The sequence below is a fragment of the Homo sapiens genome, chromosome 14, assembly GCF_000001405.40.
Source record: "Homo sapiens chromosome 14, GRCh38.p14 Primary Assembly".
NCBI classification, from domain to species: Eukaryota; Metazoa; Chordata; class Mammalia; order Primates; family Hominidae; genus Homo; species Homo sapiens.
The window spans coordinates 23,934,199-24,398,400 of NC_000014.9; the positions used below are offsets into that span (position 1 = coordinate 23,934,199).

The following is a 464,202-nucleotide window of genomic DNA, read 5'->3' on the forward strand; positions in this document are numbered from 1 at the left end:
CCCTGTCTCCACTAAAAATATAAAAATTAGCCAGGCATGGTGGTGCGTGCCTGTAGTCCAAGCTACTTGGGAGGCTGAGGCAGGAGAATCTCTTGAACCCCGGAGGCAGAGGTTGCAGTGAGCCGAGATTGCACCAGTGCACTCCAGTCTGGGCAACAAAGCCAGACGCTGTCTCAAAAACAAAAATAAACAAATAAACAAACAAACAAAAAACAGTGGATTCAGTTTCAGTGGGGAACATGCCCTTCCAGTGATGAGAAAAGTTGTTGTCCATCATCCATCCCTCCAACCTGGAGTAATAATTAGAAAGTAGCAGAGTGAACATGGAACCAGGAGAGAGAGTTGGCTGGTACTGAAGGATCTTTCAACCAGACAGGAGGACAAGCCTGCAAATAGCCTTGGCTGACCCTCCTTTGCTTGCAATTCTTGGGCAGAATGTACAGAGAATGCAACATTCTGAGATAGGAGGAAATGCCCAGAATAGCCCAGGCTTTGTCTCCGTCATTCCTAGAACAGCCTGCAATGCTTGGCTCACCAATCCAAGTGGCCTCTGAGGTATAAAACCAGAGCAGAATGCTTTCAGGGTCCCTCAGTAGTGGTGCTATATCAGTCCATTTTGTTTTGCTGTAAAGGAATATCTGGGCAATTTATACAAAAAAGAAGTTCATTTGTCTTACGGCTTTGCAGTCTCTACAAGAAGCCTAGCACCAGCATCTCCTCAGCTTCTGGTGAGGTCCTCAGGAAGCTCCCACTCATGGTGGAAGGCAAAGAGGGAGGCAGCATGTCACATGGCATGAGAGGGGGCAAAAGAGAAAGGAGAAGGTGCCAGGTTCTTTAAAACAACCAGATCTCACATGAAGTAATAGCTGAGAGCTCGCTCATTACCACGGGGAGGACACGAAGCCATTCATGGGGGATCAACCCCTCTGACCCAAACACCTCCCTCCAGGCCCCACCTCCACACTGGGGATCACATTTCAACATGAGATTTGGAGGGGACAAATATCCAAACTATATCAGATGTATAGTGGAGCACATACAGATAAGACTGCATCCACCCTGGGCAGCCTCCCTAAGCCTTGGGGGACCAGCACATCATGGATCCTAGACTTCTGTTGGCCCTTGCTCCCTGCCTGGGAGTACTAAACTTGCTTTGCCTGACATGTTGCACAAGTGCTCTGTCTCACCAAACTCATACACTGGCAGCTGGGTTTGGGCAAAACCTCCTGCCAGATCTAGAAACCTGCCAGATCTAGGAACCTTAGTAGAAGCTGGCAAGGTGTTTAGAGTTCTCCTCTGGGATTCTTAATAGTCGCACAGAATTCCCCACCAGGGATTAATACCCATGCACAGTATTCTGCTTAACAGAGGTGCTGGTGATGCTGATGTGCACCCACTCTCCACGCTGCATCACACCTTCGGGATGTCCAGAATATTCATGCCTACCAGAACATATGGATCTTCTTTGGGACAATATTAAACTCTAAAAATTCCACTTTTTTTAGAGACAGGATCTCACCCTGTCACCCAGGCTGGAATGCAGTGGCACAATCATAGCTCACTACAGCCTCCAACTCCTGAACTCAAGTCATCCTGCCTCCTCAGCCCGCTGAGTAGCTGGTAATACAGGTGCACGCAACCATGATCAGCTAATTTTTTATTTCTTGTAGAGATAAGAGTCTCACTATATGGCCCAGACTGGTCTCAAACTCCTTGCCTCAAGTGATCCTCCCATCTCTGCTTCCCAAAGTGCTGGGATTCCAGGCGTGAACCACTGTGCCCAACTCCCTATAAATTCTTAACTCACAGCCATCTTCATCCTAAATTTGATGAGTTTAGATCTCCCTCCTTGTGTCTTAATCATTCCATCAGATTTTTGAACATATTTTTGCTCTTTTCTAAACGTGTAGACAATGTTACGTCATGCACTGACAAATAAGGGTCATCAGCGGACATATGTGATGGCAGGGATCCCACGACTTCCCTGAGAAGATGAGTCTCCTGCCCTTTCCTTTGCACTACCTTCCAGATTTCATTTCCACTGTACTTAGAAATGATGTCCTCAGCCCTCCACTCATGGCCTCCGGTGGATTCTGGCAGTCAGGACTGCCCCAGGATCCCCACAAATCTGACAAGGATTTGTGTGACGCCTTTGCTAGGTCTCATTGGTTGGTAGTGAGTATGTGGTGTGTTATCTTCCCTTCTTTTAACTACCTTGTCTTTGGGGGTAAATGCAAAGCAATTCTGTACACCTTGCCTCTCTCCATCTAAGCCAAGCTGAGGGTCAGAGTCCTGGCATGACTATCCTGCCCTGTGGTCAGGCACACCTTCTGGCTCTGCTACAAGGCAAACCTGGTCTTCTCGTTTCTGCTAGTCTGCAAAAAAATTAACACTCAACTAACATGACCTTTACACCACACTTATCAACTTTGGCAAAGGGAAGCCTGAACTTTGGAAACTGTTTAGTAGGGTTGGCTGCCCAAGAAGTCAAAGACCAGCCTAGCCAATAGTATCAAAATTGACTGTGTTCTTTACAGCCATAACTAACACTTGTTGTTGTTGTTGTTGTTTGTTGTTGTTGTTGTTGTTTTTGAGATGGAGCCTTGCTCTGTCACCCAGGCTGGACTGTAGCGGCCCGATCTCAGCTCACGGCAACCTCTGCCTCCCAGGTCCAAGCTATTCTCCTGCCTCAGCCTCCTGAGTAGCTGGGACTACAAGCACATGCCAGCAGACCCAGCTAATTTTTTTGTATTTTTTTTTTTTTGGTAGAGATGGGGTTTTGCCACATTGGTCAACCTAGTCTCAAACTCCTGACCTCAAGTGACCCACCCACCTTGGCCTCCCAAAGTCCTGGGATTACAGATGTAAGCCACCGTGTCCAGCCTAGATTTTTATTAACGTATTTTAAGTCACTGTACTCAAATAAGCAATAAGATTTGGAATCTGATCTGCAGTGCTTATTTGGGGGCATCAAGAAGAATTTCCAGCTCAGTGAACTATACCCAAACAGGCAGTTTAATGTAGTATAGAACAGCCAGTATAGAGCTTTCAAACTGGCTCCACACTAAGAAATACATGTTAAATGATAACGGAATGCATGCGCACACACACACACACACACACACACACACTCTCTCTCTCTCTCTCTCTCTCTCTCTCCTACATCACTACAACAGAAGCTTCTTAAAGCAGTGCTGCCCTAGAGGAAGATGAACATGAAAGTGATTTATTAGGAACTATTCCCAGAGAAAAGACATATGGGAGAAAGTAGGAGTAGAAAGGGGCCAAGTAAGGGTACAACATCAAGCCAAGTCCCATGGAAGGCAATTTTGATACATTCCCTCAGAGGGCTTGGGGAACATCATAGGTCACACCTCAGTCATCCAGTGAGAGGGCAAAAGAGCTAGAGTATGTCTATCCCCACCCCCATCAGTCATTGGTTAAAGGCATGAGGGGAGGGAAGGGACATAAATTCCCAGGCACTTCTGGCTCTCTTGTACCTTCCAACAGTATGCTGGCTTTTGGGAAAGAATGCACACTGGGATTCAACTGGTCTACACAGAGATAGCAGAGGGATCCCAGGTGACGTAGGTGGAGCAGGAACAGCTTCTGCTACAAACACCCTAACCATAGGTGATGAATTGTGGTATTTTCTATTCTGATTTTTTAAATTGCTGGTCATCCATTTTAATCTCAATCCAGCCACTTTTAGGTGTTATTTAAACTGCCTGAGGCATTTTCCTCATTTCTAAAATGGGAATATCAACTTTGCTCATTGTGGTGAAAATTAAAAATGACATAGATACCCCTATGTCTATGGGATAACAGTAGGTATTCAACGTGTAGCCATTATGATTAATAAATGTGTCCTCAAAATGCCTCAAAAGAGTAACATGAAAATTTCTTTATCCTCTTAACTGTGCTCAAGACACGCATGCATAAAAACACCAGTGGTGGAGCATGAGTTCCTTCGCAGAGACACGATGCAAATGTGCACAAATATTTACCACCTCCATGACTTTGTTCTTTATTCCCTTTGCCCAACGTAGTGCTCGTCATTCAAGCTTCACCTTAAATGTCCCTCTTTCATGAAGCTTTTTCAGACCCCAACTAAAAATACTCTCTCCCACCTCTGAACTGCCATACTCTTCTATTTGAAGTTATTTTATGGCAATTTTAGCACTTTCTTTTTCCTCTTTGCAATATCTATTAAAATCCTGACTTGGGAACAGACAGACAAATCAATAAAATGAACTAGAGTCCAGAAATAGGCTCAAATACATATGGTAATGATAAAGAAACCAAGGCATGGAAGAGTTACTCAGACAGTGCTGAGACAACTGGTTAACCATTTGGGAAAAAAACTAACCCGGATTTCTATCTCACTTCCCACACAAGCACAAATATCAGATGGCCAAAAGATTTAAACATACATACACACACATTGAATAACTACAGGAAATCTTATAATTGAATATCTTATACTTTTGGAGTAAGAAAGGCCTTTCTAATCATGACACAAAACTCAGAAGCCATAAACAAAAAACTAAATAAATTTATTCCATAAAGATTTTAAACTTCTACAATTCATTAAAAAGACATAAATTCAAAAGTCAAAATGGTAAAAATATTCACAACATATGACAATCAAATGGTTAATTTCCTTTTATAAAGAGTTTATAGGAATAAATGAGAAAGAAGTAAACCCAAATAAAAGTAGACAAAGGTCATGAGCAGTTCATTTAAAAAGAAATACAAATATCTATAAACATACGAAAAGATAATCACCTTAATATCATTAATAATTAATATTTTCTCCCACATCAGCAAAAATCTGCATGTTTGTTAAAGCTGAGTGTTTTAAGGGTGTGATGAAATGGACACCATTACACAGGACTGCCTTTCAGGAAGGTTCTCTGCCACTGGAAAAGGGTACAGCTTTTCTAGAGGGCAATAGGTGATTTCTATTAAAATATCAAAGACACACTCCTTGCCCTTGTACTTCAACTATTTATCTGGGCTTAGTACAAGTTCTCCTAGCTACATGTACAAGGATGCTACTGCAACATCATGCCTTAGAGAAAAAGGCATAGTATATTTGGTATTGTACCAATGTCAATTTCCCAGAATTGATATTATACTACAGTTGTCACCACTGGGGGAAGAGTACTCAGGGACTCTATGTACTACTTTTGCAACTTCCTATGAGACTATAATTACTTCAAAATAAAAAGTGTTTCTTTAAAAAAATCATGGTGCATAAGTATTTATGGTTTCTTACAAAGTATGAAAAGGTAAGGGCAATCCTTGTTTAATTAAATTCAAAATGAGTGAGCAGAACATATGTAACCAGAAGGACAAATCCACCCTTCCCTTTTGTCAAGCACATCTGTGTGAAGAGACCACCAACAGGCTTTGTGTGAGCAACAAGGCTGTTTATTCACTTGAGTGCAAGTGGGCTGAGTCTGAAAACAGAGTCAGTGAAGGGAGATGGGGAAGGGGTTGCTTTATAGGAGTTGGGTAGGTAATGGAAAATTACAGTAAAAAGTGGTTATCTATTGTTAGCAGAGGAGGGGGTCACAAGGTACATGGTGGGGAGATGATAAGACCCATTGTCCAGAAGAAGACTGTCACAAGGTCGATTGATCAGTTAAGGTAGGACAGGGACAGGTCACAATGGTGGAATGTTGTAATGTTGGTTAATCAGTTAAGGCAGGAACTGGCTGTTTTACTTCTTGTGTGGTTTTTCAGCTGCCCCAGACTTCTTGGCTCCTGCAGGCCATCTGGACATATATGTGCAGGTCACAGGGGTTACAATGGCTGAGCTTCGGCTCAGAGGCCTGACACCTCTTACTTCTGAGGGATTGCTCAAGGTAGAAGGTTAATAAATTCTTAAACTACCCCCCACTTTCACTACAGAGATTAAGAGTACAGTTCTGTCCAAGGATTTGATCTGGCCCAACAAAGAGCCTTCTTCAGAAGTGGATTAGTTTTGTCCTTTGGTGAGGCTTGTGATGGGCCTTATTTATTCGTATTGTAGGCCTCTTATACTATTCCAAAAACAAGACAAGGGAACTGAAACCACTTTGCATAATAATGTCACCTATTATCTCCAGTGAGGCTAGTCTGGTCACCTCTGGATCAATAGTACTCTTTTTTTTTTTTTGAGATGGAGTTTTGCTCTTCTTGCCCAGGCTGGAGTGCAATGGCGCGATCTTGGCTCACTGCAACCTCTGCCTCCCGGGTTTAAGTGATTCTCCTGCCTCAGCCTCCCGAGTATTTGGGATTACAGGCGCCTGCCACCATGCCCGGCTAATTTTGCATTTTTAGTAGAAACGGGGTTTCTCCATGTTGGTCAGGTTGGTCTCTAACTCCTGACCTCAGGTGATCCATCCGCCTCAGCCTCCCAAAGTTCTGGGATTACAGGCGTGAGCCACCACACCTGGCCATAGTTGTCTTTCTTATTGTGGATTTAATCTGCATTGTCCCTAAGAACTCAGAATTACTGTTGATGCTTCAAAAGGGTGTGTGTGTGTGTGTGTGTGTTCAGTTAATCCAGAAATTCCTCCCAGGAAAATAGAAGACCCCAGGAGGAGTGGGGCAACAACTCTTTATCTGCTACGGGCAGACAGATCTTCATGAAAACACACATGAACCTCCAGAACTCGATGTGCTCCACCAGCCGGCCTTAGCTTGTCAAAGCCAACCTTGGAATTTCCTGCTGAAGCCCCCATGGAATAGCTCAGCTAGCAGGAACTGTAGAATAGAGGATCCTTACTTCAGTGCATCTTGATGTTCTGAGTGAAGGAACAGCACAGACCCTCTGGGAGACCATCCCTGTGTGTTAGTGAGGTCTTGCATTGTAAAGATCTTGAAGAAAGGAGACTGTGTCTGTGAGTCCTCAACAAAGCAGACACCTGATTGGAGTTAGGAGTCCAAAGGGTTTATCCGAAGTGGCACCTGTGAAAGGAAAAGGAAGGAAGCAGGATTGAGAAGAAAGTGTTAGACCATGAGATGCAGGTCTGACAAATGCCTGAGAGCTCCAAAGCAAAGAGGACCTTTAGAGAAGCCACATGTTGGGCAGAAATAGTGAGGTCCTTGACCACACTGTCCTGCTCAGTAAATGGCCAGAGCCGCCCTGAGAAGAACGTAACCTCCTTCCAGAAGCTGAAGTAGACCAGAAGGAGTTAACAGCTGGACACTCACAGCTAATCAGGCTCTCAGCAGCTGGGCCATGAGTCCTGTCTAGAAGGAAAACCTGAGCTTTGACCTGCGTCTCCACATCTGCCACAGGGACTATCTCTGGAGGACAGAGGAAACCTCAGTTTTGAAAGCAGGGCTAGGAATTTGCTGGTGCCAATAAAAGACCCAATGGGAACTTATATTAGGCATGCTATGCCTGGTGGATTTGTCCCTCTGTATTGTGATTCATTCTGCCCCCAAATCTTCAGTGAATTTCTTAGTGCCACGGCATTGTGAGGAATAAAGAATAGGCAGCTGGGGAAGTGTGTGAGTCCATGTTACATTGCTATAAAGGAATACCTGAGACTGGGTAATTCATATTGAAACAGGGTTTATTTGGCTCACAGTTCTGCAGGCTGTACAAGCACAGTACCAGCATGGAGGAGGTCCCAGGCTCCTTTTAACAACCAACTCCCACATGCACTAAAAGAGAGAGAACTCACTCATCACCAAGGGGAGGGCACCAAGCCATTCATGAGGGATCCACCCCCATGAACCAAACACCTCCCACCAAGCTCACCTCCAATATTGGGAATCACATTTCAGCATGAGATTTGGAGGGGACAAACATCCAAACTGTATCAGGAAGTATGGTATTCCCCATCTCATCCCTGCCCCAAAGCCTGCATCTCAGCATCCATGTAGAAATAATGTAAGGGCCATAATCTTGGAGTTCCCAGAAGTGGCCAGCCCCAGAGAGTGCTGAGGCCCAAGATGGAGCCACCTGCTATTTGAAAATAGACTGTGGAACTGCACAGACAAACCCCCTTCCCATACCACCCCTTCCCAAATACAGCAGAAGAAAGCAATCCTAGGCATGAGGGGAAAGAGAAGCCCATACTTGTTTTATAAGAATATTCTGCCTGCTAGGACCATGCAAATACTGGGATATTTCCAACCAGTATTCACAAACAACTGCTTAAATACTTGGCACTCAGTGAAAAAAACTGAAAAACCAAAAATTTGAGTAAGCTACACAACAGAGTTACAAAATTCTAGGAGTCGCTTCCAAGATGGCTGAATAGGAACAGCTCTGGTCTACAGCTCCCAGCATGATTGACACAGAAGACAGGTGATTTCTGCATTTCCAACTGAGGTGCGTGGTTCATGTCACTGAGATTGTTTGAACAGTGGGTGCAGCCCAAAAAGGGTGAGCTGAAGCAGGGCAGGGCGTCACCTCACCTGGGAAGAGCAAGGATTCAGGGGATTTCCCCTTCCCAGCCAAGGGAAGCCATGAGTGACTGTACCTGGAGAAATGGTACACTCCTGCACAAATACCGCACTTTTCCCATGGTCTTCGCAATCAGCAGACCGGGAGATTCCCTCCCGTGCCTGGCTCAGCAGGTCCCATGCCCACAGAGGCTTACTCACTGCAAGTGCAGCAGTTTGAGATTAACCTGGGATGGTGGAACTTGGTGGGGGAGGGGCGTCCACCATTGCTAAGGCTTGAGTAGGTGGTTCTATGATCACAGTGTAAACAAAGCGGCAAAAAAGCTCAAACTGGGCAGAGCCCACCACAGCTCAGTAAGGCCTACTGCCTCTCTAGATTCCACCTCAGGGGGCAGGGCGTACCTGAATAAAAGGAAGTAGACAGCTTCTGCAGACTTCAACATCATTGCCTGACACCTCAGAAGAGACCAGTGGTTCTCCCAGCATGGCATTTGAGCTCTGATAATGGACAGACTTCCTCCTCAAGTGGGTCCCTGACCCCTGTGTAACCTGATTGGGAGACACCTCCCAGTAGGGGCCGACAGACACCTCCTACAGGTGGGTGCCCCTCTGGGACAAAGCTTCCAGAAGAAGGATCAGGCAGCAATATTTGCTGTTCTGCAGCCTCCGCTAGTGATACCCAGGCAAACAGAGTCTGGAGTGGACCTCCAGCAAACTCCAAAAGACCTGCAGCTGAGAGGCCTGTCTGTTAGAAGGAAAACTAACAAACAGAAAGGAATAGCATCAACATCAACAAAAAGGACATCCACGCCAAAACCCCATCTGTATGTCACCAACACCAAAGACCAAAGGTAGATAAAACCACAAAGATGGGAGAAACCAGAGCAGAACAGCCAAAACATCCAAAAACCAGAACAACTCTTCTCCTCCAAAGGAATACAAGTCCTGGCCATACAGGGAACAAAATTAGACAGAGAGTTGACAGAAGTAGGCTTCAGAAAGTCAGTAATAACAAACTTCTCCGAGCTAAAGGAGCATGTTCTAACCCATCGTAAGGAAGCTAAAAACCTTGAAAAAAGGTTAGACAAATGGCTAACTAGAATAACCAGTGTAGAGAAGAGCTTAAATGACCTGATGGGGCTGAAAACCACAGTAGGAGAACTTCATGAAGGATACACAAGCTTCAATAGCTGATTTGATCAAGCAGAAGAAAGGATATCAGTGATTGAAGATCAAATTAATGAAGTTAAGTGAGAAGACAAGATTAGAGACAAAAAGAGTAAAAAGGAACATTCATTCAGGAAATACAGAGAACACCACAAACATACTCCTCAAAAAGAGCAACCCCAAGACACATAATTGTCAAATTCACCAAGGTAAAGGGAAGCCAGAGAGAAAGGTTGGGTTACTGACAAAGGGAAGCCCATCAGACTAACAGGGGACATTTCAGCAGAAACCCTACTATTGCGGGATCTGGCCAGCAGCCCGCAATGCAACAGGGCTCTCTCTTAGTTCCCAGGTGGATCAGCAGGTTGAGAAATAATAGACACACACAAGACAGTGAAAGCTGGGTCCAGGGGGTCACCGCCTTTTGGTCCCGTGGTGCCAACAACGCACTGGATATACCAGCATCTATTATTAAGTTTAGTGAGGATGGGGGTAGGTTAGTGAGGGATTTAGGGTCATTTGATTATGATGTGAGATGGTCACATGGTGATGAAGTAATTCTTTAACATAACATCTGTATGCAGAAGTACAGTATACAGGGATAAGGATTTACAATATAGTGTGTACATCAGTAATTTCTAACAGAGCCTTAAAACAGAAACACAGTCTTTTCATAACCCATGATTAGCAAGATATTAATCAGCAGTAACAGTTGCAGCAAAAGATGGTTACGAACAATCCATAGAAACAGGACCTGAAGCTAGACAACCGGTTAGACCAGAAATTTTCAGAAGGGAGTATGCCTTAACCCTAAAGAGGCCTAGAAGAGCCATGGCAAGATGAGGGCATTTATAGCCCTATCTTATCTATATGGACAGGTGCCCCCCATGCATCCATTTATAGGCTCTCCACAAGGGCCGCATTCCATTCCCAGAGCTATGAACATCTGCTTTTCTGGGATAGGAATCTTGGTGATGTGAAACCTCCCTGACTGCATGTCCATTCATAGGCTCTCTGCAGAGGGAAGCACATCACGTGCTGTTGGTTCATTCTGGCAGTCCAACCTGGCATTGTCTTTAGACAATCCTGCATGCAATTTTGTATTTACAATAATCAGGAGCATTTCATCTTTTATTCCATAGCAATAGTTTCAGGGGGTCTTCCTACACCCTACAAGCCAGAAGAGAGTCAGGACCAATATTCAACATTCTTAAATAAAAGAATTTTCAAAACAGAATTTCATATCCAGCCAAACTAAGCTTCATAAGTGAAGGAGAAATAAAATCCTTTACAGACAAGCAGATGCTGAGAGACTTTGTTGTCACCAGGCCTGACTTAGAAGAGCTCCTGAAGGTAGCACTTTACATGGAAAGGAAGAACCTTTTTGTTTTGCCACTGCAAAAAACATACCAAATTGTAAAGACCATTGATGCTATGAAGACACTGTATCAATTAATGGGTGAAATAACCAGCTAACATCATAATGACAGGATCCAATTCACATATAGCAATATCAACTTTAAATGTAAATGGGATAAATGCCCCAATTAAAAGACATAGACTGGCAAATTGGATAAAGAGTCAAGACTCGGCCGGGTGCAGTGGCACATGCCTGTAATCCCAGCACTTTGGGAGGCCAAGGCGGGCGGATCATGAGGTCAGGAGATTGAGACCATCCTGGCTAACATGGTGAAACCCCGTCTCTACTAAAAATACAAAAACTTAGCCAGGCATAGTGGCACCAGCCTGTAGTCCCAGCTACTTGGGAGGCTGAGGCAGGAGAATGGCATGAACCCAGTAGGTGGAGCATGTAGTGAGCCGACATTGTGCCACTACGCTCCAGCCTGGGTGACAGAGCGAGACTCTGTCTCAAAAAAAAAAAAAAAAAAGGAAAAAAAAAGAGTCAAGACCCATCAGTGTGCTGTATTCAGGAGGCCCATCACACATGCAAAGACACACATAGGCTCAAAATGAAGGGATGAAGGAAGATCTACCAAACAAATAAAAAGTGAAAAAAAGCAGGGGTTGCAATCCTAGTCTCGGATAAAACAGAATTTAAACCAACAAAGATCAAAAGACACAAAGAAGGCCATCACATAATGGTAAAAGAATCAATTCAACAAGAAGAGCTAACTATCCTAAATATATATATGCACCCAATACAGGAGCACCCAGGTTCATAAAGAAAGTTCAAACAGACCTACAAAGAGGCTTACACTCCCACACAATAATAATGGGAAACTATAAACCCCACTTTTAATATTAGACAGACAAAAAGACAGAAAATTAACAAGGATATCCAGGATTTGAACTCAGCTCTAGACCAAGCAGACCTAACACACATCTACAGAACTTTCCATTACAAATCAACAGAATATACATTCTTCTCAGCACCTCATCATGCTTATTCTAAAATTGACCACACAATTGGAAGTAAAACACTCCTTAGCAAATGTCAAAGAACAGAAATCACAACAAAATGTCTCTCAGACCACAGTGCAATCAAATTAGAACTCAGGATTAAGAAACTCACTCAAAACTGCACAACTGCATGGAAACTGAACAACCTGCTCCTGAATGACTACTGGGTAAATAACAAAATTAAAGCAGAAATAAAGATGTTCCTTGAAATCAATGAAAACAAAGACACAATGTACCAGAATCTCTGGGACACATTTAAAACAGTGTATAGAGGGAAATTTATAGCACTAAATGCCCACAAGAGAAAGCAGAAAAGATCTAAAATGAACTCCATAACATCACAACTAAAAGAACTAGAGAAGCAAGAGCAAACAAATTCAAAAGCTAGCAGAAGACAAGAAATAACTAAGATCACGGCAGAACTGAAGGAGATAGAGACACAAAAGAAACCTTCAAAAAACCAATGAATCCAGGAGCTGGTTATTTGAAAATATCAACAAAATAGATAGACCGCTGGCAAGACTAATAAGGCAGAAAAGAGAGAAAAATGAAATGGACACAATAAAAAATGAAAAAGGGGATATCACCTCCCATCCCACAGAAATACAAACTACCATCAGAGAACACCTCTACACAAATAATCGAGAAAATCTAGAAGAAATGGATAAATTCCTGGACACATAGACCCTTCCAAGAGAAAATCAGGAAGAAGTTGAATCTTTGAATAGACCAATATCAGGTTCTAAAATTGAGATAATAATTAATAGCCTACCAACCAAAAAAAGTCCAGGACCAGATGGATTCACAGCTGAATTCTACCAGAGGTACAAAGAGGAGCTGGTACCATTCCTTCTAAAACTATTCCAATCAATAGATAAAGAGGGAGTCCTCCCTAACTCATTTTATTAGGTCAGTATCATCCTGAAAACAAAGCCTGGCAGAGACACAACAAAAAAAAGAGAATTTTAGGCCAATATCCCAGATGAAAATCAATGCAAAAACCCTCAATAAAATACTGGCAAAACGAATCCAGCAGCACATCAAAAAGGTTATCCACCATGATCAAGCCGACTTCATCCCTGAGATGCAAGGCTTGTTCAACATATGCAAATCAATAAACGTAATCAATCACATAAACAGAACCAATGATAAAAACCACATGATTAATTATTTAGATACAGAAAGGCCTTCGATAAAATTGAACACCCCTTCATGCTAAAAACTCTCAATAAACTAGGTATTGATGGGATGTATCTCTAAATAATAAGAGCTATTTATGACAAAGCCACAGCCAGTATCATACTGCATGGGCAAAAACTGGAAGCATTCCCTTTGAAAAAAGGCACGAGACAAGGATGCCCTCTCACAACTACAACTCCTATTCAACATAGTATTGGAAGTTCTGGCTAGGGCAATCAGGAAAGAGAAAGAAATAAAAGGTATTCAAACAGGAAGAGAGGAAGTAAAATTGTCTCTGTTTGCAGATGACATGATTGTATATTTAGAAAACCTTATCGTCTCAGCCCAAAATCTCCTTAAGCTGATAAGCAACTTCAGCAAAGTCTCAGGATACAAAATCAATGTGCAAAAATGACAAGCATTCCTATACGCCAATAACAGACAATAGAGAGCCAAATCATGAGTGAACTCCCATTCACAATTGCTACAAAGAGAATAAAATACCTAGGAATCCAACTTACAAGGGATGTGAAGGACCTCTTCAAGGAGAAATACAGACACTGCTCGAGGAAATAAGTGAGGACACAAACAAATGGAAAAACATTCCATGCCCATGGATAGGAAGAATCAATATCGTGAAAATGGCCATACTGCCCAAAGTAATTTATAGATTCAATGCTATCCCCATCAAGCTACCATTGACTTTCTTCACAGAATTGGAAAAAACTACTTTGAATTTTATATGGAACCAAAAAAGAGCCAATATAATGAAGACAATCCTAAGCAAAAAGAACAAAGCTGGACGCATGATGCTACCTCACTTCAAACTATACGGCAAGGCTACAGTAACCAAAACAGCATGGTACTGGTACCAAAACAGATATCTAGACCAATGGAACAGAACAGAGGCCTCAGAAACAACACCACACATCTACAACCATCTGATCTTTGACAAACCTAACAAAAACAAGCAATAAGGAAAAGATTTCCTATTTAATAAATGGTGTTGGGAAAACTGGCTAGCCATATGCAGAAAACTGAAACTGGACCCCTTCCTTACACCTTATAAAAAAATTAACTCAAGATGGATTAAAGACTTAAACATAAGACCTAAAACCATAAAAACCCTAGAGGAAAACCTAGGACATACCATTCAGGACATAGGCATGAGCAAAGACTTCACGACTAAAATACCCAAAGCAACAGCAAAAAAAGCCAGAATAGACAAATGGGACTTAATTAAACTAAAGAGCTTCTGTACACCAAAAGAAACTATAATTAGAGTGAACAGAGAACCTACAGAATGTGAGAAAATTTTTGCAATCTATCTATCTGACAAAGGGCTAATATCCAGAATGTACAAAAAACTTAAATTTACAAGAAAAAAAAACCATCAAAAAGTGGGCTAAGAATGTGAACAGATACTTCTCAAAAGAAAACATTTATGCAGCCAAGAAACATGAAAAAATGCTCATCATCACTGCTCATTAGAAAAATGCAAATCAAAACCACAATGAGATACCATCTCACACCAGTTAGAATGGCAATCATTAAAATGTCAGGAAACAACAGATGCTGGAGAGGATGTGGAGAAATAGGAACGCTTTTATACTGTTGGTGGGAGTGTAAATTAGTTCAACCATTGTGGAAGACAGTGTGGCCATTCCACAAGGATCTAGAACTACAAATACCATTTGACCCAGCAATCCCATTACAGGGTATATATCCAAAGGATTATAAATCATTCTACTATAAAGACACATGCATATATATGTTTATTGCAGCACTGTTCACAATAGAAAAACCTTGGACCAACCCAAATGCCCATCAATGATAGACTGGAAAAAGAAAATGTGGCACATATACACCATGGAATATTATGCAGCCATAAAAAATGATGAGTTCATGTCCTTTGCAAAGACCTGGATGAAGCTGGAAACCGTCATTCTCAGCAAACTAATGAAAGAACAGAAAACCAAACACTGCACGTTCTCACTCATAAGTGGAAGTTGAACAATGAGAACACATGGACACAGGGAGGGCAATATCACACACCATGGCCTTTTCAGGGGGGTGGGGGGCTAGGGGAGGGATAGCATTAGGAGAAATACTTAATGTAGATGATGGGTTGATGGGTGCAGAAAACCACCATGGCACATGTACACTTGTGTAACAAACCTGCACATTCTGCAAGTGTATCTCAGAACTTAAAGTATAATTATTTAAAAAAAGAAATTAAAAAGTGGGGATTGGAGCATAGAAGAAAGAAAAGAAAAGAAATTTGAAGGACAGTATGTATAGTGTCATTTCAATTGTGGAAAAAATTTTTAAAAGAAAAATGCATGTAAATGTACAGGAAACTTCTGGAAGGATACACAAAGCCAAGAGCTATATGGGAAGAAGGTAAAAGAACCATAGGGAAGAGTTACCTTTTACTTTTCAAATAATTTTCTGTCCCTTTTTAAAATAATGTGTTATTTATATAATTTAATGAGTAGATGTGTTGATTTGAAAAACACACTGATCCTGAAAGTTTAAATTCCAGTTGAGAGAAAATTGATTTCTATGAAAACTATGGATTGCCCAACAATGCCAGAAAACTGAAGTGTAACTATGCAACACACACAGTGGTCAAGGTTGTCATCAGTCACTCTGATTTCACATAGAGAATTTAAAACACCTAATTGGGTGCAGTGGCTCACGCCTGCTATCCCAGCACTTTTGGAGGCCAAGGCAGGAAGATCACTAGGTCAAGGGATCGAGATCATCCTGGCCAACATGGTGACACCCCGTCTCTACTAAAAATACAAAAATTAGCTGGGTGAGGTGGTATGCACCTGTGGTCCCAGCTACTTGGGAGGCTGAGGCAGGAGAATCACTTGAACCCAGGAGGCAGAGGTTGCAGTGAGCTGAGATTGTGCCACTGCACTCCAGCCTGGCGACAGAGCAAAACTCTGTCACAAAGTAAAAAAAAAAAAAGAAGAAGAAGTTAAAATGCCACAGTCCTTGGTGGACTTAACAAAAGAAGATGAATGTGGGAATAAAGACAAAGACAAAAGAGTATTTTGGAAGAAGGGGTCAGGAGGCTCCTTGCTTCTAGTGAAGAAGGGCCCTGAGCTTCTATAGCCCTTTGTATTTATTGAGTAAAGGAGATAGGGAGAAGGGGGTAGTTGTCAGTCAGCTGCTTGGCTTAGTGCAGGCTTGCATGACTGCATTCTTTGAACAGTAGTCTCCAGATGTTCCTGTAGATAACCTCAAGGAGCACAGCACCAGGGAGTCATTGCCCTCAGCAAACCTTCTGGTAGCAGGCGCAGAAGTGAGTTTGCCCACATTCTGCATTCATGATAAACAGTTTGCTGTTAGATCATACAGCCTTCAGTGGAATGCTGAGTTGGTCACGACCCTCAGGCCTTTGGCTCCCTACATTAAAACACCCATTTCACCAGACTAAAAATATTCAATAAAATTTATAAAAAGCACTTAACGCTTGCCAGCATTTAGTAAGGAAGTGCTCAATAAATACTGTTAACACTCTTACTATTACTTTCTCTGCTTGGTAGTTGTCCTAACCCCACACCAGCCCTCCCACATTGCCTAATTCTGACTTGTGTCAGTGATGCAGGACTCGACTCAATCTAGGACAGCTATTGCAAAACGCAAGACTTAAATTCCACCCCAGGTGAAATCTCTTCTGGACCGCAGGCAGCCCTTGAAAAGGATGGGAGTAGTGCCCTCACTCATGAAGGCATTTGTCCCTCAAGATAGGCAGATGTTACCACCTCCATGTAAGAACAATCCCATTGCCTGTTACAGTTCCCATTTCAAAGAGATACTCCCACATATGCATGTATTTCCCTGAAAGATTTCCCGTTATTTATTTATTTATTTATTTATTTATTTATTTATTTATTTAGATGGAGTCTTTCATTCTGCTGCCCAGGCTGGAGTGCAATGGCATGATTTTGGCTCACTGCAACCTCTGCCTCCCACGTTCAAGCAATTCTCCTGCCACAGCCTCCTGAGTAGCTGGGATTACAGGCACATGCCACCAGGCCCGGCTGGTTTTTGTATTTTTAGTAGAGATGAGGTTTCACCATGTTGGCCAGGCTGATCTCGAACTTCTGACCACGCCCAGCTAATTTTCGTATTGTTAGTAAAGAGGATTACAGGTGTGAGCCACCATGCCCAGCCCAAGATTTCCTGTTCTTATCTCCAATAAGCGAGCTTGATGAGGAGTAGTGCTAGAGAGTCCCATACTTCTTGACTTCCTTCCATCCTTTTCTGCTCACAGGCCCCCTCCCTAATGTCCCCTGTGCTCTCCACAAAAGAAATAGTGCTAGAGGCCAAATAGCAACCCTGCCCACACAAGGAAGGGCCATGTAATGTTCACCAAGCACCCAAGCCACAATTCTCTCTTCCCAGAATCCTTTGCTCTTTGAAGTGTAGTCTTCCTCACCTTCCTGCCAACCTCAGCCCCTGAGTCCACCTGTCTACCTCTGAAGAGAAGGGAAAGAGAGATCAAACGCCCCCTGCAGGCCTGTCCCTTTGAACCAAGCCCTGAGAACCCCCGCAGCCGTCCTCCTGTGTACCCTCCCCCAGCCGCACACACAGATGGAGAGCCCTGGGAAGGGTTCCCACAGTGCGTTAGCTCCAAACAGTGCAAGAGGACAAGCAGTGTGGCGCTTCCAGCCTCTGTCAATAATTCATGAGGCTCAGACTGAGGAGCACCAGTCAGAGTCAGCCTTCCCTGGACATGGGGAAAATTATACTGAAGCTCTCCTGTCTCATCGGGATCTGCTGAGTAGCAAAGCAGAGTATTGCAGCTGTAACTTCTTGGCTGAGGAAAACACTAGAATTCCAGTGCAGGCCGTTCTATTACTTGCTCACCATACACCCCCTTTTGAATGTTGAAACCCTTTTTCAGCTGCTCAGCTTACCTGCACATATACTAAATGAATCTTGAGCAAACATGAATTCTATTCAAAAGTCATGCCTAGAACTGGATTTCACAAACCAGGATTCTTTCCCCTTTAATTGTAGGGACTGGCATAAGGCTGCCAAACTGGTGATTTCACCAATAACACATCTCTAAACCTACCCATCTGCTTTCATCATCTTTTCTAAAAGAAAACACTAACACACACACACACACACAAAAAGAAGCAAACGTATACTCCACAATAAAGGACTGTTAAATAAGCTTAGCTTTATGAAACTCACTGTAATTGTTTCCTTTTCTCATTTTGCCTTGAACTAGTGAAAACGCTGCCATGAACCAGCACTGCTTCTCAGTCTGGCTTTGGAGGCCAGTGGGTTAAACCAATTCAGATGCTTGCATTTGGGTCTGTTGGGGCCTTTCTACACTGTACCATAAGCCATCCAGATTTCTTCATTCTCCCGGAAACCCAGGAGGGAGATCATTTCAGCCCACTTGGCAGAAGTGCAGACTGAAGTCTTGGACACAGAATTTATAGCTGGCAAGGACTTTATTCATCATCCATACCCTCAGTAATTTACAGATGAAGAGTCTGGCCCAGGGCACCAATAATAATCACTACATGGTGGCAGTAACTACTATGTGCTTAGTAGCTTACAGTTCATAAAGAGATTTTGCATTCAACAAATATTTATTGAACTAAGATGGCGGCTAAGACCTGGGGACAGAGTGGTTAGGGAGAACTTGAGTGCCCCGAGTTCTTTGCATTTCCACCACTGCTTGAGGGACTGTCCAGCCTCCTCGCTACCACTTAGCCCCTGTAAAGGAGGAAGTCCCTTTGTCAACGGACATGAGAATGCTGTTTGGCCAATGACCATAGTCTGCCCTCCAGGGCCCGTGAAGATGGAAGAGACCTTGGGCAGAGTGAAGGGCAGTGCCAGGCCTGGCGCAGCTACTCCCTATCACGTCTCTCTCCCAGGCTCTTCCAGCCTCACCTGGTGGACTCCATGGCGACCACAGGCCTCACCTCCATGGGCAGTCTCAAAACATTTGCCCTCCTGTGGGCTGTCACACACATAGACCCAGACTTTCTTGGAGAAGGAATTCTGAAGAAGCAAAAGCAACCAACTCAAAACCCCCACTTCCCAGAGAAGAAAAGGTGGGCAAGCAGATGCAGAAAGGCAGCAGCCAAAGCCTGCGGGTTCCTGCAAGGGCCAGGGGAGGGGCGAGCCCTACAGGCAACTTGAACGGAGAGCTCACCCGCCAGCCCGGAAAGGCAAGCCCCAGTCAGGCGGAAGGTAGATGGTGGAGGGGCGCCGCGGCGGATGGAGGTGCCCAGGGCCACAGACCGCTCACAGCGGTACCGGGGCGGGGAGCAGGGCGGGCAGGGAATCGGCCCGCCCTTCGTCCTGCCCCTCGCCCTACTCTGTCACCGCCCCTGGGAAGAGTGGAACCCATACTTGCTGGTCTGATCCATGCACAAGGCGGGGCTGCTAGGCCTCTGTGCCCGGGCTTGGAATTCGGTGCGGATGGCCAGCTCCGGGATGACCCGCCGGGACCCGCTCGCAAATAAGGTGGCCCTGGTAACGGCCTCCACCGACGGGTGAGTGCTCCGGCCGGAGTTTCTGAGGCCCTGGCTGCCTGGAAACAGGCACTGGCCTCTCATCCTCGGCCTCCGGTGCCCCTGTCCTCAGACCTTACACGCTGCCAAAGTCTGGCCCTGGAAAAAAGGTAGCCACGTGGTCCGCCTGAAGCCACTCCGAATCCCCTAGCCCTGGACCCTCCCTTGCCAGCCCTCCTGTCCCTGCTACCTCTGGCACAACTGTGCCACCTCTGTGCAGCCCTATCGATCTAGTCTCCCCAGTGTTCTGGGCTGCCCCAGTCAACCAGCGCCACCTAGCGTCTGGGAAGACCAGAAACTGGAAATCCAAGGAAATCTGGATTTCAAAATACTATCCCACGGCCTCCAGCACTTTGAAAATGTACCAGACATTCTATTTGGGCACCGGAAAGTCCCCCGGAACCCCTCCCCCTTACCTAGATGGGACACCAGAGCCATATGTCGAGATTTTTGTTTAGGTCGGTACATCTGGGCCGACCTTGCCCAGCCTGTTTCTCACCCACCATTCTTGTCTATCCTGGTCCTCATTTCTACAGGACTTTGCTAGATGCCAGCTCTTCACAAAACTAAAATACAAATGTAGGTAAAATGCTAATAGCTGACAAATGCAAAATGTGTAACTCTTCCTCCCAAGGCAATATTTACATTTTTGACCGGAGACCATCTTTTCACATGCACCCCAAAAAATAACTAAGGATAGAATTTTGAGAATGATGTAGACGAGTAAGAAAGAAACCTGGGGGCAGGGCTGTTCTGAGTGAGACCCTCAAATCACGGAAGTGGCTGCTGCTGCAAACCCAGCTCATTTCTCACCTCTCAGTCCCAAGAGGGGATGAAGCCTGTCACCCATGGTGGGAACTGTAGAAAGTGATGTCAGTTCTTGGGAACTGAGGCTGTGGTCCAGGTCATAATAAAAACAAGTAAAGGAATGCCAAAAATGGCCATGCCATTAAGCCTGTTTTACACATAGTAGGCACACGTAGGGGTTATATAGAGAAAGAGCCAGAATTCAAACCCGGGCAGTCTTAACTTCAGAGCTCATACTGTCGACCTCTTCCCCTGCACAGGCCTTAGCAGTCTTTGTCTCTTTCTGCTCACAGGATCGGCTTCGCCATCGCCCGGCGTTTGGCCCAGGACGGGGCCCATGTGGTCGTCAGCAGCCGGAAGCAGCAGAATGTGGACCAGGCGGTGGCCACGCTGCAGGGGGAGGGGCTGAGCGTGACGGGCACCGTGTGCCATGTGGGGAAGGCGGAGGACCGGGAGCGGCTGGTGGCCACGGTGAGCTGCAGGGAAATGGGCACAGAGCCAGGAGGTGGAAAACGGAGCCAGCCTGAGCCTCCTTCCCTGCTTTCCTAGACAGCAGCACATTTTTACTGTGTGCCTTTCTATTATGTCCATATACTAACGTCAGAGAATCATCCCATCTCAGTCAGAGAATTTTAAAACATTCTAATGCTTCAACCCTGCATCATCCCTTGAGTACCCCAAAGAAACAGCTGGTACTGGTTCTGCAGTAATTTTCAATCTAATTGAACAGATGTGAAGGGTAAATACAATCACAAAATACATGTTCCCACCCATGAGTTAATAAACATTCCCCTCTTCTTCAGCTTATAGAGTCAAGTCCCTGGGAACCTCAGGAAGCAGCCCACCATGTTTCAGCCACTTACTATGTGCCATTTCCTGTGTTCAGAGCCTTACACAGGTTATCTCTAGACCTGACAACAACCCAAGCAAGGCAAGGACTATTCTCTCAGTCTGCAGACCCTGGCTCAGATAGCTGGAGCAACTTCCCAAGGTCCCACAGCCAGTAAGGAAAGACCCAGACCTCCCAGGCTCCCTTCCTTTATTGGCTGCCTGTGGACTACCGGGTACTGGACTTTAGTCTCAAAGAAAGTATATAAGTCGATGTCAGAATTAGTAGTGGACACCAGCCTTGCAGCTGCTGAAGCAAATATGAAGCATTCACAAAGGAAGCTCCTCTTCCCTTGAGGCTCACGGCATACACTTTATTTCCCAGAGTGGAAGGGAGAATCTACCCAAAAATGGAAAGTACAGGATTCTGCTAACAGATTGGAAGGTTGGCAGAAATAATTTGCATAATCTTAGAAGAGGAGGATCTTAAGCAATAGTAGACAGTAGTATGGTAGACAGAATAGGGTAATTCCATTTTTAAGGAACTGTCTGGCAAATGCTCAAATGTGCATTGGAAAGAGCCAAATATGAGTCCAAGAAAGTCACAAATGTGAGTCCAAAAAAGCTTGGCTTAGGCTGATGGACAGACCCCAAGATTGGGGCCTTGATCCTGATGGTGGAAGGAGCCGTTTGGGAGTCTGGATCAATTAGCACTAACCATATGACATGTAGCAATGTAATGTGAAAATCCTCCCGGAAAAACATCCTGTGGCCCCCACCAGGTTCACTTAACATGGCCTACAGGCCTGGCCCAGAGGTGGTACTTGAGCTAAACCTTAAGGAATGGATGGGAATGGACAGATGGAATAGTGATGAGGTTCCAGATAACTCTGCAAAATGAGCAGACAGCCAAGGAGGAACTGAAGGAAACAGAGGAGCACTGTCAGGCCACAGTGGAGAGCACAGGCTCAGGAGTACTGCTGGGGAAGGGGCTGCATTGGAAAGATAGAGGCCATGGGCCTCCATATCCTTTTTTTTTTTTTTTTTTTTTTGAGACAGAGTTTCATTCTTGTTGCCCAGGCTGAAGTGATATGGCACAATCTCAGCTCACTGCAACCTCCGCCTCCAGGTTCAAGCAATTCTCATGCCTCAGCCTCCCGAGCAGCTAGGATTACAGGCATCCACCACCACGTCCAGCTAATTTTTGTATTTTTGGTAGAGACAGGGTTTCACCATGTTGGCCAGGCTGGTCTTGAACTCCTGACCTCAGGTGATCCACCCCCTCGGCCTCCCAATGTGCTGGGATTACAGGCGTGAGCCACTGTGCCCGGCCATAGCTTCTTAAAAGGATACGTTAAGGACCTTAAAAGGATATGGCCTCTTAAAAGGATATGTTTACACACCCTTGTAGCAAATAAGAAGCCATGTGAGGTTTTGAGCAAGAGAAAGATGGTTATTAGGAAAGCTAATCTGGCTCTGGTAGGAAGGATATACAGAGGAGACACCGAATCCAGGGCATCAGTGAGGAAGCTGTTGCTGTCCTCCAGGTTTAGAGCAGTGGCGGTGGGACTGGAATAGATGTGCCCAAGAGACATTCAGTGGAAACGAACCAAGATTTTCCAACCCCATGTCAAAAAGTGGGAAATAGAGAAGTCAAAAATGACTCTCAAGTAGTTTGTATGACCATTGTCAGAGAGGAGAATGATAGAATACTTGTCAGCAATTTGAAATGTCTTCTGCCAGTTGCCACATGTTACCCTGCAATGAGAAAAGCCACTTTCCTGAGAATGGATACTACCCAGTGGCCTCCTCATCTGGACACCACGAAGCTTCTCACTGGTGTTGTAAGTGGAAACCAGAGTAGCTGCCTATCTCCTTGATTATATTTTTTCTTAAAAATGTATAACTATCAGAACACAGAACAAACAGCTCCTAACCGCTTTGGTGTAGTGATCACACAATTTAGAATAAGACTTAGAAGACTTTCCTTTTTTTTTTTTTTCCAGAGACAGGGCCTCCTTCTGTTGCCCAGGCTGCAGTGCAGTGACATGATCATAGCTCACTGTAACCTCGAAGTCCTGAACTCAAGCAATCCTCCCACCTCAGCCTCCCAAGTGGCTAAAACTATAGGCATGCACCACCACACCAGTTCATTTTTTAAATTTTTTGTAGAGTTGGGGCTGTATTTCCCAGGCTGTTTTGAACTCCTGGCCTCAAGTGGTCCTCCCCACTGGGCCTACCAAAGTGCTAGGATTATAGGTGTGAGCCACCACACCCAGCCTCATTCATCTTTTATGGTTTGCTGTCTCTGTTCAATCAAAACCCAGCCTCCTCCCATCTCTGTGCTGACAGACCTGGAAGGAGAGGAGTATGGGGTATACAGCAGAGTAGAAAATGTCTCCAGGTGATTCTAGAGCAATCCATTGTCTCCTCCCAGCCCAAACACATGTGTACTGAGCACGGCGCACATCACTTATTAACTTACTCTGCACCTCCCTAGTAACAAGTCCATTGGTGAGACTTACACAGAGCCAAGGCAGGTGACTTGGCTTTGTGCCAGGATACCAAAATTTAAAGGGTGCAAGAAAGTATTAATACTGGTTTTAAAAGATTATGTGACTGTAAATTTTGTTAGATTTACACATTGACAGCCCAGCATTCCTTCAACTGTCTAGAAACAACTGAGCTTAGCACCTAGTTAACAAGAATAATTAGTTAAAACGGGAAGCTAGCAGATGGTGTACATTGTTAGTAACACCCCTCTGTGTGCCAAATCCGGAGCACAAAGTTGACCGAGGGCCCGTGTACTGCAACTTGCCCAAGGCATCAAAATTGCCAGTTCCGGGCAAACGGAAAGTCTGGTTTCAGGGTGGCTTTGTACTGAAAACCCTTGTTGGCAGATTCTGCTTGGCCATTCATTACTCTAGCACAGGCCTCACTATCTACTTATAACTTATTAAGGAGGTGAGATGTTGCCTTTCTTCGCCTTCTCAATTTAAATTTCAGTTTCTGCCTTGAATCTTTCATGCCTCCAGGTCAAAAGAGAGAGACAGAGACAGGGAAAATGACATCATAACCAAATATGGAATTGCTTTAAATTCAGGCTGGTATCTTCTCCCATCACGGCTCTCCTGGGCAACCAGTTTCCTGATGACCCCAACTCACTTTCAGAGGGCTCTTATGAATTAGCTCTGTGCTACAAAGTGGGAGACTGACCTCAGTTCTTCCACCACTAACTAGCTTTGTGCCCTGAAAACATCACTTCACCCCTCCCAAACACAGAATAAGCAGGCCTCCTGTTCTTACCTAGCCCCAGTGTGCCACTACTGAACTATAAGATCTTGAGAAAATTCTCTGAACCTATTTCATCATCTCCACCTTAAGGACACTGGAATAGATGATCTCAAAGGCCCCTCCAGGGTAACTTTCTACAGCTCTATTTAAGCCAGTTTTTCCATTCAGGTAAGTGTGGACAGATTGACTTTGAGATAATGGTAACTTATTCAAGGAGAACTGGACAGTAAGCACTTGGAGAAATGTGGGTGGAACTCAGTGTGAAAGGAAGAGGAGGGGTCTGGAAATAGATTTTGGGGTGAGACTTGAAATCATGAGAATGAAGGAGCTTCCCAAAGGGGAAGTGTAAAGAAAAGAGCGTCAGAGACAGCCTTGGAAGAATAGGAGGTGGGAAGAAAACACTGCAAAAGAAATAGGGCCAACTTCCTGGTGGGTCGCGCCTGTAACACTTTAGGATACTGAGGCAGGTGGATGGCTTGAGCCCAGGAGTTCCAGACCAGCCTGGGCAACATGGCAAGACCCTGTCTCTATAAAAAATACAAAAATTGCCCGGGTGTGGTGGCACGCACTTGTAGTCCCAACTACTTGGGGGGCTGAGCCAAGAGGATGGCTTGAACCCAGTAGGTCAAGGCTGCAGTGAGCTGAGAACATGCCACTGTGCTCCAGTCTGGATGACAGAGCAAGACTCCGTCTAAAAAAGAAAGAAGCCAACCTTAAATGGTTAGCGGCAGATCTTAGGGTAGTTTTCAAAAAAGATGTTTTAAGAAATAGAAGTTATTTTGACGATAGTTCCTAAGTAGGAAGATTTTGTTGTCATTGTTGTTGTTGTTTTTAATATAAAGATAAGGTCTCGCTGCATGGCCCAGGCTTCTCTCAAACTCCTCAGCTCAAGTGAGCCTCCCACCTTGGCCTCCCAAAGTGCCATGATTACAGGCATGAGCCACAGCTCCTTGCCCAGAAGGAAGTTTTTATCAACATGGGTAAATGCACCTCCCTTACTTACTGCAGCCCTGGTCCAGAACTTACCCCTCTCTCTAGGCTGTGAAGCTTCATGGAGGTATCGATATCCTAGTCTCCAATGCTGCTGTCAACCCTTTCTTTGGAAGCATAATGGATGTCACTGAGGAGGTGTGGGACAAGGTGAGAGGGGATTAAAGCAGGGGGGCCGGGGGGGGCGCCTTGGAACACATTCAGCACAAACTCCATCTGCTTTTAGAATGCATTTCTCAAGGGCAGTGTAAATGTGAGGACTCTTTGCCACGTGCCACACACCTGGAGCACACCTTGCAAAGGGCGGGTGGGGGTGGCTCTATCCCTGCCCTTCTCATTCGTTTCTGCTACTCCTAGTTCTCTCTGCTTCTATCTGCTCTTCACTAGCCACAGTCTGCTCCTCTCCCCAGGCTTTTTCCCTGGCATGCTCTTCTGCCTTGTTGATTTCCAACAGAGACGTAGGCAGCTAATATGCCAACAACTACAACACTTAATTTACACACCCACCTGTCCCCTTTTCAGCTGACAAAAAGTAATTATTTTTTACGAGTTGGGAAATATTAAATGCTGCTCCTTATTTAAAATACTAATTCTGGTGAAATGACCAGTTGCCACTTTATAACATACATCCTTTAAAAAAATAAAATAAAAACCTATATTATTTTCTTCTTAACTGCAATGTCAAGAAAATCTGAGATCCAGATGTCTAAATTCAAGTGGTAGAATATTGGGTTTTATGTGAAAGTGTATAATTACATTATATTCGTAATATATTTCACACACACTCTTTAATTACAAAGCTTTAATTAAAATATTTGTCTTTGTTTATTAAGGTTAATATTCCCACATGATTGGGAAATGCTAATTTTTATGATCTCCCATGGTTCTGCGTTTTACACTGATGTTGTATTAGTCTGTTTTGCATTGCTATAAAGGAATATCTGAGCTGGGCAATTTATAAAGAAAAGAAGTTTGTTTTGGCTTACGATACTGCAGACTGTACAAGAAGCATGGTGCCAGTATCTGCTTCTGATGAGGCCTCAGGAAGCTTACAATCATGGCAGAAGGAAAAAGGGAGCAAGTGTGTCACATGGCAAGACAGGAAGCAAGAGAGAGATACCAGTCTCTTTTAAACAACTAGTTCTGGCATGAAGTAATAGAGTGAGAACTCACTCACTGCCACAGGGAGGGCACCAAGCCATTCATAAGGGATCCACCCTCATGACCCAAACACCTCACACCAGGCCCCACCTGGAACACTGGTGATCACATTTCAACATGGGACTTAGAGGGGACAAACTTACCAACTATATCAGATGTCATCAAAATTTCTCAACACTAAAGTATCAGGTTGCCAAAATACTATGATTTATTTACCAGTGTTTCATACACATAAAGACCAAACTGCCAAAATGTTCTTCAGTGAGCTAGTTTTTGATTCTAGTTTGAGCTAGTTTGAGAGAAGGCTGGGCAACACAGCGAGACCTTTTCTCTATATTAAAAACAACAACAACAACAATGACAACAAAACCTTCCTTCTTAGGAACTATCATCAAAATAACTTCTCTTTCTTAAACCGTCTTTTCTTCAAAACTACCCAGAGATTTGCTGCTAACCATTTAAGTTTGGCTTCTTTCTTTCTTTTTTTAGACAGACTCTTGCTCTGTCTTTTTTCCTTTTTTTTTTTTTTTCCCTCGCTGTGTCATTGAGGCTAGAGGGCTGTGGTGTGATCTCAGCTCACTGCAACCTCAGCCTCCCAGGTTCAAGCGATTCTTGTGCCTCAGCCTCCCAAGTACCTGGGACTACAGGCATGTGCCATCATGCCTGGCTAATTTTTTGTATTGAGATGCGGTTTCACTGTGTTGCTCAGGCTGGTCTCAAATTCCTGGCCTCAACTGATCCCCACACCTCAGCCCCCCAAAATATTGGGATTGCAGGCATGAGCCACCACACACAGCCAGATTCTGATAGTCTTTAAAATAGAGGAGCATCATTCATGAACAGTCTGAATAGAGACCATATGAAAGTCAGTTTTAAACTAAGTACAGGCACGCCTCAGAGATATTGTGGGTCTGGTTCCAGGCCACCACACAATAAAGTGAATATTATAATAAAGTGAGTCACATGAATTTTTTGGTTTCCCAGTGCATATAAAAGTTAGGTTTACATTATAATGATCATCTAATGGAAGTCTATTAACTGAGCAATAGCATTATGTTTTAAAATATATATACGTATCTTAATTTTAAAATACTTTATTGCTAAAAAAATGCTGACAATCATCTGAGCCTTTACAACTTGTAATCTTTTTGCTGGTGGAGGATCTTGCCTCAACATTGATGGTGGCTGACTTAGGGTGGTGTTGCTGAAGGCTGGGGTGGCTGTGGCAGTTTTTTCAAATAAGACAGCAGTGAAGTTTGCCACATCAGTTGACTCTTCCTTTCACAAGAGATTTCTCTGTAGCATGCAATCCTGTTTGATAGCATTTACCCACAGTAGAACTTCTTTCAAAATTGGAGTCAATCCTATCAAACTCTACCACTGCTTACTCTACTAAGTACCTATAATATTCTGAATCCCGTGTTGTGATTTCAACAATATTCATGGCATCTTCACCAGAAATAGATTCCATCCCAAGAAACCACTTTCTTTGCTTATCCGTAAGAACCAGCTCCTCAGCCATCTACATTTTATCGTGAGATTGTAGCAATTCAGTCCCATCTTCCAGCTCCGCTTCTAGTTCTCTTGCTATTTCCACCACATCTGCAGTTCCTTCCTCTGATGCAGTCTTGAACCCTTCCACGTCATCCATGAGGGTTGGAATCAACTTCTTCCAGACTCCTGTTAATGTAGATATTTTGACCTCCTCCCATGAATCACAAATATTCTTAATGGCATCTAAAATGGTGCATCCTTTACAGAAGGTTTTCAGTTAACTTTGCCGAGATCCATCAGAGGAATCACTATCCATGGCAGCTATAGCCTTACAAAATGTATTTCTTAAATAATAAGTCTTGGAAGTCAGAATTACCCCCGATCCATGGGCTGCAGAATGGATGTTGTGTTAGCAGGCATGAAAACAACATTAATCTCCTTGTACATCTCCATCAGAGCTTTTGAGTGACCAGGTGCATTGTCAATGAGCAGTAACAGTTTGAAAGGAATCTTTTTCTGAGCAGTAGCTATCAACGGTGAGCTTAAAATATTCAGTAAACCATGCTATAAACAGATGTGCTGTTATTCAGGCTTTGTTGTTCCATTTGCAGAGCACAGGCAGAGTAGATTTAGCGTAAATCTGAGGGCCCTAGAATTTTCAGAATGGTAAATGAGCATTGGCTTCAACTTAAAGTCACTGGCTGCATTAGCCCCTAACAAGAGAATAAGCCTGTCCTTTGAAGTTTTGAAGCCAGGCATTGACTTCTCCTCTCTAGCTATTAAAGCCCTACATGGCATCTTCTTCCACTAGAAGGTTGTTTCATCTACATTGAAAATCTGTTGTTTGCTGTAGCCACCTTCATCAATGATCTTAGCTAGATCTTCTGGATAACTGGCTGCAGCTTCTACATCAGCACTCGCTGCTTCATCTTGCACTTTTATGTTACAGAGGTGGCTTCTTAAACCTCATGAACCAACCACTGCTAGCTTCCAACTTTTCCGGAGCTTCTTCACCTCTCTCAGCCTTCAAAGAATTAAAAATTAGGGCCTTTTACTGATTAGGCTTTGGCTTAAGGGAATGTTGTGGCTAGTTTGATCTTCTGTCCAGAACATAAGAACTTTCTCTCCATATTAACAATAAACCTCTTTTGCTTTCTTATCATTTATATGTTCAGAGAAGTAGCACTTTTAATTTCCTTCAAGAATTTTTCCTTTGCATTCACAATTTGGCTAACTGGTGCACATGGTCTAACTTTCAGCCTGCCTCAGCTTTCAACATGCCTTCCTCACTAAGCTTAATTGTTTCTAGCTTTTGATTTAAAGTGAAAGATGTGTGACTCTTCCTTTTGCTTAAACACTTACAAGCCATTGTAGGGTTAATAGTTGGCCTAATTTCAATGTAAATGTGTCTCAGGGAATATGGAGGCCCACAGAGAGGGAGAGAGATGAGAGAAGGGCAGAGCAGTCAGAACACACAACATTTTTCGATTAAGTTGACCTTCTTTTCTGGGTGTGGTTTGTGGTACCCCAAAACAATTATAATAAAACCATGAAAGATCACTCATCACAGATCACCGTAACAGATACAATAATAATGGAAAGGTCTGAAATATTCCAAGAATTACCAAAATGTGACCCAGAGACAAAGTGAGCACATGCAATTGGAAAAATGGCTCGAATTAATGCAGGGTTGCCACGAAACTGCAATTTGTAAAAAAAAAAAAAAAAAAAAAAAAAAAAAAAAAACACAATATCTGCAAAGCATAAGAAAATATGTGTCTATAACTTTTCTTTTAATTTGTATATTTTTTAAACTATCACAGTATGACAAATCCAAACATAATGGCTGATCCTTGATTGAACTCTGGACTTTAAAAAACACACACACACATTTGGGGGATAATTGAGGCCAATATGTTAGATAAAATTATCATCATTGTCAAACTCTTGGTTGTGATAACAGATTATGGTTGTGTAAAAGAAAATCCTTACTCTTTGGAAATGTATGCTAAGTATTTGGGGATAGAACATTGTACTATCTGCAACTGAGTTTACTTATTTTATTTTAGGTTATTTATTTATTTTTGTGATGGAGCCTCACTCTGTTACCCAGGCTGGAGTGCAGTGGTGCTATCTCAGCTCACTGCAACCTCCACCTCCCGGGTTCAAGCTATTCTGCTGTCTCATCCTCCTGAGTAGCTTGGATTACAAACACATGCCACCACGTCTGGCTAATTTTTGTATTTTTAGTACAGACGAGGTTTGCCATGTTGCCCAGGCTGTTCTCGAACTCCTGACCTAAAAGTGATCCACCCATCTTGGCCTCCCGAAGTGCAGGGATTGCAGGCATGAGCCACCATGCCCAGCCCTGAGTTTGTTTTTTTTTTTTAATTTACATTTTTTTATTTTTGTTCTTTGTAATTTTTGATTTTATTATATAAAATCTTTCAGAAAACTTGCAACTGAGTTTCAATGGTTCATTTAAAAAACTGTACAGATCTACAGAGAGGACAAATAGGACAAAATGTGAACAATTGGTGAATCTAAGTGAAGGATATCTAGACATTCATTGTACTTCTATCTCCAATTTTTCTGTAAGATTGAAATATTTTAATATAAGCAGTTGTCTAGAACAGTGTAAACAGGGTCATACATTTGTTTTAGATTATGGATGTGGGGATTCTGATTGTAGCCTGTCCCCCAGCTTCCCCAGAAGGTGACTCCTCATGATCCCACTTTCTAACCATGCCTAGCCAGACAGTCCTTCCTAGAGGGCCAAGAACATCTCACTCCCTAAGCCCAGAAGCCAGAGAAGTGCTAGAACAACCCCACATATCCAAGGTCAGGCCACATTTTCCCTGAGAAGCATGGCCTACTCTAGGGCAGGTAGTCTAGGGCAGGTCCAGGAGGCTGACAATTCCAGGCTCTACCTACTTGGAAGAAACAGAGAAAACACAGCTCAAATCCAAAGGCCCCTTCTGGCCCAAATCATACTTGGCTGATTATGAAACAAGATGAACCAGGCTCCATTTTTGCTCACCTGAACCTAATGTATCAATATCTAGCTGAGCAGCTGGTGAGAGCTACTTCTCCCTGAACCTCAGTTCCTTCATGTGTAAGATGCAGGTATATCATCCTAAGATCTTCGTCAGCTCTGACAAACATCCTAGGAACCCACTCTAACTCCTCATTTTTTCATGCCTCCTCCAGTGCTCTTCACTCATGCTGTTTCCCCTTCTTCTCTTGGCTTCAGACTCTGGACATTAATGTGAAGGCCCCAGCCCTGATGACAAAGGCAGTGGTGCCAGAAATGGAGAAACGAGGGTACAGAGAGTGAGAGAGAGCCTGGGTGAGAGGGGACACCACACGGGCTGAGGGCACTGGTCCACAATGGGAAGATGGTCAGCTCTCTTCTTTTTCCAGAGGCGGCTCAGTGGTGATCGTGTCTTCCATAGCAGCCTTCAGTCCATCTCCTGTAAGAACCCTTTTGTCTACCTCTTCCATCCCACCCTCCACTCCACATCTTTCCACCCCTCCTATTACCCAAGGAAGTTTGTGTCCCCTTGTAGAATCACACCACCAAGTCCCTGCCCACAAAATAGATGCCTTGCCTCCACAAACCACAACCTAGGGGAGGTTTAGCCACAAGACAGTTCCCTAACTCTGCCCCTCCCTTACAGGAGATCCCTATTGAGCACTGCCCTCTATGTCTAGTTATTAGAACCAAGAATGACCTGGAAACTATGAGTCTAACACATTCTCTTCTTTCTCCAGGGCTTCAGTCCTTACAATGTCAGTAAAACAGCCTTGCTGGGCCTGACCAAGACCCTGGCCATAGAGCTGGCCCCAAGGAACATTAGGGTGAACTGCCTAGCACCTGGACTTATCAAGACTAGCTTCAGCAGGATGGTGAGGAAGGGGAGCTTTGCATTTGACTGGGACCCCTTGAAAGGCATCCATCTTCTTGGACAGGGAAGCCCACTACCTGAGTCCTGAGCTCTCAGCCACTCCATTCTCCTTCCCTGGACTTTCCCATATTCCCTCTCTGTACCACCTGCCCTATACAAGCCACACTCTTATCACACCTTTTCTGAGGTATAGGCTGGAGACTGAGGTATTCAGACTGTACTCACACTGTTTCCTCCCTCCTTACATGGATGAGAATTGGAGAGACGCAGCAAAATGCATCACTAGAACCTGAAACAAATGAAACAGATGAGGGCAGTGGGGAGAGCTGGGAGCTAGAAAAAAATAGGAAGTGAAAGAGGGAAGTCTCTCTCCCCATCCCTCCTCTCAGTTACCATGAGGATGGGCAGTTTCTTCCCTTTCCGTTCTTCACTTTCCTCTTCTTAAACATAAAGAGATTTCTGGGTGGGGTGGCTCATGCCTGTAATCCCAGCACATTGGGAGGCCGAGGCGGGCAGATCACGAGGTCAGGAGGTCGAGACCATCTTGGCTAACACGGTGAAACCCCGTCTCTACTAAAAATACAAAAAATTAGCCGGGCGCAGTGGCGAGCGCCTGTAATCCCAGCTACTCGGGAGGCTGAGGCAGGAGAATGGCATAACCCGGGAGGCGGAGTTTGCAGTGAGCCAAGATAGCGCCACTACAGTCCGGCCTGGGCAAAAGAGCAAGACTCCGTCTCTAAAAAGAAAAAGAAAAAGAAAAAAAAAACATAAAGAGATTTCCCTTCTTCCTGCAGCTCTGGATGGACAAGGAAAAAGAGGAAAGCATGAAAGAAACCCTGCGGATAAGAAGGTAAACTGTCATGAGGGCAAGGGCACTAAGAGACATGAAGATGGGAAGGTCTGGTCCCTAGCAGCCCACAGCCCGCTGTCTCAGTCCCACAGATAACACAGGCAGGCTCTCTTCTGCCTCACAGACCACGAATTCATAAACACTATCACTACAGTGACCTGAGCAAGAAGTCAGCTTCCCTTTCAAAAGGTAAACACAGAGACATCGGGGTTTCAGCAGTGCAGAGCTCTGGGAGAAGCCCTGAGTCCTCTCTCCACCTGGGGGATTGCCTCCACCTCTGAGCATCCATGGAGACCAGGGACCATAACCAAAACCATGCTTTGTTAGTCCCCTTGAATAATGACACATGTTTACAAAACTCAGGTTGATGATCTACAATCCAAATGAAAAGAATGAAGAGTTTTACTAAGCCCCAAACTCCCCTTGCCTAAGGAGTTACTTTCTTCCCCAGTGAGCTGGGTGAACTGTTCAAGCACCTTTGTCGGGCTCCCTTTCCTCTAAGTTCCCTGCCTCTCTCTACCTTCTGGCTTCAAGGACAAATGCCAGTAATGCCTAACTCTGTACTCGTCCAGACATCCCAAATCTTCCCAAAGCCATTCTGATGTGAGACATGAGCTGCAGGCCTGGTTCATAACTCATTAATAAGTGAGGGGATTGTCAACCTAGAGCACCAATGAATGATCTAGCCCATGTAGCTCAATACTGGATTCACATTAGAATCACCTGGGGAGCTTTTTAAACTGCAGGTGCTCAGGCCCCACCCACTCCCAGAGATTCTTTTTAATTGGTCCAAGGTAGGACTTGACCATCTGGGCTTTTGTTTTTCTTTGTCTTTTCTTTTCTTTTCTTTTTTGGTTTAAGCCTCTCAAATGATTGCAAGATACAAGTAGAATGGAGAAGCATTAATTCAGCCCTTCTAGGTTTGAGTTACTCACTCTGCCCACCTCTAGAGCATTCTATGGCAGGGAGATTAAAGTGTCTCCTAACTATGCAGTCACTGATAAAATAAGAATTAGCACATTCTCACTAAATGAACCTGACTTTAAGGCACAAGTATAGATTCCTGAAAAAGTTCTAAGCTGAACCTGTACAAATGGAATCATTTTAAACACACCATTTACTGTCACACAGACTCCCTGATACTTTAGTGTGTGCACATGTGAAACCATTTTTTTGAAGTATGAAATAATTGCTCACCATTTTATCTATATAACTTTGGATTTTGGTGTCCTGAGCTCTCTAAAAACCGGTGTGTTTCTATAGTATTTGAATATTATGGGTAATAGTTTTGCAGAGTACAGTATGCTTATACTAAATTATAACAGCATATCCTCGTGGTAACCCTATTTGATAGGCAGAAAGCTTGTACACTGACCCTGAAAAAGCCATCTGATAATTCTTGATTAAGCAAATTTAACTCCCTGTGTCCCAGGTGAGGGAGGCAGAACTGTTTGATTTTTACCTCCTTCCTTGCTTCCCTTATTCCCCAGGTTAGGCGAGCCAGAGGATTGTGCTGGCATCGTGTCTTTCCTGTGCTCTGAAGATGCCAGCTACATCACTGGGGAAACAGTGGTGGTGGGTGGAGGAACCCCGTCCCGCCTCTGAGGACCGGGAGACAGCCCACAGGCCAGAGTTGGGCTCTAGCTCCTGGTGCTGTTCCCGCATTCACCCACTGGCCTTTCCCACCTCTGCTCACCTTACTGTTCACCTCATCAAATCAGTTCTGCCCTGTGAAAAGATCCAGCCTTCCCTGCCGTCAAGGTGGCGTCTTACTCGGGATTTCTGCTGTTGTTGTGGCCTTGGGTAAAGGCCTCCCCTGAGAACACAGGACAGGCCTGCTGACAAGGCTGAGTCTACCTTGGCAAAGACCAAGATATTTTTTCCCGGGCCACTGGGGAATCTGAGGGGTGATGGGAGAGAAGGAACCTGGAGTGGAAGGAGCAGAGTTGCAAATTAACAACTTGCAAATGAGGTGCAAATAAAATGCAGATGATTGCGCGGCTTTGAATCCAATTGACCTGTTCATTTCTCAGTGTTGGGTGCTTAGCTGAGCAGAGAGCAGAAGTCTATTCAGGCTGGATCTCTGGATCCCCCAGCCCTCCTCCCTGTCTCCAGAACTTGAGCGTGATGTTCACGGGTGGAGGTGTCTGCAGAGCTGCCAGCTGGAAGGAAGGTGGCACGGGAACTCCCAGGACGCCACGGGAATCCCCGAGGCAGCGCGAGCCCGGAGAGAGTGGGGAAGGATGAACTCTCTAACACCTCCCCGCCCCTTGCCTCCCAGATCAGGCCAGGTCCTCTCCCCGCATGGCCCTACGACCCGAGTTCCCTCCCGAGTCAGCAAGTACAAGCTGGATGGGTCCTGAGCCGGTGGGGAATAGAGAAAGGCCCTGCAAGGTACCCAGGCCCACAAACAAAAGCAATGGGTTCTGCCCACGGGCCCGAGGATTCAGTAGAAGGAAAGTGGGGACGCTGTCCCCCGCCCCAAAGGCACTGACACTGGGCGACACACGCTGAGCCTCTCACGCCGACGGGCCTCTCACGCCGGAGCCGGCAAGAAAGGTCGGCGCCAGCCCGCGGGCTCTCAGGAGGCTCGGCAGCGCGACGCGCATGCTCAGTCGGGCAGCTCTCCGGGCCGGCGTGGGAGCCCGCGCTCCAAGGCCCGGTGGGGGGAGGGGCGCTCACGCAACCGCCACTGTCTGGAGCGGGCTCGCCTCTGCGGCAGCCCTCACCGCCCGGGCTTTACTGAAGCGGAGTCTAGCATGTGCGGCTGCTCCACAGCGGTGTGGGTGGCGGCGGCTCCTCTGCAGCAGCCTCGGCAGTAGGGGTCAGGGTGGCCAAGCCCACCGTGGAGCTCATCTGAGAGTTGTAAGGTACGGGACTGCCTCGGTCTTTGGGACGCCCCGTCTGGTAGCATCCCAGATCCAGCACGTTCCTTCCGGCCCTGCACCCCGGCCCGGTGCCTCACACCCCGCTACCCCAAGCATCCAGACTCTAAGGCAGCCCCTGCATCTCAGTCCTGACATCGCTGTCCCTGGAGCATCCTCCGCTGGAGCTGGAGCTTGACAGGTAGGGTGGAGAGGGCGGTGGGGGGCGGGGGGCCGAAACTGCATCAGTTAACGGGGCCGTGGGGGAGGGAAGTCCTCCATTGCTAAGGCTTCAGTAGGCGTTCTATGATCACAGTGTAAACAAAGCTGCAGGGAAGCTCTAACTGGGCGGAACCCACCGCAGCTCAGCAAGGCCTACTGCCTCTCCAGATTCCACCTCAGGGGCCAGGGCATATCTGAACAAAAGGCAGCGGACAGCTTCTGCAGACTTCAGTGTCCTTGCCTGACATCTCTAAAGACAGCAGTGGTTCTCCCAGCACGGAGTTCGTGCTCCGATAACGGACAGACTGCCTCCCCGAGTGGGTCCCTGACCCCCATGTAGCTTGACTGAAAAACACCGACCAGTAGGGGCGGAGAGACACCTCATACAGGTGGGTGCCCCTGTGGAACAAAGCTTCCAGAAGAAGGATCAGGCAGCAATATTTGCTGTTCTGCAGCCTCCTCTACTGATACCCAAGAAAATAAGGTCTGGAATGGACTTCCAGCAAACCCCCAAAGACCTGCAGCTGAGGGGCCTGTTAGAAGGAAAACTAACAAACAGAAAGGAATAGCATCAACATCAGCAAAGGACAGCATCAACATCAGAATAGCAAAGGACATCCACACTAAAACCCCATCCATAGGTCACCAACATCAAAGACCAAAGGTAGATAAAACCACAAAGATGGAGAGAAACCAGAGCAGAAATGCTGAAACTTCCAGAAACCAGAACGTCTCTTCTCTTCCAAAGGAATACAAGTCCTCACCAGCAAGGGAACAAAACTGGATGGAGAATAAGTTTGATAACTTGACAGAAGTTAAGCTTCAGAAGGTCAGTAATAACAAACTACTCCCAGCTAAAGGAACATGTTCTAACCCATTACAAGGAAGCTAAAAACCTTCAAAAAAAGGTTAAACGAATGGCTAACTAGAATGAAGAATGTAGAGAAGAGCTTAAATGACCTGATGGAGCTGATAACCACAGTACAAGAACTTCATGAAGGATACACAAGCTTCAATAGCTGATTCAATCAAGTGGAAGAAAGGATATCAGTGATTGAAGATAAAATTAATGAAATAAAGTGAGAAGACAAGATTAGAGACAAAAAAATAAAAAAGAAACATTCAAATTCAGGAAATACAGAGAACATCACAAAGATACTCCTTGAGAAGAGCAACCCCAAGACACATAATTGTCAGACTCAGCAAGGTTAAGGGCAGCCAGAGAGAAAGGTTGGGTGACCAACAAAGGGAAGCCCATCAGACTAACAGCAGATCTCTCAGCAGAAACCATACAAACCAGAAAAGAGTTGGGACCAATATTCAACATTCTGAAAGAAAAGATTTTTGAAACTAGAATTTCATATCCAGCCAAACTAAGCTTCGTATGTGAATGAGAAATAAAATCCTTTGCAGACAAGGAGATGCTGAGAGATTTTGTCACCACCAGGCCTGCCTTACAATAAGAGCTCCTGAAGGAAGCACTAAACATGGAAAGGAACAACGGGTACCAGCCACTGCAAAAACATACGAAATTGTAAAGACCATTGATGCTATGAAGAAACTGCATCAATTAATGGGCAAAATAACCAGCTAACGTCATGACAGGATCAAATTCACATATAACAATACTAACCTTCAATGTAAATGGGATAAATGCCCCAATTAAAAGACACAGACTGGCAAATTGGATAAAGAATCAAGACCCATATGGTGTGCTGTATTCAGGAGACCCATCTCACATGCAAAGACACACATAGGCCCAAAATGAAGGTATGTCTGGAATTGGTGGGTTCTTGGTCTCACTGACTTCAAGAATGAAGCTGCGGACCCTCGCGGTGAGTGTTACAGTTCTTAAAGGCAGCGTGTCTGGAGTTTGTTCCTTCTGATGTTCAGACATGTTCAGAGTTTCTTCCTTCTGGTGGGTTCGTGGTCTTGCTGGCTTCAGGAGTGAAGCTGCGGACCTTCGCAGTGAGTGTTACAGCTCTTAAGGCAGCATGTCTGGAGTTGTTCGTTCCTCCTGTCTGGAGTTGTTCATTCCTCCTGGTGGGTTCGTGGCCTCACTGGCCTCAGGAGTGAAGCTGCAGACCTTCACGGTGAGTGTTACAGCTCATAAAGGCAGTGTGGACCCAAAGAGTGAGCAGCAGCAAGATTTATTGCAAAGAGTGAAAGAACAAAGCTTCCACAGTGTGGAAGGGGACCCAAGCGGGTTGCTACTGCTTGAAGGGGTGGCTTGCCCCTCCACACCTGTGGGTATTTCTAGTCAGGTGGGACAAGAGACTGAGAAAGAGAAATAAGACACAGAGACAAAGTATAGAGAAACAACAGTGAGTCCAGGGGACCGGCGCTCAGCATACCAAGGACCTGCACCGGCACCGGTCTCTGAATTCCCTCAGTTTTTATTGATTATTATCGTCATTATTTCAGTAAAAAGGAATGTAGTAGGAGGGCAGGGTGATAATAAGGAGAAGGTCAGCAACAAACGTGAGCAATAGAATCTACATCATAATTCAGTTCAAGGGAAGGTACTATGACTGGACGTGCACGTAAGCCAGATTTATGTTTCTCTCCACCCAAACATGTCGGTGGAGTAAAGAATAACAAGGCAGCATTGCTGCAAACATGTCTCGCCTCCCACCATAGGGCAGTTTTTCTCTCATTTCAGAATTGAACAAATGTACAATCGGGATTTATACCGAGACATTTAGTTCCCATGGGCAGGCAGGAGACAGTGGCCTTCCTCTATCTCGACTGCAAGAGGCTTTCCTCTTTTACTAATCCACCAGAGCACAGACCCTTTATGGGTGTCAGGCTGGGGGACAGTCAGGTCTTTCTCATCCCATGAGGCCATATTTCAGACTATCACATGGGGAGAAACCTTGGACAATACCCTGCTTTCAAGGGCAGAGGTCCCTGTGGCTTTCTGCAGTGCATTGTGCCGCCAAGGCCACACCCACCCAGAACTCGTGCTGGCCTGCAAGTGCTGCGCACAGCCCCAGTTCCCGCCCATGCCTCTCCCTCCACACCTCCCTGCAATCTGAGGAAGCCAGCTCCAGTCTCAGCCAGCCCAGAAAGGGGCTCCCACAGTGCAGCGGCGGGCTGAAGGGCTCCTCAAGCGTGGCCAGAGTGGGTGCTGAGGCTGAGGAGGTGCCAAGAGTGAGCGAGGGCTGCCAGCACACTGCCACCTCTCAAAGGGATGGAGGAAGATCTACAAAACAAATGGAAAGCAAAAAAAAGCAGGGATTGCAATCCTGGTCTCTGATAAAACAGACATTAAACCAACAAAGATGAAAGGAGACAAAGAAGGCCATCACATAATGGTAAGGGGATCAGTTCAACAAGAAGAGCTAACTATCCTAAATATATATGCACCCAATACAGGAGAACCCAGATTCATAAAGCAAGTTCTTAGAGACCTACAAAGAGGCTTAGACTCCCATACAATAGTAATGGGAGACAGTAACACCCCACTGTTAATATTAGACAGAAAACATGACAAAATTAATAAGGATGTCCAGGACTTGAACTCAGCTCTAGACCAAGTAGGCCTAATACACATCTACAGAACTCTCCACCCCAAGTCAACACAATATACATTCTTCTCAGCACCACATCACACTTATTCTAAAATTGACCACATAATTGGAAGTAAAACACTCCTCAGCAAATGCCAAAGAACAGCAATCACAACAAACTGTCTCCCAGACCACAGTGCAATCAAATTAGAACTCAGGACTGAAAAACTCACTCAAAACTGCACAACTACATGGAAACTGAACAACCTGCTCCTGAATGACTACTAGGTAAATAACAAACTGAAGGCAGAAATAAACATGGTCTTTGAAACCAATGAGAACAAAGACACAGTGTAGCAGAATCTCTGGGACACATTTAAAACAGTGTGTAGAGGGATATTTACAGCACTGAATACCCACAAGAGAAAGCAGGAAAGATCTAAAATCAACACCCTAACCTCAAAATTAAAAGAACTAGAGAAGCAAGAGCAAACAAATTCAAAAGCTAGCAGAAGACAACAAATAATGATGATCAGAGCAGAACTGAAGGTGATAGAGACATTAAAAAAAAAACCTTCAAAGGATCAATGAATCCAGGAGCTGGATTTTTGAAAAGATCAACAAAATGGACTGCTAGCAAGACTAATAAGGAAGAAAAGAGAGAAGAGTCAAATAGACACAATAAAAAATCATAAAGGGGATATCACCAGTGATCCCACAGAAATACACACTACCATCAGAGAATACTATAAACACCTCTATGCAAATAAACTAGAAAACCTAGAAGAATTGGATAAATTCTTGGACACATACACCTTCTGCAGACTAAATCAGGACGAAGTTGAATTGCTGAATAGACCAATAACAGCTTCTGAAATTGAGGCAATAATTAATAGCCTACCAAACCAAAAAAGTCCAGGACCAGATGGATTCATAGCCGAATTCTACCAGAGGTACAAAGAGGAGCTGGTACTATTCCTTCTGAAACTATACCGATCAATAGAAAAAGAAAGAATCCTCCCTAACTCATTTTATAATGCCAGAATCATCCGGATATCAAAGCTTGGCAGAGACACAACAAAACAAAGAAAATTTTAGGCCAGTATCCCTGATGAACATCAATGCAAAAATCCTCAATAAAATACTGGCAAACCGAATCCAGCATAAGGATGCATTCTCTCACCACTCTTATTCAACATAGTATTGGAAGTTCTGGCCAGGGCAATCAGGCAAGAGGAAGAAATAAAGGGTATTCAATTAGGAAAAGAGGAAGTCAAATTGTCTCTGTTTGCAGATGATTTCACCGTATATTTAGAAACCCCATGATCTCAGCCCAAAATCTCCTTAAGCTGATAAGCAACTTCAGCAAAGTCTCAGGATACAAAATCAATGTGCAAAAATCACAAGCATTCCTATATGCAAATAATAGACAGAGAGCCAAATCATGAGTGAAGTCCCATTCACAATTGCTACAAAGAGAATAAAATACCTAGAAATCCAACTTACAAGGGATGTGAAGGACCTCTTCAAGGAAAACTACAAACCACTGCTCAAGGAAATAAGTGAGGACACAAACAAATGGAAGAATATTGCATGCTCATCGATAGGAAGACTCAATATCATGAAAATGGCCATATTGCCCAAAGTAAATTATAGACTCAATGCTATCCCCATCAAGCTACCACTGACTTTCCTCACAGAATTGGAAAAAACTACTTTAAATTTCATATGGAACCAAAAAAGAGCCAGTATAGCCAAGGAAATCATAAGCAAAAAGAACAAAGCTGGAGGCGTCACACTACCTGACTTCAAACTATACTGCAAGGCTACAGTAACCAAAACAGCATGGTACCGGTACCAAAACATATCTAGACCAATGGAACAGAACAGAGGCCTCAGAAATAATGGAACAGAACAGAAGCCTCAGAAATAACACCACACATCTTCAACCATCTGCTCTTTGACAAACCTGACAGAAACAAGCAATGGGGAAAGGATTCCCTATTTAATAAATGGTGCTGGGAAAACTAGCTAGCCATATGTAGAAAGCTGAAACTGCATGCGTTCCTTACACCTTATACTAAAATTAACTCAAGATGGATTAAAGCCTTAAATGTAAGACCTAAAACCATAAAAACCCTAGAAGAAAACCTAGACAGTACCATTCAGGACATAGGCATGGGCAAAGACTTCATGATAAAAACACCAAAAGTAATGGCAACAAAAGCCAAAATAGACTAATGGGATCTACCTAAACTAAAGAGCTTCTGCACAGCAAAAGAAACTATCATCAGAGTGAAAAGGCAACCTACAGAATAGGAGAAAATTCTTGCAATCTATCCATCTGACAAAGGTCTAATATTCAGAATCTACAAAGAACTTAAATAAATTTACAAGAAAAAAAATAACCCCATCAAAAAGTGGGTAAAAAGTATGAACAGAAACTTCTCAAAAGAAGACATTTACACAGCCAACAGACATATGAATAAATGCTCATCATCACTGGTCATCAGAGAAATGCAAAGCAAAACCACAATGAGATACCATCTCACAACACTTAGAATGGCAACATTAAAAAGTCAGGAAACAATAGAAGCTGGAGAGGATGTGGAGAAATAGGAAGGCTTTTAGACTGTTGGTGGGAGTGTAAATTAGTTCAACCATTGTGGAAGACACTGTGGCCATTCCTCAAGGATCTAGAACCAGAAATACCAATTGATCCAGCAACCCCATTACTGGATATCTACCCAAAGGATCATAAATCATTCTACTATAAAGACACATACACACATATGTTTATTGCAGCACTGTTCACAATAGCAAAAACTTGGAACCAACCCAAATGCCCATCAATGATAGACTGGATAAAGGAAATGTGGCACATGTATACCATGGAATACTATGCAGCCATAAAAAAGGATGAGTTCGTGTCCTTTGCAGGGACATGGATGAAGCTGGAAATCATCACTTTCAGCAAAATATCACAAGGACAGAAAACCAAACGCTGCATCTTCTCACTCATAAGTGGAAGTGGAACAAGGAGAACACATGGAAACAGAGAGGGGATCATCACACACCAGGGTCTGTTGGGGGCTGGGGGGCTGGGAGAGGGATAGCATTAGGAGAAATACCTAATGTAAATGACGAGTTGATGGATCCAGCAAACCAACCTGATACATGTATACCTATGTAAAAAACCTGCACGTTGTGCACATGTGCCCTAGAACTCAAAGTATAATAATAAAAAAAGAAATTCTAGATAGAGCAATATCTCACAAAATTAATAATCCATTCCATTTAAATAGACTATATCAGTCAGCCTCTGGCACCTACAAATCCATTCACTGTTTTCTTTTCTGGGTTCTTTTTTAAGTAAATAATTGGCTTACATTTAAAATTTAAATATTTCCTATTGCCATCTGGATTTCTAGCTTCTGTTTAAATACCCCAAGGGCTGGCAGTGCTGAGCCAGCATTCTCAATGACAAACATGAGTGGAACTGGGTGTGCCTCAGATCTGCAAGTTGCAGTTCTGCAAGTTGGCCACTGCGACCTAAAGTGTGTTACCATTTTATCACTGAGCTTAAGCCACCACCAAAGTTTAAGCCATTCTATATACTATGCATAAGGGAGTAGAGCAGCAGGTAAATTCACTTTACGGGGAAAAATTCATCAAAACTGCTTAAATCTGTGAAAATAAATAAAATTTAAAAGCTGTGGGAACCCCCAAAATCACTTTAAGCCTTGAGACGTGACTGTGATCTGAGTCGTATGTGGTTATAACTTCTGTTCTCAAATTATAGATGAACTAGCTTTCTTATTTTTCTTCTTCTGTACAATGACTAGAGAGAATTAAATGACATCATGGAAAAAAACCTCTGGCCTTCTTAATTAATGACCCTTGTTGTATATTAATTTCCCATTGTTGTCCTGCTTTGCTTAGACCAGATGACAAAAACCCACAATTATTGCACCCTCTAAAAAACATGTTAATTGTATCCTTCCCAAAAATAAACACTGCGTATAACTGATCAAATGGCTGTAACTATGTGCCAACCTTGTACAAATAATGTTATAATTTTGCTAAACACTCCTCTCTCTCTGGATATAAAATTGAAACCTTAACTTCTCCACTTCAGAATGCTGACTGCATTCCTTTGGATTTGATGTTTCCAGATGGTCCATCCTCACACTTTGCACTTCAATAAACACTCCTTAAATTCAATTCTCACCCTTTTATTATTTTAGGTTGACAAATCTTTTTTAAGGTAATTTGACCATCATAGCCATCAATTTAAAACTTTGGCCCAGCGTACAAATGTATTTGTACCAAACACACAAAAATACATATTCATCCAGTGTTGTTCACCATAGCATTGTTTGAAATAGCAAAACACTGGAAGCTACTTAAATATCCATCAGTAGGAGACTAGCTAAATAAATTATGGAATAGCCACACAATAGAATACTGTACAGCTATTTTATAAAAGAAGAGAGAGAATAAAGTAGGTCTATTATGTACCACTCATTAGCCAAGAATGTATTTTAAAAAATAAAAAGGGTGGCTGACAAGATGACCAAATAGGAACAGCTCCAGTCTGCAGCTCCCAGCGAGATCAATGCAGAAGGCAGGTGATTTCTGCATTTCCAACTGAGGTACCTGGCTCAACTCACTGGGACTGGTGAGACAGTGGGTGCAGCCCATGAAGAGCCAGCTGAATCAGGGTGGCCATCACCTCACTCAGGAAGCACAAGGGGTCAGAGGACCCCCTCCCCTAGCCAAGGGAAGCTGTGAAGGACTGCGCCATGAGGAATGGTTATGAAGCCAAACTAAGCTTCACAAGTGAAGGAGAAATAAAATCCTTTACAGACAAGCAAATGCTGAGAGATTTTGTCACCACCAGGCCTGATGTACAAGAGCTCCTGAAGGAAGCACTAAACATGGAAAGGATCAACCAGTACCAGCCACTGCAAAACCATACCAAATTGTCAAGACTATTGACACTATGAAGAAACTGCGTCAACTAATGGGCAAAATAACCAGCTAGCATCATAATGACAGGATCAAATTCACACATAACAATATTAACCTTAAATGTAAACAGGCTAAGTGCCCCAAGTAAAAGACACAGACTGGCAAATTGGATAAAGAGTCAAGACCCATCATTGTGCTGTATTCAAGAGACCCATCTCATGTGCCAAGACACACATAGGCTCAAAATAAAGGGATGGAGGAATATTTACCAAGCAAATGCAAAGCAAAAAAAAGCAGGGGTTGCAATCCTGGTCTCCGATAAAACAGACTTTAAACCAACAAAGATCAAAAGAGACAAGGCCATTACATAATGGTAAAGGGATCAATTCAACAAGAAGAGCTAACTATCCTAAATATATATGTACCCAATACAGGAGCACCCAGATTCATAAAGCAAGTGCTTAGAGACCTACAAAGAGACTTAGACTCCCACACAATAGCAATGGGAGACGTTAACACCCCAACACCCCACTGTCAGTATTAGACAGATCAATGAGACAGAAAATTAACAAGGATATCCAGGACTTGAACTCAGCTCTAGACTAGGCAGACCTAATAGACATCTACAGAACTCTCCACCCCAAGTCAACAGAATATACATTCTTCTCAGCACCACATCGCACTTATTCTAAAATTGATCACATAATTGGAAGTAAAACCCTCCTCAGCAAATGCAAAAGAATGGAAATCATAACAAACAGTCTCTCGGGCTGCGGTGCAATCAGATTAGAACTCAGATTAAGAAACTCACTCAAAACCACACAACTACATGGAAACTGAACAACCTGCTCCTGAATGACTATTGGGTATATAATGAAATTATAGTAGAAATAAATAACTTCTTTGAAACCAGGGAGAACAAAGACACTATGTACCAGAATCCCTGGGACACAGCCAAAGCAGTGTTTAGAGTGAAATTTATAGCACTAAATGCCCACAGGAGAAAGCAGGAAAGATATAAAACCAACACCCTAACATCACAATTAAAAGAACTAGAAAAGCAAGAGCAAACATATTCAAAAGCCAGGAGAAGACAAGAAATAACTAAGATCAGAGCAGAACTGAAGGAGACAGAGACAGGAAAGAACCTTCAAAAAAACCAGTGAATCCAGGAGCTGGTTTTTTGATAAGATCAACAAAATAGATAGACTGCTAGCTAGACCAATAAAGAAGAAAAGAGAGAAGAATCAAATAGGTGCAATAAAAAATGATGGAGGGGATATCACCACTGATCCCACAGAAATACAAGCTACCATCAGAGAATACTATAAACTACTCTATGCAAATAAACTAGAAAATCTGGAAGAAATAGATAAATTCCTGGACGAATACACCCTCCCAAGACTAAATCAGGAAGAATTCAAATCCCTAAATAGACCAATAACAAGTTCTGAAATTGAAGCAGTAATGCATGGCCTATCAAACAAAAAAAAGCTCAGGACCAGACGGATTCACAGCTGAATTCTACCAGAGGTACAAAGAGGAGCTGGTACCATTCCTTCTGAAATTATTCCAAACACCAGAAAAACAGGAACTCCTCCCTAACTCATTTTATGAGGCCAGCATCATCCTGATACCAAAAGCTGGCAGAGACACAACAAAAGAAAGAAAATTTCAGGCCAGTATCCCTGATGAACATCATTGAGAACATCCTCAATAAAATACTGGCAAACTGAATCCAGCAACACATCAAAAAGCTTATCCACCATGATCAAGTTAGCTTTATTCCTGGGATACAAGGCTGGTTCAACATAAGCAAATCAATAAACATAGTCCATCACATAAACAGAACCAATGACAAAAACCACATGATTATCTCAATAGATGCAGAAAAGACCTTTGACAAAATTCAACAGCCTTTCATGCTAAAAACTCTCAATAAACTAGGTATTGATAGAACGTATCTCAAAATAGTAAGAGTTATTTATGACAGACCCACAGCCAACATCATACTGAGTGGGCAAAAGCTGGATGCATTCCCTTTGAAAATCGGCACAAGACAAGGATGCATTCTCTCACCACTCCTATTCAACATACTATTGGAAGTTTTCTAGCCAGGGCACTCAGGCAAGAGGAAGAAATAAAGGGTATTCAATTAGGAAAAGAGGAAGTCAAATTGTCTCTGTTTGCAGATGACATGATTGTATATTTAGAAAACGCCATCATCTCAGCTCAAAATCTCCTTAAGCTGATAAGCAACTTCAGCAAAGTCTCAGGATACAAAATCAATGTGCAAAAATCAGAAGCATTCCTATATGCCAATAATAGACAGAGAGCCAAATCATGAGTGAACTCCCATTCGCGACTGCTACAAAGAGAATAAAATACCTAGGAATCCAATTTACAAGGGATGTGAAGGACCTCTTCAAGGAGAACTACAAACCACTGCTCAAGGAAATAAGTGAGGACACAAACAAATGGAAAAACAGTCCATGCTCATGGATAGGAAGAATCAATATCGTGAAAATGGCCATACTGCCCAAGGTAATTTATAGATTCAGTGCTATCCCCATCAAGCTACTAATGACTTTCTTCACAAAATTGGAAAAAACTACTTTAAATTTCATATGGAACCAAAAAAAGAGCCCATATAGCTGAAGGGGGCCAGCCCCTCCACACCTGTGGGTATTTCTTGTCAGGCAGGATGAGAGACTGAGGAAAGAAATAAGACACAGAGACAAAGTATAGAGAAAGAAAAGTGGGCCCAGGGGACTGGCACTCAGCATACAGAGGACCCACACTGGCACCAGTCTCTGAGTTCCCTCAGCATTTATTAATTACTATTTTTACTATCTCAGCAAGAGGAATGCAGCAGAAGAGCAGGGTGATAGTGGGGAGAAAGTCAGCAAGAAAACATGTGGCAAAGGAATCTGTGTCACAAATAAGTTCAAGGGAAGGTACTATGCCTGGATGTGCATGTAGGCCAGATTTATGCTTCTCTCCACCCAAACATCTCAGTGGAGTAAAGAATAACAAGGCAGCATTGCTGCAAACTTGTCTCACCTCCTGCCACAGGGTGGTTGTTCTCCTAACTCAGAATTGAACAAATGTACAATCGTGTTTTATACCAAGACACTCAGTTCCCAGGGGCAGGCAGGAGACAGTGGCCTTCCTCTATCTCAACTGCAAGAGGCCTTCCTCTTTTATTAATCCTCCTCAGCACAGACCCTTCATGGGTGTCGGGCTGGGGGACGGTCAGGGCTCTCCCATCCCACGTGGCCATATTTCAGACTATCACATGGGGAGAAACCTTGGACAGTAACCAGCGTTGCAGGGCAGAGGTCCCTGCGGCTTTCCGCAGTGCATTGTGCCCCTGATTTATTGAGACTGAAGAATGGTGATGACTTTTACCAAGCATACTGCCTGTAAACATTTTGTTAACAAGGCACATCCTGCACAGCCCTAGATCCCTTAAACCTTGGTTCCATAAAACACATGTTTCTGTGAGCTCAAGGTCGGGGCTAAAGTTACAGATTAACAGCATCTCAGGGCAAAGCAATTGTTCAGGGTACAGGTCAAAATGGAGTTTCTTATGTCTTCCTTTTCTACATAGACACAGTAACAGTCTGATCTCTCTTTCTTTTCCCTACATATAGCCAAGACAATCCAAAGCAAAAAGAACACAGCTGGAGGCATCACGCTACCTGACTTCAAACTACTGCAAGGCTACAGTAACCAAGACAGCATGGTAATAGTACCAAACAGATATCTAGACCAATGGAATGGAACAGAGGCTGCATAAATAACACCACACACCTACAACCATCAGATTTTTGACAAACCTGACAAAAACAAGCAATGGGGAAAGGATTCCCTATTTTATAAATGATGTTGGGAAAGCTGGCTAGCCGTAGGCAGAAAACTGAAACTGGACCCCTTCCTTACACCTTATACAAAAAAACTGAAACTGGACCCCTTCCTTACACCTTATACAAAAATTAACTCAATTTTATTATGTTGTATTAAATTAAGTTGGGTTTAATTAAGATGGATTAAAGACTTAATTATAAGACCTAAAACCATAAAAACCCTAGAAGAAAACCTAGGCCATACCATTCAGGACACGGGTATGGGCAAAGACTTCATAACTAAAACACCAAAAGCAATGGCAACGAAGTCCAAATAGACAAATTGGACCTGATTAAACTAAAGAGCTTCAGCACAGCAGAAGAGACTATCGTCAGAGTGAACAGGCAACCCACAGAATGGAAGAAAATTCTTGCAATCTATCCATCTGACAAGGGGCTAATATCCAAAATCTACAAAGAACTTAAACAAATTTACAAGGAAAAACACAAACAACCCCATCAAAAAGTGGGCTAAGGATGTGAACAGACACTTCTCAAAAGAAAACATTTATGCAGCCAACAAACATGAAAAAAAGTTCATCATCACTGCTCATTAGAGACATGCAAATCAAAACCACAATGAGATACCATCCCACACCAGTTAGAATGGCAATCATTAAAATGTCAGGAAACAACAGATGCTGGAGAGGATGTGGAGAAATAGGAACACTTTTACACTGTTGGTGGTAGTGTAAATTAGTTCAACCGTTGTGGAAGACAGTGTGACCATTCCTCAAAGACCTATAACCTGAAACACCATTTGACCCAGCAATCCCATTACTGGGTATATATCCAAAGGATTATAAATCATTCTACTATAAAGACACATGCACACATATGCTTATTGCAGCACTGTTCACAGTAGCAAAGACTTGGAACCAACCCAAATGCCCATCAATGATAGACTGCATAAAGAAAATGGGGCACATATACACCATGGAATACTATGCAGCCATAAAAAAAGATGAGTTCATGTCCTTTGCAGGGACATGGATGAAGCTGGAAACCATCATTCTCAGCAAACTAACACAAAAACAGAAAACCAAACACCACATGTTCTCACTCATAAGTGGGAGTGGAACAATGAGAACACATGGACACAGGGAGGGGAACATCACACACCAGGGCCTGTTGGGTTTATAGGGGGCTGGGGAAGGGATAGCATTAGGAGAAATACTTAATATAGATGACGTGTTGATGGGTGCGGTAAACCACCATGGCACGTTTATACCTATATAACAAACCTGCAAGTTCTGCACATGTATCTCAGAACTTAAAGTATAATAATTTAAAAAAAGAAAAAATGTAAAAAAAAGAAATTAAAAAGAGTTGGAGCATAGAAGAAAGAAAAGAAATGCAATTTGAAGGGCAGTATGTGCAGTGTAATCTCATTTGTGGAAACAATTTTTAAAAGAAAAATGCATGTAAATGTATAGGAAACTTCTGGAAAGATACACAAAGCCAAGAGCTGTATGGGAAGAAGGTAAAAGAACCATAGGGAAGAGTTACCTTTTACTTTTCACATAACTTTCTTTCCCTTTTTAAAATAATAAGCATGTTTTATTTTTATAATTTAATGAACAGATGTGTTGATTTGAAAAACACACTGATCCTGAAAGTTAAAATTCCAATTCAGAGAAAATTGATTTCTATGAAAAGTATCAATCCCCCAACAATGTCATCAAAATGAAGTGTAGCTATACAACACAGACAGTGGTTGAGGTTGTCATCACTCACTCGACTTTCACATATAGAATTTAAAACACCCGACCGGGCGCAGTGGCTCATGCCTGTAATCCCAGCACTTTTGGAGGCCAAGGCAGGAAGATCACTAGGTCAAGAGATGGAAACCATCCTGGCCAACATGGTGAAACCCCATCTCTACTAAAAATACAAAAATTAGCTGAGCGAGGTGTTGTGCTAGCTCACCAGGTACTGTAGTCCCAGCTACTCGGGAGGCTGAGGCAGGAGAATCGCTTGAACCCGGGAGGCAGAGGTTGCAGTGAGCCAAGATTGTGCCACTGCACTCCAGCCTGATGACAGAGCAAGATGCCATCTCAAAAAAAAAAAAAAAAAAAAGAATTTAAAATGCCACAGTCCTTGGTGGACTGAACAAAAGAAGATTAACATGGTAATAAAGACAAATGAGTACATATGGAAGAAGGGGTCAGGGGGCTCATTTCTTCTAGGGAACAAGGGCCCTGAGCTTCTATACCCCTTCGTATTTACTGAGTAAAGGAGATAGGGAGAAAGGGGTGGTTGTCAGTAAGCTGCTTGACTTAGTGTAGGCTTGTATGACTGCATTCTTTGAACAGTAGTCTCCAGAGGTTCCAGTAGATAACCTCAAGGAGCACAGCACCAGGGAGTAATTGCCCTCAGCAAACCTCCTGGTGGCAGGTGCAGAAGCGAGTTTGCCCACATTTTGCAATCATGATAAACAGTTGGCTGTTTGATCATATAGCCTTCAGTGGAATGCTGAGTTGGTCACGACCCTCAGGCCTTTGGCTCCCTACATTAAAACACCCATTTCACCAGATTAAAAATATTCAATAAAATTTCTAAAAAGCACTTAACACTTGCCAGCACTTACTAAGGAAGTGCTCAATAAATGCTGTTAACACTCTTACTATTATTTCTCTGCTTGGCAGTTGTCCTAATCCCACACCAGCCCTTCCACATAGCCTAATCCTGACTTGTGTCAGTGATGCATGACTCAACAGTGAATCTGGGACAGCTATTGCAAAATGCAAGACTTAAAATCCATCCCAGATGAATTCTCTTCTGGACCGCAGGCAGCCCTTGAAAAGGATGAGAGTAGAGCCCTCAATCATGGAGGCATTTGTCCCTCAAGATAGGCAGATGTTACCACCTCCATACAAGAACAATCCCATTGCCTATTACAGTTCCCATTTCAGAGAGATACTCCCACATATGTATGTATTTCCCTGAAAGGTTTCTTGTTCCTCTTCTTTTTTTATTTTTTTGAGATGGAGTCGCTCCTTCTGTTGCCCAGGCTGGAGTGCAGTGGCATGATCTCAGCTCACTGCAACCTCTGCCTCCCAGGTTCAAGCAATTCTCCTGCCTCAGCCTCCTGAGTAGCTGGGATTACAGGCACATGCCACCAGGCATGTATTTTTAGTAGAGACAGGGTTTCACCATGTTGGTCAGGCTGGTCTTGAACTCTTGACCATGCCCAGCTAATTTTTGTATTTTTAGTAAAGACAGGATTTCACCATGTTAGCCAGGCTTGTCTCAAACTCCAGACCACACCCGGCTCATTTTTTTATTTTCAGTAGAGACGAGGTTTCATCATCTCAGCCAGCTGGTCTCAAACTCCTGACCTCAAGTGATCTGCCCACCTCAGCCTCCTAAAGTGCTGGGATTACAGGCATGAGCCACCATGCCCACCCCAAGATTTCCTGTTCTTATCTCCAATAAGCCAGCTTGATGAGGAGTAGCGCTAGAGATTCCCATACTTCTTGACTTCCTTCTATCCTTTTCTGCTCACAGGCCCCCTGTGAGAACACTGCATGTTCTCACTCATAGGTGGGAATTGAACAATGAGAACACTTGGACACAGGGTGGGGAACATCACACACTGGGGCCTGTCGTGGGGTGCAGGCATGGGGAAGGGATAGCATTAGGAGGAATACCGAATGTAAATGATGAGTTAACGGGTGCAGCACACCAACATGGCACATGTGTACATATGTAAAAAACCTGCACGTTGTACACGTGCACCCTAGAACTTAAAGTATAATAAAAAAAAAAAAAGAAAGAAAGAAAGAAAAAGAAATAGTGCTGGAGGCCAAATAGCAACCCTGCCCACACAAGGAAGGGCCATGTGTTGTTCACCAAGCTCCCAAGCCACAATTCTCTTTTCCCAGAATCCTTTGCTCTTTGAAGTGTGGTCTTCCTCACTTTCCTGGAACCCTCAGCCCCTCAGTGGGCCCGTCTACCTCTGAAGAGAAGAGGAAGAGAGATCAAATACCCCCCTGGAGGCTTGTCCCTTTGAACCAAGCCCTGAGAACCCCCGCAGCAGTCCTCCTGTGTACCCTCCCCCCAGCCCCACACAGATGGAGAGCCCTGGGAAGGGTTCCCACAGTGCATGAGCTCCAAACAGTGCAAGAGCACAAGGAGTGTGGCGCTTCCAGCCTCTGTCAATAATTCATGAGGCTCAGACTGAGGAGCACCAGTCAGAGTCAGCTTTGCCTGGACATGGGGAAAATTATACTGCAGCTCTCCTGTCTCATCGGGATGTGCTGAGTAGCAAAGCAGAGTGCTGCAGCTGTAACTTCTTGGCTGAGGAAAACACTAGAAATCCAGTGCAGGCCTGTTCTATTACTTGCTCGCCATACACCCCCTTTTGAATGTTGAAATCCTTGTTTTTTTTCTTTTTGTTGAGACAGAGTCTCCATCTGTCGCTCAGGTTGGAGTGCAGTGGCGTGATCTTGGCTCACTGCAAGCTCCGCATCCCGTGTTCATGCCATTCCCCTGCCTCAGCCTCCCGAGTAGCTGGGACTACAGGCAAGTACCACCACGCCCGGCTAATTTTTTGTATTTTTAGTAGGGACGAGTTTCACCGTGTTAGCCAGGATGGACTTGATCTCCTGACCCCGTGATCCGCCCGCCTCGGCCTCCCAAAGTGCTGGGATTACAGGGTGAGCCACCACGCCCAGCTGAATGTCCAAATCCTTTTTCAGCTGCTCAGCTGACCTGCACATATACTAAATGAATCTTGAGCAAACATGAATTCTATTCAAAAGTCATGCCTAGAACTGGATTTCACAAACCAGGATTCTTTCCCCTCTAATTGTAGGGACTGGCATAAGGCTGCCAAACTGGTGATTTCACCAATAACACATCTCTAAACCTACCCATCTGCTTTCATCATCTTTTCTGAAACAAAACACTAACACACACACACACAAAAAGAAGGAAAGGTATACTCCACAATAAAGGACTGTTAAATAAGCTTAGCTTTATGAAACTCACTGTAATTGTTTCCTTTTCTCATTTTGCTTTGAACTAGTGAAAACGCTGCCATGAACCAGCACTGCTTCTCAGTCTGGCTTTGGAGGCCAGTGGGTTAAACTAATTCAGATACTTACCTTTGGGTCTGTTGCGGCCTTTCTACACTGTACCATAAGCCATCCATATTTATTCATTCTCCCGGAAACCCAGGAGGGAGATCATTTCAGCCCACTTGGCAGAAGTGGAGACTGAAGTCTTGGACACAGAATTTATAGCTGGCAAGGACTTTATTCATCATCCATACCCTCAGTAATTTACAGATGAAGAGTCTGGCCCAGGGCACCAATAATAATCACTACATGGTGGCAGTAACTACTATGTGCTTAGTAGCTTACAGTTCATAAAGAGATTTTGCATTCAACAAATATTTATTGAACTAGGATGGAGGCTAAGACCTGGGGACAGAGTGGTTAGGGAGAACTTGAGTGCCCCGAGTTCTTTGCATTTCCACCACTGCTTGAGGGACTGTCCAGCCTCCTCGCTACCACTTAGCCCCTGTAAAGGAGGAAGTCCCTTTGGCGAGGGATATGAGATCCTGTTTTGCCAATGACCGTAGTCTGCCCTCCAAGGGCCCGTGAAGATGGAAGAGACCTTGGGCAGAGTGAAGGGCAGTGCCAGGCCTGGCGCAGCTACTGCCTATCACGTCTCTCTCCCAGGCTGCTCCAGCCTCACCTGGTGGACTCCATGGGGACCACAGGCCTCACCTCCATGGGCAGTCTCAAAACATTTGCCCTCCTGTGGGCTGTCACATACATAGACCCAGACTTTCTTGGAGAAGGAATTCTGAAGAAGCAAAAGCAACCAACTCAAAACCCCCACTTCCCCAAGAAGAAAACGTGGACAAGCAGATGCAGAAGGGCAGCAGCCAAAGTCTGCGGGTTCCTGCGGGGGCCAGGGGAGGGGCGAGCCCTACAGGCAACTTGAACGGAGAGCGCTTTGATCACTCACCAGCCCGGGAAGGCAAGCCCCAGTCAGGCGGAAGGTAGCTGGCTGCGGGGCGGGGCGACTGGCGGGCGGCGGGAGGCGCCAACCGCCACAGACGACTCCCAGCTGGCCGAGGGCGGGAAGGGGGCAGGCAGGGAAGCGGCCCGCCCTTCGTCCTGCCCCTTCGCCCTACTCTGTCACCTCCGCTGGAAGGAGTGGAACCCAGACTTGCTGGTCTGATCCATGCAGATGGCCAGGCTGCTAGGCCTCTGTGCCTGGGCACGGAAGTCGGTGCGGATGGCCAGCTCCAGGATGACCCGCCGGGACCCGCTCACAAATAAGGTGGCCCTGGTAACGGCCTCCACCGACGGGTGAGTGTTGGTGCCGGAGTTTCTGAGGCCCTGGCTGCCTGGAAACATGCACTGGTGTCTCGTCCTTTGCCTCCAGTGCCCCTGTCCTCAGACCTCACATACCGCCAAAGTCTGGCCATGGAAAAAAAGTAGCCACGTGGTCCGCCTGAAGCCCCTCCGAATACCCTGGCCCTCCCTTGCCAGCCCTTCTGTCCCTGCTGCCTCTGGCACAACTGTGCCACCTCTGTGCAGCCCCATCGATCTAGTCCCCCCAGTGTTCTGGGCTGCCCCAGTCAACCAGCCTTACCTAGCCTCTGGGAAGACCAGAAACTGGAAATGCAAGGGAATCTGGATTCAAAATCTTATAACAAGGCCTCCAGCTTTTTGAAAATGTACCATTCTATTTGGGCTCCAGAAAGTGTCCCGGAACCCCTCCCCCTTACCTAGATGGGACACCAGAGCCATGTGTCGAGACTTTTTTTTAGGTCGGTACATCTGGGCCTACCTTGCCCAGCCTGTTTCTCACCCACCTCTCTTGTCAGTCCTGGTTCTCATTTCTACAGGACTTTGCTAGATGCCAGCTCTTCACAAAACTAAAATACAAATGTAGATAAAATGCTAATGGCTGACAACTGCAGAATGTGTAACTCTTCTTCCCAAGGCAATATTTACGTTTTTGACCAGAGACCATCTTTTCACATGCACCCCAAAAAATAATTATGGAAAGAATTTTGAGAATGATGTAGACTAGTAAGAAAGAAACCTGGCGGCAGGACTGTTCTGAGTGAGACCTTCAAATCACGGAAGTGGCTGCTGCTGCACACCCAGCTCATTTCTCACCTCTCAGTCCCAACAGGAGATGAAGCCTGTCACCCGTGGTGGGAACTGTAGAAAGTGATGTCAGTTCTTGGGAACTAAGGCTGTGATCCAGGTCATAATAAAAATAAGTAAAGCAGTGCTAAAAATGGCCATGCCATTAAGCCTGTTTTACACATAGTAGGCACACGTAGGAGTTATATAGAGAAAGAGCCAGAATTCAAACCCGGGCAGTCTTAACTTCAGAGCCCATGCTGTCGACCTCTTCCCCTGCACAGGCCTTAGCAGTCTTTGTCTCTTTCTGCTCACAGGATCGGCTTCGCCATCGCCCGGCGTTTGGCCCAGGACAGGGCCCACGTGGTCGTCAGCAGCCGGAAGCAGCAGAATGTGGACCAGGCGGTGGCCACGCTGCAGGGGGAGGGGCTGAGCGTGACGGGCACTGTGTGCCATGTGGGGAAGGCGGAGGACCGGGAGCGGCTGGTGGCCATGGTGAGCTGCAGGGAAATGGGCACAGAGCCAGGAGGTGGAAAAGGAAGCCAGCCTGAGCCTCCTTCCCTGCTTTCCTAGACAGCAGCACATTTTTACTGTGTGCCTTTCTATTATGTCCATATACTAACGTCAGAGAATCATCCCATCTCAGTCAGAGAATTTTAAAACATTCTAATGCTTCAACCCTGCATCATCCCTTGAGTACCCCAAAGAAACAGCTGGTACTGGTTCTGCAGTAATTTTCAATCTAATTGAACAGATGTGAAGGGTAAATACAATCACAAAATAGATGTTCCCACCCATGAGCTAATAAACATTCCCCTCTTCTTCAGCTTATAGAGTCAAGTCCCTGGGAACCTCAGGAAGCAGCCCACCATGTTTCAGCCACTTACTATGTGCCATTTCCTGTGTTCAGAGCCTTACACAGGTTATCTCTAGACCTGACAACAACCCAAGCAAGGCAAGGACTATTCTCTCAGTCTGCAGACCCTGGCTCAGATAGCTGGAGCAACTTCCCAAGGTCCCACAGCCAGTAAGGAAAGACCCAGACCTCCCAAGCTCCCTTCCTTTATTGGCTGCCTGTGGACTACCAGGTACTGGACTTCAGTCTCAAAGAAAGTACATAAGTCAATGTCATAATTAGTAGTGGACAACAGCCTTGCAGCTGCTGAAGCAACTATGAAGCATTCACAAAGGAAGCTCCTCTTCCCTTGAGGCTCAGGGCACACACTTTATTTCCCAGAGTGGAAGGGAGAATCTACCCAAAAATGGAAAGTACAGGATTCTGCTAACAGATTGGAAGGTTGGCAGAAATAATTTGCATAATCTTCTTAGAAGAGGAGGATCTTAAGCAATAGTAGACAGAATAGGGTAATTCCATTTTTAAGGAACAGTCTGGCAGACACTCAAATGTGCATTGGAAAGAGCCAAATATGAGTCCAAGAAAGTCACAAATGTGAGTCCAAAAAAGCTTGGCTTAGACTGGTCGACAAAGCCCAAGATTGGGGCCTTGATCCTGATGGTGGAAGGAGCCGTTTGGGAGTCTGGATCAATTAGCACTAACCATACGACATGTAAGTAGCAATGTAATGTGAAAATCCTCCTAGAAAAACAACCTGTGCCCCCCACCAGGTTCACTTAACATGGCCTACAGGCCTGGCCCAGAAGTGGTACTTGAGCTAAACCTTAAGGAATGGATGGGAATGGACAGATGGAATAGTGACGAGGTTCCAGATAACTCTGCAAAATGAGCAGACAGCCAAGGAGGAACTGAAGGAAAGAGAGGAGCACTGTCAGTCCACAGTGGAGAGCACAGGCTCAGGAGTACTGCTGGGGAAGGGGCTGCATTGGAAAGATAGAGGCCATGGGCCTCCATATCTTTTTTTTTTTTTTTTGAGACAGAGTTTCATTCTTGTTGCCCAGGCTGAAGTGATATGGCACAATCTCAGCTCACTGCAACCTACGCCTCCAGGTTCAAGCAATTCTCATGCCTCAGCCTCCCGAGTAGCTAGGATTACAGGCATCCACCACCACGTCCAGCTAATTTTTGTATTTTTAGTAGAGACGGGGTTTCACCATGTTGGCCAGGCTGGTCTTGAACTCCTGACCTCAGGTGATCCACCCCCTCGGCCTCTCAAAGTGCTGGGATTACAGGCGTGAGCCACTGTGCCCGGCCATAGCTTCTTAAAAGGATACGTTAAGGACCTTAAAAGGATATGGCCTCTTAAAAGGATATGTTTACACATTCTTGCAGCAAATAAGAAGCCATGTGAGGTTTTGAGCAAGAGAAAGATGGTTATTAGGAAAGCTAATCTGGCTCTGGTAGGAAGGATATACAGAGGAGACACCGAATCCAGGGCATCAGTGAGGAAGCTGTTGCTGTCGTCCAGGTTTAGAGCAGTGGCGGCGGGACTGGAATAGATGTGCCCAAGAGACATTTAGTGGAAACGAACCAAGATTTTCCAACCCCATGTCAAAAAGTGGGAAATAGAGAAGTCAAAAATGACTCTCAGGTAGTTTGTATGACCATTGTCAGAGAAGAGAATGATAGAATACTTGTCAGCAATTTGAAATGTCTTCTGCCAGTTGCCACATGTTACCCTGCAATAAGAAAAGCCACTGCCCTGAGAATGGATACTACCCAGTGGCCTCCTCATCTGCACACCACGAAGCTTCTCACTGGTGTTGTAAGTGGAAACCAGAGTAGCTGCCTATCTGCTTGATTATATTTTTTCTTAAAAATGTATAACTATCAGAACACAGAACAAACAGCTCCTAACCGCTTTAGTGTAGTGATCACACAATTTAGAATAAGACTTAGAAGACTTTCTTTTATTTTTTTCCAGAGACAGTGCCTCATTCTGTTGCCCAGGCTGCAGTGCAGTGACATGATCATAGCTCACTGTAACCTCGAAGTCCTGAACTCAAGCAATCCTCCCACCTCAGCCTCCCAAGTGGCTAAAACTATAGGCATGCACCACCACACCAGTTCATTTTTTAAATTTTTTGTAGAGTTGGGGCTGTATTTCCCAGGCTGTTTTGAACTCCTGGCCTCAAGTGGTCCTCCCCACTGGGCCTACCAAAGTGCTAGGATTATAGGTGTGAGCCACCACACCCAGCCTCATTCATCTTTTATGGTTTGCTGTCTCTGTTCAATCAAAACCCAGCCTCCTCCCATCTCTGTGCTGACAGACCTGGAAGGAGAGGAGTATGGGGTATACAGCAGAGTAGAAAATGTCTCCAGGTGATTCTAGAGCAATCCATTGTCTCCTCCCAGCCCAAACACATGTGTACTGAGCACAGTGCACATCACTTATTAACTTACTCTGCACCTCCCTAGTAACAAGTCCATTGGTGAGACTTACACAGAGCCAACCCAGGTGACTTGGCTTTGTGCCAGGATGCCAAAATTTAAAGGGTGCAAGAAAGTATTAATACCGATTTTAAAAGATTATGTGACTGTAAATTTTGTTAGATTAACACGTTGACAAACCCAGCATTCCTTCCACTGTCTAGAAACAACTGAGCTTAGCACCTAGTTAACAAGAATAATTAGTTAAAACGGGAAGCTAGCAGATGGTGTACATTGTTAGTAACACCCCTCTCTGTGCCAAATCCAGAGCACAAAGTTGACCAAGGGCCCACATACTGCAACTTGCCCAAGGCATCAAAATTGCCAGTTCCGGGCAAATGCAAAGTCTAGTTTCAGGGTGGCTTTGTACTGAAAACCCTTGTTGGCAGATTCTGCTTGGCCATTCATTACTCTAGCACACGCCTCACTATCTACTTATAACTTATTAAGGAGGTGAGATGTTGCCTTTCTTCGCTTTCTCAATTTAAATTTCAGTTTCTGCCTTGAATCTTTCATGCCTCCAGGTCAAAAGAGAGAGACAGAGACAGGGAAAATGACATCATAACCAAATATGGAATTGCTTTAAATTCAGGCTGGTATCTTCTCCCATCATGGCTCTCCTGGGCAGCTGGTTTACTAATGACCCCAACTCACTTTCAGAGGTCTCTTATGAATTAGCTCTGTGCTACAAAGTGGGAGACTGACCTCACTTCTTCCACTACTGACTAGCTTTGTGCCCTGAAAAAATCACTTCACCCCTCCCAAACACAGAATAAGCAGGCCTCCTGTTCTTAGCTAGCCCCAGTGTGCCACTACTGAAGTATAAGATCTTGAGAAAATTCTCTGAACCTGTTTCATCATCTCCACCTTAAGGACACTGGAATAGATGATCTCAAAGGCCCCTCCAGGGTAACTTTCTTCAGCTCTATTTAAGCCAGTTTTTCCATTCAGGTAAGTGTGGACAGATTGACTTTGAGATAATGGTAACTTATTCAGGGAGAACTGGACAGTAAGCACTTGGAGAAATGTGGGTGGAACTCAGTGTGAAAGGAAGAGGAGGGGTCTGGAAATAGATTTTGGGGTGAGACTTGAAATCATGAGAATGAAGGAGCTTTCCAAAGGGAAAGTGTAAAGAAAAGAGCGTCAGAGACAGCCTTGGAAGAATAGGAGGTGGGAAGAAAAGACTGCAAAAGAAATAGGGCCAACTTCCTGGTGGCTTGTGCCTATAACACTTTAGGATACCAAGGCAGGTGGATGGCTTGAGCCCAGGAGTTCCAGACCAGCCTGGGCAACATGGCAAGACCCTGTCTCTACAAAAAATACAAAAATTGCCCGGGTGTGGTGGCACGCACTTCTACTCTCAACTACTTGGGGGGCTGAGCCAAGAGGATGGCTTGAACCCAGTAGGTCAAGGCTGCAGTGAGCTGAGAACATGCCACTGTGCTCCAGTCTGGATGACAGAGCAAGACTCCATCTAAAAAAGAAAGAAGCCAACCTTAAATGGTTAGCGGCAGATCTTAGGGTAGTTTTCAAAAAAGATGTTTTAAGAAATAGAAGTTATTTTGACAATAGTTCTTAAGAATGAAGCTTTTGTTGTCATTGTTGTTGTTGTTTTTAATATAAAGATAAGGTCTCGCTGCATGGCCCAGGCTTCTCTCAAATTCCTCAGCTCAAGTGAGCCTCCCACCTTGGCCTCCCAAAGTGCTATGATTACAGGCATGAGCCACAGCTCCTTGCCCAGAAGGAAGTTTTTATCAACATGGGTAAATGCACCTCCCTTACTTACTGCAGCCCTGGTCCAGACCTTACCCCTCTCTCTAGGCTGTGAAGCTTCATGGAGGTATCGATATCCTAGTCTCCAATGCTGCTGTCAACCCTTTCTTTGGAAGCCTAATGGATGTCACCGAGGAGGTGTGGGACAAGGTGAGAGGGGATTAAAGAAGCGCGGAAGGGGGCCTCGGGACACATTCAGCACAAACTCCATCTGCTTTTAGAATGCATTTCTCAAGGGCAGTGTAAATGTGAGGACTCTTTGCCACGTGCCACACACCTGGAGCACACCTTGCAAAGGGCAGGTGGGGGTGGCTCTTTCTCTGCCCTTCTCATTCGTTTCTGCTGCTCCTAGTTCTCTCTGCTTCTATCTGCTCTTCATTAGCCACTGCTCCCCTCCCCAGGCTTCTTCCCTGGCATGCTCTTCTGCCTTGTTGATTTCCAACAGAGACGTAGGCAGCTAATATGCCAACAACTACAACACTTAATTTACACACCCACCTGTCCTCTTTTCAGCTGACAAAAACTAATCATTTTTTATTAGTTGGGAAATATTAAATGCTGCTAGTTATTTAAAATACTAATTCTGGTGAAATGACCAGTTGCCACTTTATAACATACATCCTTTAAAAAAATAAAATAAAAACCTATGTTATTTTCTTCTTAACTGCAATGTCAAGAAAATCTGAGATCCAGATGTCTAAATTCAAGTGGTAGAATATTGGGTTTTATGTGAAAGTGTATAATTACATTATATTCATAATATATTTCACACACACCCTTTAATTACAAAGCTTTAATTAAAATATTTGTCTTTGTTTATTAAGGTTAATATTCCCACATGATTGGGAAATGCTAATTTTTATGATCTCCCATGGTTCTGCGTTTTACACTGATGTTGTATTAGTCTGTTTTGCATTGCTATAAAGGAATACCTGAGCTGGGCAATTTATAAAGAAAAGAAGTGTGTTTTGGCTTACGATACTGCAGACTGTACAAGAAGCATGGTGCCAGTATCTGCTTCTGATGAGGCCTCAGGAAGCTTACAATCATGGCAGAAGGAAAAAGGGAGCAAGTGTGTCACATGGCAAGACAGGAAGCAAGAGAGAGATACCAGTCTCTTTTAAACAACTAGTTCTGGCATGAAATAATAGAGTGAGAACTCACTCATTGCCACAGGGAGGGCACCAAGCCATTCATAAGGGATCCACCCTCATGACCCAAACACCTCACACCAGGCCCCACCTGGAACACTGGTGATCACATTTCAACATGGGACTTAGAGGGGACAAACTTACCAACTATATCAGGTGTCATCAAAATTTCTCAACACTAAAGTATCAGGTTGCCAAAATACTATGATTTATTTACCAGTGTTTCATACACATAAAGACCAAACTGCCAAAATGTTCTTCAGTGAGCTAGTTTTTGATTCTAGTTTGAGCTAGTTTGAGAGAAGGCTGGGCAACACAGCGAGACCTTTTCTCTATATTAAAAACAACAACAACAACAATGACAACAAAACCTTCCTTCTTAGGAACTATCATCAAAATAACTTCTCTTTCTTAAACCATCTTTTCTTCAAAACTACCCAGAGATTTGCTGCTAACCATTTAAGTTTGGCTTCTTTCTTTCTTTTTTTAGACAGACTCTTGCTCTGTCTTTTTTCCTTTTTTTTTTTTTTCCCCCTCGCTGTGTCATTGAGGCTAGAGGGCTGTGGTGTGATCTCAGCTCACTGCAACCTCAGCCTCCCAGGTTCAAGCGATTCTTGTGCCTCAGCCTCCCAAGTACCTGGGACTACAGGCATGTGCCATCATGCCTGGCTAATTTTTTGTATTGAGATGGGGTTTCACTGTGTTGCTCAGGCTGGTCTCAAATTCCTGGCCTCAACTGATCCCCACACCTCAGCCCCCCAAAATATTGGGATTACAGGCATGAGCCACCACACACAGCCAGATTCTGATAGTCTTTAAAATAAAGGAGCATCATTCATGAACAGTCTGAATACAGACCATATGAAAGTCAGTTTTAAACTAAGTACAGGCACGCCTCAGAGATATTGTGGGTCTGGTTCCAGGCCACCACACAATAAAGTGAATATTATAATAAAGTGAGTCACATGAATTTTTTGGTTTCCCAGTGCATATAAAAGTTAGGTTTACATTATAATGATCATCTAATGGAAGTCTATTAACTGAGCAATAGCATTATGTTTTAAAATATATATACGTATCTTAATTTTAAAATACTTTATTGCTAAAAAAATGCTGACAATCATCTGAGCCTTTACAACTTGTAATCTTTTTGCTGGTGGAGGATCTTGCCTCAACATTGATGGTGGCTGACTTAGGGTGGTGTTGCTGAAGGCTGGGGTGGCTGTGGCAGTTTTTTCAAATAAGACAGCAGTGAAGTTTGCCACATCAGTTGACTCTTCCTTTCACAAGAGATTTCTCTGTAGCATGCAATCCTGTTTGATAGCATTTACCCACAGTAGAACTTCTTTCAAAATTGGAGTCAATCCTATCAAACTCTACCACTGCTTACTCTACTAAGTACCTATAATATTCTGAATCCCGTGTTGTGATTTCAACAATATTCATGGCATCTTCACCAGAAATAGATTCCATCCCAAGAAACCACTTTCTTTGCTTATCCGTACGAACCAGCTCCTCAGCCATCTACATTTTATCGTGAGATTGTAGCAATTCAGTCCTATCTTCCAGCTCCGCTTCTAGTTCTCTTGCTATTTCCACCACATCTGCAGTTCCTTCCTCTGATGCAGTCTTGAACCCTTCCACGTCATCCATGAGGGTTGGAATCAACTTCTTCCAGACTCCTGTAAATCTAGATATTTTGACCTCCTCCCATGAATCACAAATATTCTTAATGGCATCTAAAATGGTGCATCCTTTACAGAAGGTTTTCAGTTAACTTTGCCAACATCCATCAGAGGAATCACTATCCATGGCAGCTATAGCCTTACAAAATGTATTTCTTAAATAATAAGTCTTGGAAGTCAGAATTACCCCCGATCCATGGGCTGCAGAATGGATGTTGTGTTAGCAGGCATGAAAACAACATTAATCTCCTTGTACATCTCCATCAGAGCTTTTGAGTGACCAGGTGCATTGTCAATGAGCAGTAACAGTTTTAAAGGAATCTTTTTCTGAGCAGTAGCCATCAACGGTGAGCTTAAAATATTCAGTAAACCATGCTATAAACAGATGTGCTGTTATTCAGGCTTTGTTGTTCCATTTACAGAGCACAGGCAGAGTAGATTTAGCGTAAATCTTGAGAGCCCTAGAATTTTCAGAATGGTAAATGAGCATTGGCTTCAACTTAAAGTCACTGGCTGCATTAGCCCCTAACAAGAGAATAAGCCTGTCCTTTGAAGTTTTGAAGCCAGGCATTGACTTCTCCTCTCTAGCTATTAAAGCCCTACATGGCATCTTCTTCCACTAGAAGGTTGTTTCATCTACATTGAAAATCTGTTGTTTGCTGTAGCCACCTTCATCAATGATCTTAGCTAGATCTTCTGGATAACTGGCTGCAGCTTCTACATCAGCACTCGCTGCTTCATCTTGCACTTTTATGTTACAGAGGTGGCTTCTTAAACCTCATGAACCAACCACTGCTAGCTTCCAACTTTTCCGGAGCTTCTTCACTTCTCTCAGCCTTCAAAGAATTAAAAAGTTAGGGCCTTTTTCTGATTAGGCTTTGGCTTAAGGGAATGTTGTGGCTAGTTTGATCTTCTGTCCAGAACATAAGAACTTTCTCTCCATATTAACAATAAACCTCTTTTGCTTTCTTATCATTTATATGTTCAGAGAAGTAGCACTTTTAATTTCCTTCAAGAATTTTTCCTTTGCATTCACAATTTGGCTAACTGGTGCACATGGTCTAACTTTCAGCCTGCCTCAGCTTTCAACATGCCTTCCTCACTAAGCTTAATTGTTTCTAGCTTTTGATTTAAAGTGAAAGATGTGTGACTCTTCCTTTTGCTTAAACACTTACAAGCCATTGTAGGGTTAATAGTTGGCCTAATTTCAATGTAAATGTGTCTCAGGGAATATGGAGGTCCACAGAGAGGGAGAGAGATGAGAGAAGGGCAGAGCAGTCAGAACACACAACATTTTTCAATTAAGTTGACCTTCTTTTCTGGGTGTGGTTTGTGGTACCCCAAAACAATTATAATAAAACCATGAAAGATCACTCATCACAGATCACCGTAACAGATATAATAATAATGGAAAGGTCTGAAATATTCCAAGAATTACCAAAATGTGACCCAGAGACAAAGTGAGCACATGCAATTGGAAAAATGGCTCGAATTAATGCAGGGTTGCCACGAAACTCCAATTTGTAAAAAAAAAAAAAAAAAAAAAAAAAAAAAACAATATCTGCAAAGCATAAGAAAATATGTGTCTATAACTTTTCTTTTAATTTGTATATTTTTTAAACTATCACAGTATGTCAAATCCAAACATAATGGCTGATCCTTGATTGAACTCTGGACTTTAAAAAACACACACACACATTTGGGGGATAATTGAGGCCAATATGTTAGATAAAATTATCATCATTGTCAAACTCTTGGTTGTGATAACAGATTATGGTTGTGTAAAAGAAAATCCTTACTCTTTGGAAATGTATGCTAAGTATTTGGGGATAGAACATTGTACTATCTGCAACTGAGTTTACTTATTTTATTTTAGGTTATTTATTTATTTTTGTGATGGAGCCTCACTCTGTTACCCAGGCTGGAGTGCAGTGGTGCTATCTCAGCTCACTGCAACCTCCACCTCCCGGGTTCAAGCTATTCTGCTGTCTCATCCTCCTGAGTAGCTTGGATTACAAACACATGCCACCACGTCTGGCTAATTTTTGTATTTTTAGTACAGACGAGGTTTGCCATGTTGCCCAGGCTGTTCTCGAACTCCTGACCTAAAAGTGATCCACCCATCTTGGCCTCCCGAAGTGCAGGGATTGCAGGCATGAGCCACCATGCCCAGCCCTGAGTTTTTTTTTTTTTAATTTACATTTTTTTATTTTTGTTCTTTGTAATTTTTGATTTTATTATATAAAATCTTTCAGAAAACTTGCAACTGAGTTTCAATGGTTCATTTAAAAAACTGTACAGATCTACAGAGAGGACAAATAGGACAAAATGTGAACAATTGGTGACTCTAAGTGAAGGATATCTAGACATTCATTGTACTTCTATCTCCAATTTTTCTGTAAGATTGAAATATTTTAATATAAGCAGTTGTCTAGAACAGTGTAAACAGGGTCATACATTTGTTTTAGATTATGGATGTGGGGATTCTGATTGTAGCCTGTCCCCCAGCTTCCCCAGAAGGTGACTCCTCATGATCCCACTTTCTAACCATGCCTAGCCAGACAGTCCTTCCTAGAGGGCCAAGAACATCTCACTCCCTAAGCCCAGAAGCCAGAGAAGTGCTAGAACAACCCCACATATCCAAGGTCAGGCCACATTTTCCCTGAGAAGCATGGCCTACTCTAGGGCAGGTCCAGGAGGCTGACAATTCCAGGCTCTACCTACTTGGAAGAAACAGAGAAAACACAGCTCAAATCCAAAGGCCCCTTCTGGCCCAAATCATACTTGGCTGATTATGAAACAAGATGAACCAGGCTCCATTTTTGCTCACCTGAACCTAATGTATCATTATCTAGCTGAGCAGCTGGTGAGAGCTACTTCTCCCTGAACCTCAGTTCCTTCATGTGTAAGATGCAGGTATATCATCCTAAGATCTTCGTCAGCTCTGACAAACATCCTAGGAACCCACTCTAACTCCTCATTTTTTCATGCCTCCTCCAGTGCTCTTCACTCATGCTGTTTCCCCTTCTTCTCTTGGCTTCAGACTCTGGACATTAATGTGAAGGCCCCAGCCCTGATGACAAAGGCAGTGGTGCCAGAAATGGAGAAACGAGGGTACAGAGAGTGAGAGAGAGCCTGGGTGAGAGGGGACCCCACACAGGCTGAGGGCAGTGGTCCACACTGGGAAGACGGTCAGCTCTCTTCTTTTTCCAGAGGCGGCTCAGTGGTGATCGTGTCTTCCATAGCAGCCTTCAGTCCATCTCCTGTAAGAACCCTTTTGTCTACCTCTTCCATCCCACCCTCCACTCCACATCTTTCCACCCCTCCTATTACCCAAAGAAGTTTGTGTCCCCTTGTAGAATCACACCACCAAGTCCCTGCCCACAAAATAGATGCCTTGCCTCCACAAACCATAACCTAGGGGAGGTTTAGCCACAAGACAGTTTCCTAACTCTGCCCCTCCCTTACAGGAGATCCCTACTGAGCACTGCCCTCTATGTCTAGTTATTAGAACCAAGAATGACCTGGAAACTATGAGTCTAACACATTCTCTTCTTTCTCCAGGGCTTCAGTCCTTACAATGTCAGTAAAACAGCCTTGCTGGGCCTCAACAATACCCTGGCCATAGAGCTGGCCCCAAGGAACATTAGGGTGAACTGCCTGCACCTGGACTTATCAAGACTAGCTTCAGCAGGATGGTGAGGAAGGGGAGCTTTGCATTTGACTGGGACCCCTTGAAAGGCATCCATCTTCTTGGACAGGGAAGCCCACTACCTGAGTCCTGAGCTCTCAGCCACTCCATTCTCCTTCCCTGGACTTTCCCATATTCCCTCTCTGTACCACCTGCCCTATACAAGCCACACTCTTATCACACCTTTTCTGAGGTATAGGCTGGAGACTGAGGTATTCAGACTGTACTCACACTGTTTCCTCCCTCCTTACATGGATGAGAATTGGAGAGACGCAGCAAAATGCATCACTAGAACCTGAAACAAATGAAACAGATGAGGGCAGTGGGGAGAGCTGGGAGCTAGAAAAAAATAGGAAGTGAAAGAGGGAAGTCTCTCACCCCATCCCTCCTCTCAGTTACCATGAGGATGGGCAGTTTCTTCCCTTTCCATTCTTCACTTTCCTCTTCTTTTTTTTTTTTTTTTCTTTTTTAATTATTATTATTATTATACTTTAAGTTTTAGGGTACATGTGCACATTGTGCAGGTTAGTTACATATGTATACATGTGCCATGCTGGTGCGCTGCACCCACTAACGTGTCATCTAGCATTAGATATATCTCCCAATGCTATCCCTCCCCACTCCCCCGACCCCACCACAGTCCCCAGAGTGTGATATTCCCCTTCCTGTGTCCATGTGATCTCATTGTTCAATTCCCACCTATGAGTGAGAATATGTGGTGTTTGGTTTTTTGTTCTTGCGATAGTTTACTGAGAATGATGGTTTCCAATTTCATCCATGTCCCTACAAAGGACATGAACTCATCATTTTTTATGGCTGCATAGTATTCCATGGTGTATATGTGCCACATTTTCTTAATCCAGTCTATCATTGTTGGACATTTGGGTTGGTTCCAAGTCTTTGCTATTGTGAATAATGCCGCAATAAACATACGTGTGCATGTGTCTTTATAGCAGCATGATTTATAGTCATTTGGGTATATACCCAGTAATGGGATGGCTGGGTCAAATGGTATTTCTAGTTCTAGATCCCTGAGGAATCGCCACACTGACTTCCACAATGGTTGAACTAGTTTACAGTCCCACCAACAGTGTAAAAGTGTTCCTATTTCTCCACATCCTCTCCAGCACCTGTTGTTTCCTGACTTTTTAATGATCGCCATTCTAACTGGTGTGAGATGATATCTCATAGTGGTTTTGATTTGCATTTCTCTGATGGCCAGTGATGATGAGCATTTTTTCATGTATTTTTTGGCTGCATAAATGTCTTCTTTTGAGAAGTGTCTGTTCATGTCCTTCGCCCACTTTTTGATGGGGTTGTTTGTTTTTTTCTTGTAAATTTGTTTGAGTTCATTGTAGATTCTGGATATTAGCCCTTTGTCAGATGAGTAGGTTGCGAAAATTTTCTCCCATGTTGTAGGTTGCCTGTTCACTCTGATGGTAGTTTCTTTTGCGGTGCAGAAGCTCTTTAGTTTAATTAGATCCCATTTGTCAATTTTGGCTTTTGTTGCCATTGCTTTTGGTGTTTTGGACATGAAGTCCTTGCCCACGCCTATGTCCTGAATGGTAATGCCTAGGTTTTCTTCTAGGGTTTTTATGGTTTTAGGTCTAACGTTTAAATCTTTAATCCATCTTGAATTGATTTTTGTATAAGGTGTAAGGAAGGGATCCAGTTTCAGCTTTCTACATATGGCTAGCCAGTTTTCCCAGCACCATTTATTAAATAGGGAATCCTTTCCCCATTGCTTGTTTTTCTCAGGTTTGTCAAAGATCAGATAGTTGTGGATATGCGGCATTATTTCTGAGGGTTCTGTTCTGTTCCATTGATCTATATCTCTGTTTTGGTACCAGTACCATGCTGTTTTGGTTACTGTAGCCTTGTAGTATAGTTTGAAGTCAGGTAGTGTGATGCCTCCAGCTTTGTTCTTTTGGCTTAGGATTGACTTGGCGATGCGGGCTCTTTTTTGGTTCCATATGAACTTTAAAGTAGTTTTTTCCAATTCTGTGAAGAAAGTCATTGGTAGCTTGATGGGGATGGCATTGAATCTGTAAATTACCTTGGGCAGTATGGCCATTTTCACGATATTGATTCTTCCTACCCATGAGCATGGAATGTTCTTCCATTTGTTTGTGTCCTCTTTTATTTCCTTGAGCAGTGGTTTGTAGTTCTCCTTGAAGAGGTCCTTCACATCCCTTGTAAGTTGGATTCCTAGGTATTTTATTCTCTTTGAAGCAATTGTGAATGGGAGTTCACTCATGATTTGGCTCTCTGTTTGTCTGTTGTTGGTGTATAAGAATGCTTGTGATTTTTGTACATTGATTTTGTATCCTGAGACTTTGCTGAAGTTGCTTATCAGCTTAAGGAGATTTTGGGCTGAGACGATGGGGTTTTCTAGATAAACAATCATGTCGTCTGCAAACAGGGACAATTTGACTTCCTCTTTTCCTAATTGATTCCTCTTCTTAAACATAAAGAGATTTCTGGGTGGGGTGGCTCATGCCTGTAATCCCAGCACATTGGGAGGCCGAGGCGGGCAGATCACGAGGTCAGGAGGTCGAGACCATCTTGGCTAACACGGTGAAACCCCGTCTCTACTAAAAATACAAAAAATTAGCCGGGCGCAGTGGCGGGCGCCTGTAATCCCAGCTACTCGGGAGGCTGAGGCAGGAGAATGGCATAACCCGGGAGGCGGAGTTTGCAGTGAGCCAAGATAGCGCCACTACAGTCCGGCCTGGGCAAAAGAGCAAGACTCCGTCTCTAAAAAAAAAAAAAAAAAAAGAAAGGAAAAGAAAAAAAAACATAAAGAGATTTCCCTTCTTCCTACAGCTCTGGATGGACAAGGAAAAAGAGGAAAGCATGAAAGAAACCCTGCGGATAAGAAGGTAAACTGTCATGAGGGCAAGGGCACTAAGAGACATGAAGATGGGAAGGTCTGGTCCCTAGCAGCCCACAGCCCGCTGTCTCAGTCCCACAGATAACACAGGCAGGCTCTCTTCTGCCTCACAGACCACGAATTCATAAACACTATCACTACAGTGACCTGAGCAAGAAGTCAGCTTCCCTTTCCAAAGGTAAACACAGAGACATCGGGGTTTCAGCAGTGCAGAGGTCTCGGAGAAGCCCTGAGTCCTCTCTCCACCTGGGGGATTGCCTCCACCTCTGAGCATCCATGGAGACCAGGGACCATAACCAAAACCATGCTTTGTTAGTCCCCTTGAATAATGACACATGTTTACAAAACTCAGGTTGATGATCTACAATCCAAATGAAAAGAATGAAGAGTTTTACTAAGCCCCAAACTCCCCTTGCCTAAGGAGTTACTTTCTTCCCCAGTGAGCTGGGTGAACTGTTCAAGCACCTTTGTCGGGCTCCCTTTCCTCTAAGTTCCCTGCCTCTCTCTACCTTCTGGCTTCAAGGACAAATGCCAGTAATGCCTAACTCTGTACTCGTCCAGACATCCCAAATCTTCCCAAAGCCATTCTGATGTGAGACATGAGCTGCAGGCCTGGTTCATAACTCATTAATAAGTGAGGGGATTGTCAACCTAGAGCACCAATGAATGATCTAGCCCATGTAGCTCAATACTGGATTCACATTAGAATCACCTGGGGAGCTTTTTAAACTGCAGGTGCTCAGGCCCCACCCACTCCCAGAGATTCTTTTTAATTGGTCCAAGGTAGGACTTGACCATCTGGGCTTTTGTTTTTCTTTGTCTTTTCTTTTCTTTTCTTTTTTGGTTTAAGCCTCTCAAATGATTGCAAGATACAAGTAGAATGGAGAAGCATTAATTCAGCCCTTCTAGGTTTGAGTTACTCACTCTGCCCACCTCTAGAGCATTCTATGGCAGGGAGATTAAAGTGTCTCCTAACTATGCAGTCACTGATAAAATAAGAATTAGCACATTCTCACTAAATGAACATGACTTTAAGGCACAAGTATAGATTCCTGAAAAAGTTCTAAGCTGAACCTGTACAAATGGAATCATTTTAAACACACCATTTACTGTCACACAGACTCCCTGATACTTTAGTGTGTGCACATGTGAAACCATTTTTTTGAAGTATGAAATAATTAATTGCTCACCATTTTATCTATATAACTTTGGATTTTGGTGTCCTGAGCTCTCTAAAAACCGGTGTGTTTCTATAGTATTTGAATATTATGGGTAATAGTTTTGCAGAGTACAGTATGCTTATACTAAATTATAACAGCATATCCTCGTGGTAACCCTATTTGATAGGCAGAAAGCTTGTACACTGATCCTGAAAAGTCATCTGATAATTCTTGATTAAGCAAATTTAACTCCCCGTGTCCCAGGTGAGGGAGGCAGACCCGTTTGATTTTTACCTCCTTCCTTGCTTCCCTTATTCCCCAGGTTAGGCGAGCCAGAGGATTGTGCTGGCATCGTGTCTTTCCTGTGCTCTGAAGATGCCAGCTACATCACTGGGGAAACAGTGGTGGTGGGTGGAGGAACCCCGTCCCGCCTCTGAGGACCGGGAGACAGCCCACAGGCCAGAGTTGGGCTCTAGCTCCTGGTGCTGTTCCTGCATTCACCCACTGGCCTTTCCCACCTCTGCTCACCTTACTGTTCACCTCATCAAATCAGTTCTGCCCTGTGAAAAGATCCAGCCTTCCCTGCCGTCAAGGTGGCGTCTTACTCGGGATTCCTGCTGTTGTTGTGGCCTTGGGTAAAGGCCTCCCCTGAGAACACAGGACAGGCCTGCTGACAAGGCTGAGTCTACCTTGGCAAAGACCAAGATATTTTTTCCTGGGCCACTGGGGAATCTGAGGGGTGATGGGAGAGAAGGAACCTGGAGTGGAAGGAGCAGAGTTGCAAATTAACAACTTGCAAATGAGGTGCAAATAAAATGCAGATGATTGCGCGGCTTTGAATCCAATTGACCTGTTCATTTCTCAGTGTTGGGTGCTTAGCTGAGCAGAGAGCAGAAGTCTATTCAGGCTGGATCTCTGGATCCCCCAGCCCTCCTCCCTGTCTCCAGAACTTGAGCGTGATGTTCACGGGTGGAGGTGTCTGCAGAGCTGCCAGCTGGAAGGAAGGTGGCACGGGAACTCCCAGGACGCCACGGGAATCCCCGAGGCAGCGCGAGCCCGGAGAGAGTGGGGAAGGATGAACTCTCTAACACCTCCCCGCCCCTTGCCTCCCAGATCAGGCCAGGTCCTCTCCCCGCATGGCCCTACGTCCCGAGTTCCCTCCCGAGTCAGCAAGTACAAGCTGGATGGGTCCTGAGCCGGTGGGGAATAGAGAAAGGCCCTGCAAGGTACCCAGGCCCACAAACAAAAGAAATGGGTTCTGCCCACGGGCCCGAGGATTCAGTAGAAGGAAAGTGGGGACGCTGTCCCCCGCCCCAAAGGCACTGACACTGGGCGACACACGCTGAGCCTCTCACACCGACGGGCCTCTCACGCCGGAGCCGGCAAGAAAGGTCGGCGCCAGCCCGCGGGCTCTCAGGAGGCTCGGCAGCGCGACGCGCATGCTCAGTCGGGCAGCTCTCCGGGCCGGCGTGGGAGCCCGCGCTCCAAAGCCCGGTGGGGGGAGGGGCGCTCACGCAACCGCCACTGTCTGGAGCGGGCTCGCCTCTGCGGCGGCACTCACCGCCCGGGCTTTACTGAAGCGGAGTCTAGCATGTGCGGCTGCTCCACAGCGGTGTGGGTGGCGGCGGCTCCTCTGCAGCAGCCTCGGCAGTAGGGGTCACGGTGGCCAAGCCCACCGTGGAGCTCATCTGAGAGTTGTAAGGTACGGGACTGCCTCGGTCTTTGGGACGCCCCGTCTGGTAGCATCCCAGATCCAGCACGTTCCTTCCGGCCCTGCACCCCGGCCCGGTGCCTCACACCCCGCTACCCCATGCATCCAGACTCTAAGGCAGCCCCTGCATCTCAGTCCTGACATCGCTGTCCCTGGAGCATCCTCCGCTGGAGCTGGAGCTTGACAGGTAGGGTGGAGAGGGCCGTGGGGGGGGTGCGGAAACTGCATCAATTAACGGGGCCGTGGGGGAGGGAAGTCCTCCATTGCTAAGGCTTCAGTAGGCGTTCTATGATCACAGTGTAAACAAAGCTGCAGGGAAGCTCTAACTGGGCGGAACCCACCGCAGCTCAGCAAGGCCTACTGCCTCTCCAGATTCCACCTCAGGGGCCAGGGCATATCTGAGCAAAAGGCAGCAGACAGCTTCTGCAGACTTCAGTGTCCTTGCCTGACATCTCTAAAGACAGCAGTGGTTCTCCCAGCACGGAGTTCGTGCTCCGATAACGGACAGACTGCCTCCCCAAGTGGGTCCCTGACCCCCATGTAGCTTGACTGAAAAACACCGCCCAGTAGGGGCAGAGAGACACCTCATACAGGTGGGTGCCCCTGTGGAACAAAGCTTCCAGAAGAAGGATCAGGCAGCAATATTTGCTGTTCTGCAGCCTCCTCTACTGATACCCAAGAAAATAAGGTCTGGAATGGACTTCCAGCAAACCCCCAAAGACCTGCAGCTGAGGGGCCTGTTAGAAGGAAAACTAACAAACAGAAAGGAATAGCATCAACATCAGCAAAGGACAGCATCAACATCAGAACAGGAAAGGACATCCACACTAAAACCCCATCCATAGGTCACCAACATCAAAGACCAAAGGTAGATAAAACCACAAAGATGGAGAGAAACCAGAGCAAAAAGGCTGAAACTTCCAGAAATCAGAACGTCTCTTCTCTTCCAAAGGAATACAAGTCCTCACCAGCAAGGGAACAAAACTGGATGGAGAATAAGTTTGATGACTTGACAGACGTAAGCTTCAGAAGGTCAGTAATAACAAACTACACCCAGCTAAAGGAGCATGTTCTAACCCATTGCAAGGAAGCTAAAAACCTTGACAAAATGTTAAACGAATGGCTAACTAGAATGAAGAATCTAGAGAAGAGCTTAAATGACCTGATGGAGCTGATAACCACAGTACAAGAACTTCATGAAGGATACACAAGCTTCAATAGCTGATTCAATCAAGTGGAAGAAAGGATATCAGTGATTGAATATAAAATTAATGAAATAAAGTGAGAACACAAGATTAGAGACAAGAAAAGAAAAAAGAAACATTCAAATTCAGGAAATACAGAGAACATCACAAAGACACTCCTTGAGAAGAGCAACCCCAAGACACATAATTGTCAGATTCAGCAAGGTTAAGGGCAGCCAGAGAGAAAGGTTGGGTTACCAACAAAGGGAAGCCCATCAGACTAACAGCAGATCTCTCAGCAGAAACCATACAAACCAGAAGAGAGTCGGGACCAATATTCAACATTCTGAAAGAAAAGATTTTTGGAACTAGAATTTCATATCCAGCCAAACTAAGCTTCGTAAGTGAAGGAGAAATAAAATCCTTTACAGACAAGCAGATGCTGAGAGAGTTTGTCACCACCAGGCCTGCCTTACAATAAGAGCTCCTGAAGGAAGCACTAAACATGGAAAGGAACAACCAGTACCAGCCACTGCAAAAACATACGAAATTGTAAAGACCATTGATGCTATGAAGAAACTGCATCAATTAATGGGCAAAATAACCAGCTAACGTCATGACAGGATCAAATTCACATATAACAATACTAACCTTCAATGTAAATGGGATAAATGCCCCAATTAAAAGACACTGACTGGCAAATTGGATAAAGAATCAAGACCCATATGGTGTGCTGTATTCAGGAGACCCAATCTCACGTGCAAAGACACACATAGGCTCAAAATGAAGGTGTGTCTGGAATTGGTGGGTTCTTGGTCTCACTGACTTCAAGAATGAAGCCACGGACCCTCGCAGTGAGTGTTACAGTCCTTAAAGGCAGCGTGTCCGGAGTTTGTTCCTTCTGATGTTCAGACACGTTCAGAGTTTTTTCCTTCTGGTGGGTTCGTGGTCTCGCTGGCTTCAGGAGTGAAGCTGCGGACCTTCACAGTGAGTGTTACAGCTCTTAAGGCGGCATGTCTGGAGTTGTTCGTTCCTCCCATCCGGAGTTGTTCATTCCTCCCACTGGGTTCGTGGCCTCACTGGCCTCAGGAGTGAAGCTGCAGACCTTCACGATGAGTGTTACAGCTCATAAAGGCCGTGTGGACCCAAAGAGTGAGGGGCAGCAAGATTTATTGCAAAGAGCGAAAGAACAAAGCTTCCACAGTGTGGAAGGGGACCCAAGCAGGTTGCTACTGTTTGAAGGGGTGGCTTGCCCCTCCACACCTGTGGGTATTTCTAGTCAGGTGGGACGAGAGACTGAGAAAGAGAAATAAGACACAGAGACAAAGTATAGAGAAACAACAGTGAGCCCAGGGGACCGGCGCTCAGCATACCAAGGACTTGCACCGGCACCGGTCTCTGAGTTCCCTCAGTTTTTATTGATTATTATCGTCATTATTTCAGTAAAAAGGAATGTAGTAGGAGGGCAGGGTGATAATAAGGAGAAGGTCAGCAACAAACGTGAGCAATAGAATCTAATAATTCAGTTCAAGGGAAGGTACTATGACTGGACATGCACGTAAGCCAGATTTATGTTTCTCTCCACCCAAACATCTCGGTGGAGTAAAGAATAACGAGGCAGCATTGCTGCAAACATGTCTCGCCTCCCACCATAGGGCGGTTTTTCTCTCATCTCAGAACTGAACAAATGTACAATCGGGATTTATACCGAGACTTTTAGTTCCCAGGAGCAGGCAGGAGACAGTGGCCTTCCTCTATCTCAACTGCAAGAGGCCTTCCTTTTTTACTAACCCACCGCAGCACAGACCCTTTATGGGTGTCGGGCTGGGGGACAGTCAGGTCTTTCTCATCCCAGGAGGCCATATTTCAGACTATCACATGGGGAGAAACCTTGGACAATACCCTGCTTTCAAGGGCAGAGGTCCCTGCGGCTTTCTGCAGTGCACTGTGCCCCTGGTTTATTGAGACTAGAGAATGGCGATGACTTTTACCAAGTATACTGCTTGTAAACATTTTGTTAACAAGGCACGTCCTACACAGTCCTAGATCCCTTAAACCTTGATTTCATACAACACATGTTCTTGTGAGCTCCAGGTTGGGTCAAAGTGGTTGGGTCAAAGTGGCTGGGGCAAAGCTAAAAATTAACAACATCTCAGAAAAGCAATTATTTAAAGTACAGGTCTTTTTCAAAATGTAGTCTCTTATGTCTTCCCTTTCTACATAGACACGGTAACAGTCTGATCTCTCTTTCTTTTCCCTACATATCCCCCTTTTCTTTTTGACAAAACTGTCATTGTCACCATGGCCTGTTTTTGCTGGTCACTGTCTTTCTGGAACTGCTGGATACACCTGTAGACTAACAATAGAGAGGGCAGACATACAAGGATTAATACAAAATTTGCAATAGTGGAATTTCCAATGGTTTTAACCCAAGTGATGGGGGCAAGAGGACAGTGTGGGTGCTCCGGCACCCAGGCAGTCTCCCTTCTCCTTTGTCTCTTAGTTGTTGTTTCTCATAGTTTTCAATCTTTCTCCTCACCTGCTCACTCGCACTTTTTGTTTCATTGTCTCCCTTCTCTTATGGTCTCTCTCTCTTTTTCTCTTTTTCTTCCTTTTACACTATTTCTTTTCCCAGTCTCACTTTCTGTGTCTCTCTCTGATCTCTGTCTTTCTCTTTTACATTATTTTTTTCCCCAGTCTCACCTTCTGTGTCTTTCTCTGATCTCTGTCTTTTCCAGTCTCTCTCTTACTCATTTTCTCCCTCTCTTTCTCTCTCTCTCTCTCTCTCTCTGTCTGTCATCCCGTGTCCTCTCTCCTTCACACTCAGTCTCTTTTTCTTTTTCTTTTTCTCCCTGGCTCTCCACATCTGCCGTTTTCTCTCCTTTCTCTTTCTGATTTCTCTTCTCACTTTCTCTCTTCCTTTCTTTCCCAGTTTCTCTTTTTTCTCTGTTGGTCTTTCCCAAATAATGAAAAGGAGTGGAGGTCTGAATGTTATCAGATGCTATTGTCAGGCCTGCGTTTGCAACCTCTGTCTGCAGAAATGTGTAACAGTCAATTAATTTGTCTCTCGTTTCTGCAGCACTCAAAATATCATCAACATAATGAATAATATAACAGTCTGAAAACTTGTCTCTAACTGGTTGAAGAACTTGAGCTACAAAAGTCTGACAAATAGTTGGACTATTAAGCATTCCCTGAGGCAACACTTTCCGCTGAAATCTGGTGGCTGGTTTTTTATTATTTATGGCTGGTATAGTAAAAGCAAATTTTTTTAAATCCTATTTTGCCAGAGGAATGGTAAAAACGCAATCCTTTAGCTCAATTATAATTAAAGGCCAATCTTTGGGGATCATGGCCGGAGAAAGCAGCCCAAGTTGGAGAGTCCCCATGGGTTGAATTACTGCATTGATGGCTCTCAAATCAGTTAGGATGCACCATCTGCCTGATTTTTTCTGAATTACAAACGCAGGAGAATGCCAAGGTGAAAATGAAGGCTCAATGTTTCCCTTTTCTAATTGTTCCTTTGCCACTAAGTGTAAGGCCTCCAGTTTTTGCTTTGGTAGTGGCCACTGATTTACCCATACAGGCTTTTCTGTTTTCCCAGTTAATGGAATGGGTTTTGGAGGCTCTACAGTGGCCACTCCTAAAAAGGATACCCTATTTCTTTTTTTTTTTTTTTTTTGGATTTTTTTAGCCTCAATTGGGACTTTAATGCCTTCTCCATTTTTCCCTAGTCCTTTACCAGAGAGATATCCCATTTTAGTCATGATTTTTTGACTCGTGGGGCTGTATAGGGAGACTGGAATAGTAATCTCTGCATGCCACTGTTCTAACAAGTCTCGGCCCCATAAGTTAATTGGAATAGAAATAATCATAGGCTGAACTGTACTCTCTTGATTATTAGGGCCTAGACAATGTAAAATCATGGCACTTTGATACACTTCTGAGGCGGTGCCCACACCAACAAATCCTGTAACAGGCTTTTGTTTAGGACAATTTTTTGGCCATTGATTTAAGACAATAATAGAAACATCAGCCCCAGTAGCCACTAATCCTTCAAACTGCTTTCCCTGAATAGTGACTGTACACACAGGTCTATTCTCTGAGAGCTGACTAGCCCAATAAACAACTTTTCCAGCAGGGTTGGTACTTCCAAACCCTCCTGTTCTTTCTGTTTTGCTATTCCCAATTTTAATATAAGGCAAAAGCAATAATTGAGCAATTCTATCACCTGGATTGGCACTCCAGGGAACAGCAGAGCTGATCACTAACTGAATTTCCCCTTTATAATCTGAATCAATTACCCCAGTATGAATTTGGACTCCCTTTAAATTTAGACTTGATCTTCCTAAAATAAGGCCTACCATCCCTTCTGGCAGCAGGCCATACACCCCAGTAGGAATCTTTTGAGGGAGCACTCCAGGGAGTGAAGAAACCATTTGAGTAGAACATAAATCTACTGCTGCGCTGCCTGCTGTGGTGGGGGATAACTGTTGTATTGTTGTAATTGGCTGATTCCCTGGAATGGTGGTATTTACTGTGGGGGTTGTTGTCCCTGAAAACCCTGAGGAACAAATGGCTGAATCAAGAATGCCCCACTTTGTTGCGGGGCCTGGGGCTGGTCCCTCTTCTCGTTTCCTGACAATGGTTGCCCATTTTTATCAAATTTAGAACAACATTCCTTAGCCCAGTGTTTTCCTCTTTCACATTTTGGACACAGGCCAGGTGGCTGTTTATTTTTGTTCTGTTTATTTAAGACTGGGCAATTCTTTTTTAGATGACCGATTTGACCACAATTATAACATTTTCCCCCAAATGTTTTAACTTGTCCTCCTAAAGCAACCCCCGTAATTGCTTGAGCCAGTAGCATTGCCTTATGCATAGTTCCTCCAATCCCATCACAAGCCTTCACATATTCTGTAATTACATCAACTCCTGCTGAAACCTTTCCTCTTAATGGCTTTATGGCCAATTGACATCCTGGATTTGCATTTTGATAACCCATTATTTCTACAACAACTTTTTGGGCGTTATCATCTGCAATCGATTTTTGAGCTGCATCTTGCAACCTTGCCACAAAGTCTGGATATGGCTCTTTAGAGCCTTGTCTGATTGAACTAAAAGAAGGGCAGGAGGTTCCTGGGTCCTGAATCTTTTCCCAGACCCTGAGGCAAATAGCCCTTAATTGTTCAATAGCCTCATTCTGCATTACTGATTGTTGGTTAATAGTGCTCCAATTTGGACCTGTTTCTGGCAATTGGTCTGCATCTATATTAACAACAGGATTAGTAGCCTGATTTTTCCATACCTGTTCTTGTACTCCGTCAATCCACCAGGTTTTAAATTGTAGATACTGAGAGGGTGAAAGAGAAGATTTAGCCAAAATTTCCCAATCATAAGGAATAAGTCTATTCCCATTAGCAATGGAATCTAATAATGTTCTCATATAAGGAGAGTTGGGTCCATATTGTTTAACTGCCTCCTTCATATCTTTTAACATTTTCATGGTGAAAGATTCATATCTAGCCTCAGTTTGGACAGACGCTCCTGCTTGACTCCGTTTTCCAGCCGGTATTGGTTGTAAAATTACCAGGAACTGCCCTGCCTCAAGATCTCCCTGTTTTCTGGCTTTATCAATGATTTTTTGCAGTGCACTATCTTGTCCACTAGGTGGTAGTGTAGGATCAAACACCATCGCCATGGGTTGTTGCTATACTGCCCTGCTATTTGGCACAGGACACAACACCTGGGATCTATACTGAACCACTGGAGACGGCCGATACTGAAATTCGGCTGATGGCTGGTGTTCATAAACTACTGATGGTTGGGTTTTATTTTCTACCGGCTGATATTGTGGATACTGTGTCTGGATTGGCATTTGAGGTTGTAATGTCACAGGCATCTGAACCGTGGGAGAAGGAGTTGTTGGCCATCGTGGTCTAAACTCTGATGGACCAAATAATTCTGGACCTCCTTCCTCCAATTTTGATGATTTAGGATATATTACCTCCTGTAATTGATTATAGTCAACATTTTGTGTTGACCGAACCATTGCAGACTCTACTACATTTTTACAATGTGAACTTTCTGTTCCATTCTTGAACTGTCTTCCTACCTCTTCTTCACAAACTATTACACAGCTTTCAGGGGCATCAGAAACTGAAATGCTATCTTCTTCTATTTGAAATAGTTCTCAAGTTGCTTTAATAATAGCCCAATCATTCCATGCTGTAAGTGGGATGATTTTACCTTCCCTACTTGCTTGTTTTAATTCTTTGCTAATTTTTCCCCAGTCTTTTAAATCTAAAGTTCCCTGTTCTGGAAACCATGGGCAGAATTGTTCTATTGTTTGAAATAGCATAATTAGATTCTCTGTAGAAGCTTAAACTCCCTGTCTTAAGAGAATTTTAATGAAGCTGAGATAAGAGGCATATTTACTTCCAGTTTGCCCCATTGTTACCCTGGATTCCTCCAAGTGCACAAGCTTACCGCAAGGCTGACCGTGGATGTACTCGGGAATCTCTTGTTGGCTGTCCTCAATACTCACTTAGCGTACTTTCACCCTAGAGAAAGGCCCCATGTTGGATGCCAGATGAAGGGGTGGCCTGCCCCTCCACACCTGTGGGTATTTCTAGTCAGGTGGGATGAGAGACTGAGAAAGAGAAATAAGACACAGAGACAAAGTATAGAGAAACAACAGTGGGCCGAGGGGACCGGCGCTCAGCATACCAAGGACCTGCACCAGCACCGGTCTCTGAGTTCCCTCAGTTTTTATTGATTATTATTGTCATCATTTCAGTAAAAAGGAATGTAGTAGGAGGGCAGGGTGATTATAAGGAGAAGGTCAGCAACAATCATGTGAGGAATAGAATCTACGTCATAATTAAGTTCAAGGGAAGGTACTATGACTGGACGTGCATGTAAGCCAGATTTATGTTTCTCTCCACCCAAACATCTCAGTGGAGTAAAGAATAACAAGGCAGCATTGCTGCAAACATGTCTCGCCTCCCACCATAGGGCGGTTTTTCTCTCATCTCAGAACTGAACAAATGTACAATCGGGATTTATACTGAGACATTTAGTTCCCAGGGACAGGCAGGAGACAGTGGCCTTCCTCTATCTCAACTGCAAGATGCTTTCCTCTTTTACTAATCCACCTCAGCACAGACCCTTTATGGGTGTCAGGCTGGGGGACGGTCAGGTCTTTCTCATCCCATGAGGCCATATTTCAGACTATCACATGGGGAGAAACCTTGGACAATACCCCGCTTTCAAGGGCAGAGGTCCCTGTAGCTTTCCACAGTACACTGTGCCACTGAGCCCACACCCACCCAGAACTAGCGCTGGCCTGCAAGCACTGTGCACAGCCCCAGTTCCTGCCCATGCTTCTCCCTCCACACCTCCCTGCAAGCTGAGGGAGCCAGCTCTGGTCTTGGCCAGCCCAGAAAGGGGCTCCCACAGTGCAGCATGGGCTGAAGGGCTCCTCAAGCATGGCCAGAGTGGGTGCCAAGGCCAAGGAGGCGCCGAGAGCGAGCGAGGGCTGCCAGCACGCTGCCACCTCTCAAAGGGATGGAGGAAGATCTACCAAACAAATGGAAAGCAAAGAAAAGCAGGGATTGCAATCCTGGTCTCTGATAAAACAGACATTAAACCAACAAAGATAAAAGGAGACAAAGAAGGCCATCACATAATGGTAAAGGAATCAGTTCAACAGGAAGAGCTAACTATCCTAAATATATATGCACCCAATACAGGAGAACCCAGATTCATAAAGCAAGTTCTTAGAGACCTACAAAGAGGCTTAGACTCCCATACAATAGTAATGGGAGACAGTAACACCCCACTGTTAATATTAGACAGAAAACATGACAAAATTAATAAGGATGTCCAGGACTTGAACTCAGCTCTAGACCAAGTAGGCCTAATACACATCTACAGAACTCTCCACCCCAAGTCAACACAATATACATTCTTCTCAGCACCACATCACACTTATTCTAAAATTGACCACATAATTGGAAGTAAAACACTCCTCAGCAAATGCCAAAGAACAGCAATCACAACAAACTGTCTCCCAGACCACAGTGCAATCAAATTAGAACTCAGGACTGAGAAACTCACTCAAAACTGCACAACTACATGGAAACTGAACAACCTGCTCCTGAATGACTACTGGGTAAATAACAAAATGAAGGCAGAAATAAACATGGTCATTGAAACCAATGAGAACAAAGACACAGTGTACCAGAATTTCTGGGACACATTTAAAACAGTGTGTAAATGGATATTTACAGCACTGAATACCCACAAGAGAAAGGAGGAAAGATCTAAAATCAACACCCTAACCTCAAAATTAAAAGAACTAGAGAAGCAAGAGCAAACAAATTCAAAAGCTAGCAGAAGACAGCAAATAACGATGATCAGAGCAGAACTGAAGGAAATAGAGGCATTAAAAAAAAAACCTTCAAAGGATCAATGAATCCAGGAGCTGGATTTTTGAAAAGATCAACAAAATGGACTGCTAGCAAGACTAATAAGGAAGAAAAGAGAGAAGAGTCAAATAGACACAATAAAAAATGATAAAGGTGATATCACCAGTGATCCCGCAGAAATACACACTACCATCAGAGAATACTATAAACACCTCTATGCAAATAAACTAGAAAACCTAGAAGAATTGGATAAATTATTGGACACATATACCTTCCCCAGACTAAATCAGGAAGAAGCTGAATTGCTGAATAGACCAATAACAGCTTCTGAAATTGAGGCAATAATTAATAGCCTACTAAACCAAAAAAAGTCCAGGACCAGATGGATTCATAGCCGAATTCTACCAGAGGTACAAAGAGGAGTTGGTACCATTCCTTCTGAAACTATACCGATCAATAGAAAAAGAAAGAATCCTCCCTAACTCATTTTATAATGCCAGAATCATCCGGATATCAAAGCTTGGCAGAGACACAACAAAACAAAGAAAATTTTAGGCCAGTATCCCTGATGAACATCAATGCAAAAATGCTCAATAAAATACTGGCAAACCGAATCCAGCGGCACATCAAAAAGCTTATCCACCACGATCAAGGTGGCTTCATCCCTGGGATGCAAACCTGGTTCAGCATAAGCAAATCAACAAACATAATCCATCACACAAACAGAACCGACAAACACCACATGATTATCTCAATAGATGCAGAAAGGCCTTCGAACAAAATTAAACACCCCTTCATGCTAAAAACTCTCCATAAACTTGGTATTCATGGAATGTAACTCAAAATAATAAGAGCTATTTATGACAAACCCATAGCCAATATCATACTGAATGTGCAAAAACTGGAAGCATTCCCTTTGAAAACTGGTACAAGACAAGGATGCCCTATCTCACCACTCCTATTCAACATAGTATTGGAAGTTCTGGCCAAGGCAATCAGGCAAGAGGAAGAAATAAAGGGTATTCAATTAGGAAAAGAGGAAGTCAAATTGTCTCTGTTTGCAGATGATTTCACCGTATATTTAGAAACCCCATGATCTCAGCCCAAAATCTCCTTAAGCTGATAAGCAACTTCAGCAAAGTCTCAGGATACAAAATCAATGTGCAAAAATCACAAGCATTCCTGTATGCCAATAATAGACAGAGAGCCAAATCATGAGTGAAGTCCCATTCACAATTGCTACAAAGAGAATAAAATACCTAGAAATCCAACTTACAAGGGATGTGAAGGACCTCTTCAAGGAAAACTACAAACCACTGCTCAAGGAAATAAGTGAGGACACAAACAAATGGAAGAGTATTCCATGCTCATGGATAGGAAGACTCAATATCATGAAAATGGCCATATTGCCCAAAGTAAATTATAGACTCAATGCTATCCCCATCAAGCTACCACTGACTTTCCTCACAGAATTGGAAAAAACTACTTTAAATTTCATATGGAACCAAAAAAGAGCTGGTATAGCCAAGACAATCATAAGCAAAAAGAACAAAGCTGGAGGCATCACACTACCTGACTTCAAACTATACTGCAAGGCTACAGTAACCAAAACAGCATGGTACTGGTACCAAAACAGATATCTAGACCAATGGAACAGAACAGAGGCCTCAGAAATAACACCACACATCTTCAACCATCTGATCTTTGACAAATCTGACAGAAACAAGCAATGGGGAAAGGATTCCCTATTTAATAAATGGTGCTGGGAAAACTAGCTAGCCATATGTAGAAAGCTGAAACTGCATGCGTTCCTTACACCTTATACTAAAATTAACTCAAGATGGATTAAAGCCTTAAATGTAAGACCTAAAACCATAAAAACCCTAGAAGAAAACCTAGACAGTACCATTCAGGACATAGGCATGGGCAAAGACTTCATGATAAAAACACCAAAAGTAATGGCAACAAAAGCCAAAATAGACTAATGGGATCTACCTAAACTAAAGAGCTTCTGCACAGCAAAAGAAACTATCATCAGAGTGAGAAGGCAACTTACAGAATAGGAGAAAATTCTTGCAATCTATCCATCTGACAAAGGGCTAATATCCAGAATACAAAGAACTTAAACAAATTACAAGAAAAAAAAAAACAAATAACCCCATCAAAAAGTGAGTAAAAAGTATGAACAGAAACTTCTCAAAAGAAGACATTTACACAGCCAACAGACATATGAATAAATGCTCATCATCACTGGTCATCAGAGAAATGCAAAGAAAAACCACAATGAGATACCATCTCATGACACTTGGAATGGCAACATTAAGAAGTCAGGAAATAACAGAAGCTGGAGAGGATGTGGAGAAATAGGAAGGCTTTTAGACTGTTGGTGGGAGTGTAAATTAGTTCAACCATTGTGGAAGACACTGTGGCCATTCCTCAAGGATCTAGAACCAGAAATACCAATTGATCCAGCAACCCCATTACTGGATATCTACCCAAAGGATCATAAATCATTCTACTATAAAGACACATATACACATATGTTTATTGCAGCACTGTTCACAATAGCAAAAACTTGGAACCAACCCAAATGCCCATCAATGATAGACTGGATAAAGAAAATGTGGCACATGTATACCATGGAATACTATGCAGCCATAAAAAAGGATGAGTTCATGTCCTTTGCAGGAACATGGATGAAGCTGGAAATCATCACTTTCAGCAAAATATCACAAGGACAGAAAACCAAACACCGCATGTTCTCACTCATAGGTGGAAGTGGAACAAGCAGACCACATGGAAACAGAGAGGGGATCATCATACACCAGGGTCTGTTAGAGGCTGGGGGGCTGGGGGAGGGATAGCATTAGGAGAAATACCTAATGTAAATGACGAGTTGATGGATCCAGCAAACCAACCTGATACACGTATACCTATGTAAAAAACCTGCACGTTGTGCACATGTGCCCTAGAACTTAAAGTATAATAATAAAAAATGAAATTCTAGATAGAGCAATATCTCACAAAATTAATAATTCATTCCATTTAAATAGGCTATATCAGTCAGCCTCTGGCACCTACAGATCCATTCACTGTTTTCTTTTCTGGGTTCTTTTTTAAGTAAATAATTGGCCAACATTTAAAATTTAAATATTTCCTATTACCATCCGGATTTCTAGCTTCTGTTTAAATATCCCAAGGGCTGGCAGTGCTGAGCCAGCATTCTCAATGACAAACATGAGTGGAACTGGGTGTGCCTCAGATCTGCAAGTTGCAGTTCTGCAAGTTGGCCACTGCGACCTAAAGTGTGGTACCATTTTACCACTGAGCTTAAGCCACCACCAAAGTTTAAGCCATTCTATATACTATGCATAAGGGAGTACAGCAGCAGGTAAATTCACTTTAGGGGGAAAAATTCATCAAAACTGCTTAAATCTGTGAAAATAAATAAAATTTAAAAGCTGTGGGAACCCCCAAAATCACTTTAAGCCTTGAGACGTGACTGTGATCTGAGTCGTATGTGGTTATAACTTCTGTTCTCAAATTATAGATTAACTAGCTTTCTTATTTTTCTTCTTCTGTACAATGACTAGAGAGAATTAAATGACATCATGGAAAAAAACCTCTGGCCTTCTTAATTAATGACCCTTATTGTATATTAATTTCCTATTGTTGTCCTGCTTTGCTTAGACCAGATGACAAAAACCCACAATTACTACACCCTCTAAAAAACATGTTAAATGTATCCTTCCCAAAAAGAAACACTGCGTTTAACCTATCAAATGGCTGTAACTATGTGCCAACCTTGTACGAATAATGTTATAATTTTGCTAAACACTCTTCTCTCTCTGCATATATAATTGAAACCATAACTTCTCTACTGCAGAATGCTGACTGCATTCCTTTGGATTTGATGTTTCCAGATGGTCCATCCTCACACTTTGCACTTCAATAAACACTCCTTAAATTCAATTCTCACCCTTTTATTATTTTAGGTTGACAAATCTTTTTTAAGGTAATTTGACCGTCATAGCCATCAATTTAAAACTTTGGCCCAGCGTACAAATGTATTTGTACCAAACACACAAAAATACATATTCATCCAATGTTGTTCACCATAGCATTGTTTGAAATAGCAAAACACTGGAAGCTACTTAAATATCCATCAGTAGGAGACTAGCTAAATAAATTATGGAATAGCCACACAATAGAATACTGTACAGCTATTTTATAAAAGAAGAGAGAGAATAAAGTAGGTCTATTATGTACCACTCATTAGCCAAGAATGTATTTTAAAAAATAAAAAGGGTGGCTGACAAGATGACCAAATAGGAACAGCTCCAGTCTGCAGCTCCCAGCGAGATCAACGCAGAAGGCAGGTGATTTCTGCATTTCCAACTGAGGTACCTGGCTCAACTCACTGGGACTGGTGAGACAGTGGGTGCAGCCCATGAAGAGCCAGCTGAATCAGGGTGGCCATCACCTCACTCAGGAAGCACAAGGGGTCAGAGGACCCCCTCCCCTAGCCAAGGGAAGCTGTGAAGGACTGCGCCATGAGGAATGGTTATGAAGCCAAACTAAGCTTCACAAGTGAAGGAGAAATAAAATCCTTTACAGACAAGCAAATGCTGAGAGATTTTGTCACCACCAGGCCTGATGTACAAGAGCTCCTGAAGGAAGCACTAAACATGGAAAGGATCAACCAGTACCAGCCACTGCAAAACCATACCAAATTGTCAAGACTATTGACACTATGAAGAAACTGCGTCAACTAATGGGCAAAATAATCAGCTAGCATCATAATGACAGGATCAAATTCACACATAACAATATTAACCTTAAATGTAAACAGGCTAAGTGCCCCAAGTAAAAGACACAGACTGGCAAATTGGATAAAGAGTCAAGACCCATCATTGTGCTGTATTCAAGAGACCCGTCTCATGTGCCAAGACACACATAGGCTCAAAATAAAGGGATGGAGGAATATTTACCAAGCAAATGCAAAGCAAAAAAAAGCAGGGGTTGCAATCCTGGTCTCCGATAAAACAGACTTTAAACCAACAAAGATCAAAAGAGACAAAGTAGGCCATCACATAATGGTAAAGGGATCAATTCAACAAGAAGAGCTAACTATCCTAAATATATATGTACCCAATACAGGAGCACCCAGATTCATAAAGCAAGTGCTTAGAGACCTACAAAGAGACTTAGACTCCCACACAATAGCAATGGGAGACGTTAACACCCCAACACCCCACTGTCAGTATTAGACAGATCAATGAGACAGAAAATTAACAAGGATATCCAGGACTTGAACTCAGCTCTAGACTAGGCAGACCTAATAGACATCTACAGAACTCTCCACCCCAAGTCAACAGAATATACATTCTTCTCAGCACCACATCGCACTTATTCTAAAATTGATCACATAATTGGAAGTAAAACCCTCCTCAGCAAATGCAAAAGAATGGAAATCATAACAAACAGTCTCTCGGGCTGCAGTGCAATCAGATTAGAACTCAGATTAAGAAACTCACTCAAAACCACACAACTACATGGAAACTGAACAACCTGCTCCTGAATGACTATTGGGTATATAATGAAATTATAGTAGAAATAAATAACTTCTTTGAAACCAGGGAGAACAAAGACACTATGTACCAGAATCCCTGGGACACAGCCAAAGCAGTGTTTAGAGTGAAATTTATAGCACTAAATGCCCACAGGAGAAAGCAGGAAAGATATAAAACCAACACCCTAACATCACAATTAAAAGAACTAGAAAAGCAAGAGCAAACATATTCAAAAGCCAGGAGAAGACAAGAAATAACTAAGATCAGAGCAGAACTGAAGGAGACAGAGACAGGAAAGAACCTTCAAAAAAACCAGTGAATCCAGGAGCTGGTTTTTTGATAAGATCAACAAAATAGATAGACTGCTAGCTAGACCAATAAAGAAGAAAAGAGAGAAGAATCAAATAGGTGCAATAAAAAATGATGGAGGGGATATCACCACTGATCCCACAGAAATACAAGCTACCATCAGAGAATACTATAAACTACTCTATGCAAATAAACTAGAAAATCTGGAAGAAATAGATAAATTCCTGGACGAATACACCCTCCCAAGACTAAATCAGGAAGAATTCAAATCCCTAAATAGACCAATAACAAGTTCTGAAATTGAAGCAGTAATGCATGGCCTATCAAACAAAAAAAAGCTCAGGACCAGACGGATTCACAGCTGAATTCTACCAGAGGTACAAAGAGGAGCTGGTACCATTCCTTCTGAAATTATTCCAAACACCAGAAAAACAGGAACTCCTCCCTAACTCATTTTATGAGGCCAGCATCATCCTGATACCAAAAGCTGGCAGAGACACAACAAAAGAAAGAAAATTTCAGGCCAGTATCCCTGATGAACATCATTGAGAAAATCCTCAATAAAATACTGGCAAACTGAATCCAGCAACACATCAAAAAGCTTATCCACCATGATCAAGTTAGCTTTATTCCTGGGATACAAGGCTGGTTCAACATAAGCAAATCAATAAACATAGTCCATCACATAAACAGAACCAATGAAAAAAACCACATGATTATCTCAATAGATGCAGAAAAGACCTTTGACAAAATTCAACAGCCTTTCATGCTAAAAACTCTCAATAAACTAGGTACTGATGGAACGTATCTCAAAATAGTAAGAGTTATTTATGACAGACCCACAGCCAATATCATACTGAATGGGCAAAAGCTGGATGCATTCCCTTTGAAAATCGGCTGGATGCATTCCCTTTGAAAATCGGCACAAGACAAGGATGCATTATCTCACCACTCCTATTCAACATAGTATTGGAAGTTTTCTAGCCAGGGCACTCAGGCAAGAGGAAAAAATAAAGGGTATTCAATTAGGAAAAGAGGAAGTCAAATTGTCTCTGTTTGCAGATGACATGATTGTGTATTTAGAAAATGCCATCATCTCAGCCCAAAGTCTCCTTAAGCTGATAAGCAACTTCAGCAAAGTCTCAGGATACAAAATCAATGTGCAAAAATCAGAAGCATTCCTATATGCCAATAATAGACAGAGAGCCAAATCATGAGTGAACTCCCATTTGCAACTGCTACAAAGAGAATAAAATACCTAGGAATCCAATTTGCAAGGGACATGAAGGACCTCTTCAAGGAGAACTACAAACCACTGCTCAAGGAAATAAGTGAGGACACAAACAAACAGAAAAACAGTCCATGCTCATGGATAGGAAGAATCAATATCATGAAAATGGCCATACTGCCCAAGGTAATTTACGGATTCAATGCTATCCCCATCAAGCTGCCAATTACTTTCTTCACAAAATTGGAAAAAAAGTACTTTAAATTTCATATGGAACCAAAAAAAGAGCCCATATAGCTGAAGGGGGCCAGCCCCTCCACACCTGTGGGTATTTCTTGTCAGGCAGGATGAGAGACTGAGGAAAGAAATAAGACACAAAGTATAGAGAAAGAAAAGTGGGCCCAGGGGACTGGCACTCAGCATACAGAGGACCCACACTGGCACCAGTCTCTGAGTTCCCTCAGCCTTTGTTAATTACTATTTTTACTATCTCAGCAAGAGGAATGCGGCAGAAGAGCAGGGTGATAGTGGGGAGAAGGTCAGCAAGAAAACGTGGCAAAGGAATCTGTGTCACAAATAAGTTCAAGGGAAGGTACTATGCCTGGATGTGCATGTAGGCCAGATTTATGCTTCTCTCCACCCAAACATCTCAGTGGAGTAAAGAATAACAAGGCAGCATTGCTGCCAACATGTCTCGCCTCCCGCCACAGGGCGGTTGTTCTCCTAACTCAGAATTGAACAAATGTACAATCGTGTTTTATACCAAGACACTCAGTTCCCAGGGGCAGGCAGGAGACAGTGGCCTTCCTCTATCTCAACTGCAAGAGGCCTCCCTCTTTTATTAATCCTCCTCAGCACAGACCCTTCATGGATGTTGGGCTGGGGGACGGTCAGGTCTTTCCCATCCCACGAGGCCATATTTCAGACTATCACATGGGGAGAAACCTTGGACAATACCCAGCGTTGCAGGGCAGAGGTCCCTGCGGCTTTCCACAGTGCATTGTGCCCCTGATTTATTGAGACTGGAGAATGATGGTGACTTTTACCAAGCATACTGCCTGTAAACATTTTGTTAACAAGGCACATCCTGCACAGCCCTAGATCCCTTAAACCTTGATTTCATACAACACATGTTTCTGTGAGCTCAAGGTTGGGGCTAAAGTTACAGATTAACAGCATCTCAGGGCAAAGCAATAGTTCAGGGTACAGGTCAAAATGGAGTTTCTTATGTCTTCCTTTTCTGCATAGACACAGTAACAGTCTGATCTCTCTTCCTTTTCCCTACATATAGCCAAGACAATCCAAAGCAAAAAGAACACAGCTGGAGGCATCACGCTACCTGACTTCAAACTATACTGCAAGGCTACAGTAACCAAGACAGCATGGTACTAGTACCAAACAGATATCTAGACCAATGGAATGGAACAGAGGCTGCAGAAATAACACCGCACACCTACAACCATCAGATTTTTGACAAACCTGACAAAAACAAGCAATGGGGAAAGGATTCCCTATTTAATAAATGATGTTGGGAAAGCTGGCTAGCCATAGGCAGAAAACTGAAACTGGACCCCTTCCTTACACCTTATACAAAAATTAACTCAATTTTATTATGTTGTATTAAATTAAGTTGGATTTAATTAAGATGGATTAAAGACTTAATTATAAGACCTAAAACCATAAAAACCCTAGAAGAAAACCTAGGCCATACCATTCAGGACACGGGTATGGGCAAAGACTTCATAACTAAAACACCAAAAGCAATGGCAACGAAGTCCAAATAGACAAATTGGACCTGATTAAACTAAAGAGCTTCAGCACAGCAAAAAAGACTATCGTCAGAGTGAACAGGCAACCTACAGAATGGAAGAAAATTATTGCAATCTATCCATCTGACAAAGGGCTAATATCCAAAATCTACAAAGAACTTAAACAAATTTACAAGAAAAAACACAAACAACCCCATCAAAAAGTGGGGTAAGGATGTGAACAGACACTTCTCAAAAGAAAACATTAATGCAGCCAACAAACATGAAAAAAAGCTCATCATCACTGCTCATTAGAGACATGCAAATCAAAACCACAATGAGATACCATCTCACACCAGTTAGAATGGCAATCATTAAAATGTCAGGAAACAACAGATGCTGGAGAGGATGTGGAGAAATAGGAACACTTTTACACTGTTGGTGGGAGTGTAAATTAGTTCAACCGTTGTGGAAGACAGTGTGGCCATTCCTCAAAGACCTAGACACATAATTGTCAGATTCACCAAAGTTGAAATGAAGGAAAAAATGTTAAGGGCAGCCAGAGAGAAAAGTCAGGTTACCCACAAGGGGAAGCCCATCAGACTAACAGCTGATCTCTCAGCAGGAACTCTACAAGCCAGAAGAGAGTGGGGGCCAATATTCAACATTCTTAAAGAAAATAATTTTCAACCCAGAATTTCATATCCAGCCAAACCAAGCTTCATAAGTGAAGGAGAAATAAAATACTTTACAGACAAGCAAATGCCGAGAGATTTTGTCACCACCAGGCCTGCCCTAAAAGAGCCCCTGAAGGAAGCACTAAAAATGGAAAGGAACAACCGGTACCAGCCACTGCAAAAACATGCCAAATTGTAAAGATCATCAATGCTAGGGAGAAGCTGCATCAACTAAGGAGCAAAATAACCAGCTAACATCATAATGACAAGATCAAATTCACACATAACAATATTAACCTTAAATGTAAATGGGCTAAATGCTCCAATTAAAAGACACAGACTGGCAAATTGGATAAAGAGTCAAGACCCATCAGTGTGCTGTATTCAGGAAACCCATCTCACGTGCAGAGACACACATTGGGTCAAAATAAAGGGCTGGAGGAAGATCTACCAAGCAAATGGAAAAGAAAAAAAGGCAGGGGTTGCATTCCTAGTCTCTGATAAAACAGACTTTAAACCAACAAAGATCAAAAGAGACAAAGTAGGCCATTACATAATGGTAAAGGGATCAATTCAATAAGAAGAGCTAACTATCCTAAATATATATGCACCCAATACAGGAGCACCCAGATTCATAAAGCAAGTCCTTAGAGACCTACAAAGAGACTTAGACTCCCCACACAATAATAATGGGAGACTTTAATATCCCACTGTCAATATTAGACAGATCAATGAGACAGAAAATTAACAAGGATATCCAGGAATTGAACTCAGCTCTGCACCAAGTGGACCTAATAGACATCTACAGAACTCTCCACCCCAAATCAACAGAATATACATTCTTCTCAGCACCACACTGCACTTATTGCAAAATTGACCACATAGTTGGAAGTAAAGCACTCCTCAGCAAATGTAAAAGAACAGAAATCACAACAAACTGTCTCTCAGACCACAGTGCAATCAAACTAGCACTAAGGATTAAGAAACTCCCTCAAAACCACTCAACTACATGGAAAATGAACAACTTGCTCCTGAATGACTACTGGGTACATAACAAAATGAAGGCAGAATAAAGTTGTTCTTTGAAACCAATGAGAACAAAGACACAACATACCAGAATCTCTGGGACACATTCAAAGCAGTGTGTAGAGGGAAATTTATAGCACTAAATGCCCACAAGAGAAAGCAGGAAAGATCTAAAATTCACACCTTAACATCACAATTAAAGGAACTAGAGAAGCAAGAGCAAACACAATCAAAAGTTAGCAGAAGGCAAGAAATAAGTAAGATCAGAGCAGAACTGAAGGAAATAGAGACACAAAAAACCCTTCAAAAAATCAGTGAATCCAGGAGCTGGTGTTTTGAAAAGATCAACAAAATTGATAGACCACTAGCAAGACTAATAAAGAAGAAAAGAGAGAAGAATCAAATAGATGCAATAAAAAATGATAAAGGGGATATCACCACCGATCCCACAGAAATACAAACTACCATCAGGGAATGCTATAAACACCTCTACGCAAATAAACTAGAAAATCTAGAAGAAATGGATACATTCCTCGACACATACACCCTCCCAAAACTAAACCAGGAAGAAGTTGATTCTCTGAATAGACCAATAACAGGCTCTGAAATTGAGGCAATAGTTAATAACTTACCAACCAAAAAAAGGCCAGGACCAGATGGATTCACAACCGAATTCTACCAGAGGTACAAGGAGGAACTGGCACCATTCCTTCCGAAACTATTCCAATCAATAAAAAAGAGGGAATCCTCCCCAACTCATTTTATGAAGCCAGCATCATCCTGATACCAAAGCCTGGCAGAGAAACAACAGAAAAAGAGAATTTTAGACCAATATCCCTGATGAACATCGATGCAAAAATCCTCAATAAAATACTGGCAAACCGAATCCAGCAGCACATCAAAAAGCTTATCCACCATGATCAAGTGGGCTTCATTCCTGGGATGCAACGCTGGTTCAACATACGCAAATCAATAAACATAATCCAGCATATAAACAGAACCAACAACAAAAACCATGTGATTATCTCAATAGATGCAGAAAAGGCCTTTGACAAAATTCAACAGCCCTTCATGCTAAAAACTCTCCATAAATTAGGTATTGATGGGATGTATCTCAAAATAATAAGAGCTATCTATGACAAACCCACAGCCAATATCATACTGAATGTGCAAAAACTGGAAGCATTCCCTTTGAAAACTGGCACAAGACAGGGATGCCCTCTCTCACCACTCCTATTCAACATAGTGTTGGAAGTTCTGGCCAGGGCAATCAGGCAGGAGAAGGAAATAAAGGGTATTCAATTAGGAAAAGAGGAATTCAAATTGTCCCTGTTTGCAGATGACATGGTTGTATATCTAGAAAACCCCATCGTCTCAGCCCAAAATCTCCTCAAGCTGATAAGCAACTTCAGCAAAGTCTCAGGATACCAAATCAATGTGCAAAAATCACAAGCATTCTTACACACAAATAACAGACAGACAGCCAAATCATGAGTGAACTCCAATTCACAATTGCTTCAAAGAGAATAAAATACCTGGGAATCCAACTTACAAGGGACGTGAAGGACCTCTTCAAGGAGAACTACAGACCACTGCTCAATGAAATAAAAGAGGATACAAACAAATGGAAGAACACTCCATGCTCATGGGTAGGAAGAATCAATATCTTGAAAATGGCCATACTGCCCAAGGTAATTTATAGATTCAATGCCATCCCCATCAAGCTACCAATGACTTTCTTCGCAGAATTGGAAAAAACTACTTTAAAGTTCATATGGAACCAAAAAAGAGCCCACATTGCCAAGTCAACCCTAAGCCAAAAGAACAAAGCTGGAGGCATCACACTACCTGACTTCAAACTATACTACAAGGCTACAGTAACAAAAACAGCATGGTACTGGTACCAAAACAGAAATATAGACCAATGGAACAGAACAGAGCCCTCAGAAATAATGCTGCATATCTACAACCATCTGATCTTTGACAAACCTGACAAAAACAAGAAATGGGGAAAGGATTCCCTATTTAATAAATGGTGCTGGGAAAACTGGCTAGCCATACGTAGAAAGCTGAAAGTGGATCCCTTCCTTACACCTTATACAAAAATTAATTCAAGATGGATTCGAGACTTAAATGTTAGACCTAAAACCATAAAAACCCTAGAAGAAAACCTAGGAAATACCATTCAGGACATAGGCATGGGCAAGGACTTCATGTCTAAAACACCGAAAGCAATGGCAACAAAAGCCGAAATTGACAAATGGGATCTAATTAAACTAAAGAGCTTCCGCACAGCAAGGGAAACTACCATCAGAGTGAACAGGCAACCTACAGAATGGGAGAAAATTTTTGCAATCTACTCATCTGACAAAAGGGCTAATATCCAGAATCTACAATGAACTCAAACAAATTTACAAGAAAAAAACAAACAACACCATCAACAAGTGGGCAAATGATATGAATAGACACTTCTCAAAAGAAGACATTTATGCACCCAAAAAACACATGAAAAAATGCTCATCATCACTGGCCATCAGAGAAATGCAAATCAAAACCACAATGAGATACCATCTCACACCAGTTAGAATGGCGATCATTAAAAAGTCAGGAAACAACAGGTGCTGGAGAGGATGTGGAGAAATAGGAACACTTTTACACTGTTGGTGGGACTGTAAACTAGTTCAACCATTGTGGAAGTCAGTGTGGCGATTCCTCAGGGATCTAGAACTAGAAATACCATTTGACCCAGCCATCCCATTACTGGGTATATACCCAAGGGATTATAAATCATGCTGCTATAAAGACACATGCACATGTATGTTTATTGTGGCACCATTCACAATAGCAAAGACTTGGAACCAAGCCAAATGTCCAACAATGATAGACTGGATTAAGAAAATGTGGCACATATACACCATGGAATACTATGCAGCCATAAAAAATGATGAGTTCATGTCCTTTGTAGGGACATGGATGAAGCCAGAAACCATCATTCTCAGCAAACTGTCACAAGGACAAAAAACCAAACACCACATGTTCTCACTCATGGGTGGGAATTGAACAATGAGAACACAAGGACACAGGAATAGGAACATCACACACCCGGGCCTCTTGTGGGGTGGGGGGAGGGGGGAAGGATAGCATTAGGAGATACACCTAATGTTAAATGACGAGTTGATGGGTGCAGCACACCAACATGGCATATGTATACCTATGTAACTAACGTGCACGTTGTGCACATGTACCCTAAAACTTAAAGTATAATTAAAAAAAAAAGACTTAAACGTAAGACCTAAAACCATAAAAACCCTAAAAGAAAACTGAGGCCATACCATTCAGGACATAAATATGGGCAAAGATTTCATGACAAAAACACCAAAAGCAATGGCAACAAAAGCCAAAATAGATAAATGGGACCTAATTAAAGAGCTTCGGTGCAGCAAAAGAATCTCATCAGAGTGAACAGGCCATCTACAGATGGGAGAAAATTTTTGCAATCTATCCATCTGACAATGGGCTAATATCCAGACTAAAAATACTTAAACAAATTTACAAGAAAAAAACAAACAACCCCATCAAAAAGTGAGCTAAGGATGTCAACAGACCCTTCTGAAAAGAAAACATTTCTGCAGCCAACAAAAATGAAAAAAGCTCACCCTCACTGCTCATTAGAGAAATGCAAATCAAAACCACAGTGAGATACCATCTCACACCAGTTAGAATGGCAATCATTAAAATGTTAGGAAACAACAGATGCTGGAGAGGATGTGGAGAAGTAGGAAGGCTTTTAGACTGTTGGTGAGAGTGTAAATTAGTTCAACCACTGTGGAAGACAGTGTGGCCATTCCTCAAGGATCTAGAACCAGAAATACCATTTGACCCAGCAATCCCATTACTGGGTATATACCCAAAGGATTATAAATCATTCTACCATAAAGATACATGCACACATATGTTTATTGCAGCACTGTTCACAATACACAGACTTGGAACCAACCCAAATGCCCATCAATGATAGACTGGATAAAGAAAATGTGGCACATACATACCATGGAATACTATGCAGCCATAAAAAAGGATGCGTTCATGTCCTTTGCATGGACATGGATGAAACTGGAAACCATCATTCTCAACAAACTAACACAAAAACAGAAAACCAAACACTGCATGTTTTCACTAATAAGTAGGAGTAGAACAATGAGAACACATGGACACAGGGAGGGGAACATCACACACCAGGGCCTGTCTGGAGCGTGGAGGGCTAGGGGAGAGATAGCATGAGAAAAAATACTTAATGTAGAGGATGGGTTGATGGGTGTGGCAAACCACCATGGCTCATTTATACCTATATAACAAACCTGCAAGTTCTGCACATGTATCTCAGAACTTAAAGTATAATAATTTAAAAAAAAGAAAAAAATTTAAAAGAAATAAAAAAGGAGGGGTTGGAGCATGGGAGAAAGAAAAGAAAAGCAATTTGAAGGACAGTATGTATAGTGTCATCTCATTTGTGAAACAATTTTTAAAAGAAAAATGCATGTAAATGTATAAGAAACTGCTGGAAGGATACACAAAGCCAAGAGCTATATGAAGAAGGTAAAGGAACCATAAGGAAGAGTTACCTTTCAGTTTTCACATAACTTTCTATCCCTTTTTAAAATAATAAGCATGTTATAATTTAATGAGTAGATGTGTTGATTTGAAAAACACACTGATCCTGAAAGTTAAAATTCCAATTCAGAGAAAATTGATTTCTATGAAAAGTATCAATTCCCCAACAATGCGAGAAAAATGAAGTGTAACTATACAACACAAACAGTAATTGAGGTTGTCATCATTCACTCTGATTTCACATATAGAATTTAAAACACCCGACTGGGCACAGTGGCTCACACCTGTAATCCCAGCACGTTGGGAGGCCAAGGCAGGAAGATCACTAGGTCGAGATGGAGACCATCCTGGCCAAAATGGTGAAACCTCGTCTCTACTAAAAATACAAAAATTAGTTGGGTGAGGTGTTGTGCTAGCTCACCAGGTACTGTAGTCCTAGCTACTCAGGAGGCTGAGTCAGGAGAATTGCTTGAACCTGGGAGGCAGAGGTTGCAGTGAGCCAAGATTGTGCCACTGCACTCCAGCCTGGTGACAGAGCAAGATGCCGTCTCAAAAAAAAAAAATTTAAAATGCCGCAGTCCTTCATGGACTGAACAAAACAAGATGAATGTGGGAATAAAGACAAAGGCAAAAGAGTATATTTGGAAGAAAGGATCAGGAGGCTCCTTGCTTCTAGTGAACAAGGGTGCTGAGCTTCTACAGCCCTTCGTATTTATTGAGTAAAGGAGATAGGGAGAAGGTGGTGGTTGTCAGTCAGCTGCTTGGCTTAGTGCAGGCTTGCATGACTGCATTCTTTGAACAGTAGTCTCCAGATGTTCCAGCAGATAACCTCAAGGAGCACAGCACCAGGGAGTGATTGCCCTCAGCAAACCTTCTGGCAGCAGGTGCAGAAGTGAGTTTGTACACGTTCTGCATTCATGATAAACAGTTTGCTGTTTGATCATGCAGCCTTCAGTGGAATGCTGAGTTGGTCACAACCCTCAGGCCTTTGGCTCCCTACATTAAAACACCCATTTCACCAGATTGAAAATATTCAGTAAAATTTCTGAAAAGGACTTAACACTTGCCAGCACTTAGTAAGGAAGTGCTCAATAAATACTGTTAACACTGTTACTATTATTTCTCTGCCTGGCAGTTGTCCTAACCCCACACCAGACCTCCCACATTGCCTAATCCTGACTTGTGTCAGTGATGCATGACTCAGCAGTGAATCTGGGACAGCTATTGCAAAATGCAAGACTTAAATTCCACCCCAGGTGAATTCTCTTCTGGACCACAGGCAGGCCTTGAAAAGGATGGGAGTAGAGCCCTCAATCATGGAGGCATTTGTCCCTCAAGATAGGCAGATGTTACCACCTCCATACAAGAACAATCCCATTGCCTATTACAGTTCCCATTTCAAAGAGATACTCCCACATATGCATGTATTTCCCTGAAGGATATCTTGTTCTTTTTTTTTTTTTTTTTTTTTTTGAGATGGAGTCTCTCATTCTATTGCCCAGGCTGGAGTGCAGTGGTGTGATCTAGGCTCACTGCAACCTCTGCCTCCCAGGTTCAAGCAATACTCCTGCCTCAGCCTTCTGAGTAGCTGGGATTACAGGCACGTGCCACCAGGCCTGGCTAGTTATTGTACTTTTAGTAGAGATGGAGTTTCACCATGTTGGTCAGCCTAGTCTCGAACTCCTGACCATGCCCAGCTAATTTTTGTATTGTTAGTAAAGACAGGTTTTCACCATGTTGGCCAGGCTGGTCTTGAGCTCCTGACCACACCCGGCTAATTTTTGTATTTTCAGTAGAGACTAGGTTTCAGCATATTGGCCAGCTGGTCTCAAACTCCTGACCTCAAGTGATCTGCCCACCTCAGCCTCCTAAAGTGCTGGGATTACAGGCATGAGCCACCATGCCCGGACCAAGATTTCCTGCTCTTATCTCCAATAAGCCAGCTTGATGAGGAGTAGTGCTAGAGATTCCCACACTTCTTGACTTCCTTCTATCCTTTTCTGCTCACAGGCCCCCTCCCTAATGTCCCCTGTGCTCTCCGCAAAAGAAATAGGCTGGAGGCCCAATAGCAACCCTGCCCACACAAGGGAGGGCCATGTGATGTTCACCAAGCTCCCAAGCCACAATTCTCTTTTCCCAGAATCCTTTGCTCTTTGAAGTATAGTCTTGCTCACCTTCCTGCAACCCTCAGCCCCTCAGTGGCCGTGTCTACCTCTGAAGAGAAGGGGAAGAGAGATCAAACGCCCCCTGCAGGCCTGTCCGTTTGAACCAAGCCTTGAGAACCCCCACAGCCGTCCTCCTGTGTACCCCCACCCCAGCGCCACACACAGATGGAGAGCCCTGGTAAAGGTTCCCACAGTGCATTAGCTCCAAACAGTGCAAGAGGACAAGGAGTGTGGTGCTTCCAGCCTCTGTCAATAGTTCATGAGGCTCAAACTAAGGAGCACCAGTCAGAGTCAGTTTTCCCTGGACATGGGGAAAATGATACTTAAGCTCTCCTGTCTCATCGGGATGTGCTGAGTAGCAAAGCAGAGTACTGCAGCTGTAACTTCTTGGCTGAGGAAAACACTATCAATACAGTGCAGGCCGTCCTATTACTTGCTCACTATACGCCACCGTTTGAATGTCGAAACCCTTTTTTTTTTTTTTTTTTGAGACAGAGTCTCCATCTGTCGGTCAGGCTGGAGTGCAGTGGCATGATCTCGGCTCACTGCAAGCTCCGCATCCCGGGTTCATGCCATTCTCCTGCCTCAGCCTCCCGAGTAGCTGCGACTACATGCACATGCCACCACGCCCGGATAATTTTTTGTATTTTTAGTAGAGACCGGTTTCATCGTGTTAGCCAGGATGGACTTGATCTCCTGACCTTGTGATCCACCTGCCTCGGCCTCCCAAAGTGCTGGGATTACAGGGTGAGCCACCACGCCCTGCTGAATGTTGAAATCCTTTTTCAGCTGCTCAGCTGACCTGCACATACACTAAATGAATCTTGAGCAAACATGAATTCTATTCAAAAGTCATGCCTAGAACTGGATTTTACAAACCAGGATTCTTTCCCCTCTAATTGTAGGGACTGGCATAAGGCTGCAAAACTGGTGATTTCACCAACAACACATCTCCAAACCTACCCATCTGCTTTCATCATCTTTTCTAAAAGAAAACACTAACACACAAAAAAAGAAGCAAACGTATACTCCACAATAAAGGACTGTTAAATAAGCTTAGCTTTATGAAACTCACTGTAATTGTTTCCTTTTCTCATTTTGCTTTGAACTAATGAAAACGCTGCCATGAACCAGCACTGCTTCTCAGTCTGGCTTAGGAGGCCAGTGGGTTAAACTAATTCAGATGCTTACATTTGGGTCTGTTGGGGCCTTTCTACAGTGTACCATAAGCCATCCATATTTATTCATTCTCCCGGAAACCCAGGAGGGAGATCATTTCAGCCCACTTGGCAGAAGTGGAGACTGAAGTCTTGGACACAGAATTTATAGCTGGCAAGGACTTTATTCATCATCTACTCCATACCCTCAGTAATTTACAGATGAAGAGTCTGGCCCAGGGCACCAATAATAATCACTACATGGTGGCAGTAACTACTATGTGCTTAGTAGCTTACAGTTCATAAAGAGATTTTGCATTCAACAAATATTTATTGAACTAGGATGGAGGCTAAGACCTGGGGACAGAGTGGTTAGGGAGAACTTGAGTGCCCCGAGTTCTTTGCATTTCCACCACTGCTTGAGGGACTGTCCAGCCTCCTCGCTACCACTTAGCCCCTGTAAAGGAGGAAGTCCCTTTGGCGAGGGATATGAGATCCTGTTTGGCCAATGATCATTGTCTGCAACATGGAGACCTTGGGCAGAGGGAAGGGCAGTGCCAGGCCTGGTGCAGCTACTCCCTATCACGTCTCTCTCCCAGGCTGCTCCAGCCTCACCTGGTGGACTCCATGGGGACCACAGGCCTCACCTCCATGGGCAGTCTCAAAACATTTGCCCTCCTGTGGGCTGTCACATACATAGACCCAGACTTTCTTGGAGAAGGAATTCTGAAGAAGCAAAAGCAACCAACTCAAAACCCCCACTTCCCCAAGAAGAAAAGGTGGGCAAGCAGATGCAGAAAGGCAGCAGCCAAAGGCTGCGGGTTCCTGCGGGGGCCAGGGGAGGGGCGAGCCCTACAGGCAACTTGAACGGAGAGCGCTTTGATCACCCGCCAGCCCGGGAAGGCAAGCCCCAGTCAGGCGGAAGGTAGCTGGCTGCGGGGCGCGGCGACTGGCGGGCGGCGGGCGGCGGGAGGCGCCAACCGCCACAGACGACTCCCAGCTGGCTGAGGGCGGGGAGGGAGCAGGCAGGGAAGCGGCCCGCCCTTCGTCCTGCCCCTTCGCCCTACTCTGTCACCTCGCTGGAAGGAGTGGAACCCAGACTTGCTGGTCTGATCCATGCACAAGGCGCGGCTACGAGGCCACTGTGCCCGGGCAGGGAAGTCGGTGCGGTTGGCCAGCTCCGGGATGACCCGCCGGGACCCGCTCACAAATAAGGTGGCCCTGGTAACGGCCTCCACCGACTGGTGAGTGTTGGTGCCGGAGTTTCTGAGGCCCTGGCTGCCTGGAAACAGGCACTGGTGTCTCGTCCTTTGCCTCCAGTGCCCCTGTCCTCAGACCTCACATACCGCCAAAGTCTGGCCATGGAAAAGAAGTAGCCACGTGGTCCGCCCGAAGCCCCTCCGAATCCCCTGGCCCTGGACCCTCCCTTGCCTGCCTTCGTGTCCCTGCTGCCTCTGGCACAACTGTGCCTCCTCTGTGAAGTCCCATCGATCTAGTCCCCCCAGTGTTCTGGGCTGCCCCCGTCAACCAGCACCACCTAGCGTCCGGGAAGACCAGAAACTAGAAATCCAAGGGAATCTGGATTTCAAAATCATATCCCAAGGCCTCCAGCACTTTGAAAATGTACCAGACATTCTATTTGGGCACCGGAAAGTCTCCCGGAACCCCTCCCCCTTACCTAGATGGGACACCAGAGCCAAGTGTCGAGATTTTTGTTTAGGTCGGTACATCTGGGCCGACCTTCGCCAGCCTGTTTCTCACCCACCTCTCTTCTCAGTCCTGGTTCTCATTTCTACAGGACTTTGCTAGATGCCAACTCTTCACAAAACTAAAATACAAATGTAGGTAAAATGCTAATGGCTGACAAGTGCAAAATGTGTAACTCTTCCTCCCAAGGCAATATTTACATTTTTGACCGGAGACCATCTTTTCACATGCACCCCAAAAAATAATTAAGGATAGAATTTTCAGAATGATGTAGACTAGTAAGAAAGAAACCTGGAGGCAGGGCTGTTCTGAGTGAGACCCTCAAATCACGGAAGTGGCTGCTGCTGCAAACCCAGCTCATTTCTCACCTCTCAGTCCCAAGAGGGGATGAAGCCTGTCACCCATGGTGGGAACTGTAGAAAGTGATGTCAGTTCTTGGGAACTGAGGCTGCAGTCCAAGATGATAATAAAAATAAGTAAAGGAACGCCAAAAATGGCTGTGCCATTAAGCCTGTTTTACACGTAGTAGAGACACATGGAGGTCATATAGAGAAAGAGCCAGAATTCAAAACCGGGCAGTCTAACTTCAGAGCCCATGCTGTCCATCTCTTCCCCTGCACAAGCCTTAGCAGTCTTTGTCTCTGCTCACAGGATCGGCTTCGCCGTCGCCCAGCGTCTGGCCCAAGACGGGGCCCACGTGGTAGTCAGCCGCCGGAAGCAGCAGAATGTGGACCAGGCAGTGGCCACGCTGCAGGGGGAGGGGCTGAGCATGACGGGCACTGTGTGCCATGTGGGGAAGATGAAGGACTGGGAGCGGCTGGTGGCCACAGTGAGCTGCAGGGAAATGGGCACAGAGCCAGGAGGTGGAAAAGGGAGCCAGCCTGAGCCTCCTTCCCTGCTTTCCTGGACAGCATTGGTGAGATCCAACGCAGTGATGTTAACTAAAACATAACAGTGTGTTCTGCATACCCAACCAGCCCACCAGCACGTTTTTATTGTGTGCCTTTCTATTATGTCCATATATTAAAGTTGGAGAATAATCCCATCCCAATCAGAGAATGTTAAAACATTCTAATGCTTCAACCCTGCATCATCCCTTGCATACCCCAAAGAAACCGCTGGTACTGGTTCTCCAGTAATTTTCAACCTAACTGGACAGATGAGAAGGGTAAATACAATCACAAAATAGATGTTCCCACCCATGAGCTAATAAACATTCCCCTCTTCTTCAGCTTACAGAGTCAAGTCCCTGGGAACTTCAGGAAGCAGCCCACCATGTTTCAACCACTTACTATGTGCCATTTCCTGTGTTCAGAGCCTTACACAGGTTATCTCTAGACCTGACAACAACCCAAGCAAGGCAAGGACTATTCTCTCGGTCTGCAGACGCTGGCTCAGATAGCTGGAGCAACTTCCCAAGGTCCCACAGCCAGTAAGGAAAGACCCAGACCTCCCAAGCTCCCTTCCTTTATTGGCTGCCTGTGGACTACCAGGTACTGGACTTTAGTCTCAAAGAAAGTATATAAGTCAGTGTCACAGTTAGTAGTGGATACCAGCCTTCCAGCTGCCGAAGGAAATATGAACCATCCAGCAAAGCAAGCTCCTCTTCCCTTGAGGCTCAGGATACACACTTTATTTTCCAGAGTGGAAGGGAGAATCTACCCAAAAATGGAAAGTACAGGGTTGTGCTAACAGATTGGAAGGTTGGCAGAAATAATTTGCATAATCTTAGAAGAGGAGGATCTTAAGCAATAGTAGACAGTAGCATGGTAGACAGTATAGGGTAATTCCGTTTTTAAGGAACTGTCTGGCAAATGCTCAAATGTGCATTGGAAAGAGCCAAATGTGAGTCCTAGAAAGTCACCTTGCCTGGCCTAGGCTGGTGGACAGAGCCCAAGATTGGGGCCTTGATCCTGATGGTGGAAGGAGCCGTTTGGGAGTCTGGGTCAATTAGTGACTAACCATATCACATGTAAGTAGCAATGTAATGTGAAAACCCTGTTGGGAAAACATCCTGTGGCCCCCACCAGGTTCACTTAACATGGCCTACAGGCCTGGCCCAGAGGTGGTACTTGAGCTAAACCTTAAGGAATGGATGGGAATGGACAGATGGAATAGTGACGAGGTTCCAGATAACTCTGCAAAATGAGCAGACAGCCAAGGAGGAACTGAAGGAAAGAGAGGAGCACTGTCAGGCCACAATGGAGAGCACAGGCTCAGGAGTACTGCTGGGGAAGGGGCTGCATTGGAAAGATAGAGGCCATGGGCCTCCATATCTTTTTTTTTTTTTTTTTTTTTTTTTTTTTTTTTTTTTTGTGACGGAGTTTCACTCTTGTCGCCTAGGCTGGAGTACAGTGGCACCATCTCGGCTTACTGCAACCTCTGCCTCCCAGGTTCAAGCAATTCTCCTGCCTCAGCCTCCTGAGTAGCTGGGATTACAGGTGCCCACCACCATGCCCAGCTAATTTTTGTATTTTTAGTAGAGACGGGGTTTCACCATGTTGGCCAGGCTGGTCTTGAACTCCTGACCTCAGGTGATCCACCCACTCAGCCTCCCAAAGTGCTGGGATTACAGGCGTGAGCCACTGCGCCCGGCCATAGCTTCTTAAAAGGATACGTTAAGGACCTTAAAAGGATATAGCCTCTTAAAAGGATATGTTTACACACTCTTGTAGCAAATAAGAAGCCATGTGAGGTTTTGAGCAAGAGAAAGATGGTTATTAGGAAAGCTAATCTGGCTCTGGTAGGAAGGATATACAGAGGAGACACCAAATCCAGGGCATCAGTGAGGAAGCTGTTGCTGTCGTCCAGGTTTAGAGCAGTGGCGGTGGGACTGGAATAGATGTGCCCAAGAGACATTCAGTGGAAACGAACCAAGATTTTCCAACCCCATGTCAAAAAGTGGGAAATAGAGAAGTCAAAAATGACTCTCAGGTAGTTTGTATGACCATTGTCAGAGAGGAGAATGATAGAATACTTGTCAGCAATTTGAAATGTCTTCTGCCAGTTGTCACATGTTACCCTGCAATGAGAAAAGCCACTGCCCTGAGAATGGATACTACCCAGTGGCCTCCTCATCTGCACACCACGAAGCTTCTCACTGGTGTTGTAAGTGGAAACCAGAGTAGCTGCCTATCTGCTTGATTATATTTTTTCTTAAAAATGTATAACTATCAGAACACAGAACAAACAGCTCCTAACCACTTTAGTGTAGTGATCACACAATTTAGAACACTTAGAAGACATCTTTTTCTTTTCCCCCCAGAGACAGGGCCTCACTCTGTTGCCCAGGCTGGAGTGCAGTGGCATGATCATAGCTCACTGTAACCTCCAACTCTTGAGCTCAAGCAGTCCTCCCCCGTCAGCCTCCCAAGTGGCTAAGATTATAGGCATGCACCACCACGCCAGTTCATCTTTTAAATTTGTTGTAGAGTTGGGGCTTTATTGCCCAGGCTGGTTTTGAACTCCTGGCCTCAAGCGGTCCTCCCTACTGGCCGTACCAAAGTGCTAGGATTATAGGTGTGAGCCACCACACCCAGCCTCATTCATCTTTTATGGTTTGCTGTCTCTGTTCATTCAAAACCCAGCCTCCTCCCATCTCTGTGCTGACAGACCTGGAAGTAGAGGGGCATGGGGTATGCAGCAGAGTAGAAAATGTCTCCAGGTGATTCTGGAGCAATCCACTGTCTTCTCCCAGCCCAAACACACGTGCACTGAGCACAGCACACATCACTTATTAACTTATTCTGCACCTCCCTAGTAACAAGTACATTGGTGAGACTTACACAGAGCCAAGGCAGGTGACTTGGCTTTGTGCCAGGATACCAAAATTTAAAGGGTGCAAGAAAGTATTCATACTGGTTTTAAAAGAGTACTTGACTTTAAATTTTGTTAGATTTACACGTTGACAGCCCAGGCATTTCTTCAACTGTGTTGAAGGTTAGCACCTAGTTAACAAGAATAATTAGTTAAAATGGGAAGCTAGCAGATGGTGTACATTGTTAATAACACCCCTCCGTGGGCCAAATCCGGAGCACAAAATTGACCAAGGGCCCATGTACTGCTACTTGCCCAAGGCATCAAAATTGCCAGTTCCAGGCAAATGCAAAGTCTGGTTTCAGGGTGGCTTTGTACTGAAAACCCTTGTTGGCAGATTCTGCTTGGCCATTCATTACTCTAGCACATGCCTCACTACCTACTTATAACTTATTAAGGAGGTGAGATGTTGCCTTTCTTGGCTTTCTCAGTTTAAATTTCCCTTTCTGCCTTGAATCTTTCATGCCTCCAGGTCAAAAGAGAGAGACAGAGACAGGGAAAATGACATCATAACCAAATATGGAATTGCTTTAAATTCAGGCTGGTATCTTCTCCCATCATGGCTCTCCTGGGCAGCCGGTTTCCTAATGACCCCAGCTCACTTTCAGAGGGCTCTTACGAATTAGCTCTGTGCTACAAAGTGGGAGACTGACCTCAGTTCTTCCACCACTAACTAGCTTTATGCCCTGAACAAATCACTTTCCCCAACACGGAATAAGCAGGCCTCCTGTTCTTAGCTAGCCCCAGTGTGTTACTACTGAACTATATGATCTTGAGAAAATTCCCTGAACCTGTTTCATCATCTCCACCTTAAGGACATTGGAATAGATGATCTCAAAGGCCCCTCCAGGGTAACTTTCTACAGCTCTATTTAAGCCAGTTTTTCCATTCAGGTAAGTGTGGCCAGATTGACTTTGAAATAATGGTAACTTATTCAAGAAGAACTGGACAGTAAGCACTTGGAGAAATGTGGGTGGAACTCAGTGTGAAAGGAAGAGGAGGGGTCTGGAAATAGATTTTGGGGTGAGATTTGAAATCACGAGAATGAAGGAGCTCCCAAATGGGAAAATGTAAAGAAAAGAGCATAGGGTCAGAGACAGCCTTAGAAGAATAGGAGGTGGGAAGAAAACACTGCAAAAGAAATAAGGCCAACTTCCTGGTGGCTCACACCTGTAACACTTTGAGAGGCCGAGGCAGGCGGATGGCTTTAGCTCAGGAGTTCCAGACCAGCCTGGGCAACATGGCAAGACCCTGTCTCTACAAAAAGTACAAAAATTGCCCAGGTGTGATGGCACGCACCTGTATTCTCAGCTACTTGGGGGGCTGAGGCAGGAGGATGGCTTGAACCCAGTAGGTCAAGGCTGCAGTGAGCTGGGATCATGCCACTGAACTCCAGCCTGGGTGACAGAGGAAGACTCCATCTAAAAAAAGAAAGAAGCCAACCTTAAATGGTTAGCAGCAGATCTTAGGGTAGTTTTCAAAAAAGATGTTTTAAGAAATAGAAGTTATTTTGACGATAGTTCCTAAGAAGGAAGATTTGTTGTTGTTGTTGTTGTCATTGTTGTTGTTTTTTTAAATATAGGGATAAGGTCTCCCTATGTTGCCCAGGCTTCTCTCAAACTGCTCAGTTCAAGTGGTCCTCCCACCGTGACCTCCCAAAGTGCCATGATTCCCGGCGTGAGCCACCACGCCCCGCCCAGAAGGAAGTTTTTATCAACGTGAATAAATGCACCTCCCTTACTTACTGCAGCCCTGGTCCAGACCTTACCCCTCTCCCTAGGCTATGAAGCTTCATGGAGTTATTGATATCCTATCACTATCGATAACAAACTCCGTCTGCTTTTAGAATGTGTTTATCAAGTGCAGTGTAAATGTGAGGAGTCTTTGCCACATGCCACACACCTGGAGCACACCTGGTAAAGGGCGGGTGGGGGCAGCTTCCTCTGTCCCTGCCCTTCTCATTCGTTTCTGCTGCTCCTACTTCTGTCTGCTTCCATCTGCCCTTCACTATCCACCGTCTGCTCCCCTCCCCAGCCTTCTTCCCGGCATGCTCTGCTACCTGGTTGATTTCCAACAGAGACGTGGCAGCTAATATGCCAACAACTATGACACTTAAACTTACACACCCAACTGTCCCCCTTTCAGCTGCCAAAAAGGAATCATTTTTCATTAGCTGGGAAATATTAAAAGCTGCTAGTTAAGTAAAATACTAATTCTGGTGAAATAACCAGTTGCCACTTTATAATATACATCCTTTAAAAAAGTAAAAATAAAAACCTATATTATTTTCTTCCTAACTGCAATGTCAAGAAAATCTGAGATCCAGATGTCTATATTCAAGTGGTACAATATTGGGTTTTATGTGTAAGTATATAATTACATTACATTCGTAATATATTTCACACACATTCTTTAATTACAAAGCTTTAATTAAAATATTTGTCTTTGTATACTAAGGTTAATAGTCCCACGATTTGGAAATGCTAATTTTTTATGATCTCCCATGGTTTTGCTTTTTACTCTGATGTTGTATTAGTCTGTTTTGCGTTGCTATAAAGGAATACCTGAGCTGGGCAATTTATAAAGAAAAAGAGGGTTGTGGCCGGGCGCGGTGGCTAACGCCTGTAATCCCAACACTTTGGGAGGTCGAGGCGGGCAGATCACGAGGTCAGGAGATCGAGACCATCTTGGCTAACATGGTGAAAGCCCGTCTCTACTAAAAATACAAAAAATCAGCCGGGTGTGGTGGCGGGCACCTGTAGTCTCAGCTACTTGGGAGGCTGAGGCAGGAGAATGGTGTGAACCCGGGAGGCGGAGCTTGCAGTGAGCCGAGATTGCGCCACTGCACTCCAGCCTGGGTGACAGAGCGAGACTCCGTCTCAAAAAAAAAAAAAAAAGAAAAGAAAAGAGGGTTGTTTTGGTTTACACTTCTGCAGACTGCAGAAGAAGCATGGTGCCAGTATCTGCTTCTGATGAGGCCTCAGGAAGCTTACAATCATAGCAGAAGGCAAAAGGGAGCAGGCGCGTTACATGGCAAGAGAGGAAGTGAGATACCAGGCTTTTAAACAACTAGCTCTGGCATGAACTAATAGAGTGAGAGCTCACTAATTGCCACCAGGAGAGCACCAAGCCATTCATAAGGGATCCACCCCATGACCCAAACACCTCACACCAGGTTCCACCTTGAACACTGGTGATCACATTTCAACATGGGACTTAGAGGGGACAAACATACCAACTATATCAGATGTCATCAAACATTTCTCAACACTAAAGTATCAGGATGTGAAAACACTATGATTTATTTACCAGTGTTTCATACACATAAAGACCAAAGTGCCAAAATGTTCTTCAGTGAGCTAGTTTTTTATTGTTAAGCTTTGTCCCTCTTTTTTTTTTTTTCCTCGCTGTGTCATCGAGGCTGGAGTGCAGTGCTGCGATCTAGCTCACTGCAACCCCCGCCTCCCAGGTTCAAGCGATTCTTGTGCCTCAGCCTGCCAAGTACCTGGGACTACAGGCATGTGCCACCATGCCCGGCTAATTTTTGATATTTTCAGTAGAGACAGGGTTTCACTGTGTTGCCCAGGCTGGTCTCAAATTCCTGGCCTCAACTGATCCACCCACCTCGGCCTCTCAAAGTGCTGGGATTATAGGCGTGAGCCACTGCACCCAGACAGATTCTGATAGTCTTTACAATGGAGGAACATCTTTCATGAACAGTCTGAATAGAGACCCTATGAAAGTCAGTTTTAAACTAAGTACAGGCACACCTCGGAGATATTGTGGGTCTGGTTCCAGGCCACCGCACAATAAAGTGAATATTATAATAAAGTGAGACACACGAATTTTTTGGTTTCCCAGTGCATATAAAAGTTACGTTTACACTATAATGGTCATCTAATGGTTGTCTATTAAATGAGCAATAGCATTATGTCTTTAAAAATATATACATATCTTAATTTTAAAATACTTTATTGCTAAAAAGTGCTAACAATGATCTGAGCCTTTAGAAGTTGTAATCTTTTTGCTGGTGGAGGGTCTTTTTTTTTTTTTTTTTTTAGATGGAGTCTCACTGTGTAGCCCAGGCTGGAGTGCAATGGCACCATCTCGGCTCACTGCAACCTCCGCCTCCCAGGTTCAAGCGATTCTCCTGCCTCAGCCTCCTGAGTAGCTGGGACTATAGGCACCCGCCACCACACCCAGCTAATTTTTTGTATTTTTAGTAGAGACGGGGTTTCACCGTGTTAGCCAGGATGGTCTCAATCTCCTGACCTCGTGATTCACCCGCCTCGGTTTCCCAAAGTGCTAGGATTACAGGCGTGAGCCACCACATCCGGCCTTAGAGGGTCTTGCCTCAACATTGATGGTGGCTGACTTAGGGTGGTGTTGCTGAAGGCTGGGGTGGCTGTGGCAATTTCTTCAAATAAGACAGCAGTGAAGTTTGCCACATCAGTTGACTCTTCCTTTCACAAAAGATTTCTCTGTAGCATGCAAGCCTGTTTGATAGCATTTACCCACAGTAGAACTTCTTTCAAAATTGGAGTCAATCCTACAAACTCTACCACTGCTTACTCAACTAAGTACATATCATATTCTGAATCCCGTGTTGTGATTTCAACAATGTTCATGGCATCTTCACCGGAAATAGATTCCATCCCAAGAAACCACTTTATTTGCTTATCCGTAAGAACCAGCTCCTCAGCCATCTACATTTTGTCGTGAGATTGCAGCAATTCAGTCCCATCTTCCAGCTCCACTTCTAGTTCTCTTGCTATTTCCACCACATCTGCAGTTCCTTCCTCTGATGCAGTGTTGAACCCTTCCACGTCATCCATGAGGGTTGGAATCAACTTCTTCCAGACTCCTGTTAATGTAGATATTTTGACCTCCTCCCATGAATCACAAATATTCTTAATGGCATCTAGAATGGTGGATCCTTTTTAGAAGGTTTTCAGTTGACTTTGCCCAGATAAATCAGAGGAATCATTATCTATGGCAGCTACAGCCTTACAAAATGTATTTCTTAAATAACAAGTCTTGCAAGTCAGAATTACCCCCTGATCCATGGGCTGCAGAATGGATGTTGTGTTAGCAGGCATGAAAACAACATTAATCTCCTTGTACATCTCCATCAGAGCTTTTGAGTGACCAGGTGCATTGTCAATGAGCAGTAACAGTTTGAAAGGAATCTTTTTCTGAGCAGTAGCTATCAACGGTGAGCTTAAAATATTCAGTTAACCATGCTATAAACAGATGTGCTGTTATCCAGGCTTTGTTGTTCCATTTATAGAGCACAGGCAGAGTAGATTTAGCATAAATCTTGAGAGCCCTAGAATTTTCAGAATGGTAAATGAGCATTGGCTTCAACTTAAAGTCACTGGCTGCATTAGCCCCTAACAAGAGAATAAGCCTGTCCTTTGAAGTTTTGAAGCCATATTAACAATAAAGCTGTTTTGCTTTCTTATCATTTATGTGTTCACAGAAGTAGCACTTTTAATATCCTTCAGAGATTTTTCCTTTGCACTCATGATTTGGCTACTGGTGCACACGGCCTAGCTTTCAGCCTGCCTCAGCTTTCAATATGCCTTCCTCACTAAGCTCAATTATTTCCAGCTTTTGATTTAAAGTGTAAGATGTGTTACTCTTCCTTTCACTTGAACACCTAGAGGCCATTGTAGGGTTAATAATTGGCCTAATTTCAATGTAAATGTGTCTCAGGGAATATGGAGGCCAACAGAGAGGGAGAGAGATGGGAGAAGGGCGGAGCAGTCAGAACACACAACATTTTTCCATTAAGTTGACCTTCTTTTCTGGGTGTGGTTTGTGGTACCCCAAAACAATTATAATAAAAACACAAAAGATCACAGATCACCGTAACAGACGTAATAATAATGGAAAAGTCTGAAATATTCCAAGAATTACCAAAATGTGACCCAGAGACAAACTGAGCACATGCCATTGGAAAAATGGCTCCAATTAGCACAGGGTTGCCATGAACCTTCAATTTGTAAAAGACGCAATATCTGCAAAGAGTAATAAAATAAAGTGTGCCTGTAACTTTTCTTTTAGTTTATATATTATTTTAAATATCACAGTACATCAAATCCAAACATAATAGCTGATCCTTGATTGAACTCTGGACTTTAAAAAAAAAAAACCACATTTCGGGGACAATTGAGGCCAATATATTAGATAAAATTATCATCAATGTCAAACTTCTTGGGTGTGATAATGGATTATGGTTGTGTAAAAGAACATCCTTACTCTTTGGGAATGTATGCTAAGTATTTAGGGATAGAGCATTCTAATATCTGCAACTAAGTTTATTTATTTTAATTTTTTTTATTTATTTTTTGAAATGGAGTCTCGCTTTATTGCCCAGGCTGGAGTGCAGTGTTGCGATCTTGGCTCACTGCAACCTCCACCTCCCGGGTTCAAGCTATTCTCCTGTCCCATCCTCCTGAGTAGCTGGGATTACAGAAACATGCCACCACGTCTGGCTAATTTTTGTATTTTTAGTAGAGAAAAATTGGTGAATCTAAGTGAAGGATCTCTAGATTCTCCTTGTACTTCTATTTCCAATTTTTCTGTAAGATTGAAATATTTTAATATAAGCAGTTGTCTAGAACAATGTAAACAGGGTCATACATTTGTTTTAGATTATGGATGTGGGGATTCTGATTGTAGCCATCCCCCAGCTTCCCCAGAAGGTGCCTCCTCGTGCTCCCACTTTCTAACCATGCCTAGCCAGACAGTCCACCCTAGAGGACCAATAGCATCTCATTCCCTAAATGCAGAAGCCAGAGAAGTGCTAGAACAACCCCAGGTATCCAAGGTCAGGCCACATTTTCCCTGAGAAGCATGGCCTACTCTAGGGCAGGTCCAGAAGGCTGACAATTCCAGACTTTCCCTACTTTGAAAAAACAGAGAAAACACAGCTCAAATCCGAAGGAGCCCTGAGGATTTAGGCTCCTTCTGGGCCAAATCATACTTGGCTGGTTATGAAACTAGATGAACCAGGCTCCATTTTTGCTCACCTGAACCTAATGTATCATTATCTAGCTGAGCAGCTGGTGAGAGCTACTTCTCCCTGAACCTCAGTTGCTTCATGTGTAAGATACAGGTATATCATCCTAAGATCTTCGTCAGCTTTGACAAACATCCTAGGAACCCATTCTAACTCCTCATTGCCATGTCTCCTCCAGTGCTCTACACTCATGTTGTTTCCCCTTCTTCTTTTGGCTTCAGAATCTGGACATTAATGGGAAGGCCCTAGCCCTAATGATAAAGGCAGTGGTGCCAGAAATGGAGAAACGAGGGTACAGAGAGTGAGAGAGAGCCTGGGTGAGATGGGACCCCACACAGGCTGAGGGCAGTGGTCCACACTGGGAAGACGGTCAGCTCTCTTCTTTTTCCAGGGGTGGTTCAGTGGGGTTCCTGGCCTCTGTAGCAGCCTTCAGGCCACTTCCTGTAAGAACCCTTTTGATTGCCCTTTCCATCCCATCCTCCACTCCACATCTTTCCACCCCTCCTATTACCCAAGGAAGTTTGTGTCCCCTTGTAGAATCACACCACCAAGTCCCTGCCCACAAAATAGATGCCTTGCCTCCACAAACCATAACCTAGGGGAGATTTAGCCACAAGACAGTTCCCTAACTCTGCCCCTCCCTTACAGGAGATCCCTATTGAGCACTGCCCTCTATGTCTAGTTATTAGAACCAAGAATGACCTGGAAACTATGAGTCTAACACATTCTCTTCTTTCTCCAGGGCTTCAGTCCTTACAATGTCAGTAAAACAGCCTTGCTGGGCCTCAACAAGACCTTGGCCATAGAGCTGGCCCCAAGGAACATTAGGGTGAACTGCCTAGCACCTGGACTTATCAAGACTAGCTTCAGCAGGATGGTGAGGAAGGGGAGCTTTGCATCCCACTGGGACCCCTTGAAAGGCATCCATCTTCTTGGACAGGGAAACCCAGTACCTGAGTCCTGAGCTCTCAACCACTCCATTCTCCTTCCCTGGTCTTTTCCATATTCACTCTCTGTACCAGCTGCCCTATACAAGCCACACTCCTATCACACCTTTCCTGAGGTGCAGAGTGGAGACTGAGATATTCACACTCTACTCACACTGTTTCCTCTCTCCTTACATGGATGAGAATTGGAGAGACACAGCAAAATGCATCACTAGAACCTGAAACAAATGAAACAGATGAGGGCAGTGGGGAGAGCTGGGAGCTAGAAAAAAATAGGAAGTGAAAGAGGGAAGTCTCTCTCCCCATCCCTCCTCTCAGTTGCCATGAGGATGGGCAGTTTCTTCCCTTTCTGTTCCTCACTTTCCTCTTCTTAAACATAAAGAGATTTCCCTTCTTCCTGCAGCTCTGGATGGACAAGGAAAAAGAGGAAAGCATGAAAGAAACCCTGCGGATAAGAAGGTAAACTGTCATACGGGCAAGGGCACTAAGAGACATGAAGATGGGAAGGTCTGGTCCCTAGCAGCCCACAGCCCGCTGTCTCAGTCCCACAGATAACACAGGCAGGCTCTCCTCTGCCTCACAGACCACGAATTCATAAACACTATCACTACAGTGACCTGAGCAAGAAGTCAGCTTCCCTTTCCAAAGGTAAACACAGAGACATCGGGGTTTCAGCAGTGCAGAGCTCTCGGAGAAGCCCTGAGTCCTCTCTCCACCTGGGGGATTGCCTCCACCTCTGAGCATCCATGGAGACCAGGGACTATAACCAAAACCATGCTTTTTTAGTCCCCTTGAATAATGACACATGTTTACAAAACTCAGGTTGATGATCTACAATCCAAATGAAAAGAATGAAGAGTTTTACTAAGCCCCAAACTCCCCTTGCCTAAGGAGTTACTTTCTTCCCCAGTGAGCTGGGTGAACTGTTCAAGCACCTTTGTCGGGCTCCCTTTCCTCTAAGTTCCCTGCCTCTCTCTACCTTCTGGCTTCTGGGCACTATCTAGTTTCTCCATCTTGTCCCTCAAGGACAAATGCCAGCAATGCCTAATTCCGTACTGGTCCAGACATCCCAAATCTTCCCAAAGCCATTCTGATGTCAGGCATGAGCTACAGGCCTAGTTCATAACTCATTAATAAGTCAGGGGATTGTCAACCTAGAGCTCCAGTGAATGATCTAGCCCATGTAGCTCAATACTGGATGCACATTAGAATCACCTGGGGAGCTTTTTAAACTGCAGGTGCTCAGGCCCCACCCACTCCCAAAGATTCTTTTTTAATTGGTCCAAGGTAGGACTTGACCATCTAGGGTTTTGTTTTTCTTTGTCTTTTCTTTTCTTTTTTTGTTTAAGCCTCTCAAATGATTGCAAGGTACAGCTAGAATGGAGAAGCATTAATTCAGCCCTTCTAGGTTTGAGTTACTCTGCCCACCTCTAGAGCATTCTATGGCAGGCAGATTAAAGTGTCTCCTAACTATGCAGTCACTGATAAAATAAGAATTAGCACATTCTCACCAAATGATCCTGACTTTAAGGGACAAGTATAGATTCCTGAAAAAATTGTCTCTAAGTTGAACCTGTACAAATGGAATCATTTTAAACACACCATTTACTGTCACACAGACTCCCTGATACTTTAGTGTGTGCACATGTGAAACCATTTTTTTGAAGTATGAAATAATTACTATTTTACCTGTATAACTTTGGATTTTGGTGTCCTGAGCTCTCTAAAAAACAGTGTCTCTATAGTATTTGAATATTATGGGTAATGGTTTTTGCAGAGTACAGTATGCTTATACTAAATTATAACAGCATATCCTCATGGTAACCCTATTTGATAGGCGGAAAGTTTGTACACTGATCCTGAAAAGTTATCTGATAATTCTTGATTAAGCAAATTTCATTCCCCGTGTCCCAGGTGAGGGAGGCAGACCTGTTTGATTTTTACTCCCTTCCTTGCTTCCCCTATTCCCCAGGTTAGGCGAGCCAGAGGATTCTCTTGGCATCGTGTCTTTCCTGTGCTCTGAAGATGCCAGCTACCTCACTGGGGAAACAGTGATGGTGGGTGGAGGAACCCCGTCCCGCCTCTGAGGACCCGGAGACAGCCCACAGGCCAGAGTTGGGCTCTAGCTCCTGGTGCTGTTCCTGCATTCACCCACTGGCCTTTCCCACCTCTGCTCACCTTACTGTTCACCTCATCAAATCAGTTCTGCCCTGTGAAAAGATCCAGCCTTCCCTGCCGTCAAGGTGGTGTCTTACTCGGGATTCCTGCTGTTGTTGTGGCCTTGGGTAAAGGCCTCCCCTGAGAACACAGGACAGGCCTGCTGACAAGGCTGAGTCTACCTTGGCAAAGACCAAGATATTTTTTGCCCAGGCCACTGGGGAATTTGAGGGGAGATGAGAGAGAAGGAAGCTGGAGTGGAAGGAGCAGAGTTGCAAATTAACAACTTGCAAATGAGGTGCAAATAAAATGCAGATGATTGCGCGGCTTTGAATCGAATCGACGTTTTCTCAGTGCGGGGTGCTTAGCTGAGCAGAGAGCAGAAGTCTGGCCAGGCTGGATCTCTGGATCCCCCAGCCCTCCTCCCTGTCTCCAGGACCTGAGCGTGATGTTCAGGGGTGGAGGTGTCTGCAGAGCTGCCAACTGGAAGGAAGGTGGGACAGGAACTCCCAGGACGCCACGGGGATCCCCGAGGCAGGGCGAGTCGGGCGAGGGTGGGGAAGGAGGAACTCTCTAACACCTCCCCGCCCCTCGCCTCCCAGATCCAGCCATGCCCTCTCCCAGCATGGCCCTAGGTCCCGAGTCAGCAAGGACAAGCTGGAGGGGTCCTGAGCCGGTGGGGAATAGAGAAAGGCCCTGCAAGGTGCCCGGGCCCACAAACAAAAGAAATGGCTTCTGCCCACGGGCCCGAGGATTGAGTAGATGGAAAGCGGGGACGCTGCCCCCCGCCCCGAAGGCCCGGACACCGGGCGACGCACACCGGCCAGCTCACGCGGGAGCCAGCGAGAAGGGTCGGCGCGAGCGCGCGCGGGGTCTCACGCGGCTCGGCAGCGCGGAGCGCATGCTCAGTCCGGCAGCTCTCCCTGCTGGGCGGGGGAGCCGGCGCTCCGAGGCGGGGGGAGGAGCGCTCAAGCAGCCGCCCCTGACCGGAGCGGGCTCGGCCGCTGCTGCAGCGCTCAGCGCCCGGGCCCTGCTGAAGCCGGGTCTAGCATGTGCCGCGGCTCCCCGGCGGCGGCGGCGGCTCCTCTGCAGCAGCCTCAGCAGCAGCGGCCGCCATGGCCAAGCCCAGCGTGGAGCTCACCCGCGAGTTGCAAGGTACGAGGCTGCCTCGGTCTCTGGGACGCCCCGTCCGGGAGCATCCCAGACCCAGCGCGTTCCTCCCCGTGGTGCATCCCAGCCCGGTGTCTCACACCCCTCACCCCATGCATCCTGGCTCCAAGGCAGCCCCTGCATTCCAGTCCGGGCATCGCTGTCCCCGGAGCATCCTCCGCTGCCTGCCTCGCCTCACCCGGTCGGGACCTTCCTGTCCCGGAGCCGCCCGTCCCGCCCTTCGGTGACAGGTGCAGTTCCCTGGCGCTCCCTGGGGCTGACTCTCGGCGTTCCTAGCCCACCCTCGGCGAAGCGTCCAGTCTCCCATCCGGAGAGTCCCCGCTTCCCCGCCGGGCGGGGCCAAGCCCGCCCCTCCCTGCGATGGGAGCTGCCCCTGGTCCTGACCGCTGCGTGGCTTAACACCCTCCCTCCTCCCGGCCCCGCCCCGGAACTGGCCCTGAAGAGCCCCTTAGGAGCTGGGCAGCGCCCAGGCCAGTGGGGCAAAGAAAGGAGTCAGGGAAGAGGCCCTGGATTGGAGCTAAAACCAAGAGCAGGAGGGTCTCTGAGGCTCGCCTCCCACAGCCCCGTCCCAGCCTGCTTCCTTCTCGCTACCCACCACCCACACATCAAGGCTTCTCCCGTTTGCATGGTTCTCAGACCTAGCCCAAACCCAGGCCCGGCCACCCAGCACTGCCACAACCCTGACCCCCAGAGACGGGAGCACAGGCTAGCCCACGCAAAGCGCAGGATGCTCGTGGATACTCAGAGGCATGCTGCGCCGTGGCAATCTCCCACACCTGCACACACACACAGCACAATCATTAGACGTGTGTAAACACATCTTCACAGAGATGGCACCCCAGCACACGCGCGTGCACACACACACACACACACTATATCTGGGTGGTTCTGCCAGCAGATGGGTATGGGGCTCATTTAAACATTAATTCTTCTCCCCGCCCAACACACACAGAGGAAGTGTCTGGCTCTGTGCCCCTTCCACAGCATACTCATTCACACTTACCTGTCCCCACCAATGCCACACTCAGGCTCCCTGACATCTCCAGGAGGCATGCACACTCTCATAGTAAAGGCAGACACTCACACCCGGACCACCTAGAATATAGTCAAAGGGACACCCCACACCCCCACACAGTGACTCACTTTGTATGTGTCAATGGCTGTTGTAGTGCATGGGTTGGAAAAATTCTTCACACCCTCAGAAGTGTGAGACACACCCTCCCACAGACAGTCAGCAACCGTCCCCTGACTCAGGGACATCAGGAGCCGGAGTTTTCTCCACACCCTACTCCCTCTCTAATAGGAAGAGAAAAGTCAAAAAAGAGACAGTGTGAAAAGTCACCCAAGAAGGAATGCCCTCTGTCCCTGTCCTCCCTTCTTTGTCTCTCTGTTTCTCTCTTATCCCATTTGACCCTGACCCTGCCTCTATCTGGAGAGCTCTGGGAGGTGGGGGTGGCCAGGGTAAGGTGAAGCTCTGAGCAGGCTCCCACCCCCCCTCAGACAGCATCCGGAGGTGCCTGAGCCAAGGGGCCGTGCTCCAACAACATCATGTGAAGTTGGAGACAAAGCCCAAGAAGTTTGAGGACCGAGTGCTGGTGAGGGCACTGGGCATGTGGGGAGGGAGGAGGTGGCTGGCAAGGGCAGCTGGCCAGTAGAGGGCAGGGAGCCGGGAGGACAGAAGAGACAGAAGTGGGTGGACACTGAGGAGACAAAACCTGGGGGGAGGAGGCAGGGCTGGACTGTGTTGATGTCCAGAAGTCTAGGGTAGGGCATCGGGTTGGGGAGACACTCCAAGAGCAGAGCTGAAGGGCTTAAGGAGGGCAGGGCCACCAAGGCCCAGCAGCTGCCATGAGCTGCCGATTTTTTCCTCTCTCTGTAGGCCCTGACCTCCTGGCGCCTCCACCTCTTCCTCCTTAAAGTCCCGGCCAAGGTGAGTTGGGCTGAGGAGCAGGAGAGCACCTGGCATGCTCCCTACCTCCCAAGCCTGGCAACCCAGGTCCTTACCAGGAGCTGAGCATCTCCATCCCTCCTAGGTGGAGAGCTCCTTCAATGTCCTGGAGATCCGTGCCTTCAACACGCTCAGTCAGAATCAGGTGAGTACCAGGGCTTTGGGCCCCACTACTGGGCCAGCTGGAGGAGGGAGCAGAGAGGAGGGAGTCTGAGGCTCTGACGCTTCGTCTCCCCCAGATCCTGGTGGAGACGGAGCGTGGCATGGTGAGCATGCGACTGCCATCAGCTGAAAGTGTGGACCAGGTGACACGACATGTGAGCTCTGCCCTGTCCAAGGTCTGCCCTGGCCCTGGGTGAGTGGCAAATAAGGGGTCTCTTAAGGCATTAGATGAGAGGGAGAGTTCATCCCTTCCTCCTTCCCCTGGGCCAGGGCTGAGAAGGAGAGCTCTCATGTCCCCACTCCTGGTTTTTCCTGGGATGCAGGAGCTATAACGTGGGAAGAACTGAGAGCCTCTTTCCAGCCCTCTCTGGAATGACTTGTTTCTTTTCCAGGTGTTTGATCCGGCGTGGAAACGCAGACACCCCAGAGGGGCCCCGAGATACATCCCCCAACTCTGAGACTTCCACATCTACCACCCACAGTGTCTGCGGTGAGCAGGGGCAGATGTGAGGAAAGTAGGCGCTCCACCATCTTGCCCCATGATCAGAGCCCTTTGTGCACAGGGTGTTGCCTGGGCGGGCGGGCTTTGCCTGCCTGAAGGACTCCCAGCTCCCAGACCTCAGGAAGTTCATGGCATAGCAAGAACCAAGAGCACTGGCACATAAAGTGACCTTGACTGTTCTTGAACCCCAAGCCTATTCCCCATCTCCTTACCCTCATGGAATCAGCCTATCTCCTGCCCCACAGGTGGCTTCTCTGAGACCTACGCTGCTCTGTGTGACTACAATGGGCTACACTGCCGTGAGGAGGTTCAATGGGTATGTTGGGCAGGGACCCCATAGGGAACAGGTGGGACCTGGAGGGAAGGGGCTAAGAAGGAAGTGGGGAGCAGGTGTGAGCCAGTTCCACCTCTCCAAGGATGTGGACACCATCTACCATGCTGAAGATAACCGGGAGTTCAATCTTTTGGATTTCAGCCACTTGGAGAGCCGGTAAGCAGATGGGGCAGAGACTCCACCCTCAAATTCCCAAATTCAGCCCAACCCCAGCCCTTCCCAGGAGTGCCCTTCTGGTCCCACAGCCCCAGCTCTATCTCCCCAACTCCATCCCATCCCCATCTACCCATTTAGGCCTTCCCCAGCCCAACCACCCTATCCTTGGTCTCTTCTTTTCTGACCCAACCACCTGCTCACCACTTTCCTGCCCCCTTCCATATCCCCACAGAGACTTGGCCCTAATGGTAGCAGCCCTGGCCTACAACCAGTGGTTCACCAAACTCTACTGCAAGGACTTGCGGCTGGTAGGAACTGGGAGGGGCTGGTGAGGTGGGAGAAGTAGTGCCCCCCTTGGCCCCTGATCACAAGACCCCCCTCTGTCCTCAGGGCTCTGAAGTGCTAGAACAGGTGCTACATACCCTAAGCAAGTCGGGGAGCCTCGAAGAGCTGGTGCTGGACAACGCCGGGCTTAAGACGTGAGGCCAGTCTCCTCCTTGGGCAGTAGTGCACCCTTGATGTAGTTTTAGGGTCCCAGAACCTCAGAGCATGATGCAGGCCTCTGGACTATCTTATCCAGTGCCTCTCTCTACAGAAGAGGAGACCAAGGCCAAAAGAGGGCACAAAGCAAGTCGGAGGTCAAGCTAGAACTCAGACCCAAGCCTCCTGACGCCCAGCTCCATGGCCTTTCCCCAGGATGTTCCATGCCCCGTCCTCTTTTTCCATTAACTACCAAGCAGGGTGGGCTGCTCCAGTCTTGAGGACCCAAAGCTGACCTTTGTCTCAGCACAACTTCCTAAGGTGTGGAATGCCCCCAGGTACTCCGGAGTGGTGACAAGCTCCCTGGCAGGCCCTGAGCTGTTCCCCTGTTGTGGGGGCCTCTGACCATGCAGCCCCAGCCAGGCAGTCAGGTAGAGGAGGAGGGGAAGCCCAGAGGCTGGGACCTGGGGCTCAGCTCAGGACAAATCCTTCCTCCCCTTCCCTGAAGGGACTTTGTCCAGAAGCTGGCCGGGGTGTTTGGGGAGAACGGGAGCTGTGTGCTGCATGCCCTCACTCTGTCCCACAACCCCATCGAGGACAAGGGTGAGCCCCAGCCCTGAATCCTGTCCCCATCCCAATGCAGACCCCTGTCCTAGCCCAGAGCCCAACCAGGTCTGAACAGCAGCTCTCCAGCCTGATTCCAGCCCCTGCCCTGACACCTCCATCCTTGACCCAAGGCCTGTACCCTACTCGAGCCCCCAACCTGACTCTGTGCCACCTGCACCCACTGCCCTGCCCCTCACTGGGCCCGTTTCTCTCTCCACTCCCCAGGTTTTCTCAGTCTGAGCCAGCAGCTCCTCTGCTTCCCCTCTGGCCTCACCAAACTGTGCCTGGCCAAGACTGCCATTTCCCCTCGAGGTACTCGCACCAAGGACCCCTGACCTCTGACCCTACCCTGGTGCTGCCTGGGGTGTTGAGCTCCAGAGGTACACCCACACATTCACACACCACCTCAGGGATGGAAGAGTGAAAAGGAGCCACGTTTGGGGAGAGGGGAAGAGTTATGTGCTGAGGGGAAGAGGTGGGGCTAGGGGCCAACCCAGCCCAGTGCCCGCTGTGCTCAGGGCTCCAGGCACTCGGCCAGACCTTCGGGGCAAACCCAGCATTTGCCAGCTCCCTTCGATACCTGGACCTGAGCAAGAATCCTGGGCTCCTCGCCACGGATGAGGCCAATGTGAGTCCTCAGAACAGCCTCAGCCCCCTGCAGAAAGCATGCTTAAGCTTCAGGAGCTGGGAGGCCTTCTGCCCCATGGCCTCTGGGGGTGGCGAGACTCCATCATCCCTTCCCCTGCAACCCCTCTTCCTTCCTACTCCAGGCCCTCTACAGTTTCCTGGCCCAACCCAACGCCCTGGTGCACCTGGACCTGTCAGGAACTGACTGCGTCATCGACTTGGTGAGGAGTTGGTGATGGGAAGCCAGTCTGAGGTGATTTGGGGAAGACCACAGTGGGCCTCGGTCTCACCCCCTATCCCTGAGTACACAGGCGGGCAGAGCTGTCTAGATGACTTCAGGTTCAGCTGAAGTATAAAGCAATGTCCATAGTTCATACCTGTGTGGCACTTTATCCAGGTCACAAGCTTGTGCTTGCTGTGCTTAAAAGCCAGCCCTTGCTCCCTTCCCCAGCTGTGCACCCTGGCTCCACCAGGGGAATGGATGCTTTTCCTAACTTGAACAAGGCACCTTAGGAGTCAGTGGTGGCCCTGGCTTTACACATCCACTGCCTGTGAGCAGCTTCATGCCCCTGGAAGCCAGGCAGGGAGTAGACCCATGTTCCACAGGGGAGAAAACAGAGACTTCAAGAATCTGAGTGGGCATCTCCAGTGGAGCTCACACAGGCTGACCACAGAGAATGAAGAGCCAGGAACCTCGATGGGGAGGGAGGGGGAGTCCTTTCCTGCCACCCCCTACCCCCTTCCAGCTCCCCTGAGACCCACCATATCTCCCCCCACAGCTTCTCGGTGCCCTGCTCCACGGCTGCTGCTCCCACCTCACCTACCTCAACCTGGCTCGCAACAGCTGCTCCCACAGGTGGGAGAGGAGGGGGAAGGGAGGACAGGGCAAGACATGGCCAACCCCCTCCCTCGCTGACCCCAGGGGTCTCTCCACAGGAAGGGTCGAGAGGCCCCGCCGGCCTTCAAGCAGTTCTTCAGCAGCGCCTACACACTGAGCCACGTCAATCTGTCGGCCACAAAGCTGCCCCTGGAGGCCCTCAGGTCGGGTGGGTGCAGGGTTGGGGGCGCATCCAAGGGAACCACGGGGAGCGGGAAGAGGTAAAGGAGGGCCTGCTGACCTCCCTCCCACAGGGCGCTGCTTCAGGGCCTCTCCCTCAACAGTCACCTCAGTGACCTGCACCTGGATCTCAGCAGCTGCGAGGTGAGCCCTCAGTCCCCAACCCCTCTGCCCGCCTCCGATCCATGTGCATTTCTCAGACCTAAGTCAAACCCTGGCTCCATCTAGCCTCTGTGCTGACCCTCTGCGACCCCCTGACCTGGCCACACCACCACTTTCCCCTCTCAGTCTGGCCTCTTTTCCAGAGGCCATTCATTCTCAGTCTCTAGTATCTCTGCCCTTAAAGCTTTGGGGTGGGAGATACCAGACTTTTCCACCAGAGGGCAGGAGCAAGCTGTCTTAGGAATAGCAGCCTTCCTGGCCGAAGGGAGGGAAGCCAGCTCTAGGGAAGGATCTGGTGTGGGGAAAGAGTCTCCCTGATTTTACACCCAGATCCTGGCATGACTTTGAGTTCTGGTGTGACTACTATATCCTAAGCATTAAAGGTGCCCTACCCCCACCCCAACCCCTGCCTTCCCTACCTCACCTTGTCCCTGCAGCTCCGTTCAGCGGGAGCCCAAGCCTTGCAGGAGCAGCTGGGAGCTGTCACCTGTGTAGGCAGCCTGGATCTGTCAGACAATGGTGAGTAGTGGTTCCTCCCTTCCCTGGGGCCAGGGGAGAACAGGGGCCTGGAGCATGCAGAAGCAGCCCTGATGGGACACCAGTCAGCCTCAGGCCTCCAGGCCAGGCCTCTCCCATCTGCTCACCAGGGTTCGACTCGGACCTCCTGACACTGGTGCCTGCACTTGGCAAGAACAAGTCCCTCAAGCACCTGTTTTTGGGCAAGAACTTCAATGTCAAGGCCAAGTGAGGCCCCCTTTCCATGCCCACAGACCCTCATCCCATCATTCACCCATCCTCTTGGCTCACCGTATTACCTCTGGCCACCTCTCTCCTCCTCCAATAGCATGACCCCAGCCCTTCCCCTCCTACTCTGAGCCCCGCCTCCCTGCAGGACCCTGGAGGAGATCCTCCACAAGCTGGTGCAGCTGATCCAGGAAGAGGACTGTGTGAGTGCCTGGGCCTGGGAGGGGACCTGCAGTCGGAGGAGGCTGTGGGGACTGGGTCCAACCGCCCCTTGCCCACACAGTCCCTGCAGTCACTGTCGGTGGCAGACTCCCGGCTGAAGCTTCGCACCAGCATCCTCATCAATGCCCTGGGCAGCAACACCTGCCTGGCCAAGGTGGATCTGAGCGGCAATGGCATGGAGGACATCGGGGCCAAGATGCTGTCTAAGGCCCTGCAGATAAACTCCTCCCTCAGGTGGGGCCCACACCGGGACCCCCTGACCTGGAGCCCCAGCCCCTCCCCATATGTACATAATCTCCCTGCTTTCCTTGATGCTCTGGACCCCAGCTTCCAGAAGACCCCCAGCCCCAGAACCATCTCTGAGTCAGCCTTATTGCCCCAAGAGGTTTGTGTCCCTGGCCCCTAGTAGGGACCCAGGAGGAGAGGTGCCAAACTGGTGCTTACCCTCCCCCCAGAACTATCCTATGGGATCGGAACAATACATCTGCCCTGGGCTTCCTGGACATCGCAAGGGCCCTGGAGAGGTGAGTAGACCATGGTCCTGCCCTGATCCAAGTCCCCAGCCTCCCTGTGCCTGGATCAGGCCTGAACTACTCTTGCCCCACCCTAGCCCCTTTGACCTATTTGCACAGAAATTTTAGGAAGGGCCATGGAAGACAGAAATGATGAGCAAGGGGGCTGGAGGGCTGCTCACCAACAGAGGAGGCAGGGGCCTCCCATCCTCACCTGTTCCCACCCAGCTGTGCCCCTGTGTCCCACAGCAACCACACGCTGCGCTTCATGTCCTTCCCCGTGAGCGACATCTCCCAAGCCTATCGCAGCGCGCCTGAGCGCACCGAGGACGTCTGGCAGAAGGTGCAGGGTGCTGTCCTAAGCAGGGTGGCACAGCAAGGGGCAGGGGGCAGCCCCCATCCCCAGGCCCTGACCCACCAACCCCATCATCTCCAGATCCAATGGTGCTTAGTGAGGAACAACCACTCCCAGACGTGCCCCCAGGAGCAGGCCTTCAGGTTGCAGCAGGGCCTGGTGACCAGCAGCGCCGAGCAAGTAAACGTTTCCCTCTGGGACACGGGGCATACCCGGGGCATGCAGGGCACAGTGTGATGTGATGGAAAATTGAGTGGGGGAGCATGAAGAGGCACTGCATGGTGCCTATCACTGGACTGAGCATGTGGGGAAGCAAAAAGAGAGGACATGCAGGATATGGGCTTCAAACATATGTGGGCGAACAGCAGGAGTGCACAGGACTCTGGGAGCTCAGCTGGGCATTCAAGAAGGCTGTAGCAATGGGGACCAGGCCAGCCAGAGACATCACCTCCACCACTGTCGGTGCCAGCACCAGTAGCACTGTCTAAGGGGTCCTACCTGCGAAGATGTGGAAGCAGGGGTCCCCTTGACACCCCTGCCACTGTGCTCCAGATGCTGCAGCGGCTGTGTGGACGAGTGCAGGAGGAGGTGCGGGCCCTGAGACTATGCCCCCTGGAGCCTGTGCAGGATGAGCTACTCTACGCTCGGGACCTCATCAAAGATGCCAAGAACTCCCGGGCGGTGAGCCCTCCACAGGCTACCCTTCCCCTGAAGTCTGGAGAACCCAAGAAGGCCGACCATGCTAAGCCATGACAGCCCTGCCCTGTGCATCTGCCTTCCTAGCCCAGGGACCCCAGAGACCTAGCAAGTCCTGGTTCTGGCCTGCTAATCATAACCCCTTCCTTCTCCAGCTGTTTCCCAGCCTCTATGAGCTGGGCCACGTGCTGGCCAATGATGGGCCTGTGCGGCAGAGGCTGGAATCAGTAGCAAGTGAGGTGTCCAAAGCTGTGGACAAGGAGCTGCAGGCAAGTCCTGGAGGAGGGAGGAATCCATGGTGGGAACCTAGTGTTGACTGAGGCCCTAAGCCCAGAGCTAAAGTCAGAGCTGGGAGACTTCTGGAGGGCCAGGAGGACATGCAGAGTTGAGACCACCCACGCTCCCACTGTACCAAGGCATTGCTGCAATATCAGGCTTGGATTTTTTTCTGCTAGCTTTGATGTTGGTCCCTGAACTCTGACCTCCCTGCTCTGGATTTGGATCCTTGGACTGACTGCCCCTGTCTGTATGGTAGGGTGGAAGGAGCACTGACCAGAAAGTGGGGAAGCCTTAGTGTCCAAGGCTCTGCCACTAACAGTTTTGTGACTTAGGCAGGTCCCTCAGTCTCAGCAGGAGGGGCTGGAATAGATAAAGTCTCTTCTGCTGTGGTGCCAGCCCTGATCCTGTCCCCCTTGGGCCTCTGGCCTCCCTTTCCCCCATACTAGGTGATCCTGGAGTCCATGGTCAGCCTGACACAGGAGTTATGCCCTGTGGCCATGCGGGTGGCCGAGGGACACAACAAGATGCTGAGCAATGTGGCGGAGCGTGTCACTGTGCCCCGGAACTTCATCCGAGGGGCACTGCTGGAGCAAGCAGGACAGGACATTCAGAACAAGCTGGAGTGAGAGGCAAAGGGCAGGGCTGGGGCTGAGCTGGATTTGGCCCAGATCACTTAGGGACTTAGGACTGGAGAGCTATCAGCAATGAATAATGAATGGCACAATCTCCATTACAAGGATCAATCTTTAACCAAGTGCAACCTTGCTATTTAGGGTCTGGCTGGTCTTTGCCCTAGAAATCTAAGTGCTGAGCTGGGGTTTAGGAGCCAAGTTTGTGCCCACACAGGTGTACACACACATACCCACACAAATACACCAGGAATGGGATAGCAGGGCCTCCTCGGAGGCATGGACAAAGAAAAGTACCTGAGTTGGGTGCATGGAAGCACTGTCTTCCTCCCAGTTTTCATTGCCCCTAGAGTTCTTTCATTCTGGGTCTGGGTGCCACCACTCACCAAACCAAAGGAAAACTAGTACACATACCTATGAAACAGCTAGGCCCAAGGAAGGGTCTTTCCTACCCTCACAGTAGCAACTAGCAGGGTTTAGTTACTCAGCACCCCAATTACCTAGCTCTGTTCCACTGGGGCTCCAGGGGCCTGACCTAGGGCCCCCTTGCTCCTTCTCCTCGAATTCCTCTTTCCCCACACATAGTTGGGCTGGGGGCTCTGGGGTGGGACTAGACGTGTATTTGTGGAGAAATGAGTGTCAAGGGCTAGGCTGCCTCCTTCAGCAGCCACATGCGCTCCATGGGCAGACAGACCAGGCCAGCTGGCCGTTCTCTCAGGCTTCTGGGAGAGGGAGTGCCTCAGGGGCCATGCGGGGGACTGAGGTGCTAATGTTCTGAGTAGCCCCACCTGTGCCCACAGTGAAGTGAAGCTCTCAGTCGTCACCTACCTAACCAGCTCCATAGTGGATGAGATCCTGCAAGAGCTCTACCATTCCCACAAGAGCCTGGTAAGGCTTCTTCTGCAGCCTGGCCTGGCTCGGGCACGCCCTCCACCCCACATTATCCTGTCTCCCTAATCACCCTCCCCTTCAAGGCCCTGGGAGGTGGGCAGCTTCCATGGAATTCTGTTCACACCTGCCCTTCCCCAGGCCCGGCACCTGACCCAGCTAAGGACGCTGTCAGATCCACCAGGGTGCCCAGGCCAAGGGCAGGATCTGTCCTCCCGGGGCCGAGGCCGGAACCATGACCATGAGGAGACCACAGATGATGAACTTGGGACCAACATTGTGAGCCCCCCGCTCCCTGCTCCTCCTTAATAACCTGGGCCCTGCCCTTAAACCTGCACAACACTGTCCCCTTCCACTGATCTGTACTCCCCTGGCCACCTCACTGTGCCTGGCCTTCTGCCTCCAATCTCAATCCAGCCCAACCTCTTCCCTCATCCCAGTGCCTCAGCCCCCTGAGGAGCGAGGGGCAGGATGGGCTCAAATAAGGTTTCATGAGGAATGGATGGCTCTGGGTGAGGTGCCTGGCCCTGCCACTCGTCTTCATTTCTGCAGGACACCATGGCCATCAAAAAGCAGAAACGCTGCCGCAAGATTCGGCCGGTGTCTGCCTTCATCAGTGAGTCTCCCAGCCTCCGTTCTCATGGACTCCAGACTCCCGCCCTCTGTAGCCCCTCTTTCCCTTGATTTTTTCTCTGTCTCCCCATCCTGCTTTCTCCCCATTCCTCTGCTAGTCCCTCTAATGCTGCTGTCTTTGCAGGCGGGAGCCCTCAGGACATGGAAAGCCAACTGGGGAATCTGGGGATCCCCCCTGGCTGGTTCTCAGGACTTGGGGGCAGCCAGCCCACAGCTAGTGGCTCCTGGGAAGGTCTATCTGAGCTGCCCACTCATGGTTACAAACTAAGGCATCAAACACAAGGGAGGCCCCGCCCCCCCAGGACCACACCTCCAGGACCTGGTCGACCCAGTGTGAGTCCCTAAGGCTTCACAAGAGGATCCCCTTCACTCAGTGACACCAGAGCCAGGAGTTTTACCTTTAGGACCCAAATGCCAGAGACAGTAGCCTTGAGGGATTGGGCAGGAGTCCAGGCATGCCAATGAACAGATGAGGGATTGCCCAGTTTTTATGAGAGCTAGACCTTGTCACAGATAAGAAAGCTCTGTCTGCCGGGCAGTGTCATTCTTATTTTGGTGAAGGATAGAGCCACCAAGAACACCAAGAGCCACCAAGCTTAGGAAACACTAGGTGAGCTGGGCATGGTGGCTCAGGCCTGTAATCCCAGCACTTTGGGAGGCTGAGGCGGGCAGATCACGAGGTCAAGAGATCGAGATCATCCTGGCCAAGATGGTGAAACCCCATCTCCACTAAAAATACAAAAATTAGCCGGGCGTGGTGGCGCCTGCCTGTAATCCCAGCTACTCGGGAGGCTGAGGCAGGAGAACTGCGTGAACCCAGGAGGCGGAGGTTGCAGTGAGCCAAAATCATGCCACTGCACTCCAGCCTGGGTGACAGAGCAAGACTCCGTCTCAAAAAAAAAAAAAAAAAAGAAAAAGAAACACTGGGTGAACTGAAGTCTACATTTCCATAAATGTCCAAGCCCAAAGGGGAATGCTCTGAGTGGATGGGAGGTGGGGCTTCCTGACCTAGATGAGATGTCCCACGGGACTTTCCTCCCAGCAGATGCCAGCACCTGGGACTCGTCAGGAGAATGGGATGGCCACCCGCCTGGATGAAGGGCTGGAGGACTTCTTCAGCCGAAGGGTCCTGGAGGAAAGTTCTAGGTGTGATGCCTAAACACACTCCCATTTTCAGCAGGCCCCAAGGCCCTAGAAGGGCTGCTGTGTCCTCCCAGCTCCCATGGGAGTCTCCATAACAGCAGTGCCCAAAGCCAGTCTCTGTGAGAAATTTCCCCACATTCTCATCCTTCCCCACCCAGCCCTCAGGGCCCATGACCTCTGCGTCTTCCCAGGACAGCTGGGAAGAATGGGGCCAGAGTGAACCACCACAGTGGGGTTGGAGAGCAGGTGTGGATGAGAGGGAGGTGGGGGGCAGCCCTGGGACAGGATACCCATTAGTGGTGAGAGGCCCGGGGGGTAGTGTTCCCTGTCACTGTCCTGCAGACTGCCCAGGGTCTGTCCAGGAGGAGCCAGGTCACTTGGAGAAGCTGAGAGGAGTTGCAGGGGAGGTGCCTGGGAAGAAACATCAGTCTGCGGGAAAGGCTGCTGGAGGATTACAACGGGACAGGAAAGGCAAGGGCATCATCTCCCTGAGAACTAAGTGGAAAGGGCTGCAGTGCAGCAGGGGAGACCAGATGAGAGGAAAGCAGGTTTATCAGACCCAGGATTGAGCTTGCATCTGGCATTTGTTGCTAACTTACCCCGATTCTCCCCAGCTACCCCCGGACTCTGAGGACCGTGCGGCCAGGACTCTCGGAGGCACCGCTGCCTCCACTCCAGAAGAAGAGGCGCCGGGGCCTGTTTCACTTTCGCCGGCCCCGGAGCTTCAAGGGGGACAGGGGGCCGGGGTCCCCTACCACTGGACTCCTCCTCCCTCCACCCCCACCCCCTCCCCCGACTCAGGAGAGCCCCCCTAGCCCAGACCCCCCAAGCCTCGGCAATAACTCCTCTCCCTGCTGGAGCCCAGAGGAGGAGAGCAGCCTCCTCCCTGGATTTGGTGGGGGCCGGGGACCTTCCTTCCGCCGGAAGATGGTAAGTGAGGCAGGGGGTGCTGTGTCTTCCCCTTTTCCTGCCCCACACTTAACCCAGTCTCCTACCCCACCCCAAGCTTAATGGGAGAATGCTAGGACCCAGGGTTCTTGGGAACATTGGTCATTTCAATTCTCCTCTCCTTGAGAGTGGACTAAGACCCAGTGGCCAAGAGCATGCTGGGAGTGCTATATGCGAATGCAGGCGTTGGAAGGACTCTTCAGAGGGTCTCTGCAGGGCTTCCCCGTGGCTAGGGACTCAGTGAGGCAGGGGTCCTCCTGACAACTCCCTCACAGCCTGGGGAGCCCCCTTCGACTGGGAACTGCTAATAAATAAGAGACCTTGTTCTAGGGCACTGAGGGGTCAGAGCCAGGGGAGGGGGGCCCAGCCCCTGGGACAGCACAGCAGCCAAGGGTTCACGGTGTTGCCCTTCCCGGGTTGGAAAGAGCCAAGGGTTGGAGCTTCGATGGGAAACGAGAGGTGAGTGGAGCCTGGGACAACAAACTGTGGGTCCTGAGGGTATCTGTCCACCACCCTCTCCTTCCCACTCCCTCATCCCTGGTGGTTCAGTAGAGAAAGCAGATGCTTTGGCATTAGAAGATGTTAGCTGCTCTTCAGCCCCCACCACACACTTGCCGTGGAGCCCTGGACTGGTCACTTCACCTCCTGAAACCTCTCCTTCTTTACTGTAAAATGAGGGGTTATAAAAATACTTACCTCTAGAGCTCTGTTTCCCAAACAATGGTGACTTGATTATAACCTTTGCGACTGATTTTTACCTGAATTATTACTTACATAGTATTTTTATTTAAATTAACTCACCTTTTTTTAACTTAGGCTAGACCTAGACATTATCTTTAAAATCGCAGGCTTTTTGAATGAGTCGTGTTTTTTTCTACTACATGTAAAATACATATGTAACTATAAAGATGGAAGTATACTCATTTGTGTAAGCCATTTCTTGTGCCCCTGGGGAGGTATGGGTGCCACTCTTTGGGAAACAGTTTTAAGTGTCTAGGGACTAATGACATGAGAATGACATGGAGATGCTAGAGCAGAAGCCCTTTGTCAGCTGCAGTCCTGCCACAGAGGAGACTTTCTTACAACCTGACCCACTGTTCTTTCAGGGCCCAGGCCCAGACCAGGAGGGCAGCACCCAGGCCTGGCAGAAACGGCGCTCTTCAGACGACGCAGGTAAGAACAGTCACATTCAAAGCCCTTTTGGACCCCTCTCTCAGGGGTCAAATTTACCTTTTCCCTTTCTCCTCTCTTTCTCATCCCCTCTCTCTACTCCAGGGCCTGGATCCTGGAAGCCCCCACCACCGCCCCAAAGCACCAAACCAAGCTTCAGCGCCATGCGCAGAGCAGAGGCCACATGGCACATAGGTATGGAAAGCCTCTTTTCAGGCAGCAGTACTGAAAGCCCAGGGTGTGTCCAAAGAAACAGAAGCCCATGGCCCCTGTGCTGGGGAATTTATGGCCAAGGTGGGGCAGTGAGAAGTCAACACAGTGAAAATGTTTAAGGATATTTACAAAGCTATATCCAAAAGAGACAAACAACCCAATCCAAAGAAAGCTTCTACAGAACAAAAGCGGCTTCTCCAGTGTTGGCAAACAGGAGCGATGCTTTGTGGATGGCTCTGGCGAATTCTCCAGGGCAGGTGCAGCCTCTGGTCACCATTGGCACAGTGGCAGCCTCTGTAGACAAGGCTCCTCTCTGCACCTTGCTGGGAAGAGGGTGGGCAAGTCAAACTGCCAGCAAGTACCAGCTGTGCCAGGCCCACCTCAGATTCCAGCCTCCTCCAGAAGTCGTTTATCAACTCACCCTCAGCTCACGCAGAAAGGTGCCCCAAACATGGGCAAGAGCTCGCCTCGGAGGTCAGAAACCTGCAGTATTAGTCCTTCTCAGCCACCCGCGACCTTAAACAAGTCATTTACTTTCTGGCCCCATGACCGGAGGAGTAAAAGGGAGGGGATTATCCCAGGCATGACACTTCCTTTCTGCTGGCTTCAGAGCACCTTCCGCTTAGGGAGCCACTAAAGAAAAGCTGGTCAGCTCAGCATTCGCTCAGTCCAGCAGTTGCCAAAGGCCTGGACCATGACCCTCCAGCAATATTGACATAGACAAAATCTCTCTGTAGATGGAGACACCCCCTCAGCCTCTTTCACTCCCACCACCAGGCTAGGGCGTAAGGGCTGGAAAGAGCTAAGAGCTGAGCGGGCTGGTCTGGCTTGAGCCACATGCTCCCCACTGTCCTATCCCACCCATTCTGCATCTGCCCCTCTCTCCCCTGTAGTGCAGAATCAGGCTAGCCTGAGACTTGGAGTGCCTGTGTCCTTGCCTCCTCCTCCAAGGCCAACCCAGCACTGGGGGCATCTTTGCTGATTTTTTCCATCCCATACACAGGCTAATTAAAGCGCCCCAAAGTAGGGCTCCATCTTTCATTTAGGAAACCGCAATAGTCAGTTGCCCCACTGCACACACACCTCACAGATCCACATGCAGACAACACTTTCCAGTGTCAGAGCCACAGGCTCATGTTGCTTAAAGGCCACTGGGGCGGAGGATGAGTGTGCCAGGGCACCCCTCCATCTAAATCAGACTTTCAGACAGAGTTCTGGGAATGCCAGGCTGCAGCCTTGGCAGAGCCCCCAGGGCACTGCAGCCTGGATGGGCAGCATGCCTGTGGACCCAGCAGGCCCTGGGCCCTGCCCCAGCAGGAAAGGGGTTGGGCACTGCTCTGCAAGAGGGACAGCTAGGCCAGAGTCCCCTCCAGAGGTGATGGCCTCAGGATGATCCTGGGAAACAAGGGCTAAGGAGCGTGGATGTAGAAAGGCATATGAAAGACCGGGTGCGGTGGCTCATGCCTGTAATCCCAACACTTTGGGAGACCGAGGTAGGTGGATCACTAGGTCAAGAGATCGAGACAATCCTGGCCAACACGGTGAAACCCTGTCTCTACTAAAAATACAAAAATTAGCTGGGCGTGGTGGCACGCACCTGTAGTCCCAGTTGTTCGGGAGGCTGAGACAGGAGAATCGCTCAAACCCGAGAGGTGGAGGTTGCAGTGAGCCAAGATTGCACCACTGTACTCCAGCCTGGGTGACAGAGCAAAACTCCATCTCCAAAAAAAAAAAAAGAAAGAAAGAAAGAAAAGAAAAAAAAAAGGCACATGAAAGGCAGAGACATAGGAGCAAGTGGGCTTGGAGGGAGAAAGTCCTGGCCTCCAGGGCTTCAGTGGAGAGAGGAGACAGGGACAGGAGCTATGCAAGAATGCCTTTTCCTGCAGCTTCTCCTCTCTCTCATCCCCAGCTGAAGAGAGTGCCCCCAACCACAGCTGCCAGAGTCCCAGCCCAGCCTCCCAAGATGGGGAAGAGGAGAAGGAGGGGACCCTCTTCCCAGAGAGGACACTTCCAGCTAGGAATGCCAAGGTGAGAGCTGGCAAGATGGGTGGGGGAGGCACTTTGATGAGGCAAAGGGACTAACTGACCCAGCATCTTCCTTCCTCTGCCAGCTACAGGACCCCGCTCTAGCTCCATGGCCTCCCAAGCCAGTGGCTGTGCCCAGGGGCCGCCAGCCTCCCCAGGAGCCAGGGGTCAGGGAGGAGGCTGAGGCTGGAGATGCAGCTCCAGGAGTCAACAAACCCCGGCTGAGGCTGAGCTCACAGCAAGACCAAGAGGAGCCCGAAGTCCAAGGTCTGCCACCCTGGCTGAGTGGGGGGCTCAGGGCACCTCTAGGACTTTGCTGTCCACATCAGGTCCTCTTCCAGAGCATGGAATGAGTGACAACCAGGAGTCACAGCCTGGATGAGCATCCCAGCATGAGCCCCACTCCTGTGTTAGGCCTGCCTTGATTGTTATTTCAGGGCCCCCTGATCCAGGCCGGCGGACTGCCCCCCTGAAGCCCAAGAGGACACGGCGGGCACAGTCCTGTGACAAGCTGGAACCTGATAGAAGACGGCCTCCTGACCCCACAGGTGCTGGTGGTGAGAGGGCAGGTCCCCCCTTCCCACCTATCTGTCCAACATGACACCCCCCGAAGCCCCAACACCAGGTGGCTGGCTGTCCCTGCCCAGGAAACAGGGCTCCCTGGATTTGTCCCCAGCAGGAACCAGTGAGCCAGGAACAGACTGACAACTGCCACAACACCCTCCTCAGCCCTCGACATGTGCCTCGCAAGGACTCAGACCCCTATCCACCCCCAGTCCCCAGGGCCCCCTGCCAGCCCCTGTCCTACAGGGGCAAGACGGCAGGACCAGGCATGGGGGAGCTGGAGGCAGGGACTAGAACAGAGGGAGCCACCTGGAGAGACGGAGGCTGTCAGTGCCTGCCTCGATACCTCTCTCTGCAGAGAGCTTCTGGGTGGGGGCTTATCTCCTCCCCCAGGAGGGTGGATCTCTGTCCCTCTATCCCCAGGGACTCTCTCCCCTCTTGTATAGAATAAAAAAACAAAATCATCGCCTGCCTCGAGTCTCTGCTATCTTCCCCATTCACTGCCTCCACAATCTGCTCTCTTCCCACAAACCCTCAGAGCTTGGCCACAGTGGAGAAAAATGAGAAACATTCCACAGGGATAGACTTGGGGTTCTGAGAGGAGCAGGAGAAAAAAACAGAGAACTGCCGAGGGAAGGGGACTGATAAGTCCCCAAGCCAAGATGGGTGTTATGCCCAGGGTCAGGGCTGAGCTTCCTGGAGAAAGAACCAAAAGGACAGAAACCAACACAAAGTCTGTCCAGCTTTTGGGGGTGTAATGGGATTGGAAGCCCCAGTGTACCAGAGGGACACGGGAGCAGTGTGTGTGTGTGTGTGTGTGTGCATGCATGCACACTAATGGGGGAATTACATGATGTTGTGTCGTCCTGGGGGCACCCTCACTAGTCAGAAGTCTCAATAGCAGAGTGGCTTGCAGGTGAACAGAAGTCTCTGTGGCATGAGGTCAGCAACTAAAGTAGCTGTCTCCCATGGTGTTCTAGCAAATACTATCTTGGCATTCAAGATCCCACTCAAAAGCCCCTTCCTCTGTGAAGTCCTTCCTGATGCCTTCCCCACTCATCCATATTGCACCCTGCTTTAATGTGCTCCCACTGCATCCTGAGCAGGTCCATAACATTGCACCTGTCACGCTTCATTGCGTATGCGTATTGGCTTATCCTCTCTCTGTCTGCCTGTCTTTCTGTTCCATATACATCTGCCTCCCCCAGGGGCAGAGGCTGTGTCTTAATCACCTGTGTAGCCCCAGCACCTGGCACAGTGCCTGACACCCAGGAGATGCTCAATAAATGGCTGCTATATTAATACATGAGCAGCTTAAGGGGATGGAGGGCGAAGGTAAATGCTCTTGCGTACTCATCGCAGACCACAATGTGCCCAAATGTCTTCATGTGTGGTTTGCAGCTCCCCAGGCAACTGCTTACTTCCCTTACTTACTGATTTCACCAGGAATTACTTGTTTTGTTTCCTTAAGATCTGTGCATGGCACAGCCCCTCCCACAAGGGTAAGGCCATATGGGTTGAATCTTGGGGGGTGTTGGGTACATTGTGGCACCGGGAAGAAGCCTTGGGAGTCAGTCCTTCAGCAGATGCCCTCATGTGACCAGGATATGAGGTTGGGTGTCCTTAAGCAATTATGTCCATTTCCTGTGTCTCCTTATAAAATGGTGGCTAGGGAACTGGACATCATTCTCAAAGCTATGACGTTCAGCAAGGTATGTGATGGCTTTTAAGGAGCACGGGAAGATCACATCCTGCTGTATTCCGGGTTAGTTTGAGTGAGTACATGTGTGACAAGGACAGCCCAGTGTTCCTGTATATGTGACTGCAGATATCCTTAGCTAGTGTAACAATGTTGAAAGTGATGTGAGAAGGGGTATGTTTCCCAATGTGTATCCGCCGGGGGCTGTAACTGTCGTGGTGTCACAGTGAGTTTATGTACTGGCGCCTGTGTGTGTCAAGATATGTGTGAGCCTGTGAGTCGTGGGTGCATGTGTCGCCATCATTTCTCTGTTTGAATGTGTATGTGCATGCCACTGCAATGTGCGCATCTCTGCGATTCTGGGTGTGGGTGTAGTGTGAAGGGGAAGATGTGTGTCACTGTGTCTGTGGGGGTCCTGCCTCTAAGCCACCCCCAGCCTGCCCTCCTCCCCCGGTTCTGTGGCTCCCTCCCAGGCTGTGGCCCTGCCCCTTCCCTCTTCTCCCTCCCAATCCATCCACGCGGGGGGAGCTGGTGCTGCGCCCCCCCCCACCCCTCCCCATCCAGGCCCCATAAATAGCAGCAGAGCCGGAGCTGGAGCCGGCGCCAGCGGCTGGAGCAGCAAGGGAGTCAGGGCCAGGGCCAGAGAGCCGGAGAGAGGAGCCCCCGACCGAGAGCCCAGGTGAGCCCACCCTTCCTCCCCAGCCCAGCCCCAGCCCAGCCCAGCTTGGCCCAGTCTCCATAACAACATCTCCTGGAGCCCGCAGAGAGATCCCAGCCCTGCCCAATCCCTTCACCACCACAAGCCCCTGCCTATCTCGGGGACCCCCAAGAACTGGGAGACTTGTGGCTGGAAGGCAGAGACCCCCCTCCCCCAGCCCAGACCCTCCCTCACATATCCAGAAAGGCACACACTGTGGGGAGGTAGATACCCAGCCAGAGAAAGGTCCCACTTCTGAGGGAGGTACAGGAACTGTCACACCCTCCTGGAAACGGACACACGACATGGGGGGACAGACACGGAGGGTGGGGCACTCAGACACACCAATGCACACTCACTCGGGGAAGCATGACATGGGATCAGACAGCCTCACCCTGAGATCTGTACAGACACAGATAGATGGACTGACCGGCCATGAACTCTGGCCGGCATACCCCTGCCTGCTTCAGCCCGAGGCTTGGTACCACTGCTGGGGGAAGGTGGCATGCGTGCATCCCACGGGCAGCATGGAGGGAGCCACGACTCCCCAAAAATCCTGTCGCTAAGAGACGGTGCCAGTGCTGCCAAGAAGTGTGAAAACAGGGGAGGTGGGGAGGGATGTGAGGCTTGTCACAGTTAGAGCTCCTGCCAGGAGCCTGAAGGAGCTTTCAGCAGAGCCCTGGTCCTGCCTCCCAGCCCACCACCACTCCTTTTCCATCAGCTAGCCAGAAGGGGAATGGGGGTAGGGAGTGGATAGGGATAGCCCAGCAGGGGACTTTCCAACCTGTCTCCTGCCCACTGCAGACTCCACTTCTGAGACCCATCCTCTTCAGAACTCCAGAGGCCTCTCCACCCCCTGCCCCACCCCCTTGCCCTAGTTTAGCTCCCTCGTGCCAAGACTGAGTGCAGCGCTGGCACAACACCAGTCGGGAAATAGCAGAAGGTGCTGAGGCGGCAGAAAGTGTAGATCAATCGATGGCCTAGGAGCCAAGACTGCCAGGAACATCCCCACCCCAATCCTTCAGCCCTCTCCAGCCCCATCCACGCATACCTAGGCCAGCAGCACAGGGCTTCTGAGCAGGAGTGGGAGGCTCAGGTCCTCTGCCCTCCCCTGCTCAGAACTCTGGTGAAGCTGAGGAAGCAGGAGGTCCGTGAGGCCCCAGGGTCTAGGGAAGGAGGTTAAGGGGTGGGGCCCAGGGACCCTAGAGGATAGACCCCTCTGCTGGCAGGTGTTCCCTTTCCAGAGTCCAGGCCACCTGCTCTGTCCCCACAGTGACATGTCGGACCCTGAGATGGGATGGGTGCCTGAGCCCCCAACCATGACGCTGGGGGCCTCTCGGGTGGAGCTGCGGGTGTCCTGCCATGGCCTCCTGGACCGGGACACACTCACCAAACCCCACCCCTGCGTGCTGCTCAAGCTCTACTCTGATGAGCAGTGGGTGGAGGTGAGAGCAGCTCAGGTTTCTCCTTAACTAACCTGGGTTAAGCTTGGGAAAGAGGGAGGCTGGGTGGGAGCAGTGAAAGCCTTGCAGGGAAATGTGTGGACTCTGCGGCGCCTTCTCGAGGCCGCTTGGGTACCCTGGAGATGGTGTCCCAGAGGGTCCTGAGATTGACCCAGAGGCAGTGGGGTTGCTCCCAAAGGCCTCATGATAGCCCGGAGGACTGAGAGTCCAGTGGGCAGGCAGCACCCCAAGCTCAGGGATCAGCTTAGGAAGAGAAGAGCTGGTTGCTGGGGACGTGGGGGCCCAAGAAGAGCTGGCATGACTAGGGCAGTCCAGGACAGGGAAAAGTATCCTCGGTTCCCAGACAGCCCTCGCCTCCCTTCAACCACTACCACAGGTAGAGCGCACAGAGGTGCTTCGCTCCTGTTCCAGCCCTGTCTTCTCCCGGGTGCTGGCCCTTGAGTATTTTTTTGAGGAGAAGCAGCCCCTGCAGTTCCACGTGTTCGATGCCGAGGACGGAGCCACCAGCCCCCGAAATGATACCTTCCTCGGCTCTACGGAGTGCACCTTGGGCCAGGTCTGCATTCCCGGCCTCCCCGGCTACCCTACCCTACCTCCATCAGCTTTGCCTCTGGAAGCCAAAAAGAGAGAAAACATGAGCTCTAGAGCTAGTTCAACCCAGCCTTGGCTCCCATCTCTGCCATTCACTAGCTGTGCAGCCTCAGGAAAGATACTTAACCTCTCTGAGTCTTAGTTTTCCTATCTAAAAAATGGAGGAGTGGTCAGAGTGCTTCCCTCTTCAGACTATTGTAAAAATTGAGCCCAACCCTAGCCCAACTCAAAGTGCCAACCCTTGCAGACACTCAGAGCATTTATTATTCCATCCCTTGTACGTGGCCAAGGCAGATGGGGATGTCACAGCTGGGTCTCCCTCCACCTCCATCCCCAGATTGTGTCACAAACCAAGGTCACTAAGCCATTATTGCTGAAGAATGGGAAGACTGCGGGCAAGTCCACCATCACGGTAGGCAAGATCACCTGTACTCACCCTTGGTCCAGGTATTCAATGCCCCTGCATGGACACCTATGGTGACATCATGCCCAGGACCACCCCCACCTAAGGGAAAGGGGATGGGGTGGCCCTTGTGGTAAGGTTAGGGGAGTCCTGCCACTTGTATCCCCCTTGCAGATCGTGGCCGAGGAGGTATCAGGCACAAACGACTATGTGCAACTCACCTTCAGAGCCTACAAGCTGGACAACAAGGTTGGAACCCCAGAGTCCAGGCCCCCAACTCCCCTGTCACTCCTAGGCCTCCCACTCAAGACAGATCCCAGGAGCCCAGGCCTGCTCTCTTCCCAGTGGGAGCCCATCCCCCACCCTCCTTGCAGCTCTCACCAACCTCAAGGGCCCTTTCTCCTGTATCTTCAGGATCTGTTCAGCAAGTCTGACCCTTTCATGGAAATCTATAAGACCAACGAGGACCAAAGTGATCAGCTGGTCTGGAGAACTGAGGTTGGTGCCTGGGGCTATGGGGATGAAGGGAGGGAGAGTAAAGTAAGAAGACACAGACAGGAGCTGACCAGCCACCTGGTGCCTCTCCAAGGTGGTGAAGAACAACCTGAACCCCAGCTGGGAGCCGTTCCGCCTGTCCCTGCATTCCCTATGCAGCTGTGATGTTCACCGACCTCTCAAGGTGAAGTCCCAGCCAAGCCAGCACAGCCTACTTAGAGCAACCAATCTGCTATCTAAGACCTTTCCCCTGCATGTGGCAAGCCTCCCTCCTCTCCCCCAAGTGATAATCACATCCCACTGTGGGATAAATAATAGGTCACAGCTCAATGTTAAACTTCCCACATGTGTGCATTTTATCAGTGGCCAAAGTCCCTAGCAGACTGAGCCAAAGAACAAAGTTCAGCAGGTGGCCTCTCCGGGCAGGCTGAGGATGTCTGTTTGGGCATGGAGACTCTAAGGCCCAAGTCCCCCTACTCCAAGTCCCCGAGTCCCCCTACTCACCGTGAATACCGCAGAGCATCTCCAACCTGACCCCACCCCTCCCCCTGCCTTCTCAGTTCCTGGTGTATGACTATGACTCCAGTGGGAAGCATGACTTCATCGGCGAGTTCACCAGCACTTTCCAGGAGATGCAGGAAGGGACGGCAAACCCTGGGCAGGAGGTGCCACAAATACCCCACCCCCAGAATCCCACCCAGATCCCTGGGAGAATCCTGAGGGTGATGCTGAAGAGACCACCATAGGTGATAGGAAGTGGAGAGGGTGGAAAGCACCTGGGCTCAGCTGAAGGACGGAACCATGGGGGTCTTGCTCTGGGAGGCTCTGCTGGAAGGGAGAAAGAGGGGTCACCTGATGGACTTGTGACCCTGAGCTTGTGGGGTGGGGTCTAGATGCAGTGGGACTGTATCAACCCCAAGTATCGGGACAAGAAGAAGAATTACAAGAGCTCAGGGACGGTAGTGCTGGCCCAGTGCACGGTAAATTTCACTTCCTGCTTCAAGCCTTGCCCCAGCCCCTGCCCCTACCACACTCTCAGGTTCAACCCTTCCCTTGTTTCAAAGACCAGTTTCTCTGCTTCTGGGAACTGGAAACCACCCCCAACTGCAACCCAAAAAACTCTGGCTCCCCCATGTTCCCCACAGAAGCCCTACCCAAGCTCCCTCCTCAAAGGACCACCCCATCCCCTCGCCTTACCCCTCTCCCTACCTCCAGGTGGAGAAGGTGCACACCTTCCTGGATTACATCATGGGTGGCTGCCAGATCAGCTTCACGGTAAAGACTCAGAGGGAGGGCACACAGGCAAGAGGGAGGGGCTGAGTCCATAGTGAAAGGAAGGAGCCCAGAATCTCCACTGCCCCAACTTGGGCTGCTCATGAGCCTTCGCATTGTCAGCTTATGCACCCCCACATCATTATGTGGCTACCTGTAGCCTCCCCACCACTCATCTTAGTCCTCCCTACAGATCCCAGCTCTGGCCTAGGCAATCTGGTGGCTCTCATGGTTGCAGCATGACCTTCTTCCCACCCCCACCCAGGTGGCCATTGACTTCACCGCCTCCAATGGGGACCCGAGGAGCAGCCAGTCCCTGCACTGCCTCAGTCCCCGACAGCCCAACCACTACCTGCAGGCCCTGCGTGCAGTGGGAGGCATCTGCCAGGACTATGACAGGTAGGAGAGAGTGGGGCGGGAGGGAACAGGCAGGGAGGCCTTGCCCAACGGATTCCACAGCTTTTTCTTCTCCCCAGTGATAAGCGGTTCCCAGCTTTTGGCTTTGGGGCTCGAATCCCCCCCAACTTCGAGGTAGGCTAGATGCGAGGGAAAGAAGGAGATGGGGGGCGTGTCAGTCAGGCAGAAAAGGCAGGCCCTCACTGCTCCCGCCTTGCCCTCACAGGTGTCCCATGACTTTGCTATCAACTTTGACCCGGAAAATCCTGAATGTGAAGGTAAAAGGGGAGATTTTCACCTGCCCCGCCTCCCCGCAGACACACTCCACACAGGAGCACAGACTCCACTCCCCAGGGCCCAGCTTCCTGTCCCTTCCACCCATCCCAGGCCTGTCTTTATCAGGTGAGGCTTCCAGGGCCGAGGCCCAGCATCTGCACCCAACTCTCCCTGCCAAGGGACCATCCAACTCTCCCACTGCTTAATGAAGGAACTCGAGGGGAGGGCAGTCCTCAGACCTGGAAGCATTTCCTTGCTTTAAGGAGTGTCAGGAGGGGGCCCTGCTCATTTCTGCCAGCTTCACAACTTCTCTTCACTCACAGAGATCTCAGGGGTCATCGCCTCCTACCGTCGTTGCCTGCCCCAGATCCAGCTCTACGGCCCCACCAATGTGGCCCCCATCATCAACCGTGTGGCTGAGCCGGCCCAGCGGGAGCAGAGCACCGGCCAAGCCACGGTAGGAAGACATGGCGGGCAAACAGGAGCTGTCCCATGTGTCTTTAAGTGGTGCCAGGGCCAGGGTCTGCACCTTGGTGGAAACGGTGTCAACGCCCTTGCACACAAAGCCAACCCTTCCACCCTCTCTGCTTGCCCTCAGAAGTACTCGGTGCTGCTGGTGCTCACTGACGGTGTGGTGAGCGACATGGCTGAGACTCGCACTGCTATCGTGCGTGCCTCCCGCCTGCCCATGTCCATCATCATCGTAGGCGTGGGCAATGCTGACTTCTCTGACATGCGGCTGCTGGATGGCGACGACGGCCCCTTGCGCTGCCCCCGAGGGGTGCCTGCAGCCCGAGACATTGTCCAGTTCGTGCCCTTCCGAGACTTCAAGGATGTGAGTCCCCCGGGCCCCTTCCGGCTGAAGGACTCCTCAGCTTCTCATCCCCCCAAATCTGACCTTCGTCTTCCACCATTTGATGTCCTGCTAAGGACGCGGGAGCCCAGCTGGCCACCCTGAAGCCCCACTTCTCCCTCAGATGACCCTGCCTCCCCTACTCTTCCTCTCACCCCTAACCACATCACTGTCCCCACCCTAGGCTGCCCCCTCTGCACTCGCCAAGTGTGTCCTGGCTGAGGTGCCACGGCAGGTGGTGGAGTACTACGCCAGCCAGGGCATCAGCCCTGGGGCTCCCAGGCCCTGCACACTGGCTACGACTCCCAGCCCTAGCCCGTGACTGCCTCCCTCCGGACCGACACTCCCTCAGCCTCTCAGTGAGTCCTGGGGCTTCCAAAGGAGTGGACACAGGGGGTGCAAAGTGGGGCTTGGTAGAGCCCAACTAGGCTGGGTGTAGTGTAGAAGAGAGTGCTTATGACTCTCCCACCCCCTCCCAGGTGCCTGTCCTGACCCTCGTGACTCCAGTGACCAATGCCTCCACCTCTTGGACCAGGTGTGCCCCCTGGGTTCTGGACGTGAGTGGTGGGTCCTGCTCCTATCTCTCCAAACCCCATACCCTTCAATGCTGTGGCCCCTCAGTGACTTCCTTGGGTGATCCTGACTTTCTAGCCATTAATAAAGAGAACTGCTCCTAGCACCTCAGCCTCTAACCATCATGCCTCAGATGCCCACTGGGCAGCCTGCAGCACCCCCACACACACCATAAGAAATGAGGACCAGCACCTTTCAAAATCTGAGACAGAGCTCCCCAGGCAGGCTGCTGTCTCTGCAGTCTTACCCCAGCTATGTGCCAGTGGGATCTGAGGAGCCCCCTCCCTCACCTCCCAACCCCAGGGGGTCTAGGCACCATGGAGAATAATTACAGGAGATAGGAGGATAATTACGGGCTGTCAGGAGGGCAGGCTGAAGCTTTCTTATAGCTGTCTCCAGAGAGGCCCTGCTGAGTCCCCCAGGAGCTGAACCCCAGCCCCCACACAGCTGTGGGGCGGGCCAAGAGCAGGTGCTGGGGGATACTGAAGGAGGGCAGCAGGTCTGCTAGTGAATTGGGAACATAGTGGAGCATCTAAGGCCTATACAGTCTGGTTTCCCGGGTGTGTCAATGTGTGTGTCTGTTCATGGCCTTAATGGGTCACACTCATGGACTCAGGGATGTGCAGTGCATGAACACACAGATTCACACACTTAACAATCACATCAGCAACAACAGCAAATATCATTACGTAGCATGTGTCAACTTTATGCTAAGTGCTTATTTAAATGCATTTATTCTCAGTAGGTGGTTACCATTATTTTCACCATTTTTCTGACAATCAAGTGAGGCTTGATTTTAACCCACCCATGGTCAAAAAACTGGTAGAACTGCAACTTGAAACAGGGTCTCACTCTGCCACCCAGGCTGGAATGCAGTGGCACGATTATGGCTCACTGCATCCCCGAACTCCTGGGCTCAAGTTATCCTTCCACCTTAGCCTCCTGGGTAGGTGGGACTCCAGGTGCATGCCATTACATCTGAATTTATTTTATTTTATTTTTTTGTAGTGACAGGGTTCTCGCTATGTTGCCCAGGCTGGTCTCAAACTTCCTCCTTGGCCTCCCAAAGTGTTGGGATTACAGGCAGGAACCACTGCGCCCCACCTAAAGCACTACTCTTAATCACCACAGTGTGCAACTTTGTTTTTTTAAGTATACTCAGGTAACCCAGGAGTATCATTTTGAGACCCAGGTATGGTACTGTATATGTGGCCTAGTTGTGTGCTCAGGTGTCTATGGATGGTTCTGTCTGTCTTTGTGTGCCATGCAGGTGAGAAAAGTGAACAAGAAAAGTAGTGGGTCTGAATTACAGCTCCAGGGCAGGCAAGGATAGACACAGGTGAAATTTAGAGTGAGAGAAAAAGAGCTGGGCTCCCGGAAGGACCCTCCCTGCCCCATCCTCTCCCTTCAACAATGAGTGTGGAAGGGGATGAAGAAAGAGAAGCTAAAGGTTCTGTGAGCCCCTCAGAGAGAGAATCCAGAGCCAGAGAGGATGGCCAGTGGCCAATGGTGGGGAAGGGAGAGGAGACGAGAGAAATTCTGAGAGCGATGGAGGAGAGGACTCCCATTGCAGGCTCCTAAGCGGAGGAGGGATGAGCTGGGATAGAGGAGGGGAAAGAGGGAGCAAGAACTGTGATGGGAAGAGAAGAGACAGCTGGGGAGGGGGTGGAGAGAGGGGGTAGAAAGGAAGAGGGACATATGGGAGCCTCTTCCCCCATGCCCGAAAGCTTCTCCCATTTATTATGTCCGGTAGAGGACAGATGACAGTAACTCGTGAGGCGGCTGCTCCCAGCACAACGCCTGTGCTCTGCCCAGAGGCCCCATCTGCCCTCCCCTTAGCCTGCTGAACTGGAGGACTGGGTTACCATGGAAACTGTGAGACCTGGATAGCCACTGACAGGCCGAGCTGGGCCACTGAGGCTTCTGAGTTTGGTGGTGGTGGTGGTGAGAGGGGGAGGATCCATCTGTTCCAATGCCTGCCCCTCCACCCCATTTCCATTGGCTCTCCATAACAGATGTGCCACCCAGCTCCAGGTGGGGACTTCCCTTTTTCTTGCTCTCTCTCTCTCTCCCTCTCTCTCCCTCTCCCACACACAGACACACAAACAGTAGCCTGAAGCAGGGATAAAGAATGAACACTTCTTAAATTGCAAGAACATTTAGCTTATTGCATTAGAATTCTGCCTGGACTTCAAGTTTAATTCACAAAAGCTGCACTCTCTCAGCAAATTGTCATCCCAGGAGAAGTCTCACCTCAGCCCTCAGAGAGGTGGGAGGTGGCAGGAGCACCCTGTGCAGGTCTGGAGGCCCAGACAGCCTGGAGGGAGCTGCCGAGGACCCACGTATGTGCTCACAGAGAAGCCAGGCTTCCTCGCCTGGGCTGTGCATCCCCTGCCTAGGCTGCAGCTGGGAAACTGCAGCAGGATAGGAGGTGCCTTTGGCGAGATTGTCTTGGGGACTTCTTGGGGAGACCACCGGGACTTCCATACTGGGGAGATGCCAGAACTGGAAAGGGAGCAGAAGTCGTCCAATCCACATGAGAATTAGATGAAGTAACACAAGTCCAGGAAGCAACTGATTTGCTCAGGGTGACAGGGGGATCCCATGGAAGAGCTGGGACTAGGACCCAGGTTTCCAGACTTCTGCACACAGCTCTCTCCCAACCCACACCAACAACCCCCAGAGCTCACTCTTCAGGCCTTTGCTGCTCTGAGCCCTGAAGGCCACAGGGTTGGGCAGGGAAAAAGCATCTCGGATAGAGGTCCTAATCTATCTAGTTGTTGGATATTGAAATCTTGAAAATTCTGTAGTGCTAAAATGGGGAGGTTACAAGCTTCAGAATGAAAATACAGCCTCATTGCTAATTACAGCTTTAATGTGTTACAGGTTGAAAACCCTGAATTAAAAACTAAACTGAGGTGGGAGCTGCAACCCTCCTCCACCTCCCATTCACTGTGTCACCACACTTCCACCCCCCAGTGCCTGGCACTGGTCCCTGCAGAGCTCAGCGTGCTAGTCATGTGGGCTGGGTTTCTGTGTTCGTAAGGGGAGGGGACCCCTCTCCAGAAAATGACCAGCATCTAAATTCGGGCATGACTTGAGGACCCAAAAGCTTTGGGGATATTTGCGCGGTCATACAGGGCGTGGCTAGGACCAGAAGGCGCTCTGGTAACGATGCAGAGAACCGTGCAGCCGCCTCCTGGGCGGAGCCACCCCACCCAGCCCCCACTACACCACAAGGTGCTCTGAACGGCTCAGAGGAAGAGGTGGGAGGGGTCCCCGGACCCGGGGCCGCTCGAGGTTAGCCGGTCACAGCGAGCCTTGTAGAGATCGCGCTCCCGGGCCAGGCGGGCCACCTCGGCCCGCAGCGCGTCCAGCTGGGCGGCCAGGCGGGCGCGCTCGGCCTCCAGCCCGCGCCGCTGCTGCAGCCGCTTGGAGCGACAGGCCTGCGCGTAGCCGCGGTTCTTCAGCGTGCGGCGCCTCTGCTTCAGCCGCAGCGCCTCGTCGCGCCCGCAGCCCCGCAGCTGCCGGTTTAGCTCCCGCACAGACATCGAGACCAGCGCCGCGTCGGAAAACCGCTCTGCCAGCTGCGGAGGGAGAATGCAGAAACCGGGTCAGCGCCAGGTCGCACCCGGCTCTGCCCTGAGGGCCCGACGCTACCTGGCTCCGCCCCGGGACAGCCCCGCCCCGGCTCCCACCTTCACCGGAAGGCTCGCCCTTCCACGCAGTCTGTTTCGGTCCAGAGCCCGCCCCAGGCCCCGACGCTCCCCGGGCCCCCCAGCTGACCGTTGCTCCAGTCAGGCGGGCGCCCCACGGTGCAGGGCCGGCCACGGTCAGGCGAGCCCGTCGCGCACCTAAACCCCGGGCTCGTCTCTGGGATCCCCGGCATCCAGCTCCAGGCCCGGGTGTGTCCAGTGGACCCGCACCCAGACAGCCCCCAACCCTCCAACGCGCTGCGTTTCCCTGTCCTGAAGCCTGCAACCCGGTGACCCTCACAGGATTTGGATTACATCCTAATGCCCGCAACACCCCCATCTGTGTCTGTAATTAATAGGATGAGTCCCAATCCTTCCTGAGAAGGTTGGGGGCTGGGAAGCACGAAGTCTTGAAAAGGCCAATCTAAACCAGTCTTAACCCAGCTCCACTCCACACATAACCCTTTCCCTGGTTTCCACACACCATGTATCTGTTTACCCCCCGGAGTCGCCCACTCCCCAGCTCAATTCTTCCCTTTGGATTCTCTGCTAATCTTATCTTCTCCCTGCTCCTCCTGGTTCAGCCTACTCATTTCTCTCCATTTTAAGAAAAGGGGGAGAAGCAGAATGTAGTTTTCTCGATCTGATTGCTTTCAAGGGACCTTCTCCCCTTCTCCTGCCCTCTGTCCCCTGTCCCAGTCCATAACCCCCTCTGGGAGCTCCCCTTCCTCTCTTGGGCAGTCCTCCTTCCTTGCCCTGCCTCCCCTCAGGCCAGCTTGCTGACCACTCACCTGGACGTGCTGGGCTCCTGTCTCCTCTGGGCTCCCTGGGTAGTAGCCATGGGGCCCATCAACAGGGACTGGGCCCTGACCCTGCAGCAGCTCCATGGCCTCTTCAGGACTCAGCCCCAATGCCTCCCCAGCCCCCAGCTGCTGCTGCAGGGTAGCCAGCCAGTACAGCTCCTCCAGGCCTGGCCGGGTGCCCTCGGTTGCCCCCACCATGCCTGGTTCACTGAAGGTGGGTGAAGGAGGCACTGAGCTGTAAGGTGTGGAGCCCAGTGAGGCTGTAGGGGGGCCAGGTCGGCCCTCAGAGGGTTCCCGCTTTACCTCAAACTTCATCAAGTCAAAGTCATTGACATATTCCATGGCCAGGGGGCTGGGGGGCAGGGCCATTCTGGAGCTGGGCTGGGAGGAGTGCACCTGCAAAGAGGAGGAGAGGTCTGGAGCACATGGAGGCCACCTGCCATCCCCTCTTCACCAAGTCCCTCTTCCCTCAAAGCCCAAGTGCCCTGGAGCAAGAGTTTGGGAAAGCCAGAGGGATGGTGCAGCTCTGTTCACTGCAGAGTCCCCACCAGGCTGAAGAGTAACCTTTCAGAGGGCAGGGGCTCCTGACAGGGGACAAGCAGCTGAATTCCTGAAGGAGGAAGAGGACAGCACAGCCTCTCGCCCCACTGATGCCTCAGGATCTATGAAAAGCAAGAGCAGTATGGCAGTGCTCCCAACCCTAGTGCTGAGACATGCCGAGAGGTCTGTCATCTCAAGAGGCATCATTCCATTTCCAAGCCATTTTTTTAAATTGCTTAATTAACTGTGACAAAGTGAGTGTATATTTTAGGACAGTGGGAAGGCATGTATGCTGTGAATTTTAAGAGCCAAGGATAATGTGTTCTTATAGCTCTCTGTCTCTCAAAGCACTCAGGGAAGTGCCTTGCCTATAGAAGACCCTCAGTGTACATTTGTTCTATGGATTAATCAATCAATGAATCCCTTTTGTAGGGGCAAGAGGCTTTATATGGAAAAAAGAAAGGTCCTAGAATTAGTTCTAGAAAGATCAGAATCAACTGGCCACCATCTTTCCTCAAGGCCAGTCTCTCCAAGGGGAACAGACCAAGATTGATTTTCCTTCTATTCAGAACTTGTTACGTTGTGTGAACTTGGCAGATCACCTTCACCCTTCTGACCCGTTTTCCCTTCTGTTCAATGAGGGCAGTTAGACTTTGTAACATATACCAAAGAGTGTTCTCTAGAACACTGATTCTGAACAATACCTATGAAGAGGTCTGTGCTCAGATAACTTTGAGAAATGTTGCCTCCTATCCCTACCTCTTACAGATGCACATAGCACAAGAGCATATTAACCTGAGCAATCCTTTAGTAAACCGTCTGTTCAAGTTCAACAAAAAGTGTCCTAAACTTATGTCACCAAGGAACTCTCCTGTCTGTTATCAATCATGGGGCACATGTTCACCTGAGGAACTTCTGGCTGGGTGACCTCAGATACCCTTCCCAGCCTTGAAGTCCAAGCTCTAGTCCAGCTCCCAATTCCAGTAACTCCCACCCCACCCCCAGAAGGTGCGCGGCATGGAGTGTTCATCCCCAGGGCTTAGACTTCGGCTCCTTCTAGATGCCCCAAGCCTAGGTAGCCTTCTTTCCAACCACATGTCAGACCCCCAGGCTCTACCCAGAGAGGCAAAGAGGAAGACCCAGGCCTCTCTCTTCCTGTTCCAGGGCAGGGTTGCTGCCCTCTCTATGGAACCTGTCACCCTTGAGAGGACAGAGGGGATGGAAACAGACACAGATTAAAGGAACTGGGTCTTGGCAGAAAGGAGATGGTGAGACACTGAGAGAGGTATCCAGAAAGAACTGGATGTACAGAAGGAGTAGTGGGGAAGGTTGTTTATCTTTCTGACGTGATAGCAGTGAGGGACACAGGCCAGTCAGGGTGGGAGTGGAGTAGGGTACCAAGGTGTTAGGATTCTTGAAAACAGACAACAGAGAGCAGGTGTTAAAGAGGGGGTTCTAGGTGAGCGGCCTGACACCCAGGTAGGCCCTGGATATACTCACTTCAGAAATGGCCGAGAGGATGTGGTCAGTGCCAGAGCCAGACAGGCACAGCTTCCCAGGAGACTGAAGGCTCCATGGAGCAGGGCCTGGTGCCTCTGCTCAGCTCCAGGGGGCTGTGGGCACAGAGCCCAAAGGGCATTCTTAAAGGGCCAGCTCTCTGAGGTCATCTGTGGTCCTGAGGCCTCCAACCAATAAGGTAAGGAGATCATTTGCATATCTTATTGGCCTGGGGTTGGGGGAAATGGAGAGAGAGGAGAGTACAAGTGTGCTTATTCTCAAAGAAGGAAAGGGAGCATCTTCCCCAACAAAGCTCCTCACTGATGATCCGACTCCCAAGTGCTCAGTTTCCCAGTTCGGACAGAAACATGGGTCTGAACCACCACCCCTCTATGTGAACACAACCCTCAGCCCTAGCCATGCATAGCCTGGGATTGGAAAAAGAGGACCAGACAAACTCCCAGCACCCCCACCTTCCAAGGCCCTGCAGCCCCTCATCTGTCTTTGGAGACTATAAGCTCTCCCACGCCCACTCTCACCGGGCCTTTTGGATCTGTTTCCTATTTTCAAGAATCCTCACATTTCTACCTCTGCCCCATCTTCATGCTGACTGGTCTTATGCCCCTCATAGCCGTCGCATCAGAAAGGAAAGCAACTTTTCCCACAGGGGATCTCCAGGACTTGACCACCATATTTTGTCTCTCCCATTCTTGCTAATCCAGCTTGGGAGAAAGAGTAGGAAAAAAGAGAACAGGGAACTCTGTTCCTTCCTTCTGGGCCTCAAGGGACATTGAAATCTAATCACCACCAGTCCGTCGGAGACACTTTTGTAACTGGCCTCATATGCCCTCTGCTTTCTCTCACCTTTTCCCTGTGTGTGTCTCTGCCCCTCTCTCCTCTCTCACTCATTCTAGTTCCCAGATGGCTGAGGGGTGACCTACATTTTCAGCCTAATCCCCTAACACCTCTTAGAGCTATCATCCCTGAGTAGGAGTGGGAACAGGGATACTAGGAATTATCCAAGGAGATGTTTAAACCTGTCCGAAGCTGTTTAAATAGGGTCTATGGAGTTAAAGGCCACTTCCTACCTTCTGAGGCCACCCAAATACTCCCATGGGGTTAATAGTTCCTCTTTCTCAACACAGAGGCCTGGGTGTCCATCAGACCCCAAAGGTCATCACTTATAAAACTTAACCTGGTCCCAGCCTTATATGTTGGGGAAAAGCTGGCAGATACAGATTATCTAAGAAGGTGGTTTCTGAAGTGTGGTCCCCAGAGCAGCAGCATCCATATCACCTGGGAACTTGCTAGAAATACATGTTACCTGATCTCACCTTAAATCTACTGAGTCAGAAACTCCGGGGGTGGGGCCCAGAAATCTGTGTTTTAAGGCCCTTCCAGCAAGTCTGACATGCTTGAAAGTTTAAAGGCCAGGCACGCCTGTAATCCCAGCATTTTGGGAGGCCAAGGTGGGCGGATCACTTGAGGTCAGGAGTTCAAGACCAGCCTGGCCAACATGGTGAAACCCCATCTCTACTAAAAATACAAAAATTAGCTGGGCATAGTGGCAGGCACCTGTAATGCCAGCTACTCCTACTGAGGCAGGAGAATCACTTGAACCTGGGAGGCGGAGGTTGCAGTGAGCCGAGATCGTGCCCCTGCACTCCAGCTTGGGCAACAGAGAGAGACTCCATCTCAAAAAAAAAAGAAGAGAAAAGAAAGAAAGTTTGAGAACTGCACAGAATGCCTGCAGTCTACCCAGCTTCCCTGGGGAGGCATGTATATATGTCTGTCTGTGCATGTGTATGTGGTCTCTCCTACCATGCTTTCCATACACATATTGGAAAACCTAGATCAGATGACATCACTCTCTTCCCACACCTGGGTTTCTGTTTTAAGGAGCAGAAACCATCGTCACCATTCAAGCTTCTCTGTGTGACTGCCTGGATCTACTGCTGTTTTCTCAAAAGAATAAAAAAGCCTAAGGCCTAGGAACCAACCACAAAATGGGAATGAGGATCATGGAGAGGCAGGACCCCACACACATGCCCATGGAATGTAGCTCTCCAAAGTGGACACCCAGGAAAGAGACTCTACAATTTCCCTGGTTGAAGAAGGAATGGGAAGTGTTGAGTGCAGCCCCTTTTTCATGCCTGCTCTGGCCTGGCCAGACACTTGCCCCCAACCAGCAGCTGTCAGGTCTGCACTGATCCTCTTGTTTACTGGAGGGCTCAAAGGAGAGGTGGGAGGGCTAAGCTGCTAACGGGCTAAGGGAGTCAGACTAAACAAGCTCAGGCGAGTTGAGCTGCTTGGGGCTCAGACCAGGCACCACTAAACCAGGGAAAGGAGCTGGGGGAGTGAGGGTTGGGCCCAGTCTGGGCCAGAGGAAAGGACCAAGGGCACAGAGAGGAGAGTCTGTGGCAGTCAGTGGGGACCCAGAAAGCAGAGCCCATCTCCCATATCCACTGGAGACTGAGAAATGAATACTGAGACTAATGGGCTCAAGGACATCTAGGGATGAAAAAGATGAAGCCAGTGTGACTCCAGGAATAATAGAACAGAGGAAGGAGACTAAGGAGGCAGTAGGTGTAGATGTGAGATAGAGGACAGGACAAGTCAGGGTCTCCATGGGGATTTGGATTAAAGGAGACAGAAAGATGTAGGCACATGGACGAGATGGATAAAGAAAGGAAGTCTTCCAGGAGAGGACCAAGAAGGGAGTAGGGGACAACAAGGACTAGAACAGTAAGAGTGGTAGAAGGAAGGGACAGGACATAAGATTGGGGACCAAGACCTAGACACCAATACAAAGAAATAGACACATAGGCCACAGAGGAAGAGCAGTGGCCAAAGGACAGAAAGGTAGCAAGATATGGATGGAGTGATATTGGACCATGGGGAAAGAGGGGCAGGCAGGCAAAGGGCCTGCAGGAGTGGGGTAGAAAATGAAGAGGAAGGAGAGAAAATGAGACAGTCAGCATTCCAGGATGCTACCTCCTCTCCTCTGTCCTGCACTCTCATTTTTGGAACCCTGAAAGACTGGTTCTCATTCCTACTTCTGGCTCATGGTATCTAGATCTTCAGTAATAGATCCAAATCCTCAACCTCTTCTTGGTGTACCTCCTACATTCTTTTGAAAAATGCATATTAAACACCTATTCTGCACCACATCCTGAGTAAGGCATTAGCGACCCCTCAGTAACTTACACTAATACCAGCCCTGACTTCAAGAAACTTACAGACTGATGAAACAGAGAAACATCAAATTATTGCCCTTTGGCTGGGTGCAGAGGCTCATGCCTGTAATCCTAGCACTTTGGAAGGCCAAGATGGGTGGATCGCTTGAGCCCAGAAGTTCGACACCAGCCTGGGCAACATGGCAAAACCCTGTCTCTACTAAAAATACAAAAACTGAGGTGGGAGGATCAGGAGCCTGGGGAGGATGAGGGTGCAGTGGGCCATGATGGTGCCACTGCACTCTAGCTTTGGAGACAGAAAGAAACCCTGTCTCAAAAAAAAAATAATAAATAAATTATTGTCCTTAGGCCCAGGCAGGAGTGGCCCCTGCCCTGGGCCCTGTGCTTTAGAAGGCTCCACTCTGGCCTCCTCTGGCTATGTCCCACCACATGGGTGAGGAGTCCAACTATCCTCTGCCCATACCTTAATCCTCTCAGGACCACACTCCAGATAGCTAAGCATTCCCTGTCCAAAAGGCCCAAGCCCACTCCTAGGGCCCACGTGAACCTCTTCCCTGGGTTTGCCCTCCCACGGCTGGGCCACATGACTGGTTCACACATTCTGAGGTCAAAGGGTAGACAAGGGGTAGCTGCTTGCAGGAGACTGTGGACAGACTTGGGATGGCCTGATGGGAGGTCCACATGGTTCCACACAAGGCCCCTTGCAGTCCAAGATGGTGTCAGGGGTAGGAGGCAAAGTGGGCCCAGCTGAGGGCCAGTGGCCAAAACTACATCCCCCTACACCATCACATTCTGGTGCAGAACCCTGAGGATTCCAAATAAAATACAAATCTGAACCTGGCCTTCCAGGCCATTGTGAAGTATGTATTTGTCAATATATTTGTCAAGGTAGAAGAACAGAATATATTTTGTGTAACAGTTTGTTAGCCTGAATTATACTTTTTTTTTTTTTTTTTTGAGATAGCTCTGTCGCCCTGGCTGGAGTGCAGTGGTGTGATCTCGGCTTACTGCAACCTCTGTCTCCTGGGTTCAAGTGATTCTCCTGGCTCAGCCTATCAAGTAGCAGACATGCACCACCATGCCTGGCTAATTTTTTTTTTTTTTTTTTTTTTCACAGAGTCTTGCTCTGTCCCCCAGGCTGGAGGGCAGTGGCGCGATCTTGGCTGACGGCAAGCTCCGCCTCCCAGGTTCATGCCATTCTCCTGCCTCAGACTCCGGCTGGAACTACAGGCACCCGCCACCATGCCTGGCTAATTTTTTTTTTGTATTTTTAGTAGAGATGGGGTTTCACTGGGTTAGCCAAGATGGTCTCGATCTCCTGACCTCGTGATCCGCCCGCCTCGGCCTCCCAAAGTGCTGGGATTACAGGCGTGAGCCACTGCGCCTGGCCTAATTTTTGTATTTTTAGTAGAGACAGGGTTTCATGTTGGCCAGGCTGGTCTTGAACTCCTGACCTCAAATGATCCACCCGCCTCAGCCTCCCAAAGCGCTGGGGTTATAGGCATGAGCCACTGCGCCGACCCTGAGTTATACATTTTAATCTTTTTTTTTTGAGACAGGGTCTCGCTCTGTTACCCAGGCTGGAGTGCAGTGGTGCAATCATAGCTCACTGCAGCCTTGAACTCCTGGGCTCAAGCTATCTCCCACTTTAGTCTCCCAAGCAGTTGGGACTACAGGTGCACACCACCATGCCTGGCTACTTTTTTATTTTTTGTAGAGAAGAAGTCTCACTATGTTGTTCAGGCTGGTCTTAAACTCCTGGGCTCAAGTGATCCTCCAGCCTCTGCCTCCCAAAGTGCTGGGATTACAAGGCATGAGCCACCACACCCAGCCCATTTTAAATATTTAAACACAAGGTTTGAGGGCCTCTATTTGTACTCCTGCCGCAGGTCCTACATATGTTAGAGATGTGTCTACATAAAAACAAACCATTTAAACAGAGATGAATGTGCTAAGAAGAAGAAGGGCAGGGTGCTATGAAATTTTCTTCCACGAAGACATACTCTAATACAAAGCCAGAGGGGATGCATCACAGGGACAGGTTGCCTAAGAAAGTCATGCTAAACCAAGACTGGTCAGGTGAATAAGAAGTGACCCTGCCTGGAGGTGTGGACAGGGTGGGAATTCCAGGCGGCAGAAACAACATATGCAAAGGTTGTGAGGCAGGAAAGATGTAGACATGTTCACAAAACTGAGAAAAGATCCACGTAGCCAGAGAGTAGAAAGCCTGGAAGGTGGGAAGAACAGTGATAGCTGAGGCTGGAGAAGTCAGCAGGGGCCAGATCATGCAGAGCCTGGGAGGTCACATTAAGGGTTTGGGCTTTATTCTAAGAGCAGGGAGAAGCTACTGAAGGGTTTTCAGTAGAGACATGATGTGATCAGATTTGTGTTCGGAAGGATCACGTATGTCAGCACTTTGTGTTTGTGGAGGAAGGCAACAATGAAATAAGAGTCAGATTAGAGGACTAATGCCGTAACCAAGTTGAGCCTGAGGAATATTTGCAACTGGAAGCACACTCTGAGACAGAAACTTGTGTGCAGGTGGTTTACTCGGGGGGGGGGGGGGGGCACGGGGGGGGACTTTCAAAGAAAGAGTAGCAGGACCCAAGAGAGGGAACAGTTGAATGGCACTGCAGTTGTAATCAGCTGAGCCTAAAGAGCTCTGGGGCTGGGATGGACCTTCAGAGTTGTCCCAAACTGAGACAAAGGGCTAGGCCTCTGTACTTTATAACAACCATTCATTGGATACATACTGCCCCCAGGAAGCGGGCATTGCATTTGGTGAGACAGCTCCCTTTGGCCACAGATAGTGCTCAAGGAAGTACTCAGCTGTGAGCTATCAGCAGCCAACACTCAGCAGCTGGAACAATGAGCATCATGATCCTGAAGCGGGAATCTGGGCTACACACCACAGCATCACTACTCGGGCTGTGAGACTTCAGGGATGAACCCAGAGGCCCCAGAGAGGACAATGCAGATCACACTCTGCCCCCTGGTGGTACTCCTTGGACATAGGGCCAGCTGGTGGGCCAGGCTCTCCCGGCAGGGAACTAAAGAAAAGTGTGTGGCAGATAAGGGGAAATGAGCAGTGCAAGGAAATCTGCACGTGAGCCCCTTGCTCCATCTGCCTAAAGCTAGAGAAGAAAGTAATGGTGGGGAAGAAGAATTCAGAAACGTGGCACTCATTCATTCTTTTATTCAACCAACTTTTATTAAGTGCCTGTTATAGGCCAGGTACTGCTGGGAACTAGGAGAAAAACAAGACTGAAATCATCACTCTAGTGAGGATTACAGAGATATAAAAGTAACTACAGTATAGTAAAGTACAAAAATATAGGCATATACATGGGATAGAAGCAACACAGATGAAATAGATGTTCATTCTAAGGGACGAACAGAAAAGGCCTGTGTGTGTGTGTGTGTGTGTGTGTGTGTGTGTGTGTGTGTGTGTGTTAGAGACAGAGTCTCACTGTGTTGCCCAGGCTGGAGTGCAGTGGTGCGATCTCGGCTCACTGCAACCTCCGCCTCCCGGGTTCAAGCGATTCTCCTGCCTCAGCCTCCTGAGTAGCTGGGACTACCGGCGTGCGCCACCACACCAAGCTAATTTTTGTATTTTTAGTAGAGACGGGGTTTCACCATGTTGGCCAGGATGGTGTGTGTTTAATTTGAGTGCAGATGCCCAGAAAAAGTTCACAGAAGTGCTCTGGAAACTTCAGAGTTCAGTACGTAGGAGAAAAGGAGGCAAGTGGGGATGTGGGGGTGACAACATTAGATAAATAGGAGTCAGATTATGAAGGACATAAGATATCATGTGATGGAAAGAGCCTGGAAGAGATTTTAAGCTTAAGAGTGATATGATCTAATTTTTAATGGTAAATCAAGGGGACAGTATAGGATTTATAGGGAGAGGGGGACTTGGTAATTAGAGTCAGAAAGATATGGATTCAGATTCCATTTCTCCTGCTAACCATTTGTGTGACTTTGAGCAAATGACTCTTTTTTTTTTCAATATACACAAAGCAATTTTATTTGTATGTACTTGTGGTAAACAATTAGAACATTTCATTCATAATAGGATAAAAGTATAAAATATTCATGAATAATTTTTTTTCAGAACAGGAATGGAAGTTTATTAAAAAGCTTTAGAGCAGGAATGAAAGAAAGGAAAGTACACTTGGAAGAGGCCCAAGCAGGCATCTTGGAGGTCAAGTGCGGCATTTGACCTTTGATTTAGGGTGTTATATGTTGGCATACTTCTGGGGTCCTGCCTCCCTTTTTCCTTGATTCTTCCCTTAGGGTGACCGAGCAAATGACTCTTTAAGCCCGTGTCCACATATGTAAAATATAGTTGTGAAACAGAATGAGATTATGCATGCAGAGTTGCTGACACAGAGCCTGGCACCTACTGTCCATAGCATAAACATTATTCTTCTCTCTTAACTTTCCAAGTGGATTTGCATGCACAGTGTGGGGAGTGGCTTGGTAGGGAGAGGGGTTGGTGTTTGGAGAGGCAGGAGTCCAAGAAGTGCCTTAGAAGCTATCACCTGAAGCCAGGTGAGAGATAAGCCCTGAACTAAGGCCCTGGCCATGGGGATAGTTGCAGACTTGAGGGCTAATTGAGAAGTACAATTCCAAAGGTCCTGGCATCTGATTAGCTATGCAGGATAAGAATAGTCTAGACTGATTCCCTTTGGGGCAACTGGCCAGATGATGGTGCCATTTGCTGAGGTAGGAAACCATGAGAGCAGGTGCAGGATTATGGAGAAGATGATGACCTTCAGGTCAACCATGCTGCCACCAGTGTGCACACCTTTAGGCCCAAAGGTTGGCCAAGAGGTATGTGTTTGCAGCTGGGTAAGTGTGGACAGAGTTTGGATCTATGAACTGGGGGGAAAGAGATCCAAATACATATACCTGAGGTTGAGTGTAGGCTAGAGCCTGAGGGGGAAGAGACGGGGACCAGTAGCAAGCCCGTGGCTGGAGACCAGCTCTCCTTATCCCACTATGTTCCAGCATAGAACTCCAAGAAATCTGAGAATCAAGACTGTTTCTGTTGCAAGTGGCAGAACTCCAATTAAAATTAGCTTGAGCAAGAGAAGAAATGCATCAATTCCTGTAACTGAAATCAGGAATCCATTGCTCGCCATCTCCCTGCTCTGCTTCCTCTAGGCTGGCTTCTGTCTCAGCCAGGTTCCTGCTTTGCAGTGCCAAGCTAACACTCAGCAGCTCCAGGCTTATATTCTACCAGCTCAGCAACTCAGCAGAAAGAGAGCTAACTTCCAAAGTTTTAGAAAAAGTCCCAGAGAGGGATCTCATGCCCATCCTTGAACATCCTTGATTGCTGTGGCCAGAGTGAGGAACACAAAAGTTGGCTAAGCTGCAAGCCTACCCCCAAGAGGGGTGACATCAGACCCACATGACAATACAGACTGAGGAGATGGTTCCCCAAAAGAAAATCAGGGTGCTATTACCAGAAAAGGCGAGTGGATGCTGAGCAGACACCCATCATAGATATGCTGAGTTTGAGGTGCTATATAGCATTGTGGGTGATATCCAGTGGTCTCAGGTTGGAGAGAGATGTCCCAATGGAGGTATAGCTTGAGAAATCACCTGAGGACTTTATGATGGTAGTTGGGTGGGCAGATGAGTTTCCTCATTGGATTGTGGAGAGAAAGAATGACCAGGCCGGGCGTGGTGGCTCACGCCTGTAAATTCCAGCACTTTGGGAGGCCAAGGCAGGCGGATCACGAGGTCAGGAGTTGGAGACCAGCTTGGCCAGCATGGAGAAACCCCGTCTTTACAAAAAATACAAAAAATCAGCCGAGTGTGGTGGCAGGCGCCTGTAATTCCAGCTACTCTGCAGGTTGAGACAGGAGAATTGCTTGAACCCGGGAGGCGGAGTGTGCAGTGAGCCGAGATCGCGCCACTGCACGCACTCCAGCCTGGGTGACAGAGTAAGACTCCGTCAGGGGAAGAGGGGATGTGCCGGGGGAGGAGAATGACCAGATCAGAGGACCAAGGAAGAGACCCAGGGGTAGAGAGACTCCACCATTTCATGGCAAGGCAGAAAGGAGCCTTGATCAGGAGGAGAAACGGGGATTTAGGAGTTGGGGACTAAGTGGACCTTAGCATTGGGCACTTGGACTACAGAAAGGCCCAGGACTCAGGGTGTCGCGTCCCCAGGAGGAGGAACTGGAAAGGCAATGCCCAACCCCCTAACTTCTAGACGTCTGGCCCCTGTAGTCTCCCGCCCCTGGCCTCGCCCCTCGTTCCTAGCTTGTTTGCCACCTAGTGTCTCTCCCGGGAGCAAGAGTCCTCAAAGTTACATCATGTGCGGCTGGGAGGGCGGTGGCGGATGGGGGGCGGGGCCTCGAAGTCGGGGGCCGAAGAGTGGACCCAGTCCTCCAATGGGAGAGATGGGTTTGGCGGTTTGGAGGCAGGGGTTGGGGCGGCGGCTGGGCTGACCTGGAGCCTGGAGCCCCGGGGCCGAGGGAGCTGGCCTGCCAGCGGGGCGGAGGAAAGCTAGTGCCAGCCCTACCAGGTTCCGCCCCCGCGCCTGCCCCCCTCCTTTTTAAGCGCCTCCCGCCAGCCTCTGCTGTGGCTCGCTTCGCCGCGCTCCCTCCTTCCCCGCCTTCCATACCTCCCCGGCTCCGCTCGGTTCCTGGCCACCCCGCAGCCCCTGCCCAGGTGCCATGGCCGCATTGTACCGCCCTGGCCTGCGGTGAGTGACCCCCGGCCCGGGGCCCACCCGCACCTTCCGCTGCGCTCGCCCCCTCGGGGCTGCCAGTGGCGCTCTCCTGCTCTCAGCCTCCGCCAGGTTTCCCATCCTAGGCGGAGGCGGGCAGGGGCGACTGCTGTGGGTCCAGCCTCCCGCGCCGCGCGTCTCTTGGGAGGGCAGCCGGCCGGTGCTCCTCGTTTCCGCCTGCACCTCCCCTTCTCTGCCTCGCTCGCCTCTGACCGCGCGATCTCTATCTGCCACTCTCAGAACTTCCTCTCTCTCCTCGCTCCTCTCTGCTGAGCCAGGTCTCCGCATATCCTCCTTTCCTTCCCAGATACCTCCCTCGGACCTCTAACGGGCTCTCAGCCAGCGCCCCAGGGTACTTCGAGAGGCAGCAGGGCCCTGGGGACAAGGGTACGTGAGCCCCGGGAGACTAAGCTCAGAGCCCCCTAAAGAAGGTGGAAGGTTAAATATCCATTCCCGGCCTCTCCCGGACTGGAAGGACTGGAACCTGGCGGGAAGTCCAGAGCAGCCCGAGGGACCTGGGCCCAGGGGAGGGAGGCAAGCAAGGTGGGAGGAGGGCGCCAAGTTGCCTTCGTTTCTTACATAGCTGGCTTCTTCCTCCGTCCAGGCCTGGAGCCCCCAGGCTCGTCCTGTTTGTCTGCCTGTCCTCTTAGTCTCCTATTTATTCTCTGAGGCCTCTCTTCTCAGCTTTTGTCCCAGAGTCGGAAGTGACCCACATCTGTCGCACAGCCCGTTCCACTTGGGCAGCCCTTGTGGGTGGTCTCTGAAGGAAACGTCCCACTTAGAGGGCTGCAAGAGGGTGTGGGGGCTTCACAAGAGATAACGTGAGCCAGGCTCCAGGGAGAGAGAGGCTGTCCTCAAGACTGTGTGCTTGAAAACTGATGCTCACGGAGAACTTCCCTCTGAGGCAGGAACAGACCCAGGTCCCAGTAGCCCTCCTCCCCTGCCCCTGGGGCCACACTGATCATCTATCCTGCTTTAGCGGAAACCACCCCAGCTTCTACCCCAGACAGACTCAAGCTCCCGTATCCATGCTCTGAGCTTTCTTCCTTCCCCAGGCTAACACCCTCTGAGTCTGAGCTGCCAGCAAGCTGCTGTTCCACCCTCCCACCAACACCAAAGCTCTCTAGGCATGTGGCCTCTAGGAAGAAGAGCCAGGGGAAGCACGGGGTCACGTGGTCCTGGGTGTGGGGGCAGTTTCTGATGGGCGAGGCCTTGATAGAGGAGGAGAGTAACATCCCCTTCATGGTCTTTGCTCTCTCGGGTTTACTCCACCTTGAGTCCAGGCCAATCAGAGCAGACGTTGCTTCTCTGTCTCCCAGGGCCATGAGAGGACAGACAACAGGACGCTGACCTCCTGAGAATTAAGCCCATGAACCCCAGCCAGTGACACTCATTCCCCAGTGGTCAACCTTCCGCAGAGTTCAGAAATACTTACCCGAGGGCAACATTTTATGCAACCATTGTTGGTCCAAGTGGGCAGCAGCAGATCAGGGCCTGGAAGCCCAGCATCCAGTCACCTATTCTCTGTGCAAGAGCCCTCATCTAGAAACCTGGCACTGGAAAGACTGTGACCTTTGCTTGGGGCTTTCATAGTCTTACAGCATACACACCAGAAGGAAAGAATAAACACAGCTGCCATTTTAATTTATAAAAAACTATACTTGAAAATGGAAATAAAATGGATGAGGCTTCAAATACCAGACATATGAAATTGTCACCTGGGCCCAACTTCTTGTCTTGACACTTGGGCCAAAGGCCCCTACTCATTTCTTTTTTTTTTTTTTTTTTTTTTTTTTTTGAGACAGAGTCTTGCTCTGTCGCCCAGGTTGGAGTGCAGTGTCCCGATCTCGGCTCACTGCAACCTCCACCTCCCGGGTTCAAGCGATTCTCCTGCCTCAGCCTCCTGAGTAGCTGGGACTAGAGGCACACGCCACCACATCCGGCTAATTTTTATATTTTTAGTAGATGGGGTTTCACCATGTTGCCCAGTATGGTCTTGATCTCCTGACCTCATGATCCACCTGCCTCAGCCTCCCAAAGTGCTGGGATTACAGGCATGAGCCACCGTGCCCAGCCATCTCCCTACTTATTTCTAAACGTTGATTAAACAGTTAAACATGGGCATGGGCTACACAGGCAGTAACATCAGCATGCCTACATGTATACTTCCACACAGCCAGGCATGTGCCTTTTTTGCTCATTTGGCCATATCTGTCCCTCGCTGAGCAGGAGACACCCTCCTCAAGCCTCATAAAGGCTACAAGATACATGTGTCCTGAACACATCCCACACACCAACTGCAACCTGCTCTTCATGGTCCCTGCATGCAGACATGTTTTAGCAGGCTGCAGCCCAAGCTTTCTGTCTCTCCACCACCTGCCTTGTCCACTCTCGATGACAGCAACTAGCTCATTGCCTCTGTTTCTCCTATAGGCTTAACTGGCATGGGCTGAGCCCCTTGGGCTGGCCATCATGCCGTAGCATCCAGACCCTGCGAGTGCTTAGTGGAGATCTGGGCCAGCTTCCCACTGGCATTCGAGATTTTGTAGAGCACAGTGCCCGCCTGTGCCAACCAGAGGGCATCCACATCTGTGATGGAACTGAGGCTGAGAATACTGCCACACTGACCCTGCTGGAGCAGCAGGGCCTCATCCGAAAGCTCCCCAAGTACAATAACTGGTAAGCCTTGGGCTCCACAACCTGCAGGATAGGTGCACTGAGGCCACTTTGGGTTCACCAAGGCAAAATCAACTTAACTAGAACATCCCAATGGAATGAACAAGAATGAGAGCTTTGGGGTAAACAGACCCAGAAACTGGGATTTGCTTACGCCTATAATCCCAGCACTTTGAGAGGCCAAGGCGGGTGGATCACCAGGTGTCGGGAGTTTGGGACCAGCCTGACCAACATGGAGAAACCCCGTCTCTACTGAAAAAAAAAAAAAAAAATACAAAAATTAGCCCAGCATGGCAGCGCATGCCTGTAATCCCAGCTACTTGGGAGGGTGAGGCAGGAGAATCACTTAAACCCAAGAGGCGGAGGTTGCAGTGAGCCAAGATCGCGTCATTGCACTCCAGCCTGGGCAATAAGAGCGAAACTCTGTCTCAAAAAAAAAAAAGAAAGAAACTGGGATTTTTTTTTTTTTTTGAGATGGAGTCTCACTGTATCACCCAGGCTGGAGTGCAGTGGCATGATTTCAGCTCACAACAACCTCTGCCTCCGGGGAATTGTCTCAAGCAATTCTCCTGCCTCAGCCTCCGGAGTAGCTGGGATTACAAGCATGCGCCACCACACCCAGCTGATTTTTGTATTTTTAGTAGAGACAGGGTTTCACCATGTTGGCCAGGTTGGTCTCAAACTCCTAACCTCAAGTGATCCACCCACCTCAGCCTCCCAAAGTGCTGGGATTACAGGCATGAGCCACTGCGCCCAGCCTAGTTTGTAGTTTGTATTTTATTTTAATGTTAAATGAAGAAGCTGATATAAATAAGATCCTTTGCTTTTTTTTTTTTTCCTCACCAGTTCAGGGAGCTTTTGCCAGGGGCAGAGACCCCCAGAGGGCTGGGACCTTGGGGAACACCCCTTAGATGGGACAAAGCCTGGAGGAAGGGACTGAGATGTGATTGGGTGGGGAAACATAAGGCCAACAGAAGACCTGGAGTCAAAGTTGGACTTGAAAAAGTGGGTCTAGGGACAAGGGAAACCTGCTGGCCACCATCTTCCTGACAATCCCCTCTCCCCCAGCTGGCTGGCCCGCACAGACCCCAAGGATGTGGCACGAGTAGAGAGCAAGACGGTGATTGTAACTCCTTCTCAGCGGGACACGGTACCACTCCCGCCTGGTGGGGCCCGTGGGCAGCTGGGCAACTGGATGTCCCCAGCTGATTTCCAGCGAGCTGTGGATGAGAGGTTTCCAGGCTGCATGCAGGGTAACCAGGGCAGGGGCACAGTGGCAAGGGCACGGAAGATGTGAACAGGTTTGGAACCCTTCATCCAGGGGATGCCTTCCTCCACAGGCCGCACCATGTATGTGCTTCCATTCAGCATGGGTCCTGTGGGCTCCCCGCTGTCCCGCATCGGGGTGCAGCTCACTGACTCAGCCTATGTGGTGGCAAGCATGCGTATTATGACCCGACTGGGGACACCTGTGCTTCAGGCCCTGGGAGATGGTGACTTTGTCAAGTGTCTGCACTCCGTGGGCCAGCCCCTGACAGGACAAGGTAAGCACCTGCTCTGCCCCAAGGGGAACACAGAGGCCTTCTTGTACTCAGAGGAAATCCCAAATCCTACCTCTCCACAGACCCTAAGAACCTGTCCTCTCTGGCAACCTAATTCCCAAGATCCAGAGCAGCAGTCCCAGCAGAGGGATAAGGCTGTGTTTGCAGAGCACTTTGCACTAGGTTGAGAAAAATCCGTGTCCAAGAATAGGGGCATGGAAGCTGATGGTTATTATGAGGTGGGGGGCTTCAGCCACCTCTTGGTGCTGCTACTGCTCCCAAGTGTCTCTCCTGCCAATCCCTGATCCCTCTGGCCCCGACACCCCAGTTCCTGATGCTGCTGCCAGCAGCCCCATGACCCCATTGTCCCCAGGGGAGCCAGTGAGCCAGTGGCCGTGCAACCCAGAGAAAACCCTGATTGGCCACGTGCCCGACCAGCGGGAGATCATCTCCTTCGGCAGCGGCTATGGTGGCAACTCCCTGCTGGGCAAGAAGTGCTTTGCCCTACGCATCGCCTCTCGGCTGGCCCGGGATGAGGGCTGGCTGGCAGAGCACATGCTGGTGAGGGCCTGGTGAGAAGCAGGGCAGCTGCCGGGGACAGGGCAGGGGTGGGGCCTGGCCAGTCTGCCTCAGCCTCACCTCCCTCCTGCCAGGTGCCAGGCTGGTGGGCGGGGACTCTACTTGAAGGCCCAAAGCTTTGGCCTCAGGCTGCTGAATGTTGAGGTTTCCCCTGCCACTAACCCAGGCCTGATGGCAGGGCAATCACTTATATAGTTAATAAACATTGGTCCTCCCTATTAGACCCTAGCTGCCCTTCCCCATGCAGACCATGCCCTGACTTTTGGTGACCTCTTTCTTATTCCCTCTCTCCCCAATGCACAGATCCTGGGCATCACCAGCCCTGCAGGGAAGAAGCGCTATGTGGCAGCCGCCTTCCCTAGTGCCTGTGGCAAGACCAACCTGGCTATGATGCGGCCTGCACTGCCAGGCTGGAAAGTGGAGTGTGTGGGGGATGATATTGCTTGGATGAGGTTTGACAGTGAAGGTGAGGGACTCTCAGATCATACTCTTGGTTCTGGCTCTTGTCAGAGCCTCGGGGTCTCCTCTCTAGTGTTCACAATGACTTTGTCAGTGAGAAAGTTTCCTGAACACCCAACCCTGCTCCATTCCTCTGGCAGCCCAGCCACCCGAGAGACAGCCTTTCCTCATCAGATCTTGGGTCCATCTCAGGACAGGGGTGGGTGGAGCAGGACCTTCTTTGGTCTTACATCTCAAGTTTTCCTTGTTTGGTCCTTCCTTTCTTTCACTTCTCCTAACAGGTCGACTCCGGGCCATCAACCCTGAGAACGGCTTCTTTGGGGTTGCCCCTGGTACCTCTGCCACCACCAATCCCAACGCCATGGCTACAATCCAGAGTAACACTATTTTTACCAATGTGGCTGAGACCAGTGATGGTGGCGTGTACTGGGAGGGCATTGACCAGCCTCTTCCACCTGGTGTTACTGTGACCTCCTGGCTGGGCAAACCCTGGAAACCTGGTATGTGCGGTGGGGAAGGTGTGGCACAGCCTCCAGGCCTCAGCACCTTAATGGTGGAAAAGCTTTCTCCACAACCTCCAACCATCTTCTAGGACTGCCAGGAGGCACAGAAGTCATGAACGTTTGCAGTTTCCAGTCCCAGGCAAAATCTCAGTTCATGTCCCAACTCCACCAGTCACTGGTTTTGTGATCTGGCTAAGTTGCTCAACTTCCCTAAGCTTTAGTTTCCACATCAGTTGAATGAGGGTAGTTGTGATAGTACCTATCTCATGAGATTGTTGGAGGATTAAATAGTGCATAAAAAGGGTTTATCACACTGACAAATACACAGTAAATTCTCAATAATAAATACAGGCTGGATTTTTTTTTAATGAAAGGAAAAGGAAGGACTTTTGAACATTCTTACAGAAGGTATTGGGCTCCAAGCACTATCCATAAAGTTTGGCCCATTAGGAAAAGAGGAAAGCTGCCTCCTCTGCTCCAACTCTCCTCCTGCCACTTGGCTCCCACTGTCCCCTGTATAATAACCACTGTCTAAAGGTCAGTATTGTTACCGTCACCCTTCCCCTGTCCCTCCAAAGCATTCACCCCAATCCTTCCTACAAACAAAATCAGGTCAGTGCTTGAGTCTTTCCCAGAAGCTAGTTTCTGAATCCTGTCATTACCCTGGGCGCCTGGGAGTCCCACCTCTCCCTCAGCCCTGCACTCTGGACCTTCAGTATTCTTTCCATGGCCTTCTGCAGTCAGGCAGTCCAGACACCAAGAGGCAGGGGCAAAGAAGAGCATGGGAGGGGAGGCTGGCCTTGTAGTCACTGAAGCCTATATTCAGGTTTGCCAGGCTGGCCTAGCAGTCACCCTCCTTGCTTCATCTAATCACCCTTTATTTTTACTAACACCATCATTAAGCCCCCCTCAGCCTTCCCACCCAACTGAGAAATCCAAGAAACTTTCATCTTTCCCCACAGGCTAGTTCCCCAACCCTTTCATCATCTCCAGATTTGGGGGCATAACTAGGGCATCTTGTCCCCAGCTTCAATTCCCAGAATAATACCCTGTGTTAGGATTCTGCACTGGGTGCTGAAGAAGGATGGCTCTTATCTGCAATGGCGGGCAGAAGCTGGCGGATGGGAGAGGGTGGGGATTTTGGCCCCGTGGCTTCCCCACTCCCCAGGTCTGACCAGCAACCTCCAGCAGAGAAGGCACCATGTCCACTCAGGGGCCACACAGTGGTGCTTCATACATGTGCCACTGACTTAGTCCCAACCCCCCTCCAGGACACCTGAAGGTGCCAAGTGTGACCTGGGCTCCTGAGGTTATCCCTACCCATGTGATATCCCTATCTCTATTTTTCCAGCCCTATCACTTCATCAGGGTCTAAGCAGGGCAGGGAAATCACCAACATGTTGTTAGCTTTAAAATCAATTCCTTGCAGGGCACAGTGACTCACATCTGTAATCCCAGCACTTTGGGAGGCCGAGGCAGTTGGATCACCTGAGGTCAGGAGTTCGAGACCAGCCTGGCAACATGGCAAAACCCCGTCTCCAATAAAATACAAAAATTAGCCAGGCATGGTGGCTCATGCCTGTAATCCCAGCTACTCAGGAGGCAGGAAAATTGCTTGATCCCAGGAGGCAGAGGTTGCAGTGAGACAAGATCATGCCACTGCACTCCAGCCTGGTGACAGAGTGAGACTCCGTCTCATAACTAAATTAATTAAGTAAATAAAATCAGGCCAGGCGCAGTGGCTCATGCCTGTAATCCTACTACTTTGGGAGGCCAAGGTGGGCAGATCAGTTAAGGTCAGGAGTTTGAAACCAGCCTGGCCAACATGGTGAAACCCCATCTCTATTAAAAATACAAAAAAATCAGCCAGGCATGGTGGTGGGTGCCTGTAATCCCAGCTACTGGGGAGGCTGAGGTAGGAGAATTGTTTGAACCTGGGAGGCGGAGGTTGCAGTAAGCCAAGATTGCACCACTGCACTACAGCCTGGGCAACAGAGCAAGACTCTGCCTCAAAAATAAAAAGATAAAATAAATTCCTATTTGCATTTGGATAACTTAGGAGAACCTGTCTTCCCCGGTTTGCTGACGGAAAGTCAATTGTCTGAAGTACTAAGCTGACATTCTCAGTTTTTGCTTTAGGTTTGGGTATTCATTTAAATAATAATCTCACAAATAATGAAATAGTTTCTGGGGGAAAAATTATTATAACCTTATGCCCATATCTAACCCCATTCCCTTGAGCCCTGGTCAGTGCCAAGTGCCAGTAGCTTGGCACAAACATTAGTGCCCTGCCAAACCCCAATTCCTCTCCCACTCTTTTCTCACATAGCTCAGCTGGCCGCACCTTCATGGCTAAACAACCTGAGCTCTTGGAGATGCCCTGGCTCCCCTCTCTCTGCTCCTTATCACACAAGGTTCTAGGCAGCTGATGAGGCAAAAAAAAAAAAAGAACCCTGCAAGAATGTGTGCCCATGTATGTGTGTGTTGGGGGTCGACATGACCTTGGAAATAATAGTGTTTGTATTTCCTCTGCCAGGTGACAAGGAGCCCTGTGCACATCCCAACTCTCGATTTTGTGCCCCGGCTCGCCAGTGCCCCATCATGGACCCAGCCTGGGAGGCCCCAGAGGGTGTCCCCATTGACGCCATCATCTTTGGTGGCCGCAGACCCAAAGGTAAACAACATATGAGCTCCATGTTCTTGGCAAAAGGGCTATCTCTGTATTAGGGCCTACCTCCCTCCCTCTGATCCAGAGCCTCAGCCTGGATCTCACCTTTCTCCAGAGTTCTCCCCTGGTGAATGCAAACTTGGGAGGAGGCAAAGGGTCTGAAAATGGGATAGCCGAGGTCTTAGGAGAGAGAGTACCAGTCAAGCTCACCAGAAGGGCTGGAGTTAGGGTCCAAAGAAAAGGGCTGCCTGTGACTCTGTTCATTGGTGATCTAGGGGTACCCCTGGTATACGAGGCCTTCAACTGGCGTCATGGGGTGTTTGTGGGCAGCGCCATGCGCTCTGAGTCCACTGCTGCAGCAGAACACAAAGGTGAGCACCCTCACCATTCCTCCCTCTCCTGTGTGTGCACACAGCACGTCCTCTCTCCCTTCCTGAGCCAGACCTTCCTTTTGTCCACCCCTGGAGTCTGATATGGCCCCACCTCTTCCCACTTCTATCTTTTCCCCATCCCTGAAGATATTCAGAACCATAAGCCTTTCACAGCTTCCTCCAACTGGATGCAGGGTGCCCTTCCCTACCCCAGTGAGAAGGAAGATTCCTTACCCATCTTGCTTCCCCCCCAGGGAAGATCATCATGCACGACCCATTTGCCATGCGGCCCTTTTTTGGCTACAACTTCGGGCACTACCTGGAACACTGGCTGAGCATGGAAGGGCGCAAGGGGGCCCAGCTGCCCCGTATCTTCCATGTCAACTGGTTCCGGCGTGACGAGGCAGGGCACTTCCTGTGGCCAGGCTTTGGGGAGAATGCTCGGGTGCTAGACTGGATCTGCCGGCGGTTAGAGGGGGAGGACAGTGCCCGAGAGACACCCATTGGGCTGGTGCCAAAGGAAGGAGCCTTGGATCTCAGCGGCCTCAGAGCTATAGACACCACTCAGCTGTTCTCCCTCCCCAAGGACTTCTGGGAACAGGAGGTTCGTGACATTCGGAGCTACCTGACAGAGCAGGTCAACCAGGATCTGCCCAAAGAGGTGTTGGCTGAGCTTGAGGCCCTGGAGAGACGTGTGCACAAAATGTGACCTGAGGCCCTAGTCTAGCAAGAGGACATAGCACCCTCATCTGGGAATAGGGAAGGCACCTTGCAGAAAATATGAGCAATTTGATATTAACTAACATCTTCAATGTGCCATAGACCTTCCCACAAAGACTGTCCAATAATAAGAGATGCTTATCTATTTTACACAAGATTTGTGCTGTTTTCATTTCCCACCTATCTTCACAGGCTTCCCTCTAACACCTGTCTCACAATCATCTTCTTCCAGCCCCTAGAAGAAGCACAGCCTGGCACAATCAAAGATCTGTTTTACAGGTAGCTCTAGCACTGGGTCACAGACATAGGAATTGCTGGGAGAAGGCACTATCCACTCTATGTCCTGAGTTCTTAAAAAAAAAAAAATGGTGAGGCTGGGTGTGGTGGTTCACGCCTGTAATCCCAGCACTTTGGGAGGCTGAGGCGCACAGATCACGAGGTCAGGGGATTGAGACCATCCGGGCTAACACGGTGAAACCCTATCGCTACTAAAAATACAAAAAAAAAAAAAAAATTAACCGGGAGTGGTGGCGGGCGCCTGTAGTCCTAGCTATTTGGGAAGCTGAGGCAGGAGAATGGTGTGAACCCAGGAGGCAGAGGTTGCAGTAAACCAAGGTCGTGCCACTGCACACTCCAGTCTGGGCAACAGAGCGAAACTCCGTCACAAAAAAAAAAAACAAAACAAAACAAAACAAAAAAAAAACTGAGGGCCTCAGCAAGCTGCTCAGTACAGCCCCCAAGCCTAAAATTCCTGATCTCCCACTTAGATTGCAGAAGCCTCTACAACTCCATTCTCCAGTGAAGTGGCTTCATTGTCAGTTCTCGAATTTGTTCTTCCCCCTGCCTGACCTGGCACTGGGAGCTGCATAGTATTCATGGAAGCATATTCAATATTAGGACAGCTAACAACACTTCTGTGGCACCTTCTTTATGCCAGGCACTGCTGAGACCAGCTCTGTCAAGGAGACCCTAACCCAGCAGTGCTAGAGGAATTAAAAACACGCACACAGAAATATAGAGGTGTGGAGTGGGAAATCAGGGGTCTCACAGCCTTCAGAGCTGACAGCCTCGAACAGAGATTTACCCACGTGTTTATTGACAGCAAGTCAGTGATAAGCATTGTTTTTATAGATTAACTAAAAGTATTCCTTACGGGAAACAAAGGGATGGGCCAAAATGAAGAGATGGGCTCTGGCTGGTTATCTGCAGCAGGAGCATGTCCTTAAGGCACAGATCGCTCATGCTATTGTTTATGGTTTAAGAATACCTTTAAGCGGTTTTCTGCCCAGGGTGGGCCATGTGTTCCTTGCCCTCATTCCGGTGAACCCACAACCTTCCAGTGTGGGTGTCATGGCCATCACAAACATGTCACAGTGCTGCAGAGATTTTGCTTATGGCCAGTTTTGGGGCCAGTTTATGGCCAGATTTTGGGGGCCTATTCCCAACAAGGCAGTGTTCTAAGCACATACCTAACAACCCTTTGGGGGAATTACCATTTTACAGATGAAGTAACAAAGGCACAGAGAGGTCAAGTAATTTGTCCAAAGCTTCACAGTTAGTAAACAATAGAGCTAAGGGTTAAAGTGATAAAACTGCAAAGACATGTCTTTCATAGTAGTATAGACATCTACAACTGCAAGGACCTTAGAAGTCACCTATTCCACCGGGCGCAGTGGCTCATGCCTATAATCCCAGCACTTTGGGAGGCCAAGGAGGGCGGATCACCTGAGGTTGGGAGTTCAAGACCAGCGTGGCCAACACGGTGAAACCCCTTCTCTACAAAAATACAAAAATTAGCTGGGCATGATGGCAGGTGCCTGTAATCCCAGCTATTTAGGACAATCACTTGAACTCAGGAGGCAGAGGTTGCAGTAAGCCTAGATCATGCCATTGCACTCCAGCCTGGGGGACAGAGCAAGACTCTGTCTCAAAAAAATAAAAAAATAAAAAGTCACCTATTCCGTGTTTCTCAAACTTAAAAGTGCCTTTGAATCACCTGGAGATCTTGTTAAAATGCAGATTGTCACTCAGCAAGTCTGTAGTAGCCTCAAGATTTTGTTTTCCTTACAAGCTCCTGGGTAATGCTGATGCTGCCGGTCTGCGAACTACAGTTTAGAGTAGCCTAAATTCATCTGAAATAAACTTTGGAGAGTAATCAGGAAAACAGTGCAATGATCTCACATGAGTCAGGGGCATCAGCTTAGGATAACTTCTGTGCAATCTGGATCAGGCTGAGAGAATGTATAACCTAAGGTGGGTAGTGTGGTAGTCTTTACCCAGAAAAAGGGAACAAACTTCAACAAATAAAATGGAATTATTGGGAACTCCCTCAAAGGAAAAAACTAGAAGAGGAAACACCAAGTGTTCTCATAGGAAATGCCAGTGACCAGCCAGAATGTGTAAAAATCTAAAGGTCAGAGTGGAACAGAGGTTAGAACAAAGTTAGCAGTGGAGTATATTGTACTTTAAAACACAGCCAGCCAGGCGCGGTGGCTCACACTTTGGGAGGCCGAGGTGGGCAGATCACCTGAGGTCAGCAGTTTGAGACCAGCTAGACCAACATGGTGAAACCCCATCTCTACTAAAAATACAAAAATTAGCCAGGCATGGTGGCCCATGCCTGTAATTCCAGCTACTCAGGAAGCTGAGGCGGGAGAATCACTTGAAACTGGGAGGCTGAGGTTGCAGTGAGCTGAGATCACACCACTGCACTCCAGCCTAGGCGACAGAGTGAGACTCTGTCTCAAAAAAAAAATAAATAAATAAATAAATTTAAAAATTTAAAAATAATAATAAAACACAGCCAAATCCTTAGCTTCATAAATAGCATATGATAACTGAATACCGTCAAAAGCAACATAGCACAGGTATTAAACACATAGTAGACTTGAGCCAGAGGTGCCTCTCAGTTGCTTCATCTGTAAAATGGAAATGCCTACACTTTACAGTCTTGTTGGGAAGATTAAAAGAGTCAGTGGAATAAAGCACTCAGAACTATGCCTGGCACCGAATAACCATTTAATACATGTTAGCTATCATCACCTTTCCACTTTATAATGATTAGAGTAGGCCCTGTAAGCGTATATTACATATTGCTGACTCTACAGTTTAAAAGGAACATGAGCAATGTAAATAAAATCTAGGAGAGAAAGAAAATAGATTTAAAAATAAATCCCTCCAGCTAAGAGGCAGGGAACTGGGGTTCCAGGCACCTTTCTGGTATCTTCTAAATGCACAGGGACAAGAAAGTGTTAGCCTTAAAAATTATTTTTATTAATTAGAATAAAATGGGGCTGCATGCCCTTCAGCTCCAGATAACTGATAAAATATAGTTAACACATTATAATCTTTTTATTTTAAAATAAAACACAGATACAGAAGACCATCTAAAACAAAGTTATGGCTGAATAAACTATCATAAAGTGAACACCTTTGGAACACTACCCAGGGAAAGAAACAGAACTTTGCAGACACCAACCCAGCCCCGCCCCGCCCCGACCCTGTTGCCCATCTCTATCATAGCCACCCCTTCCTGCCATAGTGGATACTATGGTGAGTAATAATTACTTCTTTGCATTTTTTTATAGTTTGATCACCTAAATGTAGATCCTTAGACACTATAGTTTAGCTTTGCTCCCATTTAAAATTTTTTTCATATGTCTTTCAAGTCTCTATCAGTCTACAGATTCCCCCTCCATTCCTTTCTTTTCCTTCAATTTACCCATTGACGAATCCAGACTCAGATGTTCAGTGTCTAAATGCATTAACTCACTAGGGATTGCAAAACAGCCATATTTGAGTTGTCATAACATTGCAATAATTTTATAAAATGGACACTTCTATTTCATTACCCTATGGTATTGTTTATATAGAAACAGCAGGATAACTGCTTAATTCTTTATCTTTATTTATCATCTTCAAAAAAATGATTTGATTTCCTATTATCCTTTGAAAAGGTAACCAGTTAGTTACACACAAACATTATGAACTCATGGATTTAAACATACTTAGTGTTTATTAAATTGACCTTATTAAATGTTCAAATTGTCCCACATTTGGCTATGGAAGCTAGGCCAAAAAGAGCTGAGTCCTTTTGACATGATACATACTCCTTGCTTCCCGGCTATCTGGTATAAGTTGCTCCATGCTCATTGTGTTCATTTCCTTCCCCAAACCTGGAATCAGCTTTTTCTCTAAGAAGCTCTGGCTTCTTTCAGGGGGAAATGGCGTTTTAAGACCACAATCTGGATGCTAGGAGTGTTCATTGATACTGGATTGGTCATTGTTTCTAGATCTTTTTGGTGGATAGCGACAGAAGATAAAACCTCATGAACTCATACTGACATGTTCTATTCAAAATCAGGGCTAAAGGGTTTTCTGGAAACATGGTCTTGCTTTGTTGCCCAGGCTGTAATGCAGTAGCGTGATCACAGCTCACTGCAGCCTTGAATTCCTGGGCTCAAATGATCCTCTTGCCTCAGCCTCCCGAGTAGCTACAGGTGTAAGCCACCACACCTGGCTAATTTTTTTTTTTTTTTTAGAGATGGGGTCTCACTATGTTGCCCAGGCTGGTCTTGAACTCCTGGTTTCAAGCAATCCACCTGCCTCAGCCTCTCAAAGTGCTGGGATTACAGGTGTGAGCCACTACCCCGGGCCACTAAAGGGTATTTACTTATATTACATCTATAGCTCCTACCCTACACACAGAAAAATCTGATTCTTACAGACACAAGACATGAGAGTATTAGAACATCCCATAGTTACTTAGTGGCTTTCTAGTCAACACATTTTAAGTCCCTAGGTAAATTATTAGCACACTCTCCATTTCCATCGACACAGAGAATACTATAAGGCAATGTTCAAACACATGTATGAGCATCAGTCACTCCAAACACGGAACTGTCCCAGGAGCTCTGTGTGGTCACCAAGCTGGGAGCTGCAGTAGAGGAGAGGAGGACAGGGTTAGCTAGAGAATGAAAACACTCCTTTCCTTCTCTCCTCAGCAGCCCAGCCTGCCCTCTAGTGGAGATGCTAATGAGCAGGAAACAGGCCAAGACAGGTCAGGCAGGAAGTCAACTAGCTGACATTTACTTAGCAATTACCAGAAATTGTCCTAAAATGGGTGCTGAAGGTAGAAAAACCTCTCTGTGGCTTTAAGTGACTTTAAGTGCAACTGGAGAGAGTAGAGGTTACCCAAATGAAAAGTGCTTCACAAACTGTAACCACGCAACGTACCAAATTTCAAAATCAAGACAGCATAGGCAAAATTTAGTCTATCAAAATGACTTCACCATAATTATTTTTAAAGATATGCCATTTTATTTATTTCAATAGACACACTGTATACCCTAAGATATAAATGCTCTTACACATTTTGAAAAACATTACAGGTCATAGTGAGATAATCAAGTTCATAGGCTTAAAAATCTTTTATATGCTGCCAGGCGTGGTGGCTCACACCTGTAATCCCAGCACTTTGGGAGGCCTAGGTGGTCAGATCATGAGGTCAGGAGATCGAGACCATCCTGGCTAACATGGTGAAACCCCGTCTCTACTAAGAAAAATACAAAAAATTAGCCGGGCATGGTGGCGGGCGCCTGTAGTCCCAGGTACTCGGGAGGCTGAGGCAGGAGAATAGCATGAACCCGGGAGGCGGAGCTTGCAGTGAGCCGAGATCGGTCCACTGCACTCCAGCCTGGGTGACAGAGCAAGACTCCATCTCAAAAAAAAAAAAAAAAAATCTTTTATACGCAAAAAAATTAATCAATGAATCCAGTGATTAATCTTATATTCTTTCCCATGTGATGTGAAGGACTCAATTTTGTCATAAAACCTCAGTTATTTTAACATTTACCATGACTTTTAAATGTTTTACTCAATAATGTACAAGTTCCATATTACAAAAGCTTGAATTAAAAGATTTTATTCAGGTTTAAACTAATTTGTAAGAAGAAGAGAAAAGAGAATCAAAAAATGAATTGTTAAGGAGATAAGTTTAACAGAAGTTTTTTGTTCGTTTTTCTGGACCTCAGGTGCTATAGCTGTATTCATCATAATCCTTTGTAGAAGCTACACCTTTGTCACCAGTTCATGCAAGCCCTCCCCACTTTGTTTAATGATGTAATGAGCTGGGTATTATTATACTTTTTTTTTTTTTCTTTGAGACGGGGTCTCATTCTCGCCCAGGCTGGATGAAGTGCAGTGGCGCAATCATGGCTCACTGCAGCCTTGACCAGACTCAGGTGATCCTTCCACCTCAGCATCCTGGGTAGCCAAGACTACAGGCCCAGCTCAATTTTGTTTTTGTATTTTTCGTAGAGATGGGGTTTCGTCACATTGCCCAGGCTGATCTCAAATTCCTGTGGTCAAGCGAGCTGCCCGCCTCAGCCTCTCAAAGTACTGGGATTACAGGTGTGAGCTACCACGCCTATTATACTTTCTAATGAAAAAATGAAACCACATCGTTTTTGCATCTATTACATGTCACCAGAAGAAATGATTATCTTTATTTTTTTAACTTGACAATGTAGTTTGCACAATTTCCTATGGTATAAAAATAGAAGGCTACAACAAACCTATACCAGGAATAGGTACCTTAAAAAAAAATTGAAGACTACAACACCATTTTAATAGCTACCTGGTATTTCTGTGTCTATACTACATGGACCATAATTTATTTAACAATCCCATATTGCAAGATATTTAGATCTTTGTTTCCAGTGTTCCACTTTTATCAATAATTGCTATGTAGAACATAAATTTTTATGCATGTCCGGCCTAGATTTCTGGAAGCAGTATTACTGGGTCAAAGTGCAAGGCTGTGAGGAAGGGAGTTTTGTAGACAGCTTCCCTCTAATAAGAAATTCTCCTGGGAAGGTGCAGAGGTAAAAATAAACAAGCTATTTATTGGCATATTTGCTTAGCAGAAATATCAAAAAATGAGGTTACTAAAAATAGACATCCAGGTTTGGAAGTTTGTATTTGAAACAATGAACAATAGTGAGCCATTTGTTGATTTTCTTTTAGAGACAGTCTTTAGCTCTATCCCCAGGCTGGAGTACAGTGGAGCAATCATGGCTCACTGCAGCCTCCACCTCATAGGCTCAAGATTCCCTCCTTCATCCTTCCCAAGTAAGTTGGGACCATAGGCACGCGCCACGATGGCCGGCTATTTTTTTTTTCTTTTTGTAGACTGGGTCTCACTATGTTGCCCAGGCTGGCCTTGAACTCCTGGCCACAAATGATCCTCCTCCTCGGCCTCCCACAGTGCTGGAATTACAGTCGTAAGCCACCGTGCCCAGCTCACTTGTGCGTTAAGCACTAAATGCTGTTAGAGGAGGATTCTTCAGCAGATCAACTACCGGAAGAGGCATAGGTGTTTTTTGTTTGGTTGGTTGATTGTTTTTTGTGTGTGTGTGACGGAGTTTCGCTTTTGTAGCCCAGGCTGGAGTGCAGTGGCGTGATCTCGGCTCAATGCAACCTCCACCTCCCGGGTTCAAGCGATTCTCTTGCCTCAGCCTCTCGAGTGGCTGGGATTACAAGCGCATGCCACCACACTCGGCTTTTTTTTTTTTAGTGACGGGGTTTCACCATGTTGGCCAGGCTGGTCTCGAACTCCTGACCTCAGGTGATCCACCCGCCTTGGCCTCCCAAAGTGCTGGGATTACAGGCGTGAGCCACCGCGCCCGGCCAATTTTTTTAAAAAATGATTCCGTCCTGAGACTTTGCTGAAGTTGCTTATCAGCTTAAGGAGATTTTGGGCTGAGACGATGGGGTTTTCTAGATAAACAATCATGTCGTCTGCAAACAGGGACAATTTGACTTCCTCTTTTCCTAATTGAATACCCTTTATTTCCTTCTCCTGCCTGATTGCCCTGGCCAGAACTTCCAACACTATGTTGAATAGGAGCGGTGAGAGAGGGCATCCCTGTCTTGTGCCAGTTTTCAAAGGGAATGCTTCCAGTTTTTGCCCATTCAGTATGATATTGGCTGTGGGTTTGTCATAGATAGCTCTTATTATTTTGAAATACGTCCCATCAATACCTAATTTATTGAGAGTTTTTAGCATGAAGGGTTGTTGAATTTTGTCAAAGGCTTTTTCTGCATCTATTGAGATAATCATGTGGTTTTTGTCTTTGGCTCTGTTTATATGCTGGATTACATTTATTGATTTGCGTATATTGAACCAGCCTTGCATCCCAGGGATGAAGCCCACTTGATCATGGTCGATAAGCTTTTTGATGTGCTGCTGGATTCGGTTTGCCAGTATTTTATTGAGGATTTTTGCATCAATGTTCATCAAGGATATTGGTCTAAAATTCTCTTTTTTGGTTGTGTCTCTGCCCGGCTTTGGTATCAGAATGATGCTGGCCTCATAAAATGAGTTAGGGAGGATGACAAATGGGATCTAATTAAACTAAAGAGCTTCTGCACAGCAAAAGAAACTACCATCAGAGTGAACAGGCAACCTACAACATGGGAGAAAATTTTCGCAACCTACTCATCTGACAAAGGGCTAATATCCAGAATCTACAATGAACTCAAACAAATTTACAAGAAAAAAACAAACAACCCCATCAAAAAGTGGGCGAAGGACATGAACAGACACTTCTCAAAAGCAGACATTTATGCAGCCAAAAAACACATGAAGAAATGCTCATCATCACTGGCCATCAGAGAAATGCAAATCAAAACCACTATGAGATATCATCTCACACCAGTTAGAATGGCAATCATTAAAAAGTCAGGAAACAACAGGTGCTGGAGAGGATGTGGAGAAATAGGAACACTTTTACACTGTTGGTGGGACTGTAAACTAGTTCAACCATTGTGGAAGTCAGTGTGGCGATTCCTCAGGGATCTAGAACTAGAAATACCATTTGACCCAGCCATCCCATTACTGGGTATATACCCAAAGGACTATAAATCATGCTGCTATAAAGACACATGCACACGTATGTTTATTGCGGCACTATTCACAATAGCAAAGACTTGGAACCAACCCAAATGTCCAACAATGATAGACTGGATTAAGAAAATGTGGCACATATACACCATGGAATACTATGCAGCCATAAAAAATGATGAGTTCATGTCCTTTGTAGGGACATGGATGAAATTGGAAACCATCATTCTCAGTAAACTATCGCAAGAACAAAAAACCAAACACCGCATATTCTCACTCATAGGTGGGAATTGAACAATGAGATCACATGGACACAGGAAGGGGAATATCACACTCTGGGGACTGTGGTGGGGTCGGGGGAGGGGGGAGGGATAGCATTGGGAGATATACCTAATGCTAGATGACACGTTAGTGGTGCAGCGCACCAGCATGGCACATGTATACATATGTAACTAACCTGCACAATGTGCACATGTACCCTAAAACTTAGAGTATAATAAAAAAAAAAAATGATTCCGTCACATTCTGGGAGAACGCAGGTAAAATCAATCAATAAATAAAGATCCCGATTTTCCAGGCTGGATAACCCAGAAACCACGGAATCCTAAAGTCTCAATAAACGTTAAAGCACAGATAGTAAGTAATCTGGCAATAGAGGATGGGCGCCCAGCAGACCGCCTACATAATCAGTGGAGCCGAGTGCAAGATGAAAATACCAGGCACTTGCTTTAAAATTACTAATAATTTCAAGACCGTTAACACTAGAACATTAAACCAAACATTCAGGACCCTTCTAAGCGCAGAGGCCATCAAAGCTAGCCCTGGTGACAAGCTCAGGTCTCCGGATCTAGAGACTAGGAGACGTCGCCCGAAAGCTGGCCAAACCCTCGCCCTCACTGGGAGAGGCCCCAGGAGGGCCCAAGAAGGCCACGAGCCCTCGCTCCCATCCCTGCCCTCAGGAGCGGGCGGAGGGAAGCTCGCAGCTTTCCCAAGGAAGTGCAGGCTGCAGGGAATGAAGTTCAGCTCGGACCCTGAGCCTCTGAGCCCGAGACAGCAAGGTCATTCAACCCACACGTCCCCACCCAGCCAGGGCGAGGATCAGAGATGTGGCAACTCCCGGCCTTGGACTCAGGCTTGTTACTCATAAACCCGCAGGAGGGGGCAGGAGGGGGCAGGAGGCGGCGAGCGCGCACCCTGGACCCGCGGCCGGGGGCGGAGAGGCACCGCGAGGACAGAGGGACTAGCGAAGGTCTGCAAATCCCGGAGGGCCAAGGGAGCGTCAAAGGGGACAGCGGAACCGGAAAAGCTTTGACAGAAAGACGCGTGTATTAGGGAACGTCTGCAAAGACCGCGGCGGAAAGCCAGGGATTGTCTTAAAAAATTGTCAGACCGGATAAAGGGAGGTCTAAAAGGGGACCGTCCCAAGAGCAAGGCTTCCAAAAGCTAAGCCCGGAAGGACGGTATGGAGGTCTACTGGGACGCTGGGCACCCCTTAGGGCAGAACCGACTGGAGCTGCGGCCAGCGACAGAAGAACGGCTCCAGCTGGACAGGGGAAGCAGTGGGGAGAAAGGAGGCCCTTGGGCACTGTCTGAAAAGTGCGATGCCAAATGATCTTTAGGGACAGACAGTAAATTATATCCCTTGCTAAAATACCTCTCGGTAGCGAACCACCAAACGTTTCTTTTTTAAGCCCCGCCTCTCAGCCGTTACGCCTAGTTCGGCTGTCTCTGATTCAGGAAGCTGGCAGTTCCCACTTACTCCTCCCCAGCAAGAGCTAACAGCCCTCCTTGGGTGTGCACTTTCTCCTCCCCTCAGGCACCTCGCGCATTCTCCCGCCTACCTATCAATCATCGTGCTCCGCTGTCCAGTTGGCTGGCCAAGGGGGCGGGGCCGTCGTGTGACGTTTGCAGCCCGCCGGCCAGGAAGCCGCGAGATGCGTGACGAGCGAAGCGCGTGACGGAGGAGCGGTTGGCCAACGCAGTGGCGGCAGTCGGTGTAAACAAGGCCTCGCGCCGCTGCGGGTCCTGCGACCGCTCCTGGCTGGTGGGTGGTCTCGCGTGGGGCGGTTACCGCCGGCTTCAGTGGGAGGTGCTTCTCGGCTTCCTCCCCCTCATGGCGTACACACCCCCGGCGCACCACGTGGGCGTGAGGCGAGGAAGGAGGGGTGTTAGGCCAAATTCTATTTTCATTGGCTGTCACTGCTGCCGGCCTTTGTAAGGGGGCGCTCTGATTGGTCGATAAGGTGGGGGCGTCGAGGGTCTTTGAGTCCTAAGGCTTCTAATTGGTTAGATGAGATAAGCTAGTGAAGCGCTTTCTTCCGAGAGGGATTTCGATTGGTCGGTCAGAGAGGTTACCTGGAAATCCAACACCGCCCAACACCCCTCCCGCTCCCCAGTCCGGGGACTTCGATAGGTGAGTTTGGTGTAGAAAACAAATCTTTCTTCAGTTGGTGAGCTAGGGTAGCGCACTACGGTTCACTCTTGCTTTCTTTGCTTCACAGGATTGGAGAAGGTTTGTGTTCCCGACGCCTTGGTAGTTGGCATAGGCTAAAGAAAAGGGATCTCAGCCCCGAGGAAGGGTCACCCTCCTAGAGATAGCTACTACCCCGTCTCAGGAGACCCTGGTATTTCTAGAGCACGCTTTGCTTTCACCAAACCCAAGGAGGTGACAGGAGGAGCCCCCGCACAGGACCTAAGAATGCTGTGACCAGAAGATGGGATCGCGGAACAGCAGCAGTGCAGGATCCGGGTCCGGAGACCCCTCCGAGGGCTTGCCCCGAAGAGGGGCTGGCCTGCGTCGGAGTGAGGAAGAGGAAGAAGAGGATGAAGATGTGGATCTGGCCCAGGTACTGGCCTATCTCCTCCGCAGGTAACTTACCCTCTGGTGTGACCCCCAGCAGGTGCTACCACAGTGCCTTGATCCCAACTCCAGGCAGGAAAATTACAGAGGTTAGGAAATGGGATTCGCTCAGGACAGCTGTTCTGTTTGAGCTGAACAGCCTTTCCCTGCTGGGCACCCATGGCACTCAGCTCCATACCCAGTAAGAGTGGTTCTTACCTAGGGAGGGTCACCAAGAGGACCTGCTCATGTGTTTGAGGGGCTATTCAAGGGAGCCTGTCTCTGTGACTACACAAATATAGTCTATTTTCCAAGTAAGCTTGAAAAAAAAAAGGGGGGGGTCCTAGTGGGAAAGGAGTGATGTAAGGGGTGAAGAGATGGGAAGGGAGTGTTGAACTTTTTAGTAAGGCAGTTGACACATGATATGAGGCCACTTCGATTTACTTGAAAAACAAGTTTAATTTGCCCTGACTCTAACCTGTTCTTGAGGAAAGAATGCCTTGAAGGGAGAGACCACCTGGAATTGACTGGAAAAGGGTGCAGCTGGCTTTCTTTCTTTGCTTATGGCTCTTTGAGGAGAAGATGGGTTTGGGGGTCCCTTCAGAATATTGTATTCTTTTTTGTTTGTGTTTTGTGTTGTTTTTAGTAGACATAGACAGGGCTCACTGTGTTCCCCAGTCTGGAGAACGGGCTATTCACAGGTGTGATCAAGTGCACACCACAGCCTGCAACTCCTGGGCTCAAGCAATCCTTGCCTCCCAGGTAGCTAAGACTACAGTTGCACACACCACCGCACCCAGCTTAGAATATTGTCTTCTGTGGTGGACTTCTCAGGCAGAGGCTCAGAAGGAAATGCTGTGAGGATGTTTAGCTTGTTGGGAGGTCAACTTAGTAGGTCATGTCCACAGCGTATTGGTCTTGCTCTTGTTCTAAGGAAATGATGTTAGAATGTTTAGCTCGCTGGGAGGTCAACTTAGTAGGTCACGTCCACAGCATGTTGGTCTTGCTCTTGCTGTAAGAGTAAAACTCTCTTTCCTACTGTGTTTTATAGGAGACCAAAAATAACAGCCAAGGTCTAGTCAGCCTCAAACCTCAAAATGAGTACCAAGTGGTCTAAGAGCTAGATAGCCATTGACTCTGAATTTGGTTGGTTTGGGGGAAGAAGTCCCCTCCTTTATAATGGGGGTCTCTCCACAGAGGCCAAGTGAGGTTGGTGCAGGGAGGAGGTGCAGCAAATTTACAATTCATTCAGGCCCTCTTGGACTCAGAGGAAGAGAATGACAGAGCTTGGGATGGTCGTCTTGGGGATCGATACAACCCACCTGGTAAGAGGAAAAGCCCCTAATGTTGGAAGACTTTTACTAGAAAACCTTTTAGTGATATTTTGAATGATAGGTTACATTGAAAGAAGGTACGATAATTTAAGGAATAAGGAGTCCTTACAGCCCCAGTATATTCAGCCACAGGGGTGGGCTTGGGTACAGTTCTGCTAACTGTCCTCTGAGGCTGGCAGACCTAGGATGAAACTTCTCCTTGGTACTCACAGTGGATGCTACCCCTGACACCCGGGAGCTGGAATTCAATGAGATCAAGACACAAGTGGAACTGGCCACAGGGCAGCTGGGGCTTAGGCGGGCCGCCCAGAAGCACAGCTTTCCTCGAATGTTGCACCAGGTAGGCCTCTCCACCTCCCAGCCTGGCAGCAGGCCTGCCAAAGCAGCCAGAAGCTCTGCCAGCCCCAGAGAAAAAGGAAGTCAACTTTCCAAAGTAGAAGCCTCAAGCGCTGGGGCTGGAGAGTTAACCAGCCTCCATCGGAGTTCTGTGGGACAGACTATGATGTGTGTGTCCATTTCTATAACAAGAGCAATATCTTTGGAGGAGGGGGCTTGATATGGCTGAAGTGGCCCTCTATTTCTGCTAGCAATATTCCCCAATCCCTTCCATTTAGAGAGAACGGGGCCTCTGCCATCGGGGAAGCTTCTCCCTTGGAGAACAGTCTCGAGTGATATCTCAGTGAGTATGGGGCTTGGTGAAGAGACTCTAAGGGCCAGATAGGTCTTATCTCCTAAACTTTGAAGGGGTAGGTGTTAAAGGAGCCTCAGAGATATTAAAGGTTAGGTTAAATGGGGTTGAAACTTTGAGAGTAAACAAAGTAGAAAAGTGTAGAAAATTGTAGAAATTTAGAGGATGGTGGAATGGTTGAAAGACGGGATTGCACTCACAGCCAAAAGGGAAGAATGACTGTTCTGATATTCCAGCTCTGTTAGGATTCTGCTGATTGGGACACTCCTTATCCTGAGCACCCCTCACCCTCACTTTCTCTCTCCTTCCCTAGCTTCTTGCCCAATGATCTGGGCTTCACTGATAGCTACTCTCAGAAGGCTTTCTGTGGCATCTACAGCAAAGATGGTCAAATATTCATGTCTGCTTGCCAAGGTACCAGACCCTGGTCCTATAAACTATCTTTTCCTGGAACATGGGACATTCCCCCTGACTGAGGCTAGAAAGCCACAGACGGGGAGCTCAGACCTGGCTTAAGGATGCTTAGCCAGACCATGTTTCCCATGATAAAGGGAAGACTCCACAGGTACACTGAGTGGGAGATGTCTAATCTAGAAAAGTTACAAGGAAACTGTCCCATAATTCTGCCTGATCTTTACTTACACAGACCAGACAATCCGACTCTATGACTGCCGATATGGCCGTTTCCGTAAATTCAAGAGCATCAAGGCCCGCGACGTAGGCTGGAGCGTCTTGGATGTGGCCTTCACCCCTGATGGGAACCACTTCCTCTACTCTAGCTGGTCTGATTACAGTGAGTATGCACCAGGCTTCCACTGACTCTCCAGCCTGGGACCTGAGGTTTCCATGTGCCTGTCCCCTCTGAGCCAGGATCCCTCACTTTGTCCTGGGAAAATCACTCCCAAAGTGCTCCAGTACCCTTGTCCCCTGTTTGATCTCTTCCCTAGCTTCACTTCCACTCTTCTTCCCCCATCCCTGAAAGATTCTTGTTTTTCTTGCTTCTCTTAGTTCATATCTGCAATATCTATGGTGAGGGAGATACACACACTGCCCTGGATCTCAGGTACTGGCTTCCCTTTCTGGTCAGACTCATCAGAAACTTCTCAAGGGAAGCTCTTTGGGAGCAAACCTCTTGAGTTGGAAGTTCTGTTTAGGGGAAAAAGTATACTGGTGGGTCTGTGTGCATTCCTGGGAGGGAAGCACCATCTTGTCAGCCAGAGGACTGGGTAAAATAGATGGTTGCAGGATGATTTCTGGGTTCTCACTGAGCATCTGCATTATGGTGCATGTTAGCCAGACTTCTTTTTTCCCCTGGGGATGTGCCTTACAACCGTTGTCAGATTTTATGTAGATTAACAAAAGCTGAAGGAAGTCCACTTAACCCAGCTCCTTCTTGCTTTTAGGCCAGATGAGCGTCGCTTTGCTGTCTTCTCCATTGCTGTCTCCTCAGATGGACGAGAAGTACTAGGAGGGTAAGTGCTTGTGGGGTATGTTTCCCTCAATAACAAGATGGGGGTTCTGCCAGAGATGAGTTCTGCTGTTACACAGATGGCACTGGCAGCTGCAGAGAACAACCAGACCTTCTCCCAAGGTCAGGATTTACAAGTTGCTTCACCCCTTGCTCTCCATTTCCCCAGCACGAGATTGGAGGTGTCAAGCCTCCTTGAAACACAGCTAACTCTTCCCCCACTTCCTGTATAAAAAGAGCAAAGGGCTTGACCCAGAGCAGGATTTCTCAGTGGAACTCTCTAGAGCATATACCACGTTGGTCCTCTCGATCATGGCTCCAGGACCCTCCTTTATCCCTTCCCTTTCAGGGCCAATGATGGCTGCCTGTATGTCTTTGACCGAGAACAGAACCGGCGCACCCTTCAGGTATGGCTCCTGAGATAGAGCCTCTGCCTCCTGGTTTTTGGCTTTTTATAAGACCTAGAAAGAGGTCTTATATCCTGGCCTCCTTTTCGCCTAGATTGAGTCCCATGAGGATGATGTGAATGCAGTGGCCTTTGCTGATATAAGCTCCCAAATCCTGTTCTCTGGGGGAGATGATGCCATCTGCAAAGTGTGGGATCGACGCACCATGCGGGAGGATGACCCCAAGCCTGTGGGTGCACTGGCTGGACACCAGGATGGCATCACCTTCATTGACAGCAAGGTGGGCCAGAAGTCAGGACTGTACAGCCAGGCCGCTAAGGTTCTAGTTGCCCAGGAGGGCATGAAAGCGGACTGGTGTGGGAATTTGACAAGCTCCTTATTAACCAAGGTTTGTAAGAGTTGGAGTTTAGGGAAGGGGCTCAAGCCAGGGAACATGAATTCCATCTGTACTCACCAGTCCTCAAGGAGCAGGGCAGGGCTTTCCGTACAAGAAAAATGGAAGACCGGTCAGGTACAGCGGCTCACACCTGTAATCCTAGCACTTTGGGAGGCTGAGGTGGGAGGATCACTTGAGCTCAGGCGTTCCAGACCAGCCTGTGAAACCTAGCGAGACCTCATCTCTATTTATTTAAAAAAAAAAACAAAAAAAAAAAACTAAGGCCAGATGCCGTGGCTCATGCCTGTAATCCCAGCACTTTGGGAGGCCGAGGCGGGCAGATCACGAGGTCAGGAGATCGAGACCATCCTGGCTAACATGGTGAAACCCCGTCTCTACTAAACATACAAAAAAATTAGCTGGGTGTGGTGGCAGTCGCCTGTAGTCCCATCTACTCAAGAGGCTGAGGCAGGAGAATGGCGTGAACCCGGGAGGCGGAGCTTGCAGTGAGCCGAGATCACCCCACTACACTCCAGCCTGGGTGACAGAGCAAGACTCCATCTCAAAAAAAAATTAGTTAATTAAAAATTAAAAAAAGAAAAATGGAAGACAATCTGATTAAGGCTAGAATAGGAAAGCCGGCCAGTAGCCTGGGCAAGGAAAGGAAAACCTAGCCAGGTGGTAGGATCTGAGGCAGAACGCTGGAAATGAGTTCACCTGGATGAAGAGAGGCAAGTAAAGCCAGAGGCCAGAGTTCTTCTGCTCAACTAGAGAACGGGAACTAGACTGACAGGCGCCGACATTTGCAAGCTCTGATGCTTCACTATCCACCTTTGGATTCATAGGGTGATGCCCGGTATCTGATCTCCAACTCTAAAGACCAGACCATCAAACTCTGGGATATCCGACGCTTTTCCAGCCGGGAAGGCATGGAAGCTTCACGCCAGGCTGCCACACAGCAAAACTGGGACTATCGGTGGCAGCAAGTGCCCAAAAAAGGTGAGACTGGAAGTACAGGCACAGTGGATTTGTCTGTAGCCTGGGAGCCCTGGAGGACCTCCCCCTCAGCCCTCTTTGCCAGGCATTAACTCTTTATTTGCTAAATCATGGATGGAATGGCCAGAGGTTCCTAGGATTGGGGCCTGGGTGGGGGTCACTCAGAATCAACCAATATAAAAGTATGTGAGTGTAATGATTAACCGGCAGGGCCATATTGGAGACTGTCCACTGACTATTAGGTGGAGAAAGAGCCACCACTTGAAGATTGGAAAGGCATTTGTCTCTGGGCATCGAACCTTGCTCAGGACTGGTGGTACGAAACAATCCCAAAGCAGATTTCCTAACCTAGGGTTTACTCTGCATCCCTACCCAGCCTGGCGGAAGCTGAAGCTCCCAGGGGACAGCTCCTTGATGACCTACCGGGGCCACGGAGTGCTGCACACCCTCATCCGCTGCCGGTTCTCCCCCATTCATAGCACTGGCCAGCAGTTCATCTACAGTGGCTGCTCCACTGGCAAAGTGGTTGGTAAGGATTGTGTCAGAACAGGGGGCCTCAGGAAGGGCAGGAATGACTCCTTGCCATTCCACCTATAACGACTAGTGACCACCTTAAAAAGCCCAGTGACAGCTACAGGTAAAATCAAACTTAGCTTGGAGGCTTAAACAGAGAAATAGAAACCATTCTATTTTTCAGTGTTTTAAATTAAGAAAAGGAACATAGAATTCTAGACAGTAAATATAATAGATTGCCAAAAATATAGTTGGTTCTGTTTTTCAGCCAGTCAAGAAAGAGGTTGCAGATGAAAGGTAGGAGGGAACAGAGACAAAATGACACAGGAAGATGGTAGCAAGTAGTTAAGGGACATGCAGTCGCTAAAGCAGAAAAGCATAGAAAGAAATAAGCTGGCTGCAGTGGCTCATGCCTGTAACCCCAGGGCTTTGGGAGGCCAATGAGGGCAGATCACTTGAGCCCAGGAGTTTGAGACCAGCCAGGGCAACATGGAGAAACCTTGTCTCTACAAAAAATGGCTGGACATGGTGGCACAGGCCTGTAGTCCCAGCTACTTGGGAGGCTAGGGTGGGAGAATCACCTGAGCCCGAGACTGCAGTGAGCCATGATTGTGCCACCGCACTTCAGCCTGGGTGACAGAGTGAGAAACTGTCTCAAAAAAAAAAAAAAAAAGGTCGGGCACGGTGGCTCATGCCTGTAATCCCAGCACCGTGGGAGGCCGAGGCGGGCAGATCACCTGATGTCAGGGGTTTGAGACCAGCCTGGCCAACATGGTGAAGCCCCATCTCTATTAAAAACACAAAAATTAGCCAGGCATGGTGGCAGGCGCTGGTAATCACAAGCTACTTGGGAGGCTGAGGCAGGAGAATCGCTTGAGCCCAGGAGGCTGAGGCAGGAGAATCGCTTGAACCCGGGAGGCAGAGGTTGCAGTGAGCCAAGATCGCGCCACGGCACTCTAGCCTGGGCAACAAGAGCGAGACTCCATCTCAAAAAAAAAAAAAAAAGAAAAAGAAAAAAAAAACCAGAAGCACAGCTGCAGATACAAGGAGCCTAAGGCAGTGCTGTCCCTAGAGAGACACTCACAGTCCCATGACAAAAGAAAGATGCACCCTGTCCAGATAAGGTGCAGCAGGTGCACACACCCCCAGACAGCTCATTGTTCACTTTTGTGGTGCCTTCCATATCTTACTAAAATCTTCAAAGCCAGTGCATTTCCTTAACTGTAGCCCCTATGAAATTTAGCTAAGGGCCAGACATACCCACACCACTAAACCATACCCTCAACCCAAGGTATGGAAAGGAACAGGGATAGAAGCAGAAATAACACAGTCTTCTGGTGTGGGCTTTGCTCCCATGGGAACATGGGAAGTTGCCTGAGAGGCAGGTCAGTGGTGCTACTCATGGGGAGGTGAGGGATAGTTTAGATGTCTTGTGGTGGTCCCTCTCCACTCTTGCCTGTCCTGGACAGTGTACGACCTTCTAAGTGGCCACATTGTGAAGAAGCTGACCAACCACAAGGCCTGTGTGCGTGACGTCAGTTGGCACCCCTTTGAAGAGAAGATTGTCAGCAGTTCGGTGAGGTTGCAAGGGTTGAGGGTGCTGGCACATGTCTGGGGCTTGGACTTGGGTGGGGGCAGCACATCCTGACTGCTTGCCACCCTCTGCCCTGCAGTGGGACGGGAACCTGCGTCTGTGGCAGTACCGCCAGGCTGAGTACTTCCAGGATGACATGCCAGAATCTGAGGAATGTGCCAGCGCCCCTGCCCCAGTGCCCCAATCCTCTACACCCTTTTCCTCACCCCAGTAGATCCAACCTCCAGCCCCATATAGGGTGAACCTCTTGATAAGCTCTCTGCCTCCTCCTCCCTTTCTCCCTTGTGGGGAATGTTTGGAGGAATCACTGGCATTTGATGGGGAATAACATAAGCCTGGGCTCTGAGCCTCAGCTGAGCCCTGGAAGATTCTCCCCATGGGGCAGAGTGGTCTCCTTACGTGCTCACACCCAGTCAGCTTGGGTCCCTATCTCTGGCCAGAGTTTGGCAGGACTGCCATTATCTGGGGTGTGGCCTCTGCCAGCAAGAGAAGTGTCCTGGGTGTTTTTAATCATGTTTGAATGTTAGGGGTTGGATCCTAGAGTAGATGCCTGAGGCCACATCTGAACAGACCTGTCAGCCAGGCCTGCCAGGTCTTCACGTTGAGGATTCAACTGGCCAATCACAGGACAGGTGTCCTGGCCTTTCTTCCTGAGGTCTCTAGGGGAGGGGCATGGGTAAGGGTGTTTCCTCAGCACCCTCCTGGGGTGGGGATTATGTCTGCTGTCATGTCTGGGTCTTTAGGGTAGGACAGGCTGTGGTATGAGAGGCAGGAGTCTCCACAAGGCTTCATGTGGCCCCTTATAGGGCAGGCCCTGCCCTCTGGGAAGGTCCCTTCATGCTGGAGGCACACAGCTTTAAGGAAGTAGGTTGAAGTAGGACTCCTTCGTCCTCTCACTGGCTTTGGCTCCCTCAATAAACTGTGTGGGAACCTGGCTCAGTGTCTGTCTCTCTCTCTCACTCTCTGTTTTTCCTATCTGAGGTCTTTCATCTCCTCACTTCAGGAAAACACAGTTCAGCAAAGTCTTCAGATGCGATCCTGTGTAGGAGAAAATACCCTTCTGGTGCCCCATGAAAAAGGGAAATACCAAAACCATTTGTTCACTGAGCCTTGCAATAGGTGCTCCCTTACCAATTTCAGAAGCTTCCCTGCAAGTAGATATCGAGAGAGCACACTTTCCATTAGAGCCTGGTAATACCCATATCACCTCTGCTCTGAGGCTGGGCCTGCAGCTGTGTAGTCTTTGGAAGAGGTAGCCCCTGAACGCAGAGCCTAAGAGAAGCAAGTCGGCCCTGACGCCAGGCCCCAGTGGGCGCCTCACACTCAGAACCTCATACCCCAGAGCAAACCGATGGTCAGGGAGAGGGCTAGAGCTCACACCCAGCTCGGAATAGATCTTCCCTGATGACATTTCATGCCCTCTAAGGCAGTTTTTAAATGAAGGTACACACATCCAGGGGTGTTCACAGGCTTTCACAGCAAGGGTACCTATTTCATGGCAAAATAGGCAGTTTTAAAAGAATAAACAAGCTAGGTGTGGTGGCTCATGCCTGTAATCCTAGCACTTTGGGAAGCCAAAGCTGATGGATCGCTTGAGCCCAGGAGTTTGAGACCAGCCTGGGCAACATGGCAAAACCCCATCTCTACAAAAAATACAAAAAGTAGGCCGGGCACGGTGGTTCACACCTGTAATCCCGGCATTTTGGGAGGCCGAGATAGGTGGATCACCTGAAGTCAGGTGTTTGAGACCAGCCTGGCCAACATGGTGGAACCCAATCTCTACTAAAAATACAAAAAAACTAGCCGGATATGGTGGCGGGTGCCTGTAATCTCAGCTACTTGAGAGGCTGAGGCAGGAGAATCGCTTGAACTTGGGAGCAGAGGTGAGCTGAGTGCAGTGAGCCAAGACCATGCCATTACACTCAAGCTTGGGCAACGAGAGCAAAACTCTGTCTCAAAAAAAAAATTAGCCAGATGTGGTGACGCATGCCTGTAGTCCTAGCTACTCAGGAGGCTGAGGTGGGAGGATCACCTAAGGCCAGGAGGTCAAGGCTGCGGTGAGCCGTGATTGTGCCAATGTACTCCAGCCTAGGTGACAGAGTGAGACCCTGTCTCAAAAATAAATAATAAATAAATAAATGTTCAGATCCTTGGCTTCTGTGTTCTCATTCCTCAAATTGATCTACCTAGTGTGAAACTCCCGTGCCAGATCTCCTTTCCCATCCACGCTTTTCATTCCCCGTCTGCCAAGTGATAAAGTTACCTAAGGTGCTACCCATCTCACCCAGAACCTGTGTTACTTCCAGGGCACCAAATTAAGAGAGAAATTCAAATTGTTAGTATCCTTATAGCTTCATTAGATCAAAGCCCCACAGACCGACCATTCTCAGTAAGAGATGCATTTACAATATAATTTTATGTTATCGAAGTAATGTAAAATGTTTGTTGTACAGGCATACCTAGGAGATATTGTGAGTTCATTTCCAGACCACTGTAATAAAGTGAATATTGCATAAGGCGAGTCAATTTTGTTGGTTTCCCAGTGCATATAAAAGTTATGTTGTTTTTAGGCTGGGCACAGTGGCTCATGCCCGTAATCTCAGCACTTTGGGAGGCCGAGGCAGTGGATCACCTGAGGTCAGGAGTTCAAGACCAGCCTAGCCAACATGGTGAAACCTCGTCTCTACTAAAAATACAAAAATTAGCCAGGTGTGGTGGCAGGCGCCTGTAGTCCCAGCTACTCAGGAGGCTGAGGCAGGAGTATCGCTTGAACCTGGGAGGCGGAGGTTGCAGTGAGCTGAGATCGCACCACTGCACTCCAGCCTGAGCCACAGGGTGAGACTCTGGGGAAAAAAAAAATTTTGTTTTGTTTTGTTTTTTTTTTTTTGAGACGGGGTCTCACTCTGTCACCCAAGCTGGAGTGCAGTGGCATGATCTCAGCTCACTGCAGCCTGGACCTCTCCTGGCTCAAGCAGTCCTCCACCTCAGCCACCTGAGTAGCTGAGACTACAGATGCCCACCACTACACCTGGCTAATTTTTGTGTTTTCTGTAGAGATGGGGTTTCGTCCTGTTGCACAAGCTGTTCTCAAACTCCTGGGCTCAAGCGATCCTCCCACTTCAGCCCCCCAAAATGCTGGGATTATAGGCATAAGCCACTGTGCCTAGCCATGAATGTTCTTAATGGCATCTGGAATGGTGAATCCTTTCCAGAAGGTTTTCAGTTGACTTTGTCGACAGCTATCAGAGGAATCACTATGGCAGCTGCAGTCTTACGAAATGTTTTTTTTTTTCTTTTTTTTTTTTTTGCTTGATATAGGGTCTTGCTCTGTCGCTCAGGCGCAGTGGTGCACTCAGCTCACTGAAACCTCTGCCTCCCCCTGGACTCAAGCGATCCTCCCACTTCAGCCTCCCAAGTAGCTGGGACTACCAGCACACACCACCCACATCCAGCTCGTTTTTGTTATTTTTTGTAGAGACGGGGTTCGAAATGTATTTCTTAAAGAGTAAGACTTGGCCGGGTGCAGTGGCTGACACCTGTAATCCCAGCACTTTGGGAGGCCGAGGCGGGTGGATCACGAGGTCAGGAGATCGAGACCATCCTGGCTAACACAATGAAACCCCGTCTCCACTAAAAATACAAAAAAATAGCTGGGCGTGGTGGTGGGCACCTGTAGTCCCAGCTGCTCAGGAGGCTGAGGCAGGAGAATGGCATGAACCTGGGAGGCGGAGGTTGCAGTGAGCCGAGATCGCGCCACCGCACTGCAGCCTGGGCGACAGAGCAAGACTCAGTCTCAAAAAAAAAAAAAAAAAAAAAAGTAAGACTTGCAAGTCAAAATTACTCCTTGATCCATGGGCTACAGAATGGATGTTGTGTTAGCAGGCATGAAAACATTAATCTCCCTGTACATCTCCAGAGTTTGTAGGTGACCAGGTGCATTGTCAATGAGCAGTAATATTTTGAAAGGAATCTTTATTTCTGAGGAGTAGATCTTAACAGTGAGCTTAAAATATTCTGTAACCCATGCTGCAAACATATGTGCTGTCATGCAGGTTTTGTTGTTTTATTTATAGAGCACAGCAGAATACATTTAGCATAATTCCTAAGGCCCTAGGATTTTCAGAATGGTAAATGAGGATTGGTTTCAACTTAAAGTTACCAGGTGCATTATCTCCTAATAAAAAGAGTTAGTCTGTCCTTTGAAGCTCTGTAGCCAGGCCTTGACTTCTCTCTAGCTGTGAAACTTCTATGTGGCATCTTCTTCCAATAGAAGGCTGTTTTGTTTGCTTTGAAAATCTGTAATTTAGTGTAGCCACCTTCATCAATGATCTTAGCTAGATCTTCTGGATAACTTTCTGCAGATTCTATATCAGCACTTGCTGCTTCACCTTGCATTTTTATGTTATGGAGGTGGCTTCTTTCCTTGAGCATTATGAACCAACCTCTCCTAGCCTCCTCACCACTCTCAGTCTTTATAGTATTGAAGAGAATAGGCTGGGCTCAGTAGCTCACACCTATAATCCCAGCACTTTGGGAGGCCAAGATGGAAGGATCACTTGAGGCCAAGGGTTGGAGACCAGTGTGGGCAACATAGTGAGTGTTGGCATGCACATGTAGTCCCAGCTACTTAGGAGGCAGAGCAGGAGGATTGCTTGAGCTCAGGAGTTTGAGACTGCAGTAAGACATGATCATGCCACTGCACTCCAGGCTGGGCAACAACGCAAGACACTGTCTCTTAAAAAAAAAAAAAAAAAGAGTTGGGGCCTTGCTCCAGATTAGGCTTTGGTTTAAGGGAATGTTGTGGCTGCTTTGATCTTCTATCCAGACCACTAACACTTTCTTGATATCAGCAATAAGGCTATTTCACTTTTGTATCATTCATGTGTTCACTGAAGTGTAGTACCTTTTAATTTCCTTTAAGAACTTTTCCTGGACAGGTGCAGCGGTTCACTTCTGTAATCCCAGCACTTTAGGCAAAGACAGAAGGATCACTTGAGCCCAGGAGTTTAAGACCAGCCTGGGCAACATAGTGAGACCCCTGTCTCTACAAAAAATTTAAAAATTAGCCAAACTTCGTGGCCTGCACCTGTAGTCCCAGCTCAGCGAGAGGAGGATCACTTGAACCAGGGAGGTCAAGGCTGCAGTGAGCTGCAATCATGCCACCGGATTAGGCTTTGATTTAAGAGAATGTTGTGGCTGCTTTAATCTTCTACCCAGACCACTAAAACTTTCTCCATGTCAGTAATAAGACTGTTTCACTTTCCTGACAGAAAGTGACCCTGTCTCAAAAACCCCAAAAACTAAGGTATTCATGTACTAATAATATATTTTAGACTACTAACAGTTACAATGAAAATAGAATCCATAGGAAAAAAATTAACTCTTAGGGCTTTATGGTCACAGGACATTTCTATTTTATTTATTTTATTTATTTTTATTTTTTGAGACAGTCTTGCTCTGTTGCCCAGGCTGGAGTGCAGTGGTGTGGAATGCAGTGGTGTGATCACTGCTCACTGCAACCTCAAATTCCTGGGCTCAAGTGATCTTCCCATCTCAGCCTCCTGAGTAGCTGGGTGGGTGCCACCATCTTTGGCTAATTTGTGTATATTTTGTATAGATAAGGTTTCACCATGTTACTCAGGCTGGTCTAGAACTCCTGGGCTCAAGTGATCCTCCTGCCATGGTCTCCCAAAGGACTGGAATTGCAGGTGTGAGCCACCACACTGGGCCCAGAAACTATAAAAAATTAAATTTTTTGGCTGGGCACGGTGGCTCACGCCTGTAATCCCAGCACTTTGGGAGGCCGAGGCAGGCGAATCACTAGGTCAGGAGTTCGAGACCAGCCTGGCCAACATGGTGAAACCCCATGTCTACTAAAAAAAAAAAAAAAAAAAAGTAGCTGGGTGGTGGCGGGCGCCTGTAATCCCAGCTACTTGGAAGGCTGAGGCAGGAGAATCGCTTGAACCCAGGAAGCAGAGGTTGCAGTGAGCCAAGATCGTGCCACTGCACTTCAGCCGGGGCGACAGAGTGAGACTCCATCTCAAACAAACAAAAAATTAAATTTTTTGAGTTACTTTTCTTGCAGAGAAATGTGATAAATGGTCAATAAAAGACTTTCAGGCATAAAAACATATTAGGATAAATTCTGTGAGGGAGTAGAATGGAAATATAATTTCTGATGTAAAATCTTGTCATGTTTTAATGGATAAAGGTGAAGTATCTAATCACTGTAGTATTTACATTTCATTGGATACATTTGAAACAGTGATATAATGGATTTATTTTGAAATGTCAGTATATGATACACTAGAAATTATGTCCTTTGCAACTATTTAAAACCACAATGAGACCAGGCATGGTAGCTCATGCCTGTAATCCCACCACTCTGGGAGGCCAAGGCAGGAAGATCACCTGAGGCCAGGAGTTCAAGACCAGCCTGGTCAACTTAGTGAGACTTTGTCTCTACAAAATAAATATTGAAACAAGGTCTCACTCTGTTGCTTAGGCTTGGAGTGCAATAGTGCCATCACGGCTCACTGCAATGTCAACCTCCTGGGCCCAAGTGATCCTCCCATTTCGGCCTCCCAAGTAGCTGGAATTACAGGCACGTGCCACTATGCCCAGCTAATTTTTTTAATTTTTGTAGGGACGGCGTCTCACTGTGTGAGACCAGCTCAAGGTGGTCCCGAACTCCTGTGGCTCCTCAGGCTGGTCCCAAAGTGCTGGGATTACAGGCATGAGCTACCACACCTGGCCAAAAAATAAAAAATAACCAACCATGGTGATGCATTCCTGTAGTTCTAGCTACTCAGGAGGCTAGGGCAGATGATCACTTGAGCCCAGGAGTTTGAGGCTGCAGTGAGCCGTGATAGCACACTGCATTCCAGCCTGGGCAAGCGTGAGACACTGTCTCAAAAAAATAAATCATAAAACTTTAATAAATAAAAATGAGTGGAAAGAATTTTTTTTTTTAAGACGGAGTCTTGCTGTTGTTGCTCAGGCTGGAGTGCAATGGCACAATCTCGGCTCACTGCAACCTCCGCCTCCCGTGTTCAAGCGATTCTCCTGCCTCAGCCTCCAGAATAGCTGGGATTACAGGCGCCCGCCACCGTGCCCAGCTAATTTTTTTATTTTCAGTAGAGACGGGGTTTCACTATGTTGGCCAGGCTGGCCTCAGGCGATCCATCCACCTCAGCCTCCCAAACTGCTGGGATTATAGGCGTGAACCACCATGCCCAGCCTAGTTCAAAATTCTTTTATAGGGTTCATTGAAGGTCACTATTCCAAGGTATGGGCTTTAGGATCTGGAAGGAATCTGATTGATTATCCAATCTGTCTTGATCAGTTTATAAAGGAAATTGATTTACTGAGGACTGAAGAGGGTTCATTGATTTTCCTAAAGTCACACAGTTGGGCCCAGAACTCAGGTGTCCTTGCTTGCTCATTCCTTTCACTACTTCCGCTGTGCTCTGAAATCCCACCACTGGTTTTGAGGAATGAGGAAGAAAGAAAAAGTGATCTCGAAACAGTTACTGACTAACAGGCACTCTCCGTGGATAGGTAGCTGACTGCCCTGCTGTCGCCGCCTCAGCAGTCAGACTGGGAGGGCAGGCTTATATGGAGAGCCCTGAGGCCCAGGGTAGTTGGTTGGAGGATGGAACTTAAGGTTTCAATTGACTCCTGTCTGGCAATTGCCCTTTTAGGGTCTCCTCTACCTCTGTCACCTGGGAGTAAACCTAATCTTTAGGGATCTGAGGGTCAACGTGATCAACAGATGAAACCGCCAGTTTATACAGCAGCCCTGGGCCAAACTAGTCCCTTAGAGACCCTCAATCCAGACAGGAACTAGGGCAGAGCCAAGCTGCTGGGGTCACAGGGCACTGAAGTGGATACCCATGCTGATCTGCCTCCCAAGGCCTATGATGGCCACAGTGCTGTGCACAGCCACCTTGCTGCATCCTGCTGTTGGTGGGCTCTTGTGCTCAGAACCCCAGGAGAAGGGCTAGATCACACTGATAAGACTGGCAGCTTTTTTTAAAAAACGACTTTCAAGGTTTGGTTATTTTTATCTCCATGACCTCTGATTTCCCTGTGGAGCAAATGGTAAAGTAGGGGTGGGTGGAGAGGGACTTTGGCAGACTATGGACAAGGACAGCCCTGAACAGCTGGCCCTGTCACAGGAACTGGAACATGGTCGGAGCCAAGGACACAGGACTAACAGGAAAGGACACAGACTGCTGTCAGGACACATACTACCACACACCCGAGGCCAGGACCCTGCTGACGTGGCAGACCTCCACCCTGGCCCCTTACTGCCCCCCGCCCCTCTCCCCCACCTGCCAGCTGCCAACAGGGCTCTGCCTTGTGTCTGCCACACCTGTCACTGCCTATCCTTGTCCAGGGGGGGCCCCATCAGCCCCTCCTCAGCTGCCCAGCAAAGCAAGCAGTTAGTGGGGAGGGGAGGGAACATGGAGCGGGGGCCGGTGGTGGGGGCAGGACTGGGGGCCGGGGCCCGAATCCAGGCACTGCTGGGCTGCCTGCTCAAGGTGCTGCTCTGGGTGGCCTCTGCCTTGCTGTACTTTGGAAGCGAACAGGCCGCCCGCCTTCTGGGCAGCCCCTGCTTACGGCGCCTCTACCATGCCTGGCTGGCAGCAGTGGTCATCTTTGGGCCGCTTCTGCAGTTCCATGTCAACCCTCGGACTATCTTCGCCAGCCACGGCAACTTCTTCAACATGTGAGTCCACTCAAGGCTGTGGGAGCCGGGTCCCTGCACTCTGGGATCCTAGCTCCCTTCTCCAGGCTTCTGTCCTCCTGCCAGTCTGAACACTAAAAATAGGCTAGGAGGTTGAGGAAAAGGTCGGGGGAGGGGGAAGGGAACAGAGCCCTGGGGTACAGGGGAAGTTGGGAACAGGACTAAAGAGGAAATATGGACCCTGGAATGCTGAATTGTCTTCCAAGGAGATAGCAAAGGTTAAATGACTGGGGGCTGTAAAGGGCACGGCAAGGAGAGAACGAGTGATGATGTGTAGGGTTGGGGAGAGTGCAGTGATGGGAGCACAGACCAGGGTGGGAGATGGAGCTTGGGGTCTCAATAGTCTCCCTTCTTTGCCCACAGAAAATTTGTGAATTCAGCCTGGGGCTGGACATGCACTTTCTTAGGGGGCTTTGTGTTGCTGGTGGTGTTCCTGGCTACACGGCGCGTGGCAGTAACTGCCAGACACCTGAGCCGACTGGTAGTAGGGGCAGCCGTGTGGCGGGGAGCCGGCCGGGCCTTCCTGCTCATCGAGGACCTGACTGGCTCCTGCTTCGAGCCACTGCCCCAGGGTCTGCTGCTCCACGAGCTGCCTGACCGCCGCAGCTGCCTGGCAGCCGGCCACCAGTGGCGAGGCTACACCGTCTCCTCCCACACCTTCCTGCTCACCTTTTGCTGCCTGCTCATGGCAGAGGAAGCAGCTGTGTTCGCCAAGTACCTGGCCCATGGGCTTCCTGCCGGCGCCCCACTGCGCCTTGTCTTCCTGCTGAACGTGCTGCTGCTGGGCCTCTGGAACTTCTTGCTGCTCTGTACCGTCATCTATTTCCACCAGTACACTCACAAGGTGGTGGGCGCCGCAGTGGGCACCTTTGCCTGGTACCTCACCTATGGCAGCTGGTATCATCAGCCCTGGTCTCCAGGGAGCCCAGGCCATGGGCTCTTCCCCCGTCCCCACTCCAGCCGCAAGCATAACTGAAAGAAATAAAAACCATCGGGCCTGGCTGTGGCTCCTCTCATCATTTGGTTGGGTCCTTGAAAGGGTGGGAAGAGGGTCTGGTAGTCACTAGGGTTCCCCAGCCATTCCTTGCTCTCATCAACCTTGAATGTCCTTCCTTATGCTTGACCTCCATCCCTCCAGCTGTCCTTTCAGTCTCCTAGTTTTTGCAGACTTCAGGCTATCTGGGGACTGAGACATCCAGGAATGGTGCTTCTAAGGTAATGCCCTTAGGTGTGGGCATCATTCTTGCTGAGCAGTTGCTCCATCTCCAGCCTGTTTGATTGTTTTTCCTGCCTTCTCCACTGAATCTCCACTCCCTCTCTTCAGGGGCCTACCTATCTGGGCACTCCTCGCAGGGACTTTTCCTACCCTGTCTTCCCCGTAGGGGGTCTGTATGTGCTCATCTATTTAACAAATGTTTATTGAGCTGAGCATAGTTCTATGCCATGTAAATAAGACAAGATTTCTGCTGTTTGGAGGCATATGAGCTAACTGGGGAAGGCAGATAATAGATCACACAAATAATAGCAAAACACTTGCACTGCGTTTACTCTGTGCCAGACACTGTTCTAAGTGTCTGTAAGTTCTTTATAAAAGTTAACGCATATGGCCGGGCGCGGTGGCTCACGCCTATAATCCTAGCACTTTGGGAGGCCGAGGTGGGCAGATCACTTGAGGTCAGGAGTTCAAAACCAGCCTGGCCAACATGGTGAAACTCCATCTCCACTAAAAATACAAAAAAAAAAAAAAAAAATTACTTGGGTGTGGTGGCGGGCGCCTGTAATCCCAGCTACTTGGGAGGCTGAGTCAGGAGAATCCCTTGAACCCGGGAGGCGGAGGTTGCAACGAGCTGAGGTTGCACCACTGCACTCCATCCTGGGCAACAAGAGTGAAATTCCATCTCAAAAAAAAAAAAGTTAACACATTTGGTCCTCACAACAATAAAAGTATGAGGTAGGTTGTACTGATCTTGATTGGCAAAAAAAAAAAAAAATTGAGATAGTAGTGTTCCCATTGTACAGTTGCAAACACTGAGACACAGAGGTTAAGTAACTTGTTCACAACTAATAAACAGAGGAGCCATGATTACAAAGCTAGATAATATGGGTATATCATCTATCCTCTAAACCAGGAATTAGCAAACTTTGGCCCTCCTGTGGCCAGTTTTGTATGACCTGCGAGCTAATAATTATATATGTATAATATATATATTTATATATTATATATATTATTATATATTTTATATATAATATTTGCATATATAATATATATATAATTTTTTTTTAAAGACAGAGACCTGGCAGTGATGGCAGTGTAATCCCAGCACTTTGGGAGGCTGAGGCAAGAGGATCACTTGAGCCCAGGAGTTTGAGACCAGCCTGGGCAAGATGGTGAGACCCTGTCTGTATAAAAATTTTTTTTAAAAGGTAAAACATTTTTTACATTTTTATTTTTATTTTATTTTTATTATTTTTTTGGAGACAGAGTCTCACTCTGTTGCCCAGGCTGGAGTGCAATTCTGGCTCACTGCAACCTCCACCTCTCAGGTTCAAGCGATCTCCTGTCTCAGCCTCCCGAGTAGCTGGGATTACAGGCCCCCACCACCACACCCGTCTAGTGTTTGTATTTTTAGTAGGCACAGGGTTTCACCATGTTGGCCAGGCTGGTCTCGAACTTCTGACCTCAAGTGATCTGCCTGCCTTGGCCTCCCAAAGTGCTGGGATTAGAGGCGTGAGTCACTGTGCCCGGCCATTTTTACATTTTTTAATGGTTGAAAAAGCAAAAGAATAAGAATATTTTATTACAGGAGAAAGTTACATGAAATTCAAATTCCAGTGTCTATAAAATGTTATCTCACCAAACTAATTCATTTACATATGGCAGCTTTCCTACTACAATGGCAGAGTTGAGTAGACAGACACTGTAAGGCCTATAAAGCCTAAAATATTTACTCTCTGGCCCTTTATAGAAAAAGTTGGCCAGACGCGGTGGCTCATGCCTGCAATCCCAGCACTTTGGGAGGCCGAGGCGGGCGGATCACGAGGTCAGGAGATCGAGTCCATCCTGGCTAACATGGTGAAACCCCGTCTCTACTAAAAATACAAAAAATTAGCCGGGCGTGGTGGGACGCGCCTGTAGTCCTAGCTACTCCGTAGGCTGAAGCAGGAGAATCGCTTGAACCCTGGAGGTGGAGGTTGCAGTGAGCCTAGATGGTGCCACTGCACTCCACCCTGGGCGACAGAGCGAGACTCCGTCCCCCAACACACACACACACACACACACACACACACACGTTTGCCAAAACCTGGTTTAAATCAGTAAATTATCCTGGAAAAAAAAAAAAAAACACCTGGCTAATATCAGAGAGATAAATGCTATGAATGTACTAAAACAGGATGATTTGTAATAGATTTGGAGGGAGGTTCCTTATAAAGGATGATGAAAATAGTTCTCTCTGAAGAGGTGACATCTAAACTGAGAACCGAATGACAACACCCAGGGTAAGGGTGTTTTAGGCAAAGGGATTATTAGCAAGGGCAAAGGCCCTGAGGCAGAAATGAACATGACACATCTGAGAAACAAATAGCCCAAATATTTGCAAGTGTAATGAATGAAGGGGCAAGCAGTAGAAAGTGGACTTAAAGGGGAGACAGGTGCGACAGCCTTTTGGATTTCATTCAAAGGTCAACAGGCAGCTGAGAAAGGGTTTTAAGCCAGAGAGAGGCATGAACCCGCTGCTCCGTGAGAGTGGGTTATAGAATGGCATCTGCAGCCGTGGTCCAGGAGAGAGTTGGTCCGGGCTTGGATAGGGATGCTGCCAGCTCTGGTGCCGGTGTTGCTACAGGTGCGCAGGATGTCGGCAGAGCCAGAGGCCCACGCTAGCAAGGCTAGGAAAGACAGGCCAGGTCTTATTCCATCTCTAGGGAAAGACGGAAGAGCCCTAAGTAAAGCTTATCTGTCCCAGGCGGAGCAGGGGAAGAAGAGAGCAGGTGGGGAGCCAGTTGGGAGGCGGGAGGTGGAGGTTGGGACGCGGAGAGACTGGCTTGGGCTTGGCGATGGGAGGACCCGGACCCGCCGTCCTCAGGCGGCGGGCGGCAGGTGGCGGGAGGCGGGAGGCGGGGACCGGGCCAGCGGAGGTGGGGAGCCTGGAAGCTGGCCCTCGCGAGGCGGCGCGGGGAGGGTGGGTGAAGAGCGCCTGTGCGCGCTAGGCGGAGCCTCACCCGCCGCCCTCCTCTGCGGCACCGCCCCTTCCATGGCAGGGCTGACCCCGCCTCCTCCATCCGACCCCGCCTCCTCCAGCCCTCCCCGCCCCACTACCCAGGAAGGCGGAGCTGGGTGCGAGCGCCCTACCGCTTTCGCTTTCCCTTCGCGGTGCCCACTCCACTCCTTGTGCGGCGCTAGGCCCCCCGTCCCGGTCATGGCCATGCTCAGGGTCCAGCCCGAGGCCCAAGCCAAGGTGAGCGCCGCGGGGTCTAGAAAGGGCCCACTGGGGAGGCGTGGCTGGAGCGGCCGGGGGCATCCCCGACCCGCCCCCCAGGCTCCCACGCGAGTCGGGGGCAGTCGGCCGAGCTGGCGCGCCCGGAGCACCTGCGCCCCGGGGAGGGCGGCGACTGCTGCCTGCGGGGAGAGGCGAGGCGGCCGTGGTTCTGCGGGGTGAGGTGAAGCGGAGAGCTGGCGTGGAGGGGAACTCCGCTGGCCTGGGGCCGGGGCCACACACAGACTGGGTGCGGGACTGCCCCAGCTACCTTCTGGCCTTTCCCTCAGGGAGGGTCCCGGGGCCCACCCCATCCCTGTCCTACTTGCAGAGGACTCTCAGCACCCCTCCTCACACCTGCCAGGCGACCCCAGAGATCTGTTCTCACGTGAACACTGGCCCTTCACCGCCAGGAATGTTCTCATCCCCCATATCCAGCCCCAGGGATACCCACTCCACTTTCCGTAGATCCAGGTCTGCAGAGATCCACCTTCTCCACCACCCCAACCCACCCTACAGGCATCCATCTCGCTTTCTTCAGGTCTGGCCTTAGAGGGATCCCCTCCACCCTTCCCCAGGTCAGGCCCTACATAACCCTAAGGGAACTGTCCTCAAATGAACTGGCCTTAAAGCCAAGTTTCTGAAGGGATGCGTGTGCCCCACAGGTGGATGTGTTTCGTGAAGACCTCTGTACCAAGGTAAGACATGCCCCATCAGCGTGGCCCCACCCCTGCCCAACTCCTACTGCTCAACCCTGCCTCACTACCTAGGACGGGCATTTGATGCTGACTCCCATCCTCCTCCACCCCCACCTCACACACAGACAGAGAACCTGCTCGGGAGCTATTTCCCCAAGAAGATTTCTGAGCTGGATGCATTTTTAAAGGTACCGCGGCTGGGCAGGGAGCTAGGGAGTAAAGGCCAAGAGAAGAGTCTGGAGGCTGTGAGAGTGAGGTGAGAGGAACTCCCTCACCTCCAGCCCTCCTCCCACCCTACACCAGGAGCCAGCTCTCAATGAAGCCAACTTGAGCAATCTGAAGGCCCCATTGGACATCCCAGTGCCTGATCCAGTCAAGGAGAAAGAGAAAGAGGAGCGGAAGAAACAGCAGGAGGCAAGCTGGGAAGACCTGGGAGAAGGGATCCAACTATGGGGGTAATCAACCTTAGTCCTGACTCTCATGAGCTCCTCTCTTTCTGCAGAAGGAAGACAAGGATGAAAAGAAGAAGGGGGAGGATGAAGACAAAGGTACTTGAAACCACAATGGTGGGAAGAGACTTGAGTCCCACTCACAGGAGCTCCTCCTAAGGATTTCTTTCCAGTCTCCCCTTCGCCCCTCACACAGGCTCAATCATGTGACTGACCCATTGCTCACTCTCTAGGTCCTCCCTGTGGCCCAGTGAACTGCAATGAAAAGATCGTGGTCCTTCTGCAGCGCTTGAAGCCTGAGATCAAGGATGTCATTGAGCAGCTCAACCTGGTAAGCCCTCCCCCTTAAACTCTCAGGCTTCAAGTCAAACCATTGTCCTCTTGGTCCCTGCCATTTAGGGCCTGGCACTTGCCAGGTTTTAGCAAGAGAGGGCACAGCAAGTGAAACCAGAAGTCCAGGCCCTGGGGCTCAGGATAGACCCGGCACGCCTCCACCCAGTGTGGGGAGGGAAGCAAGGGAGAATATGAAACTGGGAATTGGGTAGAGGGCTGATGTGGCATTATGCCATTCCCTCTTCCCAGGTCACCACCTGGTTGCAGCTGCAGATACCTCGGATTGAGGATGGTAACAATTTTGGAGTGGCTGTCCAGGTGAGAGCGCTGCCCCACTTCCCTGCTCTTTTCTAGTCCATGCTTCCTTCCACTTTCCCCCTTGCTTTTTTTCCCTAGGAGAAGGTGTTTGAGCTGATGACCAGCCTCCACACCAAGCTAGAAGGCTTCCACACTCAAATCTCTAAGTGAGTGACCACCCATGTGCACACTGTTTTTGTTTTGGGAGACCTCCTTCTTCTACTCCATACACACTTCTCCTTCCACAGGTATTTCTCTGAGCGTGGTGATGCAGTGACTAAAGCAGCCAAGCAGCCCCATGTGGTAGGTGAGGCCCAGGTCAGGGTGCATGGGGGAAGGACACATGTAAGGTCAGGCCTGACCCGAGCTTCCCACAGGGTGATTATCGGCAGCTGGTGCACGAGCTGGATGAGGCAGAGTACCGGGACATCCGGCTGATGGTCATGGAGATCCGCAATGCTTATGTGAGGAGGCAAGGGCAGGGCAGGGGTGGGCAGAGGCAGCTTTCCCAGGCCACCCACTCCCTGACCCTGCAGGCTAGGGGTTAAGGGTGACAAAGCTCAGCTTCTCCACAAGGCTAGAAATGGGGCACAGAGCCACTGGAGGCCTCTGACTGACCTCTACTCCCTGGCCCTGTAGGCTGTGTTATATGACATCATCCTGAAGAACTTCGAGAAGCTCAAGAAGCCCAGGGGAGAAACAAAGGGAATGATCTATTGAGAGCCCTCTCTCCCATTCTGTGATGAGTACAGCAGAGACCTTCCTGCTTTTTACTGGGGACTCCAGATTTTCCCCAAACTTGCTTCTGTTGAGATTTTTCCCTCACCTTGCCTCTCAGGCACAATAAATATAGTTATACCACTGCCCATCAGCCCAAGTCTCTTTATTGGAACCGGGCCCCGCTGGCCCTGGCTCAGGCATTTCCATTTCCATTAGTGGGACCAACCCACTGGGTGATTTGAGTGTTGAGCCGCTGGTTGGTCCAGTCCTGCCGGATGTCATCAAGGTGGCAGTCAAAGTCCACAAGGTGCTGGTGGGCCCGATCTTCCAGTAGAGCTCCCACCATCTGCCGTGACTCTTCCCAGTCCCTCCACATCACTCTGAAATAGTAACCCCCATGGAGGTCAAACAGCAAGTAGTGGGTCCAGACACAGACTTAACAGAGATTGGGTCTAGAGAAAGACCCTTGGGGCAGGGCCAAGGACAGAGGAGACCCAGGAGCCTTGGGCTTCTAAGAAGAGGTAGAGGGAGTGGGGTACTCACAAGTTCTTATCCTTAGGGACCCAGCGGAGACCTTGGTTCTCCAGGACGATGACCGGGGGCACACGAGGCTGAGGCACCAGTTTCTGATTATCCAACTGAGTGGACAAAGATGGGCAAGTGAGAGTTTCAAGGGTCCCCCCACCCTACTTGCTTTTCACCTCCCCACCCAGAAACCCAAGCCTCACCATAATAAGTACTGCATCAGGGAAGAATTCTGCAATTCGCCCAGCAATTTTCAAGGCCAGGGGCCCAGGGCTGTGTAGAGGGAAGATCAGAGGAGTGAGGAGCCAACTGTGGGCAAAACCCATCCATTTGAGCTGGGCCTCCCAGGTCTCATAGGTGTGGGCGCAGCTGTGGCCTTTCCCTGTAGGTGGCCTGCGGGGATCGGGCCTGCTGGATGCTTGATGCACGACTGCTTGATGCTTGAGTGCTGTGGGAGACAGGTGCTCAGATATTGCTGGTGAGAGTGGAAACCAAAGGTGGTCTTTTTGGAAGGTAATTTGGCATAACCATCCAAATTGAAACTGTATACATACTATACATATGCTGACCCAGAAATTCTACTTATAAAGAATTTATGGTAATCATAGGACAGTGTCTGTAATAAAACACTGGAAACAACCTCAATGTTTAAAGTATTAAATAAATTAGAGTACATTCATATTCAGACTATATAGCTGTTACGGTAGATCTTGGTGTGGAAATGGGATGATGTCAAGTATTTATTAAGTGAGGGAGAAACGCAAATTACAAAACAGTACCTCTAATTGCTCCATGTATATGATTAATATATATATATATATATATATGTCTTTTCCTATATGTATATATATAAGGAAACTGCCTTATTTTTGAAGTTGCTGGTTGGGATTTCTCTGTTCTTTCAGCCCCTGGGGGACACCTCAGTTAAAGCAAGATCAGTCTGTTGGCCGAGAGTGGTGGCTCACGCCTGTAATCCCAGCACTTTGGGAGTCCGAGGCGCGTGGATCACCTGAGGTCAAGTTCTAGACCAGCCTGGCCAACATGGCGAAACCCCATCTCTACTAAAAATAAAAAATAATAATAAATTAAAAAAATAAAAAAAATTAGCCGGGCATGGTGGCGCTCATCTGTGATCCCAGCTACTCGGGAGGCTGAGGCAGGAGAATCGCTTGAATCTAGGAGGTGGAAGTTCCAGTGAGCCGAGATTGCGCCACTGCACTCCAGCCTGGGAGACAGAGGGAGACTCCGTCTCAAAAAAAAAAAAAAAATCAGTCTGTTGATACACAGTTGTCCTCCCCGCCCCAACGGCACTCCAGGGCAGGGCTCTGTCCTATTCATCTTTATATTCCCTCACTCCAGTACCCAGCATAGTGCCTGGTGTAAAGCCCCTGCTCCTAAGCGTTTGATGAAGGAAAGATAAAAGGAACGACCTTGGTTCATCTTGTGCGCCCCCGCCCCGCCCACCGCCCCACGCATCCTCGCCCTCTATTCCTCCAATCCCCAACCCGCCATAATCCTTTCCTTCTTCCTCTGGCTACGCCACTCACCTCTGATCGTTCACAGCTGCATTGGCATGGTAGTAACCAGCCACCACCAGACCGGCCTGTGCTCCCCACACATCCACCTGTCGTAGGAAAGGGGCCATCAGTAATTAAATTGTGCCGCTGGCTTTGTGGATGCGCACTGCTGCCAAGGGACCGGGGATGAACTTGGGCTGGGGTGTTGGGTGGGTTCGCGGTGGGGGATGGGCATCCAACGGAGGCACCTGGTTGAGGGCGACCTCCAACATGACGGACAGGGCCAGGTGGCTGTGGAAGAGGGGCACACAGTCGGTGAGGCACAGGCATTCTCCAGACCGCGGCGCTGGCGCCAAAAACAGCCCGTTGACTGCGGCGTGTGGGTACCGGGCAGCATGCAGGCACATCTTCACGTAGGCCAGGGCCGAGATCTCCACCTCCCCCATGGCGAGCGAGGCCTGGACGGGAAGCAGCAAGCCGGATTAGTACCGGATTAGGCGAGCCGGTGCCTAGCTCGCGTCCGTGAAGCTCCCTCCAGCGCTTCGGCACGCTCTTTGACCCTTCCCCGTGCCCTCTCACTTCGGTTCGGCGACAACGCTAACTCGACTCGCAGGTAGCCCGCCGGCTCCCGGCGCCCTGGGTCCCGGAGTCCGCCCCCGGCCCAGTCCAGGAGGAGGTCCCGATTGCATCCGAGCCCCGCCTTCCCGCGCCCCTAGCTGGCGGCCGCGACTCTGCGCCTGCCTGGGAGACAGACCAAACTGCAGCTCCCTGCAGAACTGGCTCCTGGAGTCCCGCCCACGTGGTGCTCCTTGATAGGGCTAAAGGCTTTCAATTTGTCCAATCAGCGGCCGCGCCCCAACGTTGCCCCGCCTTTGTCTCCAGCGGACTGGAAAGAACCCACCATTGTGAAGCACAGAAAATTGCCCGCACTCTTATTGGCTAGGTTCCCCGACTTCCGCTCTCGGTTGGTGGTTGGCTTTGCCTGTTACCTGTGTTGCCCACTACCACTCGCTCCGCCGAGCCCCAAGGATGGATCGCTATCCCGTAGCCGGGTGTTCCGGAGCGCTGCGGGCAAAGCAGACCGCCTTGCGCCTATTATGGGTTGAGTGGCTCTGTACTCTAGATCGGCTCTGTCACTTACTAATGGGCCGTGTTGCCTTCGCGACTGCAGGTTTTCTTGCCCTTGGTTTATCTTTTGCCCGTGTTCCTTTAAGGATTTAATGAGATATGTATGGGGGCAGGCTTCCAGCCAGTCTAGTGCTTCGCAGCACATTCTTATCTCATATTTTATGACAGGATAAGGCCCTGAATTAAAGAACAATCCCATGGAGTTTACAGCAAGATCACAGCAAAGGAACCCTTGTCTCTATCACCAGCCCAGGGCTGAATCTTGAAAAGCAGAGATAAAGACAGTGATTGGCTGAAGGGGATATGGGGGAGGACAGTAAGAAAAACTTACAGATTCATCCTTCCCATAATGTCCTGCGATGTATTTCCTTCACCACAGTGCCTTGGAAGCATTATTTTTTCCCCTCCTAGCCCTTAAGGAGGGAGTCCAGGCCCGGCGCGGTGGCTCACGCCTTGTAATCCCAGCACTTTGGGAGGCCGAGGTGGGTGGATCGCCTGAGGTCAGGAGTTCGAGACCAGCCTGGCCAACATGGCGAAACCCCGTCTCTATTAAAAATACAAAAAAATTAGCCAGGTGTGGTGGCACATGCCTGTAATTCCAGCTACTCGGGAGGCTGAGGCAGGAGAATTGCTTGAACCCGGGAGACGGAGGTAGCAGTAAGCTGAGATCGTGCCATTGCACTCCAGCCTGGGCAACAGAGCAAGACTCCATCTCAAAAAAAAAAAAAAAAGGGTGGGGGGAGTCCAATCATTCATCCGTAGTTCTCCATAGTTCTCCCAGTGAAACCTTATTCTCCTTCTAGGCTTTTCCTGAACTGATGAGGATTCTTTCTTTCTTCATTCCTGATGTTGACCACAGAACTTTCCCCTTGTGTATCCAAAGCCTGATTATTCCCATAAGGGCTCTGTGCAAATGCCATCTCTTCCAATAATTCCTGAGACCTCTGGATGAAAATAATACTGTTACATTCCAAAATACAGGTTATCTGCATGGCTGCCATGGCATGTAACAATCCCCACCCTAGGCACTCAGGGTGAAGGACTTGGACTATAAACCCAATGGAGAAGATAGCCCTTCAACCTCTGTGACTTTTCTAAAGCTACTTTCCCCCCTTTTTGCCTTAGATGGAAACAGATAAGCAGGAGAAGAAAGAAGGTAAGTGAGATAAGAGGTGACTAGGGAAGGGGAGATGGCACATTGACTACTGGATGAGAAAGGGCCTGAATCCCCTCTTTCTCACAGTCAAGATTACAGTGGGCATCTAAGTCATCTTTGTCTTTGTGACACCCACCCCTTCCCACCACATTCATCTTCAGGCTGGACATAGGTGCCACTCAATAAATGCTTTTTGAATGAATGACACACGCCAGAAGGGAATCCACACAACATATAGATCATTTATTTTCCTTCTAGTCCCGGGTTCAGTACATAGATGGCTTTTCTTCACCCTTTGGGTTGACAATTTTCTCCAGGTTGCTGCTGATGATATGATAAAGCTCAGCCTGGGAGAAGGCCAGAGTGCAAGAGTCAGGTTCTTAGCCAATCCCCTGCCTGCCCCCACTCATCCACCTCCCCTAAAGCCTTACTCCACACTCACATAGAAGGCCCTCAGGTCCAGCACCATGGCCCTGAGCTCCCCATAGGCTGCCTCATCTCGCTCATGCACCAAGGCCCGGTAATCCATCTGCAATGTGGGAGGCAAAGCTGAGTCAGTCCCATGGGAGGCTGGGACATGAGTCTGGTTTCCTTTTATAGGAAATAGGTTAACTTGAGAATGAACCCCTTCTTAGCACCAAGAAATAGGATCCCAAAGGACTGAGCAGAGAAAAGGGTCAAGGTTGTTGAAGCCCAAACCAGTTTTTCTAGGTAATGCTTTTAGCTTAATATTCTCCACATTGGGAAAGTCACAAACAAGACAAGGAGGACTTCTTCCTCCACACCTCCTCGTCCCACACCCAGCTAAAAGGCTGGTGGACTATCCACTCACTACATGAGTCTCCTTGGAGGCCTTGGCCACAGCATCCCCACGTTCTGAGAAGTACCTGCCAGAAGCAAGGGAATACCACAGGAATGAGTGTTCAGGGAGATGTACTCCCTCAGACCCTTCCCAAAGTCTCCCATCATCCTGATAGGGCTGCCCAGCTCTGGGGGTCCCAAAGAAATGCTCCTACTGCCCCCAATGCTGGTCCTCCAGCTGCCCTCACTTGGAAATGGTTGTCTGGAAAGCTTCCACTTTGGTCTTGACGGCATTCACCCTCTCCAGCACCTTCTCCTGTGGTGACACGGGAGGCAAAGACAACACTTCATGTCCTCCCCATTTCATACACTATCTTCCTCCTCCTCCTGGTTCATGTCTAGCTCACCCCCTGAGGCTCTCCCCACTCTAAGTATCTTCAGTTACCCTTTTCTTACCTGGATTGCTACCCCAAAATCATTTCCATCTTCAATCTTGGGGATCAGGTGTTGGATCCATGTAATCACCTGTGTTAAGAGGTATCATGTAAGAATCATTCAACAAACATACTGAGTTCTTCCTATTACTGTCACTTCCTAAAAAAAGTTATATTTAATTGGGTACTTATTACATACCAGGTACTGTGCCATGTATTTATTTCATGTAATCATCACAGCAACCTTCAGAGATATGTATTTATTGTACCCATTTAACAGATGAAAAAACTGAGTCACAGAATGTCTAAGTGACTTACTTAAGGCTACCAGCTAGGTAACTGATAGAATCACGATTTGAACCTAAGCAGTCTCTCTCTAGGGTCCAATCTTTTAAAACAATTCACTCACTATATCATACCACCTCTACTATGAACCCAATACAGCAGTAGGTTCTGAGGTTACAGAGTGGATACTGCACAGTCTCTAATTTTGGGGGTACCGTTGTGATAAGAGAGGTCTAACAGAACGAGGAGAACAAAGGGGATCTAAGCCCAAGGCACAGAAGGAAGTTTTCTTTTTCAGGACTAGGTCTCTGTATGAAGGACTTGTATCTACGGAGGAGTCCAGGGCCTCACCTTGTGTGTCTTCTCTTTCTGCTTCCCCCATTTCCCAGGCTTACCAGAATGCATTTCTCTTTGAGAGTCCAGACTTCTGGCTTAACCAGGGCAAGCAGGGACAGGACTTTCTCATTCCCAGGGAGAAATCCACACTTATGGACTGTGAGAAAGAGGGGATTCAGGCCCTTTCTCATCCAGTAGTCAGTGTGCCATCACCCCTTCCCTAGTCACCTCTTATCTCTCTTACCTTCTTTCTTCTCCTGCTTATCTGTTTCCATCTAAGGCAAAAAGGGGGGAAAGTAGCTTTAGAAAAGTCACAGAGGTTGAAGGGCTATCTTCTCCATTGGGTTTATAGTCCAAGTCCTGCACCCTGAGTGCCTCACCTCATCATCCTTGGGTGGAGGGTCTGGGATGGGGATGTCCAGTGGGGCCCGGAGGGAAGTCAAGTCAGCCACATTGAGGGAGTCCTCCTGCACAGAGCTCACTGTCAAGGGCTGCCCAACCTCTTCCCTTCATCCTAGGTCACAGCCTTCCCTCCATACATCCCACTTGCACTCTGCCTCCCAACCTAGGCTCATGCCTCACGCCATCCTAATGTTCCTAATCCACTATTTGAAACTATTCTCTGCATGCTGAATCCAGTTGTTAGCTAGAGAGGGTGGGCAAAGGGGATAGAGGACATAGGATGGGGCAGAAGGGGCCCACACTACTCACTTGCAAGAGCTGATTCAGGTATATGATTTTCTGTGGCAAGAATCTGTAGAGGAATTCCTCAGCCTGTGGGTTACATTGCAAGGGAGGGGAATCACAGAATATGCTCAATGAGATGTCTGACAAATGGAACTGGAAGGGCCTTTGGAAATCACTGGGTCCAAGACTTGCAAATGAGGAAACTGAAGACCTGAAAATGAAAGGACTTGCCCAAGCTGGTAAATGGCAGAACGAAGGTTAGGACTGTGATATTCCTGCTTTGGAAGCCATGGTTTTTTTCCTCCACATCAAAAGACGGGAGAAGTGCCAGAAGTCGGGAGAGTCATAAGAAAGGTCAGATTAAAGGTAGCTATCAATAATTCCGGGGTTACTTTGGGTGAAGGCTTGGTAAGGGAAGTAGGGTTAAGTCTAGGGTGACTTGGGGGGGTCATTCTGAGAGGCTGTTATCCTCAAGTATTGGTCCAAGATTCTGGGTCAAATCGCTCAAATCCAGAGACTTACCTCCTGGAAAAGATTCTGTCTGAAGACCTCCACCTACACAGAGAGCAGTACCCGGATGTTGGTTAAGGGTCTGGGTTGTCAAAAGCTTCCACCCACAACAGGGTGCCCTCGAACTGTGGCTCAGGCCTTTCTCACCACAAACTAGCTTTCCCTGGAAGCTCCTGCTCACTGCAGTCAGAAGGCAGGAATCTGGGAATCCCCGAGAAGTGAAGGCACTAGCGAGATTGGGGGAGTTCTCTGGCACTGCTTGGTCCCCTGAACCACCCAGCTTGGCCTCCACCCAAGAGGGTTCTATGACCCCTTCCTGGCCTCCGATTCCCCATTACCTGTTTGCGGGCTTCCCCGCTCAGGCGCACCCCACACGGCTTGGCCATGCTGCTTCAGTCGCTAGATCTCTGGTCTCCCGGCTAGTCGCCCGGGCTTTCGCTTTCACTCCCCAGGTCCAGGCCCGCCCCCCTCAACCCCGCCCCCTTTCTTCTTTCCGCCCCCCTCCTCCCGCTGGCAGGCCGCAAGCAGTAGGTAGCCCCTCAGCCATTCCCAGCCAGTTGCCACTAGGAGAGGCGGTGCTGGCTGGGTCACAGTCCAGGGGCTGCCCGAGGGAGGGGCTAGGGTAAGTGGGACCGCGGAGACTGGAGCGGGGGCTGTCCCTCGGAGAGGGGCGGGGCTTATAGCTAGGGCCAACTGGAAGTCCAGGGTTGGGGTAAGAGAGGTGGGAGTATGGCAAAGGGGGTATTCAGTGGCGGGGCTCCCCCAAGAAGGCTCGACCGCAAGTAGCGGACGGAGAGAGATCAGAGCGAGTGGGAGGGGCAGCCAGAGGGAGCGCCTGGGGTGGAGAAGGACTAGCAGCTCTTAGAAGAGAGCGGGCAGGGGTTGGGTGAGGGTCTTCCCTCTGCCTTCAGGACAGACCGGAGATGGGGCGGGACTCGCTCGAGAGGGGTTAGGGCCGGCCAGAGTCGGTTCCCCTGCAGGGTGGGACTTCCTCGGTGAGGCCCGGAGCGTACCGGACTGGTCCAGCTAGAAAAAGAAAGGTTTTGAGCTGAATAGGATAACCCCGCGCCTGCGGCTATCCGGAAGGGGTGGAACCAGATTGGGGGAAGGCGGGGAAGAGCGCTTGACTGAGGGAAGATGCTGGCGCGCTCTGAGGGAGGAGCCAGGAGCCATTTGCCTTCTCATTGGTTGGGACCTGGCCCTCCCTCTTGGCCGCGCCCCCTGGTTTCCTGACACCGCTCCAACCTTAACCTTAAGCCCCGCCCGTTCCTCCGAAATTGGGTCGCAGTCCCACCCTCTCTCCTAGTACTTCCTGTTCTCGGCTAACCCTGGCGCTGGGCCGGGGGCTGGAGAGTGACCGTGGTCTGAGTGACCTGGGGCGGCTGCGTGGGCCGGGGTGGGCCTCAAAGCCGGGCACCAGACGGGAGGGGCGGCGCTCGGGCCGCGCGCTGCCCGCGCCGGGTCCTGGCGGGCGGCGAGGCTGGGGCTGACTCCTGCCTCAGGATGCCGGGGGAGGAAGAGGAGCGGGCCTTCCTGGTGGCCCGCGAGGAGCTGGCGAGCGCCCTGAGGAGGGATTCCGGGCAGGCGTTTTCCCTGGAGCAGCTCCGGCCGCTACTAGCCAGCTCTCTGCCGCTAGCCGCCCGCTACCTGCAGCTGGACGCCGCACGCCTTGTCCGCTGCAACGCTCATGGGGAGGTGAGGCCCGGCCCCGCTTGGAAGGGGGACACCAGGGCCTGAGGCCCAGGCCACGCTCACACCTCTCTGCTCTCCTTGCTCCCAGCCCCGAAACTACCTCAACACCCTGTCCACGGCTCTGAACATCCTGGAGAAATACGGCCGCAACCTTCTCAGCCCTCAGCGGCCTCGGTACTGGCGTGGTGTCAAGTTTAATAACCCTGTCTTTCGCAGCACGGTGGATGCTGTGCAGGTGAATCCCCTGGCCTTATGGGAGAGGGGGCTGGGGTTTGGCTAGAAAAGGCCTGAGGTTGTGCTGAATGGGAAGGGGTCCAGCCCTACTAGGCAGGAAACCTCCTGGGTGGTGACTCGTTTGAATGTGTGGCAGGGGGGCCGAGATGTGCTGCGATTATATGGCTACACAGAGGAGCAACCAGATGGGTTGAGCTTCCCCGAAGGGCAGGAGGAGCCAGATGAGCACCAGGTTGCTACAGTCACACTGGAAGTACTGCTGCTTCGGACAGAGCTCAGCCTGCTATTGCAGGTGAGATGCTCCTCTAGTCTTGATGGACTTATGCACCAGGGCTGGGGAGCCCAGCCTAACTCAAGTAAGTTTGAGGACCCCCGTGCTGCTGAACTATGGGCATAGTTCAGCATTCTGGGAGCTCCGGGTACTGATTTTCCTTCTGTGAATGTTAAGGGACCAGGGCTTAGAGGGAGGGCTTTGTTCTAGGGGTCTAGCTGGAAACCGTTTTTATCTGTATTATTGCAGAATACTCATCCAAGACAGCAGGCACTGGAGCAGCTGTTGGAAGACAAGGTTGAAGATGATGTAAGGAAGGCAGGAAAGGGGCTGGTGTACAAAGGAAACAGGAATTGTGAGACTCTGTGTCCCTAAACCCTTATTCATTCCCTGCCCTTTCTTTTTCAGATGCTGCAGCTTTCAGAATTTGACCCCCTATTGAGAGAGATTGCTCCTGGCCCCCTCACCACACCCTCTGTCCCAGGTATTATTGGTCCTAAATTGGGGACCAGGTAGGAAGCTATATTGATGGAAATTTGGGATGCTCCTCTGTCTTCTTGGTTATCTTCCTTTGTGTTTGTTTGTTTTGAGACGGAGTTTTGCTCTTGTTGCCCAGGCTGGAGTGCAATGGTGCGATCTCCGCTCACCGCAACCTCCACCTCCCGGGTTCAAGCGATTCTCCTGCCTCAGCCTCCCGAGTAGCTGGGATTACAGGCATGCGCCACCGCGCTCGGCTAATTTTGTATTTTTGGTAGAGATGGGGTTTCTCCATGTTGGTCAGGCTGGTCTGGAACTCCTGACCTCAAGTGATCCACCCACCTCAGCCTCCCAAAGTGCTAAGATTACCTGCATGAGCCACCACGCCCGGCCTCTTTGTTTTTTAAAAGAGATTAAAATTGTTTCCTTGGGTCCAGATGTTTAAAAAGTAGTCTTGTGATTTGCCCCCATCCACAGCAGATTCAGATGTAGCCTGGTCTTTTTTGGAAAGATGTTCCATCTCTCCTGCCCTCCAGGCTCCACTCCTGGTCCCTGCTTCCTCTGTGGTTCTGCCCCAGGCACACTGCACTGCCCATCCTGTAAACAGGCCCTGTGTCCAGCCTGTGACCACCTGTTCCATGGACACCCATCCCGTGCTCATCACCTCCGCCAGACCCTGCCTGGGGTCCTGCAGGGTACCCACCTGAGCCCCAGGTGAGAGGGCTTCTCTTCTGGGTGGGAGTGAAATTTAGAGAACTTAAGATCACTTGATTATGGACTACCTGCCAGTTTCTGTGCTAAAGACTGTTTAATAGAGGACAAGTAGCCAGTCAGAACCCTGAAAGAGATAATAGACATACACATCAAGCAGGTAGCAATTGCAGTAACCCAGGTTGTTATGGTAATAGGTGGTTTGCAACCTAGTCTGAAGGGTCAGCTGAATCAGGTGGCAATATTTTAAACACCTAGTGTAGGTCAGGCCATGTGTTAGCAGTATCTACTAGGAAGAAGTGAGCTTTAAGCTGTCATTTAAATGTTGCATAAGCTATGGGTATAGGAGTATTCGAGACAGACAATGTGTGCAAAGGCCAGTGACATGAGTTGTTACCCAGGAAATGGAGAATGCTTAGAGGTGAGGGATCCAGGCACCAGGTGCCACTTCAGCAGGCCATGTCTGCTTTTCCATTACAGTTTACCTGCCTCAGCCCAACCACGGCCCCAGTCGACCTCCCTGCTGGCCCTGGGAGACAGCTCTCTTTCTTCCCCTAATCCTGCAAGTGCTCATTTGCCCTGGCACTGTGCTGCCTGTGCCATGCTAAATGAGCCTTGGGCAGTGCTCTGTGTGGCCTGTGATCGGCCCCGAGGCTGTAAGGGGTTGGGGTTGGGAACTGAGGGTCCCCAAGGAACTGGAGGCCTAGAACCTGATCTTGCACGGGGTCGGTGGGCCTGCCAGAGCTGTACCTTTGAGAATGAGGCAGCTGCTGTGCTATGTTCCATATGTGAGCGACCTCGGCTGGCCCAGCCTCCCAGCTTGGTGGTGGATTCCCGAGATGCTGGCATTTGCCTGCAACCCCTTCAGGTAACTGGCCTTCCCAGCTCTTTATCGTGTGTTACCTCAGGCATTCTCTTCCCTATCCCATGTTTTCCTTCAGTTCCTCCCAACTCCCTGTATTTCTGTTGTGAACTTCAGCCAGCCAGTCAAAGGGATAATTCTCTCTGCCTTCCCAGCAGGGGGATGCTTTGCTGGCCTCTGCCCAGAGTCAAGTCTGGTACTGTATTCACTGTACCTTCTGCAACTCGAGCCCTGGCTGGGTGTGTGTTATGTGCAACCGGACTAGTAGCCCCATTCCAGCACAACATGCCCCCCGGCCCTATGCCAGCTCTTTGGAAAAGGGACCCCCCAAGCCTGGGCCCCCACGACGCCTTAGTGCCCCCCTGCCCAGTTCCTGTGGAGATCCTGAGAAGCAGCGCCAAGACAAGATGCGGGAAGAAGGCCTCCAGCTAGTGAGCATGATCCGGGTAAGGACTGGGCCTGCGATGAGGTAGGGCTGAGCTGGTCTGGGAAAGGAGATGCTGCAGGTGGTTAATAGTTTCTATGAATCTTGTTATTGTTAGCAGCAGCTGCCTGTTACTGAGGCAGTTACCATTGCTGTACACTGATGACATGATCCATATGTCTGAGCTGAGCCACTGTCACCATCTTAGTTCAGGCTGAGGGTGGGTGAAGGGTGCCCCTCCTGATGGGCGGGACTGTGCCTTAGGAAGGGGAAGCCGCAGGTGCCTGTCCAGAGGAGATCTTCTCGGCTCTGCAGTACTCGGGCACTGAGGTGCCTCTGCAGTGGTTGCGCTCAGAACTGCCCTACGTCCTGGAGATGGTGGCTGAGCTGGCTGGACAGCAGGACCCTGGGCTGGGTGCCTTTTCCTGTCAGGAGGCCCGGAGAGCCTGGCTGGATCGTCATGGCAACCTTGATGAAGCTGTGGAGGAGTGTGTGAGGACCAGGCGAAGGAAGGTATCAGCTGTGCTGGATATGGGATAGGGTCGAGAGTCTGCATCTCTCACACTCTCCCTTGCTTGCTTTCCCACTTCATTCCCCCTTGCCACTCCCATCTTGCAGGTGCAGGAGCTCCAGTCTCTAGGCTTTGGGCCTGAGGAGGGGTCTCTCCAGGCATTGTTCCAGCACGGAGGTGATGTGTCACGGGCCCTGACTGAGCTACAGCGCCAACGCCTAGAGCCCTTCCGCCAGCGCCTCTGGGACAGTGGCCCTGAGCCCACCCCTTCCTGGGATGGGCCAGACAAGCAGGTGCTGGGAGGAGGCAAGAAGCCCAAGGGTCCACCTAGAGGAGCAAGAGGGAGCTGAGGGGAAGGGTCCCTGGAGTCTGACAGCACTTCCCCCCTCCACCTGAATCATATTGCAGAGCCTGGTCAGGCGGCTTTTGGCAGTCTACGCACTCCCCAGCTGGGGCCGGGCAGAGCTGGCACTGTCACTGCTGCAGGAGACACCCAGGAACTATGAGTTGGGGGATGTGGTAGAAGCTGTGAGGCACAGCCAGGACCGGGCCTTCCTGCGCCGCTTGCTTGCCCAGGAGTGTGCCGTGTGTGGCTGGGCCCTGCCCCACAACCGGGTAAGTCCCTCCCCACGATACCTGGTCCAAGAATTACTCTATTCTTTTGGACCCCCATCCTACCCCAGTCTCCATCTCTGATCCTGTCTTCTGCTCTTCAGTTGCCCATATACCCCTGAAGGCTCCTGGGAGGGGGAAGTCAGGAACAGGCTTATCTCCTCCCTTTTAAAACAATGTTCTATTATGGAAATTTTCAAACATGCAATAGTAGAAAAATTGTACTACACTGTATAACAAATTCCCATACCCCCCTGCAACCCCTCCACTTCCAGTGTATTTGTCATCAAGCTTCAGCAATTGTCAACAAACATGATCAGTCTTTATTTCACATATATACACAGATGGCTATTATGATATCAAATATCAGGCATAATATAGTTTATAAATGTTTCCGTATATATCTCTAAAATGTAAAACTTTATTTATTTATTTACTTATTTATTTTTTTTAGATGGAATTTCACCCTTGCCCCCAGGCTGGAGTGCAATGGCGTGATCTCGGCTCACTGTAACCTCTGCCTCCTCCAAGCAATTCTCCTGCCTCAGCCTCCTGAGTAGCTGGGATTACAGGCACCCGCCACCACACTCGGCTAATTTTTGTATTTTTAGTAGAGACAGGGTTTCGCCATATTGGCCAGGCTGGTCTCGAGCTCTTGACCTCTACAATTATTTTAAATACAGAGTAAAACCAAAATAAAACACATACAGAGCCAGTCTAACTACTCTGACCTAGAGTACGTGGAGTCTCAGGAACTAAGAAGGGCTTATTCCTATAAACTGGATATTTGCTGATATTAAAGAATTACCAGGCTGGGCGCGGTGGCTCACGCCTCTAATGCCAGCACTTTGGGAGGCCAAGGCAGGCCGATCATGAGGTCAGGAGATCGAGACCATCCTGGCTGACGCAGTGAAACCCTGTCTGTACTAAAAATGTAAAAAATTAGCCAGGTGTGGTGGCAGGCGCCTGTAGTCCCAGCTACTCAGGAGGCTGAGGCAGGAGAATGGCGTGAACTCAGGAGGCGGAGCTTGCAGTGAGCCGAGATCGCGCCACTGCACTCCAGCCTGGGCAACAGCGCAAGACTCCGTCTTAAAAAAAAAAAAAAAGAATTACTGTTCATTTTTGTGTGTGTGTGTGACAGTGCTACTGTGGCTATGTTTTCAAAAAGAATTTTGCTGGGCATGATGCCTCATGCCTGTAATCCTAGAGCTTTGGGAGGCTGAGGTGGGAGAATACCTTGAAGCCAGGAGTTAGAGACCAGCATGGGCAACATAACAAGACTCCCATCTCTAAAAAAATAAATAAAGGTCCGGGCATGGTGGCTCACGCCTGTCATCCCTGCACTTTGGGAGGCCAACGTGGGTGGATCACGAGGTCAAGAGATTGAGACCATCCTGGTCGACATGGTGAAACCCCGTCTCTACTAAAAATACAAAAATTAGCCAGGCGTGGTGGCGTGCACCTGTAATCCCAGCTACTCGAGAGGCTAAGGCAGGAGAATCGCTTGAACCTGGGAGGTGGAGGTTGCAGTGAGCCAAGATCGTGCCACCGCACTCCAGCCTGGGCGACAGAATGAGATTCCGTCTCAAAAAAAAAACTTAAATTAAAAAAAATAATAAAATACATAAAGTTGGCCAGGCGCAGTGGCTCATACCTGTAATCCTAGCACTTTGGGAGGCTGAGGTGGGTGGATCACCTGAGGTCAGGAGTTCGAGACCAGCCTGACCAACATGGTGAAACCCTGTCTCTACAAAAAATACAAAAATTAGCCGGGTGTGGTAGTGGGTGCCTGTAATCCCAGCTACTTGGGAGGCTGAGGCAGGAAAATCTCTTGAACCTGGGAGACAGAGGTTGCAGTGAGCCAGGATTGCGCCACAGCACTCCAGTCTGAGCGACAGAGTGAGACTCTGTCTCAAAATAAATTAAATAAATAAATAAATGTAGAATCTACAGGAAGTTTCAAAAATAGTGCATAGAGTCCTGTGTACTTTTCACTAACCTTCACTCAGCGATGACATTTTTTTGAGACGGAGTCTCGCTCTGTCGCCCTGGCTGGAGCGCAGTCGCGCAATCATGGCTCACTGCAACCTCTGCCTCCCGGTTCAAGCGATTCTCCTGTCCCAGCCTCCCAAGTAGCTGTGATTACAGGCATCTGCAATCATGCCCGGCTAATTTTTTTTTTTTTGAGACAGAGTTTTGCTCTTGTTGCCCAGCCTGGAGTGCAATGGTGCGATCTCGGCTCACTGCAGCCTCCGCCTCCCGAGTTCAAGTGATTCTCCTGCCTCAGCCTCCCGAGTAGCTGGGATTACAGGCATGCGCCACCACACTTGGCTAATTTTGTATTTTTAGTAGAGACGGGTCAGGCTGGTCTGGAACTCCAGATCTCAGGTGATCCGCCTGCCTCAGCCTCCCAAAGTGCTGGGATTACAGGCATAAGCCATGGTGCCTGGCCTAATTTTTGTATTTTTAGTAGAGACAAGGTTTCACAATGTTGGCCAGGCTGGTCTCGAACTCCTAGCCTCAAGTGATGCGCCCGCCTTGGCTTCCCAAAGTACTGGGATTACAGGTGTGAGCCAGCGTGCCCGGCCCCCAGTGGTGACTTCTTATATAGTTATAGTACAATATCAAGACCAAGAAATAAGACATTGCTCCAATGTTAGCTATACTACAGGTCTTGTTCATTTTTCTCATGGATATGCCGCTGTGTGTATGTGTGGTTCTATGCAGTTCTGTCCCACGTATGGATGCATATAACCACCACCATAATCAAGATACAGATTGTTTCATCACCACAAAGGAACTCTCTCATGTACCTCTTTAGTTATACCCTTCTGCCCCCACTTCTAGTCACCTGGCAACCATGAAGCTGTTCTCCACCTCTATAGTTTTGTCATTTCAAGCATGTTATTTGTATATTTAATGGAATATGAATGTTTTTATAGGCACTTTTGCCTTTACCTTAGGTGTCACCATTGTCTATTTTCCTCCACCCGACTGTCTTCAGATGTTTACGTTGCCTGCCTGGCCCCTGCTGGCACTTGAGGTTGTTAACCCTGCCCAGTTGTTAATTAGACCCTGATTTCTTAGTGGACACCTGGCCACTGCCTCTTCCCTAGCCTGGCAGCTGTGGCTTCTGACCCCCTCCCCTCCAACCCCTCACCCTCCAGATGCAGGCCCTGACTTCCTGTGAGTGCACCATCTGTCCTGACTGCTTCCGCCAGCACTTCACCATCGCCTTGAAGGAGAAGCACATCACAGACATGGTGTGCCCTGCCTGTGGCCGCCCCGACCTCACCGATGACACACAGTTGCTCAGCTACTTCTCTACCCTTGACATCCAGGTACTGCAGCCCCTCTAGGACTCAGGTACCCTGAGCTTTGAACAGGGACCCTCCCACCCACCACCTCTGCATCCTGTCCCCAGCTTCGCGAGAGCCTAGAGCCAGATGCCTATGCGTTGTTCCATAAGAAGCTGACCGAGGGTGTGCTGATGCGGGACCCCAAGTTCTTGTGGTGTGCCCAGGTAAGTGGCCTGCCCAGGGCAGCTACTGTGGAGGGGCAGGGGATGGTTCCAGGTCAGGCCTTTGATAACTTTATGCTCTTGCACTTCCAGTGCTCCTTTGGCTTCATATATGAGCGTGAGCAGCTGGAGGCAACTTGTCCCCAGTGTCACCAGACCTTCTGTGTGCGCTGCAAGCGCCAGGTGAGGCACATTCATCCTTTCAGAAATACTTGCTGAGCTACTGCCAGGTACTGTGTTAGACTCAGGGGAGTTTGTGTACTGGAGAGCAAAACAGACATGAGCTCTGAGGTCAAAAGAGCTTACAGACTACTCAGAAAGACTAGGCACAAGGAGAAAGGGAAGCAGAGGGAGGGAGGAAATCGGGAGGGAAAGGAAAGGGGAGGAGGAAGGAAGGAAGGAAAGAAAGTAAGCCAGAGGAACTAATTATACATAGGCATAAATTCTATGAAGAAAACAAACAGGAACCTGAGATCAGGGTAACAGAGTGGACCTACTTAGGGTAGAGAGGTCAGACAAGTCTTCTCTAAAATGGTTTAAGCTCAGGCCTAAACATTAAAAAGAAGCCAGCCATGCAAAGAGCATTTGGGAGAGAAAGAACAACACATGGAAAGGCCAGAATCAGAAAAAAGTGTTGTATGGCTGGAGCCTGGAAAGCAAGGCGGGAATGGCAGGTGGTCAGAGAGAAGCCAGCTGCCAGGTCTGTAGAGCCCTGGAGGCCACGTGAAGCAGGCGTCCGTCTGCCTTCATTCTGAGATAAAGCAAGGGTGATACTATCTCATTTATCTTTCGTTTATTTATTTATTTATTTATTTTTAGAGACAACTCACTGTCACCCAGGCTGGGGTCCACTGGTGCAGTCACAGCTCACTGCAGCCTCCAACTCCTGGTCTCAAGTGATCCCTCGCCTCAGCCTTCCAAAGTACTGGGATTACAGGCATGAGCCACTATGCCCAGCCACATTTATCTTTTAAGAAGTGTAATATTTGGCTAGGCATGGTGGCTTCCGCCTGTAATCCCAGCACTTTGGGAGGCCATGGTGGGTGGATCACTTGAGGTTGGGAGTTCAAGACCAGCCTCCCAATATGGTGAAACCCCGTCTCTACTAAAAATACAAAAATTAGCCGGGTGTGGTGGCATGTGCCTGTAATCCCAACTACTCTGGAGGCTGAGGCAGGAGAATCGCTTGAACCCAGGAGGTGGAGGCTGCAGTGAGCCAAGATCACGCCATTGCACTCCAGCCTGGGTGACAGAGCGAGACTCCATCTCAAAAAAAAAAAAAGAAGTGTAATATTTGATACGAAAAAAATTTCATCTGCATCATGTCTGAAATAAAGTGAACACCTGAGACTACCACAGAACCAAAACACCACCAATCCTGTGGAAGCTACCTGACTTACAGTTTTGAAGGACTTTTGACAGCCATGGGGAGAATTGACCCTAGGGGAGCAGGAATGGGAAACAGAGAGACTAGTAACCGAGGCAAGCAATTGAGGCAAGGTCTGATGGTGGCCTGGAGTAAAGTGGTAGCAGTAGGGATGAAGGAAAAGGGGATATGGTTGAGATGGTCTGTGGGGTGGAAACAAGGCAAAAGTAGTGTGAGGTGGTAGGAGAAAATGAAAGGACCAAGGATGGCCTCTCATTTTGAGATCTGAGCAAATGGTAGGTGGCAGTGACATAAACCAAGCTGGGGAACCACTGGATGTGAGTGGAGGGGCCAGCAAGAAAGGCCAGGGGATGGGATAGAGCTCCCATGTGAAGCCTACTTTCCCTCTGGCAGTGGGAGGAGCAGCACCGAGGTCGGAGCTGTGAGGACTTCCAGAACTGGAAACGCATGAACGACCCAGAATACCAGGCCCAGGGCCTAGCAATGTATCTTCAGGAAAACGGCATTGGTAAGGCCTCCCTACTCGGCCTGTTTGCTCAGAAGCCTGTCATTGCCAGCAGCTCTCTTCCTGAGGGCCTTGAGTTGCAGCGGCAGCTCCAGCCCTGACCTCTTGTCCTTTGCAGACTGCCCCAAATGCAAGTTCTCGTACGCCCTGGCCCGAGGAGGCTGCATGCACTTTCACTGTACCCAGTGCCGCCACCAGTTCTGCAGCGGCTGCTACAATGCCTTTTACGCCAAGAATGTAAGCCCAGAGAGTTGGGGAAGGGGTGGAAGGGTGGGGGGTGCCATTGGCTTTGAGAGTCAGAGGCTATTGAGGAGTGGCCCCGGGGAAGAGAAGAGGTCAACGGGATGTAAAGCACAACTCTCTGTCCCCTTACCCTTTGCTTGCTCCTCCAATGTCTCCATCTCCCCTCACCCTTACACCCCTCACGCAGGGGTTCCTGAGAGGCCAGGACCCCAACAGTCTCCAACTTCCTCTCTCCCATCTGGGTTTCTGCCAGAAATGTCCAGAGCCTAACTGCAGGGTGAAAAAGTCCCTGCACGGCCACCACCCTCGAGACTGCCTCTTCTACCTGCGGGACTGGACTGCTCTCCGGCTTCAGAAGCTGCTACAGGTCAGAGGTGGCCAGGAGAGAAGAAGACAGGGCCCAGGGTGGGCAAGAATGGAAAAGGCTCCGTGCTAGGAATTGCAACAGGGACTTGGCATCAAGGGGAATGTAACACCCATCTGTCTCTCCTCCTCAGGACAATAACGTCATGTTTAATACAGAGCCTCCAGCTGGGGCCCGGGCAGTCCCTGGAGGTGAGTGTTAGGACAAGCCTTTGAGAAGAGGAGATGGTGTGCTGGGCTCCCACCGTGTGATGGGTAAAGGGGAGGCTTGGGTCTGGGGTCACTTGTTGCATGCCCTTTGGCAAGTTAATTGAGACCCAAGGCCTTGTTTCTTCCGCTGTAAAATGGAGGTAGTATCCACCTTGCAGCTAAGCCATTTTACATAAGACATCTTTAAAGAACCTGGTACCCAAGAAGGCATTAATACTAATTTTCTTCTCCCATTCCCAAATGATCATAATTAATTAATTAGTTCAATGAGTGTTTAATGAGAAGTGCTAGTTGCAGGGCACTGTTTTAGGTTCCATGAGGGCAACAGAAAGGTGTTACATATGGTTCTAACCTCTGTCACTTCTTACAGTGTAGACAGAGGTAAGTCTACAGTCCATACCACCCTGAATGTGACTGATCTTTTCTGATCTTGGAGGCTAAGCAGGTTCGGGCCTGGTTAGTACTTGGATGAGAGATTGGCTGGGAATTCCAGGTGCTATAGGTTTTAAATTTATTTTTTAAAAAATAGAGGTGGCCGGCCGGGCACATTGGCTCATGCCTGTAATCCCAGCACTTTGGGAAGCCAAGGCGGGTGAATCACGAAGTCAGATCGAGACCATCCTGGCTAACACGGTGAAACCCCATCTCTACTAAAAATACAAAAAATTAGCCGGGCGTGGTGGCGGGCGCCTGTAGTCCCAGCTACTCGGGAGGCTGAGGCAGGAGAATGGCATGAACCCGGGAGGCGGAGCTTGCAGTGAGCAGAGATGGCGCCACCGCACTCCAGCCTGGGCAACAGAGCGAGACTTCGTCTCAAAAAAAAAAAAAAAAAAAAAAAAAAATGTGGCTGGGCACGGTGGCTCATGCCTGTAATCTCAGCACTTTGGGAGGCCGAGGCAGGTGGATCACCTGACGTCAGGAGTTCGTGACCAACCTGGCCAACAAGGTGAAACCCTGTCTCTACTAAAAATACAAAAAAATTAGCAAGGTGTGGTGGCAGGCACCTGTAATCCCACCTACTCGGGTGGCTGAGGCAGGAGAATCACTTGAACCCGGGAGGTGGAGATTGCAGTGAGCCAAGATTGCGCCATTGCACTCCAGTCCAGCCTGGGCAACAAGAGTGAAACTCCATCTCAAAAAAAAAAAAAAAAAAAACCAGAGGTAGCCAATAGCCAGGAGTGGTGGTGGCTCACACCCATAATCCCAGCACTTTGGGAGGCTAAGGCAAGAGGATTACTTGAGCCCAGGAGTTTGAGACCAGCCCAAACAACATAGTGAGACCCTGTCTCTATTTAAAAAATAAAAATAAAAAAAAGAGGTAAGATCTTCCGATAATAAGTTAACTAGTCAAGAGATAAATAACAACCAAAAAAAAAAAAAAAAAAAAAACACTATCTCAAGAGGGTATGTGTTTATGAGCCAAAAGCCAGCTTGGATAAAAGTAGGGACAAGGTCCCTGCCTCTGTATCAGATGGTCTGCCGTTGACGGCACCTCTGAGTACCCACCAGCACCACTGGGAAAGCAGGAGTTGCTGTGCTCGGTCCCTTCCTTGGAGGCTGCCTTCCCTGCCTTGTGGATATCCCAGTTCTGGAGCTTTGTGGTCATTGGCCTCCCAACAGAGGCTCCCTTCTTCCCTCACCTTTAGGCGGCTGCCGAGTGATAGAGCAGAAGGAGGTTCCCAATGGGCTCAGGGACGAAGCTTGTGGCAAGGAAACTCCAGCTGGCTATGCCGGCCTGTGCCAGTGAGTGCCAGCAGGACATGGGCATGGTGTTGGGCAGTGGGTAGAAGTGGTGAGGGCATGCCCAGGCAGTAAAATGGGTCCTTGGGAGCAGTAGGTCTTGCAGTGGGTGGGAGGGAGGAGGCTTTCTGGGCAAGGGCATGGGTAGATAGTAGCAGGCAGTGTGGGCACAGGTGGGTTGTTAATCTTGTTCGTCCAGGTGTCTCAGAGTCCAGCTATGTTAGACACACTCAGTTAATATTAGCCAACACAACAAATATTCTGCTCCCTTTTCTCCCCAGGGCACACTACAAAGAGTATCTTGTGAGCCTCATCAATGCCCACTCGCTGGACCCAGCCACCTTGTATGAGGTGGAAGAGCTGGAGACGGCCACTGAGCGCTACCTGCACGTACGCCCCCAGCCTTTGGCTGGAGAGGATCCCCCTGCTTACCAGGCCCGCTTGTTACAGGTATAGCCTCCACCCAGCCTCATCTCTTAACCCACCCTACAGAAGTCACCTGGTGCTGACTGTGTCTGAGCTCCAGGCTTCCAATATCATTACCTTCTCTCTCCTTCTGCAGAAGCTGACAGAAGAGGTACCCTTGGGACAGAGTATCCCCCGCAGGCGGAAGTAGCTGAGGGCAAGGGTCCCGATGAGGGTCCCATGGCCTGCTCCCTCAGGAACAGCTCCAGCACCAATAAAGAGGCATCTTACCACCCAGGCTTCTTGGTGGTCCTTCTTCCTGGTGCCACCATCTAGGGGCACCAGGGAAAGAGCGGGGTGAACAGAGCTTTGCTGAAAAGGGCCCCCTGCAACCTAGTGCCTGACCCTCCCTGGACTCAGGACCAGGAAGGAGTTGACACCCTGGATGGTCAAGGGAGGCCCTCCCCATCCAGCAGCCTGGCCTGGGCTTCCTCCCTCCCTGCCTCCTTTTTTCCTTTCATAGAATTTGACTGGTATTTGAAGTCACCCAATATGTATCAGGTGGGCACTGTGGGGGAATGCAGATGCACAGGTGTACACAGCAGTCCAGAGGTCCCAGGCCTGACTCCAGGAAACTGGCCTCCCTGGGGAAGCCACGGTGTCACCCAGAGGTCAGATAGAAGCAAGAGTATCTGAGGGAGGCAGGGGAATGAGCCAGGCTGGAGCTGAGCCAGCAGGGCAGGGCCCCCCTGCTGCGACAGTGGCATCCTGATAGTGAGATGCTCAGATGCTGCTGCCCTCTAGTGGCCGCCAGTTCCCTGCAACTCAGACCACGTGATTTCTGGGAAAAGGCCCTCCCTGGAGGAGAACTGAAACTTAGGGTGGGGACTGTAGAAAGGGGCGGAGAGATCAGCCGCCCAGCCAGGAGTTAAGCTGAGGTCGTCTGAGCCCTGCGACAGCCTGGACAGCAACTCAGGTAAGATCAGCCAAGGATGGGAGTCAGCCTGGGATCTAGGGCTAGAAAGTCCAGCCAGATTGAGGGCAGGGGGTCCTAGGGGTCGCTCTGTTAGACTGAGGGATAGACAGAAGATCTCTTAAGTCAGGAAGTGGGAGATTCAGCCTGAGAGTGAGACTGACAAGGGCCAGCTCCCCAGACCCTTGTAGGCAAAGGTCAGGAGGACCTACTGCTGGATTGTTCAAGGAAGAAGGCTCCTGGCCCCAGCCTCAGTGGACCATTTGTTTCCTTGCCATCTGGCCCTGCCCACTTCTGCTGCAGCTCCAACCCCACCCCTACTTCCTGCCCCACCTACTCCTGGGGCCGGCAGGGGGTGGGGGTCAGGCTAGGTTGTGTAGGCTGTGGGGCGGTGGGTGAAGAGCCTGATGGATCTCAGCAGAACCTACCTCTGCTGATGCTCGGGAATCTAGACAGGGCCTGTCACCAGGAACGATCACCAAAGGAATTCTTTTGTAAACAATACATCTCTGAAAAGTCCTAAAATTAAGACCAGTGCCCAAGGTTTCCTTCCAGGTATCACAGCTTAGAGTGCTAAAAACAATGTTTTGGGGGGTTTTGTTGTTGTTGTTGTTGTTTGTCACTGCTAGTGATGGCAGAAAGGAAACAATTCTGTCCCATAGAGTGTTGAAATGTGTTTGGAGCTAAAAGAAGATGGATGGGATCTCTGGGACCTGTTGCCAGAATCTAGTCTCAATGGCCAGGGTCTCAGGAGATGTTCCCTCCCAAAGTGTCAGTTCTGATGCATCCTGCTCCTATTATCCCCCAGGATGGCATCAGGCAGGGCACGCTGCACCCGAAAACTCCGGAACTGGGTGGTGGAGCAAGTGGAGAGTGGGCAGTTTCCCGGAGTGTGCTGGGATGATACAGCTAAGACCATGTTCCGGATTCCCTGGAAACATGCAGGCAAGCAGGACTTCCGGGAGGACCAGGATGCTGCCTTCTTCAAGGTGAAAGGGCCTGGAAACCACTGTTCCTCTGTGTGTGGGATGGTGTATACACACTGGTACACTCATCCTCGAGCACTTGCGTCTGCCTGGGTTTCAGATAAGGGACAGATTGGAGAGGAAAACTAGCTGCATCATTTGCAGAGTCCAGTACAAAATGAAAATGTGGAGGCCTTGTTCAAAAATTTTAGGGATATTGGCCAGGCACGGTGGCTCACGCCTGTAATCCCAGCACTTCGGGAGGCCAAGGTGGGTGGATCACGAGGTCAAGAGATCAAGACCAGCCTGGCCAACATGGTGAAACCCTGTCTCTACTAAAAATACAAAACTTAGCTGGGCCTAGCGGTGCATGCCTGTAGTCCCAGCTACTCGGGAGACTGAGGCAGGAGAATCGCTTGAACCAGGGAGGTGGAGTTGTAGTGAGTCGAGATCGCACCACTGCACTCCAGCCTGGTGACAGAGTGAGACTCTGTCTCAAAAAAAAAAAAAAAAAATTTCCAAGGATTTCAAGATGGCAACGCAGAGCACAGACCCTGCATAATCCCTTCTGAGCTCAGAGCTGCACGCCTGTAAAGCCAGTCCTATTGGAGGGGCAGGTGGAGCCTGTAACACACTGCCTCTTCTTCCCTTGCTTTCTTTCCTAGGCCTGGGCAATATTTAAGGGAAAGTATAAGGAGGGGGACACAGGAGGTCCAGCTGTCTGGAAGACTCGCCTGCGCTGTGCACTCAACAAGAGTTCTGAATTTAAGGAGGTTCCTGAGAGGGGCCGCATGGATGTTGCTGAGCCCTACAAGGTGTATCAGTTGCTGCCACCAGGAATCGTCTCTGGTGAGTTTCCCCTTGTCCAACCACTGCTAGACTCAGCAGACTGGGGAGGAAGGATAGATGTGCAGGCTTCCCCCAGGCTTATAGCTCTGCCCTGTCCATGCCCTTGGGGGGCTGCAACCCAGGTTTCCCTTCCTAGACCTGCCCATCCTTCACTGCCTCAGACCTCTCCTTCACCCTCTGTCCTTGCTCAAGACCCTGACCTTTCTCTGTCCCTCAACAATTCCACAGGCCAGCCAGGGACTCAGAAAGTACCATCAAAGCGACAGCACAGTTCTGTGTCCTCTGAGAGGAAGGAGGAAGAGGATGCCATGCAGAACTGCACACTCAGTCCCTCTGTGCTCCAGGACTCCCTCAATAATGTAAGAGATGGAGAGGGAACTGGGTGGGCCTAAGGGCAGGACAGTAACCAGAGGGAGAGGTGGGCCAATGAAAGACACTGTGTCTTGGGAGGCCGAGGCTGGCAGATCACGTGAGGTCAGAAGTTCGAAACCAGCCTCGACCAACATGGTGAGAACCCGTCTCTACTAAAAATACAAAAATTAGCTGTGCGTTGTGGCATCTGCCTGTAATCCCAGCTACTCAGGAGGCCGAGGCAGGAGAATCGCTTGAACCGGGGGGCGGAGATAGCAGTGAGCCGAGATCGCGCCACTGCACTCCAGCCTGGGCAACAAGAGTGAAACTCTGTCTCAAAAAAAGAGAAAAAAAATAAAAAGACACTGTGTCCGCAGGAGGAGGAGGGGGCCAGTGGGGGAGCAGTCCATTCAGACATTGGGAGCAGCAGCAGCAGCAGCAGCCCTGAGCCACAGGAAGGTACCACCTGCCCTGCCTCTTGTGTCGTCCCCCATGCCACACCCTCTGGCCCAAGACTCCCCAGTCCCACTCTGAATGACCAGTGCCTTTGCTTCCCTTCCAGTTACAGACACAACTGAGGCCCCCTTTCAAGGGGATCAGAGGTCCCTGGAGTTTCTGCTTCCTCCAGAGCCAGGTACGTGGCATTTCTGACTTTCTCCTGTGCCCTGTGCCCCTGAGGTCTTCCACCTTTGACTATGCATGCATTATCTAGTCAGTCAGGGCTTACAGCAAACTGTACCCACATTACCATAGCCCTAGGCAGTGGTTTCTAGGTGGCGAGAATTCCATATGCCTGGCCAGACTCCAAAAAGCTTGCTTCCCAAAAATACCACCCTATACACTCTCCTGGAAATCTACATTGAGACATTGATTTCATTGGGCCAAACAGAGGCCCAATCTCAAGGGACCTTCTAGTAAACTACAAGCCCCTGGGCATTGAGCCCTGAGGCCTCATGGTGAATCACATACTAGCTACTTGCCTCAGTGATAGGAAAACCTGAGAGGAAGCCCCCTGGCTGGTGTGGGGAGGGGAGGTGGAGTTGTTCCCCTGGGGAGGGGCTGCTGCCAGCCTGCATGCTCCTCCAGCACCAGGTAGGGCTGTTCTATCCCCAGACTACTCACTGCTGCTCACCTTCATCTACAACGGGCGCGTGGTGGGCGAGGCCCAGGTGCAAAGCCTGGATTGCCGCCTTGTGGCTGAGCCCTCAGGCTCTGAGAGCAGCATGGAGCAGGTGCTGTTCCCCAAGCCTGGCCCACTGGAGCCCACGCAGCGCCTGCTGAGCCAGCTTGAGAGGGGCATCCTAGTGGCCAGCAACCCCCGAGGCCTCTTCGTGCAGCGCCTTTGCCCCATCCCCATCTCCTGGAATGCACCCCAGGCTCCACCTGGGCCAGGCCCGCATCTGCTGCCCAGCAACGAGTGCGTGGAGCTCTTCAGAACCGCCTACTTCTGCAGAGGTGAGGCTGTTCTCTCTGGGCACATGAGCTTCCACCCCCTACCTCTTAGTACCCCCTGGGCCCAACTTGTTGGGTCCTGCTACCTCCCTATCTGCCAGCAGATCCTCCATGTAGCCTATGCATGGCACTCCTGCGCTTGTGTGTTGCATATCCTGTGTGGCCATATGCCCAGCCTGGCAGCTACCTGGCAGCTCTCCTCCAGCCAAGACAATGGAAGAGGTGGTTCAGGTAGAGCCCAGCACAAGAGTGTCATATCTTGGAGAACACCATCACACTGAAGCATGCAGTCACTATGTGAAGGTGCACAGAAGAATTGGCACAGAGATTTTGAGCCTCATGGCCTTCTCCTACGTACACACATTTGGGAGAGCTGGCACACATCACACACACTGGCCCTGGCTGCACCGTCTTTACCACACTCCAGGCATGCCTTAGGGTTGCGCTTCTCTCCCATCCAATTCCAGCTCCTACTCAATTCTAAACCTGACCTTAAGAGTGGGACCAGGTGTACAGGGGGTGCAGAGTGTGGGTGTTCCCAGGGCCATGGGTGCCCTAGCACTGGGAGGATGTGAGCAAGTAGCAAAGGTCTGGGCACATCTGAGTTAGCAGCCAGGGCTGCTACCTGGGAGGACTCTAAACTCTCCCAGCAGAGAGCTTGTCGGGCTGTGCTGTGATCTGCTACTTCTAAGCACTTATATGAGGCAGGGGCACCCTTTCCTATTTGCACATGGGTGAGTAGCACTTAGTTCCAAGTACTTCTGACCTTGCAGCTCCTGCTCTGGCAAGACCCCCTCCTACCTCTCTCCATCATGGGTTCCTCACTATTGCCTCCCTGCCTGTGGCCCTCTCTCTTCTTTTTGTTCTTCGAACCCTTGACCCTTTCTCTTTCAGACTTGGTCAGGTACTTTCAGGGCCTGGGCCCCCCACCGAAGTTCCAGGTAACACTGAATTTCTGGGAAGAGAGCCATGGCTCCAGCCATACTCCACAGAATCTTATCACAGTGAAGGTGAGCTCGGAGCAGGGGTAGAGTACCCATCTAATGAGAGCAGAGACAGTGGTGCTCCAGGAGGCAAAGGGGGTCTCCCAGTGGGGAAGGAGCTCCTGGGGGTGGTGTCTGTCCCTGATGCACGCACTGAGATGCTCTTCTCCATCTCTTCCAATACAGATGGAGCAGGCCTTTGCCCGATACTTGCTGGAGCAGACTCCAGAGCAGCAGGCAGCCATTCTGTCCCTGGTGTAGAGCCTGGGGGACCCATCTTCCACCTCACCTCTTTGTTCTTCCTGTCTCCTTTGAAGTAGACTCATTCTTCACACGATTGACCTGTCCTCTTTGTGATAATTCTCAGTAGTTGTCCGTGATAATCGTGTCCTGAAAATCCTCGCACACACTGGCTGGTGGAGAACTCAAGGCTAATTTTTTATCCTTTTTTTTTTTTAATTTTGAGATATACGCCCTCTTTCATCTGTAAGGGACTAGGAAATTCCAAATGGTGTGAACCCAGGGGGCCTTTCCCTCTTCCCTGACCTCCCAACTCTAAAGCCAAGCACTTTATATTTTCCTCTTAGATATTCACTAAGGACTTAAAATAAAATTTTATTGAAAGAGGAATCAGTATCTGATTTTCTGGGAGAAGAAGGTAGCAGTGGTCACAGATAGAGATGTAAACTTAAGAGTGGGGCACTGGGGTTCTCTTCCTGCTGACATCTCCAGCCTCTTTCCTCTCCTCTGCCCACAGGTTCTGGCTAAGATGCTGCCTGGGCCCTGTGGGTCCTGGGCCTGGCACTCTACAGAGGTACCCTCTGGGCAGATAAGATTAGGGTGTGGGTTGGGCACCAAGCCTTCAGCCAGGCACTATAGCCACCAACTTCACATGGTAAAGTCTGGGCTCCACAGTTCTTGCTAGAAGGCCCCAACATCGGGCCTGAGGTTAGTTAGATTGGAGGTCTAAATGAAGAGGAGACACTTGAGGGTGACCTGAAACTATGGTCTAGAGGCCCTGGGACCTGAGAACAGAGGAGTCAGAGAGAAGAGTTGCTGAAACTGTACCTGCTGTTACTGGCACCTCTTCCTCCAGCACAATTTCACTGTCACCCCAGCAGGGTACTCCCAAACTGGATTCCTTGCTCTATCTAAGCCCCATAAAAGACACTCTGGCCGGCTGGGCGCAGTGGCTCACACCTATAATCCCAGCACTTTGGGAGGCCAAGGTGGGTGGATCACTTGAGATCAGGAGTTCGAGACCAGCCTGGCCAACACGGTGAAACAGCGTCTCTTCTAAAAATACAAAAATTAGCCAGGCCTGGTGGCGGGCACCTGTAATCTCAGCTACTTGGGAGGCTGAGGCAGGAGAATCGCTTGAACCCGGGAGGCGGAGGTTGCAGTGAGCCAAGATCGTGCTATTGTACTCCAGCCTGGGCAACAAGAGCGAGACTCTGTCTCAAGATTAAAAAAGAAAAAAAAAAAAAGCACTCCGGCCTAGACTGCCATGTCATGCTGTTCATGAGACTTGAGGGCTCCAAATTGGCTGACACTCTTCTTTCCCCCATGTTCATTTTACTACGAAACTGGAAGTTTTTCCTTCACCACAAGGCCACTTGTCACCTACTTTTTTGTACACTCACTTCCAGCAAACTAGTTCCAACCCAGGCCACAGCCTTCAGCTTCCTTCTTCCTGCATATGACACCAGCTTAGCTTTCCAGACTTCCTTCTGTCATTTCACCCTTCAGCCCTCAATGGTTCACACACATGATCAAATCTGGATGCCTAAGTCTTCCTAGGACCTTCTTGCTGCCTCATTTGACAAGCTTCAGTGCTGCCTTTGAGCCTCCCTGCCTCCATGGACCTCCCTTCTTCCCTTCAGTCTTGTCCATCATCCCACTGGGAAGCCAAGCACCTAGACATTCTCTGCACTAGCAGTGAAGAAATGAGGTACTGAATGCAGAGGTGTACAAACCCTGTTGTGCCCTCAATGTGATGCAATGTGATGAAATCCTTCCTGGACCTTCTTTGTACAAGGTCTAAATTATCTCCTTGACTTCCATTTTATTTTAATTATTTTGATTAAAAACAAAAACTTGGCTGGGCATTGTGGCTCACACCTGGAATCCCAGTAATTTGAGAGGCCGAGGTGGGTGGATCACCTGACGTCAGGAGTTCGAGACCAGCCTGGCCAACATGGTGAAACCCCGTCTCTACTAAAAATGCAAAAAATTAGCCAGGCGTGTTGGTGGACACCTGTAATCCCAGCTACTTGGGAGCCTGAGGCAGGAGAATCGCTTAAACCCAGGAGGCGGAGGTTGCAGTGAGCCGAGATTGCACCACTGCACTCGAGCCTGGGCAAAAAGAGCAAAACTCCATCTCAAAAAAAAAAAATTTTTTTTTTCGGCTGGGCGTGGTGGTTTATGTCTGTAATCCTGGCACTTTGGGAGATCGAAGTGAGAAGACTGCCTTAGCCCAGGAGTTTGAGACTAGCCTGGGTGACATAGTGAAACCCTACTTCTACAAAAAATTCTTTTTTTTTTTTTTGAGACAGAGTCTCACTCTGTTGCCCAGGCTGGAGTGCAGTAGTGCAATCTTGGCTCACTGCAACCTCCACCTCCTGGGTTCAAGTGATCCTCCTGCCTCAGCCTTCTGAGTATCTGGGATTACAGGTGCGCACCGCTATGCCAGGCTAATTTTTGTATTTTTAGTAGAGACAGGGTTTCACCATGTTGGCTAGGCTGGTCTCGAACTCCTGACTTCAGGTGATCTGCCCACCTCAGCTTCCCAAAGTGCTGGGATTACAGGCGTGAGCCACTGCACCTGGCTCCCAAAAATTCTTAAAAATTAGCCAGGTGAGGCCAGGCATGGTGGCTCACACCTGTAATCCTTGCACTTTGGAAGGCCCAGGTGGGTGGATCACTTGAGGTCAGAAGTTCGAGACCAGCCTGACCAACATGGTGAAACCCCATCTCTACTAAAAATATAAAAAAAATCAGCTGGGCATGGTGGCACATGCCTATAATCCCAGCTACTTGGGAGGCTGAGGCAGGAGAATCACTTGAACCCAGGAGGCAGAGGTTGCAGTGAGCCAAGATCGTGCCATTGCATTCCAAGCCTGGGCATCAAGAGCGAAACTCCATCTCAAAAAAAAAAAGTGGGGGAAAAAAAAAAGCCAGGTGTGGTGGTGTGTGCCTATAGTCCCAACTACTTGACCTCCTAAAGTGCTGGGATTACAGGTGTGAGCTACTATACCTGGCCTCCTTCCGTTTTCTATCATACCCCACATCCAATTCATCAGCAAATCCTGTCGCTCGCTATTCCTTCAATATGTATCCAGGGTCTGACCACTTCTCTCTGTTCCCATCAGCAACACTTTGGAACAAACTACCACCATCTCTCATGTCTCCTCCTCTGCTTCCTTCACATCTGTTTCCACACGTGTCTACCTTAAGCTATTCTCAACACAGTAGAGATTCTTTTCACATGTAATTCTGATCATGTCACTCCTCTGCTCAGAACCTTCCAGTGGGTCCCAAATCACCCAGGGTAAAAGCCCAAATCCCCATAAGGACCTCTGAGGTCCTGTGATGCGACCCTACCCTCCTCTCTCTCTCTCTCTCGCCCCTTGCCATTCTTCCCCTGTCACTTTGCTCCAGGCTCCTTGAACCCACCAAACACATTTCTACCTCAGGGTCTTTGCATTTGCTGGTTCTTTTGTCTAAATTACTCTTCCTTCAGGTAGGCACATGACTTACCCACATTCTTCAAATTTTATCTCTTAAGAGAGGGGGCAAGGCTTCCCTGAGTACCCTCCCTAAATAGCAGCCGTCATTATTCTATCCTCCTATGCTGCCTCATTTTCTTCATAGCACTTACGGCCACTTCATGTATTTCTTTTTTTCTTTCTTTCTTTTTTTTTTTTTTTTTGACAGAATCGCCCATGCTGGAGCACAGCAGTGCAATCATGGCTCACTGCAGCCTCGACCTTCGGCTCAATCGATCCTCCTGTCTCAGCCTTCTGAGTAGCTGTGACTATAGGCATGTAATTTGAGAGGCCGAGGCGGGTGTCACCTGAGGTCAGGAGTTTGAGACCAGCCTGGCCAACATGGTTGAAACCCTGTCTCTACTAAAAATACAAAAAAATTAGCCAGGCATAGTGGCACATGCCTGTAGTCCCAGCTACTCAGGAGGCTTAGGTAGGAGAATTGCTTGAACCCAGGAGGCGGAGGTTGCACTGAGCCAAGATGGTCCATTGCACTCCAGCCTGGGCGACAAGCAAAATTCCATCTCAGAAAAAAAAAAAAAAAAAAAAAAAAAAAACTCTCAAATTGAAGGGGACTGTAAGAAGATAGGGTCAGCTCAGCTGCAGTAAGATATAAGTCTCAGGAAGAAGCATGCTCTGGAGTCAAGGCAGAGAAGGACATTCTAGGCCAAAGAAATGGCTGTGCAAAGGTAGGAGGCATAGGGACAAGGGTTATTATTACAACTGTACCTCTTAAATTTACACAATAATTGTTGAGAATATGGCTTTTCCAGGCTAGGAAGTTGTGCTGCATCCAAAAATGCTAAAGTCTATTTCAGCCGGGAGAACACTGACAGCTGGGAAAGGACCACACGTGGCGTGCCCATAACCTAAGTTGTTCAGATTTAGGAAGTGACCCCAGTAAGTCCTTTCGGAGTTTCGTGTAAGATTGACTTCTTCAGCTGGGGGCAGTGGCTCACGCCTGTAATCCCAGCACTTTGGGAGGCCAAGGCGGGCGGATCACCTGAGGTCAGGAGTTCGAGACCAGCCTGGCCAACATGGTGAAACCCCTGTCTCTACTAAAAAATACAAAATTTAGCCAGGTGTGGTGGTGGGCGCCTGTAATCCCAGCTACTCGGGAGCCTGAGGCAGGAGAATCCCCTGCACCGGGGAGGCGGAGGCTGCAATGAGCTGAGACTGCGCCACTGCACTCCAGCCTGGGTGACAGAGTGAAACTCCATCTCAAAAAAAAAAGAAACCAGCCTGGCCAACATAGTGAAATCCCGTCTCTTCTAAAAATGCAAAAATTAGTTGGGTGTGATGGAGGGCGCCTGTAATCCCAGCTACTCAGGAGGCCAAGACACGAGAATCGCTTGAACCTGAGGGGATGGGGGGCAGAGGATGCAGTGAGCCGAGATTGCCGAGATAGCGCCACTGCATTCCAGCCTGGGCAACAGTGAGAGCCTCCATCTCAAAAAAAAAAAAAAAAAATGGACTTCTTCCTCATTGACCTGTGGTGGCTCCAAGGCCATCAAAAAAAAAAAAAATGGACTTCTTCCTCATTGACCTGTGGTGGCTCCAAGGCCATCATCTCACAGCCTTTTTTTTTTTTTTTTTTTTTGAGACGGAGTCTTGCTCCCTTGCCCAGGTTGGAGTGGAGCTGCATGATCTCGGCTCACTGCAACCTCCGCCTCCCAGGTTCAAGCATTCTCCTGCCTCAGCCTCCTGAGTAGCTGGGATTACAGGCGCGTGCCACCACGCCCAGCTAACTTTTGCATTTTTAATAGAGACGGGGTTTCACCATATTGGTCAGGCTGGACTCGAACTCCTAACCTCATGATCCGCCCGCCTCGGCCTCCCAAAGTGCTAGGATTACAGGCGTGAGCCACTGCGCCCGGCCTCATCTCACATCTTTCTTCCTCTGCAGCACACGACACGCCCTAGTTGGAAACAAAGTCGGAGTTTGTGGATTGGGGGAAGGGCGGGGTCTAACCTCAGGTCAGGCGCCGTGCAAGGTACATCTTGGCACCCGGAAGAGGCCCAGTACAGTTGCCCCCGAGGTGACCCGACCTCCCCTACCAATTGAGGCGCCCTTGTTGCCAGGCTTGCGGCGGGGGAGCGGCGGGGGAGCGACGGGGATGCGCTCATTGGTCAAGGAAGGGGCGCCTGTTACTAGAGGCGAGAACCGGAGCCCATTGGTCGGAACACCTCACAATGGACCCCAGCGGCGCGCAAAATCCTTATGATTGGTTTGCTGGCTGCCTCGGGAGACCCTGTTGCCAGGATACTTGGCGTTCCCGACCCGACCCCCGTTCCCCATTGGCTGTCAGGGCAAAAGCCGCCATCTAATGAGGAGCGAGGTGCGGTGCCCCGAAGCGCTCGCTTCCCGCGGTGCGATCTAGTCCTGCAGTAGGCGGCCCGGGGCCACACCGCGGCCGCCCAAGCCAGTGCAAGGCCCAGGGGCCTGACATCGCTCCCAGCGCTCGAGGACCGAGGCCTGCTGTGGAGGACACCGTGCTCCCTCGGGACCTGCTCTGGATTCCGGCCCGGACGTCCCCTTGGAGCTCTGCATCTCCAACCTGGAACCCAACCCAGAAGTCTCAAGTTTGACGCATCACGTGGCGTGCGGATCCACTGAGGGTCCACAGAGAGGGGCGCCCATCTCCTGCGTCTCAGTTATCCTGGTAATTGTGTATCTGCCCATTGTTCGTTGCCTCATTAACTTGGCTTTCTAGGTGCACCCACCTTGCCACCAGAGAAGTCCAAATCCTGACTTCTCTCCAAGGTGTTGGGAATTCTGTGCCCTAAAGAATTCCGACTCAGATCCGAACGGGGATCTGGTGGAATCGAGGGTGAAAGACCAGAGGGACAATGTTCTACTATCCCAACGTGCTTCAGCGCCACACCGGCTGCTTTGCCACCATCTGGTAAGGGCGGGGCCCGTTGGCGCGCGATGGCGGACGCTGCCCGGGATCCCAGCCTGACAGCTCCCCCTCCATCCCCATTCTCCCACCTTCCCCACCCACTTCAGGCTGGCGGCGACTCGCGGCAGCCGGTTGGTGAAGCGCGAATACCTGAGGGTGAATGTGGTGAAAACCTGGTAAGGCCCAGAAAAGGGAAGGAGGGCCTGGTGCGGGGGGTGAGTTAGGGGATGGGGTGGCCAAGACTGTGGGCCCACTCCTGGACGCAGCGGTAATCAGGGCGCATTGTTCCCCAGCGAGGAAATCCTCAATTACGTGCTGGTACGAGTGCAACCCCCGCAGCCCGGCCTGCCGCGGCCCCGCTTCTCCCTCTATCTCTCAGCCCAACTTCAGATCGGTGTGATCCGCGTCTATTCTCAACAATGCCAGTACCTCGTGGGTAAGGCTGGGAACCCTCAAAGGTGGGGCGGGCTGAGCAGCTGTCTGCTAAGCTGGCTGTCTACCTCGTCCTCCCTGCCCACAGAGGACATCCAGCACATCTTGGAGCGCCTCCACCGTGCCCAGCTGCAGATCCGAATAGATATGGAGACTGAGCTGTGAGTGTGCCCTGGGCCTTTGATGGAACACCTGCTAGCTTGGCCTCAGCCTGGCTCAGCCTCAGTCCTTCACGGCCTACATTCTCTCCCAGACCCAGCCTGCTGCTTCCTAACCACCTGGCCATGATGGAGACCCTAGAAGATGCTCCAGATCCCTTTTTTGGGATGATGTCTGTGGATCCCAGACTTCCTAGTCCTTTCGATATCCCTCAGGTAGGGCTCATTCCCCAAGACTCGTGAATTGGCAATGCAGAAGGGGAGTGCTGTCCCTGTGTCACTCTGACATTGGGGTTGGGGAAGGAAGCTTACCACAGCTCTCTCCCACAGGAGATGGTGCAGGGGGACTGCCAAGGTGGACCCATCCAGGCGAAGCCCCCTGTACTTACCTACTCAGGGCCAATCTGATCAGACGGTTTCCCCACTGGAGGCAGCTCTTGTCCCCACTTGTCTCCACACTGTTTTCACTGCCAAGGCCCTAATCCAGGCTCTCATCTCTCTGCACTGGGCTTTCTTACCCCTGTCCTCCTCCATCTATTCCCAATACTCCTACAGCTTAATGTCACCCCCTTCCTTGGTTCCCCATTTGAACAGTGGCTCCTGCTGCAAACAGATTACTAGCATTTGGGGCTCTCCATGCCCCATTTATTTCTTTTTTTATTTTATTACTATTATTATTATTATTTTTGAGACAGGATCTTGCTCTGTGGCCCAGGCTGGAGTGCAGTGGCACGATCTCAGCTTACTGCAACCTCTGCCTCCCCGGTTCAAGCAATTCTCCTGCCTCAGCCTCCCGAGTAGCTGGGACTACAGGCATTTGCCACCATGCCCAACTGATTTTGTATTTTTAGTTGAGACAGGGTTTCACCATGCTGGCCAGGCTGGTTTCGAACCCCTGACCTCATGATCTGCCTGTCTCCTCCTCCTGAAGTGCTGGGATTACAGACATGAGCCACAGAGCCCGGCCCAATTTTTTTAGGGTTTCGCCTTATCGGCCAGGCTGGTCTCGAACTCCAGACCTCAGGTGATCCACCCACCCTGGCTTTCCAAAGTGCTAGGATTACAGACGTGAGCCATCGCGCTGGCCTATTATTATTATTTTTTGAAATGGAGTCTCTGTCACCCAGGCTGGAGTGCAGTGGCATGATCTTGGCTCACTTCAACCTCCGCTTCCTCTGGTCAAGCGATTCTCCTGCCTCGGCCTCCCGAATAGCTGGGATTACAGATGCCTGCCACCATGCCCGGCTAATTTTTGTATCTTTAGTAGAGATGGAGTTTCATCATGTTGGTCAGACTGGTCTTGAACTCCTGATCTCAGGCACTCCACCCGCCTCGGCCTCCCAAAGTGCTGGGATTACAGGTGTGAACCACCGTGCCTGGCACATACCCCAGTTTAGAACTAGTCATCCCCAGACTTCTCTCTCAGTCCTCTGGGCATCTGTGGCTCCTAAACACTAGTTTGGCCCTTATGCCTCAATGATGCCACATTCACATCTTTGCTTGTACTGTTTCCCTAGCCCATAATGGTCACCCCTCATCCTCTACAAGTCGGGTTCTACATATTCTTACAGACCTGGCTCAAATGCTGCCCTTCTCTATGAAATATTTATCCCAGTCTTAGCCGGAACCAAATGCAGTTTGGGAACTCAGTACTTTGCTAGGGCCTTGTTTTACCCTTTGCCTTGACTCTTGTGGGGTTACATACAACCTTGTCTCCCCACTAGACTTCCTTAAGATCAAGAATCTTTTCTGTTCACCTCTGTCAACCACAACACTTGCCAAGGATAACGATGCACTGCTGCTTGCACAAATTTTTTTTTTTTTTTTTTGAGACAGAGTCTTGCTCTGTCACCCAGGCTGGAGTGCAGTGGCTCAATCTCAGCTCACTGCAATCTCTGCTTCCCAGGTTCAAGCAATTCTCCTGTCTCCGCCTCTCAAGTAGCTGGAATTACAGGCACTGCTACCAAGCCCGGCTAATTTTTGTATTTTTAGTAGAAATCAGGTTTCACGATGTTGGCCAGGCTGGTCTGGAACTCCTGACATCAAGTGATCCACCCACCTCAGCCTCCCAAAGTGCTGGGATTACAGACATGAGCCACCGAGCCCGGCCTTCTTGCACAAATTGATGAGGGCTAGATAACTGGGGTGCGGGTTGGGGAGGGAGGTGAGAACAGGAACTGAGGAAAGAAGACCAGAGGGCGGGTGAGTTTACTGCAAGCTGATGTCAATGCAACAAGAATTAGGCATAAAAGGAGATTACCGTGCATTGTTGAAGAAGGCTGTGAAAAGTGGGAAAGCAGGGGGCTGAAGCTGAACCCTATCTTTTGTTTCCAATCCCTCTCCAAAGATTCGACACCTCTTAGAGGCTGCAATCCCAGAGAGAGTTGAAGAGATCCCTCCTGAAGTTCCTACAGAGCCCAGGGAGCCAGGTCAGCAGAGAGAACCTTCTTTCTGGTGAGAGGCATAGGCAGGCCCAAGAGCTGTAGAAATGACCATTTTTGAGCTTAAGAGCCAGGCCTTGTGAGGGGCGCTTTTTTTTTTTTTCGAGGCAGAGTCTCACTCTGTTGCCCAGGCTACAGTGCAGTGGCACGATCTCGGCTCACTGCAAGCAATTGTCCCGCCTCAGCCTCCCTAGTAGCTGGGATTACAGATGTGCACTACCATGCCCGGCGAATTTTTGTATTTTTAGTAGAGATGGGGTTTCACCATGTTGGCCAGGCTGGTCTCAAACTCCTGACCTCAGGTGATCCACCCGCCTCGGCCTCCCAAAGTGCTAGGATTACAGGTGTGAGCCACCGTGCCTGGTGAGGGGCATTTTATGTGTATAACCTCATCAGTACCTCACAAGAGTCCTCTGAGGTCAGATTTCTTATCCTTTTTTTTTTTTGAGAGATGGGGTATCACTCTCTAGCCCAGGCTGGAGTACAGTGGTGCACTTTAGGCTCACTGCAACCTCCGCCTCCCGGATTCAAGCAATTCTCCTTCCTAGTAGCTGGGATTACAGGCATGCACCACCACGCCCAGCTAATTTTCGTATTTTTAGTAGAGATGGGTTTTTGCCATGTTGGCCAGGCTGGTCTCAAACTTCTGACCTCAGTTGATCCACCCACCTCAGCCTCCCAAAGTGCTGGGATTACAGGCGTGAGCCACCATACTCGGCTTTTTTTTTTTTTTTTTCTTTTTTTCCCAGGCTGGAGTGCAGTGGTATGATGATCATAGGTCACTGCAGCCTTGACCTCCAGGGCTCAAGCAATCCTCCCACCTCAGCCTCCAGAGTAGCTGGGACCACAAGGATAAGCCACCACACCTGGCTAGTTTTTAAATTTTTTGTAGAGACAGGGTCTCGCTATGTTGCCCAGGCTGGCCTCAAACTCCTGGGCTCAAGCGATCCAAAGTGTTGGGATTACAGGTGTGAGCCACTTCGCCCAGCCTCCCCACTTTACCGATGAGGAAAGTGAGGCTCACAGTGGTTAAGCAGTGTACCCAGGGTCAGGATGCCAGAGATTAGCCTGGGTCTGATTAGAATCCAGGTTACCTTGACTTCAGAGTCCATGCTTTTCCTTAACTGCATGGCTGTGGGAATTTGGAAAGAAGCAGAGAGGCTAGTGACTCTCTTGTCCCTCCAGAGAGGATTCCGGTCACTGTGCTGCCACCTGAGGCCATCACGATCCTGGAGGCAGAGCCCATACGGATGCTGGAGATTGAGGTGAGTTCCCCTGCACACAGGGCCTGAGGTCCAGCCCCCTTGCATGTACTTCTCTCTGTCCCCAGAGTCCTGCCTTTTCTGTCTCCATTTCCCTATTCTCTGTCCCTGGCACTTGAGCACCCAGTGGCTTCCTTGAACCTGGCCCTGTGGCATGCCTCTGGGATCCACTCTCCTGGATCCACTTGCCTTTTTCAGAAATATTATTGAATCCCCTCCCCTTGCTCTTCCTCTCTGGACAGGGTGAACGGGAGCTCCCAGAGGTCAGCCGCCGAGAACTGGACCTGCTGATCGCAGAGGAAGAAGAAGCTATCTTGTTAGAAAGTAGGTGTCTCCGGCAGCGTAGGGCCCGCCTGGAGCTGGATAGTCAGACCCCTGGCGTGGGCATTCTGGGACTGGGCAATGCTCCCATTTCTCTTTTTCTGTCCTCTGAACTCTGATTCTCTCTCCACAGTCCCGCGGCTCCCACCTCCAGCTCCTGCAGAGTAAGGGCAAGAACTCCTAGACCAGGTAGGGTGTCAGTGCTGGGAAGGGTCTCCTCATTTCTCTTGCCCATTTCCCCTCAGGGTGGAAGGAATAGGAGAGGCACTGGGTCCTGAGGAGCTGAGGCTGACAGGCTGGGAACCTGGGGCCCTACTCATGGGTGAGTGCCCACCATGCCCCAGGGGCTTTTCTGGGAGTACCTGGATACTGCTGCAGACAAGGGCTTTATATCCCAACTTGCTAAAGGGAGGACCCTGCAGTTTCTTGCCCTGGCATCTGCAAGGGGTAAGGGGCTTATGGGACAGAGCCCCTTGGGTGTTGTTGCAGAGGTGACCCCCCCGGAGGAGCTGCGTCTGCCAGCCCCACCCAGCCCAGAGGTGAGTAGCCTCCCTTCTAATCCTCCTCCTCCTCCTCTTTGCCCTCCCCCACAAGGACTGCCTCCCCAAGCCCAGGGCCACTGCTAGCTTACAGGGGTCCTTAATGCAGATGATAAAAGATGCCCCTTTCTACGCCCCATCGTATCTGGCCTACGCTTCCCAGATGGGTACCCTTATGCAAGGTATGAGCTGCTCAAGTGCATGGAGACCCCGCACAAGCCCTCTCCAGGTTCCTCTAGGGGCGGGTGTGGGGTCCTGTTAGCAGTCCACCAGAATGACAGGAAAAGGAGTAATGGGCAGCCTTGCCCCTACCTGCCCTCCCCACTCAACAGAGGAGGCCCCCAGTCCCCCCACCTCCTCGCCGCCGCCGTCGTCGCCGGTTACTGTTCTGGGACAAGGAGACTCAGATCTCCCCGGAGAAATTCCAGGAACAACTGCAAACCAGAGCCCACTGCTGGGAATGTGTGAGTGCAGCCCAGGCTTTGCCGGGGAAGGGAGGGAGGCAGGGATGACCAGGGGCACATGCAGGCTGAGCCTTCCAAACTCCTCAGGTGGGTGGGGGGAGGATTGGGAACTTGATGAAAAATCTCCTCCATTCTCCAGAAAATGCAGGCGATGTGGGTTTGCACATATACAACTCTTCATGCTCCTTTAGTGACCCACCTGTCATACCCATGGGCACCAGGTTAAAAAGTCCTTCTTTTAGCAATGAGCAGGGCAGGCAGGGTCATGAGCGCAAAAGCTGGGGAAGTCCAGAAGCCCCAGAACAGTGCATTGCAAAGAGGCAAAGGGGCCCTGAGGAGTGGCTGCTTTATAATGGGGCTTCTGACCTTCCCCCACTACACAGCCTATGGTGCAGCCGCCCGAGAGGACCATCAGAGGCCCTGCGGAGTTGTTCAGAACCCCAACTCTCTGTAAGAATGGTGGGGGTTGGGCACGAAGTATCCTCAAAACCAATTCCTCATTCCTGGTGCTCCTCACGCCTCAAACCCCGTGCCTACTACCCTCTTGTCCACAGCTGGCTGGCTACCCCCTGAACTACTGGGTCTCTGGACCCATTGTGCCCAGCCACCCCCAAAAGCCCTCAGGCGAGAGCTGCCTGAGGAGGCAGCCGCTGAGGAGGAAAGGAGAAAGATTGAAGTTCCAAGTGAGATTGAGGTAACTGCACCACCTGTTTACTGCATCGCCCCAGTGCCAGGGTCTGCCTGACCAGCTGGCTGCCCTCTCCTGCTATGAGAGCCAACAGCACAGGCTCACTGGCCTTGTGCCTTCTGAGGCCCAAGTCCCAGATGCTTGGGGTCTTAGTTCTACTTCTCCCATCCCCAGGTCCCGAGGGAGGCCCTGGAGCCCAGTGTTCCCCTTATGGTGTCTTTAGGTAAGCACCTAGAGAAGAGGCGCAGTGGGACCACACCCTAACCACTGTCCCAGGAAACTAGTATCCCAACTGCTGAAGCTGTTTTATGAGTGAAGGCGTGTGTGTGTGACATAAGGAAGCACGGACTGGTCCTCCTCAGCTCTCCCACCTATGTGCTTTTAACAAGTCACCGCACGGCTCTGCCATCTACTTACACCAGGTGGCCACAAGGCCCTAACTGCCACCCAAGCAGACACCCACTAGCGCCTTTCCTCCCCCAACAGAGATCTCCCTAGAGGCAGCTGAAGAGGAGAAGTCCCGCATCAGCCTCATCCCACCAGAAGAACGGTGGTAAGCGGCCAGGCTCCGTGGGAGCCAGGGCCCACAGCCCTTGGCCAGGTGGTGGAAACAGCTGCTGGGATGGGTATGCCCCTTGTCACTGTCACAGCTGCCACCTTCCCTACTCTCTCATGTCCTCCTAGGGCCTGGCCTGAGGTGGAGGCGCCAGAAGCTCCTGCATTGCCCGTGGTGCCTGAACTCCCTGAGGTGCCCATGGAGATGCCTTTGGTGCTGCCCCCAGAGCTCGAGCTGCTCTCACTGGAAGCAGTGCACAGGTACCAGGGAGGTGGCACCTTGATGGGGTGGACCCGGGCTGAAGCCTCTGCTAATGGTTCTTGATCCCTATAGGGCAGTGGCACTGGAGCTGCAGGCTAACAGGGAGCCCGACTTCAGCAGCCTGGTGTCACCTCTCAGCCCCCGCAGGATGGCTGCCCGGGTCTTCTACCTGCTCCTGGGTGAGTGTATGCATGTGTGTGTGTGTATGTGGGGCAGGGACACAGAGACCAGAGGCCCGTACAGGGACTCCCCCGACCTGCCCTCTCCTCGCCTCTTGACCAGTGCTCTCAGCGCAACAGATTCTTCACGTGAAACAAGAAAAGCCATATGGTCGCCTCCTGATCCAGCCGGGGCCCAGATTCCACTGAGGTTAGAGTCCATTTACAAAGCTGCCAGGAAACCGGCCACTTCTAGTAAACCACGTCGTGCCTCACTGGGTCCTGCTTACCTCATTTCTGAATGTGCATTTCCAGCCTTCTTGCTCTCAGAGCTATTGTTCAAGCAGAAAACAAGCTGCTTTTATTACAGTATGATGTCATGACTCATTTGTAACAGATCCAGCCTCAGGGACAGCCCTGTAAGGCAGCAAGTGGGGCTGGCTCCAAATGGGTATGAGTCTCAGAATCTTTGGTAAGGCAGAACTGAACTGGGCTGAGAGGTGGTCTTAAGGCCTGGGCAGGCTCTATTCTCTCTGGACTGGCTGCAGCCTGCAGTCTAGGAGAGGCCCAGTACAGCCTGGAGCTCCTGAGCCTTGTCAACAGGCAGTGAGCCCAGAGCTGCTTGAAAGCTGTCGGTGTGCTGTTTGGCCAGGAACGTCAGGAGCAGCAACAGTGCGGCCTTGGTGTCTGGGTGGAGAGGGAGGGAGAAAGGTCGGGGCTCCTAAAGCCTCGCTGCCCCAGGCTCTCTGAGCCCTGCCACTCCCAGCCTCCCGCAAGCCCCTGCCTATGACTCCTACCCTCACCTGGTGGGATCTTGTTGTCAGCCAGAATGAGGCTGCAGATACGCAGAAGCTCGGGAGCCACATCTATAACCTGTGAGGAAAGAGTGGCTGACTCAGGGCAGCAGCCCCAGACCCCAGGTCTAGGAGGGTGGTCAGGACCAAGGAGTGGCAGAATCTCTTATCAGGGGGGTGGTTGCACCTGGTACTGATTCACAGGCATCCAAGACAACTATGAACATGAGAAGAACCAATGAAACTTGGTGCTAATGATTTTTTTTGGAGGGAATGGGGGATGTGGGACAAGATGATTAAAGTCATAGCCTCAAGACCTAAAGAAACCCAGACACTCAGGAGCTTCACCTACACAACAGTCTCTAAAGGTATAAGACAAGGGTGACACAAACACTCTGACATGACTCCAAACCTAGCTACTTGGTACAGGCAAAATCTCTTCAGAGAGCAGAGCTGATCTGATTGAAATGTATGGTGTGGTGGCCCAGAGGTACCCTGGGCTCCACAGAGCACAGTTTGAAAGGGCCCCGGTTTAGGAAACCAGCCTAGGAAAACTGCAACTTCTGGCTCAGACCAAAGGGTAGAAATGGAGCTTCCTCAGGAAAAATGCTACGTGGAGAAAGGAAGTCCCTCCTGTCCCATCACAGGACTGGCTGCCAATCCTTGCAGACAAATAAGAAATGGTGCAGGGAGTACCAAAAGAACAGCTGAAACTGTCACCTTGCATCAGGTGCAACTGACAGCCTGGAGCTCCCGAGCCTCATCAGCAGACAGTGCCTATCACTGAGTGGAGCGGCACGTTCCCCTCTGAGGGCTGCCAGCAGCAAGGTTACCTGGTCAGGGCTGCTCTGGTACAGGAAGCTGAAGAGGCGCCCAATGGTGACCCACTCCTCCAAGTCCTCCTTCAGTGGCAGGGCATGCAGTAGGGCAGCCAGCACCTGGGCACACAAATGTCTCAGGCCAACCTGCCCTGCCCTCCACCACCCTCCCTCCTCAGCTTCCAAGCCCTGCCTGATGTCTCCCTCCCTCACCTGGGGCTCTGGTTTCCTGGTGGGACTGGCCATCAACAGGCGGGCAAGTGCCCCACAGATGTTGTCACGGACACGATCATGTCGCTCCCGCGCCAGGAGGGGAAAAAGGAGCCCCAGCAGCTTGGGGAAGTGTCTGGTCCACAGTCAAGGAATGGCCACACGCTCAGGTAGACCTTGCCCACCTGCAAGCCCTGGGGACACTCCCCCAACCTCCAGTCCCTCCCGTCCTGCGAGCCAAGGATACTCCTGGGCAGGGTGGCCCCCATGCTCTGCCAGCACGCCCATCCCGAAGATGGCATTGCTTCGCACCTCGGGGTCTGCCTCTTGGGCGGTGCTCAACAGCACAGGGAGCAGCCGAGACACAAACTGGGCTGAGGCAGCACCCAGGCCCTGAATAGTCTCTGCCAAGGTCCCCACTGCAAAGGACTTCTCTGCCACTGTGCAGCCCTGTTTCTGATGGGGGAGAACAGGAAGGAGTACAGATCAGCCTGGGCCAAGGATAAAGGCTGTGGTGGGCACCGGGTGCACGAGGGGACTAGGGCTTGAAGCCAGAAGATGGACACTCACTGTCTTGCACACCAATAATGGCAGGAAACCGGCAAAGAATGGGGCAAAGGAGTCTCCCCCAGCCGCGGCTGCCAGGGCAGGGATGGCCTCTCCAGCGTGCTCCAGCAACATGGCGTCGTATTCAGCCTGTGGAGCCAGGTCAGGGGCTGGAGCACCAGGGCCAGCTCAGTGACTGTACACCTCCCTCCCACGCTCTGCCACCAGCTGCAGGGGTCCCTGGGGCTGCCCTTGGTTGATAGGGCTGGCCCCTCTCAAGCTGGGTGTTTCCATGACCCAGCTTCTTCCCCTGGCTCTTCTGCTCCTACCTATCACTCCAAGCACACCCCAGTCCACACTGCTCTCCTTCCCTGAACTCCCACTGGCTTAGTGGGATCAGGGTTGTATCCCTCTGGCCATTACCAGTCTCTTTTAGTGGCCCTGGCTGCCCCAGGCCAAGCCCAAATACACTGTCCACCCCTGTCCCTGTGGAGACTGCCTGGACCGCCTGGTCCCCGTTTTTATCCCTGGCTCTCACCTGATCATCATCTTCCTCTTCCTCCTCCTCGTCAGTATCCTGACAGGCTGTCTACAAGAAGTAGCTCAACTTAGCGGAGCTTTCACGCCCCTTCTCTTTTCATGGGGGTAGGGGGTGGACTTGTAGCCAGTCCCCAACCGAGGCCCAGCACCTCTCCTTCCCGAAGCCCACCTGCCCTGCTCACCTTCCTCTGCAGCACAGCCTTGAGCACGCCACAGAGCTCAGCGAGGCGCCCAGGGGGCTTCAGTGTGAGGGTCCCACAGCTGCGGAGCACCCCTGTCAGGGCCTCCAGCACGGCCATCACCACCTGGCGTTCCCGCTCCCTGTTCACTGCCTGCATGTAGGATGGCACGACTCGGGCCAGGGCAGCCTGCAAAGCTGGGGACATTATTGGCTGAAGCACCAGTCAGGCCCTGCCCCTCCCCAAGAACCCCCAGCCTGGCCCAGCCTCTCCTCACCAGCAGTGTTGGGTTCCGAGGGGCAGCTTTGACAGGCCTTGTGCAGTGCACAGCAAAACTGACCCAGAGCCTCATGGGCTGCCTTCCGCACATTCAGGTGAGGGCACTGCAGGATGAGGAGGGGCGGGATATGTCTGCTATGTGCACCGTGAACACAGGGCCCCCAGCCTGAGAACCCCACCCACTCCACCCGCCGGCCCGCTCACCTCCAGCAGTTTAAATACTTCTTCAAAGACACTTTCCATGTATGGAAGGAAGGCCACACTACAGAGAGAGACACAGCCGTGGGTAAGGGGCCCCCAGGCAGGGTTTTCAGTGCCAGGGAAGGGCGAATGCTCACCTGGTGTTCACAGAGATCTCCCCCACGGCAGCACAGGTGTCTTCCTTCTCATCGAAGAAGGCATTCTCCACGCTGTACCTAGAGTAAGAAGGGGAGGCAGTGGTGATCAGGCACCAAGAGGAGCAGATCCAGCACTAGGCCCTTGTCTAAAGCCAAAGTCTAGATTCCTGATCAGAAGAGCACCCCTCCGCACCCTGAGATCTCTGAGTCATCCTCTTCTTCCACATCCTCATCCATGAGCTCCTCCTCTTCTTCCCCATCACTCTCATCGTCAAACAGAAGGAAGGAGCTGCTCCCGTCATACTGAGGCTGGAGCGGAGGCACGGCAAGGACTTTGGCTCAGCTGGGCCCAGGAGATAAATCCCATTGCAGGGCAGGCCTGGCCCAGCCCACCCACCCTTTGCTCACCACAATGCCCTCGGTGGAACGCAGTGACAGCAGCATGAGCGTGGTGATCTGTTCCAAGTGGGGCGCCAGGCCCTCACCCATCAGACCCGATAAGGCTGCAAATAGGCTGTACCTGGTCAAAGCAGGCAGAAGAAGCTGTAAGGTCCTGCCTGCTACCACCAGGCAGGATGGGGGAGCCCGGGAACACCTGGCTATGGTCCAAACCAGACGACTGGAGTCTGGGGTGGGGATTCCAGTGGGTCCAGTGGGAAGACAGGAGGGGAGGGGACAAGGGCAGAGGCAGGGTGAGGGGTCACTCACGTGCAGCGCCGCAAGTCAGGGTCGTCTACCTGGTCGCAGAGGCCCAGACCCAGCTGGCAGCATTCCTCAGCCAGCGGCCTCATGGGCTCCCCCACTGCTCGTGCCAGCACCCCCAGTGTCTCTGTGGGGGCAAGGGCTCCATTAGCACCAGGAGGTGGAGGTGGGCTACGGGACCAAAGGTGGTGGCTGGGAGGGATTCAGAAATCCCGCCCCACCCCTTGGTACAGCATGAAGCACACCCCTTTGATGAGAAGGAAGACATCCGTGCTCCTGTGGGGGCAATCTGTCAACACCAGGTGAGCACCAGCCCTTTGCTGGCACTGGGAGCCCCACCTGGGAACCTCTCACTCACCCAGGCTCTGGATCTGCACAGGCTGAAGGTCCTCACGGCCTGTTAACAGGAATTCCCGCAGGTGCTCCATGATGGCAGGGAAGTAGGGCAGCAGCGAGGCCTGGGCAGCCGTAGCTGCAGGATGGAAGGACAGAATCAGAGCTGGAGAGGGCAGGGACCACCAGCCACAGGGCCTTTGGGTGAACCCCACATCCCTGCCTCCTGCCTCTCTCCTCACCAATGGCTCCCAGGGCGCTCACAGCCAGCTCCTTGGCCCGGGGACTGCTGGGGTTCCTCAGAAGCTGCAGCATGCATTCCATAAGCTCCGGAAGGTAGGGCTGCACCTTGGGCCCTGTGGGAAAGGATGCTCCTCTACCAACCAACCCAGGTCTGCTACCTGCACGCCCACCTCCCTCCAGGCGGAAACCTTTTTTTGGCACCATCACACCCTTTCCCCTACCACAGGCAGCAATGCAGGGAGATGCACATCCTGTACATTCAGCCAAAGCCGCCGCCTCATCCCCCTTCCCCAAGCTCCCCACTGCCATCACTACCTAGGTTCTCCACAAAATTCTCCAGGGCATAGCAGGCCTTGGCTAGGTGGTGTGTGTGTCCAAGAGGCACCGACTTCAAGTAGGCGAGGAGCAGTGGCATTACCTCCCTTGAATAGCTGCTGATATGGGGCTGGGGGAGGGAGCAAGCAGGGCCTGAGTCAGGTTCACCTGCCGGGCACACACAAGAGTGCTGATGGCAGCAGGGATGCTTGAAGAGATGAAAGATGAGGGGAAGGGGACATTCAAGTGGTGGCTCCCACATTCAGCCTGGTTCACCTGTAGGTTTTCTGAGAACTGGCCCAGGGCAAACAGCGCAGCATTGCGTACAACTTGCGAGGGGTCCTCCAGGCCCTTGCACACAATCTGCAGCAGTGGGGGCAGCAGTCTGGATGGGGCAAACAAGAGGACATAGGCTGAGAAGCTACACCTGAGAGCCCTAGGCTGACCTGTTCTCTTCATTTTCCCTGGAAAAACCAAGGCTTTTCCTGTCACCAGAGGGTGGGCAGCAGCCCCTGGTCCCTATAGCTGGTAAGCCATGTCATTTATCTTCCAAGCCAGGACACTTTTGATAATGGGGGGAAACGCTGTTGATAAATAAGCTTGAACAACAAGCGTAAACCAGGACAGCCATGGTCCTCCCTGTGGGCAACCCTCACCCTGGGACAGGGGAATACATACCTCTGCCTGATGTGGTCGCCAGCTCCGTCAGACAGCACGGCCAGCACCAGGAGTCCAGCTTTGCGCTGGTATGGGCTCTCGCTCCGCAAAGCCTCTTCCAACATGGGCATCTAGGGAAGCATGTGGCACGCTTCTGAAACCCCAGCAAGAGCCTGCCCATTCCTGTGGTAATAGGCCTTCACACCTCCCAGGGTCTAAACGTCGTTGGCCTCAGGGGGACTAGGCACACTTGGAGGTAGGGACACCAGAAGGACAGAGCCACACTTACCAGCTGGGGACAGAGCTTCTCGGGGGGCAGGTGTAGTGCCAGCATGTCCACAACCTGAGATGGGATGGGGAGACTTACTTTGCTTGACTCCATCTCTGCCTCCCCAACGTCCCACAGCCACCTAACACCTTCCCCCTCTGTCCTGCCCCACATCTCACTTGTACAGCGAAATGCTTGGGAGTCTCCCCCATCAGCTCAATCTCCAACTCTTCCTCTTCTGAATCCTGGTCCTCGGGATCCAACTGGCCTGGTGGGGGCTCAGCAGCCACAATGGGGAAAAGGGTGTGCAGCAAGGGTGGCAGGAGACGATTCTTCAGTAAGGCCTTGACAGAGAAGGTGGAACAGTGTCCCTAAGAATCTGCTCCCAGGATGGGCTCACATTAAAAATTCCAGTCTTCCAGGCCATAAGGGGTCTGACAGAAAATTCCCAACCTCCCAGGCAGGAGCTGGGGTGAGGCCAGGCCAAGGCTTGAACCCCCACAGTACTTTAGATACCCTGAGATGGACCGAAAGCCCCAGGAGTGAGACTAAGGGTGGAGATGGGGGTGGGGTGATGTGTGTCAATGGGCACTCACTTACCTTGCTCTTGACTTTGACCAAGAAAGTGAGGCAGCAGAGAATACGTATGCGTATCGCATTGCCCAGGGCCACATTTCTAGCTACCTGTCCACAGAATAATAAAAATCAGCGACAGGGAAGGAGAGTCCCAGCAGAGCATGTAGCAGGGGCCATGTCCACTCCAGGCTCACCTCCAGGCAGAATGTGAGGACTTCAGAGAGGTAGGGGGTGATGACCGGCACCTCTGACTCCAACAGTTCATCCAAAGCCTCAAGGGCCTCACAGGCCTTTGCCTGACAGACAAACAAGGCACAAGGTTACCATGCTCTTCTTCAGTGGGCCAAACTGGACACTTCTGCACTCTCCTTCCAACAGAGCTCCTGCCCACCTGTCCTCACCTCATCTATGGGGATCAGAGTCTGCATGGCCATGATCAGCTTGGGCACCAACATCCGAGCGAGAGGCTGAGGGACACATCACAGAGAGCATGATGCAGCCCAATCTCACACCCCAGCAGCTGGCAGCTTCCTCACAGCCTGAATTGCGAGGAGGAGCCCAGGCATAACAGCCAGGCCCACCTACAGCATCCCCTCTCAATTGTCAGGAAGGGCCACAGGCAGGTAAAGAATCCAAAGCAGCTTTGTAACTTTTACGGGTGAGGACATGAAGGCATGAGGAAAGGGAGTCAAAGATAACGAGGGCCCACATCTCACCACATCTTCAGTGCTGAGGTAGGGAGCCATGGTGGTCAGAGTGCGCAGGGAGTAGAAGAGCAGCCCAGGAGAGCCCACCTCACCAAGAGTCTCATTCAGAAGCCGAAGAAGCTCCCGGTGGTGGGGTTGGAAGGCCTCGGGCCGGGAGGTCACCACCACACTTAGCAGCAAAAGCCCCATCTGTCCAAGAATAGAGGATGGGAGAGCAAGCTTACAAGGTCTATCCAGCCTCTCAGGCCCTCCCTCCTGCCAACCATGTGATGGTACCTCTCTCTCTGGGCTGTGGGGGCTGTGGGTACTGTGCTGAAGCAGCTGCAAAAGCTGTGGCCAGGCCTCCAAGCCTTCCTTTCGAAAAATGGTGGCTGAGAGCTGGGCCAGGCTGAGGCTCACACAGTGCCTGCAAACAGGAGAGATCTCCTCCAATCACCCTTCAATACCTTCCTCTGCACACAGTGGCCAGGCTCAATGGGGCAGCCAGGACAGAAACTTTCAGGAGGTGTGGGCACAGGGTCTTTGCCAAGTTGGGACACATGAGACAGCAGCTCAGAGGGAGCCCAACAGCACTGTGGGCATGTAATCTGGTAAGTTCAGTCTAACTTAGCCTGAATTTCAGTCTTATTCTTCTGACTTGGGTTTGGCAGATCATCATCACCCTTCCTCAAGAACTTTAGTCTTCAAAACAGCCTTAAAATCCTCACTCCACCTTGCGTCTAGAACTGAAGTCCCTGCCCCACAAGTCCCAGCCTGGAGCCGAAAAGGAAGGCAGAAACCTAGACAAAGTCGTCAAGATCCCGAGAGAAGTGGGTAGGTACTTACTCTGTTTCTCTCTGCAGGGCCGTCAGGATCAGGGACTTGAGGCTGGAACACAGGTGGCAGGTGTTTGGTACCCAGCCTGCCCAAGAAAAGTCTCCGCCTGGCCCCGCCCCACCCCAGGCCCAGCCCACCTCTCCCGTTGCTCCGCCGCCAGCCGTCGCCAGCGGGTGTTCAGTCGTCTGCGGGTCAGCACGGCCGCAAACTGGCGGATCTAGGACGAGGAAGCAAGCACGTGGGGGTCCGGGCAGGAAGGTGCTGAGCGGACCGCAGTGGGCGAATACTGGGGCTTGACCGGTGGCGTACAGTGGGAAGCTCGGAGGGGAGAGTCAGGGGTCTCACCTGGGGGTCGGCCGCCGAGGCTAGCAGGTCGCAGAGAGCCGGCAAAGCGGCGGGGGCCCGAAGAACGATCTGGAGCTGTTCCGTGGCCTGGGGGGAAGCTAGGGGTGAGAGTTGGGCCTTTCCCGCAACCTCCCGCTCGCCCTGGCCCGGTTACGCCTGCTCCGTACCCGACGGATGCGCTCGGTGTCCGGTAGCAGCAGCTCCCGTAGGAGCTGCTCTAGCCCGGCTGACTCCATGGCAGCAACTGAGCCGCCGCTACTGGGCCGAAAAGGGGAGGGGGAGGGACAGCACGTGGAGGTTCTGACACCCACTTCCGGAGGAAAGGGCGTTGCTGCACGCCCCGCGGGTTGCCAAGGTGATTCAATTCGCTTCCCACAAAGAGGTCCGGCTCCTCCACTTCCGTTAGGCTGAGCACCGGCTGAATCGCGGAAACCCGACTCTGGCAATGTAGGTTCCCCACGCCGGGAGTTCCCAAGCTGGGTTGGAGAACTCGAGCTTCGGGCATTCAGTGGCCAGCTCGGCTTTATAAAGGACCGTGCCCTTAACAGCAGGGCTCGAGTTCCTATATCCAGACCAAAACCTCCAACTGCATGAGCCTTTTTCTTAATAAATTTTATTTTGGTAATTGTAAAAAGAAAAATCAGGACCAAAACTAAAGGCAACTTAAAAAGTTCAAATATATAATCCTTATGTGATAGAGATTTATAATTTCCAGGCCCTCTCTGGGGAAGGAATGCCCAAAGGGCAAAAGGGAAGGCAACAATGCCATCACACAATTCAGTCAATCAGAAGAGAAGCTGGTAGGAGAGTTCAACAGGGCATGAAGAAAGGGAGAGAACAGCAATAGTTCTGCCATACAGAACTCAGTCCATCTTGAGGTTAACATAGATATACCGGATGAACTTTAGGGAAGAAAAAAAGGAGATGGTGCCCAGCATGAGGAAGAAGACATAACCAGTGAGTAAGGAGTAGCCGAAGAACTCTACTGTCTGTACTGCCCCAGACATGTTGGAGCGCCGGGCATAATAGAAAACTGAGTAGAGGAAGATGAAGAGGCCGGTGGAGCCAACACTCAGCACAGATCGCCACCACCAGCGGTAATCCTCCCCAGACAACTGGAAGTAGGTGAGTGCAATGGAGATGCAAGCCCCCACACTCAGCAGGATGGCGAAGACAAAGAAGAGGATGCCGTACAAAGTGTACTGCTCCCGACCCCATACTGTGGCAAAGATGTAGTACAGCTCCACAGAGATGGCACTGTGAAGAAAAGAGATGATACACAGCATTAAAGGGCTGTGCACCATCAGCACAGTGGCTGGGCTGAAATCCAGCCCCCACCCTCTCCCATGTTGCTGGGTCATTGTGAAAAGTGAGTTCACTCCACTCTCTGCCCCAGATCTCCTGGCTTCATGGGGATTTTTTGCCTATGATTAGCCGCTCTCACTTCAAGAATATCTTCCCTAATAGATTGAGGGCAGGGATCTTGTCCATTTTATTCCACTTTATTCTTTGCCTGGCACAAAGAGGTATTCAACAAAGTAAATGGGTCATCAAATGGGCTTTAAACCCCACATGATGTCCATAGGCATTAAAGTCAGAAACCAGGAAGGTGAAGGGGGAAATGTCTCCGGAGAGCTTTATAAGTGAGACACTCTCATATCATTCAAGCTCAGTCCTGCTTGGGGATAGGAGGAACCATTTAATGATCTCTGAATGGTACCACTGAACCAGGGATCAACGGGTTGGGTTAGGGTACTGGATGAGTAGGGACAGGAAAAATTGAGGTCAGGAACCTGACAGTAATAGCCATGGAATAAAGGGAGGATACCTGAAAGGCAGGAAGCCTCCAACAGTCATGTGGATGACAGTAGACTTGTACCAGGGCTGGGGTGGAATCTCCCGGGCGATGTTCTTGGTGCGACAGGGTGCATCAAAGGGGCTGGCGTTGTTCTTCCCAAAGATGCCTCCAATGACAGTGAGGGGAAAGCCCACCAGCAGCCAAACCGTCAGAAGCAGCAGGATGGTTGTGGCTGGCAGAGCCTGTGTCGAACCATTGGCCCAATGCACTGAGTTCACCACACTCCACGTCAGGAAGAAAGGCACTGCAGGGATGGGCCCCCGGAGGGAGGGTCAACACTAGGAGCTACATCTCTAAGGGCACCCACTTACATCCAGGACCAAAAGGGGAGGGGGCTGAAGCAGCCTGCCACTCTAACGGCAGACTCATGCTCCTGGATGTCCCTGCAGAGTCGACTGCCTTCACCTCCACCCTTTCAGGTCCCATTATTCTTTGTTCTGTGTTTTTTTTTTTTTTTTTTTTTTTTTTTTGAGACAGAGTCTCGCTCTGTCGCCCAGGCTGGAGTGCAGTGGCGCGATCTCTGCTCACTGCAAGCTCCGCCTCCCAGGTTCATGCCATTCTCCTGCCTCAGCCTCCCGAGTGAGTAGCTAGGACTACAGGCGCCCGCCACCACGCCCGGCTAATTTTTTGTATTTTTAGTAGAGATGGGGTTTCACTGTGTTAGCCAGGATGGTCTCGATCTCCTGACCTGGTGATCTGCCTGCCTCAGCCTCCCAAAGTGCTGGGATTACAGGCATGAGCCACCACACCCGGACTCTTTGCTCTTTATCTTACCAACACCATCCCCCAACCCGGTGTCATTAAGGATCCAGGTAGCTACTACATAATCTGAGAGTAGCACAAATCCATCTGCCTCCAGGGGCCTGTCTTGCCTTGGAGTTGGTAATTCCTAGCATGAGACATTCCTTTGGATTAAGGCCCTGTTTTCAGAAAGCCTTGGTTCAAATATAAATGTGATGGGATAAAAATCAGACACACAGAATTGGGAACAAGAAGGGTTCAGAACAGAGACTACTACTGCCTTTGAAAGGGCAATCTGGTTTGAAAGCCTAGAGTGGGCCCACCTTCAAAATAAAAATTCAAGGGTGTTATTTTAGTGTAATGGGTGAGAATACAAGTCAGACTGCTGAAACCTAGTTCACTACTTTTTAGGAGTGTAATCTCAGACAAGTTACTTAAGCAGCCTTTAGTTCAGTTTCCTCATCTGTGGAATGGAAATATTACCTACTTCACACAGTTATTGCTGAGTGCTTTCCACACTGCCTAGGACATTTTGAGGGCTTAGTAATTTTAAACTATTCAAAAGAAATGCATTCTTGTTTTTTTTTGGTTTTCTTCTTTCTTTTACAATATTCCTTCCCTTCAAGCCTCATCCTGACTCTATCCCAAGTTCTATGATGTGTTCTTTTTTTTTTTTTGAGACAGTCTCACTCTGTCAGCCCAGCTAGAGTGCAGTGGTGCAATCATGGCTCACTGTAGCCTCAACCTCCCTGGCTCCCCAGGCTCAAGCAATCCTCCTGGGTCAGCCTCCCAAGTAGCTGGGATTACAGATGTGAACCACCATGCCCGGCTAATTTTTTGTTATAGAGAGAGGGTCTCACTATGTTGTCTAGGCTTGTCTCAAACTTTTGGGCTCAAGTGATCCTCCGGCCTCGGTCTCCCAAAGTGCTAGGATTACAGGTGTGAGCCACTGTGACCAGCCACAATGTGTTCTTCATTCCTAAGTCCAGAAAGGCCCACCAGGGAAAGGAAAGTCCTCACCAGAGAAGAGACTGGTGGTGAGAATGATGTTCCACACCCAACGCTCGCCTCCAATCTGCCGGTAGAAGTGGCTGGACACGTAGCCAGAGATGCAGCAGGTCAGGGCATACAACAAGATGGCTGCTGAGTTAATGGCCCCATGACGGTGCACATTGAACATGCCCAGCAGTGCCATGACAATAATGCCTGCAGGACGGTAGCGGAAAGCCCAAGTTAGGCCTCACCTGTGTCTCTTCTAGCAATTTCAGAGGAATCAGCCCCCCTTCTCCCAGACCCAGGGCCTCCAGCAAAACAATCTCCCCCAGTTTTGCTATCCAGAAAATCTACAATAGAATACGTGCATTCTTGCTAGAGCCACCCTATCCCTTAGGTCTGCCCCTCTGGATAGAAGAGAAGATCCACAGACCTTTTCTGAACAAACTCCCTACCTAGTTCTATCCCATGAGATAAATCCCCAATTCATTTTTATCACCTCACCAGTGCCAAGGGCCAGGAACTGGGCACCCACGCCAAGCACAGCACAGAGCAGACCACGGTATGGGGGGAAGCGGAAGACATCTGTATGGATAATTTTCCAGCCATTGTCACCCTGGTCAAAGTCATCACCAGAACCTGCAGAGGTGGTCTCCTCATCTAAGTTGTACCGAGCCAGGTCATTCCGAAGCACACGCATTAGAATGACAGCCACAAAACCCACCAGTAAAAACACAAGCACCATGGAGTTGATGATGGACAACCAATGGATTTCCAGTGTTCGAGGAAAGAAACCACCATCGTCACCACGGCGCCTGTCACTCCGACGCTCCACTGAAGTCTCAGACCAGCGCACGCTATAAGTGTGGGTAAGGCCTAGGAACTCGTCAGGTCGTAACCCATCCAAGCTGTGGGGCTTGACGTCCCGCACTGAAACATTGGCAAATATAATTCGGTCTCCATGGAATTCTAGGTGGAAGTCCAAATGGGTCCAGAGTCCTATCTTGTGGCTGTGTGGCAGGAAACCACTCTCCTCCATGTAGCCCACAAAGCCCCGGATTGGCAAGTCATCTACCACAAATTCAAAGTAGTACAGTTCTTCAATGGCCTGGCGCAGCTGCTCCACCTATAAAGAGCAAGTCAGGAGTTGGTCACACAAGATCTCCCCAGGCGCAGAGTTACAGCAAAGTTTCTCACCTTCAGCACTACTGATATTTTGGGGTGGATAATTCTTTTTTTTCGAGATGGAGTCTTGCTCTGTCACCCAGGCTGGAGTGCAGTGGTGCGATCTCGGCTTACTGCAACTTCTGCCTCCTGGGTTCAAGCAATTCTCCTGCCTCAGCCTCCCGAGTAGCTGGGATTACAGGCGCCCACCACCACACCCAGCTAATTTTTGTATTTTTAGTAGAGACAGGGTTTCACCATGTTGGCCAGGCTAGTCTCAAATTCCTGACCTCATGATCTGCCTGCCTCGGCCTCCCAAAGTGCTGGGATTGGTCGGGTGCGGAGGCTCATGCCTGTAATCCCAACACTTTGGGAGGCCGAGGCGGGCAGATCACGAGGTCAGGAGATCGAGACCATCCTGGCTAACACGGTGAAACCCCGTCTCTACTAAAAATACAAAAAATTAGCTGGGCGTGGTGGCGGGCGCCTGTAGTCCCAGCTACTCGGGAGGCTGAGGCAGGAGAATGGCGTGAACCCGGGAGGTGGAGCTTGCAGTGAGCCGAGATTGCGCCACGGCACTCCAGCCTGGGCGACAGAGCAAGACTCTGTCTCAAAAAAAAAAAAAAAGTGCTGGGATTACAGGAGTGAGCCACCACACCCAGCCTGGGTTGGATAATTCTTTGTCATAGTGGGGTTATCCCGTGCACTGTAGGATGTAGCTTTCCTGGCCTCTTCCCATTCTATGCTGGTAGTACCCCCCCAGCTGTAACAACAAAAAATGTCTCCAGACATTGCTAAATGTCCCTTGGGGGACAAAACTGTTCCCTGTTGACAATCACTGGGTTAGACTCTAGTATGTTGAGATTCTCCAAAAAAGAGCAAGTATGGCTTGACAGGGTTAAGGCCTAGAAAAAGGAGAGCGGTGAGGTATAAGGAGGTCTGGAGTGGACTAAGGAGAAGTACCAGGATTCACTAAAGAAAAAGCATGACAGGGAAGTTTAGGTAGAGACTACAGGAAACAGCTAAGAAACAGCCAAGAGGTAGGCATGGAAGGAAACAGAACTATGTGGGACTGATAGTTGGGACCTCATGACCAACAGAGAAGCTTGCAGTAAGAAACCCTGGGCTCTGATATCAGTTCTGCAAATCACTGTCCATGTAATCTTGAAAAAAGTAACTTCTGAGCAAGTATGTATCTTAGTCAACTGAATTAGAATAGCATCACCTAACCTGCCTGCCACACTGGGTTGTATTGTAGTTAGAATCAAATCAGACAATTTCCATAAAGGTACCCTGAACCATAAATGTAAGGCACTGTTAGTCTCTGGGAAGGAGGGCTACGTGATAGCCAATGTGGAGAGGCTGACCTGTGCAGAACTGAGCTGCATGTGGCACAGAATTCTCTTCTCCACGTTTTCCCGAAAGCGGATCTCATACAAAGACTCAGCCATTCGGTCCCCATCCAGCACTTCACCCAGGCTAAGGCTTTTGTGACGTATCTTCTCAGGGCAGCAGACTGGAAGCTGATAGTAGTGGTAAGTTTCCTGAGGGTTATGGTAGGGTCCCACTTTGTTGACATACAGAATAACAGGGTCGCCGGCCTTGTAGTGTGTCACGCCTTCCACCCCTGGCCCATGGCCTGTGCCCAGCAACAGTATCAGGATTGGCAACCACTGGCAGCTCCAACTTCGAGGGTTCCCTACGACTGTCATCCTTAAGGCAGTGGAACCTGTTTGGGGGAATCCTGAGGTTATAGAAACCAGGGAGGTTACAGAAACCCCAGGTCAGGTGCCTCGAACTGAGGTCCCCTGGCTCCACTTGCTCCCATTGGCCCCCTCCCCGCCTCACCCTACCCCACGTCTCTCTATCCCAAAGACCCCGCTCCACCTCTGCTCTCTCATCCTCCCAACCTGGGGTTCACCCCACCCGCAGCCCGTCTGGCCCGGGGCCTCTACTACGCGCCCTGGCCCGTTTCCATGGCAACGCCGCTCGGTCTCGCACCTCGGGTCCCTTCCCGCCACAGCCCCGGGGTCCTCACCGCGCGGGAAGGGCTGGCCGAGGCGGCGCCAGCGGCCTTCGCGCCCCCGTAGCTGCCTTTGGGCTCCTGCTGGGGTCTCTCCCACAGCGGCGCGGTAGCGGCGGGTTGGAGAGGACCTGCCGACCGACTTCTACGGGGTTGCCCGTTGCTGCGCCTGACAGCGGCGGCTGCGGCTACACCGCGCTGGACACCGCTCTGGCTTACTCAAGAACTCCCCGTTGCGCCTTCTCCATCTGGAGGCCCGGCCCAGCTCCGGGGACCCCGTGAGGCTCGGCTTGCCCCGCCCGTCTTCGGCGAGGCGGGGGTCCTCCCGGCGATCGGCAGCGCGGCCCAGGACACGTCAGTCTTACCACTTCCGCCCTCACCGGCGGCGACCTCAGCCTGGCGGAAAGCTCCTTGCCTGGAACGCAGAGGGCCTTCGCTGCTGCGGCCCCTGGGGACTCCTTCGCGACGGCTTCCCGGGGAGGGGGCTGAGGCCTGGCAGCGAGGACCCTGACACCCCTTCGGGAGAGGAGTGGCTGCTAGGCCGCTCGCTTGCTCCTGGAAAGATTTGGGGTTTGAGAGCTCTTGGCCAGGAGGCTCGCGCTGGCCGAGGCCCGAGAGCTGTCCCCGCGGGACGGGACTAGCGAGGGCCGGGGAGATGGAGCGCAGGCGGCGTCTGGGTTCGAAGCACTTTCCGGCTGAACCACCTGCTGCTGAGGCTGAGCCCTGAGAGGCGGTTCGTGGCCCCCAAACCGGGGAAGGGGCGAAGCTTTGGGCATCTGTCCCATGCAAGGGTCCCAACATCTGAATCTCACCTCACTCGTCTCCCACCTGTCACGAATGGCCAGCGCCAAAGTGATAAATATGTAATAGGAATGTCTTCCCGAGGCTGTGCTGGAGACTTCCCTGGCCGCACAGTGACCGTTCAGAGCCCACGATAAGCAAGCCGAAACCCGGTTTGGCGCAGAGGCGCGCAAGGAGAGAGGTCTGTCCTTTGACTCTGTGAGTTGGGCAGCCTAACATGGTTATTGTTAATTGACGGTAAAGTATCTCGAGGTCCGTTAGTCTATGTTTTTGTTCTTATTTATCACTGTGTATGTCTTTGGGCTTCTCTTCACTTTGTATGGCAGATTATTTTGAAAAAGTTTACCCTTGTGTTTGTCTCAGCTGTTTTAAAGGGGATCTGCCGTCTAGGGAGTTCCCCTTGAAAATCGGACCTTTGAGCAGTGACTTCTGTTTTGCCACCTGGGAGCAACGTGTAAGGAAGTGGACTTAAGCTTCTCTCTCCCCAGGGGAAGAAGCACAGTGGAAAAATCACAAGTGACTTCTGGCCTGAAAAGCCCTTAATTTACCTGCTTCTACAATTACTGCCCTTTCTGACCCAGTTCTTTCCCTGCAGATATAGGTGAGGTTCAAAGAAGCAGATGGTGGAGTTTTGTTAGACAATCAGTGAATTTTCTAATTAGAAAAAGAACTGAGGTCGGGCGCGGTGGGCTCACGCCTGTAATACCAGCACTTTGGGAGGCCAAGGCGGGCAGATCACCCGAGGTCGGGAGTTCGAGACCAGCCTAACATGGCGAAACCCTGTCTCTACTAAAAATACAAAAAAATTAGCTGGGCCTGGTGGCGGGCGCCTGTAACCCCAGCCACTTGTGAGGCTGAGGCAGGAGAATAGCTTGAACCTGGGAAGCGGAGGTTGCAGTGAACCGAGATCAGGCCATTGCACTCCAGCCTGGGCAACAGAGCGGGACTCCATCTCAAAAAAAAAAAAAAAAAGAAAAAGAAAAAGAAAAAAGAACAAGAACTGAGAGTGGCTTAGAAATAATCTCTAACTGACAACCACCTGGTCTCTAAAGCCAGAAACTTGGGCCTCTTTCTCTCTATCTTCCCGCTCAGATATCAGTGTCACCAAGCCCTCTCCACTTATTTCCTGAATATCTTCCAGATGCTTGCCTCCACCTCTTTGGTTCAGGCTCCATCTTCTCTCACCTAAACTACCATGAGAGCCACCTTGCTAGTCTCCTAGTCACCTTCCCCCTGGGTCATTTTTCACACTGCTACTGGAAAGTTTCTTTTTTAAAATCAGGATTCTCAGGGGAGGGGGTGCCTGGTCATCAGCATTTTTTTTTTTTTAAAAAAAGCAAGCACTGAGGCCGGGCGTAGTGGCTCACTCCTGTAATCCCAGCACTTTGGGAGGCCGAGGTGGATTACCTGAGGTCGGGAGTTCAAGACCAGCCTGTCCAACATGGTGAAACCCCGTCTCTACTAAAAATACAAAAAAAATTAGCCGGGCATGGTGGCTCATGGCTATAACCCCAGCCACTTGGGAGGCTGAGGCAGGGTAATCGCTTGAACCCAGGAGGCGGAGGTTGCAGTGAGCTGAGACTGCACCATTGCACTCCAGCCTGGGCAACAAGAACCAAACTCTGTCTCAAAAAAATAAGCACTGATTTTGATGTATACCCAGATTATATGAGCATACAAGGTAGAGTCAAAATAGCCTGGCATATGAGACTGCTCAGACCTGGATCCTAATTACTTCTCAAGGTACATTCCCCTTCTGGAACCCTATTCTGTATTCAAATAGAAATACTGAATATCATATTCTCTCAAGCCGGCAAGCCTCATATTGTTCCTCCTGCCTAAACCACCCAATCTCCTATTCCCTACTTATCTTTTTTTTTTTTTTTTTTGAGACAGAGTCTCGCTCTGTTGCCCAGGCCGGAGTGCAGTGGCGTGATCTCTGCTCACTGCAAGCTCCGCCTCCCAGGTTCACGCCATTCTCCCGCCTCAGCCTCCCGAGTAGCTGGGACTACAGGTGCCTGCCACCACGCCCGGCTAATTTTTGTTTTTGTATTTTCAGTAGAGACGGGGTTTCACAGTGTTAGCCAGGATGGTCTCGATCTCCCAACCTCATGATCTGCCCGCCTTGGCCTCCCAAAGTGCTGGGATTACAAGTGTGAGCCACCGTGCCTGGCCTTTTTTTTTTTTTTTTTTTTTTTTTGAGACAGTCTCACTGTCAACCAGGCTGGAGTGTAGTGGTGTGATCTCAGTTCACTGCAACCTCCACCTCCGAGTTCAAGCGATTCTCCTGCCCCAGCCTCCCGAGTAGCTGGGACTACAGGTGCGCACCACCATGCCCGGCTAATTTTTGTATTTTTTAGTAGAGATGGGGTTTCACCATATTGGCCAGGCTGGTCTCGAACTCCTGACTTCGTGATCCGCCCGCCTTGACCTCCCAAAGTGCTGGGATTACAGGCATGAGCCACTGCACCTGGCCTTATCCTTTTTTTTTGAACAGTGCAAATGTCACCTTCTCTATAAAGCCTTCCCTTACATCTCCTCCCAGGTTTGTTTATAGCATATCTCACTGTAGTGTTATTTTACTTCTTATGTGTCTGTCTCCCTTGCTAATTTCAAACTCCTCAGAGGAAGACTGTAATTTATTCATCTCTGTTTCCTCAGGACCTAGCAGTGTTTTTGTATATGTTAGGCAGCTTAATACATGATCTTCGCATGAACTGGTTTACCCCCTGTACATGATGAGAGACTAGAGTTGCCACCAAGTTACCTATCCGGGGGCCAGCCTGTGGGATCAGATGGGCAGGATTGGGTGGGCCCCCTTACCATGGTGTGCCCTGGAAAACTGCTCATCTTGCTAGATTGAGGATATAGAGCTGGCTTCCAACAGAACTTTGGAACCATCCTGCCAGCAAGGTCAGACTGTCAATAAATGGGAATTTATTGCATGCCTGTGGCATAATCTGTTCTTGAAGTATTCTGTTTTGGAGGATGGAAGATATGAGAATTTGGATTCTTCCCTTGTTCTTTTCTCTGCCCCTCTGTCCCCCACTGATATAGTTTGGATAGTTATCCCTGCCCAAATCTCATGTTGAAATGTAATCCCCAATGCTGTAGGTGGGTCCTGGTGGGAGGTTTTTGGATCATGGGGGCGGACCCCTCATGGTTTGGTGTAGTATTTACCCTATGAGTTCTCACAAGATCTGGTTGTTTAAAAGCGTGTGGCACCTCCACCACAACTCTCTCTCTCTCACTCCCATTCTCACCACGTGATGTCCCTGCTTCCCCTTCACCTTCCGTTTTGATTATAAGCTTCCTGAGGCCTCCCCAGAAGCTGAGCCAGCACCATGCTTCCTATACAGCCTGCAGAACGGTGAGCCAATTAAACCTCTTTTCTTTTCTTTTCTTTTTTTTTTTTTTTTTTTTTGAGACGGAGTCTTGCTCTGTCGCCAGGCTAGAGTGCAGTGGTGTGATCTTGGCTCACTGCAACCTCCCCCTCCCAGGTTCAAGTGATTCTCCTGCCTCAGCCTCCAGAGTAGCTGGGACTACAGCCACACACCACCATGCCCAGCTAATTTTTGTATTTTTAGTAGAGATGTGGTTTCACCATGTTGGCCAGGATGGTCTTGATCTCTTGACCTTGTGATCCGCCTGCCTAATTTGGCCTCCCAGAGTGTTGGGATTACAGGCGTGAGCCACTGCACCCGGCCTAAACCTCTTTTCTTTACAAACTACCCAGTCTCATGTTTTTGTTTGTTTTTGTTTTTGAGACAGGGTCTCACTTTGTCACCCAGGCTGGAGTGCAGTGGTGCCATCTTGGTTCACTGCAGCCTTCACCTCCCAGGCTCAAGTGATCCTTCTGAGTAGCTGAGACTATAGGCACATGCCACCACACCTAGCTAATATTGGTATTTTTCGTAGAAATGGGTTTTTGCTATGTTGCCCAAGCTGGTCTTGAACTCCTGGGCTCAGGTAATCCACCTGCCTTGGCTTCCCAAACTGTCAGGATTACAGGCATGAGCCACTGTACACGGCCTCAGGTATTTCTTTCTTTTTTTTTTTTGAGACAGAGTGTTGCTCTGTCACCAGGCTGGAGTGCAGTGGTGCGATCTCGGCTCACTGAAACCTCCGACTCCGTGGTTCAAGTGATTCTCCTGCCTCAGCCTCCCGAGTACCTGGGATTACAGGCATGCACCACCACGCCCAGCTAATTTTTGTGTCTTTAGTAGAGACGGGTTTCACTATGTTGGCCAGGCTGGTCTCGATCTCCTGACCTCCTGATCTGCCCGCTTCAGCCTCCCAAAATGCTGGGATTACAGGCATGAGCCACCACGCCCGGCCTGGTATTTCTTTATAGCAATGCAAGAACGGCCTAATACCCACCACACAAAATCTTTTTTGTTTTTTTGGTTTTTTTTTTTTTTTTTTTTTTTTTTTTTTTGAGACAGAGTCTCTGTCGCCCAGGCTGGAGCGCAGTGGCGCGATCTCGGCTCACTGCAAGCTCCGCCTCCCAGGTTCATGCCATTCTCCTGCCTCAGCCTCTCCAAGTGGCTGGGACTACAGGCACCCGCCACCACACCTGGCTAATTTTTTGTATTTTTAGTAGAGACAGGGTTTCACCGTGGTCTTGATCTCCTGACCTCCTGATCCGCCCTCCTCGGCCTCCCAAAGTGCTGGGATTACAAGTGTGAGCCACCGCACCCGGCCGGTTTTTTGCTTTTGAGACAGAGTCTCGCTCTGTCACCCAGGCTGGAGTGCAGTGGTGCAATCTCTGCTCACTGCAAACTCCACCTCCTGGGTTCACACCATTCTCCTGCCTCAGCCTCCCGAGTAGCTGGGACTACAGGCGCCCGCCACCATGCCTGGCTAGTTTTGTATTTTTAGTAGAGACGGGGTTTCACCATGTTAGCCAGGATGGTCTCGATCTCCTGACCTCGTGATCTGCCCACCTCAGCCTCCCAAAGTGCTGGGATTACAAGCTTGAGCCACCGTGCCTGGCCTTTTTTTTGTTCGTTTAGACAGAGTCTTGCTCTGTTGCCCAGGCTGGAGTGCAGTGGCATGATCTCGGCTCACTGCAAACTCTGCCTCCTGGCTTCAAGAGATTCTCCTGACTCTGCCTCCCAAGTACCTGGGATTACAGGCGCCTGCCACCACACCCACCTAATTTTTGTATTTTTAGTAGAGATGGGTTTCACCATGTTGGTCAGGCTGGTCTTGAACTCCTAACCTCAAGCAGTCCACCAGCCTTGGCCTCCCAAATTGCTGGGATTACAGGCGTGAGCCACTGCGCCCGGCTACAAAATCTTAAATCTAAATAACTCCTCTGTGACCACAACCTCCTGTTCTTCTCATTCTCTCAATTCCTACCAAACTTGTTTTTCCATTCCAGTGACACCTGCAACTCCTCCTTCTGCCCCTTTGGCCAGTTTCTAGCTTGTCTTCTGTGTCAGCTGCCTTGCTATAAAGAAATACCTGAGACTGGGTAATTTATAAGAAAAGAGCTTTAATTGGCTGTGGTTCTGCAGGCTGTACAGGAAGCATAATGCTGGCATCTGCTTCTGGGGAGGCCTCAGGAAGCTTACAATCATGGCAGAAGGTGAAGGGGGAGCAAGTATCTCACATGGTGGGAGCAGGAGCAAGAGGGCAAAGGGGGAGGTGCTACACACTTTTTAAAATGACCACATCTCATAACTCACGGCAAGAGGGTGGTGCTACACATTCATCAGAAACCCACCTCCATGATCCAGTCACCTCCCACCAGGCCCCTCCTCCAACATTGCAGATTACAACTGACCATGAGATTTGGGTGGGGACACAGATCCAAACCATATAATCTTCTGTTGCGGGAAGTCAGGGACCCCAAACGGAGGGACCGGCTGAAGCCATGACAGAAGAACGTGGATTGTGAAGATTTCATGGACATTTATTAGTTCCCCAAATTAATACTTTTATAATTTCTTATGCCTGTCTTTACTGCAATCTCTAAACATAAATTGTGAAGATTTCATGGACACTTATCACTTCCCCAGTCAATACCCTTGTGATTTCCTATGCCTGTCTTTACTTTAATCTCTTAATCCTGTCATCTCGTAAACCGAGGAGGATGTACATCGCCTCAGGACCCTGTGATAATTGCGTTAACTGCACAAATTGTACAGCATGTGTGTTTAAACAATATGAAATCTGGGCACCTTGAAAAAGAACAGGATAACAGCAATGTTTAGGAAACAAGAGAGATAACCTTAAACTCTGACCTCCGGTGAGCCAGGCGGAACAGAGCCATATTTCTCTTCTTTCAAAAGCAAATGGGAGAAATATCGCTGAATTCTTTTTCTCAGCAAGGAACATCCCTGGGAAAGAGAATACGTGCCTGAGGGTGGGTCTCTGAAATGGCCCCTTTGGGTGTGGCTGTCTTCTATGGTTGAAACTGTAGGGATGAAATAAACCCCAGTCTCCCATAGCACTCCCAGGCTTATTAGGAAGAGGAAATTCCCACCTAATAAATTGTGGTCAGACAGGTTGCTCTCAAAACCCTGTCTCCTGATAAGATGTTATCAATGACAATGGTGCCCGAAACTTCATTAGCAATTTTAATTTTGCCCCGGTCCTGTGATCTCGCCCTGCCTCCCTTTGCCTTTGATATTCTATTACCTTGTGAAGTACGTGATCTTTGTGACCCACACCCTATTCGTACACTCCCTCCCCTTTTGAAAGTCCCTAATAAAAACTTGCTGGTTTTGCGGCTTGTGGGGCATTACAGAATCTACCGACATGTGATGTCTCCCCCGGATGCCCAGCTTTAAAATTTCTCTCTTTTGTACTCTGTCCTTTTATTTCTCAAACCGGCCGACGCTTAGGGAAAATAGAAAAGAACCTACGTGACTATCGGGGCAGGTTCCCCGATAATCTTCCTTATCCATGCAGCTTAGATTCCGCATTCCATTTCAGCCACATTCTTGCGTATGTTCTTGATGCCCCTCTCCCATTGTTTCATTGCAGCTGCCAAGCAAAACCCTAAATCATCCATCAACATTCAAGTACCTATAACCAAGATGCTAAAAGAATCACAACACTATATGTGTCTATGGACAAGTTGTTCTCCAACCTCAGTTGGGCCCTCAATGCTGCTCATTTTCTAAACCAGCTCTTTTCTATTCTCCACACTTCATCTGTCTTCTCATCATTTGACCTCCCTATATAGCTTAGTGGGAGATGCAAGCAACAGAAGCAATTACAGACACTATGTTAGGTGCTGTGACAGACAAAGTATTGGGCCTGTGGGAGCACCCAGGAAGAAGGAATATCTAACTGAAGCTTGAGCAGTCAGTTAAGCCTTCTTTAAAACAGCTCCACTGGGCGCGGTGGCTCACGGCTATAATCCCAGCACTTTGGGAGGCTGAGGCAGGCAGATCACCTGAGGTTGGGAGTTCGAGACCAGCCTGACCAACATGGAGAAACCCCGTCTCTACTAAAAAATACAAAATTAGCCAGGCGTGGTGGTGCATGCCTGTAATCCCAGCTACTCGGGAGGCTGAGGCGGGAGAATGGCTTGAACCCGGGAGGTGGAGGTTGCGGTGAGCCGAGATTGTGCCATTGCACTCCAGCCTGGGCAACAAGAGCGAAACTCCATCTCAAAACAAAAACAGACGGGGCGCGGTGGCTCATGCCTATAATCCCAGCACTTTGGGAGGCCAAGGTGGGCAGATCACCTGAGGTCGGGAGTTCAAGACCTGCCTGACCAACATGGAGAAACCCTGTCTCTACTAAACATACAAAATAGCTAGGCATGGTGGTGCATGTCTGTAATCCTAGCTACTAGGGAGGGTGAGGCAGGAGAATCGCTTGAACCCAGGAGTTGGAGGTTGTAGTGAGCCAAGATCGTGCCATTGCACTCCAGCCTGGGCAACAAGAGCGAAACTCCATCTCAAAAAAAAAAAAAGAGAAAAAAGGTCCTATGCCAAGTTCTCAAGGAAGATTTGGAGTTTGCCACAAATACAGAAAAGCAGTTGTGGATCATTACGTGTGTGTTAAAAAATAAAATTGGGGAGGTAAGCAGGATCAGACTTAAAGCTGTGTGAAAGAATTTGGATGGACTTGATCCTAAAGAGAATGGGGAGACACTGAATTGTTTCAAATGGAAATAAAATCAGATTTATGCTTTGGACTTGGGATGGACAGACTGGAGTGGAGCAGAAGGCTGGCGGGGGCCATCTGTTCGATGATGGAGGCGTGAACTAAGGGATTAGCAGTGGGCTCAGAAAACCATGAGAATATTATCAAAGAGAGAATCAGGAGGTATAAGAGATAGGATTTCGTGATAGATTGAATGTAGGGACTGAGGCAGGAGGGTCTGGGATGACATATGAGTGTCTAAATTAAGGGTGATTAGTGTACAACTCACAGAAAAGTCTGAGAGAAGAAAATAAGTTCAATTATTGATATGGTTAAGTTTGAGATGGATATGGTAAGTTCCATGCCTGGGGCAGACATGGCCACGTAATACTGGCTGCTCTATCTAAACTCCAGATATATGGGATGGAGATGAAATTAGGAGCAGTCAGCATAAATGTAGTATTGACACCATGGGTATGGACAAGATTAAGGGAGGATGTGAAGGTTTGAGAAAATAAAGCTTGTGATGTAACACTTGGGATATGATTAAGGGATGGATAGAGAAAGATATAACTTCAGTGAAGGCTGAGGAGTGACCAGAAGGATGTGGAGGAAAACTAGAGAGTTCTGGCTCATAGAAGATAAGGATGCATTTCAAGGTTAGATTTTCCTAGAACATGTTCAATACCTTACAATGGTAATACTTTCACACTCGTATTTCTCATGCTGCATTATAAGCTTTAGGATCATAGTGTCTCTATTGGCCTTATTGAACTAAGGGGGCTGCAATGGGCTCGGAAAGCCTTGAGTGTATCATTAAAGAGATAAGTAGGAGATAGCAGAGACAGGATTTGATGAAAGATTGTATGTAGGGATTGAGGAAGGAGGAAGGGTCTGGCATGACATTTGGGTGACATTTTATCCAAGTATTCAGCACAGTGTCTGGTACTTAGTAGGTACTCATATATCAATGAAAGGTCTGATCTTTAGGAGTTTCACCAGACTGTGGAAGGTGCCTCTGGGAATGAGTACGTTTCCAACTGCACTTCATTCTCTTTTTTTTTTTTTTTTTTTTTGAGACGGAGTCTCGCTCTGTCGCCCAGGCTGGAGTGCAGTGGCGCAATCTCGGCTCACTGCAAGCTCTGCCTCCCAGGTTCACGCCATTCTCCTGCCTCAGCCTCCCAAGTAGCTGGGACTACAGGCGCCCGCCACTACGCCCGGCTAATTTTTTGTATTTTTAGTAGAGACGGGGTTTCACCGTTTTAGCCGGGATGGTCTCGATCTCCTGACCTCGTGATCCGCCCGCCTCGGCCTCCCAAAGTGCTGGGATTACAGGCGTGAGCCACCGCGCCCGGCCGCACTTCATTCTCAAGTTTTGTGGCCAACGATGGATAGGAGGTGGATTGTGATGTATTCGGAACATGGGACCTTGAGGAGTTCCGTAACCAAAAGGAGAAAGTAACAACAGCCAGTGGAGACAAAAAGAACTGCTTCTCTTTCTTTCCCCCTCCAAGTTCCTAGTGGAGGGCTGAGTCCAGCATCCCAGACTCGTGTGACTATATAGGCAAGCATTTGGGGACCTACTTCACTTTGATACCCTAGCCTTCAGCAGCTCAAGGTGTTGGCCTTTGGATAGGAGGCTTCCAAGTAGTAAAGCTCCCTGCTCTCAGCAAGCCCAACACCATGGGGAAGGGAGATGTCTTAGAGGCAGCACCAACCACCACAGCCTACCATTCCCTCATGGATGAATATGGTTATGAGGTGGGCAAGGCCATTGGCCATGGCTCCTATGGGTCGGTATATGAGGCTTTCTACACAAAGCAGAAGGTTATGGTGGCAGTCAAGATCATCTCAAAGAAGAAGGCCTCTGATGACTATCTTAACAAGTTCCTGCCCCGTGAAATACAGGTTGGAAAGGGGGCTGGAAGAGGGAACTGGAGCTTGGTACTAAGCTGCTTGAGGTTTCTCAGAAGGGGTATGGCCAGGAGGGGTGGGGCCAGAAACCCCTAAACCAGAACTGAAATGTCTCACTAAGCAGCTAGGAAACTTTATGTAAGTTAAACCTCTTTCCCATCCACCCACTCACCTTCAGTCCCCAAAAAGTAAAGGCACAAAACATAGCATTTGCCCACAGGCCACCAGTTCTCTGGGGTTGAGGGGCTGATCCTATTGCAAAGTCCTAAGTCAGTAGCTGAGGGTAGGAGACGGCTGGGAGTGCAGTCAGGGTTCTCCCTTCCCAGGTTTGATGGGTCCTTCTTCTGGGGTCAGGTAATGAAAGTCTTGCGGCACAAGTACCTCATCAACTTCTATCGGGCCATTGAGAGCACATCTCGAGTATACATCATTCTGGAACTGGCTCAGGGTGGTGATGTCCTTGAATGGATCCAGCGCTACGGGGCCTGCTCTGAGCCCCTTGCTGGCAAGTGGTTCTCCCAGCTGACCCTGGGCATTGCCTACCTGCACAGCAAGAGCATCGTGCACCGGTGAGGGCGCTGCCACCCAGACTGGGGCCTTTGCCCTCAAGGGGGTTTTATGCACATCTCCCATTTCCTGTCCTTTTTTCCTCTTTCGAACTCCCTCCTCAATATCTAGCCTATTCATGCACTCTATTTTAATCATATGGTCAAGGATACTGATAAAGTACTCACTGTATGCAAAGCATTTTATGAAATACAATGGTGAGCTCCCGGTGGTCCTCAGATACCATCCTCTGTCTCTCTCCCTACTTTGGGCTCTGCTCACAACTCCATGGCTTTCCTTCCTCTCTACCTTGTGCCCTCATAATGGTTTCTACCTCCCACTTCCTCTGTCCTCATCTTTACCCTCTGACCCCTGGCCCTTCAGCTCCCAGTCTAAAACTAAGCCCTCTCCCCAGCCTGATGCCCAGCCTTTCTGCTGCTGGTAGGGACTTAAAGTTGGAGAACCTGTTGCTGGACAAGTGGGAGAATGTGAAGATATCAGACTTTGGCTTTGCCAAGATGGTGCCTTCTAACCAGCCTGTGGGTTGTAGCCCTTCTTACCGCCAAGTGAACTGCTTTTCCCACCTCAGCCAGACTTACTGTGGCAGCTTTGCTTACGCTTGCCCAGAGATCTTACGAGGCTTGCCCTACAACCCTTTCCTGTCTGACACCTGGAGCATGGGCGTCATCCTTTACACTCTAGTGGTCGCCCATCTGCCCTTTGATGACACCAATCTCAAAAAGCTGCTAAGAGAGACTCAGAAGGAGGTCACTTTCCCAGCTAACCATACCATCTCCCAGGAGTGCAAGGTACTGGCTACCTAAGGAGGGCTGAGCCTTCAGGGATGACCCACAGGGAGGGGTGAATATCCAACCTAGGTCACCCAACCTAGGCCTCCCAACCCTGGGGAAAGGCTCTTCCCACACCAGAGCCATCTCACACACTAGCTCCTGTCCTATAATAAACAGTATGGAAGGCATAAAGGGCCAACCACTAGGCTCCAAACCTTGCCTGATACACAGGTTCCAGCTTCTTTCTCTTTAGGCCAGAAGGGAAATATGGAAAGCATTCCTCCCAAGGAACTCTTCCCTTCCCCTCCAGGGAGTTAACTGCCTGGGTCTCCAAGATAAAATCAGAGCCACACCCACTTTGACCAGAGTGGTATGATGGGCTATCCTGCTTCTTTCTTAGGTCCAACTGCTCATTGCCTGTGTGGCACAATGGAGAAAAACTCAGGCAAGACCTCTCTCTCCCCTGCTCTAGAACCTGATCCTCCAGATGCTACGCCAAGCCACTAAGCGTGCCACCATTCTGGACATCATCAAGGATTCCTGGGTGCTCAAGTTCCAGCCTGAGCAACCCACCCATGAGATCAGGCTGCTTGAGGCCATGTGCCAGCTCCACAACACCACTAAACAGCACCAATCCTTGCAAATTACGACCTGAAAATGGCTGAGGGAGGGGGCTAAGAGAGGAGCAAAGCAGGAGGTCTTGGGCTAAAAATCTTTTTTACCAAAAATAAATCTAAGTCTGATTTAGTTTCATCAACTAGGGTCAAAGACATTCTTTTCTCAAGGCAATCTTATAGCAGGGAACACTGCTGGAGTAAGAGATAGATTTCTGCCCAGAGCCTGTAACCAATAATCTTGACACTGTGTTAAATCAATAGTGTAATTCATGATGTGGCTCTTAGGGGATGGGGTGCTCAGATTAACGCTCTATTTTGGGAAGCTTTATTATTCAACTCAACATATGCTCATTATTTTACATCTTTGTGCTGTTTAAATGCTCAAGTAGTGGGGTAAAAGCCCTGGTTCTTCCACTTTGATTATGGCTCTGCCTGTCTATAGTCCAAAGTAATGGCACTGTTAGTTCTTTTAGAAATGGGTATTCGAGCTGGGTGCGGTGGCTCACGCCTGTAATCCCAACACTTTGGGGGGCCGAGGCGGGCAGATCACTTGAGGTCAAGAGTTCGAGACCAGACTGGCCAACATGGCAAAACCCTGTCTCTATGAAAAATACAAAAATTAGCCGGGCATAGTGGCACCTGGCTGAGGCAGGAGAATCACTTGAACCCGGGATGCAGGGGTTGCAGTGAGCCGAGATCGCGCCACTGCACTCCAGCCTGGGCGACAAAGTGAGACTCTGTCTCAAAAAAAAAAAAAAAAGAAAAGAAAAGAAATGGGTATTCGGGTGTATGAAGTACCTTGGTTCCTTTTCCCTCTTCCAGTGTCACCTTAACCACTACTGACACAATAGCAGGGAGACAAGGCTTCTCACACAATTGTTCCCAGACACAGAATTCAAACCAAGCCTTCTAGTAGTGAAAGCTACTAACTATGGGTTCTGGATAAAGGAAAGCTACTTGCTCCTTCCATTCCAAGTAGCAAAGCTACTTGCTCCTTCCATTCCAAGTAGCAAAGCTACTTGCTCCTTCCATTCCAAGTAGCAAAGCTACTTGCTCCTTCCATTCCAAGTAGCAAAGCTACTTGCTCCTTCCATTCCAAGTAGCAAAGCTACTTGCTCCTTCCATTCCAAGTAGCAAAGCTACTTGCTCCTTCCATGGTATTCTCCCTCCTTGTCCTTGAAAATGGGCTTTGTAAAAGAAATTTGGGGCTGTCTTGGCAGAGGCACGACCAGGGGAAAGCAATGAGGGAAGACTCAGAGATGCCTCCACGTGGTTCTAAGTGGTAGATGGCAGTTTCTTCAGCCTCAGCAACTAGGCAACTCTAGGACAAACCGGCTTGAAAGATGAAATAATGTTTGCCTGGAACATAGGTTGAGATACTAGGAATGCCCATTTGTTCTATGTTCCAACCCCCCTTCTTTGCTCTAATTATTCATTGCTTGAAATAAGGCTCCAAGGGCCAGGGGAACAGCTTCAGGGGTAGACAAGGCAGTATAGACACTAGGATTCCATCTGCCCAGTTTTATTGGGAACAAGGGCATTATAACTGCTATCAAAGAGAAGGGAGCCCAAGGGCTCCTTCTGTAGCAAGATCCTTCTTCAGAGTTGAGCCAGGGCTGGGAGGGTAAGAGACCCTTTTTTCAGGCAGGGTCACACTACCACCCTCAGCATGACTTCCCCAAAAAGTTATCCTCCTTTAGCTCAGCACTTGGCACTTAAGGAAGAAAGGACCAACAAAGGTAGCATTAGGAAGACAAGCCCAGATTTATCAGGATACCCACTCAGCCAACTGCTTTAGTGCTTCTTCATCTTCATCCACTTTGGGAGCTTTGAGGACAAAGATACCCAGAGAAAAGAAAGGAGAAGCAGTAAGGTCTCAGCAACTCCAACCATCCCCTGCTATGACATTCAGAGCCTGCTGAATTCTGTCTCCCCAGCAAAAAACCTAAAGGTATGGTCCTTCTGCTTGCTAGGCTGCTGTTCAATCCCACAGCACCTTTGTGCAAATTAGAAAAATGGTGCCTCTTGCTCCTGCCATTTGCAGCCCTAAACCAGGGTACACGGCTTGTTGAGTGAAGCACAGGCTAGGTGGGTGCCTATATGCAGTCAACAACCTGCACAACTGCAGCAGCAGCCCTTTCTGTGTGGCTCCTTTGAGGCAGGATGGATGAGGAATAATCTTTCCCCATATCTCTCCCACCCTCTTAAGTCCTCAAGACAACAGAACAACCCTGCATACCTGGCCCTGCCGGCAGATGAGTAGAAGGTACACTAGGCAATTTGACTGAGGGTTCTTCTTCCTTGTCGCCCACATTTAACAACTCCTGGGCCAATTCCTCCTGCTCCAGCTCCTCTAGCTCCTCCAGCAGTTCATCCTGGATAGGGAAGACAAGACCACTTTAGATGAAGAAAAAAACTTCTACCTCCAAAAACATACCACTTTTGAAGTTCCCTCCCAAACTTGTCCCAAGAGCCTCTCTTGGGTGTTCCTTCTGGCCAGTCCCATACTTTCTGCAATATTCCCTGACCCTTCACCCCCAATCACCTCATCCACATCATCTCCAAAGCCCATAGGCCGAGAAATGGCATCTGAGATCTGCTGGGCCACCTCCTGTTGTTCCGTGATGTCAGTCATCAGTTCATCTACCTTGTCAATGTCCCTGAGAATGAGATAGATAGCTAAGAAATCACGCAACAATGCCCCCTTGACTTTCTCATCTCACATGAATGAAACCCCTCCTGCCTTGCAGGGTCACACTGATAAGCCCATAACTATCAATCAGAAGAGATCCCTGGAAAATTGCAAAGATGCAAGTTGTGATCCCAGCACTTTGGGAGGCCAAGGCAGGTGGATCACCTGAGGTCAGGAGTTCAAGACCAGCCTGGCCAAAATGGCAAAACTCCATCTCTACTAAAAATACAAAAATGAGCTGGGCACAGTAGTGCACACCTGTAATCCCAGCTACTCAGGAGGCTGAGGCAGGAGAATCACTTGAACCCAGGAGGCGGAGGTTGCAGTGAGCCGAGATTGTGCCACTGCACTCCAGCCTGGGCGACAGAGCAAGACTCCATCTCAAAAAACAAAACAAAACAAAACAAAAAAAGAATTAGAGAAGGCATCTTTCCTCCCTAGAATGCCCCAGGCAGCGAAAGAATTTTATAGGAAGCAAGGGGCAGATGGATGTCTAGCCATCACAAGTATCTATACTGCAAATTCACATTCTGAGAGGCTTTAAAGTTTAAAGTGTGATAGCAAGCCACTCTTCCCAGTGCCTGGGTCCCCTCCACCCCTCCCCCCGTACCCACATGTCCTGGTAGGCCTTCTTCATGCTTTGGGCAGCAAGCTCCATGGTACGAAGGACTTCTGCATTGGTAGTGGCATTCTCAATGGCCTCACGCTGAAACTCCAGGGTGGATAATGTCCCGTCAGTTTGTGCCAGCTGCTGTTCGAATCTTTTCTTCCTCCGCAAAGCCTGTAGGGCAGCTGACCCAGCCCATACCCTGAACATCAAGAGTCAGAAGCACCTGCTTCCCATCTGGGCCCTCCCCATAGGCTTGTTTCCCTCATTACCTCTCTTATTCTTGGTCCCATACTTCTTGGCTGTTTGTAGCTCCTGTTGAATCTTCTGCTCCAAAAATTCCTGTTTCTTGATCAGTATCTTCTCTGTCTCCTTCAGTTTCTGTATTGCTTCTTCAGGGGTTGGCCCTTTCTCCTTCTTCCCTGAGGAGTCCAGTGGAGTAGGCCCAAATTTTGTGAAGGAAAAATATTAGCCACCAATCATTGAATACATAGTATGTGCTAGAGACCTGACTGTGTTATTGCTAATCCCCAAATCTCTACAATGAACGTGCTATCTCTTCACTTTAAAAATGTGAAAACAACCACAAAGATGTTAAAAATCACAACTAATAAGAGATTGTGCAGGAATCAAGATGTGGCAGTATGAGTTCTAAAACCAATATTCTTTTTACTATTCCTAGCTGCCTTTCTTTTTTTTTCTTTAGGCAGAGTTTCAGTCTTGTTGCCCAGGCTGGAACGCAATGGCGTGATCTCAGCTCACCTCAACCTCCGCCTCCTGGGTTCAAGCAATTCTCCTGCCTCAGCCTCCCAAATAGCTGGGATCACAGGCATGTGCCACCATGCCTGGCTAATTTTTTGTGTTTTTAGTACAGACAGGCTTTCTCCATGTTGGTCAGGCTGGTGTCGAACTCCCAACCTCAGGTGATCTGCCCGCCTCGGCCTCCCAAAGTGTTTTGATTACAGGCATGAGCCACCGCGCCAGGACTTCTTTTTTTGAGACAGAGTCTCGCTCTGTTGCCCAGGCCAGAGTGCAGTGGCATGATCTCAGCTCATTGCAACCTCCGTCTCCCGGGTTCAAGTGATTCTCCTGCCTCAGCCTCCCTGAGTAGCTGGGACTACAGGCACACACCATCATGCCCACCTAATTTTTTTTTTTTTTTTTGAGAATGGAGTCTCCCTCTGTCACCAAGGCTGGAGTGCATTGGTGCAATCTTGGCTCACTACAACCTCCGCCTCCTGGGTTCAAGCGATTCACCTGTCTCAGCCTCCCCCAGTAGCTGGGACTACAGGCGCGTGCCACCACAACCAGCTAATTTTTTTTTTTTTTTTGTATTTTTAGTAGAGACAAGGTTTCACCATGTTGTCCAGGCTGGTCTCGAACTCTTGACCTCAGGTGATCCACCCACCTCGGCCTCCCAAAGTGCTGGGATTACAGGCGTGAGCCACCGCGCCCGGCCAATTTTTATATTTTTAGTAGAGACGGGGTTTCACCATATTGGCCAGGCTGATCTCAAACTCCTGACCTCATGATCCACCCACGTCGGCCTCCCAAAGTGTTGCGAGTACAGGCGTGAGCCCCCGCGCCGGGCTAAGAAGGCAGTCTTTCTTCTTCACCTTAGATCCCTCTTGCCCAGCACAAAGTATTATAGAACAAGGTTTTGAAAATGGCTGAAGACAGCAGGAAACTCGTCTTCAAGCCTGAACAGTGGGAGTCAGCACGATCGCCACGCCCTCAACTCAAGTCCCCTCCCAGATCTTGAGTTCTTCCCTCTGAGAGTGGGGGAGGACGGCGGACGGGAACAAGGCGCCCCGACATGGTGTGCCTTTTGGCACCGGCGATGAGCCTTGCTCCGCCATCGGCCGCCGGGGTTTTCCAGTCAGCCTGTCTCCTGATTCTCTTCCCCTGCCCGGCGCAGCGGTCCGGCCGAATCTCGCCGGGGTCTCCTCTTCCCCTGCACCAGCCAGCGCCTCCTGGCTGGCCAGTCCCACCCTGGCTCACCCTTCCCGAAGAGCCTGCCGAGACCACTCATCGCGAGCTCGCCTCTCCCGCCTCCGCCCCTCAGCGTCCTCCAGACTTCCGCCTTGCTCCTGGGAGGGTGATGTCTCATCACACAGGGACCAGCCTTGCCCAATCCGTCCTCAGGGCGCCGCCGCGACATCAAGAGGCGCAAACGAGACCACCGGTGTCACGTGACCCAAGCCACCAGCCCCAGACCGACGCGCTCCTCTTAAAGCTGCCACATCATTTTCTATTAAGTAAAAAGACAGTTCTATCTCCACCTGAGTACGTGCTTGTTCTCCGGAAGGAAATGTGCAGTGTGATGGCACCTCAGTGTATGGGGTCAGTGGGAAAACTTCATGCTCTTTACAGAGCTCAGGAAAGTGGGGTGGTATAGGTTCAAGCACTTGGGGTTGCCCTAAGTTTAGATGGCAAACCTGATGCAGTCTAATGTCTCACATTCTGGTCTCTGCACCTCAGGACAACCAACCCCATTTCACAGGCTAGAAAAATAGAAACTCCCCACACTGTGGGTAAAATCTCTTCTGTCACACACAGATGAACTTTAATAAATTACAAATGCACCTGAAAATGCCTTCTTGATTTCCTTTCAGTTTAGGCCTCAAATGGGCTCTCCTCAAGGCTGGACCTCAAAGGCCCAGTTTGGGCCTTCGCAAATGTCTCTAACCCTTGACTTAGAGTTTGAAGATTCATTCCATTCTGGATGTGAATGCAGGTAACACCTAGAAAGATAAGAAGTCACATTTCATTAAGCTTTCAGGGTTCTCCATTATTACTCTGACCTTTGTGAGTGCCACCTATAGGGCAAACTATCCAACCTGTATGTATCTACCTAATCCCTCCTAGGGACCCCAAATGGCTGTTCCTCATCACTCAGTACCCAGTTTGCTGACGTCTACAATATTCCGCCTCTCATCATCAAAGAAGATCATCTGGGAGAAAGGAATTCCAGTCTTCTGCTGCAACCTATTCAAGACAGGGCAGGAGTAACCAAGCTAGTATCTTGGTTTCCCAGGCCTCTCTGATACTTTCTCACCCTGCTCCTCCCTTATCTCCGCATACCTCTCAAAGTGTGTGATCTTGCTGCCTGGATAGATTTCCCGATGAACAAAGTACCTGAAGAGGTCAAAGAGCTCCAGTAGCTGGTTGGCCCCTTCTATCTCACTTGTCCTGCAAAACGGTGTAAAAGATGGGATTAGCAAAGTGAAGGGCCAGGGCTACGTTAACTTATTAAGCAAAGTTAGTAAGTATAACCAGGGAAATCAACTTGCTGTTTTTCCGGGATGGACAGGCATCCTCAGCCTCTGTTTAACTCCATTGCCTTCCTATTTGACACAATTGGTGCTGGGCCAATGTTTTAGCTTTTGTTTTGAGACAGGGTCTAGCTCTGTTGCCCAGACTGGAGTGCAGCGACCCAATCACGGCTCACTGTGGTCACGACCTCCTGGGCTCAAGTGATCCTCCCACCTCAGCCTCCCAAGTAGCTGGGACTACAGGTGCACGCCACTACAATTTTTTTTTTTTTTTTGGTAGAGATAGGGTCTCCCTCTATTGCCTAGGCTGGTCTCAAATTCCTGGGCTCAAGTGATCCTCCCACCTAGGCCTCCCAAAATGCTAAGATTACAGGTGTGAGTCACTGTGTCTGGCCCCACTTTTTTTTTTTTTTTTTTTTTTGAGACATTGTCTCACTCTGTCACCCAGGCTGAAGTGCAGTGGCTCCATCTCAGCTCACTGCAACCTCCGCCTCCCGGGTTCAAGCGATTCTCCTGCCTCAGCCTCCCGAGTAGCTAGGATTACAGGTGCGTGCCACCACGCCCTGCTAATTTTTGTATTTTTAGTAGAGACGGGGTTTCACCATGTTGATCAGGCTGGTCTTGAACTCCCGATCTCGTGATCCACCCGCCTCGGCCTCCCAAAGTGCTGGGATTACAGACGTGAGCCACCGCGCCCGCCTGCTGGCCCCACTTTTTAATAGTTAAAAGGCACAGGAGAGCGTTCAAGGGAAAAAATATGTAAATACTTGGAAACTTGCACCGCCCCTATTTTTGTAGACCAGGGGTTTCACTGTCTCTTGCATGCACCCTTCAGCATTACACTGTCAGTTGTCAGTCGCTCTTCTTACCTTGAAGCAGCCGCACCGGGCACCCCAAGGCTCTGCAATCGTTTTAGGACCTCAGGCACCTCTGGGTACAGTCGGACGTCTTGGCCCCGCCTATCTCGTACAGTTCCATCACTGGAGAGGGCAAGAGTGCGCTCAGCCCTGGCTGGGTCCTATCTCGCCCCCAGTCTTCCCTGTCCCTACCTCACCTGCTCTTATGGAACGGAGGGTCTACGTGCGTGTCGACCCAGAAAGGCCAGAGAGTGTAATCTGCGAGAGGAAGGAGAGGGAAGGTTCAGCCTGGGGCGGGAGATGCAGGGATTCGGGAGCTGCTGTTAGGGATGTGGAAAAGGAGAGCACCTTACGAAATTCTCCCCTTCCCGTCCCTCACCCAAATCAAAGACTGCCAGCTTCGGTAGCCGCGCCATGACCCGCACCGCAGGCTGCGCGCAGCAGAGGTGGGGCTTCACCCGGGGCCTTAGAGAGTGCGGAACCTCCGGCAGCTAAGGCAGCCACCCTGCCTGCCATAGACAAATGGCGACTAGAGCGTCGCCACTCGGGGCGTCATCAGCCTGGAGATGGCGCAAGAGTGCCATCTGATGCTGGGCGGGGAAGAGGATTGCAGCGAGGTACCAACACGACCACACATGCAACCACAGCAGTCAAGTCTTTCTAAGGCATTGGCCACGGGCATCCTCCCTACTTCTCCACTCCACCCAGCCTTGCCCGATTCTATTATACTAAGAAGCCAGGGAAGAAGGAAAGCCTTTTCTTCTAGCACCTGCCTCTTCTTGAGACCCAAGTGATACATCACAGCTTGTCACTCAATCTTTCTGCATTATCAACCTCCTGACAGTGTAGAACCCAAAGTCCTCAGTAATATTCCAGCCATAGAGTACAGTGTCAGCCAAACCCTTGAAGGCGTTCTCCAACCAGGCCTAAATGTCCAGTACAGCCACAGTCAAGAGAGAATTCACTCTCCGAAGGTTTCACCATCCATGTCAGCACTACACTGGTAGATGTATAACAACCAGTTTGTGGGGAGGAACTGATCTGTAGTGTTTGCTAGTTTCTGTAAATAATCCTACCATGGCCAATTTCAAGCTACCAACATGAAGTCACTTAATAGAGTTGGAAAAAGGTGCCAATAATTGGCTCTCATTAGCCACTAGGAACTGGTTCCAACACACCACTAAGTAGGTTTTCCTAGAGTCTGATAATCCCCGTAAGAGCACCATTCCTTCCACTGTCCGATTCCTTCAGCCTGCTATAACTGAGTGAGCATTAGGTCCATTTTTATTTCAGTCAACTTGTGCAACAGAAGAAAGATTCCAGGAGGCCAGGAAATATTTTATTGACAACCAGGGACACAGTCATAAGAGAGGGAAGCACACAGGACTGCAAACTAACACCCAGTAGCCAGCAAGGGCCCTCTGGGCCAGGAATACTGAATCCTGGGATCCTCACAGTCTCCCACCAGTAGACATACATTACTGGGCATCCAGGGGAGGGGGCAGTGGCTATGGTGTCCCAGAGAGTGAGAGGATATATGATGCCTCATTATGAGCGACAGGGTAAAGAGGTAAAATGGAGGGTCCATCACTGCCTAAGACCACCTCCTCCTCTCAGAGCCAACACCAGGTGAAGGACTGAACCACCTAAAATCTTGTAATCAGCTGCTGTCTTCTCATCATTCCTGCAGGAAAAGGAAGCCAGAAAAAAAAGAAAAAGAAGACTTAGGAGTTTTTTGTTGTTGTTGTTGTTGTTGTTGTTGTTGTTTTTGACAGAGTCTCGCTCTGTCATCTAGGCTGGAGTACAGTGGCACGATCTCAGCTCACTGCAACTTCCACCTCCTGGGTTCAAGCAATTCTCCTGCTTCAGCCTCCTGAGTAGCTGGGATTACAAGCGCCCACCACCACGCCCAGCTAATTTTTGTATTTTTAGTAAAGATGGGGTTTCACCATGTTGGCCAGGCTGGTCTCGAACTCCTGACCTCAGGTGATCCACCCCCTTCAGCCTCCCAAAGTGCTGGGATTACAGGCGTGAGCCACTGCGCCCGGCCAGAACAGGAGTTCTTGAGTTTCCTGGATCTCTTTGGGGGTCTGTGAACTTGAATGAGAAAAAAAATCCCATCTTTATTTTTACTAACCCCCAACTGAAATTTAACATTTCTTCTAACTTTAAACATAGCCCAAAAACCACAGTAGTATTAGCAATATAGGTAACTTGTTAACAATAGCAATTAACTATTTTCTATCATGATCATTTATAGGTATCTTGAAAATATTTCAAAATTATGGTCATATTAGACCTACCATTAGATCTTATGCATTAATAAAAAAGTACATATATTACTATATCACAAATTTGTTTTAGTATTTTAATAACTATTTCAATATAATTAGTTTTCCTTTAATTCTATATATTTTGTTTTATGCCTGAAAAAATCTTATTCTGAGAAGGGGCTTAGAGGCTTCACCAGATTGCCAAAGAGTCTTAGGCACCAAAAACAAGAGGCACCCCTGATCCACCTCAGTACGTGCCCCCTCTCCTCTTCTCATCTTCACATAAGATCGCCATGCTGTCATTCTCACTCCAAACTCACATCTGCTTGCCACTGTAGATGAGCCTCTGCTGTTGTGGGGGGATTCCCTCTTTCTCCTCCACACGCTCCTTGATTCGCTCCACCTTTAGAGAGACAAGTAGTCAGGGGCTGCTGCTTAGGGGTAGGACCATGGAAACGGAAAGAACAAGGGCTATGCAGACAGCATGAGAGCAAAAGGACCAAGTTCATAAGCATATGCAAACAAATACACATGGCAAGAAGTACATGAAGAGGAGTTGGGCATGCATCACCTTGTCTGTAGGTTCAATGTCAATCTCAATCTCCTTTCCGGTCAGCGTCTGAAACAGGCAATGGTTTCATGAGTCCTTAAAGCCCAATGTACAATTTGTCTTCTAGGTAAAACATCCTATGTTGGTCTTTGGGATCTACTGCCTTCTAAAAGATGCATATTCTCAGCAGCACTGCTTTGGAGAATGAGAAGGCTTTGAACATACCTTCATTTATCAAATATTTTTAGGCTGTAAACAACTTTGATAGGGCAAGATTCTTTGAACCATCTGATCCTCTTAATTCCATGAGTCATCTTCCAACATCAGTCCCCCAAAATCAGTGAGAATATTGGCATTATTTTAGATGATACGGCAATGAAAGGATTTATTTATTTATTTTTGAGATGGAGTTTCGCTCTTGTTGACCAGGCTGGAGTGCAATGGCACAATCTCGGCTCACTGCAACTTCTGCCTCCCAGGTTCAACCAATTCTCCTGCCTCAGCCTCCCACGTAGCTGGGATTACAGGCATGCGCTACCAGGCCTGGCTAATTTTGTATTTTTAGTAGAGACAGGATTTCTCCATGTTGATCAGGCTGGTCTCAAACTCCCAACCTCAGGTGATCCACCCGCCTCAGCCTCCCAAAGTGCTGGGATTACAGGGGTAAGCCACTGCACCCAGCCTGAAAGATATCTTAAAAAAAGTCAGAAGGACCTTGTTCTAAATATCAATGCTAGAAATTAATATTCAGATAATTTGAAGAATTCTCAAGGACACCAGAAATCATCTCAGCAGTTTTTTAAAAAATGCTAGAATTGGCTGGGCATGGTGGCTCACACCTGCAATCCCAACACCTTGGGAGACTGAGGCGGGAGGATCACTTGAGCCTAGGAGTTCCAGACCAGCCTGGACAACACAGCGAAACCCTGTCTCAACCAAAACAACAACAACAACAACAACAACAACAAAAATTAGCTGAGTACAGTGGTGCATGCCTGTAGTACCAGCTATTTGGGAGGCTGAGGTGGGAGGATCACTTGAGTCCAGAAATTAGAGGCAGCAGCAGTAAGCCACGATTGTGCCACTGTACTCCAGCCTGGGCAACACCCTCGCAAAAAAAAAAAAAAAAAAAAAAAAAAGAAAGTAAAAGAAAAAAGAGAAAAGAAGACAAGAAGTCAACATTACATCTCCCATATCTTTCCAGACTTCTACCTAAATCCTAAATTGCAGCTCTTGTCTTCTTCCGTAAGTTAAGGGCTGGTGATATCCAAATACAATAATTATACTGATTATGCAGTCATAAATGTTGTGTCTTCTCCCATCTGTCCTTGCTCTTAATAGCTCTATCTGTATTAGTCTACAGTGATCCAGGCCACAAACACACCATGCTCATTCTAATTTATGGGCATTTCTTTGCTTCCGTTATTTTCCTTGTTGCAATATCCTCCCCTTCTTCTCCAAACTTCAAGACCCCTTAAATGTAAGATCTCCTCCTGGCCGGGCACAGTGGCTCATGCCTGTAATCCCAGCACTTTGGGAAGCTGAGGTGGGTGGATTACCTGAGGTTGGGAGTTCAAGACCAGCCTGGCCAACATGGAGAAAGCCTTCTCTATTAAAAAATACAAAATTAGCCAGGCGTGGTGGCGCATGCCTGTAATCCCAACTACTCAGGAGGCTGAGGCAGGAGAATCTCTTGAACCCAGGAGGCAGAAGTTGCGGTGAGCTGAGATTGTGCCATTGCACTCCAGCAATGTATAAAACCTCCTGTATGATGTGTAGACCTGTTCCCAGTGTACTTTATTAATACTTCCAATATTAATATACCAATTACAGCTAGTTGTTTAAGTGTTAAACTTTCCTAGTGTTTGACACACAAGCAGTCAATGAATATTTTTGAAGGGCTAAATATACTGATGATCATATTATAATCACAGCTAACATTTACTGAAAACTATTTTTTTCCTTTTATTTTTTTAAGAGACAGGGTCTCACTGTATCAAGCAGGCTGGAGTTCAGTGGTGTGATCCTGGCTCACTGCAGCCTTGACCTCCTGGGTTCAAACAACCCTCCCACCTCAGCCTCCTAAGTAGCAAGGACTACAGGGTGTGTGCACCACCACACTCAGCTATTTTTAAGATTTTTTTGTAGAGACGAGTTCTGTGTTGCTCAGGCTGGTTTCAAACTCATGGGCTCAAGTGATCCTCCTGCCTCGGCCTCCCAAAGAGCTGGGATTACAGGCATGAGCCACCTTGCCCAGCCATTGAACACTTTCTAAGGGTCAGTAACTATGATCAGCATCTTACATGCATCACATTTAATCCTCCCAGTATTTATGAGATATGGACTATTACTATTTCCATTTTATAGATGAGAAAAATAAGCCTTAGGTTAAAAACACATCTACGCAATCAAAAGTAGAGATTGGATCCAGATTCCCTGGTCCCAGAGCCTGTGCTTTTATTTCTGTACTCCGTCCTACCTGAGTCTGGCTGGTCTAGTATTGGGACCCAATGTACACTCCTATAGTAGCTCACAAAATAACATATGGTTTCTCCTTATGGTATTCACATAGAACAGCACGAAACAAGAACTCAGAAAATTTCCCAACAAGGAGAATGATTTAGTACTAGTATGTTTCCAAAAATACAAGAACAATTCCTTTGGATTAACCTGTTTGGATATGAAAGAATAAATTACAGCAGTGATTCTCAAGCTTCTACCCTAACCTATGCTGGTCTGTGTGAAAATTTTCAGCAGCCTATGGTAAAATGAGAAAAGCAGTGTTAAAAGTGAAATTTTCATGAAACTAAATATATTCAGGTGTTAATGTCCTTTCAGAGAATGGTGGTGACAATTTGTGGTAACTTTAAAAAGACAAAATAAAAAGTTTGTAATTCTGTGTTGTCCACAAATTATTTCACTTTCTTTTTTTTTTTTTTTGAGACGGGGTCTCAGTCTCACCCGGATGGAGTGCAATGGTGCAATCATGGCTCACCGCAGCCTCGACATACTGGGCTCAGGTGATCCCCACCTCAGCCTCTTGAGTAGCTGGCATCACAGGCGGGCACCACCACGCCTGACTACATTTTGTATTTTTAGTAGAGATGGGGTTTTGCCATGTTGCCCAGGCTGGTCTCGAACTCCTGACCTCAAGTGATCCACCTGCCTCAGCCTCCCATAGTGCTGGGATTATAGGCATGAGCCACCGTGCCTGGCCGATAATACAAATTTTTATTTATTTATTTATTTTGAGATGGAGTTTTACTCTTGCTGCCCAGGCTGGAGTGCAACGGCACAATCTCAGCTCACCCTGCAACCTCTGCCTCCCAGGTTCAAGCAATTCTCCTATCTCAGCCTCCCAAGTAGCTGGGACTACAGGCATGCACCACCACACCTGGCTAATTTTGTATTTTTAGTAGAGAAGGGTTTCTCCATATTGGTCAGGCTGGTCTTGAACTCCCGACCTCAGGTGATCTGCCTGCCTCGGCCTCCCAAAGTGCTGGGATTATAGATGTGGGCCACCGCACCCGACCACAAATTTTTAAAGAGTGAAAAAAGACTCTCAGAGAAGACCTAGAGCTGCTCTCCCAAGAGCAAAATGCTTGGACCTTATATTTTTAAAAAGGATTATTGGTTTGTAAATTCTAAAAGTCTAGAGCTGGCCCTTTGTTTCTGAAATCGACTGTAGAGGCCCATAAATATATCTAGAGAGCAATTTGGCAATATGGTGTCCCAGCAACAATACTTCCAGGAAAATACTCATGACTATGTCCAAAAGTATACCTACAACAATGGTTATTGCAACCTTTTGATACTGTAAAATTAGAAACACAATCTAAATATCAAACAGTTGAGGGTTAAATAAATTATGGTACAATCATAGAAAAAAAATTACAAATCCCTCAAACAATGTTTAGGATAACTATTTGTAATATATTAACAATATGCTGATAATTTAACAAAAAAGTTATAGTATATAGAGTATAATTAAAATTTTGTAAAAACAACACATGCATCTATATGCTCTCCAAAAAGCTTGGAAGGGTATATACAGTATATTAATGCTTTAACTTGAGCAGTGGAATTATGGGTGATTTTAATTACATTATTATGCTTTTCTGTATTTTCCATTTTTTATACCACAAATGTGAATATGCTGTAATGAGAACAAATTATTTAAAAAACAATGTCCTTGATAAGGGTAAGATTTTGTAAAGCAGCACTGCCTTGTAGAAATATAATACAAGCCATACATGCAATTTTTAAATTTACTAGTAGCCATATTGTAAAAGTTCTTTAAGAGGTAAAATTTTAATATTTTTAAACCCAACATAGCCAAAATATTATTCACATGTAATCAATATAAAAATTAATATATTTTATGTTTTTTCTAACCAAATCCTAAAAATCCTGTATTTCATATTTACATCACATGTAGAGATGGGGCTGGGTGCGGTGGCTCACACCTGTAATCCTAGCACTTTAGGAGGCCGAGGGGGCGGATCACGAGGTCAGGAGTTTGAGACCAGCCTGGCCAACACAGTGAAACCCCATCTCTACTAAAAATACAAAGATTAGTTGGGCATGGTGGTGGGCGCCTGTAGTCCCAGCTACTGGGGAGGCTGAGGCAGGAGAATCGCCTGAACCCAGGAGGCGGAGGTTACGGTGAGCTGAGATCATGCCACTGCACTCCAGCCTGGGCAACAGAGCAAGACTGCATTTCAAAAAAAAAAAAAAAAAAAAAAATAGAGATGGTAGGCTGGGCATGGTAGCATATGCCTGTAATCTCAACACTTTGGGAAGGGGATGTGGGAGTACTGCTTGAGGCTTGGAGTTTTGAGACCAGCCTGGGCAACATAGTGAGATCCCCATCTCTACAATAAAATTAGCCAGGCATAGTGGCACAGGCCTGTAGTCCCAGCAACTGGGTACTCAGAAGGCTGAGGCAAGACTGCCCAAGCCCAGGAGTTCAATGCCGTAGTGGGCTGATTGTGCCACTGCACTCCAGCTTGGGTGACAGAGGGAGACCCTATCTCCAAAAAAAACCCAGAAAAACAAAAAAATTCAAATGGTAAATTTTCATCTGAAATACTTGACATATATTTAAGTTTCATAATTTACAATAGAAAAAGTAGATTTATACACCCAACTTGTTCTAAACATACTTAAAAGTTTTTTATATTTATTTATTTATTTATTTATTTGAGATGGAGTCTTGCTCTGTGTCCCAGCCTGGAACACAGTGGAGTAATCATGGCTCACTGCAGCCTCCAACTCCTGGGCTGAAAGTATCATCCCACCTCAGCATTCTGAATAGCTGGGACTACAAGCACACACCACCATGCCTGGCTAATTCTTTTTTGGAAAAAAAAAAAAATTTTTTTTTTTTTTGAGGCAAGGTCTCAGTCTGTCACCCAGACTGGAGTGCTGTGGCATCATCTGGCTCACCACAACCTCCGCCTCCCAGGCTCAAGCAATTCTCCTGCCTCAGCCTCCCAAGTAGCTGGGGTTACAGCCGCGTGTCACTACGCCTGGCTAATTTTTGTATTTTGTATTTTTTATTATTTTTATTTTTATTTTTTTGAGACAGAGTCTCGCTCTGTCGCCCAGGCTGGAGTGCAGTAGCACGATCTCGGCTCACTGCAAGCTCCACCTCCCGGGTTCACGCCATTCTCCTGCCTCAGCCTCCAGAGTAGCTGGGACTACAGGCGCCCGCCACTACGCCCAGGCTAATTTTTTGTATTTTTTAGTAGAGACGGGTTTTCACTGTGTTAGCCAGGATGGTCTCGATCTCCTGACCTTGTGATCCGCCCGCCTCGGCCTCCCAGAGTGCTGGGATTACAGGCGTGAGCCACCGCGCCCAGCCAATTTTTGTATTTTTAGTAGAGATGGGGTTTCACCATGTTGGCCATGCTGGTCTCGAACTCCTGACCTCAAATGATCCACCCGCCTCGGCCTCCCAAAGTGTTGGGATTACAGGCATGAGCCACCATGCCCGGCCTGAAAATTGTTTTGTAGAGATGGGGTCTCGAAATGTTGTCCAGGCTGGTCTCAAACTTCTGGCCTCAAGTGATCTTCCCACCTCAGCCTCCTAACTCACTGGGATTACAGGTGTGAGCCACTGTACCCGGCTAAGTTTCAGTTTTTAAATTTAATTAAAATCAAGTACAATCAAAATTTCAAATCTTCAGTCTCTCTAGTTACATTTCAAGTGCTCAATAGCCAAATGTGGCTAATGGCTACCATTTTGGACACTGTTCAAATATTCCAGCTAATATATGAAGCAACAAGAATATTAGAGTACCTCCAGCTTGTAACCCCCAATGAAACAATGTATCTAGGAAATGACTAACATCACAGAAAGCAAAACAATCTGATGGAAGTACATACCACATCACCACCTATGAATTCTTCTCACATATGAACATACAAAGATTAATCAAGCCTCTAGATCTAATTACCAGCTGACAGGAAATACAGAGGAAAAGAGGAATACGTCAAAAGACAACATGGGAGCCCGTTGTGGTGTCTCATGCCTGTAATCCCAGCAATTTGGGAGGCCGAGGTGGGCGGGTCGCTTGAGGCCAGGAATTTGAGACCAGCCTGGCCAACATGGCAAAATGTCATCTCTATGAAAAATACAAAAATTAGTCAGGCATGGTGGCGCATGCCTGTAGTCCCAGCTACTCAAGAGGCTGAGGCACGAGAATACAAGAATCACTTGAACCCTGGAAGCAGAGAAGTTGCAGTAGTGAGCCAAGATTACACTGCTGCACTCCAGCCTGGGTGACAGAGCAAGACTCTGTCTCAAAAAAAAAAAAAAAGAAAAAAAGAAAAACATGGGAATGTAATCAGCAAAATTCAAACTGCAGGAAACTCTATTCAACAAGAAAAAAATGGGAAAAAGGAGAATCTACGGATTTAAAGAAATTGAAAACACATAAACCAATGGCAATGTATGGATCTTAATTGGATCCAGATTCAAACTGTTAATAAAAAAAGAGAGAGAGACAATAGGGTAATTTGATGATAGTAAGCAATCAGTTAAATTTTTGGATGTAAAAATTACGGTTATGTTAGAAAAAAGGTTATCTTTCACAGAAAAACACTGAAATATGTAGGAATAACATATGCTATGCTAGCTGGAATTTGCTTTAAAAAAATCAGGTAAAAGGAGTTGGTGAGTTTAAATTAAATAAGATTGGCTATGAGATGATAATTTTTGAAGCTGGATGAAGGGTGCATACACCCTTCTCTTTCCTGATGTATGTCTTTGAAATTGTCCATGAAGTTGTTTTAAAGCAGTTGAACAATTTTAGAAGATATTCTTGATATATCACACTGTAACCTGACAATACATTCAATGCTATTTAAACAAGTATAAGATGAACCTAGACAGGGCGCGGTGGCTCACGCCTGTAATCCCAGCACTTCGGGAGGCCAAGGCAGGCGGATCACCTGAGGTCAGGAGTTCGAGGCCAGCCTGGATAACATGATGAAAACTTGTCTCTACTAAAAATACAAAAAAATTAGCTGGGTGTGGTGGCACGCACCTGTATCCCAGCTATGCAGGAGGCTGAGGAGGAGAAATGCTTGAACCCAGGAGGTGGAGGTTGCAGTGAGCAGGGATCACGCCACTGCACTCCAGCCTGGGTGACAGAGTGAGACTCCATCTCCAAAAAAAAAAAAAAGATGAACCTAAACCTAACATACTGCCCTAGGCACTGGAGGAAATACAAAAGAAATGTGATCCAGCCCTGCCAACAATCTTTATCAAGCGAAGATGTACAACCAAGAAACAATTAGACATAAAATTAATAGAATAAGGCTGTATACAAGGAAGTTCTGGCTGGGCACAGTGGCTCACGCTTGTAATCCCAGCAGTTTGGGAGGCTGAGGCAGGTGGATCACTTGAGGTCAGGAGTTCGAGACCAGCATGGCCAACATGGCAAAACCCTGTCTCTACCAAAAATACAAAAAAATTAGCTAGGCATGGTGGACGCTTGAACGAAGGTGGAGGTTGCAGTGAGCCGAGATCGTGCCACCGCACTCCAGCCTGGGTGACAGAGGGAGACTCCATCTCAAAAAAAAAAAAAAAAAATTAAAAATTAAAAACAAATCAAAACAAAACAAAACAAAAGGAAGTACTATATTGTCCAAACACAAGGGGCAATGACTAAGTGCTATGGTGAATGAAAATCAATGTTAATCAATTTAAGCCTTGAATGAGATAACATTATATAACACTAGATATAGTGTTTTAATTTATATAACATTATAACACTATAATAGCCAAAATAAAAATGACTGACATCAGCATTTTTATGGTGCTACAAGGGTACCGTCTAGTAAGGGTACAGAGCAACTGGAATGCTCATACACTGCAGGTGGGAATATAAAATGGTACAAACCCTTAGTTTCTTTTTAAAGTTACATATATCTACCACATGACCTAGTAATTTCATTCTTAGGTATTTATCCAAAGGAAATAAAAACATATGTTTACAAAAACACTCGTATAACAATGTTCATAGAAGACTTTTTCATAATAGCCAGAAACTGGAGATAACTCAAACACCCATCAACAGGAGAATGGATAAACAAATTATGATATAATTCATCCAATGGAATACTATTCAGTAATAAGAAGGAATAAACCACAGATTACAGTAGACATTATGCAGAATGAAAGAAGCCAGATACAAAAATTGTACATTCAATAATTCCATTTATATAAAGTTCTAAAACAAGCAAAACTAACCTATGAAACTCTTGAGGGGGTAGGAATACAAATGTTTAGATTTTGTAATTACATGAACGTATGCTATTGTCAAAAACTCACTGAACTAAACCCTTAAGAACTGTGCATTTTACTGTATGTTAAAAAACATGAATGAGAAAACTGATTCACACAGTAAAGACAGTTGCCAAAGTAATCTGCAATGAGGAAATCAATGAAGGATCTGGGGTTAGGGAGTAATATAATGAAAAAGAAGCTAAAGGAAGACCTGCACATTATGGTTTTGTACGTCATGTCTTGGTTTAGACTACACTTTAGAGGGGATATGACGGTAGGAAAACCTGGTTGGATGTATTACAGAGACATAAACATATAAATGAGTAAGACCCGAGACCAGAATGAGGGTAATGGAGATGGAAACAAAAATCAAACAGAAAGAGCTTTTAAGTGAAAAATTAGATCTTATAAAAGGACCACGTAATTTTAAATGACTCTAAAGAATTGTATTCCAGACACCTGAATGATTGATGGGATTAATACACGAGATGGGTATTGGGATATGGCTTATGACAGAAGATGATGCATTTAATTTTAGAACCATAGAGACAAGGTAACAAGATTTAAATCAGGAAGAATTTAATTGTAAAATCTTATAGAAAAATATGGAAGAAGTCAGCTACACAGAGACAGCAGTTGAAAATGAATCATTCGGCTGGGCATGGTGGCTCACGCCTGTAATCCCAGCACTTCGGGAGGCCAAGGCAGGTGGATCACTTGAGCTCAGGAGTTCAAGACCAGCCTGGGCAACATGGTGAAACCCCACCTCTACTAAAAATACAGAAAATCAGCCAGGTGTGGTGGCATGTACCTGTAGTCCCAGCTACTTGGGAGGCTGAGTTGGGAGGATCCCTTGAGCCTGGGAGGTGGAGGTTGCAGTGAGCCGAGATCATACCACTGCACTCCAGCCTGGGTGACAGAGTAAGAATGTCTCAAAACAAAAACAAAATGAGGCCAGGCGCGGTGGCTCATGCCTGTAATCCCAGCACTTTGGGAGGCTGAGGTGGGTGGATCACCTCAGGTCAGGCGTTCAAGACCAGCCTGGCAAACATGGCGAAACCCCGTCTCTACTAAAATACAAAAGTTAGCCGGGTATGGTGGTGGGCACTTGTAGTCCCAGCTACTTGGGAGGCTGAGGCAGGAGCATCGCTTGAACCCAAGAGGCGGAGGTTGCAATGAGCCAAGATCGTGCCACTGTACTCCAGCCTGGGCGACAGAGTGAGACTCCATCTCAAAAGCAAAACAAAACAAAAATAATAATAATTCAAAAAGGGGTCAGATATGGTAGCTCACGGCTGTAATCCCAGCACTTTAGGAAGATGAGGTGGGAAGATCACTTGACCCCAGAAGTTTTAGACTAGCGTGGGCAACACGATGAGACCGCATCTCTACAAAAAAATAAAACAATTGGCTGGGTATGGTGGTAGCACACGCCTGTAGTCCCAGCTACTCAGGAGGCTCAGATGGGAGAATTGCTTGGGCCTGAGAGGTCGAGGCTGCAGTAAGCTGTGATGGCACCACTGCACCCTAAGCCTGGGCGACAGAGTGAGAACCTGTCTCAAAAAAAAAAAAAAAAAAAAAAAGGAACTGTAATAAAAAATGTCACTTATATGGTAATTAACAGCTCTTTTTTTTCTTTTTTAAATTAATATTTTCTTCAGATCAGATTAACAGCTATCTCATGTGTAACTACTTTCCTATGTATTTAATTAAGAAATGCAACAAACAAGAGGGGATGGGGCGAGAGGGGGAGATAGAGAGAGATGGGGCACAGAGGCCTGTTTGAAGGCAGAAGGGTGTTGCAGGAAAGAAGACTGGCAATTTTAGAGAAGTACCACATAAATATGGATTCAAAGAAACAGAAAAAATCTAGAATCTTGCTATTCAAAGTGTAGCTCTCAGACATTCAATATCACCTGGGAGTTTGTGAGAAATGCAGAAACCTGTGCCCCACCTTAGACCCACAGAATCATAATCAGCATTTTAGCAAGACCACAGGTGATAGGACACTGTATTTTCAAGTTTCCACACACAGCATTGATTTTTTTGTTCAAACAGTTATTTTATTTATTTATTTTTTGAGACAGTCTCACTCTGTTGCCCAGGCTGGAGTGCAATGGCACGATCTTGGCTCACTGCAACCTCTGCCTCCCAGGTTCAAGCAATTCTCCTGCCTCACCCTGTCAAGTGGCTGGGACTACAGGTGTGTGCCACCACACTCGGCTAATTTTTGTATTTTTAGTAGAGACGGGGTTTCACCATGTTGGCCAGGCTGGTCTTGAACTCCTGACCTCGTGATCCGCCCGCCTTGGCCTCCCAAAGTGCTGGGATTACAGGCGTGAGCCACCACGCCTGGCCTTTCAAACAGTACTTTTTAAACTGCAGGTCTCAACCCATCAGTGGGCAGGTCTCAACCCATCAGTGGGTTATGAAATCAACTTAGAATTGAAAGTCTGAGAGCATATCACAAATAGCAAAGTTTTTGTGCCTTATGGGTTGTGACATAAAATTTCTTAATGTGGAGTGAAATTTTCAAAAAGTGTACAAAACACTTAGCATTAGTAACTTAACTTCTTTGGACCTAGTGGACATGAGAACCCATATGCATTGAAAAGCCAACAGAAGTATTCAACAGGCCGGGCGCGGTGGCTCATGACTGTAATCTCAACACTTTAGGCGGAGGTGAGCGGATCACTAGGTCAAGAGATCGATACCATCCTGGCCAACCTGGTGAAACCCCGTTTCTACTAAAAATACAAAAATTAGCTGGGCGTGGTGGCACACCCTGTAGTCCCAGCTAGTCAGGAAGCTGAGGCAGGAGAATCGCTTGAACCCGGGAGGCGGAGGTTGCAGTGAGCCGACATTGCGCCACTGCACTCCAGCCTGGTGACAGAGGGAGACTCCGTCTCAAATAAAAATATTCAACAGTTAGTGTTTCTCAAGATTTTGACAGTGATCCATTCTAAAAATTAGTATGAACTAGTAACACCCCCTGTGTAATATACATATAAAATAAAATAAAAAATTTCAGGCCTGGCAACAGAGTGAGACTCTGTCTCAAAAAAAAAAAAAAAAAAAAAAAAAAAGGCCAGGCACGGGGGAGGGTGGCTCACACCTGTAATCCCAGCACTTTGGGAGGCAGAGGCGGGCGGATCACGAGGTCAGGAGATCGAGACCATCCTGGCTAACATGGTGAAACCCTGTCTCTACTAAAAATACAAAAAAATTAGCTGGGCGTGGTGGCAGGCGCCTGTAGTCCCAGCTACTCGGGAGGCTGAGGCAGGAGAATGGCATGAACCCGGGAGGCGAAGCTTGCAGTGAGCCGAGATGGCGCCACTGCACTCCAGCCTGGGCGACAGAGCGAGACTCTGTCTCAAAAAAAAAAAAAAAAAAAATCATAAAACAATATCCTTACCTAGCACTATATTATTTCCTATTTTCTCCCCCTCTCTCTTTCTTTTTTTTTTTTGCAGGGGGAGATGGAGTTTCACTCTTGTCGCCCAGGCTGGAGTGCAATGGCGCCATCTCAGCTCACTGCAATCTCCGCCTCCCAGGTTCAAGGGATTCTCCTGCCTTAGCCTCCGAGTAGCTGGGATTATAGGCGCCCACCACCACGCCCGGCTAGTTTTTGTATTGTTAGTAGAGGCGGGGTTTCACCATGTTGGCCAGGCTGGTCTTGAACTCCTCACCTTAGGTGATCCACCCACCTCGGCCTCCCAAAGTGCTGGGATTACAGGCGTGAGCCACTGGGCCCGGCCTTTTTTTTCAGGCAGGGTCTGGAGTGCAGTGGTGCCATCACTGCTCACCGCGGCTTCGACATCCCAGGATCAATCAATCCTCCCATCTCGGCCTCCCGAATAGCTGGGCCTACAGGCATGCGCCCAGACCCTTGGCTAATTTTTTGAATTTATTGTACAGGCAGGGTTTCGCCATGTTGCCCAGGATGGTCTCCAACTCCTGGGCTCAAGCGATCGGCCTGCCTCGGCCTTCCAAAGTGCTGGGATTACAGGCGTGAGCCACCGCGCCCAGCCTATTTTCTCTTTTTAATGGCGCCAGTGACCCATTCACCTATTAAATTGATGTTACGACTCTTATATAGGCCGCTACTCAACGTTAAAAAAAATCATCTTTAACATACTATTTTAATACTAGACCTCAAATCTTAGCTAAGAAGTAGTTTGGAAGGACTGGGGAAGAGAAGGTTAAGAATGACTATTATGTACGGTAAATATGCTAAGAAGCTGATGAAATAACGATAGATTTACTTAGCTACAAAAAGGCCAAACTAGCATTAGACTTCACTTGTCAGCAGTTTTGTTTTTTTGAGGGGGGCGTGGGGGGGGGGGTCTCTGTCTGTCTGAAGGCACAAAAGAGGAAACAGCAGATAGGACTAACGAGGGCTGGAAATTGGTGAAGAACCACCACGGGAGTTGAGAGATGCAGATGAAGGAAACCATGGCTAGTAGCAAGAACTAGGGCAGCGGTAACTAACCTGCCTCAGCCAAGGAAGTGAGGCTGGTCCAGGATGCCAGGCTCAGAAAGGCAGGTACTGACTGAACACACTCCCCGCTTTGGTTCCTGTAGGACGGGTGAGATACCACACCTTGGCAACCACCAGTAAAGGCTCATAGTCTAGCCCTTGGGAGGCCCCGATTTTAGGGCTGTGCTCGGAGGCGACCTACGTTAGGGACTGGGAGAAGCAGGTACCCTGGGAATGAAGAATGGAGAGCAGCGCTTACTCCAAGAATCTGAGAGACGGGGGAGTCAAGCCGCTGCTAGGCCTTCTCTATGACTGCGGGGGTTCGAATACAGTGAGACCCGACAAAAGCGACCCCATTCTGGGTGATAGCACAGTCCTGGCAAAAAAGCAGGCATGGCAAAATACCCCAGGGTCGTCAGGTGGGACCTGGGCCCCGCTCTCAAAGCCCTTCTGGGTCCCCCTATTTCCCACCACCCCTCGCGCGGAGCCCTGAGGCAGTCAGCGTCCTCCAGGCTAGGGAAAGGCGTGGTTTTCCTTCCCCACGTCTCCCGTAAGGCACTGCTGCCAGCCCAGTACTACTGCGTCTTGGCAAGGCTGGAGGTGCTCCCACCTTCACTTTAATTAGCATCTTCTTTCCAGTTTGGGGCTGCACACGGATAAATTGCTGCTCCTACCGCTCCGGTCGCCGCTGCCGCCCTCCAGCACTCTTGCCTGCAAGGGCCACTTCTACTTCCGGGTCACTGTCTGGCTCCACCCCCCCCCCCCCCCCCACTGGGTTCCGGAAAGGCTCAGGGTTGCTCCCGCGTTTCGGTTCAGTGACGTCGTAAATTGGAATGAGGCATCCAGTTTAGCAACAGCAGAGATGACGACTCTGCGATTCTGAGAGTCCCTGGCGAGCCCGGGCTAGCGAAAAGTGGGGGCAGAACGAACTACATCTCCCATCGTGCCAGGAGGCGGTCCCGCCCGTTTCCCCCTGGGAGTTGTAGTCTAACCCCCTCGGATCCAACAGCAACCTCAGTGCGTGAACTCTGTTATCCAGAAGGCCTCGCCCTGCCGCCGCCGAAGCTGGAATTCGTCGGCTAGTAGTTCTCGCCGGCAACTAGAGGAACCTGTTGGCGTGGCCCAGAAGGCTTAGCGGGATTGCACGAGGTTAGTTGCTAAGCAAGGTGGTCTTTGGTCAACTGCCGCCTGGACCAAGGCAACAGGAAGTGAGTACCTCTATTCCGGAAACTAGTTATGAACCCTCCCCGCCCCCCGTCGCCAACATTCCTTCGTTCCCCTAAATCAGCCTCTTGCCCCATTGCTCTTTGCAGGGGTAGAAGAAGGAAGTGTAGCGGGGTAAGGAATGCACCGTCAGGGTCTCTCACAACCCTTTCCCAGCTCTCCTCCCCAACAAACAGTACCTGGGATGGAGCCCTAGGGTAATCGCAGCCACGGGATGGGTCGAGGTGACAGGCTTCAGGGACCACACTTCGGCCTTTGCCCGACCTTCCACAACTTAAGCGAAGAGAGGCCACCAGCCGTAACAGGGCGTTAAAGCCCAGGGGAAGATTGGTCCTTATGACTTCCTGCCTTCCAGCCCTCAGATTCATCGCTACCCCGAGGCTAAGCGCCATGCCTCATATTGACAACGATGTGAAACTGGACTTCAAGGATGTCCTTTTGAGGCCCAAACGCAGTACCCTTAAGTCTCGAAGTGAGGTGAGCAAGCTTCTCTACTTGCTGTTTCTTGACCCCACGCTCCCGGTGGGCCACAACCAAGAAAGATGCCTGTCCTTGTCCTAATATGGTACGTTTTTTGGATTAATGAAATGGTCAATTTCCTGTTCATATCTGCAGGTGGATCTCACAAGATCCTTTTCATTTCGGAACTCAAAGCAGACATACTCTGGGGTTCCCATCATTGCTGCCAATATGGATACTGTGGGCACCTTTGAGATGGCCAAGGTTCTCTGTAAGGTAGGGCTTTCCTCATGCCCCATCCCTATTGGTGTCCAGTTAGCCCAGCTGACTGCAGAGGTGTTTGCATCCCCACCCCCATGCCCAGTCAGTTCTCTGGCAGTTAGCAGTCAGGATGCTCTGATTTACGGTTTTTTCCACTACTGAAGCCCTTTATCTGATAAGTTCAAAAGGCCATCTGAATTAGTGAGATTCAAAGCTAAGTTCTGCTCCGATATTTCTGATATATGAACAGAATTTTCCCTTTTGTCCTGTTTAGCAGTTTGTACACCTTGCCAACTTTTCCCACCACCCAGGTCACCCCCTCACAGTCACATGCATCCCTTCAGTTATGCGATTGTCCACATTAAGCATTCACTGTTTTAGTCCAGAAACTACAGTTTAAGCATTCAAAAATCCTAACTAGAAGATCCTAGGAGAAGCAGCTTATTAATTTTCTTTAATAAGAACAATTCATTAATAAAAGAATACTTCTGCCATTCTTTTTTTAATCTTCCTCTTCTTTAAGTCCTAGGTTCCTGGGAGTTTCTGGGATGTGCCCCAAATGGGATGTGTTTTTCTTATATACAAGTTGTTCACTTTGAAATGGAAGATGCTGCTCCTGTCAGTACTATTACCTGCCTCTATACTTGTTGCTGAGAAGGTAGAGAGTTATCTGGGCACTTTGAGAACATATGCACTCTGCTGGTTGATCCATGTAGCCCTGGTTGATGAATTCTGCTATTGTTTGTGGCTCCATTAGTCTTAAGGACTTCATATCCTTTTTCTATTTTTGATTGCTGTGTCTTTGTGGAATGTCTTGTCATTTCTTTAAGGTTGATAGTTATGCAGTTTTATTTTTACTTTATTTTTATTGCCATTCAGTAACTGCTTAGGAATCTTTCTGTTGCCCACTGTCCATCTGCCCTGACCAGTAGAGTTCAGAATTGGTGACTCTGACTGCAGAGTTAACAGGCGTGCTGTAATACATGAACCTTTTTGGGGACTGTCTTGATGCTTTATGTGGAGCCTGGCTTTCAGTATTGCTGACGAGAGGTAAAGAAATCAGGTTTTAGAGATAAGAGCCAAGTCTTACTGTAATAAAAAGGTTGGATGCAAGCAAACATCTTTTTCTAAGTTTGGTATGTAATCTGATGTGCTCATCATGCCACACTCTGCCAGTATATCTCCAACATCTGCTGACTTCCTATCCTATGGTGACTTTTCTTTGCTTATCAGTATGTTGATGATAGAGTTGTTGAGAAAGCAGAATTCAATACCAGCTTTAGCTAGATATTGTTGATCTCTGAGTACGTATGTAGAGCACTTGTTGCTAGCTAATACATGACTTCCTTGGGTTTCTTGTTAGTTGCAAGATTTGTGCTGTTTCAGCCAACTGCTGTCTCTTGTCTGTTTGCATGTAGACATGTAAGGCACAAACACCAGCATACACAATGGCCTTTGAATGCCTTCCTCAAAGTATTGGGATATTGTTTGCAATCTGTTGAGCTAGAGAATATGAGTTTGATGAGTCATTATGTCCTTGAACTTTATTAAAATGGACTGAATGAAACAGATTTTTTAGCTTGATCCATGTCCCCAACTAGGAAATTTGTCCTTTTTTCCACTAGAGATGGAGACAGGGTAGGGTAGCCCCTTATCAGCTCTTATCAACCTTAAGGCATTACCTTTGGTGAGCATCCAGATCTACTGAATTACTGCTGGTAAATGAACGAGAACATAACCAAAAATAGTTTAGTACTAGGTTACCTTAGGAGGAGGGGCTGAGTCAGTGCAGAGAAACACAGGCTCCATCCAGCTTCTTCATGGTTCTTTCATGTCTGCTGCCTGTCCCACTGCACCAGCAGCTTGTCACCTTTTAAGTCAGAAGCAGTGAATGTGCTGGCAGATGAAATCCAACCCAGATCACTCAGTACTTTGGTGGGAAATCTGACAAGTACTAGCTTATGGTAAAAAGCCCTACTAGTATTTGTAGAGAGAAGAAAGGTTGAACTCAAATCCCAGCTCAACCTGAGTTCTTTGACTTGTTTCCTCCCCAACTTCAATCATGTCCTCCCTCAGATAGAATAGGTCTGTTTCTAGAAAAGAGACCTTAATAAAGTTTTCTCCCTTTTGATGCTTCTTTGTCTTCTCCCCAGTTCTCTCTCTTCACTGCTGTCCATAAGCACTATAGCCTCGTTCAGTGGCAAGAGTTTGCTGGCCAGAATCCTGACTGTCTTGAGGTAACACTGGGCATACCCTGCTCCCTTCCTTATCCCAGTTTTCCAGCAATTATATTTTGGCTTTCTGGGGACCAGCACTCACCAATGACCCACTGGCTGCCCACCAGATCATCTCTGATATGCCAATGACTCTGTTTCTCCCACAGCATCTGGCTGCCAGCTCAGGCACAGGCTCTTCTGACTTTGAGCAGCTGGAACAGATCCTGGAAGCTATTCCCCAGGTGAAGTATATATGCCTGGATGTGGCAAATGGCTACTCTGAACACTTTGTTGAATTTGTAAAAGATGTACGGAAGCGCTTCCCCCAGCACACCATCATGGTATGTTTCTATTACAGTCGGTACCTTTTTATCTTTCCACTTTCCTGCCACTCCGTTTTGCTACATCAGTCCATTTCTCCTCTGCTGCATTATGATATTCCTAGTTCATTTAATCATGATACTGGATGATTATCCATAGTTCTAAGCTGAAAATGTCTATTTGGTCAGTGTAGTATCTCTGACCCTTGGTTCATAGTCTTTGTAAATCTGATGTCCCTGATGTCACTCACCAAACCATGATGGAACATCTGTGCACTGTACATACCTGTGGTACATAGACATCTGCCCACTGAAATGGACACATACTAGTCACATAAAAAGGGGTCACATGAATAATGATTTATCTTTTTACAACCTTAGAAGAGTGGCCTTCATTTTCTTCGCAGCATTGAGGGGTGTGTCTACTGATCATCAAAAGCCAATCAACTGGTCAAATGGGTCTTTAGCCTATACTACCATGCCTTCTCCCTTTCCCTGAAGCCAGACAGGTTCTATGACAGAATGGCTTAAGGACAGAATATGTTTGGGTCTCTTGAGGAAGGGGAGCTAAATCTACTGTAAATCAGATGTGAGCCTGGTCCAGTAGTTCCCTTTGCCTCACTGAATGCTCCTCCATGCCACTTCATGTGTCCCTGTTGATCATAGCACCTTGTTGCCTTAGAAAAGTGCATCATGGACCTCGGCTTTACCCTAGGTTCAGTGGTGACATTGGCCACTCACTCCTACCTTGGCTTGGTGTTGGGTGGATGGGTAGGGAGCAGGGTTCTCTAAAGTGGCTAGTGTAAAAGCCCTCAGAGGGCCCAGTAGAGGGGACCTAGTTATCCTTTCTTTGTAATAATGTTGGAAAGTCATGGTCCATGCATACCGTAACAATACATGACCTCCTGTTTCTGGCCCTAAGGATGCTGTATTTCAATTGCTCTGTCTCAGGCAGGGAATGTGGTAACAGGAGAGATGGTAGAAGAGCTCATCCTTTCTGGGGCTGACATCATCAAAGTGGGAATTGGGCCAGGTAAGCTGGTTCATTGGGGCCACTGGCTACCCCCCTTCAGTGGCAAACACCTGTGGAGCACGTCATTCTTACCCTTATCATGTTCTTCCTAGGCTCTGTGTGTACTACTCGGAAGAAAACTGGAGTGGGGTATCCACAGCTCAGCGCAGTGATGGAGTGTGCAGATGCTGCTCATGGCCTCAAAGGCCACATCATTTCAGTAAGGCTCAAGGGCAGGGTAGGGTATGAGCGGGGTTTCTGCAGGGTATGGAGGTGGCAGAGATGGATTAGAATTCCTGGGTTCTTGTTGGCTTTGAGTTGGGCTGTTGGGACATCGCTGAGGGCTTGGGAAATCCATGTTGTATTCATAGTGCTCCTTACTTTGCAGGATGGAGGTTGCAGCTGTCCTGGGGATGTGGCCAAGGCTTTTGGTAAGGAGCTTGAGGGCACAGAAGGATGATTCTATACAAGAGGATGAATCACCTCTGAGGGTCTAGGGTCAGGCTAAGAGAGGCTCAGGAAGTCATTCAGATTCTTTCATAATATGAATTAGTGACTCCGAAGTCTATGGTATCATCTGGGGCAGCCAGCAGGGGACATCTGAGACTCCAAGTGTGGGCCAGGGCCATCTGACCATCTCCTAGATTGCTGCACAGTGCAGACTCCTGAGCCCCAGCCATACCTAAAAATAGGCTCTGAGGAATGGGACAGCACATCTGCATTTTTCATTTTGCACAGCTTCCCAGGAGATCATTACTCCCATTAAAGTTGGGGATCTTTGCTCTTGGGACACATGAAATGAGTCTTATTTAGCTGGGCACAGTAAAATCAAATGACCAGACGATGATGGTAAAAACAGCAAAAGGAGAAAGCAAAAGCCAGGCAGGGACTCTCCAGAGGCTCTTTTTTAAATCTTGGGGAAATCATACCCACTGAGGAATAGAGGCCAGGGCAGATCAGGCCTGCGTGGATTGTGGGTCAGCTAGGGAAGCAGAAGGAGGAAGACGCTGGAATCATTGTCAGGACTGAGAATATGGTGTGAGTTGCTTTTGAGGGTGGCCATGTGAGCACCTTGGCCAGATTAATCTCTTTCCCCCCTCCATGATGGTGGCAGGGGCAGGAGCTGACTTCGTGATGCTGGGTGGCATGCTGGCTGGGCACAGTGAGTCAGGTGGTGAGCTCATCGAGAGGGATGGCAAGAAGTACAAGCTCTTCTATGGAATGAGTTCTGAAATGGCCATGAAGAAGTATGCTGGGGGCGTGGCTGAGTACAGGTATGTGTGGAGGCCCAGGAGCTTAGTAATAGTATGGAGGCAGAACTCATGGCTGCTGAGAGGGGGATGGTACAGTTCTCAGAGAAGCATGGTGAACCGGGGCTCAATGCTAGGGTCTGTGGAAAAGTCCCTGGGCTTAAGGAATCCAGAAGGAGAAGATAATAAAGTTTTTCCTACTTTAAGAGCCTCAGAGGGAAAGACAGTGGAAGTTCCTTTTAAAGGAGATGTGGAACATACCATCCGAGACATCCTAGGAGGGATCCGCTCTACGTGTACCTATGTGGGAGCAGCTAAGCTCAAAGAGTTGAGCAGGAGAACTACCTTCATCCGAGTCACCCAGCAGGTGAATCCAATCTTCAGTGAGGCGTGCTAGACCTGAGCAGTTCTACCCTCCCAAGGCACCAGTACTCTACCATGGGGCATCCCAAGTGGGGTCCTCACCCATCCCAGCTACTGCAGCTCTGTATTACTTTGTCATTTCCTGTTGTCTCACTCCTGAGGGCTCCTGCAGTAACTCTGTACTTCTCTATCTGCACACACAAAATGCCCAAGGCACTCACTGGGGAGGAAGCAAGGAAGCAAACAGTCTGAGAAAATGATGCAAGAAAATCAAATGGGAATCTGGGGACCCAACACAACATCCTGAAGATTATTAAAAGGAAAAGATGCTGATTGGTACATAAATCTTTTACATGGCCTTGGTCTAGAGGAGGCAGGCTTTTAGAATCATGTTTTGTTAATCCGCTTCACTAAATTGGACCTTCACATATCTAAAAAGCTCTGAAGTGTTTGTATATTTGAAATACCTCAATAAAGAGAGAGCTCATTGACTGTAAAGAGATGCTGGGGCTTTCTGTACAAGGCTAGCATCTGGGTGCTGCTGCAGAGTGGGTGGTGGTAGGGTCAGCACTGACCCAGTGGGGTCAAGAACAATGAGTATTATTCCCATGAAGTATCTCCATTCTAGTGCCACCACACCCAGATAATCTGGCAGCATGAGAATTTACAAAGTATATTCTGGCCTGAGGACACATATTTCCAGAATACCAAAGGACATTTCTCTTCCAGGCTTTCAACCCTGCTAACCCTTTTAGGCACAGCTGAACAACACTTAGCAAGGGAAGTAAAAAAAGGCAAAGGGATCCTTTCAGTTTGGAAGGGCCAGTTCTGTTTCTAAGGAATGACTTATGCTGACCTTATGGAAACCTTAATTCCCCTCCTTCACATCAAGGCAGTATTTTAACAAATCCAAAGTTTAATTATTAAGGATTACAAATATTTTTAGCAGTGTAGTTAGGCAATCCAAGCCTGGACTTCCACTTCATTCCTACTAAACTACTTGCAGAGCTGAGGAGGCAGGAGACTAGAGTACAGAGAGCATTTTAGTTCTATCACAAAGGTCTAGAACTGTCTCTACAGTCACAGGAAGAAACAGGTATGGCACCGTGGCCAGAAGGGGGTAGGTATTCACAGAGAGTGGGTATCAAGGTGTCAAACTTTGTCTTCTGATAGTTTTCCAGAGATTCCTGTAGAGAAGGGAGCAGGGAGAGCCTACTATCCGAAACCATTCCCTGAACCCTCTGAATTCTGAAGCATGTGGATTTCTCAGTCTTGTTCTACCCATCCCCTTTCCCAGCTTTCTGCTCCTTCCCACTCACCTTTCCTTCCCCCTGGCCATTTTCTTCCTCATCAGAGTCTAAAACCAAGTCCCCTATGGTAATGACGGAGCTGCACAGAGACGGAGGACACACTGTAGGAGGGAAACCAGAATCAAACTACTACTTCTAGATGAACACAGGCTCTTGAGAGTCCCCAAGAGAGGAGGCTGTTGATCCAATCCTGACTCAGACTACCTACCTGGCTTCCTGGCCCTAGGAGGTAATAATGATAGTCTCAGGGGGTCCATGTAGCAATCCAAGCAATTCCTGAGGTGAGAGCAAGCAAAGAGGATAGGATGAAGGGAAGGCAGGCAAAGAATGTGCTCCTAGTAAGAAGCAACTCTGTTCCACTCACTCCTTTTGCTCTGTGGCAGGCAAGTCAACTGGGTTCTCCTTCAGAGCCCTTCCCCCCAGGGTCTGGCATGGACTCTTAGACTTCCCAGTGGAGGCTGCTCTTGTGCCCATGGCTAGGTCTGCTGTGTATATCGCATGTTCTTCCTTGCTCTCAGGCTTAGATATGACCTGGGTTGGTGAGCCGAGATTCCTAAAGGGAAACAGCATGACTGTGGGGCGCTCCTTATGGCCTCCCCTAGTGGAGGCCCATTGGGACTGAACTCTTCGTCGGCCTAGAGGGGCCAGATTGAAGTGTCGGCCAGCTAGAGGTTCTGGGTGCGTCCTTGAAGATGGTCCCTGAGGAAGATGTGTGCCAGGCTTGGCTTTTGGCAGGGGATTGTGGAGTGCTAGTCTTTGTTGCTGAGGAGGATTCTGTTCCATGGGCTCAGCCAGGTTCACTGAGTCAGTAACAGAGCACTCTGAAAAAGAAAATGAGGCCCCTTATAAAGAGAACAGATAGTAACAGAATAACTGGTTTCTTATGCCCGGAGCCCATGGAACTATTCCAGTGGACTGCCTCAAAAGGTCTCAGGCTAAACACTACACCTCCAAATTCCTAGTACCTGGAAGCAGCCACCCCATGTCCACACCATATTGTCTCCAGGCAAGAGAAGAGGTGATAGAGACTCCAGGCTGCATCCAACTCAGCACATCCTGAAGCTGTGGGCAGGGACAGAGGTATGAAGACCACAATCCTTGAAACAGCCACCCCACACTCTGCCCTTACATGTTTTGCCCCAGCGAAACCTGCTGTGCCTGCGGTGTAGGCAGTGCTTTCTCCAGCTGACACAAGTACTCAAAAAGCAGCTTTTCCATGGCAGCCAGAAAGGGTTCCCCATACTCTTGTTCAAGTTCCTACAGCAGGGGAGATTAGGTCAAAAGTGGGTTAGTGGCCAGGCACGGTGGCTCACGCCTGTAATCCTGGCCATTTGGGAGGCCGAGGTGGGCGGATCACTTGAGGTCAGGAGTTCGAGACCAGCCTGGCCAACATGGTGAAACCCCATCTCTACTAAAATACAAAAATTAGCTGGGCATTTGTAATCCCAGCTACTCGGGAGGCTGAGGCAGGAGAATCGCTTGAACCCGGGAGGCAGAGGTTGCAGTGAGCCGAGATTGTGCCACTGCACTCCAGCCTGGGCGACAGAGCAAGATTCCTCAAAAAAAAAAAAAAATGGGTTAGAGAAAATAGCCACATAATAGCCTTCAAACCAGTCTCACCTGCAGCTTCGAGGCCAAATCCACAGGAGCCTCTGACAGCTGCTTCACCTGCTGGTAAAAAGTTTCCTGTGCCTCCAAAATCTTCCTCAGATCCTGCTTTGTCTGTTGAGGATACAGAAGACAGAGAAGTTAGCACCAACATCCAGTAGACAGGAGGAGCAACTTTGCTGCACCAAGTGTAACTGGGGTCAGGGCTTGTTCCGGGGATTACTCACAGCCTTGGGATCCCGCACTATAGGTCCAGATTCTGGAAAGTGGTGATTCAGGGCTTTCAGGACTTGGGCCCAAGGCCGGCCCTGCAGGATCAGCTCCACCACCACCTGTACGGTACTGAATTCAGAATCCCCACTTCGGGGCAAGCTGACCTTTTCCAACTAGTCTCATCCCCAAGCTGTGGGCCCTTGTCAGGTGCTCGCATCCCGCCCCTTTCTTTCTTTCCCCTTCCAGGTCCTACTTGCTCCAATACCTTGGCCTTTAGGCCCATACAAAGGCGTTCGTGGTGCCGGTAGCGAACCAAGCCAGGGGCAACAGCGCGCAGAGATCGCAGAAACTCCAGTACTCGCGGAAAATGTTCCACGCAGCGTCCGCGCACAACCTGCCAGCTAGCCGCGGCGGCGAAGCGTAGAGCTGCGGGACCCGCCACCAGGGGCGTAGCCATGGTCGGCGGGCTCCGCCCGGAGGCGGTCCCTCCGGGTTCCTCACCCGGATGGGTGAGGCTTTCCGATCACTCCTAGGGGCGGGGCTTCTGGCAACTCCCTGTCGCTCCGGTCTGTCGGCTCTGGGTACCTCGCGATCTGACTCGGCTCCCTTCCATCGGCCCCCAGAATTCTGGGGGAGGGGGTCTTCTGGCTCGGGCTGGAGGAGCCTGAGTGGAGAAGCTGACCGTCTCCAGTGGCACTGGGTCGCTCAGCTTTAAACGTCGCCGCTGTCTCGAGCCCGAGGGTGCCTCACTTCCGGCTCCGCTACTAGCTTCCCTTGCCCCGGAAAAGGGCGGTAAGAGGGAGCCAATGGGCGGCCACAGAGGGAACCGTGACGGTGCGTCAGAAGGCCACGCCCCAGCGGAGCTGTAGCTGCCCGCTTCCTGCACTCTCTGCCGGCTGACATGAGTTGGCGGCTGAGGCTGTCGTGGCCGCTGAGGCTGTTGTGGCCGTTCGTCTGGGTCCTCCCAGCCTTGCTTTCTTCGCGGAGCCTGCGGAGAAGCCCCGTCACTCCCGTGAGGCTCGACTTCCTAGTCTGTAAAACGAGGATCATGCCACCGCCCTTTCCCACTGTCTTCACCCATCGAAATTTAGTTCTTTAAATTCCAGACCCGAGCCGGCGTCTACAAAGCCTTCCCCTCTGCGCGCGTCGCTTCCAGTAGGAATTCGACTGTTCCTTTTATAAAACAGAAGAGGGCGCCCGCCCTTAAAAAATAAAATACAGGCTGGGCGTGGTGGCTTGTGTCTAATCCCAGCGCTTTGAGAGGCCGAGGCAGGAGGGTCACTTGAGCCCAGGAGCTCCAGACAAGCCTGGGCGACATGGTGAAACCCCTTCTCTGCTAAAAGTACAAAAATTAGCTGGGCGTGGTGGCAGGCGCCTGTAATCCCAGCTACTCGGGAGGCCGAGGCAGGAGAATCGCTTGAACCCAGTAGACGGGAGGTGGCAGTGAGCCGCGATCTTGCCTCTGCATTCCAGCCTGGGCGACAGAGGGAGAATCTCTCTCAAAGAAAAAAAAAAAAAAAAAAAGAGGAAGAAGAAGAAATAGAATACAGGCTGGGGGCACGGTGACTCACACCTGTAATCCCAGCACTCTGAGAGGCCGAGAGGGGAGGATCGATCCGCTTGAGCCCAGGAGTTCCAGACCAGACTGGATCACATGGCGATAACCTGTCTCTACTGAAAATCAAAAAAACTAGCCGGGCGTAGTGGCACGCCTGTAGTCCCAGCTACTCAGGAGGCTGAGTTGGGAGGATTGTTTGAGCCAGGGAGGTTGAGGCTTCAGTGACTGCACTCCAGCCTGAGTGATAGAGTGAGACGGGGTCTCACACACACACACAAATTAGTTTCTTGTTTTAGGATTCTGTTGTGCACTGAACTTGTCAGCCCCCTAATGTAATTGACTGCTCTCCTTGACTGTCTCTTCCACAGGCTTCCTGGTGCCTCTCATTTCCATCAGCAAGCACAGAACCTAACACACAGCTTACACTCCTTAATTGTTGGCTGGATTAGTTGCCTGCCTTGACCACCTTACAAGGATTTAGTGAAACTGCTCCGTCTTTAGCCCATGTCTTCCATTCCCAGAGATAATGGTTCACACATCCTTGTCTCCGCCCCGGATCAGTCTCAGCTGATCCGCACATTCGACTGCCCAAGAAACACCCAGTCCCAAAGTACCCCAAATTGGATATGTGTGAAATTCTAGTTATCTTCCTTTTTCCCTTTATTTATTCCTTCTCTAATGTTCTTTCTTTCTTATGTAGATATGAACTTCTGTTGTTTTACTTTTTTTTTTTTTTGAGACGGAGTCTCGCTCTGTCGCCCAGGCTGAAGTGCAGTGGCGCGATCTCAGCTCACTGCAAGCTCCGCCTCCTGGGTTCACGCCATTCTCCTGCCTCAGCCTCCCGAGTAGCTGGGACTACAGGCGCCCACCACCGCGCCCGGCTTTTTTGTATTTTTAGTAGAGACGGGGTTTCACCGTGGTCTGGATCTCCTGACCTCGTGATCCGCTCGCCTCGGCCTCCCAAAGTGCTGGGATTACAAGGCGTGAGCCACCGCGCTCGGCTCTTTTTTTTTTTTTGAGGTGGGGAGACAGTCTCGCTCTGTTGCTCAGGGTGGAGTGCAGTGATCTTGGCTCACTGCAACCTCTGCCTCCTGGGCTTAAGTGATCCTCCTGCCTCAGCCTCCAAAGTAACTGGGGCTACAGGCATGCACCACCATGCCTGGCTCATTTTTTTCTATTTTTTGTAGAGACAAGTCTTTGTTGCCCAGGCTGGTCTCGAATTCCTGGACTCAAGCGATCTTCCCACCTCGGCTTCCGAAAGTGTTGGGATCGCAGGCGTGAGCCACTGCACGCAGTCCCTGGCTAATTTTTTAAAAAATCTTTTTTGGTGGGTGTGGTGGCTCATGCCTGTAATCCCAGAACTTTGGGAGGCTGAAGTGGGAGGATCACTTGAGGCCAGGAGTTTGAGACCAGCCTGGGCAATACAGTGAGACCCTGACTCTACAAAAAAAAAAAAAAAGAAAAATATGTTTTGTAGAGAAGGGGTGTCTCTCTGTGTTGCCCAGCCCAGTCTATCTTCATTTTTTGTTTTTTGTATTTATCCTGCTTGCTGCTCTCTGAGCTTCCTGGATCTGTGTTTTGTGTCTGTCATTAATTTGGGGGAAATTCTCAGTCATTATTGCCACATTTCTTATGTTCCTTTATTTTCTTCTCTGCCATTCTGATTATGTGTATGCTACAGCTTCTATAATTGTCCTACAATTCTTGGATATTCTGTTCTTTTTCATTTTTTTTTCTCATTGCATTTCAGCTTTGGAAATTTCTGTTGACATTTCTTCAAGCGCACCATGTTCTTTGGCCATGTCCAGTCTATTGATGAGCCCATCACAGACATTCATCATTTCTGTTACAGTGGGTTTTTTTTGTTTTTTGAGACAATGTCTTGCTTTGTTGCTCAGGCTGGAATGCAGTGGCTCAATATCAGCTCACTGCAACCTGTGTCTCCCAAGTTCAAGCGATTCTGGTGCCTCAGCCTCCCAAGTAGGTGGTACTACAGGTCGTACACCACCACGCCCGGCTAATTTTTGTTTTAGTAGAGATGGGGTTTTGCCATGTTGCCCAGGCTGGTCTCGAACTCCTGACCTCAAGCGATCCACCTGCCTTGGCCTCCCAAAGTGCTAGGATTACAGGCGTGAGCCACCGTGCCCAGCTGAATTACTCATTTTCAGCTGCTATCTCTGTGTAGCTGACTTCTTGGGAGTCCGAGGCAGGTGGATTGCTTGAGCCCAGGAGTTTGAGACCAACCTGGGCAAAATGGCGAGACCCCCGTCTCTACAAAAAAAATTGAAAAACTAGCCAGGCATAGATGTGCACACCTGTAGCCCCAGTTACTCAGGAGGCTGATGTGGAAAGATTGCCTGAGCCCAGGAGGTTGAGGTTGCAGTGAGCTGTAATCCAGCCTGGTTGCAATGAATTGCACTCCAGCCTGGGCAACAGAGTGAGAACAGAATGCAATGGATGTATTTCAAAGTGGCTACTTTCCTCCTCCCCTTTGCCAGAATCACGGGGCAGGGGGTTCTCCAGTTTTCACTGTGGGATCCTGGTAAAACTTGTGGCCATGTGCCATGGCTCACACCTAGGATTGCTTGAGGCTAGGAGTTCAAGACCAGTCTGGGCAACATAGTGAGACCATGTCTGTACAAAAACAAAACAAACAAACAAAAAAATCTAAAAGTTAACCAGGTGACTGGGCGCAGTAGCTCACACCTGTAATCCCAGCACTTCGGGAGGCTGAGGTGGGTGGATCACAAGGTCAAGAGATCAAGACCATCCTGGCCAACATGGTGAAACCCGTCTCTACTAAAAATACAAAAATTAGCTGGGCATGGTGGCGCGTGCCTGTAATCCCAGCTACTCAGGAGGCTGAGGCAGGAGAATCACTTGAACCTGAGAGGTGAGGTGGAGGTTGCAGTGAGCTGAGATCGCACCACTGCACTCCAGCCTGGTGACAGAGCGAGACTCCATCTCAAAAGAAAAAAAAAAAAAAGCCAGCCATGGTGGTACACACCTGCAGTCCTAGCTATTTGGGCTGAGGCAGGAGGATTGCTTGAGCCCAGGAGTTGGAGGCTGCAGTAAGCTGTGATTGCACCACTGCATTCCAGCCTGGGAAAAACAAAAACAAGAAACAAAAAATAAAAAACAAAAACCAAAAAAAGGGTAGGGTCCCCCCTAAGAATGGGACCCCTAGATGTTTTGTTTTTTTTTTTTTTTTTTGAGACAGTCTCACTGTCGCCCAGGCTGCAGTGCAGTGTCGTGATCTCGGCTTACTGCAGCCTCAACCTCCCCAGGCTCAGGTGATCCACCTCAGCCTCCCAAGTAGCTGGCATTACAGGCATGTGCCACCACACCCGGCTACTTTTTGTCTTTTTTGTAGAGATGGGGTTTTGCCATGGTGCCCAAGCTGGTCTCGAACCCTTGAGCTCAGTGATCTGCGTGCCTCAGCCTCACAAAGTGCTGGGATTACAGGCATGAGCCACCATGCCTGGCCACTATAGATTTTTTAGCTCTCAAATTTGTCCACCCTAAGCCTCCAGCTATGAGTCAATTACACTTTAAGTTTTCCTACCCTGGTACTGGCTCCCCAGAAGTTTCTGTTTCTGTTTCTGTTTCTGGGCTTCTGCTGTTAAGTTGTGATTCTCTGTATCTGCCTTTTTGTCTCTCCAGTTTTAGGGGCAGCAGTTTGCCCTGTGCCCTCAATTCTCTGATAGATCCAACAAGAGTTGCTGACTTTCAGTTTGTTCAGCATTTTTCTTTGTGAGGACAGGAGTGAGGACTCCTAAGCTTGTTACAGGCCAGACTAAAAACCAGAGGTCGTTATCTTCATTTTTTTTTTTTAGATGGAGTCTCACTCTGTCGCCCAGGCTGGAGTGCAACCTCCACCTCCCGGGTTCAAGCAATTCTCCTGTCTCAGCCTCTCGAGTAGCTGGGATTACAGGCATGTGCCACCATGCGTGGCTATTTTTTTTTTTTTTTTGTATTTTTAGTAGAGACTGGGTTTCACCATATTGGCCAGGCTGCTCTCGAACTCCTGACCTTGTGATCCACCTGCCTTGGCCTCCCAAAGTGCTGGGATTATAGGCGTGAACCACCGTGCCTGGTCTACCTTCCCTTTTATAATATGGTCTTCCTCCTGAGCTTCGAATTTCTGTGCATGGCACCTCTCTTCGTGGCACCCATGAGTCAGAAACTCAGGCCACCACCCTTATCTCTGCCCTCCCTCCTCTCCAAATTGAATCTGTTATCAAGTCTAATCAGTTCTATTTCCTATACAACGTTCAAACCCACCCTTTTTTTTTCATTCGTACTGCTTCTACCCTAATTCAGGTTCTCCTATCTCTCATCCCAAGAGGACTCTATCTTCCTACCTCCAGCCCAACCCCTCTAATTTCTTTTCTATGTTGCTTTCATTATGAATCATGTGAAATGCAAAACTTGATCATATCATCCCTAATTGAAAGCTCCCCCTTACTTTCAGAAGAAAGTCCAAACTCCTAAATATGGCAAAAGGATTTTTAATGAACTGGCCCAAGCTTACCTCTTCATGCACATCCTTTGCCACTTTGTACTCATCATGCACCCATATGCCAGTCCTCATCCAGCTGTCTGCATTTTCCAAACATACTGTGTTGTCTCACATGTCTGTGCTTTACACGTGTTGGGTGATTCCTCTGTCCTTTGCCTCTTGGACTTGACTTTTTCTCATCTTTCATGGGTCATCTGGTAATCACCTTCATGAAGACTTTCTGTATCAGCCCAGGCAGAATCACAGTTCTCTGGGCCCCTCAGCATCCTGAACATCCCTCTACTACCATGCAGAACCTATCTCATAAGGTTATTGTAAGGATTAAATGAATTCATAAAGTGCTTGGAGCCTGGTTCCTGGTAAGTGTGACATACGCATTTACTGTATTTAGAATGTTTGCATGTCTGTCACCCCCACTGGACAGGAGCACCTTAAGGGAAGGGCTTGTTTCTTCTTGTGCATGTTACACTACTGATGCCTCAAGGTGTGCACCTTGTTCATGTGTTTACAGCTAGTAGGAACAGCTCAATTTTAGCTCTCTTTTTCCTGCCCCATGAGCCCTTTGTCTTGAAAGCCTTCTAAACTTAAAGGTTCAAGAAGACATGCGTTCAGGACCAGAATATCAGGTACATGATCTCATGGCTACTGCTAGCCCAAGAAGAATGCAGGCAGTGGGAATGCAGAAAAAAGAACAGCTGAGAAGAAAAATGAAAGGGCATCGTTCTTGATCTTCAGTGTGCACAGGAGTCAAACTCTTGGTGAGTTTGTTCTGGGCCTCTTCCACGGGGATTCTGACACATGAAGTCTATGGTAGGGCCCATCTATCTGGATTATTAATAAACATTTCAGTGATTGTAATAGAAGTGGTCTAGAGACTACACTTGAAAAACCCTGAGGTAAGGGAACAGTTTCATTCAAACCAAAGCCAAAATCCTCCAAAACTCACCCACAGGAAAATTTCCAGGTAGAAGAGAGTTATACAAAGAGTATCGACTCTGTCTCTCTGAGCCTCAACTTCCCTTGTGGTTCCCTCTCTCTGGTGAGGGACACCAGCCCCTATCAGTGGATGATACAGGAAGGCCATGTGCAGCCCTGGGACAAACCATGGCTCCATCCGTCTTGGTGTGGCATGGACTGAAAGATGGACAGAGCAGCAGCTTCATTAAAAAACAGTTTATTAGCATCTGTTCCCCCAGTGCAAGTGAAGACTGACTCCCTCTCCGGGAGCCCTGGACTCCCCCTCCGGGAGCCCTGGACTCCCCACCTGAGCTCCTGGGGAGCTGCTCTGTAGTGTGCCCCTATCTTGGGGCAATGTCCTTGCTCATCTGACTCCAGTCCCATTGCTCCTGGCACGGGGCTAAGCTCCACCTCGAGATGCCATAGGGATGGTCTCTCCTAAGTGACTGTCACCTCCAGCGTCTGAGAAGAAGCCCCCATCCCCAGGGGCTGGGGCCACATCCACCTGGATGACACCGTGCACCTGGGAGAGCTGTGGGCTGTCCAAGCTGGCAATGAGCTGGCGGGGGCCTGGTCGCACAGGCACAAACGACTGGCGCAGTGTCACTGTTTCATTGCCTCCAATGTCCCTGTGGGCAGAGACAAGGTCATGGGCCTGGAGTAATTGGGGGTGGAGTGGGGAGTAAGAGCTGATCCAGGGCAGTCAGGAGGAAGAAGCAGGAGGTGGACCCATTCAGACAATTCCAGGCTTACCTGAAATTTCCACACCCAAGACCAGGATCCCCAGGGCGCCTCTGCATAGCCAGCTCAGCAGCCACCCACCAGCTGCCTGTGCTGGAACTCTCCCCATCGTCTGGGACTCCTCCCTCCCTGCTCCCACATCCACCTGGACAAAGACTGCTGATGCCACCGCAGAGGCCTCTCATGCCATCCCCTCCATCACCACTGCTCCTGCCCCAGACAGAACATCCTCATCTCACCTGGGGTTTCCAAAACCAAGAAAACTTCAAAATGAGACTTTGGGGGCCCAACACAATATTTTCAAATACTTTCAGTTTTGACAAGAGCATAGGTTGAAGAAAAGTAATCACTCTCTGCTATGATCGTCGTTCCAAAGAGAAAAGAGCATTTTCACACACCAAAACATTAGAAGGATGTTATCTTTGAAAAAAAAGGAAAATCCTTCCCAAGAACAGACAACAGACATCTTTAAATGGACATAAACCCTTATGTCTCTGTGTGTGTGTGTGTGTGTGTGTGTGTGTGTGAGAGAGACAGAGAGGTGGGTGGACAAACACACACACACACACACAACCAGTGTTTTCATTTTCTCCTTTCCACATGGGCCTCTGAAAAATTGATTCCCAGACCTCCCCTGGGAATCATGATTTCACTAGTCCTCTAACGGGACTCCTTGCCTCGCATCCCACTTTTGTATTCTGTTCTGCTAACCACTCAGAGGTGAACTAAATCCTTCAAGGATTTAGTGCTCCTTTGGTGCTTGTGGCACACGATCCTGGCTCTCTAACTTGACACACAGGCTCACTCTGACCCAGTCCCTGCTACTTGCACAGCCTCATCACCCCCCATCATTCCTCCTGCTGAGCAGCCCTACCGAATGCCTTCTTCCCCAGACTCACCTCCACAGTCATGCTTTGCAGTCTTTGCCTTGTGTGGAATGAGCACCCAGCTCTGCCTCCCCACCCTGGGTGTCCTTGTGAAGGCCTACTTTTCCTCCAAGGCCTGGCACACCACTTCCTCAGTGACGGCTCCCCTGAGCACCTCCTGCCTCTAGGAAAAGGAAACTCACCCTTCTCTGAGCTCCTCCAGCAATCTGCACGTTTCATTTTATACACTGAACATGACTGCATTTATATTGCATTTGCTCGTGCCTGTGGGAATTTGTCCTTCCTGCCTTTGCCTAAACCTTACCTCTGGTGCCCTATTCAACCCAAGCCTGCCGCTGGGGACCCTTTCCAGACATAGAACCTGTGCATTAACTATTGTCCTCTAAGAGAATGAGCCAACATCCCTAACTCCAAGGATGAGTTTTTTTCAGGGCAAAGCATTTGGCTTGGAACCTGGTTCTGAGGGGTTTCCCTGGACCACTCTACTCCCTTTTCTACCACTTGTTAGCTGTGAGGCTTATGAGAAGCTATTTAACTTCTCTGTTCCTCACTTTCTGGGTCATAAAATGGAAGTGAAAGTAAAAGGAGGAGTGGGATCTGATTATCTTGAAGGTGTTTCTGAGCTCTCTGAAGGAGGGAGGCAGGGATATATAATAGAACGTAGTATGATAGGAAGTCTATAAATTAAGTCTATAACTTAATGGCTAGGCTATGTCCTGACTGCTTACAAATTTGCACTCTTAATTTTTGCTAACTTTTCATAGATACAAGATTCAAGGTTGTTCAAGCTCAGACCAGCCCTCAGAAGTCTATTTACTCTATACCATAATTGAACTATAATATTTCAGAAAGTAACCTTTACATTGCAGTAACGGATTATTTTCAAGAGAAACTGTTTTCTAGGTGGAAATGTCAAGATCTCTCCCTCCCCTGGTCTCATTGTGAGGTGGGGGACTTTACCACACCTCTTTTGTGAGCTGAAGCTGAGTACAAGCCATCTGCTAAAGCTGGGATGTTCCTGGAACTGAGTGTGGGTCATGAAACCAACTCCCCAACAAGGACACCAGAACTTAGACGTCGAAACGAGCATTGTCCAATTGTGTACTTGTTCAATCGTATTGCCTGGGCTTGAAACATGTTTAAAACTCCTCCTGGACTCTTCTTCAGAGCCATTTAAACCATACACACAGGCGTGTGCTCAGTGATGCCACGGTCAGCCTGTCCTTCCTTCCACAGCATGCCTCGGTTCTGATGGAAAAGGGCAGTTACCCACTTGTTCACTTATCTTATTAATTAGTCTTAGCTCTTGATGACTTCAGGTTTCTCTGCAAAGTCAAATCTACCCCTAAGAAGGCAGACTGACCACTCTGAGGACATTCTAGAGAATATGATTCAGACTCTGAGGGAAATTCCCAGGAAGGGTTTGGAACAGACTTCCAGCCTCTCTGGTGACTGCTTTTGGTGGTGACAACAGCCATCTGGAGGAGTGAGTTCTGGAATGTTTATTAAGTGGCCAGTCACCACAGGGGGGTGGCACACCTTATGCTATAATGGGGTTCCATGCCACAGCCTCTGATGTGCGAATGAGAGGCAAAGTACACCCATCTTGGAATCTTAGGTACCTGAACCAACAGCTCAGAGATGTCCCCCTGGAGGCTCCCAATTGTACTGGAGGCTCTGGTCTGGGCTCACAGCAGCTAAGGAGCCACAGACTGTCCAGGGAGGATCTGCCTTAAGAAACCATCATCCAACCCTGTCTTTTACTGTAGGGAGACTCACATAAACCCTACAGCTAAAGACAGGAAACAGGTCCCCCAACACTCAGCACAGTGGCCCTTTCCTTACTTCCAGGCAGGGCCAAGAGGCAAAGGCCTGGTGGGGCTGCTGAGGCAAGTCCAGCTCTGCGGATCCCTTAGGACGAGGAACCTCCCCCCACCATGGTGGGGGTGTGGGTAAGAGATGCCTGCTGGGCAAGACTAGCAGAGCAGGCTACCCGGGGGGTTCAGGCTCTGTTCACTGAGCTGCCAGAGACCATGGTATGGTGACATGAGGAAAGCCCTACTTTGTGACACATCATAGCATTCCCAGGGGCCCAGGCTGGGGCAAAGATCAACATAGCTTCCTTCTCAGCTTTGGCCTAATGGCGAAGGTGGCAGCCACCACCAGGAGAGCTGCTGTGTGTGAGGGAGGGGTGGGCAAGTGGGCAGGGGGTCCTCTGCTTCCTCCCCTCAGTTTCCCCACCCCAAGCCATTGTTCTTTCTCAGGAACTCGCTGTCTGAAGATGAAGCCTGCCCCTGTCCCAGAAGGCTGATCTAGAAGGCCAGGCTCTGGCCTGCTCTGCTTTCCCTCCGTGCTTTTCCTAGGCGGGGACGGGGCAGCACGTGTAAGTCTGTATCAAAGATGACAGCCGCAGGCCCAGGAACACAGCATGTGTGTGCCCTCACTACACCCAGGGGCTTGCCCAGCCCAGGATCAGGCCCAGACGGGCTGGGTAAGGGCCTGAGGGATGGAGTTCTCTCCTCTGGAACTGCTACTTGGCCCTCATGGCACAAAACAAACAATGAGTTTGAGAGCCTGTGCATGGTATGCACCACAGTGGGAAGAGCAGAGTTTGCCCCCTACGAGCTGTGAGACCATATGAGATGTGACCGCCAGCTTCCCCATCTGTAAGTGGGGGTAATAATGGCAATAATAAAAATAACAACTACCAATGGAGCACTAACTTTGTGCCAAGCAGTGCACTAAACAACCCTAGGTCCAGGGGCTATTGCTATCCCTGCTTTACAGGTGAGAACACTGAGGCTTGAAGGAGAGAAGTCGCTTGCCCAAGGGCATATAGCCAGTAAGTGCTAGAGCTGAACCCGTATCATTAGGATTCCAAAACTTCGCTTGTGTGTGTGTGTCTCTGTGTGTGTGTGTGTGTCTGTGTGTGTGTGTGACAGAGAGAGAGAGAGACACACGGGGTCTCACTCTGTCGCCCAGGCTGGAGTGCAGTGGCACAAACATGGCTCACTTCAGCCTCAACCTCTCCAGGCTCAGGTGATCCTCCCACCTTAGACTCCCAAGTAGCTGGGACAACAGGCGCACAGCACCAAACCTGGTTAATTTTTTAAAAATTTTTTGTAGAAACAGGGTTTCATCATGTTGCCCAGGCTGGTCTCCAACTCCTGGGCTCAAGTGATCCACTCACCTTGGCCTGCCAAAGTGCTGGGATTACAGGTGTGAGCCACCACACCTGGCCTTCTAATGTACTTAAATTAGAGTTTTTGTGTCCAAAGGAGATAATATTCCTGAAAGGGCCTGGTCAATTCTTCAGTGCTGGGCAAATATTAGCAATGAGTTACTAATGATTCCTATGTGGGCCTTCTGCTCCCTAATTAGATAGTGAGGCAGGGCAAGGACATGGCATAGCACCAGGTGCCCAAGAGGTCTCCCTAAAGGCTGGTGGGACTGAGCTGGGCCGGGAGGTATTGCTAGCTGGCCCCAACCTGCTTGGTTGGGTCCTGACAGAACATACTTGTCCAGACAGAGAGGGAGCAAAGCTGGGAGCCAGGGCAGCCTGTGGGGAAGGCCAGAGTGGAAGCAGGGGTAGGGGGAGAGGCCAGACTCACCCAACGTTGAGGATCTTGGGCCTCTGTAACCCAGAGCCTTCGAGCCGGAAGACGACATTGGTGAGGGTGACGGGAAGGGGGTTCTTGAAGACAATCTGTACTTCACACTCCTGGCCAACCACTGCTGCTCCCAGTAACTGAGAGAAAAAGAGGCCCATCCCCCACGTCAGAGACCCTGGCCAAACACACGGGGACCGTACACTGCACCAGAGAGGGGAAGCTGCTTAGAAGCAAAACCTCCCCGAGTCCCACATTTATCCTCCTGAGAGAAGATTCCCCAGAAGTCAGAGAAGAAACTCCAACCTATTCCTCAATAAAGGCTGTCACAGAACCAGAGACATAAGATCCCATGCTACAGATGAGGAAACTGAGGCCCCAGAGCCGGTCCTTGACCTTCTCCTACAAAGGCTCATCAGGCCAGCCTGCTGCTGGCTTAGCGCCCACCTCTGATGTCCTTATCCCCTGGCCTTCACTCTCTGACCACCCCTCATGCCCCAGCAAACTGCATTCACCGTGAGGGAGAGGTCTGGGGTGCGCAGACGGAAGGTGTGCTGCTTGGCCAGCACCTGCCCGCTCTCCTTGACGTGGCCTGAGACATTGAGCAGCATGGCCCCCTGGTCCACAAGATGGGGCCGGTATTCCTTGTAGGCCACTGGCATGGTCACACGGTCCGCTGTGGAGAAGAGGCATGGCGTCACTGAGGCCTGCTTCCCTACATGAGGCTTCCCCCAGGGACTCCCCACTGCTCCTGGGGTCTCCATGTCCACAGCCCTGAGGTGCCCAGCCATCCAGGGGGCAGGGCTGGGTAAGGAGCACTTACAGGCCCCTGGTGCCAGCTCCACTTCCTTCTTGGTCTCCTTGAAGATGGTACCACTGACACCAGTATAGAAAGTGACTGAGAGGTAGAGGTGCAGTTTCACTGTGCGGCGGCTGCTGCTGTGATTGATCAGCATCACAGAGACCATCAGATCCTGCCCCATCACCGCGTCCTGTGCCTCCACCTGCATGGCCACATCCTCCGCTGAGCCCCGGTTGGCATACACATTGGGTTTGCTGCCGTGGGCTGCTGCTGTCTCTACTGCCTTCCGCTCTGCGTCTGAGCCTGGGGGTTGAGGGTCAAGGGTGAGGTTCCAATTCCCACGTGGGTGGCCAAGCACTTGGCAGGAACACTTGTTGTGGGGCCCAGAGCTGGCTGGGTTGGGGGAATGGTACCTTCTGGGTGCTTATAGAGGTAGGTGATGTCCTCCCGCATGTTGGAGCTGATGGCCTTTGTGACAATGAGTGTGCCGATGGCCTTCTCCTCCACATAAACAATCTTGAAGCTGCCATCATCCTGCCGCTGCCAGTACACCTTGTCACTATTCACCTGTGGGGGGTGGGGGTGAGCAGGAATGAGTGAGCCAGAGGGTCTGAGGGTGGCCTGACTCCCGGCCTCCTTCCCCTGATCCCAGGAGCTATGGGACAGGGCTTGGTCCCAAGGGTGGGAGCTTCCTGGCAGAGCCCAAGGGGAGACTTTCCAAGACGAGCCAGACGAGGCCAGAGTGCAGGGAAGAAGCTGGTCTGGGAGGCTCCTGGCAGAGCACTTTGGCAATATCAGTAATCCCTCACACTCAATGGCTGACTTTACGACTAGTGAAGCAGTTTCATACCCGTTATCTCTTCTGATCCCGAGTATAGGAAGCAAGGCAGCCTTGATTATCCCCTTTTACAGGTGAGGAAACTGACTTGTATAATGAGTGACTTGCCCCGGGTCGCAGAGCTGGTCAGTCAGCGGTGAAGTTGGGACCAGAGAACCCATGACTGAAGCCCAAGAAGGCACCTGGAGCCCAGCCCTCACCTCAGCAAAAATGAAAGGCGTGTCGTACTTCATGTAGACCAGGCCATTCTTGATGGACTCCACAGAGCAGGGGCCGCAGCAGAAGATGCCTAGAGAGTGAGGCGGGACAGAGGCAAGAGATCTGAGAAGGCGGAGAGGGCTCTTCAGACCCTGGGTAAGGTCCACACAGGGCCCCAGCCCCACCCACTCAGGCCCGGTCCCACTGCCTGGTGGCCTCTGGAACAAGGTCATCAGCCCTGACCCAAACACTTGGGGGTCAGTTGACAGCCAGTGCAACACAGGTATGGAAAACAAAGAGAGAGCGGCTCCATTTGGCTCTCAATCTGCTTTCCTCAGCCCAGGCTGCTCTGCTGGAGGATGGGGGCAGGGTACAGATGTGCGGACCAGCCTGCCTGATAACCAAGTCCCTGACATACTCTTTCATGGCTGGCTGACACTGGATGTCCACCATCTGTGACCCCCAGAGGACAGGACGCCCCATCCTTTATCATAACCAACCCAGAGTCCACAGTGGCCCTGCCTGCTGGCTGGGAGAGCGAGGACACCACCGCCACCACCATTCCAGAGAGATGCGGAACAACCCTCAGCTCTGCAGCCTGCTGCCCTTTCTACTGGGGGGAGCTGGTGGGAAATAGAGTCTGCCCTTATCATACTCAGGAGGCTGTCTAGAAGAGATAGGCTGACAGGAAGAGGCCTGGCAAGAGAGGACAGAGTGGTAAGTGAGTACCATCCAACCGGAAAGAATCTTAGACAAGACATAACACTACACACTCCTTTACAGACGGGGAAACAGCAAGGTGAAGTTCATGCCAGGATCTCACAAGACAGGTGGTGCAGGGAGAATGAAAGGAGCTCAGACTTTTTGAGTAGCTGCTACACTCCCGGCATGCTGCTGGTCCCTTCAGATACAGAATTTCTCATTTAATCCTCCCAATCACCATATATGGTATCTATTACCCCAAATTACATCCAAACCACCAAAGCCTAAAAGTTCGAGGTGCTTGCCCAAGAGCATACATCTGAGAAGTGATCAGGCTGGGATCAAGCCCCAGTCTGGCTGGCCCTGAGCCCCCTGCCTGATGTCCACCCCACCACTTCCCAGAGTTGGGGGCCAGAGCTCAGATCTGCCAGCGTCTGGGACAGGCTGTTTCAGCATCACAGGCATCACCGGGTTGCACAGCTCATGGGGCTGTGTTCACATATCTGAGTGAGAGGGAGGGCACTGGGAAGAGGCCAGGGGAGGAATGTAGGCTAGGGAGGACTCTCTGACCTGGGGTAAGGGAGAGGCTGGACAGAAGGTAGCTGGCAGGGCAGGCCTGGTGGCCTGGGGCTGGGGTATCACGGTAAGAAGGGGTGGGGGTTTGTTTGAGAACAGAGTGTATGGTAGTTCTAATTTCTGCAGAAACACATGTATGTGGACACAGAAAAGAGACCCGTTGGTTATATTAACAGTAATTATATATTAAGGCAGGGTCATAAGGGCTATTTTCTTCTTTGAACCTATCTGAGCCCTGATTTTTTTCTATGCTGTATATATAACTCACAGTGAGCAATGGAACAGACAGGAAGGAACTCGTTGAAAGCAAGAGTATGTGCTTAAAAGGACTGGACTTGCTCTGTCACTGACCTACCACTCTGTGCCCCAGAGGAGGTCACTCCATCTCTCTGGCCACCCTTTGGAGTGGGTCAAAAAATCCGGCTGATCGTCAGAATCACCAGAAGAACTTTCAAAAATATACATTGTTAGCATCTATCCTGGGAAAGTCTAATGTATCAGGTTTGGAGTAGAACCTAGAAATTTACTTTAAAAATATTTTTGAAAAAAAACCCAAATACCTCCTGAGAGAGAATAGGGAAGCTTTACATTTTGTGTTGTTCAATTCTATACTTTTTTTTTCCTTCCAAGCATGTATTACTTATAAAAATGACTTTAAAATGGTCCTTCAGTTAATTATCTCCAGGATATGTAAGTTAAAAAGCAAGTAAGAATAGTGAATATGAATTCTTTCTCTGAATACTCTTCCAGCTTTTGAATTTTGAACCTCCCTTGTATATTAACCATTATAAATAAAATAAACCATTATAAATAAGTAAAATGTAGGCAAATAGAGAGTTATATAGAATGGTAAAAATAAACTAACATCCACGTGGTGGTTCAGCTGACAAACCCGTTTAAGAAGCCGCGGGGTTACATGGCTTGGCTCTCCGGCCCGGCCCAGCACTGACACTCTGGACTGTGTTAATCAGGTGGGGGAGATAAGCAGGGGCATGGTGGGGAGTGGGGGGCCCAGCTTACCACTGCTAGTCTCTTGGGGTGTGGCATCCACCACCTGCCACCCATCAAAGCCCGAGGGCAGATCCGGCCTCTTCATCCAGCAGTCGTTCCACACATGGAAGTTCCTGGATGGACATGGAGGAGGGGCTGGGTCTGAGCCCCAGGGTCAGGAGTCCTCAGTTTCCCCAGCCTCCCCAGCCCTGCCCACCCTCCACCTCCAAAGCTCAGGTCACCATTCTTCAGCACAGATGGGCAGTCCACCCCAGCTCACCAGACAGAATCATGGTTCAGGTGCTCCAGGGGCTTCATGTTCTCGTCGAAGTAGATGTCCATGGTAAGGGATGTGTCTGTGTCGTGGGCGGAGTTGAAGTTGGTGACAGTACGGGTGGCCAGACCCAGGCAGCGCAGCACTGTGGAGGAGCGAAGGTTGGGGTTCAAGGCATGGGTTGGGGGCAAGTGAGGCATCGTGTCAGGAGTATCAGGGGGAGAAGGGCAACTAGGATTGCCAAGCTGGGCATAGACTGCCAGGGTCAGGGCCACGGGGGCCACAAGGCCTTTGGGCTACAGAGCACTTGGGGTCAGGGGAAGCTAGGCCACCTGCCTGGCTCAGTCCTTGCCTGTCCCTTCTCCCTCCTTTCCCTTAGGCCTCTCTCTGTTGTTAACACTAATTAATGATAATTAAGGCCAGCCTATTACCCACCCCCGCCTGCACCCTGCACTGTAGCCACATCTGGGCAGGGCTGGGTAAGCCTGGCTTTCCTCCCTTCTCCCTGTAGGGCCCGGGCCACTCCTGTCCCAGTCCCTCCACTACCTGTGGTGGTCACGCCAGCAAAGACCCAGCACTGGCCATAGGGGACGGAATATCCCGTGCGTAGGTAGCTAAGCAGGATCTCCACGCTGCCCACCCACGCTGATGGGTTGGTGCCTCGGGAGTAATCACCAGACCAGTTCCCAATCAGGACTCCATTGTCATCCAGGGAGTTCACCTGCCCAGGACAGGATGAGATAGGGCGGAGGTGGAGGAGGGGCTCAGGACCTGCCATGTGGTCCATGGGGACCAGCCGGGCCCCGATCCTGCAACCACCCCTTACCCCTAAATGCCTCAGGATCCAGACACCAGCCTGAGCTCCACCCAGCCCTTCCCTCAGCCATCTGCCCCCCTCCCACCCGGGCTCTGACACAGGAATGTGAATCCTGGGTGTGCCAAGTTTTGGGTTTGGCCCTACATTCCACAGGAGCTGGGACAGGAGCCAGGAAAGGCGGGGTGGGGGGCAGGCAAGGGAGAGAAGAGGAGGGAGACCCCTTCCTGAAGTATCCTTTACGAGGGCAGGGACAGGGCTGGGGGTTCTTGAGGAATCCAGAAAGGGCAGGAGGAGGGTGGGGGTGTGGCGAGGCAGCAGGCACACACACAGTAGGACTCAGAGATGTGAGGGTGCTCACCATGGCAGAGATGACCCGGGAGACATTGACTGGGTCTCCACGGCCTCCATATGGCATCCCCCGCCGGTCCAGGATGTATAAGCAGGCATCCAGCACCCCGTGGTCAAACTGGAAGGAGGGATGGAGGGCAGAGGTGACAGCCTGAACCCTAGGCCAGCACCCTGCTCCAATACCCCAGCCCCCACACCCACCCCAGCTCCTCTGGGTGTATGTGACCCTGGCCAGCCGCACCATACCTGGCCGTAGTTCCAGGTCCGCTCACCAATCTGTGCTTCGGTCCCGTAGTAAATTCTCCCAGACTCATTAAGAACATACTCCTGCCGCCAATCCTCATGGTCCACGTACACAATGTCCTCTGTGTCCCCAGAACACACAAAACTGGTTCCCTCCAGTTCTCTCCCTGGGCCTCACCTACTTCTGGCCAGTTCTGCAGGACTCATGTCCACAGAAGAAAATGCGGGGATGCCCCTAGCCTGACAGGACTGCTGTGGGAGGACACGGGGAGCATGACAGATGGTGGAGGAGATTGGCTGTAGCCAGGGGCCTTTGCCAGGAGAGGTGTGGCTGGCTGTGTGACCCTGGGCTGGCCACCTTTCTGCACCAGGCCTCGGTCCTCTCATCTGCCCAATGGGAGGCTGGCTTCTCCTGGGGTCAGGCACCTAGGCACCCCGCCACATCCGAGGGCAGGAAGCCCTTCCCTGTCTTTCCCTCCCATCTACCCTCTGCTCCAGACCCCAGCTGCTCACCTGGGCACCAGGGGTTGAAGAGGATGTAGATCTCATTGCGGGGGTCAAAGGGCAACTGGAACTCCCCAGCGTCTGATTGTGTGCGGACTGTGAACTGAAACTTGCCGATGATGGCGTTGGGGGAAGTGTGGACCCGCAGGTTCAGATTCTGCCCACTGGCCTTGACCACCTGGGCTTTCCAGCCTCCACTGCCCCCCTTGCCCACTGGGATGATCACGTGCGTGCCCTTGCCCACCTCGGGGTTGTTTCCTAGAGTAGGAAATCAGCAATTAGCTGGCAAGGCCTCCCTGAGGAGAGGGGATGGAGCCTGGGACTTCTCCCGGCCCCACCCACAATGTGTATGAGCCACTGTGTATGTCCCTACGTTGGGCCATCACCTTATTCTCTGACAGTCTCCCTTAGAGCAGCTCTGTCTCCACCCAATGCTTGCCCACATGTTAGGGCAGTGCCGCAGTCCAACATCCCAAACCTGTTCCCCTGACACTGAACTCTGAGGTGGGGAGGAGAGACGAGGGCTCCTGTCACCTTCTGCCTGCCTGACTATCACAGTGCCTGGGCTGGAGGGGCAGATCCACCTGCCCCGTATGAAAGGGCAGTCCTGATCCTGAAGGCCAACCCTGCCTGCTTCCTGGGGCTGCAGCTTCCAGAGCCCAGGGCATCCCTGGTGGAGGTGGTAGGGGTTCCTGGGAAATTAAAGGATGAGGTGGGCAAGGTTAGGCCCTAATCAAAGGGTAAAAGGAGTCACCTGCCCCAGGCAGCAGCATAATCACCAGCCTGAGAAGTCAAGCTACACCAAGCAACGCGGTAAGGGAGGCACCTGCCTTGGGTCATGGGGACAGAGGGACAGAGACAGAGAGAGACAGAATTGGCAGAGATGGGGGACATGGAAGGCAAGAGGGAGAGAGAGAGATAGAAGAGAGAACCAGCCACATCCTGGGGAATGAGAACAGATGCACAAAGGACAGAGCAGCAATGCCGAAGGAGGCACCGAGGCAGGCCCTGAAGAGGAGTACTCTGAGACCGATGCCCCAGGAGGCTTGAGGAGGATGGGCTTGGGAAAAACTGCAACACCAAGACCCTCTCTGAGACACAACCCCAGGGGCACACCCACACACTTGCACCTGCCTTATCTGGCAGAGGTGAGGAGTGGGGCAGGGAGGAGCCTAAAGACCTCTCTGACCCTAATGCCAGCCTCTCCCCACCAAACATAGGGCCTTCACCCGTCCCAATCCAAGCCCCACTGACCGATGAGTAACTCAAGGGTGATGCGATCAGAGGATTCATAGGTCCGGGACAGGAGGAGGAGCATATGGAAAGGCTGCCCGCGGCGCACTATCAGCTCGTCGTACTCATACTCGTCTGTGTGGTGCTCTCGGCGGTTCTGGTCCGAGCGCGAGCTCAGCAAGTCCACACCGTTCACTACTAGCATGCCCTCTGCAAGGACACAGCTCCGTGTCAGTGAAGCCCCATGAGGAGCCCAGGCCCTTATCATTAGCTTCCTATCCCCCCCAGAAATGCCAGGCTGAGTCTCTGGTCCCATTAAAGCCTTTTAGCTCTCAGCTGAGGAGGACAGACCGGCCTCACCTCGGATGGTGCCATCTCCAGCTGCATTGACACCGCTGCCCCGGGATACAGGCCGGCGGGAGTCTGAGCCCCGGGAGCCAGGTCTTCGAGTGCCAGAGCTGGACCCTCGACCCCTGGAGTCAGAGGGTTCAGGTCCCCAGTCGTCATCTGCCGCATTTCGGCATGAACAGCAGCCACAGCAGCGAGCCCAGAAGGAACGGCCTCCTCCTCTGCGAGAGCGTCCGTCTGGCTCTGGCTCTGGCTCTGGAGATGGCGTGGTAGGGGGCTGCAAGGGGTTGCCACCCCAACGGCCCACATCGGAACGTGGCCCATCCATCATGCCTGTTAGGAAGAGGCAGGGTGGCTCCTTAACCCAGGTAGTCCCAGCCAGTTGACCCAGAAACCCTCCATCCAGACAGCTGATTCAGTCCCACCCGATGACCGAAACAATCCCACCTTGGCCCAGAGATTCTCCAGACACATCCAGAGACCTTCCGCGAAGACCATTCAGACTCACCCAGAGAAGCTTCTCATGCTGCAGAGAAAAGCCTTCCCCTCACCCCCACCAAACAACATCCGAAAAACTGCCCAATGAAGAAACCCACTCAACGATCCATCCCAGGAAATCCACATAGTTCCCTGCATGGACACTTGTCCCAGCCTCAAGACCCAGCTGCACACACATCAGAGTGCTCCAGCATCCCTGGGCCTGGTCCGTCCACCTGCTAGCTCTGCAGTCTAGAGGTGCACAACACTGACAGCTTCTAGAACTCATTTCTTAGCAGAAATCCCCCAACTCAAGGTTCCTCACAAGACAGACAAGTGACCCCGGGGCCTGTGGTCCTTGGCATTCCCAAGTCAGGGAAGACCCCACTTGGGGCTGCCAGGAGGGGTAGGGCATGGCAGGTGCCCGGAGCCTGTGCACAGGGAAAGCAGAGTCTTGGTGTTGGGAACAGCCTAGCTGGGGCTGACAGGTACACAGCTGGCCCACACCCCACCTTGCTGGATCCAGGCACGGCCTCTGATAGTGTGGGCCGCCTGGACTCGGCACCACAGTACCCGTGGGAGCCCCTCACCTGGCAGCAGTGTTGGCAACCGCAGTACTGAGTCCTGGGGCTGAGATGGAACAGGTCAGGATGGATGGGACAGGACCCACAGACTGGATGCCGCAGGGACAGACCTGGTAAGTGACTTATGTGGGAGGGAGGGGCCAAACTGCTGTAGGGGGCGGAGAGAAGAGGCCAGGCCTCTGGGCGGGAAATGGGGAGAAGATGCTAGGGAGGGAGCAGGGGTGAGGTCTGGGGGCTTAGGCTGGGCTTTGGTGGGAGCCACCGCTGTGATGGCCCCTGGCACCAGGCTGATTCCTACCAGACTGGGCATGTGAGGAGCCCCTTCTCCCGGATGAAGAAGCTGCAAGGGCAGTGGGGCAGGCAGGCCCTTCCACCCACAGCCCTGTCTGGCCGACCTTCTGGTCCCAAGCTTAGGCTGCCTACCTCTGCTCTCACAGGCTCCTGCTGCCGAGTTCTGTGCAGCCCAAGCCAGGCTCAGCCCTATGAAATTGGCCCAGGGGCCTGGTCCTGGAACTCATCCTGCCCAGGGAGGTCCTGGGATCCCAGGTTGCAGACTGGTGACATCAGCAGCCAGGCCCTCAGACTGGCTCCACCAGCTAACCCCTGACCTGCTGGCTCTACCAGATATTCTGACTCCCTCCACCCCCAAGTCTGTCCCTTCTTTCTCAGCTGCTCTACAGCCCCAGGCATGAGTGAGCTGCCCTCAAGTTTGGGATTAGGGAGATCAGAGTAGGAGCAATCTCATTTCACGTCCCCCACCCCCGCTGTAGCCTCGGGGGTTAGGGGATGTTTAGGCCTTTCCACTCAGGCTTGGGTGGGAACTGAGTCCCCCTTCCAGGGGTACAGAGTACCTTTCTCTCACTGAGAGGAGTCTCTGCTCAGTTGGACTAGAGGATTCCCTTTTCTCCAACCTGGAATTCTTCCTGGGAATCCAGACCAACCGGCTCAGGCACCTGTGCTGTGTGCATCCTTACTCCACCCCGTCACTGGGGAAACACTGAGGATGGCACCAAGGCGATCCCAAGGTAGAGAGGAGGAGGCTAGGCATCTTCAGGGAGGCTCTCCTTGGGTCTTGTCCTCAGGCCCGTCAGCCAGGGCCTTCTTCCTTCTTTCCTTCCTTCCCACTAGTGTCCCAGCTCTGCCCATGGGCCGCCTAGCAGAAGACAGTAAAAACAGGCCGACAAGAAGACACAAGGAAACAGAATCCAGGAGGGGCTGTTTGGTGATGCATCAGGCAGGGAGGTGCCGTGGGGAGTGGGGACAGAGAGGCCCCAGGAACTGGCAGGGAGCCCTCCACACCCACACTGCCTTTTCTTGTCCAGCTCCAAGCACCAGAACCTGCCCGGGGGTGGGGGCAGGTGCCCCACCTCCAACACCCTCAGTAGACACACCAGTGGATATAAACTTCCAGGCAGGTCAGCCAGAGGGCTTTGTGCAGGGGCTGCGGATTTGTGCATCACTGCAGATACGGGAAGGGGCAGGGCCCTGGCTGTCCGGACGTGTGTGAGCACATGTGGGCCCAGGCAGATCCCAGAGAACCAGTAGGATGCCTTTGTCACACTCTCTCCCTAGCTTTAATCAATCTTTCTCTCCCCACCCAGCCAGGTTTGAGTCAGTGCCCTAACCCCTGAGCCAGTCCCCTCCCCCCACCACCACTCAGGACTCTCTAGGTCAGGACAAGGTGTGTACATGGTATGTGTGGGGGGACACCATGGGAGCAGACACTCAGCTCAGGACCTCAAGGAGCTGAGGCCAGGCCGCTGCCCAACCATTCCTTAGCAATACAGAAGCAAGAACATGAGTCTAGAATCCTAGACCAAGGGTAGAGACAACTTTGGTTTCAGTGCTGAAGCGCTCCGGCCAAGAACCTTGGGCAAGTCTCAACAGCAGTTTCCTCATCAGTACACTGGGCCTAAAAATCTCATCCCTGAGACTCTGTGAGGATCAAATGGTATCAAGTATTCTCAAAGGTACTTCAACCGTAGAATGCTACTCATGGGGACCGATAGTGTTGTTCAGGCAGGACGGAGCAAGGACACCCTGGCCCATTCCTGGGAACGTGGAGCCCTTGAGCCTCCCCAGCTATGGTGAATGGGGGCCAGGGCAGGGGGAACATGTGGAAGGTGCAGGGGTCATGGGAAAAAATTGTATGATGCTTCCAGCTGGAGAAACTCACAGCTGCTCTGTAGCTTACCAGAGCCAGAACCTGAGCCCAAGCCCTATTCCTGCTTGGAATCTAGACCCAGTCCCAGCCCCCACCCCAAACCAGAAGGTAAACAAAAGCTCAGCCTTCACCCTGAATTCTGCCCCAAACACTGAAGCCTTGGCTCTCTCTGAGAGGAAACAATAGGATGGCGCAGAAAGAAGGAGCTGGCAACACCCCATGTCTCTTCCCTTTCTTTTCAAAAAATAAAAGTGATGAAGGTGGTGGTGTAGTGATAGCAGCGACAACAGCTTGGTAGCCTGAGAGGGCCTCTCCATTCTTTATTCAGTCCCAATAAGTTAAAGGGCAAGGGTAGGGGGCAGGGCCTCTTAGGTGAGGACGCTGCTAACTGAAGGCAGCAGTTCAGCCAGTTGCTCCAAGATGCCCACCGCTTGGCACAGCGGGTTACCCTGCAGGTTGAGGAGGACCAGCCTGGGGCAGGAGGCAAGAGGCTGGAGCACTGCAGGCTGCTGGAGGCCTTGTTCAGGAGAGTCAAGGAAAGCTTGGCAGGTTCCTCCCAATTTATTTGCTCCTGTGTACCCTCAAGAGCTGGGGACTGCTGCCTGGAAGTCTGTTTGATGGGCATCTCATATGCTCCCTGGAGGGAGTCAGGCTCTAGGCAGGGACTGCAAATGCCTACCCACAGGGTCAGCCAGGAAAGAATGAGCCGCAACACCCCACGCAAGCTGGTGTAGTATCAGGGGAGTGGTGCAGGGTATGATAAGGTGGAAATCTAGCCTGGTCCAAAGAGACATTTACTATTCAGCAATGACCAAGGGCTGCTGAGTGAAAATACCAGTGTAAGGTTGCTCTAACTTCCAATTTTTAAGAGAGGAATTAGAACTCTAGATGTTTTTTAAAGTATGAAAGTTCCTGATTTTCAAAAAACTACATAGACCTGAAGAACAGCTGCGGGCTGCCCATTTGTGAACTCTGACTTGAGGAAGTCCACTCCGCACAACTCCACCAGTGCAGGTCAGTGATAGCCCGACAGCCCCAGGCTCTCCCCCTTCAACTCACACTACAGAGCCCCCTCTCTCCTGCCCTGCAAGAGGGTGGCACATACCCTGCCTGCTGTCTGTCCCTTCCCAGGGTGGCACCTCACTTTACCCACTGTCTGAAAGGCACCCAGAAGGAAGGATACGGTTGTTGCACAGTAGCAGCTCCTGCAGCCGGGGTAGGTTGGTGACGCCGTCCAGGGACTCTATGGCATTATCACTGGCCTGCAGCACCTGGGGGCAGGGAGGGCAGGGAGGCAGGACAGGCGCTGTCAGCCAGGGATGGTTCAGCAACTGAGGAGCTCAGGGTGACGGGTCCACAGAGCACAGAGGGGCTCACAGGGTCAGGCTGCGTGATGGAGGTGGAAGGCACGCAGTTACCTGTTCGGGGTGGAGGGTCCTGCACATCTCCTTGTAGGATGGGCAGACTTCTGAGGGAGAGGAAGAGGAAAAGAACCACCCGTGACAGGGACGGAGACATGGGTACTTTACCTCAAGGCAGCGCAGGGCAGCCAGTGCAGGTGGCAGGGTTCGGAGGCGATTGTGTGACAAGTCAAGATGGGTGACCAAGAGCAGCTGTTCCAGATGGCAGAGCACTGTCAGATCCTGGGGGGTGAAGGGAGGAAGGAGGTGATGGGCTTCCCAGGAGACCTGGGAGAGGGTCCTCGGCCAGCATTTATTAGGCACATGCCCTCTGTGCCCCACAGGCCCTTGGGGACCCCAGCCAAGAAGAGGATGGGAGCATGTGGGAAGCTGACCTTACAGCCCACAGCAGTACATGACGTGGGACAGACAGTGCTGCGAGTGGGGTAACCAGTGGGGTGGGTGAGGAGGAGGAGGCCTGGAGTTCGGAGGTACAGGGGCCAGTGGAGGGTGCTGGGTAAACAAAGACTGGTCCCCCATGGGGACTGGTCCTGATGAGGCAGAGATGAGTTTGGCAGGAATGGAGGTGGGCTGTGGTGATGTGATAAAACTAATGTGTTGGGAAGGACTAGGAAAGTGGAGCCTGGACAACTTCTCAGGAATCTCTGGAAAGTATTTGGCCTTCAGGTATTGGAGGTTGCTCCAGGGTGAGATGTGCTGGAATGTGTGGGAGGAGTGGGCTAGCGGTCACTCTGAAGGAAGATGAAGCTGTGACCAGCCTGGGGAAGAAACAGCACAAGGAGGTCCTGGTGACTCGGGATTTGAAAGTGAGTGGCAAGAAGAAGAATGGGCTGAGTGACAGAAAGGCCTGGAAGAGGAGCAAGCTGGGAGGCAGGGATGAACTCTATCTTGATTGGAAGTCCACAAAGGCACCTGAGACTGGGGGCAAAGTCAGGGACGTGGGGAGGCCAGCGGGATGAGGGCCAGGGGAAGGCATGCATGGCAGCCCATACCTTGTGAGCCAGGTGCAGCACACGCACCTCGGCATACTCCATCTTGAGCACGCTATTCTCCAGCAAGAACTTGCTGCGCAGGTCATCCAGATACGTTGCCCGCATGGGGTCCACGGCCTGGAGTGGATGAGGTGGGCAGGGTATGCATGTCAGCTGCCTGCCTCCTGCCTGCTGGGCCTCCCCCTGGTCTGTTCTGCAGACAGAACTTGCCTTGAGGGTCTGGAAGTACTGCAGGGTCTCCTTCTCATACAGCAGGGGGTCCAGTGCCCGCATCAGCAGGATGATGGTAAGCAGGCACCCTGAGGAGAGGGCAGGGAAAAGGAGGGTTTCTCTTGGAACCTCCTCTGCTCCCATCCTCCTGAGGCCTTCCTGCTGTCCTCTCAGGGCCACACTGGAAAGGGGTTTCCTCAGCGGGCTCTGGGAGCAGACTCTCACGGAATGGGGCCTCACATTTATTCTCAGGCTCCAGCTCCTGCAGCTCCTTACAGGATTCCAGCTCAGACTGCAGCACTGTGGACTTCTCCACTGACAGCTCACACCTGAGGGTGGGCAGGGTGGGGAGGAGTTGAGGCCCACAGCCCTGAAGCACTGGTCAACATTCCCAGTATCTAGACTGAAACAGCTCCTTGAGGCCCCAGCCTCCTGCCCTGGCTGCCTGATGCCCAGAGTCCAGAGCCCCTCTCCTTGTTTTGTGCTTCCCTATCACCACCTGAATAGCTGCTCGTCTGTCGTGGAGTCCCGGCACCAGCCCTCCTGGCGGCCTGGGGAAAGAGTAGGTGGTTGGAGGGTGCACCCTTGAGAGGAAAAGAGTGATGGGGGCTGCTGCAAGGGGTGGAGGCTGCAGGTTCCATCACCTTTTAAAAGCACGCATTCTTTCTGGACATCGCCTGCTGTCCAAATGACGCGAAATGTATGTTGGGGCAACTGGTCGTTGAGGGAGGCAGCAGGCAGGTCACAGAGCTGGGAGTACTGGGTCAAGGAAATGCCCCAGCCTAACCACTTTTTTGACTGTCCCACCCAGCCCTGCCCCAGACCCCAACTTCTGCCCCACCAATCCTGGGATACCCAGACATGGCTGGGCCGGTTCCTGCCATCTGGGGTCCTCCACTCCACAATCAGGGGAGAATCATCAACCATGAGCAGCAAGATCTCCATCCTGGAGCCCACCTGGCACAAAGGACAAAGACTTCAGCCCCATCAGCACCAGGCCCACAGTCCCACAGTGCTCTTGACAAAAGCTGCAGGACTCACTAAGAGGGGCCGAGAGAAGGAGACAGTCAGACAGGCCTCGTCCCGGCTCACATGCAGGCAGCGCAGTGCATCCTGGGGGTCAGCTGCGGGGAGACAGTGTCAGATTTCTTTAAACCCTCTCCCATTCCTATTAAGCGCTAAACACCCAGCCCCTTTCCTCATTGCTCACCTCGGCCTAGGAGCCAACGGTGATAAAACCAGGCACTCTGGTCATTGGGGTCAGTGAAGAAGGCATTCTGCACCAGCTCCAGCTCTGTGGGGTTCCAGGAGGCATGGGGCTGTGGTCAGGACACTGGTGAGCTCCTGGCCACTCCAACACCCTACCCTCTCCTTGGAGTACTTCCAGCCCCCAGTCTCACTTATATGCTGTCCTTGCACAGGGGCTACGTATGTCAGTTTTATCTTCCCCATCAGACACTTAAGCTTCCTTCAGCCAGGGACTGATTCTTAAGCACCCCTGGAGCCACGCATGAAGTAGGTGCTCAATAAACCTGAGTGACAGGTTCAGGAACAGGGTCAGGCATGGGGGCTGGAAGGGTGGCACTGCAGAGTCCTCCTGAGCATCCCTGACCCTGGTTACCTTTGAGCAGCACATCCTCAGGGAGGCGCCCCTGTGGTCCAGAATCCGGCTGGGGGTGCAGCTGGGGCAAGAGACAGGAGCGGTAATGCCAGGAAGAGTAGTTGGAGAAGTTTCGGGTGATGAGGCTGTCAGTGAAGGCTAGCTCTTCTGCAGGGGGCACGGCTGCCTGTGTGGCCACAAACCGCCGATAGTCCCAGCAGTGAACTGGAGGGGAGAGGTGACAGCATATCTTAGAGGCAGGGCAAGAGGAGCTACCTGGCTGGGACCCCTAGAGTCCCCTCAGGAACCCCTAGAAACACCTCAGTGCACTCCACGGAGGATGCATTTGGCTCCAACATCCCTTTCAGCACCAGCTCAGTGGACCCATCCTGGATATCCCTCCCCATTCTGGGCCTTACTGAGGCCCCAGTACCAGAATGTGGGCAGGTGAGGGCTGTGGGGACAGAATCTGCAGCCACGTACAGTTCCGCTCATCCACCTCCAGGAAACGGGCACAGAGCTCCAGCTCTCGGGTCCAGTTGGGCTCAGGCAGGCGGCCTAGCAGCCAGCATCGGTGGTGCCAGGTACCATAAGACTTGGGGTTCACCCGCAGGCAGCTCTCCAGGAAGCCCAGTTCTGCCTTCACCAGAGCAGCCAACTCTTCAGGAGACCTGTACCCAGAAGGGAAGGGGGGGGTCAGGGCTCTCCTACAGTCAACCTCAGCTCACCCCTCACTTTCTGCACCCAGCCCCCTACTATCCTCCATCTATGCCACTGGCTGCCCCATTTCTCCTCCACCCCTAGACCCAGGCAGTGCAGGCGCAGGGCCAGGGCAGTCTTCTGAGATCCTGAATCCCTACGCACTTCTGAGTCTCCAGCTGCTGGAGCACCTCTCGTCGGCAGTTCCAGAGGGTGGCAAAATCAGGGTTGGCTCCCAGAATCTGGCTTGTCAGTTCCAGCACGGACTCATCCAGCTCACCAGCCTGGCGCTAAGAAGATAGGTGGCAGGGTTAGAGATCATATAATTTTCCCACTACAGGACTAAATAACGTAAACTTAAAACCATCCAATATTCTGTGAATCCCACATTATACAACAGGTACTATGAACCATGCTTTATGGCCTTACAGGTATTCTCTCATTTAATCTTCACAACAGCCTTATGCAGTAGGTGCAATTATTAGCCCCATTTTACAGATGAGCAAACTGAGGCCCAAAGAGATTCAGCAACTTGCCCAAAGTCATACAGTTATAAGTGAGATAACCCAGAATTGGATCTAGGCAGTCTGACTCTAGGGACCAGCTCTTGGCCTCTGCACTATACTAAGGGAGCTACTTGGGGTCGGGGCTACCTCTGAGGGCCCCACCTTCTGGAATACGGCCTGGGTGGCTGACTGGTATAGCTTCAGCTTCTGCTCTCGCTCTAGCCTTTTGGCCTCCGCCTGCTCTTCTGACGTCTTCACCTTCAGGCGTCCGTGCTACAAGGATGAACGGGTTGGAAGAGTGCAGGTTGCCTTGCAGAAGCTGACCTGCAAAAACCCCACACTGTGGAGCCCTAGGTTCATACGGGGCAACCATGGCACTGCCACTGGGGGTGAGGGCGCGGGCCTGCGGAGGTGAAGGGCTGGGCTCAGGGTTCTCACCATGGTGCCGGCTCAGGGTTCAAGACAGGGGAAGGGTCCAGTGGTAGCCCTTGAAGTCTGAGGAGAGAAGTGTCAATCACGTAGCCCCGCCCCTACTAGCTCCGCCCACAGCTGTGTCCGGAAGCAGCAAGCGTGCCTGGGCAGAGACCCCCAGAGTGTAAAGAGGTCCTGGGACAGGCTTTGCACGTTCCACAAGAGGTGAGCACCCGGACTAGGACTTCCATCCGTGTGGCCCTTCCTATAGCCCGATTCGCCCGGGCCAGAGCGCGAGCCGGGGCACCTGGGCGTTGGGGACCACTCTGCTCCCCAAAGGTTGCCGCTACCCGCCCGTCCCACGGCTCCCGGGCACCCCCGCCCCCCGCGGGCGGACCCACCTGCGCTGGGAGGAGGCGCGGGGGACGCGGAGCTGCGGCGCCCGCCACAGAGCCCAGGCGCTGGCTAGAGCGGCGCCACGTCCCGGCTCATCGAAACGCAGCGCACTCTGCAGGCTTGGGGAGGGACTTGCGGCGGAAGAGGCCGGCTCGGAGGCGCGTGCGCGGGGGCTCTGCGCTCGCTGTCCGGAAACGCCTCGTACCTGTTAGCCACCTGGTGTGTACGAGTGCGCACGGGCGACTGTAGCGTGCGTGTGAAATGGGGGGAGGACCATGCCAGTTGGTAACTCAGAGTGCAATGTAGTTAGTGGAAGAGGTTTCTCCAACAGCCGGAAACCCGCACCTTCACTACTCCACTGACCTCACCCTGGCCACACCGACAGCCTTCTAGATGTCAAATCTAACAGGGGGAGTTTCCTGTCATTTTCTCTAACCTCTGAAGCATTTGACGCTACCCATTTCTTTATACTTGACACCCCCATTCTGGCTTCTCCTCCTGCACCTCTGCCTCTCTCTTCTCATCTGTTCACCTCCACCCCTAAATGTTGGTGATCTCCAGGGCCCTTTCCTCACCCCTTTTTCACTTCACCCACTGTTCCTGGGAGAATGTTTAAATGTAAGCCTTCAACTGCTTCGAGTTGGAGCTCCTCAGAGCTGTTTTGGCCCACAAATCTGGCATTACACTTTCTCTGGGTGAGTTCATCCACACTCATTGTTTTAATTACTACCTGTAAATTGATGACACCCAAATTTATATCTCCAGCCCAGATGTCTTGCAAGCTTAAATAACAATAAATAATATACATGCACATACATATTCAAACACCTGTTGGATATCACCTGGTGTCCCAGAGACACCTCAAACTCCAAAAGCCAAAAGGTATAAATTATCTTTCATCCATCCTGTCTAAACATTGGCCTTTATGTTTTCTATTGTAGTGAATGGCACTATTTCCTCCTCACTTCTTAAACTCGCTTAAATACTCTTTCTCTTCCCACTGCCACTAGGAGTTCAAACTCCGAATTTCTTCTCCAGATTGTTGAAAGTCTTTTCAGTGTTCTCCACCTCATCCCTTGTTATCAGTCCATCCTCTGTGCTACTGAATCCATTTTTCTAAAATGCAGATTTGACGTCATATCTGTGCCTAAAAGTGCTGAGTGGCTCCTTTTCAGGATAGAATTGTAATCTCTCAGCTCAGCACATCAGACCTATTGGCATTTGGGCTCTGCCTACTCTCTGGCTGTATATCCTGCCTGACCCTGCCAAAAACTCTTCATGACAGCCTACAGAAATACTTGCAGTTTCCTAAATATGTTAGCCTGTTCCCTCTTGACTCTCCTTTCTCCACACTCCTCCTTTGCCACAGTAATTCCTGTTTATCTTTAAGATTTAACTTTTTGAACTCCACAGTACAAAGAAAAAAAAATGTAACTCAAGTGGCACCTCGAGGAAGTTCTCTAAAATGCCCCAGTCTGATTTGATAGACCTTCATATGTACTTTTAAAGACTGTGATTTTTTTCCCTGTGCCTACTGCAAAGAAGGTTTTCTGGTGGAGCCTTTATGAGGTTCAGGGTGGCTAGTGAGTGTGTGTGTACCACACGTACACGTGTGTGATGTCTTTGCGAATAGTGTGTCCATGTGGCATGTGTGTGTTTATAACTCACACCTGGGTAAGAAGGTAGTGCTTTAAATTTTTTTTTTTTTTTTTTTTGAGACAGGGTCTCACTCTGTTGCCCAGGCAGGAGTGCAGTGGCACGATCTCTGCTTACTGCAACCTCTGCCTCCTGGGTTCAAGCGATTCTCCTGCCTCAGCCTCTGGAGTAGCTGGGACTACAGGCATGCACCACCACACCCGACTGATTTTTGTAGTTTTAGAAGAGACGGGGTTTCACCATGTTGGCCAGGCTGGTCTCAAACTCCTGACTTCAGGTGATCTGCCCACCTTGGCCTCCCAGAGTGCTGGGATTACAGGTGTGAGCCACCATGCCCCGCCAGTGCTTTAAATCTTTATATATCCTTCACACCTCTCTCAGCCCCTGGAAATGTATGTAAAGTGTCCATTATATACTTGTCCTTTCCTAGATCCTATAACAAATTCTCGAAAAGAGACATTTTTCCTATCCCTGTGTATTTGTAGTCCCAGTGAGGAAAGAGTTAAGCCATTTATTGGTTCTCTTTGTGCCAGCCACTGTGATGGGAGTTTTGCATACATAGGAGGGATGTGCACACACACAGAATTACAGGTAGGAGGCAGTAAGCAGAGTGATTAAGAACATGGATCCTGGAGCCAGACTGCCTGGCTACAAATCCTAGCTTTGCCACTTGCTTGTCCCAGTGTGACCTGGGGCAAGTTACTTAACTTCTGTATTGCGTTTCCTCTATGTCTGAATTTCTTCAACAGTAACATAGGAAAAATATTATCTAGCTGCTGCAGTTGAAGTTAATCTGTTGAAGTTAAGCTGAAATAAAAGAATCTATGTAAAGTGCTTAGAATAGTGTCTGTACTAAGTAAGGGCTCAGTATAGTAATAGGAAGCTGAGGCTCAGAAAGATTAAGTAACTTGTTGAGGGCCACCCATGTAATAAGTGGCCAAATGGGACCTGTGTCTAGTCTGGTCCAGCCCTCCCACCTCACCACCAGCCTTCTTTTGTTGGTGGTCACCTCCTTCTCTAGCTTCCTGCTCTGTGCACACTCATAGGCGCAACCAGATACTTGGGAACACAGATGCCCTCAAGTGCAGATTTGCCAGGTACAGCCTTGCATCATAGTCACTAATCACATTGTGATTAGCAATCTTGAAACTGGGAAGGTTGAGTCAAGCAGGCTTAAGAGAGGAAGTGAGTCTCATGAAAAAATCTGCATCAGAGAAGGCAGGGCTTGAGTTTTGGAAAGAGCGGGCAGGAAGGGTATTTCAGGTATGTAATATGACGTGAAGGTGGGGGAGAGAAAGCCAAACTAACTTAGCTGGCTGGCACAGAGAGGCTGAGCCAGGTGCCTTTGGAGATAAGAGCAGTGGAACTGATGATAATAAGCCTCTTGCTTGAAGGCAAAAGGAGTTGTCAGGAGTTATATTTGGCCTCCTATGTGGGATAAGTGGGAACCATGCAGGTGTCTGAGAGCCACAATCTTTTTTTTTTTTTTTTGAGACGGAGTCTCGTTCTGTCACCCACGCTGGAGTAGTGGTGCGGTGTCTGCTCACTGCCAGCTCTGCCTCCCAGGTTCATGCCATTCTCCTGCCTCAGCCTCCTGAGTAGCTGGGACTACAGGCGCCTGCCACCCTGCCCAGCTAATTTTTTGTATTTTTAGTAGAGACGGGGTTTCACCTTGTTAGCCAGGATGGTCTCGATCTCCTGACCTCGTGATCTGCCTGCCTCGGCCTCCCAAAGTGCTAGGATTACAGGCGTGAGCCACCATGTCCGGCTTTTTTTTTTTTTTTTTTTTTGAGACAAATTTTGCTTTTGTTGCCCAGGCTGGAATGATGCAATGGCACCATCTTGGCTCACTGCAACTTGTGCCTCCCGGGTTCAAGCGATTCTCCTGCCTCAGTCTCCCGAGTAGCTGGGATTACAGGCATGCACCACCATGCCCAGCTAATTTTGTATTTTTTGTAGAGACAGGGTTTCTCCTTGTTGGTCAGGCTGGTCTTGAACTCCCGACCTCAGGTGAGCTGCCTGCCTCGGCCTCCCAAAGTGCTGGGATTATAGGCGTGAGCCACCGTGCCCTGAAAGCCACAATCTAAATGATGTTTGAAGAAGAGATTTTTACTGCCCTCTATGTATAGAAAGAAACAAACAGTAATTGAGTATCAACAGAGCCCCAGACATCTTATTTACTGCACTCACTACCTATATGAAATAGGTATTATCCATATTTTACAATGAAGCAACAGGGAATACAGTGGGTTTGCAGAGGTTAGTTTCTTGTCCAAAGTCACACATCTTCGAGATTCAGAATTGAGTCGGCTGTATAGGTGAGAGTGACCATTGCCAGAGGCCTGAACCTGAGTTTCTTGAGACCTGGAACCCTGGCGTCTTTCCACCCCTGCCAATTCTTTCTCTACTCCTGCTCCCAACATACATACACAGAAGCACACACACATAGTCACTTACAATGGCTCCAGGACCCTGAGCCCGTCACAGACCAGAGAGTCTGGAGGGAGGAAAGGGGGCCACGAGCCCTGGGTCAGGGCCCTGGGCCAGGGCCCTGGGTCAAAGCTTGGCTAGAAGCCATGGTCTGACGGCAGGGGGAGCAAGTGCGAGACAGGTAATGGAGCTGTCTCCGGGCCATGTGCAGTGTGTGGTAGTGTGTGCATTTATTCAGTCTCTTGATGTTCAGCATCAGTGCTGGGCCTCACAGCATGTTGGGTGCCAGGGATCCAGTAGTGGACCAGAAAGACAAGTCTCTGTCTTCCAGAGCTTACAGTGGCGTGTAGCACTGTCCGATAGAACTTTCTGTGACAATGGAAGTGTTTGGTATCTGTGTCATCTAACACGGTTGACAGTAGCCCCATGTGACTGCTAAGCGCTTGAAATGTGCCTAGTGCAATTGAGGAACTGAATTTTTCATTTTTTTTCATTTTAATTAACTTAAAAATTTTTTTTTGGCCACGGGCCAGCTGTAATGCTGTAGTGCTGTAGTCCCAGCACTTTGGGAGGCCGAGGCAGGCGGATCACTTGAGGTCAGGAGTTGGAGACCAGCCTGTCCAACACAGTGAAATGCCATCTCTACTAAAAATACAAAAATTAGCTGGGCGTGGTGGTACGTGCCTGTAGTCCCAGCTACATGGGAGGCTGAGGCAGGAGAATCGTTTGAGCCTAGGAGGTGGAGGTTGCAGTGAGCTGAGGTCATGCCACTGCACTCTAGCCTGGGAAACAGAGCAAGACTCGGTCTCAAAAAAAAAAAAAAAATAGGTGGGACTACAGGCACACACCCAGCTAATTTTTAAAAATTAGCCCATGCCTGGCAAATTTAAAAAAAAATTATTTTTAGAGACAGGATCTTTCTATATTGCCCAGGCTGGTCTCCAACTCCTGGCCTCCAAGCAATCATCCTGCCTCAGCCTCCCAAAGTGCTGGGACTGCAGGCATGAGCCACCGCACCTGGCCTAATTTAAATGTAAATAACTGCATGGGGCTAGTGGCTAGTATTGGACAGAGCAGGTCTCTTGGGTGAGACACGTAAGATGGAGTAGGACAGGGGCCCATGAGGGCCCACAGAAGGGACACCTCACCCAGACTCAGGTTAAGAAGAACTTGTTTTAGATCTGGTGATTGTAACGGTTTACATTTTTTTCTGTTTAACTTTTGATGCTTACTCTATTCTTCTATAAAACTTGTCACTGAGGCATAATGTATTATACTGAAAGTGCACAAATCACAGATGTGCAGCTCTGATCCTCCTATTTTAAAACTCTCCCAGACACAGGTATGGGTAAAAGGTTTAGTGGGGGACGGGAGACACAGAACGGAGGTAAATGTGGGGAAGGAGGTTAGAAAACCCCCTCTTCAGGGATGATCTGGCAGAACCTAGAATCCACATGAATGTCCCTGTGGCTGTGGGGGGGCAGTGGGCATGGAGAGTGAGGATGGAGAAGGACTATTTCTGAGGACCAGTAGGCAGGATTTGGTAGCAGGTGAGACTAAGATGCAGGGACGAAGGGAACTGGGAGGAAGGCTTGCAGTTGTAAAGCTGAGGACTTGAGAATTTGTGGTGTCCACAGAGGTCCTAGAACATGGGCGTGGGGAGGGATGGTTGCATGAGAAGAGGAAGGGCTACTTCTCACATGTTTGGTTTTGATGTGGAGATGTCCTGAGGCAACAAGAAATCCTTGCCTGGAGAGAGGCTGAGAGGTCAAGGCAGAAGAAGTCAGCGTGGGCGTCAGGTGTGCGCAGGTAGTCATTACACCCAGCAGAGAATGGGTGCTCTGGGGAGAGGGGAGGTGAGGGAACCCACAAACAAGCTTTGATAGAGCGTGGTGAGGGCAGGGCTGAGGGTGTGGGGTGGAGAAGCCTCAGTGGAGGGCAAAAGAAGAAATGGACAACGAAGAGAGGAGAACTTCTGTGCTCCCGAAGCCATAATTAATGAGAAATTATAATGACTGAATACTTTATAGCCATGATGGCAAGAAACTGAAGCTCTGCCCGAGGCCGCACAGCCAGAAGCAATAAAGCCTGGCCTTGTGCTCAGGCTGATTCCAGAAGACGCTTTCTTGCTGGCTTTCCCTCCAGCCTTGCCCACCATGCTTTGCTGGAGCCGGCCAGGGCCAGGACTGTGGGAGGAGGGTGGAAGGAGGCATCCAGAGACCTCTGGGAATCTTGGGTGGGGGTGCTGGATGCTGGCCTTGTGGGGAAGCGGGGCCAGCAAGGGGAGGCAACTCAGGCCAGATGGTCTGGATCTAATCTTGGGACCCAGATGAAATCAAATATTGGGAAATCTGAGTCCCAGCACAAGTTGGGGTCAAGAAAATGAAAGGGGAAGAGCAGCGCTGGGTGCCTGCCACGTGTCAGTGATAGCAGAGTTGAAGCTTCCCCATGGCACAAGCAGAAGTGCCCAATTCTTATCTCTTGCAACAGGGACTTCCTCTGCCCCCAGCTTCCTGATTCTTTATAACTCTGACCATCGCAGAGCACAGCGTTATAGCGAGACAGGGCATGATGGATCCCCAGCAGCCCAGAGATACTCAGTGAAGTCACATACCCGGAGGTGGGGCCAGTGAAGTCACATACCTGGAGGTGGGGCCAGGTTTGGAAACCAGGTTTTCAAATGACTATCTTAGTGCTTTTGCACCCATCAGCTCTATCTTAGGATATGTTGAGCAACAAAATGGTGAACTGTGGGGGTGCTGGTGGGATAGTAGATATGGTTGTAACGGATAGGACATCCATCACCAAATAATATGAATTAATGTGTCTTTGTCAACCTGGAGGGAGGTCCCTAGTGATGGCACTTTTTCAGTGACGTGGGATGAGCACAGATGCCACTCTCATAATCGAAGGTCACTTGCACATAATTGGGAGGAATACTGGATGATGGCGTCTGGTGAGATTGTTGGGCCAGATTTGTCATGTGGTATTGAATAGGGACAGAATTACACTCTGGTTCTTTGGTCTTCAGATAATCAGCTGCACAAGAGTGAGATACGTGAGGGGTGGAATAACGATAGTGTATGAAGACAGGAGGACTCTGGCTGATAAGAGATTGGAAAGAATTGACTGTGATCTGCTTGCCAAAAGCACTAACATGACTTTGGGATGCACTAAGAGAGCTTTAGTACCCAGAACAATGGGGCTCATAGGCCCCAGACTCTGTGAGAGTCAAACCCTGTGAGGAGTGTGTGGCCCATTTTGAGAGGGACAGAGACAAACTGTAGAGTCCAGAGGTAGAAATCAGGATGGTGAGAAGAGCCCATGACCACAGGGAAGACATGAAGATACTGAACTGGGAGAGAAGATTCAAGGGGCAGATGATAATGGTCTTTCAACTCCTGGAATAGAAACCGAATTGATTCTGCATATCTTGAGAGCAAAGACCAAAGACCAGAGAGTGGATGTAGATCCTTTATGAGGAAGGACTTTCTAATAATTAAAGCTAATTATTCTACCAAAGGTAGAATGGGCCTCAATGAGAGGTGGGAGGCATTCAAGCATATGTTGGTCAACCACTTTGTGAGAACGTAGTAGTGGACATTCAGAGACCAGAGTCTCTCCACTCTGAAGTTCTGAAAGATGCTGATCCCTGGGATGGAGCAGGGGACTAGAGTAACTCAGAGCCCAAGAAGATCCTCTCCACTGCCCATTCCCCACAACTGACCATTCCTTGGACACTTGGTTTGAATGCTTGCATTCTTTCTCTTCTCCCTGCTCCCCAGTTCCTTCTGAGTCAGGCTGGGGAAATTGCTTGATGGCCCATGGGGGTTGCCACGTGCCTGTAGCACACTTCCTGGCTGGGGAAGAAGACGAAACAGGTTAGCCAGTGAGAAGGGAGGGCAGGTCCCCAAGGTTGCCCTAAAAGACAGAAGGGCCCCAGAGGGAAAGTCCCCACAAGAGCATTCTAACTCTCCCAGGGTGTGGTGGGTACTGACTCAGGTTGGCGTCTCTTGGGGAAGAGTTGAGGGAAAAGCAACCAAGAAATGGTGTTGAAAAGCTGGAAAAACTTCTTGAGCCAGCCAGAACTGAAGCCTCTGTGACAGGAGCCAGGCACTGCATGGTGACTGGTGATGATAATGACATGTTGGCTAAAAATTGCCCAGAGCACTGGTGGAGGTGGGAATGTAGCCAAGAAGCTCACTGCCTGGCAAGGCTGCTGCCCAGCTGCAGGGGGCACCATCACATTCGGTTTTGGGCATATATGATGTGAGTGGTACCAGGAGGCAGAAGCCCTGACGTTCTATGTCAAGTGAGAAGCAGAAGCTGTGGAACAAAGTGAGACTGTGGGTCCTGGGGAAGGATGGGATGCTGTCGCTGGTAGATGAACACAGGGGGCTAAGGACATACTCCTCTAGGGGAGGAAAGAGGAACCGCTCCTTTTGGGGGAGCACTCAGGCCTCGCCCTTTCCCTGTCCCATTCATCCATCCAACAAATACTGACTGAGGGCCCTCTGTGCCTGATCCACGCTAGGGTGGGGGCTGCGACAGTGAGCAGAGCACAGACAAAGTCCCTGCCTCACTGAGCATACAGGCTAGCCCTGGGCTGTTTAATCGAACTTTCTGGATGATGGAAATAATCACATAAGCAAATGTAGAAGGACAACTCTGTCAACTGCTCTGCCTTTATGGAGAGGCATATGGTGCTGGGTGAGCACCTGATGGGGAGCTGCCCTGTCTGAGAATGGGGGTGGGCTTCCTAAAGGAAGTGAGTGGGAGCTGGGGCTGTAGGTGAGCAGAAGCCCTGGCTTGGGGCTCGGTCAAGTGCCTCTTCTGTTCCTCTCAGCACCAGGTCCTGTGGTGCCTGCATTATAGCTCATCCTGTGGGTGCAGCGCCCCACTTCTGCTCCTGCTGTGAACTACCTACCCAAGGGGACTCATTTGACTGCATTTCCTCTCACCTAGCAAGGTGCCTGCACCATGGTGGTTGCTCAACTAACGTTAACATAATTTAGCCAGTCAATTATCAACCAACAATTATTGAGCGCCAGTACAGCTCAATATACAGTGGTGACCAAGACAGACAAGGTCCCTGCTGTCATAGGGCTTACATTATAGTTGGGGAGACAGTCCCTGTAGGAGCAAATACACACCTAAGACAATTTCAGGGAATCTAAGTGCCCCTGAGGGAAATGAAACAGGGTATTGAGACTAGTTGGGAAAGAATGAATGAATGAATAAATGGTGAGCCATGGAGGCACCCACCCACTGGGCTGGGGTGGGAGATGAGGAGGAGGAGTTGGGGATCTTAGAGCCCAGGGCAGGGAGCTTGGTCAGGGGTGGCTGCACTCCAGGCTGTAGGGCCAGGCCTCGCAGCACCGGGAGGGAGTGGACAGGGAGTGGTTCCGAAGCTCAGAATTCAGTGTAAAGGAGAATGCCTGGAACTGCTGACAGGAGCAATGCTGTGTTCCTGAGTCCCCTGTGGGCCCAATCATGACTCAGGCTTGAGCTCTGTGCCTGGCAAAGAACACTGAGGGGAAGAGGGGCAGGGAGGACCTGGAGTAGCCCTACAGAGGCATCCAAGGCTCCCACTGCTGGCAGCCCTGTTGGGAAATTCTCTCTTAGGCCCCTGAGCGGGGGTTTTGAGGCTGAGGTGTGGTGTGTGGGGCCGAGGCCAAGGACCGATGGATAGCAGGGATCAATGAGTCCTTAGAGGGTCAGTCCTGGGATACAGACACTGCCATGGCTGGCCCAGCATACCTCCCCTCAGGGAGGAAGGGTGGAGCTCTCACCAATTGGTCTCACTGGGCCTGTGAGTTCAGCCACACTCTGGGTTTGCCCCAGGTACTGTGCAGTTCTGTGCTGAAGGTTTCAAAGTTTCTGTGCATGGGGAAGGAGACAGCAGGAGAATGGGGGATGAAGGGTTCAAGACCTAATCCCTAACTTTGGGAAGGAGTCATCCTTATCCAGGAAATGGATGAAGACATCTATGGCTCTAACACTAGTCAAGAGCCAAGTGAATTTCATAGTAAGAGGTTCCCTGGAAGCGGGCAAAGCAAGGGTAGAAGACGCCAGGAGAAACTTCTAGGAGGTTGAGATGGGCCTGGCTGGATGAATTCTGGCAGGCAAAATGGGGTTGGGGGCTGGGTGAAAGAATGAGCAGTAATCCAGAGATCAGAACAGCTGGAGCAAAGGCGCAGAGGAAAGGGAGTGTGGTCAAGTTTAGGGAAGAGTAAGGCTCAATGTGGCCAAGAGGAACTTAGGCTGGGTGAGCTTGGGAAAGCTTTCACCATTCTGCCCAGTCCCCAACCCTTCCTCTACCCAAAGTAGAAGGCCTCCAAAGTCAAAACCAAACCAGAGGCCGGCACAGTGGCTCACGCCTGTAATCCCAGCATTTTGGGAGGCCAAGGCGGGCGGATCACTTGAGGCCAGGAGCTTGAGACCAGCCTGGGAAACCCCGTCTCTACTAAAAATACAAAAATTAGCCAGGCATGATGTAATTCCATGCTACTGGGGAGGCTGAGACAGGAGAATTGCTGAACCCAGGAGGCGGAGGTTGTAGTGAGCCGAGATAGCGCCACTGCACTCCAGCCTGGGCAACAGAGTGAGACTCTGTCTCAAAAACCAAACCAAACAAAACCAGACACAAGAAAGCAGAAGCAGCATGATGCAGGGGAAAGAGCTCACACTTTTATGCAGAGTTATACAGATTTGGTCGAATCCAGACTCTCGCTGTAAAGCCTTGCAATCCTGGATAAGTTACTTAGAATTTCTGAGCCTCAGTTTCCTCAGCTGTAAAAGAGTACTTACCTCATGTGGCAGATGAAAAGAGTAGGGCCTAGGTAGAGTGTTTGGGCGTTGCAGGTGCCCAATAAACCTGAATTCTCTCAGCCCCTACAATAACACAGGTCTCTGATGATAGGGTGTTAATGTGACAGTGAAGGGCCAAAGCCAAGGCACCTTTGCTCCCTCTTGCTTGAGGCCCTCTAGGGATGCTCAGGCTGTGTCTGTTCTGGCTTTGCGCGTTTCTTCTGGAACTGCCTCTCTAATGAGGAGGTAGCCAAGACCTCCTTACTCACCAATATGGGGCATATGTGTTGGTACTTGCTAATAGAAATTGCACAAAGCCGGGCCCACTTCCTCCCTTTGCCTACTTCCCAGCATTCCTCATGGGCTCCTCCATTCTCAAGGGTCTACAGAAGGGTCCTTATGTCCTCCAGATTCACCACTATCAAGCACAAGCAGCTTCCAGTTCCTCTCCACTGCTGGCATTTAAGTCCAGGTGGCTGGCGATCCCTTGGCCTTGCTTCAAGCTGAGCCTGAGCCTGCACCTGGACTCTGGCTGAGGAAACTATTCGCCCCCACAGCTGGCCCACTGCTGAGTTCCCCGGGAGGCTTGGAGCAGAGGGCAGTGGGCAGCAGCATCCCACTGAGAACTGCAGAACTCTCAGCACATGACAACTCTGTCCAAACCTCTGAACTAAGAGACTTGACCAACTCTAGATTGGCTTTTAGCAGCACAAGGCTGTATCCCTAGGATGGCCCCAGCCCCTCTTAAAGTGCTGTCTTGAGAAAGCTCAGTGCTGCCAGAAAAATTTATTATTTGTTCCAGCCAACACCTGATGATAGGCCCCTGACCTCACTTTCTTAGAACATTTGGCTCAAAATGGCTTGCCATTGTACATATGTATCTCTTGCAACTCAAAAGCATCAGGTCTTCCTTTAAAATCTAGTCATCAAGGCCAGGCATGGTGGCTCACGCTGTAATCCCAGCACTTTGGGAGGCTGAGGCGGGCAGATCACTTGAGGCCAGGAGTTCAAGACCAGCTTGGGCAACATGCCAAAACTCTGTCTCTACTAAAAATACAAAAAAAAAAAAAAACTTAACCAGGCATGGTTGTACATTCCTATAGTCCCAGCTACTCAGGGGGCTGAGGTGGGAGGATCCCTTGAGCTGGGGAGGTACAGGTTGCAGTGAGCTGAGATCGCACCACCCACTGAACTCCAGCTCACGCTACAGAGTGAGACCCTGCCTCAATAAATAAATAAATAAAGGACAGAGCCCTAACTTAGGTACATGCCAGCCAGAGACAGAGAGACAGCTGGCCTCATTCCATTCACTCTGAGGCTTTGCTAACCCCCTGCCTCCTCCCTTGACAGCTCCCAGATCACCTGTGCACAAATCAGAATGGAGCTCAGCTCTTTCCCCTACTGTCAGTAGTTACTGAATAAAGCCTGCTTTCACTGCTTTAACTAACATCTGCTATTTCTCTTCGATACCACCTGCAGAAGACCCAGCCCGTGCTCCTCCTTAGCCCCTGCTCAGTCCTGAGGTGACTTCTGCCTCTTCTGCTGCTCAACATGGGGCCCATCAGCCTAGTTAAACCAGCAGCCATGGGGCTCTGAGGAGGACCCCTAGGCCAGGGCACCCATGGGCATGTGTGTTGGGGGGAACTGAGTGGAGTGTCAGGCAGGGAGTCAGGACACACTGAGGGGGCAAGGATGCTCTTGGTTGCCTGCAGGCAGGAGCTGAGACAGAGGTGAGGCTTGACAGAGAAAGGCAGGGATAAGAATGTCCTGTCACCCCCCAGGAAGGTGAAACCTGGATGAAACGAGAGTTGTGTCCAGCCTAGGGAGGTGCCTGGCTGTGGCGACCCCTCCCACTCCTTTGAGTCCCCACCTTGGGTCTTGCCATTGTTGCCTAATGTTTTCATGATGCCAACTGGAAGCACTTTGAGAGCTGGACCTTTGTCTCATAAGGCTTGCCTGTACCCGTCCACCCTGCCCTGCCCAGTGCTGAGCACACAGGAGGCTGCACAAACACCAGCTGACCAGGAGATGGAGGGTTAAAGAGGGGATTAGAGCACAGGGGCCAGTGAGCACAGGCAGGTGATAGGGCTGAGGGGTCAGGAGGAGCAGTGCAAGGAGGGGAAGCCTGAGAAGGTGGGAGCAGTAGGGCCCAGGGGAGTGCGCTTGGTGGGGAGGGTGGGCCAAACTAGGAGGGGAAGACCAGGGACTGGAGGTGATGGGGAGGGGCTGCGGCAAAGGACTTCTGAGGTCATGGGTGGGGCTCTCCCTAGGGATGGGGAGGCCAAAAGTGTAAGGGACCAGATGCTTCAGCGACAGTGCCAAGGCCTTTGGCATGGGTGGTAGGAGACAGATGCCTCAGAGACAGGGCCAAGGCCTTTGGCGGTCGTGGGTGGGTAGGAGCCAGGGTGACAAAGGGAAAGGGCAGCCCTGGGCCCAGCCGCCTGCCTGGGTTTGTCCACTGGGCCCTCGTGTGTGCTCCTCACTCTCTGTGCCTGGATCGCACCCCACTGTCACTCACATCGTCTCCTCACTTCCCTGGCCTGCCAGAGACCTGACCTCCCCTTCTACTCATGGGCCCAAAGGGGACTTCAGGAGCTGATGGAAACTCCTCCTCAGTGACTTGTCCGTAAACCTGGAGTCACTGATACCTCGGTCCAGCCCTGCACCCATCCTCTTCCTGTTTAATGTAGGCCAGTTAGTCAAAGCTCACATTAGTGGGGACACCTGGGGATAGAGGCTCCAAAGCCTCATTTTGATACCTCACAACCCTTGGGCAGTTGTTCTAGAAAGAGGCATCTCCATGTGACATGCATCTCACAGCCATGTTTGGGTCCATATCCTTAGAGGAGACTGGGGCTGGGCCAGGCCGCTCAGGCTGGTCTCTTCTAGGCATTCACACTGCTTCTCTGCTGTCATTAGTCTCTATTTAAGCTGTCACACTTTCCTCTTACCCTCTCTGTTGGTGGGGTAGGGAAGTTTCTGGTGGTGGGAGCAGATGCATTAGGACCTGGGAAGGGGTGGGGGCTCTGGGTGCACTTAGAAGTGTTAGACACAAGGGCCAGAGTGGGCCTGAGACTGGAAATTATGACTCCTCTGCTGGAGAGAGAGGCCCAGATTTGCACGCAGCAAATCTCTTCTCTGAATATCTTAGATGTTTGCTTGTAAGGCATGGGCTGTCTCTGTGGCCACCCAAGAATGCAGTAGCACTGGCTGCCTCCGGGCTGAGGGCAGGGATGAGGAGGAGACTTTTCACTGTGCATCCTTCAATACCTTTTGGATTCTGAGCCATGTGAATGTGTTACCTCTGAAAAATATAAATTAACAGGCTGGGCACGGTAATTTATTACGTGCCTGTAATCCTAGTACTTTGGGAGGCTGAGATAGGCAGATTGCCTGAGCTCAGAAGTTCGAGACCAGCCTGGGCAAGATGGTGAAACCCGGTCTCTACTAAAATACAAAAAATTAGCTGGGCGTGGTGGCAGGCGCCTGTAATCCCAGCTACTCAGGAGGCTGAGGCATGAGAATTGCTTGAACCCAGGAGGTGGAGGTGGCTGTGAGCCAAGATCATGCCACTGCATGCAGCCTGGGCAACAAAGATAAACTGTCAAAAAAAAAAAAAAATTAACAATGCAAAACAAAAATCTCTTCTTCTTTCCCTGGGCTCCTTTGAGGAATTAAGCGTCTTCAGGGACCAGCCAAGAACCTTGACTTGCCTCAGTTGGGGCGGGGCTGCATCTCGGTCAGGCCCTCAGTGCCCCATCAGTGCTACGTCTGGCACACTGGCTTCTCCTTCACTGCTCAGGCACATTCTTTCTTTCTCTGTGCCTGTTGCTGGTTTCATGGCATCCCTCAAGCCAGGGATACCACCACCACAGTCCCACAATAGTCCCAGGTCCCTGTTGACTCTGCCTCCTACAATGTCTCGTCTGCTCACACCTTCACTGCATCACATCCCAGGGATACTGATAGCGGGCCAGCCTTCTGGCTACTCCTCTGGTGTCTGCCTCTCTCCTCCCTCTAGTCCATCCTCCCCATACCTCAGCCCCAGTGAACTTCCAAAATTCAAATCTGATGATTTTACGTTTCTGCTTAAATCCTCCTGCAGCTGACAGTGTTAATGCTCGGCCCAGATCCCTCTTGAATTTTCTTTTTCCATTTTTGTGCATGACACCTCACTCTGTCCTTTCTTTTATTATTTTTTATTTTTATTTTATTTATTTATTTATTTTTTTCGAGACGGAGTCTCGCTCTGTCGCCCAGGCTGGAGTGCAGTGGCACGATCTCGACTCACTGCAAGCTCTGCCTCCCAGGTTCACGCCATTCTCCTGCCTCAGCCTCCCGAGTAGCTGGGACTACAGGTGCCCGCCACCATGCCCAGCTATTTTTTTGTATTTTTAGTAGAGTCGGGGTTTCACCATGTTAGCCAGGATGGTCTCGATCTCCTGACCTCGTGATCCGCCCGTCTCGGCCTCCCAAAGTGCTGGGATTACAGGTGTGTGTGAGCCACCGCGCCCGGCCTATTTTTATTTTTAGACAGAGTCTTGCTCTGTTGCCCAGGCTGGAGTGTAGTGGCGCAATCTCAGCTCACTGCAACCTCTGCCTCCCGGGTTCAAGCGATCCTCCTGCCTCAGCTTCCCGAGAAGCTGGGATTACAGGTGCACGCCACCACACCAGGCTAATTTTTGTATTTTTAGTGCAGATGGGGTTTCACCATGTTGGCCAAGCTGGTCTTGAATGCCTGACCTCAAGTGACCCACCCGCCTCTGCCTCCCAAAAGTGCTGGGATTACAGGTGTGAGTCATCGTGCCCGGTCCCCACTCTGTGCTTTCAAGGCTGGCACCTGCAGCCCTTCTTGGAGGACTGCCTTTGGCCTCCTGGACTGCTTTGCCCTGGGTGGCAGTGTACCCAGTGACTGCTCTGTGGTCACTGAGCACCATTTGCTGGTGGTAGTTTTGGTGGGAATAAAAGCCCAGAAAAACCTTGTCCCAGGCTGGAACTATTCTGAGGCCTTACACACCAAAGCTGTTCCCTCGCATCATGCCAGAGCTGCTTTCTGCAGCTGAGAGGGTGCTCGTGCTTGGCTTCACCAACCCTGCTTACTTGTCTCCCTGGGAGTACTTCATAAATCACTCAGGGTCTAAGGTGGATCCTCAGTGGAAACCTATCACCCACAATTTAAGTCTCAGTCATATATCTTTACTCCACTCTCTCTCTGGAAATGTATTCCATACTGAATCTAAATTTAAGCCACATCAAACTTCTAGCTGTTCTGCTACTTTTGTGTCTCAGTACCTGCCTTTAAAAACAAACAAACAAACAAAAAACCCACCTCCACCCCTCGCCCATCCTTTATGTGTCTGGTTAGTCTCGCCCCCTTCCTCAGTTCTCCAGGCATGCTGCTTCTTTCCTCCTGTGTCCTCAGGGCACTCTGGGTAGTTTACTGCAGCACTCATCTAGCCAAATTCAACTAGTCTTCCCTGGTGTCTTGCATGGGGCTGGGCAGAGAGTTTCAAAAAACAAATGTCTTTGAATGAGTATTGATTCCCCAAAATGTCCTAGTGCTCTCTAGTGTCAGGCTTCCCACATCCTGAATCTCTTCTACCTTCAATCAAAAGTGACTGTTCATGTGCCATTCCCTTGGGTGGTGTACTCTGTGGCTTATGTTTCTAAGATGACTGAAACTTGTCAGAGAGAAGCACAGTGGTCTGCTGTGAATAGCACTATTCCTTCTGGTTTCTTGGGATACCAGGACCGAGGTCTTACTCCACATCTTATGGACTCTTGGGGTCCCAGTTCACTCACTGCCTTCAATAAATGGAAGGTCTAGATGACTTCTAAAATCTCCCATGGCTGAAATGAAAGTCTTTTGTGGGCGGGGGCCTGGTCTGTCTTGCTCTCTGTTCTATCCTGAAGCCAAGAATGGTGCCTGGTGCAGAGCAGGCTGTTAGATTTATTTGTTGAGAGAAGGAATTGACAATTTTTTTTTTTTTGAGATGGAGTCTCACACTGTCACCCAGGCTGGAGTGCAGTGGCGCAATCTCTGCTCACTGCAACCTCTGCCTTCCGGGTTCAAGCGATTCTCCTGCCTCAGCCTCCCGAGTAGCTGGGATTAGAGGCGTGCTCCACCATGCCTGGCTAGTTTTTGTATTTTTATTAGAGATGGGGTTTCACCATGTTGGCCAGGCTGGTCTCGAACTCCTGGCCTCGTGATCTGCCTGCGTCAGCCTCCCAAAGTGCTGGGATTATAGGCGTGAGCCACCGCGCCCGACCAGGAATTGACAATTTCGATGGTTATGTATTGCTTGATGCTGTATATATATTATTTCATTTAATTCTCAAGGTGGTGGAGTCAGGATTTGCATGACAGTTTATATGAGTTTGAAGTCCATGCTTCCCTCATAATATCTTGAGAATTTAGGAGACAATGCCATCATGGAAAGTTTTGTTCCAATGGTGGTTTTTGTTTGTTTGTTTTTTGTTTTTTTGAGACTGGGTCTCACTCTGTTGCTCAGGCTGTAGTGGCGTGATCACGCTCACCAAGTCCTCCCACCTTAGCCTCCTGAGTAGGTGGGACCACAGGTGCATTCCACCACGCCCAGCTAATTTTTTTTTTTTTTAGATGGAGTCTTGCTCAGTCACCCAGGCTGGAGTGCAGTGGCACGATCTCGGCTCACTGCAACCTCCTGGGAGGTGGGTTCATGCCATTCTCCTGCCTCAGCCTCCCGAGTAGCTAGGACTACAGACGCCCGCCACCACGCCCAGCTAATTTTTTTTCTTTGTATTTTTAGTAGAGACGAGGTTTCATCATGTTAGCCAGGATGGTCTCGATCTCCTGACCTCGTGATCCACCTGCCTCGGCCTCCCAAAGTGCTGGGATTACAGGTGTGAGCCACTGTGCCCGGCCCCAGCTAATCTTTAAAAAATTGTTTTGTAGAGATGGGGTCTCCCTATGTTGCCCAGGTTGGTCTCAAACTTCTGGGCTCAAGCGATCCACCTTCCTCAACCTCCCAAGGACTGAGATTACAGGTGTAAACTACTACGCCCAGCCCCATTGGTGGATTTTAATGATGGCTGTGGAAGGCTGGAGGTGGTCCTGAGGCCCATCTTCTTTTTATACCACATAGGCAACTGCCTGTGCTCCTCATCAACCTCAGGAGATAACAGGAATTTAGGCTGGTAAGTGGAAGAGGGTGAGCAGGTGCTGAGGGAATCTGATCACTGTGATCTGCTGCCACAGCAAATGGTGGCATTTAGGCACACAGTTCCAAAGGTTCTATACCAGTCACGTACTGATAAGCCAGCCCTCTCTCTAAAAGAAAGCTTTGATTGGTAGCATTTGTGGACTTTCATGGGACATGTACTGTCGCCATGGCTGATTCAAGACACCACATGAAATCACTGAATGAGGACTTAGAAGAGATGTGCATCAGAAGCTCTCAGAAGCTGGTGAGCCACTCCACTTACCACTGGAACAGTAACTGGGGACGGTCCCCAGAAAGCCACAGGAAGACTTCTGCCAATCTTGTGGGCAGCCTGGGGAAGCCTCAGCTCTCACTCTGAAGATTTTGAATAAGTAAAATGATTTATGTTTCTCTGATTTATGGCAGCCATCCCATCACTTTGGATGGTTATCTAGGCTGTCCGGTGGAAGGTTCCCTCAGAATAGCCCTTGGCTCCTCTTAGGAACACACCCCATTGCCTTGCCTCAGGCTAGGACAGCCTCTTGCATAGGCAAGGCAGCTCTATAGGGCTCATGCAATTAGTTCTGCAGAAAGCAATTCAGGTAGAACCATCCCGAGAGGAAGGATGAGAGTTGTCGGTGTCACAGCTATTCCTCTGTCCCTCACTTGGATTCAGGCAGTACCTTCTCCCCAAGTTCCAGGAAATCATGAACACCAAGGAATCTGCCTTTGCTGGACTGGGCCTCAGCCAGAGATCAGGCCCAGCTAGAAGGTAGCAGGCATCCCTGAAGAGATGGTGGAATGGGGGTGGAAAACCAGTGTGAGACTGGATGTGCCCACTTCTAGCTGTGGAGCGACTCTGCTCCTCAGCTGGGGCATGGGAAACAGGTCTTGCAGGGCAGAGCAGGAACAGTTCTGGAGGAAAGGGGTCTTGTCCTGGGGCAGAACCCCTTGAGAAGCTTCACATTTATACATCTTTGAGTCTTTCTCCCAAATTGTTAACATGTTGCTGAGCAGAGAATCAGCAGTCAAAAACACATTGAAAGAGAAATGAGACTTTTATTAGCTCCAAGAGCATTTTTCAATACTAAGGCAAAAAGTAAAAAGAAGGACAAGGAAAACCAAGGCACAAAGAAGGGACCTAGGCGCACCCCAGAACTCACCACGGACACACAGCAGAGGGCTTCTCTTCATATCAAGGGTATGGGTAAACAAGAAAGGCTGCTGTTTCACTGAGACAGGACGAACCACCAAGTCCAAATGAGAAGACAAGCAGAGACGTAGTGTCAGACCAGGAGGGTTAGAACTTGCTAGTGTAGAGGGCAATAATCCACTTGGGCACACGGAGGAAGGAGGGCAGGTAGGAGGCCAGCCAGCCCAGGCCGGACACGTGTGAGAGAACAGAGCTCAAAGACAAATAGTCTTGGACGGGGCGGCCTGGGAACAACAGGAGGAGGAGGATTAGATTCTCATTTCCCACTCCTCAGATACCCTCACCTTGGCTGGAGAGACCGAGGGAGGAGTGGGCAGGGAACAGAGGGAACAGCAGTCAAGGCTGACTGCTGTGCCAGGGTCCTCACCGTCCACATCCCGAAGGCCATAGCGTCGAGCAAGGTCACAGGATGGCAGCACCTTACCACTCAGGCTCAGGATATTGGGATCTGCGGGCACACAGACAGGTGGAGATGGCAGGCAGGGGAGTATGCAGAGTGACAAGGTTTGGGCCCAGTTGGACAGGGCACTGCTGAGAGCCCTGGAGCTCAGGATCCCTGGAGAGCTCTTTCTCTTGGGCCTTGGACTTTTTCCACACTTCCCAGGAGCCTGCTCCTAAGGCTCTCAGACCTCAAACTGGGAATGCTGACCCCTTGGGCCTCAAAAAGCAGAGAAAAGAATGACATGTTCCTCAACCAACTCCCGAGCCAGATCTGGGCACTGGATGCTACCGCACTACACATCCTCCATGCCCTTTCTTATTACCAGCTGCCCCCAAACTTCACCTGTTGCCAAAGCCACCACACATTTGCCACTCAATTCTGTGGTTTCCGCAGATGAGAAGGCTGATTTGAACTGAAACACAGGGGCAGAGAAGTGAAGGGTTAATTTCCAAGAGCACTGCCCAGGTCTCCTCCCCATTTCAACTTCTGTTCCAGGAGAAAAAGACCAAAGACCAAAGAGGCCAAAGACCTCAAGCAGGGCCTGTAGGACCCAAAGTATTGGCAGGTGCCAGAGCCACTCCTCCCCACATCCAGGTGAGCCCTGTGCCCTGGCACCAGGATCTGCTGTCTTTGCTAAGTGGAAGGATCTGGTAGTGCCAAATAGTGTTTGGACCTTCTAAGCTAGCTGGTGTGGGGGTCAAGTGCATGGTCTTTGGAGCTAGACAGCCTTTCCACTTAGGACATATGTGACCTTCAACAAGTTTCTAAACCTCTCTGGGTTTCAGTTTTGCCATCTGTAGAATGGAGCTGGTATCTCCCTTACAGGATTAAAGGAAATAATGTGTGTCCCATGCTCAGCCCTGCACCTGCCACAGTAAGCACCTGGTGAGTGGGAGTATCTGATCTTGTTATTGAGGATGCAGAGGCCGACTCCCCTGTTCTCTGCTTCCTTCGCCCTCCCCTTGCCAACCTGCTTCAACACAGGATCCTGCAGGACCTCCTCCTTTGCCATATGCTCCTTCAGCAGTTCTGTCTGCACAATCCCCGGCCACAGAGACACACAGCTGACCCCATGGCGCCGCAGCTCGTGGGCACAGTCAGCAGCCAGCTTGTCACACTGTGGAGAGGCGGAAGGCAGGGTAAGAGCCACCTAGCCATGTCACTTTCCTGCCCTGCCCTCTCTGCTTCTACTGTGAATGCTCCACCCACCCTGTCCTTCCCAGGAGCCCCAAGGTCTCAGCTGCCCACGCTCCCCAGTGTGATGCCTACTCTAGCCAACCAAGAGGAGCACAAGCAAAGGAACTGTCCATGGATGAGGCAGAGGAGGAGCTGAGAGGAGCCAGCCTTACCATTCTGACCACTGGGGATTGTACCTCCTGAGCTATAGGTAACATCACTGTCTTTTACCTCCTCAGCTCCTATGCCACTGGGTCCTCACCGCAGCTTTGCCCACACCATAGGGGACATTGAACATATACTGCAGGCTTCCTGGGGAGGAGATGACCACGATGAGCCCCTGGCCAGCTGGTACCATCAGCCGTGCCCCATACACTGAGCAAAAGTAGTGGCCTCTAGAAGGTGGGGCAAGGGAAGAAGGAATGAACCGTGTTAGTGCTGGCCTGGGTGCCACAGCCTCTGGCGGCTTCCCCTGCCTTCTGGTGGTTGTTGTCCACTAGGAAGGCTACACAGGGTGGGTTAGCGACCTGAGGAATTAGGGGCTTGAGGCCATATTCTGAGAGGAAAACTGGTCAAAATAACCACTGACAGATGAGAAACAGCAATCTTTGGAAGAAGAAATGGAACGCAAGAGCCCTGTCACAATAACAATTACAAACAAAATTGTTCAGGGGGAGAAAACTTAAGAAATGTATAGTGTCTACATAGAAAAACTATAAAACCATGACAATAAGTACAGACAAAATCTTTCAAAGCTAAGAACTGACATGTAAATCATCATTTCTATGTAAATCAATCCATAGATTCAGTCAAATTGGATTATAGCTCAATAAGACCTTTTGGAGGAATTGATAAAATAATCTAAAGCTCAATGAGAAGAATAAACGTGAGAACAGCCAGAAAAGCTGGGCACGGTGGCTCACGCCTGCAATCCCAGCACTTTGGGAGGCGAGGGGGGCAGATCACTTGAGCTCAGGAGTTTGAGACCAGCCTGGCCAACGTGGTGAAAGCCCATCTGTACTAAAAATACAAAAATTAGCCAGGTGTGGTGGTACGTGCCTATAGTCCCAGCTACTCGGGAGCCTGAGGCAGGAGGATCTCTTGAGCCCAGGAGGCGGAGGTTGCAGTAAGCTGAGATTGTGCCACTGCACTCTAGCCTGGCTGACAGAGTGAGATTGTCTCAAAAATAAATAAATAAATAAAAAGAAAGAGAACAGCCAGGAAAATTCCGAAAAAAGGACTAAAAAGACTAATGTCTTGTGGGTGAGGGGGATTGCTTTCCCTACCCCTGCTGTCACCCATATTAAAATGCACAGGGGCCAGGCATGGTGGCTTATGCCTGTAATCCCAGCATTTTGGGAGGCTGAGATGGGAGAATTGCTTGAGGTCAGGAGTTTGAGACCAGCCTGGCCAACACAGCAAGACCCCGTCTCTAAAAAATAAAATAAAATAAATTAAAATGTACAAGACATAATAGTTAAAAGAATGCAATACAGGTGTTAACAGTAGACTGATAAGTCAATGAAACAAAACAGAGAATAATTAGATACAAGTGTATGTGAGAACGCAATGTATTACGAAAGGAACCTGTCAAATCAGTGGGGGAAAGTTGGATCATTTGGGACAACCGACCAGTTATTTGAGTTAGGGGAATTGGGTCTCTGCCTCGTTTATTATTTTAAAATTAAGCCTAAAAGGATCAAATATTTAAATATAAAAAACGAAAGCACAGAAGTACTGAAAGAAAACATGATCAAATGTGTTTATAAACTTGAGGGAAAAGGCTTTTATTAGCGTCACACCAAGACAGAAACTATAAAAGACTGACAGATTTGACGTAAAATTAAGATACACACACATACACACACAAATACAAAGATACATGTATATTTCTGTGTATATAAAGAGCAGGGCGAGGCTGAGTATGGTGGCTCATGCCTATAATCCCAACACTTTGGGAGGCTGAGGTGGGTAGATCACTTGAGATCAGGAGTTCGAGACCAGCCCAGCCAACACGGTGAAACCCCGTTCTCTACTAAAAATACAAAAATTAGCCAGGCGTGGTGGCAGGTGCCTGTAATCCCAGCTACTCGGGAGGTTGAGGTATGAGAATCGCTTGAACCCAGGAGGCAGAGGTTGCAGTGAGCTGAGATTGCACACTGCACTCTAGCCTGGGTGACAGAGCGAGATTCCACCTCAAAACAACAACAACAACAACAACAACAACAACAACAACAGACGAGTGGGGGGAGTATGCGTGTGAAAAATGAGTGATAAATTGGGAAAAATATTTGTAAAATAAATGCCAAAGTCATTTGTTTCACAGTGATCTCTTATAAATTAATGCGAAAGTCAAAGATGATTTACAAAAGAACAAAGAGCCAATAAACAAAGGGGAAAAAAAGTTCAACCTGACAAATAGTGGAAGAAGTATGAATTAAAACCCCTTTATATATTTTCGGCTTATTATAGTAACAAAGCTTGCCTGAGTGCATGAGCTGACGCTGCCTGGTGTGGTAGAGGACATGGGGAAACACATATTCCCCTTCATTGTCTTGATATAAAAAATTGGTAGGGTCTTTTTGTAGGAGAGCTTGATAATATTTATTAAATCTTTAAAAAGTACATATTCTTTGTTTTCTTTTCTTTTTTTCTATTTTTCCCACAGTCTCTATAACCTAAGGGAAGTACATATTCTTTGATCTAAGAATTCCACTGCTGCAACAAATAAGGGATTAGAGAAATAAATGATCATACATCCTCCCAATAGAATACGTACAAGTATTAAAAAGAATGAGAGATATTTACATGAAAAATCTGAAAGAATATATGCCAGGCTATTAATAGTAGCTATATATCAGGCAAGAGAGCAAGGGATGGCACTGAGGGGAATAAGATTATACTGGTCTTCAGATTTTTTCCATATTTAAAAAAAGTAACACACACATAACTTGGTAACCAGAATAAATTTCTTTTGCATAGGGAAAGAATTAGGACCTTCCAAATGAAAACAAGTAGAGTTATAGTTTTAAAGGAAAGTGCAGCCCAAGGTAATACAGAGGAAAGGCAGTAAATGCGCATGGGGAATGGGTGGGCAGGAGGTGCTGGGGGGCTGTCAGGGGCTCATCAAGGGGCCTTTACCTTGGATAATTCATCAGGGCCCAAGGTCGAGGGTCTGGGCCTCTGCCTTGAATCTCTGCTTCAGGGTCAAAACCCTGGCCAGCAAGAGATGAGGGTGTGGAAGGCACCTCTCTTTGGAGGCTATGGTCATGAACACTGGCCAATTTCCAGCTCTTAACGTGTCCCTTTCTTGCCTTTGGCCTCACCATCCTCCTCTGTCCTAATGATCTTCCTTCCACTTTGGAAATCACAATTGCATTCTAATCCTGCTTCCTTGGGATTGTTACCAGAGTACCAAAATTGGAGCGGTGGGTGTTCTTACATGCTTTAGTCACAGATTTGCCGATAATCTCGTGGTTACTCCCACAGGTGACTGATCACATCCATCAGGCATGACTTGATTATATGAGAGTGTAACATCATTCCAACAGTAACAGAGGCATAACTGGTGTGCATTATGCTAGGCGAATTCTAAATGCTGTGTTTCATCTCACTCCTGGGCTAAATGACCCTGTGTGACCCAGTGATGTACCTGCTCTCCCAACTCTGACCCGGCAGTGCCCTTGCCTGTGGGTGTGGAGTGAGGATGTGGAGACTAAACAGCATTGGTGTTCGCTCCTTCTTCTTAAGCTTCTCCCAGTCTAAAATAAAACAATTTCTCCCTCTAACCATTTTGAAAGTATAGACTACAGGCTGTGCGCATTACTGAGAGGAGGAGGCTTCCTCCCTTCTGGGTCTTGCATTTGGATGGGCAGAGAGTGAGACAGGAGAGAGGCCAAGGGCTTGTTCCAATGAAAATTACTGACAGAGTTGACATTCTCAGGTACAGACTCACCTGGATGGAACTTCTCCAGAGGTAAGTGGGACAAATGGAATGGAAGGGAGAAGAAAGAGATGGGGGAGGCCGGAGGGAAAAGGAGAGGGCATGTAAGGAAAGGCCTGGCCGTCGAGTTGGCTAAGTGAGTGAGGGAACATGGGTCCTGGCAGTGGAGCACCCACCTGAGTCCGACGTTGTTGATATCATCCCACATGGAGGCAGGGGTTTCCCAGAATGCCTTATTCCTGGTGTTCAGGATCGTCTGGAAGGCACAGGGAGGGTGATGAATGATCTGAAGGTAGGGAGGTGTGAGGGGCTGGGTAATGGAAGGGACAATGAGTGGGGATGAAGATGCAGGGGTCTGAGGGGGAGGTCAGAAATGTGGAGTTGGGAACAAAGTTCAAAGGGTACCTGGACCCCTGCATAAGCATTGTTGACCAGCACATCTAGACGCCCTTGCTGTTCCCGATCCACTTGCTCAAACAGGCTTCGCACTTCACTCTCCTGGCTTGAATCGCACACCACAGGCACACATTGGCCCCCGAGGGATTGTGCCTGGAGTAGGACAGGGGATATGAGCTCACATTCACACATGGGTGTGAGTCATGACAAAACTCCCCAACCAAAGTGGGCTTGAGAACTGAGAAGACAATCAATCCTAGGAGAGCCTGCTGCAGAGGCAACATGGCAGGCAACGCTGCCCTCTGGTGTCTGTTTGAGTAGTTTCAGGAATGATAGGCCTCCCCACCACAGAGCAAGGTGAATTGCAATGTAAGTTTTAATAATCTACAAACATTTACTGAGGCCCACCATGTGCACAGCATTGTACTTTGCAAGTAGAGGGTAAGAACAAGTGAGGCATGGAGTCTGCTCTTGAGAAATGAGTAAGCATCCTTTTCCTTGTTGTGGTCATTTCCATCTCTCATGCCCTTAGCTCCCACCCTACACTACTCACCTAAAACCTCTACTCAGTCCCAGTTGTCTTACCCTCACTCCACCAATGCTCCTGGTTGGTAATTGAAAAAACCAAAGCTATCAGCCATGAATGATTTCTACTTCCTGTTCTGTCTCACTCTCTACAAATGCCCACAAACCTCCAACTTCAGAGGAAGAAGAGTCCTTTATCTAAGAACAATCCTCCTATTCTCCAAATTTATGCTCTGGGTCCCCGCCTATTACCCTCCTTGCCTGAACTACTGCAATGCCTCCCAACGACTCACCTGACCTCCAGTCTGTCTGCCTTAAATTAATTCTTCATAATCCAGCCAGTACGACCTATCTAAAACACAAACCCTGTTCAAAATCTCCTAACTGGATCTCCATCTCTTAGAGGATGAAGCCTGAGTTCTCTATTAGGGTCTTCCAAGACCCACTCTTTCCTCTCCAGCCTCTCACTCACTACTCTTCCCTTGCATTATCTCACACATCTACTCTTTCACACAGCGTCCCTATGCTTATGGAGCTCCCTCTGCTGGAATGCTTTTCCTAACTTCCTTTACCTAATTCTTACCTTTCAAAACTCAGTTCAAGAACCACCTACCTCCTCCAGGACGCTTTCCCAAACCACTTTCCCTAGCCACTCTCCTATGTCATCTGGATGCTCCCCAACACCCCTAGAGTATTCTGTGCATATCTCCCTCTTATAATTTACCATATTCACATTACATTGAAGTGACTGCTTTCTGTACCTGACTTCCTGTTGGAATCTATCTTCATTTTTAATTAAAATTTTTTTTTTTAGAGACAGGGTCTCACTGTCACCAGGCTGGAGTGCAGTGGTGCAATCATAGCTCACTGCAACCTCGAACTCCTGGGCTCAAACGATCCTCCTGCCTCAGCCTCCCAAGTAGATGGTACTACAGGTGCAGGCCACTGTGCCTAGCTAATTATTTAAAAAATATTTTTTGTAGAGACTGGGTCTAGCTATGTTGCCCAGACTGGTCTCCAACTGCTGGCCTCAAGTGATCTTGCTGCCTTGGCCACCCAAAGTGCTGGGACTACAGGCATGAGCCACTGTACTCCACCATGGACTGAATCTTTGAAGAGCAGAAATTAGATTTTATTAGTCTTGGTAACTTCAGTGGTTTACCAATGCCTAGCAAATCATGGATACTCAAATATTTATTTAACTGAAGTCTAGTAAATAAGTAAAAAATGTGCAGTTCAATAAAGTCTTGCCTGAAATAGAGGAAAGCACAGGTCCACAACCCTTTAGTTGCAATTCCAAAATCTCTGCTCTCAAACAAAAAGTTTTTTACTTTTCTTTCTTTTCTTTTTTTTAATACAGTGTCTCGCTGTGTCGTCTAGACTGGAGTGCAGTGGTGTGATCATGGCTCAACTCCTAGGCTCAAGCGATCCTCCTGCCTCAGCCTCCGGAGTAGCTGCTGGGACTGCAGGAACGTGCCACCATGCCTGGCTCAAACACAAAGTTTTTTCATAAAACTCACTTGGCGGCAAAATTCTACCTTACCTGAAGTTATTTACGGGGTTTTTAATTTCCACTTTGAATAAATATTCACATCTTGTTGAGTAGTATTATAGTTTCAGGTAAGGGATTAGGAAAGGAGCTGTTAAGTGGAAGGGCTCTCTCGGGTGGTTTCTGCAACTGTGGTCCCAGAGGAAGCACTCACCTCCTGAGCAACAACGCGAAGGGTGTCCAGATGGCGGCCAGTGATGTAAACTGTGGCGCCTGCTTTGCAGAGCTGCAAGGCAATGCCACGGCCAATACCCCTGGAGGCACCAGTCACCACACACACTTGGCCATTCATGGGAGCTGCCATGACTCACAGGCAAAGGAGGCAGGTCTGTGGAAGCAAAGACTTACTCTGAGGGAAGCCTGGAGACTGTGTGTGTGTTGGGGCGAGGTTGGGGGGTAGGGGAGAACCTCACTAGGGCTAAGAGGAGGAGCCAAGGTAAGAATCCTTTGAGGGGAGAGGAGTCAGAGGCTGACAACTGGGTGCGGGCCTGAGGACAAGGCTGACTGTCTTTTGGGAGGCCCAGAGAGTGAAGAAGGGGCTGAGTGGGACTGTCCAGAGGTGGACAACTACTACAACCCTCTGAGTGTGGCTGCCTGGATATGGGAATCTGGCGCGGCAGCCCCTCGGGGCGCGTCCACGCAGAGTCCTGGGCTATCTGAAGCTCCGGTCCCTGGCCTGACCCAGTCCGGCTGAGCCAGAGGCGCAGCTTCCGGGCCGGGGATGAGCGCGAAGCCTGGAGATCCTAAGCCCTAAGTGGGACGAGCGTGCGCCGCTTACCTGCCACCTGCGCTGCCGCTGAGGTCTGCAGATTGCGGGGCTGCGGTGGAAGTCTGGGTTCTCGCCCAGATTGAGCCGGCGACGTGGAGGCAGTGTTCAAGGATTGATTCTGTAGTAGGACCCGGGGCGATTCTGTGCTGAGGTAGAGGGGCAGAGTCCCAGGCCAAAGTTAGAACCTGCGGATGGGGGCGGAGCGATCTGGGTGACACACCCACCCCGCCCGGCTGGGGCGGCGCGGAACTATGACGTAGTAGCTGCGTCAGGAGCGCGCCCGCGTTTCTAAACTTTGTCTGGATAAGGCGCACGCTTGGCGACGTCGAAGGTCCGTCCGCAGTTAAGGAAGCTTTTGCAGCCGGACAGGTCGCGAAGCACACATGGGGCAGGGTCCGCGCTCTCCACACAAGGTGGGGCGCCGGTTCCCAGCTGGTGGCAAACGGGGGCGCGGGGCCAAGGGGTCGGGGCGCCCCTTACCAGGCCGTAAGCGGCAACCCTGGCCGCCTCCGGATGGGCGCTCGGAGCCGGCTCCAGATTCGCACCCGCACCTGAGCCCGGAAGCTCTGGGATATTTCCGCCGGGCGCTGTCAGCATTGAAAGAGGCTCCCGAGACTGGGGAAGAACGAGGTAGGCAGCAACTTCGGGGTTTAGACCAAGAGCATCAAATCCAGGGCAGGCAAGGAAACTTTCTAGGGTCGGCAGGGCGTGGGGACTTAGTTTCATTTCCCATGTCCTCTTCCTCGGCCTCCGACCCACGACCCTTGGTTAAGCGAGGGTACATAACTGTATTCTCTACTAAGTCTCTTCAAAGTGTGTCTTTCTTCCCTTTTCAGATCTGATGGTGCACAATATAATGAAGGAAGTAGAGACTCAGGCCCTAGCTTTGTCCACGAACAGGACTGGCAGTGAGATGCTGCAGGAACTGTTGGGATTCAGTCCCTTGAAACCGCTTTGTCGCGTGTGGGCTGCTCTGCGCTCTAACTTGCGCACTGTGGCCTGTCACCGATGCGGGGTCCATGTATTACAAAGTGCTTTGCTACAGCTCCCTCGATTGCTGGGGAGTGCTGCAGAGGAGGAGGAGGAGGAGGAGGAGGATGGAAAGGATGGTCCCACGGAGACCCTGGAGGAGCTGGTCCTGGGACTAGCCGCTGAGGTGTGTGATGATTTTCTTGTCTACTGTGGAGACACACATGGCAGCTTCGTGGTCAGAACTCTGCTTCAGGTGTTAGGAGGGACTATTCTGGAGTCTGAGAGAGCCAGGCCCCGTGGTTCCCAATCATCTGGTAAGTATTACAAGAGGAAAGTGGACCTAGGGGGAAGAAGAATTTAGAAAGTTCAGAATGAGACAGTAAACAGAAGAGTAAGTCTTCATGGGGGAGCTTGACCGGGAAGAATTAGCTTGACCTGTCCTAATCTGAACAGGGCTTAGCAAGCCAAAGATTAGTGTGTGCGGAGGCCCAGAGGTAGGGATGTACAGTTGTGTTTGGGGAAGGCTATTAGAATGGACGCAGGAGGAGAATTTTTTTTAAGCATGACTTAATATACAAATGGACTTAAGCAAAAGTAACATACACACTGGACTCAAGCAAAAGTTCAGGAAACTATACCCTTACTACATGCAGCCCACTCTGTTATTTTTTTTTCCTTTTCAAAACTATTCTGCTCTATTTCATTTAAAAAAAATGCTAGTTGAGACCACTAACTTGATTTCATGGTACAGTCTTGAGCTGTGATCCACATTTTGAAAAACTAGGAAATAAAGTTAGCGAGTTTAAATGAGGCTTTATTTTGGAATGGCTTGAATACCTGGCTGAGGAGGTTGAACTGTCTTCTGTGGACCATGGGGAAGCTGGTTGAAGTTTCTTAGAAAAATTAAGACAGAAATGTAGTCTCAGTTCAGTCATCCAGAAGAGACATTTAGTTGTACTACATCTGTTCTGCATCTCCAAGCGGAATCCTTGTTCATCTGTGAAATTTTTCTCTCCTGGATGGCAGTTTGTGATCTCCCCACTGCACATGTTCTTAATCTTCCTTCAGAAGCACAGAAGACCCCAGCTCAGGAATGTAAGCCAGCTGATTTTGAAGTCCCTGAAACCTTTTTGAATCGCCTTCAGGACCTGAGCTCCTCCTTTCTGAAGGACATTGCAGGTAAGGAGGGAAGTAGGAGGATGGTCTCGTATCTACTTGTCTGGAGGTCATCTTACCACCAAGCAAGGCCCTTACCTCAGGTTATTCCTCTTCTTTTCAAACCTGGTCTGGTTTGACGTTCAGAGCACTTTGTATAGTCCCTTTGTGTCCATAGTGCCCTGTATCTTGTTGCCTAAAGTTTGAGGTTACGCAGGTTGTCTGGATTTTGGGAAAGCCGCTTTATTTCTGCCCTCTCTCCACAGTGTTTATCACTGATAAGATCTCCAGCTTCTGTCTTCAAGTGGCTTTACAGGTTTTACACCGCAAACTTCCCCAGTTTTGCGCTCATCTCTGCAATGCTGTGATTGGCTACCTGAGTACTCGCGGTTCCTCAGTAGATGGCAGGTATGGTCAGGGCCTCAGGATCGACCCAAGTTGGCGGGGCTGTGTGAAATGAATGAGGTGATGTAGTGCAACTGTATTTTGCATGAAATGGAGTTAAGACTGCCTGATGCCCTTCTTGTCCCTAGTCCCCTACTGCTATTTCTCCGAGATCAGACGAGTTCCAGACTCCTGGAGCAGGTCCTGCTGGTGTTGGAGCCCCCAAGACTCCAGAGCCTCTTTGAGGAGCACTTGCAGGGGCAGCTGCAGACCCTGGCTGCACATCCCATTGCCAACTTCCCTTTGCAGCGCTTACTGGATGCAGTCACTACCCCTGAGCTGGTGAGTTGGAAACCTGAGCTGGATCTGTTTCTGCTAATTCTTGATCACTGGACCTTATTTTATGGTCTGTCTGCCTCTATATACCTTTGACATTGTGCTGGCCATTGCCCTTGAAAAGCTATTCTTTGAGGTTTTCCAGAGCTTAGGATAAAGGTGCCCACCTTCTAGTGAGGATTTGTTTTGACTTCTCTCAGGTATGAGGACCAGCAAGAAACTGGCTTTATTCAGGTTTACAGCTTGAGGTTCCATGGCCCACCCAGACTCTGGTACTTGGCTATAAGCCCACATGAGTGCTAGAGCTGTTGCCATAGCTTCTCTTTTCCTTTGCTGCTTAGGACTAAGGTGGGCTTCCCTGTGGTCTCATGCATTGGGTGTTAGAGTGGAAGTGCAGTTTAATTTTAGTCTCCCCTTGCTCCTAGTGCTCCCTTACACATAGGGAAGAGCCACTTAAAGTTCCTTCCTGTGAGGTGGCACCTCTAAGACTGCCCCCTTATCCTGGGCCTTATCTAGCCAAACAAAAGTCCTGATACTGGCAATGCTTTTTATGTTTTATCTAGCATTTTTAGTTGTTTTCGTTGGGAAGATTTCTCTGAATAATGTGGTCCGCCATTACCAGAATGCCAGAGTTACATTCCATGTTTCCCATCAGCTGTCCCCTGTGTTTGAGGAGCTGAGCCCTGTCTTGGAAGCTGTATTGGCCCAGGGCCACCCAGGGGTAGTCATTGCCCTGGTGGGGGCCTGTCGCAGAGTTGGGGCCTACCAAGCCAAGGTCCTACAGCTCTTGTTGGAGGTGAGTGGATATTACCCACAATCTGTTTATGCCCTCAGTTCAACTTCTACCTTTTAGGACTTATCTAATCTTAAGTTTTTGTACCTCTGGACTCAGGAAGTCTAATGCCCAAGGAGTTCACAGGAATGGGGGAAAATGAGGCCTATAGGTGCCCGCCACCATACCCAGCTAATTTTTTTTTTTTTTTTTGAGACGGAGTTTTGCTCTTGTTGCCCAGGCTGGAGTGCAGTGGCGCAATCTCAGCTCACCGTGCCCGGCTGAGGCCAAATGTTATTTCACAGTCCTGGAACAAAAATTGTCTCCCAGAACTAAGAGAGAAGTTTATTTAAGGGATAAACATTTATTAACCCCTGTATGTGATAGAGGCTGGGGATACAGCAAGGCATGACATCTGCTTTCATGGAGCTAACATTCTTGTGGAGTTGGGCCTTCTTTCCTTTCCTGAAGGTGTTCCCTTAAAGTTGAGGTAAGGGACGGAGAAGTTCTCAGGTTCATCATATTCTGTCTTCTCCTTTAGGCATTCCACTGTGCAGAGCCCTCATCCCGGCAAGTGGCCTGTGTGCCTCTCTTTGCCACTTTGATGGCTTATGAGGTGTACTATGGACTGACGGAGGAGGAGGGGGCAGTGCCTGCAGAGCACCAGGTGAGGTAGGGGAGAGGCCAAGCCAGTGACTAATTGGGAGTCAGGCCTCCCAGGGTTTAGCAAGCGTCTGACTTCTGAGGTGAGAGTGGTGACTTCATCCAGGTGGAGGTGGCAGTGTTCTGGGGATGGGCTCATCCACCTGGCTTGTTGGTGCCTCCTAATTTCTTATCTCTGCGCTGCCAGGTGGCAATGGCCGCAGCCAGAGCCTTGGGGGATGTGACAGTCCTTGGGTCTCTACTGCTCCAGCATCTGCTGCACTTCTCCACTCCTGGTCTTGTACTTCGAAGTCTGGGTGCCTTGACGGGACCACAGCTTCTGTCCCTTGCCCAAAGTCCCGCTGGCTCTCATGTGCTCGATGCCATCCTGACCAGCCCCTCTGTGACGCGCAAGCTGCGCCGCCGTGTGCTGCAGAACCTAAAGGTTAGATTTCTGGCTTTTGCCTTGATTCCCCACCATCATCCATTTAGAGAATATGAGCTTTCCCTGGACTGTACCTTCAGACTCAAAAAGGCTATGTAATTCCTAGACTATTTTAATTCAGCCCTTAAACTCTTCAGAAAATTCACTCTCCACAAGCCTCCAAAATACTTTTGTGGATTTTGCTAGGGAGACCTACTTTGCTTGTCTCCATACAGGGACAATATGTGGCTCTGGCCTGTAGTCGCCATGGCAGCCGTGTGCTAGATGCCATCTGGAGTGGAGCAGCCTTGAGGGCCCGGAAGGAAATTGCTGCTGAGCTTGGTGAGTACCAGCCCCTCTCTTTGATGTTTCCAGACTCTCCCCTCTCTTACTCCAGATCACTGGGTAGCTGGGAAGTCTACTGAAATTCAACAGTCTTTAGTTCCAAAGGGTGGTCTTGCTCATGGGTTCTTAGCAGTCTGCTTTCCCCTTCCCTCCCGCTGACTGATTGTGTAGTCCTCTGCCCTCACCCTGCCCTCTGACTTCTGTTCTTTGGAAAGTGAAGTGTTCACTTTATCCCAGTGGCAGTCCCAGGGTCTGGGGGAAATGGAGGGATCTTTACGTCAAGTAGAGTCTGTCTTTGAGCATGGTAGTACTAAACATGAGTGGTTCCCTTTGCAGGGGAGCAGAACCAGGAGCTGATAAGAGACCCTTTCGGCCACCATGTGGCTCGAAATGTGGCCTTGACTACCTTCCTAAAGCGGCGAGAGGCTTGGGAACAGCAGCAGGGTGCGGTGGCCAAGCGGAGGCGGGCATTGAACTCCATACTTGAAGACTGAGGCTTTGGATCTGGGACTGGGTGTTGATGGGGGAGGGCAAAATGGGGTATCCACCCCATCCCTTTCCTGGTTTAAATTGGAGTCAGAAGTCTTAGTGGTAAATATTTGATATTTTTATTGGAAATGTTTTTGTTAGTTTGAGGGGAAGGGTATGAAGACAGATCTCAAGGTAAAGTCAGAGAGGGCTGTCATCAGTATGCTGGGGAGTTTAGGGACAGGAGGCATTGGTAGGGGATTAGATGTAGCAGCAGTCAGGCTGGGATCAAGATGCCTGGGGGACATCTTGATCTTGGCCTTTCAGGGCAAGTGGGAGGCCAGAAAGGTGGCTAGGAAAGAACAGCATTCTTCAGGTAAGGGTATAGACTTGGGATGTGAGGCGTTATGCTGAAAGGTTCTGTCACGAGGGGATCAGAGGACAGTGGGGAAATTGGGTGGGTTATCTAGCCTGTACTGTCTGCAGGTCCTGAAATTTGATGCTGTCATAGTCTTTGCAGTGGGTCGGTTGGAATGATTCTGGGGGCAGAAGCTCAGAGCCCCTTAGTAGGAATGGAGGCGGCCCTTCTGCTGCCACTGCTCAGCCCCCTCCACTGCATGACGAAGGGTGGAGGAAATTCCCAGCAACATATGGCCCAGGCCTTGCAGCAGTGTGGAGGTCCAACGAAGGAGCTCCCTGAATGGCAGAGACAAGAGGAAATCAGATGATTTGGAAAACTTGGGAGGAAGCCATCAAGCTGGGAGATGAGGACTTTCCACAAGCAAGAGCTAACTAGGGGTAGGTGGGTGCAAGAGGACGAATTATGGGGACTATCCAACTGTAGGGGATGGGGCAGTATGACATGTTGATTTCTGACCTGAGTACTTTCTTTGGGCCAAGTCCTTGAAAGTCACAACTCATAGAGTAGAGCCCGTAGAATGTGGCTTTGACATTCAGGCTGCCAAAGAGGTCTCGAGGGTTTTGCTTGTACACGTCAAAGGTGAATCGGGCGATGTCCTTGCTGTGCTTGGGCCTCTCCCGTCCCAGGCCATATGACAGCACTCCACTCTGTAGGACACCCTTGTCAGTGCAGTAGATCCTCATACCAGACACCCACCACTAATCTCCATCAGCACTGGGTCAGACCCTCCCTCGCTTGGACTTTCTGTCCACTGTGTGACATCCTTGACAATTCCACAACTCCTCCTGCACCTGGTCCCCAGGATCAGGGTTAAGCTAGAGAGGAAGCCCGGGAAAGCTCTAAAGGACAGGCATTGGAAGCAGCCCCAGTATAGGCCTCTTACCCTTGTAGGGCTCCAGCTCTGACCAGACTGCAACACCATCAGGCACGTGTCATCCTCCAGCAGCTGGAAGAAGTCCTCACTGTCCACTGCAGTTCCATCCTCCTCTAGCACCAGGGTTAGCACTCCATTCAGCAGTAGGGTCTCCAATGCCTGCCCAATGGCAAGAAGCAAGAAGGGCAGGTCTTATCCCATGCCCCTTCCCTCTTTAGCTGCCCAACATCCATCAGTTGGCTCTAGACATTGGTCGATGTCCCACTTTGACTTTCCGGCACTTTGATACCTCCTAAAGGTTGCAGCTCTCCGTGTTCTTCAGTTTTTGGGGGATCCTAGCTAGAGGCTGACCTTTTTCCTCTTTGCTCCTACCATGTCATTGGCATCTCCCCTTGCTCCCCTCCAAGTCACTTCTGGTTTGGAATTGGAAAGCAAGCCAGGTTCTCACGAAGTCCACCCTTCTGTCTTATCTACAATGCTGCACCTCACTTCCCACACCCTCAAGAGTTCTCCAGAAGTGTTTTCAGTAATAGTGTTTAACCTTTTTGAGTCCTTACTCTGTGCCAGGTATGAGGACTTTACCTACATTATCCTCTTACTCCTTTCAACAACCCTAGGAGGTGATGTATTATTATTGCCTTTTTATAGTTGAAGAAACTGAGGTTTTGGTAGGTTGAACAACTTCCCAAGGTTTGACAGGCAGGAAGTGGCAGAATCAGAATTTGAACTTGATTTGTCACACAAATCACCTTTCCATACTAGCTTCTGAATTCTGTCCCTCGAACTCTCCCTATCTCCTGCTAACCCCTGCTCCCATAGAAAAGCTCACTCGGTGGAAAATGAACAAATTGACCAGAGCTCATTAGGCCCACTCCGCTGCTTTTAGCCCTCAGAGGGAGGGGCAGCTGTGTGACTTCAGCCCTCTGCTCCATCATCACAAGTTGCCACTGTTGTGGAGCCCCTTGGCTACCCCTGCTATAGGAACCGAGGAACTTGGCCTACTTACTTTGGCTAGCAGCTCCTGGCGGGTGGCAGCTGTCAGGCCTTTCCGGATGGTCCGCTTGTGATCACAGACACGGAAAGGTCGCTGGGGTGGTGGAGCTGAGGTCCAGACCCTCCGTCCAAACTCCGAGCTTATATTAGATACTGACCTGGTAGTTGAGAAGAAAAGTCAAGAAGGGGCGAGGAGGGGCTTGGTGAGTGTAAAGGGCATGATGAGGGTAGAGTGGCTAGAGGGCTAGGGAGGGAGAGATCTAGGTTTATCGATTAGGGATGAGGGAGAGACCATGGAGTGCAGGTGGGGGCGGGTGGCTCAGGAGCTTGACAAGCCCACTGTGGAGTGGGGAGCAGGAGAGGAAGGGGTACTGGTTAGTCTCCTAGGGGCTGAGTGGAGTATTGTTGCCCTGCCTATATCCCCTAAAGGTGGAGGGTAGAGCGGAGGGTTAGCAGTCACCTGAGTAAGTCACTGGGGTTCAGAGCTGAGAGGTACTCCATGGTGGACCGGAGAGTTCCTTCCCTGGAACTTCTGGGCTGGGTGGTTCTCTCCTGTGCTGGGGCTTTAGTGGTGTTTTCTGTTACAAACCTGGGATCTCAGCCCAGGACAAGGTGGGAATGAGTCAAGCCTGGACTCTGGCCCCCCTGCCTGGCCAGTAAGAAGGGCAAAGTCCAAGGGGAGGGATGAGGGAGGGGCCAGATGGGGTCCTGGAGGAAGAATTGCCTGGCAAAAGCCATTGGAGCTTGTATGTGTGTCTTTGGTGATGACATGTGTTGTGAGGGTAGATGGGAACCATGTAAAAGGATGAAATGTGACTTCTGGTGTTTTTTTATTTCTATGGAGGGAATTTCTGGGGACGGTTTCTGGCTCTCAGGCTCTGAGAAGCTGCAGTTTATGAGTGGCTCTGTGTGTGCTGCCACCTACTGGAGAAGCCATAAGCTGCAGCTTTAGGAAAAGGGAACCCGGGGCAGAGTGTGGGGAAGTGGGATGGCAGCATGGCAGGGCTTTGGAAAATGAGAGGTGAGACTGTGTCCAGGAAGGGTGTAAGGAGAGGATGGATCCTGATACATGGATTCAGGATCATTAGGGTCCTGTCTGGGACACTGGCCTTCCTGCTTACCTGCTCTTTCCTTCCTCCTTGGTCGGAGGAGGGGCTGGCTCACTGCTCTGGCTTCATTTTCCAGAGCTGCCTGCTGCAGTCACACTTAGGTCATCTTCTCTCACTTTTCTCCTTTTGCCGATTAGTGGACGTGACAGAGATGTGAATGGGGCAGGGATGTCCTTTGATGGCATCAAGACTTTAGCTTCTGGTGCGCTGTGTCCCAGCTCTGATTTCAGTTGCAGCCGTGATGGACAGTTGCATGGAAGCTGAGACTCTCACTGACAGTGAAACCCTCAAATGAACACAATCCCTGCTTTCCTGCCAAGGATCCTTGTAGGGTCCCCCAGCTTCCCCACTTTTTTTCTGTGTCCTGACAAAGAAACACAGAGTAACTTGATTGCCCTGTGACCTGGCCAGTTGCATTTCCCCTGCAGGCTTGAGCCCAAGCCAGAGCCTTGAAAAGGTATTCAGGTTGTTGCCCAAAACACTGAAAAAAACTGGCCCTGGCCCTGAACCAAATACCTTGAACCCTCGTAAACTCCATACCCTGACCCCCTTGTTTTGGATATACCCAGGTAGAACAACTCTCTCTCACTGTCTGTTGTGAGGATACGCTGTAGCCCACTCATTAAGTACATTCTCCTAATAAATGCTTTGGACTGATCACCCTGCCAGTCTTTTGTCTTGGGCAATCTATACTTTTCTCAGAGGTTCCCAAGGCCTACTGAAGGGACTTAACATACTCTTAATGGCTTTCCTCTCTCTTGTTTTACCTTATGCCCTCACTTCCTGAGTTAACCTCCCAAATACAGGATCACCTGTACCCAAGCCCTTAGCTCAAGAATACAGGATCACCTGTACCCAAGCCCTTAGCTCAAGCTCTGCTTTGGAAGAACCCAAACTAAGACAGTGCTCCTGGTGCCCTCCCCAAGCAACCTCAAGTTCTGGCTGTTACTTGAGCAGAGGCCTTTCTTTTCCCTTCCCCCAGCTCTATCCATCTGCCAGGCCCCCCTCAAATCTCTTCATTTCCAAGTTTTGCTTGACTTTTCCAAGAGGAGAGGGCTGCTTCTTAGTATGTCCCTACTCATCCTTTCCTTTCTTGTCTTGTATCCTGGTGCAGCCTGGTAATGGGGCCTCTTCATGGTTGTGTGTCATGACTCCCTAACCATTATGCCTCCATGCATCCCCTGTTCCTCCTGGAACCTAGCACCATGCCTTACATGGAAAAGCTGTCATTGACAGCCCGGTGAGAGCCCTGAGGGTGGAGTGACTGGGGCAGGGCCTGAGGCAAGAGGTGGGAGGAGGTAGGAGGCCAGGGGCTCAGCCGGACCAGGAGACTGGAAACAGGCAAGGATAAGGCAGGTGGGGGACTGAGTTGTTTGGGTCACCTCTGCAGGCCAGAGAGACCAGGCAACATACACACTGCAGAAGGTGGGCTGGGAGGATTGGGGCCAGAGCTGGGGGAGGGATGAGAACAGAAGCAGGACCAGGATTCAGCAGAGTCCTCCTATTTCCTTCCACCACCAGGGAATCTTACTGCCCCACTTCAGCTTGTGCTGTTTCCTGGCAAGGCAGGCTCTCACATGCCTGGACGCCTGGGTGCGTTGGTGATGGGAAGGAGCAGGGTGAGGGAGGGGCCCCAGGAGAGGCCCAGGATGAGCCTCATCTTGTCCCTCCCCATTCTTGTCTTACCCTCTGCAAATGTGATAGGCACAGGACAGGAGTAGGCACCTCGCCTACTGCTGCTTAACCTTTCAGCTTCTCCAGGCCCCCAATCCTGCTTGCTCCCAGCTTGGTAAGTAGATCTGTGCACGTCCCTTTACACCCCACCATCCAGTTTTGCCCAGATGTGCTAGAATGGGGCTGGACAAAGAAGGAGGGGCCAGACTAGAGGAGTGGTGGTAGAGATAGTGACAGCCTGGGGTGATGACTTTATGCCTGTTTACCACTGAGCTCTGGGAAGGAGGCCAGGAGTGGGGCAGGTCAACTGACTGGGAGCAGGGGATCTGGGTTCCAAGAAGGAGTTGTGTTTGAGGTGGGGTCTGGGTCCTCGTGGAAGTCAGGACTCCCAGGCAGAAAAGAGGCAGGCTGCAGGGAAGTAAGGAGGAGGCATGGCACCTTCTCATCGGGCATCACAGGTGGGGTTTTGCCCCACCCCTGAACGCCCTCTGTGGCGCCTTCCACCCACCTGTAGGCCCAGAAGGATGTCGGTCTGCTACCGTCCCCCAGGGAACGAGACACTGCTGAGCTGGAAGACTTCGCGGGCCACAGGCACAGCCTTCCTGCTGCTGGCGGCGCTGCTGGGGCTGCCTGGCAACGGCTTCGTGGTGTGGAGCTTGGCGGGCTGGCGGCCTGCACGGGGGCGACCGCTGGCGGCCACGCTTGTGCTGCACCTGGCGCTGGCCGACGGCGCGGTGCTGCTGCTCACGCCGCTCTTTGTGGCCTTCCTGACCCGGCAGGCCTGGCCGCTGGGCCAGGCGGGCTGCAAGGCGGTGTACTACGTGTGCGCGCTCAGCATGTACGCCAGCGTGCTGCTCACCGGCCTGCTCAGCCTGCAGCGCTGCCTCGCAGTCACCCGCCCCTTCCTGGCGCCTCGGCTGCGCAGCCCGGCCCTGGCCCGCCGCCTGCTGCTGGCGGTCTGGCTGGCCGCCCTGTTGCTCGCCGTCCCGGCCGCCGTCTACCGCCACCTGTGGAGGGACCGCGTATGCCAGCTGTGCCACCCGTCGCCGGTCCACGCCGCCGCCCACCTGAGCCTGGAGACTCTGACCGCTTTCGTGCTTCCTTTCGGGCTGATGCTCGGCTGCTACAGCGTGACGCTGGCACGGCTGCGGGGCGCCCGCTGGGGCTCCGGGCGGCACGGGGCGCGGGTGGGCCGGCTGGTGAGCGCCATCGTGCTTGCCTTCGGCTTGCTCTGGGCCCCCTACCACGCAGTCAACCTTCTGCAGGCGGTCGCAGCGCTGGCTCCACCGGAAGGGGCCTTGGCGAAGCTGGGCGGAGCCGGCCAGGCGGCGCGAGCGGGAACTACGGCCTTGGCCTTCTTCAGTTCTAGCGTCAACCCGGTGCTCTACGTCTTCACCGCTGGAGATCTGCTGCCCCGGGCAGGTCCCCGTTTCCTCACGCGGCTCTTCGAAGGCTCTGGGGAGGCCCGAGGGGGCGGCCGCTCTAGGGAAGGGACCATGGAGCTCCGAACTACCCCTCAGCTGAAAGTGGTGGGGCAGGGCCGCGGCAATGGAGACCCGGGGGGTGGGATGGAGAAGGACGGTCCGGAATGGGACCTTTGACAGCAGACCCTACAACCTGCTGCCCTTCCCTGTCCCTTTCCACCCCCCACCCACCCTCCAGAGGTCAGTGTTCTGGGACATTTGGGGACCCTTCTTTGACTAGAGTTTGGATCTGGCTGGGTAGGATTACTATACACTTGGGGCAGGCCCAGGCTCCTCCAAACTGAGGGATTATGAGGGTGGTGATGGTCCCTGTTAAGGACTATTGTGTGCTTGCAAGTTGGCATGTACCCATGTGCCAGCATTGCTTACTTGTTGCCAATAGCTGTTATTGTGAAATACACTGGGAAGCCATTAGATGATGACTTAAGTGTGCTTCCCCTGGTGGTTCTTCATGCCTGAGTTGTACTGAAGCCACCTAGTTCCCTGCTGGGTCAAGCCAGGCTGGGCAGTGCCAGCCTTCAGTGGCATCTTGACCTGCCCTCCTCAGCCCAGGTGCCCTGGTTCCACAGGCCAACCCATAGAACCACTCTGGAAATAAAGGAGAAAATGGAAGGAGAGGTATGGGAGCTTGGATGAGGGGTAGGAATGGGATCCATTCTCTGAGGCTTATAAAAGCCTCTGAGGAGGAAATGGCTCTGAAGGGGAAAATGAATCTGTGGGGTTTGAAAAGGAAGTTTTCCTGCCTGTCTTGTATTTGGTCCAGTGAGTATGAGACAGGCACACAAGGAGTGGACAGTGGTGTAGGGGCCCTGGGAGTCTGAGACTTACCTTGCCCCCTGACCATCTGATCCTCCCTGCAAAGGCCACCTGACGTGAAAAGGAGCCAGGAGCAAGCACTCAGTCAGGGAAGTTTGGAGGTTGGCCATTGGGGTATGAGGAATGGCAGGAATATTTAGAGGACAGGAATAATTTTTCAGAGAAGTGCCACATATTCTTTTTCTCTTTGCCAAGTCTGGGCTCCTTCTAAGATGCTGCTAGCTATTCCTAGCCCGTTCCCCAATACTTCTCTGCCCCCACCTTTTGGAATCCTTATCTAGGTCTAAAAACGGTTCTAGATCCTGACCCCTTTGATTGGGGGATGTAGAATGGGATTCTTTTCAGGGGACATCCACAAGTACACATCTGTGGTCACTAAGGTGACCAGCTCATCCCAGTTGGCCTGGAACTTTCCCAGTTTAAGCACTGAAAACTCCTTGTCCCAGCCCTGCCGGTTTCCCAACAAACTGAGATGGTTGGCCGCTCAAGTGGCTACCCTGACCATCACCCCAGGCTCTACTTTAGCGACTGCTCACACCTCCCTGCTTCCCAGACAGAAGTCAAAACAGCAAAAGAAACCCAGTCCCCAGGGTCATGCTAGGGCTACCAAAACTGGGATGAACTAGCACCTGTGAACTAGAACAGCAGGGAGTATGCTTAGAGTGCCTGGTCCTGGGTGTGGGGAAGAAAGGCCATCAAGGTAGATGCGGGTGGGGAACAGCTTGAGAGAGGAGGCAAGGACAACCCAGTTTCTGTCTGAAGGGGCCTCTGGTTGACCCTGGAGTTTCTGTCCCCAAACACAGGCCTCACGGGATTCTTTCTGTCCTCATGCACTGGGCAGAGGTTCCTTAACTTCCTTTGTTGCACATTGCCATTCTCTCACATCCCGTGCGGTCAGGAAGCCCTTCCTGAACTCTGACTTCAGTTCTTGCTGCGGTTTCTGCCCATTTTTTTCATATCCTCTGACAGCTGCGAGGTCATCTCTGCTCTGGCTTTTCTCCAAGCAGAACAAGTGGGGGCTCTGGAAAGGTTAAGGGACCTCAGTGGCCACCATTATACTTTGCATCTTTCCTGAGAAGTGAGAGTTGAAAGGGAAGCAGGAAGGCCCATGGTCAGATTGAAGGAAGGACTTTTTAGTTTCTTTTTTTTTTTTTTTTTTTTTTGAGATGGAGTCTCGCTCTGTCATTCAGGCTGGAGTGCAGTGGTGCGATCTCAGCTCACTGCAGCCTCCACTTCCTGGGTTCACATGATTCTCCTGCCTCAGCCTCCCAAGTAGCTGAGACTACAGGCACATGCCACTACACCCAGCTATCTTTTGTATTTTTAGTAGAGACGGGGTTTCACCATGTTGGCCAGGCTGGTCTCAAACTGCTAACATCAAGTGATCTGCTCCCCTCAGCCTCCCAAAGTGCTGGGATTACCGGTATGAACCACCACAACCTGCCAGGAATTTTTAGTTTTTAGCTTTTGCAGGAGACTTCAAGGAAAGGAGACATTCCTCTGTCCAGGAAACGGGTAAGGGGACCATTTCTGCATTGCTGGTTTCCCCTCTTGGCAGGGTGGGCATGAGGCATCACTGTTCCTGCTCCCTCACTCCTGCTCCTCATGCTCAGCCTGCCAGCTCGGCCTCAACTTTGTGTGTCTAAAGTGGAACTGAATAGTAGGCTGTGAGAAGATAGGAAAGAGGTAGTGCCAATCTCCTTGCCCAGATCATAAATCCAGACTCAGCAGGGTAACCACATGGGCAAGCACAAGGTAGGTGCTTGGGGAAAGGGGAAGTAATTGGCATTCTGTGTGATACCAAGGAGACCATTTGGATTTTGGCTTCTACCAAAGAGAATGGAGAATTGGTTGACCTAAATGGAACCAGTCCCTTTAAGTAAGGGGAGGAAAGGGGGTGCTGGAAGATGGCCCTCTTCCCACCACCTAGATCATAGCTTGAACTGAAGCCAAGGACAGAGTGCTGCCCCCTTCGGCATTTACTGATGTGCCCTCTTTAAATCATGATGTTATCTAACCCAAACCCAGACCCAGGACCTAGTCACAGCTCCAACCTACACTTCCTATTAATCTTAAAACAAAGCAAAACAAAACAAAAAGATATCAGCATTGTAGCCTCCAATCTGAGCCCATTTCCCTTCTCTGGCTACCATACCTCCTTCTCCTATATGATACCATTCACTACTTTGTTCAATTATCCAGTCTAGACCTGCATCTTGAGGCCACACCCAGCCTTCTCACTCCCCACACCCCTCTTTCCTCTCTCACTGCTCCTTCCTGGTCTCTTCTCATCTGGCCCCACCTCTAAGGAGTCCTCCTGCCTTCTGGGTTGCCCTGGAAAACAGACTATCCCCCCTCCTAGTGAAGGGAGTGGGTAGGGGTTTCAGCCCCACCCTCAGGAAGATGCGTCTTCCCTGTCCTCTGCTCTGTGGTACTTCCTCTCTGGCTGATTTAGCAAACAGCACCTAGACCTGGGGCCAGGCCTTTGGCAGTGGGACAGATCCAGGGATAGGCTACACCACCCTGCCCTGACCCTGGGATTGGCATCAGCTTCCAACCAGTTCCTGCCAAAGCTTGTAAGTAAGTTTCCTGGGAGCGGCCGTGGTTGTGGTGGTGGTGGGACAGTGTGCAGCCATGAAAGAAGGTGCAAAGGAATCTCCAAAGAAAGCCTGACCAGCGTAAAAAGTTGGGAGGCTTTGTCCTTGTCACTTGTCCACTAAACTCCTCCCCTCCCTGTTATTCCTGGTTGACCCTGGGCATCTCTGGGGACAGTAGGCAGGTGATTGGGAAAGTTAATGGGATTGAGGGGCTGAGGGCCTGGCAGGGGGCAAAAAGACTGGCCTTTCAAGGGGTGCAGCATTGGTAGGAACTCTGTTTGGTTCTGGGCTTTAGGGTCTCCTAAGGGGAGGAGACTGAAAAGGTCTGGAAATGCTGCTGCTGCTGTGGTCACTGTATATTTTGCAATTGGGTCTGTGGACAGGAAGGGGCCGCATGACCCAGTTAGGAAACTAGTCTTTGTACTCAACCAGATCCCTTTAAGTTGTCAGTCTGCAGCGATGGGGGCAGTATATTTCAGGGGGACCTCTGATGCTGCTGACCCTGGAGATAGACTAGAGTTCTCAGCCTAGGTGTGTCCATGGCGTCAGGAAACCCTTGGTCCTCTACTCTCATGCGTGTGTCCGCCCTCACTCTCCAGGTCCTCCCGACGGCCATGAACACTACATCTTCTGCAGCACCCCCCTCACTAGGTGTAGAGTTCATCTCTCTGCTGGCTATCATCCTGCTGTCAGTGGCGCTGGCTGTGGGGCTTCCCGGCAACAGCTTTGTGGTGTGGAGTATCCTGAAAAGGATGCAGAAGCGCTCTGTCACTGCCCTGATGGTGCTGAACCTGGCCCTGGCCGACCTGGCCGTATTGCTCACTGCTCCCTTTTTCCTTCACTTCCTGGCCCAAGGCACCTGGAGTTTTGGACTGGCTGGTTGCCGCCTGTGTCACTATGTCTGCGGAGTCAGCATGTACGCCAGCGTCCTGCTTATCACGGCCATGAGTCTAGACCGCTCACTGGCGGTGGCCCGCCCCTTTGTGTCCCAGAAGCTACGCACCAAGGCGATGGCCCGGCGGGTGCTGGCAGGCATCTGGGTGTTGTCCTTTCTGCTGGCCACACCCGTCCTCGCGTACCGCACAGTAGTGCCCTGGAAAACGAACATGAGCCTGTGCTTCCCGCGGTACCCCAGCGAAGGGCACCGGGCCTTCCATCTAATCTTCGAGGCTGTCACGGGCTTCCTGCTGCCCTTCCTGGCTGTGGTGGCCAGCTACTCGGACATAGGGCGTCGGCTACAGGCCCGGCGCTTCCGCCGCAGCCGCCGCACCGGCCGCCTGGTGGTGCTCATCATCCTGACCTTCGCCGCCTTCTGGCTGCCCTACCACGTGGTGAACCTGGCTGAGGCGGGCCGCGCGCTGGCCGGCCAGGCCGCCGGGTTAGGGCTCGTGGGGAAGCGGCTGAGCCTGGCCCGCAACGTGCTCATCGCACTCGCCTTCCTGAGCAGCAGCGTGAACCCCGTGCTGTACGCGTGCGCCGGCGGCGGCCTGCTGCGCTCGGCGGGCGTGGGCTTCGTCGCCAAGCTGCTGGAGGGCACGGGCTCCGAGGCGTCCAGCACGCGCCGCGGGGGCAGCCTGGGCCAGACCGCTAGGAGCGGCCCCGCCGCTCTGGAGCCCGGCCCTTCCGAGAGCCTCACTGCCTCCAGCCCTCTCAAGTTAAACGAACTGAACTAGGCCTGGTGGAAGGAGGCGCACTTTCCTCCTGGCAGAATGCTAGCTCTGAGCCAGTTCAGTACCTGGAGGAGGAGCAGGGGCGTGGAGGGCGTGGAGGGCGTGGGAGCGTGGGAGGCGGGAGTGGAGTGGAAGAAGAGGGAGAGGTGGAGCAAAGTGAGGGCCGAGTGAGAGCGTGCTCCAGCCTGGCTCCCACAGGCAGCTTTAACCATTAAAACTGAAGTCTGAAATTTGGTCAACCTTGTGAGTGGGGTACATGTGCTGTGGGTATCGGGGTGCTCGTGGGCGCCCTGGTGGGGCCCCTCTCGGTAGTTGAGAGTCACGTCCTTTAGTTCCCCATGATTTACAATTTTGGAAGGGACACAAAGAAACATAGACTTCCCCCATCCCAGATGATTCCGAGTACATAGTCTGCAGATAATACTTAGCAAAACGCAGTCTACAGACTCCTAAAGCAGCTTGTCTAGGAAGACCACCCATGTGGGCTTATCACTCCAGGTTCTGTGACCCGGGACCTTCTGAGAAAACAGCACTGCTGTGAAATATCTTCCTTGAAGCCTGTGATAAGTCTCCTTGTTAGAATGACTCCAACTTCCTGCCAATAATCTTTGTCCTCTCCATAGGAGATGTTCTAGGGGATGCCTTCCTTCCCTCCATTTCACAAAGAGGCCAGACTTGAGGACTAAGTCATTAGATCTTATCCCTTAGAATTTTGCATATCAGCATCTGCTAACCTCCACAACACACCCTGGCACAGGGTGGGGCTGAGGGCCCCAGGAAACAAAGATTCCCAAAAGTGAGAGGGATGAGTCATTATTTCCTAGAGATGACTGTTGTTTTAGAGAACCTTGGTCCAACTCTGTTCTGACAAGGTTTTAGGAAGATGGCAACAACAGTGGCAGCAGTGTACTTTTTGGATCTTTCTCATAAAAAAACAAAAGAGCAAGTAAGAGAGGGAAACCAAATATCCACATGCAACATCCGCAACAAATCTAGTATGTCAAGGTTTGACATACTCCCATGGACCCCAAAGTATGAGCCAGTGAGAATGAGTCATCAATATCTCAAGACCCATATACCAGCATCTGTGCAGAAGGATGCAGAAGGAAGCAAAGGGATGTTGGATGGACCTAAGAAGAGGAGATCCCCAAGCTGTCTACAGATCCTTACTGGAAGGTATGGTGCACCAATTTGAGAACAGCAGCTGAAACTGGGAGGGACCTAACGGAGTATTTCCCAGTCCTCTCGCCCATTCTGTATGGTGAGCACATAATAGGTACTTATTTAGTGTTTGTCGAATTAATAAAGTTCAAATGACATTTCCCTGGAGATTCTTCCGGTATTTTTGAGTAGGGGGCAGGAAAGGGCAAATTTTTGTTTTGAGTCATGTGGCTAAATTCTTTATGCTTCCAAGGTGTACAAAATACTATAATCAAGTTGGCAGAGAGGCTGAGGGAGTTCTCTTCCTGAGCTTGTGAAAAAAATCACTCCCTTTCAAAATGCTTAGTCTCACATGCATGCATGTGTGCAGGCATGTGCACACACATTCACACACACACTCGCACTAAAATTGGCCTGGGAAGAAGAAGAATTCCCACTGAAGGGCAATGAGAAGGTGATCCCCAGCTATATCAGCAGCTTCAGACATCAATGGGCTCCAGACACCCCAGAGTCTCTTTATTGAGGTTCTTAGAAGGCGAGTGCAATCTCAGCCTAGGGTAGCTGAAGGAGGTCCAGTTCGTGTCAAGTCTGTGTTCAGGAAGTAGGTGCAGAGCTGCCCTTTGCCTTTCACCTTGATGACACCCCGGCTGTAGCAGGTGTAGCCCAGGGACTGTAGGGCCCATGCTGTCTCCTCAGTCACCTACAATTGGAGGGGGGCGAGGGAATATGGAGGTGGCCCTATTCTTAGTCCCCCTCCCCCTATGCCTCCAATGTGGTTCCCTCACTTGGATTTTGCCAAGGACTCCTGTACTCTCCATGCGGCTGGCCACGTTCACTGTGTTGCCCCAAATGTCATATTGCGGCTTCTGGGCCCCAATAACTCCAGCTACTACGGGTCCATGGTTCAACCCTAATGAGGGATGTGGTAATGACAGACTTGGAGAAGGAAGAGGGGAAGAGGAAGCCACAAGGAACTGGAAGGAAGGGAGAAGAGCCTGGGGGGCCCTAGAGGAGAGGAGGGGTCTCTAAGGGCTGGAGGAATGTAGCTTAAGAAAAAGAGTGGGAGAGCCTCGTACCTCCTTGCCCAGCACCTTCACACCCCATCCCAGGGAGTGAGTCAGGAAAGGGGCTTCAGGATGAACTGGGAGCAGCTAACAAAGGACTTGGAGTGGGGCAAGCTCAGGAAGGTGAGGAGGTACCAGACTGCTGCAGCAGGGGAAGTCTCTCACCCACTCGCAGGCGGAAGTTGTTGAATGAATGCTTGTTGATGACGTCCAGCTTAGACCCCAGGGCCACGGCAAATTCCACCATAGTGCCAAGGTGGCTGCAGCTCCGTTCAGCATCCTGGCAATGGGCCCGCCCACCAGGGTGGGCCAGTGAGGGCACAGGAATAAGTCCCACTAATAAGCCCATCAATGAGAGCCCAGAGGAGGATGGTAGGTAAGGAAGGGTTGCCGTACCTGTTGTGCATCCTGTCCAGAGGTGGCATTTAAGCCTGTGGCTGCCATGTAGGTGCTGCCGATGGTCTTGATCTTCTCCACCCCACTGAACTTGGGCTTGGAGAGCAGCTGTATATAGAGAAGAGTCCTGTCCCCAGTCTCTCTTACTCTCTCCATCACCTCTCCCAGAAGCCCAGCCCCAAGCCTTTGGAGTTAAAGGATCAGGCTGTGGGAGTGGAGATAGTGTCAGGAAGGAGAGGGTTGGTGGTGGGCAGTGTTGCTGGAGTGGGTAGATCTGGGGGATCAGAGGAGGTGAGGGAGTACTGTGGAGGGGAGGATTGACTTCATGGCCAGAAAAGCAAAGTGGAAGGAGGTACTGGTGGAAAATTCTAGAATCTAGGACATAGGGTCTGGGAGACTCTTGGAATTTTCACCTCATCAAAATCAGCAATTATCTCATTGAGCAGCCTCAGACACTCTAGGCCCTCATGATTGATGTTGGATTCAGAGTAGAACTCCTTGAAGTCTGGGACTGAGGCGAAGAGGACACAAACGCATTCATAGGACTGGTGGTAGAGATCCTGGGGGAACAGGAGACTGGAGTGAGGGGTGTGTGTCATGTTCCTCTCCCTTCTAGAGGTCTGCGTGGGGCCCTCCTCCCCATGTCCACACTCCTGGTCTCCCTGTTTAAGAAGAATTGGGAAGGAGGGAGAGGAGTAGGGCCAGGCTACCCCAGGGAAGTGACTTAGGAGTCAAAGCTTAGATCTCATTGTAATTCTAGAAGAGACAGAGGTTTGGCGTTAGGATCACCTCACAGCAACACGAAGGGAGTCACTCCTAGAACTGGGATCCTGTCAATGTGAATTATTTCTATATCCTATCTTATTGCTGAAAGGTGTTTAAGTCAATTAAGCCGGCTACAAAACCAAGGGTAAAATGTGTTTAAGTGTTTAAGTCAGTTAAGATAGGTACAAAATGAAAGATGAAGTAAGCAACAATAGGGACTATGAGGCAAAGGGAAAATAAGGGTAAGATAATAAAGATGGAATCAGATCTGAGGGTGGTTCACAAAATGAGTGCCATGAAATCCTATTTAGTCTTAGATTTTGGCTCTCAGCTTTCTAGCAGCCAAAGTGAAGAGAGAAAAGGATCGATTACAAGATTCCTTGTGTCTGTAAGAGAAGAAACCAGAAAAGAACTACTGATCTTGAGAGCAGGGAGCAGGCGGTGGGGGCATAAGGCTGTGAAAGAGCTCCTGAGCTGTTTCTTTTAACATCCCTCAATATGAGCCAAGAGCATTTCCACAGCAGAGGGCCAGCAGATGATACAAATAAGATGGTACAAATATGTGGGTGAATTTCTGATGGTTTGGCGCTAGCAAGATTTTTGAGGATCTAGAGCAGCAGCATCCAATAGAAATTTTTGCAATGGAAACATTCCCTATGTGCAGTGTCCAATAGGGTGGCCACTAGCTACGAGTGGCTGTTGAGCCCTGGAAATGTGGCTGGTGCAACTGAGGAACTGAATATTTTATTTTAATTAATTAACATTAAAATTTCATATGGCTAATGGCTACCATATTGGATAGTGCAGGTCTAGAGAGAGGGGTGGACTGTATCCTCTAGACCAGCAGTCCCCAACCTTTTTGGACCCAAGGATGGGTTTCATGGAAGACAAGTTTTCCACGCACCCAGGCTGTGGTGGGGGATGGTTTTGGGATGAAACTGTTCTACTTCAGATCATCAGGCATTAGTTATTAGGTTGGTGCAAAATTAATTGCATTTCTTTTTTTTTTTTTTTTTTGCCATTAAAAGTAATTACTTTTAGGCCGGGTGCGGTGCGCCTGTAATCTCAGCATTTTGGGAGGCCAAGGTGGGTGGATCACCTGAGATCAGGAGATCGAGATCAGCCTGACCAACATGGTGAAACCCTGTCTCTACTAAAAAAAAAAAATATAAAAAAAATTAGCCAGGCATGGTGGCAGGCGCCTGTAATCCCAGCTACCTGGGAGGCTGAGGCAGGAGAATTGCTTGAACCCAGGAGGCGGAGGTTTCAGTGAGCTGAGACCGTGCCATTACATGCACTCCAGCCTGAGCGACGAGAGTGAAACTCTGTTGCACTCCAGCCTGAGCGACGAGAGTGAAACTCTGTTGCACTCCAGCCTGAGCGATGAGAGTGAAACTGTGTCTTAAAAAAAAAAAAAAGTAATTACTTTTAATTATATTACTTTTAATGGCAAAAACTGCGATTAATTTTGCACCAGCCTAATAGATTTTCATAAGGAGTGTACAACCTAGACCCCTTGCATGTGCAGTTCACAATAAGGTTCAAGTTCCTATGAGAATCTGATGCTGCTACTGATCTGACAAGAGGCAGAGCTCAGGCGGTAGTGCTGGCTCACCGCTCACCTCCTGCTGTGTAGCCCAGTTCCCAACAGGTCATGGACTAGTATCAGTCTGCGGCCTGGGGGCTGGGGACCCCTGCTCCAGACAGCTCCCATCAACGCCTAGGCTTCTGGAATGTATGGAATGGTCATGAGTTAGAGAAGACATGCCTTCCAAGTAAGAATTTGAAATGCAGTTTTGTGCTCACCAAAGAAAGAATCTAAGATGTTGTGAAAACAAAGACGCTTGACAAGCACAAGGGCTTGGGTGACCCTTCTGGGGGTTCTAGAGAAAACGGGCCATAGGTCAAGGCTTTCATCTGAAATTAGGCCCTATGGCATCCGTGGCTCAGGAGTCAGGGGGTCAGGAGTCACCTCGTTGCGCCGGTTCTGGCCAATGAACTGGGGGGCCACGTGTGCAGGGAGCACGTTCTCCAAGAGCAGCCGAGTCAGGTTCTCCATCGTCTCTGTCTCCTCCCTCTCCTGCCTCAGCTTCTTCTTCCACAGGAAGTCCAGGCGGCAGTAGTACTCATTCTGGGGAGGGTCACCCGGGGCCATGGGGAGACACAGAGCAGGGGAAGCCCAGCTCCTGAGTGTTCAGCCCCAACTCCATGATGCCTGAAACCACCCCCACCCCACCCCCAGTTTAGAAGTAGAGCTTAAGGTGTAAGTATACTTGGAGAGAGACTATCCTTGAAATTAGATTCAGACTAGGGATAGAGAATTGGCAGCAGACTTTTTCTAAAGCATGGGCTTTCCCAGATAGGGGTGTGGGAGAAAGGAGGGGCAGGGAGTGAAGGAGAAGAAAGGAAGCAGGAAGGCTCGCTTAGAAGCTTCCAATGGGCATTCAACCCTGGAGATTAGAAAGATCAAGTCACAGATATGGGGGCCACTCATAGGTGGGCCCTGGTGGGGCTGAGCTGGGTGACTTACCTGGCGAGCCAGGACAAGGAGGGTGAAGAAGAAGATGAAGAAGGAGATAGCACCCATCAGTTTGGGCTCCTTCAGCACTCCGGGCCTGAAGGGGCCATGGATCAGGGTGACCCCTTGCTTTCCCCCTTCCTGGCCTTCTCCCTGCCCCCATGTAGGCCTCCGCTTCCCTCCCACTTTGCCCTGTGGGTGATTCAGGTCGGTGAGGCCAGGACAGCTCTGCTGTATCCCATCTCACCCCATCCCAGGGGGCCCGGCACCTCTGTCCAGCAGCTGTGCACACCTGGAGTCCAAGGGGCCCAGATAGAGGCGGACGATGAGGCATTCCGACAGCCAGGCATGGGAGTGCAGGAAGAGGGAGCAGGATGCCGCCAGCCACAGCAGGAGCAGCAGCAGCTTCAGCTCGAAGCTCATGTGCAGAAAGAGGGAGCAGGAGAGGAAGCCCAGCGTGCAGCAGTGCATGGAGTACTGTGGGGCCAGGCAGGGGTCAGGAGTGGGCATGTCCCATAGGCAGAGGGGGGACACCTGAGGGCTCCCTTCCTGTCCCTCCCAGGCCCAGGTCCTATCTGGGAGACAGGGGGCATCATACACACTGATACACACTGGGTGTGACTTATGTCTGTTCTAATCCACAGAATGGAGCGTTCCTCCACTCAGGGGGCTGTGGGCTTGGGCTGAGGAAGGGTGTGCAGAAGGAGATTAAGGGCATGTGGGAACACTCACTGGGACACTGATGAGAGGCAGAGACCCAGGGAGCTCCCAGGAGAGGTTGGAAATCATGGAGGACACATTGGGAGCTTGGAAAGGGCAGTCTGATGATGTTGGGAAGAAGAACTGCAGAGGAGATGAGGAGTTGAAGAGGCAGGTAGCTTCTTGGGCACAGTGGTGGCTTGTGCTGGGTTTCAGCTGACCCAGGGATGAGTCAGGGGAAGACTCGTCCAAAGGGGTGGATCCTGCTATTTCTGGTTGGGAAGGGAACCTCAGCACTGGGGTCCTCACTCGGGGAGGAGTTATGTGAGGGGCGTCAAGAGTACTCCTCTGACTCTGAGCCACTGTGTGAGCTCTTGCCAGCCACTTAGCCTCTCTGGGCCTTAGTTTCTTCTTCTGTAACTTGGCTGGTGGGTGATTCCCAGGTGCCCACCAGGAATAGAATTCTAGGAATGAGTCTAAATCCTGAAGAATCAGCCAAGTGATCTAAGTAATAAGTAACTGCCTACACAGAAAAAAGATAAGAAGGACATTCACCGAAGTGTTATCAACAACTATTATGCCCAGATGGTAGATTGCTGGAGACTGTAATTTTTTTCTTTCTATTTGTACAACATTTCCAGCATCCCCTGGGCTTAGTCCAGCTGCCTGCCCAAATCCAGGGGTTCCCTTTCAGTCCCTGGCAGGTCCAACATGCCCTCATGGGGGTGGATAGGGCCCCCTCTGTCCTCACCAGGCTGGTAATGGCCATGGCAAAGACAAGGAGGATGGTGGCGGTGCCCAAGGCTATTCTCAGTCCTGGTCGTGTGGCCACCAGGCCAGACAGTGCAGGCAGCCAGTGCAGCATCTTGGGGCCTTTCAGGACACACCTCTGTGGAGGGAGCATGGGCATCTTAGCCACGGGGCTGGGGCACCCTCTTCAGGACAGGTTGTGACCAGGGCTCCGGCATACCACTTCCACCCCTCAGCCCACCTCACCATCAGGTCCTCTGAGAAGCAGACAAAAAGGATGAGGAGGAAGAGGAGGAAGGTGATGCTATACGTGATGGCCAGAGCTGGGGGCCTGAAGGGAGACAAAAGCGAGGCCTTGAAGTGCCAGAACAGGCTCCCTGTGTGCTATGAAGGTGCTGTGTGAGCTGGGTGGGAGATAGGGGAAGTGGTTCTGGGGAATCTGGGTTGGCTGGCGATGGGGTCCCGGCTGATAGAAGACATTGCATTCTGATGATCTGGGTTGGCTGGCTTAAGGGTCTAGAGCAGTGTCGAGGTGGAACAGGGACCCATATGGTGGGGAGTGGGGGCTCACAAGAATGGCTGAGGCTACGGCAGACTGATCTCTGGGCCTTTAGCCCAAAGCTCTTTAACTTGGCTGAGTTTTTTTTTTTTCTTTTTTTTTGAGGCGGAGTCTCGCTCTGTTGCCCTGGCTGGAGTGCAGTGGTGTGATCTTGGCTCACTGCAAACTCCGCCTCCCGGGTTTGAGCGATTCTCCTGCCTCAGCCTCCCGAGTAGCTGGGATTACAGGCGCCTGCCATCTCACCCAGCAAATTTTTGTATTTTTAGTAGAGATGGGGTTTCACCATGTTGGCCAGGCTAGTCTTTCACTCCTGACCTCAGGTGATCCACCTGCCTCAGCCTCCCAGAGTGCTGGGATTACAGGCGTGAGCCATCACACCCGGCCACCTGGCTGAGTTAAGAACAAGTCCTCATCCCTCCTAGCAGTGGACTAGGAATGAGGGCCTACTTTCTAAGCTCATGCATTTGCTGCCAGATTTGGGTTTCTCAATGGAAACAAACTGGCCTTCATGGGGATGTTGTTAGAATCAAAAGAGATGCTCATGGGAAAATGCTAGGGCTGTGTAGAAAGTCCACAGGATCTACAAGGTTAAGATAAGGGCCGTGATTATCATTTTCCCCAGAACACATGTTTCCTCTGTGGGTAAGTGCCTGAAGCTAAGGGGAAGGGGTGAAGGAAGAAAGTGTGGCCCGGGGTCATGAGGGCAAGGTGATCCGCTTATGACAGCCAGGGCCTCCTTTGCCTGGGGCACTCTCACCTGTTTGTCACTAGCATCTGGATGATGAAGTTGGAGAGAAAAACCAGGAAGGTGCAGGCTTCATAGTATTTGAAGGCGGGGATTGCAGAGAGTCGGTACTGAAAGTGAGAGGGCCAGAGGTGGAGACAGGGTCCAGTGCTACCCATCACCTTGAAGGCATCACTCCCAGGCAAGGGGTGGGCTCCTCAGCCTCACCGCCCAGGCTCCAGTTCAGTTCCATGTAGACCCTACCAGTTCTCCAAGGAGTTACCCTCCTTCCTCCCCCTACCATCTAGTAGCTCAGTCTACAGAGTGACTTTCCTTTAGAGAGAGGCACAAGCTCCTCACCCCTAGGATCACAAACTGAGCAGACTTGGGGAGGAGACCCAAGGGCTGACCCCTCCCCAGCACCAAGGAACTAAAGTTGGGAAGTTGTTTGGTGCCACCCACACCACAGCCCACCTCTTTCTCCATCTCCTTCTCTCTGAAGTACAGTGTCAGTGGGTTGAAGTCCTTCGACTGCTTCCACTGTCTGGTGGGAGGTGGGAGGGTGGGTGAAAGCACCAGAGAACAGAGGGCACAGAAGGGCAGGAAGAGGGCAGAGTGAGGGCAAGAGGGGGTGGTCAGGCGAGTCTTCCCTCCAGCCCCTCAGGGAGCACCATCCCTTCTCCACCATATGACCTCAGGGCCTGCGGCCCCCCCAGCCCTCTTTGTTCTCCGTACTTCTGCGAGTTGAGCTGCTCAATGACCTGGAAGAACTTGGCATCCCCGGTGTCCAGTTCATCATCTAGTCCCCGGGGGGTACGGCTCCTGCACAGTGAGAGCCAAGTCCATCACCACAGAGACCCTCAGAGCGTCTGGGCAAAGCAGGAGCAGACCCCCAGGGAGGATGGAGGGGGTCATCCAGACAGCCCCACTGGCAAAGACTTTGAGGCCTCCTCACCGATCCAGGCTCCACTGGGTGCTGAAGGAAGCCAGGGTCTTCTCCTGTTGGGAGAGCACAGGGGGAGGTGGGCATGGTGGGTGTTTTCCCTGCAGTGAGGTAGACCATGAGCCACACTGCATGCTCTATACATGTCTTTGACCTTGGGCATTTCACTGGGCTCTTTCTTTTGCCTCTAATGACCTCTCTGTCTCCCAAATCCCACCTGCCCTTGAAGGGGAGGTTTGAATCTCCTTAAAGTTTCCCCCTGACTCTCTAGACTCCCAGGATCTTTGTGTGTGTGTGTGTGTGTGTGTGTGTGTGTGTGTGTGTGTGTGACTGAATCTTGCTCTGTCACCAGGCTGGAGTGCAATGGCATGATCTCGGCTCACCACAACTTCCACCTCCCAGGTTCAACCGATTTTCCTGCCTCAGCCTTCCAGGTGGCTGGGATTACAGGCATGTGCCACCACGCCCAGCTAATTTTTGCATTTTTAGTAGAGATGGGGTTTCACCATGTTGGTCAGGCTGGTCTCAAACTGCTGACCTTAGGTGATCCGCCTGCCTCGGCTTCTCAAAGTGCTGGGATTATAGGCATGAGCCACCGTACCTGGCTGGATTTTTTTTTTTTTTTTTGCAACGGAGTTTCGCTCTTGTTGCCCAGGCTGGAGTGCATTGGTGCAATCTCAGCTCACTGCAACCTCCGCCTTCCAGGTTCAAGCAATTCTCTTGCCTCAGCCTCCTGAGTAGCTGGGATTGCAGGCACGCACCACCACGCCTGGCTGATTTTTGTATTTTTAGTAGAGATGGGGTTTCGCCATGTTGGCCGGGCTGGTCTCAAACTACTGACCTCAAGCTATCCATCTGCCTCATCCTCCCAAAGTACTGGGATTACAGGTGTGAGCCACCGTGCCTGGCAAGATTTCTAATATTTGACTGAGCCCCTGGAACTTCAGGGGCTAAGTGGATTTCTGTGCTAGTGAAGGTCCTGCCTCAGGAGACACCCTTGAACAAAGGGTCCTGCTCTTCCACCCTAATACTCCCTAGCCTGCACACCAGTGGAAAGCGGCAGGAGGTCTAGCATGGGCCCCGGCAGGCATTCCTGCTATGTAATTGTACCTAACACCATCTCACAGTCCCTGGGCTTGTAGCAGTCCCCACACACCACTCCACCCATGCTGGAGGTCTCATCCTGCAACAGTCAGCTGAACCTCAGCTTCTTCCTTCCTCTTCCTCCTGCCAGCTTAACCCTCTGACCTCTCCCCTACCTCATGTTAACACTTGGAATTAAGTACTTCCTGCAACCACTGCTGCCAGTGTCCTTCCCCCACTCCCCAGTGTTGGGGGGTTGAAGAAGAGAGCATGCAGTTTCAGGAATTGAGTTAAACAGAGACATTTCCTGGTGCTATGGGTGCACAGCCCTAGAATCAGAGACAGGAGGAAGTGGGGGGTCCAACTGCCTTTGTGGTGTCAGGGGAAGGCACTCTCCTGAGTAGAGGCTGGGGAGTTATGGACATGGTGTGTGGGTGGCAAGCCACCCAGGCACCGAGGCAAGAGACAGAGGACACGAGCAGTTCCAGTATAATAAAATATAAAACAAGAATTGTTATACCAGATATAGATCTTAGATATGATTATATATGAGTATCATTAATCATTAGTGGGTAGCAATTACTTTTTATTCCAATATTATGATAATCCTCACTCAATAATCATAGCCTAGGAAAAACCAGGCCATACAGAGATAGGAGCTGAGGGGACATAGTGAGAAGTGACCAGAAGACAGGAGTGCGAGCCTTCTGTTATGCCTGGACAGGGCCACCAGAGGGCTCCTTGGTCTAGCGGTGACGCCAGCATCTGGGAAGACGCCCGTCACCAAGCGGATCATGGTCCAGCGGTAGCAAAAGGTGTCAAGAAACAACACCAGCTACTTAGCAGACCGGGAAAGCGGGGTGGGGGGGGGGGTCTCCCTTTCCCTGGGGGAGTTTAGAGAAGACTCTGCTCCTCCACCTCTTGTGGAGGCCCTGACATCAGTCAGGCTCACCCACAGTTATCCGGAGGCCTAACCGTCTCCCTGTGATGCTGTGCTTCAGTGGTCACGCTCCTAGTCCACCTTCATGTTCCATCCTGTACACCTGGCTCTGCCTTCCAGATAGCAGTAGTAAATTAGTGAAAATACTAATAGTCCCTGATATGCAGAAATAATGGTGTAAGCTGTCTTTCTCTTTGTCTCCTCTCCCTCTCTGCCTCGGCTGCCAGGCAGGGAAGGGCCCCCTGTCCAGTGGATATGTGACCCACATGACCTTACCTATCATTGGAGGTGACTCACATTCTTTACCTTGCCCCTTCTGCCTTGTATCCAATAAATAACAGCGCAGCCCGACATTCGGGGCCACTACCGGTCTCCGCGCATTGGTGGTAGTGGTCCCCCGGGCCCAGCTGCCTTTTCTCTTATCTCTTTGTCTTGTGTCTTTATTTCTACACTCTCTCGTCGTCGCACACAGGGAGAGACCCACCGACCCTGTGGGGCTGGTCCCTACAATGGTGTCTGTAGGGATCTTGTATCTTCTCTGAGGTGAGCTGGAGGGCTCTTTCTCTAGAAGGAGGGGCAAGGAAGGGCCTGAACCAGTGACTGGGGTGACAAGACAGTTCGGGACTTTGGGATGTCACAAATCATTAAGTGGCTCACTGGTGGTGGGGGCAGGGAAGGCTGCCAGTGGGGCCTGAGGATACTGGGGGTGGATTTAACTAAGCTCTGGGGCTCAGGATGAAGGTGCACATACCGGGAGAGGGGTGGAGGTGGACACAGGGCTGTCTCCGTGGCTCAGGTGGGCAAAAGGCTTGGCTGCGCCCCAGGACTCCAGGTAACGGGTCATCAGCAGTGATGGACGCATCTTGAGGCCCTCAAGCGAGGACAGCAAGCCTCCTGCAGTGCCCTTCTCATCCTCCTCCTCTGCCTGGGGCACATAAGGGCTGACAGTAAAGACCACAGACACTTCCTCCTTCTCCCTCCACCCCCCACTAGGACCCAGGAACTCAATCTCTGGCACAGAAGAGATCAGGCCTGTTGGCTGTGGGGTGGTTTGTGTAGGCCAGCCCATGGGGTCTGGGCTGGGCTTTTACCCGTGGATCGATGACCAGATAGGTAGGCTCCCCTAGCTCCCGAAGGTAGGGGTCCCGATGCTCCATGCCTGCGTCCTCCACAGCATAAGCCCCTGCCAGCAGGGCCAGGGTAGCCCCTGTGATGTGCACTCGCCTGGAAGGAGGGAGGCAGTAGGGGTCAGCAGGGAGGGCCTTCAAATCTCCTATTTCCTGCCCCATCACCCCCATGGCTCCTAGAACTGACAAACATCTCATGTCTTTTAAAGATCGTTCCTGGATGTCTGACTTCAAGAAAGAGCCTGTGTTACAGGAGGTGCCTCCCAGCTCCCCTCCCTGCACCCTAGGATCTCCCAAGCCCCATATGGGACTTATCTTAAGGTACTCATCTTGTGCTTATCTTAAGGAACTAATGAAAGGATGGCAGCCTGTGGTAGGCCTGGTTGGCCTTCTGCTGTAGCTGCCTAGGGCCCTAGGTCTCACCCTGGTACACCGCCTGCCTCCATGTGGTTAGCCAGTGTGACATCATGTGACCAAACGTCGTACTGCCACTTCTGCAGCCCGATGACTCCACACAGTACGCTGCCTGAGTGCACGCCCACACGCATGTTGATGTCCACGCCAGTGGCTGCCCGCAGTTTCCTGAGCAGTGTGTGTGTGGGACAATCTGAGTCCTACCCTCAGCCCTGCCTGTGAGACACCCCAGATTCTCACAAAGAGGACTTCTGTCAGCTGCCTGCTGCCCCCCACATCCACCCTCAGCATTCCTCTTGACCACCGCCTGAGCTGACCTGATGGCCCGGCACATGTCCAGGCCCATGCGCACGCAGTTGATGGCATGGTCTGGCAGTGAGAGTGGCAGCCCAGAGACACAGTAGTAACAGTCCCCCAGGATCTTGATCCGCATGCATTCATGCTCCTGGGAGTGTGTATGTGGGTGTGCAGAGGAACCTGGTTAGAGGTCAGAAGGGTAGGAGGGAGTTGGGAAAAGTGGGCAGCGAGCGGGGTATTCCTGAAGAACTTCCAAGGTGGGGTAGTGTCTAGATCAGATCTAGGGACTCCTTTCACTTGATATGGGGCTAACTGTCTTTCATACAGATCTCTTTCTCAGAAGAGTTTCCCCAAGGGCTGGATGGCTGTGGCTCTTTCCACTTTTGGCATGTTGAAGGGGGTACCCAGAGTTGAGTACGTGGTAGTGGTCTCAGGATTGAGAGGTTGGGGGGAATCCAAGAATTGGTTGCTTGGAGGCATCCCTGGAGTCTAAGCAGGTTGCTGGGCTGAGGTTGCATAGGGCAGAAATTTCTCTTGGAAGGGCCTCCTAAGGTTAGAATATCAGAACGTCTCTATAGATTTGGTTGTAGTGTCCAGAGACACATATGTGGGGGCTCTGAGCATGTTTGGGGCATTGTACTTGGGACATCTGTGGCGATATTGAGGGATCTCTGTAGGTTTGAGGTGTGTGGTGAGCAGCTTCATGACTGGGAATGTTTGAGAGGGTTTCCTCCTTCCACTGGAATATCTGGGGGCCTGCATGCACTGAAGTGGGCCTGGGATCTTATAAGGTGGGAGTTTCCCTTGGAAGGGGCTACCCAGGATGGGATGTTTGAGGGTCCCTGGGTGGGGAGGGAAGTCTTCTCTGACCTTGGCAATCTGGTCGAACTTGCCAAAGAGCTCATTGAGCATGAGCACCAGCTCCTTAGGGGAACACTCGCTGGCCAGCCGCGTGAAGCCCACGATGTCAGCATACAGCACGCTGCATAGGGCAGACTGTGTCAGCAGGGCCAGGGTCTTAGCCCACAGGCCCCTCCCCTCCAGCCATTCTTCCTCATACCTGACTCCCTGGTGCCTCTTGACATAGAGGCTGTGGAAATTGTTAGTGCTCTCTGGCCGTGACCCCTGTCCTGCCTGCAGCCGTGCCATGATCTCTGCCTTCATCTCTCGGGCCAGGTAGGCAGGAAGGATGGACAAGAGAAGGTGTTCCTGGAAGAGGTCACCATGAACACCAACTCTTCTGCACCCTAAAGCCAGGAGGCCCTGTCCCCCAAATCACTCAGGAGCCCACACTGCCCATCCTAGGTGCTCCCCAGGGTGCTCCCCCAGGTCCTCCCGCTGCACACAGCAGGGCCCCAGCACTCCATCCTACACTGATCACCTTTAGTGACTAAACTCCCAGTATCAACACCTGAATGGGAGTTCACTTAATATCATAATGCTCTAAAGTGCTTTTTATAAGCTTTGGTTTGTTTGAGCCTCACAACCTTCTAAGATGGGCAATACCCACATTTTATACAAAAGAGGAAACAGGTCAAGAAACCTGCCCAGAGTCACTCAACTTGTGGAGGAGCCCCGTTATGTAATCTAAGCAACTCCTCCCTCGGAGCGCTGCTCTGACCTTCCTAGGCCCGGCTGACCTGGTGCTTCTTCTCGGTGTCCAGCCGCCGGCGTGAGTGCAGGGAGCTGAGTGCCTCCCGGAACGTGGCCCGCAGGGCGCGCTCCATCAGCGCCTTGTGGTACACTCCTGCCACGTTCCCGCACAGGAACAGCACTGCGTTTGCTGCCAACTGTGGGTGAAGGCCAGCCTCAGAGGGCGCGGGACCCGGGTGCTTGTCGTGTGTAGTTGGAGTTGGTCTCAAAGACTGGCTGGGGAAGACTGGGCTTTACAGTGAGGGACCTAACTATTGTGGGACAAGTGGTGCCACACTGTGGCATCCCTAGGGACGTTTCCCTTCCCAGATGCTCCCTCCTCCAGACTCTCGGCTGCTTCACCAACACGACCTCTTAGGTCTGGAAACGTTTGCAGGTAGGTTTCTTGTGCTTGGAATACCACTCCACTGTCGCTACCCACTCCCATCGCACAAAACTTTTTTTTTTTTTTTTTCATTCTCTGTCAAGGTTTCATTAACCACATCTGTTGTCCCCGGGGTAAACCACGACACGACTCCCTTCCGTGTGGCCTGGATCCCTCTTCTGGTAACAGCAGGCATTGCATCACACTGTTGTACCAGCTCTGCGAAAGCACGGTTGGGTATCCTGCGCCCAGCGTTGCACCTTGACTTGGAGTCACAGCTCAACAACCCCCTAAAAGGAGCCTACTAGCACGTGGCAGAGCCGTCCTGAGCGCAGCCTGTGCTACTTGCGTGCTCACCTGCGGCAGCAGTGCAGGCCGTGAGTCCGGCTGTGGCCCAAGATACAGCCCGAGGACCAGCAGATGCGAGAGTGAGGAGGCGAGGCCCGCGACGGCGGCGTCCCGCATGCCCAAGGGCAGCATGGCATACGCCGTGAAGATGACGAAGAGAAAATAGGACACCTGGGGGCGGGGCGCGGGAAGCCGAAGGCCCAAGTGGGGCTATTCAAGGCCTGGTGAGGGATCGAAGCCCGGGCCGTCCCCGCTGCCCCGCCTGCCGCCCCTCTCACCTGGTCCCAGGCGCTCACCACGCCCCCGGTGAACAGGAAGGCGTGGCCTAGCGCTAGCAGCGCGACCCATACCAAGCCGGACAGGGGACGCGTCCAGCGCTGCAGTCGCTGCTCCCGGGAAGCGAGGCCCAGCAGCAGCGAGAAGCCGCCCAGCGCGCACAGCACAGTGGTCAGGAAGCTCGGGTCTGAGGTCAGCTCCTGTGGGCAGGGGTGTGTGAGGCAAGATTGTGACAGGGAGAAGGAACGAACCTGATAAAGGAAAAGCCAGCAGCCCAGCCCCTCAGCCCAGTTCTGAAAGGTGTCTCAAGCCTAAGTACGAAAAGGAGGCAAGGCACCTCCGCTTGCCATTCACTTTAGGTTGAACCATTTGAAATTGCTTGTGTCCTACTGCTTTTATCTAGACTCAGCAGTCTCGTATGGTTTTTGTTGGTTGGTTGGTTTGTTTTTTGAGACAGAGTCTTGCTCTGTCGCCCAGGCTGGAGTTCAGTGGCGCGATCTCGGCTTACTGCAACCTCTGCCTCCCGGGTTCAAGTGATTCTCATGCCTCAGCCTCCCGAGTAGCTGGGATTACAGGCTCCCGCCACCACGCCCAGCTAATTTTTTTTTTTTTGTATTTTTAGTAGAAGACAGGGTCTCGCCAAGTTGCCCAGGCTGGTCTCGAGCTCCTGGGCTCAAACGATCTCCCGCCTTGGCCTCCCAAAGTGCTGGGATTACAGGCGTGAGCCACAGCGCCCAGCCTCCTGTTGTCCAACCTATTATCTTGCTGGGACAGCTACCCAGAAGATCTGGCTCCCATCCCCTATTTGTTTCTGAGCCTCAGTTTTCTTATCTGTCAAACGGGAACCAAAGCGTCATGAAGCAAGTGAAAGATAGATCCAAGCTCACAAGGAGGCACTTCGGAATGAATGTCTCCAAATCTGGCCAATTTGCTCGGGAGATTCCCGGAGCCGGGGACCGCGGCCGGCAGCTTGAAGGGCGGCGCGAGGCAGCGCTCGAGCAGCAGGGGGCGCCAGGACCCGCGGCGTCCCGCACCTCCCTGGCCACCAGGGCTGCGATCTCGCCACCTGCCTCAACTCCAAGCAGAAGCTGCACAGCCGTCCCAGCATTTTGTCCCCACCTCTTCCCGGATTTAGGCGTGGACCAGCAAGGATTGGCCGCGCCCGGTGATTTTCCCACCTTGCCTCCAAGCAGTGAAAAGAAAACCAGGGGCAGGCCATTTCTAGAATTGGATTGAAGACCTTCTTCCTCCCCAAACAGAAACTGGACATGGGTTTACTTTGGGACTCAGTGAGAGCCCGGTGGAGGGTGCCTTCTGGGAGTCTGTGGGTACAACTGCTCTACATCCCCTAAGAGGGAGAGAAAGGCAGGAAATGAATTCCCCAGGGGCCTCCTAGAATTTCCCCTTTGGAAAACTGGAAAATCCGGTGATGGATTTATTGTAGAACCCGTAGACCACGGATGTTCATAAAGTCTGTCAGAACCCGGACAGAAACGAGAAGCATCCAGGACTCAGCTTTCTCCCTGAGCAGACCCAGAAGGGTAGAGTGACTTGCCCAGGGTCACTGCAGTTCCTAGCCAGGCTCAATGGTCCTTTCTTTCTCTGCTCCCAGCAACGAAAACACATCGAAAAGAAGACCCCACAAACCCCAACCCCGAAAATGCTCCCCAGGTAGAGACCCTCCCGCAGCAGAGGCTCGGCTCACCCTGCCGCTGGCCCAGGCCACTGCGAGCAGCGCCGCGAGCGCACAGAGCACGATCCCCAGCAGCAGCAGCAGCAGCGGGTACTGCTGGCTCAGGCTGTAGTAGGTCTCGTAGAAGAGGTCTTCGCTGGGGGGCGGCCGGGGGCTGAAGAGGCGGGCCATGATCTCCCCAGCCCCGAGCCCCGGGGCTGGCTAGGGCCGGGCGCCGGGTTACCTCCTTCGGCCCGGCGGGCCCCACCTGAGCTTTTCTCACCCGCTCAAAGCCGCTACCACCCCGCGCCCCCAACCTCGTGGCAATCCCGTCTCCTTTTTCAGGCCCTCCCTGCGGCCTCCCAGCCCGCTCCCAGCTGGCGATGAGGGGATCCCTCAGTCCTTTCCTCCTCCTCCCTCAAACCCGGATTGTAGAGGTGCCCTAGAAAAGCCTCATCGCCAGGAGGGCAGGATTTGGGGTTGGTGCGAGGGAGCCCCGGGTTCCCCTGATCCCCGAACTCACTGCCCGCGGCGCTGGCGCAGCGGAGTGGGCTAGGTCCGGGGAGGGAGCCGGGGACCTGATGGCGGAGTCACGCTCGCCGCTGCGCTCTGGCTCAGAGTCCCGGGCGACAGGCGCTTCCCTCCCGGCGCCGCGGCCCCCTCCCACTTCCCCGACGGGACAGCCCGGCCCCTTCCTGTGCCAAAGCCGGACTCCCCTGGTCTCCTCCCGCACTTGGTTTTGTCTCTCCTAACACCATCGCCTCCCCGCTTCAGCCCCTTCAGGGAAGGGCAATGTGGACCCTGGGAGAGATGCGAAGGGGTGGGCTGGGGTGGACCCAATGGGATGTGTCCAAATGGAGGTGAACGTTTGGTAGTGGGGAGACCGAGGGCGGGGGGCTGAAGCCTGGCGAGAATGTAGGGAAGAATGTGGGTCCTGGTGGGGATCTAGGTCAGAGTTGGGGGCGCTCATTCTCTTGACCTCTCCGCTTGGCTGGCAACCACTACCACCGGGTTTGAACTGTTCATGCTCCGTGGGAGGGGTTGCGCCTGTGTATAGCTTTAGGAGCCATAGCTTTCCACTCCCGAACAGCAACTGGGAATCAAAAGGGAAGCAATGTCCAGGAAGCAACCTGAGTGTGTGGTGGAGGCAGGTATGTGGCGTCATGATCTCTAAGAGCCTGGGGGCACCGTGCGGGGCCAGGTCTGTGATCTTTCACATCAACTCATCCCTCGCCAGAGCCCTGCAAGTGAGTCTTGAGAGCCCGGAAGAAAAGGGACCACAGCCTCTATCCCCAGAGTTTAGGGTTAGGGTGGGGTCGCCATCCTAGGCTTTAGAGGAAGCACTGCCCTGAGATTAGAGAGTGGTCTGGGGAACCAGGCCTCTAGGATTCCTTCCTGTTGTAGCCGGCTGTGCCCTGACCTTGTGTGCCAGGCCATTGCCCACTCCCAGCCCCCAGCATCCCCACTTCCTGCCATAGCAGAGCTGTGGTGCCTCCCTATCCCTCACTGGCAGCTCCCACCCCCATCCCAGTCCCTCCCTGCCCCTGGCTGAGCTCAGACTGACTAGCATTCCATCATGTTTATTGACTCCTGGGGGACAGGTCACAAAGTCAGTTTGTGGGCAGGCCAGACTGCCCTAGAAGGAAGTCAGGGGCCTCAAGGGGTGGCACTCTTCCTTAACTCGTAACTCTTGGAGGCAAGCTTGGAAGGTGCTTTATTTCCCGCTATGATTATACCAACCCTGTGGCCTGCTCCAGGCTTCAGGATCTTTAGGGCCTTCTTGCGAACCTACTGGTGGGGGGTGCTGCAAGCCCCTCCCCTTGCCCGAAGGTGCCAAGCCCCATGTGGGCAAGGCAGTTGTCTGTTGCATAGTCAAGTAGTTGTTGTCTCCAACTTGCACCCCAGAGCAGTTGTATATGTTAACGAGCGGTCGCCCTTTAAGAGAAATAGTGATGGTGGCAGGAGGGTTTAGCTGTCAGAAAGGCCAAGTTGGGGGTGGGTGGGGAGTATGAAGTCTCTACTTGTCAGTGGCTGTGTCAAGGTGTGCCCTGTGCTCCTCCCCTCAGAGCTCCTCTCCAGAATTGTGTTAGCAGAAGCTCTAGAGAGTGGCAATTGACATTTGAGACCCTGATCTTTTTTGCTGGGAGGTCCTCTGGACTGCTGAAACAATGGAACTTAGGGGGCTCACAGAGCTGGTGTTGTGGAAAGTTAGAAGATTCAGGGACAAATCCAAGCTTTGTTGTGTGACCTCAGAGGGCTCCTTTCTCAGGGGGTGTCGGTTTTCCCATTTATGAAATGAGAAGGTTGAGTTAGATCATCTTCTCCCCTCCCCTCCACAAAGTACCCTGAATCTAGATATAGGTCTGGAGGAGGAGTCTGGTGGAAGAATTGAACAGGGAAAAGAAAGAGGTAGAGAATGGGTACCTGTTACTGGATTTGGCTCCGGGGTCCTGCAGGACCAGTTCATGCCTTGTCTCTCAGCCCCCTGCAAACAGCACAGAGCATCCAGTTCTGCCCTGGAGCCTGGCACTCCCACTGCACTCCTCTCAGCCCCAAGTTTTCGCTGGCAAGGGGACAGCATTTATAGGACTCTTAGTGCATCCCCTAATCCTGTCAATGTCTCACCTGATTCCCTCGGGGTCCAGGACTTGGTGTTCCAGTTGAGGTAGGGCTGGGCATCTGGTTTCTGAAAGTTGAGGTCTCTGGAGTCTGGGGAGGTTGGGCCATCGAATCTGAAGATGTGCCTGCTGTCCAGGCTTGTGGAACCTGCTCCTCTTGTGCCCTGCTCCTCTTGGTAAGGCTCGGGCATTTTTTAGGAACAGAGCTGGGAGGCTCCTCTAGATTCAGTTTGTTTAGCCACTCAGAAACCATGACATCATTACGAGAGTGCTGGTTTTCTATGGTTCTCCTAAAGCCATCCATTTCTGTCCCTCCTTGGCCTGACTCTGGGATAGAAAATCTCCTATTGCTGCTCCTGAGCTGAGACAGGAAATCCTTTACCTGCAGGGATGGGAGGAGTTTGCTGGGTATGACTTGGATGAGCCAGAGTAAACCCAAGGGAGTAGTCTCTCGGTCCATAATCTGTTGTCTGGGAACTCAGGGGTGGGCTGGGGACGGTGGGTACAAAGGTCAAGGCATAAAAAGCAGTGGTCAGTGGTGAGTCATTGGATGGCCAGGTAGCCACGCTGTGCCATCCCTGACCAGCTCCTGGGGAGGGGTGATGTTGGCACTCACCGTGGAGACAGCAGCATTCATATTGTTCTCCACCATCTGGAAGACTTCATCAGTTTTTGGTAGGCATTCTAGAGGGACAGCAGAGTGGAGTGCAGGTGAGCAAATCTTCTTTTCCTGAGAAAAGCCCCCTGCTGACAGACCCAAGCTTATCCTAGATCCAGCTAACTGGCCAGCTCACCCTGGAAGGAGGGTCTGTCCTTGGGCTCACTGCTCCAGCAGAGCTGCATTAGCTCCTTCAGTCCTTCTAAGCCGGGAGTCTCAGGCCCGGCTTGGGGCAGCTCAGCCAATGAAGGCCGGTTCTGCCTGTTGCACACTGCTTCGTACACGAGTGATGGTTCGGTTGGCACTGGAGTAGGGGAGGAGGGTGAGAAGAGAAGGCATTCAGGGTAAAAGGGAATTATCTGCTTCATCATGGAAAGAGGCAGGGAGTGTAATGTGGGGGCACGAGGAGGGAGGAGGGCAGTCTAAGTAGGTGAGCGGGAAGGGGAAGCCTTGGGGCTTTCAAGAGAAGGGCACCTGGGGTTAAGGATCCCAGAATCCTCCTAGAGTCTTACACTCAACTTCTCTTCCAGCAAGCACTGCCCACATTAGGATCCCGAAGCTGCAGGAGACACAAAGCTGAGGATCGGTCCAATCACTGGCAAGACTCCTTTCCTATACATCATCCCCTGGGAGGGCCCAGAGAAGTGTAGGAATCCTGGCTGTGTGTTTGGGCCGGGATCCTTACCTGTAGACGTCACTGGCTGTGGAGGCCTTCCGGTTTACGTTAACAAACAGTTCTGGGGCCAAGTAGCCCAGGGTGCCCCCTGGCTCCCCGGACCCTGTCCCTGACTGTGAGCCTCCCTGAAATGTGGACAGGCCAAAATCTGCCAGCTGCAAAGGAAGGAAAGAAGTGGGAGGTAGGGAAGACAAGGGGGCCAGAGAGCCTCCAGGAACCCCCCTGCCCCCAGAAGGTGCAGGTTCAGCTTTGTAAAGGGAGTGTGGAGGTCAAGGGAAGAGGTTCCCTTGGATGGTAGATCTAGGTGCCTTGTGGTAGGGCTAGGTCAAGGTCTGAGTCTCCAGGGCTGGGTCAGCCATGACTCTTTGGAGGGGCTGGTGGGGCAGCTGGTGGAAATGACTCGTGTGGCTCAGGGCCTCTATCACCTGGTAGGCAGGAGCTAAAACTCCTGGCTGGGCTTTGTCCCCTGGCAGCCCTGTGTCCAGAGAGAGAGGCTACGCCTATTCAATAGACAGGGCTCTGGAGGTCTAGTGTCCGGCGGGCCTGGCTGGAGCAGCTCTGGGGCCTTGTCTTGAGGCTGAGAGGGGTGTAGACCAGCTGACCTTGACGTGCAGCTCTGGGTCCAGCAGGACGTTGGATGGCTTGAGGTCCCGGTGCAGGAGCACCGGGTTCTGGTCGTGCAGGTAAAACATCCCAAGCACCACTTCTTTCAGCAGGCGGCAAAGGAGCGGCCAGGGCCGAGGGCACTGGGACTGCAGCAGCCCCGACAAGGAGCCGTTCTCCATGAATTTAGTCACCAGAGCCGGCTTGGGATCTTGGTCCCAGTTCACCTTCTCGATAACCCCTTCTAGGCGCAGCACGAATTCGTTATCCAGACTTGCCATGGCCTTGACCTCCCTGGATATCGCCTTCCTACACTCCAGGAGAGAGCTGGAGTCGCACCGGGGTCGTGGGAAAATCCCTCCCTTCGCCATTCAGGCCCCAGAGCACAGTGGCTCCACCTTTTTGGCCAGATTGCGGCTGGGGTCAACCGGGGTCACTCACGAGTTTACGATCTTGACCGCCACATCGTAGCCCCACTTCCTATGTTGCGCCCGGAACACTGTGCCGAACCCGCCTTTGCCGACGAGCTCCTGGTTCTCCAGTTCCTCGATGGACACCAAGGGGGCGGGGGCACCGCTGGGCCTGAGAGAGGGGTGTCGCCCACTAGCCGGCCGTGCCGTGCCTCAGCGCTGCTCCCCGCGCCCCTGTGACTCGGCGTTCTCACTGCAATCCCCAGCCTCCCTCGCCGGCCCCCACCGTCCCCGGACTCAAAGACGTTCTCTGAGCGAGTCTGTGGGGCTCTCTGGGTGTGAATGTCGGAGGCTGCGATCGACATGCCACTCCCTACTCACCATAACTTGACGCACGACATCAGGCTGGAAGGTGCCAGGGGGCCTCTGGAAATTGCGAGCCGTAGGAGATGGAGTGACTTCTGGGGCTTGGTCCTTTCGCAGAGAGGGGAAGGGGTCTGTCTGTGCAGGGGTCAGTCTCTAGACCAAGACGGTGAGTCTACTTTCCGGGTTGTTACCCTTTTTCCGAGTTGACTGAACAACTTCCCTTATAGGCGCCTCTACAGTCCCGCCCCTGGGGTGGGGCAGGGGGCAGAGCGAAAGCTAGTGCCTTTCTCCTTGACTAGCGTTTCCTGAGCACCTGCCGCAGCCAGATTAGGTGTTGCTGGGCATTGAGGATGTTAGGGAAGGAGTCCTCACCTTCCAGGAACCCACAATCAACCCACTCCTACAGTCAAAGCCTTCCCTTTTCCCACAGGATTTCCTGCTCCACGACCTGCCAGGCCATGAGTGGAGATGGTGCTTAGGAGGGTTTTATGGTTCTAGGGCTCAGCTCTCTCACAGCTGCCCTAAGATCATAGCCAACACGTATATAAAACTTATCATGCACCAGGTATATATATTAGCTTATTTAATTCTCACACGAACCCTAAGGGGATAGGTACTGCTTTTATTACCTTTCTATAGGTGAGGAAACTGAGACACTGAGAGTTTAAGTACCTTGCCTAAGCCCATATGGAAATAATGGCTCTGAACCATCAAGTTATCCTGTTTTCACATAGGCTTCAGGGCTGTACCACTCAGCTGGTCGTGCAGGTGGCTGGGAAAGGTGTGAAGCATCCAACAATGTAGTGAAGGATCCCTATCTGTATTCCTGCCCAGTCCCTATAGCTGCTCTTGCGAGGCAAGTCTTTGGCATTGATAGGGACTTATATGCCCTTTGAACAGGAGCTCCTGGAGGTGGCAGGCCCCAAGCCCACTCCCAGGGCATTGTGGTAAGGCTAGATTTATCAGCCCATCCAGAGGGTTGGTGACATTGTGGTGTACACTACAGTGGAAACACCTCAGAGCTTTCCTGCCCTCTCCCTTGCATGACAACTCTTGCATGCAAATACCCTAATTAATGTTCCTGACAAGCACATGCTCTGGACACAGTCTTTTGATAACCCAGAAGCATGGAGAGTCTTAAAGATTTAGGGCAGAAAAAAGGTGTCCATATTTTACCTTTCTGAGGTCTGACCATGACTGGAGGTTGTGGGAACCCGATAGGGCCTGCCCTAGGCACTCAATCCTTCACAGGGATACTCAATCCTGTGGGTTGTGCGTTGGCTCTCACTAAAGGTGCTCACCTTGGTACTTGCTTTCCATTTTGTTCAGTGGTCCATGGGCTCTGCTGGTTGAGGCAGAAGTGATCTGTAGTTTTTTCTAAAACAACTCTTGGAGAGCCACACCATGGCTTCTAGCAGGGTCAGTTCATGCTATTTTGGAACTATTTAGGGAATTGTTCAACCGTAGTCTCCTTAAAAGCCAATACATGGCAGATACCCAATAAATATTTGTTGAATTGAATGAATAAATGAACAACCCAAAATATCGAGCCTTTCTTAAGGCACTGATCATCCTAGATGGAGCTCCATACTCAGTAGGAGGAAAGAGGTGATTGGGTTCCTGTAGGGACTGAGGGCTCTCACCTGCACAGTTCATGAAATCCATCTGAAGTAGGCTTTAGTATAGAGATATGGTGGTATCACACAGAATCCAAGAAGGCAAGAAGTGTAGCAGGTCCTCAGAAAAGCCTAGAGTCAGAAGCTGAGAGCCATCAAAAGGGGCAGCCACTCCCTTTGTGATTCTTTTTAGAGAGAATAACCCAGGCTCAGTATCTCCACTTGAAGGGAACAGGCAGAAAGGATTTGGAAAGGTGTTATAACTGGGTTTCTTCAGATTGTGACGAGACCCTGAGAATGAGGGATAAACCACTGTGAAGCACAAAGTTGGGTGTGGTATCAGGGCCTATACTACTTTTTGACTCAAAATAAACAGCCTCTTTAAAAGAAGGAAGAGCAGGGAGAAGAACCTTAGACTAAGTGCCTAACAGGACCCTCAGCTTCCAGCAAGGGGGTATGGGGGTGGACCTAGGCAGAGGCTGATTCTTGGAATTCTGAGCTCTGGTCTTTTCTGAGGACTGATGCCTCTGACCACAGATGTCCCATGCTTTTGGAGCCTACTTGGGTATTTCTTTTTTTAAATTAAATGAAATTTTTTTTTGAGATGGAGTCTTGCTCTGTTGCCCAGGCTGGAGTGCAGTGGTGTGGTCTTGGCTCACTGCAACCTCCGCCTCCCGGGTTCAAGCGATTCTCCTGCCTCAGCCTCCTGAGTAGCTAGGATTACAGGCATGTGTCACCATGCCTGGCTAATTTTTTTTTTTTTTTTTTTTGAGATGGAGTTTCACATTTGCTGCCCAGGCTGTAGTGCAATGGCGCAATCTCAGCTCACCACAACCTCTGCCTCCTGGGTTCAAGCAATTCTGTCTCAGCCTCCCGAGTAGCTGGGATTGCAGACATGCACCACCACGCCCAGCTACTAATTTTTGTATTTTTAGTAGAGACGGGGTTTCACCATGTTGGCCAGGCTAGTCTCGAACTCCTGACCTTGTGATCCACCTGCCTTGGCCTCCCAAAGTGCTGGGATTACAGGTGTGAGCCACCACGTCCAGCCTTACTTGGATATTTCTTATTCCTTCAGTTCCCTGCTCCTGATTGTCTCTAATTACATTCAGTTCATCTCTCCTGTGAGCTCTGGTTCCCTCTCCCTAATTGTTGTAGGGGTAGCGGGTTGTGGGGGATCTATGTGGTCTCCTTGCATATTCTAGTCTTAATTCTTATCCGTTGTTTGATTAAGAGATTCTAATTACAGACCAAATGGTATTAATTGAGGTGACAGTCCCGGCCAGGACTAATTTTTTAAAAAGATCTGCTACCAGTAATTCCACCCCTGAGTATATCCTAAAAGAATTGAGGCCAGGCACAGTGGCTCATGTCTGTAATCCCAGTACTTTGGGAGGCCGAGGCTGGCGGATCACTTGAGGTCAGGAGTTTGAGACCAGCCTGGCCAACATGGTGAAATCCCATCTGTACTAAAAATACAAAAATTAGCCAGGCATGGTGGCATGTGCTTGTAATCCCACCTACTCAGGAGTCTGAGGCAGGAGAATCGCTTTAACTCAGGAGTCAGAGGTTGCAGTGAGCGAAGATCACACCACTGCACTCCAGCCTGGGGGACAGAGCAAGACTCTGTCTCAAAAAATAAAAATAAAAATAAAAAAAAAGAATAGGAAACATGGATTCAAATAGATAACTGTACACCAATGTTCATAGCAGCATTATTCGCAACAGCCAAAAGGTGAAAACAACCTAAATGTCCATCAATAAGTGAATGGATCGGTCCAATACAAACTGTTGTATATACATACCATACAATATAATTCAGCCTTAAAAATATGATTTAACCTTAATAAAATTCAGACACATGCTATAATGTGGATGAATCTTGAAGATATTATGGTAAGTAAAATAAGCCAGTCACAAAAGGACACATATCGTATGATTTCACTTATAAGAGGTACCTAGAATAGTCAAATTCATAGAGATGAAAGTAGAATGGTGGTTTGTAGGGGCTGAGGGAAGAGAATGGAGAGTTACTGTTTAGTGAGTACAGAGTTTAATTTGGGAAGATGAAAGGTTCTAACGATGTAGTAATGGTTATACAATGAAGTCAATGTACCTGATGCCACAAAACTGTACACTTAAAGGGTTAAAATAATAAATTTTGTGCTATGTGTATTTTACCACAAAAGGATCTGCTAAAAATATGATTCTAGTATTAGAAAGGGACATATGAAAATTTATATTAATAAACATTTAGCTGTTTGATTTAACATCAGATTTCACCGCGAAGAAAGAATGTATGTATGTATACGTATATATGCTTAGAAAAATATATGAATGGACAAATAGAAAAATGTTTAAAGGAATTATTCCTGGCTGATGGGCTTATAGGTGATTTTTATGTTCTTATATTTTATAATCATATCTTTTTCTTAGTGTGTGTGCTGCTGAGGTGAGTACTTATAGTCTTATTTTTATCTGCATTTTCTAATTTTCCTGAAATGAGTTCATGAAATGAGTGTAGTAATTCTACAGTTCAGCTTCCTCTTTGTCTCCAAGACATGCCCAGAGATGTAGCAGCTTCCCTCTCCCACCTGCCACTACCCTAGCCCGTCAGTCTATTATTTGCTGCTCCCTCCTGATTTCTTGTAATTGTAAGTAGCCTGCTGGTCACTTTGGTATTTAATGGATGTTATTAGGTCTTGGAGTTTCAATATGGTAAGATTTTGACAGACATAACGTGATAGAGGTGATTCCACTCAGAGAGCATGTTCTGAGTCAAGGGTAAAGTCTACAGTGTGAACTTTCATGAGTCCAACTGCCAGACTGGCTGAGTGGCCTTTCCCTCCCCGCCCCCACCAGCAACAATGATAACAACTGGTCTTTTCCACATGTGATGGTTCACAAAGCACTTTCACAGTAAATCCTCACAATCAAGGGAGGTTGGACTTACTGTCTAAGGTTTACAGAATAAAAAGTTCTCATTTTTTGTCTGGAGGTGAATAGTAAACATAGAGTGATAAGAAATCTCTTATTTATTTATTTATTTATTTATTTATTTATTTATTTATTTATTTTGACACGGAGTCTCACTCTGTCATCCAGACTGGAGTGCAGTGGCATGATCTCGGCTCACTGCAAACTCCACCTCCCGGGTTCAAGCAATTCTCCTGCCTCAGACTCCTGAGTAGCTGAGATTACAGGCGCTCACCACCATGCCCTGCTAATTTTTATATTTTTAGCAGAGATGGGGTTTCACCATGTTGGTCAGGCTGGTCTTGAACTCCTGACCTCGTGATCTGCCCACCTCGGTCTCCTAAAGTGCTGGGATTACAGGGGTGAGCCATCGCGCCCGGCAATAAGAAACCTCTTTTTACTGTGGCAGTGCGGATTCCCGTCTGCCCCCTTCCTTCCACCCCCTGCCGACTCAGGGATGCTCCAGCTCATGGGGGAACCCTTATCCCAGCTACTGAAAACAAACCCTCCACACATGGGGAAAGGTTGCAACTATGTGCAAAAGAACTGTCACTTTTGGGGACTGAGCTATACTCAACTCAGGAAAGTCACCAAACAAACCCCAGGTTTGAGAGAGAAGAGTAATGGGGAGAACTTTCCACTTGGATAGGGACTCCATTCACTGTGGCACCCGCCTCTCCCTATCCTTGAGATGCTTTCTTTTGGGGAGCCTCCTCCAGGGCCCAAGTATTGCTCTTCTCCTTTAGGATTCCAAGCAGGTCTGAAGCCCCCTTTTACTTGCTTTTCCTTAGGAGAGCTGAGGGGCTGATGCTTTCACAAAGAACCACATACCTTTAGCTCTCCTATCCCACCTGCGCTCACCGTCCTAGCAAAATGGAATCCTTGTGCTTAATCTGTTTCCTCACACCGCATTTTGGATCTGCGTCCCAGAGCGTCTCTTTGGCAGAACTTAACGTACTTGTCTGTACCCTCAAGGAAGGGAGGCTGGGCAGGGTAACTATTTTGATTCTACATTACCATGGTGGGACCAAAAAGATTTTGGGCAGCTATAAGTTAAGCGTCCACACACATATAACCGTAATGCCCCTTCTGTCAGTGTGAGTCCTTCTCTCTTTCTTACTGTCTAGTTAATGTCAAAATATAATTTCTGTGCTCTCCCAGCTCCTCTCACCCCAGTGGAGCAGGCCACTGCTTCATGTTGCTTCCCTAGCTGGGTGTCCTGCTGTTTCTTTTTTTCTTTTCTTTTTTCTTTTTTTTGTTTGAGACGGAGCTTCGCTCTTGTTGCCCAGGCTGGGGTGCAATGGTGCGATCTTGGGTCACTGCAACCTCTGCCTCCTGGGTTCAAGCAATCCTCCTGCCTCAACCTCCCGAGTAGCTGGGATTACAGGCATGTACCACCACACCCAGCTATTCTTTTTTTTTTTGTATATTTAGTAGAGACGGGGTTTCTCCATGTTGGTCAGGCTGGTCTTGAGCTCCTGACCTCAGGTGAGTCCTGCTGTTTATTTACAGGGAGTAAAGTATAGCCTAACGGTCAAGGGTATAAGCTCTGGAGTCAGTCTACCTGGGGTTGATTTCTGCTCTGTCAATTACTGGCTGTTTGACCTTTAGCAAGTTACTCAACCTCTCTGAATTTTGGTTAATTATAGCACCTACTGGATTGAGTTGTTCTGAGGGTGAAATGAAATGAGGATGAAAGAACATAGCAAGGCTCAGCATGATAATAGGTTAGACCACAGGAGGCTGGGCATGGTGGCTCATGCCTGTAATCCCAGCACTTTGGGAGGCCGAGGCGGGTGGATCATGAGGTCAGGAGTTCACGACCAGCCTGGCCAACATACTGTAACCTCGTGTCTACTTAAAATACAAAAAAAAAAAAAAAAAAAAAAAAGCTGAGCATGGTGGTGGGTGCCTGTAGTCCCAGCTACTTGGGAGGCTGAGGCAGGAAAATTGCTTGGACCCAGGAGGTGGAGGTTGCAGTGAGCCGAGATTGAGCCACTGCACTCCAGCCTGGGTGACACAACGAGACTCTGTCTCAAAAAAAAAAAAAAAAAAAAGACAGATGGACAGAAAGAAAGAAAGAAGACCGCATAATTCCAGGCAAATATTATATGCCCAATAGGTGATAGGTATTATCACAATAAGCATTGCTGTGTTTCCAATATGAAGAACATATCTGGTTCACAATTTATTTGTAGAGCAGAGAAAATGGATTTAACTACTGTTCAATGAAATAGCTCCCTCTTCCTTCTCCTGAAAATTTCCAGCCCCACCCCTCCGTCCTAGGGCCTTTTTAACAACTCAGCCCTCAGGTCTCTCTCTTCTCTCCCAGACAACTGTTCTGAGGGAGTGACTGAGGAAGGCAGTGTGTCCCTCCCTGCCTGTGGTCTTGAGGAGAGAGGGCTTTAACCGAGGGTCTCTGGTTTCTCTGCTGAGAAGTATTGGATGTCTGTTGCCTGGTGCAAAGGTGCTCAACAAGGTTAAGAGGGTTATGTTGTTGGCGCAAGGATGGGCTTTGGGCCTGAGGCAGCCACTTGGGGTGCATTGGGCTGTGTGTCCTCAGGTTGCCTCTGATTTGAGCTGCATCTGTGGTGAGCCATCCCTTAACCCTGCCAGGATCCCATCCAAGAGGACTTGTCTCTGCCTTTCTCCCTCAGCTGAGAGAAGTGTGGGAGAGGAGAGTAGCATCAGTGCTCTGAGGGCAACCCTTAACCAATGGAGGGAACCAGCCAGTGCCCAGCCTCCTGTCCTTTCTGAGGTGTGTTCTGCAGTTCCTGAGGATCTGCTCTGAGCTCCACCTCAGTAGCTAGCTCAAAATGCACCTTTGTATTGGCATTTTCTCCTTCCCTGACTCACGTTTTCTGCTCCCTCCCTTCTGATTCCTGGGGTCACCCTTCCAGGAAATCTCAAGTCCAGGTCTCAGGGGCACTGTTTTCAGGGAACACAACCCAAGACACACCCTTTGGCCTGTTTCCTTTTCATTGTTTCTCCCCTGAATGTCTTTGTAGCTAGGATCCTGATCTGAAACAAAAGAGGAAAGGAAGGGAAAGGAGGGGAACAGAAAGGAATCTAACCTTCTCAGAGATGGGGCCTGATATATACACACTGGAGCCTAGGATGTGCTAGGGACTCTCTCCCACCTGTCATGTCATTCTAAGTTTAGCAACAAACCTGTGAGGCAGAATATCATTAGCCCCATTCAACGGATGAGAAATGGAAAAGGCCATGAGAGTAGCCAGCCTAAGGTCACACGATGACTTTGTGGCAGAGTGGGGTTTTAAACCCTTATCTATGCTCTTTTTAGCTACTTTCCTTTTTGGGCAAAGTCCTTTGACAGAATCAGAAACAAGAACTTTGAATCAAGTAAGACTATTTTTTTTTATTAAATATTTTAACAGGAGTCTTTCTCATGCCCCCATGATTCGATTACCTCCCACCGGGTTTCTCCCATGACACGTGGGAATTGTGGGAGCTACAATTCAAGATGAGATTTGGTTGGGGACACACCCAATCCATATTAGCATACACTTAACTTTTAAAGAATTTACCAAATCGGCCACTGTGCAGTGGCTCACACCTTTAATCCCAGCACTTTGGGAGGCTGAGGTGGGTGGATCACTTGAGGTCAGGAGGTCAAGACTAGCCTGGCCAACGTGTTGAAACCTGGTATCTACTGAAAACACAAAAATTAGCCAGGTGTAGTGGTACACACCTGTAATCCCAGCTACTTGGGAGGCTGAGGCAGGAGAATCGCTTGAACCTGGGAGGTGGAAGCTGCAGTGAGCTGAGATCACACCACTACACTCCAGCCTGGGCAATAGAGTGAGACTCTCTCTCAAAAAAAAAAAAAAATTGTGAAATAGTTTTTCAGAGTAGTTGTAGTATTTTATATTCTCACCAGAAATGTATGAGAGCTCTAGTTCTTTCATATCTTTGCCATCATTTGCTATGTTCAAGTCCTGTTACTATTAGCTATTTGGATAGGTAGCTCATTGTGGTTTTAATTTGCATTTCCACAATGACCAATAATATAAGCATGTTTTCATGTGCTTACTTGCCATCCATATATCTTTTCTTTTTTTTTTAATTGAGACAGAATCTCACTCTGTTGCCCAGGCTAGAGTGCGGTGGCGCCATCTCTGCTCACTGCAACCTCTGCCATCCAGGTTCAAGTGAGTCTCATGCCCCAGCCTCCTAAGTACCTGGGACTACGGGCGTATGCCACCATGCCTGGCTGATTTTTTTGTATTTTTAGTAGAGGCAGGGGTTTGCCATGTTGCCCAGGCTGGTCTCGAACTCCTCACCTCAGGTGATCTGCCCGCCTCAGTCTCCCAAATGGCTGGGATTACAAGCGTGAGCCACTGCGCCCTACCACCATCCATACGTCTTCTTAGGTGAAGTGTCTGTTCAAATTTTTGGCTCATATTTTAATGGATTGTTTGTTTTATTATTACCGAGTTTTGAAAGTTCTTTATATATTCTGGATACAAGTTCTTTTTCAGATGTATCATTTAAAAATACTTTCTCCCTGCCTATGTCTAGTCTTTTCATTTTCTTAACAGTTTCTTTCAAAGAGCAAAAGTTTTACTTTTGACAAAATCCAACTTGTCAAGTTTTTCTTTTATAGATGATAAAAAATCAAGTTTTTCTTTTGGTGTAGTCTATAAGAAATTTTTGCTTCATCCAAGGTTACAGTGATTTTCTCTTATGCTTCTTTCTAAGTTTTAGAGTTTGGGTTTTATATTTCTACCTGTTATGATTAAAAAAATAGATCTATTCATTTTTAAAGGTTCAGATATTCCTGCTTATGGGTTGTGTGTGTGTGTGTGTGTGTGTGTGTGTACTTCTTGGATTTACTTTAATTTTTAAGAAAGTTCATTTTGAAAGTGTAAGACTGACTCACCTTTGATAAGGGAACTACCAACAGGGAATTTGTGTAACTTAGACCAGGTTTTGGATGGAAGAAAGTGCCCTCCACAAACAGCTGTGGTGTGGAGGTAAAGAGGTGCCCCAAATGAGCAGTAAGGGTACATAAATGACCACTGTTCTCATTTGAATACATGCCTTCTCAAGTTCTTCTGTGCCAGGAACTCTGGCTTAAAAGGTTTTGCTTTGTTTTAATATCAGAAGCTGTGGAATGGTCTTGAGCTACATTGCAACATGATTAGATCTGTGACTTAGGAGGCTCAAGCCAGTGGCTACATGGTGCATGAAATGAGATGGGGAGAACTGGAGGCAGGGAAAACTGCAGGCCACAGTTAGAGCAATTCAAGTGAGAGGTGATGAGGACCTGAACCAAGTTAATGCCTGCAGGGATCGAGAGGAAGAAACTCAGTCTAGAAATAACTCTGAGGTATTAGTAGAAGAACCTGGGGATGAGAGAGAAGGAATATTCAAAGTTTCTATTCTGGAAAGTTGAGAGAATAGTAATGCCATGACACTGAGGTATGGAACATAGAAGAGATACATTATGTGGGAATGGGCTATATTTGGATGTGGACATGTTTGTGTGAGAGCCACGTGCTGCAGCCTCAAGGGATCCCTAGCAGGCAGGAGAAGACAGGAGACCGGAGCAGGGAAGTGGTGAGAGTTATGCTGAAATGAACGACACCAACCGAGAGAGTCTATGGAGGAAGAAGGGAAGAAGGCAGAGGACAGAAAACACTACATCTCCAAAGTCAGGCCAGCAGAAGAGAAACCAGTGAGAGAAACTGAGGTCAGAGAGGCCGGAGCAGAACCAGGATAGCCAAGGGAGGAGAGACTTATCAGACTCAGCTGCTACTGAGAAGGCGTCTAAGTTTGGGTTTCCCAAAAAGAAGAGCCTGAGCTTGGATTTAACAAAGGTAGTGTTTTGGGGAGGGGATCCCAAGAAGCAGCAGTGAGGGAACAGAGTGTGAACTAGGAAGGGAAGAAAGCCAATATGAGGATGTTTTGTTGAGATTGTTATTGTAGGCAGTGGAGGCTCCTTTCCAGTAGAGGCTCCAAATTTAAAGAATGCCTCCCAGAATTGTCCACATGAAGGATGGGAGGCTGGAACATTCATCTGCCAGTGCCTGCACTCATTGGTTGAGGATTGCATCTGGAGGCACTAACTCCCTTGCACTTCTTGGCTGTGTTTGCATTGGAGCTGGAAAGGAGAGGAGTAGTGAGCAAGCTCCCATTGTGTGGGAGAAGGACCTTGTGATGGTTACATTTTATGGGTCTGCTTGGAGGGTGTTTTTGGATGAGATTCAACATCTTAAAAAGTGAATTTTAGGCCGGGCACAGTGGCTCATGCCTGTAATCCCAGAACTTTGGGAGGCTGAGGCAGGCAGATCATGAGGTCAGGAGTTCAAGACCAGCCTGGCCAACATGGTGAAACTCCATCTCTACTAAAAATACAAAAATTAGCCAGGCGTGGGGGCTGGCGCCTGTAATTCCAGCTACTTGGGAGGCTGAGGCAGGAGAATTGCTTCAACCCGGGAGGTGGAGGTTGTAGTGAACTGAGATTGCGCCACTGGGTGACAGAGCAAGACTGTCTCAGAAAAGAAAAGAAAAGAAAAAGTGAACTTTAGGCCATGTGCTGTGGCTCATGACTGTAATTCCAGCACTTTGGGAGGCTGAGGCAGGAGGATTGCTTGAGCCCAGAAGCTTGAGACTAGCCTGGGCCACATAGGGAGACTCTGATTTTGCAAAAATAAATATAAACAAATAAAAAATGAAGAGGTTTAGTAGTGAAGGGAGGGAAAGAGATGGAAGTTAGGTTAAGTATAAAGAACGATCAAGGGAATTATCCATGCTGTCTACGATACCTGCCTGTTATTCACTTAGTGTTGGTATTCGTAATCAGATCGACTGTCCGGGTATCTCAGTGCTTGTGTTCAAGTAATCTTTATTTTACTTAATAATGGCCCCAAAGCAAAGAGTAGTGTTGCTAACAATTTGGATATGCCAACAAGAAACCATAAAGTGCTGCTTTAAGTGAAAATGTGTTAGCTGGGTGTGGTGGCGTACATCTGTAGTCCCAGCTACTTGGGAGGCTGAGGTGGGAGGATCGCTTGAGCCCAGGAGAACAAAGCTACAAGGAGCTGTGATCCCACCACTGCACTCCAGCCTGGGTGGCAGAGTGAGACCCTGTCTAATAAAAGAAAAGAAAATGTAACTTTGGCGTTCTTTGGCTGGAGTTTGGTGCTATCTGTGGTTTCAGGTCTCCACTAGGGGTCTTGGAACATATCCCCACAGATAAGGGGGAATATCGTATCTCTCTTTTGCCAGCTGGCATAGTGTTAAGCGCTGTCAGTAGTGGGTGCTGGAGGAACACTGGAGCAGGAAGAAGTCCATCTTCCTGGTTTTGGTTTGCTCCTTTGCCTTACTCCTGCAGCGTGTGCAATTTCTTCAGTGTACACTCAGGCAGTGCAAAGTGGTCAGCAGTGCCTAGCAGCCAAAAGCTTCCCCTGGCACATTTCTGGGTGACTTCTCAGCCTGTTGCAACTGCTAAGGCACCTCCCCATGAATAACTTGCTTTGGCATCTGCTTGGCCAATTTCACAGCTATTTCAGCCCTAGGAGTAGTGGGTTTTTCTTAAATTTGCTGTTCCTGTGTCCTTTGGAATTCTCATTTCTTCTTACTAGCTAATCCCTTAGTATGCCAACACCCTGTTGGAGTTAATGCTTCTTTATTTTATTTTTGCAAATAAAAATATGAGACACTCCATGAATTTGCATGTCATCCTTGTGCAGGGGCCATCCTATTCTTCTCTGTATCATTTTAGTATATGTGTTGCCAAAGTGAGCACAATACTTGTTTATATTAAACGTTCCTGTTTCAAATGACTGTGTGGTTTCTGTGTCCTGATTAAACCCTGACCGATACAGCTTTAGTCCTAGAATATAGTTCTTCAGGGACGCTAACGATATCCTGTGGTGTTTAACAGGTCCTTCCTCCTTAACAGGTCCTAAATTCCCATTTTTGTTTTCTCAGGACTGTAGACTACTGAAAGTTCTTCTCAGCCTCCTACCTCTTAGGCACTATCTCCTGCTGAGTCTGGCTGCCTCTCACAAATCGATAAATATCCCCCATGGGACAGACCATGCAGAATGTTGGCCTCACCTCAACATGCTTTCCCTTTCTTCTGGGACGTTGGCCCTTCAAAGCCTCCTGCCTTGATGAATTTCCACTGTCTTCAAACATATTTAAAAAAATTTGTACCCAGCTATGCAAAGGCATACAGAGTGGTATAATGGATATTGGAGACTCAGATGTGGGAAGGGTGGGAGCGGGGCGAGGAATAAAAAGCTATATATTGGGTACGTTGTACACTATTTGGGTGACAGGTGCACTAAAATCTCAGACTTCACAATTATACAATTCATTCATGTAACCCAAAACCACTTGTACCCCAAAAGCTACTGAAATAAAAATTTTTTTAATAACTGTACCCAGCTTTTGTAGTTGCTCTCAGAGGGTTGATCTGATGCAAATTAGTTGATCATGGTGAAGTCGGCTAGAGATAACTACAGATGGATAAAATGTTTGTGGAGCAGCAGCGAGGGTCCAGCCGAAGTTAGAAAGCAGTGATTTATTATGGAATCAATCATCATGATTGTGAAACTTTCTCCAGACCAGGAGGCAGAGAAATGCATGCTTGGCTTACCTCAGTTTGAGAAGTGATGGAAAGTTAAGGGCTGAGGAAATCTTGATTGCTTGTGAAAACACTTTTGAAATGGCTCACGTGGATCCCAGGTTGGACAGGGAGAGCACTAACGCTGGAATAGGGGGTTGTTAGTCTAGGAGAATAAAGTAATGGAAATCAGAATTGGTGAGGAGAGAGCAGGGCACAGAAACTCAAGGTTTGGGTCAAAAAGGGGAATTTCAAGGCTGGGCACAGTGGCTCTCGCCTGTAATCTCAGGACTTTGGGAGGCTGACGCGGGTGGATCATGAGGTCAGGAGTTCAAGACTAGCCTGGCCAAGATAGTGAAACCCTGTCTCTACTAAAAATACAAAAATTAGCCAGGCGTGGTGGCACATGCCTGTAATCCCAGCTACTTGGGAGGCTGAGGCAGAGAATTGCTTGAACCCAGGAGGCGGAATTTGCAGTGAGCTGAGATCACACCACTGCACTCCAGCCTCGGTGACAGAGCGAGACTCTATCTCAAAAAAAAAAAAAAAGTGTAATTTCAGAGTTTGGTAGTATGGAATGGAGCATTCCTAAACCCTGGTAAGTGGACAGTATGTTGCGTATTTTAAATTATAGATGTAAGGGTCATTAGATCGAGGAACATAACCTGGAGTATTGGAATAGCCTTAGTCCCCAGGTGGCTGGTAGGGATGAGGTAGAGAGACACCCTGAGCCAGGGGCCAAAGTCCACCAGAGGAGTCCTTTAGGTTGTCAGGTGGCCATGACTCAGATAGGGACAGGGTGGCATGAGTGAATGAAATGAGTGGCACAACCTTCAGAGGAGTTTCTAAGTGAAAATGATCAAGAGTGATTCTGAAAGCTGCTATGAGGCCATGGAAAGGAAAACTCCACTTTCTTCTCTGTTATGTGAAAGGATGGCCTGTCTGTGCAAAGGTTATGAGAGAATGTCCAGGTCTCAGGTAAGGTGAGAGGGAGGAAGTTTTGACTGAAAGATTTGGAGAAACAAGAAGTTACACCAATAGAACAGGGATCCGCAAGGTAGAAGGGGCAAGGTAAGAGGTTGAGATTGTTCCTGGGGAGAAGCAGGGATGGAGGAGAGAAGACAGCAGGCTGCATGATGGCGAATCATGCGGGAGAAGGAAGTATGTTAATATGAGCTAGAAGGGAGGAATAGCCTCCCTCCCTCCCTCTCCCCCTCCCTCCCTCCCTCCCTCCCTTCCTTCCTTCCTTCCCTCCTTCCTTTCTTCCTTCCTTCCTCCTTCCCTCCTCCCTCATTCAGCAAATATTTATTAACCACATGGAAAGCACAAGGCACTCTGTTATGCAATAGGGAAAGACACAGATGAATCAGAAATAGATTCTGCCCTTAGTTTACATTCTGAGAAGTGACATGATTTTGTTTTAAAGACATAACCTCTTTTGCTTGTTTAGTTTGTAAGTTTCCTTTCTATCTATTAGTTCATATGATGTGAATCTCTGTGGGAATCTACCTTTCTTTAAGGAAGCCACACTAATTAACTCTTTATAACAGGGAGAAAATAGAAGAAAGAATAAAAGTTATGATTATTTCTATTTGAAACAAGAAGAGGAGGCCAGGCATGGTGACTCATGCCTATAATCCCAGCATTTTGGGAGGCCGAGGTGGGTGGATCACCTGAGGTCAGGAGTTTGAGACCAGCCTGGCCAACATGGGGAAGCCCTGTCTCTGCTGAAGCATACAAAAAATTAGCCCAGCGTGGTGGCGCACACCTGTAATCCCAGCTACTCAGGAGGCTGAGGTGGGAGGATCTCTCTCTTTTTTTCTTTTCTTTTCTTTTTTTTTTTTTTTTGAGAGAGAGTCTCACTCTGTCGCCCAGGCTGGAGTGCAGTGGCACGATCTCAGCTCACTGCAACCTCTGCCTCCTGGGTTCAAGCTATTCTCCTGCCTCAGCCTCCCGAGTAGCTGGGATTACAGGCATGCACCACCACATCCAGTTAATTTTTGTATTTTTAGTAGAGATGGGGTTTCACCATGTTGGCCAGGCTGGTGTTGAACTCCTGACCTCAGGTGATTCACCCACCTTGGCCTCCCAAAGTGCTGGGATTGCGGTGTTCCAGGTGGCCAGGTGGGAGGATTTCTTGAGCCCAGGAGGTGGAGGTTGCAGTGAGCCAAGATTACGCCACTGTACTCCAGCCGGGGCGACAGAGTGAGATTCTTTCTCAATAAATAAATAAATAAGCAGGAAGAGGAAATGTAAGGGAAGGAGGTAACACTTTATTCATTGGACACTCAAGCAGAAAACGGAACGAAAGACACCACCCTCATGTCGGCCATTGGACAGGTTGGTAACTGGTAGTTTGCTTCTGTTTTTGTTTTCTTCTACCTTGTCTTTGACCAGCCCCTTAGCTGGCTGCTGTGTTTTGTTGCTGCTATACTTAGCAGGGTGGCCTACCTTCATTCTGGAGGGTTTTGAGCACTTGACAGTCCTTCCTATGTAGGCTTGTAGCAATCTTCTGCTAACCCTCAGCAGTGGGCATGGTGGGAAGCACTTAGAGGAGTGCCTGGAGTTTCAGGCATACCCTTTTGGGCTCTACTGCTTAGTAGTAACCTTTTTTCCCCATGATGGTTGGGGTCAATCACAGTAGACCTAAACAATACTGTGACATATTTTTGTTTTTCTTGTTTTGCCAGTTACTTAATTATTTAATTAAATTTATTTATTTATTTATTTTGAGATGGGGTCTTGCTGTTGCCCAGGCTGGAGGGTGGTGGCATTACCATAGCTCACTGCGGCCTCAGCCTCCTGGCTTAGGCAAACCTAGTGCCTCAGCCTCCCAAGTAGCTGGGACTACAGGCATGTGCCACCACGTCTGGCTAATTAAAAAAAAAATTTTTGTAGAGACAGGGTCTCACTATGTTGCCCAGGCTGGTCTTGAACTTCTGGGCTCAAATGATCCTCCCACTTCAGCCTCACAAAGTGCTAGGATTACAGGAATGCACCAGCATACCTGGCCTGCCAGTTCCTTTAATGGTACAAGGCCTAAAATGGGCAGTGGTAGGGGAACCACTCTCGAGTCCCCTGTGCAAGTAGTTATTCCTTGAATTGTAAAATCTCTAGAGAGTCATAGGGATTCGAAGCAAAACTGTGGAGATTGGGTCGGTGACAGCATTTGTAGAGATGAGACCACCCCTTGTGTATTCCTTTCCTATTGCTGCTGTAACAAATAACCATAAACTTAGTGGCTTAAAACAACACAAATGTATTATCTTACAGTTCTGTAGGACAGAAGTTCAACACTGGCCTCACTGGGCTAAAATCAGGCATTGACAGGGCTGTGGTCCTTCTGGAGGCTTTAGGAGAGAATCTGTTTCCTTGCCTTTCCAGCTCTTAGAAGCCACCCACATTCCTTGACTCATGGCCTCTTCCTAGATTTTCAAAGCCAGCAACTCTGCATCTCTCTGTGACTTTTTTTCCCACAGACACAGCTCCGCCTGACTGTCTTCTGTTGCCTCCCATTCCACTATCTTTTTTTTTTTTTTTTTTTTCGGAGATGGAGTCTCCAGCCTGGAGTGCAAGTGGCACGATCTCTGCTCACTGCAGCTTCTGCCTCCCGGGTTCAAGTGATTATCTGGCCTCAGACTCCCAAGTAGCTGGGACTACAGGCACGCATCACTACGCCTGGCTAATTTTTGTATTTTGGGTAGAGATGGGGTTTCACTGTTTGCCAGGCTGGTCTTGGTCTCCTGACCTCAAATGATTCACCTGCCTTGGCCTCCCAAAGGGCTGGGATTACAGGTGTGAGCCACCGCCCCCAGCCTATATATATATATAAATATACACACATATATATATACACACACATATATATACATACATATATATACATATATACACATATATACATATATACACACATATATATACATATATACATATATACATATATACATATATACATATATATATACATAGATACATATATACATATATATATATACATAGATATATATTTTTTTTTTTAAGAGATGAGGTCTTGCTATGTTGACTGGGCTGGTCTTGAACTCCTGACCCCAAGCAATCCTCCTGCCCTGACCTCCTGAGTAGCTGGGATTATAGACATGAGCACTCAGTTTCCCCTTGTACTTTTTAGGACACTTGTGATTATATTAGGCTCATCCAGATAACTCAAGATAATCCCCCATCTCAAGGCCCTTAACTTAATCACATTTACAAAGTTCCTTTTGCCATGTAAGATAACATATTTATAGGTTTTTGGGAACTAAAACGGGAATATCTAATAATTGGGGGTTGGGGGTGGGCCATTATTCTGTCTGCCAAATCTTATTTCTTACAACCACGTATTCTGGTATTGGTTAAACAATCATATATATTAGTCACTAGATGAAAGTACAATGCACATTTAACCTCAGTATAGTATCTCACTGATGGTAAATTAAATGATTACTTAATTTTGCCACTCTATAGATAGGACTGTATGCACCAAAACCTCAGAGGATGTATGGGGCATTTGGAATTGGATAGGGGGGAAAGATTGAGCTTTTGCCCAATGAGACTCCTTCCACATTCCATCAAGGAAAGCTAGATGAGATCCTGAAGGACCAGGTAACAGTTCCTATGGAACACTTTAAAGATGATGAGGAATGTGGGATTCTAGGGCTGAATTTTTGTTTCCAATGGCATTGGATAGCTAAAGGTGAGAGAATAAAAATGTTAAACTCAGAATATCCACCTCAAAGCCCGGAAGAAAATAAAGCACCATTGCCTGGCACCCTTCTCTCTGCAGATATCAGCTAAAAACTGAATTCAGAAATTGATCTTGCACTGTAATCCCAGCACTTTGGGAGGCCGAGGCGGGAGGATCACTTGAGGTCAGGAGTTTGAGACCAGCCTGGCCAACATGGTGAAACCCCATCTCTATTAAAAATACAAAATTTAGCTGGGCGTGGTGGCAGGTGCCTGTAGCCCCAGCTACTCAGGAGGCTGAGGCAGGAGAATCGCTTGAACCCAGGAGGCAGAGGCTGCAGTGAGCCGAGATCACACCACTGCATTCCAGCCTGGGTGACAGAGCCAGACTCCGTCTCAAAAAAAAAAAAGAAGAAGAAATTGATCTTGCAAGTTGTTGAATTGCAGCAAAGTTTACAACCTCACCAGTTTTTTGCAGTGAAAGTAAGAATAATGATCTGGGGCTGGGCATGGAGGCTCATGCCTGTAATCCCAGCACTTTGGGAGGCCCAGGGGGGTGGATCATGAGTTCAAGACCAGCCTGGACAAGAGGTGAAAACCTGTCTCTCCTAAAAATACAAAAACTTAGCCGGGCATGGTGGCGGGCGCCTTTAATCCCAGCTACTTGGGAGGCTGAGGCAGAGAATGTCTTGAACCTGGGAGGCAGAGGTTACAGTGAGCTGAGATCGCGCCACTGCACTCCAGCCTGGGTGACAGAGCGAGACAATAAATATAGTCCCTGTTGAAACAATTTTCACTGTTTTCTTCTTGCAGAGGAGAGAGCGAAATCTGCTTTGCTATTATAGCTCAATTCCTTAGGCTCATCCTCTGACTAGGATAAACCAGAAGGTGGGAAGCAAAAACATCAAAATAAACAGGAATGATGCCCAGAAGGAGCCATGGGAACTTTCTAAGGCAAAATCTGGAGAATTCTATGTGACCATGAACATGAATGTTACGTGGTCATGAATTTAATTGGATCATGGATTTTATCCAAAAAGACAGAACATAATTTTAGAGTGGACCAAATTAATTGCACTAATGGTCTACAATGTATATTTCAAGTGCTTGGCCCACAACAAAGCTCAACATCTGCCCTTTTAAAAGTTTCAATGGGGTCGGGTGTGGTGGCTCACACTTGTAATCCCAGCACTTTAGGAGGCCAAGGAGGGCGGATCACTTGAGGTCAGGAGTTTGAGACCCAGCCTGGCCAACATGGTGAAACCCCGTCTCTACTAAAAATACAAAAATTAGCTGGGCGTGGTGGCACACAGCTGTAATCCCAGCTACTTGGGAGGCTGAGACAGGAGAATCGTTTGAACCTGAGAGGCAGATTTTGTGGTGAGCCAAGATCGTGCCAATGCACTCCAGCCTGGGCCACAGAGTGAGACTCTGTCTCAAAAATAAATAAATAAAAATAAAAATAAAAATAAAAAAACTCATTGGTCTTGCCTTTTGCCTGATGGTCCAGGAGAAGCATAGTTATTGCTGACACTAAGACCTAAGAGAAAAAGTGTCCCTGATCACAGAGTGAGCACTCTGAGTAGTTGCCATAGGTAACCATAAACAACATCTTTAAAATAGATAACAGTGAATCTCACAGAGCTGTTTCTTTTTAACTATGAAAAGAACTTGTTTTGTTCTGTGTAGTACAGAATGAGGGTAATTATGTAGTAGATCAAGAATATCCTACAGTACATGTAAAAATCCTGTGCATGTACTTCGTAAATCTAAAACAAACATTAAAATTATTTTTAAAAAAAGAAGAAAAAAGAATATCCTATAGTAGAAGAAAGAGACAAAAGAGAAAATATTGGTAACTGGAATCTATGGGTAATCCCAAAACCCCATTTCCCTAGTTTGCAGAGGCTGCTAGTTGAGTCCAACAACCTTTCTCGCCATCTTCCTTAGTAATAGATCCTGTCATTTTTTAGCCAGACATACGTCAACTTGGAATAAATACATTTTCTAGCCTCTGTTGCAGCTATATGTGGCCATGTGACTAAATTCTGGCCAATCGATAGTAAATATAAATGGTGTGTGGGGGAAGAGAGTTTGCATTTTTCTGCTTTTTCTCTTCTTGTTGGTTTAAACATGGATGTGACGGCTGCACCATAAGTGGTCATCTCCCATGCAGTGGGATGCTAAGGATGGTGCAGCAGTAAGACAGGAGGAGGTTGATAAGACCATATCTTGTCAACTTTTCAATCGTCAATCATGATCTTCATCAATCTTTGTATCCCAGAGCCTAGCATGGTGTATGGCACATAATAGATGTTCAATAAATGTAAGAGACTGAATATACAGATGGAAAATGGCCATATATAAAAATAGAACCCTGACCCACAATATGCAGCAATTAGTCCAAGAAACTAACCCATTATCTATCATGACCAGCCCAGGAAGCCAACTGCCTAAAAGTCATGCCTGTAATCCTGGCCCTTTGGGAGGCCGAGGTGGTCAGATCATCTGAGGTCAGGAGCTCGAGACCGGCCTGGCCAACCTGGTGAAACCCTGTCTCTATTAAAAACATGAAAAATTAACCAGGAGTGGTGGCAGGCACCTGTAGTCCCAGCTACTCAGGAGGCTGAAACAGGAGAATCGCTTGAACCCAGGGGGCAGAGGTTGCAGTGAGCCAAGATTATGCCACTGAAATCCAGCCTGGGTGACAAAGCGAGACTCTGTCTCAAAAAAAAAAAAAAAAAAAGTCAGACTTGTGAAAAGTCAGATCACTATCTCTAGCAACCAGCCCAGGAATCCAAACAACAACCCTTGCAAAAATCTGCTCCAAAGAGCCAGGACTTGATTAATAACTGACAGCTTTTTAAATTTTTGTCCCCTCTTCCAACTTAGGATCAATCAGAGAAAGCCAAATATGCATTCCTAACCAATCTTGTATGATGCACCATTTCTATAATATTTTTTTCTTTACTCCATTTTGCGGGTGAAATGATGCCCCACTTCTAGTTAGGCCACACATGACTTCCCCATGCCACAGCCTCCAGTCAGGGCATACCTGAAGCCTTCCCTTTGTCCACTATAAAGCTTTCCCACTCCTCTGCCTGCTTTTGAGTTTCTGCCAAAATGCAAGTGATGGTGGCTGACTAACTTGTGATAGAGAGCTCTGAATAAATAGTATTTGCCTGTTTTCATTGGTTAGCCTTCATTTATTTCCACAGGTATTTGCTAATTAGATCAATCAAAAAGTAAAGATGTAGGTAGAGAAATAAGACAAGGTACCTCTCATTAGAGAATTGCCACTCTAGTGGGGTACTCAGACATTAAATAAGTACTTACACAGTTATTTATTTATTTTGAGACAGAGTCTCACTCTGTCACACAGGCTGGAGTGCAATGGCATGACCTCAGCTCACTGTAATCTCTGCCTCCTGGGCTCAAGTGATCACCTGCCTCAGCTTCCCAAGTAGCTGGGACTACATGTGTGCACCACCATGCCCGGCTAATTTTTATATTTTTTGTAGAGATGGAGTTTCTCCATGTTGCCCAGGCTGGTCTCAAACTCCTGGGCTCAAGTGATCTGCCTGCTTCAGCCTCCCAAAGTTCTGGAATTACAGGTGTGAGCCACCGTGCTCAGCCTATGCAGTTATCTTATTATAATTGGGATGTGTGTTATGAAGATCTGAGATGGTAGCTGAGATGTAGAGATGAGTAGAAGGTAGTCAGGCAAAGGGGGTTGTGTAGAAAGAGAGATCTGGGCAGGAAAAACAGCATCTGCCAAGTACTGGAAGCAGGAAGAACTTGGTACATACCAGGAACTGAAAATGCCCAGCACCATGCAAAGGCTGTGCATCAGGTCTTGCTGACTAGTTCCCTAGAAACACTCTGGTTCCTATTCTTCCTGAAGCCTGACTGATTCTCCTTTTCTTTGGTTCTGTGAGGTCTGCCTTTATAATATTCTTCTTTTGCTTAAGTTACAAGAAGTCAGTTTGCGTTGCTTCCAAGCAAACGTCTCCTATTGATAGAATTGCTCTATTACATCTCTTGAATTATTTTTGTTAAGCTCTTTTATTATTGTGAAACTTTTCATGTGTTTACGTCTTATCTCCCAATTAGATAGTATGTATCTTAATGGAGCCACTAAATTTTGGGGGTGATTTGTTATATGGCATTTGTTCACACTTGAGTTCCAGGATCTAGGTGATGAGATCTAGGCTTTTGAGCCTGAGCTTGGTACCACAATGGGATGAGGCTTCAGGGTCTTGTAGGGTGGGGATGAGTATGGGAGGAATGTGAACTGTTCTGACCAGAGGGCAGACTGTGTTAGATTGTGTTTCCCAAAGATGGTCACATGTGTATACCCCATTCTCCATGCTCTTCATACGGTATATCTGATACTGCTTCCACCTAGAGGTGTGAGTGTATGTTCTCACCCCTCCATTCTGGCCAGGGACTGTGACTGTCTGATCAATGGAGTACAGCTATGTGACTTTCAAGGCTAGGTCATAAAAAGGAGGTAGATTCTGCTTGGAGCTCTCTCTCTGTCTGTTGATACTTGCCACGTTGTAAGGAAGCCCAAGCCTCATGGAGCAGTCATGTGTATACATGGTACAGCTGGTTGCCCTAGCTAAAGTCTCAGTCAACAGCATAAACTGCTAGACATGGTGATTCTAGCTCCCAGCCTTCAAGTTCTCCACCAGACATTGCTGAGCAGATAGAAGCCTTGCTCACTGCATCATCTGTATTTTTTACTCAGAGAAATCATGAGGGATAATGATCATTGTGGTTTAAAGCTATAAAGTTTTGGAAGTGATATGTTATGAAGTAATGAATGATACATTATATGAAAACTTGGAATGTTTGTGTTTAACATTTTTCAACTGAGACACTTGAAAGCTATTAGCTTCAATCCTGGAGAAATAAAGACACATTGAAAATAAATTTCTGGAATTTATTGTGAAATTGGGCTTTTATGAATCTCATCAATCTTATCCTTAGGTTTAAGATTTTTTTGCCCTAAGGCCAGGCACAGTGGCTCATACCTGTAATCCCAGCACTTTGGGAGGCTGAAGCCAGAGGATTGCTTGAGGCCAGCAGTTCCAGACAGCCTGGGAAGCACAGGGAGACTGACTCAACAAAAATTAAGACACACCTGTAGTCCTAGTTTCTCAAAAGGCTGAGGCAGGAGGATCACTTGAGCCCAGGAGTTCAAGGTTACAGTGAGCTATAATTGTGTCACTGCACTCCAACCTGGGCCACAGAACAAGACGTTGTCTCAAAATATGTATGTATGTATTTTTCTAGAAATTTATATATCTGTTACTGCATGGGAAAAAATTTTTCAAAATTAAAATTAGCTTTCAGCCATAAAAAGGAATAAAATACTGATACATAAAACAATATGGATGAACCTTGGAAATACTATGCTCAGTGAAAGAAGCCAGACACAAAAGGCTACATATTGTATAATTCCACTTACATGAAATGTCGAGAACAGGCAAATCCATAGAGACAGAAAGTAGATTCATGGTTTTTAGGGGTTGGAGGAAAGGGAGAATGCGGAGTGACTACTAACTAATAGGTATAAGATTTCCTTTTGGGATGATGAGAATGTCTTAGAATTAGATATGGTGATAATTGTGCAACTTGGTGAATATACTAAAACCCACTGAATTGTACACAAGAGTCAATTTTATGGTATGTGAAAGGTATCTCGGTAAAAATTAAAATTACCAAGAAGTTTTCTTTGATCAACTAGGAGTGGGAGAGATCCACAAATCTGTCTATATGGCCTATTGAAGATATGTACATGAAGATCTTTTTTTTTGTGACAGTCTCGCTCTGTCTCCCAGGCGGGAGTGCAGTGGTGCAATCTCAGCTAACTGCAACCTCCACCTCCCAGGCTCAAGCAATTCTCGTGTCTCAACCTCCTGAGTAGCTGAAATTTCAGGCATGTGCCACCATGCCTGGCTAATTTTTTTGTATTTTTAGTAGAGACAAAGTTTCACCATGTTGGCCAGGCCGGTCTGGAACTCCTGGCCTCAAATTGATCTGCCCGCCTTGGCCTCCCAAAGAGCTAAAAATCAATTTTGATAAGGTCATTGACAACTTTGTAAAACTTAAGACTCAAAACAGAATTCGTAGTGTTATTTTTCATCCCTGTGATCGACCAATATAAGATACGTATTTCCTTTTTTAAAAACAAAAAGTGGGCTGGGCTCGGTGGCTCACACCCATAATCCCAGCACTTTGGGAGGCCAAGGTGAGTGGATCACTTGAAGCAGGAGTTCGAAACCAGCCTGGACAACATGGTGAAACCCTGTCTCTACTAAAAATACAAAAATTAGCCGGGTGTGGGGTTACAGATGCCTTAATCCCAGCTACTTGGGAGGCTGAGGCAGGAGAATCACTTGAACCTGGGAGGCAGAGGTTGCAGTGAGCCGAGATCATGCCATTGCACTCTAGCCTGGGCAACAAAGCCAGACTCCATCTCAAAAAAAAAAAAACCCCGAAGTATATTAATATAACTGAAATTATTTTAACCCGTTGCTTTTCCCTTTCTTTACTGTGTGTGCATATGTGTGTATATACACAATAAAGAAACTTTTTTTGTGTGTGTATATATATATATACTGTGTATACATATATACTCTATATATACACAGTGTATACATATATACTCTATATATACACTGTGTATATACTGTGTATATGTATATACTGTATGACTATATATATACATTGTGTATATATACTTTATATACATGTATATCTGTGTATACATATATACAGATGTACAGATATATATGTATACATGTACATATATATCTGTACATGTATACATATATAGTATATATATAGTATATCTGTACATATATAGTATATATATAGTATATCTGTGTATATGCTATATAGTATAGTGTATAGTATATCTGTGTATATATAGTATATCTGTACATATATACATATATAGTATATATATAGTATATCTGTGTATATGCTATATAGTATAGTGTATATCTGTGTATATATAGTATATCTGTACATATATACATATATAGTATATATATAGTATATCTGTGTATATGCTATATAGTATAGTGTATATCTGTGTATATATAGTATATCTGTACATATATACATATATAGTATATATATAGTATATCTGTGTATATGCTATATAGTATAGTATATAGTATATCTGTGTATATGACCTCAGGCAATCCACCTGCCTGCTTTGGCCTCCCAAAGTGCTGGGATTACAGGGGTGAGCCACTGCACCCGGCCTTTTAAAATTTATTTTTAGTAGAGACAAGGCTGGCCTCTTCTCTTCAATTACATTCTCTGTGGCTATACAGATGGTCTCAGTAGGATAATATCCCAGTTGCTCAGAGTGGTGACCTGTTCTGTAGCACACCCTTGGACTGGCTTTTCTTCTTTCCAGTTTCACTTTTTCCATTCTTCTCTTTCTGTTCCTTCTGATTGCTTTTCACTATAAACTACCTACATCCTGTTCTTGTCTCAGGCTCTACTTACTGGAGGAGCCAAGCCTGGGACAGATTCCTGTGTAAAATGTGATGGAATGAATTAGCAAACTTGACAAGGACCCAGGAGGCCTGGGTTCCAGATCAACTCTATTGCTAACCTGATTTGTAAAAGTCACTTTATCTACTGAAAAGGTGGGCATTTTCATCATCATTTTCAGATGGTACTATGGGAGAAGATCTTCCAACCATTTGTTAAGTGAGGAAAAAAAAAAGCAAGAAAAATGCTTGTCACGCGCATAAAAAGAGCATGTGTGTGTGCGTACATGTTAATAAAGGCATACAAAATGGTGGACCATCAAGGTTTACTACATATTTTTGTATAGCTTGAATTGTTTACAAGAAGAATGCATATTAATTAGCTTTATTTAGACCTCTGGGGAAAAGAGAAGACTGCATCTTGTGTAATTAAAAAAAGAAATAAATAACATCCACCTCCAAGGAAGTTGAATGATGCTTGTTAAAGTGCAGAGCAGAAGCCACCAACCAAGGTAAGAAAGCCGGGTTGTGCTCCGGTATGTGCGCTAGGAGGCAGCGGAGCTGAGACCGAGGCCAGGCGGCTAGAGAAACCGCGAACCAAGGACGGGGGGGCTGGGTCTTTCTGGTCGCCAGGGGGCAGAAGTGTAGGGCAACTTAAATCCGCAACTACCCGCTGTTGCCCAGGCTCCAACGCCAGGCCGAGCATTTCAGAAGTCATAAGTTCCATCTCTCTGCCGCAGCCGAGACAGATTGGAGGGTTTTCAGAGTCAAGGGGATGCCCCCCCGCCCCCCGCCTCAGAGAAGCTTGGCACTCTGAACAATCTCAACCACTCTCCCCTCTGCTCCTCCCTTCCCTACCCCCCAACACCCATGAAGGGGAAATTGAGTCATGGGAGGAGAGGCCAGAGTCATCAGGGGAATGAGGGCCGACGCCAGCCCTCAGGGCCTTCCAGATGCTAGGAGGAGGAGGGTTCTCCAGGAAAACAAACAGGGGTGAGAGGGGAAGGCGGTTGGCTGGGCAGGAGCTGAGCCAGACACATGGAGAAACGCTGCCCAGGATCAAAGGAAATATGACATTTGAAAAGAATGTGTGCGTCTGCATGTGCTGTGCCTGCGGGGAGTGGGGCCGGGGAGGGGCAGAGTCTGGGGGAACAGGGGCTGGGCCTCGGGGTCTCTATCCCTGCTTTTCTCGCCTCCGCTTCCCACCTCCCTTGCCCTCTTAGGTACAGGCTGGTTGATGGGTCGAGGTGTTCCTCGTCCTCCCTCCCCGTGGGTTTCTCCTTCCTTTATTTCCGAGATGAAGCTGGAAGGGAAATGTAACCTGAGGAGACCAACCAAAGGAAAAAAAAGAAAAAAAAAAGAAAAAAAAAAAAAAGAAAGAAGAAAATCAAACCAGGCCGCTTCCCCGCTCGGCCTCGGAACATTCTTCTCTCCCCGCCGGCCTGGGCTCTTCTCCCCGCCCCTCCTGTGTTGCGGCCCTGGGCTCGGAGCCGGGGCAGCTCCGCACGTCACTGGGGTCCCCGGGGACTGGGGGGGTGGTCCCCTGGGCGGGCCCGAGGGAGGACCGAGGGGAGGGAGGGAAGCCGCCTCGGCCGCTGCGGAGCTCCGGCCCGTCGGGCCAGCCCTCCCTTCTTTCCCCAGTCCCGTAGAGCCTGTTTCTCATTAGAGTAACGGGCGCGGTCCCCGCCCGGCTTCTGAGTGTTTGTAAACGTCTGACCTGGGGCCGTCGCTTAACCGTTTAGTTGCTGGGATGGGGCGGCGTTGGGGGTGCGGCCCTGAACCGGAGGGATTTAGAGACTGGAGACGCGGCCTCTAAGAGAGGTTGAAACTGTGTGTGTGTGGGAGAAAATGATAACCACCCTCCCATCTCTCCTACCCGCCAGCCTCGCCAGTATCTCCCACCGAGTCACGAATCTCCCATCTAACTCCCTCTCACACAACCCAGGCCTCTCCAAGCCTGACTTTCCCGGAAACTCCAGTCCAGGTCTTCCTTCCTCCTCCAGCCCAGGTGACAGGTGTCCAGCCTGTTGGGGGCGGGGGGGCCAAGGAGGGGGAAGAGGAGGGGAACCCACAGGGTCCGGAGGTTTCAGGCCCCTAGTAAACCTGGCAAGGATTTTTAGAAGAGCCGGAGTGGGATGCTATCGGGTCAGAGATTCATTCCAGACTACAGTTCTAGGGAGGAGGCTGCCAACTTCCCGTGGAGGCTAATTCACGGCCCCTCTGGGTGGCTGGGACAAGGGCAGCGGCAAAGCCTGGCCTGGATCTACGCCCATCAAGGGCTGTGGGCCTAGGGACAGTTCTCAAAGCCTCTTTGGCTCGGACTGCTCCCAGAGGCATCCAGGCTGGCTAAGCGTTCTTCATCTTTGGGGGTCCTGGAGGAATGGCTGATGGAGGCGCTGATTCGGCAGCGCAAAGACTTCCAGAAGGCCCGGGCAGAGTAGCCCCAGGCAAGGGAGGCGGAAGAATAGCCTTTTCCTCTTCCGAGCAACTCGGTGCCACTCTGCCCCCAGGACCCTCCTGGCCTCAGGCTTGGAGGGAAAGGGGAGGAGAAGTGGTTCTGCCTTGCTAGGTGCTATCTACACAGTCTTCAGAATTTAAAAAAGGGTCTTCCGTGGGCTCTCTACCCTGGGGGCCCAGGATGTGGCCCCTTTAAGGCTCTCGGACCCAGAACCTTGAACTGAGACTAGGGGAGGTGGGGGCTGGGCTCTCTGCGGGAAATGATTGTCACAACGGCGGACCAATAGGCAACATTAGTATCACTCTTGAAGGACCGTTTTCCAATTCAGTTTTTTTTTTTTTGAGGGGGAGGGACTGAAGAGAGGACAGAGGGAGGGAGGGTGGGGGAGGACGAGGGGCGCGTGGTTTTCCCATCTCATCCCTGGAGGAGGGGCTGGAGCATCCCCGGCAGCCAATCAGGGACAGGCTGGGGGGGGGACCGCTTTGAAGAAGTTTGGGGGAAAAAAGTTTGGAAAAGTTTCTATAATAACGAGGGGGCTTCTGGAGGGAGGCGGCAGCGACGGAGGAGGGGGCTTCTCAGAGAAAGGGAGGGAGGGAGCCACCCGGGTGAAGATACAGCAGCCTCCTGAACTCCCCCCTCCCACCCAGGCCGGGACCTGGGGGCTCCTGCCGGATCCATGGGGGCGGCCAGCTGCGAGGATGAGGAGCTGGAATTTAAGCTGGTGTTCGGGGAGGAAAAGGAGGCCCCCCCGCTGGGCGCGGGGGGATTGGGGGAAGGTTAGTGCTGGGCTGGGAAGGGGTCTTGGGGTCAGTGAGAGGAGGGCCGGGGATCCTGAGTCTGGGGAATTTAAGGCAGCGAGCCTAGGGTGGGGGGTGAGGGAGTCAGAGGTCGAAGGGAGTCGGGGGGACTCGTTGGCCTGCGGAAGTGAGGCTGGGGGCCCGGGCACCACTTTCTCCTTTTTAGGTCGTGACTGGGGTGGGGGTGGGGGTGCTGTTGGCTGTGCGCCGCCTCCCGGCTGGGCCGCCTGTCACTGAACTGGGGGGCGGGCGGGAACTACGGCCCCAACAGCACCAGGCGCCGCCAGGGGAAGGGGAGGTTTGGCGCTGGAGCTGGCCCCTGGCGGACCGAGCTCTGGCCCGGCCGACTGGACGCCCGGGGCTGGGGGCGCTGTCAGGCCTCGCTGGGGCGCCCCTCCCCCTCCCCCGTCTGGCCGCAATGAGAGGCAGATGGCGGGGACCGAGCCGGGGGCGGCGGCCGCCGCTCGCACGAATCCGCGCTGCCCGCTGCCCCCCTTCCCCCGGCTGGGCCCAGCACGCATCACCCCCTCGGCTGCACCTCCGCCCCTAGATGGCGAGGAGAGAGGGAGGAGCCACCTCCCCTCGTCACCACAGCCCTGACGCCCCCCTCCCCTCTGGCCACGGTTGCGATGGCAACTGGGGCTCCTGCCAGCGCCGTTTGGGGGTTTGGGAACCGCTGCTAATTGGGTTCATGTGTGAGTCGCCCCCAGTCCAGCCCAGTGCCTCAAGAAACACGCCTCCAGGCCCAGCCCCAGCTCCAGCCCCTCTGGACCCACCTCTCTCACCTTAAGACCCACTGGATCGGGTACCCTCGGTCCTAGGATCCAGGGGCCAGTGGGCAAAGGCCTGGCATGCCTGCTTCAATCTCCTCCATCTTCCCAGGTCCAACTCTGCTTTTGTCTTGTGGCTCAGAAGGTCTCTTTGCTGAGGGGCAGGGAGCATAGAAGGACTTGCGGCCTGGCCACTCAAGGAACATAGCCATCTCACCTGCTTCTCTCTTTCCCCCTCTCCCTCTGCTCCTCTTCCCATTTTGACAGAACTGGACTCAGAGGATGCCCCGCCATGCTGCCGTCTGGCCTTGGGAGAGCCCCCTCCCTATGGCGCTGCACCTATCGGTATTCCCCGACCTCCACCCCCTCGGCCTGGCATGCATTCGCCACCGCCGCGACCAGCCCCCTCACCTGGCACCTGGGAGAGCCAGCCCGCCAGGTCGGTGAGGCTGGGAGGACCAGGAGGGGGTGCTGGGGGTGCTGGGGGTGGCCGTGTTCTCGAGTGTCCCAGCATCCGCATCACCTCCATCTCTCCCACGCCGGAGCCGCCAGCAGCGCTGGAGGACAACCCTGATGCCTGGGGGGACGGCTCTCCTAGAGATTACCCCCCACCAGAAGGCTTTGGGGGCTACAGAGAAGCAGGGGGCCAGGGTGGGGGGGCCTTCTTCAGCCCAAGCCCTGGCAGCAGCAGCCTGTCCTCGTGGAGCTTCTTCTCCGATGCCTCTGACGAGGCAGCCCTGTATGCAGCCTGCGACGAGGTGGAGTCTGAGCTAAATGAGGCGGCCTCCCGCTTTGGCCTGGGCTCCCCGCTGCCCTCGCCCCGGGCCTCCCCTCGGCCATGGACCCCCGAAGATCCCTGGAGCCTGTATGGTCCAAGCCCCGGAGGCCGAGGGCCAGAGGATAGCTGGCTACTCCTCAGTGCTCCTGGGCCCACCCCAGCCTCCCCGCGGCCTGCCTCTCCATGTGGCAAGCGGCGCTATTCCAGCTCGGGAACCCCATCTTCAGCCTCCCCAGCTCTGTCCCGCCGTGGCAGCCTGGGGGAAGAGGGGTCTGAGCCACCTCCACCACCCCCATTGCCTCTGGCCCGGGACCCGGGCTCCCCTGGTCCCTTTGACTATGTGGGGGCCCCACCAGCTGAGAGCATCCCTCAGAAGACACGGCGGACTTCCAGCGAGCAGGCAGTGGCTCTGCCTCGGTCTGAGGAGCCTGCCTCATGCAATGGGAAGCTGCCCTTGGGAGCAGAGGAGTCTGTGGCTCCTCCAGGAGGTTCCCGGAAGGAGGTGGCTGGCATGGACTACCTGGCAGTGCCCTCCCCACTCGCTTGGTCCAAGGCCCGGATTGGGGGACACAGCCCTATCTTCAGGTGAGGGTTGCGCCTGGCACTACCGCTCTCTCTAGCCATTCCAGTAGGGGAGCAGGAGGGTCAAGGGATGGATTTGAAGACACTAGTTTCATGCCCTCTGAATTTCAAAAGAGTATCTGCAACCAGCTCAGCAGCTGCCAACTACCTGGTTTTAAAGAGAACTAGAAAAAAAAGTGCACCTCTGGATGATTTACAAGAGGGCAACAGTTCCCTGTGGGACAATTAGAAAAAGCCCCTCCACCCTCCCACCCCTAGCTATTGTAGGAGGATCAACTAGGTTAAGGAGGTGTTCCTGTAGCCTATAGAGTGCTCCCAAGCCCCCGCTCTGCACTGGCATGTGGCTGAGTGTGGAACTTGGGCTGGATTTCAGCCTTCCACTCTGGCCCTTTCAATAGGTGCCAGACCTAAGCAGATTTCCACTCTGTTGCAGGAAATTCCCCTTCTGCATTCCTTAATTTCTAGAGCCTGACCTACTAGCTTAAAAGTATAGCTGCTAACTTGAATAAAATAGCATATATTTGCAAGTCAAATAATTCATATTAAAACTTGCAGTTCTATTCCTTCCACCCTCAGAGAATCTTGCCCATTTCAATAATCTTAAATCTTGAGATGTTAGACTGAGCTGGCTCTGTCCAGAAAAGTTTCTAGGGGAAAGAAACGTTAACACTGGTACCCCTGGGTTTCCCATAGGGCAAAGTTTCTCAACCTCAGCACTGTTAATTCAGCACTACTATTTTGAGCAGGATAATTCTTTGTTATGTGGGGGTGTACTGGACATTGTAGGATGGTTTAGCAGCTTCCCTGGCCTCTACCCGTTAGATGCTAGTAGCACCCACTCCCCTAGTTGGGAAAACCAAAAATGTCTTCAGACATTGCCAAATATCTGGGCAATTACTTGGGGGGCAATTACCAGTTGAGATCCACTGTCCTAGGGTATCAGGGAGCACAATACAGGATAAGTTGTCCCATCTGAAACCCTTAGCTCCCTGGAACTCCACCTATCAAGCCCCAACTAGTGGAAAGGGAGCTGGCTTGAGAGCAGAATGTGCTCAGTCCTAGGTCTGTCAGTAGCTGCTGGCTTCAGTTTCTTTCTCTCTCTCTCTTTTTTTTTTCTTTGAGACAGTGTCTTGCTCTGTCACCAAGACTGGAGTGCAGTGGTGTGATCTCACTCAGCCTCAACCTCCTGGGCTCAAGCAATCCTCCTGCCTCAGCAGGAGTAGCTGGGACTACAGGAGCACCAACTCGCCCAGCTGCTTTTTGTATTTTTTGTAGAGACGGGGTTTCACCATGTTGCCCAGGCTGGTCTCAAACTCCTGGGCTCAAGCCATCCTCACACCATCCCCTACCCCTGCCTTGGCCTCCCAAAGTGCTGGGATTATAGGTGTGAGCCAACGCACCTCAATTTTTTAATTTGTAAAACAAAGGGTTCATATCTGAGGCCTTTTCTGGTCTGAAGCGGCACTTCTTTTTTCTTTCCATCCAGGTCTAGGGATTGAGATGGGCTTGAGAATCCTCTGTATCCAAGTGAAGCCTTTCCACCCCAACCCCTGCGCTCAGAGCTGGGAAGAAGGGAGTTTTAGGCTTGTTGTCATCTTTCACACCTCAAGGGGCTCTGTCCCCTACTTCCCCTTGCTTCTGGACTTTTGGATTTCTTCATTTCTTTGTCCTTTTTTTAGTTTAAAAAAAATTCTTTTTTCCCTTCTTTTCACAAGTGTTAATGTACTTCTTTATTTCTTCTGTGCTTTCCTTTCTCTCAGACCCATACCCCCTCCTCCCTCACAGATCCAGTACGGGCCTGACTGGGGTCTGAGGCTGCACATGATCAATGCTCTTCTCTCCCACCCAGGACCTCTGCCCTACCCCCACTGGACTGGCCTCTGCCCAGCCAATATGAGCAGCTGGAGCTGAGGATCGAGGTACAGCCTAGAGCCCACCACCGGGCCCACTATGAGACAGAAGGCAGCCGTGGAGCTGTCAAAGCTGCCCCTGGCGGTCACCCCGTAGTCAAGGTAAAGGACAGACAGCAGGCCTGATATCCTCTCTCCTCTCCCAGATAGGTTCCAGCTATGCAGACACATGGCACTGCCCTTTCCCACACTCCCTCTCAGCTCTGACCCTGCAGGCAGCCTGGGGGAGGGGCTGGAGTTGGGGGAGGAGGGGTGCAAGGACCCGGATATACTTTCTACTCCTGTCCTTCCACCCCCACTCAGCTCATCCCATGGGACACCAGCCTCATGTCTACTCTGGAAAATGGTGGCCCGCCAGATATGGGGGAGGGTTTAGGCTGAGGACAAAAGTCACTGGGAGTTAAGTTTTCTCTGTATTGAGTTGGGCCAGTCTCTTTGGAGGCTCTTCTGCCTTTGCCCAGCCCACTTTGGGCTTTATTCCAAGAAAAACACTGTGAACTCCAGGCCATGTTTTCTCCACAACGGGTGCCCAGTTCCCCAAGGGATTCCCTTGCAGGATATCCTTTATCTTTCACCATTCCCATCCCATGGTAGACTGAAAATCTAGGGATGAATAAAGGATGAGACGGTGGGGATTTCAATGAGGTGGCCGCTCTCTCCCTCTGCCAGCTCCTAGGCTACAGTGAGAAGCCACTGACCCTACAGATGTTCATCGGCACTGCAGATGAAAGGAACCTGCGGCCTCATGCCTTCTATCAGGTGCACCGTATCACAGGCAAGATGGTGGCCACGGCCAGCTATGAAGCCGTAGTCAGTGGCACCAAGGTGTTGGAGATGACTCTGCTGCCTGAGAACAACATGGCGGCCAAGTAAGTCCCATGCAACTTCCCCTCAGTCCGCAGGCTTTGTACTAGCTTTCTCCACTGGGCCTATGCTAGCCCACTTCTTCCTTTTCCCAGAAGAGGTAGACATTTTTCCTAGGAGCTGGCTTCAGGCCTACCCACCATCTGGAAGAGGACTTTTGGGGTTGGGGGTACCCCAGAGAGGCCATCTCTGGGTTAGAAAATAGCCTCCTAGGCACTCATCGAAAGTCATTCAAGGCTTTGGATGGAGGGCGGGAACTTCCCTCTTTAGGGATGTATCACCATTTTGGCTTCAGCTAGGAGGGCTTGCCATCCATCCTTTGCCTCCAGCATTGACTGCGCGGGAATCCTGAAGCTTCGGAATTCAGACATTGAGCTTCGGAAGGGTGAGACGGACATCGGGCGCAAAAACACACGTGTACGGCTGGTGTTCCGGGTACACGTGCCCCAGGGCGGCGGGAAGGTCGTCTCAGTACAGGCAGCATCGGTGCCCATCGAGTGCTGTGAGCAAAGAGGCCCTGGGCCATGTCTCTGTCTCTTGCAACTCTTTTGTCTGTGTGTGTGTGTCTGTCTGCCCATTCCCTCTGCAGCGTCCTGTGCCCTGTCTGTCCTGGGTAGCTCTATAGAGGACTCAGCTTCTTTCTATTCTAGTTTGCCCCTGCCACAGACTCTGTCTCTGGGGTGGCCCAGAGTGACACTGGACCCTATCTATTCCTGGGGTGCCCTGTGCCCTTGTTTGGGAAACTCCCTGGTCTACCCTGTTTAACCCTCTCTCTGCTCTGGGAGCGGCCCCTTACATGGTGTATGTGACTCCATGGATATTACTGGTTTATTTGTGTGTCTACTGCTGAGGAGGGCTCCCTCAGAGCCCTGTGGCAGTTTTCCCAAAGAGGGTGGGGACAGAGGAGGCCACCCCTCCATGCCCAGCCCAGCCAGTCCTCTTCCTTGCACTGCTCTGCAGCCCAGCGCTCAGCCCAGGAGCTGCCCCAGGTGGAGGCCTACAGCCCCAGTGCCTGCTCTGTGAGAGGAGGCGAGGAACTGGTACTGACTGGCTCCAACTTCCTGCCAGACTCCAAGGTGGTGTTCATTGAGAGGGGTCCTGGTGAGTACCTGCTGGGGAGGGGAGGGCAGGCAGGGAGAGCTTGGGAGTGGCAGGTGAAACATCTCTGGCATTGTCACTAAACTGGCCAGTGGAGCCTCAGTTTTTTTATTTGTAAAATGGGACAGACAGACTACCCTTTCTATTATACTGTCTGCTTTCCATGTGGGATGGGTATGACAGCAATCTAAAATGTTGAGGATGCTGAACAAATGGAAGCAATGCACATTCTGTCTAATAAAGAGGAGTCTGCTTTGAGATAATTTACCCCCATGTAGATAGGGTATATGAGGAGAAGGGAAGAGGTGATTTACACCCTCACAGCTGCCCGCTGGGCCCCTCTTGAGTTATGGGCAGTGATTAACAGAGCCTGTTAGGTGCCCCAAGATGGAGCTACAGGAGTGGAGGAAGGGAAGACTGAGGGTTTGAGTTGCCAGCACCAACCTGAGGCCTTTGCCCTCTCCAAACGCTGCTCACCAAGAGCCTCAGTCCCTATATTCTTTTTTTTTTGGTAGCAGGATCTCACTTTGTCACCCAGGGGAGTGCAGTGATGCTGCAATCACGGCTCACTGCAGCCTCAACCTCCTGGGCTCAAGCAATCCTCCAAAAATATTCTGTGTAGAGACAGGTTCTCCCCATGTTGCCCAGGCTGGTCTCAAACTCCTGGACTCAAGTGATCCTTCCACCTTGGCCTCCCAAGGTGGGAGTGGTGGGTTCTGGGATTACAGGCATGAGCCACTGCCTCTGGCCCCTATATCCAAATTTAGCATCCTGGGACCATGTCAGAGCTTCTCCAGAGGTTCTAGGTCATGATACTTGGGGGTCTCATTGCGTTCTGTCGAGCTAGGACCCTTTCCTACCTTTGGTCTTCCTTCTCAGCATTATCATGGGAAAGGATGTTTGGAGCTGGGTGGGAGGGCTCAAGGGTTGCTTCCGTTACTGACTCCCTCTGGTTTCTGGGCTGGCCCTGCCATTTCCCTTGGTCTCAGTTTGCTTCCCTATACCTTGAGGACAGTTTTAAACCCTACCTCTTCCACTCATATTAAGTTAACATGCAGTGGGCTCCTCTGTGTGTCAGACCTTCTAGGGCCTTCTGAATTTGGCCTTGGCTCTAACAGGAGGGGAAATGGCAGAGAACTAGGGCAGGGGACAGGGGCGCTGGAGTTGGGCTGCAGCTCTCTGTTCCCTCTGGACAGATGGGAAGCTGCAATGGGAGGAGGAGGCCACAGTGAACCGACTGCAGAGCAACGAGGTACCAGTGTCACTTGGATACCTCCTGGGGGGCGGGGGTGGGAGAAGGCAGGGGATTCTCAGCTGGGTCCTCTTGCTCAGGGGAGTGGACTTTTCTGGAGGAGGGAGACTGGCCATTCTGTAAGCAGGTGCATCTCTAGGGAATGAACTTTGCATCTTAGAAAATGGAGAAGGCTAGGAGGTGGAGTCTGGGCCCCTGGAAAGGCTGGGCTAAGCCCAGATGCCCGAGGGCTCCCTGCCTCATTTTTACTCTTCCCTAGGTGACGCTGACCCTGACTGTCCCCGAGTACAGCAACAAGAGGGTTTCCCGGCCAGTCCAGGTCTACTTTTATGTCTCCAATGGGCGGAGGAAACGCAGTCCTACCCAGAGTTTCAGGTTTCTGCCTGGTGCGCTCTGGGACAGCCCATGGTGGGGGTATAGGGATATGGGGAGCTGGAGCAGGAGCAGAGGGAAGCAGTACTCATCATGAGGGGCCAAGGGGTGAATGGAACCTGGGAGGAGCAGGCAGCTGGAAGGTGTGCAGTGGGGAGACTACCAGACCTCTCACCAGCATGTCCTCCCACTTCCTGTCTTCCCAGTGATCTGCAAAGAGGAGCCCCTACCGGACTCATCTCTGCGGGGTTTCCCTTCAGCATCGGCAACCCCCTTTGGCACTGACATGGACTTCTCACCACCCAGGCCCCCCTACCCCTCCTATCCCCATGAAGACCCTGCTTGCGAAACTCCTTACCTATCAGAAGGCTTCGGCTATGGCATGCCCCCTCTGTACCCCCAGACGGGGCCCCCACCATCCTACAGACCGGGCCTGCGGATGTTCCCTGAGACTAGGGGTACCACAGGTTGTGCCCAACCACCTGCAGTTTCCTTCCTTCCCCGCCCCTTCCCTAGTGACCCGTATGGAGGGCGGGGCTCCTCTTTCTCCCTGGGGCTGCCATTCTCTCCGCCAGCCCCCTTTCGGCCGCCTCCTCTTCCTGCATCCCCACCGCTTGAAGGCCCCTTCCCTTCCCAGAGTGATGTGCATCCCCTACCTGCTGAGGGATACAATAAGGTAGGGCCAGGCTATGGCCCTGGGGAGGGGGCTCCGGAGCAGGAGAAATCCAGGGGTGGCTACAGCAGCGGCTTCCGAGACAGTGTCCCTATCCAGGGTATCACGCTGGAGGAAGGTGGGTGTGGGACTGGGGGCTGTGAGTGTGAGTGTGTGCAAGAGATTGCTCTGCATGTTTGCTGAGGGCTGGAGCTGGGCTTTTCAGAGATCGGGCATCCCTGGTCTCTCAGGGCCAGTTGGAGGTTCCCAGGAGGCATGTTCTTGATGCCTGTGGCTGCCTGAATCCAATTAACTGAATTCTGAAGAGTGCATGGGGTAACTGTCTCAGCCTTTCTCCTGTCTCTGCCTCTGTCCTCTGCTCCAAATCATAAAATCTCAGAGCTAGAAGCACTTTCAAGATCATTCCATCCAGCGCATTCAATTTGCAAGTTTAGGCGTTGAGTTCCAGAGAGGGATGGTAGCTTGCTGAGGTCCCAGTCAAGCACACTTGCCATTGCCTCAGCTTTCCCCTAAACACGGTGTCTGTGGTCAGGGTTGGTGAGGAGGAGCTTTCCTGTTTTGCCTCTCCTTCTTCCCATTGGCTACACCCATCTCTGGCCCTGCTGATACCGATTCCCCTGACATTTCAGGCTAAGCCAGCAGGAAAGGGCTAGGACGGGTGCCTGGGAGCCCACATGGAGGGAGTTGGGCAAGATTTGATTCGGAGCAGGTGTCAAGACGTGTTGGGGAAACTGAGGCCCAGTGGAATAGAAGCCAGTAGAGGAGGAATCTAGAGGCCTCCTAGATTAAGACCTGCCTGGAATGGATTGGGGGTGGGTCTTTGGAAAAGGAGGGGACCCACCTCTAGCCCAGTCTCTCAACTGCCCCTCCTTTACAGTGAGTGAGATCATTGGCCGAGACCTGAGTGGCTTCCCTGCACCTCCTGGAGAAGAGCCTCCTGCCTGAACCACGTGAACTGTCATCACCTGGCAACCCCAGCCCCAGCCTCAGCCCTGCCCCCTTTCCCTCCTTCCTGGAGTGGTGGCTACAGAAGCTTGGGGCCAACCCTGGCTCCTCTTTCCCCAGCTTCTGTCTGTCTCACTGTCTTCCCTCCCCTCCCCCAGCTGAGGTGTGGCCCTCAGGCCTGGTGCTGCCTTGGAGGGCTGGGGGAAGGAGTGTGTGGAGGAGGGAGGAGGGTGAAGACTGAGGCTAGGTGCCAGAATGGACTGGAGTGAAGGCGTGTCTAGAGTGTGGGCTGGCTGTTGTGCTGGAAAGCTGGGGACAGGTTGATGGTAATAAACTGCTCAATGACCAGTGCTTCAGGCTCCAGAGCTCTTTGGAGAGATGGGTTGGGGCAGCTTACTCCAGCCCTGGCCCAAGGAGGCCCAGAAGTTGGAAAGAGATGGAATGTGGCTGGGAACATTGCATCCCAAAGAGCTTCTCAGTGGAGGAGGCTGGGGAAGGCATGAGGGGGCTCAGAGGCTCCTTGACTGGGACCAGGATTGGGGGCCAGGGCTTGAGTAGGCCTCTCCACTCTCCTCCTTGGGGGTCCAGATTCCTTAGGAGCTTTGGGATGAGGCCCAGGAGGCTGCATTTTTCCAGGTCCTTAGTCTTGCCACCACACAGATGATTCTGATTCATAGCCAAGATGAGGACACACTGATGTAGCTGATCTCTCATTTACAGAGGAGGATTCTAAAGTTCAGAGAGGGAAAGGGGCTTGCCTGAGGTCACGTAGATAATCAGCAGCACATTGAACGCTGCACTCCTGGGCTCCTGTCCCCAGCCCCCATTCAGACACGCTGACTCAGGAGGTCCAGGCCTCTAAGGCTTCTCTCCCTGGAGTGAGGGTGGAGGTGAGGGAGAGCTGGCACAAGCCCTCCCTCTGGATCCTCCACTCCTGGGGATTATGAAGATATTCTGGAAAGATTTGTGCTTCAGAGGTAGACTGCAGAAAGCAAACAGTCTACCCAGCAGCTCTGAATGTCACCTGCCCTGGGGCTTACAGCACTATATGAGTTCCTGGCCTATCCTGCAAATATGCCCATGCTGGCCTTCTAAATAGCTGGTACATCCATCACCACTGACGGGCCTGGCCTGGAAACCTGGTTTGTCCCCTGTCTTGATGGCCTACGAGAGGCCAAGTTCCACTGGGCTGGGAAAAGTCACTTTGTCTGTCTTGTTCACCTGGAGCCTGACACACCGTAGGTACTGAGTACAAATAGCTTGATTTGGCTAGGCTTGGCTGCAGGGGGACGTGCCTAAAAGACATTCCGGGCATTTGCACTTGGGAAACTTGCCTCACCTTCAGGCTTGTGGGGCCTCTCTATGCCCAATGAGTCCAGGCAGTCCTAGCAAGTACTCAGGAGAGCAGGGGTGGGTGTGACAGAGGCTGGCTCTGGATTGGGGGACAACAGAACCAGAGTAACTCCTCGCCTGTTGCTGCTTTGCAATGAATTTCCTTTACCTTTCTGGAACACAAGCTGCTGTGAACCAAACTGATATCAAGTGATTAGCTCACCGGGCCTTGGTTGCTTTTCAAAGATCCCCTTCAGCCCCCTGCCAGAGTCACTGCCCCATAATCACCATGTCAGAAGGGACCCTAGGGCATTCGTGTCCTATTTATCAATCTTCAGCACCACCTCTAAGATCTCTGAGAGAGGGTGGATCAGCCTCTGTGTAAACAAAAAGCTGTTAGGACTTGTTGCCTCTCAAGGTGGACTATTCTGTTTTCTGCCAGGACACTGCCATTCATGCATTGTCAGATATTTATTAAACAGCAGCAAAGTGCCAGCCAATTTGTCCTGGAGGAATTCATAGCCTCATGGGGCAAAAGTAAATAAACAGCTTATTACAATTCAACAATTCAAACTCAATATTTTTTGTACAGAGAGTACATTAGACCTTGAGGAGTCAGTGAACAATGTGTGTGTGTGTGTTTGTGTGTGTGTGAGAGAGAGGGAGAGATAGAGAGAGAGAAAGAGAGAGAGAGAGACAGAGAGAGAGGGAGAGAGATGGGGTCTTGCTCTAGTGTCCAGGCTGGAGTGCAGTGGCAGGATCGTAGCTCATTGCAGCCTCAAATTGCTGGGCTCAAGCTATCCTCCGGCATTAGCCTCCCAAAGTGCTGGGATAATAGGCATGAACCACTGTGCCTGCCTTCAGTGAACAACTTTTTTCTTTCCCTGCTTGCTCGTTCATCCACCGCCCCCCTCTCGGGTAGTGGACTCCCCACCAAGGCACGCAACCCCATCCACTCCGTCCCACAATGAACAATTTAAGTATGAGATGCAGAGGGAACAGAGGAGAGGCATTCCATCCAGCTGTGGGGGTTGCAGGGAACTTCAGGGGTGACTTCTAAACTGGGACGTGAAGATGATAAGCTAAGAGTAGGGGAAGGGCAGGCCAGGCAGAGGGACCAGAAGAGGCAAAGTCCTGGAGGGGAGTGGCAAGGAAGGAAGGCTGACCGATCTCTAGGGCCTGGTATATCTGGAGAACTCTGAAAGGTTCCACTTCGAGGGTGGGAAGGCAGGTGAAGTTCTGGAAGTGGGGGGCTATAAGAAGGGATTGCGGAGGGAAGCCAGGCTGAATTCTGAAGGACCTTATAGGCTGCCAGGGCATTTAGAGTTTTCTAAGGATGATGGGCACTCTCCCACTAGACTGTAGGCCTTCGGCCGTGAGTGATGTAAGAGATTTGCCATAAAGTTCTTCCTCACATTGAGCTCACACCTGCTTCTTTGTGACTGCTCTGTAAGGGGCTCGTTATGCCCTCTGGGCCCACACTGTTTCAGGCCTAACCCCTCTTCTCTTTGGAATCCTGATGTGGGTCGGCCTCCTGGCGCCTTTGTGTGTAGTCACTCTGAGACTGGGGTCATTGTCTTCTCCCAGGCTCTCTACAGACATGTAGCTTCCTGAGGCTGTAGTTAGGAGAGAGAAGAACGAGGCTGGGTCTCCAGGTGGTGTCAGAAAAGACCTTCTTGGCCCAGGTCTGAGGATTACTTGTGTTTGAACCACTAAGGAGGTTTTTGTTTTTGTTTTGTTTTTAATACAGATTCCTAGGCAACACTTAACCTCCTTGGGAGGGAGGGCTGGACCCAGGTATCTGCATATTAATGAATACCTTTGGTGATTCTTCAGCACAGGAAAGTTCAAGTACTAGAGTCACCTGCCAATTGTCATTCCTTCCCATTCCAGACTCCAAAATAGCCCACTGCCCCGGTCTCTAAATCTTGTCTAGGCTGCCCTGGGTAGAGAGTCAGCTGGTGAAGAGGAGGAGATGGGCACACAAAGTCCTCACATTGCAGTTCATCCTTCCCCTCACCTGGCTCTGTCCTGCTAGCTAGAGAATCTGAGGATGGTCTCAGGCACAGCCTGAAGCCCCAGTACAGGAGCATCTGCCCTCTGAACTTACTGAGTCTCCTTCTCTGGCTGGAACTCTGGGCCTCCACGATGCTTTGGGGAGTGGCGTGTTGTGCAGCTTTCCATTGGGGTTTGGGATCTGCTTGGATTGAGTTCTGTGATGCCTTGGAACCCACTGCTGGACTTTCTACATTGTCATGGAGAGGAATTCCTGGAAATTCCAGATGCAGAAAGTGCACAGGGGTTTGGCTGCTTTTTTGGGAGCCTGTTTTAATGGCCTCAGTGTCTTGACTGTTCAGGTAGCCAATTCCCCACAAAGTGCTGCAGGGCCCCTGCTCTGTGCCAAGCCCTGTGCTAGGCTCCAGGGACATGCATCTCACTGCGGCCTTGACCTGGAAGAGCAGACTCTCTCTCATCACTAATGAGAGAGACCTTCCTGCCTAGAGACTGAGGTGAACAGAGCAATGAGTAATGGTGGGGAAGTCCCTGCGGCTTTGGGATGTCAGAGAAAGGCACTGAATCTGTCCTCTCTCGCTGCTTGTGTATCTCTTGTAGTAACAGTAGACAATTACGTTTTGAGATAACCTGTGAGTCCATCCCTTATGGTGGGAACATGACATTCTCTGAAAGGAACAGATGGTCCCAATGTTCATTCTACTGGAATAAAGAGCGTCTGGGGTCAGGAAATGGGGATTTGTTACTGAGGCCTTGGGTAGAGTTAGAGGAAGCATCTCTCTGTACTTCTCTCTCCTGGGCGTGAACCCTGAGGGCACTAGTTAGGCCAGGCTGTTCCCAAGCAGCCCCCACCAAGGTGAGGGAGAATCCTGGCAGGGCCGGGAGCCAAGGGCCAAGTGGCAAGGAGGCAGCTCCATTGCTGGGTGGCGCTCTACTTTTATGCTCCTTTGAGCAATTCCTTTCAGTTCTTCCTGGATGTCTTACTTTCCTAGGGCTGCTGAACCAAAGCACCACAAACCGGGTGGCTTAAAACAACAGAAATTTATCGTCTCACAGTTCAGGAGGCCAGCAGACTGAAATCAAGCTGTTGGCAGGGTCGGTTGCTTCTGCAGGCCCTGAGGGAGGATCTGTTCCATGCCTGTCTCTTAGCTCCTGATGGCTGCTGGCAGGCTTTGATGTTCCTCAGCTTGTCGAACCATCACTCCAATCTTGGCCTCTGTTGTCACATGGCTGTTCCCTATGGCTCCTCTGTGTCTGTGTCCAAATCTACCTCCTTTCTCTTATAAAAGACACTGATCATTGGATTTAGGGCCCACCCTAATCCACTATGACCTCATCTTAACTTGAATACATCTAGAAAGACCCTGTTTCCAAATAATGTCACATTTACAGGTACTGGAGCTCAGGACTTGAACATATCTCTTTTGGGGACCCAACTGAATTCCCTACACTGGGTTTCCTGCAAAATTTTGTCAGTCATTATGATCTCAATTTTGCTATGGAAGGTTAAGTAAAAGTGCCCGTGTTTGAGTCCAAGTAGTGAAGGGGAGAACATCGTCTTCTGATGCCAGCTTGGTAGATGCAGCCATAATTCATGGGATTCCCAAGGGAAAGGTGACTTTTGAAGGAGGAAAAAGTAGGAATTTGAGGCCCAAATCCTCAAGAAATTCTTCCTGTCCTGCTGCCCTTAGACAATCTTGGTGTTATTTTATTTGGGATGCTGGCCGACTGTAGATTTACTTACAACTACATTTCCAAACTGGAAAGAGTTAATAAGATGAAAAAGGAGTAAGTCATTACATGAGGATGGGATTCTTCATGAGTATTGTATATTAAAAGCTCTGAGGAGTCCTCTGAGAAATCCCATTAGCTGTTTAATCCAGTGTTTCCCAAACTTACTTAATCATGATGCTCTTTTCTGTAGGACAGTACTGTGTTCATTAATTACTCCCATGTAACACATTACCCCATAACGTAGTGGCTTAGAACAACAATGAAAAACTATTTCTCAGAGTTTCTGGGGGTCAGAAACTTGGAAGTAGCTTGGCTGAGCAGTTTTGGCTTGGTATCTTTCATGAGGCTACAGTCATTGGAAGTGTTGCTGGGACTGGAGGATCCATATTCTAGGTGGCTCAGTCACAGGGCTGGCAAGTGGGTGTTGGCTGCTGGTGGGAGGCCTCAGTTCTTCACCCTCTGGGCTCTCCACAGGGCTGCTTGTGTGTCCTCATGACATGGCAGTTGGGGCTTACCCCACCGTGAGCTACCCAAGAAGCCAGGGTGGAAACTTCATAACCTTCCCTTGGAAGGAACTGTCACCTCCACCATACCCTATTAATCACACAGACCAGCCCTAATTCAGTGTGGGGACACCAGAAGGTGAAGGTCATATGGTGCTATCTTGGAGGCCGAGTGCTACATTAATTAATTCACTCAACCAATATTAACCAGTACCTAATAGTGCCAGGCACTGTTCTAGACACTGAGGATACAACAATGAACACAACAGACATACACTTGTCTCCATGGAGCTCACATTCTAGTGATACTTCATTCAATGCTTGAGACAATTTGGGAAATGCTGTTTCACAGGTATTTGGAACAGTAAGTGAGAATTGTGAATACAGAATGATAAATGTGGCCAGGTGCAGTGGCTCACGCCTGTAATCCCATCACTTTTGGAGGCCAAGATGGGCAGATCGCTTGAGCCCAGGAGTCTGAGACCAGCCTGGGCAACATGGCAAAACCCTGTCCCTACAAAAAATACAAAAATTTGCCAGGTGTAGTAGTGCACGCCTGTAGTCCCAACTACTTGGGAGGCTGAGGTGGGAGGATCACTTGAGCCTGGGAGGCAGAGGTTGCAGTGAGCCAAGATGGTGAAACTGCACTCCAGCCTGGGTGACAGAGTGAGGCCCTGTTTAAAAAAAAAGAAAAAGAAAAAAAGATAAATGCTAAAACAGGAGAGAAACTCACAATATCAAGGGAATGAGGTCTCCTGACATAGGCTTGGAGAGTGGTCAGGGATGGTTTCCTGAAAGAGGTAGACGTGAAGTTAGCCAATCACAGGAGGAGTGGGAAGAGGAAAAGTGTTGCAAGCAGATGGAACAGCATGTACAATGCCCCAAAGCTTGATACAGTTGGAGAACGAAAGTGGCAGGAGCATACTATGTGTGTATATGTGTTATGTGTGTGCTCGTGCATGTGTGTGCCTGCCCATGCATGTGAGGTGGGGAGAAGAGGTGAAAGATGAGGTTAGATGAGGTAATTTGCTGTGGGAGGGGAGGCACAGAGATGTCAGTGATGGCATCCATGTGCCTGGTGTCAATCACAGTGATAGAGTATAGACGGGGAGAGAAGGGAGTGGAGAAAAGGAGTAAGAGAGGTTTGGGTTGGTTATGAAATGAAGAACTCAGTTTTGTTCACACTGAGTACAAGCCATCTTTGGGGTTGTCAAGAGCCTGTTACAGGTTAGCAATTCCGCAACTGCTTTCTATGCATACCAGTGTTGAACAAATAAGTAAATAAACTGTCGCTAGTGGGAGGCAGGTTTCTCACTGTCACAGAAAGAAGAGGGGTGTTAGGATGGTGGTGGTGCTGGATTTGAGCTGGAGATATCAGCATGAATTCATGTGCATTTTAATACATATATGTACACTCAATAGTATAGAATATCTTTAATAGATCCATATAGATATCTTTATCTATCTATAGATCTCTATATGGATTTATAATCCATAGATGTCTATATGGTGTGTATGTATGTACAAACAGATAGAGAAATAAATATAGATATGGTATACACACACACACAAACACACACACATATATATATATAAAATGTATGTTAGTATATATACTTATATTTGTTAGCTTTGTCTGCAAAGAGGGCCTAAAAGAAGTGATACCCCATTAGCAACAAGAGTACTTAGCACCCAGATCTTGGTTTCTAAATAATATTCTCCAATAAAGGAGCCAGGGTTCCTTGGAAAAATGGTTAATTCTTGAGCTGGGACAGGGAACACATAAGATGATCCTGGAACAACTTTTAGTGCCAGAAAATAAAGAAGTGCAAAAAAAAAAAAAAAAAAAGGGAAGGAAGGGGCATATCAAAAGGACACAGGAGCCAACCTGAAAGAGCTCCCAATGGCCAAATCTGGAACAGTTTGAGCAACGGTAATAGATAATAATATTGGATTATAACTCCAAGAGTAAAATAAACCTTTATGAATCCATACTGATGTAAATAAAGTCTTGAATAAATAACTAAATGAGAGAGAAGAACTAAATGCAGAAGAATTCTAATTATAAATGTATAAGGAATAAGGAAAATAGAAAATCAGTATTAGATCATCACAATAATAATTGCTACAGGCAAGATCCATTGATTAATGCTAAAAGCAGTAGATAAAACTTTAAGGAAAAACAGGACATTTGCAAAGCCTTCAAGTATCTGCCCCAAAATACATGAATACCTGAGTGGTTTTCACACACTATCACAAATTCTTTGATTTCCCTTTCTCCAGGAGGTGCAGCTTATTTCCTCTTGCCTTGAGTGTGCTCTGGACTTGGGGACCTCCTTCTTACGGACTATGGAAAGAAAAAAACAGTAACTTTACAGTAGAGAAACCTCACAAACACCACCTGAACCGAATGGTCAAGATGAAGATCACCAGCAATAAATCATGTTGACATCATGTGCCCCCATATACTGCAACGAGAAGCGCACATCACCTTTGTGCTACTCCTGCCAAAATCAACAACCTTAGTCTTTTCATGAGAAAACACCAGACAATCCCAGATTGGGGGACCTTCTACAAAATACCTAACCATGAGTCTTAAAAAGTGTTGAAATTTAAATTAAAAAAAAATTTTTCTTAAATAGGGTCTTACTCTGTTGCCCAGGCTGGAGTGCAGTGGCATGATCATTGCTCACTGCAGCCTTGGCTTCCCAGGCTCTAGCAATCCTCCCACCTCAGCCTCCAAGTAGCTGGGACTACAGGTGTGCACCACCACGCCGGGATAATTTTTGTATTTTTTGTAGAGACAGGGTTTTGCCATGTTGCCTAGGCTGGTCTCAAACACCTAAGCTCACGTGATTCACCCACCTGAGCTTCAAAGTGCTGTGATTACAGGTGTGAGCCACTGTGGCCCACCCACTTTACATGTTTTAATTCTAAATTTGCTGCAATCCTAAACCAAGGCTCAGAGCAATTGATTAAAAACAGCAGCAGCAGCAGAAGAAGAAAATACGTTAAGGAGGCCGGGCGCTGTGGCTCACACCTGTAATATCAGCACTTTGGGAGGCCGAGGTGGGTGGATCACTTGAGGTCAGGAGTTTGAAACCAGCCTGGCCAACATGGCGAAACTCCATCTCCACTAAAAATACAAAAATTAGCTGGGCATGGTGGCGCAAGCCTATAATCCCAGCTACTCGGGAGGCTGAGGCAGGAGAATCGCTTGAACTTGGGAGGCCGAGGTTGCAGTGAGCTGAGATCGTGCCACTGCACTCCAGCCTGGGTGACAGAGAGACTCTGTCTCAAAAAAACAAAAACAAATAAACAAAAAAAAAAACAAAAGAAGAAAACACGTTAAGGAGTATTATCTGCTCCAGGAGGCTTGACAAGCCCTTTACATACATAGCTCATCTTATTTAATCATCTCCCAACAATCCTGAAAAGTCTGTCCTGTTATTATTCCCATCTCACAGGTCAGGAAACTGAGGCACAGAGGGTTTAAGTAATGTCTGGAGTTCCACAGCTTGCCAGAGACAGAGCTGGGATTTGAAAGTCTATTTCCTAACTCCAGGTCCGGCGATCTTTTCCACAACACTGCAGCCAATTCCCCACCACATGGGTGAAATCAGATGAAAAGTAAACATCTAGGGCAGTCTTCAAATGAGGCAGCCAGACAGGCCACAGATCGAACTTCAGACTTTTAACCAAAGGTTCTGGGATTCATGCTCCCAGTTGGACACTGTTTACTTCTTAAGTAGTAAAATGAATGGGGTTGGATAGATCCAAACAGTGCCTAAGATCCCTTCCAATTCTAACACTCCAGGAGTTTATGTTTCAAAAGAACAACCTGCAGAGGAGCCTGCAGAATGGGACCCTCCCACTCAGGGTGGCCTGGTAGAATATAGGACATGCATGTCCCACCCCCAGTCCTCTCTGCAAAAGGTAGAGTCAGGGAGGGGAATATGGGCTGAGTGTTCGTACAATGAGGCTGGTTTTTAGCCCCCACGCACTCCCTTTCCCTACTGCATTCTTTTTTTTTTTCTTTGAAAGATGCTGCTCAGCCTTGGAGAGAAGTCTTCTTCATCCCTGATGGCAAAGGGCAGAGGAAGAGAGACGCCCAAGGGCTCGATCAGCCTTGGTACCTTGCCAACCCCCAGTCCCTAGCATCAAAGGTTTTTCCAAGACAGAGTAGGTAAATTTCAATTTTATTTTATTTATTTATTTATTTTTTTTTGAGGCAGAGTCTCACTCTGTCACCCAAGCTGGAGTGCGATGGCACGATCTCGGATGACTGCAACCTCTGCCTGCCGGGTTCAAGCAATTCTCCTTCCTCAGCCTTCCTAGTAGCTGGGATTACAGGTGTATGCCACCATGCCTGGCTAATTTTTTTTGGCATTTTTAGTAGAGGTGGGTTTTTGCCATGTTGGCCAGGCTGGTCTTGAACTCCCGACCTCAGGTGATCTGCCCGCCTTGGCCTCCTAAAGTACTGGGATTACAGGCATGAGCCACTGTGCCCAGCCTCAATTTTATCTTGTGTTGTTTTTGTATTATTTTCTCCATCCTCAAAACTCGGACACTTCCTAACTTAGCACCCATTGGCTACTGCTCATAGTCCTGCCTGGTTTGGGGTTTCCCAGTTTGGGGTGGATCTGGCTACACTTCATTTTCTGCCTCCATCGAGACTCCCTATTGTTTCTTTGAGGTTCCATTAGGTCAAGGCAAACACTTCTCTTGTTCTCCCAACATGTAGCAAAATGTCACAATTCTTTTTGGCTCCGTTGTTCATTAGCCACTCCATTTCGTTATTCTATTTGCACTACTTCATCATTGAGCAAACTTTTTTTTTTAATAAGGATTTGTGATGGTTAATTTTATGTGTCAATTTGGCTGGGCTAAGTGATGCCCATAGAGCTGGTAAAATATTATTTCTGGGTACATCTGTGAGAGTGTTTCTGGAAGAGATTAGCATTTGAATTGGTAGACTAAATGAAGATCTTCCCTCATCAATGTGGGTCCACATCACTCAATACATTGAGGGCCTGAGTAGAACAAAAAAGTAGAGGAAGGGCAAATTATCTCTATTTGAGCCCAGTCGTCCATCTTCTTTTACCCTCGGACATCAGAGCTCCAGGTTCTTGAGGGAAGGGCACACATAGATTAGTGTTTTCTGCACAATCAGTTCACTCACTTCTCCTTGTCTGACCCATGAATGTGTCCGTATCTTTTGAGGTTCATTGGTTCAGATGCTACAGACACCACCCTTCCCCAGGCTGCTGAAATGACTTTCAAACTTGGACTGAATTACACTACTGGCTTTCCTTGTTCTCCAGCTTGCAGTCAGCAGATTGTGGGGCTTCCTGACCTCCATAATCACATGAGCCAATTCCCATAATCTCTCTCTCTGTCTCTCTCTCTGTTTCTGCTATTGGTTCTGTTTCTTTGGAGAACCATGACTAACACAGGATTATAGAAACTGCAGGAGAAAATGTTAGTGCCTGTTGGGATTAGAAAGGCACATACGATAAAGCCCTATCCTCAAGGCTGCTGCAGCTGTGATAGGAGCTCCTCTTACAGCTCCATTTATTTGTTCACAAAGGATTTACTATGTGTTAATTATCAGGCAATGGTAGGCACTCAGGATACCAAGATCAACAAGATATGATTCCTGTCCTCAAGCAGTTCACACCTAAGAGATCACTAACTGGTGACTTGAGGCATTTGATTGGCAAGATGCCTTAATTATTTCTCTTTGTTATCTATGGCTGTGTAACAAATCACCCCAACTTAGTGGCTTAAAACCACAATAATTTACTTTTCCTCACAGTTCTGTGGCTTAACCTGGTGATTCTCCTCCTGGTCTCACCTGGGCACACTCATGTGGTTGCATTCAGATGGCAGTTTAGCTAGTTGGTCCTAGACAGCCTCACTCCCAAGTGTGAAGCCTCAGCTGGGGCGGCTGGAATGGCTGAGATGAGTTTCCTTCTGTCTGCCCATGCGACTTCTTTCTGCCGGTATCTCAATTTCCTTCCTTCCGGCTATCCTGGGCCTCTTTACACAAGAACAGAGCATTCCAAGAGGCTCAAAGTCAAAGTTGCAAGACTTTTTGAGGTCTCGACTCAGTGTTACAAATGTTACTCCCACTGCATCTTATTGGCCAACACAAGTCACAAGGCCAGGCTAGAACGGGGAGGAGGGGGAATAGAATTCATCTCTGATGGGGGAGCAGCAATGTCCCATTGTAAAGGGTGGGCAGATAGAGATGGGAGGAATTTGTGGCCATAGGTTGCAGTCTACTACAGCTGCTACAGCGAAACAAAATTAGATTTCACATAAACGTCAAGTTTACAATATTTTTTCCTTAACAATGGGGAGATTTGGCAACAAGCCACTGGAGCTGAGTAACTGCTGTGCCATTTAGACTGGACGTTCTATCTCTAGCCCATCATAGTCTCTACCACTTCTTTTTTAAAGAGTTGGGTTCTTGCTCTGTTGTCCAGGCTGGAGTGCACTGGCATGATCATGGCTCACCGAAGTCTCGACCTCCTGGGCTCAAATGATCCTCCAGCCTCAGCCTTTAGAGTAGCTGGGATTACAGGCACTCACCACTCCAGCTAATTTTTTTTTTTTTGGTAGAGGTGAGTTTTGCTTTGTTGTCCAGGCTGGTCTTGAATTCCTGGCCTCAAGTGATATCCTCCTGCCTCGGCCTCCCCACTACTGCTTTATTTATTTATTTTTTTAGATGGAGTTTTGCTGTGTTGCCCAGGCTGGAGTGCAGAGGTGCGATCTCAGCTCACTGCAACCTCCGCCTCCCGGATTCAAGCGATTCTCCTGCCTCAGCCTCCCGAGTAGCTGGGACTACAGGCATGCGCCACCAGACACAGCTAATTTTGGTATTTTTAGTAGAGACAGGGTTTCACCATGTTGGCCAGGATGGTCTCAGTCTCTTGACCTCCTGATCCGCCCGCCTTGGCCTCCCAAAGTGCTGGGATTACAGGCGTGAGCCCCCGCCCCCACCCCCACCTATCGCTTTTTAAAGGTGAGGAAATTGGGATTTCCAGGGCTAGGATGTAGTAGTCTCTGGGCTACCGATATCAGAGTCTGTTTTTAACTACTGTATTCAACTGCCATCACCAAATGGGTTCTATGGATAATTACATGGGAAACCACTGCTGGGGAGTTACTAGAAAAGTTTGAGTAAGCTCATGCCACAGAGCAAGTGATGCTCTTCAATTAACTAGGAGTCTGGATTCAGAGCCAAATAGGGGTGAGGGAGGCGAATGGTCTGGTGGCTGCTAGATCAGTTTGAAAGTCATTTCAGTAGCCTGGGCCAGGGAGGTGTCTGTAGCATCTGAACCAAATGAAACTCAGAAGATATGGACACATTCTTGGGTCAGACAAGGAGAAATGAGCGAACTGGTTGTGCAGAAAATACTAATCCAAGTGTGCCACTTCCCTCTGAGAAACTTTGTAGGCTCCCTCCTGCCTATACCTGCCAGTCTCAGTGGTAACACATTGTTCTGTTAAAAAAAAGAGGCTGTAATGTAAGCTATGGACTTCGGTTGTTAATGTTGGGTCAATGTTGGTTCCTCTATTCTAACAAAAGTATCACACTGGTGCAGGATGTTGATAGTGGGGGGAGGCTGTGCACATGTGGGCACTGGAGGCATATAGGAAGTCTCCTTTCCACTCAGCTTGGCTCTAAACTTAAAACTACTTTAGAAATAAATTCTATATACACAAAAAGTGGAGGAGGAGGATGGTTTCTGAGGTAAGTTTAGGAAACTTAGGTAAATAAGTTGATTTTTAAAAAAACTGCGGGGCTTACAGCATTGCTTTTACTTCATAACAATATAGTCACAAAACATAATTATGCAATTGCTTTTTTCAACTTTGGACGCAGGCTCCGTGACAGCAGGGCACTTACTCATTGATGTATCGCCAGCACCTAGAATGGTTTGGCACATGGTGGACACTTCTTAGTACAAGGAAGAAGGGAGAAACAGTCAACTCGCAGGACTTAATGATTGACTGGCTGAGAGAAGTGGGGGGCAGTTAGCTTCAGAGTGGCTTTGGTTAGTCATAACCTTGCTAGAGACTTCCCAGAGCTCCCACTCCCTGTCCTTCTCTGCTTGACTACTAATGGCCTGAGACCCCTCAGCCTCCATGGGACCAGCTTTTGCCCTCACCCTGCCATCAGTGGCTCCTAGGCATGTGCCCTTCATCCACCGTGCTCACTGACCCTCCTTCAGCCCTCCAGCCTCCTGCAGATACTCCCCCCAAAAGCCCCTTCCGCACAGCTTGGAAGCCCAGCCCAACACCCTTCGAGCCCTGAAACATTGTTGCTCCTGTTTTTCTCTTCATGAATCACCCGAAGTGCAGCAGTGCCTCATGGTAGTAAATATAGGTAAGTGTTGGAACCACCAGGGTCCTCTGGTGTCCTTGGGCAGCCAAGGAGTAGATCCTCCTGAACCTGCCCCCAGGCTTGTTTTAAGAAGGGCTGGAGGCCGGGCGCGGTGGCTGACGCCTGTAATCCCAGCACTTTGGGAGGCCGAGGCGGGCGGATCACGAGGTCAGGAGATCGAGAGCATCCCGGCTAAAACGGTGAAACCCCGCCTCTACTAAAAATACAAAAAATTAGCCGGGCGTAGTGGCGGGCGCCTGTAGTCCCAGCTACTCGGGAGGCTGAGGCAGGAGAATGGCGTGAACCCGGGAGGCGGAGCTTGCAGTGAGCCGAGATCGCGCCACTGCACTCCAGCCTGGGCGACAGAGCGAGACTCCGTCTCAAAAAAAAAAAAAAGAAGGGCTGGAAATATGCCAGCACTGAGGCAAGGCAGAAATCACCGTATCTGGTGTGATGTCGGGGGCAGACTCTCTTTGCCAGCTCAAGCCAAGATAAACAGTAATTCTAAAGTCCCGGGGATAATGTTTGTTTCAGAAACAAGTCCCAGAGAGAGGTGGGACCAGCCTCTTCATGTAAAGTTAGAACATTCCTGATAACAGAAGAAGAATTTCTCCTGTAAGTATTGATATAGTTGTGTAACAACAGGTGTACCTTCTTTCTCTTAATATTAAAAAATTATAATGATAGTTTCTGCTTATTTTTAAAATTCTGAAAAAAATTAAAGGACTCTGAAGCAGGAAGTGGAAGCCTTCTCTTGTACTCCCTACTCACTCTCATCTTAAAGGCATGCCATATATCTTGTTTTGCAGCCTGTGCTCTTGTGCTCCTTACCGCCCCCCTCCTTTAGGAATTGCTCTATCCTCTACTTCATTATTTTTATTGGCCACATAATTTACCATGGTACGGGTGCACCATAACACTGGAGAACAATCTTTAATGCCATCATTCTGCTTCTAGGAATCTGTCCTACAGAAACACCTGGCACTAGCGTGAAACACTGCACGTACATAAATGTTCATGATAGGATTGTTTGCCAATAGTGAAACACTAGAGACAATCTGTTCATTTGTAATATAATTGAAGAGAGATGAGGAGCGAACCACTAAGGTATATATGAGAAGCTCTGACTCTGAGGACTCTGCAGAGGAGACAAAAGGCCACTATAAAATACTGAACATGAGTTTTCTACCAATAAAAGTCTCCCCTTTGCGGGGGCAAGCAGGGTAGTATCAGGTTACCTGTCCTCTAACCTGGACTCCAGTGATCTAAAACAATCGGAAGGACACTCCTGACAGTAGTAGTCTCTGTTGTTGTTCTCCTTCTCCTCCTCCTCTTCTCTCTCTCTCTCTCTCTGTTTTATAGAGACGAGGTCTCACTATGTTGCCCAGGTCCCACCTTGGCCTCTCAAAGTGGTGGATTATGGGCATGAGTCACTGTGTCAGGTCTTTTTTTTTTTCTTTTTAATTAAAGACAAAGGTTAACATGGTATTCTGCATTTTGCTTTTAATTTTTGGTATAAAAAATAGAAAAATCGGCCGGGCACGGTGGCTCACGCCTGTAATCCTAGCACTTTGGGAGGCTGAGGCAGGCGGATCTCCTGAGGTCAGGAGTTTGAGACCAGCCTGGCCAACATGGTGAAACCCCGTCTCTACTAAAAATGCAAAAATTAGCCGGGCGCGGTGGCAGGTGCCTGTAATCCCAGCTACTCAGGAGGCTAAGGCTGGAGAATTGCTTGAACCCAGGAGGTGGAGGTTGCAGTGAACCAAGATTACACCATTGTACTCCAGCCTGAGGGACAAGAGCGAGACTTCGTCTCAAAAAAAAAAAAAAAATTAAACTAAGTTACACATTTAAAAAAAAAACTGACAAGTACCAAAAATACCCTCAATTCTAGAAAAATAACATGGTATTTAAAAAAAATTAATAAACTGCCCGACATGCAGTTTTCGTGACCTCTACCTTTGTGTGGCCATCCCAGGTGAGGTGGCACAGTGGACAATAGGAATATATCTGAGAGGCTTTTCAGCACAGGACGGCAAACAATAAGTATGCATGGAAGTTACTGCAAACCACGTGAACACAGCCCACTGAACCCACAGTGAATGTGTCTCTAACCTACCTTCCCACAGCTAGGTCCCAGAAAAGCCTGTGGCTGCTCCAGTGTCACTTCACACAAGGTGATATGTGACAAAGCGGAAGTTGGAAGAGAAAGACACTGTCATCTTGAACAACTGTGATTAAAATATCTTTTGCAAATTCTACAAAAACACAGGACCATGTGAACACACTGCTGGGTCCCCTCCCAGGGCCTTGGCAGGGGCCTCTGCAAGTGACCTGAAGCTTTAGCTTCCTTAGCAGACACTGTGCCTGGGGGTGTGGGTGCTGTGGCGTGAATGGGGGCAGCCAGCAGCAGAGAGTTCCCTCCAGCAGTCCTTCCTTGCACTTGGCTTCAAGTTTACCTTTACATGTCTTGGAGATAGTCCCATATTAGGACAAATAGAGGTGCCTAATTCTACCCGCCCCCCCCAATTCTTTTGAATGATAGTATTCTATTTTATGAACATCCACATTTAGATCATTTCCAACCTGCCATAGTGAATAATGCTGCAAATAATATCCTTGCTCAAATGGATATTTAGCATTTGTGAGAATACATCTGTAAAACACATTCTCAGAAGTGTGACTGCTGGGTCACAGAGTATGTCTAGTTAAAATTTTGATAGATATTGTCAGTTGCTATCCTTGGAGGTTGTGAGAACATGCCAGCAGGGTGCGAGAGTGGGCAAGACTGTGTGTTAGCAAACGTTGCTGATTCTTGCAGCAATTTTTTTTTTTTTTTTACCTCTGTAGGTTAAAAAAATAGTACTTTGCTGTAGTTTTAATCTGCATTTCTCTTATTAAAAGTGCAGTGGCACATGCTTTTATATTTTAAGAACCATATAGAGGTCCCCTTTTGTGGACTGTTTTTATACTTTGTCCATTTTTCTACGGGTTAATCTTTTTCTTCTTTATTTGTAAGAGTTGTTTAAATACTTAGGAAATTAGCCCTTGATCTATGGTATAATTGGCAAATATATTCTCCTAGCTTTTCATGTGTCTGTTGACTCTGTTTACGGTATTTATGTTTCCATGGGAAATAATTCTATATTTATGTAACTAAAAGTATTAAACAGTTTTAAAATGACTTCTGATATGGGTATCATTCTTAGAAAGGCCTGCCTCTCCCAAATGTAATAATATAAAAATTCTTCCATGGTTTGTTGTAATACTTTTATGATTTCATTTTTATTATTTAAGTGTTTGATCTTTCAAAAATTTGTTTTTCTGTGTGGTGTTAGGTATGAATATTTTATTTTATCTCAGAAGGCTACCTTATTGTCCCAAGATCATTTATTAAAAATACATCTTATCTCCACTGATTAAAAAACTATCTTGATTAGAGGAGAATACCTCCTGGCAAAAAACAAAGACAAAAACGATCTTGGCCATATACTAAATTTCAGTATATAGTTGGTCTTATTTTCTAGATTTTTAGTCTGTTCCAAAGAACAGTTTATTTATGCACCAGTTGTTCACATTACCTTTAACATTTTGGGAACTCTATCCTCCAGAACTGGGCGAGAATAAATTTCTCTTATTTTAAGCCACTCAGTTTGTGGTAATTTATGACAGCAGCCTAGGAAACCGGTACAGTTGCAGAGCTGGGATTTGAACCCAAGTCTTTTGACTCTGAGTCCTGTGTTCTGAATGGGAGCACAGGATTATTCATTTCTGTTCCTAAGACAGGGTGTTTATGAGGGGAAGAGTAGGGGAAAATTAGTATAACTTAGTTTCCTTAAGCCTCCCCAGCCTGTAGGTGTTAAGAGATAGAGTGCGCTGAATATTCTCTGTGTACCCTTCACTCTTCTCTGTCCTGCACTGTGTTCAGGAGGTTGACCTCAAGGGATGGCTTAGCCTTCCACAGCCTTGCCATTTGGCTTCTGGTTGGGTTTGTCCAGTGCTGGGCATTCGCAAGCCACAGGAAGGTGGCTCCCTCCCTGCTGGGTGGCAGCCTGCTGGTGGCTGTGATCTTTACCCAGGCCCATAGCTTCTGTCTTGTGGCCTATGGCTCCAGCTCTTGCCCAGCGGTTGGTGGCAGTAACCACTTCTGCCTTTTCCCTTTCAGGCCTACTGGTGGTAACAGCTTCCTGCTGATACCTAGCCCTCAAGAACTGCACCAGTCTCTTACAGGTTTTCCATAACCCCACTCAAATCCCCATAAAAGAGCCATTCTTTAAATTTCCTTCAGTCATCACTTTTGCGAGTACCGTGTTTCCTGCTGAGATCCTGACCACTCTGGGGACCATATTGTGTGACAGAGAGAGAGTAACTCTGGTTTCCTTGACTCTAGCCTTCAGTGCTCATTTGGAGCCACCTTAAGTCCTGACCATTCCAAATGCCTCTGGGAGGGCACTTCTGCTTTGTGGCTCTGAAGGAATGCAAGTTGCTCAGGGACTATGGCAAAGTCGGGAAGAAGCCTGTCTCCTCTCTGGGTTACTCCTACACAAAGATCCCAAGCAGGGCTGCCTCGGTTCCAGGGCTCCCTGCCCCATCTCTGGAACTTGGATAGGTGTGGATCTGGGCCAGGTACTTGAGTGCCAGAACTGCCTCTCTCTCTGGAGCCTTGGAGGGATAAGGATCTATTACTCTGTCAAGCTCACAGGGCAGGCCCTTCCTTTAATCAAGATGAGCTTTCTTCTTGGAGGTTTCTCATTCCTCATGCAAACAGACTCGTGACAGGGTGTGCTCCCCTGTTGCCAGACATGCCTAGACATATCGAATTCTACTTACACTTGAGCTGGGATCCTTTTATACAAGGTTAGGAAAGTAAATGAGGGCCAGGTTGCAGAAGGCCTCCAACACATCAAACCAGTTTTAACCTAATATTGTAGGCAAGGAATCACTGAATGTATTTGAGATAGGGAGAGCCTTGGATCAAGAACTGCTAAGAGCTTAGCTTGGTTGCCATCTCAGTGCCCATATTCTTGCTCTCCCTCTAGTTGAAATATCCCCATCAGCAGAGAGGCCCCATGGAGTCATTCTCCATCACGGTACCTTGTCTTATTTCCAGGAGAGTAGTTCCCCTTCTCTGAAATCATACTCTTTCTTTCTTCTTCCTCCTGTATTCCATGGGGGCAGGGAGATCTCCATCTTACTCAATGCCATACTCTTAGGGCGTGGCTCATAGTAGACACTCAGTGAATACGTGTTAAATTTGTTGAATAAGCGAATGAATTTGGTCCTATGAATGAATTTAGATGAGGAAGCCCATGGAGTTCAAGGGACTTAGGGACCTGCCTGAGTCCACATTAACTCATGTAACTCATCCAGAACTGAGCATAGCTGGGATTAAAACCAGGCTAGCTAACAAAATCTCTACCTCCAGGAGAGGCAGGAGCTGGGGAATGGGTTAGTAGGAAGGGTGAGGAGAGGATTTCTAGGAAGATGTGGTGACACATTGGCCAGAACTGAGGTGGGGGAGAAGAGACAAGCTCTTGAAATGGGGAATTAACATATATTGGGTATCTACTCTGTGCTAAGCACTGTACCTGGCGCTTTACATGTAGTCTGATTTCTACCCTCCGCTGTATGTATTATTATCCCAATTTTCATGAGCTAAAGAAATAGGGACACAATAGTTTAAATAAATTGTCTGCTTTTATCCATTTATACATAACTTGATTCCTAAGATTGACCTCTTCTGACCCTCAACATGGCCTCTTTGAACATAGAATTAAACCCAGGAGTTCTCCATGAAGATGATCACCATGCCTGGGGTTCATGGTCTGATAGAGGAGGGCAGTAAGAGTTAAGTATTCATTCAGGGAAGGAGTGGGGAGCAGGGTTATGTGGCTCTCACCTTGTTTTGTAAGAGAAACTGAAGCACAATAAGGCAGGAGACTCTTTTGCTAAAAGGAGAGCAGTCAGAGGTGGAAAGAAGGCCTGAGATGGAGATTCAGCCCAAAGGCCTTCTGCTTCAAGGTACTAGAGAGGGGCAGGACAGGAGGACCAGGCAGGGTGGAGCAGAAGGCTTTGGAGCCAGAAGTAACACAGATCATTTTTTCCTTTTCTGGATTCCAATCTAGGGAGAAGAATCAGGTGTGCAGGATGAAGTAGGGTGTGGTGGGCTGAGTCCAGTCCAGACCAGGAGTAGCGTGAGCCCCTCCCTGCCCCCAATTGGGCCCCTTCCTTGCAGTGGGGTGCTCCTGGTCCCTTGCCTGCACACAAACACATAACGACCCTGCAGACCAGATGTTCCAGGGCAGGCCTAATTTAAAGTCTGATGCCTTTTGACCTCATAGGTATACTTGTGTCTATCAGACTGTGGCTCTTCGTTTTAGTCTGCAAAATAAGATCATTGAGGCCGAGACATAGGCCCTGCCCTCCACAGGGCCAGGTTCTATTCAGGCCCAAGGCTGTATAAGGTGTTCTTTGTGCTGGGGATGTGAGCAGAGCCTGGGTGTTGAAGGTGGTCCCCTAGCCCAGGGTTAGTCCCAGACCACTGATGCCAATTGGCTGACTGGTCAGGGGTTGCAGGAGACCTCGGAGGTTACATTACTGCCCGGACCCTCTATCTCCTTCCCCTCACAGCATAACTCAAACGTGCTAAAAAGGGCTTTCATAAACAACTCAAGTCTGAAAACTCTGGCAGCTCTCCCGCCCCTCCAGCCCTGGGGGG

General features: G+C 49.3%; 33 protein-coding genes, 5 long non-coding RNA genes, 1 other non-coding gene and 3 pseudogenes across 179 annotated transcripts, besides 120 other annotated features; 19 read left to right on the forward strand and 23 right to left on the reverse strand.

The window, feature by feature from the left end:
- Positions 1–4,532: 4,532 nt before the first annotated feature.
- DHRS4-AS1 (DHRS4 antisense RNA 1) lies at positions 4,533–20,914 on the reverse strand. 4 transcript variants are annotated; one of them, NR_023923.2, is made up of 3 exons: positions 19,927–19,999; positions 19,576–19,835; positions 4,533–6,960 (listed from the first exon to the last, which is right to left on the reverse strand). It is a non-coding gene; the product is annotated as a DHRS4 antisense RNA 1 (long non-coding RNA). The 4 variants fall into 4 exon arrangements; NR_023922.2 differs by lacking the exons at positions 19,576–19,835; positions 19,927–19,999 and adding an exon at positions 20,550–20,914; NR_023924.2 differs by having other exon boundaries at positions 19,576–19,999.
- Positions 19,094–19,293: an enhancer, noted in NCBI's record as "active region_8179". NCBI's record gives its function as "activates an Ori minimal core promoter by ATAC-STARR-seq in GM12878 lymphoblastoid cells {active_cell/tissue: GM12878}" and the evidence as "EXISTENCE:reporter gene assay evidence [ECO:0000049][PMID:35858748]".
- DHRS4 (dehydrogenase/reductase 4) lies at positions 19,572–35,081 on the forward strand. Of its 8 annotated transcripts, NM_021004.4 has the most exons (8): positions 19,572–19,718; positions 20,837–21,014; positions 25,704–25,805; positions 31,564–31,634; positions 31,734–31,785; positions 32,085–32,219; positions 33,013–33,068; positions 34,559–35,081. In NM_021004.4, the coding sequence occupies exons 1-8, from the start codon at positions 19,591–19,593 to the stop codon at positions 34,671–34,673; spliced, it is 837 nt and encodes a 278-aa protein (NP_066284.2). In that variant the 5' UTR covers positions 19,572–19,590; the 3' UTR covers positions 34,674–35,081. The 8 variants fall into 8 exon arrangements, with proteins under 8 accessions (NP_066284.2, NP_001269917.1, NP_001269916.1 ...); NM_001282988.2 differs by lacking the exon at positions 25,704–25,805; NM_001282987.2 differs by lacking the exons at positions 31,564–31,634; positions 32,085–32,219.
- Positions 19,904–20,033: an enhancer, noted in NCBI's record as "active region_8180". NCBI's record gives its function as "activates an Ori minimal core promoter by ATAC-STARR-seq in GM12878 lymphoblastoid cells {active_cell/tissue: GM12878}" and the evidence as "EXISTENCE:reporter gene assay evidence [ECO:0000049][PMID:35858748]".
- Positions 20,084–20,213: an enhancer, noted in NCBI's record as "active region_8181". NCBI's record gives its function as "activates an Ori minimal core promoter by ATAC-STARR-seq in GM12878 lymphoblastoid cells {active_cell/tissue: GM12878}" and the evidence as "EXISTENCE:reporter gene assay evidence [ECO:0000049][PMID:35858748]".
- Positions 30,684–32,873, reverse strand: LOC124903290 (uncharacterized). Its single transcript, XR_007064084.1, has 2 exons — positions 32,612–32,873; positions 30,684–32,507 (listed from the first exon to the last, which is right to left on the reverse strand). It is a non-coding gene; the product is annotated as an uncharacterized LOC124903290 (long non-coding RNA).
- Positions 35,676–72,210, forward strand: DHRS4L2 (dehydrogenase/reductase 4 like 2). 4 transcript variants are annotated; one of them, NM_001193635.1, is made up of 9 exons: positions 35,817–35,938; positions 36,057–36,134; positions 52,958–53,075; positions 55,984–56,161; positions 66,665–66,735; positions 66,835–66,886; positions 67,186–67,319; positions 70,139–70,194; positions 71,688–72,210. In NM_001193635.1, the coding sequence occupies exons 3-8, from the start codon at positions 53,032–53,034 to the stop codon at positions 70,170–70,172; spliced, it is 513 nt and encodes a 170-aa protein (NP_001180564.1). In that variant the 5' UTR covers positions 35,817–35,938; positions 36,057–36,134; positions 52,958–53,031; the 3' UTR covers positions 70,173–70,194; positions 71,688–72,210. The 4 variants fall into 4 exon arrangements, with proteins under 4 accessions (NP_001180565.1, NP_001180566.1, NP_001180564.1 ...); NM_001193636.1 differs by lacking the exon at positions 52,958–53,075 and adding an exon at positions 60,834–60,935 and having other exon boundaries at positions 35,676–36,134; NM_198083.4 differs by lacking the exons at positions 35,817–35,938; positions 36,057–36,134; positions 52,958–53,075 and adding exons at positions 54,731–54,877; positions 60,834–60,935 and having other exon boundaries at positions 71,688–72,205.
- Positions 35,817–35,866: a silencer, noted in NCBI's record as "silent region_5614". NCBI's record gives its function as "represses an Ori minimal core promoter by ATAC-STARR-seq in GM12878 lymphoblastoid cells {active_cell/tissue: GM12878}" and the evidence as "EXISTENCE:reporter gene assay evidence [ECO:0000049][PMID:35858748]".
- Positions 54,267–54,326: an enhancer, noted in NCBI's record as "active region_8182". NCBI's record gives its function as "activates an Ori minimal core promoter by ATAC-STARR-seq in GM12878 lymphoblastoid cells {active_cell/tissue: GM12878}" and the evidence as "EXISTENCE:reporter gene assay evidence [ECO:0000049][PMID:35858748]".
- Positions 54,497–54,746: a silencer, noted in NCBI's record as "silent region_5615". NCBI's record gives its function as "represses an Ori minimal core promoter by ATAC-STARR-seq in GM12878 lymphoblastoid cells {active_cell/tissue: GM12878}" and the evidence as "EXISTENCE:reporter gene assay evidence [ECO:0000049][PMID:35858748]".
- DHRS4L1 (dehydrogenase/reductase 4 like 1 (pseudogene)) lies at positions 72,886–117,179 on the forward strand (annotated as a pseudogene). 8 transcript variants are annotated; one of them, NR_102693.2, is made up of 6 exons: positions 102,247–102,430; positions 104,126–104,386; positions 113,958–114,053; positions 114,479–114,613; positions 115,087–115,142; positions 116,656–117,179. The product of NR_102693.2 is annotated as a dehydrogenase/reductase 4 like 1 (pseudogene), transcript variant 5 (transcript). The 8 variants fall into 8 exon arrangements; NR_171045.1 differs by lacking the exons at positions 102,247–102,430; positions 104,126–104,386; positions 113,958–114,053 and adding exons at positions 72,886–73,263; positions 103,545–103,809; NR_102688.2 differs by lacking the exons at positions 102,247–102,430; positions 113,958–114,053 and adding an exon at positions 72,886–73,263 and having other exon boundaries at positions 104,209–104,386.
- Positions 102,053–102,192: a silencer, noted in NCBI's record as "silent region_5616". NCBI's record gives its function as "represses an Ori minimal core promoter by ATAC-STARR-seq in GM12878 lymphoblastoid cells {active_cell/tissue: GM12878}" and the evidence as "EXISTENCE:reporter gene assay evidence [ECO:0000049][PMID:35858748]".
- Positions 102,643–102,732: an enhancer, noted in NCBI's record as "active region_8183". NCBI's record gives its function as "activates an Ori minimal core promoter by ATAC-STARR-seq in GM12878 lymphoblastoid cells {active_cell/tissue: GM12878}" and the evidence as "EXISTENCE:reporter gene assay evidence [ECO:0000049][PMID:35858748]".
- Positions 117,604–117,903: a silencer, noted in NCBI's record as "silent region_5617". NCBI's record gives its function as "represses an Ori minimal core promoter by ATAC-STARR-seq in GM12878 lymphoblastoid cells {active_cell/tissue: GM12878}" and the evidence as "EXISTENCE:reporter gene assay evidence [ECO:0000049][PMID:35858748]".
- CARMIL3 (capping protein regulator and myosin 1 linker 3) lies at positions 117,811–135,531 on the forward strand. 18 transcript variants are annotated; one of them, XM_047431880.1, is made up of 40 exons: positions 117,811–117,995; positions 119,511–119,605; positions 119,890–119,940; positions 120,044–120,103; positions 120,198–120,313; positions 120,513–120,610; positions 120,868–120,938; positions 121,039–121,112; positions 121,345–121,420; positions 121,503–121,591; positions 122,101–122,195; positions 122,424–122,510; positions 122,717–122,826; positions 122,969–123,046; positions 123,605–123,681; positions 123,762–123,866; positions 123,957–124,026; positions 124,482–124,563; positions 124,692–124,788; positions 124,937–124,991; positions 125,072–125,244; positions 125,466–125,534; positions 125,772–125,865; positions 125,959–126,057; positions 126,430–126,558; positions 126,729–126,842; positions 127,299–127,474; positions 128,282–128,369; positions 128,511–128,648; positions 128,922–128,985; positions 129,127–129,335; positions 130,045–130,148; positions 130,760–131,075; positions 131,424–131,552; positions 132,200–132,266; positions 132,369–132,458; positions 134,386–134,504; positions 134,588–134,768; positions 134,939–135,049; positions 135,178–135,531. In XM_047431880.1, exons 1-40 carry the CDS (start codon positions 117,956–117,958, stop codon positions 135,204–135,206), a joined length of 4,125 nt encoding a protein of 1,374 aa, XP_047287836.1. In that variant the 5' UTR covers positions 117,811–117,955; the 3' UTR covers positions 135,207–135,531. The 18 variants fall into 18 exon arrangements, with proteins under 18 accessions (XP_047287836.1, XP_047287838.1, XP_047287839.1 ...); XM_047431882.1 differs by having other exon boundaries at positions 135,181–135,531; XM_047431883.1 differs by having other exon boundaries at positions 134,594–134,768.
- Positions 118,174–118,263: a silencer, noted in NCBI's record as "silent region_5618". NCBI's record gives its function as "represses an Ori minimal core promoter by ATAC-STARR-seq in GM12878 lymphoblastoid cells {active_cell/tissue: GM12878}" and the evidence as "EXISTENCE:reporter gene assay evidence [ECO:0000049][PMID:35858748]".
- Positions 118,284–118,453: a silencer, noted in NCBI's record as "silent region_5619". NCBI's record gives its function as "represses an Ori minimal core promoter by ATAC-STARR-seq in GM12878 lymphoblastoid cells {active_cell/tissue: GM12878}" and the evidence as "EXISTENCE:reporter gene assay evidence [ECO:0000049][PMID:35858748]".
- Positions 118,469–119,168: an enhancer, noted in NCBI's record as "H3K4me1 hESC enhancer chr14:24521876-24522575 (GRCh37/hg19 assembly coordinates)". NCBI's record gives its function as "activates a minimal SCP1, AML or CMV promoter by ChIP-STARR-seq in naive H9 embryonic stem cells {active_cell/tissue: H9 hESC(naive)}" and the evidence as "EXISTENCE:reporter gene assay evidence [ECO:0000049][PMID:30033119]".
- On the reverse strand, positions 132,586–133,991 carry LOC105370412 (uncharacterized). The gene is made up of 2 exons (XR_943619.2): positions 132,898–133,991; positions 132,586–132,799 (listed from the first exon to the last, which is right to left on the reverse strand). It is a non-coding gene; the product is annotated as an uncharacterized LOC105370412 (long non-coding RNA).
- A 1,219-nt stretch (positions 135,532–136,750) lies between the features above and the next one.
- CPNE6 (copine 6) lies at positions 136,751–143,889 on the forward strand. Of its 6 annotated transcripts, none has more exons than NM_001385056.1 (18): positions 136,751–136,840; positions 137,238–137,443; positions 138,735–138,906; positions 139,301–139,480; positions 139,853–139,927; positions 140,093–140,167; positions 140,333–140,416; positions 140,508–140,597; positions 140,974–141,078; positions 141,307–141,393; positions 141,629–141,688; positions 141,951–142,084; positions 142,162–142,216; positions 142,308–142,359; positions 142,681–142,814; positions 142,956–143,192; positions 143,395–143,569; positions 143,690–143,889. In NM_001385056.1, the coding sequence occupies exons 3-17, from the start codon at positions 138,739–138,741 to the stop codon at positions 143,530–143,532; spliced, it is 1,674 nt and encodes a 557-aa protein (NP_001371985.1). In that variant the 5' UTR covers positions 136,751–136,840; positions 137,238–137,443; positions 138,735–138,738; the 3' UTR covers positions 143,533–143,569; positions 143,690–143,889. The 6 variants fall into 6 exon arrangements, 5 of the variants coding, with proteins under 5 accessions (NP_001371985.1, NP_001371987.1, NP_001267487.1 ...); NM_001385058.1 differs by having other exon boundaries at positions 137,329–137,443; NM_001280558.2 differs by having other exon boundaries at positions 136,751–136,830; positions 137,329–137,443.
- Positions 141,108–141,177: an enhancer, noted in NCBI's record as "active region_8184". NCBI's record gives its function as "activates an Ori minimal core promoter by ATAC-STARR-seq in GM12878 lymphoblastoid cells {active_cell/tissue: GM12878}" and the evidence as "EXISTENCE:reporter gene assay evidence [ECO:0000049][PMID:35858748]".
- Positions 141,518–142,717: an enhancer, noted in NCBI's record as "CDK7 strongly-dependent group 2 enhancer chr14:24544925-24546124 (GRCh37/hg19 assembly coordinates)". NCBI's record gives its function as "activates an origin of replication core promoter dependent on BRD2, BRD4, P300/CBP, MED14 and CDK7 cofactors, with strong dependence on CDK7, by STARR-seq in HCT116 cells {active_cell/tissue: HCT116}" and the evidence as "EXISTENCE:reporter gene assay evidence [ECO:0000049][PMID:35650434]".
- Positions 141,518–143,409: a biological region, named in NCBI's record as "CDK7 strongly-dependent group 2 enhancer GRCh37_chr14:24544925-24546124".
- Positions 142,496–143,409: an enhancer, noted in NCBI's record as "H3K27ac-H3K4me1 hESC enhancer chr14:24545903-24546816 (GRCh37/hg19 assembly coordinates)". NCBI's record gives its function as "activates a minimal SCP1, AML or CMV promoter by ChIP-STARR-seq in primed H9 embryonic stem cells {active_cell/tissue: H9 hESC(primed)}" and the evidence as "EXISTENCE:reporter gene assay evidence [ECO:0000049][PMID:30033119]".
- NRL (neural retina leucine zipper) lies at positions 144,464–180,751 on the reverse strand. 7 transcript variants are annotated; one of them, NM_001354769.1, is made up of 4 exons: positions 160,840–160,932; positions 158,987–159,310; positions 148,270–148,677; positions 144,488–147,370 (listed from the first exon to the last, which is right to left on the reverse strand). In NM_001354769.1, the coding sequence occupies exons 3-4, from the start codon at positions 148,648–148,650 to the stop codon at positions 147,038–147,040; spliced, it is 714 nt and encodes a 237-aa protein (NP_001341698.1). In that variant the 5' UTR covers positions 148,651–148,677; positions 158,987–159,310; positions 160,840–160,932; the 3' UTR covers positions 144,488–147,037. The 7 variants fall into 7 exon arrangements, with proteins under 7 accessions (NP_001341697.1, XP_011535108.2, XP_011535103.2 ...); NM_006177.5 differs by lacking the exons at positions 158,987–159,310; positions 160,840–160,932 and adding exons at positions 150,322–150,547; positions 180,524–180,751 and having other exon boundaries at positions 144,502–147,370; NM_001354768.3 differs by lacking the exons at positions 158,987–159,310; positions 160,840–160,932 and adding an exon at positions 180,524–180,751 and having other exon boundaries at positions 144,464–147,370.
- Positions 146,572–146,621: an enhancer, noted in NCBI's record as "active region_8185". NCBI's record gives its function as "activates an Ori minimal core promoter by ATAC-STARR-seq in GM12878 lymphoblastoid cells {active_cell/tissue: GM12878}" and the evidence as "EXISTENCE:reporter gene assay evidence [ECO:0000049][PMID:35858748]".
- Positions 146,932–147,251: a silencer, noted in NCBI's record as "silent region_5620". NCBI's record gives its function as "represses an Ori minimal core promoter by ATAC-STARR-seq in GM12878 lymphoblastoid cells {active_cell/tissue: GM12878}" and the evidence as "EXISTENCE:reporter gene assay evidence [ECO:0000049][PMID:35858748]".
- Positions 147,462–147,631: a silencer, noted in NCBI's record as "silent region_5621". NCBI's record gives its function as "represses an Ori minimal core promoter by ATAC-STARR-seq in GM12878 lymphoblastoid cells {active_cell/tissue: GM12878}" and the evidence as "EXISTENCE:reporter gene assay evidence [ECO:0000049][PMID:35858748]".
- Positions 148,054–148,968: an enhancer, noted in NCBI's record as "H3K4me1 hESC enhancer chr14:24551461-24552375 (GRCh37/hg19 assembly coordinates)". NCBI's record gives its function as "activates a minimal SCP1, AML or CMV promoter by ChIP-STARR-seq in primed H9 embryonic stem cells {active_cell/tissue: H9 hESC(primed)}" and the evidence as "EXISTENCE:reporter gene assay evidence [ECO:0000049][PMID:30033119]".
- Positions 154,802–155,301: an enhancer, noted in NCBI's record as "H3K27ac hESC enhancer chr14:24558209-24558708 (GRCh37/hg19 assembly coordinates)". NCBI's record gives its function as "activates a minimal SCP1, AML or CMV promoter by ChIP-STARR-seq in naive H9 embryonic stem cells {active_cell/tissue: H9 hESC(naive)}" and the evidence as "EXISTENCE:reporter gene assay evidence [ECO:0000049][PMID:30033119]".
- Positions 156,217–156,266: an enhancer, noted in NCBI's record as "active region_8186". NCBI's record gives its function as "activates an Ori minimal core promoter by ATAC-STARR-seq in GM12878 lymphoblastoid cells {active_cell/tissue: GM12878}" and the evidence as "EXISTENCE:reporter gene assay evidence [ECO:0000049][PMID:35858748]".
- Positions 159,879–160,128: a silencer, noted in NCBI's record as "silent region_5622". NCBI's record gives its function as "represses an Ori minimal core promoter by ATAC-STARR-seq in GM12878 lymphoblastoid cells {active_cell/tissue: GM12878}" and the evidence as "EXISTENCE:reporter gene assay evidence [ECO:0000049][PMID:35858748]".
- PCK2 (phosphoenolpyruvate carboxykinase 2, mitochondrial) lies at positions 159,973–169,927 on the forward strand. 7 transcript variants are annotated; one of them, XM_047431429.1, is made up of 11 exons: positions 159,973–160,056; positions 160,568–160,647; positions 162,694–162,939; positions 164,005–164,189; positions 164,277–164,480; positions 164,851–165,038; positions 165,360–165,522; positions 165,797–166,015; positions 168,555–168,692; positions 168,962–169,057; positions 169,312–169,927. In XM_047431429.1, exons 4-11 carry the CDS (start codon positions 164,132–164,134, stop codon positions 169,764–169,766), a joined length of 1,521 nt encoding a protein of 506 aa, XP_047287385.1. In that variant the 5' UTR covers positions 159,973–160,056; positions 160,568–160,647; positions 162,694–162,939; positions 164,005–164,131; the 3' UTR covers positions 169,767–169,927. The 7 variants fall into 7 exon arrangements, with proteins under 7 accessions (XP_047287385.1, XP_047287384.1, NP_001294983.1 ...); XM_047431428.1 differs by lacking the exon at positions 160,568–160,647; NM_001308054.2 differs by lacking the exon at positions 159,973–160,056 and having other exon boundaries at positions 160,113–160,647.
- Positions 160,136–160,785: an enhancer, noted in NCBI's record as "NANOG-H3K27ac-H3K4me1 hESC enhancer chr14:24563543-24564192 (GRCh37/hg19 assembly coordinates)". NCBI's record gives its function as "activates a minimal SCP1, AML or CMV promoter by ChIP-STARR-seq in naive H9 embryonic stem cells {active_cell/tissue: H9 hESC(naive)}" and the evidence as "EXISTENCE:reporter gene assay evidence [ECO:0000049][PMID:30033119]".
- Positions 160,439–160,508: an enhancer, noted in NCBI's record as "active region_8187". NCBI's record gives its function as "activates an Ori minimal core promoter by ATAC-STARR-seq in GM12878 lymphoblastoid cells {active_cell/tissue: GM12878}" and the evidence as "EXISTENCE:reporter gene assay evidence [ECO:0000049][PMID:35858748]".
- Positions 174,582–174,876: an enhancer, noted in NCBI's record as "tiled region #2696; HepG2 Activating DNase matched - State 5:Enh, and K562 Activating DNase unmatched - State 5:Enh". NCBI's record gives its function as "activates a minimal TATA promoter and a strong SV40 promoter by Sharpr-MPRA in HepG2 and K562 cells {active_cell/tissue: HepG2 | K562}" and the evidence as "EXISTENCE:reporter gene assay evidence [ECO:0000049][PMID:27701403]".
- Positions 179,832–180,547: an enhancer, noted in NCBI's record as "NANOG-H3K27ac-H3K4me1 hESC enhancer chr14:24583239-24583954 (GRCh37/hg19 assembly coordinates)". NCBI's record gives its function as "activates a minimal SCP1, AML or CMV promoter by ChIP-STARR-seq in primed H9 embryonic stem cells {active_cell/tissue: H9 hESC(primed)}" and the evidence as "EXISTENCE:reporter gene assay evidence [ECO:0000049][PMID:30033119]".
- Positions 179,832–180,658: a biological region, named in NCBI's record as "NANOG-H3K27ac-H3K4me1 hESC enhancer GRCh37_chr14:24583239-24583954".
- Positions 180,129–180,268: an enhancer, noted in NCBI's record as "active region_8188". NCBI's record gives its function as "activates an Ori minimal core promoter by ATAC-STARR-seq in GM12878 lymphoblastoid cells {active_cell/tissue: GM12878}" and the evidence as "EXISTENCE:reporter gene assay evidence [ECO:0000049][PMID:35858748]".
- Positions 180,509–180,658: an enhancer, noted in NCBI's record as "active region_8189". NCBI's record gives its function as "activates an Ori minimal core promoter by ATAC-STARR-seq in GM12878 lymphoblastoid cells {active_cell/tissue: GM12878}" and the evidence as "EXISTENCE:reporter gene assay evidence [ECO:0000049][PMID:35858748]".
- DCAF11 (DDB1 and CUL4 associated factor 11) lies at positions 180,579–191,044 on the forward strand. 5 transcript variants are annotated; one of them, NM_025230.5, is made up of 15 exons: positions 180,579–181,095; positions 181,184–181,551; positions 182,719–182,846; positions 183,068–183,195; positions 183,470–183,534; positions 183,857–183,957; positions 184,190–184,336; positions 184,552–184,606; positions 184,947–185,015; positions 185,361–185,418; positions 185,513–185,698; positions 186,640–186,793; positions 187,167–187,319; positions 188,773–188,879; positions 188,977–191,044. In NM_025230.5, exons 2-15 carry the CDS (start codon positions 181,397–181,399, stop codon positions 189,109–189,111), a joined length of 1,641 nt encoding a protein of 546 aa, NP_079506.3. In that variant the 5' UTR covers positions 180,579–181,095; positions 181,184–181,396; the 3' UTR covers positions 189,112–191,044. The 5 variants fall into 5 exon arrangements, 3 of the variants coding, with proteins under 3 accessions (NP_079506.3, NP_001156956.1, NP_852002.1); NM_001163484.2 differs by having other exon boundaries at positions 180,579–180,726; positions 181,345–181,551; NM_181357.2 differs by having other exon boundaries at positions 181,087–181,194; positions 181,345–181,528; positions 182,774–182,846.
- Positions 191,045–196,460: 5,416 nt separating this feature from the next.
- FITM1 (fat storage inducing transmembrane protein 1) lies at positions 196,461–198,649 on the forward strand. Its single transcript, NM_203402.3, has 2 exons — positions 196,461–197,631; positions 198,013–198,649. Exons 1-2 carry the CDS (start codon positions 197,366–197,368, stop codon positions 198,623–198,625), a joined length of 879 nt encoding a protein of 292 aa, NP_981947.1. The 5' UTR covers positions 196,461–197,365; the 3' UTR covers positions 198,626–198,649.
- Positions 201,570–201,989: a silencer, noted in NCBI's record as "silent region_5623". NCBI's record gives its function as "represses an Ori minimal core promoter by ATAC-STARR-seq in GM12878 lymphoblastoid cells {active_cell/tissue: GM12878}" and the evidence as "EXISTENCE:reporter gene assay evidence [ECO:0000049][PMID:35858748]".
- On the forward strand, positions 201,996–204,764 carry PSME1 (proteasome activator subunit 1). 4 transcript variants are annotated; one of them, NM_001281528.2, is made up of 11 exons: positions 201,996–202,103; positions 202,787–202,819; positions 202,945–203,007; positions 203,123–203,233; positions 203,322–203,367; positions 203,502–203,599; positions 203,851–203,919; positions 203,998–204,065; positions 204,147–204,201; positions 204,276–204,370; positions 204,538–204,764. In NM_001281528.2, exons 1-11 carry the CDS (start codon positions 202,065–202,067, stop codon positions 204,560–204,562), a joined length of 702 nt encoding a protein of 233 aa, NP_001268457.1. In that variant the 5' UTR covers positions 201,996–202,064; the 3' UTR covers positions 204,563–204,764. The 4 variants fall into 4 exon arrangements, with proteins under 4 accessions (NP_001268457.1, NP_006254.1, NP_001268458.1 ...); NM_006263.4 differs by having other exon boundaries at positions 204,276–204,362; NM_001281529.2 differs by having other exon boundaries at positions 204,037–204,065; positions 204,276–204,362.
- Positions 202,040–202,329: a silencer, noted in NCBI's record as "silent region_5624". NCBI's record gives its function as "represses an Ori minimal core promoter by ATAC-STARR-seq in GM12878 lymphoblastoid cells {active_cell/tissue: GM12878}" and the evidence as "EXISTENCE:reporter gene assay evidence [ECO:0000049][PMID:35858748]".
- Positions 204,765–204,766: 2 nt separating the features above from the next.
- Positions 204,767–207,393, reverse strand: EMC9 (ER membrane protein complex subunit 9). Of its 8 annotated transcripts, none has more exons than NM_016049.4 (6): positions 207,240–207,393; positions 206,909–207,118; positions 206,691–206,767; positions 205,347–205,416; positions 205,162–205,256; positions 204,767–204,998 (listed from the first exon to the last, which is right to left on the reverse strand). In NM_016049.4, exons 2-6 carry the CDS (start codon positions 207,104–207,106, stop codon positions 204,812–204,814), a joined length of 627 nt encoding a protein of 208 aa, NP_057133.2. In that variant the 5' UTR covers positions 207,107–207,118; positions 207,240–207,393; the 3' UTR covers positions 204,767–204,811. The 8 variants fall into 8 exon arrangements, with proteins under 8 accessions (NP_057133.2, NP_001333804.1, NP_001333803.1 ...); NM_001346875.2 differs by having other exon boundaries at positions 205,347–205,591; NM_001346874.2 differs by having other exon boundaries at positions 205,347–205,618.
- Positions 207,227–207,316: a silencer, noted in NCBI's record as "silent region_5625". NCBI's record gives its function as "represses an Ori minimal core promoter by ATAC-STARR-seq in GM12878 lymphoblastoid cells {active_cell/tissue: GM12878}" and the evidence as "EXISTENCE:reporter gene assay evidence [ECO:0000049][PMID:35858748]".
- On the reverse strand, positions 209,167–212,412 carry PSME2 (proteasome activator subunit 2). Of its 2 annotated transcripts, none has more exons than NM_002818.3 (11): positions 212,336–212,412; positions 212,010–212,042; positions 211,512–211,574; positions 211,181–211,267; positions 211,045–211,075; positions 210,860–210,957; positions 210,202–210,270; positions 209,994–210,061; positions 209,777–209,831; positions 209,387–209,473; positions 209,167–209,291 (listed from the first exon to the last, which is right to left on the reverse strand). In NM_002818.3, exons 1-11 carry the CDS (start codon positions 212,381–212,383, stop codon positions 209,211–209,213), a joined length of 720 nt encoding a protein of 239 aa, NP_002809.2. In that variant the 5' UTR covers positions 212,384–212,412; the 3' UTR covers positions 209,167–209,210. The 2 variants fall into 2 exon arrangements, with proteins under 2 accessions (NP_002809.2, XP_006720276.1); XM_006720213.3 differs by having other exon boundaries at positions 211,512–211,698.
- MIR7703 (microRNA 7703) lies at positions 209,291–209,367 on the reverse strand. The gene has a single exon (NR_106990.1). It is a non-coding gene; the product is annotated as a microRNA 7703 (primary transcript).
- Positions 212,458–212,517: a silencer, noted in NCBI's record as "silent region_5626". NCBI's record gives its function as "represses an Ori minimal core promoter by ATAC-STARR-seq in GM12878 lymphoblastoid cells {active_cell/tissue: GM12878}" and the evidence as "EXISTENCE:reporter gene assay evidence [ECO:0000049][PMID:35858748]".
- On the forward strand, positions 212,677–226,457 carry RNF31 (ring finger protein 31). 2 transcript variants are annotated; one of them, NM_001310332.2, is made up of 21 exons: positions 212,677–212,709; positions 213,778–213,924; positions 214,060–214,279; positions 214,444–214,503; positions 214,603–214,678; positions 215,208–215,385; positions 215,863–216,250; positions 216,400–216,690; positions 216,933–217,181; positions 217,287–217,472; positions 217,588–217,794; positions 220,959–221,132; positions 221,216–221,314; positions 221,405–221,494; positions 223,092–223,206; positions 223,322–223,440; positions 223,700–223,813; positions 223,944–224,001; positions 225,666–225,762; positions 226,041–226,209; positions 226,322–226,457. In NM_001310332.2, exons 3-21 carry the CDS (start codon positions 214,238–214,240, stop codon positions 226,373–226,375), a joined length of 2,766 nt encoding a protein of 921 aa, NP_001297261.1. In that variant the 5' UTR covers positions 212,677–212,709; positions 213,778–213,924; positions 214,060–214,237; the 3' UTR covers positions 226,376–226,457. The 2 variants fall into 2 exon arrangements, with proteins under 2 accessions (NP_001297261.1, NP_060469.4); NM_017999.5 differs by lacking the exon at positions 212,677–212,709 and adding an exon at positions 213,300–213,692 and having other exon boundaries at positions 214,060–214,215.
- Positions 212,828–212,897: an enhancer, noted in NCBI's record as "active region_8190". NCBI's record gives its function as "activates an Ori minimal core promoter by ATAC-STARR-seq in GM12878 lymphoblastoid cells {active_cell/tissue: GM12878}" and the evidence as "EXISTENCE:reporter gene assay evidence [ECO:0000049][PMID:35858748]".
- Positions 213,035–213,535: an enhancer, noted in NCBI's record as "H3K27ac hESC enhancer chr14:24616442-24616942 (GRCh37/hg19 assembly coordinates)". NCBI's record gives its function as "activates a minimal SCP1, AML or CMV promoter by ChIP-STARR-seq in naive H9 embryonic stem cells {active_cell/tissue: H9 hESC(naive)}" and the evidence as "EXISTENCE:reporter gene assay evidence [ECO:0000049][PMID:30033119]".
- Positions 213,035–213,567: a biological region, named in NCBI's record as "H3K27ac hESC enhancer GRCh37_chr14:24616442-24616942".
- Positions 213,082–213,376: an enhancer, noted in NCBI's record as "tiled region #11827; HepG2 Activating DNase unmatched - State 1:Tss, and K562 Activating DNase matched - State 1:Tss". NCBI's record gives its function as "activates a minimal TATA promoter and a strong SV40 promoter by Sharpr-MPRA in HepG2 and K562 cells {active_cell/tissue: HepG2 | K562}" and the evidence as "EXISTENCE:reporter gene assay evidence [ECO:0000049][PMID:27701403]".
- Positions 213,218–213,307: a silencer, noted in NCBI's record as "silent region_5627". NCBI's record gives its function as "represses an Ori minimal core promoter by ATAC-STARR-seq in GM12878 lymphoblastoid cells {active_cell/tissue: GM12878}" and the evidence as "EXISTENCE:reporter gene assay evidence [ECO:0000049][PMID:35858748]".
- Positions 213,338–213,567: a silencer, noted in NCBI's record as "silent region_5628". NCBI's record gives its function as "represses an Ori minimal core promoter by ATAC-STARR-seq in GM12878 lymphoblastoid cells {active_cell/tissue: GM12878}" and the evidence as "EXISTENCE:reporter gene assay evidence [ECO:0000049][PMID:35858748]".
- Positions 224,405–224,524, forward strand: RNA5SP383 (RNA, 5S ribosomal pseudogene 383; annotated as a pseudogene).
- Positions 226,794–227,183: an enhancer, noted in NCBI's record as "active region_8191". NCBI's record gives its function as "activates an Ori minimal core promoter by ATAC-STARR-seq in GM12878 lymphoblastoid cells {active_cell/tissue: GM12878}" and the evidence as "EXISTENCE:reporter gene assay evidence [ECO:0000049][PMID:35858748]".
- Positions 227,067–232,367, forward strand: IRF9 (interferon regulatory factor 9). Of its 4 annotated transcripts, NM_001385400.1 has the most exons (10): positions 227,067–227,140; positions 227,946–228,126; positions 228,768–228,951; positions 229,180–229,310; positions 229,680–229,761; positions 229,865–229,936; positions 230,389–230,757; positions 230,859–230,985; positions 231,649–231,764; positions 231,924–232,367. In NM_001385400.1, exons 2-10 carry the CDS (start codon positions 227,947–227,949, stop codon positions 232,055–232,057), a joined length of 1,395 nt encoding a protein of 464 aa, NP_001372329.1. In that variant the 5' UTR covers positions 227,067–227,140; position 227,946; the 3' UTR covers positions 232,058–232,367. The 4 variants fall into 4 exon arrangements, with proteins under 4 accessions (NP_001372329.1, NP_001372330.1, NP_006075.3 ...); NM_001385401.1 differs by lacking the exon at positions 230,859–230,985; NM_006084.5 differs by lacking the exon at positions 230,859–230,985 and having other exon boundaries at positions 230,416–230,757.
- Positions 228,173–228,232: an enhancer, noted in NCBI's record as "active region_8192". NCBI's record gives its function as "activates an Ori minimal core promoter by ATAC-STARR-seq in GM12878 lymphoblastoid cells {active_cell/tissue: GM12878}" and the evidence as "EXISTENCE:reporter gene assay evidence [ECO:0000049][PMID:35858748]".
- Positions 237,294–237,794: an enhancer, noted in NCBI's record as "H3K27ac hESC enhancer chr14:24640701-24641201 (GRCh37/hg19 assembly coordinates)". NCBI's record gives its function as "activates a minimal SCP1, AML or CMV promoter by ChIP-STARR-seq in naive H9 embryonic stem cells {active_cell/tissue: H9 hESC(naive)}" and the evidence as "EXISTENCE:reporter gene assay evidence [ECO:0000049][PMID:30033119]".
- Positions 237,643–237,692: a silencer, noted in NCBI's record as "silent region_5629". NCBI's record gives its function as "represses an Ori minimal core promoter by ATAC-STARR-seq in GM12878 lymphoblastoid cells {active_cell/tissue: GM12878}" and the evidence as "EXISTENCE:reporter gene assay evidence [ECO:0000049][PMID:35858748]".
- Positions 237,863–238,112: an enhancer, noted in NCBI's record as "active region_8193". NCBI's record gives its function as "activates an Ori minimal core promoter by ATAC-STARR-seq in GM12878 lymphoblastoid cells {active_cell/tissue: GM12878}" and the evidence as "EXISTENCE:reporter gene assay evidence [ECO:0000049][PMID:35858748]".
- Positions 237,882–246,725, forward strand: REC8 (REC8 meiotic recombination protein). 9 transcript variants are annotated; one of them, NM_005132.3, is made up of 20 exons: positions 237,882–238,167; positions 238,269–238,410; positions 238,515–238,583; positions 238,701–238,843; positions 238,928–239,000; positions 239,093–239,213; positions 241,345–241,426; positions 242,624–242,703; positions 242,943–243,024; positions 243,155–243,185; positions 243,267–243,343; positions 243,511–243,560; positions 243,893–244,024; positions 244,408–244,474; positions 244,579–244,718; positions 244,887–244,935; positions 245,199–245,265; positions 245,397–245,528; positions 245,602–245,708; positions 245,812–246,056. In NM_005132.3, the coding sequence occupies exons 2-20, from the start codon at positions 238,355–238,357 to the stop codon at positions 245,895–245,897; spliced, it is 1,644 nt and encodes a 547-aa protein (NP_005123.2). In that variant the 5' UTR covers positions 237,882–238,167; positions 238,269–238,354; the 3' UTR covers positions 245,898–246,056. The 9 variants fall into 9 exon arrangements, 8 of the variants coding, with proteins under 8 accessions (NP_005123.2, XP_024305562.1, NP_001041670.1 ...); XM_024449794.2 differs by having other exon boundaries at positions 245,602–246,725; NM_001048205.2 differs by having other exon boundaries at positions 237,882–238,410.
- Positions 246,021–254,618, reverse strand: IPO4 (importin 4). 2 transcript variants are annotated; one of them, NR_051979.2, is made up of 30 exons: positions 254,521–254,618; positions 254,354–254,440; positions 254,146–254,225; positions 254,018–254,059; positions 253,469–253,598; positions 253,202–253,381; positions 252,887–252,952; positions 252,680–252,781; positions 252,510–252,593; positions 252,089–252,253; positions 251,931–251,984; positions 251,663–251,772; positions 251,261–251,369; positions 250,985–251,114; positions 250,669–250,782; positions 250,452–250,565; positions 250,100–250,220; positions 249,800–249,911; positions 249,585–249,700; positions 249,392–249,469; positions 249,258–249,315; positions 249,052–249,157; positions 248,778–248,971; positions 248,594–248,644; positions 248,080–248,225; positions 247,757–247,965; positions 247,513–247,645; positions 247,315–247,419; positions 246,491–246,560; positions 246,021–246,374 (listed from the first exon to the last, which is right to left on the reverse strand). NR_051979.2 is itself a non-coding variant. In NM_024658.4 (30 exons), the coding sequence occupies exons 1-30, from the start codon at positions 254,587–254,589 to the stop codon at positions 246,244–246,246; spliced, it is 3,246 nt and encodes a 1,081-aa protein (NP_078934.3). In that variant the 5' UTR covers positions 254,590–254,618; the 3' UTR covers positions 246,021–246,243. The 2 variants fall into 2 exon arrangements, 1 of the variants encoding a protein (NP_078934.3); NM_024658.4 differs by having other exon boundaries at positions 248,080–248,205.
- Positions 253,614–253,824: a silencer, noted in NCBI's record as "fragment chr14:24657018-24657228 (GRCh37/hg19 assembly coordinates)". NCBI's record gives its function as "represses an EF-1alpha promoter that drives an FKBP-Casp9 reporter gene in an ReSE screen in HepG2 liver carcinoma cells {active_cell/tissue: HepG2}" and the evidence as "EXISTENCE:reporter gene assay evidence [ECO:0000049][PMID:32094911]".
- Positions 254,070–254,189: a silencer, noted in NCBI's record as "silent region_5630". NCBI's record gives its function as "represses an Ori minimal core promoter by ATAC-STARR-seq in GM12878 lymphoblastoid cells {active_cell/tissue: GM12878}" and the evidence as "EXISTENCE:reporter gene assay evidence [ECO:0000049][PMID:35858748]".
- Positions 254,619–254,950: 332 nt separating the features above from the next.
- Positions 254,951–261,243, reverse strand: TM9SF1 (transmembrane 9 superfamily member 1). 3 transcript variants are annotated; one of them, NM_001289006.2, is made up of 6 exons: positions 261,148–261,243; positions 260,477–260,632; positions 258,450–259,071; positions 257,973–258,158; positions 256,182–256,455; positions 254,951–255,610 (listed from the first exon to the last, which is right to left on the reverse strand). In NM_001289006.2, exons 2-6 carry the CDS (start codon positions 260,558–260,560, stop codon positions 255,217–255,219), a joined length of 1,560 nt encoding a protein of 519 aa, NP_001275935.1. In that variant the 5' UTR covers positions 260,561–260,632; positions 261,148–261,243; the 3' UTR covers positions 254,951–255,216. The 3 variants fall into 3 exon arrangements, with proteins under 3 accessions (NP_001275935.1, NP_006396.2, NP_001014842.1); NM_006405.7 differs by having other exon boundaries at positions 260,477–260,838; NM_001014842.3 differs by lacking the exon at positions 254,951–255,610 and having other exon boundaries at positions 255,840–256,455; positions 260,477–260,838.
- Positions 260,823–261,522: an enhancer, noted in NCBI's record as "H3K27ac hESC enhancer chr14:24664227-24664926 (GRCh37/hg19 assembly coordinates)". NCBI's record gives its function as "activates a minimal SCP1, AML or CMV promoter by ChIP-STARR-seq in naive H9 embryonic stem cells {active_cell/tissue: H9 hESC(naive)}" and the evidence as "EXISTENCE:reporter gene assay evidence [ECO:0000049][PMID:30033119]".
- Positions 261,012–261,191: a silencer, noted in NCBI's record as "silent region_5631". NCBI's record gives its function as "represses an Ori minimal core promoter by ATAC-STARR-seq in GM12878 lymphoblastoid cells {active_cell/tissue: GM12878}" and the evidence as "EXISTENCE:reporter gene assay evidence [ECO:0000049][PMID:35858748]".
- Positions 261,332–261,391: a silencer, noted in NCBI's record as "silent region_5632". NCBI's record gives its function as "represses an Ori minimal core promoter by ATAC-STARR-seq in GM12878 lymphoblastoid cells {active_cell/tissue: GM12878}" and the evidence as "EXISTENCE:reporter gene assay evidence [ECO:0000049][PMID:35858748]".
- Positions 261,592–261,651: an enhancer, noted in NCBI's record as "active region_8194". NCBI's record gives its function as "activates an Ori minimal core promoter by ATAC-STARR-seq in GM12878 lymphoblastoid cells {active_cell/tissue: GM12878}" and the evidence as "EXISTENCE:reporter gene assay evidence [ECO:0000049][PMID:35858748]".
- Positions 261,902–262,141: an enhancer, noted in NCBI's record as "active region_8195". NCBI's record gives its function as "activates an Ori minimal core promoter by ATAC-STARR-seq in GM12878 lymphoblastoid cells {active_cell/tissue: GM12878}" and the evidence as "EXISTENCE:reporter gene assay evidence [ECO:0000049][PMID:35858748]".
- Positions 266,159–267,096: an enhancer, noted in NCBI's record as "H3K27ac hESC enhancer chr14:24669563-24670500 (GRCh37/hg19 assembly coordinates)". NCBI's record gives its function as "activates a minimal SCP1, AML or CMV promoter by ChIP-STARR-seq in primed H9 embryonic stem cells {active_cell/tissue: H9 hESC(primed)}" and the evidence as "EXISTENCE:reporter gene assay evidence [ECO:0000049][PMID:30033119]".
- Positions 267,826–269,025: an enhancer, noted in NCBI's record as "BRD4-independent group 4 enhancer chr14:24671230-24672429 (GRCh37/hg19 assembly coordinates)". NCBI's record gives its function as "activates an origin of replication core promoter dependent on BRD2, P300/CBP, MED14 and CDK7 cofactors, and independent of BRD4, by STARR-seq in HCT116 cells {active_cell/tissue: HCT116}" and the evidence as "EXISTENCE:reporter gene assay evidence [ECO:0000049][PMID:35650434]".
- Positions 267,826–269,130: a biological region, named in NCBI's record as "BRD4-independent group 4 enhancer GRCh37_chr14:24671230-24672429".
- Positions 268,232–269,130: an enhancer, noted in NCBI's record as "OCT4-NANOG-H3K27ac-H3K4me1 hESC enhancer chr14:24671636-24672534 (GRCh37/hg19 assembly coordinates)". NCBI's record gives its function as "activates a minimal SCP1, AML or CMV promoter by ChIP-STARR-seq in naive H9 embryonic stem cells {active_cell/tissue: H9 hESC(naive)}" and the evidence as "EXISTENCE:reporter gene assay evidence [ECO:0000049][PMID:30033119]".
- Positions 269,131–270,029: an enhancer, noted in NCBI's record as "H3K27ac-H3K4me1 hESC enhancer chr14:24672535-24673433 (GRCh37/hg19 assembly coordinates)". NCBI's record gives its function as "activates a minimal SCP1, AML or CMV promoter by ChIP-STARR-seq in primed H9 embryonic stem cells {active_cell/tissue: H9 hESC(primed)}" and the evidence as "EXISTENCE:reporter gene assay evidence [ECO:0000049][PMID:30033119]".
- Positions 271,498–274,050, forward strand: TSSK4 (testis specific serine kinase 4). Of its 5 annotated transcripts, none has more exons than XM_024449542.2 (4): positions 271,498–271,950; positions 272,311–272,525; positions 272,918–273,311; positions 273,694–274,050. In XM_024449542.2, the coding sequence occupies exons 1-4, from the start codon at positions 271,726–271,728 to the stop codon at positions 273,763–273,765; spliced, it is 906 nt and encodes a 301-aa protein (XP_024305310.1). In that variant the 5' UTR covers positions 271,498–271,725; the 3' UTR covers positions 273,766–274,050. The 5 variants fall into 5 exon arrangements, with proteins under 5 accessions (XP_024305310.1, NP_001171668.1, NP_777604.2 ...); NM_001184739.2 differs by having other exon boundaries at positions 273,766–274,050; NM_174944.4 differs by having other exon boundaries at positions 272,948–273,311; positions 273,766–274,050.
- Positions 274,051–275,416: 1,366 nt separating this feature from the next.
- On the reverse strand, positions 275,417–279,290 carry CHMP4A (charged multivesicular body protein 4A). The gene is made up of 6 exons (NM_014169.5): positions 279,211–279,290; positions 277,482–277,631; positions 277,217–277,394; positions 276,456–276,570; positions 276,150–276,285; positions 275,417–275,737 (listed from the first exon to the last, which is right to left on the reverse strand). The coding sequence occupies exons 1-6, from the start codon at positions 279,239–279,241 to the stop codon at positions 275,679–275,681; spliced, it is 669 nt and encodes a 222-aa protein (NP_054888.3). The 5' UTR covers positions 279,242–279,290; the 3' UTR covers positions 275,417–275,678.
- Positions 278,699–278,818: an enhancer, noted in NCBI's record as "active region_8196". NCBI's record gives its function as "activates an Ori minimal core promoter by ATAC-STARR-seq in GM12878 lymphoblastoid cells {active_cell/tissue: GM12878}" and the evidence as "EXISTENCE:reporter gene assay evidence [ECO:0000049][PMID:35858748]".
- Positions 278,699–279,581: a biological region, named in NCBI's record as "NANOG-H3K27ac-H3K4me1 hESC enhancer GRCh37_chr14:24682177-24682985".
- Positions 278,773–279,581: an enhancer, noted in NCBI's record as "NANOG-H3K27ac-H3K4me1 hESC enhancer chr14:24682177-24682985 (GRCh37/hg19 assembly coordinates)". NCBI's record gives its function as "activates a minimal SCP1, AML or CMV promoter by ChIP-STARR-seq in naive H9 embryonic stem cells {active_cell/tissue: H9 hESC(naive)}" and the evidence as "EXISTENCE:reporter gene assay evidence [ECO:0000049][PMID:30033119]".
- Positions 279,009–279,508: an enhancer, noted in NCBI's record as "active region_8197". NCBI's record gives its function as "activates an Ori minimal core promoter by ATAC-STARR-seq in GM12878 lymphoblastoid cells {active_cell/tissue: GM12878}" and the evidence as "EXISTENCE:reporter gene assay evidence [ECO:0000049][PMID:35858748]".
- Positions 279,145–279,439: an enhancer, noted in NCBI's record as "tiled region #5945; HepG2 Activating DNase unmatched - State 1:Tss, and K562 Activating DNase unmatched - State 1:Tss". NCBI's record gives its function as "activates a minimal TATA promoter and a strong SV40 promoter by Sharpr-MPRA in HepG2 and K562 cells {active_cell/tissue: HepG2 | K562}" and the evidence as "EXISTENCE:reporter gene assay evidence [ECO:0000049][PMID:27701403]".
- Positions 279,745–281,868, reverse strand: MDP1 (magnesium dependent phosphatase 1). Of its 3 annotated transcripts, none has more exons than NM_138476.4 (6): positions 281,721–281,868; positions 281,539–281,599; positions 281,354–281,464; positions 280,294–280,401; positions 280,112–280,197; positions 279,745–279,953 (listed from the first exon to the last, which is right to left on the reverse strand). In NM_138476.4, the coding sequence occupies exons 1-6, from the start codon at positions 281,755–281,757 to the stop codon at positions 279,826–279,828; spliced, it is 531 nt and encodes a 176-aa protein (NP_612485.2). In that variant the 5' UTR covers positions 281,758–281,868; the 3' UTR covers positions 279,745–279,825. The 3 variants fall into 3 exon arrangements, with proteins under 3 accessions (NP_612485.2, NP_001186751.1, NP_001186750.1); NM_001199822.2 differs by having other exon boundaries at positions 280,064–280,197; NM_001199821.2 differs by lacking the exon at positions 280,112–280,197 and having other exon boundaries at positions 280,348–280,401.
- NEDD8-MDP1 (NEDD8-MDP1 readthrough) lies at positions 279,745–298,169 on the reverse strand. Of its 4 annotated transcripts, NR_137632.2 has the most exons (8): positions 298,052–298,169; positions 297,454–297,669; positions 284,186–284,233; positions 283,935–284,017; positions 281,539–281,599; positions 281,354–281,464; positions 280,294–280,401; positions 280,112–280,197 (listed from the first exon to the last, which is right to left on the reverse strand). NR_137632.2 is itself a non-coding variant. In NM_001199823.3 (7 exons), the coding sequence occupies exons 1-7, from the start codon at positions 298,067–298,069 to the stop codon at positions 279,826–279,828; spliced, it is 582 nt and encodes a 193-aa protein (NP_001186752.1). In that variant the 5' UTR covers positions 298,070–298,169; the 3' UTR covers positions 279,745–279,825. The 4 variants fall into 4 exon arrangements, 1 of the variants encoding a protein (NP_001186752.1); NM_001199823.3 differs by lacking the exons at positions 281,539–281,599; positions 297,454–297,669 and adding an exon at positions 279,745–279,953; NR_137631.2 differs by lacking the exon at positions 297,454–297,669.
- Positions 280,594–281,332: an enhancer, noted in NCBI's record as "H3K27ac-H3K4me1 hESC enhancer chr14:24683998-24684736 (GRCh37/hg19 assembly coordinates)". NCBI's record gives its function as "activates a minimal SCP1, AML or CMV promoter by ChIP-STARR-seq in naive H9 embryonic stem cells {active_cell/tissue: H9 hESC(naive)}" and the evidence as "EXISTENCE:reporter gene assay evidence [ECO:0000049][PMID:30033119]".
- Positions 281,745–281,914: an enhancer, noted in NCBI's record as "active region_8198". NCBI's record gives its function as "activates an Ori minimal core promoter by ATAC-STARR-seq in GM12878 lymphoblastoid cells {active_cell/tissue: GM12878}" and the evidence as "EXISTENCE:reporter gene assay evidence [ECO:0000049][PMID:35858748]".
- On the reverse strand, positions 282,659–298,169 carry NEDD8 (NEDD8 ubiquitin like modifier). Its single transcript, NM_006156.3, has 4 exons — positions 298,052–298,169; positions 284,186–284,233; positions 283,935–284,017; positions 282,659–283,025 (listed from the first exon to the last, which is right to left on the reverse strand). The coding sequence occupies exons 1-4, from the start codon at positions 298,067–298,069 to the stop codon at positions 282,929–282,931; spliced, it is 246 nt and encodes an 81-aa protein (NP_006147.1). The 5' UTR covers positions 298,070–298,169; the 3' UTR covers positions 282,659–282,928.
- Positions 298,033–298,898: an enhancer, noted in NCBI's record as "H3K27ac-H3K4me1 hESC enhancer chr14:24701437-24702302 (GRCh37/hg19 assembly coordinates)". NCBI's record gives its function as "activates a minimal SCP1, AML or CMV promoter by ChIP-STARR-seq in naive H9 embryonic stem cells {active_cell/tissue: H9 hESC(naive)}" and the evidence as "EXISTENCE:reporter gene assay evidence [ECO:0000049][PMID:30033119]".
- Positions 298,065–298,359: an enhancer, noted in NCBI's record as "tiled region #3923; HepG2 Activating DNase matched - State 25:Art, and K562 Activating non-DNase unmatched - State 1:Tss". NCBI's record gives its function as "activates a minimal TATA promoter and a strong SV40 promoter by Sharpr-MPRA in HepG2 and K562 cells {active_cell/tissue: HepG2 | K562}" and the evidence as "EXISTENCE:reporter gene assay evidence [ECO:0000049][PMID:27701403]".
- GMPR2 (guanosine monophosphate reductase 2) lies at positions 298,424–305,044 on the forward strand. Of its 13 annotated transcripts, none has more exons than NM_001351024.2 (11): positions 298,424–298,649; positions 299,021–299,142; positions 299,281–299,400; positions 299,909–300,043; positions 301,539–301,622; positions 301,769–301,942; positions 302,873–302,954; positions 303,047–303,153; positions 303,322–303,364; positions 304,048–304,207; positions 304,391–305,044. In NM_001351024.2, the coding sequence occupies exons 4-11, from the start codon at positions 299,945–299,947 to the stop codon at positions 304,578–304,580; spliced, it is 939 nt and encodes a 312-aa protein (NP_001337953.1). In that variant the 5' UTR covers positions 298,424–298,649; positions 299,021–299,142; positions 299,281–299,400; positions 299,909–299,944; the 3' UTR covers positions 304,581–305,044. The 13 variants fall into 13 exon arrangements, 12 of the variants coding, with proteins under 12 accessions (NP_001337953.1, NP_001337954.1, NP_001002000.1 ...); NM_001351025.2 differs by having other exon boundaries at positions 298,424–298,590; NM_001351026.2 differs by lacking the exon at positions 298,424–298,649 and adding an exon at positions 298,731–298,779.
- Positions 305,442–308,476, reverse strand: TINF2 (TERF1 interacting nuclear factor 2). Of its 5 annotated transcripts, NM_001099274.3 has the most exons (9): positions 307,943–308,425; positions 307,692–307,796; positions 307,477–307,578; positions 307,006–307,113; positions 306,822–306,918; positions 306,221–306,677; positions 306,065–306,132; positions 305,866–305,957; positions 305,445–305,733 (listed from the first exon to the last, which is right to left on the reverse strand). In NM_001099274.3, the coding sequence occupies exons 1-9, from the start codon at positions 308,132–308,134 to the stop codon at positions 305,599–305,601; spliced, it is 1,356 nt and encodes a 451-aa protein (NP_001092744.1). In that variant the 5' UTR covers positions 308,135–308,425; the 3' UTR covers positions 305,445–305,598. The 5 variants fall into 5 exon arrangements, with proteins under 5 accessions (NP_036593.2, XP_011534944.1, NP_001092744.1 ...); NM_001363668.2 differs by lacking the exon at positions 307,692–307,796; NM_012461.3 differs by having other exon boundaries at positions 305,442–306,677; positions 307,943–308,476.
- Positions 306,664–307,193: an enhancer, noted in NCBI's record as "H3K4me1 hESC enhancer chr14:24710068-24710597 (GRCh37/hg19 assembly coordinates)". NCBI's record gives its function as "activates a minimal SCP1, AML or CMV promoter by ChIP-STARR-seq in naive H9 embryonic stem cells {active_cell/tissue: H9 hESC(naive)}" and the evidence as "EXISTENCE:reporter gene assay evidence [ECO:0000049][PMID:30033119]".
- Positions 307,854–308,073: an enhancer, noted in NCBI's record as "active region_8199". NCBI's record gives its function as "activates an Ori minimal core promoter by ATAC-STARR-seq in GM12878 lymphoblastoid cells {active_cell/tissue: GM12878}" and the evidence as "EXISTENCE:reporter gene assay evidence [ECO:0000049][PMID:35858748]".
- Positions 308,144–308,403: an enhancer, noted in NCBI's record as "active region_8200". NCBI's record gives its function as "activates an Ori minimal core promoter by ATAC-STARR-seq in GM12878 lymphoblastoid cells {active_cell/tissue: GM12878}" and the evidence as "EXISTENCE:reporter gene assay evidence [ECO:0000049][PMID:35858748]".
- Positions 308,574–308,873: an enhancer, noted in NCBI's record as "active region_8201". NCBI's record gives its function as "activates an Ori minimal core promoter by ATAC-STARR-seq in GM12878 lymphoblastoid cells {active_cell/tissue: GM12878}" and the evidence as "EXISTENCE:reporter gene assay evidence [ECO:0000049][PMID:35858748]".
- Positions 309,065–309,359: a silencer, noted in NCBI's record as "tiled region #7959; HepG2 Repressive non-DNase unmatched - State 1:Tss". NCBI's record gives its function as "represses a minimal TATA promoter and a strong SV40 promoter by Sharpr-MPRA in HepG2 cells {active_cell/tissue: HepG2}" and the evidence as "EXISTENCE:reporter gene assay evidence [ECO:0000049][PMID:27701403]".
- Positions 312,725–312,924: an enhancer, noted in NCBI's record as "active region_8202". NCBI's record gives its function as "activates an Ori minimal core promoter by ATAC-STARR-seq in GM12878 lymphoblastoid cells {active_cell/tissue: GM12878}" and the evidence as "EXISTENCE:reporter gene assay evidence [ECO:0000049][PMID:35858748]".
- On the reverse strand, positions 314,916–328,979 carry TGM1 (transglutaminase 1). The gene is made up of 15 exons (NM_000359.3): positions 328,891–328,979; positions 327,836–328,156; positions 327,497–327,685; positions 326,252–326,500; positions 325,742–325,860; positions 325,506–325,613; positions 324,877–325,051; positions 324,337–324,475; positions 324,087–324,190; positions 321,791–321,879; positions 321,166–321,319; positions 320,774–321,055; positions 320,466–320,626; positions 319,954–320,090; positions 314,916–315,343 (listed from the first exon to the last, which is right to left on the reverse strand). Exons 2-15 carry the CDS (start codon positions 328,152–328,154, stop codon positions 315,115–315,117), a joined length of 2,454 nt encoding a protein of 817 aa, NP_000350.1. The 5' UTR covers positions 328,155–328,156; positions 328,891–328,979; the 3' UTR covers positions 314,916–315,114.
- Positions 315,522–315,671: an enhancer, noted in NCBI's record as "active region_8203". NCBI's record gives its function as "activates an Ori minimal core promoter by ATAC-STARR-seq in GM12878 lymphoblastoid cells {active_cell/tissue: GM12878}" and the evidence as "EXISTENCE:reporter gene assay evidence [ECO:0000049][PMID:35858748]".
- Positions 324,256–324,953: an enhancer, noted in NCBI's record as "H3K4me1 hESC enhancer chr14:24727660-24728357 (GRCh37/hg19 assembly coordinates)". NCBI's record gives its function as "activates a minimal SCP1, AML or CMV promoter by ChIP-STARR-seq in primed H9 embryonic stem cells {active_cell/tissue: H9 hESC(primed)}" and the evidence as "EXISTENCE:reporter gene assay evidence [ECO:0000049][PMID:30033119]".
- Positions 328,154–329,907: a promoter, noted in NCBI's record as "K3 region from +831 to -923 relative to transcription start site asserted in PMID:10321835". NCBI's record gives its function as "responds to negative regulation by retinoic acid and calcium" and the evidence as "EXISTENCE:reporter gene assay evidence [ECO:0000049][PMID:10321835]".
- Positions 328,154–331,154: a promoter, noted in NCBI's record as "3 kb fragment from +831 to -2170 relative to transcription start site asserted in PMID:10321835". NCBI's record gives the evidence for it as "EXISTENCE:reporter gene assay evidence [ECO:0000049][PMID:10321835]".
- Positions 328,154–331,484: a biological region, named in NCBI's record as "TGM1 promoter region". NCBI's record gives its function as "regulatory_interactions: TGM1".
- Positions 328,162–328,357: a promoter, noted in NCBI's record as "p194 fragment from +628 to +822 relative to transcription start site asserted in PMID:10321835; P2 promoter". NCBI's record gives its function as "responds to positive regulation by retinoic acid in HaCaT cells" and the evidence as "EXISTENCE:reporter gene assay evidence [ECO:0000049][PMID:10321835]".
- Positions 328,918–330,584: a promoter, noted in NCBI's record as "1.6 kb fragment from +67 to -1600 relative to transcription start site asserted in PMID:10321835". NCBI's record gives its function as "drives expression in epithelia" and the evidence as "EXISTENCE:transgenic organism evidence [ECO:0001131][PMID:15061870]".
- Positions 328,967–331,484: a promoter, noted in NCBI's record as "2.5 kb fragment from +18 to -2500 relative to transcription start site asserted in PMID:10321835". NCBI's record gives its function as "responds to phorbol ester and drives expression in epithelia" and the evidence as "EXISTENCE:reporter gene assay evidence [ECO:0000049][PMID:9361026]" and "EXISTENCE:transgenic organism evidence [ECO:0001131][PMID:8537408, PMID:9361026]".
- Positions 329,056–329,081: a protein binding site. NCBI's record gives the evidence for it as "EXISTENCE:protein binding evidence [ECO:0000024][PMID:10886517]".
- Positions 329,438–329,455: a protein binding site, noted in NCBI's record as "CRE". NCBI's record gives the evidence for it as "EXISTENCE:protein binding evidence [ECO:0000024][PMID:10974538]".
- Positions 329,438–329,455: a protein binding site, noted in NCBI's record as "CRE". NCBI's record gives the evidence for it as "EXISTENCE:protein binding evidence [ECO:0000024][PMID:10974538]".
- Positions 329,445–329,468: a protein binding site. NCBI's record gives the evidence for it as "EXISTENCE:protein binding evidence [ECO:0000024][PMID:12192491]".
- Positions 329,454–329,462: an enhancer, noted in NCBI's record as "site II". NCBI's record gives its function as "promotes gene expression on basal promoter" and the evidence as "EXISTENCE:reporter gene assay evidence [ECO:0000049][PMID:8537408]".
- Positions 330,353–330,378: a protein binding site, noted in NCBI's record as "TG-G". NCBI's record gives its function as "promotes gene expression" and the evidence as "EXISTENCE:protein binding evidence [ECO:0000024][PMID:15061870]".
- Positions 330,465–330,493: a protein binding site, noted in NCBI's record as "TG-A". NCBI's record gives the evidence for it as "EXISTENCE:protein binding evidence [ECO:0000024][PMID:15061870]".
- Positions 330,485–330,505: a protein binding site, noted in NCBI's record as "AP1". NCBI's record gives the evidence for it as "EXISTENCE:protein binding evidence [ECO:0000024][PMID:10974538]".
- Positions 330,485–330,505: a protein binding site, noted in NCBI's record as "AP1". NCBI's record gives the evidence for it as "EXISTENCE:protein binding evidence [ECO:0000024][PMID:10974538]".
- Positions 330,485–330,505: a protein binding site, noted in NCBI's record as "AP1". NCBI's record gives the evidence for it as "EXISTENCE:protein binding evidence [ECO:0000024][PMID:10974538]".
- On the reverse strand, positions 331,340–337,429 carry RABGGTA (Rab geranylgeranyltransferase subunit alpha). Of its 2 annotated transcripts, NM_182836.3 has the most exons (17): positions 337,289–337,399; positions 336,915–336,971; positions 336,639–336,749; positions 336,136–336,260; positions 335,755–335,942; positions 335,293–335,496; positions 334,882–334,965; positions 334,713–334,795; positions 334,527–334,628; positions 334,316–334,421; positions 334,171–334,222; positions 333,912–334,000; positions 333,672–333,760; positions 333,462–333,578; positions 332,578–332,691; positions 332,232–332,319; positions 331,340–331,565 (listed from the first exon to the last, which is right to left on the reverse strand). In NM_182836.3, exons 2-17 carry the CDS (start codon positions 336,915–336,917, stop codon positions 331,417–331,419), a joined length of 1,704 nt encoding a protein of 567 aa, NP_878256.1. In that variant the 5' UTR covers positions 336,918–336,971; positions 337,289–337,399; the 3' UTR covers positions 331,340–331,416. The 2 variants fall into 2 exon arrangements, with proteins under 2 accessions (NP_878256.1, NP_004572.3); NM_004581.5 differs by having other exon boundaries at positions 336,915–337,429.
- Positions 336,717–336,926: an enhancer, noted in NCBI's record as "active region_8204". NCBI's record gives its function as "activates an Ori minimal core promoter by ATAC-STARR-seq in GM12878 lymphoblastoid cells {active_cell/tissue: GM12878}" and the evidence as "EXISTENCE:reporter gene assay evidence [ECO:0000049][PMID:35858748]".
- NOP9 (NOP9 nucleolar protein) lies at positions 337,005–374,926 on the forward strand. Of its 9 annotated transcripts, none has more exons than XM_047431054.1 (13): positions 337,005–337,112; positions 357,841–358,154; positions 358,239–358,402; positions 364,416–366,003; positions 366,210–366,659; positions 367,372–367,524; positions 367,767–367,908; positions 368,034–368,226; positions 368,876–369,016; positions 369,534–369,659; positions 369,843–370,079; positions 370,295–370,400; positions 370,740–374,926. In XM_047431054.1, exons 4-13 carry the CDS (start codon positions 365,757–365,759, stop codon positions 370,895–370,897), a joined length of 1,953 nt encoding a protein of 650 aa, XP_047287010.1. In that variant the 5' UTR covers positions 337,005–337,112; positions 357,841–358,154; positions 358,239–358,402; positions 364,416–365,756; the 3' UTR covers positions 370,898–374,926. The 9 variants fall into 9 exon arrangements, with proteins under 9 accessions (XP_047287010.1, XP_047287008.1, XP_047287009.1 ...); XM_047431052.1 differs by having other exon boundaries at positions 358,000–358,154; XM_047431053.1 differs by having other exon boundaries at positions 358,000–358,402.
- Positions 337,117–337,406: a silencer, noted in NCBI's record as "silent region_5633". NCBI's record gives its function as "represses an Ori minimal core promoter by ATAC-STARR-seq in GM12878 lymphoblastoid cells {active_cell/tissue: GM12878}" and the evidence as "EXISTENCE:reporter gene assay evidence [ECO:0000049][PMID:35858748]".
- Positions 337,477–337,576: a silencer, noted in NCBI's record as "silent region_5634". NCBI's record gives its function as "represses an Ori minimal core promoter by ATAC-STARR-seq in GM12878 lymphoblastoid cells {active_cell/tissue: GM12878}" and the evidence as "EXISTENCE:reporter gene assay evidence [ECO:0000049][PMID:35858748]".
- Positions 337,667–337,746: an enhancer, noted in NCBI's record as "active region_8205". NCBI's record gives its function as "activates an Ori minimal core promoter by ATAC-STARR-seq in GM12878 lymphoblastoid cells {active_cell/tissue: GM12878}" and the evidence as "EXISTENCE:reporter gene assay evidence [ECO:0000049][PMID:35858748]".
- Positions 339,625–339,684: an enhancer, noted in NCBI's record as "active region_8206". NCBI's record gives its function as "activates an Ori minimal core promoter by ATAC-STARR-seq in GM12878 lymphoblastoid cells {active_cell/tissue: GM12878}" and the evidence as "EXISTENCE:reporter gene assay evidence [ECO:0000049][PMID:35858748]".
- Positions 339,725–339,854: an enhancer, noted in NCBI's record as "active region_8207". NCBI's record gives its function as "activates an Ori minimal core promoter by ATAC-STARR-seq in GM12878 lymphoblastoid cells {active_cell/tissue: GM12878}" and the evidence as "EXISTENCE:reporter gene assay evidence [ECO:0000049][PMID:35858748]".
- Positions 340,205–340,304: an enhancer, noted in NCBI's record as "active region_8208". NCBI's record gives its function as "activates an Ori minimal core promoter by ATAC-STARR-seq in GM12878 lymphoblastoid cells {active_cell/tissue: GM12878}" and the evidence as "EXISTENCE:reporter gene assay evidence [ECO:0000049][PMID:35858748]".
- Positions 340,395–340,494: an enhancer, noted in NCBI's record as "active region_8209". NCBI's record gives its function as "activates an Ori minimal core promoter by ATAC-STARR-seq in GM12878 lymphoblastoid cells {active_cell/tissue: GM12878}" and the evidence as "EXISTENCE:reporter gene assay evidence [ECO:0000049][PMID:35858748]".
- Positions 344,459–344,689: a silencer, noted in NCBI's record as "fragment chr14:24747863-24748093 (GRCh37/hg19 assembly coordinates)". NCBI's record gives its function as "represses an EF-1alpha promoter that drives an FKBP-Casp9 reporter gene in an ReSE screen in phorbol 12-myristate 13-acetate-treated (for megakaryocytic differentiation) K562 erythroleukemia cells {active_cell/tissue: K562(+PMA)}" and the evidence as "EXISTENCE:reporter gene assay evidence [ECO:0000049][PMID:32094911]".
- Positions 345,247–345,396: an enhancer, noted in NCBI's record as "active region_8210". NCBI's record gives its function as "activates an Ori minimal core promoter by ATAC-STARR-seq in GM12878 lymphoblastoid cells {active_cell/tissue: GM12878}" and the evidence as "EXISTENCE:reporter gene assay evidence [ECO:0000049][PMID:35858748]".
- Positions 345,737–345,816: an enhancer, noted in NCBI's record as "active region_8211". NCBI's record gives its function as "activates an Ori minimal core promoter by ATAC-STARR-seq in GM12878 lymphoblastoid cells {active_cell/tissue: GM12878}" and the evidence as "EXISTENCE:reporter gene assay evidence [ECO:0000049][PMID:35858748]".
- Positions 355,400–355,449: an enhancer, noted in NCBI's record as "active region_8212". NCBI's record gives its function as "activates an Ori minimal core promoter by ATAC-STARR-seq in GM12878 lymphoblastoid cells {active_cell/tissue: GM12878}" and the evidence as "EXISTENCE:reporter gene assay evidence [ECO:0000049][PMID:35858748]".
- Positions 355,480–355,529: an enhancer, noted in NCBI's record as "active region_8213". NCBI's record gives its function as "activates an Ori minimal core promoter by ATAC-STARR-seq in GM12878 lymphoblastoid cells {active_cell/tissue: GM12878}" and the evidence as "EXISTENCE:reporter gene assay evidence [ECO:0000049][PMID:35858748]".
- Positions 356,400–365,582, reverse strand: DHRS1 (dehydrogenase/reductase 1). Of its 2 annotated transcripts, none has more exons than NM_001136050.3 (9): positions 365,383–365,582; positions 364,759–364,932; positions 362,540–362,683; positions 362,311–362,390; positions 358,454–358,586; positions 357,986–358,132; positions 357,358–357,427; positions 356,941–357,021; positions 356,400–356,797 (listed from the first exon to the last, which is right to left on the reverse strand). In NM_001136050.3, the coding sequence occupies exons 2-9, from the start codon at positions 364,906–364,908 to the stop codon at positions 356,661–356,663; spliced, it is 942 nt and encodes a 313-aa protein (NP_001129522.1). In that variant the 5' UTR covers positions 364,909–364,932; positions 365,383–365,582; the 3' UTR covers positions 356,400–356,660. The 2 variants fall into 2 exon arrangements, with proteins under 2 accessions (NP_001129522.1, NP_612461.1); NM_138452.3 differs by lacking the exon at positions 365,383–365,582 and adding an exon at positions 365,018–365,262.
- Positions 364,136–364,926: an enhancer, noted in NCBI's record as "nonconserved acetylation island sequence 81". NCBI's record gives its function as "activates a minimal heat-shock promoter by reporter assays in Jurkat T cells {active_cell/tissue: Jurkat}" and the evidence as "EXISTENCE:reporter gene assay evidence [ECO:0000049][PMID:17135569]".
- On the reverse strand, positions 370,989–377,237 carry CIDEB (cell death inducing DFFA like effector b). 9 transcript variants are annotated; one of them, NM_001393337.1, is made up of 8 exons: positions 376,451–377,237; positions 376,255–376,350; positions 374,281–374,632; positions 373,620–373,722; positions 373,173–373,317; positions 372,176–372,325; positions 371,749–371,939; positions 370,989–371,567 (listed from the first exon to the last, which is right to left on the reverse strand). In NM_001393337.1, exons 4-8 carry the CDS (start codon positions 373,658–373,660, stop codon positions 371,435–371,437), a joined length of 660 nt encoding a protein of 219 aa, NP_001380266.1. In that variant the 5' UTR covers positions 373,661–373,722; positions 374,281–374,632; positions 376,255–376,350; positions 376,451–377,237; the 3' UTR covers positions 370,989–371,434. The 9 variants fall into 9 exon arrangements, with proteins under 9 accessions (NP_001380266.1, NP_001305736.1, NP_001380267.1 ...); NM_001318807.3 differs by having other exon boundaries at positions 376,209–376,350; NM_001393338.1 differs by having other exon boundaries at positions 373,620–373,755; positions 376,209–376,350.
- Positions 375,942–377,840, forward strand: LTB4R2 (leukotriene B4 receptor 2). Of its 2 annotated transcripts, none has more exons than NM_001164692.3 (2): positions 375,942–376,057; positions 376,401–377,840. In NM_001164692.3, exon 2 carries the CDS (start codon positions 376,467–376,469, stop codon positions 377,541–377,543), a length of 1,077 nt encoding a protein of 358 aa, NP_001158164.1. In that variant the 5' UTR covers positions 375,942–376,057; positions 376,401–376,466; the 3' UTR covers positions 377,544–377,840. The 2 variants fall into 2 exon arrangements, with proteins under 2 accessions (NP_001158164.1, NP_062813.2); NM_019839.5 differs by having other exon boundaries at positions 376,457–377,840.
- Positions 376,788–376,887: a silencer, noted in NCBI's record as "silent region_5635". NCBI's record gives its function as "represses an Ori minimal core promoter by ATAC-STARR-seq in GM12878 lymphoblastoid cells {active_cell/tissue: GM12878}" and the evidence as "EXISTENCE:reporter gene assay evidence [ECO:0000049][PMID:35858748]".
- Positions 377,088–377,217: a silencer, noted in NCBI's record as "silent region_5636". NCBI's record gives its function as "represses an Ori minimal core promoter by ATAC-STARR-seq in GM12878 lymphoblastoid cells {active_cell/tissue: GM12878}" and the evidence as "EXISTENCE:reporter gene assay evidence [ECO:0000049][PMID:35858748]".
- LTB4R (leukotriene B4 receptor) lies at positions 377,304–383,838 on the forward strand. 2 transcript variants are annotated; one of them, NM_001143919.3, is made up of 2 exons: positions 377,304–377,606; positions 381,439–383,838. In NM_001143919.3, exon 2 carries the CDS (start codon positions 381,454–381,456, stop codon positions 382,510–382,512), a length of 1,059 nt encoding a protein of 352 aa, NP_001137391.1. In that variant the 5' UTR covers positions 377,304–377,606; positions 381,439–381,453; the 3' UTR covers positions 382,513–383,838. The 2 variants fall into 2 exon arrangements, with proteins under 2 accessions (NP_001137391.1, NP_858043.1); NM_181657.3 differs by lacking the exon at positions 377,304–377,606 and adding an exon at positions 378,909–380,822.
- Positions 381,882–382,382: an enhancer, noted in NCBI's record as "H3K4me1 hESC enhancer chr14:24785286-24785786 (GRCh37/hg19 assembly coordinates)". NCBI's record gives its function as "activates a minimal SCP1, AML or CMV promoter by ChIP-STARR-seq in naive H9 embryonic stem cells {active_cell/tissue: H9 hESC(naive)}" and the evidence as "EXISTENCE:reporter gene assay evidence [ECO:0000049][PMID:30033119]".
- Positions 383,839–384,160: 322 nt separating the features above from the next.
- Positions 384,161–400,873, reverse strand: ADCY4 (adenylate cyclase 4). Of its 3 annotated transcripts, none has more exons than NM_139247.4 (26): positions 400,786–400,873; positions 400,296–400,480; positions 398,593–398,790; positions 398,324–398,485; positions 397,590–397,739; positions 397,010–397,158; positions 396,820–396,931; positions 395,970–396,097; positions 395,662–395,820; positions 395,203–395,335; positions 394,863–395,036; positions 392,101–392,144; positions 391,881–391,967; positions 391,620–391,689; positions 391,179–391,276; positions 390,109–390,193; positions 389,864–390,001; positions 389,146–389,256; positions 388,706–388,890; positions 388,426–388,510; positions 387,868–388,026; positions 385,544–385,690; positions 385,131–385,238; positions 384,900–385,014; positions 384,456–384,580; positions 384,161–384,370 (listed from the first exon to the last, which is right to left on the reverse strand). In NM_139247.4, exons 2-26 carry the CDS (start codon positions 400,452–400,454, stop codon positions 384,218–384,220), a joined length of 3,234 nt encoding a protein of 1,077 aa, NP_640340.2. In that variant the 5' UTR covers positions 400,455–400,480; positions 400,786–400,873; the 3' UTR covers positions 384,161–384,217. The 3 variants fall into 3 exon arrangements, with proteins under 3 accessions (NP_640340.2, NP_001185521.1, NP_001185497.1); NM_001198592.2 differs by having other exon boundaries at positions 400,296–400,484; NM_001198568.2 differs by having other exon boundaries at positions 400,296–400,873.
- Positions 387,414–388,373: an enhancer, noted in NCBI's record as "H3K4me1 hESC enhancer chr14:24790818-24791777 (GRCh37/hg19 assembly coordinates)". NCBI's record gives its function as "activates a minimal SCP1, AML or CMV promoter by ChIP-STARR-seq in naive H9 embryonic stem cells {active_cell/tissue: H9 hESC(naive)}" and the evidence as "EXISTENCE:reporter gene assay evidence [ECO:0000049][PMID:30033119]".
- Positions 399,510–399,609: a silencer, noted in NCBI's record as "silent region_5637". NCBI's record gives its function as "represses an Ori minimal core promoter by ATAC-STARR-seq in GM12878 lymphoblastoid cells {active_cell/tissue: GM12878}" and the evidence as "EXISTENCE:reporter gene assay evidence [ECO:0000049][PMID:35858748]".
- Positions 400,270–400,429: a silencer, noted in NCBI's record as "silent region_5638". NCBI's record gives its function as "represses an Ori minimal core promoter by ATAC-STARR-seq in GM12878 lymphoblastoid cells {active_cell/tissue: GM12878}" and the evidence as "EXISTENCE:reporter gene assay evidence [ECO:0000049][PMID:35858748]".
- Positions 400,500–400,579: a silencer, noted in NCBI's record as "silent region_5639". NCBI's record gives its function as "represses an Ori minimal core promoter by ATAC-STARR-seq in GM12878 lymphoblastoid cells {active_cell/tissue: GM12878}" and the evidence as "EXISTENCE:reporter gene assay evidence [ECO:0000049][PMID:35858748]".
- Positions 401,827–405,793, reverse strand: RIPK3 (receptor interacting serine/threonine kinase 3). The gene is made up of 10 exons (NM_006871.4): positions 405,609–405,793; positions 405,259–405,399; positions 404,817–405,126; positions 404,224–404,369; positions 404,051–404,097; positions 403,675–403,842; positions 403,497–403,564; positions 402,888–403,262; positions 402,687–402,747; positions 401,827–402,197 (listed from the first exon to the last, which is right to left on the reverse strand). The coding sequence occupies exons 1-10, from the start codon at positions 405,626–405,628 to the stop codon at positions 401,977–401,979; spliced, it is 1,557 nt and encodes a 518-aa protein (NP_006862.2). The 5' UTR covers positions 405,629–405,793; the 3' UTR covers positions 401,827–401,976.
- Positions 403,245–403,539: an enhancer, noted in NCBI's record as "tiled region #10023; HepG2 Activating DNase matched - State 4:PromP". NCBI's record gives its function as "activates a minimal TATA promoter and a strong SV40 promoter by Sharpr-MPRA in HepG2 cells {active_cell/tissue: HepG2}" and the evidence as "EXISTENCE:reporter gene assay evidence [ECO:0000049][PMID:27701403]".
- Positions 403,245–403,603: a biological region, named in NCBI's record as "Sharpr-MPRA regulatory region 10023".
- Positions 403,414–403,603: a silencer, noted in NCBI's record as "fragment chr14:24806818-24807007 (GRCh37/hg19 assembly coordinates)". NCBI's record gives its function as "represses an EF-1alpha promoter that drives an FKBP-Casp9 reporter gene in an ReSE screen in both phorbol 12-myristate 13-acetate-treated (for megakaryocytic differentiation) and untreated K562 erythroleukemia cells {active_cell/tissue: K562 | K562(+PMA)}" and the evidence as "EXISTENCE:reporter gene assay evidence [ECO:0000049][PMID:32094911]".
- Positions 405,159–405,228: an enhancer, noted in NCBI's record as "active region_8214". NCBI's record gives its function as "activates an Ori minimal core promoter by ATAC-STARR-seq in GM12878 lymphoblastoid cells {active_cell/tissue: GM12878}" and the evidence as "EXISTENCE:reporter gene assay evidence [ECO:0000049][PMID:35858748]".
- Positions 405,459–405,658: an enhancer, noted in NCBI's record as "active region_8215". NCBI's record gives its function as "activates an Ori minimal core promoter by ATAC-STARR-seq in GM12878 lymphoblastoid cells {active_cell/tissue: GM12878}" and the evidence as "EXISTENCE:reporter gene assay evidence [ECO:0000049][PMID:35858748]".
- Positions 405,679–405,748: an enhancer, noted in NCBI's record as "active region_8216". NCBI's record gives its function as "activates an Ori minimal core promoter by ATAC-STARR-seq in GM12878 lymphoblastoid cells {active_cell/tissue: GM12878}" and the evidence as "EXISTENCE:reporter gene assay evidence [ECO:0000049][PMID:35858748]".
- LOC124903413 (uncharacterized) lies at positions 417,859–417,959 on the reverse strand (annotated as a pseudogene).
- Positions 417,960–431,317: 13,358 nt separating this feature from the next.
- On the reverse strand, positions 431,318–435,187 carry LOC124903291 (uncharacterized). The gene is made up of 2 exons (XR_007064085.1): positions 435,049–435,187; positions 431,318–432,329 (listed from the first exon to the last, which is right to left on the reverse strand). It is a non-coding gene; the product is annotated as an uncharacterized LOC124903291 (long non-coding RNA).
- Positions 432,417–432,726: a silencer, noted in NCBI's record as "silent region_5640". NCBI's record gives its function as "represses an Ori minimal core promoter by ATAC-STARR-seq in GM12878 lymphoblastoid cells {active_cell/tissue: GM12878}" and the evidence as "EXISTENCE:reporter gene assay evidence [ECO:0000049][PMID:35858748]".
- NFATC4 (nuclear factor of activated T cells 4) lies at positions 432,713–445,406 on the forward strand. Of its 9 annotated transcripts, none has more exons than NM_001320043.2 (11): positions 432,713–433,016; positions 434,114–434,242; positions 435,301–436,396; positions 438,243–438,405; positions 438,973–439,172; positions 439,497–439,669; positions 440,128–440,268; positions 441,462–441,517; positions 441,777–441,903; positions 442,096–442,680; positions 443,440–445,403. In NM_001320043.2, the coding sequence occupies exons 1-11, from the start codon at positions 432,857–432,859 to the stop codon at positions 443,505–443,507; spliced, it is 2,898 nt and encodes a 965-aa protein (NP_001306972.1). In that variant the 5' UTR covers positions 432,713–432,856; the 3' UTR covers positions 443,508–445,403. The 9 variants fall into 9 exon arrangements, with proteins under 9 accessions (NP_001306972.1, NP_001185896.1, NP_001129494.1 ...); NM_001198967.3 differs by having other exon boundaries at positions 442,096–442,356; NM_001136022.3 differs by having other exon boundaries at positions 442,096–445,403.
- Positions 434,445–434,824: a silencer, noted in NCBI's record as "silent region_5641". NCBI's record gives its function as "represses an Ori minimal core promoter by ATAC-STARR-seq in GM12878 lymphoblastoid cells {active_cell/tissue: GM12878}" and the evidence as "EXISTENCE:reporter gene assay evidence [ECO:0000049][PMID:35858748]".
- Positions 435,787–436,630: an enhancer, noted in NCBI's record as "H3K27ac-H3K4me1 hESC enhancer chr14:24839191-24840034 (GRCh37/hg19 assembly coordinates)". NCBI's record gives its function as "activates a minimal SCP1, AML or CMV promoter by ChIP-STARR-seq in naive H9 embryonic stem cells {active_cell/tissue: H9 hESC(naive)}" and the evidence as "EXISTENCE:reporter gene assay evidence [ECO:0000049][PMID:30033119]".
- A 4,316-nt stretch (positions 445,407–449,722) lies between the features above and the next one.
- Positions 449,723–455,211, reverse strand: LOC124903292 (uncharacterized). Its single transcript, XR_007064086.1, has 3 exons — positions 454,947–455,211; positions 451,322–451,436; positions 449,723–449,763 (listed from the first exon to the last, which is right to left on the reverse strand). It is a non-coding gene; the product is annotated as an uncharacterized LOC124903292 (long non-coding RNA).
- Positions 455,212–464,202: the final 8,991 nt, after the last annotated feature.

What these genes read in the sequence shown, in the direction of transcription:
- NEDD8 (NM_006156.3), bottom strand. An exon ending in ACATTGAACCTACAGACAAG is followed by an intron (nt 284,018 to 284,185) that starts GTGATGCATGCC and finishes GTCTCTCTAAAG; the next exon opens with GTGGAGCGAATCAAGGAGCG. An exon ending in ATCTACAGTGGCAAGCAGAT is followed by an intron (nt 283,026 to 283,934) that starts GTGAGTTTGGAG and finishes CTTTTCCTGCAG; the next exon opens with GAATGATGAGAAGACAGCAG.
- MDP1 (NM_138476.4), bottom strand. Translation starts at nt 281,757, where the DNA reads ATGGCGCGGCTACCGAAGCTGGCAGTCTTTGATTTGG. An exon ending in CCCGGTGCGGCTGCTTCAAG is followed by an intron (nt 280,402 to 281,353) that starts GTAAGAAGAGCG and finishes ACCGTTTTGCAG; the next exon opens with GACAAGTGAGATAGAAGGGG. An exon ending in AAGATCACACACTTTGAGAG is followed by an intron (nt 280,198 to 280,293) that starts GTATGCGGAGAT and finishes TGTCTTGAATAG; the next exon opens with GTTGCAGCAGAAGACTGGAA.
- EMC9 (NM_016049.4), bottom strand. Translation starts at nt 207,106, where the DNA reads ATGGGGGAGGTGGAGATCTCGGCCCTGGCCTACGTGAAGATGTGCCTG. An exon ending in TGGAGGTCGCCCTCAACCAG is followed by an intron (nt 206,768 to 206,908) that starts GTGCCTCCGTTG and finishes TTCCTACGACAG; the next exon opens with GTGGATGTGTGGGGAGCACA. An exon ending in GTCCCTAAGGATAAGAACTT is followed by an intron (nt 204,999 to 205,161) that starts GTGAGTACCCCA and finishes TTACTATTTCAG; the next exon opens with AGTGATGTGGAGGGACTGGG.
- NRL (XM_011536801.3), bottom strand. Translation starts at nt 160,548, where the DNA reads ATGCGGAGACCTGGCTCAGCAGAGAGGAGCGAGGAGAGAGAGGAAGTT. An exon ending in GGGGGCGAGCGCAGCGGAAG is followed by an intron (nt 148,678 to 160,269) that starts GTGCGGGTGGGC and finishes TCCTCTTTGCAG; the next exon opens with GTGCACTCCTCCCAGCCCAG. An exon ending in CAGGAGCCCAGCACGTCCAG is followed by an intron (nt 147,371 to 148,269) that starts GTGAGTGGTCAG and finishes CTCCCTCCGCAG; the next exon opens with CTGGCAGAGCGGTTTTCCGA.
- DHRS4L2 (NM_198083.4), top strand. Translation starts at nt 54,750, where the DNA reads ATGCAGATGGCCAGGCTGCTAGGCCTCTGTGCCTGGGCACGGAAGTCG. An exon ending in GGGAGCGGCTGGTGGCCATG is followed by an intron (nt 56,162 to 60,833) that starts GTGAGCTGCAGG and finishes CCCTCTCTCTAG; the next exon opens with GCTGTGAAGCTTCATGGAGG. An exon ending in AGACTAGCTTCAGCAGGATG is followed by an intron (nt 67,320 to 70,138) that starts GTGAGGAAGGGG and finishes TTCTTCCTACAG; the next exon opens with CTCTGGATGGACAAGGAAAA.
- TSSK4 (NM_001184739.2), top strand. Translation starts at nt 271,726, where the DNA reads ATGGGGAAGGGAGATGTCTTAGAGGCAGCACCAACCACCACAGCCTAC. An exon ending in TCCTGCCCCGTGAAATACAG is followed by an intron (nt 271,951 to 272,310) that starts GTTGGAAAGGGG and finishes TTCTGGGGTCAG; the next exon opens with GTAATGAAAGTCTTGCGGCA. An exon ending in CCATCTCCCAGGAGTGCAAG is followed by an intron (nt 273,312 to 273,765) that starts GTACTGGCTACC and finishes CCCCTGCTCTAG; the next exon opens with AACCTGATCCTCCAGATGCT.
- NOP9 (XM_047431054.1), top strand. Translation starts at nt 365,757, where the DNA reads ATGGGGCAGGGTCCGCGCTCTCCACACAAGGTGGGGCGCCGGTTCCCA. An exon ending in CAGTGCCTGCAGAGCACCAG is followed by an intron (nt 369,660 to 369,842) that starts GTGAGGTAGGGG and finishes CTGCGCTGCCAG; the next exon opens with GTGGCAATGGCCGCAGCCAG. An exon ending in GGAAATTGCTGCTGAGCTTG is followed by an intron (nt 370,401 to 370,739) that starts GTGAGTACCAGC and finishes TTCCCTTTGCAG; the next exon opens with GGGAGCAGAACCAGGAGCTG.
- RABGGTA (NM_004581.5), bottom strand. An exon ending in CCGTTGGCTCCTAGGCCGAG is followed by an intron (nt 334,796 to 334,881) that starts GTGAGCAATGAG and finishes GTCTCCCCGCAG; the next exon opens with CTGACCCCCAGGATGCACTG. An exon ending in CTGCCCTGCGCTGCCTTGAG is followed by an intron (nt 332,320 to 332,577) that starts GTAAAGTACCCA and finishes CCCTGCCCCCAG; the next exon opens with GTGCTGCAGGCCAGTGATAA.
- NFATC4 (NM_001320043.2), top strand. Translation starts at nt 432,857, where the DNA reads ATGATAACCACCCTCCCATCTCTCCTACCCGCCAGCCTCGCCAGTATC. An exon ending in ATCGGTGCCCATCGAGTGCT is followed by an intron (nt 439,670 to 440,127) that starts GTGAGCAAAGAG and finishes ACTGCTCTGCAG; the next exon opens with CCCAGCGCTCAGCCCAGGAG. An exon ending in GTTCATTGAGAGGGGTCCTG is followed by an intron (nt 440,269 to 441,461) that starts GTGAGTACCTGC and finishes CCCTCTGGACAG; the next exon opens with ATGGGAAGCTGCAATGGGAG.
- NEDD8-MDP1 (NM_001199823.3), bottom strand. An exon ending in ACATTGAACCTACAGACAAG is followed by an intron (nt 284,018 to 284,185) that starts GTGATGCATGCC and finishes GTCTCTCTAAAG; the next exon opens with GTGGAGCGAATCAAGGAGCG. An exon ending in TGTAGACGTCAGCAAACTGG is followed by an intron (nt 279,954 to 280,111) that starts GTACTGAGTGAT and finishes TTATCTTTCTAG; the next exon opens with GTGTTACCTGCATTCACATC.
- DCAF11 (NM_025230.5), top strand. Translation starts at nt 181,397, where the DNA reads ATGGGATCGCGGAACAGCAGCAGTGCAGGATCCGGGTCCGGAGACCCC. An exon ending in TTCCTCGAATGTTGCACCAG is followed by an intron (nt 183,196 to 183,469) that starts GTAGGCCTCTCC and finishes CCTTCCATTTAG; the next exon opens with AGAGAACGGGGCCTCTGCCA. An exon ending in AGAAGATTGTCAGCAGTTCG is followed by an intron (nt 188,880 to 188,976) that starts GTGAGGTTGCAA and finishes TCTGCCCTGCAG; the next exon opens with TGGGACGGGAACCTGCGTCT.
- TINF2 (NM_001099274.3), bottom strand. Translation starts at nt 308,134, where the DNA reads ATGGCTACGCCCCTGGTGGCGGGTCCCGCAGCTCTACGCTTCGCCGCC. An exon ending in CTACACCGCAGGCACAGCAG is followed by an intron (nt 306,919 to 307,005) that starts GTTTCGCTGGGG and finishes CCCTGCCCACAG; the next exon opens with CTTCAGGATGTGCTGAGTTG. An exon ending in TCCTAGGGCCAGGAAGCCAG is followed by an intron (nt 305,958 to 306,064) that starts GTAGGTAGTCTG and finishes TCCCTCCTACAG; the next exon opens with TGTGTCCTCCGTCTCTGTGC.
- FITM1 (NM_203402.3), top strand. Translation starts at nt 197,366, where the DNA reads ATGGAGCGGGGGCCGGTGGTGGGGGCAGGACTGGGGGCCGGGGCCCGA. An exon ending in CACGGCAACTTCTTCAACAT is followed by an intron (nt 197,632 to 198,012) that starts GTGAGTCCACTC and finishes CTTTGCCCACAG; the next exon opens with AAAATTTGTGAATTCAGCCT.
- CPNE6 (NM_001280558.2), top strand. Translation starts at nt 136,785, where the DNA reads ATGGCTTTTAAGGAGCACGGGAAGATCACATCCTGCTGTATTCCGG. An exon ending in CGGCAAACCCTGGGCAGGAG is followed by an intron (nt 141,079 to 141,306) that starts GTGCCACAAATA and finishes GGTGGGGTCTAG; the next exon opens with ATGCAGTGGGACTGTATCAA. An exon ending in TAGTGCTGGCCCAGTGCACG is followed by an intron (nt 141,394 to 141,628) that starts GTAAATTTCACT and finishes CCCTACCTCCAG; the next exon opens with GTGGAGAAGGTGCACACCTT.
- LTB4R2 (NM_001164692.3), top strand. Translation starts at nt 376,467, where the DNA reads ATGTCGGTCTGCTACCGTCCCCCAGGGAACGAGACACTGCTGAGCTGG.
- PSME2 (NM_002818.3), bottom strand. Translation starts at nt 212,383, where the DNA reads ATGGCCAAGCCGTGTGGGGTGCGCCTGAGCGGGGAAGCCCGCAAACAG. An exon ending in GACAGAATCTTTTCCAGGAG is followed by an intron (nt 211,575 to 212,009) that starts GTAAGTCTCTGG and finishes TGTAACCCACAG; the next exon opens with GCTGAGGAATTCCTCTACAG. An exon ending in TGGACCTGAGGGCCTTCTAT is followed by an intron (nt 209,292 to 209,386) that starts GTGAGTGTGGAG and finishes GCCTTCTCCCAG; the next exon opens with GCTGAGCTTTATCATATCAT.
- LTB4R (NM_001143919.3), top strand. Translation starts at nt 381,454, where the DNA reads ATGAACACTACATCTTCTGCAGCACCCCCCTCACTAGGTGTAGAGTTC.
- RIPK3 (NM_006871.4), bottom strand. Translation starts at nt 405,628, where the DNA reads ATGTCGTGCGTCAAGTTATG. An exon ending in TGAATGCTGCTGTCTCCACG is followed by an intron (nt 403,263 to 403,496) that starts GTGAGTGCCAAC and finishes CCATCCCTGCAG; the next exon opens with GTAAAGGATTTCCTGTCTCA. An exon ending in CTGGACCCCGAGGGAATCAG is followed by an intron (nt 402,748 to 402,887) that starts GTGAGACATTGA and finishes TGCTGTTTGCAG; the next exon opens with GGGGCTGAGAGACAAGGCAT.
- ADCY4 (NM_139247.4), bottom strand. Translation starts at nt 400,454, where the DNA reads ATGGCCCGCCTCTTCAGCCCCCGGCCGCCCCCCAGCGAAGACCTCTTC. An exon ending in AGTTCGACCAGATTGCCAAG is followed by an intron (nt 396,098 to 396,819) that starts GTCAGAGAAGAC and finishes ACACACTCCCAG; the next exon opens with GAGCATGAATGCATGCGGAT. An exon ending in ACCCAGTGGAGCCTGGATCG is followed by an intron (nt 391,968 to 392,100) that starts GTGAGGAGGCCT and finishes CTCACTGTGCAG; the next exon opens with GAGCCGTACCCCCCGGGGAC.
- IPO4 (NM_024658.4), bottom strand. Translation starts at nt 254,589, where the DNA reads ATGGAGTCAGCCGGGCTAGAGCAGCTCCTACGGGAGCTGCTGCTACCG. An exon ending in AAGTATTTAAACTGCTGGAG is followed by an intron (nt 249,158 to 249,257) that starts GTGAGCGGGCCG and finishes CTCATCCTGCAG; the next exon opens with TGCCCTCACCTGAATGTGCG. An exon ending in AGGCTGTGCTGCAGAGGAAG is followed by an intron (nt 248,645 to 248,777) that starts GTGAGCAGGGCA and finishes TACTTCTTGTAG; the next exon opens with ACAGCCTGTCAGGATACTGA.
- REC8 (XM_011537421.3), top strand. Translation starts at nt 238,355, where the DNA reads ATGTTCTACTATCCCAACGTGCTTCAGCGCCACACCGGCTGCTTTGCC. An exon ending in TACGGATGCTGGAGATTGAG is followed by an intron (nt 242,704 to 242,942) that starts GTGAGTTCCCCT and finishes CTCTCTGGACAG; the next exon opens with GGTGAACGGGAGCTCCCAGA. An exon ending in CCACCTCCAGCTCCTGCAGA is followed by an intron (nt 243,186 to 243,266) that starts GTAAGGGCAAGA and finishes ATTTCCCCTCAG; the next exon opens with GGTGGAAGGAATAGGAGAGG.
- DHRS1 (NM_001136050.3), bottom strand. Translation starts at nt 364,908, where the DNA reads ATGGCAGCTCCCATGAATGGCCAAGTGTGTGTGGTGACTGGTGCCTCC. An exon ending in ATCAACAACGTCGGACTCAG is followed by an intron (nt 358,587 to 362,310) that starts GTGGGTGCTCCA and finishes CCCACCTTCTAG; the next exon opens with AGGCCACTACTTTTGCTCAG. An exon ending in ATGGTGTGGGCAAAGCTGCG is followed by an intron (nt 358,133 to 358,453) that starts GTGAGGACCCAG and finishes GCCTCTCCACAG; the next exon opens with TGTGACAAGCTGGCTGCTGA.
- RNF31 (NM_017999.5), top strand. Translation starts at nt 213,501, where the DNA reads ATGCCGGGGGAGGAAGAGGAGCGGGCCTTCCTGGTGGCCCGCGAGGAG. An exon ending in TTTGCCTGCAACCCCTTCAG is followed by an intron (nt 216,251 to 216,399) that starts GTAACTGGCCTT and finishes CTGCCTTCCCAG; the next exon opens with CAGGGGGATGCTTTGCTGGC. An exon ending in GGCCCGGGCAGTCCCTGGAG is followed by an intron (nt 224,002 to 225,665) that starts GTGAGTGTTAGG and finishes CCTCACCTTTAG; the next exon opens with GCGGCTGCCGAGTGATAGAG.
- TM9SF1 (NM_006405.7), bottom strand. Translation starts at nt 260,821, where the DNA reads ATGACAGTCGTAGGGAACCCTCGAAGTTGGAGCTGCCAGTGGTTGCCA. An exon ending in TGCAGCTCAGTTCTGCACAG is followed by an intron (nt 259,072 to 260,476) that starts GTCAGCCTCTCC and finishes TGCTCTTTATAG; the next exon opens with GTGGAGCAGCTGCGCCAGGC. An exon ending in CACCACCAGTCTCTTCTCTG is followed by an intron (nt 256,456 to 257,972) that starts GTGAGGACTTTC and finishes CCATCCCTGCAG; the next exon opens with TGCCTTTCTTCCTGACGTGG.
- PCK2 (NM_004563.4), top strand. Translation starts at nt 160,208, where the DNA reads ATGGCCGCATTGTACCGCCCTGGCCTGCG. An exon ending in GATGAGGTTTGACAGTGAAG is followed by an intron (nt 165,523 to 165,796) that starts GTGAGGGACTCT and finishes TTCTCCTAACAG; the next exon opens with GTCGACTCCGGGCCATCAAC. An exon ending in TGCTGCAGCAGAACACAAAG is followed by an intron (nt 169,058 to 169,311) that starts GTGAGCACCCTC and finishes CTTCCCCCCCAG; the next exon opens with GGAAGATCATCATGCACGAC.
- TGM1 (NM_000359.3), bottom strand. Translation starts at nt 328,154, where the DNA reads ATGATGGATGGGCCACGTTCCGATGTGGGCCGTTGGGGTGGCAACCCC. An exon ending in TGGAGATGGCACCATCCGAG is followed by an intron (nt 327,686 to 327,835) that starts GTGAGGCCGGTC and finishes GTGTCCTTGCAG; the next exon opens with AGGGCATGCTAGTAGTGAAC. An exon ending in CCCCAGACCTCTCCCTCACG is followed by an intron (nt 320,091 to 320,465) that starts GTGAATGCAGTT and finishes TTTTTCTCTCAG; the next exon opens with TTACTGGGAGCAGCAGTGGT.
- PSME1 (NM_176783.3), top strand. Translation starts at nt 202,065, where the DNA reads ATGGCCATGCTCAGGGTCCAGCCCGAGGCCCAAGCCAAG. An exon ending in AGCCCGAGGCCCAAGCCAAG is followed by an intron (nt 202,104 to 202,786) that starts GTGAGCGCCGCG and finishes TGTGCCCCACAG; the next exon opens with GTGGATGTGTTTCGTGAAGA. An exon ending in GTGAAGACCTCTGTACCAAG is followed by an intron (nt 202,820 to 202,944) that starts GTAAGACATGCC and finishes CCTCACACACAG; the next exon opens with ACAGAGAACCTGCTCGGGAG.
- DHRS4 (NM_021004.4), top strand. Translation starts at nt 19,591, where the DNA reads ATGCACAAGGCGGGGCTGCTAGGCCTCTGTGCCCGGGCTTGGAATTCG. An exon ending in CTGAGGAGGTGTGGGACAAG is followed by an intron (nt 25,806 to 31,563) that starts GTGAGAGGGGAT and finishes TCTTGGCTTCAG; the next exon opens with ACTCTGGACATTAATGTGAA. An exon ending in AGACTAGCTTCAGCAGGATG is followed by an intron (nt 32,220 to 33,012) that starts GTGAGGAAGGGG and finishes TTCTTCCTGCAG; the next exon opens with CTCTGGATGGACAAGGAAAA.
- GMPR2 (NM_001283022.2), top strand. Translation starts at nt 299,002, where the DNA reads ATGACTTCCTGCCTTCCAGCCCTCAGATTCATCGCTACCCCGAGGCTA. An exon ending in CCCTTAAGTCTCGAAGTGAG is followed by an intron (nt 299,143 to 299,280) that starts GTGAGCAAGCTT and finishes TCATATCTGCAG; the next exon opens with GTGGATCTCACAAGATCCTT. An exon ending in GGATGTGGCCAAGGCTTTTG is followed by an intron (nt 303,365 to 304,047) that starts GTAAGGAGCTTG and finishes TGATGGTGGCAG; the next exon opens with GGGCAGGAGCTGACTTCGTG.
- CARMIL3 (XM_047431880.1), top strand. Translation starts at nt 117,956, where the DNA reads ATGGCCAAGCCCAGCGTGGAGCTCACCCGCGAGTTGCAAG. An exon ending in GACAACGCCGGGCTTAAGAC is followed by an intron (nt 121,592 to 122,100) that starts GTGAGGCCAGTC and finishes CCTTCCCTGAAG; the next exon opens with GGACTTTGTCCAGAAGCTGG. An exon ending in TTCCAGCTAGGAATGCCAAG is followed by an intron (nt 134,505 to 134,587) that starts GTGAGAGCTGGC and finishes TTCCTCTGCCAG; the next exon opens with CTACAGGACCCCGCTCTAGC.
- CHMP4A (NM_014169.5), bottom strand. Translation starts at nt 279,241, where the DNA reads ATGAGTGGTCTCGGCAGGCTCTTCGGGAAGG. An exon ending in CGGCAGGCTCTTCGGGAAGG is followed by an intron (nt 277,632 to 279,210) that starts GTGAGCCAGGGT and finishes TGGACTCCTCAG; the next exon opens with GGAAGAAGGAGAAAGGGCCA. An exon ending in TTGGAGATGATGTGGATGAG is followed by an intron (nt 276,286 to 276,455) that starts GTGATTGGGGGT and finishes TTCCCTATCCAG; the next exon opens with GATGAACTGCTGGAGGAGCT.
- IRF9 (NM_001385400.1), top strand. Translation starts at nt 227,947, where the DNA reads ATGGCATCAGGCAGGGCACGCTGCACCCGAAAACTCCGGAACTGGGTG. An exon ending in GCCACCAGGAATCGTCTCTG is followed by an intron (nt 228,952 to 229,179) that starts GTGAGTTTCCCC and finishes ACAATTCCACAG; the next exon opens with GCCAGCCAGGGACTCAGAAA. An exon ending in AGAATCTTATCACAGTGAAG is followed by an intron (nt 231,765 to 231,923) that starts GTGAGCTCGGAG and finishes CTTCCAATACAG; the next exon opens with ATGGAGCAGGCCTTTGCCCG.
- CIDEB (NM_001393336.1), bottom strand. Translation starts at nt 373,660, where the DNA reads ATGGAGTACCTCTCAGCTCTGAACCCCAGTGACTTACTCAG. An exon ending in AACCCCAGTGACTTACTCAG is followed by an intron (nt 373,318 to 373,619) that starts GTGACTGCTAAC and finishes CTCAACTACCAG; the next exon opens with GTCAGTATCTAATATAAGCT. An exon ending in GCCAGGAGCTGCTAGCCAAA is followed by an intron (nt 372,326 to 373,172) that starts GTAAGTAGGCCA and finishes GCCATTGGGCAG; the next exon opens with GCATTGGAGACCCTACTGCT.